This window comes from Triturus cristatus, chromosome 11, assembly GCF_964204655.1.
Source record: "Triturus cristatus chromosome 11, aTriCri1.1, whole genome shotgun sequence".
Taxonomy (NCBI): Eukaryota; Metazoa; Chordata; class Amphibia; order Caudata; family Salamandridae; genus Triturus; species Triturus cristatus.
The window spans coordinates 990,505,341-991,082,056 of NC_140594.1; the positions used below are offsets into that span (position 1 = coordinate 990,505,341).

Here is a 576,716-nt window from a genome sequence, read left to right on the forward strand (position 1 = left end):
GTTCGCCATAAGTAGGCAGGGTATGCTCAGACGTGAGTCCCTTGCTCACTTTGCCACTGGATTCAAGCAAGCCTAGCTGAAGACGGCTGAAATGCCAGAAACCGGTCCTAGGAAGCTTGTTTTCGGTCCAGGGAAGACATGGCTTGGCTGTTCGGGCTGGACTGTTCCCATGAGGCACAGGGTCAGACTGATTTGCATATGGCCGTGTCTGAACTGGGGTGGCAGAGTGGGCTAAAGAACGGTGATGGATTAAACCCAGATCAGTTGACTGGGGGTGAGTGCTTGCAATGTTCAACACTGCGTCCGTCCTTTCCTTTGGTTTTGCTTTGATACCATGGTATAACACGTTTTCCGTCCTCAAAGATGCTAAACTCAAAATATTGTGGGACTACACCATACCAGTTATGCCAGGCTGTACCTGACAACATTTGTGCTGAGGAAAAAAGTACAGCATTTTCTCACAAGTAGGAATCATGACGCAAGTGCCAGTTTCAGGGCAATTGTCCACTCCACATTTAATCCATGCGTTTGTTAGCATGTGCTCCAAAATGCACTGTTGATGTCACTGGCCAGGCCCCTACAGACAGAACTGTGTCCGCACCAGTGCTCATACGCTAGTGGAAGCCATCTCAAAATACTTGTTAGCAAATTTGAGCATTGCAATTATCCCAGGAGACAAAAGGGCATGGAGTTTATTATTTTTTCTTCTTTAAGTTGTTTATATAAGCGACCTGTCAAGCATATTTGTCTCCCTTTGTAACAATGAATCAAGGCACACAGGCGGGGTGAGATAAACTGCATTTATCACAGGTGTCACTCACGTCAGAATCACAACATCCGCTCCATGGGCTGCAAGTAAGTGCTGATGCGAGGGCCGCTGTGGAACGGCTAGAAGAGCTGAGACCCTACAGAGGTATGGGGCACGGGTGGGGAGAGGCAGTTCACCAGCAACCACATCAAGCAGACTGGAAGCCTGCCAATGTGTAGAGGGCACTGGTGGAAGTGTGCAGCAACACCAATACCAAGATTCTCAAACCAAGTGACTACCTTGTGCTCTTCAACCAATCCACATCCTAATAGCAAAAATTATCACCATGTGCAAATGCCATAGGTTTATACCAAAACGTGATCGACTAAGCAAGGAGCCAATGGCTGAAGGGGGCTCACCACAGCAAGCCAATGGCTGAAGGGGGCTCATTACAGCAAGCCAATGGCTGAAGGAAGCTGACCCAAAATCCCATCTGTGTATATTGTATGTTTTGCCTTTTGCAGTTGTGAGTTCCAACAAAAAGCAGAAATTATTTCTAGCCAGATGGAAAAAGGAGTATTTTTGAATCAACAGCAAGAATTTGCTTGCTGCAGTGGCCATCTTGTTTATCACTATGTTTACTCCTCGTTGCACTCACTCACTGTATTGAACAGTTAACTGTTTAGATAATAGTTTGCTGCCATTAAGTAAAATGTTTGCACATGATGGCTACAGAATGACAATTATTTGTTTGGCAAACTAAATACAGCATGAAAAAAACACTCATATTACAAACTTGATACGTTTTATATTCACTTTCTGACCGCAGCTGTTACTAGACACGAATTGTTAATCTCTAGTAGTGCACAGAACACATACATCGGTTTGCTCACTGCCAATAATAAACATTATTTTTCAAAACATCTCCCATGCCTCATGCTAGATGGAATCTGAAATTGGAAACAAGGACCAGAAAGTTAACACACTGCTCAGATGTAGAGTTTCACCAAGTTGGCCATTTATTCATAAATATGTCAAGAAAAGTTTGTCAGTGCAGCAGAATAATGTTTATACATGGCTGTAATAAAGGATAATGAAAAACACAATATAGTGACGACTCCAGTGGAATCCAGGTTGCAAAAAGCCAAACAGTACACCTTCAGTGCAATCCTCCCAACAAATTTGTAGAGCGTTGCTTGTCAGAGTATTAACCTACAGCATAATCGCCTGCAAAATTATTGACTTCTGCATATCAACTATGACAAGTATAGATTTGTAAGTATACATTGACTATTAACTCCACATCTGTTATGACTTGACATATCTTTATTGACGAGTGGCAGAAAGAACATTATTCCTTATAATACATGGACATACCATCACCCTTTCAACAAACCGGTAAAACCCTCAACATCTAGTTCCTACATATGAAAGATGGTATGGTTGCAAACACACACAATAATGCAGTAAAAGAACAATCTGCAGCACAGAATAAACTTAACCAGCAGATGGTAATTTGCTGAAGAACATATGTTTAATATAAAAAGGTCTATAACTCCAAATACATAGTTACACGCTGAGATTCTTTCTTTGTTGTATGAATTATGGGAGGAGGGTTCATTAATGCACATAGGTTTTCAGGTGTAGTTTGAAAATGCATTCTTAATCCAGACCTATTGGCATTACCAATGCTTGTGTTTGTTTAAACTGCAGCTGTAATAATGGCCTGTATTTCACCTTGGCTGCTAGCTTTAACAGTAGGCATTATGGCATCACAACTCAATTGTAACAAGGTAATATCTCTGAACAGAGTCATTTTCTTATTACAGGTGACTTGAAATGGCACAACTCAACTGTAATAAGGTATTTAAGTCATGTTTTTATATCAGCGTTATTCTGAGATCACAGGCTTCCATGTGTTTTATCTATCGTCAAGTTACACAGTTGTGGAGTTGAGAATAGTAAATCTATCCTTACGTACGTATACTAAACTTAACAATATGGTGGTAGTCTCTATTTGGGAATAAATATTTGTGTAGATATTAAAAACTCGTTATACTAGAGCTACACTGCCAAGACTGAGACGATAAGCCCTTCAGTGCCCACATGGTCCCCAAGTCTTGATTAACCTCACAATGACTCTGTGAAGATCAAGCACTGTTTACTGTTAACTGGCACATGGAGGAGATAAAAATGCACATTCTCTTGCGAGAAAACATTGGGGCATATTAGCAAGGGCGTGCGATAAATATTACAAATCGCGCTTAGCGCATATTTTTTTATCGCCGTCTATTGCTGGATAGACGGCGATAAAGATATACGTTGGTAATAACGCGCTATCTCCGCGATCCGCTGGATCGCGGAGATAGCGCGTTATTACCAACGTATATCTCCAATGCGATATAAGATCCAGCGATAGCGGCAAAATCCATCAAAAACACAAGTAAAACAGCGATAAAACTTTTATCGCTAACGTAAAGCTTGCTAATAGGCAGGGGAGGATTCAGCCTTAGAATCCACCCCCCATTGAGGATAATGGCTAAAGTCAGGATTTTAGCAGGTGTAAAAATTCCTGCGATAACCCCAGTTAGCGCAACTCTTTTCATCGCCAACCGGGACCAGGGCCTCATTGCTAATAGGCGTTGAGTCTGTTAGCGGCTGTTTCCGTGGTACTTTGCATGTCATTAGCGATGAATATCGCGGACATGCAAAGCAGCCCCCAAAACGGTCGCTTTCGCCAGAAAGCGGTCACTAACAGCTGTTAGTGACAGCTTGCTGATAGGGCGATTAAAATATCGCCACTTTAGCGGCAAAAAGTGCTGCTAAAGCAGCAAAGACGCCCTTGCTAATATGCCCCATTGTTTTCTGCATCCATACACGTCTTTACATGAGTGCCAGGGAGAGATTAGTCATTTTATTTTAGCATTAATTCAGATATAGTAACTCGAGCTCAGCTGGTCCATATTTTTATAAATTAGTCAGATCTACCATTTTAAATATATCGTTACACTGTTGAATGCATCATGCTCTAGGCCTCGCGTGGCTTACGGAAAGCAGTGTATCAATACCAATATAATACAACACAAGCCTATGGGCCGCATTGAGAGATTGGTGAACTGGATGCTCTCACAAAAGCAGCTGTTGTCCTGTCTGTTACATTACAAGTGCATTTTAGTCTACAGCAGTTGCAATACAGGAGTCATGATATCTGTCACGTTTTGACAAAGCATCCCGTCCTCCAGAAAGACTCTAAATAAGGCCCTATGTTGCCTCTTTGTAAAATTTACCACAGTCTGTTTTGAAGGGAACACGCAATCTTTAAGGGATTTCTTAAGAGATGGTATGGGGGTTACTGTATTTTACTTTTGTTTGGTGAGTTGATTTATATTGGCATATTTATAGTTTAATAACTTCAGTTATGTTGCGTATTTAATACTATGAGCATGGAAGGTAAACATTGTTCCACATTATAAGCTAAACTAAATGACTGAAGTATTTTATATACAAGTAATCTATTTTTACCTTGATCATTAAAATGTCCTATGAAATCCTGATGGAGTCAGAGATGCATATTAGTGCAGAATGATTTTGGTAAGAAAGTATTCTACATTGTTCGTGTGTGTAGTTTTGTCCATTTGACGTCTCAAGCAAAACAAATCACTAAGGAATTTAAAGTGTCAGTCAAACGTTGTCCCATTCTGGGCTGTCCAAAGCTTAGTTCTGAACTTGGCCAAGTGACGGCCATTGAAGATATTGGAGCAAAACAACCTAACATCAAAAACTGTATCAACTACATTGCCTCTAATAAGGGCCCCTAGTAACGTTTATCTAATCTGCTGACCTTATTAATAACTGTTACTCAGTTTTAAACACTGCCATGGTTCATTGCTCTATGATCATATCTGCTGCAAGGATAAGATTCTTTTACATGTGGTAATTCATTATATTATACAAGACAAGTCTGCCTTTGCAGCCACATAAGATGATATCTGTCTCTTCTTGGAAATAGCTGGCAGGCATTTTATCCGGGCAGACAGAAGGGCTTTAAGGACAGTTTGGAAGACTTCTCAAGCAGAAGTTGTATTATCATCATATGACAGTAGTTGGTCATTTTAAAATTCAGAGAAGGAATTTATGGGAGAAATTGCGAGAAGGTATACATTTCATTAGTAGGTATGTATTAAACATTAGATGGTACAAAAGATACCCCTAAATGACCACCTTGTCTTGTGTCTGAGTCTTACCTTAGAATCTTTAATTGTGGTGGTCAGTATAATGATGGAATCAATTCTGTCTCTGGTTCAAAAATTAGGAAGGTTATTCCCAAGTAGGAAGGGTATGCCCAAGTAGGAAGGGTATGCCCACATGGGGATCTTAAACTCGCTGTAACTAGCAATCAAGCTACATCTTACAAATGACACAGATTACAATCGAAAAATGTCTTGGGTTTGATTGTGTTTTTATTCTGAGGGAGTGTGACCTAGTAATTTTGGCAGGCTATCTCTGATGGGTCGGAGTCAAACTTATTTTTGAATGGGCGATCCACTCCTGTCACAAATGGACATGCTGTAATACAAAAACATGCTATATTACCCAGTGGCATATCCGAGTGGTTTAGGAGGAGTGGTTCAAGTATTTCTATGGGTCTTTTTTGTTGTACCATGTTATGCAGTGAAAACTTGTAACTTGACAGGAGAAGTGAGGTACTAGCAATTGTAACCATGGCTATAGACAGGTGGGAAACCATTTCAGAACAGTCCAGTTCTCTCCCATATCTATCCTACAGATCATGCTTCATTACAATGATACTGTCTTTACAGAGTGACTTGGGGCATATACCTCATTGACTGATAAATCTACCATATCATTTCTTTGGGGCAACTCTGTTCTACGATTCACTATTTCTTTCATCAAAGTTATACAATCCAGCACACTCCACAAAACAGGAACACATGTTAACTGGCACCTAGTAAAGATACATTTTATAGGCTAAGTACTATTCTCCTAAATGTTATATTGTGCAACATTCTTTGTGACTTCCTCTGCCCCAACGCTTCAGGCAAGATAGGACCCAACATTTTTTGTGTTCCTAGTGGAATGGTCTGGCACGAGACTACAACACCAAAGATCCTGTAATGGCGCAACTATCCTTCAATCGCTTTAGAGGAGTCGGTCCTTTCTACAAACAGTGCAACTCCATTAAATGTCTCTGAGGAATGCCTGGACATCCCTGAAAATCCAGCTTATTGCATACAGCAGTGCCTTCTAAGCACTACAATGGTGCCACTAGTTCAGTTGGTGTTCAGGATGGTACATAACACACACTTTGCTACATCCTGTCCATCCTGAACTGTTTGAGCCGGGACAGCCAGCAAGCGTTCTCTTGCTGTGTCTCATAAGGCATGGGGGTTCCTGCCCAATAGTCACATCACCTTCAATGCTTATCGAGGGAAACATTTTCCTTCTAGAGGCATCGATACATTTTGACTACCTATCATGTGGGGGTGGAGGGGAATGAGATCAAAGGGAAGGTGTTCGGTTTGACTTTACCTGTAACACACATTTTTCAGGTATAGGGTATTTTGTTAAAAAGCCAGGGTCACCAGTGGCTAGTCAGGGTCGCCTGGCACCAGAGGGTTTGAGCATGACTTACACCAAGTGGCCACGAGAGTGTTGGTAAGAGCCTTGTTAAATGGTTCTTACATTGGTGGACCAACACTGTCTCCAGGAAGGTATTTAGCCCCCCTGACGCTTTGGAAGTTTAGGCTCAGTTCTCATATGTGCATTGATGCGGGAGAAAATTTAGGGCCTCCCGTCATCATCAGTGTCAAGAGGGAAATTTGGTAAACCCTAGACCACGTCAGAGCTGGAGTTGACGACAGCCTCCAGTCTCTGATACTACTGGAGTTGAGAAAGAGGTGGGGGATCTGGCTGCATGAATACTGGTTACGCCTTGGTAAACTCATAACTAGGGCTCCCGGTTTTATGGTATTTTTGTTGTTGACATTTCCGTCTGTATTTATCCATATTTATTTTTTGTAATTTTATCTGTATTTATCCATATTTATTTTGGGTTTTGTGGAAAAATGGAGCGGAAATTAGTATATTTCCACATTTATTTAACGGGTAAATATGCACTCATGCTTGAATGCCTACTAGGTTTCAATGTTGTAAACCACCAAAGAAGATAAATCAATGTACTGATAAGAAAATCTGCATATTAAGGTCTCAACTTTGTGCATATCTACTGCTGTTAAAACCACTTTCCTAAAATTCCTTTCTTTTTCAGTCCCCTTACCTATCAATCCACACACCACACAGCAATTGGCCTAACAGTCATGGCAGACAGTATTCAGAATTACTCAAAAAGCAACCCATTTTCCATTTTTATCCACATTTAAAAATAAATACAGACAAGAAAATAAATGTTTTCTGTCTGTATTTATCTGTAAAAATCAGTAAAAACGGAAAACTGGCAGCCTTATTCATAACCCAATATAGGCCTGGCACGAAACAACGTCGGTGTGGAGTTGGAGACTGTGTTGGGATTTTCTCTGGTATCAGCACTGGTAGAGTCGGTAATAGCATTGACATAGAATGAACTGGAATAAACCTTGAAGCCAGAGTACGTAGTCCGGGGGGGGGACAGTTGGAATTGGGGGAGGGTTTTCTGGCAGACGTTCAGCTAGAAGCCCCTACAGCTTTGTGGGCCGAAAGGCCTGCAGCATGGACTTTAGGTCACATTTAGTGCGGGTTGATGAGGGCCCGGGAAATTTGGAACACGCCAGGTGCAGTTGTGGGACTGAATCAGAGTCAGAAGACGCTGAAGTCAAAGACCCTAGGAGTATAGCCATTGCGACCTGTCGCCAGAGTTTAACTTGCGCCAAAGTCCTGCTTGGCTTTCTTGTACGTATCGTATGTTTTTGACTTACTTGAAGACTGAATAGGACTTTGTGCAGCCGGCAAAGAGACGGCCTGTCACTTAGAGTCTGAGTGGGACCGCTGACACGAATGTTGCATCCTCTTTATTTTTTTTCCGGAGTTTTATGTACCACGAACGTGACCCAAAGGTATCAGTTGCAGGAGCACCAGTTGCGTTTCAGACGAACACATTCATTTTTTTGTTGTTGTACGGAGAAATCAGGTGATTTGCCCAGAATCACAGTATGTAGCGCATCACTGCCGAGACTTGAGCCCTGTTCCCCAGCATGGAGGTCACCCGCTCTAGCCGTAAGGCCACACCCTCTCCTCTCCTAGGCACACGGTTACAAAGTTTCACTTACCGCTCTCTGATCAACTTCAGGTGCATTTCAGCACACTTATCACACAACTTCAAGTGCTGCCCAGAGCCCAATCACCACAGGGACATGTCATGAGGGGACTGTAATGGGCATCTGCTTCCGATAGTCATGGCACAGCTTGAATCCTGTCATATTTGGGGGAGACCTCTTCCCCAGTACATGACCTGGTAACATACCTATAGTCACTGAAAAAGCGACAAGTTAGAAGTGGATCAGTGTACAAGGGTGCAGCCCTGCTCTATTAAGTATGGTGTTGTGCGAGGTAACCACAGAGCCATATGACGCCACCTGGTGGCACACAAGAGCATTGCTAAAGAGTATCTTGGATTTGGTCTAGTACCAGGGGATATTCTAAAGGTGAGGAATCTGTGATCAGATAAGTATCCATAAGGAGGTATTTTGGCATCATGCTCCAGACACACTAAAGATGTCCTTCAGATGCTCAACTCAACCCTTCTTGTGTGAGAGGAGTTTCCTGTAGCCTCTGTGTTCGAGTTGTCTTAAGCCTATTCAACTCCAGAGTGTTCAGGCAGCATGAATTTGACTTTCTTGTACCAGAAAGTGGAGTCACCAAACGGTGCTTTAAATCATATACCATCTTCTTTCATTTGCTAGTGCAGTGTTAAATCAGGTTTGCATCATTCTTCCAAGTAATGCTTACCTTTGTTATTAAGTACATAGTTCAGTAATCAGCCCTTTGAGCATATAAGCATTTTATAGTGCTTAAAAAAAGCCAAATTTGCATCTGCTGTAAGTAGGTCGAATGAAAACTGCCAGCTATTCTCACACAGAGCAAACAAGAGCAGATTTGGTGCTGATACGCACACACATCACAGAGGTTCTATGAGATATCCAAAGGAGAGTCATGCCTCTTAATGGCATTGACTCAATCGTAACAAAATGGAAATGACTAAATGCCCTATACGTAAAGTGCAAATATTCCTGCATCAGAAGGAAACTACAGAGTAAACACAGATTCCAATCAATCCTCATCTAGATGTGCAAAGGACAGAAACATTATAACAAAGATGAGATGGCTGAGGGCCCGAGTAAGAATAATGTAGAATATAGGTCTCACAGCCTCTACTCGGAAATTAATAAACTTGCTCTGCTCCCTACAGTATGTACAGTATGTTCCCAATAGATGAGAATATGACGGGGCAGGACAAGCAATTACCAAAGACCAAAGCCATCTCTTGGAACAATGCACGTGTGTACATAAGGAATGACTGAAGCCTCCTGACAGTTAGGAACATTATTTCTCGTTTCAATCTAATGACTTCTCTCTTAAAACAGTGCCTGAGGAATTGGCTGGTGGTGGGAAAGAAAAGGTCTGGCTGCAATGCAATCTTGATACAGAAAGTAAATAGTCTTCTTAGTAGGGAGGCAGTCGACAAACTAGGTCTCTGAGATGATACCACCTCACTGTACTCAGTACATCATAGCAGCACCTAAGAGTGTAGACTTCATATGGAAAGAATGTACACAAGAAGGACAAAAAGTGAGTTAAGGCATACTTTCTCTGGATTTGAATGATCGATAATTATTATTGCCTTACAGTCTGGCGTAGAAGGCTCTACCAGCCATTAATGGCTTGGCTCGGACCTTTAACACGGGTGAAGCATTAATGGCTGGTAGAGCCTGCTACGGAGGGCTCTGAAGCTATTAGAACATTCCACCCCTAGAGGGCAGAATGTTCTAAATAGTAAAACAAAGGCCTCACGGAGCCAGAGGGGGTTGAAATCTCCTCAGGCTCCATGAGGCAGATGTTCACAGCAACAGCTGTGAACAAACATTGGAATGTTGATGCTCCGGACTTCTACCGGCCATTAGAAGCCCAGAACACTCCATTGTCTTCAATTGAGCACTCAACATTCCAATGTTCTAATCTGTATACGATGTAACATTGTACATTAGTGTACAATACCTACTTCTCCAATAAATCTTAATTATATCCTATGCGATTACATAAAATGACAGGGTAAGCATTAAACGAATAGGACTTTGAAAAAAGACTAGGATCCAATATATATTTGATATTTTGAGTTTTCGTAATGGCTGTTTTTGTTATAATAAGACTAAGAGCATCTAGATAAGGATAGTTGTTGCACTAATGAAATGTGTTTAAAGCTATATATTAAACTCTTACTGCATGGCATGCCAAAGGTTTTTCTCCAGAATCCTATTCTCCATGAATATATATCAAACATTTTAAATCCTTATACAGATACTGCAAAGCTTGGAAACTTCGGACTTTAATATGAAAGTACTGTCCACAGAGGAGGCATAGTAAAGATGTCGTCTAGTTGTTAAACATATTGCAGTTTGAATTCCAGGGTACATACATATATGTAATGTAGACTTAGGCTTTCCAAGCTTCTGCAAAAACATACATCATACAGTGGCCAATTACCCACTTGTTAATTCTGTCCTTTTAAAATCTATTGTTTCTTCTACATGTTCTGAAAGGCACAGGTTTACTTCACTTTTACATTTCTTTGGCAGCTGATTGCATTAAAAGGAGCAAACTATCAGCACAAGCCAGGACAGAAAAGGAGAGATGTGATTCTGTCTAGCCTCTCACAATCCAAACACTTTAGTATCCACAGATGCCTTCAGGAGGGAGTTTCCAGCCGTGACACACCCTCCCAGAGTGGAACCTAGAAAATTAAAAAATAACACAAAATTCATTAGAAGCAGGATGATTAAACAGTGACAGCTGTAACTCAAAGGAACATGTGTGGAAAGAAGATAGGGGGAACAGAATACTGAGAGGGAGAGAGAAAGAGAGAAAGAAATGTAAAGAGGGTGACAGTGGAGAGAGACACATGCTCATATCAAGAGATGGGTGAGAGAATATTGCCAGGCTCCATGTCTTACCTGCCTTTGCCTTGACCCATGATAGCGCTTTCCATTCCAATAATTCCCACTCATCTCTACGATCAGCACCAGTGCTGTGAAGCCAAATCAGAGCCAAAACTGTTGCCCAAACAGTAGAATCAACATCCTAGTGGACAAAAAAGTGAAAAATGTAAAAGAAAGTAAGAGATGTAAACACCACAAAACATTATAAAAGGAGGACGCTAGAGAAAGAGACTAATGCTTCAAAAATGAGTAAACAACAAATGTACAAACAGGCCTGGCCCTTTTTGCAGGGTTGTCCCGTAACTTTACGCCTTTCTCCGGGCATTTTTCTGACCTTTTTGTTAGCTGTAGGACTCTGGGCACTTTAGCACTGCTAATCAGTGCTAAAGTTCATGTGCTCTCTCCTCTAAACATGGTATGACTAGTTTACACCTGTTTGGCATATTTGATTTACTTGTAAGTCCCTTGTAAAGTGGTATATATACCATATAGCCAGGGCCTGTAAATTAAATGCTACTAGTGGGCCTTCAGCACTGCTTGTGCCACCCACAGTCGTAGCATTTCAAACCTGTCTCAGGCCTACCACTGTAGCGCCAGTGTATGCAGTTTATTATCACCTTAACTTGCCATTTAAAACTACTTGCCAAGCCTTAAACTCCCCATTTAATACACATAGGTCAACCCTAAGGTAGGCCCTAGGTATCCCTATGTGCAGGGTGCTGTATAAGTAAAAGGTAAAAAATGTGCTTTTATGTGCTGCATGTCCTGGTAGTAACAAACAGCCTATTTCGTTTTTCACAGCTGTGAGACCTACTTATTTCATAGGTGAGCATTGGGAATTCCCTTATCTATTTTTGAGTGGTTCTTTCTGATCGGTAAGGAGTGGCGCTGCTATGTTTGTTATATTTAGAATAGTGGTGCTAATTCCTGCTTACTAGGGTAGTTGGATTTTACGATACTATTTTAGAAATGTCACTTTTAGAAAGTGGGTATTTCTCTGTGTTTATGACTGTGTGCTTTGCAGTCTGACTCTGTAGGAAACTGGCTCTGTTTATACTATACCAAAGTAAGGTATAGTGTGCGTAGAGTCCAGTGGATCCCCAAAGGTAGGCAGAGGTAAAAGTAGATAATACCTTACTCTCTATTTGTGGTAGGGTGGAGGAGCAGTAAGGCTTTATCAGGGGGTGTTGTTAAGCATTTATTGTACACACTCAGGCAAGAAATGATGTCACATACTCACAGACTGAACTCAGACCAATTTGTTTGCATAAAAATATTATTTAGTTATTTTATTTCTAGAACCAAGCCAGGCCTGGTGCAGGTAAGTGAAATAATACTTTCCAGGTATACTGCACTTGAAATACAATTGAGATGCAGTTGGATGCAATTGGTTTGTTTACAGGCAAGTCAACAGTCAAAATTACTTTACACTTACTTTTCAGATTACCTTTTAACTTACTTTTTCTACTCAGTGTGATATGCCTAGATATCACACTGGGATATATCCTAGAGAAAAGGTAAGTAAATCAGTTTTTGTACATTTGTAGTTTCTTAGGGTTTCATACAAACCAACTCCACACTTAGAACAATTTTCACAAGAAAGCAGTCAATGCAGTCCTATGGGAGAAAGCAAAGCTATCGGTTTACAAGTAAGTACTTGGTTTGGGGAGTTGGTTTTCTGGTGTTACAACCAGGGTTCCCCCAGGGTCAAGGATAAACTCTCAAAAACCCCTCAGCGGCACTAGGGCGACTGGTTGCAGAGTGCTGAGGCCCAATGTTATCCAATGGGGGGTAGGGGGCCTCTAGTTATTGGCTGCTCACGAGCAGGCCACAAGGTTGTGGGAGCAAAGCTCCTGGACTTAGGCTCAGGGCAAAGGGGGATCCGGTTTAGCACACAAGGCGCACCCACAGTGGCACAGGGGCGGCCGAGTGCAGGGTGCTGGTTTTGCATTGGTTGCCTGTTTTCAATGGGGATTGCCGGTTTTGGTTTTTAGCTTCAGGCTCGGTCCAGTAAGTCTTCCAGGAGGAACCAACAGCTGGGCAGGTAAGTTGGAGGGCTCAGGGATGTAGGTGCACCTTCAGTTCTCTTCTCCAGGGCGCAGGATGGCTGGATGCAGGGGTGTCTTTGAAGGTTGGATTTCACCTTACCTGGCCACTCACGGTCGTGGGGTGGGTGGGGGGGGTCTCCATGCAGAAGCTGCAGGCAACGTTGGGGAGCCCTAGCGGGGTCAACCCATGGTGGATTCGGACACTGGAGTGCTGGGGGACCTCGCTGGGTCTGGTGGGCCACTCGGACTCGGGCCGTAGGTGCTGGCTGCAGTGGTGGTTCCATGCGTCGGGTTTCTTTGTCCTCAGCAGGCTCAGAGTCTTTCTTGGCAGTTTCTTTTGACGTGAGCTGCTGTTCACAGGAGATCTGGACTTTGTAGAAGGCAGTCAGTTGTCCCAGGGGTTCTGGAGGTCTCTGGCTGCAGGACAAGGCGACTTTTGGCGCAGGATCTCTGGAAAACTGCAGACAGGCCGGTATGGCTGGGGCCAAGTCAGTTCTTCTCTGCAGTCTCCTCTGCTGGGCATCTTCTTTCATCTCTCTTCTTTGTAGGTTGTAGAAATCTCCCTTTTTGGTTGAGGGCTGCCCCCTAAATACTGTATTTAGGAGGCGTTTTAGGGGTTTCTAGGTCAGTAGCCAATAGGCTACTGACCTTTGGGTGACTACATGCTTGGTGTGCTCACCCCACGTGAAGGGAGTGGGCACAATCCCTAATCCCGATTGGAGAGTGTCTGCTATCTGCAAAATGGCAGGCACTGGGGAGCGGGCTTCACCTCACCTCCAACGGAGGGGTAGGGTTGGCATAGGTGGGCACACCTTCTGGCCTGTGCTTATTTTTCCCGCCTGTCTTCCCACCGAAAAGGAGGGGAGGCAGGAAGGGGGCCTGCTCCTGATAGTAGGAGAGGCTGGGAGAGCGGCGTCACAAAGGTAGCAAGGCCTTTGAAGCTCCCCTGCCACAGATGGCTCTTCCTGGCCTGGGAGAGGTGTGACCACCTCCGCCCAGGAAAGGCTTTGCTTCTGGGCTCAGGGAGCGAAGGCTCCCACCCCAGGGGTCCAGAAACATAGCTCACAGGCTGGTGTGTGCTAGTCAAGAAACCCACCAGAGGCTGGTCGTTTTTCAGGGGGCATCTCTACGATGAGTGCATTGTATAATAATTACCACACTGGTGTCAGTGTGGGTTTATGATGCTGAGAAGTTTGCTACCAACCTTCCCAGAATTCAGTGAACCCATTATGTTGCTGTGGAGTTGTAATGACAAACTCCCAGACCATATACTCTTTATGGCTTTACTGCACTTACAATGTCTAAGAATGGACTTAGATACCGTAGGGGTAAGTGCTCATGCAACTGTACCCTCACCAGTGGTATAGTGCACCCAGCTAGAGAGATGTCTTACCTATACCATAGGCAGTGGGTTGCAGGCATAGCACTTTTCTCTGCAACAAAACATGCAGCCTGCAATGGCAGTGTGTGTGTGTTAAGGTACAGGACCTCTGAGGGTGGCACAATATGTGCTGCAGCCCTTAGAGGCCTTCCCTGGTCACAGTGCCCTTGGTACCCATGGTACTTTTTACACAGGACTTACATGTCGCTTGAGTGGTGCCAATGTGGGGTACAAAGGTACAGTTTTGGGAAAGAACACAGACCCTGGGAACCTGATTGGCAGGGACCCAGGGCACATCAAGTGAAAGTGCATCAGAAATCTGGCAAAAAGTGTGGGGGGGGGTACTGCAACAGAAACCCAGCTTCCTAGGGCTGGGTGACAACTACACTTGGTGCATACTTTCCAGACAACCACAACACAGGAAAGGCTGGGTTTGACAGGGGCCACATCTGCATCCATCTGCATACTGATAGTCTTCTTGGGCTGGGAGAGGCGGGGCACACTCATATTTGTATAGGTTGTGCCCTGCCCTCACACTAAGGGCTGAGTTACCCTCCACAAATAGTCTGGAGCAAGGGCTGGATTGAAAGGGATTGTTGCACACTTGTAAGGGTTTCTTTTGAAGTCACCCATTCATCTAAGACGTTTTGGAGTATAAGTACTGGGGCCCTGACCCCATGTTTTTAGTACACTACTGGACCTGAAAGAAGTTACGCAGGAGTAAAGGTTGCTGTGCTGAAGGATTGCCATGTTGCTGCTCCTGACTGTTCTGAGGAACTGCTTCCCTACTTGACTGCGCTGCCATGCTGCCTGTTGACCCCTGCCCTGCTAGAAGATTGAAGGATTAAACAACCCAGAGTGACTCCAAGGGTTTGCTGACTTGCCCCCTGTTCTCCCTGAGGTTTCAGGGACATCAAAGACCTTGCAACCACAAGTTCTACATTTTCCTGAAACTACAGTGCTGCCAAATTGTCATGGGCTCAGCGTGCTGTGGGTTTCTCCCCACCAGGCCTCACTGTTTATTTCTGAAATTGAGGCTGTTCTTCGCATCGGGTTAACTGGTGTCCGGAAGCCGCACTCTACATTCCTGTGGAGGCACAGTATTGATTCAGTACCAGAGTGCTGGAAGCCTCCTGGCAACTGGTTGTCAGGGCAACAAGATCGCCAATGGAGAGCCTCTCTGGTTATGTCATTTCTTTTTCTGCCACGCACCTTGGGAACCTCAATCACCGTGGATCCCGTGCGGCCAAGTGTTTGTGAAGGGCATCCTTGGAGGAGCCTGCATTTACTCCCCACTCCAGCCAGAGCGGCCAGAGCCTGACACCGTGTTGCAGGGTCAGTGAAAGCCACTGACCGCACCAAACGACACAGCAACCACAGGAGCAGCTTCAACGCCCTCACAACTGACCAGGTATCTTGAGCCCAGCCACATGGCCATGTGCCTAAGTGATGTATTAAGTTGCCTGTCTTGGACCTGAGCGGACCCGACGTCACTGTACTGTGCTCCTCGCAGTGGGGACACACACTTTGCTAGTGCCTCCAACGCATACCCTGTGTATATCCCAGACTCGAGCGGGCCCTAACCACCAGCGGCTGGCCCCAGCCCACGACCGAGGGTCACAGGGATTTACTGAATAGGACTCGAGTGGTCCTGGCAGTACAGTGTTGCACTTCGCATACTTTCAAATTGCCTACTACAAAACCCACAGTGGGACTTTAATTGACCTACAGGAAGCATGATGGTTTCCAGGACTAAAGTATTTACCAATACTCGCATATCTTAAAGCACTGCTTTGATTCCTTTAAAAGTGAATATCTATGAATCTACAGATTGAATTTTTGTTGTTTTGGTTTATTTTACATATAAAGAAATTGCCAAATGTTCTAAACCTGTGTGGAGTTGTTTTGTGGTGTACACATTGGGTTAATCTTTGTGTGTGTTGCACAAATGCCTTACACATTCCCTCTGATAGCCTGACTGCTCTGCGCCAGGCTACTAGAGCATGAGCACAGGTTATTTGTGGTGTGTAACTTACCCTGACTAGAGTGGTGGGTTCTGCCTGGCTTAGGTGCATACCATAGCCAACCAGAAACCCCATTTCTAAAAGAGTATGTTACTGAAGAATTAAGGTTGCATACAGCACGTAGACATACATATAGTATCAACATGAGGTCCTGCATGGAATCAGACTCTTTAAAGCACTCAATTTCAAAGCTAGGTGTACTAATTAATGTAACCATATAGAATGCCTGATGGCCTCTACAAAATGGCACTTGATGAAATCTCCCTGGGTGGCCAAAAGCAGGCAAATAACTAGTAAGGTTCTGATGCTTTTTCTTCAGAAGAAACAAAAGAAGCTGTGTTATATAGAGTTGTAAGATGGGTCATACAAGAAACTAAATTGCATGATCTCAGTCACTGATTGTTTAACATTAAAGCTATATAGAGACAATCTCTAGGTAAAAAAAAAACATAGGAACTTTCTACCACTGCAAAGTATGTGGCTTTAACTGTATGCATTTTCTACACATTTCCTTTAGAACAAAGAGATCAAAAAGATCAAGTGACGTGATCATCTTCTAGATGGAGCCTAACGTTATATAGGACATGACAGCATATCTCAGGGATGTATGTGTCACGCTCCCAGAGAAAGCTTCAATGAAAGTCAATTGTCTGGAGGATTTTGAGATGGACACGAGAGTAGGAGACTGAGATGATCTAATGTTAGAATGGGGAACCTCTGGTTGGCACAGGTAGGTACTTGTGACAAGCAGTGGTCCCTTCTTCTATTCAGGGCGAGAGAATTACCCCTTCAGAACAACCCCTGCTCACCCTATAGGTAGTGTGGCGCGAGCAGTCAGGGCTAAACTTCAGGGCGCTGTCGGTTAAGCATTTATGATAACACACAGTAAATCACAACGATCCCCCACAAACGGACACCAGGCGTAAGTTGTATCAAAAATACGGATGCTTTATATAAAAGATTCTTTGTTACGCAGGCATGTACAAGACCATAAATAACGGTTGCGAAATGGAAGCCACAAGATGATAATTAGGCACTGTTCTTAGTCTTTGGTATCTTCTTCGATCACGAGCGCTTCACAGGGCTCGGTTGAGTCGGTCCAGTCACGGTGATGCGCAGAGCACCCGGGATACAGTGATACGGGGAAATCAGAACGTTGCGGACCCCGAGTCCGATAGAGAGTTCACTGTACCTGGGGACGTGCGATGTGTTTGGACGAGTCTTCAGGAGAGATGCAGGTTCTGCACCTCGTGGGTCTCCGGATCAAGAATTCAGCGGGCGGCTCTCGGTAGACAGGTGCGGCCCAGGGCCTCCGACACGGACGGTGCGGGAGGTCACTGCAGAGGGCGGCACGGTCAGACTCAGGCTGGGAGGTGAAGCGGGGCGGCCGGGTACGTTACGACGTACGGGCGGCCGTCTGAGGCTTGAGTTCACTTCCCCACTAGAAATCCGGCGGGAGGGCGAGAGGGCACCAAGCGCGCTCCAGTAGCAGGCAGGTGACAGGGAAGCGGGACGGCCAGACTCGATGGGTCCAGAGCGACTCAGGTAGAGCGGGGCTCTCGGCGAGTGGAGGCGGCCAGGCTTCTGGGTGTCACGGCCCTAGGAGGGATGCGAAGGTGCGCAGAGCACTCCGGCGGGAGAAAGCACACGGCTCGAATTCTCAGACGAGCGGAGACACGGTGAACCCACTGGTCCTGGGGTTCAGTTCAGGGGGCAAGCTCTTCTTTCAAGCCCTTGGAGATCGTTGAAGAACAAAGTGCAAAAGTCTCTTTCAGTCTTTTTCCTCTCCTTCCTCAGCAAGGCACCTACTGCAGGCCAATCCCTCAGATCAGGGAAAGTTACTCCTCCTTCAGCTTCTTCCAGGTCCTTCTAGTCGGGCAGAGTTCCTTCGTGGTTCAATCTGGATCTGATTTCTTAGGAGCCAGGCTCCTACTTTTATACAGGGATTCTTTTGTTCTTTAGCGCCAGGGGGCCTGGGCCTGGCTCAGTCCAGTTTTGGAGCACTCTGTTGTGGTGACTCGGCTTGTTCCTTTCAGCAGCAGGGCAGAGACATCAGCCGCTCCACAGGGGGCGGCGCCGGCTTTGTGGTGGCAGAGCACAGGTCTATTCAAGAGTCAGGGTGCACTCCTCCCACCCATCCTGGTGTAATCTCTCTACCCACCACCTGGCAGCCAACCTGTCTCCTGGAATCCCCCAGCCCTGCTCCTGTACTGTTGCTGGGCAGAACACACACACACAGCAGAGGCGGACTGAGATGGTTAGGCACGCAAAGGCTAACTTTCTAAAAGTAGCATTTGCAAACCCAGGATATTAAAATAACCTTTACTAAAAGATGTACTTTATTACCCCGAGTTCAGGCATACTAAACATGACTTTCTACCATGCTCTCTGAGTCCACTGGGGTCACAGCGTGTAGCGATCCCAGCAGCCCATTCTGGCCTATGGAGAGCAGGTAGCCTTCAATAGTGAAAAACGAAAATGGCTGTAATTCACTATTAAGACATGCCACACACATCAGGGCATGTCCTACCTTAGACCTACAATGCACCCTGCGCTTGGGCCTACCAGAGGGGTGACTGACATGTAGTTAAGGGAAGGTTTGGGGACTGGCAAGTGGGGACACTTGCTCAGTCAGCGCGACGGTACCAGACCGCGCGCAGGTTCTGCAGTGGCAGACCCTAGACACATTTTACCCCGCTGCTTCGGTGGGTGGCACAACCAGTGCTGCAAGCCCACTAGCAGCATTTGGATATACAAGCCCTCGGCACCCCCGGTGCACTCTACTAGGGACTGATAGTAAACCAAATAAACCAAACGTGGAAGTCAATTCACATAATACATTTTACCATAGGGAGCACTTGCACTGTGGCACTGGATGGCAGTGGCACAGTGCCCTGAGCAGCTAACACCAACACAAAAACACATTGAGGCACAGACAAAAATGGAAGGGTGACCCACGCCAATGGTGCCAGGTCTAACACGTGTCCCCTCCAGCTGAAAAGTGGGGAGAACTACCCTACCCCAGGGAGTTCTGCATCACTAAGGCGGAAAAACCTGGACAGACCGTCAGCATTGGCGTGATCTGTGCCAGGGCGATGCTCCACCGTAAAGTCCATACCCTGTAGGGAGATGGACCACCTCAACAGTTTTGGGTTCTCACCCCTCATTTGCATCAACCATCTGAGGGGCCTGTGGTCGGTCTGAACCCGGAAGTGAGACCCAAACAAGTAGGGTCTTAGCTTCTTCAGCGCCCAGACCACAGCAAATGCTTCTCGCTCTATCGCACTCCACCTTTGTTCCCGGGGAAGTAGCCTCCTACTAATAAAGGCTACGGGTTGGTCAAAGCCCTCCTCAGTGATCTGTGAGAGAACAGCCCCTACACCATGCTCTGATGCATCCGTCTGTACCAGGAACTCTTTGGAGAAATCAGGAGCCAAGAGCACGGGCGCCGTGCACATGGCAGTTTTCAAGGTGTCGAAGGCTTTCTGACAGGTGTCAGTCCATATCACTTTTCTGGGCTGCTTCTTCGAAGTCAGCTCTGTCAAGGGGGCAACGATGCTGCCATATCCCTTGACAAACCTCCTGTAGTACCCGGTGAGTCCTAAAAAGGCCCTCACCTCCGTCTGGGTCTTTGGGGGCTCCCAAGCCAGGATGGTTTCAACTTTGGGTTGGAGGGGCGCCACCTGGCCGCTCCCCACTTGGTGTCCCAAGTACACCACGGAACCCTGCCCGATCTGACACTTGCTTGCCTTGATCGTGAGGCCTGCCTTGCGCAGCGCCATCAACACTTCCCAGAGATGTTGCAGGTGTTCTTCCCATGTGCCGCTGAACACTACGATGTCATCCAGGTAGGCGGCGCTGAACTCGGTCAGCCCAGCCAACACCTGGTTGACCAACCTCTGGAAGGTGGCAGGGGCATTCTTCATCCCAAAGGGCATCACCCGGAACTGGTAATGCCCATCTGGCGTCGAGAATGCGGACCTCTCTTTGGCCCCATCAGTCAAGGCGATCTGCCAGTACCCAGACGTTAAGTCAAACGTGCTGAGGTACCGTGCAGCCCCTAACCGATCGATGAGCTCATCAGCTCTGGGGATGGGGTGCGCGTCAGTCTTCGTGACTGAATTGAGTCCTCGGTAGTCCACACAGAACCGGAGTTCGGGCGTGGCACCCGGCGCTGCAGCCTTTGGGACCAAGACCACTGGGCTGGCCCAAGGACTGCTGGAGGACTCAACCACCCCTAGAGCAAGCATCTTCGAGACCTCCTCTTTGATGCAGGCTCGGACCCTGTCAGTTACCCGGTAGGCCTTGTGCTTCACAGGTAAGCTGTCTCCTGTATCTACATCATGGACGCACCAATTTGTGATACCAGGAACCAGGGAGAACAGGTCAGGGAACTGCCCCAGCAGCTGGCGACAGTCACCCTGTTGCTCAGGGGTCAGGGTGGGTGAGAGGTTAACTCCATCCACTGACCCGTCTCGCTCTGAGGCTACCAAGAGGTCAGGGAGAGGCTCGGACTCCTCTTCCGTCCCATCATCGGTGGCCAAGAGCATGCCCACTTCGGACCTCTCCAAGTGGGGCTTCAGTCGATTGACATGTAGGACCCTCAAGGGGTTCCTAGGAGACCGCAAGTTCACCAAGTAGGTGACAGAACTCTTGCGCTCCACAATCTCGAAGGGTCCTGTCCACTTGTCCTGGAGTGCACAAGGCTCCACAGGGGCCAGGACCCACACTTTTTGGCCAGGTTGAAGTTCAACCAGAGTGGCATTCTGGTCGTACCACCGCTTCATTTCCTCCTGGCTGGCTTCCAGGTTTGCCTCGGCAAGTTGCCTGAAACGCCTAGTCTGGTTCCGGAAAGCCAGCATGTAACTGTATACATTCTGGGGAGGTTTCCTGGGAGATTGCTCCCATCCTTCCTTGACCAGACTAAGAGGTCCTCGTACTGGGTGGCCGTACAAAAGCTCAAAGGGACTGAACCCTAGAGACTTTTGTGGCACCTCGCGGTACGCAAAGAGAAGGCATGGTAAGAGGACGTCCCACTTACGCCTCATGGGTTCCTCGAGACCCATAATCATGCCCTTCAGGGTTCGGTTGAAGCGCTCAACCAACCCGTTTCCTTGGGGATGGTAAGGTGTGGTGAACTTGTAGGTTACACCACACTCTTGCCAAAGGGACTTCATATATTTCGATATGAAGTTGGTCCCCCTGTCAGACACCACCTCTAGAGGGAATCCTACTCGTGAGAAAATTCCCATCAGTGCCCGTCCCACCACGGGGGCCGTCACTGTCCTCAGAGGGATGGCTTCAGGGTACCGGGTGGCATGGTCCACCAAGACCAGGATAAACCGGTTGCCCATGGCTGTCTTGGGGTCCAGTGGCCCCACAATGTCAATCCCCACCCGCTGGAATGGGGTACTGACCACAGGGAAAGGTTGGAGTGGAGCTCTCAGCTTCCTTCCACTCTTGCCACTTGCCTGGCAAGTCTGGCATGTCCTGCAGTGAGTGTCAGAACTCCGGCGCATTTGAGGCCAATAAAAGTGGGTGACAAGCCTTTCAAAGGTCTTGTCCTGCCCCAAATGTCCTGCTAACGGTACGTCGTGAGCCAGCCCCAGTAGGAAGGCTCTGAACTTCTGGGGTACCACCAGCGCACGGGCTGACCCAGGTTCAGCAACCTTAGGCTCTGAGTATAGGAGGTCGTTCTCCCAGTAGATCAAGTGAGTTCCGGACTGATCACCATTGGCCTGGGCTGCAGCCTGCTGCCGCATACCCTCTAGAGAGGGGCACTCTTTCTGCTCCCTGCAGAATTCCTCCCTGGTGGGGCCTCCTTCTTGCTGCCAATGGGTCAGCTCAGGCAGGTCCCCCAGTTCGGCTATCTGTTCCCCGGTAGGCTCCAGGGCATCCCCCTCAAGGTCTGCTTCCTCCTGGGCCGTGGGAACTTCAGGAGCCGGATTCCCGTGCCTCCCTTGCCCTCTCTCTAAGGCCGGTTCCTGGGCCTCTCCCTCAGGCTCCAGGGTTCCTTCAACACCCCTACTGGCTGCCATCGACCGGGTGGTCATGCACGCCCAATCAGGCAAGCCCACCATCCGCAGGTGAGTTGCCTTCTCCACCTTTTCCCAAGGGGAGCTCTCCAAATCGTTACCTAGGAGACAATCAACAGGCATGGCCTCTCTCACAGCCACTTGCAGAGTACCAGAGACCCCCCCCCACTCAAAGGGAACCTGAGCCATTGGACACTGACTCTCTGTGTTGTCAGCGTTGACAACACGGCAGAATGCGTGCGGGACAACCTGCTCTTGAGACACCAGGTGTTGCTTGACAGCAGTCACACTGGCTCCTGTATCTCTAAGAGCCCCCACCCTCTTGCCATTTATGGTCACCCACTGCCCATACTTTTGAGTATTGGGGGGCAGATGGGCCTCAGCGACCATCTCACTGTCTCCTAACGAGACTAGGGTCATCTGTACGGGATCCCCTCCCCCTTGGACATCTATCTCCCTCCCCAAGGCTACACTATTCACCTGCTTGGGGGGTGGAGCACCAGAGGGTGCTGGTTTACCATACAGGGGGCACTTGGGATCCACGGAAATGTGCCCCAGGTTGTTACACCTGTAACATCTGAGGGGCCCTCTTTGAACAGGGTTACCTGTCGGGCCCCGGTCTGCTTCGGGGGTGGGGGTGGCTGAGAACCTTTCCCTTGGTTCCCTTGGGAATTACTTTGGGGCCCTCTGTAGAACTCCCTCTGTTTACCCTTGTCCCCCCCACTCTTCTGCTGGGGACCCTGAACACCTTTGGCGGGGCCTCCCATGGGACCCTTGTGGACCCTGGTGCTGATCCAGCGGTCCGCCTCCTCAGCAAGCTTCCTCGGGTTGGACAGCTTGCTATCGATCAGGTGTTGGCGTAGCTCAGGAAAACAATTATCCGACAAGTGCTCCCATGCAATTAAATCAAACAGCCCTTGGTAATCATTCACTTTGCTACCCTTCACCCAACCATCCAGCGCTCTGCAAAAAAAGGTCACATATTCTACATAAGTGGTACCAGGTTTCTTGGTGCAATCCCTAAACCTCTGTCTGTACAATTCAGGAGTTAACCCATACCTTGTCATAAGAGCCTCCTTCATGTGTGGATAGGATGTGTGGACATCAGAGGGGAGGTCTAGCAGGGTGTCCCGCCCCTCACTCAGGAACCTTCCCCACAACCCCGCTCCCCAATCCTTCTCAGGGACCCGGTGGGAGGACATGGCTACTTCATAGGCCCTAAACCACTGCCCAATATCATCCTGCTTATAATATTCTTTGACTACATCTTTAGGAATGTGCACCCTTGACTCTGTTGAATTGCTGCCACCAGAGGGTGAGTTGTCTAAACTCCTGGCCTTGAGATCCAACTCCCTCATTTTTACCTCATGCTCCATGGCCAGTTTTTGCCTTTCCATTTCCATTCGCAGTTTTGCCATCTCCACCTCGTGTGCTCGGGCAGCACTCCTGTCGGCCATCTCCTCGGGCGACAGGCCTCTGCTAGGCTCAAAAACACCTTCTGGGGGTATCTCCTCCGGTGCATCCTCTGGGAACTTCGACTCGTACCAGGCTCTCAGCGCTTTTACGTACTGATCCTTGTTTGTGAGCCCGCTTTGCTTGATTCTGTATTTGGAGAGATATCCTTTCAGGACATCATTGGGGCACTTCTTCAGTGCCTCGGGCTCCCAATCGATGTCATCCACTCCAGAGAACACAGAGGACGCCCCGCCTCCGTTGACTGAGCTAGGCATGGTTTCGCAAGGTGGAGATTCTTCTTTAGCAACAACTGTCAATCAATCTGTGGCTGCGTTATAGGTCTGCTCTACGTGGTGATCAATAATTCACTGTATGTAAATCATAAATGCAAATTCGAAATCCCACCGCAGCCACCAATGTTAGAATGGGGAACCTCTGGTTGGCACAGGTAGGTACTTGTGACAAGCAGTGGTCCCTTCTTCTATTCAGGGCGAGAGAATTACCCCTTCAGAACAACCCCTGCTCACCCTATAGGTAGTGTGGCGCGAGCAGTCAGGGCTAAACTTCAGGGCGCTGTCGGTTAAGCATTTATGATAACACACAGTAAATCACAACGATCCCCCACAAACGGACACCAGGCGTAAGTTGTATCAAAAATACGGATGCTTTATATAAAAGATTCTTTGTTACGCAGGCATGTACAAGACCATAAATAACGGTTGCGAAATGGAAGCCACAAGATGATAATTAGGCACTGTTCTTAGTCTTTGGTATCTTCTTCGATCACGAGCGCTTCACAGGGCTCGGTTGAGTCGGTCCAGTCACGGTGATGCGCAGAGCACCCGGGATACAGTGATACGGGGAAATCAGAACGTTGCGGACCCCGAGTCCGATAGAGAGTTCACTGTACCTGGGGACGTGCGATGTGTTTGGACGAGTCTTCAGGAGAGATGCAGGTTCTGCACCTCGTGGGTCTCCGGATCAAGAATTCAGCGGGCGGCTCTCGGTAGACAGGTGCGGCCCAGGGCCTCCGACACGGACGGTGCGGGAGGTCACTGCAGAGGGCGGCACGGTCAGACTCAGGCTGGGAGGTGAAGCGGGGCGGCCGGGTACGTTACGACGTACGGGCGGCCGTCTGAGGCTTGAGTTCACTTCCCCACTAGAAATCCGGCGGGAGGGCGAGAGGGCACCAAGCGCGCTCCAGTAGCAGGCAGGTGACAGGGAAGCGGGACGGCCAGACTCGATGGGTCCAGAGCGACTCAGGTAGAGCGGGGCTCTCGGCGAGTGGAGGCGGCCAGGCTTCTGGGTGTCACGGCCCTAGGAGGGATGCGAAGGTGCGCAGAGCACTCCGGCGGGAGAAAGCACACGGCTCGAATTCTCAGACGAGCGGAGACACGGTGAACCCACTGGTCCTGGGGTTCAGTTCAGGGGGCAAGCTCTTCTTTCAAGCCCTTGGAGATCGTTGAAGAACAAAGTGCAAAAGTCTCTTTCAGTCTTTTTCCTCTCCTTCCTCAGCAAGGCACCTACTGCAGGCCAATCCCTCAGATCAGGGAAAGTTACTCCTCCTTCAGCTTCTTCCAGGTCCTTCTAGTCGGGCAGAGTTCCTTCGTGGTTCAATCTGGATCTGATTTCTTAGGAGCCAGGCTCCTACTTTTATACAGGGATTCTTTTGTTCTTTAGCGCCAGGGGGCCTGGGCCTGGCTCAGTCCAGTTTTGGAGCACTCTGTTGTGGTGACTCGGCTTGTTCCTTTCAGCAGCAGGGCAGAGACATCAGCCGCTCCACAGGGGGCGGCGCCGGCTTTGTGGTGGCAGAGCACAGGTCTATTCAAGAGTCAGGGTGCACTCCTCCCACCCATCCTGGTGTAATCTCTCTACCCACCACCTGGCAGCCAACCTGTCTCCTGGAATCCCCCAGCCCTGCTCCTGTACTGTTGCTGGGCAGAACACACACACACAGCAGAGGCGGACTGAGATGGTTAGGCACGCAAAGGCTAACTTTCTAAAAGTAGCATTTGCAAACCCAGGATATTAAAATAACCTTTACTAAAAGATGTACTTTATTACCCCGAGTTCAGGCATACTAAACATGACTTTCTACCATGCTCTCTGAGTCCACTGGGGTCACAGCGTGTAGCGATCCCAGCAGCCCATTCTGGCCTATGGAGAGCAGGTAGCCTTCAATAGTGAAAAACGAAAATGGCTGTAATTCACTATTAAGACATGCCACACACATCAGGGCATGTCCTACCTTAGACCTACAATGCACCCTGCGCTTGGGCCTACCAGAGGGGTGACTGACATGTAGTTAAGGGAAGGTTTGGGGACTGGCAAGTGGGGACACTTGCTCAGTCAGCGCGACGGTACCAGACCGCGCGCAGGTTCTGCAGTGGCAGACCCTAGACACATTTTACCCCGCTGCTTCGGTGGGTGGCACAACCAGTGCTGCAAGCCCACTAGCAGCATTTGGATATACAAGCCCTCGGCACCCCCGGTGCACTCTACTAGGGACTGATAGTAAACCAAATAAACCAAACGTGGAAGTCAATTCACATAATACATTTTACCATAGGGAGCACTTGCACTGTGGCACTGGATGGCAGTGGCACAGTGCCCTGAGCAGCTAACACCAACACAAAAACACATTGAGGCACAGACAAAAATGGAAGGGTGACCCACGCCAATGGTGCCAGGTCTAACATCTAACATGAGGAATTCTGACAGTCACCAATAGTAATAGGGCTCACAGTTGTGTTCTTGCAGTAACTCACTGATAGGGGCAGCAACCACCAATGAGTAGTAACAGAAGGAGATTATATACTTAAGTCTCTGCCTCCAAACAAGTTCGGCAACATGTAGATGTGGTATCAAGCATGGAACTGAAGGCAAAAGACAAAAGATCACAGTGACTCTGCAGCGCCACCATGCAGGATCTAAAGAGTGCCAGTGTCCGAAGGTAAAGGAGGCAACAAGAGGGAATTCCAAGCAATAGTCTCTCTGACCAGAATTCCACTCATTCTCACCTAGCCAAAAAGTGCTATAGCGTGTCTACTGGCACTTAGAAGTATCTCAGTATGACAGGGTGAGGCCCTATATGTTCCTGCTGAATCACTGCCCTAGCATGTGTGCCTCTGATTATGCAGCAGGCATATGTTAAGATGTATTAGGTGTCAGTAAATTGTTAAAGTCTTCACGCTTCCTCTACCCGATCCAGTCGTCTCTCTCAAGGCTCACCTCCACTAAAGTATTATGGAGTCTAGCTAACAGGTGCCATACCAATGAAGTGCGCTAAAGAACACCATGGTTATCACTGCTAGTCGGCCAGTGTCCACTGTCGCTGCTTGTGCATGCAGCAGTTCATAAATCCAGGGTTGTGCCAGCATGACTGAGCCATGCCTGATGGGTGCCAGGCTTGTTCTTAGGCCAGTATGGGACCTGGTAGCATCATAAAGTGAATCCCAAGTCCCAGGGGGTCAGATTCCTGTCCCCCACATGTAGTGCACTGAGATCGCCATAAACCCAAGTCAGGGTTATGAACTTGAGGGTCTTCCCAATCCATCAGACCTTTCTATGGCGATTCCATCTTGGGTCCTAGTAGACTCTTGCCCTCTCCAACACATGCATTTAAGAAAACCACATTCTGGAAACTATCAGAATCTGGATCGGGGAGAGACCTCTAGTGTCTTTTGATCTTACCATTAACAACATTAAAGGCTGATTATACTCCTATATTTCACCATTCCACTGATGAAATTTGAGAGCAGTTCATGGAATTGACGTGGTAATATACTGGCCTTATAATACCCCCTGAAAAGCACTGGTGCTGCTCCTACTTAAAGTGGCTGATTCAAACACCCTAATTATAATGTAGACAATATATGTGATTTCATTTTTTAAACATTCACTTCCCAATTCACTAAATGGCAAAGCTAGTGGACTGACAAAACTCTGCAAGGTTTAACCCTTCATGTACTACTTACTTTAATAGCTTGACTATCAATCACCATATTATGTTGTTTGGCAACACATGAGTATTTTTAAACCATATGACCTAAAACGTGTTTAGGTGCCAAATGTTTATGGCTTCCGGGAAGGTTTGTCAACTACGGACCAATGTGTTAACCTTTATCTCCTGATATCTAAATACCTAGTGGCCCAATCGGGCGCTCTGTATTTAGCTTTCATGGACCTTACGTCCGTTTTTGACCAGGTAAACCGGACTAAGCTGTGGGGTATATTAACCTCTTTGGGGGTGGATCCTTGTATTGTCCACCTACTTATATCACTCCATGCCCACACGGCGGCGGCAATGAGATTTTGCCATGAGGGAGACCTTTCCAATCACTTTAATTGTATATGGGGAGTGTGCCAAGGCTGTATTCTAGCTCCTTTTTGATTCTTGGATTATATTAATGGCCTTGAGGCTGCCCTTTTGGCACTCCAGTCAGATTCCCCTAGAGTAGGTAGGAGAGCTTTACCAGGACTACTTTATGCCGACGACGCAGTGCTCATGGCCCGTACGGGCCGGGGCCTGCAGGTTTTAATAGATGGTTTTGTGGCATTTATGGACAGGCTGGACCTGTCTGTCAATTTGACTAAGTCCTATGTTTTAGTGGCAGATCCCCGGGGGCTCCGGCTGAACAGTTATAAAGTTGGCAACCATACCCTTGGCAAGGTCCTGGCTTTCCCTTATCTGGGCGTGTTATTTGATGATAAATTACAGTGGGAAGCCCTCTTGGAAGGGAAGCTGAGTGAGCTGATTAAATCTTTGGGAGCTATCACAAGCTTTGCAAGTAGATTGGGTTCATGGGCCCCGGAGGCCATCTTAAAACTGTACAAGTCTAAAGGTATTTCTAGAGTTTTATATGGCAGGGAAATCTGGGGTGGGGGGGGGGGGGGAGTGCCCCCACACAGGTTACAGGTGGCAGAAAATAAGTTCCTGCATCAGATCCTGCGAGTCCCCCTAGGCACGCCAGCCTGGTCTGTGCATGAAAAGCTGGGGGTTGGTTACCTGGCGGATAAAGTGGCAATCAAACCTTTAGTGTGCTGGATAATGATATGGGCAGGCAAACATAAGGGCTTAAACCGCATGATCCTTTCGAATTGTCTGGCATTGGAATATGGCAACAAAATCTCTTGGATTCGATACGTAAAGGAGTCCTTCCAGGCTATAGGAAGGCCAGACATTTTCTTTGCACATAACACTAAGTTTTGGGGATGTTAAAATCTTAAAAGACCTACATTATAAATTTTTTACTGTGAATCGTGAGAACATTGAGCTTAGTAAACCCATAGTAAGGGCCTATGTAATGCTAAAATCGGATCCGGGTATCGAACCATACTTCTTGGCCCTAATTAGTGCTCATGATAGAGTCTGGTCACATGTTTCAGATTTAATCAGCTTCATCATTTTCTAGCATCCCCGGCTGTTTTTTTTCTTCCGTCAGATCAGCGAGGTCCCTGTGGCTACGATCTTCGATCTCCTCAAGACGCATTACATTTTACACTATTGTTTACATTTTTTTAATTGCCCAGAAAACGTTTTCTCCGGCCCTTGCTAAAAAGTTGAATTTTAGGCAGGCTACAGTGGCACTCTTGCACTTACAGTTGTTACCTAACCCCTTAACAGTCTGTGCAGTGATAAGTTTTTTGCGAGCCGCTTACAGATCTAGGCTCTCTACAATTGACTGAATTTGAGCGGCCTGCATTGGAAAAGTTATTTTAGCGCATGGGTGTGTACAGTCCTGTCTCCCAGAGTTTTATCATTTTGTATTTTTTTTAAATTTTATGATGATTCAGCTGCATGAAATGCTTTCTTACATATTACGTGTTGTATTTTACTTTTATTGTACAAATGTATGACTGTATCTTTTATGGATGCATTTGCACCAGAATAAAGAAAGATATATATATTATAAATATTTAGGTAAGAGTGCTTTTTTTGCCTACACCAAAATCTGAACTGAATACTTAAACCCGATAGCGGTTTTAACTATGTATTGAGGTTTCAAAGTCAACAAATAGATTAAATTAGTTAACAAAAACATATTGAATGACAGATTATTTTTTAATGAAACTCAAATGTATGTCTTTCCAGGGTATACAAGAGGAATGACCATTCTATGACGAGAATCCCAACTATTTGTATTGCTTAGTCATGTAGCCTCCTCTTGAAGAAAAATAGAGATAAAGAAGAAAATCATCATCGATACATATTCACTCCTATTTCTACAGGGCTTCCTTTATGCTAGAGTTGAGTGTAAACTTCATAAAACAAGAATCCTATACAAAACCTTAGTCATTCTGAATTCAGCTTTGCTGTGTGTCAATATCTACACCCATATCGTGATGAGGTATACTAGTGGCATAATCCACTTTGTTGGAGAGTCTAGCTTTGCATGGTCTGTGAACTGGAGGTCTAAGTTGGATAAGATATGGATAATGCACTGGCGACCCAATCCTAGCTTAGTGTGAAAATCAATTATGAAACTAGCTAAAACTAATGGGTTTGGGTGAATCATTGTTGGGCTCAGTACAATGTTGATTGTTTATAGCCTTAAGTATTTTAAAAGAGAAGCCCTAACTCGATGACATCAAGCCATAATTTGCACACAAAAAATGAGTTTGCAAAATTAAGATTTGAGTTGCTGCCTCTGGATATGTATATTAGAAGCTGGAGGTTGAGGATGGACCAAACAAGATTCCTTGGCATATGTAATTGCAAAGGAACCCATCAAAAGATCATGAACCACTTGTTACCTTCATGTTGTATGCACTATACAATCCAAAAAGGAAAATGCTGAGGCTGATATTAGGTAATTATGCAACAAGAACTACCACTTTTCTTCAGTACCATTTATATTTTCTTGAATAGATGTATCGTAAACTCAAATCATAAACATAGACAATATGAATAAAGATCTCTCACACTTTAACAAGTAGAGGTTAGCCCGATAGTGATGTCCTCTTTCAGTTACACTGCTCGTATTCGCAGCTTGGAAGTGCAAAGTTAAAACGCCATGTGGCTTTGTTATTACTCATCACACATTTTCAATAATACAAGTACATAAAATTGTGATTGCAGTAAAGGGAGAGATGGTGAATCCATATTAGGAGACTCCTTGTTGATAGGCTGCTCTTAAGTGCTATGTTTTTAAACATAGGTTACCAGCACGTTTTTTCCACTTGTGGTCTTAATCGCACGGAGGGATGTAGGTTGGGATAAAAATGAAAGAGTACCATGCTACATTTACTTTACCTCTGTGTGTGTTTTATTGTCTCTCCTTACAATTACATTTGACATACAATTAATTCTTTGAATTTTGGTTTGTCCTCTATGTGATTTTAAGATTTGTAACCCCTGATGAATATTTATGATTGACTGAGCCATTCCCCTTTACTAGATTGGTTCATGCCAAGTAAGGTGCCGATCACGATACGGCAAAAACCGGGTACGAACCGTCGGACGGAGCACAATCTCCGGCCGACGCGTACACGGCCGTCAATTTCTACAAACAAGGAATTACGAATCGCACGGGTACACCATGACCGTACGATTCGTAAAAAAGCCCGACCGAACAAAAAAACACCTACCAATGCGATCCGGGAAAGCGCCGACCTGACGTCGGGACGCTCGCAGCCAGCCATTCACGAACCAGGAATCACGATTCGCACCGACGTCACCCCGCACGGTGAAGATTTTGCGGCAGCCAAAAACTGCCGGGAAATCAGGACGACGCGAACAAGGACCACCAGTACGCGACGGACAGACGACGACGCCACCAAGGAGGACCCGTACGCGACAGGACGACGCGAGCAAGGAGGACCCGTACGCGACAGGACGACGCGAGCAAGGAGGACCCGTACGCGACAGGACGACGCGATTGGAGTACCAGTACGCGACGGACAGACATGGACCCGAACCTACGAGTCATCCCTGCCCTCATAGCAGTCCACCTCCTCTACAGGTTACGACGCAGACGCCGCAGAAGGTCAGAATAACTAAGGGAGGGGGGAAAGTGGGGTGGGGGGGGGTGGCACGACCAGGGCAGGCCACAAAACAACCACATAAGTCACACACCACACATGGCCTGGACATACCTGACTCCCATGCCCTGGTCACCACGAGGGGGTGGGGGCGTGTCCTGATAAGCCAGCGACCGCCACAACGGAAGTCCGTCACCACGCGAAAAGGCAACACAACCAGACAGGTACGTCCCGTACCCACGCCTGAAGAGCGTGGGTACGAGTCGTACCACGCCCACACACACGTCACCACAACAATGGCGGGACGGAACGTACCCACGTGGCAAAGGCCTGGGTACGGCCCGCACAAGCATCACATAGCGTGGGGACGGATATGTACGGACCCTACCCCCACCCCGTATGCATGGAGCGTACCCCACCCCAACAGTGTAAGTACGACCCGTACCCCCATCCGCGTATGCAAGGAGCGTACCCCCCACCCCAACAGTGTAAGTACGACCCGTACCCACACCCGCGGACTCACGGACCGTACCCCCACCCCAACAGTGTAAGTACGACCCGTACCCTCACCCGCGTATGCAAGGAGCGTACCCCCACCCCAACAGTGTAAGTACGACCCGTACCCTCACCCGCGTATGCAAGGAGCGTACCCCCACCCCAACAGTGTAAGTACGACCCGTACCCCCATCCGCGGACTCACGGACCGTACCCCCACCCCAACAGTGTAAGTACGACCCGTACCCTCACCCGCGTATGCAAGGAGCGTACCCCCACCCCAACAGTGTAAGTACGACCCGTACCCCCATCCGCGTATGCAAGGAGCGTACCCCCCACCCCAACAGTGTAAGTACGACCCGTACCCACACCCGCGGACTCACGGACCGTACCCCCACCCCAACAGTGTAAGTACGACCCGTACCCTCACCCGCGTATGCAAGGAGCGTACCCCCACCCCAACAGTGTAAGTACGACCCGTACCCTCACCCGCGTATGCAAGGAGCGTACCCCCACCCCAACAGTGTAAGTACGACCCGTACCCCCATCCGCGTATGCAAGGAGCGTACCCCCCACCCCAACAGTGTAAGTACGACCCGTACCCACACCCGCGGACTCACGGACCGTACCCCCACCCCAACAGTGTAAGTACGACCCGTACCCTCACCCGCGTATGCAAGGAGCGTACCCCCCACCCCAACAGTGTAAGTACGACCCGTACCCCCACCCGCGTATGCAAGGAGCGTACCCCCCACCCCAACAGTGTAAGTACGACCCGTACCCTCACCCGCGTATGCAAGGAGCGTACCCCCCACCCCAACAGTGTAAGTACGACCCGTACCCCCAACCGCGGACTCACGCACTGTACACCCACCCCAACAGTGTAAGTACGACCCGTACCCTCACCTCGAAAGCATGGAGCGCACCCACACCGTGTATGTTCCAAGCGTACATATCCAGAAATAGGAGGTGTGTGTGCAGAGTCCACCCAGCAGTGCCCTGAGACAGGAGGGGTGTGTGCAGAGTCCTCCCAGCAGTGCCCTGAGACAGGAGGGGTGGGTGTGGAGTCCTCCCAGCAGTGCCCTGAGACAGGAGGGGTGTGTGCAGAGTCCTCCCAGCAGTGCCCTGAGACAGGAGGGGTGGGTGTGGAGTCCTCCCAGCAGTGCCCTGAGACAGGAGGGGTGGGTGTGGAGTCCTCCCAGCAGTGCCCTGAGACAGGAGGGGTGGGGGCCCATCACTTCAAGCAGTGCCCTGAGACAGGAGGGGTGGGTGTGGAGTCCTCCCAGCAGTGCCCTGAGACAGGAGGGGTGGGGGCCCATCACTTCAAGCAGTGCCCTGAGACAGGAGGGGTGGGTGTGGAGTCCTCCCAGCAGTGCCCTGAGACAGGAGGGGTGTGTGCAGAGTCCTCCCAGCAGTGCCCTGAGACAGGAGGGGTGGGTGTGGAGTCCTCCCAGCAGTGCCCTGAGACAGGAGGGGTGGGGGCCCATCACTTCAAGCAGTGCCCTGAGACAGGAGGGGTGGGTGTGGAGTCCTCCCAGCAGTGCCCTGAGACAGGAGGGGTGTGTGCAGAATCCTACCAGCAGTGCCCTGAGACAGGAGGGGTGTGTGCAGAGTCCTCCCAGCAGTGCCCTGAGACAGGAGGGGTGGGTGTGGAGTCCTCCCAGCAGTGCCCTGAGACAGGAGGGGTGGGGGCCCATCACTTCAAGCAGTGCCCTGAGACAGGAGGGGTGGGTGTGGAGTCCTCCCAGCAGTGCCCTGAGACAGGAGGGGTGTGTGCAGAGTCCTCCCAGCAGTGCCCTGAGACAGGAGGGGTGGGTGTGGAGTCCTCCCAGCAGTGCCCTGAGACAGGAGGGGTGGGGGCCCATCACTTCAAGCAGTGCCCTGAGACAGGAGGGGTGGGTGTGGAGTCCTCCCAGCAGTGCCCTGAGACAGGAGGGGTGGGGCCCTATCACTCCCAGCAGTGCCCTGAGACAGGAGGGGTGGGTGCAGAGTCCTCCCAGCAGTGCCCAGACACAGGAGGGGTGGGTGTGGAGTCCTCCCAGCAGTGCCCAGAGACAGGAGGGGTGGGTGTGGAGTCCTCCCAGCAGTGCCCAGAGACAGGAGGGGTGGGTGTGGAGTCCTCTCAGCAGTGCCCTGAGACAGGAGGGGTGGGGGCCCATCACTTCAAGCAGTGCCCTGAGACAGGAGGGGTGGGTGTGGAGTCCTCCCAGCAGTGCCCTGAGACAGGAGGGGTGTGTGCAGAGTCCTCCCAGCAGTGCCCAGACACAGGAGGGGTGGGTGTGGAGTCCTCCCAGCAGTGCCCTGAGACAGGAGGGGTGCAACACATGTGTGTGAGGGCGGAATTACCCACATCCATACTGCCTACAAGGGGACATGTCCCTATGAACTCATGTCAACAGACTCCACACACAAGTACAGTGAACACCAAGGATGCCACGATTGTTGCAGGTGGAGACATGGCCATGCATGCATGGCCAAAGTAGAAGGGCTCCGTCACACACACAGCTCATGTACACACAGCTCTGCGCTAAACATTGGGAACACCCTGCAGGGAAGAAATCTGGGTACACAGAGGAAGGAATACACCCTGGGACAATTGCACCATGCAGTAACTGCTTACATGAACAAAGAAAGTTAGCCAACACCTTGTGATGGCACACAGATCCCAGGGTCCCCCCAATGAGCAGCACACTACTACATATCCCACACACCCAAACCCTTAAACACCACCCAAAACCATGTAGCAGCCCCACCAACACCAATACCACCATAGCAGGAGTGTGAGAATGAAAACAAAAATAAGCTTTATTCAGCATGATCACAATGTCCGTGGATCAAAGGCAGTTCAATTGTCACAGAGGCCATAGGGCAGTCAATGAGTCCCAGCTGGATGGGGGACACAGTGGGATGTGTGTCCCCTACCTTGCCTGCACAGTCAAATGGCATCGTCTTCCATACTGGTGAGGGCATCAGGGGGGGGGGAAGCAACAGGCACCGCAGGGACATCAGGGCAAAGGGGCGGCGTTGTGGGTGCAGGGATGGAGGACTCAACCACAGGGGGTGTGTCATGGCCAAAGGCGGAGGCCAGGATGGCACTACACACCTTAGCAAGGTCCTCCAGGGACTCCCCTGCACCCGAAGGGACCTCAGGCCCCAAGGAGGGGGGGGGGGTCAGAGGGATGGGTTGCAGCGCCACCGGGGGAGGGTGGAGACAGGGGGGGAGACTCAACCACCCTGACCGAGGACTTCCTTGACCGCTTGCGTGGTGGTGTAACTGTGGGGCTCAGGGACAGAGCGGCCATGAAGGAGTCCTTGGGGGAGATGTGGCCAGGAGAGCTGAGGGGAGGGGATTTGGAGGGAGTGGATTGGGTGGAATGCGGACTCCCACTCTGGCTGCGTGTCACACGTTTGCCCCCCGACCCAGTGGGTGTGCCTACCTCACCCTGTGTGTGCGTGTCAGGAGGAGTGCGGTGGACCTTCCCTGCTGGTGTGGTGCCTGTGTCTGTTGTGGTGGGTGCATGCCGACGTCTGGGTGTACGTGGGACAGGCATGGGAGTGGGAAGTGTGGATGGGGCAGGGTTAGGTGGGGGAGGTCGCGCTGCAGGAGACCCACTGCTGCAGTCAGTGTGGAGTCTAAGGACCTCAGCAAGTTGCGTTGGTCAGCCTGCAATGAATGAATGCCCTCCAAGAATGCCTCGATGTTGGTGAGGGTTTTCCCGTGGGCATGGAGGACATTAAGGATCGCAGCCTGACCAACCTGCATTTGCCGCTGGATGTCCATAGACTCAGCATTGGCGGCAGCAGTGGAGACAGGGGCAGGGGGTGCGGTGCCTGGCAGGAAGGAGACATGCGGTGACCGGGCACGCTGGGAAGGGACACGAGCAAGTGGGAGCCGGCTGATGGGATCTGAGGGGGCGGTGCAAGGTGTTGTTCCGCTGTCAGCTGCTGGTGCAGCCACCGCCCACTCGGAGAACTCCTCCTCGGACCTGTCAGCTTCGTATTCTGACGTGCCAGTCGACAGGTCCTCGGCAGCACTATCCTCCACCTCTGTCCCACTCGATGTACCAGCCCCGATGTCACGGCTGGCACTGGTGCTCGGTCCCTCCGCCTTGCCTGTGTCCATGTCTCCCTCTGTGTCCCCCGACGATGCTGTGGGCAGGGTGGAGAGACAGAAATTAATCAGACAGCTGTACACATCAGTCACATGAGTCCAAACGACATAGGTAACATTGCATAGCCTGAAAAGGAAGATCCCTAACATCTGCAAAACAAGGTACCCATGTAGGGCATGAAACACACAGTTGGTTGAGCCACCATGCCACTGAAATACCATGAAGAGCATGAGACAATAGCTAAAGACAGGAAACGGAGTCGGACATAGCACCCAGGCCCTGGGGACAATCCAGCACTGCATCTGCACCACACAGCATTGGCGGAAATACCGATGACCAGGGACCATATCCATGAACTTTAGACACATGCCGCATAGGTAATGCTGAAAACATGCCCAACATGACTCGGTCACTGCACCTTGCGTGTGTGTCCAGTAACATCACACACTGGCCAGACACAGCAAGTAGGAATCCGGATTTGACACATAGGCATTGCCCGCCCCAACTAACACCCACACGAGGCAAATTGTTGAGACACAGGTGGCACCAACATCTCAGAGTCTGGGTGATAAACACAGGGGCCTGCAAAATGCAAGATTGGACGCAAAACAGCCAAGGTGCGCCTGTACAAATAATGAGGTACCAGTGCCCATCCTCAGATGGTATAACAAGACACACAGGCACTGGCAACTGTGAGTATGAGGAAGGACAATCAGGTCAGGCTGCACAGTGGACACCTGTACATAATAGCACGTCTATATACATGGTGACAGGGGACAATGGCACAGAGCACAACCTACGCTGTAGACAGTGAGAGTGTCCACGTTGATGATGACACAAACAACACTGAGGATAAGGTGCCCCAGGGGACAGTAGTGGGCACGCAACTACATGCTACTGAATGGTAATGACTGCAACACACGTCACCATCCCTGCACTATGCGTATCGCACACTTATGCACATCATGTCACAGGCCACTACATAGGACATGCACGCTGTGAGGCATGACACCTGAGAGACCAACTCCCATGTCTGGAGTCAGCATCAGTGCCAACTGACATGGAACCCACATGCAGTGAACTTGACAGTGCACAGGCAAGGTCCCACAACCTGTTACACACCACCCCCACACATGATGCTACTGTCATTGTTCTCGTGGACAAAGCGCCAGCCTACATTACCTTGTGAAGGAGTGACTACACACAGACCAGGGAACACATTGCAAGGAGGGGAAGGGTTGCAGGGGCGCAGCGCTATACTGGGGCAAACTGGATCTGCACAGCACCCTTAAACCCTGCCAGTGAATTCATGCCACTGTGCCCTTACAAATGCCGGCGATACACAACAAACGCACATGTACCTACCCCCTTCCGGCTGCTGCATCGCCTGTAAGCGCCTCTCCAGGTCTGGAAAGACCACCGGCAGCACACGCCTGTGGAGGTGGGTCAGACGGCGGCGGCCGCGGTTCTTGTGGCTCTCAGGTGAGTCCCCCAGCAGGAGCCGTGCAATCCTCCGCGTCCAGCACCGGATATCCTGCCAGCGTTTCCTCACCTGGGACAGGCTCCGCCTCCGCCCATCCACACGCCTCACGGCACTGACGGCGGTCAGCCAGATCTGCTCCTTGGCAGTGGCGCCTACCTGTGAGGAAGAACAAGTGACACCACATCAATACACCAGCCACATGTCACAGAGAGACATATGAGAACATAATAGCTGGTTACTACATGGCATGTCATGCAGCCAACGCATTGCACCTCTGTCATTGGGACATCATCCTCTGGTGAGGGAAAAGGCAGTACGTGCCATAGTGGGTACACAGGTGGGATTATGGCAATGTCACAATCAATGATCAAGGCTCACACTGTGCATCACACCCACCCCTCGTGTCTCAGGGCACTGCTGTGAGGACTCCACACCCACCCCTCCTCTCTCAGGGCACTGCTGGGAGGACTCCACACCCACCCCTCCTGTCTCAGGGCACTGCTGGGAGGACTCCACACCCACCCCTCCTGTCTCAGGGCACTGCTGGGAGGACTCCACACCCACCCCTCCTGTCTCAGGGCACTGCTGGGAGGACTCCACACCCACCCCTCCTGTCTCAGGGCACTGCTGGGAGGACTCCACACCCACCCCTCGTGTCTCAGGGCACTGCTGTGAGGACTCCACACCCACCCCTCCTGTCTCAGGGCACTGCTGGGAGGACTCCACACCCACCCCTCGTGTCTCAGGGCACTGCTGGGAGGACTCCACACCCACCCCTCCTGTCTCAGGGCACTGCTGGGAGGACTCCACACCCACCCCTCCTGTCTCAGGGCACTGCTGGGAGGACTCCACACCCACCCCTCGTGTCTCAGGGCACTGCTGGGAGGACTCCACACCCACCCCTCGTGTCTCAGGGCACTGCTGTGAGGACTCCACACCCACCCCTCCTGTCTCAGGGCACTGCTGGGAGGACTCCACACCCACCCCTCGTGTCTCAGGGCACTGCTGGTAGGATTCTGCACACACCCCTCCTGTGTCTGGGCACTGCTGGGAGGACTCCACACCCACCCCCTGGTACCCCCCCGACAGTACATGGCATGTGTGTCACACCAGGACACAATGCCTGAAGTCACAGTCACAACATAGGGACAGTCTGTGGCAGTGGCCTATGCACTCACCTGATACCCTGGTCGCCCATACAGCATGGGGTACTGTGGGAGGATCACATCCAGCAGAGCCATGTTCTCCTCCAGGGTGAATGGCTGTGTCCTCTCCACAGCCCTTGACATGGTTCCAGGGAATCAGTAGCAGCAGCTTGGTCGACAAATGCAAAGTTGTGCAGGCAAGTACTCCCTCATGGGACCTGGCTGCCTTATATGTGCCCTTCTGCCCAGTCTCATGCACAGGAGTACAGAGTGATTGGTCACTCACATTTGCATCCTATGTTTCCACCAATCCCTTCAAACCTAGCAGTCTGTGGCTTCTCTATCGGTTTCATTCTCCTGCATGATGTCAGCCCCACAAACACATTGCAACAAAGTAGAAGAATTCCAACTGACTTCTGCTGTGCACCTTCCAGAACAAATTCGAAATTTGAACCTGGTCTCCATGACAACCAGCATGCATGTGGGCCTTAATACTTGTCCCCTATGTAATTAGGAGAATCACACACAGGTACGGTGCGTTTCCGGGCCCTAGGGCACCCCAAATGCATGGCAACGGCCCGTACATGCATGCCTACGTTCAAAATCACTATGGGTCTGCACGCGTATGCGTACCCGTAGTGGTACGGACCGTACACACGCATGTACGCTCACTATCACTATGGGTCTGCACGCGTATGCGTACCCGTAGTGGTACGGACCGTACACACGCATGTACGCTCACTATCACTATGGGTCTGCACGCGTATGCGTACCAGTAGTGGTACGGACCGTACACACGCATGTACGCTCACTATCACTATGGGTCTGCACGTGTATGCGTACCCGTAGTGGTACGGACCGTACACACGCATGTACGCTCACTATCACTATGGGTCTGCACGCGTATGCGTACCCGTAGTGGTACGGACCGTACACACGCATGTACGCTCACTATCACTATGGGTCTGCACGCGTATGCGTACCCGTAGTGGTACGGACCGTACACACGCATGTACGCTCACTATCACTATGGGTCTGCACGCGTATGCGTACCCGTAGTGGTACGGACCGTACACACGCATGTACGCTCACTATCACTATGGGTCTGCACGCGTATGCGTACCCGTAGTGGTACGGACCGTACACACGCATGTACGCTCACTATCACTATGGGTCTGCACGCGTATGCGTACTCGTAGTGGTACGGACCGTACAAATGCCTGTACGCGCGCCATCACGATGGGTACACATACGGCAGCACTCCCACAGTGATTTGGGAACATACACAGGCCCTCTTAGCAGCAGTACGGCGGTTTTTACACATCACTGTGGTGATAGGCGACACACAGGTAGGAATAGGGAGGACATACTTGTCCATGGATGGACATACTTGGCCAGGAATGGACATCAAGGCATCGTCTGTGCATTACTACATGTGTGGGGCACAGGTGTCACAGGCTGTGAAGTGGAACATGCCTCCTGAGTGGAGAAGGCACCAGATGTATGATGAGATGTGTACAGGTGTACTGTGTGAGGGTGCTATGTGTGCCAGGCATGCCCTTGACTCCTTTGACATGTGTGCATGTCGGACTGCGCACTTGGGGTGAGCGTCACTGGAATGGCACGGACAACAACACACGGAAGTGTCCCATGATGCCCGGAACAGGGGTCATGACACATGACTTGTCACTACCCACAGTGCACAATGTGACTATGTCATATATGTGTCCGGGATTTACATCAGGTTGATGTTGTAGCACCCTCAAAAGCTGCAGCAGTTGCAGCAACCAACATGTGTCTGTGTGTAGATTGTCATTGCACACTGTTCCGCACACCATGCCACATGTGTTATTGGATGTGAGGTGCACATGTATGCATGGGACACGGAGTAGCGTGACAAGGCCATGTCAGCATCCTCACAAGGAATGTGTGGTGAGTCATGACATGTGCACCTTCATGGCAAGGTGTGTGGGCTGGACTAGTGTAATGTCATGTGACCTGTGGCTCCAGTGTTCCGCTACCAGTCTCTGCAATCGGCATCCCACTTCTGCTGATGTGTGGGTGTATGTCACTCCTGTCTTGCGTCGGGCTGTTCACTTGCACTGGGACACAGCTATTCCCATGGCGTGGCATGGGGACGTTCTCAATCACCTTGTGTAGCTGGGTCTTTGAAGGAGTGTCACCATGCATCCATACGTGTCCTGGGCATGTAGCACATACCTCACTCCCTATGTAGCATGTGTGTATAGCCAGATTTACATGTGCTCAGTAGACATGAGTTGTTGTGGTAGTGCACTCACTCTTCCTTGTCACTTCCTCATTACTGCAGAGCACCGCCTCTTGCCCGGATAATGCCAGACTTGGCTGCCATGCAGGAGAATGACAGCATCCGGCTCTACCGCTTCACCCAACCGTTGATTCAGGAGTTGACGGCGAGACTGACACCACACCTGCAACAGCAGCACAGGTATCCTACGGCACTGACACCCCAGCTGAAGGTAATGGCTGCCCTACATTTCCTTGCCACGGGTACCTTTCAATATACCATAGCGCATGTTGGTGGCATGTCCCAGAGCACGTTCAGCGGTGTTCTGCATGATTTCTTAGAGGCCATGTTGATTCACCTGGATGACTTCATCAAGTTCCCAACCCCTGAACAGATGACTGAGGTCAAGCGTGGATTCTATGCCCTGGGAGGGATGCCCCATGTCATTGGGTCCATAGATGGGACACATGTAGCTTTGGTACCACCACACGCACGGGAGGTGGCGTACCGAAATCGGAAGCACTACCACTCCATCAATGCCCTTGTGGTGTGTCTGTCCAACATGGTGATTTCACATGTCTGTGCTCGTTTTCCAGGATCAGCACACGATGCCTACATCATGAGGCGTAGCGGGATGCCTGATATGATGATGCAGCTGCGCAACGAACGGGCATGTGTTGTTGGTGGGTACAGTCTGTCTGTCCTGTATTCTGTATAGCCGAGCAGCACGACCGCTTCGCCAGTTCTAACGATATCCATGTGCTTTCCATGTAGGGGACGCTGGCTATCCCAACATGCCTTGGCTGCTGACACCTCTCCGCAACCCCATCACGCCGGCCCAGCTCCGCTACAACACCGCCCATGGCCGGACAAGGCGTGTGATAGAGAGGACGTTTGGCATGCTGAAGAGCCGATTCCGGTGCCTCCACAAGACCGGCGGCGCACTCCCATATGCCCCGGCGAAGGTTTGCAAGATCTTCATGGTCTGCTGCATGATGCACAACATGGCAGTTGAAAGAGCTGTGCCACTCATCCTGAATCAACATGACGAGGACCATCCACCCGTGGAGGACGAAGGCCTTGGCAATGGGGCTAGTGATGTGGAGGATGTGGAGCCGCAAGAGGACATCCGGACTCGGCTCATACGCGACTTCTTTGCTTAGTGGTGAGTACCAGTGTCTTGAGTGTGCACGCCTTTGTCCCCGTGTGGCATGTGTTGTGATGTGTGTCTCCACCTGCATGTATGGCACGTGAGTCAGAGGTGTGTGTGGGTGTGTCACTGGAGTGATGGTGGCAGTGATGGCAGTATTTCCCCACTCATAATTGTGACCTAGCATGTTGTCATCCTAACATGTGTCGAGTACATGCACATGCAAGTGGCTGTGCTTTTTGTGGCTGACTTCTTGTGTGTCTCTCTTCCCCAGGTACCTGCGCATGCCATCTGCTGGTTGCATTGTTGTGGCACTGCTATTCCTCATGGACATGGCATCGTGGGCTGACTCAGCGTTACAGGCACGGACACGTTTGGAAGTCTCCATGGGGTAAGGGATGCATCAGGGTTGTATTGGGTGTGGCAGTTGTTCACGATGTGTGCACACTGCCCCGGTCGGGGTTTGGTTCCTCTGCAGACATGTGGCATCCCCATGGGACACGACATGCAGCTGGGTACACCAGAATAGATGGGCTGCCTGGTTGTCAGTCATCAGTGATGGGATAGTGGATTGTGATGATGGCATCAATGTGTGTGACACTGCCCTCGGACACATACGGTTAACATTGGCTTGACATGGCGTGGGACTTCCACATCAGCGGATCTATGGTGTATGTTAGGCTCTCCGTGTGCAGCTGTGGGTATTTAGCTGTTGGCTGACGCTTGTGTGCCAGTACCATGGCTATCACGCATTTGTGCTGCAGAAAGGGGGTGCCAGTGTTGGACCCACATGTTACTCCACATGAAGTGTTCATGTGTACTTCAAGTTGCCTCTGCAATCCCAAAAACATGACTAATTAAGGTGTCCCTATGCCTCCAAGGTGCCTCTTCTCAGTCAATGCTGGTGTGTTGGCACGGTGCATCCAGCATGTCTGGCATGGTATCCCCTGATTGTGGCTATGTGTCAATGTGTCGAGTGGCGAGATGCAAGCTGTGTGTGTGGGCTGACACTGTGTATTGGGCATGATGTCCATGACTGCGTGGGTATTGTGACATGTGCCATCCCCATGCATCCAACGTTGGACAGGCCCCCATTCTCTGCATCCACCGGACTCAAGCTTGCAGGACATGGTTCTGCCACCTGTCTACACATACCTGGGTGCCCCCCAGGACACTGGACAGGATCCCTGACCTCTGCGCATGACTGTTGCTGTACTGAATGTGTCTGTCAGCACGGTTGTTCGGCCACCCCCTCAGCTGGTTGGGCCCATCACGGGTGTGTATGGTGCTCCATGTCTGTCTTGCCTAATAAACTGGGACCCATGTGTCCTGTGCCAGACTCAGGCCCCAGGGTGTGGATGGTTGAAGAGAACAGATAACTCAGGCATGTTTCGACTTTACAAGACACATGTTAGGTAATAATGCTACCAGCAGGCATCTACTCTTAGTAGTGTGATTTATTATTGGGGGGGGGGGGGGGGGGGGGACAAAGTGAGGTGCTTTCCGGGATTATGGAATCCAAAGTTCAGTAGGGGAGTTGGTGTCCTTGCCATTGGAAATCCTCAGAGTCCATGCCACAGTCTTTGTCAACATTGGTCAGCCAGTGACCAGCAGGGCCATGTGGCAGAGAATGTCTCTTGATGCTGTGATGCTGTTGCTCCAGTGGGCCAGGTGCCAGGCCAGGTGTCCTGGGAGATGGTGATGTAGCAGCCACCCTCACGGTGCTTTCCGTGGACGACCCGGCCTCCTGCGGGGAACATCACCAGCAGGCCGTGACGACGTCTGGGATGCTCCGTCGGATGTTTCCTCCTCCTCCTGATCCCTCCCTGTGGGTGGTGATGTTCTCCGCCTTCTGGCACAGGGAGGGTCGGCCATGGTGTCGGCCATCCGACGGAGTGTAGCGTGAATCCCCTGGAACGACGTCACTTGCTCAGCCTGTCTGTCCTCCATCCTCCGTTGGTGTACCAGTAGACAGGCTATTAGGTCCGCATGTTGCTGGGCCTGCTGGGTCTTGATCCCCTCGAGGACGGACACAACCTGGGCCATGCCCGTGGTGTCCTGCCGGTATGAGTCCAGGATGTTACGGACATGGGAAAATACCGGATCCCCAGCCAACTGGTCAGGCTCGCGCCTCCGCCGTCCTCCACTCCCACCACCCCTGCCCACTTGCGCCTGGCCTGCACTTGTGGGCACATCGGGTCTCCGGGACCCCTGAAGGGTGGCATTTGCGTTGTCGCCTGCCTCCTCCTGGGTGCCCGGGACACCGTGTCCCTCCTGGCGAGCCTGGCTGCATTGTGGTGTTGGGGCAGGGATCCTGGGTGTCTCCTGGGATGTGGCAGGAGTGGGGGTGGTGGTTGGCACGGTTGTACCTGACGCAGGTGCTGCAGGTGGTTGGACACCAGAGGGGCCAGGTCGGTCGAGGTCGTCCGCAGAGTGGTGAGAGTGGTCGCTGCCGGTGGGATCGGTCTCCTGCAGATCCGGGTCCTGTGAGTGTTCCCCCCCAGTGTTGGGGGGTGCAGCACGACGTTGACCTGTGTGTGAGAGAGACAATGTTAATTTTGGTCCATGAAACATCCATGTTTCATCAGTTTCAAAGTTGGCACTTTTCCTCTTGGAATTAGGATCGGTCTTGCATTCCACTCACAGTGCACTTGTGCATGGGTGTGTCCCTTGGGCACCACTTTGGCCCCTTTAACTATGTGTGGCACAGTCTTACTTGCTGCGTCAAGTGTGACTGCAGTCAGCAGTGGAGTGGGCAGGTGTGGCGAGCCATGCATTTGCGCCTTCCTTGTAGCACTGTACATGTGCACATGGAGTGGATCCACACACTTATACGATGCAGGTAGCTATCCTTGTGCTCGTGTACAGGTTGTGACATGGCCCTGCGTTTGGCCCTGATGAAGAGGGGGGGTTCTTGCACTGGCCACCCATGTCTACATGCACGCGGTCCACCTGCTTACGAGCAGACATTCCCACACACCAAAGGACTTATTTGCTCTCCCTGTGTCTCCCTCCTTCTCTGTCCCCCTCTCCCTCCTTCTCTGTCCCCCTCTCCCTCCCTCTGTGTGTCAGCCTCCTCCCTCTGTCCGTCTTCCTGTGTCTCCCTCCCTCTCTGTCCCCCTCTCCCTCCCTCTCTGTCCCCCTCTCCCTCCCTCTGTGTGACAGCCTCCTCCCTCTGTCCGTCTCCCTCCCTCTCTGTCCCCCTCTCCCTCCTTCTCTGTCCCCCTTTCCCTCCCTCTGTGTGTCCCCCTCTGTCACCTCGGCCCAGCTTCCTGGGCACAGACTGTTAACAGATCTTTGAGTGGCCCTTGGCTTGTTGATGTGAGTTTGTTTCTGATCTCCAGGCACCCATTTGGTGTGATGTGTGTCTGTGCGCTGCTGCTGTGGTGGTGTGTGCTGCCACTCTTTCACAATGTTTGCTGTTCATTAGCTGCCGTCATGTGCAAACCAGTGCCTTCACCCCCATGTGTTGATGCAAGGCGTCCGCCATTTGCTGGCAAGTCATTCCTGTGTTGTGACACACTGTTTGTCTGGCTGTGACCTAGACCATATGGGCAGAGGGCATTGTTGTCTGCTTTGGAGTCGCACTATGTGATTTTTGGTGCCCAGCCTCCCGCCATCCGGGTTACCGTGTCATGTGTTGTTGTCTTCTGTGGCCTGTGACTTGACATTGTCCAGCTGGGTGCATGGGGCATGGTGGCAGCAGTGGCATGTGCCTGCTCATGGAGTGTGGTTGAGTCATGCGATGGCTTGTGGTAGTTGCGTGCCGGTTAGTAGTTTTGGTTGTGGTTGCAGTTCCCCCCATGTGAGGTGCCTTGTTTGTGTACTCACCCGGGTCTCGGAGTCCTTCTAATCCTTCTACTGCCTCCACAGGCAGTATGGCCATCACCCTCTCCTCCCAGGGATGGTACTGTACGGGTCTGCGGGAGGGCCCTCCTCCGGTGGCGTTGGCCTGGTCGTGTTCCTCCTGCCTCTTGGCTCTGACCCTCCTCCGCAGATCGTACCACCTGTTCTGGCAATCCTGCTTGGTCCTCCTGGTGTCCGCAACGGCATTCACAGCATCGACGATGGTCTGCCACATGGCTGTTTTGGCTGTCTGGCTGGTGTTTCTGACCAATGTTCCAAAGATCTGTGGCTCGACTCTGAGGATTTGATCAACAAGGACCTCCAACTCTCGGTGACTGAACTTTGGATTCTTGGTAGTGGGCATGGTGAGGGTTGTGGGTGGGGATGGTGTGGGTGCGGGTGGTGTGTGGATGTTGGGGGCGTGTGTGGATGGTTGTGTGTGTGTGTGAATGTGATGAGAGGGTGTTTGTGAGGGTGGTTGTGTAAAGGTGTGCAAGTGTAAGGTGTGGTGTAGCTTGTAGTGTGGTTCTGTGGTGTCTGGCAGCAGTGAGTCTGTTGCAAAGGCTCATGGTTTGTGTGTGTGGGCCCTTTTCATTGGTCCATGGGTGGGTGTGGCAGTGTTTGAAGTTTGGGTGGGTGTGTCATAAGGAGTGGTGGTGTATTGGGCCTCTGTTTGTTTTTGGCAGTTGCAGGTCAGTGATTGTGTTATTTTAGTGGTTGTTGGCCATGTTTAGTGGCTTTGTGCCTTTCGAATGGTGTATTCTTGTGTTGTTTTGTTTTGTCCTGGTTGTGTCCGTGCGTTTTGAGCGTGTGTACGGTGTGTACATGGGCCATTTGGTTGTACGATGATGTCCTTGTGTGTGGCTTTGTACGACTCGTACATGCGGTTGTGATGTTGGGGCATGGGGTGCGCTCCGTACTTAGGTGGTTGTGTTGGGGGTGCGCCAGGAACTACTGGGGTGTAGGTACACGGGGGGGACGACACGTACTGGGGTGGGGGTACGACTGGAATGTACTGGGGTGTAGGCACACGGTGGTACGACACGTACAGGGGTGGGGGGGGTGTACATTGACGGTGGTACGACACGTACAGGGGTGGGGGGGTGTACATTGACGGTGGTACGACACGTACTGGGGTGGGGGGTGTACATTGACGGTGGTACGACACGTACTGGGGTGGGGGGGTGTACATTGACGGTGGTACGACACGTACTGGGGTGGGGGGGTGTACATTGACGGTGGTACGACACGTACTGGGGTGGGGGGTGTACATTGACGGTGGTACGACACGTACTGGGGTGGGGGGTGTACATTGACGGTGGTACGACACGTACTGGGGTGGGGGGGTGTACATTGACGGTGGTACGACACGTACAGGGGTGGGGGGGGTGTACATTGACGGTGGTACGACACGTACTGGGGTGGGGGTACGACTGGAATGTACTGGGGTGTCGGTAGACGAGGGATATGACACGTACTGGGGTGGGGGGTGTACATTGACGGTGATACGACACGTACTGGGGTGGGGGGTGTACATTGACGGTGGTACGACACGTACTGGGGTGGGGGGTGTACATTGACGGTGGTACGACACGTACTGGGGTGGGGGGGTGTACATTGACGGTGGTACGACACGTACAGGGGTGGGGGGGTGTACATTGACGGTGGTACGACACGTACTGGGGTGGGGGTACGACTCGAACGTACTGGGGTATCGGTAGACGGGGGATATGACACGTACTGGGGTGGGGGTACGACTGGAACGTACTGGGGTGGGGGTACACGGGGGGTACGACACGTACTGGGGTGGGGGTACGACTCGAACGTACTGGGGTATCGGTAGACGGGGGATATGACACGTACTGGGGTGGGGGTACGACTGGAACGTACTGGGGTGGGGGTACACGGGGGGTACGACACGTACTGGGGTGGGGGTACGACTCGAACGTCCTGGGGTATCGGTAGACGGGGGATATGACACGTACTGGGGTGGGGGTACGACTCGAACGTACTGGGGTATCGGTAGACGGGGGATATGACACGTACTGGGGTGGGGGTACGACTGGAACGTACTGGGGTGGGGGTACACGGGGGGTACGACACGTACTGGGGTGGGGGGGTGTACATTGATGGTGGTACGACACGTACAGGGGTGGGGGGGTGTACATTGACGGTGGTACTACACGTACTGGGGTGGGGGGTGTACATTGACGGTGGTACGACACGTACTGGGGTGGGGGGTGTACATTGACGGTGGTACGACACGCACTGGGGTGGGGGGGTGTACATTGACGGTGGTACGACACGTACTGGGGTGGGGGTACGACTGGAATGTACTGGGGTGTCGGTAGACGGGGGATATGACACGTACTGGGGTGGGGGTACGACTGGAACGTACTGGGGTGGGGGTACACGGGGGGTACGACACGTACTGGGGTGGGGGTACGACTCGAACGTCCTGGGGTATCGGTAGACGGGGGATATGACACGTACTGGGGTGGGGGTTCGACTGGAACGTACTGGGGTGTAGGTTCACGGTGGTACGACACGTACTGGGGTGGGGGTACGACTTGAACGTACTGGGGTGTACCTAGATGGGTGGGGGTATACATACACGGGGGGTACGTGTCGGACGTACGGGGGCTGGGGGGAGTGTTGGGCGCGTATGCGGGCACATGTCTCCATGGTTGCTATAGGTGTTCGGTGCGGACGGTGTTTTTTCCATACGGTTGTACGCTCGGACGCACGGGATGGATCGTGATTCCTCGGTCGGACTTGGCTTTTCACGTTTGTAAGGTAAATCGTCAGAGGACGTGTCGGACACATTTTCCGACCCGAGGACGTGTGGGGAATGTTTCCCAGTGCGGTTCGTATGGACTTTTTCCCATGCGAATCGTGATTGCCAGTTCGTACGGAACTTGTACGATTCGTAGGGTAAAAAGACCCGATACGAGTCGCACGGGGATTTTTTCTACCGGATCGTGATCGGCACCTTAGTGTCTATAAATATGCAGTCATTACTGTTACATCATATATTATAAATCAAACATACATGCTAACAATAAATCTAATGTTTCAACTTTTGGGTGTCCATTCATTTTATACCACTATTTCTATCAAGATATCTTGCCTGCTTAGAAGGGACGTCTTCAATAATTTCACAGTTCTTTATTATTGAATCAGAAATTGAACTTGTAGAGTGTGTCAGTAAAACTCAAGTTTTTCTACCTCTGATGGATCAGTTATCATTATTATTCCTTTATTAGCTTACTTTTTAAGAAACTGTGAGAAGCAAGTCAATCTCTGCTGAGAAGTTAGCACATCTATGGCACATTCATTTTTTTCATTTCATTTTGCCGATAATCCTACAAATATTCAGTTATACTCTATTCGAGGGTCTGAAAATCAGATATGATATAGAGACTTATTCTCACAATTGTCTTGCTCCTGTTTTATCTTAAAACCTGCAGATATGTTTTATTTCTCTTCAAACGTAATTAGTCAAATACAACAATGACAGCCAGCCATAATGTTTGTCTAGCGACATCCTTCTGCAAAGAATGCCTTAAGCTGGCAGTCATCTGGAATGAAAATGTGAGTTTGTTTGCTCTATTTGAGAAGATGATCCAGGCGTCATCCATTTGCCTTCACCAGATGAGGCGAACTCCACAGTTTGACACAAAAAGTTGTAATTGAGACATTGATTGTGCTAAACTAGAACTCCACCCATGTCGTTAGCTTGTTGTCAGTTTATTAAATGGTGCGCCCACAGAGTGTCCAAAAAGGGACAGATCGCATAAAATGCAATCTGTTTTTCTAGCTTTCCAGAAAAACTAGCTTTCTAGCTTACATGGTCCTTACTTACGATCTGTATGAGAGAAAAAACACCTACATTTGCCAAGATTAACTTTCAGTTTAGGTGAAGCAGAATTAATACAGATTCCAAACTCAACATTTAGGTGATCACCAGATTGCATTCTAACTCCAAAATCATGATTCTGGCCTTCCCTGTGTCAGAATGCTTTCAGACATTAGTTTATTTAGCCCAAGTGGTACTACTTTCATGTCCGAATAAACACTGCAATGACTGCATTAGTATTTTAACTTCATCCTGGTTACGGTGTCAAGAATAATCTCACTTTGCAATGTTCACAGAGCATACAGTTACAAAATAAAAACTTGTCAGAATACAGCTTACACATCAATAAAACAGACAATATGGGGGCAATCAGGCACATGCATCAAAGCAAAAACCGGTCGCAAACGGGCAGATTCTCAGAATCTGCCCCTTTGCGACCGGTATTTTTGCATTTGGGATGCATCATCCCAAATGCAAAAATCGCAATTTAAGTAATCTCTAAATTGCGATTACTTAAATTGCGATTGCATTTAAGGAATCTCAAATTGAGATTCCTTAAATGCAATTCATTAAAGTAAAAATATTAGCGATTTCGCTAATAGGGGGAGCAAATTACCATGAAGTTGAACTTCATGGTAATTTGCAAAAATGTTGAAAAATGCACTAAAGTGCATTTTTCAAAGTTCCATTTTACACACACACATGCCCTTGGGGAATGTGTGTGTGCAAGATGTACTCATATGCAGATTTCAGGGGTGCAACAGTGTGTCCTTTAGACACCCTGGCACCCTTGAAATTGCATGAGCAATTTGCGATTCTCTAATTGAGAATCGCAAATTGAGAAAGTCTTCCCATTCATTCCTATGGGCCTCTAGGCCCAGAGGAATAAATGGGGAGGTATTCCTTAATTACGACTCGCAATTTGCGAGTCGCAATTAAGGAATGTTTAGAAATCGCTATTTTGTAAGCGATTTCTACATGCATAGTCTTTTGCTATTCCTTATTAGCGAATCCTTATTTTTCGCTAATAAGGATTCGCAAATGGCATTGTTGATGCATGTGCCAGTAAATTTCCCGCAATTAAGGCAGAAGATAATAATAGGAGACGTGACATTTTTGTAAAGAAATACTTCTGGTGATCACACTAATACCTTTACGTTCCACTCTCAAGCCACATAAAAGGAAACCAATTATATAAAAAAAAACAATATGATCACAAACTTTGACAAAACCTGAGTTTCCTAACAGCAACAAAACCTGTACAGATCCAGCACATTCATTTAGATCCCTGACATCACCATGACTAAACCAGCCCAATGTTCTCAAAAACTTTTCAAACAAAGCCAGCCAAAAAAATCCAGTACCAAGGTGTCCCTAAATACGGCCAACAGTTAATTCTAGAAGGTATTTTTATATCCAAGAGACGCAGGAACTGATAGAACTCAGTACATATTTGGTAATCGATTGACCAATTAACTGTGTGACCTAGGGAAATTGGTATTTATTTGAAGAACATAATCAATTTATACATTGGGCAATCATATTTTGTTGATTAGATTGTATCGGCAACTTACTTGTTTCTTTAAAAAGTAATTGGAACAAAAAACAGTTTTTGTTCACGTCGGGTCTTTCCCAGATGGAAGTTACTCTCATACTTGAGATAGGATCTCTTACACCCATCGGGAGAAATGGATTTCAAGTTTCAAAATCTCAAAAATAAATATTTCCACTGACTATTACCTTGTTAGGTTTATTTGCCTCAAGCTTGTCTTCAGGTATTCCCAGGGCAGATGCAAAATCTGTGTTCAAGTACCAGGAGCCATCAGCATTCTGCAGAGAAATAAGTCTGAGGACAGAGTCGGTCTCCTTCTGTCCAACTAAGAGAGAAATACAGAAAACATTTTGTAAGAGAAGAGCAGTTGCCAATATTTAACAAATGTGAACCAAATTTTTTCGAGTTTAGAATGCTTTTATTGTAGGCTTTTCTGGCCTGTCTTAGTTGGATTAAATGGGGTGAGGAAGGGTGTTGTCGCCATTTCCGCTCTGTGAGTGAGCGTCTTTCTTCATTAAGGGCACCATTAAACCAAGGGTTTTTGTCTTTGTCAGGGATCCTTTTGAATTTTAACGGGGCTATGTCATAAAAAATACTCAATATTGTATTGTTGTAAAACTCCGTGAGGTCACTGATGTCAACCATGTTATTAGGAGTTTGCAATTCTAGCTCAGATGGACATTTGATCAGGTGTTTCAAGAGTTCCTGAAGAGGTAAATGCTGCCTACTTGCTGTCATCACAACCATAACAGAAGCCAGCAATTGGTGGCTTTGACCAGTGTTATTATCCCTGCCGCTTTAGTTTACTGCAAACAAAATATTATACATTTAGAGACATCTTCCTTACCTTGGAAACCACAGAAATGGCACCTTCTCTGTTTTATTCTGTGTATATAATTTTTAGAACAGCCTAACTTGTATTTAAATACTTCCGGGAAATGTTTAGCAAAATCCTAACATCCATCATCCAGTTGCTTCACAGACACTTGAGGTTGGGCATTAAGATCCAGAGAGACTCCCAACTCTTTTTGGTAGGGCTAACCCAAAACACTATCCCTTTCATAGCCTAATAACTTTTACCCAGGACTACTGAACTCGATGACTGCATAGAAATACCCTTTCATGTTTATTTCTTGTTCAGGAAGAACGAAGTGCAGATTCAGCTTATTGCTTATTGACTTTCACCCCATGTGCCAACCAGTAGGGTAGGACTCCATTTGAGTTCTTCAGAGATCGTACATCCAACTCGAAATTGGGTCCAAGGTGGTTGATGTGGAACAATGGTTGGGTGATGGTATAACTGAGCTATGAGTGAGTGGAGTCTGAGGAGCTGAACATGGTGGAAAGAAAGCAGTGCTTTGAGGTGAAGAACACTGTAAAGAATTGAGAAGTGAGTGTGGGTGACTGGATTGGAATTTGTATGCCTGTGGAGGTTAGGTCATGGTCCAAAATCACTGAACCATGAACAATAGTAAAATTGTTTAACAATGTTGAAAAAACAGCAGATGTGCAAATTTGATATTTGAGTTGTGTGGCTATTCTCTGCAAAAAACCAATGGATCAAGATGTTCAGACCAATGTTCGGGAGGGGTCAGATATTAGGCTATCATAGGTGGAAGAACGATTGTGATGGGAATGTACTTGGCACAGTTGATCATTATCTTGCCAAGGAGAAATTAATCCAGAGAAAGCCAACTTATTTAAGTGACAATATTTAAAATTGCTCATCTTGGTGTCTCTAGTAGTCCATTCATTTTTCTCCTTCCTTATTCTTTTATTGCTCTTGTCTCCATGTGCCTTCTTCCAATAGAGGGGCCTGTTTGTTTCCTAGGTTTGTCAGTAAGGGCTGTGGTATTTGTATTTGGGGAAAAAGTGAAGATGTGTGATGCATCTCAGTCTCGGTTCCTTAGCTTGTTCAGTTCTGTGAGTTCCAAAGGGCATATCAGCAAGGGCCTGCAATAATTATCGCTCAGAGCTTTTAGCGCGAGCATAATTATCGCAGGCTAACGCTGGATTCTATCGCGGAGATAGCGTGCTATCAGCAACGCTTATCTCCCAAGCGATAGGAATCCATGCGTTAGCTGGAAAACAGTGTGATTATCGCTGGAAATCCAGCGATAATCGCACTGCGACCAGCGACACCTTGCTGATAGGGCAGGGTGGTCTTAGCCATGTAATCCAGCTCCCATTGGATTACATGGCTAAATCAGATTACAAGCAGGGGTAAGGAAAGTAGCGATAACTGTGGTTAGCGCTACTTTTCTTATCGCTCTGCTTGTTTGCGTGCAGCTTGATAATTGGAGAAATGTCGGTTAGCGACATTTCTCCAGTTATTCTGACACGGAACGCCCACTTTGCATCTCATTAGAGATGCAAAGCTGGGCTTTGTTGTAAGGGGCGATAAATCAGCAGAACACACGATAGCATGTCTTTCCTGATAAGGCGATAAAAGTATCGCCACTTTGCGGCCGAAAACGGACGCAAAAGCTGCGATAATTTTTTTATCGCTGCCTTGTTAATATGCCCCCAAGTTCGTAAACTCAAAATACTCTAGAGCATTGTTTCCCAAACTGTGAGCAGATTTTTGGTGGCTCACGAAAGTCCAAGCAATAAATAAAGATGCCTTTGAATGCTGTATTCATCAGGTTACATTTTCTGTGCTTCAAAAAGAAGGATCCAATGTCAGGCTCTGTCTTCGGACAAATTGCTATTTATTTTTAACAAGGGGATTCGTCTTTACAAAATAATCTCAGTTTGTAGTAAGCGAAAGACAAGTGAAGTGAACTATGTGACAATCTTGCTGAGGTAGAGGAAGTGTGAAAGGAAAGCCTGTAATATGTTTGTAACACACAAAAAAAAAGTAAATACCTGTAAATGAGCTGGACACGTTCAGCAGTTAGGAAAGCAAAAATAAAGATTTTTTTTTGTAATTCTGAAGTGTGATGGAAACATAGATTTTAATAGGATCAAAACGAATCAAGACACTTTATGTGGTGATGCATAAATGCTAAATATTCACTGAAACCCAATTTCCATGTACTGTCATTTGTGTGCAAAATAGTTTTATTAGTAAAACTGTATGTCTGCACAAATTTACTGGCCATTTCAATGGAAAATGTGCTGTCTGAGAATGACAGTGCGCTACCACATGGCGCTTTAGTTACATAAAAAAATTAATTGCCTGCCTTATATCCATTGAAGCTAGGTGGGTCGCAAATGTTTGTTGTTCTAAAAATTGGGTCATGGAACTAAAAAGTTTGGGAAGCAATGATCTAGAGTGTCTTTCCTGCTCAGCATTCTGCAGTTGACTTTCTTGTGCTGGTCTAACATTTAGTTGCGAGTGGATTGATTTTGTAAATGTTGTCGTGGTTGATAAACCAAAATTTGGTTGGTCCCAAAATACCATGACACAGACCATAGTACAGATCTTTTGATCTCTAGAGCCAGTCTCTGTTTTGACCCTCTCACTCACTTGTAGATAAATGTCCAATAAATCAGAAGTGTGTTCAAAATGGCTTGTTTTGCCTAAACTATACCAAGTGGGGTGCACATTTACATGGTAACAACCTCATTCTTTCTGAGGGTTTACATACAATCATATAAGCCACCTTGTCCTTAAAACCCTTCTTCTTAAAAAAAACATCAAAGCTTCCTACATATATTCGCAAACCTGGATCTCACTACCACCAAATGCTCATCTAATCAAGTAACTCTGTTTTTTTCTGAAACTGTATAAAAAGAAACTCGTTTTATTTGCTTAAATCATTTAATCTACTACTGTTAGAAAAGGACATAAATAGTTTGAATTGACACGGTTCCTGGCACCTAATAAGTCAGAAAGACAAATGCCTGCTGTTGAGGACCACAAATGAGCCCTACCGAACTTGTTATCATAAGCATCTCAAAGGATATAAACCTTGAGAGGCATTTTATAAAAAGGAATTTGTCCAGCTGAAAGAGAACATTGGGCCAATAGTGGGATGGTGCAGAAATCTGAAGGCTCTAAGGAGAACTTAAATACCTAAATGGTTACACAAAAAAAGAGTTACTTATCTTTGGTAGGATTATGTTACTTACCCTGTAAGCATCTGTTCTTGGCATGTAGTGCTGTAGATTTACATGCTTTGGATACTCATGCCATCTACTGTTGGGTCCGGATGTGTGCAAGTTGTTTTTCTTCAAAGAAGTCTTTCGGTTCACGAGGTAAAGTGACTCCTCCTCTTGGAGATAACGCGCATGGGCATCAACTCCACACATAAATTGTTTTCCTGCAGGCTGGTGAGAATGTAGTGTAAGTATCAGTAAAAAGATATCCATGAATATGAAAAGGTAAAAGGAACTGCAACGACCACAGGTGTCCAGGGAGGAGGGTGGTTGCATGTGAATCTACAGTACTACATGCCAAGAACAGATGCTTACAGGGTAAGTAACATAATTCATTCGAGGCATGTGTGGCTGTAGATACACATGCTTTGCACAGACTAAAAAGCAGTGCCCTCCAAAAGTGGTGGCTAACCTGTGGGTGCATATATATATATATATATATATAAAAATTGAGGAGAGAGGGGCCCCGTACCACAAAAGGGGTGGAGCGCCAACAGACACAAGTCAAAACAAAGATTCCCCTTTTGGAACAGCAGATTTTTTTAAAACATAATCACACCTTCATACACTTGATCACCAGGACAAGACACCCAAAAATCATCTCGATAGCAGCCTGTATATAAAAAAAATTTTCATATGTTTTTATTATTATAAAATAGATTATACAATGAGACACTAATTCATAAAAATACACAAAACGACGATATAAAAATTTTTGGGAAAAAACACAAAGCACAGTATCCTACCTATACATAGAACACACTACACACTACATATCCATTAATGTAAAATAAAATAAAATAAAGGGAGACTCAGTAAGGAGCGTATTATAATCTCTCATCATCAGGAGACAGGAGACATATGATCATGATCTCTTCATTTCCTAGTTGATAATATCAACATTTGCGTAGTTTGGAAACAAAGAGTCACAACAATCTATACTCTCCCTCCTACAAATGCGTCGACGCGTTTCGGTGGAAATTTGAAGATAGCAGACCACCTTCTTCAGGACAAGTAATAATATTCTCCCATGTCGTCAGAAAACAATCTTGTATGCACCAATTAAGAGGACATCGGCTACTGAAGGGCTCCTAACCTCCTCCTTGTTCCTCATTCAGATTGCTACAACAGGCCAAAAACTGATACAATCTACTTTAGCCTTCTTTCGCCTTGTTCTTATGGCGTAAATGCGTGCATATGATGGAATAATGTCTTAAATGCATAGATGGGTCGAAAACCTCAGGGGTGATTTCAATTATGTCATCAACAGTGGGAGTATCTATTTTTTCTCCTCATCGATAAAAACCCGGTGGATGCACTCCTATGTCCGTGTAAGGGCGCGAACGCGTCAGGAAATAATTCAATCGGGTCCCACCAGCACGACGGTCGTGCTGGTGGGACCCGATTGAATTATTTCCTGACGCGTTCGCGCCCTTACACGGACATAGGAGTGCATCCACCGGGTTTTTATCGATGAGGAGAAAAAATAGATACTCCCACTGTTGATGACATAATTGAAATCACCCCTGAGGTTTTCGACCCATCTATGCATTTAAGACATTATTCCATCATATGCACGCATTTACGCCATAAGAACAAGGCGAAAGAAGGCTAAAGTAGATTGTATCAGTTTTTGGCCTGTTGTAGCAATCTGAATGAGGAACAAGGAGGAGGTTAGGAGCCCTTCAGTAGCCGATGTCCTCTTAATTGGTGCATACAAGATTGTTTTCTGACGACATGGGAGAATATTATTACTTGTCCTGAAGAAGGTGGTCTGCTATCTTCAAATTTCCACCGAAACGCGTCGACGCATTTGTAGGAGGGAGAGTATAGATTGTTGTGACTCTTTGTTTCCAAACTACGCAAATGTTGATATTATCAACTAGGAAATGAAGAGATCATGATCATATGTCTCCTGTCTCCTGATGATGAGAGATTATAATACGCTCCTTACTGAGTGTCCCTTTATTTTATTTTATTTTACATTAATGGATATGTAGTGTGTAGTGTGTTCTATGTATAGGTAGGATACTGTGCTTTGTGTTTTTTCCCAAAAATTTTTATATCGTCGTTTTGTGTATTTTTATGAATTAGTGTCTCATTGTATAATCTATTTTATAATAATAAAAACATATGAAAATTTTTTTTATATACAGGCTGCTATCGAGATGATTTTTGGGTGTCTTGTCCTGGTGATCAAGTGTATGAAGGTGTGATTATGTTTTAAAAAAATCTGCTGTTCCAAAAGGGGAATCTTTGTTTTGACTTGTAACCTGTGGGTGCTGCAGTGGTTTGAAAAACTGTACTTAGCACTGCCTGACCCACATTAGCTTGTTGGCGTGCTAGAACATCCACACAATAATGCTTAGTGAAATTGAGTGATGTAGACCATGTAGCTACCTTACGTATGTCAGCTATTGGGATATTGCCCAGGAAAGCCACAGAAGCCCCTATTTTACAAGTAGAGTGTTCTCTAGGGGGTGTAGGTAAAATCCTTTTAGCTTTGGCGTAACACAACTGAATGCATTCACTTCTCCATCTAGAAATGCCTGATTTGGATATGGACTTTCTTTTGTGAGGGAGAAAAAAGTTTGGTTATATGGAAACCTTTAGTTCTGTCAATGTAATGTTTTAATATCTAGTGTATGAAGAGCCTTTCCGCAACAGAGTCTGGATGAGGAAAGAAAACAGATAACTCAACTGATTTAAGGTGAAAGGAGGAGCCCACCTTTGGAAGGAATTCTGGGTTGCTGCGAAGGACCACCCTATCCCTGTGTAGTTGGAAGAAAGGCTCTTCTAAGGTTAGTGCTTTGCAGCTCCTCGATACGGCTAAGTAAAGTAAAGGCAATTAAAAAGGTGACCTTCCAAAATTTAAATTGCAGGGAACAATTTTGTAGTGGTTCAAATGGTATACCCATTAGTCTGGTGAGCACAATATTGAAATTCCATCGTTTCAGACTAGTCCAGCTCAAAATATTACATAGGGTATACATATACTGCACAACACTGGTGAAAATGGACCGCAGGGCGGATGCAAACTGTAACAAAGTGTGGGGTGGTGGGATAGTTTTTCCATTGCAGAGCTGCACTGGCTCCCGGTGACTCAAAGGATTTTGTTTAAATCCCTCTGTATAGTGTTTAAGGCACTCCATGGACTGGGGCCCAAATTGGTTCAGGGCAGGTTTGAATGGTATGAACCTGCACGTAACCTTCGCTCTTCGACTGCTAATTTTGTCAGGATTCCTAGGACAAAGAGAGTAACCCTGGGGGGAAGAGCGTTTGGTGTGGCGGCTGCCCGCCTTTGGATTCATCTTCCTCTAGAAATAAGGAAAATACAGGACTTTATGATGTTCCGCAGGAAAGTCAAAACCTGGCTTTTCCCTAAAGTATGATTCTCTGGTTCAGCTCTGTAGCTTATCTGCCAGCTTTTTTCCAGGGTCTTAGCGCCAGGATGCCCGCAGGGTTACAGTGCGCTCTATAAATGCAAAAAATAAATAAAATAAATATCATATGGACGTGTCATGAGATTCAGGAATCCTGGCAGGCGTTACGGTCATGCATGTCAGGGGTGGTGGGAGAGGAGCTCACGCTCTTGCCTAAGTGGTGCCTTTTAAATGTGTGGGAAGACACTGACTTGGGAGGAGCAGACCAAACCTGGGTAACTCTGCGCCTGATGCTGGCAAAACGCAATATAGCTCGCCACTGGGGGGATATCCACCCACCCAAACTCCAAGACTGGATATGAGATATGGACTGGTGTCTGCTGGCAGGGAAAGCAGTCTGTGAAAAGAGGGTGCCCAAAAAAATGGAGGAGAATTTGGAACAAATGGAAGTGAATATAGGGGTAATCCATGCACACCTCCAGTGGGTGAAACAATTCTTTTGGTAATTCATTTAGAGACTAACTGAGGGTGACATCAATTTAACGGTGGGCGAAGCAGCATGGGACCCAGCAATGATTAATAAGGATGCCATGTGGCAAAGTGTAATAATGCTTGGTTGTGTATTTAATAATGACAATGTAAAACTATTTGTACTGCTTTGTTACAATAAAAAGATTACAACAAAAAAATATTGAGATTCCATGTAGGTACAAGTGGAACTCTGGATGGAATTACTCTTTTAAGGCCTTCCAGAAAGACTTTAATAACCAACAGTTTGAATAAAGATTATTGTTGCTTGTTTGGTAGATAGGCAGCCACTGCAGCTAGATGTAAGCATATTGAAATGAAGGCAAGGCCAGAGAGTTGTACATGTAGAAGGTAGCAAACAATGCTTCGTACCGTTGCATTAAATGGACCAATGTGCTTGCTATGACAGTAAAAAGACAAATCTTTTCCATTTAGCTGCATAGCATGCCCTGGTTGCAGGCCCAGGAGCTTCTTTGAGGATGGTCATACATTCAGGTGGGCGAATGAGGTAACCAAATTCTACGACATCAGTAGCCAAATCGCAAGGTTTACTTCCCTTGGGTTTGGATGCCCGACTTCTCCATGGTTCTGAGCGAGAAGATCCGGGTTGAGGTAAAGCTTCTAGCGGCGAACTATGGACAGTTTGAGTAGCGTTGTGTATCAGGGCTGATGAGCTCAAGTGGGAGCTATTAGGACGAGGGAGAGAGACGTTTGCTTTAGCCTCCAATCCAGAAACGGAAGAAGAGGGAGAGACGGAAAAGCATAGGCAAATATACCTGACCAGTTCATCCATAAAGCATTGCCCTTGGATAGTGGGTGTGGGAACCTGGAGGCAAAGTTTGGGTATTTTGCGTTGTCTGTGGAAACACCCAGCTGTTGAAGCATGGGAGGAGGACTCGTGGGGTGGAGTTCCAACTCGTGGACTTGTCGCATCCTGCTGAAGAGGTCGGCAAAGTTGTTGTCAGTTCCCAGAAGTTGTTCGACTATCAGCTGGATGTTGTGATATATTGTCCAATGCCCAATAGTATGAGATAGGTGTGATTAACTGTAGAAAGTGTGTCTCCCCCTATTTTTGTATATAGTACATGGCTTTCATATTGTACGTTCGGACTAAGACAACCTTGCCTATCAGGTGGGGTAAGAACTCTTGCAAAGCTAGGTAATAACAGCTTGAAGCTTGAGGTGGTTGTTGTGGAGACCATGTTGTTTGGTGTCCCAGAGACCCTGAACTGAGGGATCCTGTAGAGGAGCACCCCATCCTGTGAGGGATGCATCTGCTGTTAAACAAAATTGTGGAACAGGGTCAATAAACGGCCGCCCTTTAAACAAGTTATGTGTATTCCACCACTGCAGAGAACGAGGAGTAAGGCTACCTACCAACACTAGATCTTGTAACTGACCCTGTGACTGAGACCACTGGTGTGATAGGCATTCCTGCAGCCGACATATGTTTAATATAGCATGTGGTACTATGGAGATGCATGAGGCCATCATGCCTAGCAGACGCATAACTATTCTGACTGTCAATTGTTGATTGGCTTGAAAGTGTGCTAGCAGTGTGGGGAAATTTTGTATGCTTGCTGAATTGAGCTAGGCTAATCCCACGTGTGTGTTGAGAATAGCCCCTAGATACAGCTGAACCTCTAAAGATGGGATTTTTACATTGATGGTAAACCATAGTTGATGGAGAAGGGCTATGGTGACCGGAGTGTGTTGGTGGCACAGAGTAAGGGTCCAGGCTTTGATAAGCCAGTCGTCCAGATACGGCAAGACATGGATGTTTTATCTGCGTACATGTGCTGCTACTACTGCTAACCATTTGGGCAACACTCGGAGTGCAGTAGTCATGCTGAATGGGAGAACTTTGAACTGATGGTGTCTGCCAACTACGACAAACTTGAGGTATTTGTGCTGTGCTTGATGGATTGGGATCTGAACGTAGGCATCCTTTAAGTCTGATACTGACAGAGTTGCCTTGCTGGAGAAGTGGGACCACGTCTTGGAGGGTGACCATATGGAAATGCTCTGACAGGATGTACTGATTTAAGGGCCTCAGATCTAAGGTGGGCCATAATGAACCACCCTTTTTGGGGACGAGAAAGTACAGGGAGTATACTCCTGACCCCTGATGTTGAAGAGGGATGGGTTCTATAGCTCCTTTGAGCATTAGAACTTGAACTACCTGTTTGAGCAGTGCTTGATGTTCCAGAAAGAGTTTGTGAGTGCGATGTGGAATGTTTGGAGGTGTGGTGAAGAGCTCTAGACAAAAAAACATGTTGGATAATGTCCAACACCCACTGATCTGATGTTATGGATAGCCCGGTGGGGAGAAACTGTTGTAATTGACCCCAGACACGTGTTAAATGGTCAGTAGGGGAGGCAAAGACAGTCACTGTTTTTGGCGGATGCAGCACCATGTGAGGAAGCACCTCTGCCACAACCTTTGGAGTTGTTACCCCTATAGGTACTCCTGTAATAGCTGCGCGAAGGGGAGTTGTGACTTTGCGGGCGATAGATGAAGAAGAGGCATCAGAAGATGCTGCTTTTGAGCCTGCTCTATATGAGGAGTGGTGAAAGGAGCCATGGGGAGAGGGTGTTTGGAGTGCACCTATGGACTAAGCAACCTCTATGTCCGTCTTCATCTTCTATAACACTTGGTCGACTTCTGGACTAAAAAGGTGTTCCTTGTGAAAGGGGACATTTAAAGTTGTTTGCTGGACTTCTGTCTTGAAGCCAGATATATGCAGTCAAGTATGTCTGCATAATAATACACTAGTATTAATACCCATGGCAGCTGTATCTGCGAAGTCCAGGGCACACCTAATGGAGTTATTGGAAATTAGTTTGCCCTCCACAAAGAGTTCATGCTCCCATTTCCTATGGTCTTCTGGGAGGTACTAGAGAAGTTCCTCCATTTCGTCTGTGAGCATGATCATACCTGGCTAGTAGGCCTTGTCTATTTGCAATTCGCCAATGATTGGCAGACTGAGCATATACTAATTTTCCTGAGGCATTGTGAGACAGTAAGTGCAGGAACCGCATTCTTACCTGCCGTCATGGACCCACACTGTAAAAACGCTTCTTCCCTCGGAGTCTGGTCCCCGAGGATTGGTTTCCGGGAGGTAGGGTCTAGAAGACTAGACACACCCACCTGTTATGTCTCCCTACAGCAGGACTGAGACCCGAGACCGGAAGAAGGAGGAGTTGACATCAGAAGCAGTTCTTCACTCCCAATAAAAGCGAGTCGGCGCGAAGGAGGGGCGTCATCGACAAACAGCGGAGTGGAGACAAGCAGGAAGCAGAACGAGGAGAAATCAAAGAGAGAAGACAGCGACCGTGTCGGAGAAAACGACTAGGATTCGGACGAGCGGTGGAGCGAGGAGTGATGGAGAGCGGCAGCAACTCAGGAGAGTTGCGGCGGAGCCGGTGAGTGACCGCGACTCCGGGGACAGTGAGGGAGGGTACGAGGGCGGTGGGAGGATTGTCGAGACAGCGGGTACGGGTTAGAGGGATAGAGGGATAGTAGTCACGACCAACACGGACACTCCCTCTTTGTTACACGACTTTGTTTCAATTCCTTACGCAGAGCACCGTCTATACTTCATCCCTGAATCAGAGGTAGCACTCATCCATGTTTTATCCCGCTTGTGTTCTCCCCCTCAGGTTGTTTTGGTTTGAAAACCTCACAGAGTCAATTTCTCCCCACCCGAGCGTCCAGACGATAACACTCCGGGTGTGGTGACGGGTAGTGCATAATTCTCACCCCACAGTCAAACAGTGATTGACAGCTTCCTTTTCTCCTCTCTTTATGAGCCTCCAGGGTAACACTAACGAGACGGAAGAGCCGGGTCCAGCAACATCCGAACCCCATCCAAGCCCCACGAAGACGGACCAAGGAGAAGAGAAAGAAGAAACACCATCCGTATCCTCTAATATTCCAATCACTGATAATAAAAACGTGCATTTGGAAAGTACATTCAGCCTCCGCGTCTGTTTATCCGGCCTGCCCTCCCACAGGCATCAATTGGCTTAGAATCTTTATCAGGAGTTGGATAGTCAGCTGTGGTTTGTGAATGAGCCATCTTACGGGCATTGGGCACAACTAATGAATCAGGGTGAAGTTGCCCTCGGATGTAAACAGGGTGTGAGGGTGCGGCTCTGTATTTTTTTATGACACTAGGAGAGATAATGCATGCTCGCGCAGGGTCTTAAAAGATGTCATCGCTGTGACGAATCATGCCTTTTAACACAGGGAGGTATTGGGTAGCCCTATGTGTACTGGATAGGGTTTCAAATATGAAACAGGACCTGGTGATACTTTGCAGCACTGCTGATGAGCTCCTCATATGAGGTTTTGTCCTCAGGAGGCCATTGTTCGGTAGGGTACAGGTCTAGATCTTTGTCCCCCTGGGGATCAATGTCATAATTGGGCCAGGGATCTAGAGACTGTGGTGCATCATAAAAACCATCTGCCTCCCCATGCCCACCCATGTAGGAATGTGGGGACCCCTGCGGAGTAATATGTAGGGGATCACCCCGAGAATGAGGTGGAGAGGGTGAAGGTGTTGGAGGTGGTGGAATGAAGGGTGGAGGTGGTGGTGGTGGTGAAGAAGGTGGAAGAGGGTGCAAGGGACTGGTAGCCTAGTCGGTCTTCCTCCTTTTAGCTGGTACTGGCATGTCTGTTGGTTATCCAAAGAAAAGTTAACGCTTTGATGGAGGGAGCGCTGACCCCACAGTTTTGGTTAAGATACGGCCAGACTGAGGCTACAAATGTATTTTTTTCTGTCGTGCATCGAGCTGTTCCTACGTTTTATGGAGGATTGGTTGCACAGAAGTACCGGGGTTGGATTTCGATGCCGATCCCAAAATGTTCGGTGCAGAGAGGGTCTTTAGTTTTGGAGCTGAAGTGGTCAGAGCCCAAGATGGATAGGGTTGGCTCAGTGTGGAATCCGAAGATTTTGGCTGTGCTTTCAGTGCCGAGCTCAAGGGCGGGGCTTTCAGTGCCGACCATGGCCTACTGGCAGTGGTGGCTGGGGAGCCTTATGTTCAGTCGGAATCACATTTTTTTGGTGGCAGGACGGGGACGTCAGTACTCATGGTATTGTGACCCGGTGGAAGGTCCTGCCTCTGAAGGTCGATCTACAAGTCAAATCCAGAATTTATGATTGAAAAAGCCTAGTCGTTGGCACAGAGGCCTTGTGGAGTTCCTTTTCCTTTACATTCTGGTGTCCGAAGATGTTGGGTGTATCCTCGACCTCTCTCCACTGCATCTCCCTGCGACGTGCACTTCGGTCGCGTAAAGCTTTCTTCATTCAAAATGATCAGCAGGCCTCTCACTCTTCTTCCCTGTGATCGGGAGACAGGCACAGTTTGCTGAGCTGGTGATGGTTGGTCCGCAGGTACGCAGTGTGGCACCTCTGGCAGAAACCGAATGGCGTCCATTCCAGCAGTGGAGCATGTTAAGAGCTGAAGAGATAAAAAGATAGGTCCAGCTGGGCGAGGACTGAAGGCCTCTGTCTGTGTGCATTGATGCTACAGGCTTTTTTCAGATTTCGAAACTTAACGATGGGAATATTTTCGATAACAACTGAAGAGGGTAAGGGTGAACTACGAACTCAAACCAGTGTGGCCAAAGATGGAAAGAAAACAATCTAGCAATGGAGACAATGCCTATGTGATTATTACCAAGGGGAGGAGTCACTTTATCTCATGACTCAAAAAACATCTACAAAGAAAAACAACTTGCACACATCCGGACTCAACATTAGATGGCAAGAGTATGCAGAGCATGTGTATCTATACCCACACATGCCTCGAACATATTATTTCTGGTGAATATTCTATCTACCTTGAGATTCGTCACCAACTGACTCTTTTCCGAGAAGCCAGATTGGATTGGATATCATGAAACAGCTCTCCCGCACCAGCAGGTGATGTAGAGGTTCCACACCTCTACTCCAGCAGCGCCTCAACTTGTGATTTCCCGATGCTCTCTCAGTTCTCATTCTATTTTACCACACTCATGGTAGAAACAAGCCTGACAAAATGGAAGAGATGCAGTGTACAAAACTAATTTGCCATTTTATCAAGTTTTGTAAGTCCGATCCTTAGGACGGGCTGATGTGTGGGTCAGTGGGGAATCTTTAGTTAGAGAGAGAGAGAGTTCACTAGAAGTATCATAACCAAAGGTAAGTATATTTTTCTTCAGGAGGGTCCGAGTAGAAACAGATGACACAGGGGCTTGCATCACAGAAAGCAAAATATACCAGCCCGGTGAATCCCATAGGCAAGGCGGTTAGTGAGCAAAGGCTACCAATTAAGACCCATGATTAAGCTGAAAATTCTTAAGACGGTAATGTCTTGGGTGGGTAAAAGTTGCATTACAACCAGAAGAATGCAATGCGAAGATCGCATGGCACTGAGCCAGCAAAAATTAAGCACATTTCATTTCAGGAAATGGATACAAAGCAAAGTGCCCAAACAGGAATGCCTCATTCTTATAGAGCCAGCAAGCTCATTAAAGTTGCTTTCTCTTACCAATATAGAAGTTGATATTTAACAGAATAAGCAGATGATCCACCCTTGCTCTCTTGGGGCAGCATTTTGGGAGAAGGCTTGTGACTAAGGCTTGCCTTCACTATCCTATTGCTTCTATCAAAATGGTCCAAATCATTTGAAGGTCTGATAGTGGATCCAAAGCAAGTGCAGTTCATGGCAAAATAGCCAACAAGGTGTTCCATGGCAGAATCGCAGCTGTCAGGGCTGAAAAGATGTCAGCATTCCCATCGGGGTCAGAAAGGAGTGGTGGCCACCTGCAGAAATTAGACCTAGAAACTCATATGCACTTTGAGGACTGAAGGATTATAGTCTGTAAGGCCCTGGTGAATACTGTCTCTTGAGTAGAGTCAGTATCAAAAGTAGGAAAATCCAGAATCAGGGCCAGCAACACTGGGCATGGAGACAGGCATCAGACCAGGGCCTATGCCCATTAGGGTATGTGTTTAATCCAAAGATGAAGTTAAGGTCAGAGCCATCAAACGAACCAGCAGACTGGACAACCTGCGCAGTGACCAGTAGCAAAATCATCAGGAGAGTCCCTCGTTCGAACTGATGTATAAAATGCAAGGGAGGGTGTCTCCGATGAAGAAGTTTTGATCTCGCTGATTGACGTGGTTGCATTTCATCTAAGATTTGGTCTCATGTTCGTTGGTTGCCATTCAAAGAATTAGGGCACATCTCGGCCGAGACTAGAAGTTGTGCTCAGGTGCCATAATCTGAGGGCTGATGTCATAGATATCTGAAATGGATTTTAAACACAATACTACTGGATGCGGCATAAGCCTTAAAAGTACAGAAAAATTTAATTTATAAAGAAAATTCCATCTAGATCCGCATTAAAGAGTGCAGCAAAAACTGAAACTGACATCAGAGCACCATATAGAGCTCACTGACAAAGCATCAGGAAGAAGTACTGAAGTTGAGATGGAGCCACAGCACCACCAGCTGGTATGGGAGACCCATTTCAAGCTGCTGTCACCTAGGGGAGATTCATGAGGTGGAGCACCTGCAGATAGAAATATCCATCAAAACAAACTAAGTAAGAGCTTTTTTGAAGTCTAAAGGCTGAATGTCTTCTGATTTTTGGCATCTAAATCAACCAATCCCATTGTTCCCTCATGAACCAGGAACTTCAATGTAAGTACAAGCCTAAGCATCAAAAGGGCTTTCTAAGGCGACCTTGCAGCTCAGGCTTTACACACAGTAATTATTTCCACTATAGAATCCACTTTCTTGCTACCTCTCTCTTCAGTTCAATTGTTATTGATTTCCAATTTTACTATTAATAATATTGTCTAAAAACCAATATTTTTTTGTTTTCAATTTATTTCTGTCTGTAAAAGGCTCAGGTGCCCCAAAGTGGTTATTTAAGCTGGACAATGATTTGCCTTGTTGAGCATCATTCATAATTATAAACACACTTAAATTAAAAAAAGAAAATAATGCAAGCACCCGGCCTCCTGGAGAATAGGCTTCCTGCAGGAGAGTGAGACCATCTGGGCACTACTTAGTGCTTACCTGCAATATCAGCATTGTTGGCACTGAATGTTGAACAGTCTTGCATCAATGTGATACCTCCTAAGGGTTTGGCAGATTGGTAAGATGCACGAGGTGCTGTAAAAAAAAACAACACGGATATTATTTCAGACATAACAGAGATTTATTATGTTAAAAGCTCCTCCCCAGCTCACAAACTCAAACATTGTTCTCACACTAGACACTGGTGTATTTGTGTGAATATCCAACACAAATGGTAAACACGTAAAGGATACTGTAATAAATGTGGGTATTAATTGTGTAGGAGTGAGACCCCACCTCAAATAATCACAGTGGCTAAATAAACCTGAGCTTAACCCTCTGGTAGCTTGGACCAAAGCAGTTAGGCTTAACTTCGAGTCTATGTGTACTTCTCAAACACACATACAACACCCTACACAACACAAGACGAGAATGCCTGAACAGCTGCATACACTTTCATCAACCCACCAGATACATACGCTCTGCCTCACTCTCACACATTCCACGCTTCTGCAAAGGCAAATTGGAGGTTGCTTATTCTCCTACATTGCACCGAACACATGGAACAACCTCCCTCCCAACACATCAGAACCTCCTTCTCACTTCTTTAGTTCCACAAGAAGCTGAAGACCTGGCTCTTTGTATAAGGACCTTGGAGACCTCATACCCACACACCTGGCCAAGTGTCTGGATACCCTCTCCGGTGATTAGTGCGCTATACAAATCAATATAACAACATAAAGTACTGTGCAGTACTACAAAAGTAATAAAGTTGACATTCAAAACAATAAAAATGCCAAAACAAATTAGTAAAATAGAGTATAATTTATTAACCAAAATGAAACCAAAATGACAAAAATCCAGGTAGAGGGACTAGCGTTATTAATGTTTTTTTTAAGCCTTTAGTTTGCATTTTAACAAAACATTGAACATAATAGTTAGTGCATATCATCATGTGCAATCAGCATGCCCCATGTCTTGCCTACCTGAACCTGACAAGCTGTACAAATAAAGTAGTAGTACATGCACCAAGTCCACAAGCCGACCCTACCAATGCATCAGTGAAATCCGCAGTAGGTGACCCCATCAGCTAATCACAGTGTACACCATCATGTATCATGGTCACTCTGGTCAGTGTCAGAGTACGGAGCCCCATATGTATTTACCTCCGCTAACAGGTGCCTCCAGGCGGCCAATTCCTCGGGTACCCTCGCATCAGTACGGGAGAGATGTGTGTGATGCTCCTCTGCAGTCCCCCATTATAACACATCACAGACCCAGAGACCCACACTTGCCACCCCGGATTCCATACAACCTAAAGCCACTTTGCATCTGGCCAAGAGCAATGCTAATTACAGAAATTTGTAGGATGTCTTGCATCTCCTGGGCCGCTTCACCATCCCCAGCAAGCACGCCCCTGGTGTGCAGGGGACAACCACACCTGCGGTGCCCCCCCCACTCTCGGGACCACCATCCTCCAGAATCCATGTACCTCAGCACACTGCCATGCCAGCGGTGGAAGGGCGGCATTCACCTCCCAGCAATGCGCAAATTTCACTGCCCTAGAGCAATCTATTCTATGAAGCTGAGCGGGAGTCATGTATGTACGTTGCAGAAAATTAAAGTGTAGCAGCATAAACCTATTATTGCTATTATTGCAGGAGACCCCTTTCACTAGACTGCATGCAAGTTACCAATCTGATTCCTCGAATGGGGAACCCAGATCTGTTTCCCATGCTGCCCTCCCCCAATGGGTAGATTTGGATAAGTCTTCCTTAAGAGCTTTATATAGAAGTATGACCTCTCTGGCCATGTTCTCGAACTTAGCATAACAAAGGAAGTGTCCCCACTCTATGTTGAAAGTGTTCTGGACATCCTGGAAAGGGAGGAAGACTACTCCCGGTTAGAGGTCCCCCGCCAGTAGGCATCCCCCCACCCTCCATCTGTCCATGGACTTATCCTGCTCTATGGACCGGAAGGGTTCAAGGTCCCAGATCTGCAGTTCCCTATCAACGGGGGTCCGACTTAGTACCTTCTTCACTGTCATCTCCCTCACCTGGGCCGTGTTCCCTACCAGGTAGGCAGGTCAGAGGGACCACTCCTCATCAGTAGACACACGCTAGGGTGTCCTCCCCAGTCATTCCCTGCAGCAATCTCTTCTTCCAATTATCTGTGTCTGTTAACCATTGAGTCGCATCTTGTAGGTGCACTGTGAAATAATAAAGTTTCATGTCCCGAAGCGCCAAGCCCCTGTCATTCATGTTCGTCTTAAGAACTGATGGGGCAACCCGACTGTGCTTCCCCGCCCACACAAGGGTGATCACCAGGCTGTCGATGTGAAAAAAGAAAGGTGCACCTAGAGGGCAAGGGGAGTTCTGGACAAGATAAAGACAACGAGGAAGGAAGACCATCTTGGCAATGGCTGCCTGTCTGAGTTATGAATGTTAAAAGGTGTACGTAAAAATGGCACTAAGAGGTAAAAAATTACAATAATAGTCATTGGTCGTGGTAGAAAAGGACCTAGATGCAATTTGATGCTGATGGCATGGGAGCACAGGTCATGTACACCAACTAGTTTGATCTTGCTCAAAGGATTTACCTTCAGATGAGAGTCCTTTAAATCCCAATCCACCATTAGAGTACACTTCTAAACCCCCCGCCCCCCTTCTCCCCCAGAGTAGAGGCCACAGCAAAGTCTAGTTCTGGGCAGTTGAAGCTTGTTGTATTCCTGTAGCTTTATTAGAACGCCAGTCAACTGACTCCTGGCGGTACTTCTGGGGCCTGGATTCAAGGCCAGCAGGTCCAGCCTTCCTTCTTAATACAGTAGGGCAGTCCTTCTTCTGAATCTTCTCAGGTCCAGGAGCGCTCTGATTTCAGGTTCTGATGGTGCCACTTTTATACCCAGTGCCAGCCTGTGGGTGGGGGTATCCTTTAGTCTAACCCTAAATCTGATTCTGGTCAGTGTTTCCCTTTCCCCTGGGTTTGGCTCCTGCCTGCCTAGTGACACAAAGGGCAGCCAGCCCCAGGTGTGAGCTGCATCTGCCAATGACAGAGTTGGCATCTTCAGTAGTCAAAAAGGAGCTGGGTACAGCCTTCAAACTACCCTTAGGAGCCCCAGAAGGGACTGGGTACAACCCCCAGGCCATCCTGCTCGGGGGAGAACTCCCTTTCCCACACCCAATGGCGTTTTGTCCACTGTCTGGAAGGAATACACATTTCACCACCATTAACAGTCAGATTACACTGAATACTGACAGAAAGGCATGTTTAGCTTAAGGAAGGAAAATGCCAACTTTCTAACAGTAATATTTCCCAAAAAGTAATTTAAAATCTGACTTTACCATTAAAGAGGACTTTACATTACAATTAAATGAACAGAAGAAGCATTTCTCTATCTATTCTTAAACTGAAGTTATCACTTATTAATTGCAAGCAGGTAACCTAGCGTTGGTTTATGGGAGAGCCAGCTTTGCCAAAGTGAAGATCAACTTTGGGAGTTTTTAACTGCCAGGACATGTCCTACGTTTTAAATACCATGCACCCTGCCCAATAAGCCTTAGGGCCTATCTTAGGCGTGATGTATATGTATTAAGTAGAAGGTTTAGGCCTGGCAAAAGATTAATTTTGCAGTTTGAAAGGGCAGTTTTAAAAATGCAAACATATGCTGCAATGGCAGGCCTAAGGCATGTTTCATAGGGCTACTATAGAAGGTGGCACAAGGAGTGCTGCAGCCCACTAGTACCATTTGATTTACAGGCCCTGGGTACATGTAGTGCCATTTACCAGGGACCTATAATAAAATTACATGTACCAATCTGATGTATACCAATTTTACCATGTTTAAAGGACGGCTACAAGCACCTTACCCCTGGTTAGAACAGGTAAAGTGCTGAGTCCTAATGCCACTAAAAAAGGTTCATCTACAGAAGGAAAAACTCTGGTGTGACCTGCAGACAGGGCACATTTTCAACAGCTATCCTACATTAAAGCACAACCAATCACAACAGATAAATAAATCATGCACAAGAAAAGCTGCTTAGATTCCATTAGTACCCAGTGTTTCAAATTAAACTAATACTTACATTTGATGCAGAATGCCTTAGAAGACCTATGCTTGATACGTAGATAGGACCCTAGTATTTGTATGAACAATATTGACTGTAGCACCATAATAAAGCAATATATTTACAAAGTATATCCTTAACTATGCATATCTGGCTCATTTTTATCATTTTCTTTGGCATAGTGATATCACCAACTCTCTGCAAAAAGAACATGGCTTTCTAGCTGTTACGATTGCAGCAATGTATAGCTGTTAATACATTTCTAAAGGCAGGCAAGGTGTACTAGAATTTATGTAAGAAGACCAGATTGAGCTACTATAAAGAGAGTGATAGAAATGCAATTTCAATAAACAGCTGCATCAGTCCTTAGAGTCTTGCTATATCTAGGGAATACCTTTTTGTAGAAGGGACATGGCTACTAAGTTTTCATTCACAAAACTGCCACTAACCGCTACAGCATCTCCCAGATCAAGGAATATAATGGGACCTGCCATGGTTCTACTAATGCCGAAGAACAGTACAAACCACCAGGAAATCATCAGCTGAGACAAAAGAAAATAGCTAAATGTCTAATTTCCACAACAGTTTCAAAGTGGATAATGACAACCCAAACCGTAATATCAAAGAGAAGCAAACAGCTAAAATAAAACAAGAAATCAGAAAACACAAAGACAAGAATACAAATCTAAAATGCCACAAGCAAAACAAATCCTCACCATTCAAATACCTACTCCTATTGTTCCAAATCCAAACAATCACCTACTTGTGCACAAATCTAGTCCAGATTTAAAAATCCCCCCACTACAGCAAATAAATTGTTCACAATTACAAGTCCCAACATAATTCCTTATAGCTCAGTCTAACCATTTTGACTACATCATACATATGGCTGCCCAAGAGCTACTCCTAGTTGTAGTTGAGGTTTTCAGAGTTTTTTTTTTTTTAAATCAATGCCAATCACTAGTGCCATCACTGTGCTTTCTCTTAGGCTACTACAGCTCCCTCACATGTTACTCAGTTGACTGAATATCCGTGTGTGGCAGTGGAGTCTACTACATTAGATTTACATTTCCGCAGAGGTGCATGTTTCCCAAGATTCCTTAAGTGTTTTTAATTTACCATTTAAAGCTATCAACACCTCTGCCTTCACCTCCTCTGTATCAGACACTTGACACACATTTGTGTCACGTATACATGCAAAGGAAAGGGGAAGAAACACAGCAAGACGATTTCTTGTGTGGCGCTGACCTCTGGTAAAGTCCCTCGACTTTTTACCGTTTTTGCAGCAGTGGTGCAACAGGCTCTGGTACCTCGGGTACAGGTGCAGGGTGACTCCTGGGGGATCTGGTGTCTCAAAAATCTGTGGGGAGAAGGATCTGACCTCCTGGAGAATGGTAACATCTTCCTGGGTGGCTGATGCATTGGTGGACTCAGTGGACAGCAGATCAGGGAACCTGACCTCACGGCTGGTGCATTGCAGCAAGTGGCTCCTCTACTTCAAAGGGGAAGCTGAGGGGTTGGCGAAGTGCTGACAGCTCTCCGCGGCTTTTGTAGGATGCACAGCTGCAGGATGAGTCTGGTCTTTGCAATTGTCGAGACAGGAGCAGGAAAGCAGGGTTTGGCGCCAAGTCCACTGTTCTTGCGTTCTTCAGTTCTTCTTTGTACTTCTTCTTCTTGAGTCAGATGAATCGGAGTTCCTGGTGTCAGGGGGGCACCTAACTACTGAATTCAGGGGCATTAAGGGAGTGAAGGGAAGTAGCCAATGGGCTATTTATCAGGGGAGCGAAGGGCAGTAGCCAATGGGCTGCTTATCCTTGTGGTCACTAGACGCCCCATTAGACCTTTACCTGTGGGGAGTGGGCATAACCCTTTCCCAGAGTTTCTAATTCCACCAAAAACAAGATGGCGGAGCCCTTCTTTTGTGGAGCACATCAGGCAGTCCACTTTAAGGGTGTGACTGGCCGGGTAGAGCAACACGCCTCCTTGCATAGCTAATTTTCCTGCCTGTCCTGGTGCCAAATAGGCCTCAGGGCTGGGGGTGGTATCGTCCAGGTCTGAGGGAAGTCGAGTTAGCATATCAAAGGAGGCAGGGGCTTTGATGCTCCTGGCCTTGATATGCTAAATCACTAGCCATCTTTCTGGAGGTGTGAACACCTTTCTTCGGAGCAGGCATTGATTCTGGCCTGAGTGCGGGCTCTCACCTGCAAGGGGTCAGAAACATTTCTGTGGTGGCAGGCTGGACGATACCAGTCAGCCAGCACACTAAGAGGGTGGTAGTTTGCCACGGTGCACTACTAACGTGCCAATTGGGTGCATGTTTTAATAAATCCACTACTGTGGAATAATATGGATTTATTAAGACAAGGTGTTTAATACCAAATGCCATAGGTTTAAGTGAAGCAATCACATAGCTGGGGAACTTGTAATGACCAGTGCCTAGAACATATACTAGACAGCACAGGAGCATATTTGCTCATGCAGATATGTCCTCACATGTAATATAATGTGCCCTGCCTTAGGGCTATGAGGCCTACTGTAGGGGTGACTTACATATATTGCATGCAGTGTCTGTGGGCATGGCACACAGGGTGTGTGTCAAGTTGTGTTTTCACACTTGAGTGTACCATTTCACGCAACCTGCAATGGCAGTCTGAACAAGTTTGGTGGCGGGTCCCTTAGGGTGGCACAATACATACTGTAGCCTTTAGGGACCCTCTCTGGCACCCATGCCCTAGGTGCCAGAAGTACCGTTTACTAGGGACTTACACAGGGGGCTAAAGTTCTTGCCAAATGAGGTTCAATTGAACAAATTCCTAGTTTTAGGGAAAGAGAACTGGGGACCTGATTAGCTGAAACCCAGCGCACTTCAGTCGCAACTGCATCAAATACCAGGCAAAAAGTGGGGGTGACCATGTCAAAAAGGGGAACTTTACTCCAATACATACAAGACTTTGCTACTATATGTGCTGCATTACAAGAGTTAACAAACACAAATGTTTCAGTTAAGTGATCACAAGAATGTGAGAGAAGTTTCAAGAAAATAAAACAAGTCATACAAACTGCAGCTGGAATGGCCTATTTCAATCCAAAGCTGCATACAGAGGTTTTTGTTGATGCAAGCCCAGTCCGGTTAGGCTCCATCCTTGGCCAGCGCGGCGGACACCCAAATGCTCAAGGCATATGCCAGTAGATGTTTGTTCCAGACAGAACGTGCATATTCACAACCTTAGAAAGTAAGTTTAGCCGAGGTTTGGGCTTGTGAACATTTCCATGTATTCCTGCAAAGAAAGCCTTCTACATTGGTAACTGTTAATCAAGCTGTAATGACTATATTTGGCAATCCAAAGGCCAAAATGTCTCCTCGTACTGAATGATGGGGAATATGATTACAAGAGTACAATTATATTATTGTGCATCGTCCAGGGAAGGATAAAAACCATGCGGACTACTTTTCCATAGGGTCTATAGCAGGTTAGGGTACTCCATCTAAGATGGATAAAATCTACATTAATTTCATTGTGAAATCAAATACTCCAGCTGCTATGTTGTTGACCCAGATCATCACTGCACGAGCCATGATAGTGGTATGCTGAAGCTGAAAGACCTAACTACACATCAGTCATGGAACTGACACAATGAACCTCTAACTAATGATGATTAATATAAAAAATACAAAAATGTTAAGGAGGAACTATCCATAACTCAGGAAGGAGTTACACTGCGAGGGTCGGGAATCCTGATTCCAGAGAGTCTGCGACAGAAAACAATTGAAGTAGCTCTTGAAGGACATTGTGGTATTGCTGCCATCAAAAGAGCTCTCTAAGACCGAGTTCCCATACTTAGATGAGTGTGTTGAAAAGGAACTCAAGGTCTGTCATCTGTCCAACTTCCTTTCTACCAAGATTACTCAACATACTCGTAACATGTCAGAACTCCCTAAGCATGCATGGGAGAGAATAGTCATCGATTTCTTTGGTCCACTTGATAAAGGAAAACATATGACGGTAATCGTGGATAAGTATCCACATTTTCCACAACTCACGAGCGAGTCATCGAGAGACTAGATGGTGTCTTTGCTACATGGGGTTTTCCAGCTATTTTGAAGTCTGATATTGGCCTACCTTTTAACAGCGGGGAACATTTGAACATAAAGCATCCAAAGAAAATGCCTTTATGGCCGCAGGCTAACAGAATCCTTGAGCATTTTAGGAGTATGCTAAAGAAAGCAGTACAACGTGCCATTCTTGAGAGGCTCAGCTTAAAAACTGTATTGAATTCTAGCCAATGAGCCTTTCCGTCAAAACTTCACTCGACCACAGGCAAAAGTCCTGCGACTCTGATTTTTGGGAGAACAATGACAACCAAGCTACCTCACTGGACCAACACAAGAGAAGGAAATGGGACACAACTCATACAAAGGACTTGGTTAACAAGCAGAAAATGAAAGCCCATGAAGACAAGAGGGGAGACATGAAGAACATCGAATTTAAGAGAGGACATCTAGTGATCATCCAACAAATGCGCAGAAGGAAGTCTGATGCTTTATATGGTGCTGAACCTTTCCATGTGGTGTCCGCCAAGGGACACATGGTGACTGCACATTGTCCTGGAAAGTCTGTTACCAGAGACTCTTCTCACTTTCGGCCTTTGATTCATCGGTCTTCTAATTGAGATGGTAAAGCAAAGACTGAACCTGAAAACTCTATGACTGCTGTTACCTTTTCACCGCCTTCGAAGATGTGGCACGGAAGATTGACAGCTCCAGTAACCAGATCAGGTTGAATAATTAAAAACGCTAAGAAGGTTGACTGAAGAGATGCAGAGATATATATATATATATTCACTTAAAAAACCATAGGTTTCACACATGTTATAGTTAGCTGTACATTTCACTCGTAAAAAACCAATGAAATTCCACGTTATAGTTAGATCAGGTAACTATAACTTGCGCGCCCACAATAAACTGCTGATGACGTCACATATTACATCACTCATGACATGGTCAGTGACATCACTCATGACATCAATGTTGACATCTGAAATTACACATTGTGGATTGCGGTCGCGCAAGTTATAGTTACCTGATCTAACTATAACGTGGAATTTCATTGTTTTTTTACGAGTGAAATGTACAGCTAACTATAACATGTGTGAAACCTATGGTTTTTTAAGTGAATTTGCAAGGTTTTGTAAATGATAATTCCTAACTATAACGTGTGTGAAACCTATGGTTTTTTCAGTGAATTTGTACGGTTTTTTAAATGCTAAGTTATGTATTTATTTATTTATTTATTTTCTGGTTTTTCACTATGCGCACACCCTGCGCGCAAGGTGCGCTTCGCGCACCGGGCGCGCGCTGTGGGCGCTCGGTGCGCGGCACGTTGCGCAGTCCATGCCGTGCGCGCCTCGCCTTTTTTTACACAGTAACATTTGTTTTTTTCTCCCTTGTGGGTCCTTTAATTTATTTAATAAATGTGATTGTTACTGCTTTATTTATTTATTTTTTTTTTTTGCCGTGCGCGTACGGTAAACTTACCGTACGCGCACTCCGCGATTTTTTTTTTAAATTATTAAATGTATTTTTCGTACTTTTGGGTCCTTCTTGGACCCCCTGACAAACACTAGGGGGTCTGCAACTCTCTTCGTTGCCCCCTTTTCACGTTCCCCACCTTTGTTTCTCAGTGCGAGAGACAGAAAATGGCGGCCGACACTTCCTGATTTCGACCGATTCGAATGTTTACAGTCATGTAACCACCAATCAGAATTGAGCTCGCGCACGGCACCGTACGCGTACGGTAAGCTTACGGTAAGCGCACGGAGCGCGCTTACAGATATATATATTGATTTAAATGCTATTTTCTCAGGACCTACTGAACAGATTTACACCAGACCTACAGAAGGCACATCCTTGACCTGAGGACTACCTCTCTGCCAAATTTCAAGTAATTCTGTTCAGCCGTTCGGGCTGTAGCTCAGACTAAAGGTCCTATGGGAAAATGCATGGGGAAAACGCGTTTTGGGACCCCCCTTTTTTCTCAGCCCCCGCTTGACGAATCCCTCCGAGACTTTCAGGGTAGGAGCGGAGCGTAGCGCCCCATTAGTTTTGAAAATTTCACGAGGATTCGTCGACCGGCGCCAAAGTTATTCCAAATAGAATGTTGCGGATTTCCTATGGAAACACGGTCCTAACTATAACTATCTACTGGCGACCGCCAGTAGATAAAATATATATATATATATATATATATATATACACATATATATATATATATATACACATATATATACATACACACTGATTTTGAACAGAACTGTAATTTTTCTATTTAACAGAGAGGGAGATGTAGTGTCTTGCGAGCTTTATGACGGAACCTTTTTGGCTCCGACCGGACTCTGTAGAGCTGTGACGTAGGTTTAGAATGTTGAGTTAGAAGTTACATGCACACAAATAAAGATTTGTAATACTAAACTCTGTGTGTGGCGTAGGTATTCGCGGGTACCCAGGCTGGAGACGACACTACAAATGGCTTCACCCTCTCCTAGAAGAGTGGGAGAAATTACTTGTTTTTTTGTCCAGTACCCATCTAAAGTGAACTCCCAAATGCCTCAGCCTGTAAGAGCCTCCCATCACCCATTAAAAAGCTTAAACGCAGAATGCACCCTAAAGCATAGCAATTTCTGCACAGCGGTGCAAGCCACTGCCCTCTCTCAGTTAGACTATGGTAACTCTATTCTCTCAGACATTCCTTGCTCCTCCTACGAGCCAATGAACCTGCTGAATATATTTACTCCCTTTAAATGTCATCACTTGCATAAAAATTCCCAGACGTTTCAGTTTCCCCTCCGTTTTCCAGTCTCCACTGGCAGACCTCTGACCCCACTGAAACATTGTTATGGCAGCAGTACTATGTGCACCAGGTGATGGGACAGTGGGACTCCACCAGTTTTTCCTGTTTCAATCATGCAGCAATACTAGGACTGTGCACTCATACGGGTACACTAATCACCCTTCACTCATATGGGTACACTGTGGACCCTGCACTCTCCCCCTTGCATTTACATGGGCACAATTCTCCCCTGCACTTGCACGGATACGACTCTCACTACACTCAAGCAGGCAGGCATGCCACTCACCCTGTAGTCGCTCAGGCACATGACTTTCCCTTCACTCACACCTAGGCCAGCACTGCCACAGGCTCAATCCTGACTCTGCGCTCAAACTAGAAGGCAATATTGCCTTGATGAGGATGAAGCAGCAAGGAGGGGAAGAGCAAGAGAACAGAGACATGGGCAAGGAAAGCAGAGGTGCTCGTTGGCACAAGCAAATGCTGGATCTTACATGTGGCACTTGTATGAACTTCACATTCCCTTCAGTCGCTGTTCAGACTTAGTTGTGCTCATGGGGTAAGCTGGTCTCTGACGCCTGCAGACTCTGGCAAGTAGTCGGGTAGCAGCCTGTGCACTCTTCACCTCCTCATTGTCAGCAAGGCCCTTCATAGCTTGGGGTGGCAGAGCTGTGGAGTGGCTCTGGCACTGCCACTGACAAAGGGTTCTGAAGCTCGATGCGGTGCTAAAGACAAAGAACTACAAGTAGGGGCGGTGGACCAACAGTGGTCGGCTCTGAAGGCCAAGTTTGCAGTCCAGATACAGACCTTTTGGGAATCTAGAACTATATGCGAGCTTAAAATGGGATGGCAAAGGGTGGGCCTAAAGATGACAATGTAAGGCTGTGTAGGGACATGTGGTCCTAACAGGAAGGCCCCGGTAGGGACCAGAGGCATGCAGTGTAAGGCCCTGAACCTAGATGTGGCAATGCCCACAGGGAGCAGTCAGTGTGCAGCTCAGAAGGTAGATGTGGCAGAAGGTAGCTAAATATTGACAGTTAGCAAAGGCCCTGCTCACCAATGGCAGAGATGCCTGGCATTGCCAGGGCAGGGAACTGCATAACATTCTGACAGGCAAGTGACCTCACGGTGTAATACTGGGCAGCTTCCCCATCCCACAAAGAGGAGATGTGGGCATTAACAGAGAGACAAGGCAGGTGGCAAACATCCAGGGGATGGAGAGGACTAGCTAAGAGCCCTTTAACCTAGGGCCTGCAGTTGACCAGCACTATACCCCGCCATCCAAGGGGAGCATTTGACTGGCAAAGATCGTGCCCACAAGGGGTGCAGGTGACTAAACCCGAACACCTTGCCCTAGGGGGCTACAAATGTGAGCCAATGTGCCTCATAAAGGTACACGTGGCTGACTGTACCATAGTAACTGAGTAATAACTGAGAGTAGGGGTGTGCATGTTATTGGCAATTACTCTAAACCCAGGGACTGTAGGTGACTACTACTACAATTAACAATAGTGATAATAATAGCTACTTATATAGTGCATCCCATAAACTGAAGTGGGTGTAGGCAGTCGGGTGATATAATTCTTGCTCAATTCACAGATACTCATTTTGGACCTGAGAAAAATGAAGGACTGGGAACTCGTGTTAGCATTCAACCCAGTAAACTGTACACCTTCAGTCAGTATCTAGCAGTATCCCAACGAGGATATATTTAGTGAAAGATAGACCACATACATTTTAAGTTCTGTCTTTTGCCTGGCTATCTCATACACAGTCATGAGTTAAGATGCTTTTACCAATGCATCAAAAAAGTCTTCAAGGTCCGTTTAAATGCACGGCCACAGTATATGTTACAAGTTGTTTGATATTGGGAGCCAGGTATTTTGACGTTAAGTAGTATTTCCCAGACAAATGTACTTCTGTGAAATTACAATTATGTTCTAGATGTTTAGCTCATATAATAGTAAATAGCAAACAATCTGAGCAACTTTGTGAGATTACACTGATTGCAAGGACACGCTACAATTTAAATCATTCAATGTATGAATCACTTCCCAGATCTGTTCCAATTATATGGAACTACATAAATCTGAAGTTTACACTTTTGAACAAAATGGCATTTGTTTAGTCTTGTGCACTAATATATACTGTTATTTGTACAGTAAATGTATATTGTAACACTGCTGGGCCTTGTTGATGCTTAGGACAATACATTATTTATAACTAACTTCAACAGAACAAGATTTTTTCTAGGAGAAAAGTGGGTGTGAATTTGAGCGGAACTCTGTTCTTACCAGACTTCTTCGCAGACTTCCTGCACAACTTCATCGGAGCTTTAAAAAAATGACATAACAAAGAACAAGTAGATATTAATTCAGACAGATGGAGGGTTTTTATATTTTAAATGTTCTCACGATCCCCTGCCACTATACTCCCTACTCTGTATACATGATGTCCATAAATAAATAGGCAACATCTGTTCTTTCCACTAGGTGTCTCGTTCATCTACTCTTTTCTCTATCATTGTCATCTTGCCTCTCCAGATTGGTGTTGAGTTAACAACATCTACCACTCTAGTTGACAATGACTTTGGACATCATAGTGTAGGAATAGATGCTTACACAACAGGGTAATAACTGAACATTTTGGTGCTGCTATGTTGAACTCTGAAATTCTGAATCTTTATTTCGAGTTTACCAGAAACATTAGGAATCACATTAACCTGAATGATATTCTCTTTATTAAAAACACAATTCCTAAACCATTAATTGCATACAAGATGCTTTAGTGACAAATATGGTGAAACTATTGGAAATTACTGTATATAAGGGTAGTTAGAGAATGCAAACACAGAGGTAAGGAGAGTGTGCACTAGGTTAGGTGTGTAAAGGGGCAGAGACATTTTTCCTACCTACAAGTGAGGATGCAGTAGTTGAGTACTAAAGTGTACACATGATGTGCCTTGAAGATATGTCTTCCAAATCCTTCTGGGAGTGGAGGAGAGTAGGACGATGAGAGATCTTTGTAGGGGAATAGTATTTCAGATACTGGATGCATTTCAGAAGCTTTGTGTTCTGAACCTCCCTTTTTGCATTTAAAGTCATTATTGCCTGTGTTGCTTTGACCACTGGCAATCCTGAGGTTGTCTGGAAGGTTGAAAGGCATGTAACAGTTGAAAATCTTAAATGGCATGCAACAAATATTGAATGTGATGCAGGGGGGAACGGAGAGACAGTAGGAGTGATCAAGTCCTACTTTATCAGTCACTTGAGTTGTGAAGCCCTATACGGTACAATCTCGAAGGGTGGCAGTGGATAGTCTAGGATTATGAGAACATAGGACATTTATTTCACCCATGTAGGCAAGAAATGGATCTTTAATGGCAATTCTGCAATATGTACACATTAGTAAGGCAGGATGCAAAACATTGCAAGATCATGTAATTGAAAGCAGTCTGTGAAATTAGATTGTTAAGCAGGACATGGTGGTTGATAATGTCAAAACCCTCAGAAAGTTTAAAGTAGACGAGGAGACATGCTGTCAGAGGTCCATGTCCTCATTGATGAAGTGACCTACAAGGAACTGAATAATCTTGAAAGTTTGTTTATGGCCAGTGTGAAGTGTGACCACTTTGGTGCATAACAGGGCGTTAAAGTAAGAATGACTACTGATTTTGTCAATCTTCACCTTGAAGAGGTTGTTGATCACGCTATTCTAGTCTATGAAATGTCCTGTTGGGTAGCTTGGCGTAGAATTAATACAGTTCTTTATATCTTTGAAGAGAGCTTTGCTTTTATTGGAGGCAGCTTTCATTATGTTGGCTTAGGAGGTTACCTTGAACTGAGTCTTGGAGTTGTACAGAGTGTTTTCCAGACCAGAAGATCTTGGAACTGCATATAAAGCAGCTTGAACTATGATGAGCAGTTCCATATGGATGCATGGGTGACCATGTTCGGCTGGAGGATATGGGTGAATACGTAAAATTAGTCACTTGCAGCTGTTGATGGTCCTGCTATGGCAGCAAGTGCACCAGCTCTTCTTGTAGGTAATCAGTAGTGTAGGTTAGAAGGAATAGAATTCCTGCATGAAGGTCTTTTGCTGTGTATCAAGAGAGTGCCTGGGGAAGCATGGCCTGCCCATTCTAGGATAAGTGGATGATGGCAACAAATAATGAGCGCCTTAGGCCAAAGATGTTGCCTTTTATACTAGTTAAAAATATTTTGTGTTGTCTGATGCCATTTGCCTTAAAAAGATTGAGGGATAAACAGAGCCCTAAAAAGGATGATGCTGAGAATAGATGATGCAAGCTATGGTGATGCAAACACAGTGTGTTGTGTGAGAGTTATCTGCATGATGAGATAGATATGAAAGGGACTGACGAGGCTATGCATAGGAGATGTGTGTGTTTGGCAGAGAGTTGAATCAACTTGTATGATAGCAGTTATGCTGCTGGTTCAGGGGGCAGAAGGCACCTCGTGGCTTCTGAAATGTGGCGTCAGGCCACAGACGCAGGCATATTTTCCCCTGACCCTTCTAGGCCATAAAATAACCAAACAAGAGACACTGCTGTGTGTGTCTGCCTTATCTACGTTACGGTTAAACCTTAATTATAGATGCCCATGTAAGACGCACTGAGAATGTTGGCAAAGCACAAGTGACCTGATCTCCGCAAACCAATATGAAGTCTTTCAGCTCAAGGTACAAATAACTTTTGTGGTCGCAAACCCTGCACTTTGCATATTCAGTGTTTGCAACTGCAAGAGGTCTATTTTGTATTTAAAAACCTATTTTGTAAGTCAGAAAAGTATTGCCGACTCTTAAAATGGGTTCTACAACCTATACCCAATCACAATTAGGAAGGGTTGAAAAAGTAATGTTCCTTCCTTTTTGTAAATCAGATAGCGATGTATCAATGATTTGCGACTACAGATCCAGTCATAAAACCACTGAACACTTACCAACACCTCAGAAGGTGCGGTAATTCTCTAGGAACCCATTACCCTTCAGGAATAGAGTTGGCAGCCTCATGAGGAGTAAGCAGTGGTCTGAAATGGGAAATTATTTTTTTTAAAGCAGCTTAAGGAACAGGGGCTGTTTTTCAAATTTATTTTATAAAGTTGCCCATTTGTAAATGTAGGCGTGGTGGTCTGCTGTTCCTTGCAGGCCACCATCCCTGTGTTTGCAGTCAATAACAGGCTGTCGCAACTAGCAACCTGCATAATTAATATTTGTTAGGTAGGTAAATTTACAACCCTTACCCTCCCGAGATGTGAGATTTAGCAACATTACTTTTTAGTGCATAGGTCGCACCACAAAATTAAAGGCTGGTCACAAAAGTAGGGGTGAAAGCTACAACCTCATTATTGCGATTAGTCTTTCAGTACATCAGGCCTTATGTACTTGCCTGGGACTGTGCTTGGGCAAGGATGCACCTTCCATTCCTGCAGAAACATTGACTTAGGTTTAGGACTGCTGGGTCTTGGTTTGGAACCTACGTGTCTGGGCACTTGAAGTTTTTAACTTCATTTTTTTATTCTTAGGCTTTTTTATTTGTGGCTGAATGGAGCACAGACCCTTGTAGGAAGACACAAAAAAGCCAAACCATACAGCTGGAACAGAATTTTTTTAATGACAGGGTTTTGTGCCACTTAATTTGTCCGCCCCCTAATTTGTACAGAGAACAAAAAAAAACATTGACATACATGCAACAGGGGAATGCTTATGAATATCTTTCAACAGTAAACAAGCACTGCTTGGATAACATACATAGGATCCTGGTGACCCAAGCAATTTCCACCTAATTTCCTTAGTTTGCTAGCTGGGCAAGCTTGTAGAAACAAAATAGCCTATTCCAGCGACAACAGTTTACCGAACAGAACTCTTTATTCAATGCCTGAGGCAGGTGCACATCTGTGATACAATATAAATTTGCACAACAATCCATGATTTAAGAAAGCTGGTTTATTCAGGTAATGTTGATATTATTATAAAACATTTCTGCAGCATCTGATACCACTGATGACCGCATCCTCTTTCTTACATCTAAAGAAACCGGATTCAGGGGTAGTTTTCTTCAATGGATTAGGTCCATCTTTCCAAACAAACCAAATCGATCCTTTTTCTATTCAGATTAAAACCTCTCACCTACAGAGTCCTTCAGGATTCTGCCCTATCTCAGATTCTGTTCAATTTTACTTGCTCCCACTTGCATCACTTTCGCTTGAGTTTGGGTCACTATTCTGTCTATCATGTGAATGATACCAAGTTAATTTTTGCTCTCTCTCATTTGGGAAGACAACGGACTACTTAACAAGATCATCCCCTTTGGCCTCTGTCTTGGGTACAATGCGCAGATGGACGTCAACCAATTTTATGTAGCTTAACCCTTCAAGGACCAAGGTCCTTAATGGGCCCTTTTTCTCCCCCCCAGATGGGAACTTTCATGGTGGCCCGAAATCAATGGCCCTTCACCTTACCCACTCAAAACGGTTTGTAATTTAGTGGTCTATACAGATGGCCCTTTGTCCTTAGATCCCCATCTAACCAAAGTTGCCTGAATCCACTTTCTCCAGCTTCAGATTTTTTTAAAAGGTCCTGTTTATAATTCAGCTAATTTTCATATTTCAAATTATGTTTCCATTCAAACTAGATCACTCTACGCCAGTGCTATTTTTCTTCCTGCTCCTTTAAATCTTCTCCATCGCCTCCACCTTATCCAGAGCATTGTGGCCTACTTTGTGATGAATATACACAGATGCCCTCATATTACCCAGATGTTGAAATTGTTACCGTGGCTGCCTGATAAATCAGGACACTTTTAAATCTAAGACAATTTTTTTATTTCACCTTTTTCTTCGTGATACCATTTGAGAACACCACATGGAATGCTTGAGTTCATGGTGCACAAAAACTTCTCTTGGGTTTCATGCAATAGACTATAATATAATTCCAGGTATAATAACAACCTGCTTGAAACCAACACAAACTGTCCAAGCTAAAATACTCAAAAAATATCCCTTAAAACATTCTCAGGTCAGCCATGCATCTCTAAGAATGCATTGAATATATCCTGAACAGCTGGAATAGGCTCATCCTGGTTACAGACTAAAAAAGTATGTCATTTGCATGCAACAAAGTTTTAACATTTGTTCCACCAATACATCCTTCACAAACATGTTAATGAGACACTGACTGCAGTTATTTAGTATTTTGTATGATATCAAGAAGGTAAGACACACAAAATGGATTACATATTTGTTTTATCTACTTTTGATATATTGGTTTAACATGTTTCTTTTTTAAACTAAAGTTCAAATAAATATAAAAACAAAATAAACATAGAACATAGTGCTTCTTAACCCCTTCCCTGCTCATGACGGAACCACTCCGTCATGAGCCACGGGCGCCGTGTGCTCATGACGGAGTGGTTCCGTCATGCTGCGGCCGTTGGCGGCCGCTCCGCCCACGCGGCGCTGATTCCCCGCCTGTGCGGGCGGTTAGCGCGAGTGGGCGGAGTCGTGACGGAACCACTCCGTCATGAGCACAGCGCGCCCGTGGCTCATGACGGAGTGGTTCCGTCACGAGCATGGCGGCGCCGCGCTGCCCCAAACCCCCCCAGCGCTGCCGCAAAATTCGTGCCGCGGCGAAGGGGTTAAGACCCCATAAGACACAGTGTATATTCTTCAATATCCCCAAATAAAAGGTCCTCTTCCCTCAACTATGGTTTCTGTGCAACTTGTCTTTGAACAAACACGTCACAAAGACTTCCAGTTCCTGCTTTAACTAAAAACCCTAAGAAAGGCACCATACATCCCATTCATTAATAAGCTGGACCAGGCTCAGCTGAGCTACAGCAATGCAATCTGATTAGCGGCCTCTGTAAAACTCATAAACCAGCTACAGTTGGTGCAGAATGCAGCAGCTTATTTGAATAATGGTCTGGACAGACAAGGCCATATCACCTTCTTAATGAGGCCACTGTACAGGCTCCCGAGCCTCAGTAGAGTGATCTTCAAGTCCACTGGTAATTATACACTGGAGATTTACCAGAATGCTATACAAGAGACAAGACTTCCTACACTTATCTAGGTCAAATATAAGGCAATATGTTTTTTGTAGATAGTTTGAATGGTTCATATTTCCTACCCTGAATACTCTATCTCCTTACAGAGACTGTAGCCTGTGACACGACTGAACATTAATTTATCCAGGTATACAATGTGCCATCTGTTAGTAACACTAGGTCATGATCTGCACTTGTACCTGTATCTCTTCAACATCTTTATACAGCCCTTTTTCTGTATATTTTCAGGTTAATTCTAACTGTGTGACTACCTATATCGATCTCCATTAATACAACCACGGGTCCGCTCATTTTAACTCGGATATTTCCCTGACCGGCTTTAAAATCACCGGCTCGGATACCGCTACTACGCTCTGTGACACTTTAGTTGGGTAAGTATTTGGGCCTTTATTCTATAACCTTAAGTCCTCCAAGTACAACGCATAGTTGGGTAAACATTTGGGCCTTTATTCCATAACCTTAAGTCCTCCAAGTACAGCGCATTATTTTTCATAATCTTTACTGGTAGAACAGATGTCGATAGATAATTATTTACTATCGTTATTCGTGCTTCGTACCCCGGGCTGATCTTTAGAGTGAAATTCGCCCGTTAATTATTCTTGTTATCATACTGTTAGACGCAGGTTCTTTCATCATTTTAGTAACGGTTGTAGATTGGGTTGGTAATTATTTTTCCTAATAATTTGCTCCCGTTTCTTTTTCATTGGCATTATGGCTCAATATTGGGAGATTCCCCATTTCCATACTTCAGCAACTCAACTACATATTCTGTAGTCCACTATGTTCCCAGATTTCACTAGGGTCATTGTTTCTTTTTTTCCATTTCAGTTCTTTTCAAAATATTAAAACTAAGATCGAAGCTGCCGCCGACCTGGTATCCTCTTTCAAAAGAGTCTTTTCCTTACAAGTATGTGTGTATATATCTCTTAAAAATGTCCTTTTTACTTAGGTGATTAGTACTTGGTTCTTTATCTGCATACACATTTCCTTTTTCTGGGTGATCTTTTTATCACGGGTCTATATGAGCCCTTTTTCTCTCTCAATAGCTCCCGCCCTCTTAAACACTGAAAATTTATATTAGTATTATATGTACTTATTGTAGTTCTTTATACCCACAGACCAACGGCTGTCAATATTGAATTTGTACCCTTACCCTATGATGCTGGACATCAAGTTAGGCCTTGAAGTCTTGGTTCTCTGAAAGACCACTCAAATACGCCCTGAAGAAGGAGCCTGTAAAAGCTACATAGGAGCTCCGAAACACGCGTTGGCGCTGGTCTTATGCTCAAACTTCATAACCTATGGTTTTAATTATCACTATACTTTTTGTTTATGTTTAGGTCCATTGTCTTAATTTTTTGTAAATGTAAGTTGTATATATGTTTCTGATTTATGTTATTGTTGTATAATGTTGAAGTCAAGTTATAATTGTGTTTTATTAGTGTGATGCAATATGCACTCTATGCATCAATATACAGTTTCAAATATATATGTATATGTTTTCTGAAAAAATGAAAAAAATGAAAATAAATGAATTAATGTAGTTTTGTACACCGTTGACTGTGGGTTCTAATTTATCATATGGACATATTGCCTTATATTTGACCTAGATAAGTGTAGGAAGTCTTGTCTCTTGTATAGATTTTTTTCCCTGATTTCTTCCTCACACATTGACATATTCGGGGTCCCTCTGTTGTAGTCTATTGATTTACCAGAATGCCCCATACTTCATGATTTCTAACTTTACTGAGCCTAAAAATTCCTTCCTACGGCCCCAATGTCGAGGACAGCTATCTAAGGTGTCTGACCTTTTTTCATAGCCACAGCCAAGGCCTGGCAGTCTCTTCCTTCTAATTTATGGTGTACCTTCTCTTTGTCCAAATTGAGAATATGGTTAAACACCTCTCTATTCAGTGTGCTTTCAATATGGCAACATAGGAAGTTATTTTCATACATTCTGACTTGAATGTTTATCTGGTTCTTGTAATGCCTCACTTATTTCCTGCAAGTTTACCAAAAATGTTCCCCACTGTACAGTAGATACAAGTTGTTTTGAGAAGATAGCTAAAATATTTGTTAAAAGTGAAAGAAACAATAAGTAACCTTAAAACAAATACCAGCAGTTTAGATTGTAAAGTTGTAGAGTACATACAGGCAATGCACTTGAAATGTGGGATAATTCCCAGTTTCACTCCATAAACTATCCTCTAAGGGGTTAAAAGAAACCTGCAGCATGCCTCAGCACTACTTATATTCATTTCAAGTATATCATTATTTCCCTTTATAAGGCTTAGCCCTGTGTCCCTATTTTCACAAAGGATGTAGTTTATGTCAGTGGTGGATTGGATCTCCGAGTCTGAAGCAGAGTGATGAACTGCTCCTGGTGATCCGCTGTATCTGTGATGAGTAGGGAGCTTAGTTCATCTGGACAATGCTATCTATAAGAATTGTTTTCCTTTTTGCTTTTAGCAGTTAGAGGGAAAGTAAATATGGCCAGGACTCGAGTAATCAACTATTTGTTTCAGTAGCATTGAGCAAAGCAGGGAGTCCAAACATTCAATTCCCTCAAATGCCCAAATCTGACGAGGAGGAAAAGCAGAGTTTAGCACTCCCAATTAGATATTTTATGGTGAACTACGTAGAAGTAAGTATTTAACAATTGCTAGGCTTCTCCTATCAGATTTATTAGGAGTAAAATACATGATAGGAGTTATAGTTACACTGCATTGGTCACAATACGAAAATGAAATGGGGATGACCAGTAATGAAACATACCTTTTATTTGAGACCTTACTTAGGGCCGGATTTAAATTTTGGCGGGCAGGTAACTCCGTCATAACAGTGACGGATATCCTATCGGTCGAAATATAAATCCCATTTATCCGCCGAAATATAAATCCAATAGGATATAATGGGATTTATATTTCGGCAGACAGGATGTCAGTCACCATTGTGACAGAGTAACCCATCCACCATGATCTATATCAGGCCCTGGGTCACAAGCAGTAATCAAGTGATGTTGTGGAAACTACAAAGACCAGAATGCAACTGGATAGTTTCTTTATATCAGGTCAAATAAATTTTGTCCATACATACTGGACTTAAGAATCTCTACTCTCAATATGAGTTGACTGAGCAGTGAATCTAAGGGGTTCATAAAACACCCGCCTGGTAGCATTTCAAGAAGCCACGGACAGGGTTAGGCTACAAACATTTTGATTGTAATACTGAACATCGAAAGAGATTCCATTGCCCCTATCCCAACGTGAGTCAAACAGTGTATTTTTCATAATGTCATTACAAACCGTGTGTTTCATCAATACAGCCCATCTTGCTTTTAGGAAGTTTGGGACCTAGTCCCTAAAAGGCGGCATTCAGGTGGCAACAAATAAAATAAGAATAGGTTCCCAGATGGGCATCAATTTTGGCAAGATTACCTGACATATGTGGTGGGCAGGCAGGAGGCATGCTACCAAAAGCTAAAACAGAAGAAAAAGACAAGAAAGTCTTAAGGTTTCTGCAGCTTTTAATTACCAACAGAAAATCCTATATTTGAGGAGTGAGTAGAAGGTTAAAGCTGTTCCTTCTGGATAGCCCTCTCTTCTTGTAAGGATGCATTCAAGGCACCTGGTGAATTAATGGAGTTTGCCTACCTCTACATATTTACTGTGTTCATCAGCAGAGTATTCAATTCAAAGTCTGACCTATGGAAAATATGAGAAATCCCCAATCTCTGACTTGTGAAGTAAATAAAATGTGCACCTGTGAAAATATAGGTTATGGCTTCATAAATAATGTTTGTATACAAATTATATGTTGTAGTTACCAGTAAATGTTTGAACAGATGTGCACTGCTTCAAAATTATGTGAACAAAGAAACAATGCAGGGTAACCAGGTAACTATCTCATCCCCATTGCGGCAAAATCATTTGTCCACATAAAAAGCTTTGGCCACATCCGCATTTTTGTACTCATTTGGTTCCAAAGTACCGGCATGGCATGACTGCTTAAATTATGTGAAATAGGCCTTTTCACCTGATCATAAAGGATCTCCAGTCATGACACAACTTCCTCTGTGACATGTTTACTGGTGGTGGCATGTTGATATAAATGCACATCTGGTTCTTATGATGCCTCAATTTTCTCGTCTTATTTACTTTAAGTTTGCCAAAATGTCCCCCACTGTGCAGTAGATACAGATGGCAAGGACATACCTTGCCTCTTCATGTAGGCTTTGCAGAACTCTTGCTGAACTTCAAGGATTTGCCATATTTGGTGGCATATTCTTATTAAAGACAACTTCTGGTGGTCTCCGTACTTAATTGTTGATATTTTGGTTCGCACATTGAGGTTCCTGCAAATGTACTACTGTGTTTCTTCTTGTAAGCGCCATGCGTCAAAGCTCCCATATGCTATTGTATGGTGGTCAGTAGTGCTTTGAGTGCTCTGAGTTTTGGGACTCCATGAACGCGGTTGGTTTTCAGCAAACTGCAGAAAACATTTAAGAGGCAAAGGCTAGCAATTATTCTGCAGATATTTATCAAAAATTATGGTAAGCAGGACTTAAAACCACGCTCTTAGATTGAGTTATGGCCTTTGCAGAGAAACAAATATCAGAAGCAAGGAAATGGTTGCACTGAATATGTGTCAATGTGCAGATTACCTCTAAGGATGCCGGTCTTACTTTTAGAGCCCTTAAGACTTAGCAACTGATTACCTAACAGCTAACACTATTCCCTAGACACCCTCCATGTCTTTGCAAAGGTCCAATAATCTTCATATCTACATGTGGGCGTCTGTTAGTTGGTTCACCTTTAAGGTCTGTTCAAGGCACATTTGTTGAGATGCAACTTAGACTAGTGCCTAAATAACTGTCTGGGTGTTAGTGGGCAATGTAGCTGGTCTTACTAGAACTAGTAATTGTAGATGTTGTTAAACCTGCCCTAAAACAGGGGGAAGTTCATACTTTGTGGCTAGCAATCTACCTGCAAACGTGATATTCCCAAAAAAGGCTCCACGAAATGAAAGGTTAAGCTGAAATTACATTTCAGCAGGGTAGGTAGAAAAATGAATCCCTGCTCTGGCCAAGACAATGCAGAGCAGTGAATATAAGGGATTCAGTTCCTCTACTGCCAATTGTACGTCTATTGGCAATTCAAGGGAGAGGGCGCAGAGAAAGATAACAAGTACTATGAATGTGAAGGTAGTTAGCTAAATATTGTATTCATGCGACCACCTGTATACCTGCGCTAATTTACTGCTGTAAATTTTAGAAAGCTAATTATATAGCAGGGCCCACACTACATATAGGCCGCTCTGTTTTACACTAACCAGCCACTTGGGTTTTATTATCTCCACCAAACTAGCAAATAGTCAAATTGAATCTTAGACCTTGACTCCAAGCGCCTCATTATTTTGGAATCCTTACACAAACATGTGACTGCACAGGAAACTCAAATTACAAAAGGTGCAGAGTTTACCACACACAGAAATTATTGGGTGCAATAAAGTCAGCATGCTTGGGGTTATCGCTGTTTAATCTTTGGTACGTAAAACTGGAAAACATTAAGAAGGTGCTATTTTTCCAGCACAATAAATTTCTATCTACAGCTTACTGGTGATAAAATGAACTCCATCCGCCAGTGCACTAGTAAACAGTCTTTGTAGAGTAGATGATTTGTTCAGTTTCGTTATACACAAAATACATAGTCAACCAACTCTTGGATACACATTCAAAAGACAAGTTAAAAATCTAATGATCAACAAATAGATTTTTAAAAAAGATCAGAAATATCTTAGTGATTCAGAAGAAGGAAAAATGTTAGATACAGAACTAAAGTTACTTTGAGTATTAAGATCTAGGGACATTCTTTGCAAATAAACTTCTGCAGATAGAGAAGGTGGGACAAGAAAACATAACCTCCTTTACACCGTGAATTCTGGACTCGCATAATTTACAGACTCGCTCAGCACATGGCACCGAATACAGAGTCGAAATGCTCATCTCCAAAGGAAGCCCACCAAATTCTCAAATTTTTAAAAGGAAAATTGTTGGCTCACCCGATTATTCAGAAACAATAAGTAGGTCCACAATGTGTAATGCTTTTAAACAACCTTGATAATCGAGAACATTTCTGGCAGTGATTTGTATCCGGAACAAAACTATATTCGCATAGTGCCCCTCTCGCATCATTTTTTTTAATGCTGCTTGCCTAGAAGTAGATCTAACTTGTTCCCAGATGAAACCTAGCAACAACCTGTGAAATTAATATTCTTAATAATCATATTGTATGAATTCTTACCATCTACCTGATTGCGTATGACTTCAGTCATTGTCTAAAAATACAAAATTAAATGTTTCAAGTTGAATATCGATCTTGATAATCTTACCTGCCATTGGCATACTTTGGGCCATAGCCCTACGTGCTGCAATAGAAATAAAATCTAAATTAACTTTGAGGATTCTGTAGCTTCTCATTGCTAATAGATCATATATTATAGTATGAGTGGAGTTATTACTCTGCACTGATGTTATGAATTTACACTTGAGCTCTACACTAATGCTCTTGTTGTCTTATTCACTATACGTTACTTAAAAATGGTCCTTATAATACAATATGTATCACTGTGTATGGCTTACGATATTGTACCTGGGATTTGAGGTTCCTGATCATAATTACAGACTTATCACAACCCTACACAAGTGGTATGTTTTGCCCTGAATATTAGCAAAGATGTCATCAGACCATCTACTGATGAGCATGACCCATGTTTTGGTTCCCTTTCTCTTTTTATTATTCAGTGATGAAGAGCAAAACAGATGAGATATATGTATGAGTGGTAACAGGAAAGGAGGCCTCAGGTTAGCCCAAGTATAGATGGAAAAGATGTGGCTAAAGCGGTTTCCTGGAAGCGATGAGGGACAGTTGTCTTTTATTGTTAACTGGAAGAGAGTTCTAGGTTGGAGCTGCTGCTCCATGAGAGGAGCAATTCCAGGCAAAGAAGTTCAGAACCTAGTAGCCTCAGTCTGTGGAGTTATGCCTTGGATTGTTTGAGGCCTCTGAGGATTGGTAGCAGAACAGAATAAGGGTGGGCTGTTTCAGAGGCAAAGCATCAATGTTTGAATGTGACTCATATTTAAAGGAAGCCAATGAAACTTCGGACAATGAGACACGATGCAGTCACACTTCTTGGCTGCAGGGAGAAGAATGGGGCTTTAAGCAGTACCCTGCATGGCTGAGGAGCCCTTGCTGGAGTAGTTATTGAGATTGCATCTGAAAGTCATCAGGACATGGAATGTTATTATGAATTCTTCTGTAGACATGAGAAATTTTATTTTGTGAGGGAATGACGGAAGAGGTTGTCATTTTGAAGTACATTATTGATGTATGGTGTAGGTGTCTGGGAGGCACCTACGATGAATCAGACCGATTTCACCATTGTTTAGTTTATTGTGATAAGCCTTCTTGGTCTGGGAGGTTGAGTAAACTGGGATCCAATTCGCTTTATTATGAAGGAGAAAAGAGGATGAACTCTGTTTTATAGAGTGGAAACGTCCACAGTAGTAAGAGGTTTTCAGGGAAATTTGCTTCTGCATATCAGTAGAAGGACATGGAAGGACATGTCTGCTCACTCTAGATTCAGAGTTACGGGCTCTAGATATAAGCTGAAAAGAGCAGGTGTAAGAAGCTATATGTGGGGTAAACCACATGGCTTTTCAGCCTCCTTAGAAATGCAGTTACCAAGCCTCACCACCTGCTGCTGCCTCGTAGATAGAAAGTAAGTGAACCATCTCAGTCTTAAGTGTTTGATGCCCTTGTGGTGTTCCAATGAGTGAATTGGTATGCTGTGGTTAATTATATCAATGGCACATCAGAAGTCCAAACGGATGGGTAGGGCAAGAGTTACCTTTGTCCAACAAGCAATGTATATTATTCAGGACATTTAGGGATGCAATTTGAATGCAGATTCCCAGACGGAACCCAGAGTAGTGGAATAGTTCTACATGAAGGTGAAGTTGTTCAGATGGTTTACAACTACAAATCCTAATTCTTTTTCCAGACACAACAAGTCTCACACAGGTTGGTAATTTTAAAGAATTCTCAGTTAATGGAGTTTTTTTTATTTTAACCAGGCCAATCTTTAAAGAATCTAGGAATATAACTTGAGAGGCACAGGTTGTGGACTTAAGAGCATCTGCTGTTGAGCCAAGGTTGTAGGTGCAAGCAAGAGAATTCAGCCTGACTATTAATTACTGTATCACAGAGGCGCGCAGACTGGGTGTGAGTAATGCTCAATCATTTGTTATTTATTTACTCAAGTATGCTCACTAGCCTATGAAAGTCAGGCTGCAACTTTATTATTACTTCTATTTGTAGAGCACAACTGTTACCAAAAGGTGTACTCGCGCTCATATAACTATAAAATTCAAGACTCGTATGCAGCCGAGATGGAGGGTGACACCGGCGGTTATAGGTGGTAGATCTGGATGACTGGTCTGGGTGGAAGAGAAAAACTGGTAAAAGTCAAGCATGGTTTCCCCATTAGCCACCATGATCTAGATCCCAATTACCTCGTCATCCAAATATAATAACTGAAGTCTACTCAGAGGAGAGCTCACTAGATTAGCAAATACATTAATAGCAAGCAGAATGCTGTTTATACCCCTGAAGGGAAATGGAAGCAACAAACACGTACTCTATGCCTTTTGCCCTTTATACTGAAAGGAAGTCCTACAAAAAACTCCTCTACAGGACTAATACCTGCTTAAAGAGATGGAGGAAAGCTGTAAGGGGTCTCCAACCTTTGCTGTAATAAGAGCTACTTATGTTCAATGAAAATCATACCGAGCTACTAATATTATTAGTTTTGTAATAGTGGCCACATCAGATGGGAACACATTAGTGGCCATACTGTGAAAGATAACCAGCAGTGTTTGCCTTAGTGCATCGGGCAAGGTTGCTAGGAGTAACGTGGAAATGGCTTTATCAATTGGAATGCATCAGGATAATACGACAACCATAGCTGCAAGGCCCCTGGCACAAGGTAATAATTTTAGTTATGTCTCCCCAGCGACTCATGATTATCACTCAAATACCAGCTTTAAATATATTTTGGGAAATCCAGCCATTTGTTTGCAAACATCAGGTAAGGCCCTGAATACGAGTTGAGTGGTTAATCCCGACCTGGGTGTAAACCCCGGTTTACGCACAGGTTGGGATTACGGGTTGGTTAGGGATTTACCACATCAGATAATTATTGGATACGTTGAATTAATAAATCATAGTTAAATTTTGGCAGGTCAAACCTGCAGAAATTTTATTGGGGTAAAACATATGGTATTTTTCTGTATTATGTGGATTTTGGTGCGTTAAACACCCTAATTTGCATGTTATTTGCCAACAACTCGTAATAGGTGGAATTTATCACATTCAATATAAAACGTATGCCATGGTAACATTATTTACCATGTGCAATAAATAACACCTATACTCTAAATCAGGGCCAAGTGTTTGAGTTCTGAAAATATACACAATTCTGTCTCCTCAAATACAAGCTTTTCAATTTTGAGATGCATAATTAATTCAACCAAGCAAAAGCTTTTACTTTAGTAGACTGAACAGCACACATGTGAGCTTCTCGCAGGTAGCTGGATAGTTAATAGTAGCTCACAAGCTACTTGTTGGAGAAGTCTGGGTCTCTTCAAAATCACCCCTGCCCACCGCACCTATAAAAACTGAAAGTTGATCTTTTGGAAAATTCTAAACAGATCACTGGCTACCTTTAGCTATGAAACAATTACGTAAAGAAAGAACCTCGGAGAACAGAAAAATGAAAAGAGTTGAAAAAATAATGATAGAGACAAACAACAAAAGGGAATATTGATGTGAAATTGAAGAGGAAAGGAACATATAATTTTTCATATAAAAAGACAAGTGTGTAATTCACTGTTGATAAGAGGACAATACGTAGAGACAGAAACAGTTAACCTTTCACACACTGAACAACTACTGCCCACTTTTTTTGGGGGGGGGCCTTTTATCAATTTTCTTAAGTTTACTTTGATTTTACTCTACAACCCTTGCTCTAATCCTTCCCCTTTAGATTTGTTTAATAGCTCTTTATTGAAGATTTTAAATGTTATGGAAGACAATACTGTGAATGCCCTAATCTTTTCTAATGCTTCATTTTTTTCAGTGCATGAATGAATACCAGATTGCTTTAGAGATTGGAAATAAGGCCAACCGTCTGGCTACATTTAAATCCTATTAGAGGTGTAGCAACAAATATTTGGTTTTAACTCATTCTAAATATTTTAATGAACAAAGCTAATTTATGCTATTAGGTTTAAATAATTTGTTTTCAACATGTTTCAATACCCATGAACTTAGAATTTTAATAATTTAATGAAACAGACTTACCCATAGGAGCATGCCTCAGACCCATCATGTACTGTCGACCACCTTTCAACATAAAGTATTGGAAAACATTAACAGTCAAGTAAAAATAAACCGGCACCATAATATATAATACATACATGTAGAATATGCAGATGTGTATATATGAGATGCCTTCTCTGTAGTTATGTTGAGGTCACACTTTCTATAGCAAAGGCATTTTTGTTTCAATGATAACCTTGGTGTCATATGACATCTCTGCATGAAACTTCTGAAAAAAAGTTCAACCACTTTGGGTTCCCACTGGCAAGTTGTGAGTAGCTTCGTCTGTGAGCGAAAATAGTAGCTGTTAAAAAGTAACTTTCCCACTTTAATTTCCATAAGAATGTTTGCTCTCCGATACAGAAAAGAAGCATAATGGATTGCAACAAAATTGCCATGAAAGTACAAAAAGATATGTCTTTTCTTTCTTTGGTGTAAATCCATTCAGTAGATTTTGAGGAAATATAATTTAAAAAACATTTCAGGGTGGACTTAAAAGAGTTAACATGTTAGAGATGTGGTCACCAAGTGCTAAAAGAATTAAGCTAAAGGAGCATAAGGGATAAGAGATCGCATATCCAAATCCCATGGCTCATGTGAGCGGGGGCCCCAAAGGAGCACAACACTTACTTCAACAATTTTAAAGAAGTGCATTCTGTGGCAGAGTTCATGGACCACAAGCCAGGGCTCACTAGAGTTTGCAGACCGGTCACTATGGTCTGTGGGCCTTCTAGTAGTCCAACACTGCCAGGGGCAGAGAGGATGCACTTGGAAGGTCCAATAACAAATGAAAATGTATTGATGGTGATGAGGGCTCAAGCAGTGAAAATAACACATATATGGACAGGTTCTCAGTAGGATTGTATAAGATTCTTGTTCACAAGTTATTAGGATGCCACGTAGACGTATCTACTGTATTCAAAGACTCAAGAGCGGCAATACTGACCTTGCGGGAGGCCACCGTTTCCTTCATAAGGACACAATGTAAGGGCTCACATACACACCTCTTATTGGCCAGTTTTATTGCTTAGTACTAGTTATAAGGCCTTTATGAAAATCACTGAGTTTACGATTGATTTACTGGTACTTCCGGACCTGGCAGTACTTATTAAAGGGAGCACTACTGATAATACTAAAAGATAATATAACTTATTGACCTACCATAACAGAGAGGTGGTAGAGGTATTCCTGGACACCAAGAAGTCTTTCAATAGGACAGAGTGTGGCTGCACATGAGAGTTGTAAACAGGAAAATTGGCTTTGCAGAACCCCTATTAGGATGGATGATGGCAGGGTACCACTCACTGGTGGCTAGTTAGAGTTAACAGCGTTTGTAATAAATGGTAGGCATTTGCAGCTGTACTAGACAGTAATACCCATTATTTCTGCCAATGCTTGTGATTTTGCTGCACCCTTCAGAACATTGAATAAGAGAACCAGCGTGTAAAGGGGTAAAGCTAGACAGGAAAAGACTTTAAAGTTGATAGATGAGGTGCTGTTGCCCCTAACAGCCCCACGCAGGTCGATCAAGAAATTGTTCTGGGAACCTGATGTGTATCAGTCGGTAACAGGGGTTAACCTGAGTGTAACAAAATCAGAGAGACTACAGTTGATACTGGACAAAGGACAGCTTGAAAGGAACACTTCAGGTAGTCCTCTGGTACTTGGAAGTGGAACTAGTGACAACTAAATGACAGACCATAAGCTAAATATACAGTGCATAGTATAAATCATGCCTTCATAGTACAGTTCTTGAAATCATGTGATGTTTCTGGTAAAGAAAGATAGCTAGGGTCAAGACTCAGATAGCTTCCCAGCATACATTGTATCTTTCACGCATGACCCCTATGGATGGCGAAGGAAGACCTCCAATTGCTTTACAAATCATACATTTGCGAGAGAAGGAGGGCAAGAAACGGTTGTGTCCAGTGTCTAATTCCAACCCACCCATGCCTGCTGACGGTTTCTTTTTTGACTCTTTCTACACCCTCAAAAGTGGAGTCCAAAATTAATCAGCGATATCAGTGTGCAGATTCCTAGATTGGGGTCTTTTTAGAATGAAAGTAAGACAATTGCACAGAACGGGGAGGCGGGGTAGCAGTGAGGAACCTGCATTTAGAGTTTCCACCAGAAAGAGAGTTACCAAAGATGAGTAGTTCTTCTGCTGGATAATTCTAACAGCAGATTCCTCACCTTTAGAATAGATGTTAAAGCAGTACCTCCCCAGATGGTGGCTCAGGTTAAAATCTCTTGCAGGACGAAATAACCAAAATGACCATCCTGTTAGACATGACTAGCAAGGCAGCAGTGCTTTGTGAAAGTGTGCTCCAACACCCATGTAGCAGCCCAACAGATCTTATGAGCAGGTACGCTATGTGCCAATGCAGTGGTAGCAGTTGTGGCCCAGGTGGAATGAGACCACAGTTCTTCCAGAGGCTGCTTCTTGGCCAGAGTACAGCAGAGGACTATACACATTGACATAGTCCTTCTGTGCACTGCAGACAAAATCTGATCGCCCACCCGGCGATGTTTGGTGCGATCCATGTGGAAGCTCTACGCTATGCCGGGCTCCAACAAATGGAGTTTCTCTTTCAAGGTATGAGTGATGGACTTCCCTACATAAAAGACAATAATGCCCTTCAGCAAAAAAAAACGCCCTAGTCCTCAAATCACTTTATCTGGAAAAACATGTGGTGTAAGGCAGCTGCAAGAAGAGCTCTTGAAGTTCACTTAGGCGAGGAGCCCAAGCGACCAAGAGCAAGAACAAAGACTTCAGGGTCAGGAGACAAAGCAGACAGCTTTGCATGGGTTTGAATGTCATACACATTAGTAAATGAGGATCAAACTGAGATCCCACTGTGTTATCACAAATGGTTTTGAAGGAAATAAATGAGTCAAACCTTTAAAAAAAAATCCCATAACTATGGGGGATTTGAACAGGGCCAGTTGGTCCAGCAAATGTAGAAAGGCTGAAAGGAATGACAGATAATCTTTAACAGTGCCCAATGCAGGTACTTGCAGGGCCACACATAAAACACACAAGGGGAAATTCAACAGTTTGGTATGCAATGGATCAATATACTGGTTGCCAAACAAGGCCACAAACTTGCCCCAGCACCCGAAGTAGACAGACTTAATAAAAGGATGCCTGGCTGCCGAGAATGACATCCACCACTCTGTGACTAACATTGAATGCCACCGCTCAATCTCCTTGCATGGAGGTGCAGATTGCATAGGTTCAGGTGAAAGACCCTGCCCTGCTGCTGTGGAAGGAGGCCCTCATGAACCAATAACCTGATTGAAGGACTGATGCTCATGCCCCAAATTTCCAGATACCACCCTCACATGGCCCAATCCAGAGCCACTAGGCTGACTAAATCTTCAGAACACAGGGCAGAAGAAGCAGAAAGGCATACTGTGCTCCAGTTTCCACCAGGTGGCTCACGACCAAGGAGATGCACTGGCGCAAAAGCCAGCTACAGAGACAAAGTGTCGCCTGGCACAGGACCCAGGACTCAACTCTGCCCTGCTTGCTGTAGTACCACATGGTGGTGGGGTTGGTTTTGAGCACTTGAACTAGTTTCCCTTTGATGGGTGGCATGAAGACCTTCAGCACCAGGTGAATGGCCCAGAACAGGTTGATACAGAAATGGGTCTCCATGACAGGCCAGAGCCTTCTGATCTCCAACTTTCCCAGATGACCTCCCCACCCCTGCATTAACACATACATCCCCACAGTCAGCTCTAGGTAGGGTAGAGAGAGGGGTCTGCCACCGGCACAACTGCAGTTGAGTGACCACTGAAGATTGCAGTCTCCTCTAAAACCTGGATGGAATCCAATAGATCACCCCCTGGGCTGGCTGCAGTTTCGGCTGCACAGCATGCATTTGCCACCTGACATAGTGGACGAGTATGATGCAGGATGCCAAGAGGCCAAGAAGCCTCAGACCTACTCTCACCGAGACCCAGGACTGAGGCTGACACATCAGGATTATAGCCTGAATGTCTGTTTCATGCGCTGGATTAGTTGTGTTAGAGGGGAGGCCCAAAACTCCACCATAGATAGGATGGATCCAAACAAAGGGAGTTATGTTTAGCTATTTTACAAACATTAAGGAAGATCCTTCTGTTTAGCCCCATCTCATCATTACAGACAGCTTCTCTAGTCCTAATTGCCTCTTGCTTGACTATTGTAACTTGCTTGACTATTGTAACATCCTTTATCTGGGGATAAATCGAGCACTGTAATGTAGACTTCATGTGGCACGGATTGTGGCAACTCACGGTATTCCTAATATACCTAGGCATTAGTCTGTGGCAAAGGACCTATATAAGTTCCACTGGCAACAGTATGCAAAAGGGCTATGTTTTAAAGCATTGTGCATGGCACACAAAGAACTTGACATTAGTCCTAGATAAATTGCCACAAAGTTTCAGTGGTATGCTCCTGTAAGTTATCTTATATCACTTAGCAGTAGAGAGTTGTTGGTTCTGAAAGTTAAGCGTAGTAGTTGGGAGGTAAACCGTTCTCTTGTCTAATGTCCTGGCTCTAGAACTCACTGATTCTAGATATTATCTATGTAGAAAGTCATACCATCTTTAGGAAATGCATCAAGACATATATTTCCACTCATTGATCATTATTTTGATGTACCTCCGTCTGATTCTTTACCTAAAAGGATTGCATGCCCAAGATGACCACGGGTAGAATACACTATACAAGTTAATTTTAATTGCATTCATTTATTTTCTTTGAAAAGAAATTGGCTGTGACTTCAGCACATAGATTGTGAACCTGAACGAAGTCAGGAGGTTGACTGTCACCTGGAGATCGTCCACCACTGACCGTGGTATGTCCGGCTCCAACAGCCAATCATTGAGGTTAATGAAAGGATGGGATCCCCAACCTTCAAAGGCGTGCTGCAATCACCGTCATCACTTGCCTTGAAAACCTGAGGGGCTCTAATGAGCCGAAGGGGAGTGCAGCAAATTTAAAATGATCCTGGCCCACTTTAAAACACAAATAGCTTTCGGGGGTACTGAAGGACAGAGGCATCAACGTCAGGGGTGTACTGGCCCGTAGCGGGCATTGGGCATTCCCCCAGGAGGCTGGAAGGATGGATGCCAGTTTTGCAGTGGTGGGGGCCAGTCTTGTTACTTGGGCTGGTTTTGCAGTGGTGCTGCAAAATCAAGCCTCTGATGAGCCCCCTGATGTGGTTTGCTAAAAGCAACAAAGTGTTGTGTTTTCCTAGATTACTTTGTTCTGTCAATATAGAACATAATGGCCCTTCAAACATAAAATGTATGAAGAGCCATTTCTGCTCTTGTGTCAGGGTTTGAGAAAAACACTGGTAACTCTGTGGTTTGGCTTGCATTAAAAGCTGCCATCACCTTGAGCAAAGATTTTGGGTTGGTTCTTAGAACTACCTTATTCGCATAAACATTAAAAAATGGTTCTTGCAAAGCGAGTGCTTGAAATTCACGTATTCTTCTGAGACATGCGATTGCTACTAGAAAATCCACCTTCCAATTTAAGAACTGAAGTTTACATGAATAAAGTGGTTCAAATGGTGGTCCCATAAGCCTGGTACAATATTCCAGTTCCAGGTTGTGGCCGGTGGAGTGGAAGGTGGTATAACTCTTCCTAGCCCTTCCATGAATGCTTTAATGGCTGATATTTTAAATGTAGACATACGTTGTCTGTTTTGCATGTAGGCTGCTAGTGCTGCTAAGCGTAGCCTTATGGATGTGTAAGCAAGACCTGTTTGCTGCAGATGAAAAAGATAGCCTATAATATCCTGTACAATAGGTGATAAAAGCTGTATTTTTTCATCTCTACAAAAAACTGCATAACAAACTCTAGGTTGAAGGCCTACGAGCTTGTTTAAGGATATCCATACATTGTTGTGCTAGCTTTCAATGTCTGAATTCTAAGACTTCAGAAGCCAAATCGCTAGATTGAGCTGTTTGTGACTGGGTTTTACGTTCTTTCCTGGCTCTTGAGTTAATAGGTGTGGCCAAAGAGGTAGTTTCTCGTATGCCTCTAGAGATAAATAGTTGCAGTAGGGTTGTGAACTATGGCTGTCATGCTATTGTTGAGACTATTAGGATTAGGGTCAGAGAGGTTTGTGTTAACTTCTGAACTACATGTGGAATGAGTGAAAGAGGATGAAAACCGTAAGTAAATACTCCTGATCAATTCATCCATAGGTCATTGCCCTTGGATACTGGGTGAGGGAACCTGGATGCAAGGTTTTGACATTGAGGTAAGTGGCAAATAAGTCTATTTCTGGTGTCCTTCACCTTTTGAAGTAACAGTTAAGTAGTGTCTGATCGATTTCCCATTGGTGCACCTGTTGAGGTGTTCTGCTGAGCATATCTGCAAAGTTGTTTTCCACCCCAGGTAGGTATTCTGCTAGAATGTGGATTTTTGAGGAATGGTGAAGTCATGTATTGTAAGATCTGATTATTTGGAGGGGAAGATGGCGGCTGACTGAGGAGCTCGGTCGGGAGCTCCCTGCCCGGAGATTCAAAACCAGCGAGAAATGAAATGAAAAGCCACTGAATTAGGCTATGTAGCCTGTACATGGATAGGGTGTAGGACTGAGAGAGAAAAGAAAAAATATAAACGTACTTGGGAGAGCGGGGAGGACTGGCCGTGGTTCGTGGCGGAGGTGGTGTCGGTGTTTTGGTGTTTTCGCCCGGCGCTGGCGTGCGTTGGCGTGCCCTCGCTGCCTCGGTTTGCTGTGTGCCGTCTTGGAGCTTGTGGAGTCCCGTGTTGACCGCGGTGGCGCTCCGGGGGTTTCTTGTGCGTGGAGAAGGCGCTCTGCAGGAGAGGCGCTCTGGAGGTCCCGAGGCGGAGGTCCGCGGGAGTGTGGGCGGAAGCTGCTGGTGCGCGCTGCAGCAACAGGAGGGCCGCTGGCAGGGTCTCCTTCCGGGGAAGATCGGCAGTGGCAACGGAGGTAGTGTACGGGAGAGGAACTCGGCACAGCATCACTAAAGTGGATCACAGCGGCGCAGGCAGTCCATACTCCGGGAAAGCAGTCCGTGTTGCGGATTTCGTTCAGAGTCTGGAGTATCAACACTCACAGGAGCCGGTAAGTGTATCAGGCTCAGACTCCAAATTAATAAACGTCTTAAATCGTGACAAAGTATTTGGGGCAGCTGGTGAACAAGGAGTGGTAATAGATGGGATCCTGGAGGGCACTAACCACCCCCCAATTACCAATAAAAGTTATAAGAGTGGGCGTTTGGGAAGAGAGGGTTATAGCCTTAGGAATAGGCAATCCCCCCCTAGAGATATTATCGACCGCAGGACCCTCAAGCAGGCTAAAAGTAATGGTGTCGGGGAAATAATTAATGAGGACAAATTTTCAACACTGGCACCACCTATAGTCGCAAAAAGCCTAAGAAAAAAATATATCTCAGGCCAACCACAAGCCCCACTATCCAGAGCAAGTCGTGCCAGCCTAAGGAAAGTATCAGGCTTCGTAAAACCACAAAAAATTACACCCTCCCTAAAATCCTACTTTAAGGTTCAAGATAAGGAGCCAGTTCCAGGGAGGGAGGGACTAGCGACACCGGTGAAAATAAAAAGCGACACGAAACTACCAAGTCTATTCTCTGCTTCTCCCCCTTTGGTAGTTTCAGAGCTAAAGATGGCAGAGAGTGAGGTTGGCAAAAAAGAAATAGGGTTGAGCAATAGATTCCAAATCCTATCAGACCAGGCTTTAGAGAGTGGTGGAAAGGCATTAGAAGATTGCGAAAAAGAAACGACAGCTACAGCAAATGTGGGGTTGGGGACTAACACGGAACTCAGTCAAAACCCAGTAGTCTCAGTGATTCATCACTCAGATAACATCTTGGAGGAAATGATGAAAGAAATGAGAATAAACTTTGCGACCTCATAGAGAAACGAAGAAAAAAATACAAGAAGCCTGTGAAGTACTTGACCAGAAAATAAATACACTAATTGATAGAGTATCACAGATGGAGGTAGAAATAGAGCTACTGAATAAGAAAACGGAAACTAATCGAGAAGAGATAGATAAACTGAAGAACAAGGAAATAGAGATCAGCGATAGGATGGAATCTTTGGAAAATCATGCGAGAAGGAACAACCTTAAAATTTTAAATTTCCCAGAAGACATCGAAGGTGAAGATATTAAAGATTTCATGATCCAGTTACTAGAAGAGAAGATCCCTTGGACCAAAACGGTTAACCTTGCGGATGACATCCGAAGAATACACCGAGACCCTTTTAGGAAAGGTAAGGCAAGGAAAAACCCAAGAAAAATCTTAATTAATTTCAAAACATATTCCTTGAAAGAAAGAATCTTGAGTGAGGGTCTCAAAGCTGGCTCGATTTCCAAGGACGACTGGTCATGTAAAATCAGGTCAGACCTATCTAGGACAACTCAGGATAGGCAATGGGAACTGGGTCAATATATGCCACAACTAAGATCACTCGGTGCCACTGTACAAATGCGCTTCCCGGCCTCCCTGAGAATAATGTGGAACAACAAAATGCACAATATGAGAGATTCGAAGGAGGTCGAAGCCTTTATTGCGCAGATAAATGCACAAAAGAAGGATCACCCTAATCCGTAGATATGGGCTACAACCTGACATCTAAATAAGATGGCAAACTTTGTAAATATTGGTGAAGGGCAGGGAGCTCAAAAGGGCAGTAAATCTGCCTGAGGAAAGGAAGAAAAAGGAGGCTTCTCCAGGGGAGGGGGGGGGGGAAGAGGGAGAGGGCTCTCACAAAAATTTGAAAAGAAAAAAAATCAGAGCACAAGGTGGGGAGCAAAATGGGGAAAAAAGAAAAAAAATGTCCTGAAAGCTAATATAGGAGGAGAAGGCGTCCTTTTGAACAAATTGCAAAGGTTTAAAGATAAAGATGTCGGACACAGGTAACAAGGCTAAGGAAAAGAGGCTCAATGTTTATCCTGGAATATTACTGGTCTAAGGATAAAAAAACGAAGATTGAAGATCCTGGAATACATAACAAATATAGACTGCAAAATAATTATACTTCAGGAAACCCATCTGAAAAAAGAAGAATGGGCCTTAATTTGCAAAAATCTACGATGGGTGGACCATTATGTATGTACAAATCAAGATTGTAATATAAAGGGCATAGCAATATTATTAAAAAAATCTTTGAAAGTGACTATTGAGAAAACGGAAATTGATAAAAAGGGTAGATGGATAATAGTTAAAGTAAAAATATACAATAACCCATATATCATAGCAGGGTATTATGGTCCAAACATGGACGACCCTGAGCCCCTGCAAAAAATATATTCACACTTAATTACAACACAGACCCCAATAATAATGGGTGGGGATTTTAATATAATCTTAAACCCTAAAGAAGATCGACACCCAGTAAATAACCTTCCCAACCTACCAAAAATGAGAGAATGGATAGGGACGTGCATTCGTGATCTGGGGCTAGTAGATATTTGGAAGGAAAAAGGGAATAAAAACTATAGATTTACTCTTCAAAATAAAAGGCTAGGGCACGCATCCAGAATTGATTTTTTTTTGATTAGTAGGAGTTTAGTAGATTGTACAAATAAGATCGAACACATTCCAGAACATATCTCAGATCACTCTGCAGTGCTACTCAGTCTTAAAGTAAAAACCTCACCATGCAATCAAAGAGGGACAGTAGATAGAACCATATTTGCGGATACATCCTGCATCGATAAATTGGTTGAAGATACAAATCTCTTATTTGAATTAAATAAAGAAGGCACAACAAAGCAGATAGCCTGGGACGTATATAAAGCTTATATCAGAGGGAGGATCTTGAGTTTAGCAGGTTATAGAAATAAAGGGAATAAGGCCTTTATAAAACAAATTGAAAGGGATTTGGAAACAATGGATAAAGAATATATGAAAATAAAAACCCCACAAGAAAAAGAGCTATTAGAGGAAAAAAAGAAGAAGAGAGCAGAATTAGCTGATTTCCTTGACTCAAAGGTCAGAGAGAGATGGGAAGCCAGTAAGATAGCACAATATGAATATGGTGAAGGCTGTGGGAGAATTCTGGCATGGAAAATTAAAACAGAAGCAACACGTAATAGGGTTATGAAAATCCAGAAGGATTCCCAACCCGGCTACTATCTGGAAGACATAGAAATCAGACAAGAATTTAAAGCTTTCTTTGATGAACTGTTCACAGACGAAAAATCGGGAAATAAAGAACAAATACAAAGCTTTCTAGATGGAATAATCACCCCAGAAACTACCCCCGAGCAGAGAATAATCTTGAATCAAGAGAAGAAGTCATGGATGCAATAAAAAGCCTAAAAAAAGGAAAACCCGCAGGCCCGGACGCACTACCCAACGAACTATATTTAACCTTAAAAGAAGCCTTAATATCTCCCCTTACAGACCTCCTAAATAACGTTTTTTCTGAGAAAAAAGATATCCCACTTTCATGGAACGATGCTATAGTGAGCATCCTATTAAAATCAGGAAAGGACCCTGCCAAATGTGAATCTTACCACCCTATCTCTCTTTTAAATTCAGACTATAAAATCTACACACAGATATTAGCAAAGAGATTAGGAGGGGTGGCGGGGTCCCCGATTCACTCAAATCATAAAGGGTTTATTAAAAATAGACAAATTCACAAACTATCACATGAGCTAGTCAGCGCAATTGACATCGCTATTCAAAACCTTGTACCATTGGCGGTGAGAACATTTGATGCCGCAAAAGCATTCGATATGGTCAGTTGGCCCTTCTTGAATGCCACCCTATCTAAATTTAACCTCGGGAATAAGTTTGAGCATGCTATTATAAACATATATAAAAACCCAACAGCTAAAGTACTTGTTAGCGAAGCCCTTACGGATAACATAAATATAAAAAGAGGCACAAGACAGGGCTGCCCTCTCTCCCCGCTGCTGTTTGACTTATATATAGAATCATTGGCATGCCTTTTGAGGAGAGAAGAGGGGATAGTACCTTTTAAACATCGAGGCTGGGAAAAGAAAGTAGCATTATATGCTGACGATCTCATGATATTTACTGGTAACTTAAATAGGTCATTGCCACTGATAGAAAAAGTAATAGAACAGTTTGGGTCGGTCTCTGGATATCTCGTTAATCAGTCAAAAACGGAAATCTTAGAATGGAATACAACTTCAGGCAACCCATTAGTAAAAGAAAAAAGAAAATACTTAGGTACAGAATACATAAAGGACCTAGATAAGGTACCTAGCATGAATTTCATTAGAATCCACAAAGAGATAAGAAAACTTCTTAAAGCCTGGTCAGGTCTACAATTGTCTTTTTTGGGTAAATCCAACCTGATCAAAATGAACATATTACCCAAATTTACATATTTATTCAACTCTATTCCGTTAGACTTTAAGACTGAACAGATGAAAAAACTACAAGGGGAGATATCTAGTTTTATTTGGGCGGCTAAGGGGGTGAGGATTGGATGGAAGAAATTGAGGAGAAGTAAGATACAAGGAGGAATTGCGAGCCCAGATATACTTGAATACTGTAGAGCTTTCCAATTCAAGAACATAAGGAAACTCCTGGGTAAGCGGGAAATGTGGCCTACCTACATGGATGCCCTCATCGAACAAGACGGAGATCATTTTTTGTACAAATTTGGTCACCAAAAATTTTTCAAAAAGATTAAACTAAAGACTTTAAACGCAGCTGTAAGAACTTGGTACAGAATAAGAACGATTCTGAAAATTCCCTACTATAGTACAAATGCTCCCATATGGGATTCACCAGGCACCCCTGAGTGCCTAAAAGACAGTCTAGCGACCCCTATGGGGAAAGGAAATATAAACTATTGGGGACAGCTAATTGAAAATAACAAAACTATCGACTGGGAGATTCTGGAAAAAAAATCAACTGGTTCACTAGCAAGATTCAAATATTACCAACTCAATAGTTGGATAAAAGATATCAAGGAAAACCTGCAAGGGGATTATGACATTGAACAGAAGTTGTTAATTATAAATCCCTTCAAAAAGGAGGTGACATTTTGGCACTGGGCCCTCATAAAATTAGGTGAAACAGAATATAAAATCCCAAACAAAATTTGGGGTAAAACCTTTCCAAGTCTGGATATCCCACAGTACTGGCAAACCTCGATGGCAACTTTTGGGCGAGTGGTTAAATCAGCCCCACTAAAGAAGAATCATCTGTTCACGATACACAGATCATATTGGACCCCCAAAAAACTGTCCAAAATTAACAGCAGTGTGATAAAGAAGTGTCCTAAATGTGGGGAAGAGAGAGCGGATGATCTTCATATGTTCCGAGACTGCGCCGAGCTGGAAGAATTTTGGAAACAAATTGGTAAAACTCTCTTGGAGGTACTGGAACAGCCCATAGAGGTAAGCATGATAACAGTTATTTTTGGGATTAACATACAAAATACAGCCTATCCCCTATTGAATAGAGATCAGGAAAACATGCTCTTCCTATTTACCTTGCTCGCTAGAAGGGAGATCTGTATTAATTGGGTAAGAAGTATACCTCCAACCTATAGAGAATGGCTGGCGTCTATATTAAGGGTATATAAATTAGATAAACAAGGGAAAAAAAGTAAGAACAAAAATTTTGGGAGAATATGGGAAAATTATAGTCAAGTAAGTGATAGGGTGTCCAATGATTAAGGCAATGGCAACAATGATTTCAAGCTGGGTCTTGAATTGAGGGGTCATCATGACCAGCTCCTTCCACTTCCAACAATCTTGTGCCAGGAGATGGAGAAAAAGGGGCCCCAAGGGTTAAGAGCAAGCTTGTCCCCCAAAGTTACACTCAAAGGTATGGACGCATCGAAATCAGAGTGTTCGAGGGGGCCCCTGATTCCTCCGAAAACTGCAAAAGAAAACTGCTTATGAGGACAAAAAAAAAAAAAGAATGGATTTTGAGGTAAATTGCCCTGTGCCAGATTCTCTCTGAGAGGAGAACTAGCTTTGAGGAATGTGTGTCCCGCCCCCCCTTTTTTTGATCATAATCCATTGCAGTCATATTGTCTGTTTGAATCAGCACTTTTTTGTTGTATAAGTGAATGCAAAAGGCTTTGAGGGCTAGTTGAATTGCAAGCAACTTCAGACAGTTGATATGCAGGCGTGTTTGAGCTACTGTCCATAGACCACAAAGTGTGAGATCTTGCATATGTCCCCCCCTTCCTTGAAGGGATGAGTCTGTAGTAATGGTGATTTCCAGAATTGGGGCTTTGTAGGGCAGGCCTTGCAACAAGTTTTTGCTGTTCCACCACTGCAGAGAGCAATGATTTGCTGGCCCCACAAACACTAGATCTTGTAGACCTCCATTCGCTTGAGACCATTGAAATTGAAGAGTACCTTGAAGGGGACACATATGTAAACTATCATGTGGTACTATGGCTTGGTATGAGGCCAGCATTTCTAATAGAGCCATCCCATTGTTTACTGTGAGGTGAGCTTGTGGCTGTAGAGGTAAAGTTTGGAGGAACTTTGTGACTCTTTCTGCACTGGGATATGCCTAGGTTGTCATTGAGTTGAGTGTTTCACCTAGAAAATCCTGAATTTGCAGGGGTTGCAAGTGAGACGTTTGTATGTTTAGTGTAAACCCCAGTTAGTGTAGAAGGTTTATTAGTTGAGTATACTGAAGGCACTGAAAATGTGTTGGACTTTTGATAAGCCAATCGTCTAGATATGGGAAAACATGTATTTCTTCTCTTCTGAGATGAGCGGCCATTACTGCAAGGCATTTTGTGAAAACCCTTGGAGCCATTGTGACCCCGAATGGTTGCACTTTGAATTGATAATGTTGTCCGTTTAGCTGAAAGAGTAGGTAACGTCTGTGTGCTGGGTGAATGGGAATATGAAAATATGCATCCTGGAGGTCTTTTGCTGTCATGAAATCTCCTTGCTGTAACAGTGGTATTACTTCTTGTAGTGTAGCCTTGTGAAGGTGTTCCAAGGAAATGTACCTGTTTAATGGCCTTAGGTTTAAAATAGGTCTTAATGTTTTGCCCTTTTTGGGGATGAGGAATTAAGTATTTTGTTCTTTATCTAGCTTGTCCTGCAAGCGCTCAAGAATGGGCTCTATTTGTTTTTTCTGTGGCCCTGTAGTATCTTTTGTTAATTTGGACGCCGAAGAGCCTTCCTTATTTGACCTTTTGTGTGTCTTTTTGTGGTGCCGACTGCTTGTGTGGAGGTTTGGACAATGAAGCTTTTGCGGCTGAACTATGTGTCAGCTCCAATATGGTTTTCGGTTCTGATGTATGTTTCTTTGGCTCGGAGATCTTTTTCGGATCCGAGGTATGCTTCTTTGGTGGATGAAGCTTGGTTTGGTGGCGAAACAAATTTTAATGCTTTGAATTTTTCAACGCTTGTCAAAGGCTTTCCAGGCACTGAGGACTTTTGCTTGTGTGCCTGTTTATGGAGACCTCCATGGCCCAAAGGCAGTGGGGCTCCAAAAGCTGGTATGGGTGTTCTAGGATTTTGAGCGGCTTTCACCACGGTACTCATGTGCCCTTGTACCAAGTCGGGCTCTGGGTCCGAACTGCCTCCACTGCTAGCCAGTAGTATCTGTACATCTGTTGGCTCCATCTGTGCTTCCGAGTCTTCCTGTCCTTGACAGGGGTCTGGCAATTGGCCCCCGAAGATATTGTGAGCACCTTCTGTGTGTCACTGCATGGTTATGTAGGACCAACAACGCTCTCTTAGTTGCAGAAGTGTATTTTTCTAAATGCTAAGCACGCCTTACAGGATGTTTCGTTGTGTTGCGGAGATAAACATAGATTACAGACTTTATGTAAGTCTTGTATAGAATATTTAGCATGGCAGTTAGGACAAAAAAGTGAAGGGCATGTTTTCCATCCCTTGTGGATGTAGTCCTGTAGAATGGAGACGAAGAAGTCGAACAACAGCGGGCCCGAGCCCAGGTGGGCACTGTGAATATAGTGACGTCACCAGTTCCTGTCTTCCGGATCTGAGATTTATTGGTTCGGAGAGACTACCGAAAGCATAAGAAGGCCTCAATGTAGACTGAAGCTTTCTGTCCCGGAGCTGCTATAACGACGTCCAAACCCAATGGCGGAAAAAAACAATCTAAAAAAAGGAGCCGAGGAATATGCGCAAAAAACACCGGAGGAGGGTTCACTATACCTAGTGACATGAAGACTTTTTCGAAGAACATGACTTGCAATCCTCCGAGCGCAACAGTAGATGGCAGGATAATGCTAAGCATATGTATCTATGGGCAACACGTGCTACGATTAATTATACTCACCCGGTACCATTCTGTCAAGTCTGCAACTTGCCTGTTTCCCAGAGGCAGGAACAGGGTTTAGACCAGGTGACTACAAGGGTGTCAGTCAGTGCCTCATTAAATGGGGTAGTTGTTCTGAGGAAGTTAGTTTGTTCAAGTTGCAAAACATCTGTTAAGGCATTGGTTTTGACCTCCATAGTGGGCAATTTTAAGTTGAAAACCTCCCCCGCTATCTCATCACTACAGCAAAGGAGGTACACCTTTCTGTTGGCACAGTAGGAGAGCACAACCCAGTGTCGAGGTAAGTGTCCAACCCACTTGCGTCTTGCAAACACTGATAAAAATTAGCATCATTGTGAGAGCGTTTTTAAATAATAAAAAAAGAATGCTTGATTTAAATGTGTTTTAGTTAGCATAACCAGGCTTCACGTAACATGACTAGGCCGAATCAGCCAGCATTGACATTCCTTTTACAATGACAGAAAGAATTATGCTTTTAAATTACATAAATGTGTTACCTATGTGCATGTTTGACTTTCCATTTCAGAAAATAAGTGAAACAGATTTAATTTCATGGTGCTGTTTACTTGTTGAGCTGAAATGATTTAATTTGTGTTCCTGAAGAAGGAAGTCATGCGCAGTACGTTTGTATTTTTGCAACATCAAGGTTCTTTACCCTAGTCTACTATAAGCAGTTAAACAGTCTATTATTTTAATTTGTTGCACAAATGTCATGTTATCGCCTTCATTTCCTAAGTAAATGTTAATATGTTTATGCATGAAAGTAGGTGTTCCTATGTGTATCTTATTTAATGAATCATAATATCTTGATAAGCTATTGTATAGGACACTTTATCAGTACAGCCCTATTTTGTCAGCTCTCACCATGTCAAGTGTTTGGTTTTCACTGCTTGAACCGTATAAAATGTGTCTATTTTGAAATGTGTGCCAGACCTATCTTGCTTTATGAACTGTACAGACTATGTTAGTCTGTCTATTGATTTATACATAGACTTTTCTTGACTTTAAAACTGAACAATCTCTATGCCATTCTGCTTACTGATTTATACTCAAAGGCAGACTCCACATTAGTCTGCCTATTGATTTATAGCTAGACTTTACTTTTGAACAAAGTAGATTTTATTTTTGATAAGCACATTTTATTAAGTTTTCATGAGCCAACAGAGAAGGCAAGCTCAAAAAGAAACAAAAACACATAAGTAAAGCTTCAAGCTGATCAACCTATACCCACCCCCACCCTTCCCACACCCCTCAACAGGTTTAGATTATGCGATTCACCAATCATTCCAATGTGGAACTCAGACTATAGAAGTCTCCACATTTACCCAGGATCTTAAAAAAACACCTTCTAGCAAAATAAATGTATCTCTCTAGTTTTGAGCACCTGTCCATCCCAGCATGCCACAGCTTCATTGTTGGTGGGGAAGTTTGTTTTAAGAAAGGGCAATGTCTCTCCTGCCGATCAAAGTCACCATCAAAATTAAGGATATGTCTCCCCGGGGTCCCCTCAGACCTTCTAGTATCCCCAGCAGGACCACTTTAGGAGTCAATTGTATTGGGGTGGCCAATACTGTCAAAAGGGTAGTGTCAATCTGGTAACAGTATGATGTGAGTATTGGACACAGCCATGTCATAAAAAAAACTGATTACAAGGATTGGCAGCGAGGACATCTGGGAGCTGTGACAAGTTTGCATGGTCCAATCTTTGAGGCGTCATGTAGGTGTGGTGAATATGCCTCAACTGGACCAATCTCAGTTGGGCTGATATCATCAACTCTCTGGGGGCTTTCCTCCATTTCACCTCATGCAAGTCTCCAACATAGCCCTCCCATCATGATTGCAGCAGGTCCAGGGATCCTGGGGTGTTTTTCACCAGTGCTCGGTATAGTTGGGAGATTCCCTAATCACCTAGTCTCCCAAGCATCAGCCGGGCTTCAAGGGGATTGAAGTCAGGGTGGTTTTGTAGTTCTGTAATGTAGGAGTCAAGAGCATGCCGTGCCTGCAGATATTGATTAAACTGGATAGTAGATCGAGAACTGAATTGAAGGAATACATGTGGGATCCACACCAGATGTTGGGTAGGGTGGAGATGCCTATGAGGTTCCATCAGTGAAATCCCTCGAGTCGAGCTAGTTGTTCCAGCCAGCGGTCACACCAGGAAGGTCACTTTAGTTACTTTTGGTAACGAAGAGGGGAGTAGGAGCCCATATAGGTAGTGCATCACCCAGTCTAGCCCTAGGCTGCTAAGCTCTAATTGATAGGATGGGTTGTTCCAGCCCCCAGTCAGCCAGTCATTTCTGACCAGAATATGGGATGCTCATTAGTATAGGTGAATGTCCACTGCTCCAATACTATTCTCGTAAATAAGTTGGTGATAAATCTTCTGGGCTATACGGGGCAGATCCCCCTGCCAAAGAAAGTGTGAAGTAAAGATGCTGTTTCCGTGAACCAGTAATTAGGAATATGGACCAGGTCATTTTGCAATACGGACAGGAACTGAGGGAGTATCATAATTTGTATTAGTGTGACTCTACCGAGGAGGCTCATGGGTAAACCACACCATGTGTTTAGGCTGTTTTTGGTGCTCTTGAGGAGAGCACAGGTTAGTTTCGGCATGGTTGCCACATGTACACTTAGATATTTGAAACTGAGTCGCCTAAGGGGAATGCCTGGGTTCCTGTTCACCGACGCAACATCGCCATACAGGGTGAGAAGGAGGGACTTCGTTGTATTAAGATGCAAGCCAGAGGCCTACTTGAATAAGCGAAAAAGTTAGAGTGCTCGGGGGTCTGAGGTTGTCAGGTTCCCCAGGTAGATAAGAACCTCATTGGCATATAGTGCGATTCTGTCCTCTGAGGAGTTAGGCCAGCGCCATCCTTTCAGCTGTGCATTACAGTGGACCAGCCATGCCAGGGGCTCAATGGCCAGTGCGAAAAGCAATGGAGAAAGGAGGCATCCCTGCCGGATGCCCCGTTCAATCAGAAATTTGTCAGACAGTCTCCCATTAACCGGGACCTGGGCCATTCATGGGGTGGAAATATGAGAGGTCATCGCCCAGAAGCAGTGCCCAAAGCCCATGCAACGCTGAACTGCTACTAATAGTCCCAATCTACAGTATTGAAGGCCTTTTCAAAGTCAGCAAGAAATAGTGCTAGGTCTCCTGTCAATTTACCCATGTGGGCCAGGGCGCAGTGTAATCATCAGATACAGTGCCTGGTACTACAGTGTGGCATGAAGCCGCATTAATCAGGGTGGCTCAAGGCAGGGAGGGCCGATTGAAGTCTAGTCACCCAAAATTTCCCATAGAGTTTAAAATCTACATTAAGAATATAAGGTGATAGTATCTGTGGTCCAGCAAGGGCGGAGGGGTCATAGGAATAACAACTATAGTCGCTAAGTCCAAGTGTGTGGGTAAGGACCCTTTGTTGATGGCTTTGATGTTCATTCGACATAGGTGGGGGATCTAATTGGTCGTGGAAGGAGGAATATTATTCCAGAGATAAGCTGTCCGGGCCAGGGGATTTTTCCAGCGTTAAGGTCCTTGATAGCAGTATGGATTTCGTCATATGTAATGAGTTCGTCTAGTGCGGCTCACTGGACCATCGTCAGAAATGGAAGTGGAATGTCATTGAGGGTGGATGCATTCTGTGTAAGGACATGGGCTGCGGGCATAGAGCCGACGGTAATGCATATGTCGCCCTAAGAGGGAAGGGTATACCCAGACGTGGGTCACGTGCTCACTACACCACTGGATTCAAGCTAGCCTGGCTGAAGAAGGGTGATGCCCTGAAACCGGTCCCAGGATGCTTGTTCCTAGTCCAGGGAGGACCTGGCTTGGCAGTTCGGGTTAGACTGTTCCCACAAGCAACAGGGCAAGACTGATTTGCATATGGCTGGGTCCAAACTGGGGTGGTGTGGTGAGCAAAAGAATGATGGATTAAACCCAGATCCTTGTGACTGGGGGTGAATGTTTGCACTGTCCAGCATTCCGTCCATCAATTGTTACTTTTGCATAAACTAGAGGCAGTCTGGATCACAAAGCAGGAGTCGTCAGCCACAGCGGGCATGAAGTGGAACGCGATGTCCCGGGATATAAGTCTATATAGAAGTGCGCCATTTTTGTCACTGTGTTCATAAATGCGTAGGGTGGTCACCCTCCAGCACTGGTGTGCATTGTTGAAAAGTAGGGGCCGGAGCGCAGTTCTGTTTATATCTAATTGGTGCATGAGTGTTTCAGTGGCTCTGTGGGTCACCCTGGTCTCGTTATTAAGGATGCATGTCTCTAGCTCAACAAAGTTACGCTGCCTGTCTTTTTCTTTAAGTTTAATAAAGTTGCTTACCCAGCCCGTATCGTGGGCTTGCTAGCCGCCCATAGAGCGCCGGAGTCTCACACAGAGCCAGTATTGAGATCAAAGTAAGATGCAAGTTCCTTGGCTAAGCGGTCTTTCAGTCCCTTATCAGTCAGGAGACAAGCATTGAGGCACCACTTAGGGCGACCAGAGGGGCTTGGGCCCACCAGTCGAAGGACCTGTGGGTAATGGTCAGACACACCCCAGGGAAGCATTGATGCACCCACAGTAGCCAGAAAATCGGTAGCCCAAAGGAAAATATAATCAATCCGGGACATTGCACGTATGGAGACCGACACATGCTAGTATACTTTTGTTTGCGGATTCCAAGTCCTCCAGGCATCACAAAGGCCCAAAGAGATCATCCATCCCATGAGGGAGCGGGCTCGGGCCCATCTGTCCTGTTTGCCGTGGCCACGGACGTCTGAGAGTGGGTCTACCACGGCGTTGAAGTCACAACAAGAATTAGGGAGCCAGAGGGCATGTCAGCTCCTACTTGGGTCAGGTCCCGAAGTGTCTGGGTTTGCATGTGTGATGGGACATAAACGGTAAAGATAGTATATTGCCTACCCTCTAATCCACTCGCCACCATCATGTATCTGGCCTGCGGGTCGTAAAATGTCTGCGTTATAAGGGGAAAGTTTTCATAGATAAGGATCGCCGCACTTTGGGAACGACGAGTGAAGCCCACGTGGTAGACTTGGGAGTACCCAAACCTACCTAAGGAGGAGTATTTGGTACCCAGAAGGTGAGTATCCTGTAGTAAGACTGTCTGGGTGGTGTCGCCAGAGAAATGTGATAACCTCCATGCGTTTAATATGGTCCAAAAGACCATTAACATTCCAGGAAAGATGGGTGTGTTGCATCATGGGCATGGTCAAAATGTGTCATGTGTATGGGGTCAGATAAAGGTCAAGTCGGGGCACTACTGAGAATGGGCAGCAGTGAGAAGCAAGACATAAGGAAAACAAAGAAGCAAGAAAATATCAGAAGACAAGCAAAAATAACCAACAACATTACCCACAACTCCCTCCCACCCCATACCTCCACCTCCACCTCGTATGCATCTGTCACCCTAAAACAATCCCTAGTGAACAAGGAGTACAAAGTGGGGCCTTCAAGGAAGTCGGAAATCTCCTCCTTTCAGACGGGTCAACAGAAGAATGTTAACAGTAGTAGGCATCCTAGGTGAAGAGTGGAATCTGAGCAACATGAAGAGACCTAAGCTCAAGATGACGTCATCACAGGTGCTTTGTCTCCATAGGTGCAGTTGTCCCCCACCTTCTGAATATCTCAGAGTGGTTGGGGGGACACCTCATTCCCGGGGGAGGCTGGGATTGTGGGTAGTTGGAATCTGATGATGCCGGGGAACAAGGCCAGCCACCTCCCCCACCCCTGGACATGCAGCAACGGCGAGACCGAGAGAGGGCTGTATTCTTCTGTGAGGTGAGTAAGGACCCCACTTTTGCGCATCTGGCGTTGTTGTGGCTGCGGAGGGTCCGCTGCTTGGTAGCCCACTCCCAGGCCGCCTGCGAGGTATCGAATAAGTTAGTATGGGAGCTGTTCACCACTCTCAATCTGCCGGGGAAGAGCAAAATGTAGGGAACCGACATAGCTCATTAGTTTTAGCTTCAGCGCATCAAAGGATTTACGCTGTTGTGGGGTCGCCTTTGTATAGTCGGGAAATATCAGGATCGTCGATGATTGGTATGCGAGAGTTTCTTGGGCACAGGGCTCACATAATTCCACGACGTGGTCTCTATAGTTGGAAACTTGAATGATCATTGGGCGGGGGGGGGGAGGGCCAGGAGGGGGTCTCGGAGCCAGCGAGCTCTGGGGCTGCTGCATTACAAACCATGGCAAAACGAAGACCTCTGCAATTTAGGAGTGTGTCCAAGTCTTAACAAAGCTTGTTGGACCAGGGGTCTCAAACCTCTCAGGCAATCCCACCAGGCGAAGATTGTTCCTTTGAGAACGATTTTCTGCGTCTTTCGATCTGGCTTCAAGGGTCTGGACCATGACCTGGCGGGCAAAGACTTTGATTTTAATGTTTGTTGAGTCGTCTTCTAGAGTTGATATGTGTGATTCTGGCTCTATGACTCTTCCCGCCACCTTGCGGAGGTCCTGTCACAACAAGACCACTTCCCAGATTCTAGTTTCCAGGGCCTCTTCAGATGCATGGATGGCTTGAAGGATAAGAAGCACTTCTGGGAAGACCGGGTCAGACGCTGAGGGCATTCCCCCCGGGAGCTTCTTGTGTTCGAGGGTAGTGGTAGCATGGGCCCAAAGGGATGGGTTGCCGATACAGGGCTGGCACCACACTGCGTGGGACATCGGCAGGTCAGTGACAGATGGGGGCATAGGGGTGCCAAGAAGGGCAATCGTGTCATTCAAGGGAGGTAGCAAGGGGAGTTGAATGCCATCAGACAGACCCAGGGTGCCAGGATTGCAGAGGATACAGGAGGAGGTCCTTTTTTCATGCAACAAAGAAATACATTCAGGTAAATATCAATAGAATACGGAAAATATAAATATGGATAAACTCAGATGGAAACAGAAAATATTTAAACATCACCAAATCTGTAGGCCCTGATTCTAAGTTATATGGAATGGGATGGGGTGTTTCCCACAACTGATAAATAATATTTCCTTTGGGTGAGGTATTTTGTGGGAGTGGTAAAAACCTACTATTGCAAATGTTCAACTTCCAAATGAGGAATATCACACAGAATCAAAATTTAGCATTGCAAATTCTATGGGTTTTTCACACTTTCCAGACCTTTTCACCATATACATTTCAGCATGTTTCACCTGCCAGAATCTGTGAGGGTACACTGAGTTTGGGATTAGTATCCCACAATTCGTAATTCCAATCCATGTACAAACTTCTGTTTTCACAGAGATTGGAACTTGGTCCTGGACTCGTAATAATATTTGATGGTGGACGGAGTGGTAGTCAGATGCTCTACTGTAGAATAACCTTGGTCTCTATTTCCCTTGCATGGAGAGTGCTATCTATATTGTTTTGAACCCCATATTAGGAACAGCAGTGATCAAAAATATAATATTCCAAGTTATTTTCATTTAACAAACTTACAATGTCGGCTTGACATTCGATCATTTGTAAAAGTTTACCAAATGTGTTGTAATGCACTTAGTGTCAACGCTTAGATAACTCCCTTTGGTCTTAGCTTTGTCTTCTTGTCTACCCAGAGAGTCCACTTTACTTCGATGCCCAACTTCCTCTCTCAGCCCAAGTTACCCAGCTTTTTGGTCTGTAGGAGCACTTATAACTTTATGTAGGTGGAAACTACAATTTCAAATCTTGGAAAATTCGGACTTTTAGAATTAAAAAAATCAAAAGTATAAATAATGTGCTGGGCAGGTATAATTACAAGAGTGGAGTTACGGCTAATTAGTACATGTTTAATTGAATATTACAGGAGAAAGACAAAAAGCTAAGCTAAATGTTCTAACAATGACAGTTTCAAGAATGTCTTTAAGTGTGAACGTACACCCTAGGCCTAGATTTAAAAAGTCAAATTACGCTCTCAAAACAACACATTTTCCCAATTTGTAAAACACTGCCCAGGAGTTAAAAAACTGAGCAGCTGTTTATCTAAAAGCTTTCTGCCAGACGAAAATAACAATTGTCAAATCTCTTCAAAGACACTTTATACCCACAGTATGGCCCATGAAATCGAATCATGACCCAGTGTGTGATGAATCTCAATATGTTTCCTTGCCTGAAACATTAACTAAGGTTCACAAAATGGAATGCCCTTTGCGTACGTTAGCTTGAGGTTGGCCCAAGAGAGAAATATTACGCTCATGGGAGATCTGCATTGCACAGTTCGAATACCACTGCCTTAGATGATCACTCATGGATTTAGCCGTCCAGATGTGGGAGCCCAGGAGCTTTTTAAATATGCTCCTCATTGTATTATGATGGATCTCTTAATTCACCTCAACCAATTCATAGCAAAAGGTCATCAACACTTTATAAGTTCCACTTCTCTCTTCTCAAGAATGTTGACAATGGTTGTGTAGTTTAAAGCAGCATATTTATGTTTGGGTACAATTATTCTTATTTATATACAATAATTTCTGTAAAATCACTTGTTACCATGTAAGTGCCTATCTTGAAGTTCTGAAAAAGTTCTATGGACTAATGAACAGGGTTAAAAGGAAAGTGAGGTTCAGAAATGAGGGATGCCACGATTAACCCTGATCCGGGTCGTAATATAGAGATTGTGGTGTTTGTATTTCTTTGAATATCACTATATAGGATGAAATTTGAATAAAAGATTTGAAAGATTTTTATTCACACTCCGTGAGCCAGTAATTCATTTGATTTAGAAATTGAGTAAGAGGGTTATTCAGCAGAGGCTAATAATGGGGAAACCGCCATACGTCAGTGGATGCCCCATCCTCCCTCCTCATAAATACCCATTTGCATTTAGAGTTGGGAGAAACTGCTTATTTGATGAAGAAGTAATCTCAGCCAGATCAGCAGTTGAAAACATTCTGTCAGCAGGCCAGCTGCCATATGACTGCCGTCCTCCTCGCATCAGAAGTAGGGGTGGGCGGTAAACTCCGCTTCGCCGGCCGAGTTCGCTTAGTTTTGCCCACTCTATGCTACGCCTGGAGTGTGGAGCTCCAGAAAACTTTGCCGACCGCAGTGTGGCGGAGCTTTCATTGAGCACAGCTCACCAACATTACGTTGATGGGTGCAAGAGAGAACATTGAGGTCTAGGATAAGTTGCTGCATGATTTCTTAATGCAGGACGGTCATGGCAGGGCACTACCATTCGTGCTGAGAAAGCTGCCACTGCAGTAGAAAATCTACTTGAGCGTCAGAAAGAAGCAGTGCCCTCTGGTGTGCCGCGTATTGCCTCTCCTGCTGATTTTACAGCACGGAACAAGCTTCCAGTGCTAAAAATAAGCACCAGCAGCGTGACATGATGAAATTCTGCCACTCGTAGAACTCCACGGAATCTCGCAGAGTTTTTATGGAACTACAAGGATTCCACAGTGAGAAACTGGGTGAATTCCTTCCACCCCTAATCGGAAGGAATGTCCTTTTTAGCGTAGGGCTCCAGAGGCTTATTTTTTCTGCCCAGGATGTCCATGCAAACCACAGCAATCTGCAGCAGGAAAAAATACTGTCTCTCATGCAGGGAAAGAAAACTTAATTGCCCTATTTTTCAGAAACATTCTTGGTTTCAGGGTTTGGCTCTAAATAAAGGACTTTGTTTCTGTGAAAGCACTCCTGTTTTGTTGGAGGAAGCAATTTTAGCAAAATCTTGCCAAGCATGTTGCAGAGGGATTGTCAGAAGTGGGATCTCCCTTACCCCAGCAGTTTGGTGGCCCACTCTACAAAAGCTAAGTGACCCTGTATTTATTTGAATGTACAACTCTTAACAACACATTGTCATTCCAACTTAAAACTGATGGATTATGGGTGAGTTTAGGTATCTTATTGTTAAGACAAAAGTCCTGTATCCCAAGGTCTACTCTAAAATCATACTTCTTAAATCCCTAGGTGAATCTACGTACCTACTTTCATTTAACAATTATAATTTACCTGTGCTAGTGATTCTAATTCATGCACAACAGTGCTGCTTTCCTAACTGCTTTCCTCTAACAGCATATGTTCAGGGTTCTACACTTGCATATTTTCCTTACTAACAAACCTGCTTCTTCTCCAGCACACTTGTGCTTTCTATGAGTAAACAGTCATGCAAATTGGCTGCATAGCTTAGTGCGTTGATAAGTTTAATCTGTACAACCTGTGGTACAGGTCGTTAGATCCTCAGTTGACTCAGCCTCTATTGTTTCTCAGGTCAATACAATTCCAGCAATTAGGTTGGGTAATCATCACACTTCTTAAGTACAGGTCTACTAATCTCCAAGACTGTGATAACAAGTGCTATATAAAATCGCATTTTTATTTTCCTTTCCCTTGAAATGCTTGACACAGCCACTCTTTCTTGAGACAATTCAAACTTAGCTCAAGTGCATTAGAGCACCTTACAACAGAATCATACATTGCTACACATTGCCCTCCTTTTGTTGGGCACTGGAAGATTAAGTGATGTGTCCACAATCACAGGATGTTGAGCCCAGGCTGGTATTCATACCTGGTTCCCCATGTAACAAAGTCAGCATCTCTAGCCACTAGGCCACATCACTTGCCATGTGCACCTCCTCTACCCATAACATTGATAGTCAACACCTACAGACAAGGAGAAATATGAGCTAGTGTGTATGTTATCAGCTGTGAAACCAAGAGAATCAAGACCCAAAAACAAGTGGACTTTCTTGATGCAAGATTTATTTCGAAACTCAGGAAATATCTATTTGAAAACTGCTGACTTTGCAGCTTTTAGTCCCAATGTATCATCTAGAACAAAGCGTTAAGAAATTTGGGACTTTACATTTTACTAGGATTTCAATTAAGTTCAAACCGTCCTTCTTGGAGCTCTCCAAATTACACATCTACAGGACCTAGAACAACCTACGTTGCCCCTAACACACTGAAGTGGCACTTTTAATAAATCAGGTAATTTATGCCAAGAATGGCCTTTGCAGTCTTGTCTTTCTTCTACGTTTTCTCCTTTTCTCACCTTTACAAAAGCAAGCATGACTCAATTCTCTGCTTACCTGGCAGTGGTATGTTCCGCTGTACTAGGGGCCCCTGAATGGGCTGGTTCAAGTCTTTGTTCACTGCAATGAATGCTGTGAGTGAACAGATAACTCCGGACTGCAGGCTCATCTCCAGAATTCTTTTCTTCACATCTTTGTCATCACTGTCGGTTCCTTTCTCCAAGTCACGAAGCATATTCTTTGCTGCTAGACGGTGAATGGGGAGTCTAGGAAGAGAATGACACTAGAATTACTGGTTCATTAAGGTTTTTTTTCCCTCTTGAAATCTTTTTATTGATTTTTTTACTTAAAGCTCACAGTACAATAAATAGTAGAGTGTTCAACAGCATCACATCACTTAAGCATCCTCTTCTAAAGTCAAAATATCCAACCAGCTCAACTTTAACTGATCCCAAGCCAATGAATTCCCTCAAGTATGCAGGAGGCTATGGGAGGGTCTGTGTAGGGGCCAGGAGATCTATGGCATTGGTGAAGCGAGAAGGAGGGCCCCCTGCCATCCCATCCTATGGCTGTACCCATCCCAGATTTCTCGCCAACTCCCAATGCGTGCCCCACTACCCCATCCCTAGAGTCTGGTGTATTTATGTTGTCTCCTTCCCACGATTTCAAACCTGCCGACCACCTCCTGCCAAAGTTCAGCTGTTTTCTTTCGAAGTCACCTATACTGGTTCATTAAGATTAAACTAAAAATATGTCTACTTGCCTAAAGTAGTATATTATGATAAGCTCTTCTTGGGTCAGTGATAATGTATTCTCCTTGCTCCATGTGGTTCATGCTTCCTCTTTAAGTATGGTTTTGGCTTCTGCCGTCTTACTTGCTGGTAGGTACTCGCTAACGGTTGAAGACTGTGTAGAATGCAATGGGTGACAAGAGTGGCCATGGAAGTGGTCTCCCCAATTGCATCCAACTGTTTTCTGATTTAATTTCAAAATCCTTAGCCCTTGCAGTTATCTAGGTAGTCTGTGGATCCGAAGACCAGGGAAAACACATTCACTGACAATTGAATGTGAGAAAACTCCAAAGCTGTGGAATGGAAGTTTATATTTGAACTCGAGGCTCCCTCAGGCTAGCCTCAGCTTCTGCCGCTCAAAAAGCTCAAGCTGCTCCAAATAGCATCCCATTGTACAGGAGCAGAAAGGCAGACTGGATATTTACTGCGGGTCCCTCAGGATATCAATTTCGAAAGAAAATATGCAAAGGACACTGGAAAGCCCTCTGTGTACTAAAAGGAAGTCAATGGTTTAGGTTCAATTTCTTCCTTTTGGCATCAATGTGACAGTGAAGCATTCAGAGTTGTCTATCAAAAAATCCGAACTGTGGGTATGAACAAGTCTATCCATAAATGGACAATGGTCTGTTCAGGGTCAAATCCTTAATTAAAAGCATAAAGAGATTCCAACCGGTCTTAAATACTCTCAACAGCACATGCATCTGTATTTTGACGTCAAAATACAGTAAACATTGAATTCTGCTATGTTTTCATAGAAAGGAGTCAATTTACCAGTTCAGTCATATCTACTTCTGCTTGCACGGGGACAGTTGAACATTTACTAACGTCTAGTATTGGTGCTGCTTAGCGCACACATAGCTATAAATGAACGATGGTCTGACCAAAGACTCCAATATGGTTCACTTACACATACGACTGTGCTCGCCTCTGCACCAGGCACAATTTTACTGACTATTGTTCTTTGCTACATAAGGCACTATGTTCCTTTAAAGTTAGGGAGGAATAGGAGGTTAGGGAGGATGGAGTGAGGGGCTTTGGCTGCTGGATGTTGCCTGGAGCAGTGTTTTGAACCAGGTCTTGATAGAGTACATCAGCGTTACTGTAGCAACACAAACACACTTCGCAGAAGGACATTCTGGACTAAGAAGCCACTCAGATCAGAAATGAGAGGAAAAAAGTCATGCTTGGCTCAGCAGTGACTTAATGAGCTCTGTTAGTGTTGATTGTGAAAAATACATCACTAGTCACAAAGGCCAGTTGCAATTGATTAATTATGGGCAAGCCAAAGCAGCCACAACCACCTTTGAGTCTTGGTAGTGGAAAATAAATCACTAGTTACAAAGACCAGGTGCAATTGATTTATTATAGGCAAGCCGAAGTAGCCGAAACAACCTACATGAGTCTCAGTAGTGATGAAATCACAGAAGTCAGGGCGATTGCCATCCTCAGCCTGACCAAATCCTCAAAGGCGGTTAAAGAAGGTAACACAATGTTGACATCACTGGTTAAGCTGGTCAACATTTTGCCAGCCATACAGGAAACATGAGAAGCTCTAGAATCCAACATAAACTTGATGGTACTTGACCTGGGGCTGCTGTGTGCGTATTCAAAAATTCTGGCAGGTGAATGAAAACCAGCTGACAATGCTACGACTTGAAATGGAGGGAATGTATGCACTGGTGACAGACATCTCAGAAATAATCAGATACCAGGAATACTATGCCAAAGAGGAGGTCAGAAGTTCACAGTGTAACCATGAGGAAGATGAACTGCCTGAAAAGACCAAAGGGCATACTATGGAACTGTTCCTAGAAGACTGGTTCTGCAAAAAAGACCTCCTGTGACAGCAGAGCTTACTACAGCGAATAGTGACAAGACTGTTAAACTACAGAAATCGTGACCTGCTGAAAGAGAGACACAACATGGTCTCATCATTGTTGAAAACAGCAATGTACTCTAGTGTCTGGACAATAATGTGGCAGCACAACATCAACACAGTCTCTTTCAATAAGTTACACTAAATCGTTGTAAGCTAGGACTCAAATACATAACATAACATAACGTATTTGTAAAGCGCACGTTCACCCATAGGTCTCTTGGCGATGAATAACAGATGTTTATTGTTACCCAACTCAATGGTACTCATTTTATAGACCTCAGATGGATGAAGGGCTGAGTGGATCTGCCAGGATTTGAACCTGTGACCATGAGGTCAAACACAGGCCCCTGCAGTGGATGCATTAGTCCACCGAGCCACCAGACCCGGTTGTTACTCTTTCCACTAAATTGAAATTCCATGCAATGCCTCACTTCTTCTCGAGTTCCTGGGAGGCATGGGGCTGGGGAGAGAATTGTTCTACATCAAACAGAACACGCTCTGCACCGGACAACAGAGGGTACAGGACTCATGAGGTACAGATGCAGACCTAATCAAGAGCTGGGTCTTTTTAGGGAGAAAACTCTATTTGAAAGGCAATCTGCTGTGTCTCCAAAGCGAGCTCATGGTCTACAAAAATAAACTGACATCCACAGCGTCCATTGCTGAAATGGGCTCAGAGGACTCAGAGTAGAGTGAGAGCAAACCACCAAATATCCCTCCGAGAACTGAGGATGACCATGTCTGAAACAGGAGATGAGCTGAAGTGATGTGACATATTTCTATTTTTTTGGTACACACCTTCGGAAATGCATGCTATAGTAAGGCAGAGGTGATCAGCAATGTTGAATATATTTGGGAGCATTGTAACTGACATGGAGGTGAGTTTTAGGTGAATGATTTAACCTCCCCAATCTAACCCGTAGACTCAAAGCCCCTCCTCCTCCGCCCCAGGAATTTGACAACGCTTTCCTGCCATATCTCTGAGACGCTTTTCCATATTTGTGGCTTGTGTTTGTAAGCAGGAGCAATTTTGAACTTGCTCTTATGGAGGTGGGGCTCAATAGTAGTTTCTGGGGGTTCTTAAGAAAGGTTGCAACACATACAACACCATTCTGCTATTTGAAATATAGGAGGTATGAGTGACTTATTCAAGAGACACAGTGTAAGAAAGTGCCCTTTTCAACATGGTCACTCCCACTTTTTGCCTGGTATTTGATGTGAATTCAACTGGAAGTCCAATGGGTTCCAGCTGACCAGACCCCCAGTGCCAGATCGCTTTCCCCAAACTGTAAGATAGTTTCCTCAAATTGGCAATACCTTTAGTACCTTCTAAAACTCCATAGTAAATGGTACCCCTTTAACTTCGGGCTTGAGGTACTAAAGTGGGTCCCTAAGGGTAGCAGCATGAATTGTGCCACCCTAAGAACCCCCTCGCCGAGCTCATGCAAACTGCCACTGCAGGTATGCATGTCTTGGTACGGACACAAGTGAAAACCCGACATGGCACACAGCCTGTGTGCCATGTCTGCCAACACAGCATGCAGTATAAGTATACCCCTACCGCAGGCCTTATCGCCCTAAGGGAGGGTGCACTATACTACATGTTAAGGAATATCTGCATGAGCAGGTATGTCCCTGTGCTGGTCATTACCATTACTACCAGTACGAGTTATTCGGGAAGCCGTTTCGAGAGAATGTGCTGGAAACTGGTAAACACGAGTTTCCCCGCTAGCAGATGGTTTCACTGACAACAGGGATGTTTGGTGTCACACCTCTTGTATTAATGAACCCACACTGATGACAGTGTCGGATTTAGTAATACATGCACACAGAGGGCACCTTAAAGATGCCCCCTGAAAACCTACTAGCCACTGGTGTGCTGATTGACTAGTTTTTGCCACCAGAGACACGTTTCTGACCCCCAAGGGTGAGGGCCTTTGCTCTCAGTGGACCATAAATGGGCCTGCTAGAGCAGGGGATGTTTTCACCTCCTCCCACAGGATGATCTGCGTATTAGCATTCCAAGGCCAGGGAGCTTCAAAGGGCTTACCACCTTTGGTATGCGAATCTGGTTTCTCTCACAGAGAAGAAGCCAACCCCCTTAGTCCAGAGCCATTTGGCACCAGGAGAGTTGGGAAAATTAGCTAGTCTAATAGGCATGTCCATCCTCAGGCTAGTGCCGCACCTAAGGTGGGCTACCAAGGGTGGAGGCGACTTTTCAAAGTCAGCTATCTTGGTGATGGCAAAATCAGGTATTCTGGGACAGAGGTATGATCACCTCCCCAAGAAGAGGTCCTATAGGGGGCATAGTTACCCCAAGGGTAGGTAGCCCATTGGCTACTTTCCTACACTCCCTCAATACAAGAGAAGCAGATCCTGCTGACAACAAGGGCCGAAGAGCTGTAAAAGCAAGAACTGCAGAAAAAGCAACTGACCTGGCACCAGCCCTGGCTGGCCTGTTCGCCTATTCTCGACAATTGCACCAAAGTTGCCTCGCCCTGCAAGCACTTATCCAAAGACACAGGAACTCCCGTGGAATAGTGGGGTGGTTTCCCTGAATCTTGCAGGGACCAAAGACTGAGCTGTGAGGTTCCAGGAACACAAAAAGCAGGCAGAGAGAAGCACCCCTGCATCCGAGTCATCAAGCCTGAGCTGAAGTGGGCCAACGGTGCCAACGCGGTGCCCCGAATCACCAGGCTCGAAGTCCACCTGGGGTTACCCTGTTGTGGACTTTTGGATGCCACCTGCAACATCATTTTATAGGTCTCATCTACCACGACTGCTCTCAGTGACTAAAACCTGGCTACTAAGGACACCTCTGCACCAGTTGCCCCTGGCCCGTCGAGAAGAGGACCTAAGGTGTCCCCCTGACCCTAAGCTTTGTGAGGTCTGAGCACCCCTGTTAGTTCAGCCTGATTGACCTCCCAGTCTGACACTGCAGCATTTGTCTACAAAGGCCAATAGCCATCGACCAGCATTGGACACCTGAAGCTGTTTGGCACCACTAAAGCACCCGCCCGCCCTCGTGCCACTAGAGGTGATATGCTGCTTTGAACCTTGCCCCTACCCACCTCATGCCCCGGAGGTCAATCTTATAAGTTGCTGAAAATAACGTTTGAAAGTTGGGAAGGAGGACTTGTGGGTTGAGTTCCAAGAGGCCACCATTCCTAGCAGACACATCAGTGTCAGAACTGTATCAGTTTTGTTTGGGTGGAACTGTGGTAGAGTTAGCTGAAAGTTCTGAACTCAAGCAGGATTAGGATAAGCCAGTCCTAACTGCGTGTTCAGGATGGCCCCTAGGTAAGGTTGAATTTGGAGAGGTTGAAGATGAGACTTGGGAATGTTTATTGAGAACCCTAGTCTGTGAAATAGATTCACTGTTAATCGAGTGAATTATTAACACTGAAGGTGGTACTGGTTTTGATGAGCCAATCGTCCAAGTAGGGAAATCCATGAATGTTTTGTCTGTGTAAGAGTGCTGCAACTACTGCCAAACATTTTGTGAAAACCCGAGGTGTTGCGGACACCCCGAATGATAGAACTTTGAATCGGTAATGTTTGCCTACTATGACAAATCTGAGGCATTTGCGGTGTGTGGGGTGTATTGGTAAATGAAAGGAAGCGTCTTTAGGTCTAGTATACCCATAAAGTTACCCTGTTGGAGAAGTGGAATAACATCCTGTAGAGTACCCATATGGAAATGTTTTGAGAGAACGTATTGATTCAAAGATCTGAGATCTAAGATTGGTCTTATTGGCCTATCTTTTTTAGGAATGAGGAAATATACACCCAGTCCCTGCTGTTGAAGTGGGACAGGTTCTATAGCTCATTTGAGAAGAAGGGCTATGACTTCTTGTTTGAAAAGTGTTAGATGATCTCGTTAAAACCTGTGAATGTGTGGAGAGATATTGGGTGGTGTAGAAAAGAGCTTCAGACAATAGCCATGTTATATAATCTCCAGTACCCACTGGTCGGTGCTGATGGATTCTCAGACTGGGTGGAAAAATTGTAGTCTGCCCCCGACAGGTGTGGATTCTTGCGCCACGTGTGGAGGCATCCCTGCCCTTCCCTTGTTTTTTCCGCTTCTTAAGGAACCTCTAAAGTAGTTTTACTGTAGGCGAACTGGCCAGGTTTTGGTTGGGAAATGGAGGCGCCTGAAGTGGTGGATTTGCAGGCACCCCAGTAGCCTGAGCGACGAAAGGACCATCTGAAAGCTGTGGTCTGTAATGCTCCCATGGCTTTAGCTGTGTCAGTGTCAATTTTTATTTTATCTATTGTAGTGTCTACTTGTGGTCCAAAAAGGTGTTCTTTGTCGAAAGGTATAGGGAGTACTGCCTGATGGAAATCTGGTTTGAAACCAGAACACTTAAGCCATGCATGTCGCCTAAGAAGCAGGCTGGTATTGACACCCCTAGCAGCTGTATCCACAGCATCTAGTACACATTGGATTGAGTGGTCGGACCTGACCTTCTGTGACAAATTGTTGTCCCCTTTTTCGGTGTTCTTCAGGGAGGTACTGTAGCAGTTCCTGCATTTCATACCTATGAGCTCTATCATAACGGACCAGAAGGGCTTGAGTATTGACAATACGCCAATGATTAGCAGCCTCTGCTGCAACTCTTTTTCCCACTGCGTCTATCTGCCTACTTTCTTTTGCAGGTGGCGGAGTGTCTCCAGTATCCTGGCTATTACCTCTTTTATGAACTGTTGTGGCCACCATGGAGTCAGGTGGGACTTGACCCCCTGATAAAAAAGTGAGTCAGAAGGAGTTGCTTTTTATTTTTTACCCACCCCTAGGGTGGTAAATGAAGCACAGACTAGCTCTTTAAAAATATCTTCTGCATGCCTCAGAATGCCAGGAAACATGAGTAGATATTGTGTATATCCCTATGTGTGGAAGATGGGGTGTCAAACTAAAAATCCTGTTCCAAAGAATCTTTGTGAAGATCAACATTGTGGAATGTAACTGCCCTGGCAATGATTTTTTAGTAAGAATTGGCATCTTCTGGAGGGGAGGGACTAGCAGGATACAAATCTAGGTTGTTAGGGTAAGGGCATCAGAGTTGTATGCATCCCATGGGTCAGGGTCCCCTAATGGCCCTTGTAATCCTCCATCATCTGTACCTAGTGACCCTGGAGATGTAGCATCAAGTGGGTTATGTGTTGGAGTTGTAGGAGGTGAATGAGGGGGTGGAGGTGTTAGTGGGGGAAGAGGAGGAGGTGGTGGTGGTGGAGGGTGAAGTGTAGGACTGGTGGCTCTGTCCTTCATCTTCCTCTTTTGAGGGATAGGGTTGTCCAGTGCTTCTTGGAAGGACAGTGTTGGAGAAGCAAGGATCCATCAAGTACCTTCCTGGATTTCAATTTCCCGTTGTTGAATGTCCATTTGCTAGAGAATGGGTTCAACCAGGGACATGGAAACTGATGAAAATTTGGGAGGTTTCAGCTCCAAATTTTTCAGAACCGAGGGTTTCAGTGTGGATCAGAGTATTTTTGGTTGGCACCAATGTTGATGTGATTGGTTGCCGGATCATCCCGACGGTTGTAGTGGCGGTCTGGCGACCTATGAATGTGAGTGTTTGGAGGGGTGCATTGTTGTTGGAGCTGGCTCAGTGGAAATGTTATGTTGTTATAGGTATTTAATAGCGCGCAACTCACCCGGGGGCATCTCGGCGCTGTGCGGAATCGTGATCGGATCGGAAGGGAAGGAATTAGAATAGATGGGATTTGAGAAGTTTCCCAAATTTGCAGTAGTTTAAGCATTTGCGAACGAGGGGTGGCAGCTTATTCCAGTAGTGGGGAGCTAGAAATGGAAAGGTCTTTCCTCAACTACGTGTCAGACGGATGCGAGGCTATGTCACAGGATCTTTGACAGCGTCCTGGGGTGTAGGTTTTGATTTTTTGTTGCAAATCCAACGGGCTTTTTCAATTATAGGGCATTATAGGTAAGGCAACAGATCTTAAAACAAGACCTTTTCTTCACTGGAAGCCAGTGTAGTTCTCTCAGTAAGGGAGTAGAGGATGTGCCTGATGGGCAGTTGAGAACAAGCTAGCAGCAGAATTTTGGGCTACCTGAAGTTTGGCAACAAGGGTCTCATTGACATCCGCAAGGAGGGCATTGCCGTAGTCCAATCTACTCATTACTAAGGCTTGTTCTTAAGTCTGCATATGGTAGTTACGTGCTGACCAGATGGAAGGCTACGCATTTCCATATCGATCTCCACATTGGAGCCAGAGCTTTCATCAGCTTTCATCAGGAGAGAAGATCCCCTATTCTTCCTCTATCCCCTATTCTTCCTCTGATGCTGGCTCCTCCTGTACATATTCCTCACTGAAAATGTTGGGGTGTCATCAATACTTCTGCGAGACATTTCCAACTGACGCAACCTTTGATCCGGAAGAGTCTTTTTGGACTAAAAAGACTTACACATGCCATAGCCAGCCTCACAATGGTCCACCGAAAGACACAAGTTGCACACTAGGTGTTGGTCGGTGTGTCGATATTTCGTGTGACAACGCGGGCAAAACCTGAAGGGTGAGTGCTCCACCAGAAAGGCATCCTGAATGGAAAATACGTGCACCGTGGAGTACGTCTGAGATGGGAGGCTCCCTAAAGGGTGGTTGAGCGAAGCCTGAACCGACCAAATTTGAAAGCAGTTCACAAGTGGAAAGCGAGATCAAAATAATACCATCAAAAAAACAAAAAAGAACAGAAGAGTCATTCTGAACAGAGTCGACACACAGAGCAGAGGCATACAAGTCCAAATCCAATGGAGGAGCGAAAACAATCTAACAAAGGAGTCAATGCCCATGCGCAGTATCACCGAGAGGAAGAGTCACTTTGTCACATGACTAAAAATACTTCTTCGAAGAAAAACAAATCACACAACTCTGGACCTAAAACCAGATGGCAGGAATAGGCAGAGTATTTCAACATCCACACATGCTGGCAAAAAAAGTATTTCTCTTAAAAAATGTACTAAACCGACGATATTGATTCTGGTCGTGAAACATATATAAAGATGATTCTGGTGCTGAAACATATATAAAGATACGTGTTATTTTTAGAAATAGATGTGGATCTCCTTATTGAGTCGTGTGTATAATTTATTGACTATTGTGTGTATTTGCAGATGTCGAACACTCCTCTCTGATAAGCCGAAGGCTGCTTGTCCACACTACCCCCCTAAAAGAGCACCTTGAATTGCTAGAGCAAGCCCAAGTTCACTCATAAGGGAATGCCCAGGCTCTTTGCATGGTATATCTTGTTTTGATATACTACATTAATGTTCTCTCACAAACGAGAAAAAACCTCAAAGACCTGTTGGCACATATAGGTCCAAGGACAAGATAGGGTAGGAGTGCACCTATACAGAGAACTATAACATCTGTCATGGGGCATTACCCATGCAGCAGCTGCAGTGGCTGATACCTGAACAAAACAGAAACAATCTTTTTCAATAACCAAAGGACTTGGCAAATGAAAAACTTTACCAACTGCAACACACAAAGGGTGGTATACTTGATAACTTGCCCATGTACCCTACACTATGTGGGTATGACAACCAAAAAGATAAAAACAAGCCTATGCGAACATCGCAGCAGTTTAAGGTGCAGCTTTGTGACCACTAAGATGTCAAACCACTACATAGATAGAAGATGGAACTACACTACATTTTTACCCATGCCTAACAAAAATGATTGTGTCCTCATGTAATACAGCTGGTGCTCGTGTAAAGCGCTCTGATACCCGATACCTTCGGGTCTAGATCGCGCTATATAAAACTCTGTAAAAAAAAAATAGAGAAAAAACATACAACATGGATTACCAGTGGGTCCTCCTGGAACACATACATGAAGTAGTGGATTCCAACTCAAGACTGTTTGAAAGTGAACAATGATGGGTCTTTAGACTCAAAACACATACAGATGGCTTGAATGATAATATTCCGTGGGGCCAATTCACCAGATAAACACTAAACATTGTGAAAATATAACCAAGGGTTCTTTCCCGTACTTCACAGAGCCCCTGTCACTGTACCTGGTACAGATACCAGTACATTGACAGTAGAATCACCTCTAAACCTCACCGTCATTGTTTCCTCAGTACCCTCTATAATCATGTACATTATGAGTTGGGTTTGGGGAGACAGGTTAAGGGACATCCCCTCCACCCTTTCTTTCATACTGTGAAACTTGGGTTGCCCACCCTCCTACAGGAAAATGGAACTGTACGAGAGGTTCAGTTTGAGACAGCCATTTTGTTTTGCCAATGCGCGGTCAACACAAGAAAGCATTGTTCAGATGCCCAGCTCCTAATTTAATTATGCGAATTCCACCGCTTGAGTAAGATGCGGTCTCGGTGGTGGAACTAAATGGGTTGGCATGCAGAGGTAGAATTAGGGGTGGTAAGCGCAACCTCATCTTTATCTCTGGATTCTTTGGGGAACTTAACAATGGTTTTCCGGTCTTTCTGATCATAATTATTTTCCGTAGAGTATGACTGCAAGTTCCCCTCTGCCTCGGAGGAACCACAAGGCATTGTCTAGATGTCTTATATGTTACACAAGTGCTCTTCTCTCTTTTTAAAGAAAACTTTATGTACCATTCTGACATAACCATTTGGAACACAGAATGTTTGGCTTCTTTAATGGGTTCCCCTGGGAACCGCACTAGATATGTTGATTGTTAATTCACTTGGAGGTGCACACGTAAGTATATCGATATATATTCTAAAACAAAGTAAGGCATGTCCACACAGTCACAGGGCCGCTTTTTAACCTCTTCAGCGCTGCGCGGATTCCCGCGCGGTGCTGAAAGTTCTGAGCGCGGGCGGGGCCATGACGGAACGGTTCCGTCATAAGCACAGCCCAACCGACGTGCATGACGGAACCGTTCCGTCATCGGCGTCGAAGAGGTTAACTCTCCACTTTTTTTTCCCACAGGTTTACCGATCAGGTGAATCACCAACAAGGTGATTGTATATATGTCATTAAGCATGCAAGTTTTTGTGCCTATAGTATAAATAGCAGGAGTGGGCCCAGGGAGTTAGTTTCCCTAGATCCTGATGAAAAGCCAATAGGGGCACGGCCAGAAACATGTTGAACTTGTAGGAAAGCAGACTCAAATTCTCCTCTCCTACTTTTTAAAACATACCACTTGGGGTCAGATTAAATTGGTCATACCCACTAGCCAGGCATTTTTCCCACATAGTTCATAGGTTGCAGCATGCCTCGTTACGCAGCGGAACAGGATGGACCAGATGATGAAGCTTGTCATCAAGAGGTAACCCTGGTGGGTGAGTGTTTCACAGGGAAATTGTAGTTTTCTCCAGTGGTGGGTCGACCTTCTGGACATAACTAGGTTCTAGTTGAAAGATGAACCTAGCATTTCCTCGCACTCTGTCTTGTTTTTGGGACATACTACATCAAGATTCAGCTTCTTACACACAGGATTAAGGCATACTTCAAAAATCAAGGAGAAAACTGATCTATTGCAGGCAATGCACCTGATGAATTCGGAAGAGGAAAAATTGAGAAGGAGGGAGGAAGGACCAAGACTGCAGCAGAAAATACTCATCAGAAGCTTGGCGTGTCCAGATTTGGATCGAACCTGGTTTATCATTGACAGCATGCAAAGAGCATACTGATGAGTCAGGATCATTTGCTTTGAATAGTGAAATATCAGCCCATTGGCTGTTCTTTCAATATATTCCCCACACACCACGCAAGCCAATGTCTTAGACAGCCTTGCACTATTGCCTGTGATGGTGGTCCACATGCCATGGATGATGAAAAGAGACTTTAACTGTGTGATGGACAAACTAGGGGACAGGTCTACGCCCTCAGAGCAGGGTACAGTGATGGGTACAAAGATAAGGAATCTGAGCTGAGAGTGTTTATGGACTGCTGGAGTTTGACTGATATGTTTAGGGAGGCGTATTTGAGGGCTAGGAAATACTACAATCTTGCCCCATGTATAATCTTCATTCACGATTGTACATGATCCTCTGCGCATAACCCTTACGTTAAAACTTCAGACATGCTGGTTCATGTAAAATAATAATGGCTAGAATTTTAGTGTATATTTTACTATCAGTGTTGAATAGAGATTTTGGGTGGTCATTTTTAGGCTCTTTTGGGCCCTTTGCATCTTTCAGGATAAGAATAATTGCTACTTTGGTTGCTGTGCTTTTAAGAGTACCTGTTTCTGCGAAGTGGACAAAAAGGTTCTTAAGTGGATGAATTAGGACAGGAACCCAACTACAAAGGAATTAGTCGGACTCCTCAAACAAATCCCAATACACAATTTATCAGATGAGCCTATACCTCCCCTAACCAACACCTCAGATTAAATGACCAAAAAAATATAAAATCTGGAAAAATACTTGATAAATATATGTTACCCCGGAAACCTTGATAGAAAAGATTCAAACTACATTAACAAATCAAAAATTATGAAGGACAAACAAAATATTTTTTTCTCAACAATATCAGGGTGTCTTCCCCTCCATAAAAAGCCTGTCCCACAATACTCACCCCTCTACTCTCCTTACTTTGTTTTATCTCCTTACTTTGATATTTTTTTTTCATGACTTTCTCTCTCTTTTTGGACTACATTGTTAATATTTTGTATGGGGGCTCATATGTGTGCCGTAATGTACTTAACCATTATATAACCATGGTATGCTTGTAATGGATATACAATTACCTAATATTAACGGCACTTTATCATTCTTTAATGATTAACTCATCAACATTCAATAACATTTCTTTGAAATGAAAAAATTCCGCCATGCTGAATAACTAGGTAAAACGATTTCAGATCATAACCTCTTGACATTGGTCACTGTGTTGGAACACACTCAATGTGTATCCCAAATTGGAGGTTATAGGTGGGAGCCCTACACGACGTAGCTTATCGGAATAAAGAAGGGAATCCATTGTCTAATACAGGGTCACTGAGGGATGTACTAATTGAATTGAGATGTTAATGAACGAAGCCAGTAATAAAAACCTCATAAGGAGTCTGTCAGGTATCGAAAAAAGAAATTGAAAATTTAGATCATTGGAAACGAGGACCATATGGGAATCATCTCCAGGAATCAAACTCCAACATAATAAAAAGGTTCAGTGTGAATTAACATTTGAACGACTCCGAGCTATTCACTGCTGCACGCATGTTGCCGAACAAATATGAGATAGAGAAATCTGGATGCCTACCACTAAATTTAGCAAATGCAGAGGCACAACATACTCCAACAGCGAGCCTGACTGGACAATGGCCCACTCTTAGTCAGCTTTTATAGCAGTGTTTGCTGGGTTATTACTTTGTACTGTTTTACCAATCAACTGATTTAATCCGCTTTACATGAATGGGATGCATCATGTATCAAATGTTCTATCATACTAGCCACTGGTAAGATCCTTGAGCAGTGATTATGTTCCGTCTGAGTTTTAGGTCGCCTTCATAGATCATCTCGGACCAAGACTGTTTGAAATATATAAAGAAGCCAGAAACTAGAATGCATAGCCACATAGAATCAGGGAGGCAATAATGGTAGTTCCACCTAAGTATCCGCTGCAACGCATTGGGTGTCACCTTATATTCAGACTGATTACAAGTAAAGAGCTATTTACAGCACCTGATAAATAACGATACCCTGGGGTTCATTATTTATCGGGTGAGATAAAGAGAACACATTAGGAGTTATTCGGACAATAACATGTAGATTTTGGTGTTTAACACACTTTAATCTGCACAGTACGGTACATACATATTTATTTTCCCTGTTAAATTTCGGCAGGTTTGACCCACCAAAATCTAACAAATGTTGGGTTATCTAACGCATACGATACTTATACGTTGTGTTCAATAAAGCCAAACTCGTAATTCCGTCCCATGCGTAATCAGGGGATTACGCAGGGGATGGAATTAACCCCCCATTTTGTAATCAGGTCCTTTGTTTTTTTTAAAGTTCAACCTGAATACCCACATATTGGGTAGAATTCTAGCCTCCAGACTGTGGAGGATCTTACCCACCCTGGTGCAACAGGATCAAAACATCTTTGTTTCAGAAGGAACCACAATGCCATATATTCAATGGTTATTTCACATACTGGAAAAGACTGATGGCCTCAACTTGATCTGGAGAAGGAATTCGATACACTAGGGTGTGACTATGCTTGAAAGTGTTGAGGACCATGGATTTAGTGATGATATCCTTGCCCGGATTCAACTTGTGTACTGGGACTGTATTTGGTGGGTTAATTTTGGGCACTTTGGGGGTACAGAGAGGTACTGGTTTAGTCTGTCCTCTCTTCCCTCATCTGCTGGCCTAGCAAAAGAGCCACTGCCCAACACTATGTGAATGTAAAAGATGAATATGGTCTACAATTAGATGGCAAGTAACATGCTATGTCTTTATATGTGGATGGTATACTCTTGTTCGTGAAGGACCAGGACTGCAGCAATGGTTTCCAAAGTGGAGAGGTTTGAGGTGGTGTGGGGTCTGGCAATGAGTAAAGGTAGATTCTCTATTTTCCCTTATGGAGTCACTCCTAAACAGATGGGGTGTGACATGACAATTTAGCACTAAAGAGGAGTGAAATTACCATTAGGTATTGTGAGCTGTAGGTCACCCCGAGCAAACCCGCCCTCCCGCTCTTAGGTACGCTAGAGTCACTATGGGTGATATAAGTTCCTTTATTGTTGTGGTACTTATGCAGTCTCTAAATCCTGGATAGATCCTCCAGTCTCGAATAGGGGAGGAAGAGAAACAAAAGTCACCAAATAGGGAAGGTGAAACAGAATTTCTGAGTCCATATGCAGCTTTCGTCGGGATAAAGATTCCTTCCCAGGTTTGCTTCGTTATTCAGAAGGGTACCAGAAAAGAAGGAACGGGACACTTGCTCTGGTGTACGTGGGGGAAGAGTGCTCCTGTCACCCGTGCTCTCTTTCTCCATGTTGTGCCCAAGTGAATAGGGGGTTTCAGTGCTTTGGGGTAGAGTGACCAATAACCCCCGCCCACCAACCCCTAAAAGAAATAAACCGTGCTCTGGGCACTTGCCTGGAGCCACGATCCTCCTGGGCCGTGGAGTTGGGAGTACCAGCCTCCGCTTCTCCGGTAGGAGTACTGGACTCTAGGGCGTTGCTCCGTGAGTGGTCTCCTCTCTGGTGGTCCTCTTCGGGCAGGAACGAGACTCCGGTCTTCTCTCCATCTTCCGTCTCCAATGCTTCTTCCTCGAGTCTGCTCCCCGGCGTCTCCATAACCTCTTGGGTCCTGCCCATCTGCTCCTCGATAGGCAATCCGCAGGTTCCTGCTTAAGCCGCTGGATTTGTGGTAAATAAAATAAATATTACCGGACTGAATTTCATGCGGAATCTTAAATTAAAGTAAAATAGCTCAAAATAACGAGAGGCAGAATCCGTGGTATAAGAGGTTTTCTAATGGGCTTTATTCCATTCAAAATGGCCGACTCGAGTCGCGGCCCTCAGGTTCCGTCACCACGAAGGTTCAGGAAGTGAAGTACAATAATTTATTAACAGACATGTATTTTTATAATAAGTACATTACAATGAAACGAATGTAGAAGGCGTAACATTTGATAAGAAAAATGACGTAGCAGTGACATAATCGAAACTAGGCGTAATAAGGAATAAAAGAAACATGATTGGTTAGAATTATCAGGCATAGGTGGATCTATAAGATAATACTTGGCATAGATGCGCGCGCGGCAGCATGACGTGTAATTGACGTGCAACTAGGGGGTGAAGGGGACTTGACATTTAGCTCTACATGTGGAGACGAGAAGTCTGGGGTCAAGTCATCCTAATCCCAAATCATATCTAACATCCTATGTTTAAAGAACTATGTTATCCACAAGGAAGAGACTCTCGGACAGAATCTATTCTATACTGACTGTGTGCGTGTACAAGCGTCTAAGTGTCTATATGAGATGCGAGGGGCAGAAAACTTTCCATGGCAACAGGGCTATGAATCACTTGCAGGAGGACGGAAAGGCTGAGTCCTTTGCTTGTGAGCTAAAGGAAATGTTTACCTAAATCACTGGACAGGAATGCATCGGCTGGAGAGCAAAATAGATAATTCGAAGGTGAAATACAACTTCTTGGCAGACAGGCGAAAACTGGCCGAGGCAGGCACCGTTAGCTGCACAGGGAGTAGGACAAAGTTCATGGATACAGATGCGAGCTCAAGCTGAAGCTGTCAGAGACAGAGAGCAGGGAAAGGCTTTGAGGACAGAATCGGGCCTACTCGCCTGAACTGTAAAAATGGAGTAACTTAGCCATATAAAGTCGGTGGCCTTTCATACTTAGGAATCGAATATCCAGCCCATTGATGGCGGATCTGACAGAGAACATGTTGACGGTAGACACACATATGTTTGCGTCTTAGAAACTGGAACTGGAGGGAACATACATGTACTTGTAACATGCATATAAAACCGTTGGGGTCCAAGATAGGGGACATAACTGATCAGGAAAATCCACATTTCCACATTCCCTCCTTGTCCCCTTCTTGCCCTTCACGAGACATCAATCTTCATCATTCCATTGATTTGCTCATGGAGCATCATTTCTTCTTCTTTCTTCTTCCGGGATCTTGAGCGAAAACCTTGATGTGGAATACACGATGTGGCACACAGACCACAAATCGCTGGTCCACATTGCAGGCATAGACAACAACTGAAGAGCATAAGAAGGCCAATACCTAGGAAGGATAGAACTCTCCATCCCCAGGCTGATATCACACTCCAAAACCACCCGGACCACGTCCAAGTGCCTGGATTCTCGTGTATCTGGCTTACAATCTTATGAAGGCGTGTTATAGCTTTATATACAGATGGCGAATTTTCTGGTATGAATATACAGCAGCTGGATCCGATGACCCTACAAGCTCCGCCCCTATCGGCCAGGATGACGTCAAGGACAAGACGATTCTGGAGAACAACAATTCTCATCACTGATTGTTCCTCTGTCAGATTGCCTAGGGCGGCTATAGTCTCGTTTACTACAGCTTCAAGAGTCTTGGTGAGTCTGCGTATCAGCTTACTATTTGATATAGTACCTATATAGGGAAAGATACCTTTATTGAAATCTACATACTTGTCCCATGCTGTCTCAGTATAATCGACAACTGGGAGATCTCTTTTCTCTCTATTGTGTACTAAATGAACATTTCGATAATAATCAGGGGGAGCTAGGAAAACAGGTGGCAAAAGGAATGCTATGTAACAGGTACCATCCCAATCTAGAGGCAGACGCATATATGCCGTCTGACCACATATGAAGTAGGAATGGCGAGAAGCTCTAAATGAAGATTTGCCTTGATCACTATATTCTACTGTAGTAACGCATTGGCTATGGCCCATGTGTTTGGAACCAACTTTTCTAACACATAATTCACCCTTAACTGGAAATACTGACATAGTGGGCAAAATTAGTTCAACTTCGGATTTGACATTCAAAATCATAAGATTAGGTGTAAAATTACCTAATTTATACACTTCATTTTCTAAATCAGTTCCTGTTCTACTGAGGTGACCCTCCTTATTAGGGTGACAGACTTTGAATAAAACTAGATTCAGATTTCCCCATATCCAATGTTGTTGATAAACTGCTGTGTCTGGGTCTATGGAATTTAATAAACTAAACCATGCTCCACAGGAGCCATTGTGTGTGAACGGATGTGGAAAGAAAGGCAGAACTCCTTTGTTATTCTGATAGGGAGGAAGTCGGCCACACACCCAACAATTGGTCGCATTACTAGTCTGATGGGAATGATGTAACATACTAATGAATGTGTTATTGCGCAGCGCAAGTCTATAAGATAATTCATGTGGCGGTAGGTCACTAAAAGAATGTTCATCAGTTATATTGAAAACACGTTTAGAAACAGGATGATATATGTGCAAAATCATACTCGTAATAATTACTAAAATACTCAATAAAAACAAAATTAATAATGTCACAATACAGTGGTTACGCAGTAATTTACAATAAGCATGTCGTTTCATTATGATTCTGGACTCTACATGATTCAGACCTAAAGGGTACATGTCGGGACAGATTCAACCGCTTCACCTTGGAGAGGACTTAAACAATCAAATCGTCCGACAGTTTAGATCTGGACCTGAGTTTCTGTTTATAGCACTGAGAGTCATTTTGTTCAACAAAAGGAAGTTTTGAATCAGTCTGTGAGGGAGTGCAGGGCACAGTGTCTATATCTGAAGGTAGTCCATGAAATTTTTTTACGTGACTGGAATGAATCCACCCTTTTCGTCCCTCGATCTTCACGGCTGTTCTTGTGGTCAACAGGACCAACTTGGGTGCTTTCCACCTGGGCTCCAATTGACTCTTCCTGTCGAAATTTCTCACAAAGACAAGATTACCCGGAACAACGTCATGGGGTTTCGCCTCAGTGTTGTCGGGAAAGGCTGCAGCTACCTGTGAACGAGAAGATTGTAGTGCAGACATCAAGGAAGCCAGGTAATCTGTCAGCATATTACAGTCAACATCAGTTATTTTACGTGGTATAGGCGTCCCCCACATATTCGGCGGTCTACCAAAGATCACCTCATACGGGGATAGCCCTGTTCTAGAGTGTGCTACCATTCTCATGTAAAAGAGTGCAACTGGTAATGCTACTATCCAGTCGACACCTTTCTCTCTACATATTTTGGACAGTCTGATTTTCAGTGTCTGGTTATGTCTTTCTACGAGACCTGCTGCTTCGGGGTGTCGGACACAGTGGAATTTCCACTGATATCCCAACAGGAGTGAGACATGTTTCATTAATTCGGATGAGAAAGGCTGACCGTTATCTGAATATACAACACGTGGTAAACCGTACCGTGGGAAGAATTCCCGAACTAGCTGCTTGGCAGTAGTCGAGGCAGTGTAATCTGATACGGGATACGCCTCTGTCCAACGGGAGAGAGCGCAGACAACTACGAGAACATATTTGAATCCTCGACAACGTTCCATCTGAATATAATCCATCTGGAGGACTTCAAAAGGATGGTCAGGAGGCTGAAATCCACCCTGCTCTACGGGAACACTCTTTCCTGGATTAAACTGACAACATATCATACAGGTACGAACTTTTTGTTTAGCTGCTGCTCGTAAATGTTTGTTGAACCAAATGTGCTGAATGCTGTCTAGCATAGCCTTCTCTCCTAAATGTGCTGGACTGTGAACTGTAGCTATAATGGCTTGAACCATGGAATCGGGGAGAAACCATACAGATTTCTCCTTCGTCATCCATCCTTGATCTGTCTGGATCCCTCCTAGTTCAGTCCATTTCTTTATTTCTTCTGCTGTGGCATGTGTCTGTATGTCAATTACGTCAAGTGTGGGATCCTTAATTGTCATACACTGTGTTGGTGTCTGAACTATTGGCTTTGTCATGTCTAATGTGCGATTCTGAGCAGTCTGTTTAGCTGTTCTGTCAGCTAAATCATTGCCTTGAGAAATGGTATCAGTAACCTTCGTGTGTGCTTTACATTTCATAATCGATATAGCAGTGGGTAGATGTATTGCGTCTAACAAGGCATGAATGAGGGGTCCGTGCTGAATGTGGGCACCATGGGACGTTAAATAACCTCTCTCTCGCCATAGCACGCCGAAGTCGTGTACAACTCCGAATGCATAACGTGAGTCAGTGTATACATTAACTTTCTTATTTGTGGCTTGAATACAGGCTTTTGTTAGAGCAATAAGTTCTGCTGCTTGGGCTGACAAAGTATCTATACAATTTGTCTCAATAACTTCAGTGTCTGTTGTGACTGCATACGCGGCCACTAAATCTCCTGTATTTGTTCTCATGCATGATCCGTCTACATACAACGTCAGGTCTGGATCTAACAATGGAACGTCTGTCAAGTCTTGTCTAGGTTTCGTCTTTATTTCAATGATTTCAACACAATCATGAGCTAGTGGGTCTGTTCCAATTACAGGTAATAGTGTAGCAGGATTCAATGTATTACACCGTCGGATCTCTATGTGTGGTTGAAACAATGTCAGTTCATAACCGGTAAGTCTTGCTATGGTCAAGTGTTGCGTTTGTGTTCGGTTCACAAGAACCTCTACTGCATGTGGTACTTGTACTGTCAATGGGTGTCCTAAAACTATGGCATCGCTTTGTCTGATTGCTAAAGCTGTCGCTGCCACTGATTTCAGGCATGCAGGCAAAGCCTGAGCTACGGGATCTAATGTACTGGAAAAATAAGCACATGGCTTGCGTGATCCTGCTTGATCCTGAGTGAGTACTGACAAGGCAGTACCTTCGCGTTCTGTAACAAAGAGTGTAAAAGGTTTGCTATAACATGGTGTTGCTAAAACAGGTGCTTGACATAGAGCTTTCTTTAAGCTCTCAAAAGCTAGTGTGTGTTCCTGAGTCCAAGGGAGGACAGTCGACGTGGCTGCCTCCTGTGTTGTCAACTGAATGAGTGGTTTTGCTAGAAATGCGTACTGAGGGATCCACTGCCTACAATATGAAGTGAGGCCTATGAAAGCCCGCACCTCCTTTTGTGTCTGGGGTATTGACATGTTAGCAATTAACTGAATGCGATCAGGTGTAAGCTGCCTTCCCTCCTTGGACAGCGAGTGACCAAGATAAATAACTCGCTGAACACAGAATTGCAGCTTAGAAGGGGACACCTTGTGCCCCTTGTCGGCTAGGAAATGAAAAACTGTCAGAGAAGCTTTTTCACATTCTGGCTCGCTTCTCGCGGTGATCAGCAGATCATCGACATATTGAAGCAGTGCAGTATTGACTGGCATGTGGATACTGTCAAGTTCTCGTTTCAGTGCTTGGCTGTAGATGCTGGGGCTTTCTGTAAATCCTTGGGGAGCGCGTGAGAATTTAAAGCTGCGCCCATTTAAACTGAATCCGAACAAGTATTGGCTTTCCGGATCTATTGGGACGCTGAAAAAGGCATTCTTGAGATCAATTACAGTAAAGAATGTTGCTTCGGAATCAATTGCTGTCAACAATGATGATATATCAGGGACCACAGGGAATTGTGGTACAATACACTTGTTTAGTTCACGCAAATCAATAACCAATCGGTACACTGGGGGAGCAGTAGGATCAGTTCGTTTAAGAATCGGAATTATCGGTGAATTACATACATTGGAGTCTGTTTCTACAACTACTCCCTGGGCAATTAGCTCATCAATGATTTTCAACAAAGCCACTACAGCATCATGCGGTAACTTGTATTGTCGCATTCGTGGTAATACCACTCCTGCTTTCAATGTAACTCGATAGGGTGTAATGTTCATGCAGCCAACATCCGTAGGGCCTTGTGCCCATAGATGTACTGGTAAAATCTGTAGTCGGGGATCCATGTCTCTAGACACATAGTGACCTTTAAAATCACGCAAAAACAACCTTACTCCTTCCGGAGAACAACATATTATGGCTCCTAGTGCTTTCAGAGTTTTAATTCCTAACAAATTTTCTGGGCATGATTTAGTAAGCAATAAATCTGTAGTTCGTGTCAAAGGTCCTATCGTAAGTGGTAGAGGCTGTGATACTTCATTAACAATAGGTTTTCCTGAAAAACCAAGGGAAACATTTTGAGAGCCTGAGAGGGGTGCCCCTGGAACTTCACTACGTTTTATGGTTGTTCGACTTGCCCCTGTATCGAGTAAGAATTTTCTATCTTGACCTAATAATTCACTATGTACATAAGGTCCTTCTTGATCTACCGGAATCTCGATAAGCGGTAAGTCAACTTCCCTCTCTAGGCTGGTTCATGCGTAACGCTGATACTCAGGGTATTCATACTGTGCAGTCTGATACATTTGTTGTGTTGTGGTTTGTGTGGCAGTAGTAGGCAACGGTGGTGCAGCTGGCACAAACTGTATGGGTTGCTGTGAGGCTGGCATAGACTGTTGCTGAACTGGCACGGACTGTCCATGCTGCATAGCTCCTTTTTCATTCTGATCTTGTCTAAATAATCGTGGTCTCTCTTTTGCAATACCTGTAGCTATATTTCGTTTCAGGACTTGACAATCATGTACATAATGGCCTAGTTGTTTACAGTAATTGCAGGTTCCTTTTACAGGAACTGCAGAATCACCAGAATGTGTCACACCCTTTTTGTGACCATCTGCTGGTACTGTCTGAGAAACTAGCATTTTCATTTTTGTATCCTTCATGCGTCTATGCTCGTGTTCTTGTTCATCCCTAATTCTATTGTTATGATACTGTAACATTTGTAGCATTTGCGACGGAGTGTTACTTTGCCAGGTACTTTCGAATTTCAATATTCTATTCTTCACTGGAGGCAGTGCATTTTCTACCAATTTTGTCACAAATAAATGTGGATATGAGTCACTACTTGCTTTTATACCACTATTTATACCAAAACATTTTTCAAATCGAGCATAATAATCGCTTGTGTCTTCATCTTGCTTTTGTTTACAGGCTGTGATTGCACCCCAATCTTCCTTTTTTGTAGTTAATAAACGTGGCAGTACCTGTACTAGTAAACCTGGTAATAGTTTAACTTTATCCCCGAGCCCTGAACCTGCAGTTCGGCCCCTTTCTTCCTCTGCTAATGCTGTCCAGTCTATCCTTTGGTCTCCCACTTCCCACTCTTTTTCTTTCAGTTTTTCATAAATGCCAGCAGGCAAAAGCACCTTTAATATTGTCATAATATCAGGAAAGGTGTACTCTCCCATCAGTAACATGTCTTTAATTTCTCGGTGGAAACCCGCTGGGTCTTTGTCATGACTAGGTACTACTTTTTTCATTTCTAATAATTCCATTTTTGATATGGGTGTGTAAACAAATACACGGTGAAACTCATTGTCTTCGCCTTTTATTGGGTGCACTTCCCGTAAAGGATTTTGTCTATCCATGAAGTACGGTGCTCTTTCTCTGGGGGGCAGGGAGAGAGAATCCGGACTTACAAAAAGAACATACTGCTTACGTGACACTAATATCTCTTTAATTAGCTTGTTACTAGAACCTTTCCATCTGTACGTGAGTAGTTCCGTTAATATATCAGGTAAAGGACCAGGGTCAGCATGTTGGCTCTTATATAATATGAGGAGTTGCTGAATCATATAGATTCCAGCTAAACGTTGTTCATCTGTACTGAGGTTGAGAAACGTGTGTGCTACGGTCTCATCACCGTATTTTTCAGGACTAACAATCCAATGAACGGCTGATCTGGCTAATTCTTGCTCATCCATGGAATCGAGGAGGTGGTAACCTCTTCGTTCTCGTAGTATTTTATCTGCGGCTTGAAACGAATGTTCAGGAGATTTCAGATTTATTACAGGCGTCGGATACGTTCTGCTATTATTTGGACATACAGAGTGTATTGGATCAGAAAAACATCTAGTATTTTCACAAGATCTTCCTCTGCCTACATAGGCTATGGTCTCTGACTGTCTTGCAGAGTCCCCTGATTCGGACACTTCATCTTGCTCAAACTCGTCTGTTCCCAATCTCTCTTCATGAATACGCTCTATTTCTTTACGTATTTTTCGGCACATGGCTATTATACAATTTTGCTTATCGTGTCTCCCTTCTGATATATTCTGACTCCATCTTGTAAGAATAAGCATTGCATTCCGGTCTACCCCCGGACGATCTTGATTTCTGATCACACAGTTTATGAGGAAACGTAACAGTTCCCCTTGTATCTCTACTTTCTGGAATTCCATAGCTCTGTTAATACATCCTGGATCTCGTCCTGTTTGAACAAAGTGATATATGTTATCTAGATGCGTAGCCATCCCTGGTAACCTTGCTAAATACTCTGCGGCTCGTCTGATACGTAATGATGCCAGGACCATTTCGTCCTCTTTACCAACCACCGGGTCATATCTACAATTTACAAGAAGTTCCTTAAGCGTACGTTCATTTACGAACTTAGGTGTACGTGAATGTGCTGACTCTTGAAAAACAAGTTTATTTATTCTAGGTGGCGTGAAAGTACTGCTAGCACCTCCCGTGGCCCCATCTGGGGCGTCGGGTGTGAAAGGGTTCGTCGAACGTGATACAGCAACTATGGGTGTCGATACCCCTGTAGAGTCGACTGTGGAAACAGATGCGGAAACAGATGTGCTTGCCGATGCTTGTATCGGGACTTGCTGTTGCACGGGGACAGATACCTGATCCTGACGTTGAACCCCTCCGCCAGACGGTCTATGTGGTGTGGCGTTAGCATACTCGGGGGCTGCATCGTCTAGATATGAGGAAAGGAAAACATCTTCTGCGGTTCTGGGATGCCCCTTTGGATGTACCTTAATTGGAAATAACGGGGGTGGCAAGTCTTTTGGCACCTCCGTAACAGCCTTAGGTAGTCCTTCGGCTAGAAGGGGATACATACCATTCATAAGAGCATTTCTTTGTCTATTTACTTGTTCTGATTTCACTCGGATACCTTCCTCAATTAATAGATTTTCTTGAACTTTATTTGAACTTTCTTTACTCCTCTCTTCTTGTCTACGTGCTTTTTCTGTTCGTCTATGAGATTCTTTACGCCATAACTCAACGGCGTCTTTCTGTGACTGTCTGACCTTTCTTTTCCATAACTCTTCCTCCACTTTCATGATGCACTCTGCATCCCAGGTTCCCGCTATGGGCCACCTTTGACTTTCCGGTAATCCCTTGGTATAATCTACCCATAGATCAAGAAACAATATGGCATCTATGCCATGTTTATGGTACATGAAATGTCCTGGAGTGTCTCTAGGAGGAATAGGAACTGCTTCTTCAAGCACCCCTTTTCTGGTAGTAATCTGTCTTAACTTCGAGAAGAGCGGCATATTGACAACTGATCTGATACTTACTCTTGAACTTACTTAATACGAGAAACACAATAATGAACAGTGAACAATGAACAGTCATTCATACCACAATATGCAAGACATTTTCTGAATACTTTAAACATTTAAACATTAAACATTATAACAATGATCGACAATGATGACAGTCTGCCTAACTAATCACCACGCTGAATTCTTGACAATAACTGAATACTTCGGAATACTTGATATACTGCTAAACAGTACATATACACTGCTAAACAGTGCAGACCGGATTTGTGTACCCAAATCCGTCTTGACCGGCACAACCTATGTGCGCGTCAACACGCCTCCCCGGCGATGGTACTCACCGAGTAGCTCCTTGAAACGGAAGGCCTCAGAGAATGGACAGGACTCGATAACTGCGGACATCGGACCCTCTGGACGTCGGAATTTCGGAAAACCTGGTGGGCCTCTGTATACCTCGGATCTTGCTCTCTCAGCTAGGCTCTGGTCGGGATACTTCGCACTTCTCACCGCCTCGTCTGGGTTGATCGCAGCCTCAGTCGCCCCCGCTTGACCGGAGGGAGCTTACAGGAAATCCTGCTGGTACGCGTTTATGGTCCGTCCAGCTGTGGCAGGAGACCGGGCCTGCAACGCACCGCCGGCGCGTGAGATGAGAAAGTGTCCCTGTTCGGGCGCCATTATGTGGTAAATAAAATAAATATTACCGGACTGAATTTCATGCGGAATCTTAAATTAAAGTAAAATAGCTCAAAATAACGAGAGGCAGAATCCGTGGTATAAGAGGTTTTCTAATGGGCTTTATTCCATTCAAAATGGCCGACTCGAGTCGCGGCCCTCAGGTTCCGTCACCACGAAGGTTCAGGAAGTGAAGTACAATAATTTATTAACAGACATGTATTTTTATAATAAGTACATTACAATGAAACGAATGTAGAAGGCGTAACATTTGATAAGAAAAATGACGTAGCAGTGACATAATCGAAACTAGGCGTAATAAGGAATAAAAGAAACATGATTGGTTAGAATTATCAGGCATAGGTGGATCTATAAGATAATACTTGGCATAGATGCGCGCGCGGCAGCATGACGTGTAATTGACGTGCAACTAGGGGGTGAAGGGGACTTGACATTTAGCTCTACATGTGGAGACGAGAAGTCTGGGGTCAAGTCATCCTAATCCCAAATCATATCTAACATCCTATGTTTAAAGAACTATGTTATCCACAAGGAAGAGACTCTCGGACAGAATCTATTCTATACTGACTGTGTGCGTGTACAAGCGTCTAAGTGTCTATATGAGATGCGAGGGGCAGAAAACTTTCCATGGCAACAGGGCTATGAATCACTTGCAGGAGGACGGAAAGGCTGAGTCCTTTGCTTGTGAGCTAAAGGAAATGTTTACCTAAATCACTGGACAGGAATGCATCGGCTGGAGAGCAAAATAGATAATTCGAAGGTGAAATACAACTTCTTGGCAGACAGGCGAAAACTGGCCGAGGCAGGCACCGTTAGCTGCACAGGGAGTAGGACAAAGTTCATGGATACAGATGCGAGCTCAAGCTGAAGCTGTCAGAGACAGAGAGCAGGGAAAGGCTTTGAGGACAGAATCGGGCCTACTCGCCTGAACTGTAAAAATGGAGTAACTTAGCCATATAAAGTCGGTGGCCTTTCATACTTAGGAATCGAATATCCAGCCCATTGATGGCGGATCTGACAGAGAACATGTTGACGGTAGACACACATATGTTTGCGTCTTAGAAACTGGAACTGGAGGGAACATACATGTACTTGTAACATGCATATAAAACCGTTGGGGTCCAAGATAGGGGACATAACTGATCAGGAAAAGCTCACCCGCTTCCTGTTTGGAACACGGCGGCCGCCATGTTGGATTTGTCGGGCATCCCTTTGTCGCGGGAGGGGAACCATCACAGGTATATAGTAGGGGTGGGCGGAATTTGCGGAATTAACCTTCGCAAATTATCGCGAGAATGTTTAAAATTATCGCAAACAAGCAGAAATATCGCGAAGATGCGGAAGTTTTTTTCCGGCATGTTCGCGCGATTTTCTGCATGGTTGCGGGTCGCCAACTTACCCATGTGGCTGCTTGCGGGCGCGGCCATCTTGTTTTGAGTTGTTCTCGCGGTGCATGATCGCGAGAAGAAAGACGTGATCGCGCGACGCATGACGTCACTGCGGGCGCGAACTGTCGCGAGACAGCGCAAATGGCTAAAAACAATACAACATCTCATGGAGAACGCGACCGGATCAAGAAAACTTGTCGGCGAACGCAGGGATTCAGGTAAGGCGATCGCGCGCGCGCGAGAATGTATCATTTTACAGCGCGAGCAAGAAACAAATTATCGCCAAGCTGCGGAAACCGGAATTTTTGACATTTTCGCGCTCTCCGCGGAACGCAAAAATGTCAAAATATCGCAATTTCCGCGAACGGAACGAAATTTTTGCCCAGGCCTAGTATATAGGCATACACAAGTGGTAATTGAAGAGAATATCTTACAAATCTTGATAGTAATAGAGAAGCTAATATTCGTATGAAAAAAATGACCACCATCAGTGGAAGGCAGGGTTGCACCCTCTAAAATGATAATATTACCCAGGTTGCTCTAATATTCCACCAGTATACTGATGGCTTTTCCACACATACATTTGAGACAACTACAAACAATGCCAGGCGACTGATGGGGGGTGGCAGAGGCAGAACTACAGATTCTGATTACACAAGGTGGATTTGGTGCCCTATACTTTGAGACATATTTCTCAGCTGCCCAACTGCATTGGGTGATGGACTAGCTCACATTGACAACTTTTGAAGGAATCTGGTTTCAGTTGAGCAAGTCAATCAGATATTGCAGCCAGACTGTTAGGGACAGTAGAACATAAATCCTAGTGCCTCAAGCTAATGGTTTGGGGAAATCAGTTGCATCTCACTTTTGACCTAGCTCCAACCTCAGATCAAGTATCCGAAGCAAGTCAAAAAACCTTTTTCACAGACCTTCACAATGTCACTCAGAATCGTATAGTAGATCATATGGGGTCTTCTACAGATCTACTTTTTACAAAGGCCAACCACAGGCATCTTCTAAGGTGAGGGCCTGGGTTCCTTATATTAAAATTTCCTGTTGGGAATTTAATAGAGAACATTTTAACCAGACCCAATCAAACATCTACAATTTGCCTTATCTGGGATAGCAAGGATGGTCTACAAGTGACCCAATAATATCTGTTTAGAGATCTCGAATGCTTGGCCAAATGCAGTGCTCAGTGTCTACAGCAGTTAGGTGACATCTTCTCTTAACAAGAAGTACAGTTTATTATCCCAACTCTTAAATTGTAAGCCAAGGGATTAGTCCAGGAGCCATTTGCTACATGAACCCATGCACTGATAATAATAATACAGCAAAACTGAAACTAGCCAAAAGGACCTCAATTTGTCTCAACACAGAAACGGATTCCATAAATGGCCATGGGAGAGGATGATCAAACCTTGCATAAACCTGAAGTTAACTACTTTCATTTGTAAACCACTTTGCTACAAAACATAGCTATAAGAGGTAGTTTCCTAGCATCAGGCCCGACATATATCTCCAAATCTTTTTTTTAGTTGTGCCACATTACTTCCATTCACCAGTTGAAGAACTTCCATTTGAAAACCATAAAGAGTTTTTTTTTTACTTTTTCTTTCTTTATTAATTATAACAACTTTATTATCTTCCTAAAATAAAGAGGTCAAGTCGACCTGGGCCTCAAATCAAGGACAGCAGAAACTTTACAATGTGGATGACGGCACTTACCAAATTAAGGGTATCAGTTATTCATCCTGACTCTTTGCAATCAGCTTGTGGAATTACTCAGGCAGAAAAGCTTCCACAGCATGTTTGTTTGCTATGGATTATCTCTTTCATTTATTTCAAAGAGTGTTCAATTGAAGTTGCTTACCTTGAGGAAGGAATCCATGCCCGTCCATTCTTATACAGACTAATGTAATAAGGCAGGCACAAATACCAGCCCTGCTGTTTAACCACTCAGTAAGCTTTAATTTCTGGAAATATGCTCATGGTATAACATCCAGCTTGGAGAGAATGTTCCATTGAATGTGTTTGCCTGATCCACTCTTGCAACAAAGCACTGTTCCATGGGTTAGTGTTCAGTCTCAACATCAACACTAATTGCCAAAACTGTAACAATGATTTAACAGAATATTTTTCACTATTTCAGATTTTATTTTCACAAAGGGTTTTCAAAATAAACAGAAAAATAGCTGGAGAGTGTAATAAACTCTAGTACAATACCTGGACTCTTCCTCCAGCTTCAGAGAAAAAGGTAGCACATTCCTGAAGCTCTCGTCCTTGAACGTGTATTCCAAAGAAACTTCAGCAGTGGTTGAGTGATCAATCTACACAACACAAAGAGAGTGAAAGAAAGGAGGAGAAAAAGAGGGTAAGAGTGACAAAAATCACGGAAGAGACAAGAACAGAGACACATTTTAAATGTGACATGAGTCAAAACTAGCCAGGTAGATGGATTAAGTCAGAAATATCAATGAGAAAAAAAAACCACATCTCATAAATAGTTGGAATCTGTGGGCATAAATATAAACAAACATCTTTCACACAAACATAAAGGGATTCCTGTAAAAATAAAGGGCAGGAAATGAATGGATGCAGTGTCTCCTTCTGAACCCCACACTTCATCCATCCAATGTAAAGTCAATGACTGGACGACACTTCAGCACCCTAGAGCCTTTTTCATACTTAGAACATTTTCAATTAAAAGAAGTGGTGGTGTCAATCATGGGGTATACTACTATGAGATGTGTCTAGTGACATCTTAATTGATGGGTGAAGGGATGGATGATACAGTGTGTGGTGGTTGAAGCGTAGAAGTAGCCAGGTTTATTGAGGCATACATTTTTCTGCAAGGGTTCAAGAAAAATAAAGGCTGCTGCACAGCTGTCCGTAAACTCACCTTTCCTTTTAACTGTGCATAAAGAATTGACCTCTGACCACTAAAGATGGCATTAGGGAGGTGAGAGAGGAGCAATGACTCCACACCATTTGGAAGTGTCCACTTCAAAGACACATCTTTCACCACAGGCTGTAAAGAACATTTCAAGGTCTGAAGCACCTGTAGAAGAGCAAAATAATATGTAATTCCTTGAGAGCAGGAATGGCGATTGATGCATGTACTTTTACCTAGAGATACTGTTAGAAAAATAAACTGAAATAATTGGGAGTATGAAGACATTATTGTCTGTATAAGTGAAATATTGCAGAGTATCAGTTCAGGGAAGGGGAATGCCTGAGATTGAAGAGGAAAGAAAAAGCGAAAGATGTTAGAAAAACAACACTTTGTCCTATAAATAGATATATAGAGGAAAAAGGCATTTCTGGTGTCAGGAGAGACAAGACTTATTCTCCATCAAAGAGTCTCACATCTTTCTTGCCAGCTGCAAAGCTTATCCCTTTGCAGGAGCTGAAGGAGGGCTGCAGAGGGGACATCAGCTTAGACATTCGCCTGAAGTGATAATATTTGCAAAAGCAACAGACAGAACAGAGACATATACAGAAACAGTACAGAGAATTGCAGTTTTCAAATCTGTGGCAGCACAGTGTCTTTAATTAACCCCAACATCTGCTCTTTTATATGGTCTTGTTGCAGCACAATCAATATTTTTAAAAACGGTGGTTCAAAGAGACAACTGAATATTGTGACAATGTTTTAAAGGTGCCTGAAACCGTAGTCTTGTGCAAGCTACTCCTTTTGACAAAGCGGTTTTGAAGACTTTCTAAAACCAACTCAATGCATTATTTTTTTCTACAAAATCTCCTCTGGACTCAAAAGTTACTTAAAAAGTGTATGATTACTCTATTGCAATGTAAAAATCTAAAGCGGAGAAGGAAGAGGGAAACGGAGGTCGTGACTCACCCTCCTCATATATAGAGTCATAATCATGAGAATCAACCTCAAGTCATCTAACTTAGATCCACTAGATGGATATAGGGGCTAGACCTTTTTCTTAAAGGAACTCTCACTCACTTAATGTTATCCAGTGACAAGCTTCATCACCGACATTCTGCGACCTCTTTCCTCACAAGGGAGCACTTTTTAAAGGAAAAAGGATGTCGGATCTACAGAAGGTAATCTATAAAAATGCTTACGCGGTGTGATCACAATTAAGGTCCAAGGAGTGATAATATCTCCAACTAGCCCATTTCCCCCTATTTTTTAACCTTGACAGACGGACTTGTGAAAAAATACTGATTTGGGCATCGCCTGACCAATTTTTTTTTTAGAGGTACTATTAACACAAGAAGAACCAAGTGTCTGAGGTCAGATGTGGTTATGTATAAACGAATCTTTCAACCAGGCTCGTTCAGCCAATGCTTCTAATTCTCAGGCTATTGGTGCAAATATTTCCACTTTTTATCATTTTCTTGGAAGGCAATTTAAATGTAATCGATTTAAAGTGGAGTTTCATGCCTAAAATGTCCATTAAATTTAAGTTTATTTCATGTTTCTTGGTATTCTTTTTGGCTTGTCGAAGAAAGTAGTAATACCTTCAAGCCAAATCAAGCCCAAATACTATTTAAAAAAAAGAAAAAAATAACCGAGAGTAAGGGAGGCAGACAGACCAATTAGTGAGTTAGTTGGAAAGATTTTGCAAAATGAAGAGCAGGGCTAGATTGTTCACAGAAGATTAGGAGGTCTCTGGTTTGTCTATCACTATATAACCTCAATAGAAACAACAATCTCACCTTAGGTTGCATCCTCTCCTTCCCAGTGACAAACTCGCATGTACCGTGACCTGCTCGGGCAATTCCTTTAATTAGAGCAGTAGATGCCCCTTCTCCAATCCCAAATGCAAAACATCTGCAAAGCAGCAGAAAAAACATAAAATCATCCAAAGAACTGCACATCCATTTAACCCACCTAACATACACCAAATAAAATCATTAGACTGCCTGGCTGTGAAGCGGAGTCCGCAAATCTTCTGACCATTTACATTATAAGTAATATTGCTCTAAATAAGCATATGATTAGGTTACTATACAAACATCCATTTCCTAACAACTGATTTCACTTCATTTTTTTTCAAATTGCTCTCCAAAATAGCTCACAAAGTAGGATCTAATCTAGCAAAGTCATAAACATGTAAACATAGGATTATTGAATCCCTAGGTGAGAGCCAGAATATACAACCACACAAATTACGTATGATAAGCAAGCATTAGCTCAAGCAAACATGGTGGGTGAAGATTACAGATATCAAAAACAGAAATGGTACCCTAAGTCACAGACAACGTAAACATTTGCATCACCATCCCATCTCTTGAAAATGAATCCTTCACTAAAATGTAAAAAAGAAAACATTCTTATGCAAAACCCCTGAACATTTCTCCCTCAATCACAAATACCCACAAAAAAGTGAAAACGTAAATTGTGTTGAAAGCACAACTGCAAATCAGTTGATCTTAAAACAAACACTCAAAAACTGAATAACACCCCAAAAGATTAGGAGAAACATATACAGGTGGGAAAAAGCATGTTTTGGTGCAAATGAAACAAGAGTCACACGAGTTTCACTGAGAAGAGCTTAAATGTAGTGGATGAATGGAGCTTTGATCACAAGAGAATGTATTTTGCACTATATATTTTGATGAAGCATGTTTGTTTAACAAAAATGGTGACATAATCTTCAACATTGTAATTAACATTCTTAAGCACCATCCTGATGGAAATTGATTGAAAACACAGATGTAACATTTTTTGCAAACCTGTAAATCCATGTTAAAAACATTCCAAAATAAACAGCATTTATTTCATTATCGACCCTATAACTCCAGCATCCAGAGGAGATTGTTCATCCCAGGATAGCCCTTACCAGTACTACATGTGGTAGTCCTACTCCAAGCTAGGGTCAGGCATACAGGCTGAATGAAAACAAGCTCACATATTTAATGTCCCAGCATTATGCGTTCATAATTTATTTAGATGTGAAAGTTATACATTGCAATTGGACCACATCTGTTCCATACATACTACAGACACTGCTTTGAAGCAACACAACCCTGCCTGCAGGGGCGGCTTCTCCGCTAAAGAAGAGGAGCATCACCCCACTGCTTTAAAGCAGTGCAAAGGAAAAAAGAAAATGAAAATAACGGAGCGTTGTTATCATTTTATTTTGTGTTGCAGTTGTCGCCAGGTTAGGGCAGGGCTGGGCTCCCTGCATCACAGGGAGGAGGATAGGCTGCTGCAGCACTTAAAGTGTTTCACACCGGCCAAACAGTCATGTGCACTTTGCATATTCTCCACCCAGGCTGCATTAAAGCCTACGTGGAGAACATGCCCAGGCTTCCACTCCCACTCTGAGCGCCCAACCACTGCGCTCAGACCAATCACAACGCTATCAGCAGCGTCTTGATTGGTTAAGGGAGTCTGGAAGCCTGGGTACTTCCTGTTCCTGCTTCGAAGAGGCGGCAGCTCGCAGCGGCGACCAGCAGGTAAGTTTTAATTTTTATTTATGACCTAATGTATTTTGTGTTAACTTTCTAACTCATATTCATTGTTTTTTTACTCCTAATATAAAGAGCCCTTGTTTGCATTCCACTGTCCGCTAGACCATATAATGTACCATCTTAGCTCCCTGACCTATTTTCCAGTAGATTTTGGGTTGTTCAAACAGGCAGATTGATTATGCATCAGTAAGTCCGGAAGAAATTTGGTCCTTTAAAATAAATCAAACTGAAAAACCAAGTGAAAAAAACAAAGTAAACAGTTTATCACATGAAATATTTACACAACACACAAACCCTGGTGATATTGCAAAAGCAATGTCAATATGATAATGCTCAGGCCTGTACATGCCTGAGCATAATCAGCTGCAAAGGCTGTGCATACCAGATATGTCAGAACATCCAGCTAACAACCTGAATACAAGCACCAATCTTAGACACATCATAATAGAATCGTAGTGGATTTACAGTCATGCACAGAAAATACTAGCAGAGCCACCCGTTATGGAAATGCAACTATCTGAAACTCACATTCAGGCAAGATGCACAGACAAAGGGGAGAGTAAACATAACAAAGCCTTTCATAATCCCAAATCCGGTTACTAATGCATATAATATACAAGCGTCAACATCAACTGGGCATGTGAGGCACCACTGCATTTCATAACACCCTCAACAGGTTTCACTGGCTTATGGTATGCCACTACCATCCCTAACACAGGCCTACCACAGGGAACAGGAGTTATGCAAGAGCCCATATCTGCAAATGAAGAACTTTTGAGGGAGAAACTGGGGTTTGTGCCTACCTCAAAGAGAATGCAGAGTCTGTTGAGGCCAGGACATCAGCTGCAGGTAGGCCTCATGAAGCCAAACATGGCCATCAAACATCCCTTGCCAGGACACCTATGGATGACTCCTACCAGCCTCACTGTCAGACTATTCTGACAGGCAATTGGCACAATACTACCATCCAGTCAAGAAACACCTGATGAATTTCAAAATACAGCCAGATGACAGCCAAATCCACTGAAGGATAGAGAATGACTAACAACTGACTTACATCCCTCCATGTCTGGATCACATATTCACTTTTTTGAAACATTTTCAGAAGTTTTATATAGCGTGAACTAGACCCATAAGGTATCAGAGCGCTTTACAGGAGCACCAGTTGCATTGCAGATGGCCACCTTCATTTTTGTTAGGCACGGGGAGATTTTTATGGGCGATATCGCCAGTTCTTGGCCTCCCGAGAGCTGTTCTTCCTGCAAGATGATGTCATTGGAGTTGGCGCCTAAAGGCACAAACTGACAGTTGAAATCACCTCCCATCCCTTTAAAAGACCCCATTGGTAAAATTGCCATATGAGCACAATCAACTCCACGATGGGCGATTCCCGCCCGCTCCCCATGGGTGTAGAATAAATATTATAGATGTAGACATCCATTTTAAGTGGGAATGTAAGGTGGAAGTAAAGGATATCCTCAGAGGCTATATCTACCTGCTTTGCTAAGCACCCAAGATGGGCACCTACCCAAGTGATGAAGCTTCCTGAGGATCGACCCCTTCCTTTCCCTATTAACAATTGCATCTTTACTACAGGAGGCAAACCCAGCTTTTTGGATTCTCATGGTAAGCCAGGTTTCTTGAATTAGACATATATCATAGTTCTCTATGAATTGGCTCCATTCCATACATTTGAGCTTCGAAGCAAACCCAGCGACATTCCATGAGAGTTCCCTCACTAAACATTTTGTTTGGTTCTATTTTCCATAGATTTGTTTCACAACCCCTCTAGATGACTCTCCTGGATTCACACTGGCCTCACGGGGATCCTGTCTTCCATATCTCCCAACCAGATGGTCGCTGCTCGATCTAAAAGAGCCCTCAGCTTCCACCACATCATTCATGACCACCACAATGCCCCTCACTTGGTCTTGTTGGTGTTCACAGGGATTCGGGCTAGTTGTTCGTATGGATACCTGCATAGGTGTATTGGATTGCTCTATGTGTATCTTGGGTGATGCACCATGTGGGGGCTCATGGACTGGATCTCTACGCAGCTGGGGAGTAACTACCGTTAGATCCCTACTCTCGGTGTTGATAATTTCCCTTCTATAATTGATCCTATGTCTCTTCTCTCAGGGCAGGTAGTAAAATGAGTGATCATTTCATAACAGAGACAGCCGATCATATCCAACGGATCAAGCCTATTAAAGACAGGAATAATGGAATTCCAATCGTTGCTGGCTACTATGCGCTTGTGGGTTGTTCATAGGACATTTGGGATGAGAATTAGGGTGAAGCCTGTTGGCACAAACCTAGGTTTGTTAAAGAAACCAAGTGGCAAAAGCGCAATGTTTGTGTTTGTGTTTGTTCCATCCAATGCTTATCACCAAACAACAATCTTTGCATAATGTCAGGGTTCCTAAAGCTGACAATGATCCAGTCCCCAGAACGGTCAACCCTTCCCCTCCCAATCCACTGACCCTACGGACCAGATAAATACTGAGAGGGGAGAGTTTATGTTCAATGCGAACCAGTTCAGGCACTTGTTAAATAACTCCTTGTGTGCCTCCAGCTGGCCTTCTCGCAGTTCTGGAACACCAGACATACCCACCACATAAGGGGAAGATTCGGATGGTAGGTCAATGACTAGGAGTTTTTTGATGTTTCCTTGATTATCCATTCTTTGGTATTCGGTACTGCGATCTATCCGAGGAGCCCGGGTCTCTCACTGGTTTTCACTATACGGGGAGAGTGGATATTTTTTTTACATTGACGTGATTGGTAACAATCACAAGGCAATGCCACTAGCAGTCCCACAGATCCTACTCAGAATAGGGCTGCTGCCAGGCCCCCCTGTGCCCCTTTGTGTGTAATTCTCCCCTCCTCCCACCTCTTGGGCTTATAGTGGCGGATTAGCATGGGCCTTTTGAGCACGTTCGATGGCTGATAGACGAGCCAGTGATGGAGATAGCTCAAAACTCAAGATTTCTTTGACCTTCTCTGCTATCTGAGCCAATATTTGTGCCATGAAGTTAGGGTAGAGAACTGGGTCTCCTCTAACTGAATCTGTGGGCGTTGTTGCCAGTTGTCCAGCAAGGGGGTACTGGACACAGTAACAGATTTTGCCCCAGGTGTCGCTGTTTAGGGGTACCTGCTACTGAGTAGAACCCTCCCCTTTTTTCCCCACAAGACTCACATGTAGGTGATCCACTAAGAACGTGGGATTGATATTGAGACTGCATGGCCTCCCTTGTTCAACACGGGCCGGGCTCTTGAGTAGTGGTCTGTGCGCTCTGTGTCAGACAAGTTTAATCTATTGGCATTCCAGCAGGTGCCCCCAATGAGAGTCTCCTCTCAACCAGGTTGATTTCTGTTACCGCTACACCTATTGCCCTTTGCAGCATAATATTGAGGAATGTCAATTTGGGGGGCAGCAGCCGGTGGGAGTCCACCATCACATTTCCTTTTCCCCATAATTTACACCAAGTTATCACAGTGTAAAAGTGACAGCTTTAGACCTCAATTCTGCCAATAATGCCAGAGAAATATCAGGTTACGATGACTTAAGAGCTTTATGACAGTTTGCCAATGAGGATTTGTTACTCCGAGGTGGCTAATGCTTGCAACACTTGCTCCAGTGATTCCCTACCAAAGAGGAGCAAACTGAAGGGGGAGGGGGGGGGGGGGGACAGTGCCAGCACAAGATCAGCACAGGAACCAGCAGCAGGCAACTTAACTCCCCAGGTCGTTGCTGGATTTGCCACTTCCACCCACACAACACACAGCAGGCCAATGACGGTGTGAATGCGCAACATTTAGTAGCAGGTGATGAACCTGGGAAGGATTTGAGAGAACTTGGGGACCCACTGCAAAATGTACTGGTAAGCGTGGTCACGTTGTGGTGTGCTGTGGCACTCTACACCCTGTAAAGCCCCACCCGTCCACTGACCAGCTATCTCCTTCACTGCGCTGCCGTACACCTGAGTCTGCTCACTTACGTGAGCGAACCCAGTGCAATCAACGAGAATTACACTGACCTCACTGCTCACAGGGTCATGCAAAAGCCGTGGAGAGAACCTACAGTGTTACAGCATTGTAGAGTGTAGCAGTCGGGCTGGTGCTGGAACATATCAACATATCAGGGCAACAGCCCGACTTTAGCTAGGCTGTGCCATTTTGCCCCCGCAAATGTCTGGCAACATGTGCACAGGACCCAGGTTCCAGAAGGACTTGTGGGCGGGCACGAGCACGGTGAGAGGGTAGTGGGAGAAACTATAGTCCTTGGAGTCATAAAGCACCAACAGGGGCATCTGGTTGCGCTAGACTGGGGTAAATTCAAAGTTCAGGGAGACTGTCATGTAGGGCAGGCCAGCTATAGGACTCATGCAGGTCCCGCTGAAAAAGTAACTAGTATGGAGGAATAGTCAAAGACTCGATACGAGGAGCCGAGGAGGCAACGCGTCAATCCCATGGATGGAGGAAATATGCCGGTTCCGAACTAGGCTGTCAGTGAGACTTTATCGACAAACCCCTTGGCGATGAAGGCTATGAGTCATCGTCAAGCTGCGCAGTCAGTCGTCACGGAGTGGCGCAGTCCATTGAAGCAATGTCATCAGGCAGCAGCTGCGTCTGCATCGAAGGGAAATGTGTTGGTTCTTATCTGCGCAAAGTCGTCAATGCGTGGGTTCTGCTGGATCAGCACAGAAAAAGTCACTTCAAAGGGCCCCAGACTGGACTGACACCACTTGGTAAGGCAGGGTTCACAAATTGCAGAGTCCAGGTACTGTTGCAAGGTTGGAGGAAGTCTTTGATGGCCCTCAGACTTCAGAACAGGGGGCAAGCTAGCAAGCCCTTAGAGTCACTCTGGGTTCAAGTGAGATGGGTCCAGTCCTCTTCCTTAGCAGGGCAGAGGGCAGCAGCAGCAGGAAACAACAAGCACAGCAGAGCAGTAATGCTGTTCTCCCAGACCAGCAGTTGCACAAAGTGGCAGGCCTTGTGGCAGCACAGCAGTCCTTTCTGGCAGAGCTCTTCACAGCCCAGTAGTGTACTGATTTGGTGGAGTCAGAGACCCAGTACTTATTCTCAGTTGTGCCTTTGAAGTGAGAGTAACTTCAAAGAAGGGTCTTTGAAGTGCAGATAGGTCCTTTCTTCCCATCCATGGCTCCAGACTATCAGTAGGGGGTAATCAGCCCTTTGTGTGGGAACAGGGCACTGCCTATTTAGGCATATGCGACAACCCCTACCTCTCTTCCTGCCCATGAATAGTCATCAGAATGTAGATGACTGCTCGGACACGCCTAACATTACTGTGTTTGTGGCTGTCTAGAGAGAATACACAAAGTGTAGCTGTTACCTACCCCAGACGTGTATTCGAGACAGGCTGCAGGCACACAGAGCTGTAAGAACAGAAAAATGTCCACTTTCTAAAAGTGGTAATTCTAAAATAGTAATGTTAAATCCAACTTTACCAGTAAAGAGGATTTATCATTACCATTCCAGAGATATGAAACATGGCAAAACTACTCCTTTCTAATCAAGAATTAAATCTTAAGAATTCCAAATGTTAACCTATGAGGGGAGTAGGCCTCACAGTAGTGAAAAACAAATGTAGGTGGTTTTCACTACCAGAACATGCAAAAAGTAAAAGTCCAACCTTTTACTTACAGAGTACCCTGCCCTATGGGTTACCTAGAGAGTACCTTAGGGGTGACATGTAATAAAAGGGGAGTTTACAGCTTGGCAAAGGATTTTAAATGCCAAGGTGAAGTGACAGTAAAACTGCACACACAGGCCCCGCAGTGACAGGCCTGAGACATGTTTAAAGGGCTACTTGAGTGGGTGAATCAATCAGTGCTGCAGTCCCACTAGTAGTATTTAATTTACAGGTCCTGGGTATATGGTATACCAATTTACAAGGGACTTACAAGTAAATTAAATATGCCGAACAGGTGGGTATTACACCATGTTTGAGCACATGCACTTTAACATTCGCCAGCAGTGGTAATTGCTCAGAGTCCTAAAGCTGACAAAAAGAATTCGGCAAAAAGAGAAGGATGAGGACAAAACGTTTGGGGTGACCCTTTGGAGAGGGACATTTTCCAACAACAACTTTCAAAATAAAGTTACTTGTGTTGAAAACACTCTCGCGCTTAATGCTCCACAAAAAGAAATGTCCCTTAATTATGTTTCTACATACTAAGGTGTCTTCACTAAAAATACTTTCCTTTTTGACCATCAAACCACATTTGCATGTAGTATGTGCATGTATGTTTTCTAGAATGGACCACTGTAACATCCTGTACCTTAACTTGCCAGACAGTAGAGTATACAAGTTGCAACAAACAGAATTCTGCTGTTTGGAATGTAGCACAACTAAAAAGTCACAAGCATGTCTCACAAGACACAACTCAACTCTACTGGCACTGTTTAAGAGATGATCTCTTTCAAAACTCACTGCCTGATGCATAGCATATACAAAGACATAGCTTCAAAGACTTAGCTGCTTTGTTACCCAAAATAGGATGCCCTGTTTTTTTGGGCAAGTACTACCACAAGGGCACCTGGCAATCAACCACAAAATAAATCCTTGTACAATTCCTGATGAGGCCCAAGCAAAGGAACAGAGGGGACTGAAATGAGACAATACTTCATAAAGGAAACCCACCAACTGCAATAGCGATGTTCTCACAAAACCATTTACGGGGTGCAATATAATAAGGACAAATGGAACAGATCAAATTGAATTCCTCCAGATTAATATATAGGCTTCATAACTTCGAACCAGGATAGAATAAGTCATACTGCTTACTGCATCAAATGAGTAATTTCAAAATTATATTTTTTAAAACATTTTTGCGATTATCTCGGATAGAGAGTATTGTACATAAAAAAACTGAACTCTGTGTATATAAAAAATATTTACTGCAAAAGCTACATATATGTAAGGATTTGGCATGTCAAAAAAAGCAATTTATACCTAATAAGGGGAATGACAAATGATATAGCACAGTATTGGTAATTTATGTTCTAAGGACTCATTCTTACCCTTGATATTTTTGTGAAATAATTGTAAATTTAACCCTCGAAGAGTACATCTAACTTTATATTGATAAGAGACCGTTTTGGGCCCTATTTTCCTGAAAGTAACATTTGCTCTAACGCTAATCTATTAGTTGCAACTCGCTTCAAGAGAGCTTGCATTGGAAGGCACCAAGGTACTCTCCTAGCAGCCTGAGCCCTCACTTGTGCAATAATCTCTCTAAACTCTTCAGAACTATTCTCCTTCATCTGGCTTTTAGAAAAACTAAAAATTTCTATTCTGCTATTACATCCTGCCATAAATTTTTCTCCATTGGTTTTACACTCCTCTCTATATTTTGGTTTTTAGTCTAAAGGACATGACAAGTTTTGAATTACACTGACCACCACATACCCCTACCACAAAAATGCTTCTATGAGATAAACATCATGATTTACACTCAATAAATTAAATTGAAAAAAGAAGCACCCGTACCCTTTCCCTAGTAGACTTAAGAAACATATGTTCTCTAAAATAAGGGTCAGAGGGAGGGAAACACTACATTTAAGGCCAATTCAAGGAGACTAAAACCAGCAAGTCAAAATGTGCCTCAAAGGGCTCTATAGGATATACAAATCTTCCATCAAGAAGGCAAAAAGACTCTATAACTCCCATTGGATTTTAAACACCAAATGTCCAACAAAGGAAAAATTCAGAAAATGTTCAATTTAATCTAACAATTAAACCAGTCCACAGACCATTAATATCACCAAACATCTCAAGTCATGTGAGAAACCAACAAAATCAGGTTTGTCAGCAGAGTCCAAATGAGCATCCTTTCAATAGTACCCATTCAACCACCAGTTTAGCAATCCAACCTACTACCACATGATCATCATGATGTCCATCAAACCATAAAAGTGCCCTAACATTAAAGACACCTACCTTCCAATGACTGGCCACACGTGAATTAACTCTGGAGTACCAGTTTACCAGTAAACAAGGGAGGATGAAACCAGTGACCAGATGAGCGTCTGACCCACTCCCCTGCCCCGTTCATAATCAAATAGCAAACAAAAAAACGGAATAATAGACTTTCTGGCATATCAGCCCTTCTCTGTCCCAAATAGAGATTCTGTATTTACAGATTTTTCAAACACAGATTCTAATATTACTGCAATATTGCTGTGAAAAAGACGTAGCAAGGGATCATTCAAGAACTACAGATACAACAATGGGGATTGCATGATTAATTTCTGTATATCAAGTGTGTTTCATAGACACTTTCAGCCGTGTGCTAGACATTTCACATTTGACCAGACTCTAGGCACAATTATCCGATGTCTGCCTTTCATACATGGAAGCCAACTGTAAAGATTAGCGAAGATTTTTTACTGAACAGCAGCATTTATGTGCTAAGTTGTCATTCTACGTGTTGTGGGATTGAACTAGTACCCTGTGGTGTTTTCAGCATATGTGCTGAGGGAGTTCAGTTGCACTGAGGCTCCTGGAAGCCTGCAGTGTCCTTGCACAGCAATACAAAGGAATTCTTCACAAGAACCTGTGGGAGAACATACTTCACTATAACAAAAAAAAGAACCAACCTAAAACCTTAGCAGAGAGCCATCTTTTCTTGGCATTTATCCTGTATTAATGGAAGGACGGAAAATATTGCATACGCCATCAGTGAACGTTAAATTGCGTCGCAGATGATGGGATGCTGCAGACTCCTAACAGAGACAAACCATTATATAAGGGAGAGCCATGGAATGTCACATATTGGGGTAGAATACGGAGTCAGGCATACCATGATGAGGAATCTAAAAGGTATTCTGCTTTGCAAGAGGAAATAGTGCATGGCAAGACATATATGGAATGGTATTTCTGAGATACAGTAATAGTAGTAAATGTTTGACTAGACAAGGAAACAATATTATGGGAAATGGGGCAGATCAGGAGAGGTGATGAATGAATGCACAGTTCAATAGGGAGAGGGTTATTGACTCATGGGGTAGTGTAGGAAGAAAGATAATGCTGGGTAAGTGAGAAAAAGATCTGAATTTTCTTACCGGTGTTTAGAGCTGTTGGCTTGGACCTCTGCAATCACGGCTTTAGTGTTCCCAACCTCTCCATCTGTGAAAACAAAGAGCTGCAGAGGGAAAAATAATCATAAGAGAGAGTAACACGAGGTCATAATGCAGGCATCTGTAATAAAACAGTTTGATAGTATGGTGGAACGGGCGTATAAAGCTATTTTCATCTGTTTCTAACCCCCTTTTCTGGACATGCCAACATTACAAAATGAAATTGTTGGAAATGTTAAAATATATTTGCATTTATTTATTTTTACAGTTTTTAATACATGTCCTCGGTACTAAAGGACATTTTATTACAATTGAAACTGTATAAAACAAACAACCAAAAAGACTAAATTCTAACATGCCTTGCATATCATTATACTAATACCAGTAATGTTTTCATAGCTATAAAACATCTGAATACATTCTAAATAAATTTCCAGAGCAGAGTTAAATAAATAGGTTGTTGACGAGGACAGTGGAGGCAATTCTGGTGTAGCAATGCTTGCAACCTCTGCAAAAGCAAGAGGTGCGACTGTAGCAGGAATTGTACAGCCAAAGCATCCATGATGTTACGCACATAACCATAAAACATCTGACCAAGCATAGTTCATTTTTCAACACATGGTCCTAAAGTCTCAAAATGCATTTAATTTATGTAAAATACTGAACTTTCTGTCAAATAAACAAGATGGAAGACTTTTGTGAAAATAAGACTTTAAAATAAGGTATGCCTTTCCAGCCCCGGCGCAAGAGAACTTGACAAAAGTCGCCGAGTGCTTCAAGTCAATACTTTAAAAAGCAAGTATTAGCCTCTGGGAACCGCCAGTTAACACGGTCTGTAGCTAGATGCTGAAGGTGGTGAAGGTTTCAAGAGTCTGACATCTTTTGCACAACAGCAGACAGCAGCTGCCAATTTCTGCGATGTGCAATGCAGAAATAACTTTGTCCTCACAGTGGTCATATTTAGGCTAGGCCCCAGTTGCCATTTTTAAACTGTCAGCCCACTAACAGTCTAACGCTTTCATCCTGGTTTGTTCATATTCTTCCCTCTCTCAATCTCTATCAGCTGGGAAGAGTGACAAGTGAGCTAGTTTGTGAAAGTGCAGACCAGGTTGCTAGATCTCAGTGCAAGTCCTTTTAAGACAAGTACCTCAAGCCTTTTTCACCGTTTTCAGTTTTATATAGCGCAAACAAGACCCAAAGGTATCAAAGGGCTTTATATGAGCAGGTGTTCTGTTACAGATGAATTCATTTTTGTTAGGCACGGGGAGATTAAGTGATTTTACCAGAATCACAGGCTGTTGAGTGTCCCTGCTGAGACACAAACCCGGTTCCCCAGCTTGGAGGTCGACCGCTCCAGCCATTAGGACACATCCTCTCTCCTTCTTCACTTGGTGTGTGTTTTTCACATTTCCTAAGGCTGCCACAGCCTTAAAATGACTTCATATGCCAGGAGCAGTGGCACACTGTAGGACCCCTCTCAGATTCTCTGACATCAGAATTATAATCCCAACCTAACAGAGATGTTGCCTTTATCCTGTGGTTTGTGGGATACATGAAACTAAAGAAGGCAGTCGGGACAAACCCCAGAGAGCACACGCCTCATGCAATACAGTGAAAGGAGCCTGGTGAGCACCCATGACCTGTAGCTTAACTGAGGTTGGAGAGGAGCTAGCATTGGAGGTTGTGTGGGGTCTGGGATGGATAGTGAGACCTGGACAGGCGGTTATATAATTCCCCAGTGGGTGAAGAGCACCCCTATACTTGCTGGGCACCAAAGTGTGCTCTGAGAGCCCCATCTTGTGATGGTCTCCGCTCCCAGGCGTGGATCGTCCGGTGCTAACAAACTGGGGAAAATAGGATTTTAACTGAGTGACCCAGTGTTGGAAAGCACAGTACATAAGCCCCTTTGGTGGATAAGCTGATTTGATACCTTCAACCTGCCAGAAGAATATACCTGGTGTCGCAGCAGGAGGAAGAATCTAAGCCAGAATGACAGATAAGCAAAGAAGGGTTCCTTTTGCCACATATAGGAGCTAGTACCTAGGGACAGCACAGGGGTCTTATGGTCCCCATGGATGAAGCTGAACTAACAACCGGTGGGAGGGCCTAGCTGTACTCAATCAATACGCGGTGTTCAGATTTGAGTGAGAAGACAAGTACATAGAAGCTGTGAAAGCTGTAGAGAGTAAATTGGAGGGCGTGTTGGGCTGGGTTTGCAGTGCAGAACACGAGAAAGAGCTGTCTGCACTTAGGATACAGACCCAGGAATTGTTTTCATTATAATTGACAGCATCATCAGGATGTACAAGTGTGAACTACTTGTTAACCTGTTGGGGTGGAGTCACCTCAAGGTACTAGGGGTCCTGCATACATCCCGGCTTTAGAGAAGGAGATGCCCCAAAAAGATCCACTGGACAGATTAAGTGGCCTCACTTGAGAAGTAATACTCAACAGGCCCATTTTATTATGTTATCGAAGCTACAAGGGTGTTAGGGGACTCTAATTTCCATGTTCTATTGTCTGTGAGAAGACCCTCAAACTTGTAGAATAAACCCAAAATATCTAATTACCACCTTAACTGTTTGATGTCACTATGATGGGCAATTCAACAATGTTACAACAAACAAATGATGGACGGAATGCTGACAATGCAGACATTCTCCCCCAGTCAAGAGATCTGGGTTAAATCCATCGTTCTTTTGCCCACTACGCCACCCCAGTTCAGACATGGCCATATGCAAATCAGTCTTGACCCTGTGCCTCATGGGAACAGTCCAGCCCGAACTGCCAAGCCATGTCTTCCCTGGACCGGAATCAAGCATCCTAGGACCGGTTTCTGGCTATCAGCCGTCATCAGCCAGGATAGCTTGACTCCAGTGGCGTAGTGAGCACGGGTCCCACGTCTGGGAATACCCATCCCACTTAGGGCGAAAAGCGTTACAACAAACAAATGATGGACGGAATGCTGACAATGCAGACATTCTCCCCCAGTCAAGAGATCTGGGTTAAATCCATCGTTCTTTTGCCCACTACGCCACCCCAGTTCAGACATGGCCATATGCAAATAAGTCTTGACCCTGTGCCTCATGGGAACAGTCCAGCCCGAACTGCCAAGCCATGTCTTCCCTGGACCGGAATCAAGCATCCTAGGACCGGTTTCTGGCTATCAGCCGTCATCAGCCAGGATAGCTTGACTCCAGTGGCGTAGTGAGCACGGGTCCCACGTCTGGGAATACCCATCCCACTTAGGGCGAAAAGCGTTACAACAAACAAATGATGGACGGAATGCTGACAATGCAGACATTCTCCCCCAGTCAAGAGATCTGGGTTAAATCCATCGTTCTTTTGCCCACTACGCCACCCCAGTTCAGACATGGCCATATGCAAATCAGTCTTGACCCTGTGCCTCATGGGAACAGTCCAGCCCGAACTGCCAAGCCATGTCTTCCCTGGACCGGAATCAAGCATCCTAGGACCGGTTTCTGGCTATCAGCCGTCATCAGCCAGGATAGCTTGACTCCAGTGGCGTAGTGAGCACGGGTCCCACGTCTGGGAATACCCATCCCACTTAGGGCGAAAAGCGTTACAACAAACAAATGATGGACGGAATGCTGACAATGCAGACATTCTCCCCCAGTCAAGAGATCTGGGTTAAATCCATCGTTCTTTTGCCCACTACGCCACCCCAGTTCAGACATGGCCATATGCAAATCAGTCTTGACCCTGTGCCTCATGGGAACAGTCCAGCCCGAACTGCCAAGCCATGTCTTCCCTGGACCGGAATCAAGCATCCTAGGACCGGTTTCTGGCTATCAGCCGTCATCAGCCAGAATAGCTTGACTCCAGTGGCGTAGTGAGCACGGGTCCCACGTCTGGGAATACCCATCCCACTTAGGGCGAAAAGCGTTACAACAAACAAATGATGGACGGAATGCTGACAATGCAGACATTCTCCCCCAGTCAAGAGATCTGGGTTAAATCCATCGTTCTTTTGCCCACTACGCCACCCCAGTTCAGACATGGCCATATGCAAATCAGTCTTGACCCTGTGCCTCATGGGAACAGTCCAGCCCGAACTGCCAAGCCATGTCTTCCCTGGACCGGAATCAAGCATCCTAGGACCGGTTTCTGGCTATCAGCCGTCATCAGCCAGGATAGCTTGACTCCAGTGGCGTAGTGAGCACGGGTCCCACGTCTGGGAATACCCATCCCACTTAGGGCGAAAAGCGTTACAACAAACAAATGATGGACGGAATGCTGACAATGCAGACATTCTCCCCCAGTCAAGAGATCTGGGTTAAATCCATCGTTCTTTTGCCCACTACGCCACCCCAGTTCAGACATGGCCATATGCAAATCAGTCTTGACCCTGTGCCTCATGGGAACAGTCCAGCCCGAACTGCCAAGCCATGTCTTCCCTGGACCGGAATCAAGCATCCTAGGACCGGTTTCTGGCTATCAGCCGTCATCAGCCAGGATAGCTTGACTCCAGTGGCGTAGTGAGCACGGGTCCCACGTCTGGGAATACCCATCCCACTTAGGGCGAAAAGCGTTACAACAAACAAATGATGGACGGAATGCTGACAATGCAGACATTCTCCCCCAGTCAAGAGATCTGGGTTAAATCCATCGTTCTTTTGCCCACTACGCCACCCCAGTTTAGACATGGCCATATGCAAATCAGTCTTGACCCTGTGCCTCATGGGAACAGTCCAGCCCGAACTGCCAAGCCATGTCTTCCCTGGACCGGAATCAAGCATCCTAGGACCGGTTTCTGGCTATCAGCCGTCATCAGCCAGGATAGCTTGACTCCAGTGGCGTAGTGAGCACGGGTCCCACGTCTGGGAATACCCATCCCACTTAGGGCGAAAAGCGTTACAACAAACAAATGATGGACGGAATGCTGACAATGCAGACATTCTCCCCCAGTCAAGAGATCTGGGTTAAATCCATCGTTCTTTTGCCCACTACGCCACCCCAGTTCAGACATGGCCATATGCAAATCAGTCTTGACCCTGTGCCTCATGGGAACAGTCCAGCCCGAACTGCCAAGCCATGTCTTCCCTGGACCGGAATCAAGCATCCTAGGACCGGTTTCTGGCTATCAGCCGTCATCAGCCAGGATAGCTTGACTCCAGTGGCGTAGTGAGCACGGGTCCCACGTCTGGGAATACCCATCCCACTTAGGGCGAAAAGCGTTACAACAAACAAATGATGGACGGAATGCTGACAATGCAGACATTCTCCCCCAGTCAAGAGATCTGGGTTAAATCCATCGTTCTTTTGCCCACTACGCCACCCCAGTTCAGACATGGCCATATGCAAATCAGTCTTGACCCTGTGCCTCATGGGAACAGTCCAGCCCGAACTGCCAAGCCATGTCTTCCCTGGACCGGAATCAAGCATCCTAGGACCGGTTTCTGGCTATCAGCCGTCATCAGCCAGGATAGCTTGACTCCAGTGGCGTAGTGAGCACGGGTCCCACGTCTGGGAATACCCATCCCACTTAGGGCGAAAAGCGTTACAACAAACAAATGATGGACGGAATGCTGACAATGCAGACATTCTCCCCCAGTCAAGAGATCTGGGTTAAATCCATCGTTCTTTTGCCCACTACGCCACCCCAGTTCAGACATGGCCATATGCAAATCAGTCTTGACCCTGTGCCTCATGGGAACAGTCCAGCCCGAACTGCCAAGCCATGTCTTCCCTGGACCGGAATCAAGCATCCTAGGACCGGTTTCTGGCTATCAGCCGTCATCAGCCAGGATAGCTTGACTCCAGTGGCGTAGTGAGCACGGGTCCCACGTCTGGGAATACCCATCCCACTTAGGGCGAAAAGCGTTACAACAAACAAATGATGGACGGAATGCTGACAATGCAGACATTCTCCCCCAGTCAAGAGATCTGGGTTAAATCCATCGTTCTTTTGCCCACTACGCCACCCCAGTTCAGACATGGCCATATGCAAATCAGTCTTGACCCTGTGCCTCATGGGAACAGTCCAGCCCGAACTGCCAAGCCATGTCTTCCCTGGACCGGAATCAAGCATCCTAGGACCGGTTTCTGGCTATCAGCCGTCATCAGCCAGGATAGCTTGACTCCAGTGGCGTAGTGAGCACGGGTCCCACGTCTGGGAATACCCATCCCACTTAGGGCGAAAAGCGTTACAACAAACAAATGATGGACGGAATGCTGACAATGCAGACATTCTCCCCCAGTCAAGAGATCTGGGTTAAATCCATCGTTCTTTTGCCCACTACGCCACCCCAGTTCAGACATGGCCATATGCAAATCAGTCTTGACCCTGTGCCTCATGGGAACAGTCCAGCCCGAACTGCCAAGCCATGTCTTCCCTGGACCGGAATCAAGCATCCTAGGACCGGTTTCTGGCTATCAGCCGTCATCAGCCAGGATAGCTTGACTCCAGTGGCGTAGTGAGCACGGGTCCCACGTCTGGGAATACCCATCCCACTTAGGGCGAAAAGCGTTACAACAAACAAATGATGGACGGAATGCTGACAAAGCAGACATTCTCCCCCAGTCAAGAGATCTGGGTTAAATCCATCGTTCTTTTGCCCACTACGCCACCCCAGTTCAGACATGGCCATATGCAAATCAGTCTTGACCCTGTGCCTCATGGGAACAGTCCAGCCCGAACTGCCAAGCCATGTCTTCCCTGGACCGGAATCAAGCATCCTAGGACCGGTTTCTGGCTATCAGCCGTCATCAGCCAGGATAGCTTGACTCCAGTGGCGTAGTGAGCACGGGTCCCACGTCTGGGAATACCCATCCCACTTAGGGCGAAAAGCGTTACGGTCCTAGGATGCTTGATTCCGGTCCAGGGAAGACATGGCTTGGCAGTTCGGGCTGGACTGTTCCCATGAGGCACAGGGTCAAGACTGATTTGCATATGGCCATGTCTAAACTGGGGTGGTGTAGTGGGCAAAAGAACGATGGATTTAACCCAGATCTCTTGACTGGGGGAGAATGTATGCATTGTCAGCATTCCGTCCATCATTTGTTTGTTGTAACGCTTTTCGCCCTAAGTGGGATGGGTATTCCCAGACGTGGGACCCGTGCTCACTACGCCACTGGAGTCAAGCTATCCTGGCTGATGACGGCTGATAGCCAGAAACCGGTCCTAGGATGCTTGATTCCGGTCCAGGGAAGACATGGCTTGGCAGTTCGGGCTGGACTGTTCCCATGAGGCACAGGGTCAAGACTGATTTGCATATGGCCATGTCTAAACTGGGGTGGTGTAGTGGGCAAAAGAACGATGGATTTAACCCAGATCTCTTGACTGGGGGAGAATGTATGCATTGTCAGCATTCCGTCCATCATTTGTTTGTTGTAACGCTTTTCGCCCTAAGTGGGATGGGTATTCCCAGACGTGGGACCCGTGCTCACTACGCCACTGGAGTCAAGCTATCCTGGCTGATGACGGCTGATAGCCAGAAACCGGTCCTAGGATGCTTGATTCCGGTCCAGGGAAGACATGGCTTGGCAGTTCGGGCTGGACTGTTCCCATGAGGCACAGGGTCAAGACTGATTTGCATATGGCCATGTCTAAACTGGGGTGGTGTAGTGGGCAAAAGAACGATGGATTTAACCCAGATCTCTTGACTGGGGGAGAATGTATGCATTGTCAGCATTCCGTCCATCATTTGTTTGTTGTAACGCTTTTCGCCCTAAGTGGGATGGGTATTCCCAGACGTGGGACCCGTGCTCACTACGCCACTGGAGTCAAGCTATCCTGGCTGATGACGGCTGATAGCCAGAAACCGGTCCTAGGATGCTTGATTCCGGTCCAGGGAAGACATGGCTTGGCAGTTCGGGCTGGACTGTTCCCATGAGGCACAGGGTCAAGACTGATTTGCATATGGCCATGTCTAAACTGGGGTGGTGTAGTGGGCAAAAGAACGATGGATTTAACCCAGATCTCTTGACTGGGGGAGAATGTATGCATTGTCAGCATTCCGTCCATCATTTGTTTGTTGTAACGCTTTTCGCCCTAAGTGGGATGGGTATTCCCAGACGTGGGACCCGTGCTCACTACGCCACTGGAGTCAAGCTATCCTGGCTGATGACGGCTGATAGCCAGAAACCGGTCCTAGGATGCTTGATTCCGGTCCAGGGAAGACATGGCTTGGCAGTTCGGGCTGGACTGTTCCCATGAGGCACAGGGTCAAGACTGATTTGCATATGGCCATGTCTAAACTGGGGTGGTGTAGTGGGCAAAAGAACGATGGATTTAACCCAGATCTCTTGACTGGGGGAGAATGTATGCATTGTCAGCATTCCGTCCATCATTTGTTTGTTGTAACGCTTTTCGCCCTAAGTGGGATGGGTATTCCCAGACGTGGGACCCGTGCTCACTACGCCACTGGAGTCAAGCTATCCTGGCTGATGACGGCTGATAGCCAGAAACCGGTCCTAGGATGCTTGATTCCGGTCCAGGGAAGACATGGCTTGGCAGTTCGGGCTGGACTGTTCCCATGAGGCACAGGGTCAAGACTGATTTGCATATGGCCATGTCTAAACTGGGGTGGTGTAGTGGGCAAAAGAACGATGGATTTAACCCAGATCTCTTGACTGGGGGAGAATGTATGCATTGTCAGCATTCCGTCCATCATTTGTTTGTTGTAAGGGCAATTCAACAATGGCGTACAGCAAACACCTAAGATCCTGGTTCATCTAGACTTGCATTCATTAAAAAGCCTATTCGAAGATGGCACCAAACTAAATTGAAGTCACTGTGTCATGTAATTGGTCCATTTTCCATCATCACCCCTGAAACTGGTTGGCTGAAACTATTCTGTTGCTATTTTGTTGTTCCTACGGTTGTAATTCCTATGGCATAGACATCAAAAACAGAGAACTACAGACACTAAAAAAAAAGATTTGTGGTTGGGCTTCTGATCGAGCTGTGAGCCAGACAAACCACCTCAGACTCGTTGGTGGAGCTCAGTTACCAACATTTAAGGTTGCCAGCAAAAGCAGCAAATGTTCCTTGAGATCGCTTCCACCGGCATTGTGGGAGTGATTTCAAATGGTGCCTAAAAAAACGAAACAAAAAAATGAATGTATCGGTCTGTAACGTAACTGGTGCTCATGTAAAGTGCTCTGATACTTTCGGGTCGAGTTCGCGCGATATAAACCTTTGAGGAACAAAAAGGTATAACAAGCATAGGCAAAGTCCACAGGTCTGGGGTTGGCAGCCAGCCTTCTGGCAATTCTTCTTTTGTCACGACTTTTGCCAAACTTTGTTTGGGTATATGCTACACCCTTCTCAATCTAACCCCCAAAAACATTTTGCTACTGGAAAACGTTTTTGGGGTCTCAAAAAAACCACACATTACTATAGTACTCCCTGCCATTGAAGGGCACTACTTGACGTCTGTACGTTTTCCTTGCGAAAGGGTGGCATGCCGTAGCTCATAGTGAAGTCAGCCAATTGCTGAAGTGGGCTGTCACACTTCCCCTAATGCATGCTGGAGTGGGTGGAATAAAAATGTGCATGACACCAACCACAGGCTAATGGAAGAAGACTGGCCACTATATGTAACTATGCTATACACATAATGTTGGTAAAATCAAAAGGTTTGGGCTACTAACAAAGACCTGACATTGGCTTCAAGGAGAGGGAAGGATAGAGAGAGAGTGTAAAAAAATAGGCAAGAAAGAAAGAAGGATAGAGAAAGAAGGAAAGAGATAAGTAAAGACAGAAAGAAAGTAGACAATAAAGAAGGAAAGAAAGATAGAGAAATAAAGAAGGAAGAGAAGAAATTAGAAAGGAAAGAGAAATAAAGAAGGAAAGCGAGAGAAAGAAAGCAAAAACGAAGATAAGGAAGAAGAGAGACAGAAGGCAAGAAAGAAGGAAAGGAAAAAATAAGTAACTGGAAAAAAGGAAAGCAGATAAGAAAGAAGACAAGAGAAAACGAAGGAATGAGAAAAGGAAAAAGGGGAAAAGAGAAGGAAAGAATGAGGGAAGTAAAGAAACAAAGAAAAAAGAGAAGGAAAGAAGAAAAAAAAAGGAAAAATGAAAGGGGAAGAAAGAAAGAAGGGGAGTAGGAAAGATGGTATGAAAAAGGGCAATATTGAAAGGTAAGAGAAAGAAAGTGAGAAGGAAAGAACAAGAGAATGAAAGAAAAATTTGAGGGAAAGAACAAAGAAAGAAGGCAAGAAAAAAGAATGAAAGAAAGAAAAAAGTAGGCAAGAAGGAAAGAAGGAAAAAGAAAGAAAAAAACAAAGGAAAGAGAAAGACGGAAAGAGGAGGAAAGAAATTAGGAAAGAAGTAGAGAAAGAAAAATGTAAAAAGAAAACAACAATTCTGAACAGTTTCAAATGGACACAATCTGATCTAGTATGCTGTGAAACAGTAGCAGTCAGAAAATAAAAACCTTCCAAAAGGAATTTACAACAGCATTGGCAGGAGATGGGATCTGCTAAAGAAGGAATGTGCATCAGAAGTGTCAAGCTCTAAACAGGCTCTAAACACAAAGGCAACACTAAAGCAATTATAAAGTAAAAACAAAGACACTGGCACTGAAGAGAACTAGCTCGTATGCGGATGTGATCCTTGTGAGAGATCAAAATGCAGTCACTCAAAGTGAAGTTAACTAGTGGCTTCAGTAGGCGGACCTGTTCCCCCATGTTGTATCATGCTGTAGTGAGCAGAGGCAAAATGTGAATGACACAACAACAGACTACTGGATGAAGAGAGGATGCTGGATAAGCCCGATTATACATACTTTAGTAAAATCAAAAGGTCTAAAAAGCCATCGCGTCATGCCACCATATTTATCTGGAATGATAGTTTTGACAACCTTATAGGAGTTATTGGAAATATACAGGCCCAAAGTGCTAATACATGCCTACTGCCCACAGTAAATATCGGATGTGTTGGAGATTTCCCAAAGCATCGCAGTGATACTTCATTTGATTCTGTGCAAAAATTCTGTTCAAGATCACAGTGCAAGATCACCACAGTTTACTTTGAAGTCTTGAAAGTGAGTTAAGCCACCAAAAATAGCAGTAGAACAGCATATCTAAATTGGGATGCAATTACGACTATTTCCAACATCTTCACAAACACCTAACGATCTTTACATCCACAGAGTCAATTCAACATCCGATTCACAGCATCAGGATTTATGGAATTGACATTTGTACACTGAACACAAGATGGTGGAAAATCTCATCCCTAACTATACATTTTCCAACAGAGGAAAATTCATCAGTATAGTAGATTCTCCACCATTGTTAGCTTAAGGTTAGGGATGGATTAGCGGGGAAGTGGCCTGCAAAATGGGAATAACAGTCTTTTGTAAAGTGAAGATCCGCAAACCAGTAAGTAGGTATTGAAGGCATAACGACTGCAGATGGTGCCCCCTCTCCAGCAAGCAAACAACTGTCCAGAAAGAGAACTCCACCAAGTCACAATAGAGGAGAATACTTGGACATAGGATATACAACATTCTGGCTTTAAAGATACAGGTGACGTTATCATGATCTTACCAGGATACAACACAGCCATAAGCTTGTAAGATATTAAAAAATCTCAGTATTCATTCTACATTACTAGAACTGCCTCCTGACAGCAGTGAGTAAGAGAAAGGGACGCAATATAGCTATGTTTCATAAGGGGTAGAGATGCTATCTTTTCGCAAGGAAAAATATTTTAATTTGGAGAAGAAAAATATACACTTGTAATGCCAATTTCTAGAACATTTATTCAACCATCAGGTGCCACATATACCTGTAAAGTTTAAGTGTTCCTGCGAAGCAAGAACTGTGTGAACAAACCTAGGATAGTATAATTCAGATTTTTCCTGTATCCATGTGAGCACAGGAGTCCATCCAGCTGCTGAGCACTGGCAGATACTGTAGGGCAAAACCTCCTCTGGCAGCTACTGAGAACCATCTTTTTTATTACTGCCACCCACCATCACAGTCCTTAAGGCCATATTTTAAACATAATTAATGCATTTAAACATGTATGAGAGTCAGATTACATGATCTGTTACCCTATGGGATACACCCCCCCCCTTCTCCTTTCAGCATGGACAAAAGCAAAGTCAGCTGTGGCATTTGAAGACTAAGCAACCACATATTTCTGTAAGAGGTCAGGAACAGCGCATATCAATCAAGAACCATATGAGAAATGGTAACCTAGGTATAAATAATCCAAGTCCTTAAGAGTTTCAGTTAAGATTCTCAAAATATATCTGGAAGTAAAACTAAGCTGACTGGAACCAGCCTCCCTCCAGCTGGGGTCAAATGAGGGCACCAGGGAGAGGCAGGCAGCCAAAAGCACTCTGTGGGCAAGAGCCAACGTGATTTAGATTCTGAGCAAACATGACTGTTGCTACTCCAATTAGCTGATAATACAAGCATTGACAAAGACAAAATGATTCACCTATGCGAGAGATATTGGCTTTTGCCAATGTCTTTTAGCCATGATGTGCAGCAGTATGACTAAAAGGAAAGTTTAAAAAAAAACGCTATGACACAACCAGCAGACTTGGCTCCACATCATAACGTTTTTTTGGGGTGATAGGACTGGCAATCAGGGAAAGGGGTAGGGGAAGGGCAAGCAGGAGGGGTGGGTGGACAAGGGGCTGCAACACAGAGAAGATGTGGGTGGGAGAAAAAAAAAAGTACCTCGGTCACAGCATGCCCTGCAGACAGACACTAATAGAGAGTACGCAATCTTCATAGAAAGAAAAGGAAGTGGTGCCCGACACAAGCTGGCCAATTAGGAGGCAGCAAAGAAGAGTGACAATGAAGTCAACTAATGATAAGTAATCGGCGGGCTCCAAGCCCATTGCCCCATTGCTGTAAACAATACCCATTGTAAGGAGAGCGCATGCACTGTCGGCAGACTAGGTCTAAAAAGAGCCAGATGAAGGTAGTCTTTTGCAAAGATGCATCAGAGCAACTGTCAGCCGCCGAAGACCTGCAGCAACTTCCTCTCAATGCAGTAAATGGAACATACGTCACACAGAAAGGATAGTAAGGCATTACAGACAGTGTCTTCATCTGGACACAATTAACAAGGGAGAGCAATGGACAAATGTAGGAAAGTGGCTCTATATATACTGTTCCCAAATAGTTCCCAAACTTTGCAAAAGACAATTGACTTGGAATGCAAGAGTTACAGTTTGTTGCAATAGGCAACAAAATTTCAAACACAATAATACATTGAGCTCAATGGAAATTTTAAGTTATATGCAATTGATTACTTACAGGATTACTTTTCTAACTCCAGGACTGGATCCTAGATTCAGTCCTGGGACAGTTCTTGGAAACAAGTGAGTAAATACTTTTAGTTACTGTTGTGATTTTTAAGCAATATTTTGCTATTTTAAAAGTTGACACTTATCTGATCAAATTACCAATGTTATCCTATGGAAGGAAATTCACTTAGCAGATAAGTGGGGTTATGGTTACTTTTTCTAGGTCAGTGTTTGATCCTAGATCCAGCACTAGTGTACCACCTGTAAGCAGTTGAAAAATTGCGTTTAAGTTATACAGGCGATTTTTAAGGAATATTTACAAGTTTGCAAAATCGACACTTAGATGAAATTTCACGGAAAAACAGTCAATGGTTTCCTTTGGAAGAAAATTCGAGTTACGGGTAAAGTATGTTCTTGTTACTTTTGTAATCCAGTGCTGTGCTCCTAGGCTCAGTACTGGGACATCTTCTTAAAACAGGTAAGTAATTACATTTTCATAGTTGGTACGATTTTTAAAGAATATTTGTAGTTTGCAAAAATCGACACAAGAAATTTCACAGAAAAACAGTCAATGGTTTCCTATGGGAGAAAAGTGAGTTAGTGGTAAGTACGGTCGTAAGTACTTTTCAGGGTCAATGCTGGGCACCAAGATCCAGCACTGGGATCTCTCCTAATAGCAGGTGAGAATTTCCGTTTTCGTTACTCAGTTGATTTTAGGTGAATATGTTAAAGATTAGAAACTCCACACTTAGAAGAAATTTCAAGAGAAACCAGTCAATGTTACCCTAAGGAAGCAAAGTGAGTTATCGGCTTTTGGGTAAGTACTCGACTGGCAGAGTTAAGGTTCTGGGCATAGACTCAGGGGTCTCCCAGGGTCAGGTAAGTACGGTTGTTACACCCTCAGCGGCACAGGGGCAGCCGGGTGCAGAGTGAGTTAGGCCCAATGTTATACTAAGGGAGGCAGGGGGACCTTGGTTGGTGGCTGCTGACTAGCAGGCCAAGCGGCTGTGGGAGATGGGCTACTGGTCACTTGCTCAGGGCAAATGGGGAAGTAGGTAGGAGTAGAAGTTGCACTGCCAGGCCACTCGGGCAGCTGGGGGCAGGGTGCTTTTGAGCCTTCGGGCGCTCAATGGATTGCTATGGAAAAGCTCAAGGACGAACAAAGCTGCCAGCTCGGGGACGAAGATTCTTCAGGTGCTACCACCACTTCGAGAGGTAAGTTGGGTAGTTGGAGGATAGGTAGGAACCCAGGAGTCGGGCACAGAGGGCCGCAGGGCACCGGGTGCAGGGGTGCCTTTTGGTGTCGGGAAATCTTACCCTCTGTTGATCGCGGTAGGGGGGTCCCTGGTTATGAGGCTGCAGGCGTCATCAGGAGGGTCGTGGTGGGTCCTTGGGTGCCGGATTCAGGGTCACAGTCGCCGGGGGGACGTCCTCGGGGTCTTTGTCCACTCCAGCACAGGTCAGGCTTGGTGGGTGCAGAGTGTGCAGGGTTCGCGGTTCCGGGCTGGTGCCAGGGGCTAGATACTTGCTTTGAGCAGAGCCACTGCTCGTGGGAGTCCCAGGTGCTCTGAGTCACAAGGTAGCCAGGTCCTCCGGGGTTTGTGAGGTTGCTGGCCACAGGAGTTGCCGGGATTTAGCAGGAGTAGGTTCGAGGGTCGACAGGCCGGTAGGGCTGGGGCCAAAGCAGTTGGTGTCTTCCTCTTCTTAGCAGCTGCACGGCAGGTCTTCTTTCTTCTGGATCTTCTTTGCGGTTTTAGGTTCTGGAATCTGAGGAAGGAAGATTCAGGGTGCCTCTAAATACTAAATATTGGGGCGTTACAGGTAGGTAAAGGGCAGGGACCACTGGGTCCCTGTCCTGGGGTGGGTACACCCCCTATCCTGCCATTCTCCTGTGGGAGGGGGGCAGTTGCCTAGTCCTGATTGGGTAGAGCTCCCTATCTTCAAGATGGTGAGGGCCCGGAGATGTGCTTCACCTCGCCTCCCCCACCTGAGGGGTGGGGTTGGCAGGGCTGGCACATCCCCTGTCCTTACTTGGAGTTTCCGGCCAGTCTTCCCGCCAGAGTGGGTGTTTAGAACCGGTAGGGGCCAGTTGCTGAGTACAGCAAGTGGCCTGGAGAAACTCACAAAGGCGGCATGCATTTGAAGCCTCCCCTGCCCATCCTGGGGGAGGAGACCTAGCTCCTCGCCCAGGATGTGCATTGTTGCAGGCCCAGGAGAGCGGATGGCTCCCTACCCAGGGGTCCAGCAACATGTCTGCTGTGTGGCAGCCTAGGCAGCCCCTCAGACAAGACGTGGATTGTAGGTTAGGTTCAGGGGACATCTCTGTTGTGTATTGTACATTAAATCCCACACTGGCATCAGTGCGGGTTTAATGTGCTGAGAAATTTGATACCAAACTTCTCTGTCTTCAGTGTTACCATCATGGTGCTGTGGAGTTCGTGTTTGACAAGCTCCCAGCACCATATACTCTTAAATGTCAGCACTGCACTTACAGTGCCCAGGAATGGACCTGGGTACTGTAGGGGCACAGGGCTCATGCTCCTGTGCCCACACCACTGGCATAGGGCACCCAGTTAGAGGGGTGGCTGATGTTTGCCAGGGCAGTGCAGGTTGTAGGCATGGCACACAGGGATGTGTGCCATGTCGACTCTCTGTTTTGTCTTCAAGGGCAGTGTCTGTGTGTCAGGGTACAGGGCCTCTAAGGGTGGCACAATAAGTGCTGCAGCCCTTAGAGGCCTTCCCTGGTCACAAGGCCCTGGGTACCTAGGGTACCATTTACCAGGAGCTGACATGTGGCCATGGTTTGCCAATTTGTGTTTTAGGTTTTTAGGGAAGGAACATAGGCCCTGGGCACCTGATTGTCAGGAGTCCAGGGCACACTCAGTCAAAGTACATTCAGCAATTCAGCAAAAGGTGGGGGCATACCATGCAAGAAAGATGGCACTTTCTCACAACAAATAAATAATAAAGATCTGCCAATCAGCATTTCCATATGGAACATGGTTGTTGAGGGTTATTTACATAGATGGTAAAACGAGCATATCTGAATTGCTTCTAGTAGCTAGCGGGAATATAACAGTATTAAATGGCCATTATATGTATGGATAGAGAGATATCAAACAACAACGTAAAAAATGACAGTGTTTGTGTGAGAAAAATACACAACTTTACTCATGTTTTGAGAACTACAAAGTTGGAATGGTTAAGTAAATTACACAAAGCTACAGTTCCTCAGAGCACATTAGAATAGTTGCATAGACGGAAAATTTGATTTTGAGTTTGCTTCAGAAGGGCATGAGAGACCGAGCATTGCAGGTTGATCAAGAGGAGAGATGCCTGCACTGAGAATCTGCTGTGGCTAATACTCCTATTTCTGGATCATTGGGCTGATGATGAGAAATTCAGTTTTCAAGCAATTTGGATTGAGACTACTATGACTAACTTAGGCTTCAATAGCCTGAAAGCCATTGGATTTGCTGTACAGATGGCTGGTTCTCCAGACACCATAAAGTGAATTTGGGTGTTGTTCACAAAGAAATGGAATAGAAGGTGATGGTTGCCGAGAATTCCCATACGGACTCTGATGTGTATACTGCATGGTGAGAGGGCTAGGGAACCCAGTAATAATCCCTCTGACAACTGGGCTAGTTGGGGAGGACTGATTTTCAAGTCATAGTGGTTGGCTTTGCTTGGACAGAAAGAATGTAAACTAATTAAACGGTTCCTGTGAGACTATGGCACTGATGAGTGTAGCCTGTGTAGAAGGGTGTGGCTCCTGATTATTGAGTAGGGAATACAATTGTACTTAATATCTTAGCCAAAATATTGAGGACAAATCTATGCATGTGTAGATTTTATATACCTTGCTCCACATATATGTAGCTTGACAATATGTGTTCAAGGTACGTAGATGTAGAGTTAACTGTAAACCTATACTTCACGATATGCACTTAGCTTTCAATAGTTTTGTCCTCGATGTTTTACAGAGGGAGAGGGAGAATGTCTGTCCCCATACAAGTGATCTTTATGGGTTTGTTTCTCTTACAAAAGACCCACAGAAGGGGTGCCTTATGCCTGAGGGGAATGCCTACTTCCCTGCCAGTTCCAGCTGCTCATGTACCTTTGCACATCACCTCAGATCACTCCCATCTCTTACTTTGGGCTACAGCTTCTGGCGAGTTTGTGATTGTTGAGCAGGCTCTTTTTTTATGCTAGGGAAGGCCACATAGAGTAAGGATGAATGGGGTCAGATGGGGCCTGCTTTGATCTGTTTGAGGCTCACCATGGGGATATCAAACATCTTGTGGCTAATTCCAAAAGCCCTCACCCAATTTACCCACTAAAGGGAATGGTCATGGCATGCCAGAGCCACAACTGGTTTGTGACAGTACTTGGAAACTATCGGGAAAGAGGGAGAGGAGCTCAGACATCACAGGAAACGCCAGCCTCCTTCACCTACTAGTGCAGCATGGGGAGCACTTGATAGGATTCTTACCATTCATATGACTGTTATGTTATGTTATGTTAGCTGAACTTCTAACGCGCACAGCTACTCCAAGGAGTGACCCGGCGCGAGCATAGGGAATCAGACAGCAGAACCTAAAACTCAAACAAAAGAGGAGTTTTTAACAATTTTTTGAAAACTGCTGGATCTTCCACACTACGAAGCGCCAGCGGTAGCGCATTCCAAGCCCGGGCCGCAAGAACAGCCAGGGAAGCACCCCCTAGTCGGTGTCGATGGAAACAAGGAACCTTTGCCAGCCTGAGAGCCGAGGAGCGCAGTAGCCTCCCTGGAACGTAAAAGGAGAACCATTTCTGCAGATAAAGTGGCCCCGAACCATGAAGAGCACGATGGGCAATAGTGAGAGATTTAAACATCACTCGCGCCCTCACAGGAAGCCAGTGGAGAGAGCGAAGATAACCTTGCACACTATTCCTTAGAGGGATCTCTCCCAGAAGGCGGGCAGCCGCATTCTGCACCACTTGGAGTTTATTAAGGGAATAGGCCGGGATCCCTACATACAGCACATTGGCGTAATCCAAGTGGGAGAGGATGAGCGCACGTACCACTGATTCTCTTGCCGCCTGAGGAAGCAGTGGAAGAAATCTTCTCAGGACTCTAAGGAGGCCAAAACAGCATCCCGTGAGTCTCTTAACTTGAATTGAGAAAGAGAGATTATCTTCAAACCACACTCCAAGATTCTTTGCAACACAGCTGTTAGACAATGGGGGCGGAAACTCAGCTGGCCAGATCATATCTCTAAACCCAAGGGGGAAATTACCAAACAAAAGTACCTCAGACTTATCTTCATTGTATTTTAATTGGGCCTTCGCAAGCCACTTGAAAACCGAAGATAGGCAGAACTGGACAGGGGCCACGGAATCCTCATTCTTATCCCAAGTAAAAAGTAACTGGGTATCGTCGGCATAGGCGATCACCTTAGCCCCCAAATCCTCCGCCAATTTGACAAGAGGAGTAAGATAGATGTTGAACAAAAGGGGGCTGAGGCATGATCCCTGAGGTACCCCCGTGGAGACCCGCTGAGGTAAAGATGCGGCTGGAGGAAGCCATACTTGCTGAACCCGGCCCTCCAAAAAGGACTTAATCCAACCCCAGGCTGATCCTGCAACGCCTATCTCCGCAAGTCTGTCCAGCAATAAGGGATGGGGGACCGTATCAAAAGCAGCAGACAGGTCGAGCAGCACTAAAGCTGCTCTCCCGCCGGCATCGAGACAGTCCCGAATCGCCTCAGTCACTTCCACCAGCGCCCCTTCCGTGCTGTAAGAGGAGCGAAAGCCCGACTGAGCCGGATGCAGGAGCCCCTCCCTCTCCACAAATTCAGACAGTTGTCTGTTCACTATCTTCTCACACACCTTAGCCAGGCTAGGAAGAAGGGAAATGGGCCTATAATTCCCAGGAGTCAAGGGATTGAGGGCAGGTTTCTTCAACAGGGGGAGGATTTTAGCCTGCTTCCAAACACTAGGGACCCTAGCATCTAGCAAAGAACAATTAATAATACTGTTGACCTCGAAATTCACCACCTCTGCCACTGATGCCAATAATCTTGCAGAGCAGGGGTCCGCAGGTGAGCCAGACTTCAGTCCCTTCAAAATCCTCAGCGTACAAGATAAGTCAACCGGGAAAAAATTAACCAGGGAGTGACTAGGAGAGATGACATCTGGAATAGGTGTCAGAATAGAATCTGTCGTGGGTGGACGCGGTTTGGAAAAAGGCAGTATAAAACTGTCTTGTATCCCTCGAATTTTATCCCTCGAATTGTTGGGAAACAACCTGAATCCTTCTTCATCCCAGCGTAGATTGTTGTCGGCTCCGGGCATCACCTAGCACAAGGTGGGCACCTCTGTATCTTAGGTTAAAATGGATAATTATGTGAACGGCAGTCGCCATCCTTGTAAAAAACTGACCCTGTTGCGTTCCAGCGTAATGTTGTATATGGTAAAGACGTTGTCTAGCTACAGATTCCTAAACTTAGAATATCCCCAGGCGTCAGACTGGATCCGGAAAAAACTTTGCAGCAGCAACTCTGCGCGCTGGGTGACGGCGCCACACGACCCTGCCCTGCTGTCGTCCACGTACGGGACGTCAGCGAGGTCATATAAATCCCTCCCGGTGCACTGACATCAGTTTTCTTCAGAGAAACTTTTCCGCGACAACGCGGAACCACCAATTAAAAAACTGTGAAAGTATGGAAACAGTGTGCAATGGATGAAAATTTGTGAATGAACAAAGAGGATGGAGCAAGGCACCACCGTCAATGACAGAATTAGACACTTCCTACATATAGGTGAATAAACTGAGAAAGAATCTAGAAGGCCACGCGAAGACCCTTCCCAAGTGCCACAGGGGAAGAATATCTCAACAGACAGAAACGGACCATTATTACCATGCAGAACAACAGACAAAAAGAGACTGAGTACCACGTATAACTATGCCATCCGCAAGAACGGAACACAGAGAGACAACAGTCCACCGGAGGGATGAAAAGTCTAGCGCCGCACTATAGGAACGGAGGCCTGAAACAGAGGTGAACAGATCCTCCAAGAAGACTACCGTAGAGGAGTCCAGAATTCTGAGCCTACAGAGAAGGCGGAAAGACAGTAGGAGGAGAAGAAAATGTAGAGGAATATCCTGGTGAAGGACAATGAAGAAGGCCTCATTTTACAGATAAGAAAACCTTCGAGAGGGAACCAACGGTATAATTGCTACCAAAACGCCTGAGAGGGAGTCAGTGGTATTATGACAAGCCTCAAAGGGACACCACAATGTGAGCGCCCATGAGAGAAAAAGCCAATGCCAACTGTAACCAGGGGGCCATTGGAGATCCCCACTTGGCAAGGTCCTCGCAGAATGGGGAGGCTGGGTGGGCGTTAAGGAATCTGCAGCTACACAACGTCTCTACCAGATACATCTTTACCGAAGGTAAGTAACTCGTACATCTGATAGAGACATCTAGCCACAGATTCCTTAACTTAGAATAGATACCACAGCCATACCCCAAAGGGGGAGGTGGGTCTACGACAGAACACTTGAAAACACAAAGCATCCGACCTGGCAACAGAGTGACGGATAATGGGGAGAAGGTGTGGCGGAACAGCCGTACAGCAACCCAAGCAGCTCGAAAGAGCAGAAATAACGGGCTGTCAGATATTCTAAAAATGCCACAATGGCGCTACACCATGCTGGTATAAAAGAATGACAGGTAGAACGGCATGAGTCATATATCAGAGTAAAGGAGAGGGAGAGGGAGAGAAAGCAGGACTACTCTCCGCTTAACGGTGCACGATGAGGACACCGACCCAAGCTCAAAAAGAACCTGAAGAGATGCAACCAGTCTAACAGACTAGCCTATAGAAGGAAGGCTGAAGAAGCCTGTGCTAAGAGCCCAAAAGCAAGAGCTAGAATCTGAGGATTGCGTTTGGAACAGCCAGCGGGACAAGAAACACGCCAAGTGCACACCCAATCCCAAAAAGGGGAAAATAGGGGCGAATAGCATACATTTTAAACCAGTTGAAACAGGTAGAAACACGTAGCAGGCAAAACAGCCACAGAGACCTTAAGGTGGCCTACACAAGAAGCATAAGAGTGCCCGACCGGGCAGTATGAAGCCAAAGTGAGAAACAACCCACAATATAGACTTGCAGACAGTAGCCTATCCGAAGGATGTGGCCAAAAACACGAAGGTAACGAATCGTGGAAAGAGCCTCAGAATCCGCGACCAAACACTCCTGAAAAGCCACGTACAGTGTGGAACACTAAAAACGGGAGCATTTGTGAAATCGGGAAATCTCCCCAGGAAGCGGAAGAAAGGAGGAACCCATGGGCAGCTTGCAACAACTCAGAAAAGCTCCCACGCCCATGGAGATATCGGCTTTACCTCGCAGCCTCGAAAAGAGGTGGCGACGTAGGAAAAGGAATAGCAAGGCAAGCGGCACGCATACATAAATGTATATACATAGAAATATGTTGAGACAGAACAACCCAGTCAGAGGACCAGACACAGCAATCTGTGGAATACGGCCGTAGCAGGCCAACAGGCTCTCAAAGCAAAACGCATCCAAGGAATGCCAATGAAAGGATAATCACCCTTGACCACAGAAAAAGAAGACGCAAGGCTCACCGCCCATGTGAAACCCAGAGCGCATCTAAAGGATGCGAAATGAAAAGGTACCACCACGGAAGATAGGCATAAGAAGACCTAAGTGGGAGGACGAAAGCCGGCAAGGAGCCGGGGAACCGCCGACTCTGCGTGTGCATCAAACAGCAAAACCCCATCAAAGGGTAAGTCAACCAGTCGCTCCCGGATATTTTCGGGAAAGACACTATCGCGCAACCAAGCGCGACGCCTTAAGGCAACAGAGCTCGCCATAGCACGTCCCAAAGAATCCTCAGTATTTAAGGCTGACCGGATTGTGAATTCGGCAAGGTCACGACCATCCCGGAGGAGGCGAAGGAGATCAACCCGAGCACCTTCAGAGGTGGCTGAAAGCAAAGACTCTGCAGAGTCCCACAGGGCAGAGGTAGCCCGTGCCAAAACACACATAGTATTTAGGGATCGTAGGGCCGGAAAGCAGTCTGCAACACAAACCCTTACACATCAGAGTGTACAAAAAGACAAACCGGATCATGCGGAGCCGGACGGTGGCGGTGCAAAACTGAATGAGCCACCGGGTCACCTGAAGCAGGGCGAACCCAGGTACCTAAAAGGGCTTCATAAAGGGAAGCCTCAAAGGGTAGAAGCGGCTCCACATTCTCGGACCCCCGATGAAGAACCTCATGCAAGGGGTCGACAGACAAGGGGGCAGAAGGGGGTTGCATACTTAAAATGTGTGTGGCCAAAGAGACCACCCTCAAAAAAGCTGTACCGGCCTCGGTAGCCCTCCGTGGAGGAGACAACAACTCATCATTGGGGGAGGGTTGTAAACTGACCCTCCCCAGACAGTGAGGGTGCGACCAATGTTCCACAGAAGAGAGTCCCATGGAAGAATGAGGATCCTGAAATTGCTCCTGGGGAGGCGAAGGGCCTGCCGGATCTGGGAGCTCCGGGGAAGTTCAACAAATTCCAAGGGGCGCAAAGGCAACCGTACGTCCAGTGACGGTGGGCGAGAAGACGGCGCCAAACTCCCTCCCGAGGCGTCTGGAGAAGAGTCCATAATTCTGCGCCGACACGGCACCGAAGTGACGCGCGTCGGTGCCAACCCCGCGTCATTATACGCCAACTCGGCTGCGTCCGGCGCCAAGACTATGATAAGCTCTCCTTCCGAGGAAGGAGCAGACGCCGGAGCCGGCGAGGCAAGCTGTCGGTGCCGGCCCTGCGCCAACTCCACCTTATCCATGCTAGGCTCTGACTCCGGGGAAAGGAGCGGGGGCGGAGCCGAGGAGGTGAGCCTCCGACGCCAACCCCGGCTCTGGACAGGCGACCGCCTGCCCGGGAGCCCGGGGCATGTCAACAGGCTCTGACTCCGGAGAAAGCAACGGAGGCGGAGACGAGGAGGCTCTCCTCCAGCGCCAGTACGGCGCCCGCCCCGACTTCCGGTCAAGCGACAGCCTGACCGGGAGCCTAGGGGGACCCCAGCGGGATGCACCCTAACGACTCCACGTGGACCGAAGAGGGGGACCCAACCGAGCCGCGCCCTAACAGTACCACATCTCCGACGTCCCCGGGAGGTAGAGGCTCAATTGGCGCCGGGGGGGAACCCACCAGCCACGCCCCAGGGATGGGAGAGAGTCCAAGGGAGGCCTGCAAAGCTGTGGCATATGCCTCCATTTGGGCCTGAGTTGCCCCCACACCTGGAAAGGGCGGGTAGGGTGACTGCTGGGAGTGCACGTCCGGAATGTTCCGGGAACATGAGCTCCTGACAACAGAAGAAGAAGGGGAGGTCGAAGACCTTGGCAACAAGAGCCTCGACATACCAAGTGGCGAACGGCGGCCCCGGACCCCAGAGGCCGAACGACGGCGGGACCGGACAGTAGAGGGACCTGCCGTTAAAGAATCCGGGGGGCGAGATGACTCCGACCTGGTGGACAGCTGCGCCCAGAGAAGCTTCATACAGTGCTAGCGCCGAGACTTGGGCTTCAGGTGTTAGCACGCCTCGCAGTCAGTGGAGTCATGGTGCTCGCCCAGACACCACATACAAATAAGATGCGGGTCCGTCGCGGACATCTGTCACGAACAGGAATTACAAGTTTTAAACCCGGAAGGCATCGCACACTGTTCCCCGATGCGAAGCGTCGACAAGGCCTGAAACAGGCCAGAGGAACCGCTCACTCCGGATCCGCATTGCACACGGAAAAGAAGGAAAACTGATGTCAGCGCGCCGGGAGGGACTTTTATGACCTCGCTGACGTCACGTACGTGGACGACGTCAGGGCGGGGTCGTGTGGTGCCAACCCCCGGCACGCAGATTTGCTGCTGCAAAGTTTTTTCCGGATCCAGTCGAACGCCTGGGGGTATTCTAAGTTAAGGAATCTGCGGCTAGATGTCTCTTTCAGATATTATGTGCAAGTAAGCCTCCGTAACGGATGTCATGGTCTGCAGTAGACTAATCATTCTTGAACATGTGGGGAGGGAAATGCGATAGGGTACTAAACCAGGACTGGTTACCCTAGACATGTACTACCTAAGTTAGGTTGGTATCAATTGTACCAAGTAACACTCTGCATTTGAACACTGGATAACACGTATGGAAGTAACCTTGAAGAGTTCCTAAATCCATGTCCTCAGGCACAGTGGAGACCATGCTACTACCTGTTCCATCTTTAGGCAAGACACCCTACCTTGTGCGTACACAAGAAAACATGATGGGTGTCCAGGAAGGATAGGTAATCTCTGGAATGTAAGTGGGTTACTAGGCATCAAATCCCATCCAAAACCAAATATTAGCAGCCCACAGTAAGGATGCTTCTATCCAATCACTGTCCCCTGTATTTCCAGTTCATATCCTGCTGTTGATCATCAGCAAGACATTAAAAAAATTCCTTTGAGTTCATGTGCGGTACAGAGGTCTCTTTATTATAAACACATAAATTAGGAAACACTAACCACCCTGTGAAGAACCTTAGAAGTTGCATTTATGATAACAATAAACATGCAGGCAAGAAGACAGTAACAACAACAGACCGAGATAAAAACCAAAGAAAGACCAGAAATATCCATAGTACCCAAGGTTTTCTGCAATATTTTCTTCTTGCATTACAGATGGCCGGCTCGACTGCATTCCAACTTGGATTGAGGCTTTGAGAGGAAGGTGATAAGGTATACGCTGGACTTGGCAGAGGTCACAAGGACTACAGGTTCTCGTGCCTCTTAACAAATTGTAAGCAACTCAGGTCCTGCCACCACTGCATGTGATGATTCACAATAGCTCGGTGGAAGCATCTATGTTGTTCAATCTGTATATGTAGCCACTTAGAAACCAGATGGAGGAGGCAGGCGCGATTATCCACCAATACATAAGTGACAAATCTTCTTAAAACTTTTCTCAATCCAGGACATATTATTGAAAAAAATGCCATTCAAACCTACAAAATTGGACTTCTTCCAATTCTCTCATGCTTAACCCAGAGAAAACAGAATTCAGCCTAATCCGTTGACGACAGGGCAGAAAATTCAATAAAGATTGGCTTGAAAAGGTGCACTATGATGACTTCACTTCTTCTCACTATGTCTGTGCCTTAATGCTCGTGTAACCATGGTGCTCAAGTAGATCATGTTGCATCCAAATGCCAAATCATTGCTGCACTGTGTAGCCATCAAGAACTATCAGAGCCATTCAGAAGAAAGAGCTGCCTACTATGCCGATGAGATCAGAAGCAGCAGTAATCCTGCTAAACGGGTCTTTTCCCTGCTTATAGACCTTAAATCCTCAGGGAAACCTAAAGCCACCCCTCTTTCTTCTAATCAGCAATGTGAGATCCTCGCTTCCTTCTTTATCAAGAAGACCGAGGACATTTATAAGACCTTCCCCAACACCGAGATTAGGGCTGGCCCCTCCATGCGGTCCCGCGATACTCTTGAAGTCTCTGTCTTCCCGGCGCTCTCTCAAGAAATGATGCGCACAATCTGCAATTAACTTAAATTAGGATCCCCTGCAGACCCTCTTAAACCGGTCCAATTCCAGAAATTTCTAGCTCAACTTCTTTCCCCCTTCTGCAAACTCATCAATCTATCTTTGCCTTCTGTCGTAGTCCCCATCGCTTGGAAACATGCCAAGGTAATCCCTCTGCTAAAGAAGCCCACGCTGGATGCCTCCAAACCAGAGAGCTTCCACCCTATCTCCCTTCTCCTGTTGGTATCTAAGATCACCGAAGCTTACATCAATGCCACCCTCTTGAAGTTCATAGAAGACAACAATCTGGTCGACCCCTCCCAGAACGGCTTCCGCCCATGTCACAGCTCTGAGACTGCCCTTCTGGCTGTAACAGAACATCTAAGGGGCACAATAGATGTTGGTCGAACCTCAGCTTTAATCTTATTGGATCTGAGCACTGCGTTCAACACTCTGTCCCATCAGATCCTTCTGCAGAGCTTGGAGGATATCGTTGTCGGCGGCTCAGCCCTGGGCCGGTTCACCTCTTTTGCAGCAGAGCGTACTTTCCAAGAGTCCATCCCCCCCCCTTCTGCTCCCAGGTACATGCTGTCCACCAAGGGGTACCTCAGGGCTTGGCTCCGAGTCCAAACCTTTTTAACATCTACATCCAACCTTTAGCAGCAGTAGCTAGGACAGAGGATTAGCTGTGGTATCATATGCGGATGGCACAGCTGGTGGTAGTATAATCTGATGACTCTGGGCAGGATGCACTTAAGTTTAAGGAAGATCTAACAGCCGTTGCAGACTGGATGACTGCCAATTGCCTCCAACTTAAAGCCAACAAATCCGAGATCTTGTTGGTGGGCAGAGACATTCATCTATGGAGTGATCATTGATGGCCATACTCTCTGGGTCTCTCACCTGCCCCAAAACCGACAGTTAAAAAAAAATCTGGGAGTCTGGGTAGACTCCGCTCTCACTTTTCAGGCCCAAACTAAGGCAGTAGCCGGGGTATGCTTTGGGCTCCTACGAGGGCTTAAACCACTATTGGGCTGCTTCGATCCTACCACCTGTCAGGTGATCTTCCAGGCCACAATACTCTCCAGGCTGGACTATGCTAACTCCCTCCCTGCAAATATCATAAAAATCCAAAATCATTCACTCTTCCGTAAAGCCATCAAAACCCATCTTTTTCTTGCATAATTGATCTTTCGTGTGTTTTCTGGTCTGCCTATGACAGTTGCATTCTAGCGCTGGGACTTCCCATTGCTGGGGCAGCTATGTGCTCTATACAACTGGGGGTGAGTGCTTGCATTGTTCAACACTCCGTCCATCATCCCTTTTGGTTTTGCTTTGTTCGCCCTAAGTTGGCAGCGTATGCCCAGACGTGGGTCCCTTGCTCACTTTGCCACTGGATTCAAGCTAGCCTGGCTGATGGCTGATTAGCCAAAAACCGGTCCCAGGATGCTTGTTTCCGGTCCAGGGAAGACATGGCTTGGCAGTTCGGGCTGGACTGTTCCCATGAGGCACAGGGCCAGACTGATTTGCATATGGCCATGTCTGAACTGGGGTGGCTGAGTGAGCTAAAGAATGATGATGGACTAAACCCAGATCAGGTGACTGGGGGTGAGTGTTTGCATTGTTCAACACTCCGTCCATCAACCCTTTGGTTTTGCTCTATACAACTCATAACCTAACATAACGTTGGAGAGAAGCTCCATCCATTTCTTTACCTATATATATTTGCCGTATTGTACAGGCAGTAATGTTAGACAGAACTGACAATGTGCACTCCATTTTACTGGTCACCCCAAAATCCTCCTTTACCCCAATAATACAAGTAATCCACTCAGACAAAATGCTAACAACTGGCATGAAGAGATTTGGCCAAACTTCCTTTGCTTTAAGGGACATCCAATATTGCAGGCCACAGTCACTAATCCCTACCCCTATGTCCACTGCCTAGTTGGGAATGGCAATGTCAGATGCAGTCCTGACTCACTCCTCCATGGCTCACAGCATAGTAAAGGGTCAGAGGAGCCCAGTAAACTGGCGGAAGGAGGGCTGAGGCACATGAAGGGGCTACAGGTGACTGGGTGGCTCATAAAGGGGTGGCCAGGAGGCCACGGTCAGGGTCACAGAGGGGCTGCTGGACACAGTCGGGTATTAAACAGGGGGGCTGCATGGGGGCCATGGCACAGTGAGTGTCTACAGGGCAGGCTGATGGTTCACCACAGAGAGATTGCAGTAAGGCGAAGGGGCACCCTGGGGGCCGCTGAGGCAGAGGTAGAAACACCAGATGGCCACTTTATCTAACCCCGCATTATTTCGGTTTTAAATGTTATCATGTTTTAATTAATGTTAATATTGCATGTTCACTTACAACACAAATAATATTTTTACATAACTGGATCAGAAACTAACAGGAGGAAATTGTAAGCCTAAACTGAACTGTTTCTCTCAAAATCCCTGAGAAGCTACAATTTATGTTTATGTCTGTGATCTCGGACTTCCTTTGTGACAGGCCACTATTTCACTTCCGGGAGTCCAACCTTCTGCTGTTTGACACACAGTCGGGCTTCCTAGTGGGTTACAGTACTGAGTCTGCCCTACTCGAAGTCTCTGAATTCATAAAGGAAAACCTTGACATAAATTTACCTGTCATGGTAATGCTACTTGATCTATCTTAAGCATTCAACACCATCTCCCACTCCATCTTACTTGACAGACTCAAAGGAATCGGCATCAGAGATCAGGACCTGCGATGGCTAAAGTCTATTGAGGATTGCTCACAGGCAGTCTTCTTTCTCCCCTTTCACCTCTGCCTTTAAACCACTTGTGTGTGGTGTACCTCAGGGGTCTGCGCTTAGCCCTACCTTTTTAAATATTTATCTTGACCCACAGGCAAAACTTGTAGAGGCATAGGGATGACACTGCACTCCTCTTTGCCTTCCAGGAGGACTCCCCTGAGAAGTTGAGTTCTTTGAAATTGTGTCCGAAGGCAGTAGTCGAATGGATGAATGAAAGCTGCTTCAAGCTTAACTCAGTTCTAAAGAAGAGGATTTTTTTTTTTTTAGATATACCCAGATTCTAGCAACTGGTGGTCATTAGAACTGGGTGCTCGCCCAGCCTCTACTGTTAGACACCTTGGAGTGAAATTTGACTCCAACCTTTCATTCGAACTCCAAATCATGGCAATATCCGTCTCATGTTTTGCTACATTGAACAGTTTGTACTTAGGCGTCCCTGCCTATCTAAAAAAGCATCTTCAAAGTGTGCAGAACTCTGCCACGCTCTTAATCCTAAAGATTCCTTCGAGTGCCTCTGCGTCTAAACTTCTTCATCTACTCCACTGGCTCCCAGTCACTAAAAAAATCCAATGTTAGGCTCTTGTTTTTTGTTTTCAGGGCCTATATGTATAAGGGTGCGGTCTACCTCCATAAGGGGTTCAAGCAACATTGTCAGGGCAGATCCCAGGGATCAAATAATCTCAAGCTTTTTCTGCCACCCTTGCATTCAGAAGGCTAGAAGAGGCAGTAGATCCTTGGTCTTCCTTGCTGCCAAACTGTGGAATGCTCTTCCTCTTCACTTGAACTGTTGCCCTTCGGAACCTATTTTCAGAAAAAAAATCTTAAAACCTGGTTGATTGATTCTTATTTATAGGGCACCTTACTTGTTTATTTTAACCTCTCGCTTTCCTATGTGCCACTAGTGCCAGGACGCCTCTTCGGAGGTAGCTGTGCACTTTATACATTTCTTGTATTGTATTGCATTGGACGTGCTCAGTTTTGATAACCACATACAACTGACCCTCCTGCTATACCCCTTTTTTCTATCCAATTCTGCACCTTCCATTTGGCTCCCCACTCTTTTCTTACCTCTTGCAATCCCCAATTTAACACTTCATATCTTCCTCATGCTTCCTCACTTGCCTCTCTCTTCCATCCCAAATGTTCCTACTTCAAACCATCTTATCCATTTACCTGTCTTGGGTGTCCCGGTTTTTCAGCTTTGCTGTAAATATTCTTCAAAGGCTCTAAAATCTCAGTGCCTCCCATATTTGCCTGCATCTCTTCTATTTGCTTCAGAGCAGACTTCATGGATTCCTGGGTGTATTCCACACTATCCCTGTGAGACATGGGAAAAACAAGGCTCACTGTAACAACAGTTGCAAAGAACTACACAAGATTTAAAACAGTTCACATGTATTGCAAAACAGTCTGGCTCGGGGAGGTATGACAAAGGAAAGCACTATTGTTAACTCATCTCTGACTGCTGTAGTGGTGGATAACACACAGATAAAATTTAGAAGAACATTCAGGCATGCTTCCAGAGTGTCAAAGTAATACCCATATAATGGAGGCAAACTATACTGGTATAAAGAATAAATTAGAGGCAGTCACCCATGGCCATCCTCATTTTTTTTTCTCCTTAGCAACAATCTTACCACAGTCAACCATGGCACTTTACCCTGAGAAACCATATAGCGCAAAAATGACTTGAAATACAAGGAAACTTGAAAGTACAACTCAAACATTTTTACTTTGCATTTTAAAGAAACAAAGTTAAAAAGTCAATATGCTTGAGTTCTACTGTGTTCAAGTTGTACTATCATGACTGTGTCAAGTAAGGTCACACACCTAAGAGTACCTGGCAACGGAATGGTACCTCATGAATGATAATCAGAGATTTATCTTGGAACCGGCCTGTTCCAGTCAATTTCTTCAGTGCTGGGGGTAGGGGTAGTCACAAGAACAGGGTCTCTCAGAGGATGCTCAGTGAGAGCAGTTCCACCTTAGTTATAGTTACAGAAACACTGTACTTTGTAACTTCAATAGCTTAATAGCTATACAAAAGGATGATTGCTAACTCATGGCAACCATACAAATAATAAAAGGCATGCAAAGATGCTGAGATAAAAGGAGAGCGACTCTAGTACTCCACTTGGCCCAGGTAAAGTAGTTCTGGGTACCCCAAGAAATCAGTGGGGGTTCTTGAAAGCCAAACTCTCTGTGGTCTACTAGGACACTGTCCCAGCTGTTCACTATGGGTTACAGGCCAGGGGAAGACTGGAGCACATTCAGGAAAAAATACTGGCTTAGCAGAATGTGCAGTGCTTAGAAGACTGGCAAATTCTCAATCCTCTTGTAATACAGCTCACGGAAATGCACGTGAGTCTAAGTCTCAATTAGTTGGGCTACAGATCGTCAGTAGCTGCTGAGTCTGCTATCTCCTTGCACAAGTACATTTGGCAGCACTCTTCCACCATTTGGGCTTCTGGTCTATTAGATTAGCTCTTTTCCACACCAGGAAGCCCCGTTGCTTCAAACTTCCTCTCTGGCCCAGGGCAGAGTCTTAGCCATGGAGGAAGCACCAACAGGGTACATCAAAAGTAAAAAGTAATGAAAACTCCCACACAACCTCTATTTCTTTATAGGGGCTCATTTGAGCTCTCTGGGGCTGTCCATTGTATGCAATCAGTATTCCACTCTCCTATTCATGATAGAGCTGATCTTTTTATTGTATTTCTTAGCTTATTTATATTTTTCTTTTTTTCAATTGACTAAGTTTACAAAAAATATAAAAAAACATGTTTAAAAGTTTCTTTTGGTTCAAATGTGCAGTAATTCCCTTTACTCCTAGACCTATTAGTGATATTCGAGGGGATACCTATACATATCTATAGCACCAACAAGGTGTCCTGACCATAGCCTGTAGTTTTCTGAGCTAGTACTGCCAAGCTTCTTACAATGCCAAGAACAAGTAAAAAGTACTTTTAGGCAGCATTTAGCTAAGACCAGAAACACTGATGTGAGGTACGTACCCTACGTTAAGCTGAATAACCAACATTCTTTCTTTCCTCATCTTCTACGGTGGAAGGATTGGAAAGTAACAAAAGGTTTTATGTCCCTGTCACATGACTTGTATCTCAACTGCAGTAAAGTTAATGCTGGCCAGATTAGGGGATGCTCTGCTTAGGCAGAATAACCTGCATCTACAGCAGAACTCTTGGGAAGATCTCATGATGCTGTTAAATCAGATTGACAAAACCATCATAGGGTCTATGATTTGCAGGCCACAGAAGCTGCTCCAATGACAGGAAATGAGTAATAGACTTGCCCCTAATGCATAGAACACTATCTTGTGTTATGTGTGATGTGTACCTGCGAAGAATACTATTCTCAGAGCACATGGTTCCCGAATTTATTGCATGTAATGCAGCCACAAACTACCTTCTCAGGTACGGAAGTGTAGGGTGCCAGTTCTAGTCGAGTGAACAATGTTTAAAAGGTGCGTGTCCTTGCATACAATTCAGACCTAATCAATTTTTTGTCTTCCACAGCCCCCTGAGGGGACAGTAGCCTATGTGCGGAGATTGAACTCTGAGTGAGACAATAGTTGATCACAGCCTTGTGTGCGACTGGTTGAGAAATCAAAACAAAGTGAAGCAGCTCCAATGGGTTTACAGGTATCAAAGCCACTGGAAGTAAAACATAATGTCAGGCCAAGGAAAGTAAGGATGTGGAAGCACATCTATCATCTCTTATATCAATAATTTCCTGGGTGCTTTATAAATGTTACAAGAACTGCGAGATAAACGTGTAGAATCATAATATAAAAGTTACCCGTATTTAATTTTTAGACTGCCTGTTTATTTTAGGGTTATTCGTAGGGGTGGGCGGTGAAATCCACTCCACTGGCGGTGTTCGTGGAGGTTTGCCCACTCTGCGGCACACTTGTAACATGGAGTTCCGGCAAAACTCCACCAAACACCGCGTAGCAGAGATTTTCTTTTTCGCGTTCAGCTCGTCAATGATAAGTTGGCAAGTGCAAGTTAGAATGAGTGTTCTTTAGTGAGATTTTTGGGTACTAGAGCGGTGGCACCCGGCAAGATTTTCTCAACACTGGCTGTCGAAGCAGTTTGCGACCGTTTGCGGTGAGAAAGCTGCTGCTCAAATAGAAAATCTACATGAGCAGCAGCAAAGAAGCAGCAGCCTCCGTCACGCTGTGTGGCGCAGTTTGCACTGATTTTGCAGCATGGAACAAACTCTTGGTGCTAAAGATAAGAGCAATGTACTGATTCCACTTGTGAAACTCCGCAGAATCTCACAGAGTTTTTATGCAGCTTGACGGTATTCCACGAAGTGAAACTCTGCAAGTTCCGTCCACGTCTAGTAGTTAACTTAAAAATGATTTTTTTCAAATAGCGAAATAATAACTTAAAATAGTTACTGAAACCATGGACTATACTGTTTGGGTATTGGCAATAAACATAAGGCAACAGTACTTAATTATGTAGTCAAGAATGTAAACTTTCAGAAGAAAATAAATGTTGTACTATTAAAAAACACAGCTTGCAAAAGAATGTTAAAGCTTTCATCTTGAGGGTAAAGCGAACAATGGACATTGATTGGAACAAGAATGCTTAGGTTTCTTTGCCAGACTTGGAGAGACATGTGCCTCTTGCTGTGGGATGGGAAACACCCTAGAATATCCCTGAAAAGCCTACAGTTTGGCCAGTTTAATGGGGGACTAGTACCACCCAACCTGGAAGGCTGTTATTGGGCAGCCCACTTAATTATGTTAACGACTGGCTTTTTGCTCCATTGGATCACTTAAGTTTTTGGCTGTAATGGGCAAAGTGGGGGTCGAGCTCCTTTATACTACCTCTATGGAGGTGTTGGGGGATACAGCTTCTTCTCCCAGCCATCCAAATGGCCCTAGCAGCATAAGGAAAAGCCACAAAAACCTTAGGACGGCATCGTAGACCCACAAAGAAAACATCCCTGTGGGAGGGAAAGAGGCTCCCAGAAATAAGGAACTTGTAAAACTTCAAGGCATCGGATCTCATCGGGATAGCTAAGGTTGGGGACTTGCTAGAGGGTGGTGATATATTATGCCCTTTGCCTCTCTTCAGCACATGTATGACTTACACGCTAACCAATTCCTGCAATAAGCAGGGACACGGCATGCATGGTGGGTGGAGGGGACACCCTGGAGAGCGTTTACAGAAGTACATCCAGTTAGAGGGGTGACTGCTTACAGGAGAGCTGGTAAGGGGTGCAATCTCCCTCACTTACTATAGCTTGAACAACAACATGCCTGATACCCTAACTCAGTTGCCGGAGGAGTGGGCAGCAGAGGTGGGTGATCTGGAGGATATTGACTGGGAGGCGGCATTGATGTACCAGAGAGAGGTATCGATTAAAACAAGGCTCCGCTTGGTTCAATTTAAAATACTGCACAGAGTTTATTATGACAGGAAGAACCTACATGCTACGGTGAGAGCACATAATCCACATTGTTTAAGGTGCCAGGGTGATGATGGCTTCTTTATTCACATGCTTTAGGGCTGGGCAGCGATTACTGAAGAGCTCCGGGGGATTTTGCAAGAATCCATTCTGCTGGAACCAAAATGTAAACTCTTGAGGATCCCCAATGATATTGACTTACCCCGAGCTAAGATTCTATTCTGTGGCTTGACCTTGTGGTGGCGAAAAGGGATATAGCTCGCTACTAGATAGTGCCGGAATGCCCTACATTACAAGAGTGGAAACTGGGCATGGATATGTATATGGTGGCCGAAAAGGTAACATACACCTGTAGGGGCTGTCCCTAAAGATTATGCAAGTTCTGGGGTTGTTTCTTGCGTTACTATTCAATACATCTACAAGACGATGATGAAGACTGGAGCCAGAAAGTGCTCGAATGGTGGTGGGTGTGTGGTGGACTGATACATGGAACTTAATGCTATTGGTTTCTTCTGCTTATGTATTGGCCAATGCCTGCCTGGGGAGAGGGTGGTGAGGGGAGGTGGGGTTTGTTTTTGAGGATTCTTGTTATTTTTATACCAGTGCTAGAACTGTGCTACCTATATCCTGTTGGATGTTGTTCTGTATGACTGATGAGCTGTTTGGAAAACTAAATAAAAATGCATTTGAAAAAAAAAAAATAGAATGTTTAGGTTTTGTTCCCCTTGCATGAAATGATTGTTCATAAAACAACTGGTAGTGATCAGGAACAGTGGAATTATGCAATTCTGTGGAGGTTTAAAACATAATTATGGGTTTAACTCACTTGCCACATAAAAATAGTAATGCCAGAAATTGAGCCGCATAATTTGCACTTTGCTTGCATCATAGTTTGAATTATCCAACAGAATAATTTGGTCCTCCTTTGCACTATAATCCTTTTGGCCCCGATTATGGAAAAGCTCTGCAAAGTAGTTTAAGTTCCATCATTATAATGATGAAATCCATATATCACGGGACCCGTGAAACATTTACTGCATATACACCAAGTAACTTAATTGATCAAGCTACTGAAGAACCCGTATTCAGAACAGGGTCGATATGTTTGTGGAGCAAGATTAGTGACTCTGAAGGTCTCCACTAAAGAGCTTTAGAGACAAAGATACCTTAAGATCAGATCAGTGCAAAAAGGCATTCCGGTTTAAAGCACAGCACAGTAGTTTCTTCTCTTAAGTGGTATACAGAGTGAACAGCCCATACAGACACATACATCTATGAGAGTCAAAATATGGACAAAAATGTATTGTCTCATGCTCAACAAATAATATTCTTGATCTAATAGGAAATAATCCTAAATATCAACTTAAACCTGAGACTCACGGGAAGAATGACTCGAAGTGACTTCCAAAGCCGAAAACGTTGAAATAACAGCCAAGGGGCAAACTCTTGAGTAGGAGTACCATCGTTTCCTGAAATGACAAAAGGATGAGATAGAACAGTATTAACAGTACAAAAGCAAAGAGGTCATTGATTTGAAATCTCTTTCTCCTGAACAGCTCAGCTATGCCAGTTGTTCTAAACTAGCGTGGCTAGCTCCACACGGATAACCGGTCACTAACCTGGTCTCCACAAAGTTAAGCGAAAAAACGCCAACAACTGGAAATGGGGCAACAGTATAGTGATTTAAAACATAAGGTGACCCACAATGAAAGTCCAAAAACTAATTAGGCAGCGATAATAAGACAAATTCCAGTTAACAGTAGCTGTGAAAATACACTAAGCACACCCTAGGTATGGTTCTTAATGTCTAAAATTTGTAAAGAATAAATGGTGGTGCTTGACCCAATCCAACTTGCTAGCCCAGAGTGTTTCTAGCTATTTCTAAATATAAAAAATGTAAAATATGTTTACCTTATAATGGGACAGCAAAATTAACAGTTACGTACAATAACACAATATTAAGCCATGAAAATTGTTTTAAAGGATGACCATTGATTTATTTACCAAACTACACCTAAAATTACATGCATGTAGTATGGTGAAATCAGTCATTAAATAGTACAGCAGCTGTTCTTAGCCCACAGATGACACCCCAATGTATAGACTTTCAGCCCCTTTTAGTTTATGTATTGAAGATCCAACATTGTAGTAAGCAGAATATAAGTCGATTTATATCAGGACATCTTTGGTAGGACAGAAACTAGAAAAAGCTGATCAAAACCAAAATGCAGTTTATTTTTACGAGTATAAGCATCTGTTGCATGCCTACTCTTGTAATAGCATTCATGTCATAATCTAAATATGGTGTTTTTGTAGATTCAACAACCATAGCATTAGGAATTGTAAGAGGTGGAAACACTAACTGATGTTAGTTCTACAAAATCTAGTGCCATTTCAACCGGTTAAACCTAGAATAGATCTTAATACCATGTCAATCATGGGGCCTAAATTGGCCAACTTTCCAATGACTTGCCCTAGATATTATGAGGATAAGGCCAAAGTGACTCTTATATTAGACATCTTGCCTACTGCTGGCTAAGCTCTGGGAAGTATCATGGGATGGTTAAAAGTATTAATCATAGAGACTTCAATATTTCTCGGGTGATCATTCTTTCTTGACTAGGCTACATCCCTGGGTCGCTCAGCAAACAGTATTAATAATTTGTCAGTGTTAAACTAATATAAAGACAAGGGTGGCTGAATCCACTTCCACCATTCGTCAACTACTAGCACAAACTGTGAATTGCTATACTATTGAAATGGGCACGATGGTAAACAACGTTTACCACAAATCTTTTTCCCCGCAGGGAATCACAACGCGGTCGTTACAACAACCGCGTTGTGATTGCGCATACCATTACTCCGCAAGTCGGAACAACGACTTGCGGGGGGGGGGAGGTGTTAGATTTAAAATCCAACACCTTCCCTATTGTCCGCACAGACTGGAGTTGGAATAGTAAATTTTACTATTCCAACATCCAGCGCCCCACAACGCGGTCATTGTAATGACCGCGTTGTGATTCCTTGCGGGGGAAAAGAATGTGTCATAAGAACGTACATTCGGGCATGATGGATGGAATCAGGGAATGGGACGAGGTTAAGGAAGAAATTTAAACTAACAATTAGATCTATTTCAGGAACAACCTGACTTTTGAATGTCTGTAACAAGGCAGAGTTACTGAGCTACTGACTCTCTTCGGGGCCTAATTTATTACAAGTCCCATAGGATACAATGCACTAGTAATAAGGCGGAGGAATATCCGTCAAGTTTGTGATGGAGTAACCAATTCATCAAAATCTAAGTCATTCCCTTAGTTTAGACCATCCTCAATATGTAATCTGAAGAAATGTCCTCAATTTATTTTTCTATCTCCCCATTGTATCTAACCATTTTTCTTTAATCTTGGATTTTGTTTTATTACTGAATGTTATTTGATGCTTATCTTTCTTGTGTATTCTATAATATGCTCAATAAAACATGGAAAAAATAAGAGAAGGACTGCACAGACGTAATCTGCTCACGAGCTTTAGGAGTGGCTTTTTTTAACAATGCAAGAAAAGCCTATGCTTTTTGAAGATCCATTCAAAATGCACTGTTTGGCAAGGTAAAAAAAATGCAAAGCAGGAAAAAACAGCAAAGCTGATGAAACTTTGTATCTCTGTAATAAAGCCAGAAACATTTAAATGAGAAGTAGTGTCAACTTTTTTTGTGGCCCATATAACCATGTATTTGTCTGTATCTAAACCTGTGAACCTTCTCCTATGATCCGATAGCAATTACACCAAAACAAAGTGTTTCTTGCTTAGCAGAAAGATTATGTTTACTTAGCCATTTTTGCATGGTGTGTACTTTTTCCAGAGTTTACCATAATAAAATCAGATACCAGCAAGACAATTCAAAATAAAAAATGTTCCGAAAATCCTGAAGAAACAAAAATGGCCAAAAACTGACAAAGAAGCTTGTGCAATATATAGCACATAAGGCATGCTATAATAATATAAGTTTGGAATAGAAGGCCATATGCAAGTAAGCTAGTAAATCCAGCTTTGTTAAAGTCCTAGCGATGCCACATCTGTTCAAATAAAACAAGAACATAGGCCTGCAGTCTGTTTTGGATGCTGATCCACTTATGTAGCTAGAAACCCATGAACCGAAGTCTCACCCTTTCAGAGGTAATAGCAACAAAGAATGCTAAAAATGGATGTGAATTATAAACCCCATTGTTAGCATGGCAGGTTAACTAAACTTCTGGTTCTTCTTTTGTTCGCTACATCACTAAGCTACATAGAAGTACAGCTTTAGAGACCAAGTTGAATGTGTTGGTGCCACTTAAAAATTGGAGGACGTGTTAGCCTATTAAAAACTTCTTGATAATCTTCACAGTGAAAAATTATTGTCTCTACTACACTGATAAAATACGAGAATGAAACAGTCTTGAAAGTATACCTCCTTTCTTGAGAAGTAAGGAATCTTTCGACAGTAAACCAATATATAGCCATGTGCCTCTGAAAAATGCCCTTTTATGCCACTTTGGTTTAAAGGCTCCGCAGATGCCTCCGATATTGAAAATGAAGCACTGAGAATCCTGATGTAAGAGTAGATGGAATAGCCATAGGGAGAGTTGTCACTGTGCCTGAGGACCACCTTGACCTTGAAGGTCTTGGGAGGTCATCAATGAACCAGGAGGGGCCCATAATTTCTGAAACAAAGCCAAAGAGGCATGCCTATCTAGCCTTTACTGAATAAACTTCCAGGCATAAGAATGGCACATAACTGCTGCATAAATGAGAAAGCAGTGACCATTATCTTCAAGGATACTCCATCTGACGTTATGTCATGGAGGTCAAGCAACAACTCTTGTATTCTGCCATTTCTAAGGATCTGCCATTGTATAGCTGGAAACTCACACCCCAACTGCATCTGATGGCCATCCTCCCTGGAAAGCTGCATTTGACCCATGATTGGCTCACATCCATCAGGTCTCTGGGAATATTAATACATTTTGCTGTTCTTGTTTTGGAACAGTGCTGGAGAGCTGGCTAATCATCTATAAATAGAAGGTCACTGGGCCAAGGATAACCCCGCTAGTAACAGCCTGGGGAGGTAGTAGGATGTTTTTCATGTAGACAATTTAGAAGCAACCTTTAAGGCATAGGGCAGATCATGATTATTTCTTGGGTCCCCTTGTGGGCTTGCGAAGATGGTAAGACGGGTCGAGTGGTCCACTCTATCAAATTCAGCAAAGAACTAGTTGACAGGGGTGTTCTAAAGATTACTGAGTGATGGGTGTCCAAGACCACTTGCATGGCGGGTTCTGAAACCTGTATAGTAATGCCATACGAGGTAGTAAGAGTTTAGGCGAGGTTGGACTTGATTTACAATTCTCATATCGGTTATTCTGCTAATTGAGGAGAGATTTGTGACGAAGTAGCGCCAGGGGTCTGAAGTGTTGATGGTTTCTTCTATGAGAAGGTGTATCTAGTCTGTTTTTGGAGACAAGGAAAAATAGCTTTCAATAGGTTGGGAAGATGTTACCCGGGAGTCTGCCTCCTTTTAAAGTGTGAAGCTGTAAGCGTTGAGGCTGAGGGAGTGTCGCTTCAATGTCTGGGTAACTCCCTTCCAGTATCTCTTTCTATTCAGGTCTTTCACAGGACATCCATGTGGTGTAGCTCTCACCACCACTTGTGCTCCTTTAGTCATTGGTACCTGACCCTGCTTCAATGTATTCCAGAATTGGTTGTTTAGTTACTGCAAGAGGGTTGAGATTTGGGCCTCTGTTTCAATTCAGTTTACAAAGATCCAGAATCTGGAATTTTTGAGACCCCAGAGGCACATGTGGTTCAGTTATTTGGGGTTTTGCTTTGCTGCAACCAAATGTTAGGGAGTTGGGCCCTACTTGGGATTTACTACCGGTCCTAAAGCCCTTTCTGTACCTTCAAAGATGGTTTAGCCAAATCTTTTGTCACTAAAGGTGTTGTTTCTGGTGGTAATTAGGTCTACTCGGGGGCTGACAGAACCCCTTCAATGAGTTCATCTCTACTTGCAGATATTTCAGGTTCAGAGTGTCTTTCAACTGGACCCCGATTTGTACCGGAGGTCATGTCATCTTTCCACCTAGCTTAGGAGGAGATTCGTCCCTCTTTTATTCGTCTGATTTGAAGGCTCATCAGTATTTGCTTGACAGGCTGACTTTAGGAGGTGTGATAGCCTTTTTGTTAACTTGGGTTTGGCATGACCTCCTTGAGAGTCATCAAAGCTACCTCTAGTTGCTGGGTGAAAGCAGTGATTTCCCTCTCAAATGACCAAGAGGATTAGTCCATCCCAGGTCATGTTTCACTGAATTCCATTAGGGATCACACAGCCTCCTGGGCAGAGTTTATGGGGATTCCTTTTTAAACATTGGCCGAAGGGCTACCTTCTCTCTCATTAGATGCCGGAGAGGCACCGGAATCTGCACTGGTGTACAGTATTAATGTCATGGCAGGTGGCGCCACAACATGATCTGCTGTGTTCTTATGTGTTTTATTTATGGATGGCACACCAAGCAATGGTGGGTGCTGCACCGCATCTGGTGTGTCTTTTTCATGAGCTGCAATGAAGGCATACACTCGCTTGGTGTGTCCTATGAGTATGGGATGGGATGGGTAATGAGTTGAGCTTTGCCTGCATTACTTGCTGGTAATCTCATTACTTCAATCCTTCCTTCATCATTCCACTTCTCAAGTCCTGCCGTCCCTCACAGGGGTACTTCCTTCCTTGGGCGTTTAGCTTGGCACCGGTACTTTGGTCTATAGGCGCAGACCCATTTATGGACAAGGGACGAAGCAGGGCAGTCAGAAATCAAGAAATAACTTTGGCATACTGTGTTGCACAAGGGATGTCAGATCTCACTTACTGAGTAACTAAGGTAGCAGGGAAGGAAGAATTGGAGTAATTCAGTCAGTCTTTTTACCCTCTGATTGGAAGAAGACACTGAACACATCTCTAGAGTTGAAATGACCCTAAAAATCTACTCCACATCAGTTGCGACAGTGATGTAGAAGGTACAAAGAATTGCATGGTGCACAATAACAAAAGTCCCTTAATGGTAAAATACATTTCAAAATGTGAAGTTTCCTTTTTTTCTTTAATAAACACATAGCAACTGTGACATTGAGCTATTATCTATTTATCTGCATGAGAAGCTGGATTGTACTTGAAAAGAGCATCTTTAATCATGCAACACATCTTTGCATCGCGTGTTCGAAGCTCTAACGGTTTCCTTGTGTGGTCACCAACTGTTAGTGGGAAATCCCAGCTTTAAAGGCGGCCATGTGACTGACTCGCTGAGAAACACTGCCCTACTTTTGAGTCAGTATGTGCGAGTAACATTAATACTCTGCTACAAACTGATCACCTCTGCACTTCTTGACCCCTACAAGTATCTGCATTACAATTCACACTTGTCGCTTAGTTCTTGTGTATGTGCTGGTCATTTTGGCAGATAAGACTATTTATTAACAGGGAAAGAATAAATGTGCCCAGTGTCAAATGGTTTGGTCAAGTGGTGAACTCTGGAATAGACCTTGAGGTTATTTTGTAAACAGTTCTATACGGCAGGAGTCAGTCATTAAATACGGAAGTAAATAAGCAGTGAAACTAAAATGCTAAATAAATAAAACAATCAACAGAAGCAAATGTACAAGATTTGAAGCCCCCCCCACCCACTCACATTAGAGGTATAGTCATCATTTGAAGAAAGGGCCCCATATTTGTTCTATGCAAATATATTGAGGAAGAGGCAATATATAATGCAGATCACCAGTCAGGCCCTTATTATGAGTGGGCAATTAATTATGATGGGCCCGGTGAAGAGAGCGACCATGACAGTCAGAATTCCAAGTTTCACTTGCAGATTTTGGCTGCTGATAGCCTAGACCAGGCTTCCCGCATATTATTTCACAAAAACATGCAATACCCGTTCAATCTCCACTCAAGAAATTACTGAGATGCCTGGTAAAGGTAATTTTGGGGGGTGGGGAAATAACGGGGATTAATCAATCTGGACCACTCATAAGGGTCCACGTAATCTAGTTATTGCCTTTGTGCCCCTCTTCATTGAACCAGTTCTTACTATGTGAAGGTGTTGGGTCATGGAAGGAGGAAGAGGAGGAAAATGCCTGACAGCTTTGGATTTTTTCCCATGCATTACCAGACTTTTTCCATAGCCTCTTGCGCTTCAGCACAGGCACAGCCTTTTGAAAAGTAGGGCCAATCCTCCAAGACTCCTCCATATCATTGAGTTTGTACTTTCTGGCAGAAAAAACAAAGATGACTCCTGCCTATGAACTCAAGGCTCCACATTCACTCAGTTGAGGAGAGCAACACTTACTGTGGCTCAGCCTCAACTGAATAAGAGAAACCAGCCTTTTGGTGCCATTCCCTTGGACACCCACATGAATTCCGTTCTGGAACGCATGAACACCTGTTCGGTAAGGACTTGTCTGTGGAAGAGGGTCCATGAGGCATTGGCATACTGTATTTTTTAATGAAAATCAAGGCATAAAATGACTAGATCTATATAGCCTCACCTTTGCGCTGTCTATGCGCCGCGGCGATTCAGGTTCACTGCTCATAGAGCAAGTCATACTTCCAGAACGATCCATGAGGAAGATGAACTCCCCACAGGTGGACTGCTCCTGGCTCTCCGGGATTTTCGGGTAAAAATTTAACATCAGATTTACATATGCCATCAGGGAACCTTTCAGAATCCAAAAAAAGTCATTTTAAATTGTAAGAAGCTGGGGATTACAGACTGCCATAAATGAGAAAGGAAGAAGCAAAAATAAAAGAGAAATATGTTCAAATATGTTCAAAGTAACAGTTTACTAGCCAACATAGCAAAAGACAAGACATACACTATAAATGCTGGATCAATTTAATTCTAGCATCAGAGGTTGCACAAGAGCAGTTCAGATTTTCCTTGTAGGAGGATAATGTTTAGCCATAATCTTTCTTTGAAGCAGTATTATAATGTCTAGGCAAACCATCTTTTTCTTTAAAATAATAAAATGAAGATTTTATTGCTCCACTGATTACGCTACTGAAAAGGACCCCTTTTGCAGTGGCTACAGCACTGCTTTTTAGTTCTCGCCTAGCGTTGCAGCGCAAAAGCGTTGCTCGCTCGGCAAGAGATTTTGTGGATGAGGGGTTTTCAGAAAGGGACTTGAAGCCCTGCCCCTCATTTCCATTGCCTTGCGTCATGGCCTGCCATTGGAAATGAGGGTTTCTGTTGACGCCCTTTCACCTCTGATCCGGACTGGGTCGCCTGCTTTGCTGCTGTCGCAAAGCACTTTCTTATCTTTATGGGGCCATGTGTTTCTAATTAGAAACACATGGCCCCATAAAGACAAGAGATCGATGCTTGTTTTTCTCGGAGTTTGGATGCGTTTGGTTCCCAATCCATTTCGTACAGTCAGTAAGACTGTCCCGGTGCTTGGGAGCTGCATTATGTGTGTATACTAGAGCTGATTTCCGTTTTTTCTTCCCCTCCCCCCCCAGCTTCCAACCTCTCCCCGCCCCCTACTCCCCTCTTTCAGCTACTAAAGTCATGGTGTCAAAACAAACTGGAATCTGATGGTATCTGAAAAAGCCTGAATTTGAGGTGGAAAAATTGGCCTGCTGAAGCCTGCTGCACTCTATTTTATACAAGCACGGCGCAGTCCAGCTGACAATTAGCAAATTCTGCTTTATGGCTTGGGGAATTCATACGCAACCTCATAATCACTGCATACACGTCCTTTCATTTAGACAGTAATGAATGTGAGGGTGGGGGCCCGGGGGAGGTTGCCTGGCAGTTTTAAACCCCATAAACACTTTGTGAAACAGCTGTGTAATTACGGTGGCTTCCGCGTTTAATAGCCAATCCCAATTTGTAGTAATTTGTAGTCTCAGAACATCTGTGATTTCTCACCAGCCCCTTCGTACCCCCCACCTGAGAGCCACTGAGTACCCCCACCACCCCTCCCCTCAGGAAGTGCTCCGTGCCATGCATGGGGGAGCCATTGCCTATAGATTCCGGGGCATGACATGTTAGCATGGGGAGGTGGCCACGCGGGGGAGGAGGGGTGGAATGTGAGGCACCCAGGCTGCGACAGACTGGAAAACACGAGCTCAGTATTCTCTTCGTAAGGATGTACTGGGATGACAGAACATTTCCAGAGGCTGGGAGAAAATGCGCAAATCAACATTTTCAGCACACTCACAACAATATCGAGGCGGTGTGTTCCACATCACACACTGCTGCTTTTGTGTGCTTCAGGGAGGAAGGGTATAGATAGACAGAGTCTGTAAAGACGTTGCTTGTAACCTGCCTATTTCACAGTGTTTACGTCTTTGCTGTGACATGCCATTAGTCTTCTCCAGGTGCAGCGTTCCAGGCATATAAAAGATCAAGTAAAGGCAGGCTTTCTTCCATGGAATATAGCATTATAGTGTGACAGTACAGCCTTTTCTGTATTATTGGAAATAACAATTTGTTTTTATGTAGAATTTCTCAGTGCACTTCTACATGTCTAGGCTCTAGTAAATAAAGGTAATACCTTTCTCCAATTTACCAACCTCAGAAGGATGGGAGATTGGTTTGGCCCTGACAAGGTTTGATCTTTAACTGTATAAATATTCCCATATAGAACCAGGGTGATATTATGGATAGTGTGCAATGTTCCACTCTGGACGGTGAAGTGCTCTCAGCAGGGGGCGCCAGGCATAGACTGGGATAGGATATCCTATGAATTTGAATGCGATGTTCCCAATGCAAGCACAAACTTCCATTTGTCTTTCTCTCTCCGTTCCTGTCTTTCTCTCTCTGTTCCAGCCTTTCTCTCTCTGTTCCTGTCTTTCTCTCTCTGTTCCTGTCTTTTTCTCTCTGTTCCTGTCTTTCTCTCTCTGTTCCAGTCTTTCTCTTTCTGTTCCAGTCTTTCTCTCTCTGTTCCAGTCTTTCTCTCTCTGTTCCAGTCCTGCCTTTCTCTCTCTGTTCCTATCTTTCTCTCTCCGTTCCTGCATTTTTCGCTCTCTATTCCTGTCTTTCTCTCTCTCTCTGTTCCTGTCTTTCTCTCTCTATTCCGGTCTTTCTCTCTCTATTCCTGTCTCTTTTTCTCTCTTCCGGTGTCTTTTCCGCGCTCTCTTTTTGCCGCCTGCCATATACCCGAGGGATCTGTGGACAGAGGCACCAGTCGTTGACCTTCAAAAACTGGCCTCCAGTGACCCAGACTCCACCCCACTCACACCCCGCCTGCCAGGAAATGCCTACTGATATAAATGGCCAATCCATCCTCGGCGATTGTGCCTCATAAGTGCACTCAGATTTTTAGCCTGGAACTGGGCTTGGCCCAAAATGTGAAAAGTGTTTTGGCCTTGAACAATGACGTTTACTTAGGTTGTTTCAGTAGCAAATCGCTAGTGATGCAGCTGTGGAGAAAGTGGCACGTTAAGCTCTATAAAATAAAAAGCTGAGCTTGCAAAAGAGAAGTTCGCAGTACAGGCACGGGTGCGCAGGCCATGGTTTGGAGGGAGGGGCAGGAGAGGTGGCGGGAAGAAGAAAATAGGGTGGAGGTTCAAGCTGATCAGTTATTCCTCATTACTTTGATTTGAATTTTGCAATTTGATGTATTGACCGCCTCTCTATATTGCACATATTAGGCCCACGCTATTGACTCTTCAATCTACCACTCTTTACTTTCCAATGGTTGGAACATTTCAAGCAGCATCTTTGCGGCATGTGATTAACGCATCAGCAGAAGCTCCCCGCGGGGTCCCAGTCACAGAGAGGAGCGGACGAGACAGCCAAGGGCCAGGAAAGTGAGGCTCATGGAATGGAATGCGAGTGCTGCACCAACAAGACGAGAGCAGTGTGAGTGCTTGTGAGTGCTGAAGAACACAGAGTAGGGCATGCGGCCGAGCTAAACGGTTTTGAGACAGTGACCGTCACGGCACTGAGGCAGAAAAGCAAAGTCAGTCTGTATCGGAGAGGGAGACAGCGTGAAGTAGCCTCAAGGAAGAGAGAGCAGAGGACCCTTGTAACACTCTAACGTGACACCAAAGTGAGGTGCCTGCTGCGTGTTAATGTGAAGAAGGGGGCACCTCCAGAGCAGGCTTAGGCTACGTAAACTAGGTATGGGCAAAGGAAGCAGGGGGGCTGCAGCACCTCAAAAATAAGGTTCGAGGGTCAGAAAATGCTGGAACAATAACAAGCATTTGCAATGCAATTGGTCTCACATTTACGTGACTCAGCTGTTGACATTCTGAATAACAATACCTTTTATTTATGTTTTGGTTTTAAAAACATAAATAAAAGGCATTGTCATTTACAACGCCAACAGCTCAAACTCTCACAAGGGCGAGACCTATTGCATTGAAAATGCTTGTTTAGAAACAGAGAAGGGGACATTGTGGAGAAACTCCCTTTAGCGTCATCGCTAAAAGGCCCATAGCAGTGGCACACCTTGGACTTGGCCTCCTCAGAATGAATTTACACCTAATAATCTACATACCGGTGAATGTGGTTTTAACACTTGATACATGAAGCCTGTGGTAGACTTACAAAAAGGCTTGAGGTGCTCTGTTAAATGTTTATTTGCTATCTTAGTACCTTATTGGGAGACCTACAAGGTATATTTTACATTGAAAAGGGATTTAAAAGAGGCAAATTTCAGAACATGCATACAATGTTTTGCATATAAAATCAAGGTACATTTTGATTGTTAAACCCTATGAACCCCAGTTGAAGAAATGTTGCCAGCTGCTGAACAAAGGGAATATTTTGAGAAACGTTTGTGCCAAGTAGTGTTCTTAGCTGCAGAAGACTAGTTCCAAATGTTGAACTAAAACGTCTATATGGGGATATTTGCTCTTGGCCAAGTAGGGAATCTAGACAACATCTTTTAAAGCAGGAACTTAGAAACTGTTTACGTGGATAGTCCACAGTATGGCTACATGTAGCTTCATCTCATCTCAACATTTCAATTGCACTGCATACAGCTCGATTCTTTTTTAATAAGTTAAACATGCACATGCAAACTTATTAATGCATCCATAAGGTAAATACAATTGATCGTACAATTTGATATTATGAAAACACATTAAGGGGAGTAATTGTAAGAGGCAGATCAAGTGAGGAAGCAGGTATGAGAGATGCAAACTTATAGCTGGGATGTCAACGGAAAAGGCTTTGATTGACCAACCTGGGTCTGCACTTGGTAGGCCTGCCTCCACAATGACACTGGGTTTGTTCACCTCATTGTAATAAATCAAGAGCTCCACATCTTTGTCAAACTTGTGGTCATCTGCAAGAGATACCTAGAGAAAGAAAAAGGAACAGGAAGACAAAATGTTTGATGGGGATCTGGAAAGTATTACAGAGATGTAAGAAATAAGGATACAGTACTTAAAAAAATATACACCCCTCTTGGTTGTCTTTTTGATGGTAAATCAGTTAGCTGTACAGAACTGAAATCCTGCATTTGATGGGCCTGTAGCCAGTTGATATCTCCGACGAGATTTATAGCCAGAATATCATTGTGGCCTGAAATCCCATATCACAAAATCTTTTTCTTAAAACAGCTGTCTGCGAGGACCAGAGTTTTAATAAAGAACCAGTGTCACCACGGCTCACCGAATGTGTCCGTTCTGGGGAGACATGTTGTTGGGGGGATGGGGGGAGGAGGGGGGGGGCATTCGACTCTTTCATTTTCTTGGCCAGCAGGCTGAATATGTACTTAATCTAATTTTACTCTCTGCTATTACAAGTTCTCGGAATAAAGAGATCCCAATAATTTTAGTTGTCTTTCCTTGGGTTTGTCTTGTATATTTAGTATAGTGAGGCGCCTCTGCACGCCATGCTGGTGCGACACTAGCAGTGAATGTGAAGCACTTCCTCTAGGTGATGCTGCAGTGAATGATCAAACTTAGGACCCTTTGTTGTTAATGCATATATGAAATCAGCGGTCACAAATTTAAGAGTATGTCTGTCGTTTTCCAAGGCCCAATATGTTTTTGATTGACAAAATGGCTATAGAAATGTTTATACCCTGAATAATCAGAACACGTAACACATGGGTAGCTGCAGTACATGCTGCTATGGCGTACACATTTTGGGGCACATGCATCAAACTCCTCATTTGCGATGTACAAATAGCGATTTTTAAGGAATCAATATTTGGTCAACGCAAATGCCTATGCATCTAGGAATCGCAATAAAATGTGCGATTCCTTAACATTAGCTAATAGCAATTCGGAATTTGCGAATCACTATTAGCTGATTTGACTCCATTCATTTCTTTGGGCCTACAGGCCCATAAGAATGAATGATAATGCATTTGCAAATTGCGATTACCAAATTAGTAATCGCAAATTGCGAATGCAAATCCAAGGGTGCCCGGGGGCTTAAGGCCCCCCCGAAGCACCCCCTAAAAACAGGTAAGTGTGCACATGTGAAGCACACTGCTACATAGCACTTTGAAAAATGCATTTTTGGGCATTTTTCAAAGCATGCACAAATTACCATCAACTTAAAGTGGATGGTAATTAGTATTTCCTAAACGCACAGTTCGCATTTAGGAAAGGTTACATGAATCAGCAAATAGGGATTTGCAAATTGCGATTCCCTAAATGCATTTGCAATTTAGGTTATTGCAAAAATTGTGATGACCTAAATTACGAATGACAAAAGGCACATGCATCTGAAAAGGCCTTTTTCCATTTGCAAACTGGCAGATTCTGTAAATCTGCCCGCCTGCTAACGGAAAAACGCTTGATGCATGTGCCCCTTAATCTTTTGCACACATTGTACCTGCTGTGTGTACAAAGAAGCCTAAAGTGCTGTCTCCTGCTTTGTAACTCTGCCTTGTTTCAGAAAAGCTCACACTGCTGCTATCCATGCCACACCTGTGTTATATGTTAGTGGTTAACAACTTTTCCTTTCCACTATACAAAAAACAAAAGGGACTGACACTATGAAGCTAAAAGGCAGCAAATGGACAAAGTGGAAAAAAGGGTGCTAGGATTGCAGGACACAGGTAAACGGCAGCACAAAGTTCACAGGGATGCATAGAATTCAAGTGGCAACACAGTGCGCAAGGGGCAGTGCAGACCACAAGGGGCAATGCAGACCACAAGGGGCAGTGCAGACCACAAGGGGCAGGGCAGGATGTAAGGGTGAAAATGGGAACATCATTGTGCAGTGCAAAACCTGGGGTTACAGCCAATAGAAAAGGGCAGTAGACAGAAGTGAAACCTCCAAGAGAAGATCACATCCTGCAAGAAGGAGCAGAGAATGAAAAAGCGCAGAGCACAGTTCAAGGGGTGCCACTTGTGCTTGGAGAAAAGCTGTGAGGGATTCCCTTGAAAAGATAATAGGTGGAGCGCAGGCCCAGTGACTCCCAGAGTGAGGAAACTAGAGATAGTCACTCAAATGTGAGGCAGCTTTTTCTGCCCTTTTCTCTCTGTAGGGCAGAACAGGAAAGAGATAAAGGGCAGGGAAGAGGACCAAATAGAACAGTACACCATCCAGCAAGGCAATGAAATAGAAAAATAGAAGGTGGTGGAGCAGTGTGAGTGTTGGGGTGAGTGGAGACAAACCAGTAGACAATACTGATAGCAGTGTAACAAAGTAACAGATAGAACAGTCAAAGAGATGGCCCCACTTGGAGAAACAGTCCATGTAAGACCCTTCAGACACTACAGGCTTCAAAATACCGATTTTGTCTTTCGAGCCTCGTTTAACAGTCGGATAGGGCTAGCTTCCTGAAGGTACTCTCCAACATATCAAGCTGAATTAATTTTTACAGAAGGTAATTCATTTTAATCTCTAAGAAGACCCTCATTTTAACAAGTTGAATGATCTACGTCTAAAGTGCAACAGCAGTCAATGCCTTAATTCTGGTGTGAACCTATAAACTTCAGCCGAAGACTAGAAAACTGCTTCTATAAACAGAGAAGGGGTCACAACATGCGTGTGAGTGACAACGGTGACAGAACATTACATATATGTGGTACTATGTGTTATGAGGTGTAAATTACTTGCAGGTACTGAAGCTACTGCAACTCGCATCTGTGTTATGCACCCTTAAACAAGACTGATTATTATAAATAAGAGAAGGCCTCTTTTCCATCCAATCATATGAAAATAAAAGGAATATGTGATTCAACTCCCAACTACCAAGGAGTAGCTTCTAATTGACTCTAAAAGACAATATTCAATCAGAATACTCAATAACTTGATACACATAAGATGGCACATACATTAACCAGCGAACAACTGTCTCTAGCATTATGCACTGAGCCCAACCATGTGAATTCTAAGCCATTGTAACTAGGTTTCACATGTTTGGCTGTAAATATAGCCTGCTACCAACAGCGACCGCACCACTACAAGTAGGAGACAATTTAGCCCAGGTTATTTTTCTCCACCCGTACTCCAAGCATTGACAGTGAAAAATGTAGTTGAGTCCCCCCACATTTTTAGTTTTGGAATTAAGCCTAATCCCATGTCCCCTTGTAACACAGACTCAGTTGAGGTATCTTTGATCCTCCCCTCTCCCGTAATACACTACGCTTCTCAACTGGAGATCTTGCAACACAAGATATGAATGGAGATTCTCTTATACGCTCAGACAGTTCGGTTACCTGTAAATGGCATGGGATCTGTTCACCTATACTTCTCAGAGGCCTGCGTCTCTGGACTGACTTGCTGATGGTCACTCCCCAGGTATAGGTAGCTGTGGTGGCTGAAGTGTCTAGCTGTGGCAGCATCAATTATGCTTGAAGACAAGCCTTACATACTCATGCGGAATAACAAGATACTGCAGTATATAGCTGTACACAGGTATGTTACTTCTGAATCATCAGCAGAATCACCTGTGGTGGGAGGAAAATGCTCAAAGACTACTCTCTAAAACAGCAAGTGTGCTATTTCCAAAACTTGCATTAGATTTGAGCCAACATAACTCTGTCCCTCTACAGAAGAATCTTCTTGTTTCAGGGACAAAAACTACTGACGAGGTGGAGGAGGTAATTACTTTAAATATGCCATAGATATGCAATAATATCATGCAGCTGGTGGGGACCACACATGCCTGGAAAGCAAGGGTAAAGGATGCTGAAGTCAGGCCGAGAAGTAACAATATACGATCTATTGGATTACCATAGAGATTGGAAGGCCCTTCAGTTGAGCTCTTCCTGGAAATTTGGGATTATAAAGAAACTGTGACAGATACTTAGTGAAGTAAGCAAGTAGATGGTTGCCAGCACTTTGAAGCCTGGGTCTATTCCTAGTGCTATCATTTTATCATATAATATGGAGAAGCGTAGATGTGCTGTGGGATGTAATATGATAGACATGTGGGAGCCAAAATACATGATCTGGTCTGTGGCTGAGCTCTGTTTGTTCTATTGCTGAATGCTGCTGTTGCTCAATGATCAGTTGTATGGCTGTACTACTGTAAATGCTAATGAAAAAAGACAATAAATAGCCATTCCGTTATCGAAGTTTTAGAGATTAGACCAAAGGATGGTGAGGAGGTTATTGCCATGGAATATCATTTATTATTTATGTATTTAGGAGCACAGCACCACACCTCACCATGGTTAGTGAGCATTTGAATAGTGCACCATACAAAGAATAGTTAGTAAAGAGGAAAGCTTACCTGGGCAGATGTCTTGTCCTCCTTAAGGTACTTTAGGGGGGTCAGGCCACAGTTGGACTGCACTCGATTGACACCATGAGGGGATATGACCTCTGCAGACATTTTAAGAGAATAGGGAAGTTTTCCTGTGGGCACGCGAGGTATGTCTGTGGTAACACTCTTGACCTCAACGTCTGTGGAAATTAAAGATATGGGAAACAAAATGAGAGACAGAAATGAAGAGAGGCTATGTTCAAATATTCCAGTTCAAATGAACACTGACTATTAGAAAACAGATAAATAAAATCAATCAATCAGCTTCAAGGGCTTAGTCTGACATTATTTACACTTCGATTATCTATGAGTTGTTCACTGGCTTGTTATAGATAAGTTATCATCAGTTTTTCAACTGTGCTATCTTTCTTGAGCATAAAAGGGGCCATCATTGCAATGTTTCCGTTTATAGTTTTCTGTTATTTATATTTTTAATGTAGTTACTTCATCTCCTAATCCTGAAAGCCTTAAACCCAGCTCAAACTCTAGCCAATTTTGTGACTCAGCCCTCGATTGCTGATTCACAATTGTAGAGATTTACATGTGGAGCCACACAAGCAATAAAGAATACCAAGGCACAGGCAAAGTTACAAAGGTTTCACTATTCATAAACATTACTTTTGTCTCATGCATACATTACACACGCTGACATACAAATGCGGATTTGAGTCTATATTCCTAACCTCACACATGTGTAGTGTAAATGTTTGCATTCTTATGAGATACTTTACTGTGGTTTATTGTTTTGCTGCAAATACTGTTAAATTCATGTCACCTTTGGGAACTTAGGGGCTGATTACGATCACAGTGGGACATGACTGACAGCCAGTCTGTGGTGGTTCCACCGCCATCATAACATGGACAGCCATGCATCAGACGGGCTCAAGGAGCCCGTCGGGGCATCAGAGGGAGCCAAAATCCCTACAATGGTGGCGATGCCTGCCAGGCACCTCCATAGGGATTACGATGTCCCTTCCTGCCGGTTGATTCATGGTGGTTTACCCACCATGAAACGGCAGCAGGAAAGGGCTCCTCTCACCCCCTGGCCCTCAGGCATCCCTGCACCATGTGGTGGGCACCGCAAAGTGCCTGCCACATAGTGCAGGGATATGCAAAATGTGCATTTTTTTTTTTTTTTAACAACACTTTTATTAATCAAGAAGGCAAGGACTGCAGGCTCCTGTAGAACCAGGGGATCTGTCACATAGTAAATAGCAACAGCTCTTGATATTTTGACATAACAAGGAACATTGGAGAGCTATTCATACATCATCTGTCAAGAAAACCCCCTCCCTTCCAAACACCCAACACCCGCCCCCCGACCGCACCACCGCCAGAGTCCACCAGCACTATCTCTATACAATTAGTACTCAGCGCCACTCCTGATACTCAAATAGGCCCCAAGTCTCCATCTGTAGGGACCGGTTCAAGGAAAATGCCCCTATAATCAGCCCACCGCTTTCAGATCTTGAAGTGTTTCCTAGGACATCCACGCGCCTTAAAGATCGGCAACTCCAGGCCCATATTGAAATCTAAACCTCGTTTCCAAACATTAAGAGAGGGAGCCGCCGGGGCCTTCCATGCCCGGGCGAGATCCCGCTTGGCTGTCGTTAGGCCCAGAAGCAGCAAGTGACGCTTATAGATATTACCCCCAATATCGGCCATAATATGGAGCAACACCAATTTGGGGTCTACTGGAAGATCCCAGCCCAACACCTCCGATAGGCACCCTAACACTCCCCCCCAAAACCGGTGCACTGCAGGGCAGTGCCAGACCGTGTGCACCAAAGACCCCACCTCTCGCCCACACCTAAGGCAGTCCGGGGAGGCTATAAGACCCACCCGCCACAGCCGCTGCCGAGTGTAATATGTCCTGTGTAGATACCGAAATTGGACGAGACGCAGTCGGATCGCTATACTAGCCTTACGGGGGGAGGCCAGGGCGACAGCCAGTCTTAGACACCTCATCATGCGAGGAAGTAGAGTCTCCGCCGGGGGGAGTGTGACAACGAAGTTGCACAGTTTCATCCGTCCATTTAAACACCTCCTCCGGCGTGTCAAAGAACTAGGTCCGGGATTTAAATATCACCCGCAACCGAGCCGGGAACAGCAAGGCATAGGAGAGCTGGAGTTCCCGCAGCCGGGCCTTAGCCGCCAGGAAGGATTGACGCTGCTGTTGGACTACCCTCGTATAGTCCGGGAAGATAAGAATGCGGGAATTTTCAAATTGGAGCGGTTCCTTTGCCCTGGCTTGCTGGAGGATGACGTCTCGGTCATGGTAATTAAGGACCCTGGCGATCACCGGTCGCGGTCGGGCTCCCACTGGCGGTTTTTGGACCAGCGCTCTACGCCCGCTCCACCACGAAGCAGCCGGAAAGAGTGTCAGGGGGGAGCCAGGACACCAGCCACTCCGTCAGGAAACGCTCCATGTTGGTACCTTCGCATCCTTCCGGAAATCCTACGAAGCGCAGGTTATTGCGGCGAGCCCTCCCTTCCGCATCTTCGACTCGGCCCACTAAGTTCTTATGGGAAGATTCCAGGGCCGCCATCTGTTTTTCGAGCGTCGCCACGTCGTCCTCCACACCAGAGACCCTAGTCTCGGCCTCCGTGATGCGGGCCACGGCGTTCCGCAAGTCCTGTCGCAGCAATATTACGTCGGAGCCCACCGCACCAATCTTCGCGTCTAACATGTCCCTGGACTGGGTAATGGCCGCCAGCAGGGCCGCGTTGTCCGAAGCTGCCGAGGCCGCACCCCCAGCCGGGCCCGGGCCCGTAAACTTGTCGATAGGCCTCTGTTTGGCCGGCGCCCCACCAGCTCTATCCTTGGTCATGCTGCGATCGTCCTTCACCCCCGCGCCTGGGCACACACCCGGGGGCCCCCGGCCACAGAGTCCGGACCAAGACCAAGAGTTTGCTGCCCCCACTCCAGGCGCACTGGGAAGCGTCTGCCAGGTCCCCGAAACACAGCCGAGAAAGGAGGCCCCCGGCGGGGCGAATGAAGTCCAAAACAAACTGCAGTCCCCAGAGTGTGGCTCACCTCCCGCAGCGCACTGCCGGCCCCTTTGCCACCACGCACCACCAGCAAGACCCTCCTCGACCGCCGCGACCCGAAATGGCCGCCGAGCACCCGGGCTCTCCCTCAAAGCACTTCTAGGAGGGCGGCGAGCGGAAGGGGGGAAAGCACCAGTCCAGTGCCTCCGTTGCGGGCCCCGTACAGCTACGCCATCCGGGCCCCGGCCCCACCGGCCTTGACGCTCAGAGCCGCCGCCATGTACCCCCTCCACCACCACCACCACCACGTGGCCCGAAATGGCCGCCGAGCCCCCGGCCCACCAACAGCTGCAGGCACAAGGAATTAGGTGCGCCTCGTGGGGGGGGGGGGGAACCGCCCGCCGTCGATGGCCACTCACCGCTACTCCCGTGGCACTGCTCTCCGCACCCCCGCCGGGGTATCCGCTGGGCAGCGCCACTCCCGCTGTCGTCCGGATCCAATCCCAGGGAGCCCCGACCTCCGGGCTCCCAGTGCACTTCCACGAGGTTCCACCTAGGCCAGCGCTCGCCGCCCCTGTCCGGCGGATGACCGCAGCTCCCGGCTCTCGGCGTCCGCCACTCCGTCCAACGGGACGACCTCCTCTGCTGCCCAAATCGAGGCCGTGGCTTCCGAGGCACGGCAGGCCCAGGCCCCGCTCTCTCAACCGGCGCCGTCCCACAGACTCTGGCAGACGCTGGGGTGCCACCGGATGTTGCCACCAGTGACCACGCACCCCTACCGCTACAGGGGAGAGCCCTGGGTCGGGCGAAAGGATCAATAGAAGGATAGTTATCGGCGGGCTGGACGGTAAGGCGCGTCTGCCATGCTAGTCTGCCATTTTTTGGACTGCGGCGTGGGCTGCAGCCTGCAGCACATGCCGCAATACAGAAGATACACTTTGCGACCGCCTTGAAGGCAGTCACACTGAAATTTACATGGCTGGACCGCCGACAGCAGGTCGGGCGGTCCCGTTTCCGAAGGGATGGCAGTCCGACTGCCATTCTAATCAGGCCCTTAGATTGGTGTACTTTAACACTTTTAATCCATCGTAGATCTGCTGAGAAAGGGGTCTTTTGCCAAAAGTAGATTTACATCTGAGTAAATCTACTCCTACACTAAGGGGCTTATTCCGATCTCGCTGGGAAAAGGCTCCCTCCTACTCGGATCTGGAGGGCTTTCCGACCATTCGTGCTCCGGGGTTCCGGGCGCCCGAGTACGATGCGAATGACCGCTGACGGAGACGGGTCGCTCGGAGCCTGTAAAGATGAGACGTCAGAAGGGTTTAGCAGTAAGTAGGTTTATTCTCTACAGGACGACACACTCAACCGGAGGCTAAGTGCAACAACCAACATATGACGATACTCCCAACTGTCCCCAACTGTAACCTTAGAACGTCCAGCTGTCAACATTCCAGCTGGTGGCTGCCGCGCGCAGGAGGGAGGGGCGCGCGGTGGAAGGAGGCAAACATGGTGCAATTGAAATGAGCAATCAACTTAACACATCTCCTTCTCTTGGAAAGTGAAGAACTAAGTGAGGAAAAAAACCTAAATAACAGTTGTGGAACAAGAAAGACTATTCACAAATAAAATCCTTATATTTGGTGGGTTTTACCACGTTGCGCCCACATCTACTTGTGGTGGCCTCCTCTTCCAAATTGTCCTTTTCCCACCCCGGTTCTAGATTAGGGTCCTGCCTGTCACTTGACCCCAAGGAACCTCTAGTGGTACTGGTCACTGGAACACACATTTCTCCACCAGGCTCAACAACCTCCAGTTCCCTCTCCATCTCGGTATCACTACCTTGTCCAATGGATGCCTCAGATTCGCTTGTACTCAGTTCTGTGTTAACTCCTATGGTTTCGATAACCTCACTTTTCTGACTGTCTCCACTGTTTTGTCTCACATGTTGTTGTAACCTGTGATCTCCTTCTTCTTCCGAATCTGATGAATCTAGTAGTATTCGACCCTGCTTGTCATGCCTTATTCTGTCCTCATCCGTTCTTTTTAGTTCATGTCCCAATGTGTTTCTTTGTTCACTCTCCTTTCTTTTACAAACAGACAATGCGGAGGTATGCCATACTTTTCCATCACTGAGAAGTGCTGAATTGCAAAACACTTTTTCCACTAATAAAGGATTCGAGTATCTGCTTTGTCCTTTAACAACATTGCCACTTCTTCTTACTCTCACCATATTACCTTCTTCCAGGTTGATGTCCTTGCAGTTATTCTTACTGTCAAATTTACCTTTACTCTGGTCTTTCGCCTCTTGTATCCTCTTTCTCACTTTTTCTACTGACCATTCTGATTTCCTTGCGCTTCTGAGCCATCCGATATTATCCTTAGATATGGGAGTTCTTCCTCTCATAATCTCGAACGGGCTTACCATGGTTTTTTCTCCTGGAGTTATCCTGTAACCCCATACCATTTTGTCCACTTCCTTTCTCCAGCACTTTCTATTGTTGTTTGCTAACTGGATGATGCCTTTTATCACCCTATTAAACATCTCTACAGCTCCATTGCCAGCTGGGTGGTAGATGCTTGTAGTTTTGTGCTTTATGCCTTTCCTATCCATAAACTTTTGAAAATGTCAGATGTGAACTGACTACCGTTATCACTGACAATTGTTTTTGGTATGCCTTCTCTATTAAATATTTTGTCCAAAAATGTGACAATGTCAGAAGCATCCACCTTCCTACAAACCTTAATTTCAGGCCATTTAGAGAAATGATCCACTAAAACCATTACATACATCTGTTCCTCTTGCCATCTTACCGGACCCATAATATCAATTCCCACTCTCTCCCACGCCATGTTAGGACACTCTAACGGTATCGAGTGGAGGTCTTAGGGTAATTTGGGTTTTATCTGAATATACAGTATCTGGTATACAGTTTCTCACCACTCTCTCAATTTGAATGTCACATCCAGGCCACCAATACCAGCTCTTTATTCTTTGTTTTGTTTTATTTATGCCTAGATGACCCTCGTGGCATATGTCAATAAGTCTCTCTCTTAAGGTTGTAGGGGGTATCACTTTACCCTGTCTTAAAATCAAATCATTTTCCACAGATAGCTCATTCCTTAATTCCCAGTAGGCTCGCAATTCCTTTCTCATGACCCCCTTCTTGGGCCATCCTACTACGATGAGTCTTCTAACCTCGCCTAAGGTTCCATCTTTTTCATATTCTTGCTTCCATAGTTATACTTGGAAACTCTTCATTTACGCTTGCGACACATAGTTCTTCCTCCTTCTCTGCCTTTTCCACATTCTGCAAGGGTAACCTACTAAGAAAATCTGCAACGACGTTCTTAGTTCCTGGCAAGTACTGCACTTCGTAGTTGTAATCCAATAGTTTTATAGACAACCTTGCCAACCTAGGTGACGCATTGAATAAACCCTTTACAGTGAGCACTTTTGTCAAAGGTTTGTGGTCACTACGTAAAATGATTCTTTTCCCCCATATGTACTGTCTGTAATGTTCCAGTCCCCACGCACATGCTAGTGCCTCACGCTCTATGACGGAGTACTTTTCTTCCGTTGGCGTCAAAGATCTGGAGGCAAAAGCGATAGTGACTTCTTTACCATCGCACTCCACTTGGGTTAGTACCGCCCCAATGCCCTTACCACTTGCATTGGTGGTGACTACACATTTAAGATCGTTGTCAAAACCTTTAAGGGGTGGAGCGTCACAGATCTCTTTTTTTAGGTTTTTGAAACTGTCTTCACAGTCTTGTGACCACTCGTACTTGTTCTTATTCTTTAGAAGGGTTCTAATACAGTAAGTTTTCATTGAAAAGTTTCTTACAAACTTGGAATAGTATTCCACCAGACCCAAAAACGCTCTGAGTTCCTCCTTATTCTGTGGCACTGGTGCGTCTTTGATGGCCTTTATCAACTCCTTCTTGGGTTTTACACCATCCTTAGTGATTTCATGTCCTAGGTAAGTGACAGAATCATTGCTGAACCTGCACTTTTTGTACTCTGCCGTCAACCCACCTTTCTCCAAAGTTTTTAGTACCTGTACCAGCCGTTTGTCGTGCTCTGTTTGGTCTTTTCCCATTATGAGAATGTCATCTTGGAAGATGAGTAAGTTCTTTATTCCCTTGAATATCTCATGCATCAGTCTTTGGAACAGTGCTGCTGCAGATGCTAGTCCGAAAGGTACCCTTTTAAACCTGAAACACCCAAAAGGTGTAACAAAGGTGGTAAGGTGTCTGCTCTCGGGATGTAGAGGTACCTGGTGGTATGCAGCAGCTAAGTCAATTGTAGAAAATACAGTCATATCCTTAGTAAGAGACAACATCTCATTTATTCTTGGCAAAGGGAATTGATCGATTAGAATGTTTTTATTGAGGTCGCGCAAATCTATGCATAATCTCAACTTTCCGTTGGCCCTCCTTGCGACCACCAGAGGTGCGACCCACTCTGACGATTCTGTTGTTTCAATTATTTCTGCATCAAGTAGCTTATTTAATTCGGATTTCACTTCTTCCCTTAGAGACAACGGAATTTGTCTCACCTTATGTAAACAAGGTACTGCACCCTCCTTGAGCTTGATTACGTGTTGGAACCCTTTTAGTTTACCTATTTTCCCATTAAAAACTTTTGGAAACTTGTTTACCAAATCACAGTCCTCCTGTTGTGTCACCAGGACAGGTTCAACACTGTTAGGATTGAAAGTTATTCCGAGTTTGCCTTGGTCCTTCCAACCAAGTACTGATGGGCCAGTGACAGCTACATACAATTTGCTGCTAGTTTCCCTTTCTTTGAATGTAAATTTTAGTTCCTTGAACCCCATAAGTTCAATTGGTTCACCCGTGAATGTCTTGAGAGTGATATCCGGTTTCTCTAATTGTCTTCCTACCTTGCCTCTAAATTTCTCATTCCAAACTTCACGGTTAACTATTGTGCATGGTGATCCGGAGTCAGCTACAATATTAAAACTCACGCCTCCAATTTCCACCAAGCACGTGGGTTTTTTCTTCCTGCACTTCTCCTCATCCTCCTTAGTAGTCTCCTCATTTATCTCTAGCATACATAAGTTGTACACTGATTCGTCCGAGGATTCTTGCTCGGACTCTCTCTCTTCTTCGTCTTCTACGAATTTCACCTTCTCTTTAACTTTTCTTTTGCATGCTCTCTGGAAATGGCCAATGATTCCACACTGGGTACATTTATTGTTCCTTGCTGGACATTTCCAATCATTTGCTAAATGTTTCCCGCTACCACATCGGTAACACCTCAACTGTTCATATTGACCTGCATTACCTTTGAATTTAGGTGTATCCTTCACTTTGTTCTTAGAATATGTCTTGCTTCCACTTATCTTTGCCACAACACTTGTTTCTTCCGATTTATTTTTCCCTTCGTTGATTACCTCCTTTGCACATCTACCTGTCAACTCCGCTTTTTTTACAATTTCTATGACTTGTTGAAGTGGTTTTTCTCCTTTAGCCCATAATGCATCTTGTATGTTTGAATTCGCAGCACACATCACAATCTGATCTCTAATTAAATCATCATGCATATTTTCAAATTTGCATGAAAGTGCCAAGTTCTTAAGCGCCGACACATAATCATCAATACTTTCTTCTTTTCCTTGTTTTCTTCTGTAGAACTTATATCTGTGTACCGCAACACATATTGTTGGTTTATAGTATCCATCTAGGTCCTCCATTGCCTCATCGTAAACCTTTCTTTCACCTCCTGCTCTTACTTTCTTAGTAATATTGTTATACACCGTCAAACCTCCTGCACCCAAACAATGTAACAACATTTTTTTCTTTTCCTCCTGTTTGAGTGGCTCATCCGCTTTGTCAAATGTGGAAATGTAATTGCAAAAATATTCTTTCCAATTTTCCCATTTCACACTTGGTACACCTGTACCCTTTAGAAATGCTTCTGATGGCTGTAGGTTATACATGTTGCCTGATGCCATAGTTCAGTGTTTTATTTTCCTTTATTTCCACTTTGAAGACTATATGATTATTTACTGAATATTTAATTCTCCTTAAAATACCTTCTATCCCACCAAAATTGCAATATTTTTTATGAGAATTTCTTCCTTATGTCACCTTTACTCTCACCTGTTGATCTTCCTCTCATCCGTAGGAAATTTGTTTTCCTTAATATGTCCTAGTCACTCGTGCTTCACCTATTTCCACTTGTAATTCCCAGCTCCTCCATATCGGTATTTGAAGTACGCTTTGTTTACACTCTACTTCCTCAAAAATGGCAGCACGCAAACTTCCTTTACGTGATTACTTGTTAAAAACTAGACCGCCTACTCAACTTCCGGTGATTCGATTGTTACGATCACGTCACGACGTTCTAACTTGAACGCCCCTGTTCTGAGGTGAATTTCCACAAGCCGTCTTCCTTTACCGTATTTGGGTCCCCTGAGAGAGCCAGAAGGCTGCACAATTTAGGGTGAGTCAGAAAGCAATTCTTTCTTCTTTTCGTTGTTCCTCACACGATATTCTTAGTCTTTTTTTTTCCTTTTACCAGGTCATCTGTTTTTCATTCTGCCGTAAGCAAAGTCTATTTCTATACACATGCGTTAGTTCCTTTTCCGTCGCACGTATAGTAAGTTCCTTTTATTTCTTTTTTTCTTGCTTAGCAATTCTGGTTACGGCGTTTACTTGTTCATTTTCCAGTATTCACAGCGTAACTCTGTTGTCATTCTTACAGTCTTTACTCACGTTTCTTAATTTCCTTTCACAGTTTCAATATATCTTAGTCCTCCGTTAACTTTTATTTTCTTGTATGTGCCGCTAATGTACACACATTATCCGCCGCACACTCTTGTGTTCTTGTCTCTTCAAGTTACGTTATTTCCTTTTCAATTAGTATACTTCCCTCAAATATGCCATGCACATCTTCATGTGGGTTCATCCGTGCGTCGTCCAACCATACTCTCGTCGCCAAATTGTAAAGATGAGACGTCAGAAGGGTTTAGCAGTAAGTAGGTTTATTCTCTACAGGACGACACACTCAACCGGAGGCTAAGTCCAACAACCAACATATGACGATACTCCCAACTGTCCCCAACTGTAACCTTAGAACGTCCAGCTGTCAACATTCCAGCTGGTGGCTGCCGCGCGCAGGAGGGAGGGGCGCGCGGTGGAAGGAGGCAAACATGGTGCAATTGAAATGAGCAATCAACTTAACAGAGCCCCATTGAAGTCAATGGGAGCCTGTTGTACGACGCGTACATATGCTCCCATAGACAAAAAAGGTACGTTGCACACAAGGTTGCCCCCTGTAGTGGGGTCACGTCTGTGCCACCCGCACTGTACATACATGTGTAGGGGGGACCCTTGGCTCCCCCCTCTGATCGACTCGTACAACTACAGGTGAAGGGGGGTCCGGCCCGGACCCCCGAAGTCCGCTTCCCGGAGCGTTTACGTGTCGGAGGCTCCGACTCGATCGGCTGTCCGAATCATGCATCGTACTGGCTCGGTCGGGAATCGCCTCCATTGCCCGGCACAGTTTGCTTACGGATGAGACGTACGGAGCGGTTCGGACCCGGAAACGATTCAGTTGTCAATTTCGCGTTTCTCGCAACGTACTTGCACGCTTGTACAGCTGTACGAGTCGGTCGTGAAACACGTGTACGGCTCGTACGTTTTCCGGCCGGATCGCGTTCGGAGCCCTTCCGAGCGAGATCGGAATCGGCCCCTTAGTAGTAAATTTACTACATTTGACTATTCACCATGTCAGAGTGCAATTTACTATAATGACTTACATGTCAGGTGAAGAGGCAAATTTACAAGTGTAAAGCTACTACAGCCTAAAAGGACCCTGGAATACGTCGAGCATTACATATGACCAGCACTGGTACTGCAGCTCTTCCCATAGAAAATAATGGTGGCAGGGACTTAAAATAGAACCCCCTTAGCAAATACCTTTTAAATAAAATAATTAATTTTGACTTTTTAAAACTAACTATACATTTAATGTTAACACACATATATATATATATATATATATATATATATATATATCATAAAATATTTTAATAATCTTTTTAATTTAATAATAACTATACATTTTGTTACGTTTGAAATCATTTCATAACTCTTTGCATTTTTTAATACACAATTAAGCAAATCTAAACATTCTGCTTTAGGTGGGGTTGTGTTTAAAAAAAACTTTAAAGCTTAATTTTCCTTGAATATATTTAACTGAACTAAATATTTATTCAAAGTTAAATTATCAGTCTAAAGTTACACTAATAACTTTTCACATGTCGGTAGAGTTCTCTGCATGTGCATATCATGACTTTTTCCAGGCACAAATCCAACAAACATTCAGTCGTACTTCTTTCATCAAGTTCTGGACATTTAGGGAATAAACAGATGGCACAGTGATGCGGTTTGCTGGCATCCTGAGCTTGGTGGAACGTTGTGCAATCTGATAAGCAACCACCAGCAAGCAGTTTCTTCTCCAGCTAAAATGGGGGTGCAGAGTGCAGTTAAAGTTAGCAATACATCAAAGTTTTTTTTATGAGACCTAATGCTTTATTTTTTTAGCACAACTGAAGAACAATTTACAGAACATCCTGGCATTAAGTAACATTGAGAGTAAACAGCCAGCACAAATATTCAAGTCATGGAATACAATCTAATTCAACAAGTGAAAACAAGCATAAAATATAACTAAATTGCTTAAGGTCTTAGAAACTGAAGGGAAAGCAGGTGCAGTTGATAGCAAATCCCATGTGGTTAAGTTAGTTTCAAAGAAGTAGTGTTAAAAAAGGATTACCAAGGACACACTGAAGAAAGTCTGTATGAAGCTTACTATTTCTGGTCTACTGCCTCCTACATTTCCATCATTCGCTCACCTCGTGGAGTGTAACGTGGATTCAAGACAGTGGGTAAAACAAATCGGACAGCTCCATCAGGTTCCAGTGGTAGCTCCCTCACGAAGGACAGAGTGACTGCCGCTTCCTGACCTGGGGGTAGGTTACCGACACTGCATGAGAAGATGTCGCCAGAGCTGCTGTCCTCCTCCAAGAGAAAGGCCTCCTGCCCCTGGCTGATGGCATCGGCATATGTCTCCTGGGCCTGAAAGGTTTAATACACACATTAATAGATTACCTTTTTCCAATGGATTCAACCCATCACATTTGACATAACCTGAATGACCCACTTATGTTATCTATTTTGTATACTTTTATGGTTGTAAAAGACCAAATAAAGTTTTTCTGAATCTGACACACTTTTAAGATTCACAAGATTAGGTTGGAGGGTAATGGTGCGAGGCAGTGTACAACTAGTCCATGACAATTTTGATAATAAGCCTATAACTATTGCCTTGATGGAACAATTTTAATATTTGTAAAAAGATGTAAACCTAACCAGTAGCCTATATGCCTAGAACAAATCTTACCAAACTGCCAAAGAATTCTCATGTTACAGAAAATGGTGAGGAGAACACATTTAAAAAATTTGCCCAGCCATTCTTATGACACTGTGAATTTGCAGGTTGAGGTCCAAGGCGATAAAAATATTACCCATTTTTCTATTTAAGGAGGAAGTAATAATACAAATAGTGACACCCCATTACCTGCTTCTTCTCTTGAATCTCTGCTACAATTCTCTTTCCATCCACCATGGCCTCAAAATTGTAGACAGCTGAATCATCATCCATGGGAAACACAAATACGGCCTCCAACGGGTTCTGCTCCTCATTCTTATAAGTGAGGGTTGCCGAAACATCAGCCACAAAGCCTTTTAGTTGGACATCTACAGAGATACCCTTAAGTGGAACTGGGAAAGAAAGAACATGTCAAATTATATCACTGTGGTCTAGAGATCATCTGTCAAACTATTCTGAACTAGAGAGAGGGAACAACACCATCTAAGAAGCAGTAGATATGTCACCAAAACACACAGGCAAATGTGAGAGGCCAGAAGCACAATACAAATTTACAGATACCAGCAAAGTATTTCAGTAGGTACCAAATAGTTGCATAAGTAAACATTTTTGTGTCACTCATCGTTATGTCTCATAAGTCAAGAATAAAACTCAAAACACATAGCATACATGAAAAAAGGTAAACCAAGAAGGATTGGCCAAACAAACAAGATAACCTGTTTCCAAGATGCTTCCAATGCTTTTGATCATAGTTTGTATATGTTGCTAACAAACATATCCAGAACAAGAAACTTCCAAATACCTATACAACTCACAGGACTACAACTAGGTTATAGAACATCATACAATGCAACCTATGCAGTTGAATGTCCAAACGTTCCATTACTTAAACTATAATACTAAAATCTCACCACCAACACAGATTTGCTTAATAATTTTATGCAGACATAGCCCCCCAAGCTGACCCTGGCCATGACAGCAATGTTGAGGATTATAACAGTGATCTGGTCACAATTATGTCTCTCTGTAGTATGACTACAATAGCAGCATTAGCAACATCCAATATCCTCACCTAACCCAAGGGAGTTCTCCAGGCAGATCGATTAATGTCACTACAGTCAATGGAATGCAGCAAAGTAACTGAGGTGCAATCAAAATGCCAATTTGTCCAAGATTCCTTGCAGTGTTAAATTTAGGGTGGGGGGATGCTCAGGGTTCATGAGCCAGGTCCATAGCAATCAAAACTAAAACTTGAAGTAGGAATTCAAACCACAAACCAAGGGTACTACTGCTTCAGAAAAAAAGGCAAGTGGGTTAAGGAGAAGGTTCCAGGCAAGGCTGCCAGAAGCAGCGCATATCATAAACTGGTTTCCACCAATGCTCAGTGTGCCAATTTATACCACAGAACAGATTTTTACAACTTCTGGCACCCAAAGGAGGTCTTACACTTCAACTTAGTAAGGGCTGTTTATGGTTGACTTTCTTGTGTTGCAGATGCATCAATTTGTTCAGGGACATTTACTAGACTGCTGGGCACCTAATAGTGAAAAGGTTAGCAGTCCTTTCAGGGTTCTGTGCTTCTAGAACTTCAAATTTGGATAAGCCTAAACTATAAACCAAGAAGCAGCCGTACTGGTATCCACAATGTTAGAGATGGAGGATCAGTGCCGGCAACAGAACAGAAGCAGAACTGCCGGCCCATTAACAGAAGCAGATGATGCTCGGCTTCAGTGTTCACACATTCTTGTGAATCATAGGCTGTACATTCTTGGATAGGCTCTATTCAGTGAGTCATCCTCCAAACACGCTACCTCAGTCAGCAGAGCTTCATGCTTGCCCTAGCTAGGGCGATTATCTTCTGATCTCCATTTTGTAACATCAAAGTGAACAGCAAAAAAAACCCTGGCCTGACGTCTCCTCTTGGCAGACATCCCAGAGCTTCCTCAAATATAGAGAGCACCCCAGATGCTCACTTGTTTGAAATGAAAACAACCCATGGAAAACCAACAGCAAACAAAATGCATACATACTGCTTACTAGAGCAAAAGCAGCTCTGATGGCTTCCTCCCTTAGCAGGGAAAACAAAGCAGAAAAAATTTGGCAGCTTAGTTTATTTCAGGAAGTCAAGATTAGCAACATTTAGCATAGGGTTGGGGCAGATTAAAGGGAGCCAGTTAGTGAGGAAGAAAATATTTTTTAGTCAGTGCTTTATTTGACTCAGCTTTCCAGGCCAGGCTGAATATGGACTTCCTAAGAGCAGCCACTTGCATGCAGGTTGTCGTGTGCACAAGGATGAAGAACCTCAATACTCTGCTTAAATCATTAAATGCTCAAATACTACACCATTTACAAAGAAGTTGACTCATAGCCATGCACACTAAATCACAAGCACAACACACAAGTTCACAAGGGAGTGATGGATACCAGTTATGTGGAACTGAACTGATTTTACAGGAGGGGGTTAGGAAACCCTCTCCAGTGTGTGAAGTCTCCCTTAATAGTTTGGTAGGGAGCAGGAGCCACCCTTTACTGAACGGGGTGGGGGAAAGTTCCACCTGGCCAGCGGAGCCTTGTGTTCATGAGGAAGAGCAAACTAGAATATGTTCCACACTCCACAAACTCAGAGTTATTAAGTTCAATGGAAAAAAGGTACAAAGGAGGTAAAATATGTAGAAATGGACAAGGGGTGCATTTTGCCCAGTGGTGCCATGATGTTCGCCCCTACAATCAATAATTAGCATGGGTATTGTCCCATAAGGAGTTTGTTCCTTTCACATCTCCTTGCCTTGCACTCCACACAAAAAACTTGACATCAACAAATTGTTCATGTACGTCAACTTTCTTCAGTCTTTGAGAACATGGTTTGCCAACAACAGCGGAAGACCTCTTGAAACCATTGAACAAGGAACCTGATATCATCTACTTCCTGGCCCAGGTGGAAAACTCGGTCTTATACCCCAACACGCTAATGCTATCAAAAACAGAAGTAAGAAACCAGAAAATATGGGGAATCAGTTGAGCTCCTGAATTGCCTAATGACCCGATATCAAAAGATATAATAATTCAATACTCTTTGTTTATAGATTCAATATTTTCAAGTCCAATTGAATGGCTCCTCCATTTCTACAAAAGCCAACTTTTCAAACGTAACGCATTGGTGTAACTCTTTTGTGAAGCAGGACATCCTTTACTCAATGGAAGTCACCAACAAAACCCAAATAAAAACCAAGCATTGGCACAACCAGTAGAGGTTGAATTTTTTATCTACTGGCCAATACTACCTGCCACCAGCAAAAAAAAGTAAAGAAAAAAGTTCAAGCATGTCATGATGCAGTTGGTGGCCGTATCATTCTGCATGAGCGCTCATGTGAAGACACGTGCACTTGCATGTGGAATGATGCAGGTGACAATTTATTACCTTTTTTGTGCTTTTATAAGATGGCAGATGCCGCTTAGAGTGCTAAATAAAAGATTTATTTTTCCCAGCAAAATTGAAAAACAAAAATTAAATAGAAAAATTTGCACTTGGACACACTGGATGAGGAAGCAACGAAGGAGTAGCTGGGGGGTAAAAAGTTGACAAAGCGTTTGGGAGCAAAGGAAAGTGGGCTGAGGAGCAACAGAGAAGCTTCAGGAATAGGAAAAAAAAGCAAACAAGTCAATAGGTTTCGCCCATGCAAGACCTATTGACTTTGTCAATTTTTCTTTTCTTTTTTTAAAAATTTTTGTTTTTTTTATACACAACACACTGTAAAGTGGACAGCACTTACCTCGTCATAACACTTTTTTTTACTTTAAGTCATGTTGCACAGCAGCCCGCGCTGCTGTGCAGTATATGTAAGAACAGCAGGGGGGAATGTTTCAAAAAAGTGTTAAAAAAAAGGAAAAGTAAGTACAGATAAAAATAGGTATTTTTTTTAAAAAAGCATTCAAGCTTTACTGCAATGCAGGCCCATTAAAATTCTACTTTATGACTGTAAGTGAAAATCCAAAGTCCTAATGATAAGGTACTATAAAACCACCCTTTTATCTCCCATGTAACAGTGACTTTTTCCCGAGAGGCCCAGCTGGGGACTACAATCGCAGTGCAGAGGGGTGAGTTCAAGTTTTATCTGCACCATCGAGGTGAAGGAATAGTGGGGGGCAATATATACTTTCGCCCCCAGCTTTAGTGGGTGCATATTTCGCAGCTGGTGAAAAGGAGCACAGAGTTTCTAAACAGTGTTACCGGTCCAGTACTTGTGGGCACAGTAATACTGGGCAACATTTATCTGCTTTTAGGCTTAAAATGTAGAAGTAATCCTGCCAATTAACGTATCAACCAAGTCAATGCAAGCATTTAAAAGGCTAAAAATGAATTGTGGGAGTTTTAATAAGGCAGACGACATCATAGAATGAAGACCATGAAACGTGTGGTCCTTCTTTTAGAATCCAAAATTATGCTCCAGACAGTTACAGACAGGCACTATATTCAGGAAAGATTTTGGGAAAACAGAGCCACATGGACAACAATTGAAGATGCAGGAGCTTCTAAACTAGCTTCATGTAAAGCGTGAGGACGGGGTTTCAGTCGAGAGGTTAGTTCTATTTTAACTTGCATGGTGTCAGTGCCACGTGAAAAACTGGTCATAGGGTGTCTCATTTCCGCAAACAAAGACTTTGTGAGGTCTGTCTGCTGTATATACAGTTTATGATTACAAACCTCCGACAATAAATCATCTTTAGGGAGAAGTACTGTGATTCCCAATGCCCTGCCACCTCCAGCATGAATGAACCACAGTAAGAATCTATAAAAGGATGTTTAGAGCGGGGGAAGGCGAGAGTGATGGGCGGGGGAATTGGGGAGGAGGTGCCAGAAGGTGACGCCAGTGGGATAGGGGCATACATTAGAAAGTAGCCTCACAAAATGGCAGCTCTCCTGAAATACCCAATGTTTCAGCTCCACGCAGGGCGAGGTACAATCATGATGCTTAAAAGTTAGTCAACCAAACAAACATAAGTGATCTGTGGCTGAATTGCACAGGGAGATTGCTCTTATACATTTCACATAGCAAAATTAGCCATGCACGAGATTCTGAATTCAGGAGTAGCTCATAATAAGGATAGAAGAAGGAGTGAGAAGGTATACAGGGTCTGCAAACATGCATGGCTAAGGAGAAGGTTAAAAACAAAAAAAAGTATCTTTGCACGTGGTGGCCAGTGGAAGGACACTGGCCACGCAGACTGGAAACTGAGCTTGGCACAAGCTCCATGGATGACCGAATGGCAGTAAGAATGAAAAAGAAAGTGGAAGCAGATGGAGGCCCTGACCAACAAAAAGCAAGGAAATGAAAGATACGTGAGAGCCAACCAATGGTAAGTAACAATAAGTATTGGGCGGGCTCTGAGCCCGTTTTAAGCTTCTTTTTGGGGCACTGTAGGCAAAAACCTAGAAAGGTAAGACAAGCTGTGGGAGCATGCATCTTTTTTCATTGTCATCCCTATTTTGTCTGAATGGATGATGCTGGATATTGAACAAAATAATCCCTTTAACAGGCCTAAACTTTTAAAAATATTAATAAGTCACCCATAAGTAGGCCTTACTCCCCATAATGCAAGTTGCATGGCATTTAAAAGTATGACCTGTAAATATATTTAAGGATTAACATGTCCTTAAAGTCACAAAAGCTATTTTCTTTAAAGATTCACATGTCCTTAAAATCACAAAAGCTATTTTCAGCGTAGCAAGGCTTGCTGTTACATAGGAAAACACTAGGTCACATTTTTAAATATAACAATGATAATTTCAATAACAGTTAGAAATATAATTCCTAATTTTGATAGTTACTCAAAATCCAATTTAATGGTAAAATCATTTTTTTATAATTATTGAGGAAAAGGCACCTTTAAAGTGTTACCTTTTCCCTGCCTTAACCCTCTGAGGGACAATTTGCATGAACTCCAACTGTCGCCTGGCAGCTGAAGAGCCCCCTTGATGGGATGTGAAAACTGCTCCCAGGACAGTACAAAGGTCTTGGGTTTGGGGAGGAGTTACTGTTTCTCTGCAAGGATAGCCAGTTGCGCCCAGGGAACTTGATTAACGTCAAAGAAGTCGAGTCTGTCACAGATAAATGATCTCCTGGGCAGGGCCATCCCCCCCCCCCCACATCCCCCTCCAAGTCAGGCAGATGCCAATGAGAGCAGCTGACCCACAACTGGTTTGAGGGGTTGCTTCTTTTCGTGGCCACAACTCTGGAGTGGGCACACATGCTTTATAGAGAGGGAGAAGGGTCCTGCTGTATTGAATTTAGGGAGAAAGCTGCAGTGTGGAATTGTTTAATACAAGGTAAACAGGAACTGCTGCAAAAGTGAGTACTGTTATCCCTCTGAACTTTTTTCCTATTAGTTGGGGAAGGGCTAAGAGTCCCCACTCCCCCACCTACCAGCTACTGCTAGGCATAAATGTGGCCCCCTAGGTGCCTTCTTCAGGCACTACTGAACATGTGGAAGATGGACGGATTGCACCAGCTGTTGAGACCTATGAGGAGACCTGAAGAGCTGGACTTGCTCCCACTTGGACCTAGGACAATGAAATGGACTCCAGGAGGGCAACTTTTTGAATGCCTGTTAAGCTATAGGGCTACAAAGTCCGCAAGAAGCACTTTTGCTGAAGAGCCCAGCTGACCAATTCGAACTGGACCTGCTGGAGTGTCTTGACCCCAAGTGTTGTTCCTGAGGATCTGGGAGCCTTGGCTGTGTCAAAGTTTACTCCTAACCAATGTTCCCTCTAATTATTTTCTGTGTGTGCTGTAACAGCATGTTTGTGTGCACACACTTCCTGACTGTGTGCGCAGTTGAAAGTTGTAATTAGCCCTTGTAGAGTGATCATAGGCAGTGAGCTACTATGCGTGATGGAAGTTGCAGCAGTACAAGGCCACAAAGAAGGCAGAACACTATACACTGTCAAATAACAATAGTAACACCATTTAACTGCAATTATAAAGACTGCTGCAGAAGTACTCTAGTGTTCAATTACTGGCAGAATGTCTCACTGAGTTAAATGGTTGTGAGTGACATAAATGCTTGACCCTAGGTAGGCTGATTTAGGGCCAGATTAGAGCTCAGCAGCCGTGTTATACTGTCACATAAGTAACGGGTATCCCATCTGTCATATTACAAGTGCATCTTAACCTACTTGTGATATGGCGGATGGGATATCCATCACATGTGTGATGGAGTAACCTGTCCACCGAACTCTAAATGAGACCCCTAATCTTTTATGTGCAGCACTAATAAATGGTAGGAATAGTGTATCTAGCGCTATATAAAAAGCAAGTTATCATTGTAAGGCTACACTCAAATGAAATAGCATGGTATGTGAAAGGCTACGTTTTGGAAAAGATGTCTTGACTTATTATTGTATAAACCTGATCATACTACTGTATAAAATTAACCCTTCTGATCAAGTTAGAGTGGGAACCTCATGGCGTTTGCACCAGGTCATTGTATTTGTTTTGTTTTCCCGTTCAAAATCAGAAGAGAGACTCCCTACACATTGGCAAGTCCGGTACCTAGAGAACCTCACAACAACTACTAGAAATATAATGTCCAAAGAAACCGCAAACACTTATAACATTGGTTTCCAAGCAGTTGTTGAAAAGGAATAAGGCATGTAGGTGCTAATATGAGGTTCATGCATGTCAATGTATGCATGGAGTACATTTTATGTCTAGCCCAAGGCCATCTTTAGCTGCCTCGCAAGCCTCATGTAAAAAAGTATTAAATAAAAATACATAGTTATCAAATTATTCTGAATGTGTACAAACTCAAATTCTAAAATCGAGGTGTCCCTCATGGCAGGATATTGTCTCCTGTTTCATTATACATCTACATGCACCCTTTGGCCCAATTGTTGAAGAAAGGGGGTGCAAAACTGTATATGTAGACGGAATACACACAATTTATCTTTGGGTTTGTGAAGCAATAATCTAATACTTCTTTCCTAGGCAGAGTATTCTGGTATGCTCATGGATATCCCGGAAGGGGGAGTGGCCAGCTGCCGATGGAGACGGACGCGAGCTGAGGAGCTCCGACCGTCGTCTCCCCGTAAACCTTAATCCTGATCCCCTGCCACAACAAGGGGAGCTGAAAACCACCACGCAGGACTCCGGATCATGCCTGCCCTTCATGGCGGAGCCCTGGACTGCTGAGATCGGTGCACCTGGGAGTGACTTGGCGCTCCCTGTCCAGACGGGCTCGCATGCAAGATGGCGACCGCGGCCTGAACGCTGCGGTTGCTTCTGCCCCAAAGGGCTGGCGAACGACTGAGCTCAGGCAAGGGCATCCAAACTGATTGGTGACCACCTGTGGGTTAATGCGGAGGAGAGAAGGGGCTGAAGAGAACTGTATTAGATGAACTGCCTGGAGGCGCTGACCCCCAGATGAGCGCCAGCGGAGCTGACAAAATGGCGCCCAAGCGAATGTCGAGGATGGCGGCCGCGTATCACTAACACCCTGCACTGACTTCACCAGCCCTCCGGTGCCTCCTGGATTCCTAACGGGGTCTTCCTGCACTCATACAGATCGCCTGAAAAGTAGTGGCGACTGCTGGGGGACTCCCGGGATTCGGTAACGCTCTGTGGCGGCTCTGGGCAGTAGGGCCGGTTCCATTACAGAGGTCTGGCCCCGCTCGAGTAGCCGGCGCAGTCGGGACATCCCTGCTGCCGGACGTGGCTGTGCTTCTCCCCACTAAGGCACCAGAGTTGCGGTGCGGGAGGACACTGGCACGATCCACAGGGAGCGGTCCAAAAAAGAAAAGGCGGTGTGTCAGCTGGCAGACGGAGCACTCCTGCAGATGGGCGTGCGCTGCCGGAAACTGGCACCCCTCAAGAGTGCCTGACCTGCTGCCCTGGAAGCCGTGCCTGCTGACTACCGGAACCCGGGACACATATCGTGGCATCGGCACCCGAGGTAGGCCTGAGTTTAAATTACCGCAGCGTCTGCCTGGTGGTGGGGGCAATGGGGGTCGATCAGGCCTAGGGCCCCAGCTTGAGTGCGGCGCGAAGGTGGCGGCGGGACTGCTGCGGCCGGCTCGGGTGTAGCGGCTGAGGTGACTGCCCTGAGGTGGGGGCCACGGGGTCAGCTGGGCTTAGGGCCCTCACCTGGGTGTGGTGTGGAGGCTGGTGGAGCCTCTGTGGAGGAGGGTCTCCGGACTATGGTGGTGATATTGGGCTTGCGGTGGGGGGCCACGGGGGTCGGTCGGGCCTTAGGGCCCCCCTAATGCCCTCAGTCTGGGGATTGTGGCGCTTCTGGCGCAATGGGCCCACGTTTAGTGGATAACGCCTCTGCACTGCTGTGGGAGATCACGGGGCTCGGCCGGATCTAGGGTCTCCCGCCTAACCGAGTTGTGGGGTCGTTACATGGTCCAGACGCTCTCACGGCAGCCTTAGGGGAATCAGAAGGGACTGCTCCACCACACCTGCTAGCACACAAGCTGCTTCCTGTACCCCTCTTTGAAGCCCCCATTCTAAGTCTGGTGTGTTCTTTGTACCCAGGTTGGTGCATCCTTGGACACCGGACCGGACTGTTGATGGAGCCCACGCCACACGTAGTGCTTTTAAGATGGGGAGAACCCAAAGGAAACGGGGGTTTGCTGTCCTCAGCGTGGAAGCCCCTAGAACCCACTCTGAAGAGGAAGATGACTTACCTGAAGACAGTGGAGACCCGGACTCCTGGAAACCTACTTTGGCGGACATCATGCAGGCCATAACGGCCTCTAGAGAGACGCTGGAAGGGAAGATTGATGCTATCGGCACAGACCTCAACCTGCTCAAAAATGACCATTGCAAGCTTAAGGACAGAGTTTACAGCAATGAAAAAGTGTTGAATGGTCTGCCGGAATCTGTCCAAGTTATGAGCCGCTCCCTCGCAGTCCTGGAAACTAATGTCAAGACTCTGGAAATGCGCGCCAAATATAGCGAAGGGAGGTTGCGTCGAAACAACATCTGAGTCATTGGAATTCCAGAAAAAAGGAAGGGACAAGTATGGTCTGTTACTTAGAGGACTGGCTATGATCTGTAGTGGCTCCAATTGGGCTCTCCCCCTTCTACGCCCTGGAACAGGCTCACAGAGTCCCAGCTAAACCACTAAAACCGGGGGCTCCCCCACATCCTGTTGTAGCCCGGCTTCTACACTTTGGGACAGGGATAACATTTTGCAAAGTGCCTGCCAAAAGCAGGAACTGCGCATTGATAATAGCAACGTCATGATCTTCCTGGTATTTACGAGAGAGGTGCAACGCAGCAGGGCGTCCTTCACTGCGGTCAAGACTAAATTGCGCACACTGAACTTGCCCTATGCCATATTATTTCCTGCTCGGCTTCGGGTGGCAGACCCGACGGGGACTCGTTTCTTCAAGACGCCGCAAGAAGCATTGGGACTGGCTTGACTGGCTTGACACGCACGGCCCAGCGGGTCGGAGCGCCTCGGCTCCTGGGACCCCACAGCATAGCCCTCGCAGTTGAAGGGCTGGATCCAAGACTCCTTTGCCCACATAACTTAGTCTTGTACGTCGTAAGGTCCTCCAGACGGTGATATCGCAAGGCCACAGAAGTCCTGGCTCCCATCTGTGTGGGACTGGACCCCACACTGGAAGATCGGAGACCTCGCCGGACCGCAGCAACAGTCCAGGAGCGGACAGGCCACGGGTTACACACCAAACGGCCGATGACCTCATGTGAGGGACATGGGATCTCATCCAAAATGGAGATTTTCTTGGGATCTCCCTTCATTGTGCCCCTGGGGTAGTGACAGTAAACTAATACCTCCCCTACATTGCCTTAAGGGGAACACCCAGGTGAAAACAGGGGTTAGTTCAACTATGGGGGCAGCACTGTGGAGTACTTACCACGGTTCTTATCGGGTAACCACCCCCTCCACTGTCACTGGACGATGGTTTGTGTTACTCTGGTTGGTTTGGACGGGGAATCTTTTCTGGATACCTGTTCTGGGGAGGGGGGAGTTGGGGTCGTTACTATAGTTTAGGGTTTTTAAGGGGGCCCAGGCGTGTCACGGGGGTAAAGTTGTTTAAGGAATGTACACATAGGCCACACCAATGGGATCCCCATTAGGCTGGTCTCTCATGGTATGTGCGGGGCATGCATTCTATGGTTAGGCGCCATAAGATACACTCCTACTTGATCCGCAGAGGCATACAGATCACATTCCTCCAAGAAACTCACATGCTAGCCAAGGAAGGGAAGGCGTTGCAACGCCGCTGGAGGGGTCAGGCTGATTACACCACGTTCTCTGGCTTTGCGAGAGGCGTGCTGATATGGATAAGAGCAGGCATCCCATTCCAATGCACGTCACAACTGACTGACCCAGAAGGCTGATATGTGGTAGTCTCCGGGAGGCTTGACGGTAGGGACCTTACCCTGGGTAGTATTTATGCGCCCAACTCGGACCAACTGGCCTTCTTCTCTCTTCTGTCAGGAAAACTGCCGACTATCCTCACGGGGTCGGTGCTATTAGGGGTGACTTCAATTGTACATCTGACATTGCCCTTGACTGCTCCCACCCCCCACTCCCTAATGCACCCGCACAAAAACTGGCGGACGCACGCCGAAACTGGTAACAAAAATGGGGCTTAATTGACACCTGGCGGGCGCACCAACCCTTGGCCCGAGATAACTCCTTCTCGGCCCTCCATGAATTGCATGTCAGACTAGATGCCATACTGTGTTCACCTGATGTCCATGAAGGGATGGGCTGTAGTGAATATCTCACCAGGACACTGTCCGATCACAACCCTGTCCTGGCACAATTTAAATGGTCACACGCGTGCCTGAAAATTCCCACTTGGCGTCTACGCCCGGAGATATTAGACGATTCAGATTTCCGTGCTCCAATTGGTACAGCTTTCACTAACAACTTCCAGGACAATGGGGGTACAGCCAGGTCCTCCCTAGTGGAATGGGACGCCTGTAAAACAGTCCTTAGGGGGAGGTGCATATCTGAGATGGCTGGAGTTAGGAAGGTTCTCCTCCAAGATATAAAGAGGGATGAGGAGCGCCTGTGCATCCTGGAAAAGGACAGACCCGAAAAACCAGATAAACAGCAAGAGCTACTTGAGGATAAGTAGGCAGTAGCTGCACAGATAGAGCTCCTGCGATGCTTAGATTGCAAAAACTACATAACTCGAGCACACTCCGAAAGGGATAAATCGGGGGCCCTGCTGGCCAACCCGGCTAGACGGGGGGTCAGTCATACTGGAGATCAGGGATCAGAGTGGGGTAACATTATCATGAGTCCGTGTTGTGGCATGCTGTGTGCGTGTCACGAAGGAGTTGCACAGCAATATGCAGACAAGTGAACAATATTCACAAATACTCCATAGTTTTGCCAAGTTCATCCAATTTATTCCAAAATTTCATCAGTTTTTTTTAACCATCACGTCAAAGGCGAAAAGTTTCTATGTTTCATAAACTATGAAGTATTTGTGAATATTGTTCACTTATGTGCATATTGCTGTGTAACTCCTTCGTGACACGCGCACAGCGTGCCACAACACGGATTCATGAAAATGTTGGCGCTTTTTTGGGGACGGGGCACACAGGAGTGCTGCACGCTAAACTAAGGAAAATTGAGACATGAAATCAAAGCATGAAGATGAAAAAGGGTGTGCTTCAGGCCCAATATAACAGATGAATCAGAATGGGGTAGCCAGGTATAACCAGCAAAGGATCAATGACATATTTTTGGAATATTATGCGGAGCTTTATCGCAGTCAGATGTCCCCAACGGAGGCGGAGCTGCAGGAGTTCACGCACGGGGTTGAGCTGCCTGCGCTGGACGAAGATACAGCGCTCTCCCTAGGGCGCGAGATCGAAGTAAGGGAAGTCCATAGTGCTATCAAGAGTATGGCCCGTAATACAACTCCAGGCTCTGATGGTCTCCCGATAGAATTCTACCTCGCATATATTGACCTCCTGGCTCCCATACTCGTACAATTATAGAATTATGCCAAAAGACTTGGCAAACTCCCTGTCTCCACTAGGGAAGCGATCATCCCCCCTCTGCTGAAGCCGGGCGAGCAGGCGTGGAATAAAACAACCCTCATCCATGCTTAATCTGGACTATAAAATACTAAGCAAAATCTTAGCCGCCCGTCTGCTCCCTCACATGACCACCCTTATACATTAGGACCAATCTGGTTTTATCCCCACTAGAAACACAGCGCTCAATATCAGAAGGCTCATGCACATCCTGGAACCGAACACCTACTGTGGCGAGGCTGCCGCGATATTTGCAGTGGACATACAAAAATCCTTTGACAGTCTGGAGTGGGCTTTTCTATTTCATGTGATGCGAAAATGGGGCTAGGGCCTGGCTTTGTGAGTTGGACGGCTCTTTTATACACAGACTCCACTGCCAGAATTAAAACTAGGGGCTAATCTCCGGCGCTTGCAGGGTAGGACGGTGCATGCGGCAGGGCTGCCCTCTCTCCCCATTATTATTTGCGCTGGTGATGGAGCCCTTAGCCGCACATGCCAGATCAGTGCGGGCTTACCGGCGCCTTGACGTAAATGGACAGGTTCAACATATTGCATTATATGCTGACGACCTTTCGCTTTTCTTCGCTGACTCAGGACCTGAACTCTTGGGGGCGAAAAATCTGCTCCACGCTCTTAGCACAGTAGCAGGATTAAAGGTGAACTGGTCGAAATCTTGCTTGTTCCCGGCGCGTGGGAATAGAGTAGGCCCGCAGCGTACAGAAGGGGTGAACTGGGAGGACAGATGCCTTCCCTACCTGGGCACAAACGGGAGGACATTCTTGAGGGTAATATTGGGAAGGCCATCAGAGGGACAAAAGCCAACTTCGAATTCTGTGGATCCCTGCCACTGTCAGTAGCGGGTCGTGCGGCACTTCTAAAAATGGTAACCCTCCTGAGACTCTTATATTACTTTGGGACCCTTCCGATCAGGATTCCAGCAGCATATTTCAAGCAGTTTCGCTCAATGGTCACAGCCTTCCTTAGGGGCAAGGGCAGATGGAGGAGGGTGGCGCTCGGTACACTCATGAGACCTAGAGCACAGGGTGGCCTGTCGGTTCCAGACTACGAGATCTATCATTTGGCAGCACAATTCCAATGGCTTATGCAGTGGGTAGCGAAGGCCTTTCTGGGAGTTGAGGGGTGCAGTAAAGATCTCGGGCCTCTGGTTTTGCTGTCCCGTACTGTACTGCGGCTCCCGGTTAACACTGCGACCCTCACCCTGGAACTCGCCATGGCACGAAAATGTTGGCACAGATACTTGCGCAGAGCCTGCATTAAATGTCCTTATGCGCCAGAAATACCACTGGTCATGTGCAGGGCCTTACCACACGGTGGCAATTGTCAGAGACTGGACACTTGGGCGGAGCAAGTGCGGACTACTATAGGGGACCTATATGAAGAGGGCGCCATGATCCCATTCAAGGACATGCAAACCAGTTTTGACCTGCCTGGGGGTGATCTACTGCTGTACATGGCCCTCACTGTGGCTATCAGGAAGCACTGGGGTAGAGGACTTAAAGAACCACCAACTTCCATGGGCTGCCAATATGTAGTGATGGCAGCAGGCACTTTTAAAGCAGGGACGTGCCTCTATAGGCGCATGACCCTGGAATCCTTACTCCCACTGTCCGTCCTGAAGCTTAAATGGGAAGTTGATATGGAGGGGGAACATCCCGGATAAGGCGTGAGGAGAATTAGTGGAGAGAGCCTGGAAGAGCACGAGGAATGAAAGATTTCAATTGGTGCATTTCTATATTTTACATAGATCATACCTTACCCCAGCAAAACTATATGCATATTTCCCGGACCACTCAGGGGCATGCCCGAGATGTAACGCAGACAGTGCAGATTTTAAACACATGTTATGGGGGTGCTCGTTTTTAGACAGTTACTGGGAGGAGGTAACAACAACATTATCAGACCTCACTGATAGAGAGCTGGAGCCAACCATGGCTCATTGTATTTTGCACTGGTTCCCCCACACGTTCAAGAACAAAATTACTAGCAAATTCATAGATCTGGCTCTGCTCCTGGCCAAGCAGACCATCACCGTCCAGTGGAAGGAGAAAGAGGGCCCTAGTATAGCTAAATGGAAAGCAGAATTCCTAAAGTGGGCCGAATGTGAGAGAGTAATTAGGTTACAAATAGCAAAGCGAACCGGGAGTGAAAAGGCCCTAGAATGGGCGAGAGCCTGGGAAGCGCTTGTTGTGGCACTTAAATCCCCTGAAGCAGAGGAAGATAACGCATCTGTAGGAGGCCCTGGAGCAGCTATGGACTAATGCCTACGCAGCTCTAAGACCACTTTGATCTGTAGCCTCAGATTTAGTAATGGTGCTTCCCACGCGCACCAGGTGACATTCAGGGGCAGCAGCCCCCTCTACGACTTAGTCGCCCCACAGAGATAGTAGTCCCATTGGTTTATTACAGATTGCACGTAACTGACACGCCGAGGGGGGGTGATCAACACATATGTTCAGTCTCACCTCGACTACGGCAATGCAACTCCTATCAGACGGTGACAAATCACTGAAACAATGCGGCAGCCCATTTGATTGGCAGGGTTCAAAAATACCAAAATATTTCACCTTTCTTGAAAAACAATTACAGAGGCTTAGTTGCTATTAAGTTCATAGCGCATAGAGCTGTTTTTCAACACTTTCCACATTATATTGCATATAAATTCTGCTGGGACAGCCACCCGCTGAGTTGAAGGTCGAATAATACGTTTGTTCTCACAATCCCTACAACTGTCACCTTCGGAAAAAGCGCCTTCTCAATTGCAGACAGCAGGAATAATACTTCTGTACCTTTATCCATTAATTTGAAATATTCACTTATTACGCTTGAAAACATCCTTATTCTGAGATTTGCTTTGCCACAGTCACTACAGTTATGTTATTATAGCACCATGAAACCTTGGTGTCCTGGTGTCCTATAAGTAACCTTTACATAGCTTCACATACTTTGACTCTGAGTCACACCTCTTCATCAGTTCATGTTATTTACACTCACCACAGCATTCAGCGAAGGGCAATGGGTCAGCCCTCTGAAACCACTAGCTCTTTTGCAATGTTACTGGCATCATTTTGCCTGTTCAAATGTGCACATCTAATTCAAAAGAATGGCGTTTCACTGACAGGGCTGGTGAACCAATATATTTTCCTTCCACAATACTTTTTATTTTCCATTCATTATCCTGTTTTTTAAATCCTTGTGTGTTTAAAATACGTATTCTGGTTGCTGCAATTCAAATCCATTAGTCCATTTCTTTGTGCAAATAAGAATAATATTTTCCGATTATCTACATAACAACTGAAACGGGTCTCTACACCTGTAATATGTACACATGCCTACTGCTCAATTAAAATTATATGCAATGGTTATTTTCCTTATTTTAAACTTTGTAGTGCAATCTTATGACTGGCAGTTTGGTTAGTATTTCTTTTCTTCTGTTTATTTTTGTAGCACATACATTTGCATTTCTGAGTAACAGGTTGTGACGGGGGGGTGACATACCCGAGTCACTAGAGACATCGTGGAACTGTTGGTCAACAGACGCTTCTTTGCCCCCTTGTATCCTCTTACAGCAGCCGGAGGTACCCTTCCTAAAGGACGAGTGGTACTCGTATTCCCCGCAAGACTGGGCTCCAGAAACAGAACGCGGTTCCTTTAACGCAGCCTTCCAGGAGGACGAAACCCCTACCCTGGACGACGTCACGTTGGTGGGATGTTCAAAAATAGGAGAAACCCGGAAGGAGACGGACGGCGTTTCCCTGGAGGAGAGAGGAGAACCGGAGTGGAGAAGAAAGGCGACCCGTGATATCTGGACCGGAGGAGAGAACGACGCGCTCGAAGGGAGAACGACCGGAGGAACCCCCGACGAGCCAGGAGGCCAACGATTCCTCGAGCCGCCCTGCCACGTTCCCAGGGTATGAGCGTGGCTCGAACAGGTACGGGGCCGAGTAGCGGGCTGGGTGGGAAGAAGGAGCCACCAGTCCCTGTGAGAGCACGTACCCGCATAGCGCTTGTAAATATCGCCTAATCCTTTACTCCCACCCCTCACTGAGCACTGGAGCACATTTCCGTACGGAGGTGACAGAAACACCAGAGCACCCGGTTTCCCTCACTCCCGGCCCCTTTATATACAGTACAGGATGACCGTCCTAACCCTTGGTTTCCTTTTCTTTGTTTCTTTTCATATGGTTCATTGGTCTGCGGATCCGCACCACCAGCGAGACCCGGAGGACACGACAAAAGGAGATCCAGACGGTTGAACACGACCCCTTTTTCACTCTGGAGTCCCCAAGACGGAGCAAGCCGGACTCTTCCTCTTTTGCTAGCTTCCGACTGACAGCTCGTCAAAAGAAAGTGTTCTCAAAAATAAAGCCCTCCTTACACCACCCTAGCCTGGTTTCCGACTCTGTCACTGCTACCCCGCAACAACTGGTGTCAGAAGTGGGATTGTCATCTCAGTCCGTCTGTACAAGAGAGATGGACACCCTTATCTAACATCTCATAAAGGGACAAGAGAAGCTGGAATGGGCAGTGCAGCGACAAATGACGTCGGCCCAAGCAGACCGGGATCCATTTCAGAACACCATCACTGCTCACATGGAGAGTTTACAAAAGACCAGCCCGGTCCCGACCATCCCTGTACCCCTGGAGAATCGACCCCACCCCGTTCCAAACCCTTCGGGGATAGCCTTGCAGAAGTACATGCAAGGGGAAGACCCCGACGTGTTCTTAATGAACTTTGAGAGAGCCGCAAGAGCATTGGGTTGGCCGGAAGATAAATGGCCCTTTTTTTTGGCTCCCCTGTTGACGTGTGAGGCACAGTTCGCCTACTAGGTGGCCAACCCATCGGGAAATGCTCCCTATCAGACCATCAAAGAGGTCATCCTAGATCACCTCGGGCTCGACGGAGAGGCTTACCGTCTCCGGTTCCGGAGGGAACGAGGTACACCAGGGGAGAATCCCAAAACCTTGTTCTTCCGACTCAAGATGGCTGCAGACAAATGGCTAAGACCGGCCACAAGCACCAAAGAGGAGGTGATGACGAAGATTTACTTGGAACAGTTCATGGAGGCCTTACCTTATGCCTCCCAGAGATGGTTGAAACAACACCCTGGACTGTCCCTTGAACAAGCCATCGAAATGGCCGCAAATTACGCTAGAGCGCAGCCAAAGACCTTGGGGTGGGAAAGCGATAAGGTGTCAAAAGGACTGAACCCCCTCAAAGTGGAAAGGAAACAGAAGCCAACGCCTGAACCCCCCAGACCCAGGCCGGTGAGGATCGATGGGCCTCCTGCCCGGGGGCCCCAGTGCTTTGAATGTGGAGAATGGGGCTACATTGCCCGACTATGCCCTAGGAAACGATCGACCGAGGAGCCGATGGAGGTTGGCTATCTGCCCAAAACAGTACTGTATTCAGCCGAAATGGGGACCTCATTTTATGGGAGTCTGAGGATGAACGGTATAACAGTAAAGGCCCTGTTAGATTCTGGGTGCAGGCAGTCGGTAGTACAGAAAAGGCTGGTCCTCCCCAACCAATATGTTCAGGGTGCGGTGGTTCACATCCGCTGCGTACACGGGGATGTTAGGCCCTACCCCCTCGCGCAGGTGACCATGAGACCCGTTGACAAGGAGCCCTGTACAGTGAAGGTGGGGGTGGTAGAATCTCTGCCCGAGGACGTGATACTAGGGGTGGATAATCCAGGGTGTATGTCCTTGTTCAAACGATCAATGTCCACTCCCCATTCGACAGGCACCGAGTCAGTAGCTGCTCTCCTTTCTCCTGAGCCTTGGGTCCTGGACCGCAGTTTTCGCTATGCACAGGCCAATGACACCACACTGTTTAACGCCTGGGAGAACGCCCACGTGTCCCAAAGTCAGGAGACCAAAAAGTACCCAAGGTTTCTCATAAAAAAGGATCTGCTGTACCGGGAGGGGGCAGAGGGAGGGAACTCCCAGTTGTTGGTCCCTGTGTCTTTCCGAGAACAGGTGCTCTTCTTTGCACATACCCACCTCACAGCCGGACAGAGCGGGAAAGAGAAAACCACCGACAGTATCGTACGATATTTCTACTGGCTGGGGATTTACAAAGACGTCCACAATTACTGCTTGAAGTGTGAGATATGCCAAAGATAAAACGTACACCGCCCCCCTGCAGCTCCGCTACAACCCCTACCGACCGTCGGACCTCCATTTGAGAGAGTGGGTATGGATTTAATATGACTGCTACCGAAATCCTCGAGGGGCCATGTATACGCACTGGTGATAGTTGATTACGCGACGAGGTTCATTGAAGCTTTCCCTTTGAGGACACCGACGAAGGCTCACATCGCCGAAAAATTCGTCGAGCTCTTCTCCAGGGTCGGTTTTCCAAAAGAGGTCCTAACCGACCAAGGCACCCCATTTACGTCCAAATTGATGAAGGAAGTGTGCAAAACACTGGACATACGACACCTGCGGACCTCAGTCTATCACCCGCAAATAGACGGTCTCGTCGAGAGATACAATCAGACCTTAAAAACCACCTTGAAGAAGATGCTCACTGCAGAGGGTCCCGAATGGGATCGTCTTCTGCATTTGGCCTTGTATGTATTGAGGGCCCAGAAACAGAGCAGCTTGGGCTGTTCGGCCTTTGAACTATTGTACGGACGACACCCAAGTTCCTTACTGGAGATGACCAAAGACGCCTGGGAAACAGAAGGAGAACAAGAGCAGAAGTCACTACTCGAGTATACCCAACAACTCCGGTCCAAACTGGGGAGATTACGGAATCTAGCGTATTCCAATCTCGAACAACAAAGGGTGAAACAAAAGAAGTATTACGATCGGGGGACGAAGCTCCGAAGACTGAAGGTCGGGGATTGGGCATTACTTCTCCTATAGACACGCACCTAAGAACGAAAGGTGATAGGATGCGGCGTAGAGCCGCCACCAAGACGGGCATTACACAGACACGAGCGCGTAATTAACTAAGTATGATTTTTCACCCGCCACCTCTGTATGTCTGGTGGAGTATTTTTCACCACTATTGAGTAAAGACAAACGCCTGTAGAGATGAACATACCTAGATCTCCATATACAAATGTGTGGTCTTTTCTTTTTTCTTTCCTTTCTCTACATAGATGGAGTCATATGTGAGACTAATTAGTCTACGGAAACTAATAAGGAGCGTTAGTTGCCCTTATAACTAGTAGTATAGGGACATTCCTTTCACTACTTATACCAGGGGGCACTCATTCCCGCCCTGAAGAAAGTCCAGCACCCTTCATGGGGCTTAATAGGACTGAAACATGTTGGCTATAGGGTCTTAGGACCATAATATCCCCATTGACCCTTTACTCTTATTTTATTATTTCCCCCAGCAGGTCCAAGAATAAAAGGGAAACTGGGATCTGCTGCCGGGCTTTTAATCTTTATCCCCCTGGCCAAAACATCTTCCTAAGAGCTCCCTGAAAAATGGTCGAGCCCACCTCGACTTCTAGGCATCGAGGTGTCCCAATGATGAAGCATGACACCACTAGGGTGTGTGAGGGAATATAAAACAAAAGGAGTTGCCTCCTTCCCCACTCAATAGTGGTGGTCCTTTTTGACTTCACGTAGGGACCTTCATACCTTTAGAGCTCTAGGATTGTTCAAATGCATTCAGCAACTCTGTTGCGAGTTGACAGTGGGGAGTACTTTTGGTAAAACAGTGTGTAGACACGGGAGGGTGCACTCCCCTCATTAGTTCCTCTCGGCCCCCCTGTAAGTTTGGAAACACTTCCTGCTTACGTTTGTGTATAACATTACTTCTCCTACGCACCAGCGCCAGCAAAAGCAAGAACGAGTGGATGGGTCCCTACGAGGTCGTGGATACGGTTGGAGACACCACATACCGACTACAACTGTCTGAACATAAGGTCCAAACATATCACATAAACCTGCTGAAGAAGTGGATAGGACCTCCTCCAAAAGGCACGAACTTCCTCATACCCACCATTCCCAAAGGGCGCTCTACGATAAACGAGTTGATTGTGAATGACGAGCTCTCTGGTCAGAGGAAAAGAGACCTGAGGGAGACATTACTCCCGTTCTTTGATATCTTCTCTGACCTGCCCGGGAAAACGTCGCTGGTTGAGCACAATATCGAGACCCATCCCAGGAAAAGGGTAAAGCAAAAACCATACAGAATTCCGGCGGCTCGACGAGAGGCCATAAAAAAGGAAGTACGAGACATGCTGCAGCTCGGGGTAATTCAGCCCTCAAAAAGCGACTGGGCATCGCCTATAGTAATGGCCCCTAAACCGGATGGATCAAGGCGATTTTGTATGGACTTCCGAGCCCTAAATGCCATCTCCACGTTCGAAGCCTACCCTATCCCTGGGGGAGAAGAGTTAATAGAAAAACTCGGAGATGCTGTGTTTATCACCACACTGGACCTCACAAAGGGGTACTGGCAGGTGCCCCTCAGAGAAGCAGACAGAAAAAAAACGGCATTTATAACTGACGAAGGGTTATTCGAATTCACAGTGCTTCCCTTCGGTCTCCACGGGGCATCTGCCACATTCCAGCGCCTCATGAACACTATTCTACAACCATTCCCGTCATTCAGTTCGGCGTACCTGGATGATATAGTCATATACAGCAACACCTGGGAAGAGCACTTGAAACACCTGCAGACAATCCTCACCGCCTTACAGCAGGCAGGCTTGCATGTAAATGCCAAAAAGTCCCGAGCAGCGTTCCACCGGGTAAATTACCTGGGTTTTGTGTTAGGGGACGGTACCATCACCCCCCAAGCAGAGAAAATAAGGGCCATTGAGGGAACTCCTTTTCCACAATCCAAAAGAGACCTGCGAGCATTCCTAGGACTCATAGGTTACTATCGTAGGTTTATCCCCAGATTTTCCGACCTAGCCGCCCCCCTTACTGATCTTCTCCGAAAAGATGTGAGACCCCGTGACCTTCTACATCCTGCCCCTGAAGCGTTGAGAGCGTTCTCGGAACTGAAACACATAATCACCACTCAACCTGTCCTGTTATCCCCCAATTTCTCCAAGGCCTTTATCCTCGCCACTGACGCCTCCGATGTGGGTATAGGGGCAGTCTTATCACAGGAAGGGGAGGACGGTTTAGAACACCCAGTGCTCTTCGTTAGCCGAAAACTGTTCCCAAGGGGGGCCAAGTACCCTACAGTAGAACGAGAGTGTCTTGCCATAAAGTGGGCCGTTGATAAACTGCAGTATTATTTGGAAGGAAAACCGTTCATACTATACATGGACCAATGGATGTATCAAAATATGAGCCAGAATCCCAGAATTCTACGCTGGTTCTTATCTTTGCAACCATATGCCTTTTCTGTTCGCCATAGGAAGGGAAAAGACAATGGGAATGCAGACTATTTGTCCAGGGTCTTCCCTCTCCCTGAACGGGAGAAGCCAGGGGGGGGGGGGAGGAGTGTGACGGGGCGGGTGACATACCTAAGTCACTAGAGACATCGTGGAACTGTTGGTCAACAGACGCTTCTTTGCCCCCTTGTATCCCCTTACAGCAGCAGGAGGTACCCTTCCTAAAGGACGAGTGGTACTCGTATTCCCCGCAAGACTGGGCTCCAGAAACAGAACTCGGTTCCTTTAACGCAGCCTTCCAGCAGGACGAAACCCCTCCCCTGGACGACGTCACGTTGGTGGGATGTTCAAAAATAGGAGAAACCCGGAAGGAGACGGACGGCGTTTCCCTGGAGGAGAGAGGAGAACCGGAGTGGAGAAGAAAGGCGAACCGTGATATCTGGACCGGAGGAGAGAACGACGTGCTCGAAGGGAGAACGACCGGAGGAACCCCCGACGAGCCAGGAGGCCAACGATTCCTCGAGCCGCCCTGCCATGTTCCCAGGGGAGGAGCGTGGCTCGAACAGGTACGGGGCCGAGTAGCGGGCTGGGTGGGAAGAAGGAGCCACCAGTCCCTGTGAGAGCACGTACCCGCATAGCACTTGTAAATATCGCCTAATCCTTTACTCCCACCCCTCACTGAGCACTGGAGCACATTTCCGTACGGAGGTGACAGAAACACCAGAGCACCCGGTTTCCCTCACTCCCGGCCCCTTTATATACAGTACAGGACGACCGTCCTAACCCTTGCTTTCCTTTTCTTTGTTTCTTTTCATATGGTTCATTGGTCTGCGGATCCGGACCACCGGCGAGACCCAGATGACACGACAAAAGGAGATCCAGATGGTTGAACACGACCGCTTTTTCACTCTGGAGTCCCCAAGACAGAGCAAGACGGACTCTTCCTCTTTTGCTAGCTTCCGACTGACAGCTCGTCAAAAGAAAGTGTTCTCAAAAATAAAGCCCTCCTTACACCACCCTAGCCTGGTTTCCGACTCTGTCACTGCTACCCCGCAACACATGTATATAGATTTTAATTGACCATTGCATCAGCTCGCCAAGACCAGAACTATTAGACTTTTTGGTGTTCTTGTCTTTTGAAAATAATGTACTTATTATTTAGGAAAAACTGATCAACATTTTTAAATCTATAAAATGGAAACATTTCTTCATTTAGAAATAGTGCCTGATTTTACCATGTTTATAGGCCAATGGGTAGCGAGAGCCAAGAGAAACAACAAATGCCTTCAGCGCCCATGCAAGTTATTTTGTTGAAGACAAAATGTGTTTTTTTTGCATTATGTGCACAGGCCTTAGTGTACCAGCCAGAGGGTAATTTGGGCACACTTACAGGAAGTTAAATGTTTCCAAGCATAGGTCAGGGCCTGCATCACAAAGGCACGCTATTTAAACTTTGTTTATCTTTGGTGAGGCCTGATAAAGGGTGTGAGACAGTACTAAATCAGCAGAGAACTGTTCAAGTAGTATTTAGTGCAGTGTCTGAGCGCATTAGTTTAATGCAATTAATGGCCCATTTATTTCAGGGTGATAATTGCTGTGTCTTCCCATTTGACTTCTAAATGCGCGCTCCCGGACTCTTTATGCGCGGCAGAAAGGCAGCATGTGCGCGGGCGCACAAGCGCACACCTAAGAGGGAGCATATCTCCCAAAGCTGCCAAGGTTTCAGATTGCTATGTGTGACATTTTTATAATTTCAGTGTAATTATGAGTGACATTCACCAACTATGAGTGACACTTTCTCAGGAGCAAAATCAAGCAATGAAGGCAAAGGAAACATATAAATATCAGAAATTACACCCATTTTACCAACGAGAAACTCTGAGAAGATCTTAAAATTGCTGTAAAGCACCAGAAATGAAGGGCATTTTTGGACCCTTGAGATCCAGCAATTGCTTACTGAGGAGTAGTAGTGTCTACTGCAGCAGTGAGCACTAGCATTTGGGGATGGCGTTGTTGTCTGCTCTCTTCCCACAAATCATGCACCACGCAAATGTGTCTCTAACTCAGCCTAACATGGATGTGTATGTGAGCGGGAGGGGGGTGCTGGGAGCAGGGTGAAGGTCTCCTCTGTCACGTGGACACGCAGTAGAGTGAGATTTAGTGCACGCAGTTGTCCAGACCATGCATTTAATGCACAATTTTTTTTAATGTGCATGATGCATGTTAGGCAATTCATTATGTGGAAGGTCAGTGGCATTAGTATAAGACGTATCAATGCATTTAGGTCAGCACAGTCAAATGTTTTTTTTAAATTTTATTTAAGAATTTTCATATTATAACAATCAAGAAAAATCAGCATCATGTTCACATTTGTACAGAATATACAGCAGCAGGTTGATATATCAGAAGGTATTACAGGAATGATATGGAAACGTACATACTACCAAAAATACACAAGATATACATTATCATCATACAGAATTTCATTAGTCAGTAGGGTTGTTTAACATATATGCAGTGAATGGACCCCAAATGTCACGCAGCCTCGAAGCACTGGGCAGTTCCTCCGCATAGCAGGTAAGTTGATCCCGACAATAGGCTATATCCCTTAACCAATGTACTGGCTGCGGCGCAGGTCTGCCATTCCAGTGAAGTGAGACCCTGCGTTTGGGCCAGTAGTGGCGTTATAGCTACCAACTTCCGATTGACAGCCTTAAGATTAAATACATTTCCTAGCAAGCAAACCTTCATATGATATTCTATTTTTTCACCCATCATTTCTGTTAAGGCCGCCGTGACTTTCCCCCAGAAGTCTGCCACTTTGTGACAGCTCCATGCCAAATGTTGAAAATCTGCATTATTGGCGCCACATCTTTTACAGCAGTGCGAATCCCTCAAGCCATACTTGCAAAGTTGCGCTGGTGTATAGTACATTTTGTGGACATATTTACAATGTATAAGCCTGAGATTCCCGTTTGCAACAAACTGACCCGTTAATTTACAACATCTTGCACATTCAGCCTCGGTCAGCGGTTGGGGTAAAATAGCATTCCATTTTCCCATGGAGCCCTCACCAACAGTCGCCTCATCCATCTGGGAGGCTGCATATAGGCGAGTAACTAGTTTATTCTGAGTTTGCGTAGTATATATAAGTTGCAGAGCCCCCAGAGTTGGTGATTCCTCAGGAAAACATGGGTATAGTGACCGCACAGCAGCTCGTAGTCTACTGTAGATAAATGACAACATGAAAGACCCTTCCCTGTCCCCTATAAAACTCTGGAGATCTATAAACTTCCCATTGGGATAGATATCACCCATGGTATGCGGCCCTGCATTGTGCATAGTCTTTAGGGAATTCGTTACAGATATCGCCATATGATGAACCAGTGGCATTGCCGGTGCGTACAACAGGAGCCTCCGTGCACACCTTCCCAGTTCATCCCAAGCATGAGACGTACATTGTACTGTATCCACTTATTCCCTTTCGAAGACAGTGGTCCTGTTAACAATCATAGCTTTAAGTGGTTTTGGGTGAACCACCCCCGCTTCTACTGCAACATGCGGTGTGAATGGTGGCACGTTTAGCCAGAAAAAGGCATATTGTGCTTGTGCTCACAAATAATATAATTGCATATCTGGTACCATAAAGTCACCCATCTCGTACAGCAATGTCAGTGTCTCCCATTTAAATCTCGTTTTTTTACCTCCCCAGACTAGCGTAATCAGTAATGCACGCAATGTAGTAAAAAAATGTTGCTTCAATTGCAAACAAGTATAAGAACTTCGGGAGGACCACCATTTTGATCAAGGCCACCCTATCTGCAAACATTAATGGTAATCGAATCCATCTGGATACTTGTTCTTCAAGTCGAGATATTGTTGTACCATAATTGGTGCGGATAATGATCTGTGGGTCTTTATGTATCCAAATACCCAAGTATCTTACTGGATCTGTAATTCATTCTAATGGGTATCCTAATTCATCTTGCGTCGTACCCTCAGTCAACGATATCACAACCGATTTATTCCAATTAATTGCAAGGCCAGAATGTCTCAAATCGAACATACTCGCTAATGAGTTGTTCCAAGTACACCGCTGGTTCACGCACATACAAGACCATGTCGTCGGCGTACATGGATAATGCTAATGGCCGCTGGAGGAAACGCAGTGCCGCCTTGGCATGTCACTGCCTTAGTATACAGGTCAACGGCTCTAACACGACTGCAAATAATAACGGCGATAGGGGGCAGCCCTGCCTCGTCCCGCGCCGAATCTGAAACATGGCAGATGTCTGCCCATTGATACATACACGGGCCAACGGATCCGTGAGTAACAACTTAATCCAATTGTTGTAAATATATGGCTCCCCCATACGATGCAACATTGCGAACATGTATCACCAAGAGATCGAATCGAACGCCTTTGAGGCGTCTAGCAGGACCACCGCTGCGGGTAGCGTAGGCTCCAGAAGGTGTATTACTGCAAAAAGCGTCCTTAAATTATGTGCCGTGGAGCGTGTAGGGATAAACTCCGACTGATCAGGTAACACCATAACAGGTAACAGTAATCGCAATCTATTTGCCAGCGCGTTAGCTAAAATCTTGACATCTGTGTTCATTAGTGATAAAAGCCTATAAGATTCACATCTATCTGGCGCTTTGCCAGGCTTCAATAAGGCTATAATTAGGGCCTCACGGAGCGTATCTGGTAGCCATTGCTGTTCATAGGCTTCTTCAAACACAGCATGAAGATGTGGTGCCAATATATCAATATATTCTTTATAAAACTCCGCTGGGAGTCCGTCTGTACCGTTAGCCTTGCCATTAGGCAGAGCAATAATAGTGTCACGTATTTCATCATATGTCAGTGGGTGCATCAGAAAGTCGTTGCCTCTTCGACAACCAAACCAAGGCTATATCTTCTAAGTATTGTGCTATGTCGTCTTCGTCAGCGGTAGGTCTACTGCTATACATGGTCTTGTAGTAGTGCACAAATGTTGCAAGTATACCTGTTGTGTCGCAGTGAGTAGTATCGCCCTCTGTAATACATTGCACCATACAATTTTTTGCCCATGGCTCAGTGATCCTTGTGGCCAAGGCCCGTCCCGGTCTGCCACCCTCACCATAATATCTAGCCGTCCAGCGCCTCGACATATGCTTCACCTCTAGATCCACCAGCTCATTATATTCAGTAATCTTAGAGCGTATTGAAGCCAGTACAGCGCGCCATCTGATGAACTTTCATAATGCCACTCTAGGTACATTAATTCTTGTTCGAGCCGTTTCATTGTGCCCCGTAATGATTTAAGTACCCCAACTGTAGGCCTATACACACTTCACGTATTGTTACTTTAAATGCCTCCCATAATGTGCTCAGACTTTGCACTGACCCAGCATTTTCAGTAAAATAATGTTCAATGGCGTCCCGCATCCCCTCCCGGAAAACCTGATCTTGCAGCGCGGTGGATTGCAATCGCCATTGGAATTGAGGTGATGTGTACGTGGGTATGAGCATTGTGAGCAACGACGGGAGTGATCAGAGAGCGTGCGAGGTAAGTGAGTAACCCCAGTGATATGAGTGGCATGTGCCCTCTCGCACCTCCGGATGTCTTAACCTCAAAACATCTATGAGGCACAAATCCTGCATACCATTCCTGACGGCCTGTGCAGCTTTTTTTAGTGCTGGTTTGGTATTGGAGTGACGGTCCAATGCAGGGTTTTTTACTACATTAAAATAACCCCCACAGATAATCGCAGCCGATGGTAACCTATGAAGTTTATTCCACAGCTCCTCGTAAAAACCCGGGTCATCTATATTAAGCTCATATATATTGACTATGGCAAACATCATCCCGCACAATTTCCCCTGCACTATTATATAACGGCCAGTATCATCAATATCCTCATGCAACTTTACAAACGGAAGACCCTTTTTTATTAAAATCATATCTCATGCATAGGAGGAGTAAGAAGATGCCAATCTTACTCCAGCCCATCTAGTGGCCACCGCTGCCACAGCATGCTTTGTAAGGTGAGTTTCCCGCAACAACACCACTTGGACGTTATGACGATCTGGGTAGGCCATCACCTGCCTTGTTTTCTTCGGATTATTAAAACCTCTGACATTCCACGTTATCCAATTCAGTTTACCATCCCCAGTTGGCATCACTCCTTCCTGACATCAATGTATACATTATAAATTCTGTATCGTTTCTTACTCGTGCATATTATCCTCAGTCTGTGTATTCTGTATTGCACAATAATGTATTTGAACAGTCCCATAACAAAGCCCCCCACCCGCCCCAACATCCCAATTATATCAATGATACCCATCAACACAGCTGCAATCATAATGCATATACCAATCAGTAGTACCCTTCGTACTATACATATTATACTGATGTATCCAAAAACATCCCCAACAAAGCCCCCCCCACTTCAGCATCCTAATTATGCTAAGGATCTCCAGAGAAAATAACAAAAAAAACACATCTAGCCCTCCACCCCTCTGTAGGCCGCTAGTCGGCCCACAGTACACACCCTGAACCAAAAACTATGTGGGGTGTACCCTCTCAGAGGTCGCCAGCCGCCCACCAACCCCCCTCAATGTAGTAAGGGGGGACGGGGCAATTCTAATGTATTCTCCTAGCCTATTTTGTTACCATATGTCTGAAAACAATACCGGCACATACCCCGTACAACAACATTCCTAACAAAAGGGCAGACCAGTCCACGGCTACTGCCAGTATTCTTGAACTGAGGCTCTGTACGCCGTCAAGATACTTAGCATGCATAGTACATTCAGCTGTGGCAGTTTGTGACTAACCATGCGATCAGGAGTTAGTCATTGACAGAGTGCCTGTACCACGCATAACACAGATATTCGCCTGAGCTCTTAGGGTGCGAACACTGCAGTGCACATGTATGCTTGTAAGTAGGTCCAGCTTCCCCACATCTTTTGTCCATGATACGCCAGGCTTGTAAGTCTCCATAAGCATATACCATCCAACTCCCCATCAGAGCAAACCCCCAACCCCATCATAACAAACTGTGCCCTTGTACATGTAATTAACATCCGACTTTTAGCGGCGTAACGAGACAGTGCCCCAATCGCCTTTACCTGTACAAAGTTGAGTAAATAAAGACAACAATACCAGTCGGAACAGACAGACAGAAGACTGCTAGTTCTCGTCATCTGCGTCGTCAAAAGCATTTCTAGAAGACTCTCTTAATGCGGAGGTTATTACGCCGGGACCTGGCCTCCGGGTCCTCGTTCGTAGCTTGGATGACCGCTAGTAAATTTTCCCAACTGACTGCAGAAGTCTGTGATATTCTCCACCTTGTCCTTGGCATTGGAGATACGCTGCTCCGCCTCCGTTATCCACGCGCCATGCTTATCCAGTTTAGGCGCCATATTGTCAGTGTGCAGATTCAAGTTATCGATTTTGATGTCGATTGTTTGAAGTCTCTGTTGCATAGCCATCATCATGCGCTCTAATTTGTTACTGCTGCCAGAATCCAGGTCAGTCTGATGCAATCTGCATCTGTGACTGTTTCCGTCGTTTGGATTAAAAGGAGAGTTTGGTCTGCTGCTGCATTTCTGGTTTGCCCATCTTCAAACATGCAGGCCGCCACCAGCCACAGCACACACCACTATTCCTGGGTGTCAGTAAAGTGGGGGCTTCAACGGTGAACACTCTTGCACCGCAAAAACTGCGGGGTCAAATATTCGATTTCCGTCTGGCCTAACACAGCGTGCGCACCCCACAGCAGAGTAGCACTGTCCCCCCCACTGCACAGATTCACAATCTGTCCAGGTGTACCCTGTGCATCAGCAGCCACTCCCCAATGCGTCTAGCAGGCAGATTTCGGCGCCTCTTGACAAGCGTACACTGTCCATGCGCAACTCTCAAAGCACTCCACTCAAGTGCATTGTACGTATGTGGCCCATACAAAATTAATGTCTCTTGCTTCCTGCATCCAGCACGTGCATCAGCCTCAATTCCCAATTATAGCGGTGCCACCAACAGTGTCTACAGCCACTTGATCACTGTCTTTCTACTATCAGGTGCCCTATCCTCCCAGTGCTCGCAAGATGTATGCCAGCCTCACCACCGCATAAGTCTGCCAGCATGAAGGCACAATTTCAAAATGGCGGCTGCAGGCACTTCAATATGATGCAAGGTGCGGAAACCTTCACCAGACTTACAAACAGTGGCCCACAGCCGTCTAGGCTAGCGTTTATCAGGCAGTGCACAGGCCTTTGTCTTGTATCCAATGTCAGCGGAATGCCCCCAAAAGCAGCCTCGCCGTTCCGCACCAAAGCACTCTGCAGGCATCTCATTATCGGCGGCACGCAACACCCTACCGTCTCCGATGGGTCTCTTCACTCGGCGGCAGGGACAGGCAGTCGGTCGAGGGCACACCAGCACGCACGCCTCAATAGAATTTCAGAAGCGGTGCGCGTACGGGGATGGGATCCGCCCACCACTACATCGCCAGACTGCCCAGGCCTAAAGCGCCGGAACCTCTGTCAGTCGCTCCCAGCTGCCCAGGCCTCGAAGCAGCCGGCCTCCAGCACCGCCTCTGCACTCACCGCCGCTTTATTGTAGTTTGTCCCCAGCAGCGTTATAAGAGCTCGTCTGGGTCTGCCTTCCCCAACTCCCAGCGCAGGTACCTTAACGCTAGGCCAGTACCTCCAGCAGCCTCACGGGTCTTCAGTATGCTGCGATGGCCGCCATGTTACCGCCGGGTCACTCAGCCATGCTATTTCGATGATACTCCGCTGCAATCGCACCAAAACTCACAAATTCAGGTGCAGCCAGCACGAAGGACAGTGAATCGCCGTCTCTAGTGGTTGGATGGCTGGAAAAAATGCAGGATCTTAAACGGATATTGGCCCCGACCAGCAGAGCTGCACTAACGTGTGGCCATCTTGCTTCGGGCTCACTAGCGCCCCAAGGACAGTCCAATGTTAAATCATTTTGATAAGTTATCAGCCTTAGACAGGTGTTGTGCTGTCTGATGAGAAGTATGTGGCTGCGGGTGTGTCGTGTGTGGAAGGGGGAAGGCAAGGCAAGCTTAAGCACTACAATTGGAACTTTAATAACGAAACTTTAAACTGAATGATTTTAATTTATGTCCCTGCCTCCAGGGGTTTGGCACACACTTACTTGCTTGCAAGCTGAAGATTAATTTGAAGCGACGGCCGGTGGAGACAAGCGAGTGCTGCATTTTCGCATTACATACATGTTGCGGTGGCCGCCTGCGCTGGTGAGGACCCCCCGGTGTTCGCGCTGCTGCGGCAATGACGGACACAACACCAGGTGCTCGTGTCGGCGCGTGACTGACCTCAGGCCGCGCCCCTTTATTACTTATATCTCGGCGTACGCCACGTTCGTGGCGTACGCATTGCGTAAGCACACAGCGCGCTCTAGCGTGAAACGCTAGAGCGCTAATTGTAACATCCCTCCCCAACTTGGACAACAAAATAAACTAAAGTCCATAACAGTCACTCACTTGCGTGGCAGGCAAAGTCTTTAAGGCGGCTGCTGGGTGTAGGGTTCGCTCTCAGACCATACCTGCCAGTGGCACGAGTGCTGGAACAAGGTGGGTGGTTACTCGGGGCCTCACCTTCCGTGAGGGTATGATGGTTCTGCTCTGGGGCGCTGCAGGCCCCACTGGACGTCGGTCCTGGTCCCAACTCTGGGGTTGAGATCTCTTCCTCCGCTCCGTCCAGTCCCCTCGGGTCGCGGTCGGTGGCCTCCGGAATGCGTTTGAACCACGAGATGTTCCTTGTGGTCGACTCCGCCCCTCTTTCTGCGGTGACCATTGTACCCCGCCTCTGTGCCACAGTCCAGCTGCCTGGTTCATACCGGGGTCTGAATTTTCCTCCTGGCCTTCTGTCCCTCACGAGGACGTTGTCCCCTGGTCTGATGTCGCGGTCTTGACTGCCTCTGGCTCGGCTTACTTGTCGGTTGCGGTGTGCTCGCCTTTGGAAGACTTCCTCCGTTTCGAACGGTGGGGGCGCCCACCTTGGGGCTGTGGGTAACCCATCGCGGCGGGGCCCATTGAGCATAAGAGACCACGGGGCTTGTTTGGTGGAGCAGTGGGGCGTGCTCCGATACTCCCCCAGGAATCGCTGGATTTCCCTCTGGGGTCTAGTTGCTCTACTCCGGCTATTCGGATGACTTTATTCAGGGTCCTCATGAAACGCTCTACTTCTCCGTTGGCCTGTGGCCACTGGGGAGTGATTCGTCGATGTTGTACCCCTTGACTCTGAAGGAACTCCCGAAACTCATGACCCTGGAAGGGTGGCCCATTGTCACTCTTCACCTCCGAGGGCCGCCCGAACATGGCAAACATTTTCTCCAGGGCTGGTCCCACGAACACGAAAGCTGTAGACGGCAGAACCTCCACCAGGGGATACTTCGAGAAGTTGTCCATGACCACTAGCGATACTTTCCCGTTTGGGAGGCTCCCGAAGTCTATACTGATCTTGTCCCACGGGAACTTTCCTTGTTCCTCTGTCACGATGGGGGCCGGAGGTTCCGGGCCGCTCGTTACCTGACACGCGGCACAGTTTCTTACCACTTCGTCCACCATGCCGTCTAGCCCCGGGAACCATATCTTCGCCCTCATCCGCGTCTTCATCTTCTCCGTCCCTTGGTGGCCTTCGTGAGCAATTGCCGTGGCCTGACGGCGTAGTGCAGCGGGCATGACGATCCTAGACCCTCGCAGGACGACACCATCACGGGTCATGCTTAGTTCATTCCTCACTCGCCACATCTGCTGCAGGTCCTTCTTGTCCTCCTCTGCCCACGAGTTGGCGGTGTGCAGGAAATCAACCCAGGACCCTTTTTGAAGAGCTCCCCGTGTCCTTGCCAGCACGGCGTCGTGCTCCCCAGCACGTATGATTTCCTGGATTGTCAGGATCCGCGGGCACGTTAGAGCAGCTAGGAGGTCGATGTGTGCCTCGGTCTCTTCTTCTTCATCCTTCCCGCCCGCAGACGTCACCTCCTTCTCCGGGTGTCGTGACAGAAAGTCTGCCGGGTTCTTCGCACCTGGCCGGTATGTCACCTCCATCTGGTACTGCTGTAGGCCAATGGCCCACCTCTCGATCCTCGGGGGGGGGGTGGGGTGCTGTCCCTTTGAATAGGGGCACCAAAGGCTGGTGGTCTGTCACCACAGTAAATGGGTGTCCGCAGACATATAGGTGGAAATGCCGGCAACCCCATCGGATGGCTAGTGCCTCGCGTTCAATCTGAGAATACCGCTGTTCAGTCGGGGTGAGCGCCTTGCTGGCGTATGCCAGGGTGGCCCACGTTCCTGGCTCTTGCTCTTGCGTAAGGACCGCGCCCAGTCCTACCGGGCTGGCGTCGACAAGCAGTTCTGTTTTCCTGGTCGGATCAAAGTATACCAGGGTGGCCTGGTCCAGGAGCGTGGTCTTGATCGCATTGAAGGCGTCTTCTTCCTCTTGCCCCCAGCGCCATAGGGCCTCTGCTTTCGTGAGGCGTCGGAGAGGTTCCGCCGTGGTGGCCAGGTTTGGGATGAACCGCCCACAGTATGTGGCCATCCCGAGGAAGCTGCGGACTTCCGACGCTGAAGTTGGTGGTGGGGCGTTCTTGATGGCCTGGGATTTTCTTGGATCTACTTGAATGCCATGGTTGGTAAACGTGTATCCGAAGAACTCAATGCTTTGTTGGAAGAACTGGCACTTCTCCTTGTGCAACGTGACGCCAAACTCCCTCAGCCTCTTCAAAGTGGACCGGACTCGTCGGTAGTGTTCATCCACGGTTGTGGCGTGTATTAGTATGTCATCACTGACGTTTAGCACTCCCGGTAGCCCCTGCAAGATGTCTCTAATGGTGTTTTGAAATATTTCGGCTGCTGACGAAATGCCAAAGTTGAGGCGTCGGTATCTGCGTAGCCCCAGGTGCGTGCTGAATGTGGTAATATACCTGCTCTCTTCGTCCAGCGTTAGTTGGTGGTACCCCGCGTTGAGGTCTAGCTTGGAGAACCACCGTGCTCCGTTAAGGTCTGCAATTATGTCATCCATCGTGGGTGTGATGTGCCTCTCCCTTTTGATGGCCTTGTTGGGCAGCCTCATGTCGATGCACACTCAAATCTTGCCTGGTTGCCGGGGTTTTTCCGCTATCACCATGGGTGATACCCAGGGGGTGGGTCCGGTTACTGTCTCTATGACCCCTTGCTCTTCCAGCCTCTTCAGCTCTTCCTCTACCAACGGGCGTAGGTGGAAGGGAATCCTCCTGTGCTTCAGCGCTGTGGGGGTGACCGACCGGTCAATGTGGAGCTTGACTGGTGGTCGTCGGATGTTCCCCAGCCCAGTGAACAGCTCTGGAAACTGGTCCAGCAGGGTAGTTGTTTGAGATTCTTGTACCTTCCGGAGGAATGCGATCAGCCCCAGGTCTTCTGCTGCGTGCCCACTGAGGAGGGTGTCGGCCTCTTGGTTGATTACATGTATGTCAATCGTGATCTCTGCGTCATCTGACTTCACCGGCACCGTCATCTTTCCTGCCAACGGCAGGGGTGTGTCGCTCCCATAGGCATAAATTTGAGCTTTTGATCGTCGGAGTTCCGGCTTGGGTCGGAGGCGATTGTATTGTTGCACTCCCATTACGGTGACTGACGCCCCTGTGTCAATTACTGCGTTTATCCGGGACCCGGCGACTAGGATGTCGCATCTCGGTTGGGGCCTCCTTGAACTCTTGAGGGCCCTGGTGAATGAGATCAGGTACGTCTCCCCTTCGTCATCATCGGACTCCGTTGCGTTTTCCTGCAGGGCCTGTGCTTGCTTGCCCCTTGGGTTGGTGGGAGAAGACAGCGACAGCTGGGATAGCTGTCTCACCATGGCCTTCTCCGGCCTCCTTCCTCTCCGGTCGCGTTGCGTGGCGCGTTTGCGACAAACAGACGCAAAGTGGTTCATCACGCCGCAGTTGTCACACACCTTTCCTTTCGCGGGGCATGGTCTGCCTCCGTGCTCATCATACCCGCAGTACCCGCACGGGGCTGTCAGCTTCTTTGCCGCCGGCCGGCGGGAAGCTCCACGCGACTGGATTGCGTCGGCCCGCTCTGTCTTGACTGTCACTCCTGGTCCGGCGCTTCTTGTGAGCGCCATCTCCATCTCCTCCGCGCGGGCGTCGGATAGGTCATGGGAACGTGCCAGCACCAGAATGTCGGCCATCGGGATGTTCGGCTGGCGGAGGATGAGTGTCCGCAGCTTTTTGCTGCGTATTCCGCATATTATCTGGGCCCTGATCTCCTCCTTGGCTCTATCGCCTACGAGGTGTGTGTCTGCCAGCACCCTCAGTCGAGCGTGGAATGCGTCCACCGACTCCCCTTCCCTTTGTCTCGCTTGGCGCAATTTGAAATGTTCAAAGTCTGGGTTCAGCTGGGGGTCGAAATGCGCATTGAGGGCTCTCACTGCCGCGTCATAGTCGTCCGCGTTCCCTGTGTTGGGGAGGTGCTTGAAGAGGAGATATACTTCTTCCCCTGCGTAGTGAAGTAGTAGGGATCTTTTCACGGTGCCATCCGTTTCTCTGGTGCCCGCAAAGTAGTTGTCGAGCCGGCCAATCCACGTTTGCCAGCGTGGGGCGGCTGTGGCAGGGTCAGCAGCTTCACTAAACGGCGGCAGAACGCCGGACGCGGGGTGTAGGGGCACTGCCTGGGCGGGGCGCTCATCATCCCCCATGGCTCTCTGGGGCACAGCACAGCAGGCGGGACGGTAGTAGGCAGAGGAGTCTGCAGTGGTAGGAGATGCCCACTCTTGGTGGTGAAGGAGGGCGGCAGGTTTCAGCCTGGGTGCAGCAGGCAGCTGTAGCAGAGGGCTTCAAAGCCCAGCCAGGACGCAGCAGGGACACAGGGCTACAGTTCAATGGCAGGGATGTTCATCTGCCAGGATGGGCTGTGCTTGGTGCATACGTGCACTCACCGGTGATTAAATAGGCCCAGCTGCACTCCGTCTGCCTGAGATCGAGCTTGAGCTGTCTGGTCGGCCTTTCAGGAGCACGTGCACGCGCGCGGGACTGCCGCGGAGCACGTCGATCAGCTGGGGCACACGTGGTGTACCATCCGCACTCGTCGCCAGTGTTGCGGTGGCCGCCTGCGCTGGTGAGGACCCCCCGGTGTTCGCGCTGCTGCGGCAATGACGGACACAACACCAGGTGCTCGTGTCGGCGCGTGACTGACCTCAGGCCGCGCCCCTTTATTACTTATATCTCGGCGTACGCCACGTTCGTGGCGTACGCATTGCGTAAGCACACAGCGCGCTCTAGCGTGAAACGCTAGAGCGCTAATTGTAACAATACACACCAGCAGCCTCAGCCTGGCTTCCCTCTGTCTCTCTGTGCTGGTCCGCCTGCATTAGGTGAGCACGGGCCGGCTCAGCCACAGTCAGGAGTCCGTTCCGGTGCTCCTTGGGGCCGTGAACAAACCACTACCACCACTGACCAGGCTGCCGCACTGTGAGTCAGTCCGTCCAGCTTCAGCCGCTGTGCGCCCGGCTGGTGGGATGATGTCGGTCACGACGCGGGCCAGCCGCTGGATTTACTGTGGCGCCACAAGCTCATTATAGCAACCTGGCCACACTATTCTGATTGAATTTACCGGCCGCTCGCGCCACGGCAGGGCGGCAGCCTTTGTAACACGACCCACACTGGCCCTGTAAACGTGAGTCTCAAAACTCACTGACCTCACTCATCATGTGTCGGAGGTACCCATTGGCTGGCACGGATTTGATGTGATGTCAGTGCTTATGCTGTGCTCCCCTCACAGGGTTACATTGTATTGTTGCGAACTCAGCCAACCCAGCCCCAAACAAGTCTGCCGAGCATCATGGCACACCACGTGCTGGCTGCCTGTCCCACTGACTTGTAATAAGCAAGTGATTGGGCCACAGAGCTTGACAGTCAGGCACAGGCCTAATATGCATTACTTCACATTTCAGTGCGGTGATGCTTACCACCACACTGAAATGTAATAGTCTAATACCGGATGCGTGGTACTTGGGAGGCTGATCTCCTTACATCCTTAAAAACATGGGACTTAAAAGTGTTTTGACTCAAGAGACCTCTGGGACACGGGGAAAGACCTGGAAACTCAACTCAACAAATATGTGTTGACTCTAGCCCAAAGATTCCAGTAGCTTCTGCTCTGATCATTTCTGCAGCAGTAAATCCGTTTCAGCAGGATGTTGTGAGAGGGTATCCGGACTCATGACCCTATTCAGTTACATCCTGCGGCCTTGTCCCACTGGAGGAACCAAACTCCCAAAAACTGACTATGTTCACATGTAGAAATCTTCAACGATAAAAGGTGTCAAAACTATCAGGCCGGTGAAGAGCCTTCCATCTGCATGATTTTTTAATTTCTCCTCTGAACTTTCCGATCAAAAGTCATCAGCTTATACAGAACCTCGTTCTATGACTACCCGGCTTCATGGACCCCTTCTCAACCATGGCCTACTACTGAGCCCTGCTGAGGAATTTTGACTTCCAATTTTGAGACCAAGTCAGAGAGTACAACTTCTGTCTAGGTTGAACCTGGTTTGTGTATCTGACCCGCTGTTCATTGCGGTCGTCCTTAAATCATGCCTAAGTCACAATCAAGCGCAACCCGATGGCAGCAATTGGTGCTTAACTTTTTTCATCACTATTTTTATTTAAAAGTTTAAAATTCATATCTCCTGTTTCCCTTATTGATCATTGTCATTTTGTTAATAAATTATTCACTATCTTTAAAAATATTTTGCGCTGCTTTTTTGATCTTTTCGATTGGTTTGATACTTGTAAATGCTTTACATATTTTCTTAAGTAACGCCAGTCTGCTCTGTGGCAAAACTACCAGGGGTTGAGCTCAGGTGTAAATTACTGAAACCTTTATTCGACCTTACAAGAGTAGTAAAACCACTACTTGCGGTGGATTACCATGCACCCCAACCAATAATTTGCTTTCTCATAAAAGCCACCTGCGCAGAAACGTAACTGTACTCCGTTTGGGGGCAGAGCCACTGTTGGTGACTGGCAGCAGGCGAGTGGTGCTCATTTCACCACTTTAGAGTGAGCCAGTGGGGTGTGCAAGTACTTTTTTTTATTTCTTTCCCACTGACAAGCACTGCCTTCAGCCTCGCCCTAAACACCTGAGCTCTCACTCATGGTTCGTTATAACCACTGTTCATATTGAGTCATGACTAACAGCGTTGGTGTTGGCCTCATGCTGGTCAGTGACGCCCACCTCTAAGTAAAGCAAAGGCAGGCCAGCTTTGTCAAGTGAACGCGTATTTGCAAAGCATAAGCCCATATTGAAAAGCACAGCATCCGCCTAGTCTGCAAACATAACCTATGGTTTAAGGGAACCCTTTGACTGACAACAGCAGCTTGGGATTGCAGGGGATAAGCCTAAATACTTTATGCAGTAAAGTGTAGTTTTTATTGAGATTCGTTACTGGTAGTTTTTGTTATTAACTTGGGGAATATAGACCTAACATTCTTGAAGCAAACAACATGATCTTTCTTTCTTCAGAGGTTCTGTTTCATTGTTTTCTCTTGAAATATGCCAGTTGTCTTGAGAAAGGGGGATAAGTTTTTTGAGGAAAGAAAACTCCCAGTTTTGCCTCTGAAACTGTGTATGCATTATTCCTTTCTGGTCATGGGTTTGCATTCAAAATGCCGAAATCAAATTTAGTGCAGGGGCTGTGTTGATGCTGTTCTAAGGTTCTCTCTGCTATTTAAATAAACGGACCTTGGAATTGGACCTTAATTCACTGAAGTTAAAGAGAAGTTAAATGCACGCGCTCTAGCAAACCGAACGGGCTCCCTGTAGAACTGTATGGCAGTACCCATCACGCTACGCAGTATACAAACCTGCCCCTATACACTGAAACAACAATCTTAGTATGAAGATTATTGGTCAGTGCAGGTTCCAGTGCAAAACGGCTCTGCACTGGGGCACATTTTGTAACTTGGCCATGTCTTTTAAGTACTAGATGATTTAGACGGTACACGATGAAGCAAGAAAACATATTCATAATAATGACTACAGATGAGTTTTATTTAACCTCTGTGCAAAGCTCACAGTCTGAACTTTTAGAATGAAACTTCCAGTACTCTGGAAAATAGTAACATTTCCTCAACATCATTCAAAAGCTAAATAAAAATAACAAATTGCACAAAAAGTAATTGTGTCGTGTTAAAGCTGCCAGATAACCCTTAACAGATAGTGCGGGATGCTTGCAGGACCCTAGCAAAAATCTGTGTTCCCAGAGTTTAGCTTGTACCATGAAGCCCCCGCTAGTTCATCCCACACCAACCTCCCACAAGGGCTGGAGGGGCCAGGCTGTCTAGGTTTACATTTCGAATACATTGATTCTAAACCGTAAAATAAATTATTTCCTTATTTAATTTGTTATCCATATCTTTAGGGTATTTCTGTCATTCAGAATAGCCAAAGCAAGAACAAGGAGACTATGGACGGAGCACTGAAACTTTTCAGACACTCTTCCCCAGTCACAGATTTGAGTTGAATCCATCATCATTCTTTAGCTCACTTCACCACCTCAGTTCAGACACAGTTATATGCAAATCAGTCTTGGCCCTGTGCTTCAGGGGAACAGTCCAGCCGAGACTGCCAAGCCATGACTTCCCTGGACAGGAAACAAGCATCCTGGGACCGGTTTCGGGGTAACACCCCTCTTTAGCCAGGCTAGCTTGAATCCAGTGGCAAAGTGAGCAAGGGACCCACGTCTGGGCATACCCTGCCAACTTAAGGTGAACAAAACAAACACAAGGAGATGATGGACGGAGCACTGAAACATATCCTTGTGTTTGCTTTATTCAGAATAGCCAACCAGAACATCAGTGAGAAGTATCACTCAGTAAGCAGTATACTAAAGCATGCGTTATCCATCTTCAAGAAAATACTTCAGAAGACTTGCGCAGCATGCTTAAAAATGTCCAAATAACCTGTTTCCACACAAACAAGTGAAACGCTTGTTTGGCGTTTGCTGCCATTAGGTGTCTGTCTTTTAAATAAGCACTCTTCTTTCTTGAGAACATTTTCCCACAGATTGACAAATCTCAGCAACAAATCATACTCTACACCTTTATGTATGTATGATATATTCGTACGCATATATAGGAATGCAGATTTCGTATTTGGCCTATATCAGTAGCACACATTTATAGATTAAAGATATAATAGATTTGCAACAGAAATTTTACACTTAGTTGTTCTAGCATCAATGTCAAAGTCTGATTAATAGTTGAACTTTTTACACTTTTATGATAGCAATTTAGTAACACATATAAACCAATAAACACACTTCCAATTTAATCATATTCCCATGACATAACAACTGTCCGCTTATAAAGCAATATACTGTGACAACATACATACTGCCAAGCAGTCCATGCAGAAGGGAAGCACAGGCACTCTAGATATCACAAAAGCATGCCTGCTGTTCAAATAACCCCCAGACAGATTTCTGAGGTTCGAAAGCTTTCCCTATTCTAAAGCCACCTCTACACAGGTCTGCTGTGGTAAGAACAGCATTCAATTCAAAATATGACACTACCAGTGATAAGCCCTGGCATCTCAGTCACACCACTGTGCAAAAAATGCAGCACAATCTGTTAATCTAAATCTGGCAACCACCTTTGGTCAACGGTTGGATGGTTGCCCTACCAAATATTTATGGCACCAGCCTCCACATCAAAATGAAAGGAAATTACCCAATGATACAGTGATTAAATTAATCTTATGTAAAAATGGCAAATTATATGATGATACAATATGTTAATGGTGCATATCCATTCCAAATCACTGAGAAGATTTAATGAACATCTCAACATAGAACTTAAACATGAAAAACTGTGTTATCCTGCTTACAATGCAAGACCAGTATTGTGAAATGTCCTTTGCACAACCTTCAGATGAGTTTGAGCGTTCAACCACCTTTCAAATTCAAACTAGTAGTACCTTTCACAGCCAACAAATAAAAAGATCACTAGCATAGAGTAACAAGCAAACCACACATAGGGCCCGATTACGATGTAGGTCGTAAAGCCTCCGACCTTAGGTCGGAGGCTTTACAACAGATATAATCGGTTTCACTTCCAACCAGCTGATTATGATTCAGCCAGTCGGAATTGAAACCAGCCAGTTATTCTGGCTGTCATGACAGGCTCAAGGAACACGTCGGCCAGTTGGAACCAGCCCATAATCCATATGGATGGCGGTTTACGCCGTCTGGATTATGATGCGCGGTTTCCCGGCCTTTCTAATATGGAAACCCTGTCAGAAAGCGTGTTTTGGCGCCCTAGCAGGGCGCCCTTCCCCTTGCAGCCTCTGGTTAGGGGCCGAGGGGGCACTTATGGTGACCTCTGTTAATCCCTGCACCTTGTGTGCCTGCCACGGGGTGCAGGGATTAACACAACCTCACATTTCTCTATGGGAGAATGTGCTATGGCTGGTTTACGGCTGTAACACATGCTCCAATAGGGAAATGTGGGAATGCGACTGCACGATGTGCAGTCCCATCATAATTAGGCAGTCGGGACAGCGGACCGGAGATCGTCAGTCCTGTTTCCGCCACGGTGTCCGTCAGAGGCAACTCCGACCAACATCGTAATAGGCCCCATAGACTCCAGGAGAAGTTATATATGTTTATCTCTGGAATACAATTCACTCTGAAACTAATCTTGGGTGGAATGAATGATGCTACAGATTTAGGTTTTATTATTTTTTTTAATTTGTCACATGGAAATATCTCTGGGAATTCAATGTTTAATCTCAGATTTAGCTTTGATAATTGCTTTTTCTAGTTAATGTACTCATTAATACCCTATAGCCCCTTTACCTCACCACTATTCTCTTAAACCCATTAATAGTTTCACCTTTTAAAAAATATTTATACTCTTTTTACCCAAATTAAATAATATTATCATCTGTGGTAGTCCTTACTTTCCTCCATTTCTTTTGGCCTAGTTTGAATGTATGTATTGCCTTTTAGTAAACTAAACCCCTAATACTTACTGATGTTTCCTGATGTTATTCGTTTCCTTTGTTTATGGTTCCAGTTTAAATAACCATGAAATGTATGCATCCTAAAGTAATTATACTGAGAAATGTATATCACATCAACAGCATATCATGTAAAACATGTATGCACAATTAGAGGGGTTGGCCTTTGCCATCTCAGTTGGCATCTCCTTTTCCAATCATTGTCTCCATTGTAAACAATGTTCCTAGTAGACATCTCATTCTCTATTCATCATATTATTCAGTTGAGCATGCAATTAAATTTTTAACAACAAAGGCAGATTCTGAGCTCAGTCTTCAAGAATTTCTTCAGCCCAGCATGAAGACACAATATTGGAAATCTGAAATGTTCCATCTTGACATATTTGACCATCATTAGGAAAAATCAACACTGCACGACTTTAGCTTGAAGAGAACAATCACAAAGAACTGAGACCAAATACATTTCGAAATATCAAAAGTATAAAAAATAAAAGAAAAAACAAATTGCATGAAAAATCATGTAAAAGAACTGCATCTGAAGTCAAAGAAACCTCCTAACCCTACCCTTGGGATGAGTAATACCTTTGTCAGACCTAGTAGGAGGATCATGAAATCCAAGACACACAGAGAGTCATATATAGTCACTGTACATAAAAAGGGGTAAGACCACACACCTGGATCCTTGGAAGCTGTGAGGAGTCCACAACAGCGGTTTATGTCAGCCATTACTGCCTGAGGAAAAAAAGAACAAACATTAGGCACTTCATTTGGCCACTAATTAAATTATTATGTAGCACGTTCTCTTCCTCCTCCCTTTTTCCCCCTTCCACTACTTCTTCTCAATATGGTAGAAGCAAAGTGGAAATGACGAAGATAGTTGAAGACAGAATTCATTCTCTCTCAAGGTAAAAGAGACTAGAATCACTAGTTAAGACCCACCAACACGCAAACTGCACACACTATGACAGGTTGATGGCTGTTAAGTCAAATAAAGAGGTTTAGACCTCATATGTGTGTACAGGTTTTCAAGAATGGCCTTTGAGACATCTTTAGCTGTCTCGCTACTGCAGTAGCGGCTCCTCCATTGGGGCATGAGGGCGTTGCTCCACTGCTTTCTTCCAGTGCGAGAAGCAGAAACATAAAATGGTAAAACTACCTTTTTATGTTTCTGCTTCTCGCACTGCGAGAAAGCAGAAGTGCCTGGTAGTGGTAGCTGCCACATTGCAGCGTTGTGATTGACAGAGCATAGTGAGGCTGCTTGTGCGTGGCTGTTTCCTGAGGAAAGCAGCAGGAAAACGCGGGACGGCGGAAGTCGGGACCCGGCCAGGAGCTGAGGCAGCGGGGACCCGAGGGAACTGCTGAGTCAGTTTTATTTTAGTTTGATTAAATAAGGGGCCTGAGGAAGCCTTGACTATAATGGGAATATCTGATATTTTACTGGTAATTAGATTGCTTTGTTGCCAATGTGGCCCCCAGGGGAGGTGAGGTCGACAGACCAGTCTTCATCTGGGGAATTCGCGCAAGACCTAAGGACAGGGTTTTAGTTAGTTTTGGGGGGTGGGGTCTTAGGAAGGGTTAAAAGGGCAGTAGAGGAAGCTCTTCCTCTTCCTGTCCCCAGGGCCTTTAGGGAGGGTTAGGGAAACGTTTTGTTGTCCACCCTCCCACCCTACTTGTTTTAGGAGTGGGTAAGGGGTGTATTTGAATAAAGCGTGCCAGTTTAGGACGGGTTGAAGTGATATGTTGGCGGTACTTGGGAGGGGGGGGGGGGCGAGTCCAGGACGGGCATACTCACCCTTCCGGGCAGGGGGATACAGGTGCAAGGTGGGGGTGCGTCATGCAGGAGTGCGAGGGCTGGAGATGATGGAGGAGGTTGGGAGAGAAGTGATGAAGCGAATGGGATAAGTGAAGAGGTCGCTGGGTGATGTAGGAGTGAGTAATTGGAGTGTGGGAGTGAATGGAGGGATGAGAGACATGAGGTTGGGGATTGTTAAGGGTTATTGATGTTGTGTTGTATATTTGATCAACCCTGTCCTAATAAATGGCCTTTTATGCTAACTAACAGCGTGGAGTGGTTATTGGGCGATAAGGGATTTGATTGAACACGGTTGGCTTTTTCAGTTTGCACACGCTATGTGGAAGCAGTTCTCTGAACAGCAACCAAACCTAGTGTGAAGCTGAGAAAGTGAACCCTATCTCGCCATGCTGCTTCATGAACTGGCGCTCGCACTGAGACAGGTGATAGCTTAAATGTGGATGCCATTGCGACAGGAGGATTGGTCGTGACGAGGCAGGTGGATCTAGTGACAGAGTAAACCCGACGGTGTCAGGTCGGTTCCTTCTGTTTGATCATGTTTAACACATGGTGCCTGCCAACTCCGGAATTAAAAAAAATAACACGAAAATGGTTTTCCTGTATAGTAAACCGTTATAAGTGATGTATTTTCAAAAAATAGAGGGATCTTTTACAAATGCGAAAAAATCCTAATTATTTTGTTTCCCTGAATGCGTGGTCATAAAATGTTCCTTCTCCTCGGCTCCGACAGTCATTTTAGAGAATTGAGAAAAATATATGAACGAAAAGCAATTTGCTCGGAGTCATGGTTGTGTAATTAATAGAATCAACCACAGTTTTATAGAAGGGGACTCTTCAAGCAGAAATATTCTGCATGTACTCAGGGCAATATAATATTCTCTGGAGACAGATGTTAACATGAAGTCCATTCTTAAGCAGGGAAAATACATTCCTGCCGTCTAGTTTAACTGGAAGAGGCTGTGTTACTCGGTGAGACATGTTTATTGCATAGTGCTCAATCTTGTTCTGAGGTGAGGGAGAATCTAACATGATGTTTTTTTCTAATATGTTGATTTATTAGTATTGAACAATGTTCGAACAAGTGAGCAAAAAATGTTCGTATGAAACAGAATGCAGTATGCAGCCATAGAAGAAGACACTGCAGTACACTAAGCATTTCATCACCAACAAAAAGACGATCAGCTGTAAACATTAATATGGAAAGGAGGGCAAAACAAAGGACGCGGAGAAACGTTATTATAGTGAATTGGAGAGCAGTAAAAACAAACGAAAATCAAACTACCTTATGCCAGTGATATCTATACAAGTGACACAAGAGTTCCAACAACAGGACAAGGAAAAAATGATAAGTGGAAGCCGATTTAAGGACCTTACCTCCCCTTGCTGGCTGACCACCTGCAACTACTGGCACAAATTAAGCACATGGAGGCACTGGTCCTATAGTATGGACTCCACATGATACCCCTGGTCTCCAACCAATAAAGCAAGAACGTTTGCTTGAAAATGCACCATTTGTCCACTCTTTTTTCAAAATTTACTTGACGGGGTGTGGGGGGCCAAACAACCTCCTGAACCTCCCGTGGATTGTTCAGGCTCGCTCGCTGGCAACAGTGCTGTAAAACGATTGATTTACGCTCACCACTTTCAAATGTCACCAGCCGCCACTGCTAGTCGCCAGGCTACAGTTTTATCAACAAACAAACTAAAAGTCATACCTGGAGAGGCTTTTGATCAGTGGGCTGCGTTTCAAGGTCTTTTAAACCATCATTCACATTTTTGCATCAATCAGTCCAACACAGCATAGGCTATTATGGCAATGGATCTGCACAATTTACCCCTGGGCTCCTCACACTGTAATTGACTGTCCAAACCCTGGGCACAGTGTTCACATCCAAATAAAAAAAAGATAGTTCCCTTATCTTAGTGTCAACGCTGGTTCAGGTGCACTTTGGGGATTTATGTATGTAGTAACTTTAAATATCCACTATTTACCCCGTGGGTGCTCAGACAGGCGGGGGCTTATTTTCCATCTCTTTTTTATAATTGCTATGGCTTAGTGTGTAAGTGACATTGCAACATTGTAGCTACCTGTAATTTAAATATATACATTTTTAATGCAAGCATATGGCTGTCACTTTTAGGTGACAGGAATTTCTTTTTTAAAGATACTCTCGCGATGAATAAAATTGTCACTGCACCAGCTTGCCAAGGGTCACACATTTTGGGCTTCACCAGTGCTTATCTGTACATGATGCACTGCAAATTGGATTGACCCTCGGTGGTACCAGTGTGGCTTAGACAAGAACTGAAGGAGATGACGACAATTCCATTCCTCAGGATCACGGTTTGATTAAAAATGGAAGATGCACCACCAACCTTTTAAACACTAGATCACTTCACCTTCTCACATTGATCCACTCTGGGACGGGTAGCCCTGAGCCCTTCCGGGCATTGCTATTCAAATGGTCCTATCTTTTCTAATACTAGCAACAATATTACAACGCTACTGTTTTGGCTGATAACCCCCAAAGTATCCTAAAACTATTAGAACCTGTATCCAAACTTAGAGAAGAGCAAAATATGTATCTTTTTTATCTAGAAAATATTAACAATGTTTAAACATTTAAAAATGTAGCAAAAATATTTTACTGCAGCCTGATACAATGACTCCTAAATTGAAAATACAATGTCTGTGAATGAAATGTACTTACTTGCAACTGACCAGGCAGCTTGTCTCGTGAATCTCTACTTCACATAAAATGTAGCACATTAACAATCCTGAACATCTGAATCAGTATCTTTTGGCGAGTCCTCAAACAGGCCACTTCCGAAACTTAAAATTGTGCTACTAGTCTCTGAAAATGGGGAAGATATTCAGAGTAAGGATACAGGTTTTTTTTTTTAACCTAAGAATGCGCGCTCCTGACGTAGGCCATGAAAGATATTTAACATTTCAGATTAGGGAGTTTCACACTAGGCAGACGTCTATTCATGTGTCATCTGCCTTGCTTGCACTGTACAGATGCGTTGATTCAAAGGAAAATCTGAACATGCCGTTTGAAAGCTCGATTCACTATCTGTCGTGTGACTGCTCTTCGTTTTCATTATATTTCAGTATAGGTTACTATAAATGTTCTCCCTTTCTACATGCAGAAATGACGGCTTGTGGTAGATGCGAAAGAATGCAATGTTATAAAAAGGAATTAAATAAACCCCGCCTGCCATTGTAAATCACATTCAGTTTATTGTTAGCATTTAATTTGGTTCAGGGGGGCTTTCAGCTTTCTAGGAGGTATATGTAGTTTTTTTGAAAAAAAATAAAAGAATTATCCATATCCGTGCCAAAACAAAAAGCTACAAAATAAAACATGGTAAGAGAAAAGGGATAAACAAGCATTGGCAAAGCCAATATGCCTGGCTTTGGTTGCTGAGCCACCACTATGTGCACATGCAGACAGATGCACTAGTGGTCATCGTGTAATGTCTTTTGCTGCACTTTGTCTAAAAAAAAAATTGAATGATGGTCACCGTTGCATGCTCATGCAAGACCACGTGGATGGCCATCTTGGAATGGTTTACCTGTACTTTAGTAAAATACATTCTATAAAAATGGACTGGTCAAAAATAAAATCAGTGAAATAAGTTCCCCACCAGATTCACTAACTAATATAGTCTTTGCACCTTCTGTACCGGTGTCCTGAGCAACATTGGTCCCGCAGCTAGTCAAGCTTTCACTTTTGTTGTTGATAGTGTATTAACACTGCGCAGATTTAGGGCCAGATTAGGAGTGGGTTGGTGTAGGCCAACCAGTGTGTTAAATAAACCCTGTTTGCACACGGGTCGGAATTACAAGTTTATAGATATTGAATATCTTAGGTAGGTCAAACCTGCCAACAATTAATAGGGGAAATCTGAAGTGTAATTATCCTACTACGTGGATTTTGGTGTGTTAAACACCAGAATCTGCATATTATTTCTCAAACTCGTTATAGGCGTTTCTTTATCACACCAGATAAATAGCACTGGTGTATCGTGATTTATGAGGTGTGCTATATTGCACCTTGTTTCCTAAACCACTGGTCATCAGGCTAAGAGTCTACTTAGACCGGCTTGGAACTAATCCATTTTTATCCCCTTTATTAGCCATAAATGTAAAACAATATACAGGATACAAGCACATAGGGAAATACCATTAACAAAATCCTGAAAGGGGAAGGCACAACAAGGGAACACAAATAGAGAAGAAAAAAAAACTCTCGCATTATGTAATATAGACAGAAAAAGAAAGACAAAACTAGTTATAAACTCATATATATCTTGCTAGACATAAACTCAAACAAAATGCGTATATAACACAGTTCTAGTCCCACTGAATACCAAACCACACCTGTTTAAATTTTTGCCATGAACGTGGGCCTCTAGCTTTGACAAGAGCCATTTCCATTTCGTATACTTCACGAAGCAGAGCCCAAAATTTGTTAATGCTGGGAACTGTTTTTTGGATCCAAACACGAGCAATGCACAAACGGGCACATACAATTAAGATTGATACAAATGCCCCCAAAAGACAACCATGATCCTGTATTACCTCCAACACAATTTTCTTCTCTGTCATCTGAATATCGTGTCCAGCCAAAATTGAAAAGACATGATTAACTTTAAGCCAAAATACACTCAACCATGGACACGTAATGAATATATGTCATAAATCAGAGGCATACACTTGGCATTTTGAACAGTATACTTTAGTTAAAGATAAATGATTCGCAACCCATTTAGAAATTAACTCGGGGGTATAGTGCAGCATAAAAATTACCCTGTGTTGCTGTAGCTTCAGGTTAACCGATGCCACTGCTGTATCTATGGTCGCCATGGATTTCTGTACTTCATTATTAGTTATATTGGTTTGAAAAAACCCGACTTAGCTTTGCTGTAACCTGTATACCTTCATCACTAACAGTAGCTAAAAGTTTCTTATAAGCTTCACCAATTAACCCTCGGGCAAAAGTTTGAAAAAGTACAGATAGTATCTCAGAGGGACTAGGTATCTGTAAAAAGCCCAAACTGCATAGAAAGTAGTCCCTAATTTGTAAATACTTAAAAAATGTAGTCTGTGACAGCCCATACTCATCTTGCAAGGCAACAAACGACTGAAACCCTCGTCCGTCATACAACTGACTGAGCTGTACTATGCCCCTACTTAGCCACCTACTTCCAGCATGGTCGTGTAATATCTCAGGTAATGTAGGATTTCCCCATAATATAGTATATGCATGCAGCTGTGAAAAAGAATATGCTTTAGAAATATCTTGCCATATCTTGACAATGTCTCTCACAATCTTAAATCGAACCCTCTTGTAATAGTTGGGGTTAGTGGTTTTGTATAACAGAAACCCCGCATCAGGGCCATTTGATAAGAAAGCCAGATACTGCCACTATCAGGTTCCCTTAAGCAAACTTTGCATTCGACCAAAAAACGTGGCCCAAAAATATAATTTAAAATCTGGTAGCATGAACCCGCCATGTACATATGATAACCTAATAAAACGTAGGGCTCTCCTAGCACGCCGATAGCTCCAAATAAAGCTACCTATAGCGCCCTCTAAACGTTTAATGAATGCCAAAGGTACCCTATATGGGATAGTACGAAATAAATACAAAAACTTTGGCAGAATATTTATTTTAACAATATTACATCTCCCCACAATGCTGATGGGAAGCCGGTGCCAACTACGCAGATTTGAAACCACCCTCTTTAGCAGAGGTTCATAATTGAGCGTGATCCCCTCATCTACTTGGCTACAAATGCAAACCCCTAAATATGTTGCTGTTCATGTTATCCCCAAAGCAGCCGGAGCTGCATTTTATTGGTAGTTCAGTATTGTCTGTGTTTTATTTAGATTTAATTTATAGCCTGAGAATGACCCGAAACGCTGGACTTCTAATGTAATCTCAACAATAAAGTCCTCAGGTCTTCAAGAAAAAACTGCTATATCGTCTGCATACACAGTTAGTTTAAGTTCCAAGCCATTGAGAGATACTGGGAGGATACTTGCATTACGTAGCAAATGCTGTACAAAAGGCTCAATATAATAGAGTGAACAACAACGGGGATAAAGGACACCCCTGTCGCGTGCCCCTTTGAACTGCAAAAGAAGATGAAGAAAGACTGTTGACCTTAACAGAAGCTGACGGATTGCTGTACAGTTTCTGGGTTGCCGAGATAAACCTCTGACCAAGGGCAAGCATTGTCAGGGTTAGCCATAGTAATTCCCAGACCACCCGGTCGAAGGCCTTCTCCGCATCTAACATCAACATCCCAACTTGCAATTGTTGGTTAAAACAGTTTGAATTGTCGTACAAGTCAGCATAGTATGACTTGAATTGTACAACTATATCTACAGATCTAGTGAAGGCTAGCCCGTCTGCCCCTTTAATACATTTAATGCTTGACCTAACCCTCATTTCTGGAATTTGATTAGTCAGCAGACGCCCAACCCTTTCCCCTTACTCATATGGTTTGGTTTTGAGCTTATGATAGCTATTCGCTACTTTATCCCGTGGCCATCTTTTAAGTTTAGCTCTGGCATCTATAACCTGCTGATAGATCTGCTGTTCTCCAGCGTCTTTTAAAACAATAGCTTTAGAATGCTTTTGCTCTTGGTCTAAATAGAGCTTGTGTTCTTGTTCCATCGAAGATACCCCGTCTATTCTTTTTTATAATATAATGCAGAGTAGCACCCCTAACAAATGCTTTCATACAATCCATGACCATTGCTGTTGACGCTGTACCCAAATTATTTTCAATAAATTCCCCTAATGTTCCTTGCATAAATTCCACATATTCTGGACTGTTAAGGAGGAAATTCCCTCCCTGGCCTTTTAACCCCCCGTTTGGAGCCACAAGGTCAATATCTCTGGATTGTGATCCGAGGTGATCTTAGGACATACCTCGATTAGTGCCCTCTCCACAGCCCTATTATTACCGAAAATCATATCTATTCTAGAGTATGTTTTATGGGGATGTGAAAACAACCTATAACCTGGCACCATAGGGTTTAAGCTTCGCCAGGCATCCTCTAGTTGATGTATATGGAGAAGTTTGAATATAGCTGCCATAGTCCTAACCATTCTGGACCGAGTTAGAGTATTGGTGGTATCTAATTTTCTATCCATATTACAATTAAAATCTCCCAGGAGGATCAAATCGCCACCCCATTCCAATAGTTCAGAGCACAAATATAAGAACATATCAGGACAGTCAGTATTAGGGCCATACACTGAACAAACCGTAACTTTATGCCCATAGATAAATACCTGAGTGATAGCCCATCTCCCTTTAGAATCATCCAATGTACGAAGCACGGTGGCCAAAGAATTTTTAGATTTCAGAATAGCCAACCCCGAACAGAAATTGATTGCGTAGTGCTAACCAGCACATCGTATCCAAGCTGCTTTAGGTATGCTCTATCTTTAAAAGCCAAATGGGTTTTGGAGAGTCCTAGTGTTAGAAAACCCCGGGCAACCGGGTTAGCAGTCACCCGGTTTTTCCACGCATAAGGGGTAGCTTGGCTCGAGCGGTCGGAGGTCAGGCACCGTGTTAAGCGTACGTCACACCCTCACAATAACCATGCGTTCATCCGTTCCAAAAACGACACTACACCGTAAAAATTTATGAAAGAATCTCTTTGTGTTTATCTTAATTTTCTCTTAGTTGCAGGGTTATGTCACAAATATAATACAAAAGGATTTTCTTCAGAAATAGCAGGTCAATTAAATAATAACACTTTACAGGTGCAATAAATAGGACTAGGTCATAAATACACAAGGAATAAATAGAGGTGCGATAAATACATAGGGCAAATAAATACTGTCAGACAATAAATAACACTCCTTCAATGAATAATATAAGCAGTCAAACAATCGCAAATCAGATCACATTTATGAGGTAGATTGATTTTACCATGCCCAAGTACAGCTTGTGGTCACTGGGGAGGCCTGGGGATGTCCCACCTAGTGTGGTCAAGGCTGGGGCCTAAGCGGAGGTAAAATGAGGGTACCCTGAGGTTCTGGCTCACCAACTACACAGTCCCTCACACAGGTCCCTGCACCAGTCTCAGTTCACCCCCCCTAGCACCCTCAGGTTGGTCCTAACACCCCTCTAGCCCCTAGAATGGTCTTTTAGGGCTCCACAGGGCCTCAGATGCCCTTTCTACCACTTACTGCCCTTTTCTCGGTGTTCGGCTCTACTCGGCGCCGGGTCGACGTCGATGGGCGGCTCCGGTTCGATGACGAGTCGATCGGTTCCACTTGACGCCGTGTCGATGCCGTCGGCCGGTTCCGGTTCGATGTCGCTGGGCGGCCTCGGTTCGATGTCGGGTCGATCCGCTTTACCTGACGCCGGGTCGATGCCGTGAGGCGGCTCCGGATCGATGACGCTGGGCGGCCTCGGCTCGATGTCGGGTTCCGGCGTCACAGGGTCACGGTCTCCCCGCTTCCGGGCGACTCCGGAGTGCGACCTCCACTCCCGACCTCCGTCGGCTCCACTTCGGGTTCCGGAGACTCCGGAGTGCGATCTCCACTCCCGACCTCCTGCGCGCTTCGCCTCGACTTCAGGCGACTCCGGAGTGCGATCTCCACTCCCGACCTCCTGCACGCTTCGCCTCGACTTCAGGCGACTCCGGAGTGCGATCTCCACTCCCGACCTCCTGCGCGCTTCACTTCAGCTCCCGGCGACTCCGGAGGGCGGACTTCACTCCCCCGTCGACGCCTCGCCTCGACCTCAGGTGACTTCTACTTGACCTCCGGTGTCTCCCCACGACCTCCGTCGGCGCCCTCACTCGGCCTCTAGCGGCTCCGGGTACGACGTCTGCCTTCTGTCAGCGCCGCTTCTCCACCTCGGGCTCCAGGTCTCCAGGCTACTCGACGTCGGGTCTCCAAGAGGATTCCACCAAACAGGTCAGGAACTTGCTGTTCTTCTCCTTTAAGGCCTGTTCCGGCTGTTCAGGTCCTTAAGATGATTTTCTGGTCTTTATCCCACACAGGGCACTAGGCTGGGCTTGGTCAGTAGGGACTAGCATCAAGGGTGGGTTTCTGGACCCCACTCCAGGCACAAGTTTCCACCCCTGCTGCCTTACTCCTTCCTCCTTCTGTTTCTCTGTCCTCTCTCTTCACTAGTCAGGTGCCAACTGCCAACTGCCAACTGTCAACCTGAGATGGTTTCCCAACATTCCAAACCTGCCTCCCTCTGTCACAGGGTTCTAGAATGTTCTGGAAGGTACTAGTAGGTTCCAGTGATGTCACAGGTGACAATGGGTGGCCACCATTTTGTGTCTCAGGCCCTCAGACAGAAGTTCCAGGGGTAGGGAAAATGGCTCCCTGACACTGCATCAACACTAAAAAGTCTGGTGGTTCCCAAAAAGGAAAAATGCTAACAGGGTTTGAGGCAAAAGTGGGACAAAATAAATAATGATGAGGAGGGACCACCCAAAGGGCTGACAGGTCTAACACGCGTCCCCCCCAGCTGAAAGTGGGGAGAGCTACCCAACCCCTTGGGAGTTCTCATCACTAAGGCGGAAATACCTTGAGAGACCGTCTGCATTGGCGTGGTCCACTCCAGGCCGATGTTCCACCTGAAAGTCCATTCCCTGTAGGGAAATAGACCACCTTAGCAACTTGGGATTCTCCCCCTTCATCTGCATCAGCCAACGAAGGGGTCTGTGGTCGGTCTGAACCAGGAAGTGCGAGCCAAACAGGTATGGCCGCAACTTCTTCAGAGCCCATACCACTGCAAAGGCTTCACGCTCTATTGCACTCCACTTCTGTTCCCTAGGAAGTAGTCTCCGGGATAGGAAGACCACGGGTTGATCCAGACCCTCTTCATTGAGTTGCGATAATACTGCCCCAATGCCATGTTCCGATGCATCCGTCTGGACAATGAACTCCTTAGAAAAGTCTGGGGCCCTTAAGACCGGGGCCTCGCACATGGCTTGCTTCAGTCTCACAAAGGCCTGCTGACAAGCCTCCGTCCAGACTACCCGTCGAGGTTGTTTCTTGGACGTGAGCTCCGTGAGGGGGGCTACAATGGTACCGTACCCCTTCACGAAGCGGCGGTAATATCCCGTGAGGCCCAGAAAAGCTCGGACCTCAGTCTGAGTCTTGGGGGGTACCCAGGCCATAATAGCCTCGATTTTTGCCTGGAGGGGTTGCACCGCTCCCCTACCCACCAAGTGTCCAAGGTACACTACCGACCCCTGCCCGATCTGGCATTTGCTGGCCTTGATCGTCAATCCAGCTTGTCTCAGGGCCTGGAGAACAGCTTGCAGGTGACGCAAGTGATCCTCCCAGCTGTTACTGAAGACGGCTATGTCATCCAGATAAGCAGCAGAGAAACTCTCCATTCCAGTGAGGATCTGGTTCACCAAACGCTGAAACGTGGCAGGTGCGTTCTTGAGCCCAAAGGGCATCACACAGAACTGGTAGTGGCCATTGGGCGTGGAGAAGGCTGACCTTTCCCTTGCTCCATCAGTCAGAGAGATCTGCCAGTACCCCGAAGTAAGGTCAAAGGTACTTAGATATTGGGCAGCTCCCAGCCGGTCAATCAATTCATCCGCCCTCGGGATCGGATGAGCATCAGTCTTGGTTACTGAGTTCAGTCCCCGGTAGTCCACACAGAACCTCAGTTCCGGTTGGGCACCCGGCGGTACAGCTTTTGGTACTAATACCACCGGACTGGACCAGGGGCTGCTGGAAGGTTAGATCACTCCTAGCTCCAGCATCTTAGTGACTTCACTGTGAATGCTGGCCTTCACCTTGTCCGACATCCGGTAGATCTTGGACTTCACAGGTGGGCTGTCTCCTGTGTCCACATCATGGACGCACAGGTGAGTCCTACCCGGAACAAGGGAGAACAACGAAGAGTACTGTCCCAGGACCTGGCGGCAGTCCTCCTGCTGTTCAGGAGTTAGAGATGGGGAGAGAATCACTCCCTCCACCGACCCATCCTTCTCTTGAGATGCAAATAAGTCGGGGAGAGGCTCGCTTTCCACGTCCTCTGCTCCGTCAGTCACCATCATCAATATGACTTCGGGCCTCTCGTGGTGGGGTTTGAGGCGGTTGGCATGCAGCACCCGTAGGGGCTGGCGAGGGGTTTTAAGATCCACCAAATAGGTAGCCTTACCCTTCTTCTCCAATACCTCAAAGGGTCCTGACCAGCGATCCTGGAGGGCGCTAAGCTCTCCTGGTTCGATCACCCACACCTTCTGGCCAGGCTCCAATTCCACTGGGTGAGCGTTGTGGTCATACCACGCCTTCATTACTGCTTGGCTGGCTTCCAAGTTGTCAGAAGCTTGCTTCCACAACTTAGCCATTTGGCTCCGGAAGGCCAGTATGTAACTCACCACATCCTGGGGAAGCTTTCTGGGAGTTCTTTCCCATCCGTCTCTCACCAGGCTGAGAGGTCCACGCACAGGGTGCCCATACAAAAGCTCGAAGGGGCTGAAGCCCACTCCCTTCTGTGGCACTTCCCTGTAGGAAAACAATAGACAGGGTAGGAGGACGTCCCATTTCCTCCGCAGGCTTTCAGGCAGACTTCTGATCATGCCTTTCAAGGTTTTGTTGAACCTCTCCACCAGACCATTGGTCTGGGGGTGGTAAGGAGTGGTGAACCGGTAGGTCACTCCACACTCCTTCCACATCGCCCGCATGTATGCTGACATGAAGTTGGTCCCCCTGTCGGACACAACTTCCTTGGGAAAACCCACTCGGGTAAAGATTCCCATCAGGGCCCTAGCCACAACAGGTGCAGTAATGGTCCTCAGAGGTATGGCCTCTGGGTACCGTGTGGCATGATCCACCAGAACCAGGATAAACCTGTGACCAGCTGTAGTAGGTGGAGCTAACGGACCCACAATGTCGATGCCCACCCTTTCAAAGGGGGTGCTAACGACAGGCAGTGGTTCCAGGGGAGCTTTCAGCTTCACCCCTGTTTTCCCACTGGCTTGGCAAGACACACATGTCCGGCAGTAGGTGTCGGACGACACTTTCATTTGAGGCCAATAAAAGTGTGGGACAAGACGGGCGAAGGTCTTGTCTTGCCCCAGGTGTCCTGCCAAGGGGATCTCGTGAGCCAACTCCATTAGGAAGGCTCGATAACGTTGAGGGACTACTAAGGCTCGTGACGATCCATGTAGGGGTGCCTTGGGTTCACTGTAGAGGAGGCCATCCTCCCAGTAAACGTTGTAGTTCCCCTCAACGTTCCCTGCTGCCTGGGCTTCGGCCTGTCGCCTCAGTCCCTCAAGGGTAGGGCACTCCCTCTGGCCCTTGCAGAATTCCTCCCTGGTCGGCCCTCCCTCCACGTGCCACTCGGCCGGGATGGGTAGGTCCTCCAGTTTGGTAACATCCCCCACCGCGGACTCCTGGTCCACCACCTCCGGTGGCCTATCCGTCACACGGGGCGCGGATGCCGAGGCAGGCTCCTCCTGTCTTCGGTTCTTCCCTTGGTCGGCAGCTGGCTGGGCCTTTGTTCCAGGCTCCAGCCGAAACGAACTCCCCCTCCGGGTAGTCGCGGACCTTGTGCTGACACAGGCCCAGTCAGGTGTACCCAGCATCTCAGCATGAGTCCGGTATTCCACCTCCTTCCAAGCATTGTGCTCCATGTCATTCCCCAGCAGACAATCGACTGGCACGGCAGGGCTTACGGCAACTCGAAGTGAACCTGCAACCCCCTCCCATTCAAAGGGAACCTCGGCCACCGGATAGTGGCCTGTTCTGCCATCAGCCATCGCGGCTGGGTGGAGTACATCGGGAATTACCTGCTCTGGAGACACCAGTTGGCTACGTACCATAGTCATACTGGCTCCTGTGTCTCTCAGAGCCTCCCCTCTTTGGCTGTTGATGGTGACCCACTGCCCATACTTTACGGTATTTGCGGGCACCTGGATCTTAGGAACCATCTCCCGTTCTCCCAGGGACACTAAAGTGACACCCGCCCACTCCCTTCCCTTAGTTAAGGGCATCTCCTCCCTGAGCACTGCACTAACTACTCCGGGGGCCTTTCCTCCAATGGGAGGGGGTGGTCTTTTCGGGCACTTCGCATCTCCCTTATAGTGTCCAACGCCACCGCACTCGAAGCAATGGACAACCCTTGGCTGCTGACTCTGGCCAGGATTAGGGTTTCTGGGTGGGTTAGCCCTAGGGGTGAATCCTGTTCCCTTCCCTGGGAAACTATTTTGGGGGCCTTTAGAGAACTCCTTTTTCTTTTCCCCTCCCTCTTTCTTCTGGGGGGCGCCCTGTCCGGCCTTTTGAGTATCCCCTCCAGTCCCCCTTGTGGACACCCGGGTACTAGCCCAAATGTCCGCCTCCTCAGCAAGCTTCCGGGGATTGGTCAGCTTGCTATCCACCAGGTGTTGACGCAGTTCAGGGAAACATTTTTCGAGCAGGTGTTCCTTCAACATTAAATCAAACAACCCCTCGTAGTCCCTCACCTCACTGCCCTGAATCCAACCCTCTAATGCCTTCTTCGCATAATCCAGGAAATCCACCCAATTCTGTGTGCCCAGTTTGTGGCTACCCCGGAACTTCTGTCTGTATTTCTCAGGTGTTAGTCCAAACTTTCTCACGAGCGCCACTTTCATGGTGGGGTAGTGGGTCTGCTCATCCTGCTCTAGGGCCAATAATGCATCCCTACCAGCTGGAGGCATGTATTTGTACAATCCCCCTCCCCAGTACTTCTCTGGAACCCCATGGGCCCTTAAAGAGACCTCATAGGCCGCTAGCCACTTGGCAATATCATCCCCTGCACTATAGCTAGCTACTATGTCTTTCGGCAGATAGGGTTTGGGTTCCCTGGTGAGCTCTCGGTCTTTGCTGCCACCATTAGGAACAGTTTGTGCCCCGACTCGTAAGATCTGGAGATCCATCTCCTTGAGCCTCAACTCGTGAGCCATCCTCCGTTCCTCCTTTTCTTTCTCCAGCTCCGCTAACTTCCATGTGAGCTGTCTTTTCTCCCTCCGGTCAGTTAACTCTGCTTCAGATAAGCCACCGCTAGAGACAGTGCTGCCCTTCCTGGAAATGGTTCTGGGCCCCGCTACTAGGTTCCCCACCTCAGGTTGGTACAACCCAGCCCCCTCGCTATCAGGCTCTCCATCCCTGTCCTCCTGCTCAGCCTTACTTTCTCGTCGTGCCTCCCCCCAAGCCCTCAAGCTGGTCTGGAGTTCACCCTTCTTTGCACCTTGGGGACAAAACACCCCCTCTCTCTGACAAAACTCTCTGAGTTGGGCCACAGTATAAGTTTCCACATCTTCCAACACAAACTCCATTTTGCCCACTCAGATTAGAAGACAGGTGTTTACAGAAGCTATGCAGGGGGGTACCTTTTATAATACCTCCTCCCACCACCAGAGTAAATTTGGAAAAAACAAAACTCAGAATTAGGAAGTCCGCTTTGAGAAAACTCCCGGTGTAGGCCTATGGACTACCCAAAGTTATTGTCGAGTGGACGCAAGCACAGCTGGATCCCACCGCTGAACACCAATTATGTTAGAAAACCCCGGGCAACCGGGTTAGCAGTCACCCGGTATTTCCACACATAAGGGGTAGCTTGGCTCGAGCGGTCGGGGGTCAGGCACCGTGTTAAGCGTACGTCACACCCTCACAATAACCATGCGTTCATCCGTTCCAAAAACGACACTACACCGTAAAAATTTATGAAAGAATCTCTTTGTGTTTATCTTAATTTTCTCTTAGTTGCAGGGTTATGTCACAAATATAATACAAAAGGATTTTCTTCAGAAATAGCAGGTCAATTAAATAATAACACTTTACAGGTGCAATAAATAGGACTAGGTCATAAATACACAAGGAATAAATAGAGGTGCGATAAATACATAGGGCAAATAAATACTGTCAGACAATAAATAACACTCCTTCAATGAATAATATAAGCAGTCAAACAATTGCAAATCAGATCACATTTATGAGGTAGATTGATTTTACCATGCCCAAGTACAGCTTGTGGTCACTGGGGAGGCCTGGGGAAGTCCCACCTAGTGTGGTCAAGGCTGGGGCCTAAGCTGAGGTAAAATGAGGGTACCCTGAGGTTCTGGCTCACCAACTACACAGTCTCTCACACAGGTCCCTGCACCAGTCTCAGTTCACCCCCCCTAGCACCCTCAGGTTGGTCCTAACACCCCTCTAGCCCCTAGAATGGTCTTTTAGGGCTCCACAGGGCCTCAGATGCCCTTTCTACCACTTACTGCCCTTTTCTCGGTGTTCGGCTCTACTCGGCGCCGGGTCGACGTCGATGGGCGGCTCCGGTTCGATGACGAGTCGATCGGTTCCACTTGACGCCGTGTCGATGCCGTCGGCCGGTTCCGGTTCGATGTCGTTGGGCGGCCTCGGTTCGATGTCGGGTCGATCCGCTTTACCTGACGCCGGGTCGATGCCGTGAGGCGGCTCCGGATCGATGACGCTGGGCGGCCTCGGCTCGATGTCGGGTTCCGGCGTCACAGGGTCACGGTCTCCCCGCTTCCGGGCGACTCCGGACTGCGACCTCCACTCCCGACCTCCGTCGGCTCCACTTCGGGTTCCGGAGACTCCGGAGTGCGATCTCCACTCCCGACCTCCTGTGCGCTTCGCCTCGACTTCAGGCGACTCCGGAGTGCGATCTCCACTCCCGACCTCCTGCACGCTTCGCCTCGACTTCAGGCGACTCCGGAGTGCGATCTTCACTCCCGACCTCCTGCGCGCTTCACTTTAGCTCCCGGCGACTCCGGAGGGCGGACTTCACTCCCCCGTCGACGCCTCGCCTCGACCTCAGGTGACTTCTACTTGACCTCCGGTGTCTCCCCACGACCTCCGTCGGCGCCCTCACTCGGCCTCTAGCGGCTCCGGGTACGACGTCTGCCTTCTGTCAGCGCCGCTTCTCCACCTTGGGCTCCAGGTCTCCAGGCTACTCGACGTCGGGTCTCCAAGAGGATTCCACCAAACAGGTCAGGAACTTGCTGTTCTTCTCCTTTAAGGCCTGTTCCGGCTGTTCAGGTCCTTAAGATGATTTTCTGGTCTTTATCCCACACAGGGCACTAGGCTGGGCTTGGTCAGTAGGGACTAGCATCAAGGGTGGGTTTCTGGACCCCACTCCAGGCACAAGTTTCCACCCCTGCTGCCTTACTCCTTCCTCCTTCTGTTTCTCTGTCCTCTCTCTTCACTAGTCAGGTGCCAACTGCCAACTGCCAACTGTCAACCTGAGATGGTTTCCCAACATTCCAAACCTGCCTCCCTCTGTCACAGGGTTATAGAATGTTCTGGAAGGTACTAGTAGGTTCCAGTGATGTCACAGGTGACAATGGGTGGCCACCATTTTGTGTCTCAGCCCCTCAGACAGAAGTTCCAGGGGTAGGGAAAATGGCTCCCTGACACTGCATCAACACTAAAAAGTCTGGTGGTTCCCAAAAAGGAAAAATGCTAACAGGGTTTGAGGCAAAAGTGGGACAAAATAAATAATGATGAGGAGGGACCACCCAAAGGGCTGACAGGTCTAACACCTAGTATATGGGGTTTGAATACCCAAAGTTCCTCCGTTACAAGACGACGCTTCACAGCATTATTGAGAGCTCATACTCAAACACATATACTTTAAGTACAACATTTAACCATATTTAAAACGACCACTGCACTTGTTCTCCCTAATTATATATCACTTTCCCTTGTGCTCGACCAGTACTACCTTAACCAAACTGTGGCTATTTAAACCCCTCCCCGCCTGTCATTCTGTAAGATAAGCCTAAAACAACCAACACCGAATTCCACCCCCATCCAGCCAGCCCACCCCCCCATGTCTATGTAAAGGAATCGCCCCCTTCTCTGCTGTCCCACCCTGACAGCATTTTAGGAAGACGATCTCTCCGTGCACCCCCACGAGCCCCGAGCCACCACCTAACCCCACCCTTTGCTACCCTAGTACGTGTAATATCAACCAACTTTGAAGAAAACTGTAATAATATTATAAAACATATTCTACATACATTCACAAGTTGTTCCTCACTATTAGCCCGGGATGGAAGAAAAAAAACTGGAACTAATCCAGACAACATTAATTTCCCTTGGCACTCCTGTTTCTTTTCGTGAGAAACGAAATTTGAGTGCCAAGATTGTTTTCTGTTTTAAAAAGTGGGTTCTGACCATGGAGATTAAAGTTTTAATATGTTTGAACAGATGTTTTGCAAATTAGACTTTAATACATTTCAGACATTCTAAAGAGACGCTGGGGAATCATTTTACAGAAAATCTGTTGTGTACAATTGATTAGGGGTTGCATGAATTAAAGGGTGATTTAAATAATTCTAAAATATGTTTATGATCCTTTAACATAGTATCCAACACTTGAAGGCTCTTAATACTCAAGTTATTTTCTATCTACACATAAAGGAATCAATTATTCATAAGGAGACTCTGCTACTTCAGGTATGACTGCCATGAAAATTCCCCTTTGTTCTTCCATTTACTATACTAGATTCAATTTTACACCCCATTGTAATAATAGCTGACCCTGTTTGTCACAATGGATATTATTTAATTGGGCGCTATTGTGGTTCCTGTAGCCATCCATTGCAGCTAAGTCTAAGGCAGCATAGTCTGGGAGGAAATCCAGGCATGCAAATCAACCAGAATCATATATTTGCCTATGAATAGGCAAATATTGCAGTTTGACCTGGTTCCAATTATTTTTTCCTACAAAAGGAAATTTTTGGGACCTATAGGAACATGAATAGTAAACAGAGGTACGTTTTTTTTAGCACCAGAAAAGATATGCACATTAATCTCTCTCTACCGGTGAGCCACTGATAACTGTGCAGAGTAGAATTCAACTCCACACAACTTGCAATCAGGTCCTTAATATGTAACTTTGTTTCATACAATATAAAATTATCAGGAAGAAAAAGCACATAAATAAAAACGTCTTGAGACAGAATTAAACTTCTGAACATTAGTAGTTAAAAAAGTTCATTTTGTTGGATCTGGAGCATGTTAAATTGAGTCTGGACGAGCAGTATCTTCGACCGTGATCAACAGACAACAGAATATCTTTTTGCTTTTCTTCTGTATCTGCTGCAGGATCTCGTCCCCAACAATGGAACGGTCACCTTACTGTCCATCAAGCATTTATGGGGCTCTCCATTATTGTGTTGGAGTTGTATTAACTTTTGCCAATCTCTGAAGAAGCCTCAAATATAGGAAAAACTGTATTGCCAGCATAGCCAAAATAAACTTTACATTAAAACCACGGAATGTGCAATTTTTGCTTTTACAGACAATCTTGAATTACATGTTTTATCAGGCACGCCGTCAAACCAAATGCCTAGATAAGTAGTTTTTAATCCACAGAATGCTGAGAATCTGTGACACCGGCTCAGGGGTGGGCTGTCTGGAAAATTAAGTAATTTAGCAGATTAATAAGGTATAGATAAATGAAAAATTGTAAATAACTTTTTAAATCCAAAGTAATATATAATTGAGACTAAAACTTAAGTTGGTATCCTTAATTTGTTTTTGTTTTTTAAAAAAGCTCCCACCACACCATTGAAATCTCAATTGATATATTTTGGTTTGTGAATTAAAAAACAAATCATAATTTTTGTACTTATTTGATGTATACTTGCTTCTGTATTTGTGTGCATTGTTTTGAGGTTTAAATCACAGAAATTGCCGGGGTCCCCAGCATCCACTAGAGATTCATTGTAAGTAAACAGAATTCAAAAGGTTAAGGGTTGCTGGCCTACATGACTGACGGTAAGAACTCAATACAATCAGTCTCTACGACATGCTTGAAATTATCACTTGCCTTTTACACTATTCTGCTACACAAAACATCATTAAGCAGCCTGAAGCAACCCGAAACAAGCATTTGCAATGCAATAGGTCTCGCATTTACGCAAGTTTGAGCTATTGGCATTGTAAATGACAATGCCTTTTATTTATGTGCACCACTTGCAGGTTTTTAAAACACAAATAAAGGCATTGTTATTTACAATGCCAATAGCTCAAACTCTCACAAATGCAAGACCTATTGAGTTGCCTGATGAAAGACATACCTTATATATATTAAAACTTTCCTGTAAAAACGAATGTTATTAGATACAAGTGACAGAAAGAATATGCGAAAATAAAGAAACAGCATTTTATTGTTATGTACAATATGTTTGATCTGATAACAAGTAAGATTTTAAAGGGGCCGCTACGATAAAATCACCATGCAGAGGTATACCACTTATCAACTATGGCTAGAACGTCATAAGGCCTCCTTGCATGGCACATTTAGTTTTGCCCTTTACTTTAAGTTCTGTTAACACAAGCTAAAAAATCCATTTAAAACCAGCTCATGTTCCATATTTGGGATGGTATACTGATTGGGATTTTTACTCTCTCCCTTTTGGTAAACCTATATAGTGCCCTCTAGCACCAAATATTATTTATAAAGTTAATATGGGTTGTAGGTTCCTTAAAGTAAGCACTATGAAATGCTTGGAGATAAGGCATTTCAATAACAAGCATGAGACATTAATGTACATAAGTATAAGACATTAATGAATAGAGAGCAACAGATAGCATTTATTTTTTTTCTGGCTAATTGGGTTCTTTTAATGGTTTATTTCAATTTGGTTTTAGTTTACATTCTGTAGTTTTTTATCGCACTTGTGAATTAGTCTATTGACCAACAGTTTTACTTCTTCAAAGTCTTATTATTTTAAGGAACTTTGTTTTGCTTGTCGCACCTTGACAATGCAACAGTGAACATGATTAGTGGGACTGTCATCAACGTGCAGCAACTGAGTGACAATAACAGCTCACGAGAGCAGGCAAGCTGTTTAAAGACTGCTTATGCAACTAGAGTTGACTGTTTCATGCAGAGCACAGGATTTCAAGGTGCCGCCTTTGGATAAACCAATTTTATTATTTTCTTGGGATATTAACAACAGGGAAGCTGCCCTTGACCACCCGTTACATTTTTGGGGGGTGTTTTTAACAATAACGTTTCGATTTTGACTATCTAAATAAAAAAGACGTTTTTCATGAAGTGGTGATGTGCGCTAATAATTGTTGGTAACTTCAAGCATTATTGCTTTCTTATAAACATCTCGGTTGTTTGAAACACTCTAGAATACTAGAATAGAGTGCCCCCTTTTGCCTTGTAACTGATTTCCATTTATAGCAGTGAGTGTACCTCTAAAAGTTAAGTCTCCTGTGATCATACATATTGTGTTTAGCGGCAAGAGGCCAAGGGTAGGTACAGATATTTAATACAAATATAAGTCCAATACGGGGGCAAACACTTGTTCGCTCCCCAAGCCCATGGGTCCCACACCTGCTCAGGACGCGGCGCCTCGGGTGACTGCTTTGCCCGTCAATGGCGGGGGCCGCAGAGAGCAGCTCAGCCCAAGCCTCTGCTTCCGTTGTTGCTGTCGGGTGACGTCTCAGCCCATTGATGGCGGGGGCAGCGGAGAGCAACTCCGCCTGAGCCTCCTGCTTCCGTTGCTGCTTTTGGGGCCACAGCACCAACGCAAAAACGAGCAGATCAACGGCTAGCAGAAACTACGAGCCTGTAATTATATAAAAAAATGTAATGAAAGCAGGGGTGAGCCTTCTGCTTCCGTTTGCTGCTTTTGGTTGCCTGCTCTGCCCACCAATGGCGGGGGCCATGAAGAGCCACTCTGCCCGAGCCTCCTGCTTCCATTGCTGCTTTTGGGGCCACACCACCAGCACAGAATGGAGCAGATCAACAACAAGCAGAAGCTACGGGCTACAATTGGCCCCTGATCCATGTCCCACCACGGGACCTGCCGGGCGGCACGGGGGCTCAGGTGCCATGGTTATAAAAAGAATAACGATGAAAGCAGGGGCCGTACTAAAATATAAAGGGCGTCGCCTGTTTATGTTTCACTTATGTGCCTGGCGTCCCGTGAAGTGGACGCCAAGATGAAAATAACAAGCTTTCGCCACGCGGCCGCGAAAGTGAAAGTGATCGCGATTGCGATCGCCGCGAAAGTGAAAGTGATCGCGATTGCGATCGCGTGATGCCGAGGAAAGACACATGGCGCTGCGCGCGTGCACGTTCACGTGCACTGAAGCTTTAGGCCACGGCAGCACTTTGAAAATCCCAACTATAAAATGTCTTTCCGAGCCAGCGCAAGCGCTGGGGCTCAGCGAGACCTAAAAACGATGAACTCACCAGCCACATTCAAGTAGTTAAACGTGTTAGTTGTACCACTGTAGACATGCACTGACCAGGCTTCTAGCACAGGATAATCCAACTGAAAGGGCCTTCTTTGCTCTGTTAAAGGCTAGCACTGTATGCCTAACTAGGCTAATGTAGGGAACTTACTTTGTTTGCACTGAAGGAAGTTAATATAGCCTTCTAACTCGCTGCCAGGGGCTATACTGGTTGTTAAAGGCCCTGACCGAGGTATAGGCCCAAGTTGCATTTTACCCACTTCGAGGTAGAATGTTCTAAATTAAAATGGAGAAACAAAAAGACTAACACTGGAATGTTGGAGCAGGAGGCTTATACCAGACATTACAAGCCCTGCACCACTTCATTGTCATCAACTGAACTCTAGATTCCAATGCTCTAATTCAAAGAAAATGCTTCTTTTGAGGCAGAAGCGGTGTTCTATTGCTCTAACCTATTGTAGCAAGTAGATCACATTTCAATATATGAATCCACAAGGTTTAAACAGGACATATGAGATCCTTTTTAATTGGCAGAGTCTCGTACAGTAAATGAAGAGCCTTTTACCAGAGTCTCTGGAACACAGGCCAGCTGTATAAAATAAAATATACATGCATTCATTGGCAATGCATATTATTTCATTTTTGTAATATTAATTACGGAAGTATAAAACTTAGAAGGGCAATGTGAATTAGAAAAAGAGCAGAACCTAAAGAAACAAGCAGTGCCTAAGTCATTAGTTCTGGCTTGCTTGTAGTAAAGATTTTATACACATGCATGCACAAATGCTGTTCTGGTGGTAATAAAAATGTTGGTGTTATTAAAGGTGGTGGTAATAATGTGTTTATGGCCGTGTGCTAATGGTGGTAGCAAACCTGTTGTGGGTAATGGTGCCAACTGAGTTCCTGCCAAATATATATTTTTCTTTTTTATAAAAGTCTACGCCATGAACAAACTTAAAAAAAAACGCACAAAATGTACATACAATAGGTTGGCAAGAGAAACTGTTGGCGCTTGCTTTTACAATCTTTAGTATATCAATAATTGTATACAAAATGCCACAAGAAATAGGTGCAAAGCTCCGCTCCTTCCAACACCTTGCGTTATACATTCATTAGTACTTGAAGTACTCCACGCACTCACTGTTCAGTAATCAAATTAGCTAAGTGTAGTTCAACTCCTACTTATTAGTTCCATATGGATGTATGTCGTTACAACGCACACTTTTACAACGCATGCACTTACAACGCATTTTTTACAACGCAACATCCACTACAACGCATTCCATTACAACGCAGGACACTACAACGCATTTTTAAAAACTACCTTTACAACGCATTCCATTACAACGCATACTACCTTTACAACGCATACCATTACAACGCATAATATTACATTGGATTTAAGGTAGGTATTGGATAGTATAGGGGTAAAAATTACTATTCTTACTCCAGGGGGTGCAACAGTAGGGTAAGTGTTGGATAGTATAGGGGTAAAAATTACTATTCTAACTCCAGGGGATGCAACAGTAGGGCAAGTGTTGGATAGTATAGGGGTAAAAATTACTATTCTAACTCCAGGGGGTGCAACAGTAGGGCAAGTGTTGGATAGTATAGGGGTAAAAATTACTATTCTAACTCCAGGGGGTGCAACAGTAGAGTAAGTGTTGGATAGTAAAGGGGTAAAAATTACTATTCTAACTCCAGGGGGTGCAACAGTAGGGTAAGTGTTGGATAGTATAGGTTTAAAAATTACTATTCTAACTCCAGGGGGTGCAACAGTAGGGCAAGTGTTGGATAGTAAAGGGGTAAAAATTACTATTCTAACTCCAGGGGGTGCAACAGTAGGGCAAGTGTTGGATAGTATAGGGGTAAAAATTACTATTCTAACTCCAGGGGGTGCAACAATAGGGCAAGTATTGGATAGCATAGGGGTAAAAATTACTATTCTAACTCCAGGGGGTGCAACAGTAGGGCAAGTGTTGGATAGTATAGGGGTAAAAATTACTATTCTAACTCCAGGGGGTGCAACAGTAGGGCAAGTGTTGGATAGTATAGGGGTAAAAATTACTATTCTAACTCCAGGGGGTGCAACAGTAGGGCAAGTGTTGGATAGTATAGGGGTAAAAATTACTATTCTAACTCCAGGGGGTGCAACAGTAGGGTAAGTGTTGGATAGTATAGGGGTAAAAATGACTAGGGCAAGTGTTGGATAGTGTAGGGGTTTTAATGTAATATTATGCGTTGTAATAGTATGCGTTGTAAAGGTAGTATGCGTTGTAATGGAATGCGTTGTAAAGGTAGTTTTTAAAAATGCGTTGTAGTGTCCTGCGTTGTAATGGTATGCGTTGTAGTGGATGTTGCGTTGTAAAAAATGCGTTGTAAGTGTAGTGCGTTGTAAAAGTTGCGTTGTAAAGGTTGTTCCCCGTTCCATATGGTACATACAAGCAGTCAACATGTGTTCTTTCATGGTATTTATGAAACCGTTGACTTTCATCAGAACTGCAAACTTAACCAAAAGAGTTAACTTAATTATCATGTCACTTTATCAGAATTTCTGTAAGTACCCAGCGAGTCATATGTAAACCACATCTATCCATTGTATTACCAAGTGAGCAAACGTAAGGGGATAGTGATCACATGCATTTTACTGCACATGAGACATTCTCACAGGCAGCAATAAAACATGCAGCTTCACGTTTCACACAACATATCGGAGTGGGTGTCTGCCATAAATCTTAGGTACAAAAGTCAGATGGCTTCCACGTAGCACACCAATAGCGTGAGAATGAAATAGACTGGATATTTTGCTTTAAAGATATTTTTCCAGGTAAATGTTATAGGATTAAATATAAATGTAAGAACAATTAGGAATTGGAGTGGAGAAGTGTGGCTCAATGATTAGAGCGGCAGACCCGGATGCAGAGGTCTAGCCCGGGACCAGGGTTCAATTCCCCGCCTCGGCGGGTCTTGGGCTCAAAAATTCCACGGACCTGATAATTCTCGCCTCGGTGCCTATTCCAATCATGGAGTCCCACTCTGCAACTCTGGGCAATAGCTTGCTTAATCTCCACAACGGCCCCCACAACGCTAAGGATGCCTGGCCTCCACCTTGGGGGTGCCCAGGAGTGGACGCCTCACAGGGAAAGCCAGGATGGGTTCCACAGCGGTATTCGTACAAGCGCCTTGAGACCATTGCGGGTGAGTAGTGCGCTATACAAGTATCAATTTACATTTTAATTGAGAAGGCTTTGGAGATTATGCATTGCAAATAGGTTTTCTATTGTAATTCTTGCAAGATATATATTAATTAAGTGACACTTCCTTTACTGGCTAAACGTATATGGGAGTATATTTTTGATTTAACTATCTTAATATTCCTTCTTAATGATCTCATATACACTTGGTAATATGAGGGTATGAAAATCAGATGGGACACATAGTAGATCTAGTGTAAGGAAATTTAGTATGAAACTAGATCGCAGTATTCTAGTGGTGGTGGTTGTTTTTCACTTTGTTTCATTTGAGGGAACATCGGATATAAATAACATATTTATTACAGATGCGCAATTGCAGCTCCCAAGAGGAGAGACAGCAGACAGACGCTGCGGCTCACTCGTGTGCGGAGCTGAGAGCGAGTGAGAGTGCTTTCTCCAGGGAAGCCGTAAGAGCCTCGCAAGAACCTCCCAATGCGGCAGGAGCCACGAAAAAACATTGTTGAATGCGGCAGCAAGCCACAAGATCTTTCAGCGCGGCAGGGGCCGCGATTTATCTGCCAAACGCGGCAGAAGCCGCGAAAAAACATTGTTGAACGCGGCAAAACATTTCCAGTGCAGCATGAGCCGCAAGAAATTGCCAACGCTGTATGGTAGCTGGAAAAGAGGTCTACAAAACCAGAGGATGCCCTAAGAAGTGGGGGGCCTGGAATGCCTACCGGGGAGAAATATGTACTTCACCAACTGTTGAACTCGAAATGACACGACAGAGATTCCTGTAATTGTGATACCTGGTTGTAATGTTGTTTCTTCAGAGATATTTTCCTTTACATGACGGACGGTATATCACGATATATGTACATGACAAATGTTTCATTAATAACATTTTATTTAAAAAAAAAAAAAAAAGATATTGCCAACGGACAGGTGCCGTAAAAAAACATTGTTGAACGTGGCAGAAAGCTGCGAGATCCTTTCAGCGCGGCTTTCAGCACGGCAGGGGCCGCAAATTATTTGCCTAAACGCGGCAGAGGCAGTGGAAATCTTCCCTACGCGGCAAAACAATTCCAACGCGGCAGGAGTTCTCCCGAATGCGGTCGTTTGACCTCTTGTCTTCTGACCGCGGACCTGGCAGTGGCAGTAGAAAACAGCCACAGTGGGGACTAAGTTGCTGGTCTTCCTCCACCAGAGATCCAGTCCAGGATTTGTAGTTTGCAGCCTCTGCAAGTGAGAGCGCAGGTTGTGAGTTGAGCAGTGGAAGAGCGGAGCTGGGTGATTAATGGTGAGGAGCGGAGCCTAAATGATCAGAGCAGAAACAATAGTAATAAGCAGGTGTGTACTAATTAACAGCGAGTAACAGCCATTTACTATTTGCCATTTACCATACTGCTGAGGAACAATTTAGTTCCTCCCCCCCCCTGCCCTCGCGGAAGCGGCTTGGTGGTCCCTCTTTTTTTTAAGTTTTGAGACCGAGACTGAGCGCAGCTTGTGGTGTCGCTCGGGGGTTGTGGGGCAAGGTGAGTGGCAGAATCGCAGTAGAGCTGTGCAATAAGGATCTAATTAATGCGCTGCTTGTACTGCACTGGAAATTGAAAAGCTATAGTGGAGGTTGGAGAAGGCTGATGGTGCCGAATCTGTTCAATATCCAAGCACTAACTCCAAGATTATTCTAGTATCATTCCTGTTGGGCTATACTAGGATCATTTATATTGTGATATGCAATTCGTAATCTGCTAGCAGTACAAAGGACAAAGAAATAATTGACTTCAAATACGAGCAAACGAAGCAGATATTTGAAATGCGCTCAGGGAAAGAAAACATTGTGCCTCCCCACAAGACGAGCACGGAAAACTCAAGCACCAAAAGTGATACAAATTTTAATTTCACCAATAGCACGGATGTTTGAAAATCTACTAAAATACCTCACAAATTTGATTTTATGAGAGATCCAACAGGAGCACTGATGTCAATGCAATCAGAAGTAGAAACAAAACTGTTACAAACTCCGATTAAGCCAATCAACAACTTGGAAGGAAATATACAAACAGTTGGCTTAGAGTGGGAGTGGTACCAGGCTAACAAACCGCAAACTAAGGATATAGAGGGCCAAATAACTAAACAATGAGCGGATTCAGACCCATTAAACCCAGTATTGCTCACCCAAATGAAAAAAAGAGATATGGTTATGAATGTGATAGAAATACCAACAAAAGAAATGCCACATGTCGATGTGACTATGAGTTCAATGTCTGCAGGGGTTCCGTTACCGTTAGAAGTTAAGGTTGAAATAAGGGAAAAAAAGGAGTTAACTGATGACTACACATTATATAGCAAATCACTAGACCAAGACGACAGTGTAAGTAATGTAGTGGAACTCGTACAAAGAAAGCAAAATCAAATTACTGGTAAAACTAACTCCGCATTGTGGACAATGATGCCAATAAAAACGAGTGAAGATATAAATATGGAATTGAGTTATAAAAAGCAAGAATGCGATACTCCTAATCAGTTAAAAACATTGGTCATCGAGGAAAAAAATTTGGAAGCAACGATCAATCTGAATATAGTGGTAAAAATAATAATATGGTAAAATCAAAAAACCCATCAGGAAACCAAGAAATTTGCCAGGCTGACACTAAAATTCCCATTTGTAATAGGGAAATACACATTGACCAAAAAATAAAAAATATAGATAATCAGGACCTGGGATCTATATGGGGTATATTTTATCAAACTTCAGCACTAACTCTGGAAGCACTGACATATCAGTCGAACAAAATGGATACTCAAATTGAAATACTTGTGATGGCAAATGCAGTCGCCGGAATCGATCATAAATTAGCTGAGTTAAACAGTTTAATAATCAAAGCCCAAAATGAAGCAGCCTCAACTTACTTCGACTGTACATGTGCACCCATAATAAATAAATTGGTAACTATTCTGGATGTTGTGAATACCATATTAGATGATGTTAAAGACATTGTGCGCAAAAAACACGAAGACCAAAAAGAGGAGATGTGTCATACAGACAAAAATCCATCTGCTTTTACAGAAAAGGGAAAAGTGGAGCAATTTGGTGACCTAATAGATTCTGGTGCCCAGACTAAATTAAGTTCTAATAGCGCATAGCACAAAAAAAGAGGTAAATAAGTTAAAAGGAAAAGAAATACTGCTTGAGTTCCCAGTCCAGCTGATTGAAGAAGGAGACGATACTGAAGACTCAATAGCCTTTGAAACAACAAAAAGACAAAGAAAAAAACTACGCAAAGCAAGAAATAAGGCTAAAAAGGAAATTGCTGCAAAAATATACTCCAAACTGGAAACACCTACTGATATGATAAATGAAGGAAAAAAACTAAGGAAAATATCAATAGAAAAACAAGATAGTGACTTATCTGGGAGTCAGTCTGTAAAAATACTGCATTAAAATGAAAAGTATTATGATATATTTATAAAGCCTGGGAAATATCCTGCTGATCAAAAACCTACCCCAATAAACACAACCATATTATCGGATAGTACCGACCAATTGCCTCGTGTATCAGAATTGGAGGGAAAGGAAGCGCTGGAAAGAGAAGAAAAATATAGGTTCAAAGGTAACAGCCGTGTAATAAAAAAGGAATCTACTTGTGATATTCAAAGCGACTAGATTAAAAATATGAACCTAGTAAAGAGGCCCTTAACCCCCCTTAAACCTAAACCTCCGTTACGTAGCAAAAATGAGGAACAAGGGTATATTGGTCCAGTGGTTCAGAGGACAATTCAAGGAGGTCAAATTACTGCATCAAGATTAGGCTGGAATTTGACACAACAAAAAGATTATCTAGTCCCACCAAAACAACGGCTAGAGGAAACTAAGAATAATTCTATGATATCAAAAGAAATGTTAGAACTAAAAGAGGATACGAGGCATAAATCAAAATGGGATCACCTAGTTATTGTAAGAAGTGGTCAAGATAAACAAGTTACATATAAGGAACACCAAGATTGTGAGGATAAAAAGAGAGAAGTGTCGTTTCCTAAAAGGACTGCACAAATTATTTTTACACCATTATACGACTCACGTGGCAATCACGATATTTTGAATAGAGGAAATATCCTTTGGTTGTTGAAATCAGTTCCATCATTAGAAAAAGTGTCAACTGAAGATATTGAATGTGAAGGTTTCTTACAAAACCCTGAAGGTAGACATCCAATAACTCTGTTAACTGTAGCTACTGCTTCTATAGCGGAACAAATTATGCAGGAACAAGAAAGCTTTCATAGTTGGGGGATAATAATTAGTCAACCAGCCCCAAAGGTTTTTCCAACTCCGCTTATAAAAGAAGAAAGTCCAATGAAAAGGGTAAAGAGAAAAAAAGATGACTCAGTCTTTTCTATATTAAAAAATCCCCTTGGAAAAACTGATTGCGATGATGAAAAGTCCGATAATGAAATAAAAGTCGAAAAAGGGAATGGAATAACCGAAAAATTGATTTTGACAGCATTACATGGTGAGGAAGAACAATGACAGAATACATTACAAGATAAAACAAAAGAACTGAATATGGACACTTCAACAATAGGGATAGGGATAATCCTGTGGGGGGGGGGGGGGGGCTGGCAATATTTTTATCGATTGACCTGAAAGTTGAACACGAGCAGTTAGCTACGAATAATACTAACTTTCAAGCAGTAAAGTTGCGATATACAATAAGTGAAGGAAAAAAACCAAAAGCTCTAATACTAATCAATATATATATTCCACCAAAACAGAGTTCAAAGAAGGATATGTGTGCTGCTCTTATTAGTTTCTTATTGGAGCAAATAATGGAAGAACCTTTTGCCGATTTTATCTTAACGGGTGATTTTAACATAAATCTACTAATACACTTCATACGTGATGATTTTATACAGCCTCAAACTCCAACATTGGGCAATCCCTGAACAAATATTGGATCCCTCAATAAACGCTAAACAAAGTTTAATGGGGAGAAATTTTTTGATGGATGTGGAAGCATTGGGACGAAGAATATTAAACGGAAGATTTGCGTTGGACATTCCACCGGCTTGGACATTTCAGTCACATAATATTAAGTCACGAATTGATTATACAATGGTATCACTAAATATCTTTAACAATGTCATTTCCTACCATCTAAGGAAGGTGCTTGATAGCAAACATAGTCAACAAATAATTAATATAAAATTGTCATGTTTGAAACATCAAATGTATTTGACAATGCAAGGTCAGACCTGTACCATCAATTATAGTAAACTTACATGGAAAACAAATAATATGGATGATATAAAGGAAAAGGCGCAAGCACTGGTTAAAGAATGTTTTAAAGATAAAACCATGAGGTCTGCAATTGAGCAATGGGAAAACTTCACACAGAAAATAGTTAAACCATATGATTCCACTCCTAGAGAAAAAACAAGTGACTCAAATGGAAAAAAGGGAAAATAATACCAACCTACCATATACGGTTAGAAAAATTAGACGGACCCGTAACAGACTCAGGAAACAGCTAACTAAGTTTCCAAACAATGAAGATATACAAATAAAATTAAAAAATATAAACCAAAGTTTGAGGAAACTAATCTGGAACGAAAAAAACAAAGCCGGGCAGGACTGGTGGACAAAAATGTTCTATGCTAGTAATCAAGCAAACTCAAGGGAGTTTTGGAAAATGATTAATGGTCTAGTCAGACCTAACAAATCTGTGGTAGCATCCGCCTTAACCGGAGATGAATGGCTTACATTCCTTATAAAACTCTTAAACCCAGTTGCTAAAGCAAATATTCAGGATGGCAAACAGGATGGATAAAGTAGACTTAGAATGTGACATTAAAATCTATATTACAAAATCTCAAGTCGCCAAACTAATAAAGAAACAAAAAAACGGGGCAAAAGGCCCCAATGGTATCCCGTTTGCTCTCTATAAAGAAAAAACAGACTCTTGGTCTGCATATCTAACAGAGGTTTTTAACAAAGTTGTACAGACTGGGTTGATTCCAAAATCTTGGAGAGGGTCATTAATATCTCCTATATTTAAGAAAGGAAATAGGCAATTGCCGGAGAACTATCGTTTGATTACCCTTCAAGATACTGACGCAAAATTGTTTGCGGGGATTTTATTATTAAGCTAAACAGATTGTGTAAAGGATAAGCAGATACTGCCCCCGAATCAAACAGGATTCATCAAAGGTCTAGGAACTTCTACAAACATACTAATCCTATCGGTATTAATGGACAAGGCAATTTTAGCAAAACCGCCCTTGTATTTTTGCTTTGTTGATTTTAAATCGGCTTTCGATTGTGTGAATAGACACCGTTTGTGGAAAAAACTAAAAGAGCAATAAATTCCAGTCTCACTATTAAAATTGATTCAACTTTTGCATACTGATATGTGGATCAGGGTGAGGATTGGTGATGAAATACCTACGACTGGAGGATTAAAAACAAGGGTGCGTCCTGGCCCCACTACTTTTTAATTTATTCTTAGCAGATCTCTCAACCGCACTAAATGAAGTAAACGCACATCCGCCTAGGTTAGCTGATAAGCAAATATCCAATTTGTTGTATGCAGACCACGTTATACATTTAAGTCAAACTAAAGTCGGGTTGCAAAGGTTAATCGATCGTATATCAACATATGCAAAAGAAAATGATATGGTAATAAATGAAGCAAAGACCAAAGTAATGGTAGTTACAAAAAATACAAGACTTAAATATAAATGGTCATTGGAAGAAACTCAATTAGAACAAGTTGAACCCTATAAATATCTTGGTGTTATATTTCATGATAATGGAAATTTACTTCTGCATTAAAAGGATATCACAAGAAAAGCAAATACTTTGGTAGCAGCATTTAGGATCGTACAGAAAGCAAGTGACTTGTCTTATCGTCCTTTTATAAAGATTTTTTCGGCAAAATTGTTACCTACTCTGACATACGGTAGTGAAGTACTAAATGGGAAAGATGTGGAGATCATTAATAAAGCGGTTGCAAAAACTTATAAAATCCTATTTTGCCTGCCTAATAACGCCTCACAAGCAAAAGTGAGGCCGGAATTTGGGTTAAATAACCAGTTATATGCAAGGAAAGGGCAAGCTCTCAAGGGGCCATATGTAGGAAGCCCAATACCGGTCGGTAACGGCCGATTTTCGGTAAAAATCCCGTTACCGACCGGTATTCAGGCTTTTGGTATGTAGGGGGGACATTTCAGGATTCGGTAATTTACCGAATCGGTAAAATTACCGAATTGGTAATTTTACTGATTCGGTAAATACCGAATTCTGAAATGAGATGTAGGGGTAGTGTGTGGGTGTTGTGTGGATTCATTATTTACCACCAACTAAAAGTTGGTGGTATATGACGAATGTCTTAGAAAAAACATTTTTTGGCCCTTAGAAGTGTGCAATGGGGCAGACATACATGCCCTTAGGGCATGTATGTGTGCCACATGTGCACACATGCAGGAATCAGGGGTGCAACAGGGTGTCACTGTGACACCCTGCCACCCTTGATTGTGCTCCCCCATTACCGAATCGGTATTTACCGATTCGGTAATGGTAACTGGCTTCCCATTGATTCCTATGGGCCTCCTGGCCCATAGGAATCAATGGGAAGCCAGTTACCATTACCGAATCAGTAAATACCGATTCTTAATTACCGACCAATTCCGAATCGGTAATTTTTACCGACTGATTACCTACATAGCATTTACCACTTCATAAATACCGAATCGGTAAAATTCGGTATTTATGAAGTGGTAAATGTTAGGCTACCTACATAAGGCCCAAAGTGTGGAACCGAATAAAAAAATGATCAAGAAAATCAAATGTCTCAGTTGCTATGGCCAGAAGTAAAAGATAATAGGAAACTGCAGGCTTGGACCTATTCAAATGCAGCGATAGAAGAATTTGGCGTAATACCGATTTGGGAAAATACAATTACTCAGGAAAGTTTAAAAAAAACAATCAACAAAATAACTAATCATCTATCGATGATAAAATATAAAGATATATTTGTAGAAAGAAAAACATATATGGCCAATAATAAATGGATTTAAGAAAGAAAAAGGTCCAAGAATATCTTGAAACATCATGGTCGCAGAAAAAAAAACATATCTTTATTAAAGCATGATTTGGCTTACTGCCGGGTTTACGTCATTTACCTCCATGGAAGAAATCAGAAGAGAATACCCAGTGTAGGTTATGTAAATCCAGACAAGAGAACATTATACATTTACTGTGTCTTTGTCCTGAATTAGAAAATGAAAGGAAAATTACTCTTAAGAGACTATTTAATGATCGTGGAGTAAGGATATGTAGGCAAGCTTTGAAAGTATGTCTAAGCTCTAACGATATATCCATGAATTCTGCATTTGTAAAATTTGTGTGTGCTGTTGGAAAAAAATTAGATGAGTATTATTTGAATTCCTTTGAATCTATTGTATCTTAAAATATATTGTGTATTATATTTTATCAAGTGTAAGTTATGATATTAATCATACATGTTCCTTTAATCTTTTATATTTGATGACATTTTTCGTAATTTTTTGTAAGATTTTAATTAATCAAATAAATAAATAAACTAAGGCGTTGGAAACTATTACAGATCTATTAGTGAACCTTGTAACCAACTGACTCAGAGTGACTATGACAACGTTTACTGGACTTAAGACAATTAGATTTTTTGACAAAAGTATAACAGAGGTTTATTTTGACTTACTACGCGAGCTTGACACCTTAAAAACAAGTTCTGTCTTCCAGAATAATAAGGTGGAAAACAGTCTGGCACTGATGGATTTTCGTGGTAGACTTTTTTGTGTCACGAAGAGTTATGAAACACACGCTGACTGTATGTACAATAGGGAGCTAATAAATAAGGGTTGTTCTACACTCAGCTCATCTGGAGTGCAAACAACACTTTCAGGATTTACCAAAAAGACTGAATTCCATAAACAAATCTATGAGATAAACAACAGAAAGTGTGAGGATTGCATATTTCAGATGTTAAACAGTCCCTCATAGTCCCTCAGTAGTGTTATGTGGTAAAACGTCTCTGGCTGGAGCCAAAGCCCTTTCTTTGTAGCACCTAAAAAACTGTGCATGGACCTGAATAGGTAACAGTAAAATGTTGCTGAAGCTTGTTGTTATCTGAGTAATTCACATGACAATGCAACTGAGGTAATCGGGTATCCAGATTAATACTTCTGTATAGCCCAAGGGATATAAATCCAGAACACATGGGTTTTATCCTCTGACTATAAACACAAAATAATTTAAGACAACTAATCTTTAAAATCCGACATAAGCCCTCAGAAAAGGGATTTGACTTTATTGAATGGCCCTTTCTTCTCAAAGCTGTCACACCGCTGTGAATTCAGTTATTCATTTCTTATCTTTCATTAAACTGAGATACCTATTGCAAAGGAAAACGACCTAGAGGAAGACATACCACTAAACACAAACACATTCATCATCTCCTTCTGTATAATGCATATGATAATTTGCCAAAAGAATGCAAATGTGTACTATTAATTAAGGGAGATGTTACTAAATAACTAGTTTTTACTATAAATCTATAGATCACACCTAATTTGCGTATGGACACTACACTCAAATTGCCTGATACACAAGGTTTTAAATGGATTGCTTCCTCAATCAAATACTTAGCCAGTGGTGTTTCTACAAAGAAAAATGTAACGATAAAAGTATACATAATCTCTATTTTAGCTGAAGGAGCGAATAAACTATTGCATATTTCAGCTACCTGTAAACTACCAATCATTAAAACTGTTATCCTTCACAGGCAGTGTGATGGGGCAGAAAGCATGGCTGATTAGACATGCCAGGAGCAGTTTGCCTAAAGACGAATGCTTTGGTAAAATCCTCATTGAAATTGCTGAAATTGTCCCTCAACCCTCCCGAATTAAAGTGGAAATGAATACCTCTCCTATTGCTGCCTGAAAACACAGGGGTAACTCCGAAACACCCCTTCACATTTTGGCTGCACTAGAGAGGGGACTGCAGGGAGCTGTGAATGGGGTCAGCAGGCTCTGGAGCCAATAGTTCTTTAAATGTGGATCGTTAATGCACTGTACTAAAGTCAGTAGCCAGGTATTTAATTACAGCCAATCTTACAATTTCCCAAAGTAGGCATGGATTTTTGAATTTCTTACCCCCTCTGACAAATACGGGGGTTAGACGTTTACACTGGTTAATTCCTTGTTAGGCCACATAATATGGGTTGAAGTCATGCATTGACCTAAAGCTTAACGGGTCAAAAACAGAGATCCTTCTCCTCGGTCACAAAACTTCGAGTCTCCCCCCTAACATCTGGCCCGCCTGTATGGGTGACCCCCCCTCCCCTAAGACAGAGGTTAAGAGTCTGGGAGTGTGGCTGGAGACAGACCTCACCTTTAGGACACAGGCGAGGAAAACAGCCGGCATCTGCTATGGGCTACTTAGATCATGCAGAAAGGTGCTCCCCCTACTACCATTCCAGTCCCGCCTCCTGCTAATTCAAGGCCTAGTGCTAGCAAGGCTAGATTATAGCAACGCTATCTACCTCGGGGCGCCGGAAGCCACCTTCCAAATACTTCAAAAAACCCAAAATGCCGCAGCCCGCCTGCTCACAGACACCCCAGCAAGAACATCGGCCAAACCTGCCCTGAGAAAACTTCACTGGCTCCCCGTGAGGGAAAGAGTCGCCTTCAAGGCCCTCTGCCTGGCACACAAGGTCCTGCACGACGCTGGTCCCCCCATTCTGAGCACTTGGATCACTCCATACAGACCGCCGAGAGCGCTCCGGTCTGAACAGGGAAACCTTATCGTTGTCCCTAGGGTGAAGAAAACCCGCATCGGCGGCCGCAGATTCTTGGTAAACACGGCCAGAAAATGGAACGCTCTCCCCTCGAACCTCAGAGCTGAACCAAACCTCCTACGATTTAGGAAGTCCCTCAAAACCCTCCTTTTTCCCTGATTTATGCGAAGCTTCCCTGTGCCCCCCCCGTAGGAGTCCGAGGTTTCAGCGCTGGGATACTCGAGGGTGACTACGCGCTCTATAAAAACCTAAAATAAATAAAATAAAATAAATAAGCCGGTGCTATCTGTTGCTTTATCAAACAAAGTAGGACAAACCAAAGACAGAAACTGACCTTGCTTGCTGTGGACAGAGAAGCATTGGATAGCTCAGAGTGTAAGGTATGTGTGTAATAAAGTCATCTATAAAACTCGTATATATCGCATTTCTGGTGCTATATAACGAACTGGCCAGAGCCTTTGAATTGGGTGATTGCAATACATATTGGTTCCATCAATGACTTCACTCAATGATCACTATCTAATATGTTGCCATTTTTTCAAGTATTTATATGTACCGGATTTTCGCCTTTAATTTCTGCAAGAACGATGATTCATACATTGCACTAGAACAGGGCATTATATTTAATAAAATATTTTTAATACACGTAGCATGGATTTCTTGTGTGTCCATCAATTAGGCAAAGGAGCTCCAGAACTCACAAGTAGATATAATCCTGCCATCTCTGACAAGAATGATCCAATATCCAATGCACTTTATCTCCGGATAAGTCGTTGTTCGTCGTTTCTAGCTCATGTTGGCAAGTGGGTCCAGAGCTGTGCTTGCAAGGCGCTGTTAAGGTCTATCTGGAAAGTTTTTACAATGGGGCCTGTAAAAATGTATCAGCCAGTGTAATAGCATTCTGCCTGATCACATGTGCACATCCATCTGAAAATGAGTGCGCTACAGCGCCAAGGTTAGTTGATCTGTAATTTAGCTTTCCATTTTAAATTTTTTTTTTTAAATTAGGAGCATCCAGCAGCCCCCTAACCACTGCTACTCTGGTGCTTGCCACTCATGCCATCTATAGTTTGCTGCATCCAATGCGGTCACTGCTTCTAAAACCGAGAAATTGGAACGGCATCCTCCATAGGTGATCATTTTATGGTTACAAAATGTCACACATCTTGAATTGTTACAACAATAACACAATATGTTGTATCGTCAGAGGTTCATTTTCATCCCTGCATTCTTCCTTTGCCAGTATTTTTTTCAATCTTTTTCTCTCTCCTTTAACCCTTTGCTGTGTTTCTCTCTCTAGTTCTGGATCATGGTGAGAAAAATAAAAGCAAGTCCTATTCTCCCAAAAAGTGTACCAGTGGCCCCCACCTGTAACCACCGGCTAAAATTAGGCACTGCCCAAACACACAAATCAGTTCATTTACTGTAGATTTAGTACATGGATACAGGGCATCTTAGAAGTCTTACTATAAACAATGGAGCAAATCTCTGGGTGCCACAACAGACTAACACTTGGAAAGATCACGAGATTGGCCCAAGGGCACCCTTCAGAATCCTCTGGTTACAAGATGGATGGTGTGGGAGAAAATTGCTAAAACAATATATTCAAAGTTATCTCATTAAAAAAATGTCAAGGAAAAGGTTACAGTTGTGGGCCCTACTAAATTAATGACAGAATTTATTAGCTTATAAAACGTGCTACTGAGCTACTGTTGCATTTGACTATGAGCTATTGGTGAATGCAGCACGAGAAAGACTCAAAGCCAAAAAGGGGGAAAACTGATATTAACCTAGTCAGAGATGATTACAGGAAAGGTCCCCAAAACAAGAAGTATTTTGTGTTCTTATGAATATTTGATGCTCAAATGTGGCCACAGGTGCAGGAGACGGATATAGTGAGGCATTCGGCCTGAACTGATTCAGGTCGTACAAGGACATGAAAAATCATTATTAGAAATGTTGCATACAGCATGCTTGAGACATTGTGCATTATACCATACTTTCTGCAAATCAACATTGATTGAAGAAACTTAACTCGGTTTCATAGAGCAACCTTTCTATATTAAGAAATGAGAGCATTGCCAGTTTTCTATGCACCGCCCTCACAATTTTCAATGCACTGCAAATAATGGAACTGTAAATGTGTTGGAGGATTCAAAACTACCTATAAGTAGCATCAGAGTGAGGTGTTGCACTAGATTCTGCTTTAGCAATACTCATAAACATGCCTGCTATTACTAAAGGCTACTGAAATAGACAAAAAGAATTCAACCACAAATTCTTTTTTTTTGTTTTTTTTTTTACAGCATTTTAGAAGCGGTCCTCAGATCCCTTTCTGGTGCAACAGGTTGGTCCACTTACTCTACTGGGGCTGCACCTTAGTTCAGGAACTCATCGGCCTTGAATACCTTTCATCACCAAGAGCCAGTGGTGGCTCCTTAAGAATGGCGAGGGATTATCGCCCCCACTGCCTGGCTCAGACTTAAGAAATGTAAAATAAAACGATGTTCTTGCATCGTTTTATTTTGCATTTTGCCGGCTCTTAGCCAGCGCTGTTGGGAGAGGCGGGCCGAGGCATGGGAGAGGGGGAGGAGAAGTGCTACGTGCACTTCACTCCTTAAGTGCTTATGTGTTTTTGGCCGGCCATCTCAGGCCGACCAAAACACACATGCGCACCTAGGTTTTCTCCAGCCAAGTTGTATTGAGCAGCCGGGCTGAAGAAACCCTACAGACTCCCTGGTCTGAGCAGGGTGTCTGTCCTGCCTGCTCAGACCAATCCCCGCACTGCTTTGCAGTGCAGGGATTGGACAAGGAGTCTGTCCCAGTGGCTGCTGGGAACAGGTAAGAAGAGGAAAGGCTGCGCACCAAGACGTGATGCTGGAGTCGGCCGGTGGAAAAAGGTACTTTTAAAAATTTTTTTATTTCTGAACGCCTCCCGCGTGCCCCGCCTCACCACCGTTTGTTTATGGCAGCCACCACTGCCAAGAGCCTATCAAGAGAAAGGCTGGCTGGAAATACTGGCTACATGGCTTTAAACTACCTCATGAGGCACAGAACTTAACAATACCCTGGTAGCCTTCCAGCAACTCCCTTCCCAGTGGTAAGCTGTCCACTGCTTTCACATGTCTATCTCACACTATGTGTTCAGAACTTTCTGTAGACAGTCAGCACCGCAAACGGGGGCTGCATTAGGGGACCTTAACATACAGGGTTGGGGGGGAAAGGTTATAACAAATCTCGGTCTGAAGCCACAGCCTTCCAGAGGAGGCAGGCGAAGTGAGTCACAATGTTCTGAACGTACTTGCTTCTGAAAGCTTCAAACATTAGCTTCACAAAAACACACCACCCAAAGGCCAATTAGACTGAAATATGGACAGAAGCTAACTTTGATAGAGTTTAGAACCACTTTAATAGAAAACGCCTAATAACCTTCTAAACTTTTGACTCCAATCAGAGGTATTTCTTAATCTTTTACCCAAAAAGGCTTAGGCTTAGCTCTGTTGTCATGATTATCAAGCAAAGAAAATTCAATCCTTTCAAGACATAAGGCGGAGCTCATGAAAGTTACTAGTGTTGAGATTAAATCTTAAGCGTTTCTGGTGTCGGTCTAAGACTTACGTAGTTTATAAGCTTGACACTCAATTCTCCCAAACTTGATTGACAGGCCACTTCAGGAGTCTAAATCCTTTAGGGAATGTGCTCTGAGCCATCCATTCCCAGATGAAATGCGATCACCCACTTGTTAGGGATTCATTGCACAATGAGCTTGCTTACATTTTGAAATTACATCTGTTTGACCCACACTTTTATGCTAGGTGGGAAACAGGTTGTCCACATATCCATGACGGTGACAGCGTACTTTATATTTTAAATCAAACAGCCTTCGGCTCAGGGAAGAAACCCCATAAGTTTTGAAAGGCACCCAAGATATTTTAAGTACTATAAGGAAGGAGTTTCATTTCTATAGTAGAAAATGATTCCACCACTGTCCCAATTCGCCATTGGATAACAAATGACCAAATTTAAAAAAGAGTGTCTACATTTTGACCACTTTACCAATGTGAAGAAGATGCTTACAAACCTTCCCACATGCAGTTCCCTTTTAGGCTATATACATCCCTAGAAAGTGAACCAGAGAAAACAAAATGGGACTGTGTGAACTGCTGGGTAGACTTCAAAAGCAATTATCAGATATGTCATGGTCCTTCATTACGACAATGTCAAGCCTGTTGCGGTTCACCCTTGTAAAAGGTAACACATATATGATCTGCCACAGGTAAACTCACACCCCCAAATGACAATTGCACGTGTTCCCATGCACGTTGTCCCTACAATGGAGAGGTTGTGGCCAACCAGGCCGGCTTATGTTTGGGCTGCAACACTACATGGATATTCCAGAAAGACATCTTACCTTGTATCACAACCAACAATGGACTTTGTGCTCCTTTAAACTTGCTGTTCTATTTGCTCAGCACTGTAGATGTCAATTGGCTTCCTAATACTAGACAAATCTAGGGTTACCGTTCCAGAATGCTTTGGTGGAATACAGTATGTACTCTATTTCAAAAATATAATTCCCCATCAAGGATGTGCAAATTCGTTGCTCACGATCTCTATGCAGGACCTCTTCCCTCCACGCAGAAAACATCTTTGAAGTTTTTGATGAATTAATCAGAACATGAGTTTTCAACTATAGATGGAAAATTCCATCTGAAGGTAAATTAAGGGTTTTAACAGCCAGCCTCTTTTGTCTGTTTACTTCCACTAACCTGGACTTAACCCCACCCCTACTACTAAGCCAAACTTAGCGGAACACTATTCACATGAATATTAATTTTAAACAAAAAAGAAACTGTAGCCTTCTTACCTTCATGGACTGTGCATGTGTGAACAAAAAAAAAATCAAATTAAGAATTCAAGCAAGCTCACTGTTGCCAGGTACAAAACAATTGCCCTGGCATGTATCTTGCCCATATGGTACCTTCTCCCAAAATTCTTCATAGCCCTTAAGCCCACTAGTGGATCTTTTCATGCCTTCCCCACTGCCTTTTAGAAATAGTAGTCGCAAAAGGGAGATGCCTATCAACGGCACACAAGACAATTTCAATCAGCAGACACACAACCTTAACGTGGCTGGAAATCAATCACCTCAAGCAGCACTACTACAATTTACCACATTCCCATTTGGAATGGCGAGGCTGCAACAGAACAGATGTTTGCAGAGACCTCATCGTGGTCCAGCTGCTTATATTTTAGCAGGTTAAAATACTTTAACCATTCCTTCAATTGCCATTTGTCAGACCTTGTTCAGCAGGCCTTTGGCGGGGGGTGGGGGGGGGGCTATATCTATTGGGGTTCAGGCCGTAGGCCACTGCTTTTTCAGGACCTGTTTGACTTTGGCTCTGCAAATATGACCAAGCACAACCCTTTCCATGCTGGACTCTCAATGGAAACAAGTGTGAACTTTCATAGGCTTCTCAGAGAGGGTAGTGTGGGGGTACTCACGCCCAGAAATCATGCTTGTGCTCCAAATACCCCTCCTCCCAACCCACATTTGGTCTTATTACTAAGTTTTTCGGGCCTATGCCCGTTCAGTCTCTCACCCAGTTCGTAGGAGCAGCGTTGGCTGCATTTTCTCCTCCTGAGCAGCAAGATTTCACTAGTAGCATGAAGCATCTAGGTGACACGCGGTGGTCTTACATGGAGCAGTGTGGGAGCTGGACACGCAGCGCATGGCCCAGAGGGTCGCTGCAGGATCAGACGTTTCTGTCGGTGGCCTTTCCCAATGCAGCTGACAGTAGGCCTCAGCTTATGACACAGCTCGATCTGGCAACCCGGTGCGTACTTGGAACTTCTTATTAAGCACAAGGGCCACATGCCTGCAGGTGCTGGTTCTTTGGCGTGGCGCTCACCATGCACCCTCTTCGGCATGCAGTGCCTCGAGCAGTTCACCTAGATTCTTCATGAGGCACCCCTCTATGGTCACATGGTATTTAGGGCTGGTCCTGACCCAGTGGCACATATTGGCAGTACCATGATCAAGCAATCCATCTTGTACAGCACTCGGGCCACTACCAGGTTCTTATCCAAGCTTCAGTGGAGCCTACCATTGAGACAAACAGCTCTATGTACCTTGGTACCTACGAGGAAGATAACTGATGAAGATCACACTGCCCAGTCTGGCAGTGCATCGATTCCTTCAGTGCACCTGCTTACTGGGTATCTGTCAGGCGGACCCCAAGCCTGGGTCAATTAAGGCAGTCCATTCCATTATCAGCTCCTTCTGCAGGGTTGGCATTTCTTTCACTTGACTACAGTCAGATTGTCTTGGCACCCAGGGCAGTCAAGGAATTCCTCATTCAGATCGTCTCTGGGGCATTGGCGGTCAGTATGTCATCAAGCCTTGCCTGCTTAGTAGTTCTTAGGGACTCTGGGAAGTACCCCCTTCTCAGTAGAAGAGACCACAACACAACAACAAACACTGATAAATCCTGGGCTCCCATCTTTATATCGAGTTCACAGACTGAGAATGTATATTCCAAGCCTGCTTCCTTGGGATCGGTTTGGGTCAGTTCCCCTTTCATGTGCCCTCTCCGGGTTAACTTCGAAGCCTGGCCTTTGTCTGAAATGAGGCTCTGCCCAGCAGGGCACTCTCCATGTGGAATGCCCGCCACAGATGTAGAAAGAGGTGTGAGCAAGTTGCACCCAACTATTAACAATCCTGCCTCACAAAGATCAGGCATAGAAACAAGAATTTGTGCCCCTTCAAAAGACTCCTTTCCCCAACAACAGAAACTGCAGGCCTCACCCCGCACTCCTGCCATCTCTTAATTGCAGCTATAGTTAGAGTTATTTACAGCCCAATCTTTCAGGAAGGACCATGGCACTTCTACAGGAAGCCTGTCTCCTCTTTCCTCGCTATAGAGTCTGGGTTCCCCTCTCCCATCTAGAGGATGCCAATAATACACTAAAACTGTCTGGGGAAAACACCCTCTCCTCCATCTTGTACTCTGGTCCAGGTTGTGGACTTCCAAAATGGAACTCTCAAAAGTCTATCTTTCGTGCCCAGAGCATCATCAACCCTAGGACCCTTAAAAAAGCACAGGATTGCGGCATTCATAATTCTGGGTTTCTGGGAGCAACGAAAATTAGATGAATGGGCTTGTGAGCACAAATTCACATCTCACATTTGTAAAAAGGCCGGTCACTATAAGTCCCGAATCATGTTCATGCTGGCACCACCACGCTCCATGCATGAAATCCACAACAGAGATGGCAGCCCTCTGCCACTATGAGGGGGCACCCATCCTGGCTCAGGTTAATGTCCAGAACCAATCATAGTCAAAATCAAGCAAAGCAGAACACAGGTATATACAGCGTGGGCCCACAGGGCAGGGGACACGACTGTACGTCATTCAGGGAACATTCCAGTCCCAACACCACCAACCAGCTATGCAATGATGTAGCATATTCAGAAAAAAACGCCAAGCACCAAAGTAACACAAACAAGATGCACAACTAATTTTACATTGCCTGTGAGGGCTTTTCTTTGAGGTCTGAAGTTGATAAAGTTTACTTGGATGTATCTAGAGCGGCAACTGGCATCACACACTACACAGCCTGCCTTTGAGCCCTGAAGTGCCATGTTGCCTAAGATTGCCTCATGGCCCACAGCTGTAATACCGGATGTAAACATGTCTCTACTGGCAGACTATTTCCTAAAATGATCAGTTTATCTTCGACTGAAGTCCCATATCTGGCCTCCAAGTCCAATCGCATCAGGGAGGGCATTTGAACGCCCTGCAGCATCTGCACTCTTGGATTTGCCAAGTAGTCGCTTTCTACTAAAGCCGTAGCTGGGGCAATCAAGAACTACAAGAAGATTTGGAAATCAAATACAGTCGACGCGGTAATTATGTACAATAAAAGTCAATGTAGCACCAGAGGTAAATTGTATCAGATTAACATGTATTTTTATAGAAGAACATTGATGATTACAAAGAAGACCAGAAGGCGCAAGCATCATTGAGGGTGGATGTATAGCCCCTAATGCTTTTACGGTACTTGTACAGTAAGGCACTACAATCTTTTTAAGGCTGGAGTCTATGGGTGATATCACTTTGCAGAAAGAACATACAAATATTCAGCTAATTTCAGGTCTCTTCATTTTTTGCAACAAGTCTAAATTTCCCACCCGTAGTCAATGGGGGTTCCATGTTTGAAACAATGTAGTAATTAATGTGTTCCCTTTCCTGAAGCCAAGGGTATAAATTTGCAGAGCTCACCAAAATCAAACACCGAAATGGTACAACGGTGATTGCAAAGCTGTGGGTAGGGGAGTTACTGAGAGAGCTCTGGTAACTGAAAGAAGCCAAACCAAGGCGGGCCCAACTTAGAGTTTGGTGGACAGGGTACCCAATCACAACAGCGACGGAGTACCCTCTTCGCCAAGCTCTCAATCTGCCTATTGATTTAGAGCTGGTCACACTGCCAGGTTTACACCGATGGAAAGATGTACGCTGTCAGAGTAAACCTTCTTCTAACAGCCCCAAGGTAGTAGGGGCCATTGGAGGTAAACAAGCAGTAGGATGGCTTTTTGTTTGTTTTTGTTTGACTGACTTGCAACTCATAACAGAGCTTTGATGACCCTTAACTCTTTGCCACCCAGGCTCATATATGCCTGTGGCAACTACCCAAATCCGTCTGATAGGGAACATCTTTATATGCATTTGTAAAGTGGAGAAAGCGAGGATCAGAGTCTGGCCAGTGGGATGGATGCGGGTTGTGAGGCCATGAGAAATTAGGCTATTCCTAGGAAAAACAATGTGTGCTTCCCACATGATGATAAGGACTGAGCCGAGGAAGACGGATAGAGCGGTAATGCAGGTTGTCATATTCACTCGGACGAAGGCAAACTGAAGAGGGAAACTGTTACCAACTTTGTGGTCCTGCCCGTATGGTCATTCTTTGTTCGGGAGAGTTGCAGTAATCCACCACACTTTTTAATATTTTTTTAATGTTTTTAAGTATTTTGTAACACCATTCAAACGGTGATTAGTATACTTATTATTCATGAAATTATATATAACAACATCATGACAAATGACTGGTGACAGGACATCTCGTGTAGACAATGATACTGCTTTTGTTTGGTTACCAAGGTTCCCATGTAGACTGATCTGCGGTGCAACATAGAAAATGAAGCACTTGGTCCATTAAAATGTGCAGATTACAAAAAAAAAAAGATGTTCTTGGTAAACTCAAATTGATAGAGTAAGAACTACAAGACAGAATCATTGTTACACAATTATGATGTTAACTATGGCTGTCAATTTGGTGGTGTGCCCAAACTGACCACTGAAACCTGCGGGTGAAGCACCCCCCATGTGGTGTCCTCGTGGACGCCTTCACACGAAGCGCACAAAACACAATCAGGAGAAACAAAAAGGTCTTTATGGATTTTCTAAGAGAGGGTCTGTAATATTCTCTCCCCGGGGTACAGGTAAGGTGCTCTGCATACTATTAAACCGCAGGCAAAAATCTCATTCATATCTTGATAAGGAGGGACAGTTTCTCCCACTGAGGCTGGGGGTACACTTTGCGTGCCCCCCAAATCCAGCAGATCAGGTGTTCTGCTGATGGAGTAACCAAAACACGTGGAGCACTACCAGTGGTCTCGCAGAAGACGAAAGGGGGGGGGGGGGGGGGGGCAAAAGGCAAGCCCGAAAATTAGAGAGTAGGATACCTGTGAGTGCAGGGTCTTTCTTCCCTACATCGTTACAAGCTCAAACATGCACAATGAGCCAAACATTAGTGGGGTTTGCATAGCACATCTGCTGCCAGTGCAGTTAATAGTAACTCACAAATAAACGGGGTGAATAAAGGGCCAAAGAGCTTATTGTAGCTGGGACTTGCCGAGATGGCCAGATCTAAAGGTTATGAATGGGTATGAACATGTATGTCAGGCCACCGAATCAGGAGACGGCGACATAAGTCGTTGAATGTATGGACCGCACTGTGAAGTAAGAAGGCGGGCCTGGCTCAGAGTTTCCCAGATTATAAAGATCCAGTTGTCAGATATGTTCGGTAGGCGGGACTTACAGAAAGTTACACTCCTTGCTTCAATGTGATTTGCTGTCGCTGTCACCCGGCCTCCCCTTCAATTCGGCTAAATGAATATGAAACATAGGCGTCTTGCAAAAAAAAAGAAGGGTTAAAGATCTAATCTGGTCTCATACGTAGACACTAATGTAAAATAAACGACAGAAAAAAGGACGGGCAGTGACGGGCAGTGACGCGCCTCGGAGAAGCGCAGAGTGACACACGTCAGTGATAAGCACTGGACTCTTGCTGCCGCACCCTTCTGGAGAAAACAGCCATGCACCTTTAAATCCAGGAACACAAATGAGCAGTTTCGGTTAATAAATAAAAAATAAAAAAAAAACGACGAGGGCAAAAAGAAGAAACGACCGCTTTCCTCAGCCACGCACTCCTGGACTGTGAACAATTCTAGTAAACTCGGTTACTGCAGGAGTTCACCTTCTGCGGAAACGTCGATCTGGCTCTGATCTCGGGGACAGATTTCCTGCTGCTCCGGTCACTGCTGCCTCCTGAGTTACTGTGATACCTCCTCCTGCAGGAGCTGGATGCAAGCCGAGCGCTTTGAGACTTTAACTTCTGCTCCTAGACACATCAGCCCCACCCACTTCTGCTCCACTGTCTGAATGTAACTGTAGCAGCGATCTTTATTAGCGAGAAACACTCCCCCTGAATGCCCAGCCCTCTTCTGGGAAACAACTGCTTATTGCCAACGCCTGAGTCACGGCAGGGAGTGTCTAAAAAATACCAACCCCCGCAGATAGCAAACATACCACGGAGAGCGTTGGTTTAAGAAAACAAGCATTTGCAATGCAATAGGTCTCGCAGTTACTTGAGTTTAAGCTATTGGTATTGTAAATGACAATGCCCTTTATTTAAGTTTTTAAAACAAAAGGCATTGTTATTTGCAATGGTAATAGCTCAAGCTTGCGTAAATGCGAGACCTACTGCATTGCAAATGCTTGTTCATATTTACTTGTAGTAGAGGCGGTGCTATTCTCACTGTTTCCATGAAAGTGAGATGCGACCAGGGTCGGCTTTTGGTAGGTGAGCTGGGCCCAGGCCCTGGGTGCCAAACTTCAGGGGCCTCACGGAGCTCTCTGCAGAAAGGTCGGGCCCTGCGAGCAGCAGTTCCTCTGCCTTGGCTCCAGTGATTCAGTCGAAAGCGCCTCCAATCATTCACAACGTGTTGCAGACGCTGTTAACACCCTATGAACCACTTTCCTTGCCCTCACAGATACCGGTCACCCCCTGCTGCCACGCCCCCACTCCAACAAACAACTTGGCACCAGCCGGTGATTCTGGTAAGGGGGAGGAGGGGGGTGATGTTTGTGTTCAAAGGCAGATCATCGAGGATGCCGTCTGGGGACCATGGAAAGACCCCTGCTGCATCGTTTCGTTGATCAGTAGAAGGGTGGCACATTTCTGTCCATCCAGTGAAAAACGATGTTTGTTAACCGGCCCCGCCCGCGCCACCAGAGGCCCTGGTTGACGGCCCATTGTGACAGGGTTGGGGGTAGTCTGATGGGTCTGTATGTGGCCCGGTCTGCTTGCACAGTAGATTTCCCTGATATTACCACACACATTGCCTACAGCAAGAACACATGCATAGCCGTCCACAGCTCGCAAAAAACCTATACAGCGAGTCTGTACAAACCTAAGCAGCGAGTCTGTGCAAGTTAAAACCGCCTCGATCTGCAAACGAAGGCACACATGGTAAAGGGAAATAATGAGGAGAAAGATATAGGCATAGCTTGTTGACTTATTTCCAGGTTTCCTAGCTTTAGTAAATCTGGGAACTCACAAAAATCCATAGGTGGATGCACGGGAATGCCCTCTCTTCAGTCAGCTGTGGCACAGGCCGCTTTTATGTTGGTGCCCAGGCCTATTTACTGCCAACCGCGCATGGCGAGAAGTTATTCCTACCACTGGCTCGGGTAAAACAGTGTCTGGTCTTCAGAAACCGAAATCGTAGGGGGGTACCCACAAACCCATGGCAGATCAGGGTTAAAAAGCACAGCAGGGGTAGGAGAAAGCTTCCTCATGAATGGAAGCCCCAGGGCAGCAGCGGGACATGTGTAGTGCGTTACCCAGTTAGCGCGCCCACAGCCCACAATGCACCTCTGAGAGCCCCTGGGGCGGAAAACACACGCCCTTGATGCTCCTCCAGTGCCTGTGAGGAGAAACCGTGTCAAATGCGGGGGTTCCGAGAGAGGCCCTGTGATGAAAGGCGGGAACTTTTCCAGTGGGTGGTGGGGGATGCAGGGTCCGGGGCCGTCGGCTGTTACTAAATTGCATAGATGGCCACTTAATAATGTATGCAGCGCACACCTGGCTCCTTAGAAAGGTATTGTTTTCACATTCCTTTTCGAGCGAAGCGTGTCGTATCTCCCCGTCAGACTGAGGTGCTTTATGTGGGCCAGAATTTAAAGGGAAACCAACATATTTTCTGCCAGACAGCTTGAAGGTGGATTACCTTGCAAACTCAGCGTGCACTCTGATGGCCTTAAGTTCTGTTTTACGTCCAGGCAGCCTTTCATCATTCTGTATACTTTATTTGAGGAGCTAATCGCAACACGTGTTGATTACAGTGACGGACAAACACAAAACGGTTCATTTGTTTCCCAGGGCAAAATATGTCAAATGAATCGGTGAGGGTCTCGCTGAGAGCCCCAATATGTAAGAATGTTGTACTTGTAAGGTGAACAAGTGAGTGATACTCCGCAATATCTGTGCAAACATTGGCAAATAATCACCAAGCACAGCTTGAGTGAGATGTAAATAAATGCAGGCAGAAATGCGTAAACCGATGCAAATAACGACCAAGCTCACGATGTAATTATAGACTGAGAGGTGTGGCCAGACCTGTCAAACACATGCAAATAATAGGGCACAGGGTAAGCAAACACTGGCTGGGGAGGGAGACGGGGTGAGGTAAATAAATGTAGGCAGATATGACAAAACCCAGGCTGCTGGAGACTGCCAAACCGGGCATGGCTGGCACAGTGAAGCCCACTTTCTGATTTGTTGCACCAACTTTGAAGTAACAACTACAAATCAAAACGAAAGTTTGAAAAAGAGAAAACGTTGAAGAAACAACGAGGCGCCACTTCGAAGTCTTTGCAGTAGAAACCGCACTCTCCCATGTGATGAGCAACAAGCGCTGAGGCAGCTCGGGGAAAACATGGGATTTGTGAAGGAATTAAAATACAATTTAGTGGGATTGTTTTACTTTCCAATCTTTAAACATTCAGTGTTTTTTTCAATAAAAAAAAACAAGGAGATTTTTGTAAGAGATTTTTTTTGTTGCAAAAACTATGGAGAATACAGTCGATCAGCTAAGTTGCCCAACTTTGTAAACAGGGAGAAACGAAAAGCATATTTGTATACTGACTTTGTATACATTGCTTGTGTGCAGAACAGCTTGAGTAATTATTGCATATTCAGTCTTTCAAAAAAGCCGAACCGTCATTCATAGACAAGATGAAATTTGGGGCGCAGCTGCTTACCGCGCGAGGCTTTGCAGCGCCTGCTTGCACTTAGAGGGGGGGGGGCGGGGTGTGTGTGTGTGTGTGTGTGTGTGTGTGTGTGTGTGTGTGGGGGCGAGAGGGGTTTTAGCAACCCCTCACGTTTGATAGTCACACTGTCTGCGAAAACGTTTGTGAATTGCTCGACCTGTGGGGTACGGAGGAGAGGTCAAAGGTTACATGCAAATCCCTGCCATCTGGACAGAATCACATTCCTGCAAGGGTTAATCCCAAACTGCTGCACGCTTCACCCAGAACGCGCCACACGTTTAAATATCTTTTAGCTCCTGATAAAAGAGAAAATGCACACTCCTTGAAGAAAAGAACGAGGCGTGATTTGCAAGTATTCATCGCAGGATTAAACAAGCGCGCACTGAAGCTGACGGAGTGGGAGGGGGAGTGGGGGCGGGCACGCAGGCTGCCAAATGGTGCGATGAATCACGGCTAAAGTGAAAGTAAACAAGTGGTTGCAGGACTCCAAATGGTGCGCGCGCCCGGACGGGTCACATGCACTGTAGTTGGAGGCCTGCAAAGCCACTGTTTGCACTTCCAAAACGCGCTTACTATAAGTCTCGCCAGAGCCAGCGCTAAAGCGCTGGTCAGGCGAGACCTAAAAAACCACACTGTGTACTTTATGACACGCTATGGAGGAACTGCAAAAATCAACAGTAGTGCTAGCGCTTGAGCCCAGGACATAACCCAGCTGTCACTTTTAGGAGATTTGGGTCAGGTGAATTCAAAATTTGCGAATTTACTGACAAGAATTTTTCATTCTATTAAGGACAGAGAGGCGAGGATTATGCTTCTCCTTTCTTTACTAAGAAAAACTCAGCAGCCAATCAGATTACAGTAAAAGAAATCACTACAATACCCATGAACACACACAGGGTATCACCTGACAACCATAGAGAATCCCCTATAAAAGGTCCATAAGAGAATACCATATCCTCTTTCTTTGGTAAGTATAACAGTTAAAGTGAAGAAACAGTCCAACATTTAGAAGAACGTGGAAAGCAAAGAAGTTCGAGCACTGAAACAGCAGTCCAGCGGGCTGGAAACAGAAGACTTGATGCCTGCATTATCAGAACAAACCAGAACCTGCTGGTATCCATAAGACAGTCCATGGAGACAGAGCAACGCGCCTCACTTAGGATCCGAACCTGAATGGAAATATAATCGTAATACACCATTCCCTCATGGCAGAAAATACAGTAAAAAGGGGGGGAAAGAAGAAGGACTATGTCCATAGTACAAATATACATATGCAGTAAAATCAGATAATATAAACAACCATATGAAAAACAGAAATGGGTGGGAAAATCCTCGCCTCCGTGTCCTTAATGGAATTGAAAATTCTTGTCACTTATGTTCGCAAATTTTGAATTCTATGTCAGGACCGGAGGCTTCGGTTATGCTAGTTCAAAGCTGCGCCACCACCACAGATGCAATATCCACAATCGGTTTATAATAAAAAGTTTTAAACATAAAATCATTGGACCAATCAGCTGCCTTCATAATATCCATTAAACTAACTCCCATAGAAAAAGCCTTTGAAGCCATGGCTCCACGAGCTGAATGTGCACCAAATTTTGTAACATCAATTCCTGCCTCACCCATGAGCCATCTCACCCATCTTGCCAATGTAGGCGAGGTAACCGGGCGAAAAGGTTTTTGTAGAGCAATCAACAATTGACCATGCATATCCTGTCGAAAGTCAGCAGTACTTACCTCATAATCCTTAATACATTGCAGTACACAAAGTTTTGGATTATCATTGGAGGGCCAAGCCTCCAGGAATCGTAAAACAGTAGAAACATCCCATAAATCAACATATTTAGGGCAAGGCGGTTTTACCAACCTGATACCCCTGAGTAACTTGCAAACTAAGGGGTATTCACCAGCAGGTTTGTCATTGATTGTTATATGGGCAGCAGAAATGGCAGATTGAAAATGATTAACTGTTCTATAAGCAAGACCAGAAGAAGCAATTGATGCAAGAAAATTCACAATCAAAGAGATATCTGCTGAAGCGGGATCCACCTCCTGTTGATCGCACCAACTACACCATCGTTTCCAGGCTGTGGAATAACGTTTGTGTGTGTTGGGAGACCAAGCCTCGCTGCTAAATTTGGTAGCGTCTCGCGAAAGGCCTGGGATTTTCCAGCGATCCCCGAAACCCACTATGCCACTAGAAGGAGTTGACCCGATTCTATCAGTGGATGCGGATTGTTGAGAGGGTCCAGCAACAGATTCCAACACTGGGGAAGAAGGAGCGGCACTGCACAAATCATCTCCAGAAGAACCGGGAACCAAGCCTGAGCCCTCCAAAGAGGAGTGATCAGAATCAATTCCGACTGATAATGTTTCGTGCGAGTCAAGACCCTGGGGATCATCACAAACGGGGGGAAGGCATAACACAGATGAGACGGCCAGTCCTGCAGAAATGCATCCGTGGCCAGAGCTTCCGGATCCGGGCGCCAACTGAAAAACTTTGGAAGGTGCCTGTTGAGTCGAGAGGCAAAGAGATCGATCTGGCACTGACCCCAAAACCGAGTTAGAGACCTGAAGACACGAGGATGAAGCCTCCAATCGCTGAAATCTCTGAGATGATGAGAGTTCCAATCTGCAATCAGATTGTGGCACCCCGGAAGATATTCCGCAATCACTGTGATTTGTCTCTGAAGACAAAAGTGCCAGAAATCCTTGGCAATCTCCATTAGAATCTTGGACTTCATTCCCCCTAATTTGTTGACATACCGAACCGCTGACACATTGTCCATGGGGAGAAGAATGCAACAATTCGTCATGCGTGGTGAAAGACAACGAATCGCAAATGACCTGCCAGAAGCTCCAGACAATTGATATGGAGAGACAATTCGTCCTGGGACCATCTGCCCCCCGTAGTTACCTGACCGAAACGGGCTCCCCATCCCCGACTGGCGTCGGACTCTATCACCTCTTCCGGAGCCACTCCGAACAGGGCTCAACCATTCCAAGACTCCATGTGTTCTAACCACCACAACATATCCCACCTCGCCTCCTCCGAAAGAGGAATCTGATCTGAATATTTGAGGCCTTTCTGGAGATGGCAGATTTTGAGTCATTGAAGTGCACGGTAATGGAGAGGACCCGGGAATATTGCTTGGATTGAAGAAGCTAGTAGGCCGGCTATCCGGGCTACAGATCTCAATGATACAATCTGTTTGTGTAAAATCAATCTCAATTCCCTCTTGATAGATCTAATCTTTTGATTGGGTAAGAGGAGCCGACAACTGAGGGAATTGACCGGAAAACCCAGGAACCCCATCGATTGAGACGGGATGAAGACTGACTTCTATGGATTCACTAGAAACCCAAGCGATTGTAAAAGATCTATTGACCACTCCAAATGAGTCATTAACAGGCGAGGTCAACGAGCCATGATGAGAATGTCGTCCAAATAAATTATCAGAAGAACACCCCGGGCTCTCAGAGACTCCACGACAGGCCTCAGAAGTTTCGTGAAGCACCAAGGTGCTGACGAGAGGCCGAAAGGGAGAACCTTGTACTCGAACCAGACTCCCTGCCATTGGAATTGCAGAAACCGACGATGAGGAACGTAAATGGGGATTGACAGATACGCCCTCCATCTTGAAGTGTTGATAAACGACCCAGCCATTGAAGTCCTTGAGGTTGAGAACTAGTCTGGAGCCACCCCCCTTCTTTTGAACCAGAAAGACAGTGCTGGAGAAACCCTGCGGATGACAAGTGGTCCAAACAATGGCCCCTTTTTTCAGAAGAGAATCTATTTCAGCGGAAATGACAGCTTGATCCTGAAGGAAAAAAAACAAAGGGGCGATGGAGGATGAGTCTGAATGGGAAAACTGAAGAACTCTATCTTGTTACCCTTCACGCTGTCCAACACCCATGTATCGTTCGAGATCTGTTGCCAACTGGGAAGAAAAAATGGAATCCTGCCCCCCAACAAAACTTCTGAAGCTGCTATTAAGCTCACCTGAAGCTGAGGAATCGTGATGTCCTCCTTGATTGCCATCATAACGTCCCTTTCTGAACCTGTTGCGGGCTCTGCGAGTGGGATAGAAGGAGGAGTTGTTATTATAACCGGAGTCTTGATAACCTCCACGATGCGACTGAGAACCACGCTGGGCGCCCTGGTTATTTCCGCGGCCGAACGATTGTCCCCTATATCGTCTGGCCCGTCCAAAAACCAGGCGAAAAGCTCGTCGAAGGAAGAACTGAGCCTTATCTAGACCACTGAAAGTGGCAACAAATTTGGTCAGTTCTTTAAGAAAAGGTTGGCCAAACAATAAACCCTGAGCCAATGGACCAGACTCGGAAGATGACAATTCTGCCAATTTTGGGTCCAATTTCAAAAGAATAGAACGTCTACGTTCACAAGACATGACACAGTTGGCGTTACCCAAAATACAGACGGCTCTCTGAGCCCACCCAATCAACTCATCCGGATCGATGGCAGAAGCGGACTCCTTAGCCCGAATACCCACATTTTTGTAAGGGGACCAAGCAAATCTAATAACAAGAACGCCATGCTCTATCAATTCCTTTTTTGGGATCCTTGGCGTACTTTTTTAGATATGTCATCATGGAGGGGGGATCTACCTCGGGCGTGTCTGCTAATTTATCAGCGAGATCTGGCCGTGGACATTCAGAATGCAGACGCGTCCTCACATCCTTGTCAAAAAGATGGCAAATATGGGCTTGAATATAATCTGCTACTTCCGCGGACAGGAGCCAAGAGGAGGAATTAGGGTGCACAATGTCTTTAGGATCAAAAGTAAGGAGTTGTGGATGTGTAGGCGCATCAACAAAATGCTCTTTATGAGCCTTCTAAGCAGGAGGAGGAGAATCATCATGGTCAGAAGACGTGCCAGAAGAAGTGTCCCCATCATCCGCCTGGTGTGAATGAGAAACCCCCTCATCTTTGGAAGAATGAACATATGAATGGTCACTGGAGAGAGCCTTGGCCAACTTTGCAAAATCAGACTTATGAGGATTTGCAGCCTTCGCAGCAGTCGTGGAAGAACGACCAGAAGAACCAGGCAGCCAGCCCTGCTGCAGAGCATAACATAAATGGCGCTTTAAAGGCGCAATAGCGCGGACCAGCGCGTTATTAACAGAATGTTGGACATCCACATCAAGTGCCTCAACCAACTCCTGCTCCATGGACCCAGAGGCCCCTTCATCATAGTAATATCCTTCCTCATCAAAATATTCAGCCATAGTAACACTGAAAAGTGTAAATAATGCCCACAGGAGGAAGGAGAAACACAGCAACCAAAGGTAATGCCAGCAGGCACAATAAGGGGGAGTGGAAGTACCCCAGGCAAGCCAAGAACACAGATACAAAGTAACTGTGAAACAATGTAAATTAAGTGTGGAGGGAGGACTTGCCAAGAAAACCACTCTAGGCAGAGCCTATGCACATTTATCCAGCCCAAACCCTTAATGAGGAAGTTTGGACGTCAAATAGGGGCTGCGACCAGGCTGTGGGCGCAAGAGCATGAACAGCGCTGCTCTCGCGCTACAGAATATACAGAAAACTGGCAAAATACGCCTTATAAACAAAGAAAATGGCCGCCGCGCATGCGCGGTAACGGCCGCCCAATCGCTAGAGAAAGAGGACAAAGCGTTAACAAGATGCGCATCCTCAAGTCCCACTCTTCCGCTCCACAATCCGGCAGTAAGCGCGGGCGCAAAGCGCCCGAACCAGGGAGGTGCCTCACACTCCCAAAAGGAAAATAAAGCGGCGAAACAGAGCGCGGAAGCAAGACAAGCGCAATGCGCTACAAGAGCCACACGGCGAACCAGGAAACTCAAAGCAGAGAAAGCAGGTATGAAAGCGACAGCAGTACAATGCATTTAAACCATACAACAGTATAAGGAAAATGTGAAAGCACTTAACTGGCTGCAGAGCAGCAAAGAAAGAGGATATGGTATTCTCTTATTGACCTTTTATAGGGGATTCTCTATGGTTGTCAGGTGATACCCAGTGTGTGTTCATGGGTATTGTAGTGTTTATTTCTTTTACTGTAATCTGATTGGCTGCTGAGTTTTTCTTAGTAAAGCAATGAGAAGCATAATCGGAGCCTCCGGTCCGGACATAGAATTTGTAACCTACAAATTAATTGGCTTGCTTTCCCTGTCTTTGTTAAATCCACTCTAGGCTTGGGCTGTAACATGAGCCTCGCTCGTGCAACAAAAGTCCCTCGTTTAAATTAATATCAGGCGAGGTTTGGAGAAGGCTGCCGGAAGGCAAGAAATCATGGGATCTTTACAGGAGTTCCCACCTCAAGACATTAGAAGCTTGGTGTCAGAAAAGCTAGATTTAATTTAACATAGTATAGTAGTATGCAGTCTTTTCTTGCTTTGTTTAAACCGCAGCCAAGCAAGAAACTGTTTCCCAGAAAAACAAAAACTTTAGAACTACTAAATGACATAAGAATAGAAACACCCAATAGGATGTGGAGTAACCCGATAACTATCTTCACTGAGAGCAAATCTTCTTTTCTTGTAGTGAATCAATCAATGAGGTATAGAAATAATCAAAAGAACAGAATAATAGGTAAGCAACATAATGAACAAGTCTGTAAAACAGTCCGAAGGGAGATGAGGAGCATCAAAATGATCCAGGTAGAAAAACCCATGAACAGTTTTTTTTATCCTGGACTTGAGAAAGTAACCCAGTCGTATGGACCAGAGAGGTGTGCTGTCTGCATGTCTGAGCTAGAACTCGTGCAATTAAAAGAAGGGTGGAGGCATGGAGAAGAGTCTGTGGCCATGATTGAAGAAAAGTGTCTGTAGCCAGAGGTTGTGGGTCTGAAAAAGGAAGGAAGTTGGAAATTGAGAAGAGAGGCCAAAAGATCTATTGACTTTTTGCCGAAGATGGAAGAAAGACGATTGAACACTGAAGGATGCATTTGCCAATTGCTTGAATCATGGAGGTGTTCCGGAATACCAGTCTGCTTCATCATTTAAATTCCCTGGGAGTTGAACTGCTCTGACTGAGAGATTTAGTTGAAAACAATACTCCCAAAGATGTTTGGCAAGATGTGTTAGAATCTTGGACTTTGTACCCCCAAAGTGTCTGATATATCTGACTGCTGTCAGATTGTCCATTCGCAGAAGGATGGTTCAGCTAACTCTTCCTTTTGTAAAGGACCCATTGGCAAAAAATCCTGCAAGCATCTCTAAACTGTTGAAATTTAAGAAGGACTCCTTCAGAGACCATGTACCTCCAGTTGAGAATTGACCACATCTTGCACCCCAACATGTTCGACTTGCGTCAGATTCGAAGACAAGATCTGGGGTGCCAGAAAAAATTGTTCTCCTGTTTCAGGCATCTAAATATGTCAGCCACCAATGGAGTTATTCTCTGGATTCTGGGTTTAACAAAACTGGGTCTGAATAGGCGAGTCCTTTGTGAAGATGTCAGATATTTAATCTTTGTAGAGCCCAATAATATAGAGGGTGTGGAAAAATTGCTTGGATTGAAGAAGCCAGAAGGCCTACCAGTTGGGCTAGAGACCTGAGGGAGAAGTGAGACAGAGTTAAGGAATGACGGATCTCCTTTTTTGTGAGAGTGACCTTATGTTGAGGAAGTTGAAGGATAAAGCAAGAAGTGTCGATCAGAAAACCCAGAAATTCCAACTGTTGTGCAGGGAGTACAGCTGACTTCTGGGTAGGATGAGAAGGAGTGGGACAGGTCTACCGGCAGACTTATCAACCCCAGAGCGACTCGCAGCAGCCACTGCCCACACCCTGATCCTGCGTTCGGAGGTACGTATTAAATTTGTTTTGGGCTTCCGCTGTGCGGAAGAAAAAGAAGAAGTGGGGCAGGTCTACCGGCAGGACTACCGGTCCCTGCGTGACTTGCGGCAGCCGCCACCCACACATGATCCTGTGCTTGGCGGTACATATTAATTTTGTTTGAGCTCCTGCTGCATGGGAGGAAGAGAAGGAGTGAGGCAGGCCCACTGGCAGAACAACCGGCCCCAGAGTGACTCGCGGCAGCTGCTACCCACACCCTGAACCTGCACCCCTAGACGCATATTAAAGTTTTTTGGGGTTCCCGCTGCGCGGGGCACACCTCGGCTGTGCCCAGACAAAGCTCGGGCCAAGGGCGGACCCATATGCGACCGTCCACAGCCGACTAAGGCTGGGCTGGGCCGACTCTGAGGGCTTCATTATCACATCTCTGTGTCTCCAACTTGATCAGAAGTCGCCGACGCCTCCTAGTCACTGCTTGGAAACCGAGTCATCTGCAACTGAGAGGTACTGTCTTCTGACTATAATTGCTAAACTTTAAATAGTTGCCACCTTCCCCAGGTCCTCAATTTCTGTAGGTGTGCTGCTGCCTTTTCATCTTTTTAGTATAAAGTTCATCTGCTGGGACCATGGGCAAAAAAAAGCGGGCAACTGTGTTAGAGTTTCATCCCCATTAGCAAAGTCTACCTTTAAGCCTACCTCAATTGATCGGATGCTTGAACGAGCTGTTAGTGCCATCAACAACAACATTGCCAGAACTGAACAGAAGCTCTCCATAAATTTTGATGGCATTAGCGGGTGAGTATCTGAATGAATTGTGTGACCACCTCTCCCACAGCCTCTCACTCCATCACTTCCAATGCTGCATACAATAAGTCCTTTCTCATCATATTACTAATAATAATAATCCACATTTGTAAAACGCGAACAATCACCCGTAAGGGTCTCTAGGCGCTGGGGGCCGTCGGGAAGATTAAGCAAGCTACTGCCCAGAGTCACATGGTGCTGGGCTAATCTGCCACCGGCACCGGGGATCGAACAGTGATCCCCAGATTCCGGAGTCAGTCGCCCTGGCCACGGCGCCACACCTCTTCCCTAAAGAGACCTAAACGTGGCAAGGCCCGCAAACAGACGGTTAGTCCTCTTTTATCTCCTCCTGAGACCTTACAAGCATCTCAGTTTGAGCCCGTGACTGTTTTAACATCAAGCCCCAGTTTCACCCACACTTTCACAGAAAGATAAGTCCTACATCACTAACTTCATCAACGATCTTCTGGCCTGTCATCCTAAGACTTTCTCAGAAAAACTGAGTTCAACAATTAATACTGCACTTTCTCCCCTGGTCTCCCGACTGGATACCATTAAGTCCAATTTGACTGCATTTGGTAACAGCATCTCAGGTCGCTCGAAAGGAACTCTAATTAGCACTCCTACCAGGCTTCGCACTGTGAACAACAGACTTGACGAACCTATGGGAAAGCATATCCCACCAACAAAGGCCCCGTTTGCACCTAGCAAACGTTCAGACCCTGAAGATCAATCATGTAACAAAAGTCTTTTAACCAGACAGAAAGTAGTCCAATTACCCACTTCTACTTCCAATTTAATTAACACCACGAGGGACATAGAGGGTAGAGTTTCTTCAGCACACCCCAGTCACAGACACAGTTACCAGTTATTTATCTTCCCCAGCCGCATGCACTTATGTGGCTGTCTTGATAGGTGTACCCTCTGAGACCAGACCAGCTCGAAACCTATCAGCAACTTTTCAATAAAACCTTAGACTGGCTGGTACAATACAGAGGCATGCAATTTCGGCATCCTAAGGATATCCTACATGTAAGGAGATGGGAATGGATTGGGCTTAATCACCCAGAATCCTTGGGAAATTGCATTGTGATTAATTTCAGATTTCCAAATTTCACACACCATCTGTTATTTAACGTCAGACCCAGAAACAGTACCTCAATTTCCCTGTCCCAGTTAGGTTATTTTGACAGACCCCTCTCCTTCCTTAGGCAGTATCCATGCAACTTATCCTTAAATTGTAGCACACATGTCACAAGCCCAACCATCTGCCAAAGGCCCTTAAAACAACACTTAGAACATTTCATACAGACTGACTTTGTTAGTCTACCACCCTCCAATGTTTTGGCTGCAGCCCAGGCCCCACAGCAAGTATCTTCTTGTCTTGTGCCCTGTACCTATATCTAATATATTTGATGCACTCTCCGACTTGGATTGACTCATCAGCCCTAAAGCAGTCTTAACATCTGCTACTGCTTGTATTACATTCTTTGTCTGATAACCCTTTAGTAACATCTACCGACACCCCCTCCTTAAGGACAATGAAAGACACATTCCATGCTTTGCATATGCAATATAGAACTCTATCTGTTCTTAGTTGGAACGTGGCAGGCCTTAAAGGGAAGATTAATAATGAAGATTGGAGGGCTTTTGTTTCCAAGTTTGATTTAATCTTCTTGTAGGAGAGACCTGGTTCACTGCTGCACCGCATTTTGAGGGTTATGCTTGTTATTCAACTCCTGCTACTCCCTCTATTTGTGGCCGTGCAGCCGGCGGATTAGCCACCTGGGTCAATTTAAGCCTCCAACTGGAGGTAACTCAGGTTAAATCTAGTTCTTCTTTTTTCTTAGCGTTAATAATCCGTTTTACAGTTTTAGTGTTAAAGATTAACATGGTTTTTTATTTGATGAAGTTTTGCAATAATGATTTTATTAATGCTAGCTGCACACATTACAACAGCTTGTTTAATTTTATAACTTAACTAAAAACTAAGGCTGATATCTGTGCCTTGCAAGTTCACTTTTTACTCTGCTGTGATTTTATTGCAAAGATTAGCAGGGCCTCATGACACTTCTTTGAAGGGGCACTGCCTTATGCAAGATACAAGGGGGCCAGAGCTACTTAAGTATCTTAATGCTCACGGCCCGGTGGACCTACTCAAAATTCTAGGAGGAGCGAGCAACACGTTAACGTCATTTAGAGGGGGGAGAGGTTCCTTTATAGATGATAAGTTTGTTATCCCTGAGGCTCTACCTTGGTTCTCCAAAGGAGAGATCCTGCCTACAGACTGGGGCAACCACAAAGCCCTGAGCACTTTTATGCTCCTACCGCTCAAGGGTTTAGCCTGCAGTAGTAATCTAGCCTCCGATGTGCAGCACTCTGCGGATGGCTTAAGACTAATTTGGCACGTGAAAAACCCCAAAGACTCATTAGCAGCCTTACTTAAGGCACACTTAAATACATTTATTTACTGCCTAGCGGAAAATGAACAGGACTCAAAGGCTTTTATATTATAATAAGGCTAATACACACAATCAGGAAGTCCATGCTCAAGCCAATCCGTAGTTTGAACACAAACCCAAGATGGTTTCACGAGGCTTGTTGCCTGGTAAATAGAAAACTGAGGCACGCTCTAAACCCACGCCCCCAGGATTAAGAGTGAAATCTCTCTGGCACGCACTGAGTACAAAATTGCACTTACAAACTGGAAGAGGGAAATATATAAACAAGATTGGGAGATTTGGAACATGCCTCTTGGGGGAAAGGATAGTAAATCCTTTTGGGATTTAGTAAAGCTAATCAGATCCAGGAATTCCCCTCTGAAGCCCCTTCTGCAAAATAACATCTTGGGCACGGACTGGGTCACCCACTTCGCTTTTATCTATTACATTGAGGATGCACCAATTATGTCAGCTATCCTCCAAAATAGACTGCAGAACTCCCCCCCCACTCTTATTAACACTGCAGGATGTGGAGTCAGCCATCCATCATAGCAAAGGTGGTAAATCCCCAGGTCCAGATGGGGTACCTATGGATCTGTTGAAATCCATGCCTGAAATTTGGGTTCCCCTTATCACAAATACATTAAACGCTTGTTTATCAACTACTGTTCCTCCCTCATGGACCACTGCAACTATTGTACCTATATTAAAAAAAGGGGACCGTATGTCACCCAAGTGCTATCGACCTATTTCACTCATCAATAGCATTTTTAAAGTCATTGGAAGAGTCATCTCTGATCGCTTGGTCAAATGGGCTGCTGACAAGGATTTACAATCCCCCTTCCAATTTGGTTTCCGGCATAAACTAGGAGCCAGCGAACGATGTTTGAACCTGGCTCCAACTATTAGCTTTTGTGGATTTATCCACCACCTTTGATTCAATGAACAGAACCAAATTTTGGCTAATGTTGCTGGATCAAGGTGTGGACCGACCCACCGGTGAATTTCTTGTACTGCCTACACTCAGACCCCTCAGCTTGAATCCGTTTAAACTCTTTTGGGGAGCTTTCCTCTGATTTCCCTCTGAAGAGTGGCGTGAGGCAGGGGTGCATATTGGCACCTTTATTAATTATTTTATATATTAATGGCACAAGACCCAGATATACCGAGAATTTAAGGCTGTCCAATTTCTGCTTTACTGTACACTGATGATGCGGTATTGTTAGCCCTCACTCCAAATGCATTGAGACATCAGGTGGACTGTTTTGCCTCTTTTATGTGCAACCTGAACATAAAAATGAATTATACTAAGTCTCACATCATGTCCTGTGGCCCGGGCAAACTAAGGCTAAATAAAATCAGTATTAATGGGCATGTCTTGACGACTGTTGATAGCTACTGTAATCTAGGGCTAACTTTTAGCAAGTGCCTTGTCTATGTCGGCTAGTAGTATAGCTGCGGGGCGTCCCAACTCTGGCCCCATTGCCATGGCTTTATGAACCTGTCGGATATTATAATGGGTGACCTGGTGAGGCGTGAAGCCGGATTGATCTGGGTAGTTCAGATCCGGCATGCAAATCCGCAGGTAGTCAGCAAGGACCTTGCCCAGAAGTTTAGTTTAGAAATTAATAAGGGAGATAGGGTGGTACAATGAGGGATCCTCCGGTGGGCGACCCTGCGTAAGAAAGAGGACAATCTCCGCATGTCGCCAGTCCTGGGGTATTGCACTGTGATCGTGAATCGCTACCAATAAATGTGGGACTAGTGTGTGCGTATGTGGTCTAAGGAACTCCATGGGGAATCCATTGGGGCCGGGGTCCCGCCCTGAGTACATGGCAAGTAAGGCAGCGCTTAGCTCATCTGTTGTGATTGGGGCATTGTGGCGACTGGTCAGGGATAGACAGGACTCGAATGGCAGGTAAGGTAGGTTTTATTGAAAGATAGCTTTTCTTTCTACTAGTCTTTATGTTCTTGGGGTCCGTGATGAAGGGTTTCGTGTTTTCTGCTCGGTGGGGTTTCTCCCTCTCTCCCGTCTGCTTCAGGCTTTCGTGGGCGTCAGTTGATTTGGATCGTCACTGGTTCTCCCCCACTCGGACAGGATGGGTCCCAGAAAGAAAAGAAAGGAAAAGGATCGTTCAGGAGAATAGTCTCTCTTGAGGGGGCACACCCTAAAACCAGGGCCGGGGGTGAGGGACTACCATAATAGTGTGTCAACGTGCCACTCAATACGTGCTACACCTCCGTGTGGGGGTTCGTAGTGTAGGTAGTGCGGTTTTACGGGCAGGTAGGGTGTTTAGGGGAGCACGGGTCACGCAGGGGGATTGGTCGTTTTCTCCCCTCTGCCCATCCAACCCGCCATACGCCCTCGTACCTGTTCGAGCCAAACCCCTCCCCTGGGAGTGTGGCAGGGCGCTTCGCGTTGTCCTGAGCCTCCTGGCGTTCTCCGTCCGTCTTTGCTCCTCTCCCTTCCGTCGTCCTCCTTTCCTCTGGACGCCTCCTCCAAGTCGCTTCGCTCTTCCCGTCCGCCGCTTTCCTCCTCGCCTTCGTTCTCCTCTCTCCTTTCCTCGCCTCGTCGCAGATCGTCTCCTAAACTCCTCCGGGGATCGTCGTCCGTCCTGTGCTGACTCTCCTTCCCTTTTGACGTCTCTCGCGTCCTGACATCACTCAGGGGCATGTACCAGCTGTCATCGGGATTCCACTTAAAGGGTCCGGCGTCGTCCGTCTCTAGAGGGCTTCCCCTGTCAGGTGACGGAAGCCATTCTCTCTGCTGGGGGGGGATAAGAGGGTGTAAGTTTGTATTGTGCACCCACCAGTCCGTTACCCCACCGTGTTCCTCGGTCCCTGCTCCGTCACACACCTCCCCCCCTGGATTCTCCCGATCGGGGAGAGGAGGGTATCGTGATAGAAAGTCGGCATTGTTATTGTCCCTCCCCTTACGGTGTCTTACCACAAAAGAAAAAGGTTGTAATGACAGAAACCAACGAAGAATTCTCTGGTTCTGGCTTTTGTTTCTGTACATCCATTTTAAGGGGGCGTGGTCTGTGTACAGGACAAAAGGTTTACCTTCCAGGTAGTAACTCAGTTTTTCAATAGCCCATTTAATGGCCAGGCATTCGCGTTCAATCGTGGGATACTTGACTTCCCGGGAAACAACTTTCGACTTACGTATAGCAAGGGGTGTTCCAACCCATCCACCCCAATCTGTGAGAGGACCGCCCCGATCCCTGTATTGGAGGCATCGGTGGCTACAATAAAGGGTTTGTTGAAGTCAGGGGAAATTAGGACAGGGGTTGTGGTTATGGCCGCTTTTAGGTCCTGGAAGGCCCGTAAAGCACTCTCACTCGGGTGTGTTATCCTACTGATTGGGCTGTTTTTCTGGAGAAGATCGGTCAGTGGGGAGGCTAATTCGGCAAACTGTGGTATGAACCGCCGGTAGTAACCTATAAGACCTAGGAACCCTCTAAGCTGTTTTTTTGTTGCTGGAAAGGGAGTTTCGGTAATCGCTTTCACTTTTTCGGCTTGGGGAGCTATAACGCCATCTCCAAGGACATACCCCAGGTATTTGACCTTATGAAAGGCTGCTTTCGATTTCTTGGCGTTGATGTGTAGGCCCGCTTGTCTAAGGGCACTCAATATGGTCGTTAGATGGTGTTGATGTTGTTCCCAGGTGGTGCTATATACCACATCATCGTCCAGGTAGGCTGAACTAAAGGATAGATATGGTTGGAGAACCGCATTCATTAACCGTTGAAAGGTGGCCGGGGCCCCGTGGAGGCCGAACGGTAACACTGTAAATTCGAACAAACCTTGATCTGTGGCGAATGCGGTTTTCTTTCGATCCGCTTCCTTCAGTGGCACTTGCCAGTAGCCTTTGGTGAGATCGAAGGTCGTGATATAGCTGGCATCCCCTATCCTCTCTATGAGTTCGTCCACCCTTGGTATCGGGTATGCATCGAACGTGGATATCTCATTTAACGCTCGGAAATCCATACAGAAGCGAGTGGATCCGTCCGGCTTCGGGATCATCACAATGGGTGACGTCCACTCGCTGGTGGATGGTCTAATAACTCCGAGTTGTAACATGTCGGTGACTTCTTTCCGTATGGCTTCTCTCCTGGCCGCCGGGATTCTGTAGGGTTTTTGCCTGACTATCTTTCCGGGGAGGGTATGGATTTGATGTTCTATCAGCTGAGTCCTCCCTGGTTTATTGGAGAACAACTCCTCAAAAGGTTTCAATGTTTCTGCCAGGTCCTGTTGCTGGGATCTGGAAAGGTCAGGATTTACCACTAGTTTACGAACCATCGATTCCTTAAGGGAGGGGGTCGGCACTAAAAAATGGGCAGGTCTGGGTGGGGGTCCAATCCATTTTTTAAGCAGGTTTATGTGATAGTTCTGTATTTTGGAGTTCGTCATCCGTATCCCATATGTAGTGTTGCCTATCACCTTCTCCACTTGAAAGGGGCCCTGCCATTCTTTTGTGAATTTGCTACTGGTGGAGGGAAGCAAGATCAACACCCAGTCTCCCTTCTGTAGTCTTCTTAACTTGGTTCCTTGATCATAGTACCGTTTTTGTTTTTCTTGGCTTCTCTCCAACGTGGCGTGGGCCATCTGTCTTAATTTCCCTATCTTGGACTTCAGTTGGGTCGTATAATCGAGTAGAGTACAATGGTCCTGTCTCTCCTCAGTTTCCCATGCGTCCTTTGTCATTTCCAATAACGATCGTGGCTGCCGTCCGTATAGGAGTTCGAATGCCGAACATCCTAGGCTGCTCTGTACCTGGGATCGTAGAACGTATAATGCCAAAGGAAGCAGTTTGTCCCATTCTCGGCCTTCCACTGCCAACATTTTTTTCAGGGTACTCTTCAGGGTGCGGTTGTATCTCTCGACTAGTCCGTCGGTTTGAGGGTGGTACACCGAGGTCCTCAACTGGTGGATGTCCAAGGTTTGGCATACCTCCTTCATTAGGCGGGAAGTGAACGGAGTGCCCTGGTCCGTGATAACTTCCTTGGGAAACCCCACTCGCGAAAAAAGCTCTATGAGTTTGTCAGCCACATTTTTGGTGTTAGGCTTCTGAATGGGGTAGGCCTCCACAAAACGGGTGGCATAATCCACTATCACGAGAGCGTGTAGATGTCCTTTCCGAGTCCGGGGAAGTGGTCGAATTAAATCCATTCCCACCCTTTCAAAGGGGACTCCTATGATGGGTAGCGGGTGGAGAGGAGCCGGGGGAGGCCGATAGGAGTTCTTCTTCTGGCAGGTTTCGCAGGACTGACAATGCCGTTCAATATCCCTATAGATTCCTGGCCAGTAAAAGTGTCGTAAGATACTTGAGGGAGTTTTCTCTTTGCCCGCGTGCCCTGCCGTTAAATGGGTGTGTGAAAAAAACAGGACCTGTTCTCTAAACGGCTGAGGTACCAACAATTGTAGGGGCTCGTTCTTCTTGCCCTCCCTATATAATAGGTCGTTCTTGATAAGAAACCGGGGGAATACTTCTTCAGTTCTGGTTGTATTCTGATTGGCTTGTTCCCATGCATTAAAAAGGGTTCGGTCGTTGGCCTGGGAAAACCTAAAACTGCGGTCGATAATCCAGGGGTCTGTGGCTAACAGGGTCGGAGCGGGTCTTCTCCTTTCTTCCGTCTGTTCCCTCAATTCCTCCCTGAATAGTGACATTGTCCACCCCAAGAATGACATCCTCGGGTAATGTGTCTACCACCCCAACTTTCACTACCTGAGTGGAATGGTTGTGTGGGGTAATCGGGACTCGGGCCAAGGGGTAGGGCTTGACGTCTCCATGTATGCATCGGATTAGGACAGTGTTGTTTAGCAGGTATTGGTTGGGAAGTACTAGGGCCCTCTTTACCACTGACTGTCTGCAGCCGGAGTCTGACAAGGCTTTTACCATGTGTTGATTTATAGTTACCCTTACGTAATATGAAGGTCCAAACTCTGCAGAATACAACACGGCCTTTGGCAGATATCCGACCTCCATGGGCTCTTCATGCCTCTTTTTAGGACAAAGGCGGGCGATATGCCCCCATTCTCCGCAATCATAACACTGGGGCCCCTGTATAGCCCCCAAGTCCACTTTTCCCGTTTTGGGGCGGACTATCTCAGGGAAACTTTTGACTTTCTTCTCTGTCCTTGTTGGCGGTCCCGGTTTGTGGGTTTTCTCATACTCCAGGGCGGTGTGTCGGGGTTGGGCCCTACTGAACTGGGTAGCCATTTCGATGGTTTGGGCTACCGTTAAGTTGGGATGCTGTCTCAGCCACCGCTGAGTCCCATATGGTAAGGCCTCTAGAAATTGTTCCAAACAAATTCGGGACATTATCTCTTCTTTGGAACTTGAGTCCGGTCGCAACCATTTTTCCGCGGCCATTTTGAGGCAAAAGTATAAAGTCTTTGGGTTCTCCCCTGCCATACCTCTCTCCTTTCGGAACCGCACTCTATACGCCTCTGCGTCTAATCCGAGGTGTTCCAGGATAACCTCTTTTATCACGGAATAGGGAGTGGTCCCTGTTGGGTTTGCGGCTTGGTAGGCTGCCTGGGCTTCTGTTGACAGAAGGGGGGCCAAGAAGAAGGGCCACTTGTCCTCGGCCCATCCACAGGCTCGGGCCGCCCTTTCAAAGTTAGTCAAAAAGGCGTCCGGGTCTTCTCCCGGGACATACTTTTGCAGGGCGATTCCTGAGGGATGAGGACTGTGCGGTCTCGTGAGGGGTATCCCTGTGGTGACGGGGCCTTTTTGTAGGGCTTCCAATTGCGCCGCCATGGTGTTGTGAAAGGCCTCCCGGTCAGCCTGGGCGGAGGTCATCTGACGTTCCACTGCCCATCCGAGTTTCTCCTGACATTGCACCAAATGTTGTATGAGGGCCTCCATCTGGTAGCAGGTGGAGTAAGATGGAATGAATCCCACTTCTGACACCAGTTGTGGCGACTGGTCAGGGATAGACAGGACTCGAATGGCAGGTAAGGTAGGTTTTATTGAAAGATAGCTTTTCTTTCTACTAGTCTTTATGTTCTTGGGGTCCGTGATGAAGGGTTTCGTGTTTTCTGCTCGGTGGGGTTTCTTCCTCTCTCCCGTCTGCTTCAGGCTTTCGTGGGCGTCAGTTGATTTGGATCGTCACTGGTTCTTCCCCACTCGGACAGGATGGGTCCCAGAAAGAAAAGAAAGGAAAAGGATCGTTCAGGAGAATAGTCTCTCTTGAGGGGGCACACCCTAAAACCAGGGCCGGAGGTGAGGGACTACCATAATAGTGTGTCAACGTGCCACTCAATACGTGCTACACCTCCGTGTGGGGGTTCGTAGTGTAGGTAGTGCGGTTTTACGGGCAGGTAGGGTGTTTAGGGGAGCACGGGTCACGCAGGGGGATTGGTCGTTTTCTCCCCTCTGCCCATCCAACCCGCCATACGCCCTCGTACCTGTTCGAGCCACACCCCTCCCCTGGGAGTGTGGCGGGGCGCTTCGCGTTGTCCTGAGCCTCCTGGCGTTCTCCGTCCGTCTTTGCTCCTCTCCCTTCCGTCGTCCTCCTTTCCTCTGGACGCCTCCTCCAAGTCGCTTCGCTCTTCCCGTCCGCCGCTTTCCTCCTCGCCTTCGTTCTCCTCACTCCTTTCCTCGCCTCGTCGCAGATCGTCTCCCAAACTCCTCCGGGGATCGTCGTCCGTCCTGTGCTGACTCTCCTTCCCTTTTGACGTCTCTCGCGTCCTGACATCACTCAGGGGCGTGTACCAGCTGTCATCGGGATTCCACTTAAAGGGTCCGGCGTCGTCCGTCTCTAGAGGGCTTCCCCTGTCAGGTGACGGAAGCCATTCTCTCTGCTGGGGGGGATAAGAGGGTGTAAGTTCGTATTGTGCACCCACCAGTCCGTTACCCCACCGTGTTCCTCGGTCCCTGCTCCGTCACAGGCATCTAGTTGGTCTCGCAATTGATCAGTAAGTCTTCGGGTGGGATATCTCTGAGGAATTCAGCTATCAAGGCCTCTGAAAGCTGCTCGCGGCGCACATATAATGCTGAGAAATAATGTGCGAATTCCTCAGCAACTACTTCTGGAGCATGTACGCTTCTCTTTAGTACGATAACTGATGTCTGCAACATGGATTGTGGGCTTTAGAGCTTTCCAGAAGAGACCCTTGGATGGGGCTGAGCCTTCATTAGTGTCTAGAACATTCGAGACTGCCCTGGTTAGAATTTCTTGGTAGTCGGGGTCCCGAAGATGCCACAGGGACATCTGCCACCTAAAGAGGGGTCTACGGGAGCGAGTGTGGAGTTTGAGAGTGACCGGGGAATGATCCAATAGCCCTCTGGGGAGATGGTCAAAAGTGGCCAGGTCCCAAGAAGGCGGCCTGGACTCACACGAGCACAGTGGGGGGGTTAAATACCATCAATAAATACATTTTTAAACAACATTCATCACAATGAATCAAATAAGTTTTCTGTTATTTACCTCATACAATTTAATCATTGCATGATTCTCATATGTATTTTTACAATGAACTTATGCAAATTGTAAAATGCTGTATACATTACATTGTTGAAAACAAATAATACTAAATGATACACAAATACAAAATAAACACAGCCCAATGCATTTCGGGACGCCTGTCCCTTCGTCAGGGGAATATCTGTAAAAATATGTAAACGCAAGTCATTTCATGATGCACAAAGGAGAAGACATCATATAACTCAATACAATGATTTGTCAATAGAAACAACAGAGAATATTACCAAAATGATGACAGTACCCTTCATTGATACGCATGCCAAGAGCCTGGTGTTTCAATGTGCGAGATAACCGCATCATGCAATCACGTCTATGTGGAGTTCAAGTGGTGTCACCCTACATGAATTGAAACGACAACCCCAAACTCATTGCGTGCTCCACCACAAACACCAACACAATGCTAATCTCTGGGGAGATGGACACGTGGGAGAACCTGTGTATGTAGATGCATGGTGTAAAGAAGTAATCCAATCGGGACTGGGAGCCGTGAACAGCGGACTTATATGTGTAGCTCAGTTCGGCGGGGTGATATTCGCGCCAGATGTCCGACCAGCCCAGTGTAGTAGCAAGGAGGTTTAGTTTGGAGGGACCTACTGGGGGATCACGGTCAGACCTACGCTGTCTATGTAGTGGTGACATAGCATCGTTCCAGTCCCCACCTAGGAGGGCCAAGCCCTCTGGGACTTGTCCCCATAGCCTGGAGATCCTGCCTACAAGGGTATTCCCTAATGGAGAAGGTGCATAAATACTACCAATATTAACATGTTCTCCATGTAATGTGCCTGTTAATTTGACGCATCGTCCCCCTGGATCCCCCCAGCGCTTTATATGCACAAAAGGGACACAAGGATGTATGAGAATGGCAGTCCCCTTGTGAACCCTGCATGCTATATGGTATGATACCCGAATCTGGCCAGTCAGGGAGTTTTGGTGCCAAGAAGGTGGGTCTCCTGAAGGAGCAGGATGTCGGCCTCGTATCGCTTAGCCTGGCAAAGGATAGCGCCCCTTTTGATTTTATTGAGTAGCTTCCTGACATTCCAGGATAGCACGGTCAAGTCCCCAAGTGGGGAAGAACATGTTTGTGTCCTCATCCGGTGTCCAAATATGTGATCTCTGGAACCGGTGTATCTAAATTCTAGTTAGTGTCTACGCGTGTGGGAAAACTGACACCATTCTAACAAGAAACCCCGAGAACGCCCCTCCCCCCGATACGGCTATAAACTAGGAGCATCTGTCGCAACGAAGGACGCCCGGGCCCCCAACGGGGGGGCCTAGATCATCTCCCAATAGTACACAAACCGCCCACAAAACATTAACAGAAGTGTGAAAATGTCCAGGTTATTGGGGACATTTTAATAGCTGACCTGGATACCAACTCTGCCCATTGCTTTCCATTGTTTTTTATTTATTTTGCCACTCTTATTGTTTTTTCCTTTCTATTTGATGGTTTTACTTGTTTCAGCCAATAGATCTAGTCTCTCTCCCACCACCCCCATGGAGCACAGCTTGTTTATCATTTCTCGGATTAGTTCTTTTGATCCTTCCACAAGCGCTGCTTTTCAGGAACTTTTTTACAAAAGCACTCCATTAGAGTGCCTCTGTTTTTCCGAATTCAATTTTTTTCTCAATTCTCCCAGTTAGTTTCTTTTTATTAGAAAAATATCATTTTCCACTTTGTTCTTCAAGCAGCTCTTACATACACGTTAATTTTTATGCAACTTCACCCTTCAAGCCACTCTTCTGTATAATTTAACTCCTTGTTGCGTTCTTCTGTTTGTTCGCTTCCACCCCTTCCTGTTGCTCGGTCTCTGCTTCGCTTCCTTCCCTATGGCCTCCGCGTTGCTTTCCCCATGCCCTCTGTGTTACTTGAAGGTGCTCTCATTAAAGTTAATGAACAAAACTGAGGTTTGGTAAAATAAAGTATTTGCTTAGCTTGACCCAATTTGGAAAACCAACAATGCTTGGATTTAGCCCAGATTTTTCAGTTTCACACTGCAATTCAACCACTAAACCAGGATCTCTTTTTGAGATCAAATGTTAATGATTTGTCTGTAATTCTTGCAGGATAAGATTAGAGCATGGGTGACAGGCAGAACCCACATTTCGCTTTCATCAGTTTTACATAGCGCAAACCTTGCTCAAGGAAAGAAGAGCTCTTCACAAGAGACGCAGACTGCAAAAAACACTTTTTTTTAATGACTTAGTGATATTTCTCAGAATTCATATTGCTTCGAGTGACAGCTCGGCTTGTTTTGAGCTCGAGGTTCCAATAGGACCTCAAGCTGAACCAGGCCTTTGGCTCAAGCTTTCAATGGCTCACCCACTTCTAGTCCCAATAAGAGGCGGTTCCTCCACAATGGGGGAGGAGCATCATTTCACTGCAGAATGAAAAATAAAATGATAATAAAAACAACTTTGTTATCATTCTATTTTTCATGGGCAGATGATGCTGCAGAGTCTAGGACGGGGCCAGGCAATCCTCTCCTGACACTAGCCAGGGACTGGGAGGAAAAGTGGAAGGCACTTGCAAGTGCGCATGTCAGTTGGTCCGGCCGTCTTAGGCCGGCCAAACAGACATGCGTACTTAGAATTTCTCCACCCAGTTGTATTGTACATCTGGGTGAAGAAATGGCACAGGCTCCCAGACCTCTCCTGAGTGCCTAACCAGGCCACTTAGACCAATACAGGCGTGGCTCTCACAGCATGAGAACAGCTTCTGGATTAGGTGGGGAGGCTGGGAGCCTGTGCTGGCCCAGGTACTTCCGGAAGAGAGGAGCAATTAAGCAGATGGCAGCGGGAGAAGCAGGTAAGTGTGTTTTTTAAATATTATTTGTCCCTGCGCTGCCCCACCACTTTATTTTGGCAGCAGGCGCTGCTGGTCCAATGCCATTCCCGCTTTTCTTATGTAGCCCAACAAAGAATAGGTTGTACAGCACTTATGTATCCACGTGGATCGCTTCCTGATGTGAGGGGTTACACTGATTTATCCTTTGCTGTGAGTGGGTAAGCAGTGAATAAAGAATGTTAAGTGTTGTTTTCATTTGTACCATGAAGAGCAGTTAGAAGAGAAAAGTAGGGTGACCAACTGACTCAATGTCACTACAGACGCAGTCTCCAGCCCTGAACTTTTCCCCTACAAGTCATTGATTTGAAGTGTGCTGGTTTATTTAGTTCAGTGGAAGAAAACAAGCAAACCTACAACACCCAGAATGCTTTAGAACATAGAATAAGATGCAACAACAATCCAAAGTGTAACAAGCAACCACTTCTGCAAAGTACTAAACAAAGCAAGACGAGTCAGTCACTGCTTGTGATTTTTTATTTTAATTCCTTTTCAGCAAGTGCAGCTAACGCGTTTGCCTAAATACAGGCTTTCTCAGGGCAAAAACATGCGAATTATGATCTATTCTCTTTAGCTCTACCGCAACGTCACAGTCTATTACAGCGTTCCCATCAGTCTAACCAGCGCATGTTGTTTTACTAAAATCGACCTCTTTGACATTTCTATCCTGATGCAGCATAAGAAGGTTGACAGGATATCATAGGGCAAAGGGTATCCACTTAACGCCCTGTAGGCGAAGAATGTTATTAGGCCGCAGCATCTCATATAATGCATTTGGTTACCACTCAAATGTCCAGAACAAAAAACAGATTCTGCTAATGACCTGAGGGAGGTGGTCACCGAGGGAAATGTACTGTTATCTAGGTCCTGGGTATGTTGTTTGCATGCGCATTCATATTGAGTAGTGTATTGACTGCTCTTGGGTATGCATGACCTTTCCCCTTTTCTTACTTGCATTAAGTGCCTTTGAGACTGTTAGAAGGTGGTTCTGACTTTTCACTTTAACACCCAATTGTTGAGCTTTTACTGTGGGCGAGCCTCATAAGTTGGGACACGCCCACAGTGAACTCAGGTTGAAAGGGACTGTATGTGTATTTTACCGGTGTCCCCCTGGCACAAGTAGGCCGCTGCGCTGCAGCCAGAGTAAGGGGCACCGGGCTGGTTACATGCAGACATGTGTGTACATGCATGTGAACGAGTGTAAGGGCTGCTCAGGGGAGATTCCTGGCGTGCGCAGCCCAGGAACAGCTACAAAGTGAATGGTGTGGCAGGACTTATGCAGAGCTGGGTGGTGACATGGAATAGGCTTTCTACAATGGGAAGAAACATTTGAGGGAAAGCCAGTGTGCTTTACTATTTTCACTCCATTACTCCTCTATGAGGATGGGGAGCACATGGGCTAGTTTCACTTTACTAGGGCCTACAAATTCCAGACACACACAAAAGTCCACTGTAACTTATGTGAGAAGAAGTATTCTGCAGAGTCCAAAGTCATATTTGTACTGCTTTTGGGTCATCCAGAAATGTCATAATTTTCTGAGTCAGCTCATAACCAGGGCCTGGCTGGGGCTGACCGTGTGTAAAACTGGTGACCTTACCCGGCGGGAATGGTGGAGTCCGACCTCTTCTGATCTGTCATTTCCGGCTTCTCCACAGGATCACGAGTGGGTACACGGAAACGAGACTGCTAGCGAATACGAAGACAGCGGGCCCTTTAAGTGGGCGTCGGCATACGAGGGTGAAGCCCCGACCCTCCGTGACGTCCCTGGCTCTGGATTGGTTAAAACAGGGGAAGTCCTGTACACAGGGGGTGGAGACACCGCGAGGAGGAAGGCGGAACCCGAGGAGACGGAGAAGCGGAGCACGTTGGACGCAGAAACCGGAAGGACCGAAGAAGGAGCCTCCATAGGAGCTGGAGGAGAAGCTGAACCACAAGGCGAGCCAGGAGGCCAACGACCCTGCGGACCGCCGTGCCACACTCCCGAGGGAGGAGTGTGGCTGACACAGGTACGGCGGCGTTTGGCGGCTTGGCTAGGAAAGAGTAACGATAGCGTGTAGTGCGCAGCTGTATATAAATCTTTCCTCCACGACCTTCCACTCCACCCCACCCTTACCCTCACCCTACCTTTTCTTACCGTACCCCTCTTGCACTGAGCACTGTAGATACGAATAGTCACACCGGGTGTAAACCACACACTCCCTGGGCCCCCTTGGTGCAAACCCTGTAGAGGACTGTGACCTAACGGCTTTCCGTCCTGTCGGTCTTCTTTCTTACATGTGGAGAGATTCCCGACGCCCGAAGAAAGAACGCCACTTCCTGGGGAAAACGCCTATAGACGAACAGCGCCACGGACTCCAGTACCTTTGCCCGGGAGAGACTAACTTTCAGGACTCGAAAGACGTTGGTTAATAAACCTGTCAGAACTATAAAAATAAAACCTTCCTTAAACCCTACGGTTGGTGTCACGGTCGTCCCTTCACCCACGTCCACACTGGTGTCAGAAGTGGGATCCTCTCCTTCCCAAACGACCATGGCAATGGAACAAGTGATCCAAACGCTTATTGATGGACAACAAAAATTAGAATGGGCAATAGGCCAACAGATAAATACAGCTGACGCTGACCGGGACTTATTCAAAATGTCTATGACCCAACAGTTGGACGCCATCCAAAAAGTTGTACAAACTCCCCTCTCGACAACCGCCACAGACCGGCGACCAATAGGGCCACACCCGTCAGGGGTAGCCTTACAAAAATATGTGAATGGGGAAGACCCGGACGCGTTTCTGTTAGACTTTGAACGGGCCGCCAGGGCATGTGGGTGGCCGGAAGAAAAATGGCCTTTCTTTTTGGCGCCTTTACTCTCGGGAGAGGCACAAACTGCCTATCAAGTGGCAAATCAATCAGGAACATCATCGTATGCCGAGATAAAAGCGGTGATTTTAGATCACCTAGGCATGGATGCGGAAGCATACCGTTTGCGGTTTAGAAAAGAGAAGGGAATACCGGGTGAGAACCCAAAGACCATGTATCTACGAGTAAAAATGGCGGCTGAGAAATGGCTCCGGCCAGATATCCGGAGTAAGGAAGAGGTCATGACCAGTATTATACTGGAGCAGTTCATGGAGGTCTTACCATATGGGACACAGAGATGGCTAAGACAACACCCCGGACTAACGGCAGCCCAGGCCATAGAAATGGCAGCCAACTATAATCGAGCAGCACCCCGGTCTTTTCCCTGGGAGAATGAGAAAAGTACCAAAGCTATAACATCGTCAACCAAACCAGAGAAAAAAAAGACTACGCCAGAACCTGTTAAAACACGGCAGTTCAAGTATGACGGCCCCCCTACGAGAGGACCGCAGTGTTTTGAATGTGGGGAATGGGGTCACATAGCCCGGATGTGCCCCCAAAGGAAACCCTCAGAAGAACCCATGGAGGTCGGATACATCCCAAGGGCGGTCATGTACTCTTCAGAAATGGGCCCCTCCTTTTACGTAAGGGTACGAGTCAATCAGAAGTTAGTGAAAGCCTTACTAGACTCGGGTTGTCGACAATCAGTAATTCAGGAGCGACTCTTACATCCCGATCAGATAGGCCAGGAAGGGACTGTACTAATTAGGTGCGTCCATGGGGATGTCAAACCCTACCCCATGGCCAGAATTACCCTACACCCTATAGGTAGAGATCCCTGTCCAGTAAAGGTGGGGGTCGTGAGGTCTTTGCCCGAAGAGTTAATACTTGGAGTAGATAACCCAGACTTCCTATCCTTGTTTAAAAGAGAGTTGAAAGAAAACTCTGTAGAAGCCTACCTGTCAGCAGACCCATGGGTGTTAGATAAAGGGTTTAAATTCGCACAAGTCAATGATCCCTCTCTGTTAAACGCCTGGGAAGCAGCACACGTAGCACAGACCAACACCACCAAGACCTACCCTAGGTTCAGAATAGAAAATGATCTGCTTTACAGAGAAAGCAAAGAGGGAGAACCTACCCAACTGGTAGTACCCCAGGAGTTCAGGGACCAGATACTCTTCTATGCTCACACCCACCTTACTGCTGGGCATAGCGGTAGTGAAAAAACTACACAGAATATTCTAAGACTCTTTTATTGGCCAGGAATATATAAGGAAACTGACGCATATTGCAAACAGTGCGAGGTGTGCCAAAAAAAGAATCTAACACGTCCACCAGCAGTACCTCTACAGCCTATGCCCATTATAGGCAATCCCTGGGATAGAGTAGGGATGGACCTGATTGGTCCACTACCACGTACATCCCGTGGCCACACATACGCTCTTGTTGTGGTGGATTACAACACTAGGTTCCCAGAAGCCTTTGCGCTCAGTACCCCGACTACTAAGAACGTAGCGGACAAGTTGGTAGAGCTGTTTTCAAGAGTAGGGTTCCCACGTGAAATTCTAACGGACCAGGGAACACCCTTTGTTTCACGGATGATGAAAGAGGTGTGTAAAACGCTTGATCTCCATCACATCCGAACGTCCGCATATCATCCGCAAACGGACGGCCTCGTGGAGAGGTACAATAGAACCCTAAAAACCACCTTGAAAAAACTACTGACTTCCGAAAATAAGGATTGGGACAGAGTCTTACCTCTAGCGTTGTATGTCATAAGAGCTCAGGTACAGAGTAGTTTGGGATTTTCACCCTTCGAATTGCTCTATGGCCGCCAACCCCGATCTTTGTTGGAAATCACAAGGGAAGCATGGGAAACAGAAGGGGCTGCAGAGCAGAGAAGTTTGTTAGACTATACCCAGCAATTGAGATCTCGATTAGGTAAATTGAGAGACCTGGCATATTCAAACTTAGAGAAAGCTCAAGTTGCTCAAAAACAATGCTATGACAAAGGAAAGAAGTGGAGGACCCTAGAAAAAGGGGACTGGGCTCTGGTACTACTTCCTTCCTCAACCCAAAAATTCCGAAGTGAGTGGAAAGGTCCCTATAGAGTTATGGAAACGTATGGTCGTACAACATACAGTTTACAAATGTCCCAGAATAGGAGGCAAACTTTCCATATCAACCTTCTAAAAAAATGGATTGGACCGTGTCCACGTCAGGCCAACTTCACTCTACCGGAAGAAAAGAGTGGGTCCACCTTGAGTCAGTTACCAGTGAACCCCGAGTTAACAGAAGTAGAGAAAGAAGAGCTAAGGTCGACTCTCCTGCCCTTCTCCCCTATTTTCTCAGACACACCTGGGTGCACCCATTTGGCAGAGCATCAGATAAGAACAAAAGAGGGTCAAATAGTAAAGCAAAGGCCTTATCGCATTCCAGCTGCAAAAAGGGCTGATGTACGAAAAGAGGTACAGGACATGCTTCGCCTAGGGGTGATCAGACCATCTAAAAGTAATTGGTCCTCACCTATAGTTATGGTCCCTAAACCTGACGGGTCTACCCGTTTTTGCATGGACTTCAGAGCCCTAAATGCCGTGTCCTCTTTTGATGCATTTCCAATACCCTGTGTGGACGAACTAATAGAGAGGATCGGGGATGCCCGTTACATTACCACTCTAGACCTGACCAAGGGCTATTGGCAGGTACCACTCAGGGAGGAGGATTGCCACAAAACGGCATTTGCAACAGAAGATGGGCTCTTTGAGTTTACTGTCTTGCCATTTGGACTCCATGGAGCCCCTGCTACCTTTCAGCGGTTAATGAACAGAGTGCTGGCAAAACACACCTCATACAGTTCGGTGTGTCTGGATGATATCGTAATCTTTAGTTCATCCTGGAAAGAACATCTGATACATGTGTCCAATATATTAACCGCACTACAGGCAGCCGGACTCCATGTGAATGCAAAAAAATCAAGAGCGGCATTCCCAAAGGTGAAATACCTGGGCTTCATGTTAGGGGAAGGAGTCATAGCACCCCAGGAGGAAAAGATCAAAGCCATAACGGGAACTCCTTTCCCAGCTACAAAGAAACAGTTACGAGCCTTTCTAGGTCTTATAGGGTACTATAGAAGGTTTATAAAAAACTTCGCAGATCTTTCTAGTCCCTTAACAGACCTTTTGCAGAAACAAGTCAAAAACGTACTGCCAAGCCCACCATCAGACGGTGCCATCAGGTCGTTCCAAACACTGAAAAATGCCCTTACCACCAGTCCGGTTCTCATCCCGCCTAACTTTGAGAAGCCCTTTTCACTAGCGACTGATGCCTCTGACACCGGCATAGGAGCTGTGCTATCACAGGAAGGGGATGACGGCGTCGAACATCCTGTGCTCTATGTCAGCAGAAAACTCCATCCAAGGGAACAGAAGTACCCCACGGTGGAAAAGGAGTGCCTCGCCATCAGGTGGGCCATTGACAAACTGAGGTATTACCTGGAGGGTAAATCTTTCACCTTGTATTCAGATCACGCTCCCCTCCAGTGGATGCACCGAAACAGGTCCCAGAACGCTAGAATACTTCGCTGGTTTCTCTTCCTGCAACCGTTTGCCTTCAAGGTTGTGCATCGGAAGGGGGTTGACAATGGGAACGCTGACTTTCTCTCCAGAATGCCCATTCTCCCCGATCGGGAGAATCCAGGGGGGGAGGAATGTAAAACTGGTGACCTTACCCGGCGGGAATGGTGGAGTCCGACCTCTTCTGATCTGTCATTTCCGGCTTCTCCACAGGATCACGAGTGGGTACACGGAAACGAGACTGCTAGCGAATACGAAGACAGCGGGCCCTTTAAGTGGGCGTCGGCATACGAGGGTGAAGCCCCGACCCTCCGTGACGTCCCTGGCTCTGGATTGGTTAAAACAGGGGAAGTCCTGTACACAGGGGGTGGAGACACCGCGAGGAGGAAGGCGGAACCCGAGGAGACGGAGAAGCGGAGCACGTTGGACGCAGAAACCGGAAGGACCGAAGAAGGAGCCTCCAGAGGAGCTGGAGGAGAAGCTGAACCACAAGGCGAGCCAGGAGGCCAACGACCCTGCGGACCGCCGTGCCACACTCCCGAGGGAGGAGTGTGGCTGACACAGGTACGGCGGCGTTTGGCGGCTTGGCTAGGAAAGAGTAACGATAGCGTGTAGTGCGCAGCTGTATATAAATCTTTCCTCCACGACCTTCCACTCCACCCCCCCCCTTACCCTCACCCTACCTTTTCTTACCGTACCCCTCTTGCACTGAGCACTGTAGATACGAATAGTCACACCGGGTGTAAACCACACACTCCCTGGACCCCCTTGGTGCAAACCCTGTAGAGGACTGTGACCTAACGGCTTTCCGTCCTGTCGGTCTTCTTTCTTACATGTGGAGAGATTCCCGACGCCCGAAGAAAGAACGCCACTTCCTGGGGAAAACGCCTATAGACGAACAGCGCCACGGACTCCAGTACCTTTGCCCGGGAGAGACTAACTTTCAGGACTCGAAAGACGTTGGTTAATAAACCTGTCAGAACTATAAAAATAAAACCTTCCTTAAACCCTACGGTTGGTGTCACGGTCGTCCCTTCACCCACGTCCACACCGTGCCAAGCTGGATTAATGCCCTTCTCCCCAAGCTGTAGCATCAGAGGCCTAGCCCTTCACGACAAGCATTCCAAGGGCGAAGGCCTCCTCTCCAAGAAGAGAAAATGGGTGGAGCTACAGGTTAATCCATCAGCATCTGTCACCTGGTGCCAGGCACCAAGCTGCTCTGGAGAGAAGCGGTACAAAAGGGGGTGGAAATGGACGGAGCATCAGAACCAATCAAACACTCACACCCAGTCAACAGATCTGGGTTTGATCCATCACCGTTCTTTAGCCCACTCTACCACCCCAGTTCAGACATGGCCATATGCAAATCAGTCTGATCCTGTGCCTCATGGGAACAGTCCAGCCTGAACTGCCAAGCCTTGCCTTCCCTGGACCGGAAACAAGCTTCCTAGGACCGGTTTCTGGCATTTCAGCCGTCTTCAGCCAGGCTTGCTTATGTGCTTGCAATGTTCAACACTCCGTCCATCATTTCCTTTGGTTTTGCTTTGTTCGCCATAAGTTGGCAGGGTATGCTCAGACGTGAGTCCCTTGCTCACTTTGCCACTGGATTCAAGCAAGCCTGGCTGAAGACGGCTGAAATGCCAGAAACCGGTCCTAGGAAGCTTGTTTCCGGTCCAGGGAAGACATGGCTTGGCAGTTCGGGCTGGACTGTTCCCATGAGGCACAGGGTCAGACTGATTTGCATATGGCCATGTCTGAACTGGGGTGGCGGAGTGGGCTAAAGAACGGTGGTGGATTAAACCCAGATCAGTTGACTGGGGGTGAGTGCTTGCAATGTTCAACACTCCGTCCATCATTTCCTTTGGTTTTGCTTTGTTCGCCATAAGTTGGCAGGGTATGCTCAGACGTGAGTCCCTTGCTCACTTTGCCACTGGATTCAAGCAAGCCTGGCTGAAGACGGCTGAAATGCCAGAAACCGGTCCTAGGAAGCTTGTTTCCGGTCCAGGGAAGACATGGCTTGGCAGTTCGGGCTGGACTGTTCCCATGAGGCACAGGGTCAGACTGATTTGCATATGGCCATGTCTGAACTGGGGTGGCGGAGTGGGCTAAAGAACGGTGGTGGATTAAACCCAGATCAGTTGACTGGGGGTGAGTGCTTGCAATGTTCAACACTCCGTCCATCATTTCCTTTGGTTTTGCTTTGCTCTGGAGAGAAGGCAGCAAGGGGGGAAGGGCTTTCAGAGACGATGTGGCATAAGACCCCTGGACGATGCCATTTTGAACTAACCCAGAGGCCTGGGCAGGAAGGAGGGAGCAGGGGCAGAGAAGTGATGTGTCGCTGTTTGATAGGGCAAACAGAGACTTCCTGCCAGTCCCCTACCCAGTCTTTAAAAAGAGTTTGCACAGGAAGAGAAGCTCTCTCTGGGGTGAGGTCTGCGGAGGACGACTGGTGCTGGAGCCTGGCACCATGGGCAGCCGTAAGGAAGAACCTCCAGACTGGCCCAGGACCCTGACTTGCATCAAAAGGGGAGACCAGGACAAGTGACCAGCAACCTGGGCCTCTGCGCAAGGAGAAGAGAGGCCCAGGAAGAGAGCCAGGCGAAAGACTGGTGCAGGGAGCCAGTGAAGACCGCTCCCTGCTGCATTCACCCTCCTGGGATCAAGAGGGCGAAAGAAAGTGCTCCCAGTGGCTGGGGAGCGCTGACAGGAGCAAGAAGAGGCCAAAATCATGAAGATCGGTCCCCGGGGGGCTGAGATATGCCCCCCAGAAGGTAGGCGACCTTTGACCTCTGGCCGGACTGATGACGAAGTGCGTGGGGCTCCGCCGCCGGTCCAAGATATGCCCCGGGTGGGTCAAGTTCCGTGGGGCTGCCCCAGCAGAAGATAAGTCGGGGAGAGCGAAATGACCATTGGGGGTGCCAGGAGCCCACCCTGGCCCCTGGCGAAAGCAAAGCAAAGCCGGGGAGCGCCGACGTGCCCCCCCCTCCCCCCCGGGAATGGTGAGCGGGACACAGGATCCCTTCTCCGGGCACCGAATTGCGGAAGATAAGGCGGGGAGCGGCGTCATGCTCCCCATGAACATGCCCCCGTGGGGTGCCAGGAGCCCACCCTGGCCCCCGCGAAAGCAAAGCAAAGCCGAAGATGGCCTGACTGGAGGGAGGAGGCGGGGGAGTGTGACAGCACTCCCCCGAGGCAGTGGGAAGGCGGGCGGAGTGCCGTTGCACTCCCCCGAAGACCCACCGAGGAAGAGATTGCCTCCATGTCTGCCCGCCTACAACACTCAGACACAAGGCAATGCAAAAGCACGGCTACATGACACACTACACAAATTGTATGATGCCGGAGAGAAAGCCGGCAGACTGTTGGCCTGGATGGCAAAAAAAGAGCTTGATGCCAAATGGGTGCAGCGGTTGATTCAGACATATATATCGTCGAAACCTGTACACATTACTATGTGGAGTTATATATGGCAAGACCCTTGTATTCTGAGTCCCTGATAGTGGAGTACCGAAACTCTATTGCCATGCTGATGCTGGATGCAGAGGCCCGTGAGGCACTAGAAGCGGAAGTAACCCTGACAGATGTCCAAAATGCCATTTCCCGTCTCAACACTAATAAAACCCTGTGACCCAATGGGATACCGGCCAAGGTCTTTAAAAAGTATGTGGATATTCTGGGACCCCGGCTTCTGGATATGTTTCTTGAGGCAAACCAGATCAGCCCTCTCCCACCCGACCTTCAGAGGGAGACTATTGTTGTCATCTCTAAAGAGGGAAAACCTGTGAACCAGTGGGACTCGTATCACCCGATCTCTCTATTAAACATAGAGGCAAAGCCGGGGAGCGCCGTCGCGCCCCAACCCCCCCCCCCCCACCCCGGGAATGGTGAGCGGTGCCCGGGATCCCATCTCCGTGCACCGAATTGCGGAAGATAAGGCGGGGAGCTGCGTCATGCTCCCCATTAACATGCCCCCGTGGGGTGCCAGGAGCCCACCCTGGCCCCCGCGAAAGCAAAGCAAAGCCGAAGATGGCCCGACTGGAGGGAGGAGGCGGGGGAGTGCGACAGCACTCCCCCGAGGCAGTGGGAAGGCGGGCGGAGTGCCGTTGCACTCCCCCGAAGACCCGCCGAGGAAGAGATTGCCTCCATGTATGCCCGCCGGAGCGGGCAGACCGAAATAGCCGTTCCGGCTCCCGCAGCCGCACCAGAGGGTGTGGGCCGAGCAGGGAGCTGGTGAGAGCTACCGGAGGTGGGCTCCTCGAGTGGCTCTCCAGTGAAGTGGCTCTCCAGTGAACCGGAAATTTAGCCCAGGCCTAACCGGGACCCCGATGGGGAGTGAAGAGGTGCCAGGGGTCCGGGTGGGGCCGGGCCCCCGAAAATCAGGGTGAGGGTGGAGATGTTATGCAATGTCACAAAGTAATTCCAACAGATTATGTATATTTGTAAATTGGTGCATAGTATTAAGTAGTGTGTGTGTTTAATAAATGTACTCTTACTTTTATAAAGCAATGTACAGACTGGACAATCAATTATTGAGTGTTATTTCTGCGCACCTGTAATGGCGATTACTAGCCCACACCTCCTCCCTTGAGTAAGCCTTAGACTGCTCTGCAACGCTACCCTTTGAGAGTCAAGCGCTACAATAGGGTGTTTGGTTCCCAGTGAAAGACAAATGTGACATGTTATTTGTGCAAGCCTCACAGATACTGCCTCGTTTTCCAACTGAGACTTTATATGGAAGCTAATTTTTGATGTAAGAGGTGGTGTATGTGATGTGATTTCACTATTTTTGCTTTATTCGCATTAGAATAATAGGCAAATTAGTACAAAGAAACATTATGTGGCGGGCTCTTCTTCTCATTCGAGGTCTGCCTCTCCTCCTAGAAAGCAGGCAGGGAGGTCAGGGGAACAGTCCGAAGAAGAATTTGAAGTCAAAATTAGGAGGATTATTTGTTACAAAGATTCCTGCACCACCCTCTCCCCTCTCCCCCTGCTTACAGTTGTGAGACACACAGTGGTAAGAAGTTGGATTTGTCTGCCTCTAAAGGGAAGTGTTAGGAGTTCCTTCTTCTGAACCGAGAGGAATATATATCTACAGAGAGATCTTGCCTGGAAACCTGTCACACATTTTGAATAATTTGACATTTCCTATTTAAGAGCTGCCTAGTATGGGGCGTGGCCAAGATGGAGGCGGTGCAAGTCACCTAATCCTGGAGTCCGTGCTGGTCCCTCTATTATCCGCCCAATATCCTGGTTCCACTGCCCTTACCATCTCTCCTGTGAACCTCCACAGGTGCTTGGTGATGGGGGCCCCCTCCCTTGGTCTGCTGCGGCTTCAATCCTGGCTCTCGAGATGTGAGAATATGAGGAGGTCAAGGGGCCTGCGGGTGAGGCCCGGGCCTGGACCAGAGAGGGACTTGCAGCCGGGCTGGAGGCATCGTCGCCCTGGGATTGGGCTTCGCTGGGGCTGCGGAGAGGTGGCAGACCCTTCAGGCCCCTGACGAGAAGAGAAACAGGACCCGGACCCCTGTGGCTGCAGCGGACCATTTCAGGCCAGGACGGATCCCACAAGAGGCGTTGGAATCTGTGGCCCCAGACCCACAGTCTGCCTGAGGAGGCGATATACTGGGGTCGGTAGGTCGGGCGAGTACCGCAGGTGCCGACGGCTGGTCTGGACAACCTCCTGGGCCGCTTACTCCTGAGGACATTAGTGCACCAAGCTCCCGGCCACCCCAGTGCACTGGGCAGAATCAATGCTTCGGCCTGCCACCTGACCAGCTCCACTGAATGCGGCCTGCCTTGCCCCCTTGATTGGTGACCTTGGGGCCCTTACTGGCTTGCTTGTGCCCCCATTTCCTATTGACTTGGCAACCTTCGGCATTGGGAAACGGGGTGAAGCGGTGCATGGGAAGAAGTGGTAGCATTCCTAGACAATGCCACTGCAGAGGACGTCCATACTGCAGACACGATCTGCTGGTGAATGGGCCATCCTTTCCAGGGCGTCTAGGACGGCAGGGATTTGGCACGAAGAATACCCGGACCCCTCATGGTGCCGTGCAGATGAGAGAAAGTAGATGATACCTCCTCTGCCTGTGACTTGGAGGCCCGGTCCTGGTGGCGAACTATCGTTGGGGATATGGCAAAAGATAAAGCCCACAGGCCCCCACAGCAAGGACAACCTGACCACTTTTCGAGGATGGTTGATGTCTCCTCCCCCGGGGCCAGTGGCGCAGCCTATGCCAGATAATGTGGCCCTCCCTCTGGCCATTCAGTCCTCCGGTGCGGCCCTAGAGGAAAAGGTTGGTGAAATGTGGCCGGTGACCACGTTGTTGCGCCAGGACCTCCACATTGTGGCTGAAAGGATCACCACGGCGGAGTCTTGGGATTCGGAACTTGTCGCCACTCTGTGCAAGGAGGCCACAGAGGCCCAAACATCCACTAAAGACATACAGTGGAGGCTGGAAGACTCAGAAAACTGGGGCCACCTGAACAATGTTCGATTTGTGGGATTTGCCGCGGGAATCGTGGGCCCGGACATGACAATATTTCAAAATGATTAGCTCCGCTCCCGTAGACCACAGGACAAGTTTTCCTCCTGTTATGTCATTGGAAGGACCCATCGGGCATTGGGTAGACCCCCATCCCCTGGGGCTTTGCCTAGGACAGTTATAGACCGTTTTATGAACTACTGTGACAGAGACATGATTCTTGCTGAAGAGTGCAGACTTGCAGACAGGAGGTACGAGAACTCTAAAATATTCATATTCCCAGATTACACTAGGGAGGTGTAGAAACAAAGGAGAACCTTCACCGAAGTGAAGGCCAGATTTCGAGGCTTGCTGTTGTGATATCTGCTTATGTTCCCAGCCAAGCTCAAGGTACTCTTTCAAGGAGGATCCTATTTTTTCCTAACACCTGAAGAGGCATGGCACTGGATTGGGGAACGATCTCACACACGGCAAATCCGAGAGACAACTGGATATCCCCGCTCCTACGCAACAGAAGGGGCGAGGCCCAAGACCAAATGGTATCTCAGGAGCGGGAGGCTGAGACAAAACCACCAAACAATGGCTCTGACGTAGCGCAGTCTAAATGACCCGGATCAGCCGTTTGCCTTCTTGGACTCGAAGGGGAATCAGCAGCTGGGGTGACGGCAGACGAGTGCAACAGAGGATAAGACCACACACGCCACCGGCCAAGGGGTGGAATCCGAGACCCCACATTCCCTGGTCTCAGCCTTTGCAGCTCTTGTGGGGGACCGGTCACATGCCTCTCCGGAGGTGTCCGCCAGCGACACCATAAAAGCACTTGGCCAGTCTGATTGGGGCCAGCAGGTAACACAACATCAATTAGAGCCCCCCCTTCTTTTATTATTGTTCTTAGGAGCAACAATGCGACTATTACTGATATCGTCACGTCTATTTCTGTTATCAGGGATAGTTGATCTAAGTGTTCTTGTTTTGGGGTTCAGGAGACAATTAATGGGTGTGGGTGGGGGGGCTGCAGACCTCTTGGACTCCCCTGTCAAGTAGTTTCCGGGTTGAATACTTGGTATTTCACTCACGGGGGTCTTTGTGGGGTGGGAAGGGGGGTGAGTAAGGGTCAATGGAGGGTTTTCCAGTTATGTTTCATTTAAGAAATTGTTCTAATTTCATTGGTTGCTATTTTTCCAGGAACTACTTTTTACCACTGCTAAGACTACACAGAGGAGGAACACCGCCTCTTCATGGGGCTCGACCCAGGGACACCTTCAGTCATTGCTAAGACTGCCGCGGGGCTCGCACCGCCCCTCACCTCTCACACTGCATGCATCATGCACCAAAAGTCACTAGATGAGAACAGCATCTCTGTGCTATAGTGGAACGTTAATGGCCTGGGAGAAGCGATAAAGAGAGGGCTGTACATAAGGACACTCCAATTGTCTGTAGTATTTTTTACAAGAAACACACCTCAAGTGTACACAATGTATATTTTTAAATCGGGCACATACCATATGGTGGCACACATGGGCTACATGTCCGGATCATTATTTTAATCCGTAAGTGTCCCCTCTTCACAGTCACTGAAAGCTGGACAGACCCGCTGGGCAGATACATGGGGGTGAGGGGTCTGTGGGGTCGCCGAGGCGTTACATTGATTCGTGGATATGCACCTGCTAGACTAAAGGCCCCCACCCTAGAGAGGATATCACATATCCTCCTGGAGGCAGGCTCCTGTCTTCATCTAATAGGTGAGGACTTTAATGATGTTATGGACCCATCCCAGGACAGATCGGTGCCTACTAACCGCACACTCACCCATCGCCTCTTGCCAATTTCACAACCACTTTGGGAATGATTGATCTGTGGAGAAGGGCCCACCCGCATGAGAGGGGCTACTCCTACTTCTACGGGGCTCATTGTGTTTTCTTCCACTTGGATTATATCTAAGCAACCGAGGGGCACATGCGGCAACTTTGGCATGAGGTGTATCAGACCATTCGCGCCTGCTATTGCGCATGGATGGGGGTGGGAGATCACGCACTTCCTGGAAGCTAACTGCCTGCGACCGGAAGGACAGGGAGGTGACAATTGGCCTCAGAGTAGACACCAAAGTTTATTTTTTAAGAGAATGACAGCACAGTCTCCTCTAAACCTACACTGTGGGAGGCAAACAATACAGTCCTTCAGGACAGGGCCCAGAACCTGGTGGCACAGAAGTGGAAATGTGTATATGGTGCCTTGGAATCTCTGGAATCCCGAATACAGGAGCTAGAAAGTATGCTGGACCCAGATCCTACAACACTCAGACACAAGGAAATGCAAAAGCACGGCCACATGACGCACTACACAAATTGTATGATGCCGGAGAGAAAGCCGGCAGACTAATGGCCTGGCTGGCAAAAAAAGAGCTTGATGCCAAATGGGTGCACCGGTTGATTCAGACATATATATCGTCGAAACCTGTACACATTACTATGTGGAGTTATATATGGCAAGACCCCTGTATTCTGAGTCCCTGATAGTGGAGTACCTAAACTCTATTGCCATACTGATGCTGGATGCAGAGGCCCGTAAGGCACTAGAAGCGGAAGTAACCCTGACAGATGTCTAAAATGCCATATCCCATCTCAACACTAATAAAACCCTGTGACCCAATGGGATACTGGCCAAGTTCTTTAAAAAGTATGTGGATATTCTGGGACCCCGGCTTCTGGATATGTTTCTTGAGGCAAACCAGATCAGCCCTCTCCCTCCCGACCTTCAGAGGGAGACTATTGTTGTCATCTCTAAAGAGGGAAAACCTGTGAACCAGTGGGACTCGTATCGCCCAATCTCTCTATTAAACATAGAGGTCAAAATCTTGGATAGTACGGCATCTCGCCAGGGAAACACCACTCTGGGAGAGGAAATGGTTGGCCGAGATTGGCAAACTGAAAGGTTTTATGGTGTGGGACCTGATTGGGACAACCAAAATAGGAGATTTGTTGGAAGGGGGAGACCTGATGCTGTTTAATTCCTTGAAACGTGAGTACGGTATGCATGACACTCAATTTTTAGAATATGCACAACTCAGACATGCATGGTCAGCGGAGTGGCTCCCCCAGGAGGGAATCCCCGAATTTGCGCCACTTGATTGGAGGCTACTCACAGAGGGCCTGGGGAGGGGAGCGATCTCCTCAACGTATCGAACTCTCCTTAACAATAAACCTGACAAGCTGAAAGGCTTAAGGAGGAAGTGGGAGATAGAGGTTGGGGAAATAAAGGATATTGACTGGGAGGCAGCTCAGATGCATCCCTGCGAAGTAGCAATAAAGGCACGGCTTTGGCTGATTCAACTTCAAGTCCTGCCTAGAGTCTATTATGATAGACGACGGCTTCACCCCATGGGGAGGGCGCCCAACCCCTCCTGTCTACGATGTGCTGACACCAAGGGCTTCTTCTTCTATACAGTCTGGAGTTGCCCCAAAATCCAACTATATCGGAGAGCCATCACGGGGGAACTCTCTGCCATTAATGACCTTCCCCTCCCTATGGACCCTAAGTACATTAATCTGGGGATTCCCTGTGGCATTGATTTGCCATGAACCCAACTGATATTCTGTAATCTTGCCTTGGTAGTGACTAACAAGACACATAGCCCATTACTGGGGATTGGCAGAGAGCCCTACGACTCAGGAATGGAGAAATGCTATGTATATGGTAGCTGAAAGGGTGACATATCTCAACAGGGGCTGTCCCAGAAAGTTCCATAAAATATGGGGTAAATGGATCTCCCAGTATTATCTGGAGAATCTACTGCAGGGGAGGAACATGGGAGAGACTGAAATGTGGGATGATTGCCATGCTTTCGTGGTATTGTGATCGTCTATCACAGAATATCTTTACACTAAATTATGACCCGGACTGAAAGGGTGGGAGGGGGGTTTTGGTTTGTAGATATATTTTGCATTGTACGCCAATGATTACACTCTGGAAGCCTCCAGGTGTGATTTGACTCAGTATCTATACTGTGTCATTGTTGAACTACCATCATCCATGCAAAATTCAATGAAAAAAAATATTTCACAAAAATAGAGCTGCCTAGTATGTCTGCTGACCCAGTGATAAGCCTAGTGGGCACTGTTCTTGGATCTTTCTTTGCACTAATATTCCATATGTGATTTTTAAGAAATGGAAGGATCAAGACATAATAAATGTCCCAAGATTTATGCCAAGAAGGTATACCATTGACAAAATAGATAAGACTATCCCATAACCTAGGTCAATGAATTCTCTGTGGCCAGCCTTGACAAGTCATACAGTGATGGCCGAGGAGTTTACTTTGAAGTGTCGGCAGAAAGGAAAATCGACTCTGCATTGAAGAAGTTATACAACTTTTAAATAAATAAATAAGCTGGAACACATCTTTATGAGGGCATGAAATTATGGGCCCTAAGCTATTAAGTCTCTTATTTCTGAGTTCAACACACTCGTTTAGGCTATTCACAAAGGCTCAGAATGCCCTTTGTTGATGGTAGCCTTGAAAAAACAGGTAACATTTCTCTCTGATGATATATTCAATGTAGAATGTGCTTGTGCATTGGCAAAGAAGGAGGGCTAGTCAATGTGTTCTCCTCCATTACACCAAATTATGGGATCATACATACTTCGTGCCCTGACATATGAAAAAGTCTGCAATGCTGTCGAAAATCCAGTCTTTACCCCAGAAGAACACCGTCATTCCAGTTACACAGCAGGGGAGGGGACTGTACTGCATCATCTTCCTTTTTCTGAAATTGACAGGATTCAGATTATTTATTGATGTGCGAGGGATCAAAAAAGGCAAGTAGAAGAATCTGTTCAGCTGGAAAATCTACAGAGAATAACTTTTCTAATTTGAAAAGGAGCCCTTATGATCACATTAGACATGGACTCTTATATTCATATCCCTCTAGATCAGGCCAGGGGTACTCACTAACTTTCTCTCGGGGGCCAAATTTACAGTGTGGTTTCTGGCTGAGGGCCGCACCGGTGGGGGCGGGGCCAGTGGGGGAGGGGGCGGGGCTAGACCCCCCCAAAAAACTATGACCATGAGTTTGAACACAGGCCCCTGCAGCGGAAGCCTTTGTCCACTGAGCCACCAGACCAGGCATTCACACATATCTATCTATCTATCTATCTATCTATCTATCTATCTATCTATCTATCTATCTATCTGTCTCCCTCCCTCTGTCTCCCTCCCTCCCTCTGTCTCCCTCCCTCCCTCTGTCTCTCTCCCTCTCTATCACTCTCCCTCTCTCTCTCTCCGTCTCCTTCCCTCTCTCTCTCTCCGTCTCCTTCCCTCTCTCTCTCTCCGTCTCCTTCCTTCCCTCTCTCTATCTCTCTCTCTCCCTCTGTCTCCATCGGGAGCTTCGCGGGTGTTTCTGGGGGACTGCTGGCATTGGGGGGGCTGGTCCTTGCACCGTTCACAGGGGAGGCATCCCTCGGGGCAGCTGCTGTAGGACTCGGCCTCTCCACCGCAGGGGGAGTCACCTCTGCAGGGGCAAGTGTGGTGGATGCGATCAACAGCAAAATAGACAAAGACGAAGTCGCGGGGCTCTTGAAGGAGTGTGAAAGGGGGCTGGAGAGAATCAAAAAACACATGACGGCTGCCAACCAGCTGGCGGAGGAAATCAGAGATTTGGCCGAGACTGTAAACGCGGATTTTGGGAACATGTGCTTCGGAGTCAGCCAGGCCGGCCTCCATCTCTCCAAATTAGTTAAAACCGTCCAGGTATTGAACAGTGGCCGCCTTCTAGCCAGAATAGCCGGGAGCACAACCGTAGTGTTCAGTGCTTTCTTCGTGGTGTTTGATCTGCTCAGCCTCATACACAGCGACAAGGAGCTCAGCAGGTGGGCCCCAAGTGACCTCGCAACAGCCATCCGCAAGGCAGAGGGTGAGCTAAGGGCTCTGCTCACAGAGTTGGAGGTACCTGCCCTTGAACGCACTATGCGAGAGCTGAGAAACTTCAGATGACATTCATTCCCAGGCAGAGCCAGGCGCGATGAGAGGGGAGGCGGGGCGGGGCACAGAGTGGACAGAGCGCACACAGCCGCCGCACCCAAGTACTTCACGGGTCTTTTAAAGACCATTTACTTGTTAATGAGGCTTGGTTGTACTTCACCTCTTCTTAGCGCCCCTGCATCTCCACTCATTCAGAGGGGAGATGCAGGGGCGCTAAGAAGAGGTGAAGTACAACAAAGCCTTATTAACAAGTGAATGGCTTTTAAAAGAATCACCCGGCCCGGCCCCCATAGCTCCACGCTGCTGCAACCACCGGCACGATGTCTGCAAGGTCCGCGGGCCGCCAAGGAAGGCTTGCCGGGCCGCTGGCGGCCCGCGGGCCGTACTATGAGTATCCCTGCTCTAGATCAATGGCATCTTAAGTTTCTAAGGTTTCATCTATTAGGGACTCATTATCAGTTCCAGGTATTTCCCTTTGAAATTAGACCTGCCCCAAGGGTATTTACCAATATGTTAGCTCCTTTGGTTGCCCTGTTGCATCTTCAAGGCTGGAATGTCGTTCTTACCTGAATAACATGCTTCTTCATGCTCAATTAAATCAAGAAGCTCTGGGTGCTATTCAGATTTCTTGTTCGATATTGGTTGCCAATCAGTCTTCCAGGTTGTTAGCTGATTCATTTACAGGAGAAAAAAATCATTGGGTTCACTTCAGGAAACACGTGGGGTTACTGTCCCTTCCCGTAGGGAGAGGCAAAAGTGAGAAGCCAGACTAAGACTGCTACATATCTCTTTGTTACCCACCCTCAAGCTTAAGTTCATCTCTGGTTAAAGGTGCAAAGAAAGGCATTGTGGGCCATATGTAGGTAGCCAAATACCGGTCGGTAATGGCCGAAATTCGGTAAAACAGACGTTACCGACCGGTATTTAGATAGTTGAGATGTAGGAGGCCAAAAACACATATTCGGTAAATATGAATCGGTAAATACCGATTCAAATTTACCGACTTCAAAAATACCGCTTCAAATTTACCGAATACATATTTTCCGATTCGGTAAATATGAAGTGGTAAATATGAAGTGGTAATACTGAAAAATGTTATGTATGTAAAGTCGGTAATTAAGAAATCCTTCAAAATCGGTAAATAAGAGTCGGTAATTAACACTGATAGAAAGCAGGTGGTAATTTTCAACAGTGCATTTAAGCAATCCCAAAATGCAACAGCATGGACAACATGGCTGCTCTGTATGTCATTGCAAGGCGGCTACGTCTACAGGCTGCAGGACTGAGGATATGGAGACGGGAGGAACGCATCTACAGACAGCGCATCACACTCTTCCAACTGACTGACGCAGAGATACATGAAAGGTACAGGCTACACCCCCAAACCATCTTGGACCTGATAAGGGACCTGCACCCACTCCTGGACCAGCCAACAAGAAGGGCCCATGCCATACCACCACATGTGCAGGTGCTCTGCAGCCTACACCTACTTGCATCTGGCAGTTACCAGGGGGTGATAGCTGCGGTGGGCGGAGTTTCCCAGAGTTGCATGTCCCGTTTCTTCAGGAAGTGCAGAGAATGCACCACTACATCAGCTTTCCTAACACACAGGCTGAACTGCAGAAAACTAAAACTGACTTTTATCAAATGGCACAGTTCCCCCATGTCATTGGCTGTATAGATGGCACACACATCCCAATCTGCCCACCAGCTGCCACTGAGCACATCTACAGAAACAGAAAGTCCACCCACTCCATCAATGTGCAAGTAATCTGCGATGCAGGGAACTTCATCACTGATATCGTTGCCAAATTCCCTGGGAGCACCCACGACTCCTTCATCTTCCAGAACAGTGGGATCTACACACGACTGCTTGCGGGAGAATTTGGAGAAGGATACCTGCTAGGTAAGTAACAGTGACGCTACATAGTACTCAGTGCAAATCATAGTGTATTGAGGCATGTGACTGATGTCTCCCTTTTACTCACCTAGGGGACAGTGCATATGCCGTGCGGTCATTCATCCTCACTCCCTACCTACACCCATCAACCCAGAGTGAGAGACGATATAATGTGGCACACAAATCTACTCGCAATGTGGTGGAGCGCACGTTTGGACTACTGAAGAGCAGGTTTCGCTGCCTCCATAAGAGTGGAGGTGCACGCCAGTACACACCCATCCTCTGCTGCAAGATTATTGCCACTTGTGCAATGCTGCACAACCTTGCCACAAAGAGAGGCACAGAGGTCGAAATGACATATATTGAGGACAATGATGATGAGACTGCGCATGCAGAGGCCAACGCAGCAGGAGTACAAGCAGCAACAGATGGAAGAGTGAGACGGGCAGAGATCACATCCAACTATTTCTGAATGAGTAAGGGGACACAGCCTGTAGTTGGATGCCATGACGTAGTTTAATCAGGCAGCACTACGCCACAACACAAAGGAAACTGTATTACAACAACAAAGAGAAATTAAATTTTGTGAGTTAAGGGTTACTTCACCCAAATGTGTCATTGTTTCGCATGGGGCTTTACTGTTTGCGCCCACGCGCAGCAGTGCGGGATGGAATTGAGGGGGCGTCCTCACTGGCTGGGGTACCAGTGGCACCACGTTGACGCCTGTTGCTCCGACGAGTGTCTGGGACGGGGGGGGTTATGCTGCTCCTGCTGGTCGTGTCTTCTGTGTCGCCAGCATCCAAAGCGCCAGCTGCTGCAGACTGGCTGGTGAGCAGCACTTCTAGTGCACTTGTGACCCTAACCATCCCCCTGGACACATCTGTGCTGCACTGTGCAAGGCCCTCCTGCATCGCAACAGAGCGCCTGCAGATCAGCGATGTGGCAGTCGCCAGCCGGTTCACTGCCCTCGAGGTCTGATCCTTCCTCTGATGTCCCCTGCGCCGTGTGGCCCTGTCCTCATCGAACCTTGAGCACAGCTCCATGATGGATTGGGACATGTCCCGCATGCCCGCTGCCATATCCGCAATGCCCCCTGCCATGGTGGTGATGCCCTTTTCAATGTTTCCAAAGGTGTTGTGTAGGCCACGCATCTGTCGCTGTACGGACACCATTGCCCTTGCCTGTACGCGTTGTATTTTCACCATGGTGCCCTCAAGACCTGAGAACACTCCATGGCCCTGCCCAAGGGGAGGTGGACTCTGCGGCCGAGCCCTGCGGCGCCGTCTGCCAACTGTGTGTTCTCCCTCAGACTCGGAAGGCACACTGGCATGTGTTACATCCTGGGGGACAGTGGACGTTTCCGGGCCCCTCGACTCATCGGATGATGAGTCGGTCACATCCAACCTAGCTGCAGGACGCCTCCTCAACCTGTGCTGTGCAGGAGGTGAAGATGGTGGTGAAACCTGCAGGACTGGGGATGCTGGCTGGAGCGGCGATGCTGGCTGGGGTGGTGTAAGTGCCTGTGGTGCCGTTCCCTGGCCGGAACTGGTGGTGGCCTTCTCTGTGCTGGGTGTGTGGTGTGCTCTCTCTCCCTTCTCATGGCCAGTTCTGTGCGCAGTAGTGCCTGTGGACAGAAAAGCAACAGCAGCTAAGTGTACCTGAAGCTTTGTCTTCCTGACATGACAATACAATTTCTAGACAGTATCTCATTGTCCTCGTATCATGTTTGGCTTTTCAGGGACTACATCTCCCATGATGCATTGCAGGCATGCACTAATACCTGTACTGGAGTTGGATTCTCATGGCACATTTTGGGAGTTTGGATAGGGGTGGGGGGGGCACATTGCTGTGGAAGCGTCTTACCTTGTTTGGAGGTGCCTCTGGCGGAGCTGTCAGCGTCCCCAATCCCCACGATGCTCTCTGGCTCAATCGTTGTCTCCACTAGCTCCTCCAGTTCTGTCAGGGCTGGTGCTCTGTTGCGTCCACCTCCTGTCTGGCTGGCCTCTTTTTTTAAATCTGCCACCTTCCTCTTGGTGATAATGCGGATGTCATACCACCGCTTCTTCAGGACATCGATGTCCCGGGGGGTCACTCCTATGGCATTCACCTGTGCCTGGATTCCAAGCCAGATCTTTCTTTTTTCTGACTCAGGCACTTGCTGTGACAGTTTACCAAATAGTTTCTGGTGCTGTTTCACGACCTCCTCCACCAGAACTTGCAGCTCCTTTGGGCTGAATTTGAGCTTTCGCTTCCTCTCCCCTCCTTCCCTCTCTGTGTCCTGGCTTGCCATTCTTGCTGTCTCCAGGTCTGAATATGGCAGTTGCTCTCTTCCTCTCCTCAGCACTCCCAGCCTCTCCAGAGTCTGCTAATTGTGTGCACCTGCCTGGGTGTGGCCACTCCCTGGTTGGGTGGGGTTGAGGTTGCACAGGATTGGCTGCTTGAAGTCATGTGTTGTTGAACTGCCGATTCGGTATTTACCGATTCGGAAAATACCGCTTCGGTATTTACTGATTCGGAAAATTCCGATTCATGTTTACCGAATTTTACCGATTCGGTAAAGTTTACCGAGTGTTGACCTACATATAACTTACCGATTCTTAAATACCGATTCGGTAAAATTCGGTATTTATGAATCGGTAAAAATAATTTACCTACATATGGCCCTGTGTGTGCTGCTGTTTCCTTGGCTCATTTTTTTATTTGGCCACTTCTAGTTCATTTTCTCAAGTATTGGAATCCTGCTTCCCAAAACGTTGAGAAACTCATACCAGTGACCATCTCTCCTTCCTTTTTCAATGGTAGTTAAGACTGGAATTTCTGACTAGAGCCTCCCACTGCACTTGGGTGTTCCTCTGGTGATAACAACAGATGTTTGTGTAAAGAGATAGGGAACAACTCTACAAGATCTTTCTGTTCGGGGCAGATGGAACCCCAAGGAATGGCATCTATCTTCGAACTGGAGGGTCTACAGTTATTTGGCACTGTTCCATTTTGAACCTTTTCTGGACTAATCATCTATATAAAAGGAGGGAGAGGCCAGGTCATCGCCTCTTAATCTGTATGCAATTACGTTAGGTGCTTGGGTGAAACTTCATGTGTTTGCTCTGAAGGGTAGTTACATCAGAAATGCTGAGCAGAGTATTCATCTTATTTCAAGACCTGTGTCTCTGACGATCTTCAAGGCCATGTGCCCAAAGATGCAAGAGACCATTTATAGATCGATTTCCTTCTCCAGGGAATACACACATTCCCAGGTTTTACTAAATTTCCTGCTCCAGGTCTTTGGAGGTGGATGTTCTGTCTATACCTTGGTCACATCTTATCTATGCCTTTCATCCTGTTCCTATTACTTCTAGTGTTCTTTAGAGAATTCAGGTGGAAGCTGCATGTCTTAAAGTGGCTCTTCCTTTCTGGCTATCAGAGCACTGTTCGCCTTCCTGCAATCCATGTCTCTGTCTCTTTTTTGGACAATATCTCTCATTCCATTTCCTCTTCAGGCTGCAGGGTGTCTTCCTCTTTGACAACCGTCTCCATCTGGAGGTTGAGTTCAGTATGCTGCAAAATAGTGCTCTCAAAGTCCATCTTGCTATGACCATTCAGAGAGCCAGATGTCCTTCCATCCTGAAACCTTTATCCAGCTATTAGGTACGTTTTTATAATGAACTGGTTTCCCCTAAATCTTTATCCCCTGTTCAGCATGTATCTTCTGTTGTTAAATGTCTTTAGGGGGGTTTGAGAGAAACATGTCGGTTTTAATCTTTAAGCAACAGTAACAGCAATTTAGGAGGCTGGGGGTGGTGATCTTGGTGAGATGAGTCTCTTGGTTCTAAGCATCTGAAGGGATTTTCTGTTTCCAGGCCCTTAGTGCATCTTATTCTTCTTCCGACTTGATGCATCTTGATGTCTCTTTGGGGTTTCCCTTTTAGGCTGCTTGTCTGCAGAGCTGATATTTTTGATTCTGAGGATTGCAAATACAGTTTATAGGATTAGTGATCATTGTTTCTCTTCTCTAAAGGCGTAAAGGCCTCCCTTTCTCAGAATATTAGAAAATTGTATAATTTTGAAACCTGATTCTGAATTCTAACGAAAGTTCAATGGCCCTTAGTATATCGAAGATCAGGATGTCTCAGTTTTGTTTCTCTTCTTCCTAGGAGAAGTTTCTTCTTCACTCTTATATCTAAACCCTTTTGTATATCAAATCACCTTTTTATTATCTTTGTTGACCCAGGTCAGGGATGCAAGGCTTTTTAGCAGATACACAAGGTCCACAATTGAATTGGCCTTTTTTTATTAGATACTCCCATTCTTGAAGTCATTCAGGGGAGATCCATCAGAAGTGTAGGAGTGTCCTTGGCAGAGATTATGGGGTTTCCCAACCGAAAATTTGAAGAGCAGCTACCCCTACCTCTCCAAATGCTCAAATCAATCACCTCCTCATTCAGGATCTGTGATTAAAAAGTTGTTTCTTTGGACAGCCAGTTTTGAGATCAGTCCTGCTTTGAATTTGAATGCATATATTTTGTTATATCTTTATTTTTGGTTTTACAAATAATACATCCTTTGCTTTGGAAGCATTAGTGCTTTTTGTATTTTTTTCTACGATAAAGTTTTCCAAGGACAATGTGGCTTTGGTACTCTCTCAAAAGTAATGACTGGGACTAGGAATGTAGGGATAATGTCTTAAGTACATAATGGTAATCTTGATTATACTTAGACCTTCCAGTTCTCGTCGCAGTCATTACTACCTGCTCACCTGGACCTAACTCCTGGCCTGCATTTGGGCTTGGTAAAGTGAAAAAGGATGGTGGGTAAGTTGTACCTTGATTGTGCGCCGGTGGGTGGTGTAGGTAAGCTCCCTGCATACATCCACATATAAATACTGGACCTCAAACACAACCACTTCAGAATACTTTTAGACCAGTGAATACTCTGCCATGAAAAAGGACTGCTGTGCTGCTGAGGGACCGCCACTCTGCTGGACTGCTCTGTTGGACTCCTGCTTTGCTGTGCTGTGCTAACTCGCTGCCTGCTGCCCTCTGCTTGGGTGAGAAGCAGCGGCAGCTTTTTCGCTATGTCGGAGGAGCGCACCCCCCAAAAACAGGGGAAAAGGAAAAATAAACACGTGTTTTATTTCTCCTTACCTGTTATCTTGGGGGCAGGCCTGGGGGTGACAAAACTGAGGGTGTGCTGTCTGCACTCCCTCCACTGCAAACACTGCAAATGATGGTTTGGCGGGCCATCTCAGGCCTGCCAAACTGCCATGCGCAGTGAAGCTCTCTTCAACCCCAGTTGCATTGACTCCCAGTTTGTCCTGGAGCACTAATTGAGAGCGCTCAGGCCAATCCTGAAGCTGCTCTCATGTGAGAGCAGCTTCAGGATTGGTCGCAGGACAGGCTGGGAGCCTGTGCCTTGAGAAAAGGAAGGAGAGGAGTGCGATGGGGGATCTGTCCGGCTGAAGGTAAGTCTTTTTTAAAATTAATAATATTTTTTTATCTCCCCACTCCCTTCGCGACCCCAATACCCCCCGCACTCCCCTGCCACTTGTAGCAAACGCCGCCGCTACTGGTGAGCGGGACTGGACCTACATCACTTGGCCTTGAAACCAGACTCCAAGGGCTAATTAGCTGACCTCCAGATCTGAAGTCTCAGAGACATAAAAGACTTCCAACCTCCAAGCTTCTGCACCTGGATTCTGCTAGCTGTGAATCTACTCTGCCAAGTGGTGCCACTCCAGTCTGGTCCCTTAGAAGTGGGCCTAAGGTGCTTGCCAGTGGAACCAACACATTCTCTCTGCTAAGTGATGCATCCCCGAGCAGAACTGACGCATCTTCTCGGCTGGGTGGTGCATCCTTGAGAGGAACCAACGCATCATCACTGCTGCGTGGATTGGACCAGTTACAAAAGTCTTGAATTGCAGCCACCTCCCGCAACTTGGGACCAACGCATTGCCTTCAAAACCACAGCTGCGTGATGCTTTACCCGGAAAAAGCTCCTCGCATCCCCGGTTGATGGCAGCCTCAACAACAATGCTGAAACTCCACATCGCAGCTTCACTGCCCAGCGGCCTCGCGTCCTCAACACTGGACTTCGCATCACAAGCCCTGTCGATTCTCGACTTTGACTCATCAGGACTTCACACCACAGCCGCATCCCATCCCTGAACCGACGCCTTGATGCAGGTACATGCAACACTCCGCAATCAGGATTTAAGGTCCTTTGATCAGCGGGCCTGACTGGGTCCCTATAGTCAACCCCTGCTCCATCACAGTTGGCCTGAACTTGTGACTTTGTCCCTGTCTGGAGTGACTAGATATCTCCAATAGCGCGTTTTGCTTCTTGGTACTATTTTACTTAAAAACCTCGACATTTAATATCTCTAGTTCTATTAATTAGATTTTTATCATTTTGGTCTCCTTTTATTTATTAAATTGTGCTCTATTTTTCTAACCTTGTGTGGGATTATTTTCTGTGGTGCTTGCACTGTTTTAAGTGTTGCAAAAATACTTTACACACAGCCTCTAAATTAAGACTGACTACTCTGTGCCAAGCTACCAGAGTGTGAGCACAGGTCAATTTAGGGTTTTCCTACATTTTACCCTGACTTGGATCGTGGTTGCTGCTTGACCAGGACTCACACCCCAGTCAACAAACAACCCAATTTCTAACAGTCACCCTGTCATAACTAGCACACAGTGCTTCAATTCCTATACAGCCGCTATTGTTCGCATGCTTTGTGAACTATTCCGGTGCATTTGACAGTGTTGATCGCAGGCTGGTGTATACGTACCAGCTTGCTCAAAGCTATTATCCCGCTGTATTCAGACACGTGGGTCCTGGGTCCTTATAAAGATCAGCACAGACAACTCTGCGACTAAACAAATGTTGGCTATACAGGGCCTAAGACAAAGGCACATCCTGGCTCCTATGTTGTTTAATATTTACACTGCAGACATAGGTCGCTCACTTGCTAGGGCAAACTCATTTCCACTGAAGATCAGCTACGACAGGCTACGAATGATTAAATACACTTACAATCTCCTTATAATAGATCACACAAAAATTGGCGTGCTATTAATGAGCTACACACATACAACACAGCGAACAAATTGGTTCCGAAACCAGATAAAACAAAGGTGATGATTTTTGGCAAAAACAAAAATAAGAAGAATTTAAGATGGAGAATTGGCAGCCAATGGATCTCTCAAACATCTAAGTAAAACTATTTTGGTGTCTGGTTAATGGACACAGGCAAACTGAGTCTCCCTCTTAAACACAATAACAGGAAGACCCAGGTGCACCAGCTATGCTCTCCAACAACAGAGCCATACCTTGAGTCACTCAGTCGATGATGCTACCAAGCCCCTCTCATGGCCAGCATGCGCAACCAGGGGCACTTAGTCCAACACTGGACAAGGCCCTGTGTCATACCTTTAGGACGCTATTTCATCTTCCAAAATACACTCGTTGCTCTCTACTTCGCTATGAATTTGGCCTGCATGGTCAAGACATTGAAAGTAAAGCAGCATTCCTCAAGTATTACTACACCACACTACGAGCCAAATCAGACACCCTGAAAAGGTTTCTCCAAGTGAATTATACTGCCTCATCCAATCCATGAGCCACATATCTTAGAAAGCAAAAGACACACAGATCATGGACAGAATGCGGAGCAAATCAAACATTCACCCCCAGTCAAGAGATCTGGGTTAAATCCATCATTCTTTGTTCGCCCCAAGTTGGCAGGGTATGCCTAGACATGGGTCCCTTGCTCACTTTGCCACTGGATTCAAGCTAACTTGGCTGATGAGGGGTGTTACCTTGAAGCCGGTCCCGGATACTTGTTTCCGGTCCAGGGAAAACTTGGCTTGGCATTTCGGGCTGGACTGTTCCCATGAGGCACAGGGTCAAGACTGATTTGCATATGGTTGGGTCTGAACTGGGGTGGCAAAGTGATCTAAAGAACGATGATGGATTCAACCCAGATCTGTGGCACCGGTTGAGTGTCTGAAAAGTTTCAGCGCTCTGTCCATCATCTCCTTGTGTTTGCTTTGTTTGCCCTAAGTTGGAAGGGTATGCCCAGACGTGGGTCTCTTGCGCACTTTGCCACTGGATTCAAGCTAGCCTGGCTGATGAAGGGTGTTACCCAGAAACCGGTCCCAGAATGCGTGTTTTGGTATGAGGAAGACCTGGCTTGGCAGTTCAGGCTCGACTGTTCCCATGAGGCACAGGGTCAAGACTGATTTGCATATAGCTGGGTCAGAACTCCGTCCATCATCTCCTTGTGGTTGCTATCTTTAACTCACAAGACACTACAATCCCCAATAGCAAATTTGAACAAATTTCTGGTCAAGGTTTTATGATCAATACTTAAACACTGATGGCAGCTCTGATCTCTGCACAAACTTTCCTCTACACACTGGGTCTGGCTTTGGATCAAGAGTGTGCCCCCTCATATTCTGGGGAAGGACAGGATGAGATGAATGAAGAAGAGCATCCTCTGCGATGTGGCCTTTACCTACACCTTCTCCAGATCTTTTCAGTATGCCAGAAAGGGAAGCGATATAGACTATACCTGGTCCAGTAGTACCTGCAATGACGCTCCAGAGTCCACCTTATGATGTTTGGAAGAAAGACGATTTATATGTTCCAAATGGTGCGGTGCTCTATGCTAAAAAAATCTTGGGATAGAATCTTTCACAAAGTATCTCAGGCCTTCCTCTTTGTTTTCATGTACTTCATGAAGATGTTCCGCTAGTAGATAGCTTGTATCTTTGATCCTTATGGCTGTCATGTGTTCTAAGATTCTTTTATGTACTGGAAGAATTGTGCTACTCACTTAGTTCTTCGGACATGGGAAGGTTAACGCATAGACCAAATAATCACTTTTGCAATGTTATGCCTTTTAAAGTCTTTTTTAGGGTTTTTTGGAATTGGATTGTGCTGCATTTGGTTACACCTTGTCCTTTTTCTAGCCATGTCCTAGTTGTTACATTCTCTGTGCTGCTCTTCACAAAACTAGCACTCATTGAGTGTTGTCTCCTGAATGTCACCATGAGCCTATTAGGTACGTCTTTCGCCATGATTGGGTCCTTCTTGATTAAGGGCAAATGCTTTTCTAGTATGTGTCTCACCGCTCCTTGTTCGTAACCGCATGTCGTTAAAAATCTATTTTGGTGGGCTCTTCCTTTTGTTTTTCTTTCTGGCTTTTAGTTTGTGTAAAAAGTACATTTCTCCTAATTTTCTGTTCTGCTTTCATGAGTGCTGTGTTCACTGACTCCTCATTGTAGCCTCTCTGGAGGAACCTTTATACCATGTCCCTTCAGCAATCCTAAAGTCCTCTTCTTCACTGCAATTTTCTTTTTAATCTGAATATTTCCTAATGGGAAAGCAGGTAATCTCTTACCTGTCCATGCAATATTTATCCCTATTTCCTTCATTGGCGCAGTCCATTATCTATTGAAAATGACTCATGGCGGTAATCGCTTTCCTTGGTATGTGGCAAGGAGCCCCCCTACCTCACATTATACTTCCTAAAGCCAACTACCAATGAAGAACCTCCTGTTTCAAGAATGTTAAAAAATGTCACCTCGCTAACAGAACAGAGATGTTTTAAGCAGGGGCAAAGTGGGCTTTGGCCCAGATCCCCCTCCGTTCAAAGGGCCCCTTGTTTAATGACTGGAACCGTCCCAGCTATTGATCATTTAAAGGACATTGTATTATATGCTTTATTAGTGATGATTTTTTGTGAGCCAGCCAACACAGTTCAGCAGCCCATGCCTCACTAAGAGGCTAAGTTGTCATCACGGACTGACGGCCATTTTCGGTTGGGTTGAGCATGCACACTAAACAACTGGGGCATGCGCACTAAACGTCTGGGACATGCGCATGCTCAGTCCAATCACATATTCCTTTTCAGTCTGCAGGTTACAGCAGAGCAAAATTCATTTTGCTGCATGAAGTTTCATGTAGCGCCGGTCGCAACACTGCCAAGTCAGAGGAGCTTCAGGCAGAAAGCCAGCAAATATTTGTCGCCTTATGCCCGCAAAAACACAGGTGAGCACACAGAAAGTGATGGCAAGTTTTCGATGATATGCTTAGCTATACTCTACCAATGTGCAGTTGAGAGATGCCTAATGTATAACCAGTTAGAGGCTGTGCACTTTTAATGAACTATTATTTCATTGCACACCAATCTTTTCCTTGACGTGATTTCAGTTGAGATTATCAAAATGTGTATAAAATTTAAAATAATGTAGCATATTGATATTGTGCGCACTAGGAACCTCATGGTTCTGGGCGGACTCTTTAAAGGAAATACGTAATATGTGGGGAGGTGTTAGAGTGTGGTTATTGGGAAGTACTACGTAATGCACAGTGGATGAGTGTATGCTAAAGAATAAAGTAATGCTTGACTGCAGCTCCTGTGTGGCGTAATTCATCTGCATTCTCCTAGGCTGGGGAAGACGCTACAGCTGGTGATGAGTCTGGGATATGTGCCAGAGAAGATGAGACTGCTCTCTCTGAGAGTTTGCAATGATATGGCAAACTGTTTTTGCATGCCAATTGTGCCCGCAATCGATATAGTGCAGTTCTCGACGGGCACATGTGGAGCTAAAGCTCTGCTCCAGCCCATACAAGGCTGCAGAAGAGATTGAAGGCCCTACAGAGGAGCATATTTAAAACACCAACCAAATCCGCCAACGAGGTGGTCAACAGAGACGCTGAACCAACTACAGAACGATTTTTTAGATGAAGCAAAAAAGTTAATGACAGCGACAACAAGGTACAAGAAATGGAGAACTTACTCACCGACAAGGGCGATTGAAGCATTTTGTGTCCCAGGTTCAAGCACAAGGCTAGTGCTTGCAGAATTTGTTGGTGCTGTCCTGCACAACGAAATGTGTACGAACAGCACGTGCTCTCAACGGCAACAGAAGAGTGTGAAATACAATGCAGCCATGTTCTTGAAGCCACCACAGCCTTTCAACACTTCTAAGAAACAACATTAACTCAGGTGGGCTGCGTGGATCAAAACATTTGTTGACTTCATCGATACACTAGAGGAAGAAAATAAAAAGAAGATCATGAAATCTTTCAAAAACTGTGCACACAATGGAGTGAAAGAAGTGCAAAATAAAGGTTCATAGACTGATGTATACTCATACCAAAAGGTAAAAGAAGCATTGGAGGCTACATTTAATCCAATGCTGACTATGAAAGGTATATCTTAAACCAAATATGACAACAGGTTGGTGAAACAATGGACACATTTATTGAAAGACTTGATGCACTCATTAAACATTGTAAGTTCTGTGACTTTACCGACGATGAAGCCATGTGCCTCAGAGTCATTGATGGTTGCCTTTCAGATTCGTTTAGAAGGCCCAAGCCCAGAATGTTGAGCAAAACACGAAGTCTAGAGAAAATGCTGATGGCTGCAAGAGCAGAAGAACGAGCAGATGAACAAGCTACTGACCTGGAAGCAGGAACAGTACACAATGAATCAGCATTGATCGTGGGAAGCAAGCACAAGCATGGACAAGATACATGTAAATCAACATTTTCAAGGAAAACAAAGCTATGCTTTTAATGTGGGATTTCTTATCTCCATGAAGGTAAATGACCAGATATCAGACAAGTCTGCAAAGGTTGTGTGAAAGAGAACCATTTCATAACTGTGTGCCAAGCTAAAGAAGAATGAAGTGTGTCACGACGGCAAGAAATGAAGGGGGAAAGAACGTTCAAGAAGCATTCTCGCCACGCCCCTAAAAATAAAACGTAGAAGCCAGGCAAAATCAATCGCTGTCAAGGTCCTCGCACAAAGTTTCTTCGACATCACTATAGAGTACCAATGAAGAAGATGGGTGTGCACTGTGACAGCATGCACATGTGGGCTTAGCTGCCTGTAAAGAAGATTGCATTTCAAAAGAAAGGACAGCAAAACAAAGTGACAAACTTTATTTGGACACTGTCCCAAAATAACAGTGAAAGTGAACGATCACCCAATTACTTTCATAATCGACACTGGTGCATCGATTAATAACATGCCAGTGGAAAGGTTTAACAGCCTATCCCCTCTGCCTCACCTCACTCCATCAGGCACAAAGGTATATACCTGGGCCTCGTCTGAGCCATTGCAAAGCCAAGGGGCATTTACATTGAAAATGCGACACAAAAAGACATCGGTGCAAACCACCATTCATGTACTACAAGGGACTTCATCCCACGGTATCTTGTACTATACCCAATCCGGTTTCCGCGCAAATATGAGCACGGAAACGGCTCTGTTGGAGGTGGTTGAGGCCATTAAGGAAGTTCAGGATTCCGGGGGGAAGGCACTGCTGGTATTACTTGATCTCTCGGCGGCATTTGACACCGTTCCACACGATCGCCTTTTGGCGAGACTTGCGGAGATTGGTGTTGGGGGAACGGTGCTCAGATGGTTTAAGTCCTTTTTGGCCAACCGTCAACAGACCGTCTGGGCTCCTCCATACTCGGCGGCAGTGCCGCCCCTGGAAGTGGGAGTTCCGCAGGGGTCTATTTTAAGCCCTACTCTCTTTAACATCTATATGTCCCCTTTGGCGGCGCTGGTTGAGTCTTTTGGCGCCCAGATTGTCTCATATGCTGATGACACCCAGCTTCTTTTCACATGTGGAAAAGACATGGACTTCAACGGAGATCGCATTAAAAGCTGCCCGGGTGCGGTTTTTACCTGGTTTCAATGTAACCAGCTTAAATGCAACTCGGATAAATCCGAGGTTCTTTTTTTCGGCTGTCCTCCCGATCCCTGTTGGATGTCCTGGTGGCCGACGGATTTGTTTCCCCCTTCCGCTGTGGCCTCGGTGGCTAAAAATCTTGGTGTTAAAATGGACAATTGTCTTACTTTTAAACCACAGATTATGAGCCTGGTTGGTCAATGCTTTGGGTTTTTAAAAATGTTGAGAAAATTTCTTCCTTTCCTATCCATTGCCCATAGGAAAATTACGGTGCAGGCCATGATAGGATCTAGGCTGGACTATGCCAATATCCTTTATCTGGGTCTTCCGAAATTCCTTCTTTCACGCCTACAGGTAGTGCAGAACTCGGCCGCTCGGGCAATCTTGGGCCTTGGCCATCGTTCACGTGCTACGGGTCTGTTGCAGTCTCTTCACTGGCTGCCAATTCAGAGGCGCATTGAATTCAAGGCGCTCACTATGGCATATAAGGCCCTTTATGGCATTGGTCCCCTCTATCTGAGGAAGAGGATTGGCTTTCATCTGCCTGCCAGAGCCCTGCGTTCTGCGTCACTGTCTCTTACCACGGTCCCGGCAATTAGGCGTGCCCGGGTCGGGGGGCGGTCTTTTCAATATCTTGCACCCCGGGCCTGGAATGACTTACCACTTGCCTTAAGAAAGAGTGCGAGCTTAATGGCTTTCAAAAAGAAGCTCAAAACATGGCTGTTCGGCCAATAAGTCTTCCCTCCCCTGCTGGAGCTCTACGGTTATGGGTCTGATAGCGCCGGGACACTCTGTGTGAGTAGCTGAGCGCTTAACAAAATCCCGGATAACATAACATAACATAACATAACTTCGTTGAGTGCCAGTTTGCTCACTTTTGCCACCGCTGCTGCTGGCGTCGAGATCCTTCAACTATAACTTCTGGGTTCGGTCTGGGATCATGAGCCAATTCCAGTTGTTTTTCTTTGGCCTGCGAAAACATAAGAAAATGAAAGTACAGCTTCATATAAATGAGGAGATTTGCCCTGTTGCTCAGCAACACCGTAGAGTTCCCTTTCATCTACAAGAAAGAGTTGGAAGCACTCTTAAAACATGACACCATTAAACGCTCCACAGGCCTCATGCATGGGTTTCGCCCACAGTAGTAGTACTGAAAAGAGTCAATAGTGGAGCGGTGCGCATTTGCATTCATATGTGCCATGCAAACAAAGCCATTGAAAGGGAGAGACACCTTGGTCCACATATACCAGACATAATCATGCATTGAATGGAGCCAAAGTGTTTTCCCGTCTTGACCAGAATAAATGACACCATCAACTCAAGTTGGAGGAGAACCGCAGGTACATCACTACCTTTTTGACTTATGTTGGTTTGTTCAGATATAAGAGACTCTGTTTTGGAGTACCTTGAGCTGCTGAGTTATTTCAGGATTGAAGTATTCCTGAAGGATTGATTGAGGACACAGGAAGGCTGGTTCAACAAAGTTTATTTCATGAAAAAGATCCCATCCATCTACAAGCCAGCTTCAGTCTTAACTGACTACTTTACATTCTCTATTACAGAACCCCATGACATACATACAATTCTAAGCATCATAACAAAGACATGTCATGAAGTATGGAATACCACACATCTCCCTTTCTTAACAAATTAAAGAACAATATTACAAAAGAATACAATTTAACAACCAACAAAGAAACTATACAAAATCATCATAACTAGCAGGTCGTCTAATAACCCTAGATGAACGTCGTGTATTCTGTATAACGTTGTCATCACCAACTATTTTGAACTTCACAATCAAAATTTCCCTTGACTGCTACGACTATTTAAGTTCCAAGTACGGTGATCTTGAGTTTGTATCGCATTATTAAATACTTTAATAACTCTAATAGCTTTCATGAATTTAGACGAAGAACTTCCTAACAAACCAAGCCGCTTTATCGTCACCCAATCACCAACTTTTACAATTGTTTTCTTAACAGCTTTCTTCGAATCAGAATATTTCTTCCTAAGCTTGGCTTTTTCGTCATCTTTCTTTTGTATCATCATACCATCACACACACTCTCTTTGCCTTTAGATAATTCATATCTATTGACCCAGGAAGGCTCCACCGTAGTATTGGGCACTCTCCCTCTGAACAACAGAAAAGGTGTTTTGCCTGTAGTTGTACGTGGAGACAATCTATAATCCTCCACCTTCTTTACAACTTCTTTTTTCCAAACTAATGAATGAGATTTAGCTAAAACAATAGTTTCCTTAATAACTCTATTAAATCTCTCAATCATGCCATTGGCCTCGGGATGTTACAGAGAACAGGTCTTATGTTAAATACCCTTAGAAAGAAGAAAATTCCTTGGAGATCAATTGCACCTCATTATTGGTTAGCAAAGTTTCTGGAAAACCTTCCTCATCAAACAAATTTTCCAAACATTGAATCACACTATTTGTGTCAATTGTCGATAAAAAGAAAATCATTGGTCACCTTGAAAACATGTCATTTATAGTTAATATATATAATTGTGACCCCTTACTGTGAATCGGTCAAACAATATCCAAAGCAGTGTCCTGCCAAGGTTTATTAGGATGCTTTCTTAAAATCATTGGTTGCTTGTGCGTACGTTTAAATTTGTCACACAACATGCATGGAATACAGTCTCTTATAATACGTTCAACCATTTGTCCATTCCAAGCCACCAATACGACATGTGTAATCGCACTTTACACTTAGAAATACCTGAATGAGATGAATGAACCAAGTCAATAAGTTCTTTTCTAAGACTGCAGGGAGGAATTAGTTTAGTACCATGAAATAACAATCCCTTGTCCACTGACAACTCATTACGCATTAACCAAAATGGTTTAGTAAATTCAGAACCATCCTTGCTACTGTTTCACCTCCTTTGAACAAAAGACATCACCTCACATAAAATAGGATCACAAACTATTTCTTCACTCCACCTTTCCTCGGAGATAACATCACGATCCACTGCAGAGACCCACTCTTCATCATCATCAAATTTATCTTCTTGTGAAAAACCAGAGGAAACAAGTCGAGATAACACATAACCAACACCATTGCCAATCCCTGGTATATATTTAAGCACAAAGCTATACTCTTGCAAACCTATAATCCATTTAGAAATCCTACTCGAAATTGAGTCTAAGCCCTTTTTACTGAATATTTCCACTAATGGCTTATGATCAGTATGCACCTCAAAATCAACTCCCCAAAGATTTTTTTTTAATTTTTTGATAGCCCAATTCACTGCAAGAGGTTCCCATTCTACCACAGAGTAACGAGTTTCAGGGTCTCTTAAACTCCTTGACAGAAACATAACAGTTTGTATACCTAAAGGACCATGTTGATGTAAAACAGCTCCTAACCCCTTTTCACTCGCATCAGTTATGAGAATCGGTTTAATGGTGGGATCAAAGCTTCTAAGAGAAGGTGCTTCATTAACTTTTCCTTTAATGTTAACAAATTCCTCTTCACACAGACTAGACCATACAAAGTCTACACCTCTACATAGCAAACATCTCATATTAACAGTAGAGGCAGCAAAACCTTTCACATATTTCACATAATATTCAATCACACCCAAGAATTTCATAAGCTCAGTCTTGTTTGATGGAGGCCACATATTATTTATGGTATTGATTAGATCAGCCTTAGGTTTGACCCCATCTCCAGTTATATTGTGTCCCAGATAATTAATAGAGTTAGATCTAAATCTACACTTCTCAGCTTTGATGGTAAGATTATGATCACTCAAACTCTTTAAGACTGATTTAAGTCTCGCATCATACTCACTAACATATTTTGCAAATATCAGAATGTCATCCTGATATACACAAACACCAGGAAGACCTTTAAGCATGCTTTCCATAACACGCTGAAACACTGAAGAAGCAGATACAAGCCCAAAAGGCATACGTATAAATCTAAATGTACCAAAAGGTGTAATAAAGGAAGTGTAATCTCTGGAAGACTCATCTAATTCAATTTGATGGTACGCAGATGTTAAATCAATTGCGCTTAAAACGTTTGCCCCACTAAGAAGAACCAAAATTTCCGTAATGTTCGGTAAAAAGGATACCGATCTACCACTACATTTTTGTTAAGTTGTCTCAAATCAATACAGAGACGAAGGTCCCCATTAAGTTTACGTGCTGCCACAACCGGAGCCAACCATTCCGTTCCTTCTACTCCTTCAATAATTCACCCTTCTTTCAATTTCAAGATCTCTTTTTTCATATCTTCCCTGACAGAAATGGATACATTTCTCACCTTACAACATACAGGCGTGGCATTTTTTTTTAATTTAATCTTATGATGGTATCCTTTCAAGCACTCCAAGTCCTCTTTAAAAACATTAGGAAACTCTGTCTTCACCTTATGTACAAATTCATCATCACTATTCTTTGTCAAGAATAAACTTCTTCTCTAAGTTGAATAGGTGGATCAGCATTTGGATCAAGATAAACTCCCAAGTCTCCTTGGTGTAACCAACTAATTATATTGTCACCTCTCTTGGATACGTAGATCTTTCCAGAAACCAACCTATTTTTATATTCTATGAGACCTACAAAATAACCATGTAATTTGATAGGCTCACCACCATATGCCAAGGGAATTATGTCAGGCTTTAATAACACAATTTTCTCTTTTAACTTTTCAACATAAAATTCGTTAGAGACTAAGGTAATTTTGGCACCAGAGTCAAAACGAACTTTCACCTTCAATTAAGATTTCATCTTTGCAATTTTGTTTGCTTTCAACTTGAATTACTATCTGCCCACATTCAAAATCTTCAGAACCAGATTCAACTTTACCATCATCATAAATTTCCACTTCCTTAACTTTGGTTGTTGGTCTGCTTTTGCACAATGATGTGAGATTACCCTTTTTCTTACACTTTATGCAAGTTTGATTAAGTGCAGGACACTTTCTATTATTAGCAAGATGATCTAACTTGCAACACCTATAACATTTTCTTTCAGACCAAGATTTTATAACTTCCTTCTTATCTTTAGGAAATTGCCATTAATTTTTGTCCTTGACAACCTGTACCTTAAACTCTTTATTGTAATCCTTTTTTAAAACAGCAACACATTTAAGAGAATGTTCTATTCTTTTCGCTACTGTTAAAACCTCATCTAATGTGGGCTCATTACGCAGCCAGAGCTCCTCCCTGACTTTTACTATATTGCATCCAAACATAAACTGATCACGAATCCGCTCATCAGTTAGATTATCAAATTTGCACGAAGAAGCAAGCTTCCTTAGATGAGTCACATATGCTTCAATAGTTACTTCTTCTGCTTGCATACACTTGGCTAACTGATACCTCTCCAGTATTGTACTAACCTTTGGAAGGTAATGGTTATCAAGTTTTTTAATATAAATTTCGTAATCATTTAAATCTCTGGCTTTTGTGGGAGAGAGTTCAGGTAAATGATCAAAAACATCTTGTCTCTCTGATCCTAAGCAGTGAAGAAGCAATGGCGATTTGCTTTCTGCACTGAGTGAAGGACCGCACACTCTTGCATATCTTTCAAAAACAACTTTCCACTTTTTCTACTTTATTGGTGGAGAACCAGGACTGGATAAGAAAAATGGAGCTGCAGTAACATTCTACATTATGCAAATGTCAAAAAACAACAGCAAATACAAAATATAATTCTACTGTATATTAATAAGAGTACTGATGTATTGAGCAGAATGTATTGCTTTTACAATAGATTGGTGTAAACTAACCGTGCTGAAGAGAGTACACTAACCATACAAAAATGTTAATTAAGAATTGTGCATATTTCTGAATTTTAAAAGTATATAATATTTGTTGTAGTGGACACGCTAACAAAGTGTCACTGAAATCAAGCGTGCGTGCCACTGAAATGTAAACCATTACACACTAGTTTAAAATGTTAAAAAAATGAGCACATTACAGTTCTACAGAAGACATACACGATTCAAGTGTGTGCGTCAATGTCTTATGAACAACACACTGAATTTTAAGTTAAAGTGTGCGTGCCACTGATCTGCAGAAGACACGCAAGATTATGTATTTAAGTGTGTGTCACTGTTAGATTATGTATTCAAGTGTGCATGTCACTGTTCTGCAGGAGACACGCAAGATTATGTATTTAAGTGTGCGTGTCACTGTTCTGCAGGAGATATGCAAGATTATGTATTTAAGTGTGTGTGTCACTGTTCTGCAGGAGACGAAAGATTATGTATTCAAGTGTGCGTGTCACTGTTCTGCAGGAGACACGCGAGCTTCCGTATTCTAATGTGCATGTCACCGTTTTATAAGCAACACTCAGGGATTCAAATTAAAGTGTGCACATCACTGCCTTACAGAAGACACGCTGATTCTGTATTGGCGCATACAAGACCTCCGGAACACAGCGTTGAATGCAGGGTTGCCAAGCAACAAAAACCAAAATGGCTTCCACGTTTACGTTGGTGCGTGTTGACAGAGGACGTGCAGACGCGCTAACACAGGACGCTGAACAGCGCTGAAACCTGTCTTGAAAGTGCCAAAGAATGGCAGAAGTCCAGCACTCCACAATCTAAATGAGGTAAGCCTTCTCAACAGAGTTTACTTTCAAAAGCAACACGCGCAGCAGTTTACTTTTAAACAATGTCACACTGTGAGCCGACAAGCTCCGAAATACAAGATTGCACACAGAAAACTCACAAAGGCTCATAAATAGCTCAGCGTGATGAATATAATCCACGGGAAGTAGCAATCCACAGTTATATGCACCAAATCATAAACCACCAACAATTTAAGGATAACGAATACACGAAACAAGATCCTTCCAATCGACTTGTTAAACTTGTTCGTAGTAAATCCAATAAAAGCGATTTATCCAATACCAGGTGTGACGGGTTACTTTGGATTAGATTAAAGTCTCATCTCAACAAGTAGATATTCCCACATTATAACCAGGTTAAGATTTATATATTATATAAAGACACAGAATAAAGTATCATTTAAGTCACAGTGTGAAACGAAGTATACTGCTTCCAATTCCAGTATATTAGAAGAAAATAAGGACTTGCTGGTTGATGAGTAAAAGTCACAGTCTTTGTCAGTTCACAAAAATAAAAAGGTTATCTCTCACCAATCCCTTGAGTTAGGATCTTTTCCATCCTGCCAACTACGCCAGTGAAGTATTCCTGGAGGATTGATTGAGGACACAGGAATTCTGGTTCAACGAAGTTTATTTCATGAAAAAGATCCCATCCATCTACAAGCCAGCTTCAGTCTTAACTGACTACTTTACATTCTCTATTGCAGAACCCCATGACATACATACAATTCTAAGCATCATAACAAAGACATGTCAAAGTATGGAATACCACAAGGATTTTTTTTGCCGAGTAATTCAACCTGTTACACATGCTTTCAATTACAATGATGACATAGTGTTTTTGGGAGAACACAGAAAGAAAACGAGAACGCCATTACCCATATATGCCAGTCACTTGCTGATGCAGGTCTCACTCTGAACACTGCAAAATGTGAGTTTCACAAAACCAAATTCAAGTTTTTAAGGCACATGTTCTCTAGTGGGGAAATGACTCCAGACCAGACAAGGTGCAAGCACTGTTATACACTTGACCCCCCCAACCCTCACTGGAATATTACCATGCAGCAATCATTTCTAGGCATGGCCAGTTATTGCTGAACATACATTTGCAACTTTGAACAGTGAGTGCCCCATTGAGAGACTTGACAAAGTGAAATATACCATCTCAGTGGTCTCCGGAATGTGAGTTTCAAAGACATTAAACATGAGATTGAAAATGCAACTGACATGGCCTACTTCAACCTCAAATTAAATACTGAGGTAATGGTTGATGTGAGCCCGGTAGAGCTAGGGGTAATCCTTGCTCAACACAATGGCCATCCAAATGCTCCGAGACACATCATGGCCTATGCCAGTTGAAGCCTGTCTGAAACAGAATGTGCCTACTTTCAGCTGGAGAAGTAGTCTGGCTGTCGGGTGGGCTTGCAAATATTTTCATGTATTCCTCTATGGAAAACAATTAATTGGCATCACAGATCGCCAGGCGTTGCTTACAATTTTTGAAAACCCAAAGGTTAAGATGCCCCCTTGTATCGAGAGGTAGGGGTGAAGACTGCAAGAGTATGACTATGAGGTTGTGCACAAACTGGAGAAGGATCAAAACCCGGTAGATTTCTTTTCACGAGTGCCACTATCTCGTCACAGTTCGACCTCAAGGACAGCTGAAGCAGATTTAAACTTTGTGAGATACAGCACACCAGATGCTCTGTCTGTGGATGAAACCATTGCTGCCACCAATGCAGATAAAGACATAACCATTATCAAATAAGTTATTACCATGCAATCATGGAGAAGAAGCACCGGCCTCTTACCAATGATGTTGAATTCCAAAAGTTCAAAAATATACAGGATGAGTTTGAAGTCACCCAAGAAGGTGTAATACTGTGAGGCTCAAGAATGGTCAAACCTGGAAGCCTAAGACAGTGGTTCATCTAGCTGACCCATGAAGGACACCGTGGTATTGTAGCCACTAAAAGAGCCTTAAGAGATCGAGTGGGATTCCCTCAGCTAGACGAGCAATTCAAGAAGGAGCTGAAAGTGTGCCACATTTGCAATTGTTTGTCCCCCAAGGTGACGCAGTACCCAGTGACAATGTCTGACCTTCCTGTCCTTGCTTGGGAGAGGGTTGAAGTTGACTTTTTTGAGCTGTTTAGAAATGGACACCATCTCATGGTAGTCATAGATGAATATTGCCGTTTTCCTTTGGTGGGAGACCTATCTTCGACAACCCAAGACAAAGTCATATAACAGCTTGATGACATCTTTGCAACGTGGGGTTTCCCTGAAATCCTCAAATCTGATAATGGCCCGTCCTTTACCAGAAAGTGTTCAAAGAATTTCTTGTTCTTCTCAACGTCAAACACCGAAAGAGTACACCTCTCTTGCCTCAAGCCAATGGCGTAGTTGAATGATTCGTGGACACCCTCAAGAGGGCCATTCAACAAGTGTCCATGGAGGGAATTGATCTGAATCAAGCCATGTGCCAGGCCCTCCGGGCCTATCGACTGACTCCTTACTGTACAACTGGTGAGAGTCAAGCCACTTTGCTATTTGGGAGAGCCATCAGAACAAAAGTACCTCAATGGACCTAGATCGATCATTGAATACTGACAAGGTCAAGACACTGACGCAACGCGGAAAAAGAGAATGAATACAAATGCAGATTAGTGTCACCATCCCCAGGGAACAGTCTCTGACAAAGGAGACTTGGTTAAGGAGACCCGAAGACAGAAAATGTACACTACTTTTGCCGCTGATGCTTCACAGGTTGTAGCGTGCAATGGACCTATGGTGACAACACATCGTCCTAGACAATCCATCACTCAGGACACATCACATTTTAAACACCTACAGCAACACTTGCAGAGTCCTAAAACCACGTATGAGGCAACCCTGCCAGCAGCTCTGGCTCAAACATCTGAGCCTATGTTGCCATCGCCCGGTCAGGGTAACCCTCAAACACCTTGGATCACCCAAACCAGCAGACAGATGTGAGCACCTTTTGATGACTGATAGAGGAAATGTGATTTTAATGATGTCTGCCACTTTTTAATCAACAAAGGGAGAGATGTAGCATATTGATGTTATGCGCACTAGAACCCTCGTGGTTCTGGGCAGACTCTGAAGAGGAATTACATAATATGTGGGGAGGTGTTAGGGTATGGTTAATTGAAGGTATGATGTAATGCGCACAGCATGAGTGTATACTAAAGAATAAAGTAATGCTTGGCCGCAGCTTCCGTGTGGCTGGGGAAGACTTTACACATGAGACTGACCTCTTTTTAAAAACTTGTTCTTACTGGTGTTGGAAGAGGGAAAGTCGTCCATCTGTCTACCTACTGTTTTTTTCACTCAGAATGTGTTGTACCTCTCCCTGGTAGAAATCCCTTCATACGTAGTTCCTTCATAGATTCTTGCTTTTGCATTCCACAGCACAGTAGCCCTCACTGTCATTTCGGGGAACAACGTTTACAACGCAACTTTTACAACGCACTACCATTACAACGAAACTGTTACAACGCGAGTGCATTGACAACGCAGGACATTACAACGCAAGTCTTTACATCGACTTGCACTAGATGGCATGCTAACATTAAAAATAGTGTAGTTTACTATCCCAACACCTTCCCTACTGTTACGTGGACTGGAGTTGGAATAGTAAATTACACTTTTTTAATGTTAGCACGCCATCTAGTGCAAGTCGATGTAAAGACTTGCGTTGTAATGTCCTGCGTTGTCAATGCACTCGCGTTGTAAAACTTTTGTTGTAACAGCATGCGTTGTAACAGCATGCGTTGTAACGTCATACATCCGTCATTTCTGCAGGAAACATCTTATTTGCACCTCTGGTCCAGCTTGTTAGGCATATTAAAACAACATTTAAAGGGTTCAATACATCCTATGAAGGGAACCAGGCAGCACTCAGAGTTTTGATAGCCCATAAATACAATATATATAACACTGCAAAGTCACACTTTTTTTTATCCTTACAGTGCTATAGAGCTTTTCAAACTTTCAGTGTTGATATAAAAAAAATAATGTTGAATTATGAACCAGTAATGTCAGATATTTGCAGGACCATGCCGTTGGATCGCATATTAAATGATAAGCGAAGCATGATTCACATCTCAGCCACTAACTCGCTTCTTCATCGAATAGGTAATTTCCCACATTTAGAGGCTCAAGTCATCTAAATACTCTTTCGTTTTTTTAAATGGTTTTTGTGGTAATATTTACCTATCAATAAAAAATTGAAATATAGGAATTTGTTAAAAAAAAAAGTCAACATTTTATATTTTATTCATCTAGAAATGTTACTTACATCTAAATACATTTTACAAAGTGTCATCCAGAGAATTAGATACTAAGTGCAAGGATGTTAAGGTCACACTGTAAGAATTCATTATACTGGGAGTCATATTAACTCTGAAGGTGTAGAATTAATGATGATTCTGGGTTGAAACCTGGGAAACTCCTTAGTAATGAGAAATGACCAGGAGATTGGTTAATCCAGGTTTGATTTCCCAGTAAATCTTCATTCCACCTCAGTTTCTCCGACATTTTTGGCTTCTTATTGCAGTTGAAATCTCCAAGGGGAAGTCTCCACAGACTTTGTAATTCCTGATGGGATTTGCTGATGTAGTAAGTAATTGTGGAATCAACCTTATCAAGAACTCTGAGGCACCTCAGTGCTTGAAATGGAAATATGACACTCACTATCCCAGTACCTGTTTGCTCATAAGACCTCCTGGTGGACCTCTGCTGAGAAGTGTGGATCCTATGCCTTTTTAAATTAAAGGCGTGTTTCAGTACATGACAGTAACTGTACATATAAAGAGGCCCTTAGCAGAGAATTAGCATAAACTTTGAAATACTGGGTCTGTAATCAAAATCTGTACAGGGTTAGCAGACCTGTGTCAGCGAGACACAACATGCCCAGCTCTGATCATTCCTATTGAATAAATTCCAGACTTTGATGCACTATATAAATATACAGATACATATAAATATATATATATATATATTCACTGAAAAAACCATAGGTTTTAGGGACGTTATAGTGAAATTAGCATTTAAAAAAACCTTCGAAATTCACTGAAAAAAAACATGGTTTTCAAAGACGTTCTAGTTAGTTGGAAATTTCACTCATACAAAAGCAGAGAAATTCGGCTGTTCTAGTTAGTAGAGCTAACTATAACTCGCGCCCCCGCAATGCACTGCTGATGATGTCACATATTACATCACTTATGACATGCTCAGTGACATCACTGATGACATCTCAAATGACATCGCTGATGACATCACCTCCAGTAAGTCCCACACATCAGGATTGCTAACTTCTTATACCAGGCCACTCCCCCTTTCTCCACCACTCTGCAGACACACCTCCTGGCGCATTCTCGGTTGGGGGATTAAGTCCCCTTGAATCCTGAGAGTCCCTGTGGGCCAACTAGCCCACCAGGTACCTCCAATAAGCACCACAGAGCTGGATTGCAGAGAGGTGGTCCGAGGCCACGACCCTTTTTCCACCACTCTGCAAACATAGCTCCTGACACACTGCTACTTGGAGGATGAGGTCCACTTGTGTCCTGAGGGCGGGCCGAGGCATGTGAGGGGAGAAGAGGAGTGCTACATGCACTCCCTAAGTCAGTGGTTAATTTGTAAAATATTAAGTGCTGGGGCTCTTGTCAGGCGGCAGCTTCTACCAGCCCATTTCTCCTGTTAGAGCCACCTAAAACAGACGCCATGCAACCCTACAAGTGGGAAGAGGATGTGGTGTAATGGCCAGAGCTGCCGAGCTGGGGAAGCAGGCTATTTTTTCGTGGATGCGTCGCAGAAGGCGCTCTGTGTGTTCAGGTTAATTCTCGACCAACACAACACGACTATACAGCATTAGGAAACGACAATCACACCCTAATAACGGTTTAATTTGTAAACAAGTTTCCAATGTACACAAATTCACAACATCAACACTCGTTTTAAATGTCAGAAGTCAAAAAAGCCTCCCCTAAAAGTACCATTTCATATGTACAGTAATGTTACTGATCTCTCTATATATCCACCCCTTATAAACTTACAAACAGAACAATAACACAAGATGTATAAATCGGGTTTAAAAAATGCAGTTTCCAAATGAGTATCTGGCCACCAGTGCTGAGACTGGGAAAATCAGTAGGGTTAGAAACGCCACAAATTCTGCTAAGAACAGAGAGAGACTCGAGAGTACCCGTCTTAACCTTTTACTGATGGGGTCAGTGAACGATGCTGTGTTCCTTTTGCTTTGAAGAACACTTTCAGGAGAGCAATGTGCTTCAAATAGTTTTTTTTTACGGTCTCAAATGTTGAGAGATTAAATTCAAGTATTTCCCGGTTGGACTGGCTTGGGGCAGCAACATGGTGTCAGACATCAGAAGCATTCCTTCATTGTCCTCCGTACATTCGCTTAATGTCGGCCTGATAATGTTTTTTAAGTTCCTTGGGTTTCAATTTGTAGGTGTCAGTTACCAAACCAGTTTCAGGTGTCCATGTCTCAGCGCACAGGCACATTTTCTGTGGGATTTCGAATTTCTCCAAGGAAGCTGTTTTGGCACCATAGGATATCATTTTTAGTACAATCTTTTCCATTTTGGGGATCTAGGTTTGAGTCTCAGTATCGACAACATTTTGGGATTTTTGGCGAATCACTTTATCTCCCTGTGCCTACTGAAAATGAATGTGTCCTTAACTGGTGCTCAATCACTGGTGTTGATGATTAAGTGCCGGTGCTGAGCACCGGAAAGCACCGGCTCAAATTAAGCACTGCCCTAAGTGCTCATGTGCATTTGGCCGGCCATCTCAGGTTGACTGAACCCCACATGCGCACTTAGGTTTTTTTCTCTAGACCGGCTGCATGAAAAGCCAAGTAAAAAAAGCCTGTGAGCTGTAACAAGCAAGAAACATGGACAGCAAGGTAAATAGGAGACTATAGAAAGGAGAAACAAAATGGATGGAAGGGCAAGTTGTGAGAAGTCGGTTTACTGGTTTAAGTGGGTGAAAACCTACTCAAGCAGCAACCACAATTCTTGTTAGGGGAAACATAAGCCAACCCATAACCCACATGTGCTTAACCCAGTCAGGCATAATTTAGGGGCAAAGTATTTATACAACAGACCAACAAGAATAAAGTGAGAACGCAACACAAGAAAAGTCCTACACCAATTGAGATAATTAGAGTACATTTTAATAAATTGACACCAAAATTACAAAAAAACAATTAGTAGAACTGGAAATATGCAATTTTAAAGATTTAGGTAAAAATAGTGCTTAGAAGCACAAAACGTCAATTGTGGTTATCTGGTCGCACCAGACCGGGACAAAGTCACAGGTTCAGGCCAACAGTGATGGAGCATGGGCTGGAACCAGGGGCCAAGTTAGTACCACTGAGAAATGTACTTTAAATCCTGCTTGAGGAGTGTTGCGCCCCACAATGGCAGTTTACGAGAAGCGATGCGATGTCCGTGTCAAGGATGCGTCACACAGAGATGGTATCGATGAACTGCGAGGGCTTCAGTGTGGTTTTGTGTTGAGGCTGCATCGTGCTGTGTCATTCTGATGAGAAGCTGAGAGGTCCGCAGAGCAGAGTTTTCTGTTGAAAATGTATCGAGTTTTAAGCTCCAGTTTCGTCTATATGTTTTGATTTTAAAACACTAATTTGAAACGACTAATTAATAGTTTGTTTTGTTTGGATTAACCAACATTTACTAATGAGAAAAACTACACGTGGGTTGCATATATGTTGCTTAATAATAATGTGCAATTAATTAAATGAGTGTTTGTGCGTTTAAAATAACGTGTACTAATGCTTTATTGCGTTGCTAAAGGCTAGATAATTACATACACATAAGGGTATTAGTGGGGTTTAACACTGTACAATCATTATGATGTGGTAACGTTGTTTGTGTCTCTTTTAATTAAGATGGTCCGTTTTGGCCTAAAACAAGATGGCTGCCATTTACAGCCTGCACTCGAGTGATCGAATTTTGACGAGAGGCCTTGTTGAACATGGTCGAGAGTCACCTGACCACAGCCTTTGCCTGGGTAGAAAGTTTTCCGTGAGGACAGCAGCTCCGGGAACGAATCCAACTGTCCTTGGACAAGGATAAAGCCACAATGAACAATGTCAATGCTGCGGTGGCTCTGCTAAGATATCAAGGAAGAACATTTACGAAAGAAACATTTGCAAACTCGAGTTTCCTTCTTCCGTCTTTTTATTTTTGTGATTTTTCCTGAGCGGAGGTTTTCTAAATGTAACCAAGAGACTTCCTTTCCTGCTCGCTCTGCTCAGCGGCTCAACGGATATTCGACATTTGTTTGTAACTTTTATTTTGTTATTTTCCCTATAAAAATGTTAGACTAGAGAGGGACCATGTTCATTGCGCTCTTTACATTCATCGCGTTCCTTGCGGTCATCGCGTTTTGGACTTCATGCTGAGGACGGCAGCTCGAGAGACTTTACCGAGAGACCTGTCCCGACCCATTTAGCTAGAATAGGTAACTATGAGAATAACGATTTTGCTAATGATTGACTTTCCATATGAATTAATTTTAGATAAACAAGCATTTGTTTGAATACCGGTGTCGGGTGTTTATTCCTTTGTCATTTATTGAGTTTCAAATGTATTTCCTATGTTTAAAATCATGACTCAAGGCAATGTCATTAAGGTCGCATTGACCTCATTATAGATGCAGATTGGTTTAGGTTTTTCTCTCCTATATTCAGTGTGGATAGAGTAATAGCGTGAATTTAGTGTTATGGGCCCTAGCGTATGATGAGTGATTGCGTGTGTGACTGTAGATTTATTCTGTCCGTGGAAGCAGGGAGAATTTATATGCGCCGATCTGCAGCAGTTTCCTGGTAGCAGTATGATGGTTTGATTATTGTCTTGATCTGATTAGATTGCTTGTACAAAGGCTTTTGATTTATTGATTATTGATTGATGTTGGTATATGTACTAATACTATATGTTGAGGTCATCGTATTGAGTTCTATGTAGTGTGTACGGCTTCTGGAACTTGGGAGCTGGTGACGGTTCCATAGTAGGGCAGAGGGAAGTAAGTGCTGCTCTCGGGAAAAACGGGATTGTTGGCCCTGTACGTATGCGGGGAAAAACGTGTGACAATTGAAGTTGCGCGTCACATTGTCTGGGTTCGGAATCAGTGACATTGTCGTGTGTTACTATTAGGGATATATTTTCGGTATAAAAGGAGTGCATACGATAGCGAAGGTTATCTGTGAAACTCTGGTCTTAAGTCCCAGGGATCCGTAAGGTTCGCCGTTAAAGCTTATCGCTGGAGTAGTAATAGGTATTCTCTAAGCTTGTCTGAAGGACTGGGCAGAGGTAGGCTGCTTGGTTAATGTGTGTTATAATTCTGTAGTGGGACAGATTGGTTGCTGTTCTCAGGAAAGGCAGGATTCTGTGTGTATGTGCTATATTTTCTGGTGTGAAAGTGTGTGAATGTATGAGCATTTAATTGATTGTAAGACTCTTTGGAGCAGTCCTAGAGGAAACAGTTAATGGATGTATGTTAGAAGGGCAGAGTAGAGGGATGTACTACTGTGTCAACGAAAGTGATTATTCCGTGTTGGAGCAGAGGTAAGCGCTGTTCTAGAGAGAAGCGGGATTCTTGTGAGAAAGATTTTCTTAACTATTCTGTGATTAGCGAAGCAGACAATGGAGATGTTTAAATGTTGTAACTAATAGATTTTGTAGAATCTGAAACAAAGTCTATTGAGAAGGCTTTGTAAAGGAGGGGTAGACGAGTGACAGGAGACAGGAGCAGAAGCGACTGCAGCGACTGCTGACGTCATTCAGACCGCGCTGTGATTGGATAGTGGCTCAGAACAGTGCTCGCGCTAGGATTGGTGCGTTAGTGTGAGCCGCGCAGGGATTGGAAGGAGTACAGAGTGACGTAGACGTTCCAGGATTGGTGCGTTGGTGTGAGTCGCGCTGTCATTGGACAAAAGAACGTACAGTTGCGGAAGCGACTAGAGAATATTGGTAAACGTTAAAATGTATTACCAACCGGAGGAAAAGAAGAAAAAATCTTTGTTCGGTAAATTAAAAAGGTGGTTCGACAAAGATAAAAAAGTAATAACTAGAGAGGGTGAATTGCTATCTCCGACGAGAACTCCTGCATCCTTCATGGTTGCGAAATATGGGTATCATACCTGTATATGGTTGGATAACTGGGCTAAGTATACTAAGGATGATGGTGTCTTAGCATTCCCGGAACATGGTTCATTTAATTTGGCCGTGTTGAGAAATTTACGGGAAAAGATGATGTGTCTAGAGCCTAGACCAAGGCCGACACAGTTCGAGGCGTTGGTGGAATGGGAAGATGAAGTGCATGAGCGAGAAAAGCAGAGGAGTGGAGGCAATTATAGGTCCTTTTTTGGGAGGAAATATGATCGTGAGACTCATCATGTTCGAATGCGGAGATGGCGAGATGCTAGTATGTCAGAGGGATTATATCCTATGAGAACTGTTGAAGAAGCGGAAGGGAGGAAAGGTGCAGGAAAGGTGCCTGATACGGAAGTGAGAAGGTATGGGACTAATGATTACGAGGATGAGGTTTTGGATGACATGATTTACAAGAGACCACCTCCGTATAGACCAGAACCAGAAGAGAGCACGCCAGTTGCTATTCCTGTAAGAGATACTTTGCGAATTATTAAAACTGAAGTTGTGACACCTGATCTGAAAAGTGGTAGCTCTTTCACGGAAAGGGAGAGAGAGAGAGAGCGAGAGAGAAAGAATCGAGTCAGTGAAGAGAAAACAAGGGAATTAGCCAGAACAACATCTGAGCTGACTGAGAAAATCCGCGAGCTGATGAAAAATCTTGAAGCAGTTACGGTGCCTGTAACTATTGGTCCGGTGGTGCCTATTTTTGATAAAGAATGGGTGAGAATAATTTGACAGTACCTTATGTTGGAAATGGTTTGGTTGGTACTTGTACTTTGGAGGAATCAAGAGTGAGAACAGGAGGAAATGATTTGAGGCAGTCGAGACATGACACATGTGGTGGAGGACTAGATGTGCAGCCTAATTCAGGATTGAATATTGGCTGTTTGGGAGGAACGATTTTGGAACCACAGAGGATGACAGAACAAGTGGGTGCAGTGAAAAGGTCTACTGAAATAACAGCTGAAGATCTGAATGATTGGTTGAAAGTTCTTCAAAAGAAGGATAAAGATTCACAGGCAATTGATGTAGCCAGGTTGCGCATAGAATTGGAAGAGCTTATTGCAGGGACAATTCCTACAGATATACTCAAAAACCATCATGATGGAGAGTTGTTATTTATGTGCAAGAGTATCACCTGGAGGGCTAAGAGTACACATGACAGGTTAAAAGCAATAGCGAGTGAACAGGGAGTTGACATGGATAAGGTGAAAGCTTTGCAGAAGCCTTACAGGGTGGATTTTACAGACAAAGATATTGAAAATCTAAATGGTGCTGGCAGAACAGGACAGATTAAGGAAATGATTGCCTTATTGAGAAAATGGGGTGATGTAGAAAAGTGGAAGGATAGATGGTACAAGAAAAGGGAAGATTCAGTGGACAGGACTTACTCAGCTTTTCCTGTGAGAGAAAAGGAGAAAACAGTGGATGCTTATCCTATGAGAGAAATTCCTGGAGGAGGATATGTACATGTCCCATGGACTAGACAGGATATTTTATCATTTACGAATGATTTTCCTCGACTGAGAGAAAAGCCCGTCGAGTGGTATAGGCAGGTAGACAGGTTTGTGAAATTGTCAAAAGTGCTGTGGATTGACCTGAATAGTCTGTTTGATATAATTGTTCCAGCAGACTTGTGGGCTGAGTGTAAAATAGTTGTAGATTGGCCTGCTAAGGAGTATCCAAGAGATCCGAAAACAGGAGCACCAGATCCAGAGGTTATGAAAAATATGAGCAGGTAATTGTGTTCCTGAAAAATAAAGTACCCCCGAAAGAAACAGACTGGGTTAAGATAGATCGAACACATCAGGAAGCAAAAGAATCAGTTCATGCTTTTTACGAAAGGCTGATACTGGCCTTTAAACAGTTCAGTGGAGATGAACACCTGGGTGACAAGGATTTGAGTCATTTTGTATACAGGTTTGTATATGGCCTGAGACCAGAAATCAGTGAAAGAATACGTGAGCATACGGTTGACTGGCAGAGTAAAAAGATTGATGAAATCCTGAGACATGCAAAGTACTTCAGTGATGAGATTGAAGCAAAACAGAGAAAGCTGAAAGAGAAAGCAATGTGGGCACAGGTGAAAGCTGCTGAGAGACAAGAAGCACAGTTGATGGAACAGGCAAATAATCCAGGAATTAGACCTAGATTTGCGGGAAAAGGAAAGGGGAATTTAGAGGAAGCAAAGAAGAAGTTCCCTTGTCACAACTGCGGACAATTGGGGCATTGGAGATCCGAGTGTACCAATCCACCATTAGTGAGTAATGAAAATAAACCATTAAATCAACAGGTGCAGAACGATGGGTGTAATCAACAGCAGCAACAGCAGAAGGTTGTCAGACAGCAGAGTCAAGAGCCAAAACCGCCCTTGCTGCAGAATAGAGGGTCCCAAAAGTATAACCAGGACTCAGGATTCTACAATGATGAGCAGGTAAACAAACCGAGACGTTCTAACCCGGTACAGCAGTACTGGTTAAAGAATGAGGGGAGTGAGTCTGAAGGGGACGGTGCCGAGGAGAGGAGGAAGAGTGCATACTTGGTGCAACTCTAGAAATAGACCAGGCAGGACCATTTGTAGATGGGAAAATAAATGGGGAGAGTGTTACTTTTTTGGTAGACACAGGTGCGACGAGATCAACTGTCAGGTCAGCAGATATTAGAAATCTTCCTCTCTCGGACGAAGCAATCCAAGTAGTTGGTGTAGCCAATACACAGATTAAGACTCGACTTACTGAACCAGTAAGGGTAAGAATAGGGAAATTTTCAGATATGCACAGATTCGTAGTCTGTGACACCAGTCCAGTGAACCTGTTAGGTAGGGACCTATTGTGCAAGATGAATTGTACAATTTTTTGTACTCCGGATGGAATAGCTTTTGAAACACCAGATGAGGATGTTTTGTACCGGATGACTCTAGATAATAGAGAGAGTGAGATTGTTGGTACATATGCTGTGTTTAATCCAGATGATTTGCCTCAGGAGTTGAGACACACAGTGAAAACAGCGGTTTGGGATTTTACTGGAGAAGATGTGGGATTGATGAATAATGTAGATCCAGTGAAGATTTCAGTGAAAGAGGGAATCACTTACCCTAATATCCCACAGTACAGACTGACACCAGAGATAATTGAGGGAATAACCCCTATAATTGACAAGATGATTCAACAGGGTGTTTTGAGAGAGTTACTGAGTAGCCCGTGTAATTCACCGATAATGGGGCTAAAAAAACCTAATGGAAAGTTCAGGATTGTGCAAGATTTGAGAAAAGTTAACAAAATTGTGGTGGCATGTTGTCCCATTGTGCCAAATCCTTCAGTGATTTTGTATCAGATTCCTCATGATGCTGAGTGGTACACAGTGATTGATTTGTGTCATGCTTTCTTTTCAATCCCATTGCATCATGATAGCATTCCGGTTTGGCCAGCGTATTTTAGCATGGTGTCGTATCCCACAGGGGTATACAGAGAGTCCTTCGATATTCAATCATTTCTTGAAAAAGTCATTGGAGAGTTTGATCATGCCTGAAAGCTCAGTACTAGTGCAGTATATCGATGGCTTACTTGTGGCATCAAAGACTCGTGAAGCTTGTGAAGTAGATACCATAGCTTTACTGAATCATCTGGCAGATGGAGGGTTAAAGGTATCTCCAGCCAAATTGCAATTTTGCAAAAAAGAGGTGCATTATCTTGGACACAATATTGAAAAAGGTCTGAGAAAGGTGACTGATGACAGGATCAAAATTATCAGAGGAATGAGAGCCCCGATGACCCAGAGAGAGGTGAGGATGTTTCTGGGGATGGTGGGTTATTGTCGTCAGTGGATAAGTAATTTCTCCCTGATAGCAAAGCCACTGATTAAGCTGACAAAAAGTGAAGTGAGAGACCCATTGGAACTGGATGGAGAACAAATGGCAGCATTTGAAGAGTTAAAAAGCAGAATGTGCGAAGCCCCTGCTTTGGGAATGCCAGACTATGAGAAAGAGTTTGAGTTGTACTGCAGTGAGAGAAATGGATGTGCACTTTCAGTGTTAATTCAGAAGCATGGACAACTGAGAAGGCCGATTGCGTACTTCTCATCGACACTTGACCCCGTAGCTGTGGGTTTGCCAGGTTGCCTGAAAGCAGTAGCTGCTACATGCAGGAGCTTGGAACAGAGTGAGGGTATAATAATGGGATATCCTGTACGGGTGTTCGTACCTCATGATGTGGCAATTCTTTTGACAAGAAGCAGAACTCAGTACATGTCACATAGTCGACTGACTAAATATGAGAAAATCATCCTGGGAGCATCAAATGTGACTCTTGAGAGATGTGTGAATGTGAATCCAGCAACGTTGTTACCAGATGCTGACAATGTGAATGTGGGAGATGATGTTGATCATGATTGTTTGGATGTGCTTGACTACTGCACAAAGCCAAGACCAGACATAAGAGATTTACCGTTGCCTGAGAGTGATCATGTGCTGTTTGTGGATGGATCATGTTTGAGAACTGATGATGGTGTGCTAAGTGCAGCATATGCGGTGTGCAAGGTTTCAGAAGTTATGGAAGCTTCGCCTTTGAAAGGAGTGAGATCTGCTCAAGTGGCTGAATTGGTAGCATTGACGAAAGCTTGCAAAATTGGAAAGAATGTGAGAGTGACTGTGATGACTGATAGTCAGTACGGATTTGGAGTCGTTCATGATTTCGGCCAGCTTTGGCTACAGAGAGGTTTCTTGACGTCGAGTGGGACTCCAATAAAGAATGCTGAAGTGATTGGAAAATTGCTTGAGGCGATACAGCTGCCTAAGGAGTTAGCAGTTGTGAAGTGTGCTGCTCATGGACAAGGAGATGATTTTGTTACTCTTGGTAATCGTTTTGCCAACGACATAGCACAATATTGTGCTAAGAACAATCATTCGATTAATAGGGCACGAGAGAGGGAAATGTCTTTTTGTTCTGTGATGTTTACTAATGTCTTGGAAACGTGGGATGAAGTGAAACAGTTGCAGGATGAGGCAGGAGATGAGGAAATGAGAGATTGGATCAAGGCAGGTTGTGCCCCAAGAGAAACAGATCATGTTTGGATCTACAGAGATGGTAGACCAGTCATGCCTAACTCAATGCTGTCAACAATGGCAAGAATGTATCATGGCCAAGGACATCTGGGGAGGGACGCAATGATTAGGTCCTTTAAGCAAACCTGGTACAATGCAAAGTTCAGGTTGATTGCAGAGAGCATTTGTCAGAGATGTTTGATTTGTCAACAGTTCAATACTGGGAAAAAGACAGTGGTGAGCCTAGGAACAATAGGCAGAGAAGGAGGTCCTTTTACCAGAATGCAAATAGATTTCATTGAAATGCCCCAAGTGAACAAATTGAGGTATGTTCTAGTGGTAGTCTGTTTGTTCTCAAGATGGGTGGAGGCCTATCCGACTAGGAGAAATGATGGAATAACAGTTGCAAAGTTACTGTTAAGAGAATTGATTCCTAGGTACGGGTTCCCAGTGGCGATTGAGTCTGATAGAGGTGGACACTTCTATAATGAGCTCATGGGTTTAATTTGTGAAGCATTGAGCATACAGCAGAAGCTACATTGCGCATACAGACCAGAGGCTTCTGGAGTCGTGGAGCAGATGAATGGCACAATAAAAAAACGAATTGGTAAGATGTGTTTAGCCACTGGAATGAAATGGCCCGATGTCTTGACTCTAGTGCTGATGACTATTAGGTCTACTCCAGATAGAACCACAGGTTTGAGTCTGCACGAAATCTTAATGGGACGTGCGATGAGACATGCATTTGTGCCTGTCAACAAGTTGATGACAATAACTGATGACATGATTTTGGATTACTGTAAAGGCCTGGCTGACGCAGTTCATTCTGTGTTTCACCAGGTTGGAGAAGACGCTACTACACTTGAGAAGAAGCAAGCCCATGATCTGAGTCCAGGGGACTGGGTGAGGATTAAGGTGCACAGGAGAAGAAATTGCTTGGTTCCAAGGTGGGGAAGGCCAAGACAAGTCATTCTGACTACGACAACTGCAGTAAAGTGTGCTGGTGTGAAAAACTGGGTGCATGCGAGTCATACTCTGAGAGTTCCAAATCCAAAGGATGGGACTGGTAAGGAGTATTTTGAAGAGTCAGATTCCAGTGATGATGCAGAAACTGAACCAGTGAGAAGGGGGAAAAATCAAGAAAGAGGTGAAGGAGAAAGAGAGTTGAGTGATTCTTTCCCTTTTCCAAGAGAGGCTTCAAGAGAAACATTGAGAGTCTCAGAGGAGAGATCGGATTCTGTAAGAGCGCCTGAAGTTCCAACAAGCGGTAGAAGAGAAAGGAGCAATTCCACAGAGACTACTCCTGAATCAGATGAGGAGGTTGAGAATCCACTTGAGATTATACCTGAAGAAGCAGGGTCAGAAGAAGTTAGGGAGGGACAGACTGCGGAAGACCCCCGAGGAGGTGTAGGGAACATTCTTGATAAGTTAGGTGAAGGGACAAGTAGACAGCAAGAAGATTGCGTGTCGGAGACCCGAGGAGGGACAGAATTAGGGAAGTCTCAATTAGTGGTGGGAAAAACTGTGGAGCGAAGGAAAATTGTTGAAGAACAAGAGGCAAATGAGACAGAATCGGATGAAAGTGACAATGAAAAATCAGAGGGTCGAGTTCTGAGAAAGAGAACTTGGATCGGAGACAGAAACAAGAAGGAGGTGAGACCAAAAAGGGTTGTAAGAGGAGATCTTTGGCCCAACAGGATAAAGAGACTGAGATACAGATTGACACGAGCAAATTCATCGAAAGCTGAACAGGTGAACGAGATATCCAGTCAGAATCAAACGAAAGGTGAAAAACAAAAGGTTACAAAAGAACCAGAGGAGATTAAGAGAATCAGAAAACCTAACCAGAAGTATAGGTCACCGGAATGGACGTACGTGGCACTGTCTGAAGGTGAAGAGGCAGATAGTCAAGGAAATCCAGAGGGGACCGTACAAGAAGTGGTTGAGGAGGAAACTGTTGGAATCCTGAAACTTATCCTGACTGACATTGGAGAAGAGTCGGATGCACAGGATGTTGTTGATGATCTGATACAATTTGATGTTGCTGAAGAAGAAGTGAAAAGTGATAAAATCCAAACTGAGTGAATTGAAAGAGTCACTTGGAGAAAAGTGAAAAGAGAAAATCTGAAATTAGCTGTGTGAAATAATCTAGAGTTTTAAACTCAGTAGTGGAGTAGAAGAGACTAAGTCAAAAGACACTGCCAAAGTAGTAAAATGGCTAACACAGAGAATAATCAAAGTAGATGTGCCTTTTTGAAAAGATGGTGTAAAATGTGCTGCTGCTGTACTGGATTATTAATGCTATTATGGGGTGTTTTAGCTTTATTAGTTACCTTTAGGGTTACAATAGACGTTTTAGGAATACATACTGAGAATGTGACTAATGTAGGAAAGAATTCACAAAAAGTAGTTCCAACTAGAATTAGTAACACTTACGTGCATAAAGATAGGTCAATTAATGATTTTTCTAGCAATGTTTTTTCAAAGTTGTTGTACGAATACGTAAAGACAATGGAAGTTAGGGATTGCTACGTTTGTATGCAATTACCTGCATCCGTTTCAGAGGGTGTTACTTATCACCATTTACCAGCTACGTATGGAATTTCATGTAGTGTGCTAAGTAGTGTTTTTTATTTGTTAGGGAAAATAGATTATGAGATGTCTAACAAAGATAACATTTTTGGGCAATTGCCTATGGACAAAAAGCTGAATCCGGCTAAAGAAGCTAATATTTTTGGTGAGATTTTTATTGAGAAAGAAGAATTAACCTTAGATTATGTTTTTAGAAATAATTTAACTTGCAGTCTGAAAGAAGAGGAGAAGGCTTTCCTAAACATGGTAGAGGAAAGGAGAATGAGCATGCATGAGAAGGCAGGGAAATATAAAGTGAGTGAGACAATTTGGGGCATTGAGATGGGAAAGGAGTTGAAGAATGGGGCCAGTCCGACTTTGGCTTTAGATGCACCACAGAAGGGTAAACTATGCATTACCAGGAAGAAATCCCAATATGATACATATTTTGTTGGGACTAGTGAGTGTCATGATACATACTTCATTGCAACAGGATGGGGTTTTAAAGGTGGTGAAGATCCAGTTTTCCCAGGAGTGTATTATGTTTGTGGGAACAAGGCTTATTACAAGTTGCCTGACCATTGGTATGGCACGTGTTATGTGGGCCTGGTCTTTCCAAAGATTTTTCATATAGATAGAATAGAAGATGTAGATCACATTAATTTACTAACACGTTTTAAGAGAGAAACTTGGTCAGAGATAGTGGGTGACATTTTTGGAGCTTTAATTCCAGCAGTGGGAATTTCTTTAAATGCATATGGGATTCGGAAACTGTCAACAGTGGTGGATCGCTTATCGACAAGTACCGCTGGAGGGTTTCTTTTGGTGAATACGGAGATGATTGCCGTACGTGCCATGTCTATGCAAAATCGACTTGCCCTTGATATTCTGTTAACCAAGGAGGGTGGAGTCTGCGGAATGCTGAAAGTTCAACATTGTTGCACTTACATTCCTGACGAAAGCAGAGACCTAAAGGTCTATATTAAGAATATTACTGACTTACATGAAGAATTAGTACCACTTGAAGCTGAAAGTGTCTGGACTAAAATAGCTAATAAGATAGTTGCTGTTAAGAGTTTTATTGCTAAGATAGGTAGTACCATTATTGGTAAAATATTGTTTCCTTTGACATGCATAATTGTTGCTTTATTGATATTAAGATTGGGGTGTTTGTGTTGTAAAAACAGGGGAGGGAAAAAGAGAATAATTAGAAGCAATGCTGAAAAGAAACAAAAGAGGTCAAGGAGAGACCCACAAGAAATAGAATTAGAGGAATTAAGAGAGAGTGTTTACTTGGAGTCAAGGAGGGATGATGTGAGAGAATCTGGTGTTTAATGTTGTGTCATAAAGACATTTTCAATTTCTCCTAAAAATTGGGACTAAAATTTTCTTTTTGGGTGGTTTTTGTGGTGATAAGATATCACCAAAGGGGGGATTGCTAGAGCAGAGTTTTCTGTTGAAAATTTATCGAGTTTTAAGCTCCAGTTTCGTCTATATGTTTTGGTTTTAAAACACTAATTTGAAACGACTAATTAATAGTTTGTTTTGTTTGGATTAACCAACATTTACTAATGAGAAAAACTACACGTGGGTTGCATATATGTTGCTTAATAATAATGTGCAAGTTAATTAAATGAGTGTTTGTGCGTTTAAAATAACGTGTACTAATGCTTTATTGTGTTGCTAAAGGCTAGATAATTACATACACATAAGGGTATTAATGGGGTTTAACACTGTACAATCATTATGATGTGGTAACGTTGTTTGTGTCTCTTTTAATTAAGATGGTCCGTTTTGGCCTAAAACAAGATGGCTGGCATTTACAGCCTGCACTCGAGTGATCGAATTTTGACGAGAGGCCTTGCTGAACATGGTCGAGAGTCACCTGACCACAGCCTTTGCCTGGGTAGAAAGTTTTCCGTGAGGACAGCAGCTCCGGGAACGAATCCAACTGTCCTTGGACAAGGATAAAGCCACAATGAACAATGACAATGCTGCGGTGGCTCTGCTAAGATACCAAGGAAGAACATTTACGAAAGAAACATTTGCAAACTCGAGTTTCCTTCTTCCGTCTTTTTATTTTTGTGATTTTTCCTGAGCGGAGGTTTTCTAAATGTAACCAAGAGACTTCCTTTCCTGCTCGCTCTGCTCAGCGGCTCAACGGATATTCGACATTTGTTTGTAACTTTTATTTTGTTATTTTCCCTATAAAAATGTTAGACTAGAGAGGGACCATGTTCATTGCGCTCTTTACATTCATCACGTTCCTTGCGGTCATCGCGTTTTGGACTTCATGCTGAGGACGGCAGCTCGAGAGACTTTACCGAGAGACCTGTCCCGACCCATTTAGCTAGAATAGGTAACTATGAGAATAACGATTTTGCTAATGATTGACTTTCCATATGAATTAATTTTAGATAAACAAGCATTTGTTTGAATACCGGTGTCGGGTGTTTATTCCTTTGTCATTTATTGAGTTTCAAATGTATTTCCTATGTTTAAAATCATGACTCAAGGCAATGTCATTAAGGTCGCATTGACCTCATTATAGATGCAGATTGGTTTAGGTTTTTCTCTCCTATATTCAGTGTGGATAGAGTAATAGCGTGAATTTAGTGTTATGAGCCCTAGCGTATGATGAGTGATTGCGTGTGTGACTGTAGATTTATTCTGTCCGTGGAAGCAGGGAGAATTTATATGCGCCGATCTGCAGCAATGCGTCACACAGAGATGGTATCGATGAACTGCGAGGGCTTCAGTGTGGTTTTGTGTTGCGGCTGCATCGTGCTGTGTCATTCTGATGAGAAGCTGAGAGGTCCGCAATGTGAGTGCCTCACACAGTGACGGTTCAAATGAGCTGTGAAGGCTGTGATGTGGGCTTACGTCGTGCTGTATTGGAGTGCCTATATGAGTGCAGGCTGAGCAGTGTGCTCACGTGAGTGCAGAGTGAGAGGAGGGATTGAAGGGCGAGCTGTGTGAGTGACCAGAGGCCCTAATTGAGTGCAGGGTGAGCAGTGTTCCTGCGTGAAAGTAGGGTGAGAGGAGTGAGTGGAGGGTTAGTGACGTGAGTGCAAGTTGAGCATTGTCCCCACTTGAGTTTCGGTGCGGGTGGAAGTGCAGTGTGGGAAGAATCAATGCATGGTACTTAATGTGCTTGTTTGAGATTGAGTGCAGGGTGAATGGTGAGACTGCAGGGTGAGCAGTGAGATGTCATGTGAATGCAGGGTGAGCGGTGTGCTCGTGGGAGTGCAGGGTAAGAGGAGGGTGAACGGCGTGAGTGCATGGTGAGCGGTGTAAGTACTGTGTGATTGCTGTGAGTGCATGGTGAGTGACAGATGAGTGCCAGGTGCATGCAGGGGGAATGGTGTGCTCGTGTGAATGTTGTGAGTGCAGGGGAAGTGCACGAGTGCATGGTGAGTGGTATAAGTACAATATGATCTCTGTGGAAGCAGGGTGAGTGATTGGGCGAGCAGTGAGAGTGACAAGTGAGTGGAGTGCCATGTAAATGCAGGGTGAATGGTGTGAGTGCAGTGAAAGAGGAGGGTGAATGGTGTGAGTGCATGTTGAGCAATGTAAGTGCAACCTGAGCTTGAAAGCGAAATGTGAGCAGTGAGAATGATGGGTGAGTTATCTGAATGGCGGATGAATTCGGAGACACACTTAGTAACTCAGCTCGGTTGGTGAGTGAGGTTTCAGATAGAATACAAACTATTGCTATTATTACATTATTGCATTAATCAGGGATGGAGGAAATAAATGATTTGTGTTTCCTGCAACAAACTATCAGCCTCTTGAAATGCCTTGATATATGATATATTGATCTTGAAATCCAAAAGAATGTGGCATAACTGCCAGAGCTGCTGGCTTTGAGTTGGGGAACCAGGATCGAGTCTCAGCATCAGCTCAACATCTTGTGATCCTGGGCAAATCACTTAATCTCCCCATGCCTACAAAAATGAACGTGGCCTTGTATACTGTAACTGATGCCAATGTAAAGTGCATCAATACCTTTGGGTTGAAATCGTGCTATATAAAACTGCAACAAAAAAAAAAAAAATCAAAACAAAAAAAAATACCCTTACCTTTCATAAAATGCATTCTCACATTGTGGCAGTAGAAGGAATTTCCAATGTAAGGAATAGGCAGAATGGAGCTGCAGCGGCTCCAGGAACCTGTGAAAAAACAACAATGCCTAGTTAACATGTAAATGGTCTTTTAAAGACCTGTGAAATTCTTCAATGAGGCTGAGATGAGTTGTCACTCGCCAGCCAGCCTACAGCAGTTCAAGAACTGTGTGTCTGTCCAGGTAGCTCCCTCAGCTCGGGCTAAGACACACAACGGTGTGGGGACAGAAGGTGGGGGGTGGGTGCTAAAGCCCTTTCAGATGTATGGGCATTGCACACCTCGATAATATCGTAATTCTGATTGTTGCATTTCTGCGTTCTCATGATTTAGTGAGAATGTATTTGCCGCGTGAACCTGACGAATAAGGATTCTACAAAACACTTCAGAATGTGGGGATTACATGTGTGTTACCTGTGTGGACCGATACATGTTCCCACTGGGGCAGCAAAGTACTTCACAAATGTAAGGATAGGCAGAGTGGGCACGCTGGAGGTCTGGGACAAGAAACAAGAAAGTGTCATTAACAAGTAATCAGTCTTTTAAAGACCTGTGAAATTGCAAGATGAGACTGAAATAAGGAGCCATCCACTGCACACCACTCACTCTGCATGCACATGACACTCCACTCATCTGTCATTCTCAGCACTCACCGTGCACTCACAGCATTCACACAGTACTTAAACTGCTCAATTTTATACGGTCAGAGGCTGTGGGGAAAATTCCAACCATGGTGTAGTGGAAGTAATTTCTGACTTATGATATTTGAAACAATTCTCCTAGGAAAGGCCAGGCTTCTCTCGAGCACCATGAAAGTGCTGGAATGTTTCATAAATTCCATATCGGGGTCTATGCCATTTTAGCAAAACTCACCCACATTTTTTCAAAAAAGTATCAGTGTAGAAGCCCACTTTCCCTGAAACCACCTACAAGAAGTCTGCTTACTTGTTTTGCTCGCTGAAATTCGGGGAATATATCAAACCCCACCACTTAAAAAGACCTTAAGACAGCACTAGTGAGTAGAATTGGCAGGGTGCAGAGGGGGCAGTTTAAGAGTAGAGTGCGTACGTGTCTGCAGAAAGAACAGGAGCAGATATCTGGCAATGAAACAACAGCATTGTTTGATTGTAAATTGGATGTAATTGCTTACATTTCAAAAGGGGCTAGGCATGTTGCTGTCTTCCCCTTCCTGTATTTCTTCCCATTTTATAGTCAAAATAGAGCCATGTGGTCAGGGTGGATGTATGACGTAGTCATACATGCTTTTACAATGTGTACCTTTATAACGGGAGCAATACAACAGACGCGTCATTATCATGCGTTCCATTACAACGCATGTCATTACGACTTGCCTTAGGGAAGCGCTGGACTTTGGAATAGTATATTTTACAATTCCAACTCCAGAGTTGGTGTGGGAGGAAAGATCGGCATGAGACTGTTAAGGCTTCAGCAACTGTGGTGTCCGTCACAGTTCTGGGAGGGGAGGGCAGAACAAACTGCTTTGTCTGCACAGCACAAATGTAAATGTGGAAGAAAAAAACATGCACAGACGCCTTTGCAGAATTACAGTGTTTGCCACTGCCATTTTGAAAGAGCGAACATCCTTATCAGGAAGCTCTAGTCGGAAACAGGATTAGCCTATCAAGAAAAATATGGTCCACTCTGTAGTTAATGCACATAGTGGGCATGTCATGGCCCTTTAGCAATATTGTTAGCTAATACATGGTAGATGAGTCTTCCTATTGAAAACTGACACATAATTACGTTTCTTTAGGTGATCTACCACCCCTCCGGAGCCAACAGTAGTATGACAAGCATGTTTTCTCGGTGGCAGGACACATTTTCTGCCCAATCAATTACTCTACTCAAGTTAACCAATGTGTGGGTGAAAACAAAGCCCCTTACTCAGGTGTGCTTTTTAAAGCTCTTTTTCATTTCAGCATACAGGGTCAGGTGACTGCTGCTATGTGGAGTCAGACCCAAAAGTAAATCTCTGAAGTTCTGAAAAACATCCATTACATATGGTGCTTTAAATAAAGTGCATCACAGCACTATACAAGTGTCTTAAATTTTCAGACCACAGCATGGATTTATGTCATGGGTTGCCATGATATAACTCATTATCCAGAAGCAGTGGAGTGGTTTTATAACACTCAGTTTTATTCAAGATGACACTGTTTCCATTTATTTCCTTTCATGCATTTATTGCCAATAAACGGGCATAGTTCCTATCTGTGACCGTTGTGCCTTTGATTCCCCTTGAAATCTTAGTAAGTGAATGACAGGACTACATGGAGATAGGTAGTGCACCGGGCACAATTGTCCTGTTGAAATATGCATCCTTTCTAGGATAGCATTTTCATGCAACATTATATTTTCCTAAATTAACATGGGCTCTCTTATGGTTTGTTCACTCTGTACATGTTTAGTGGACTCCGCTAAATACGTAATTGTATGGATACTAAACAAATGTATATTTGTGTCTCAATGTATAATCACTAATGCATAATCATTAAACTCAATATGTATTCTTTCCAATGACTGACAATCTATTCAGTGCACACCTACAGGAATAGCCATTGATCAACCTTTATATGGTGAGCAGCATGCTTGTTTCATTTTGTTTTCCTCTGAACATCAACACAGGAGTAGGTAGCAGGGAAAGCTGATTGGAGCCAAGACATCTGATGCCTGTCTTGCTTCAGAGGAACCTGACCTAGGTCCTGGAGAGATGACCTACAGTTGAAGAGCAGACTGTCCTCAAGAGACCTGAACATGAGACAGGAGATCTGAACAGGGATAGCTCACGATGGGCCTCAAGAGCACAAGAACAGACCAGCTAGAAGAGTTCACATGAAAAAGGGTCTTCTAACTACAGTACGTGAAGAGACAATACGTTAGGACATCCTGATGCCTTGGCAGCAGAGTCAAAGGCCACAAAGGCCCTTGCTGTATGTCTGGCACACCGGCATTACTTCCAATGCTCCAAATGAATTTAGACCCCCCTGCTTCCCTCTCCATTGCTCAATCACAATTCCAACAGTGCTGCACGGTTCACTAGAAAACACATCATGAAAACAACCACTCACCTTCAACCTCCTGACCACACAGGATTCTATCAAGGCTGCAAACTCTTGTAGACCGGTATGATCACTGTAAGACTCATGTTATGCTCATATATGCAATAACACACTTATTAATAGCTCTGCAGCTAATCCAGATAGAGGTAGCAGCAACTCCTTGGATAAAGGTCTCTTCTCAAGATAACTCCCTAAAACAAAGAGGCCTTCAAACAAGGAGCCCTTCTAAATTCCGGTCAATAACCAACTGTTTCTAGACAAAAAAATTGAAAGATCCGTGTTGTAAACGAAGTTGGGTGCTTGTAATCAAGCAGTCCAGTAGCCAGTAGAATAGGTTCTAGAATTAGATTTCTGGAACCTATTGCAGCAGCATATAGACCCACACACTTGCTGCTCAGCCCACACACTTCAACTCACACTCTGAACCTTCACAAGACACTCAAGCACTCCATTACATCACAAGCACTCCAGCATTCCACTGCACTACATTCATACTGGCTCAGCAGCAGGGAATAGGTAACTAAGGGAAAGCATGTACAGTACCAATTCAAGTCACAACAATCAGCATCAAGACAACTAGCTACATTCCGTCATTAATGTGATTGGGGCCTTTTTCTGGACTTGCAATGATAAATATTTCACAAGCAAATTGTCCTGCCACAGAAGGGATCACTGAATTGGCAAATAGGGTGCTCTCTTGAACTAATTTTGAGAAAACGTGTCTTATGTGCTTTGAATTACAATTTGTAGCTGTCAATGCACTCAATCTACTTTTTAAAGGTCACTGTGAGTAGCCTAGGAACAGTGTCAAATCTACAAAAGCATGTTTGGTATAATGCCAGGTTTGTCAAATCTGTTTACATGGCACAGTTTGTCATTCATTTTTTCTCATATTAGCTATGAGAATAGCTCCAACCCCACTTCTGGAAATACTTGTCCTGACCCGTTGCTAGAAGTTAGCTCCCCCCGAAGTCTGGGTCTAGTTTCGCCCCTGGACACAGCCACTGTGAAGTAACTGTTGGGAAAGCTGCACTATGGAGAATAGGCCTCTGTAGAAGTAGGCAAAGGATGTAATGTACAGGAAGCGTATCTAACAACCAGGAAAAACGAAACAAGCATTGGCAAAGCCAATAGGTCTCGCCCATGAGCGAGCTCTAAACTTTGGCAGTCGGGTGGCGTGTACAAGGAGTGATCAGACGAGGTGGATAAGGAGATGCTTAAAAAAGCGCTATGAAGCAGCCAGTGCTGGCTGCTTCATGGCATTGTTTTGCCAGTAATGGCATTAATGAAGTGGGACAGCCCTATATAACGATTTCACTGTTTAGGGAATTGAATAAACAATCCCTCACTCAGTGCCATAAAGGCTTACTCCTTCAGCATGCAAATCAGCAACGGAAGAAACTTGAGTGAGTGTGCCATAAAGTCCCCACAAGCGGTGGGTGGGAAGGACTGTGTGCAATGTAACTGGTGCTCATGTAAAGCTGTTCAATACCTTCAATCGAACTGGCGTTACATAAAGTTGTTAAAAAAGCATTGGCAAACCTTTGCCAATTTTTGTTTCTGGAGTGGTGGAAGGGCTGAAAGCAATGATGTGATGTTTTTTTGGGAAAAAAGAAACAACGGGAGGGTGGGAGGCTGAATTGAAAACAGCAACTGGACAATTAAGGGAATTGAAAGTAGCGAAAAGAGGATGAGGGGAATTGAAAGCAGTGACGGAAGGATGCAAGCAGCGTAATGGAACGCAGCGACAGAAGTGTGGAGGGATTGAAAACAACTATATAAAGGTGGGAATTTTTTAAATCAACAAAACAAAATGAATAAATAAATATGATCTTGTGTAACGTAATACAGTGATCATGTAAAGCACTCAAACGCACTTGGGCAGATACCTGAATCACCATGTGAGCTGATGGCCAGTGAAGGGACACTTAATAAACCTAATTAATGTGTACTTGGTCCGAGCGCCACGGAAACAAGCATCTGCAGTGCAGTAGGTCTTGCATTTATGCAAGTTTGAGCTATGGGTGTTGTAAATGATAATGCCTTTTATTTATGTGTTGTTTTTTAACACAGATAAATAAAAGGCATTGTCATTTACAATGCCAATAGCTTAAACTCACGCAAATGCAACACCTATTGCATTCCAAATGCTTGAAGGCATCGCTGAGTTGCCCCCTTCTGTCTCCCATGGCCCCTGAAGAGCTCCCCATCTGCTACAAGTTTAATAAACAAGCCGGTGGTAACAACTGCGCATGAGAGACCATCCTGCCCTCCTGCAGTAAGAGACACTCATTAAAGAAAATAGTCCTTACAGATTATAGAAGGCGTAGCATGTAACAACCGAAGTAAAAGGGCCAGTCCTCATGGGAGGTTACAAATGAAGACAAGGCGGTACGAAGAAGGGGCTAACAAGCCTTATAACAAATCAGAAGCCAGCCTTTACTAAGGACAATGACACAAGCCAATGACAAATATGGGCGGAGAGTGAGCGGGGCTTCAATTACATATTACAATACAGCATGGCTCGCAGAACAGCGCATGCGCTGTCCAGGCTCGACCTAAAAAATGAAGTGACTCATAGCAAGCGCTGCCCAATGAGAAGGCAGCAAATAAGAGGAACAATGATGTCAATGAATGGTAAGTTATGGGCGGGCTCGAAGCTCATTACTGATCACAAGAGTCTCACAAGCGAAAGAGCTCATGCTCTCGCAGACTCGACCTAAAAAGGAGACAGAAAATATAGCACATCTAATTAAGGAGATAAAATGCAGACAAAAATAGATGCTATTTAAAATAATTATAAACATGAAACACACTTTGAGCCAGATGTGTCACTGACTAGCAGGAGCTACTTTAAGTGGATGTGAATAATGCGCACAGATTTAATCCAGTCTTGCAAAGTGAAGGCAGCCAATACGTAAAGCGGGCTGACCCATTGCCCAATGCTGTATGGTTGGGTGGTTGGAAGCAAAATGTGGATGACAATTTGACAGACTAATCAATGAAGCCACTGACCACATCCCCATCTATACAGCTATATTATCCATGAGTTTTTTTGGGGAAACAATAGTCTGGTGAGACATTCAAGGGCTCCCCAAGGCCAGACCTAATACAAACTTTGCACTTCCTTGGCACTATTAGCATTGTTTTCTGTTTTATATATTTTTTAATGCTCCTGTTTGTAAAAATGTTTACTGTGTCTTGTTCAGAATAATACATCTATAATTTTCAGTACGGAATGACAATTGAGTTATCCTGCTAGCAACGTCTGAACTAGTTATTTTTAGTTTAAAGAAAATAAACGTCTGCTCTTCTCATTTAATGAGCAGTAAAATTTCAAATACATTTCCACACCATTTATTATTATTCTTTATGGATTTATTGTACGTATATTCGTATTTTTTCTCCATAAAATTGGTTCGTATTTAATGTAAACATACAGGTTGGATGAAAATGTGGAACAGCAATTGAAATATTTCACATCAAGGCAAAATCTGTTCTCATACAAAAGTTATATACTTGGCCTCGTTATCAATTGAAACTTAAAAACATATTCAATCAAATTCGCAACACTCAGCACTAATAACTTAATCTACATTGCATGTATCCAATAAATAATTCATACTACTTCCCTGGATTTGGGATTACATATAGGTAAGGAGCAATTAGAAAAATATTTTTTGAAAGCCCATCCAACATATAGCAGACTGAGTCAGCACTGACCATTCAATAGGTTTAAAATGGTTCATCCCATTTCGGAAGTCCATTAAAAAAACGCATGTTATAATATTAGAAGCACAGCTGGAAGCGACAGGATACCCGAATGAGTGATAAAGAATGGCTGTGACCCTATCTGTTTGCACTGTTGACTAGGCTGGGATTTGGCCCACAATTTTGTAAATGGGTCCGATTGCTCTATCAGGGCCCTTTGGCCCAGGTGAAGATCAATGGTGTGTTGTCACGGCAGTTCCCCTTGCAGAGGGGCACGAGACAGGGTTGCCCTCTGTCTCCATTACTGTTTGCTCTGGCTTTGGAACCATTGGCGCACAGGATCAGGAAGGACCCTATGATATTGGGCATTGCGTCATCGGGAGGATGGGAGGACCGCATATCATTGTATGCGGACAATATTCTGTTGTAACTAGCATGGCCTTGTCATTCTATTGCCAGAGTACTGCATATTTTTTAACTATTTGGGAGTTATTCGGGGTACACTATAAACTGGGCAAAGTCAGTGGTGTTCCCGATTTCGGGTCCCCCCCCCCAAGATTGCCAGTGAAATGTGCATCACCCATAGTCATGGAGGGTTTCAAATGCTTGGGTATCCAGATAGTTCTGAACCAGCAGGTGTTCCTTGAAAGAAATCTTGCTCCTCAGTTGGAGAGACTGCACATGGATGCGCAAACCTGGCGGGCACTGCCACTGTCCCTGGCGGGTAGAGCGGCTCTTTTTAAGATGATGGCCCTACCACGCCTGTTATACATCCTGAAAAACACCCCCTGTCCAATCCCACCAATGGTTTTTAAGCAGATTGCACAAGCTACCCGAGAGTTGCTATGGCAGGCAGGTACACCAAGAATAGCACTCCATAAGCTCCAAAGGGGGTATAATACGATGGTGGCCTGGCCGTCGCGAATGTGCGGCTCTATTAATGAGCGTCACAATTATTAGTAGTAAATGACTGGGTCTACGCGGATAGAGATGAGCGAGCCAGCATACAAGGTAGATTGGGATGCTATGCCGGCAGGGAATTGTGAGCCACTGTTGTATGCGCGAAAGCAGGATCCGAAATAGCCCCTGCACACAGCGTAGTTGTGGCATTCTGGAGGGAAGCAAACCGGGCATTAGGATGGCAGAACAAAATAACCAGCAGGACCCCGTTGTGCTCTGGCGATGGGTTAAAAGAGGTGGCTACACTCCAGGGTTTTACTGGTTGGAAAAATATAGGAATAGAGCTGCTGGGGGATGTTTGGAGGGGAGGGATGCCACTTCTGTTTGAGGTAAGGTAAGTGCAGTGGACAACCCAATATACCCTTGAGGGCTCGGGCAAATATGAATAAACAGGTAGAAGGGTGCCTTCAAGGGATTTGTTTGATAAATAATTTATATAATTTCGATTCTTAATTAAAGGTAGGGCAGTTATATACCTACAAATGTATTAATTAACACTTTTTCAATACTTAATTCAGCTTAGTTTGTCAGAATCAGGATTAAGTAAGGTGTGAGTGAATCATCACATGTTAACCTGAATACAATAAAATCAATAAACCAAAAGGAGGAGAAACAAGCGGGTGTATATAAAAATTGAATTTATATTTCTAGTTCAAAAAAGGGTACTTCAAATTACAACAATTAAATACAGTGAAAGGAAATATTTCAATATTTGATGCCTTCACTTTCAAATTGATCAAACACTTTTTCACAACAATATATAACCATTTCTCTGGAAAACAGTGTGATTGTCGACGTTTCGGTCTTTAGGTTTTCTTTACCAAGACCATCCTCAGGACAATTTTATTTACAAGGTTGACCCCTAATAAAATAAAAGAACATTGTCTTAATTAACGAAAAATCAACACCCTAAATAACAATACTTTTCCTCCAAAAAGTATATGTCGTTTCCTTAGTGATATTCTTAATCATACATCTAGGATATTACTCTAGACATGTAGTCACAATTGTTTCGCTTTCCTATTGAAAAACATGCTTGTTTTACATAAATAAATAAACAAAACAATGATCCAGAACGAGTCATAATGAATAATGAAAAGCGTCATCATAATGCTATAAATCATTTAAACTCATTTATCAGTTGTGCTTTTTGATCATTGTTGATTTTCGTTAATTAAGACAATGTTCTTTTATTTTATTAGGGGTCAACCTTGTAAATAAAATTGTCCTGAGGATGGTCTTGGTAAAGAAAACCTAAAGACCGAAACGTCGACAACACACTGTTTTCCAGAGAAATGGTTATATATTGTTGTGAAAAAGTGTTTGATCAATTTGAAAGTAAAGGCATCAAATATTGAAATATTTCCTTTCACTGTATTTAATTGTTGTAATTTGAAGTACCCTTTTTTGAACTAGAAATATAAATTCAATTTTTATATACACCCGCTTGTTTCTCCTCCTTTTGGTTTATTGATTTTATTGTATTCAGGTTAACATGTGATGATTCACTCACACCTTACTTAATCCTGATTCTGACAAACTAAGCTGAATTAAGTATTGAAAAAGTGTTAATTAATAAATTTGTAGGTATATAACTGCCCTACCTTTAATTAAGAATCGAAATTATACAAATTATTTACCAAACAAATCCCTTGAAGGCACCCTTCTACCTGTTACTTCTGTTTGAGGACCTACAACAAGTGTTTGACCTGGCGGAAACCCAGAGGTTTCGTTACTTGAGGCTTTTGCATGTGCTATTGACACACCTACACCACGGCACTTCCCTCCCGGACCATTCCCCCCTAGGGGACAGGTTACCTATTGACCCTATCCTTGTGAAAGCTACCTCAACAATCTATCGGAAGCTCATGAATAATTTGCCAGACCCATTGAGAACTCTAAGGGCCGCGTGGACTGACGACCTGGGAAATATAGAGGATGAGGAGTGTCTGGAGGCGCTCCAGGGCCCTAGGGAAATAGAGATACGACTATGGTTCCGACTGGTCCAGCTCAGGATACTACACCGCTCCTACTACCCCTCGACACTCGTACATAAGATTGGAAGGGCACCATCACCGCAGTGCATTAGGGGGTGTCAGGGTGAGGGCACCTTCCTTCATATTCTATGGGAATGCCCAAAGATAGCTCAGTTTTGTCACAGAATCACAACAGTTATGGCCAGAGTAGTGGGAACGGAGGTGCCACTAGATGCAAAATGGCTTTTGCTTGTAATTAAGGGTGACGGAGACTGGTCCAAACACGCAAACATTTGCCTCACGCTGGCGGGGAGAGTCGTGAAGCGCAAAATTGCCAAGGGATGGGGGACGCCACGCCCTCCTTCGGTTACGGAGTGGGACTTAGACTGGTGCCAGAGGGAGGAGGTAACAGTCTATAAGATCAGAGGGTGTACTCGGAAATGGGAGAAGGTGGGGACACTGGAGGCCAGTAGGTGGCGGCGGTAGCTCCGGATGATCATAGTGCAGTGATCACCGGTTTTAAAAATGTTTCTTCTCCAACAGGGGTGGGCCTATAACAGGAGGTGGGCTGGATATCTGTGGTATCTTCTGTTTAGGGGGACCAATGTCCTCTGGCTGCACCCCTCCCCTCGGAACAGAGTGTTCTCGCAATCCTGTGGAATGTTGCCGCACCGAAGGTTCGATATCAAGCTCCCAGCGTGGAGACGGCGGGCACCGGCGGTGTGAGCTGTGGCCATCTTCTGTATGTAACTGAATAAAGATCTCCTTTTAAGTAAATGTCTACCTGTGTATTACATTCCCCGGTGAACCACGCTTGAATTCTACACTGGCGACTGAGGACGGGCGATGGAGGGGTGGTGTGAAGGAGGAATTTGACCTCAACACGCAAGGAATTTTGATCACCGGACTGTGGGAGCTGTGGTGCTGTGGTGCTGTGAGTAATTAAGGAGGAGCACCTGCTGCTTGTGGTACTGCCTGAGGCGGATGTACTGTGAATAGTGACATACTCACTGCGGTGGAAGGCTTGCAGCGAGCGTGTGGTACCGGAGGCTTTTGGGAAATGCACTGTGCCATTTCGCTGGCTGTTTGTGAGCTGAGGGGCCGTGGTTTTACATCACACTGCCTCTTGTTTGGCGAGACTGAACGCGTACTTCGTAGATCTGTGGAGAACGTTCGTGAACTGTCACAGGGATATTAGATCAGCACAACAGTCCACCTGTTTTTGCCGCATGACACTAGATACTCAGTGACCGGCAGGTTTTGGTGGTGCTCCACCATCCTATCTCCGCTATGCAAGTCTATGCAGACTTTTCACATCACCCTTTCTGTGGGATGCCGTAGTCACTGCTTGTCAACTTGACCTTCCACCTATGCTTTTATGCCCGGTGATAGTTTTCAGTGGAAGGAAGAGTGTGCATTCTGTGAAGGAAAGTAAGTAATTTTGAGCTTTTACCAACGTTGGTCGTGTTTGCCTGTTCTGTGTGAGCTTTTGGAGTCATGACTGCAACGATTCGTTGACAGAAAGGGGGCTTGGAGTGATACTTCCTATTCCGTTTTGGACAAGCTAAGTTTCATGAGTGTTAGAGCAATGTTTTGGAAAGAATGTGGTTTGTAAGAAGATTAAAACAGTGAAAAAGATTAAAAAGACAAGTTGTGAGATAAGAATTCCGTGTCTTACATATTCACAGGGGACGAGACATTTGGTAGTCACCCCAGGGGCATGTGATCAGAGGACACGTGTTCCATTCCGAAGACGGTTGCTGGTATGAGAAGACTTCGCAACCTCTTGGTAAAGATGGAATTAAGCATATGCTTCAGAACAAATTTGTTGAGTATATGAGGTCCTCTTAATAGTCAGATGGCTTTTATAACTGGCATTCCTTGTGTCTTTTTACTATACCATCAGAGGTTTTAGGTGAATCGCACGTGAAGTTGATTTGGAACCCCAACAGCCCTGAAGAAGTTGCGTGATGGTTCGGCAACGAAATATGTTGGCATTATAGAGTTGACTATGGTTTGATTGAAACCATTTTTAAGCGTGGGAGCTTACAGCGTTCAATAAAGTTACGTCAAGCTAGTAAGCGTTACCAGTTTTTAATGGTGAGAATTAGATTTTCATATTCTCACTGGGGTCCAAAGGGCACGTATAAAAGCACCAGGTATTGGTAGTTTTTAATTTTTTCACTACCTTACTTCACTGGGGTTGAGATTTTTGTATTAAAACATTACACTTTTTGTTTTTCACATTGAGTAAGAGCAACCTATGATAAGTGGGTATGCTGGTGAGTACCAGCCAGCAACTCCCTTGGTGTTACTAGCGTGAGGTGCTCTTTCTCTTTATTCACATTTTTTCTAGCCAATTTTTGGTAGAAGTCCTGCTATGATGGTTTTTATGACACTTTTAATTTGATACACCACGACCTTGTGAGTAGTGATAAGGTATTGTCAGTCAGTCAGTCAGTCAGTGATAACTTTATTTCGGCCATTAGACCATAAAAGTGCACATAAGTACATCAGCAGGTACAATAAAACAATAAATAATTTTACAATTTAAAAAAGAATTAAACAAGACGTTATCATATGAAAAGTAAATACAGAGATTAATTTAAAAAGATTCGTCTCCTGCGCCACATGCCATATAAATAACGAGATACGGCAAATACAATAGGGGGGTGGGTATCATAAGTTAGGGACCTAAGAGCCTGCTTAAAATGACGAAAACCCAAATTCCTACAAATGGGAATTAACCAACATTTTCTAATTGCAGAGTATTCAGGACAGAAGAACAACACATGTGAAACGGTCTCCAATTTGTAATTACATGCGGGACAACTTTCCTGATTCTGCGTCTGCCACTTAGCTGAAAAGGACCTGACTGGTAAAGTGCCGTGTCTAAGCTGGATGTATAATTTTCGAGCAAGCGGGGGTTCGATTTGATCCATGAATTCCTCAAATTTTAAGTCAGGTTTAACTGTGAGGAACTCAGAAGTCAATCTACCCACTGTTATAGAGCTCGAAAGTATTTGGAGATTCCGTGTACATATCAGTGAAGCTAGTTCTTTCTTTGTTAATCCGGTACAAAAAGTTTCTGGGGAATCCCAGAATTCCGGGAGTCCTAGACAGGCACTGGCAGCTTTGATATGTTGGAGCCAGGGAATCTTTTTAGATTTAAGGAGAGGCCAGATCGCAATGAATTCAGCTCTGTATGAGGCCAGTTCAGGAACCGACCACAACCTTTTCCAATACAAGATTGGTCTGGCACTTACAATCTCATCTATAGAGACTAGGCCAAAATCAAATTTCAAGGGAGTCAGAGGCGTACTAGAGGGGAGCCCTACAAGTGTTCTTAAAAAGGACTGCTCAACCTTAGTAAGGGTCTCTGTTTGCTTATGTCCCCACAAATCAGCCCCATAAATTACGGCCGCTCTGGCCTGTCGACAAAAAATCTCCAAAACGGGTGACACTGGTTTATAGGTCGATTTTTTAAAAACTTTAGTGAGACCCCCCCACCAACTGGGAAAGCTTAAGCGTCGACTTGGCTATCTGCTTATCCCAGTTAAATTTCTCAGTCAGAGTGAGGCCTAGGTAGACAAAAGTTTTAACCCTTTCAAGGGGAGTGCCGTATAGAATTGGGTTTGGACGTACCCGGTTAGGGGGGTTGAAAATCATAAATTTTGTTTTCCCCAGGTTGATTTCCAATCCCCGCTGCTCACAGAACTTTACAAAACCATCGAGTGTGTTTTGAATGCCCGATGATGTTCTAGACAACAACAGAGTGTCGTCTGCGAACATCAGAGCGGGCACTCGTCCTGTTACCAGTTTTGGGGCATCGTTGTTTACCACACTATTCAGATGGTCAACAAGACCATTGATGTAAAGGCTAAATAGTGTGGGAGCCAACACACACCCTTGGCGGACACCTTTGTGAACAGGAAATCGATCAGTAAGGTCACCATGCTTGCCACATCTCACCTGGGCAAAATTATTTTCATGGAGCCTAGATAAGACTGCTAACAAATAGGGCGGGAGGCCCAAATCAGCTAGAACCTGCCACAGTTTAGCTCGTGGAACTAAGTCGAAAGCTGCCCGCAGGTCCACAAACACAAGGTAGAGGCTGCCACCCTCCACCTTGGCTGTTTTCCAATACAGGACCTGCAGGCGAAAAATCTGATCGACAGTAGAAATACCAGCCCTAAAACCTGCCTGGAAGGTAGAAAGGATCCCTTTCTCTTCAATCCACTCAAGGACCCTATCCAGCAGAATCCTCCCCATTAATTTATGGGAAGTATCAATTAGGCTAATGGGCCTGTAGTTGGAAGGGGTCAATGGACAACCCTTTTTTAGGATAGGGACAATTTCAGCTCCAAGCCACGTTGGAGGCACATTGTCCCCCTGTAGAATGCAGTTAAATAGGGTGGCCAGATAAGGGGCCCATATCTTTGGTTGTGCCCTGAACAAATCTCCAGGCAATTTATCAAGGCCGGGAGCCTTATTGGGGAGCATCTTTCCTATTGCTGTTTCCACTTCAGTCAGAGTAAAACAATCAGCTAAATCACAGCAACCGGGTAATGGTAAGAATTCGGAGGTACAGGTAGTTAAACTGTCCTGATCGGGCATACCATATAAGTCACCAAAATGACTTTCCCATATTGAGGAGGCAATATTAGGTGTAGGAGCATGGTGTTGCCCACCAACACCAGTTGCTACAATGGACCAAAAAGATTTGGCATCATTTCGGCTAAGTGCCAAGCCCAGTTCTTCCCACATTACAACCTCCCTTTCCTTCTTCGCGTCACTGATTGCTTTTTTATACAGGGAGCGATTTACCCTGATGACTTCTCTGTCGTTGGTTTTAATGGCCAGCAGCAGAGCCTTTTTGGCCATGCGGCAGGTCGTATTAAACCAGCTGGCAGTTATGGTCTGAAACTGGGTTACCTTCTTTACCGGAAACAATGTGTCTTTTAGAGCCGTAACCAGTTGGCCATGTATGTCAATTGGGCTGGTCGATGGGCCAATTTTCCCCATTTCTTCAAGAAATGGTATGATAATCTCGTAAAGTTCCGCAAGTTTACTGTCGGACGTTAGGAATGTAGGCCATTTGACCCTCCTTCTGCAATTTGCGATAATCAATGGACTAGTAACTTTGTTTACATTCGGTGAGGGATTTTTTAGGCCAAAGCTCCCTGGTTTAAGGGTCAGTGCTAAGGCATTGTGGTCACTATCAAACCTCTCGATGACCTCAAATTTATAAATCCTGTCCCAAAACCTAGCTTCTAGAAAGATATAATCAATTATTGAAGTATGATTTTGTCGGTTAAATGTTACCTTCCCAGGTCTGTCTGGATTCACCCTGCCATTGCATGCTCGTAATGATGCCGCTAGGGCCAGCGACTGCAATTGCAAAACAGGGGGAGTCCAGACTTTAACCAACGGCATCAACGGATCAGGGATATTCCATAGTAGATCTACTTCATCTGCATCTCCTAAATTTGGGTCCCAAAGAGGCTCGAAGTGACAATTAAAGTCCCCACCCAGTATTATCACAGTGGAGGGGTCGAGTGACTGCATAAGTTTGGACAGTTCGACAATGGTCTCGGATTCATGGCCCCGCTTGTTTGGCCTTGCATAAACATTTATCAATGCAATTTTAGGGCCATTTATTGGATCCAATAAAACGAGTTGTACATCCCGAGAGTTGGTTTGAATTTCCACTGCCTTTGCTCCTAGGCATGTACCAACCCATATGGACAGGCCACCCGAAGGTCTACCCCTAGTGCCCATACTTGCCAAAATATCATATGTTGCAAAGCCCAAAACCACACTCTCGTTAAGCAGCCAAGTTTCCTGGAACAGACAGATATCAAAAGTGGCAATAAACGCACCCCACTCAGCCATAGGAAGTTTATTTTTAAGACCCGCCACATTCCACGAAAGGATTCTGAGATGGTCAGCAGCCATAGCATTCTTAGATAATACCAGGTCCCGAGAACCATTAGAATTGCTCGACGTAGGTAAACCAACACCAGCCCCTTTGACAGGTATAGAGTTTATGGGGAGGCAAAGAGTAGAAAAAGGGATAGGAGGGGATTCCACAAAGGGTTCTAGAATCTGGGTCCCCGTACACTGCACAGGTCGTTTAATTGGGTCAGGTTTGTCAATATCCAATGGGCTAAAGATGTTATTCGGATTAGATTGGGCAAGAGCAGGGGGTGAGTTGGTCAGTGACCACGTATGTCAGTCACATCCGTCGAGGCCAGAAAGAGCTTCATATCTATTATAAGGTATTGTAGGACTAGGTGCACCGCGGGGCAGGCCACTTGTTGTTATAATGAGCTTTTGGAGAACCAGACGCACCACTTAACAGGAAACGGGGTTGTGAAGACACCTCTACAGCCAGTTTGTTTTGTATGGTGTTTATGGAGCAGTTGCGTGGAAGAAACATTGGCCAGTCACGCTGACTGGCACAGCAGCCCATAGTCATTAGCCGGTCACACTGACTGGCACAGCAGGTCATAGTCATTGTGTTATGATCAGGGCTCGAGTCGGGGTACCACGCGGGTGGACGGCGTCCCCCCACTTATTTTACCAGGTTTTTCCGGGTGGACGCCGTCCCCCCTGCCCAAAAGCTGGACAGCATTGTGTGAGCAGAGAGCCCGGGTGGGAGGGAAGTTTCCCGTAAATTACCAAAGATATGCTAATATTTGTAATTGGAGACTTTAAGAGGCACCGGTGGTGTGTGCAGGCTGGAGTGATTGGGAGGCGGAGCGAGCAGGCGTTGGCGGTTAACGCTTGGAATGTGTGTCCTTCTGTATCTTGTGCACTTTTGAGCACTTTGTTGTGCAACTGGGGCACCCCCTCGGGGGAGTGGGGGGGAGGGGGGGTTGCAAAGGACATCGAGGAACAGACCAGGGGTAGCAGTGCTGTGAAATGCCCCGTCATCGGCATATGAATACTCATGAGATTCCTGTTGTGACGTCACTTCCGGTGACAGCGTCCCCCCACTTCTTTTCATGAGATTCCTGTTGTGACGTCACTTCCGGTGACAGCGTCCCCCCACTTCTTTTTTTAGGTCGAGGACTACCGGTCTGCCGAAGGCAGAACCGGAAGTCGAGATTTAATGTTTCCTAGAGTGGCTCCTTAGCCCGCCTCTCTTTTTGCCTCTCCTCCATTGGCTGGCTTCCTAAACGGAGGCCCGCCATTGGAGGAGAGAGCCGTCCCTCCAAATAGGCTCCGTCTTTTTCAGATTCGGGGGCGTGTTCCTTGCTGTTCTTTCCACTTTTCAGCCACGCCCTTTTAGAACAGCAGGAACACGCCCCCGAATCCGAAAAAGTTTCGGAGCTTCCATCCGCCATTTTTTTGCTGTCCTCTGGCCGCGAGGATCTTCTTTGCTGTTGTGCGTCGAGGACCCGCACTCCGCACCGAGGCAGACAAAGAGGCCTGGGCTTGCGACATGCCAGCTGTTACTTCAACACGTGAACAAAAAACACAACGCCTTAGGTTGGTGCAAGATGCAAAATCGTTAAGCTCATTTGAAGGCCAGGAAGGAAGGTACGGAGGAAGCAGAGGGGGCGGCAAGCGTTCCAAAAGGCACCTCTCGTGGGAGACAAAAAATGCTTATCAAAACACGTGGGTCTTGGGGAGTCAGGGCACAGGCGCGGCAGAAAAGGAAGCTTTTACTAACAACACATCTTCTCTGTGCGAAGCTTCAACCCGTGCGTTTCGTTCTCTCTTCTCTAACAGTTCACCTTTTAGGTGTCTGCCCAGGACTGAGCAACGTTTATCTATTTTTAAAGATTCACACGGGGGGGGGGAATAAGCAGAAAGATTAACAGCAGCACCCAGTCTGAAAGGAGCGCGTGCCACCAATTTCACATTTTCGCGAGCTCCCTGGCCCAGTTTAAGATATTGATTCCTTAGGGAGTCACAGCACTAAGTTGCGGTGTGAGCTTCTTTTCAAGGGTTGTATTTTGTATTGCAGACAGGAAATCCAATTCACTGCAGCCCTGCAAACCCATGTCCTAACTCTAAAGATGGAGGCTGCGCATGGCAAAACAACATGAGAGGTGTGGCGCAGCAGCCAGAGCGGCTGACTCCAGGGCGCGGGGTTCACGGTTCGATCCCCTGCTGCAGCTCAGCATCATGTGACTGTGGGCTACAGCTCACTTAAACTCCCCGACGGCCCCCAGAGATATGTCCGCACTTTACAAAATGGAATAATTACTATTAAGATTGTCTTACAGCTCTACAAAGGGAATCAACTTCAGCAAAGCGCAGCCGGATCAGGGAACGGGAAAAACACTGGTTCGCTCTATGGGGCTTTGCGAGTCAGCCTGTGGCCACCATGTCCTGTTACCAGCATCTGTGTAGCACGCTTCTCCCAGGTCATCGTTCTGTAACGCTTTTGGAGTCTGCAAGCCCCAGTGAAAACCTGGGGTCGACACTGACCTGAGTCAAGAAGGTCTGGTGTTCTTGTGTGGGGCTAGTGACGATCAGTTGGTCTGTGGCTTTACAAAAATGAATTAGATGGGAGTTATAAGGTGTGGATAGATTTTTTAAAAAAGACAACAGAAAGAGGAACTTCAAGGAGAAAAATCAAAGTCGGGGGAAACAACTAATATGCACAGGAGGATGAAAACATACAATGGAGCTAATGACATCCTAACGTATTAGTTTAATGGGGCCTGTGTGTGCCTCATGGATGTTTGCTATTGGCTACATGAAGTTTAGGGGCATGGCCTGATGGTCGGGTCTAATGCCCTATGTCCTGGGCGTGCCTCTGAGATTGCTATAAACAAGGGAGAGATGGAAAACGAACATGGACCGGGATTTGAGTCTGATGTGGGGCGCAGGCACAGCTGAGAGCAGCCCCCCAGCCCTGGCAGCCTCTTGGGTAGGCAGGGCCCAGGGAGGAAGCTGCTTGTGAAACACCGGCCACGCTGGATGATCTTATCTAGATAGCGTGACGTCCTGACAGCGAACACAAGCCCGGGCCTGAAATAGAATGCCTCGGAGGGATATCACATCGGATTTCAAATCCAATGATGTTAACATTTTTTTTGTTCAGGGTTATCAACGGGAATCTAAAACTCAGAAATTGCGATGATGCCACGGCTCAAAATAAATCCTTGAAGCCACAGACTCAACTCTTTCAATCAAGACAGGAAAGGGAGAGGCATTTCGCTGCCTGTCCTAACAAGCACTGGCAAAGTCAATAGATTTGACGTTAGTGCTGCATGTCATTGCCTTTGCTACTGCTTTGAAAGCATACTGGGGGTCAGGCGCAGACAAAAGCAGCTTAAAGTTGCTTTCTTTTCTGCCGCTGAGACACTGCTACATTAAGTAGGTTGAATTAAATGTAATAGATTTGGACATGGACACGGCGCGGCAATGAGGCTAATCTAGGCCTCCCATAGTATTGTTGAATATTCATAGCTTAAGGAACCTATGTTTTGAACAAATTGAAGGTGACCGATCTGACCTTTGGTAAACAAACTAAAAGGCAGTTAGCATAATCAAGTTCGCCAGAGGATCCTCGTCTTTTTAGGTCGAGGACTACCGGTCTGCCGAAGGCAGAACCGGAAGTCCGGAGATCTGATGTTTCTGAGAGTGGCTATTTAGCCCGCCTCTCTTTTTGCCTCTCCTCCATTGGCTGGCTTCCCAAACGGAGGCCAGCCATTGGAGGAGAGAGCCGTCCCTCCAAATAGGCTCCGTCTTTTTCAGATTCGGGGGCGTGTTCCGTGCTGTTCTTTCCACTTTTTAGCCACGCCCTTTTTAGAACAGCAGGAACACGCCCCCGAATCCGAAAAAGTTTAGAAGCTTCTATCCGCCATTTGTTTGCTATCGTCTGGCCGCGAGGATCTTCTTGCTGTTGTGCGTCGAGGACCCGCACTCCGCACCGAGGCAGACAAAGAGGCCTGGGCTTGCGACATGCCAGCTGTTACTTCAACACATGTGAACAAAAAACACAACGCCTTAGGTTGGTGCAAGATGCAAAAACGTTAAGCTCATTTGAAGGCCAGGAAGGAAGGTACGGAGGAAGCAGAGGGGGCGGCAAGCGTTCCAAAAGGCACCTCTCGTGGGAGACAAAAAATGCTTATAAAAACACGTGGGTCTTGGGGAGTCAGGGCACAGGAAGGAAGCTTTTATTAACAACACATCTTCTCTGTGCGAAGCTTCAACCCGTGCGTTTCGTTCTCTCTTCTCTAACAGTTCACCTTTTAGGTGTCTGCCCAGGACTGAGCAACGTTTATCTATTTTTAAAGATTCACACGGGGGGGGGGGGAAATAAGCAGAAAGATTAACAGCAGCACCCAGTCTGAAAGGAGCGCGTGCCACCAATTTCACATTTTCGCGAGCTCCCTGGCCCAGTTTAAGATATTGATTCCTTAGGGAGTCACAGCACTAAGTTGCGGTGTGAGCTTCTTTTCAAGGGTTGTATTTTGTATTGCAGACAGGAAATCCAATTCACTGCAGCCCTGCAAACCCATGTCCTAACTCTAAAGATGGAGGCTGCGCATGGCAAAACACGAATGAACCAAAGGCGTGGCAACCATGACTTGGTCTCTATTCCAAGAAAGAAAGAAAAATGTGCCTATGCATCTTGTTTGATAGTAAAAGACCTCCCTCGTTGAGGTGCAAAAGCCCTCTCTCGCCCCTGGGCACCAGGGCCACGACACCTGCTGGTTTCTTACAATAACTGATGCGCCGAGATATACAAAAGGCCAGAGGTCAAAACAATATGGTGCACAGATGTCCACGTGTCAAGCCAGCAGCGGGCGAGGGCGACCACAGCCCTAGTTTAGTTTGTATTTGCATTAGCCAACTGGCTTTTGTACATCCATAATGTACAACATACACACATTTTGGAAACTGTTAAATGATTAGAAGAAAAAGTTAAAAAAAAATAACAAGAGAGGGCTGCAGAAGAAAAAAGAAATGGCATATGAATAAAAAGAAAAATTCCATTTGCAGCTGACTCCGCTGTCTTTGCAGATCTAAGGATGAGGTATTTTGGTCAGATCCTCAGTTAGGAGTTCAAAAGATTCCGCAGTTTCAGACCAAGCATCCCAGATAAATAAATGGTCACTGTGTTTCTGTCAGTTGAAAAGGGCATTGTCACTCACTAACTCACTCTTTCACTACCTCACTGTCTATCTACTTCACTCTCTCTCACTACATAACTCTATACATCACTACTCCCCTCTATCTATATCACTACCTCACTATCTCACTACTTCTCTCTCTAAAAAGATCACTACCTCACTCTCTCACTACCTCACTCTCTATATCACAACTTCACTCTCTCTCTAACTCACTACATCACTCACTTTCTATCTCTCTACCTCACTCTTTCTATCTCACTAACTCACTTTCACTGTCTCTTTCACTACCTCTCTCTATCTCACTACATTACAACACCACTCTGCTTACATCTCACTACCTCACAACATCCCTCTCCCTCACTACATCACTGTTTCACTACCTCACTCTTTCTCACTACATAACTCTCTCTACCTCACTACTCCACTCTATCTCACTACCTCACTATCTCACAACTTCTCTCTCAAAACATCACTACCTCACTCTCTAGCTCACAACCGCACAACTTCACTCTCTCTCACTCACTACCTCACTCTTTCTATCTCACTAACTCACTTTCACTCTCTCTTTCATTACCTCTCTCTCTATCTCACTACATCACTCTATGCTTATATATCACTACCTCACAACATCCCTCTCCCTCACTACCTCACTCTTTCACTACCTCACTCTTTCACTACCTCACTACCTCACTCTCTCTATCTCACTACCTCACTCTCTATCTACCTCACTCTCTATCTCACTACCTCACTCTCTATCTACCTCACTCTCTCTCACTACCTCACTCTATTTCAATACCTCACTCTCTCTCTGCTAATGCAATAGGTATCACATATGCAAAAAAAAAAGCTAATGCCAATAGAAATGACAATGCCATTTATTTAGGGATACAAAAATGATAAAAAAATAATATAATGAGCAATACCAATTGCTCTACCTATAATATTGCCGAGACCATTGCATTGCAAATGCTTGTTAGGACTTGTGCCCTGGTTATGATGCAGTTGCGGGGAGTAAACAGTGGCCGGCCACGCGGACTGGCTCAGCATTCCTTTGTCGTCATTTGGTGAGGCGTTCCTCACACCACATCTTGCATCGACGGAGTGTTGGTCGCGCTGACCGACACAGCTTTACATCCGTCTGGCCCTCAGAAGAATCTCACATGCACCAGGGAAGGTTTGGGAAGTCATGCTGACGGGCACAGCATGTGCACTTTGAGTTGGAGCTTTGAGTGCCACACTCGCCTCACAAGGAGCAAGCACGTTCACGGTTTTCCTTTCTTCTCCCCTATCCTGCGTTCGCTGCCTCCGCTCAGGCTACCTTCTCCTGATACTGTGCTCAAGCTCTTTCAAACCATTTCAGCCAAGGCGAATAGGACTCTCGCTATCTTATAACATATTTAAGAGCATGCCATCATTTTCTCATGGCAGTAAATGAGCAAACTACGCCATCTAGTGGAAGTAATCTGGATCTCCCGTTGTTTCTTTGCTACAATCTTCTTGTCAGTTAATGATAAAAGGTTGTGACTTTTTCTGCTTTCTGTATGGTGTGGGCACTTGTGGCTGGGGGTGGGGGAGAGAACGTGGGGACACAGGTGAATAAAAGTTTCTAAATAGTGTCTTAGGAAGAAAAGTCTTTCTCTTATGCAAAACATGCAGAATGTTACTCCTCCACCATTCTTTTTGGGCACACCAGGGGAGCCTCCTCTGAAATGGAACAAGTGGAAAAAAGTGTTTCAAAACTATGCTGTGGTATGTGGTCCTAATCTAGGTTTGGAAAGGAAAGTAGCATTGTTGTTACACTACTTAGGAGCTGAACGTCAAGAGATTCTAGAACATCTATCTGACTTGAATGCCAATGACGCCAGAGGTTTCAACGAATATGAAATAAGCTTTAAAAAACTAAACATACATTTCTTGCCTAAGATAAGCACCATCATGGAACGCTACCACTTTGGGAAAAGAGGACAGAAAGAGGGAGACACAGTGGAAGAATTTGTGTCTGAGTTAGGAAAACTGGCCGCGAGTTGCAAGTTCGGGGGGGCTTGTGAAGAAAGAATAAGAGATCAGTTTCTATTAACGTGTAAGATAGAAAGAATACACAAATAGCTCTGGCTGAAAGATGACCCACCTCTGGGGGATGTATTAATTATTGCTAAACAGGTTGAGCACATGATGAAGCGCGTCAGTGAAATTAAACAAGATTGTGAAGGAAAGACTAAAGTTAATGAAGTAACGAGTGAGAGTGAAAGTGTTCTAGTGGTTAAAAGTGCAAAAAGTGATCAGAAGGAAAACAAAGGGGTTTGGAATTCTAAAGGAAATTGTGTGGTAAAGTAGGTCATTGGGCTAACAGTAGGCACGGCAACCTGCAACAAGTGTGGGAGGAGAGGACATTTTAGAACCTGCTGCAAGAGCAATACAAACTACAGAAGAAGCAGTAGAAATGACAACGCGAGTCTGTGATGAAATTGTGTTGCTTGTTAAGAGTGGGGCTGTGAGTAACCCGAAAGACTACTTAGCTATTGAAGAGACAGAGATTGAAGCCATGTTTGACTCTTGCTCCAAACTGACCATCATTTCCGCAGAGGCATTTGAGAACGTGTCTAGAGGCATGATGAAACTCCAAAGAATGGATGTCAGGCCGGGGGGCTATGGTGGTCAACCAATATGCATGAGAGGCTTCTTTTGGGGCACAGTTGTCTATAAGGGTAGAGTTGCAGTAACCAAGGTCTATGTGTCAAATAAACGAAACATACTGGGGTGGCAAGCGCATAAGAATCTGGGTATCTATCTTAATCCAAATAAGAACCCGCAAATTTTGATACAAGAGGTGGACAGAACATGTGTCAGAATAGAAGATGAGTTCAAGGAGGTGTTCTTAGAAAAGTTGGGCTGTCTTAAAAACTATGCGCACAGAATCAGACTAAAAGAGAATGCAAAACCAGTGTCAGCCAAGGTCAGAAATCTGATGATTTCCATGCAAGAACCTGTGAGAGAGGAATTGGAGAAACTGTGTTGTTTGGGAGTGATTGAACCGGTGGAGGCCACCATAGCAGCGAGAAAAGGAGATGGAGCAGTGTGCTCATGTATAGACCTTAGGGCGCTTAACAGGGAAGTGATTGTAGACAAGTTCCCTCTCCCCAACGTCTCCCAAATAATGAGTAGACTAGCTGGCGCTCCGGTCTATTCTACTCTGGACCTTACATCAGCCTATTATCAGGTCAGGCTGCACCCAGAGTCACAAGACCTCACGGCATTTGTTAAACCTATGGGGGCCTACAGATTCAAGTGTATGCCTTTTGGACTTGTCTCGGCCGCAGCTGTTTTTCAAAGGATCATGAACAACCTTCCAAAAGGAATTCGGGAAGCTTATGCTACCAGGATGATGTGATCTTTGGAGAAGACAACACACAGCATGAACATAGGCTCAGACAAGTCCTAGGGAGATTCTAAGAGCAAGGCCTAACCGTGAAGAGGGAGAAATCTAGGATTGGGTGCTCAGAGATAGAATTTCTGGGACATAAGGTAACTGAGGAAGGGATACTTCCCAAGACAGAGTTGCAAAACACCATCCTCAACCTAACCCCTCCTAGAAGCAAAGAGGAGATCAAATCCTTAATGGGTGTGATTGATTTTTACAGCAAGTTTGTCCAGAACTTTGCCAGACGTACCTACCAGATTCACAATCTCCTCAGGAAAGGGGTAATGTTTGATTGGAGTGAGGCATGCCAAAGAGAATTCAATGACACTAAGAAAGCACTGGCCAAGGCACCCAATCTCAGAGCTTTTGTTTCTGGTAGGAGGACTATCCTAACCACTTACGCAAGCGCTAAAGGGTTGGGTGCGGTCCTGACACAAGAAGGGGAAATTGGAGAAGAGATTATAGCGTTCGCATCTCGTTCCCTATGTCTGGCAGAGTACAACTACTCGGTTATCGAGAAAGAGACTCTTGCGGTACATTGGGCCACTAACAAATTTTGAGATTTTGTGTGGGGGACGAGGTTCAACGTACGGACTGATCATAAGCCCCTTATCGAAGTCTTTACCAAGAAAGGGTTGGACTCCATCTCGAGCAGAATCAGGAAGTGAGTAGTGAGCATGCAAGAATACACCTTTGGGATCGAATACATACCAGGCATGAGGAATTTAGCCACTGACTGTCTCTCGCGGCTTGTGGAGGAAACTCCAGAAGGGGTCAAGGATGGAAACAGGCTAGGTGAGAAGAACTATGAGATGAGGAGTGAGAATGTGTGTGCCATCACTCAAGGGGTGGTGGATGAGGAATGTTGGAAGGTGGAGTTGCATGGTGATGTTCTTCTTCAAGGAGTATGTGAGAAGGGGTTGGTCTGATCTAGACAAGAGGGAAGAGTCTCTCGGACCATACTGGATGGTCAGAGATGAGCTGTCTGTCATGGACAATTGTCTCTTCCGTGGTACAAAGTTGGTTCCGCCAGGGAACTTGAGAGAGGTTAACTTGGCTCATGAGGGCCACCTGGGCATTACCAAAACTAAGCAGAGGTTACGCTGGACTATTAGTGGCCAAATATGGATTTAGAAATAGAGAGAAAGATAAGAGAGTTTGTACCATGCTCTGCCAGCGACAAGGTACTCAAACAACACGCACCCCCCATGCACTGCAGGGCACTGGCGGAATGTCCGTGGGCTGATGTAGCTTTAGACATAGTGTGACCATTATTAGGAGAGAACTGCACTCTGTACATACTAGTACTTATAGATTTATACTCCAAGTGGCCTGAGCTAAGGTTTGTGTCACAAATTACAACTAAGTCAGTCATTGAGCTACTACTGAAGGTGTTCCTCTGCAAGGGCTTACCCAGCAGTATTCTGACGGATAATGGGGTGCAGCTCTGCTATAGAGAAATGAGGGAATTCCTAGAGTGCAATGGGATCAAGCACAAGTTGGGTGCTTTGTACCATCCGGAGAACAATGGCATGGTTGAAAGATTCAACAGACCATCAAAGATAGTATCCAGTTAGCCAAGGCCAGTGGTTTGAGCTGGAAAGACGAGGTGGTCAAACGTCTAGAGGCTTACCGGTTAACTCCCCCATCAAACCACAGGCATGACACCATTTGAGCTTTTGAGAGCTAGAAAACCCAACTCTAGGTTGGTACCAGGTTGGATGAAATGGTACAAGGGGTGGACCACTCCTATCCAAGAGACACCATGGAGGGACAGAGAGCGGAAGGCCATTGCAGATAGGAAAAGGAGGTTTGACAAAACTCATGCAGTGAAAGAGATTCAATACAAGGTAGGTGACCTTGTTAAGATCAGAGCTCCGACAAGGAGAGCGAGCTAGTCAGAGTTCACAGAACCCACAAGAGTTGTCAAACTTTTTAGGAATGCTGTCAAAACTCAGGATGGGTGAATCTGGAGCCTGGGCAGAGTGGTAAGATGCGCTGTTCCCACTGATCATGGGGACACGCCCAAAGGCGTGGAGTCAGGCAAGCCAGATTCTGCCAGGTCGTTATGAGTCAACAGCTGCTGGGAAGATCAACACTCACTGCAGGTTGAGCGGTAGAGTTGTCTGTCGTTCCAAATATTTGGAACAGTATGTTGATAAGTAATCCAGAGTTTTCTTGTTCAATGTTATCGCTTATTCTCTTCTGTAATTGTATAGGAGGGGGATGTGTGGTATCTTTTGTTTAGGGGGACCGATGTCCTCTGGCTGTACCCCTCCCCTCCTCGGAATAGATCGGTCTCACCCTTAGCGCGATCCTTTGGAATGTTGCCGCACCGAAGGTTCGATGTCAAGCTCTCTGCATGGAGACGGCGGGCACCGGCGGTGTGAGCTGTGGCTGAGGTCATCTTCTGTATGTAACTGAATAAAGATCTCCTTTTAATTAAACAACGTCTACCTGTGAATTACATTTCCCGGTGAACCACGCTTGATTTCTACAATATCCCTCTGTACATAATGTCTCTTACCCTACTTGATTCCATGTTCTTCAAAATCACAATGTGTGTATGTCATAATGAGTCAAATGTGCATGCTTTATACAAGAATTGCATTGTCAATGGAGTTTGTTTAATAAAAATAATTTTTTTTAAAAATTGATGTGACTGGAATTTGCAAATAATATGAGATTCCTCTGAAATTACCAGGAAGCAATACATCCTCGTTAATTAGTCAATCTCGAAGAATGGAAGTATCCGTTTTACAGCAAGTTTCAGCATAAGAGACTATTCTCCAATAACCTTTGCACATCTTCGCTTATCATGAAAAACAAGATATGACCTCTTAATTATTTATACGAGAGTGCAAGAAACCTTCCATGACTCCCCCCTAAACTGCTTTTCTTTAATTTGAAAATAATCATGATGTATCTGTGCAACAAACTATAAACGTAGGTTATCCAAACATCACTATTGGTATAAAGGTAAAACAAAGGAAATTGAACACGACGCGCAGGACCTATCTTCAGTAATGTCATTGTGGCTTAAAATTTGTAGGGGACGCTGTTCGCAAATGTATTTATCCACAGACATTTGTAACGCGGCAGTCTAAAAGTTAAATATTTTGCCAATACATTGCAGACAATGGCCAGTAGATGGAGCTCAAGTACAGTACAAGAACATCTCGCTGATTAATTTGAGCAGGGTTATGAAAATGCTAAACATTGAACAGTAAAATGAACAAGCATTGGCATAGCCAATAGGTCTCGCCTTTGGGACCTTATAAGTGTTTAGTTATCCAGCACAATATCCTTGGTGCAACAACATCAAGTGTTGCATGGCTAAACACTTATAAGGACCCAAAGGCGAGACCTATTGACTATGCCAATGCTTGTTTAAAGGAGGCCTCGAAAAGGGTCTCTATTGGGCTGTTTTGTGCCCGGTCACAGGTGGTCGTTTGTTTCCAGACAGCGGTGACAGCAAGCACATTGATGTGTGCGTGCTCACACTGCTCACTTCTCAATAGTGGAAAATTGACGGCATGGCATCATGCCATGTGAGCGTTGTAGGGGTAGGGAAATCCTTTTAAGACAGTCATTTCAGGATTTCCCTTCTCTTTTTGAAACTCTGGAGCAGCAACATTGTTGTGGTGTCAATAGGGCTGTAAGTGGAAGCTTTTTCAATAATATATTCAAGCCATGGTTGCTACTTATTTATCTTATGCAACTAGCAACCATTGACAAAGCCAATAGTCCTGACTTGTATGTATGATGTTACTTGTTGTATCATATATCTAGATGCAATGACAAAAAGAAACTGCACGACTGTAGAAGGGAAAAAACAACATCAACATGCCCGCATGAAACTATGGGCCAGCATATTATAGGGCACCCTCAAACATACAAGGCAGGGAAGCCCACTTTGACACAAACCAGGTTTTGAAATACATTTGAAGAAGATCAACCTACGCACACTGAATATGATGTCACTCCTTTACTCGTCACTGGTTAGCTTGGAACTTGCATGCATGCAGCCCTCCTGGCTTCACGCTGGACACCCGTAATGTAGGAAATAGTCAGCCCTGCGCCCCACATGCACAGGCGCACATTTTGCAGAGCAGTCGCCACGGAGCTCCTGCCGGTGCACTGTGGAAGTAACGAGACGTTTCTGCCAAATAAATTGAGTTGGAAAGAACATTCGCTCTGAATCTGTGCGTGTCAGCCAATGACCTTCTCAGGTCAAGGATTTTGTTTTTTTGCGGTGCGGGAGGGGAGTATCTATTTTCACATTAATAGGACTCCATTTGTGGATTGAGGGATCGTGCAAGGAAAAGCCAGCTCCGAACGTGGCAATGCAAGAGGGAACGTGAGGGGGCGTTCGCATTTCATGAGATAAGCGTGGAAAAAAAGAAACACCTGTGATTAAATAAAAAAGAAGAAGGCGACTCAGAGTGGGGCCTGGGGTCAAGAAGCCTGATAGCTGCAAGAGAGGGTGCGTGTGCGCGCCCCGCGTACTTCCTGTTACAAACAGTCTGTTCTTAGCAGGACGTGAAGAGCTTCTTGTTTAAACTCGCTCTGTTTTGTCCCAGTTTCTTTTGACAGGCGGGTGTGGGAGCGAGTGGGAGTATCATAGCGAGGTTCCTGATGAAAGTAGGTTTGGTGAAGTCTTTTTAAAATAAGGAAGCGGGGTGTAGACGGAGCCGCAAGGCAGCCATGCCGCGTCTGTGCTAGACAGGTAGAGATTGTGTTGATGTATAACCCACACCCCCACTCATAGCCCCCGCCCCTCGGGCTATAATTGACGAGGTCTCTAAGCTGGGCTGCAGGCCTTCACTTTTGGTACATTTGCAATATTTAATGAGAGTATGAGGGGCAGCGGCGGCTGAGAGGGCGTCTCGCCTGCAATATCTCCCTTGTAATTGTGTCCCTGAGGGGGAGTAAATCTGCTCTCGTCTGCTGTCCGTGAACAAGCACATCCTAGTGACGGCCCCTTTAAAGGGAGAGGTGGGGGGGCTTAAACTACCGAGCTGGTGGTCAGACCTGAAACACTCTACCAGCATTGTAAATGGCCTTTTAGGGTGTGAACCGCTGTCTCCGAAAGGGTGGTGCGCGCATGATACAGCGAGACATTGGTTTTGCATTATCGCGCACACATCTGTGCACGATAATTCAAAACAGATGTGGCCTGCGCGGGTAACCACAAGCAATAGACCGTGGGCAGAGCAAAGGCGGGACATGCACCCGCCTTTGCCCAATTGCGTGCTGTCTTTCTCAGAAAGACGCACGCAAAGGCGAATAGCCTCTGAAGGAAAACAAACCTCACGCACGAGCGTGTGGTGATCTTTCCAAAGCCCTTTTACTGTTTACATAAAGTCTCGCCAGAGCAGCGCATGCGCGCTGCTACAGGCTCGACCTAAAAACTGTTTCATGTCATGGTAGTTTGGGAAACCTTGTGGCTGAAATATACTTTTAATACTGTAAAGTGAAAGGGGAACTGCTCAAGGTATAGTAGCATAGTCAAAGCAGTAGATAATATTGCATCAGCAAGGGCTGTTACAAAGAGCGAAATCATGACATTGCTGTTTAGTAACAATATTAGAGTCCATTGTGGAAATGAGACGCTGTGTGCAAAATCCCTCACTATCTCGTCTGCGACTGCACACAGACAACAAGCATTTGCAATGCAATCGGTCTTGCCTTTGGGATCTTATATGTATTTAGCTATGCAGCACATTAGCCTGAGTGCTGAAACATCTACTGTTCTTTAACATGGAGGGGTAATAAGCACCAAACTGTGTGACACACCAGGTATGGGAACACATGGAGAGAAATATTGCCTTTCAGCAGGAAAGGGTATAGTCCAAAGCTCTGTTTTTAATTTAAAATCAGGGCCTTCGGTGGTCATATCACTGAAAATACAAATTTTGAAAAAAATATTATTGTCTACGGGTGCTCGTGGAAGACAATTTCTATGGACTGGAATCTAGGGAATGCTAAAGTGATTCTGGTATTTTACTGACCTCTGCTGGTCGTTTTCTATCAAGAAAGTTAACTAGAGGCAGTTGCCAGAATTTTTTTTTAAAAAGAAAGTCCCTCAGCAGAAAGCAATTCTGTTTTTTTACTGACCTCTACAGGTCGTTTTCTATCAAAACAGTTTAATAGAGGCAGTTGAACAGAAACAAAAGTCCCTAAGCGGAAGCAGACAAGTCCTATGGCTGATCTTCAGAGCCCACAAAGTAAATACACATATAAGTATATACTAATGTATATATAAGAGGTCTCCAATGCTCGAGCTAAAAACCATTGGTAGTTGTTTTATTGATGTTTGCCTGCTGTTGAGGCCTCGGGTTTCAGGTACAGAAGGTGCCAAAATCCATAGGAGCGAAGTATGCGTCTTTCCTCTCCTCCGAGATAACTCACTCCTCGGTTATCTAAACACAAAGAAGGGGGCAGTATCTCTAGGGAGCGGAGAGACAGAGAAGCATCACCAGGGAGCGTCAGTCTGGATCTTTCAGGGAGACAGGGAGTGTCAGTGCATGAAAGGAACCTGCAGCAATGAGAGAAGGAGAAGAGGGACAGGTTAATTTCCACACTTTGTCTATACCAGACACTAACTCCTTACTAGAAGTATGCCTTGTGTACCCCCACACACTTACACTGAGACCAGCAGAAGAGGCTTGTAAGCATAATTCTCCAGAAGGCTTGTAGAACAGAGTCTCTCTTTTTTAACGTACACAGGCCTCCATGTAGTCTAGCGCAATCAGATATGGTCTATGTGCAGAAAGTAGGGTTGCAATGAGCCAGTGCTTCAAGAATCCTTGACAGGAATGGAAGTAGGTGTGTAAGTACTGAGTGAGCCCCAAAGTCACACACGCATCATCATGCACGAACGCACTTACTTTTTTTCGCGCTGACGGTCAAAGGAAACGAGAGCGTTTTCTTAGTTCAGCAGAATACTCCCAATGAGGTAAACAATGAAGATGGAGGGTAATATCCGATTACCTCCACAACCACAGTTCTGGATGCTCGCGCATAGCCGCTCTTGACGGCGACGCCGAGAGGCATGTACTGGATCAATAAAATAAACAAACAAAAAAAAGGAAGTCTTCCAACGCGTCCTTCGCGCGTCTTAAAGGTACAGCGTACCTCAATGTCGTTAGCGCTTCCTAGCACAGCTGCACTCGGCAGCAAAAGAAGAGGTGTCCCAGTTTAACTAAGGGGAGCCGGGAGTGACGGGTCCTCAAACAGCACTTCCTCGCGCTGCTGTAAGCAGGTATTACCACGGTAATATGTAGCGCAATCTCGCGAGTGTCCAACAACAGTGGGGCGGGGAGAGTCACGAACCAGCACGTCCTCGCGCCACTACCCCAGGGAGCCTCACCAAGTCATACGGTATCATGGGATATTCCAAGAGTGAGACGCCAACACACAATGGTGTGTAATTAAGAACAGTCCAGAAGCAGGTATGTTATGTTATGTTAGTCATATTTATATAGCGCACAGATGCCTCAGCAAAGGGGCGTCCCGGCGCTGCAGCAGACAAGGTATCAGACCAAACATGACCAACAGCAATCCACTAGGAATTCTGGGAAAAAAGGAAGGTTTTAATACCTTTCCTAAAAACCAGAAGATCGTCGATGGCACGAAGATGGACGGGGAGAGAATTCCAAAGCCTGGCCGCTAGTACTCTAAAGGAGCGACCACCGGCCCTAACCCTCTTGAAACGTGGGACTACAACAAGGTGAAGTCCAGAAGATCTTAGAGTGCGCGAGGGAATATACGGCTGAACAAGATGCACCAAGATATGAGGAGAGGGGTTCTTGAGGATTTTAAATAGCAAGCAAAGACACTTAAATTTGATCCTCTGCGAGATAGGGAGCCAATGAAGTTTTCCAATAGTTTTTTTGGCTGAGCAAAATCTCGGTAGGCCAACCAGAGCTCTGGCGGCAGCATTTTGTACGCGTTGGAGTCTGGCAAGTTCGGCCAAATTGGCTCCTAGCAAAAGAGAGCTAGCATAGTCCAAGCGCGACAAGATCATAGCTTGCACAATAAGCTGTCTGGTGGGAGCATCAAAATATTTAAAAGTAGGTCTAAGCTTTCGAAGTATCCCAAAGCACGTGGCAGCAGTTTTCTTTGTGTGGGAGTCAAAACTAAGCTTGGAATCTAACCAAATCCCAAGGTTTTTAACCTCCGTAACGGGGAGGGGAGTAGGACCAAGCTCAGATGGCCACCAGCGATCACCCCAAAGGTGGCTCTGCTTGCCTACAATGAGCACCTCGGTTTTCTTAGCGTTCAATTGTAGGCAATTATCGGTCATCCAACGCGCTACTGAGCTAATTCCCTCCCGGAACTTAGCAGCGTCCAGGTCGGAGGCCCCCCTTAGTGCAACTGCCAGCTGAGTGTCATCAGCGTAGGACACCAAAGTCAGGTTCCACCTTTTGGCTACAACAGCCAGCGGCTGGACATAAAGGTTGAAAAGTGTGGGGCTAAGAGCCGACCCCTGCGGGACGCCCTGTGCGATAGGATAAGGATCAGATTGAAAAGGGGGTGTAACAACCCTAAACGTGCGATCAGAAAGAAATGACCGAAACCATTCCAGTGCCGTGTTACCAACACCCGCCTCACCCAGACGTTGTAATAAGATGGCATGGGAGACGGTGTCAAACGCGGCACTGAGGTCGAGGAGCACCAGTGCCGCCGTGTGACCCAAGTCGACCAAAGTTCGTAGATGGTCGACCATGAAAAGCAGCGCCGTCTCCGTGCTGTGGCCCGGTCGAAAGCCATTCTGAGTAGGGTCTAGAATATCAGCACGGTGGAGGTGGTCAGATAGAATGGTATTGACGTGAGCCTCAGTCAATTTGGCCGCCCACGGAAGAAGCGATATGGGGCGATAGTTTTCCAATTTAGATGGATCCAAGGTGGGTTTTTTCAAGATAGGCATCACCTGAGCCTCCTTCCAGCTTGCAGGGACAGAGCCAGTTGTTAAAGATAAGTTAACAAGATCGCACAGTACAGGGAAACAGAGAGACGCAGATTCTCTGAACTGAGCAGGACGAAGAGGGTCTCTGGGTGAGCCTGATTTAACCTTCGCCGCAATTTTTGTAAACTCCTCCCGAGAAAGCTCAGGCAAAGAGCCAACGTAGTCATCGGGGGAGATTCTCCCTTATCCAAAGGGGCAGGTGAATTGGGAAAAGAGCGATATATAGTCGCCACCTTTTCCACAAAAAAAGCGGCAAGATTTTCACAGTGCGATGCAGAGCGAATCTCATCAAGTGAGGCTCTGCTGGTTGTGAGATCTTTAAGGACCCGAAAGATTAATTTAGTGGGATTAGTGCTGAGGTTGAATTCGCAAGAAAAATAGGCGGCCCGGGTTTTACAGATCTCTCTATGATAGAGCCTAGTCTTAGCACGATACTCCGATTTCTTATCGAGTGAATAGGATTTGCGCCAAGCTCTTTCGGCTTGTTTGCAAGATTTCTTTAAGAGCCGAAGTGCATCGTCGTACCAAGGACTAGGCTCACCACGGCGACATTCAATCTCAGCAGTTGGAATCAAACGGTCCAAAACATCGGTCAGCCAGTTGCAGAAAAGATCATAGCCTGATTCTACGTCGGAGAAAGAACCCAGAGCTTGTTGACCAAGGACCCGATGAAACTCAGCCAAGTTCAGCTTACTCCATGGGCGTCTCAGTAACACAGGCACAGTTGTTTTATGGGGAGAGTCCTTAACTGCAAGGTGGAGCTCTACAAGATGATGATTAGTCCAAGCCATAGGCTTGGGAGGCAGCACTTTAGCTGATAGAAGGTTAGTGAAGATGGGGTCCAATATATGGCCACCATCATGAGTGCTGTGATCGACGAGTTGATGTAACTGAAGAGCTTCCAAATCTGCGAGAGTGCTACTGACAGCAGGAGAGAGAGGAGAGTCAAAATGGAGATTTAAATCTCCAAAAATGCTGAAGTTAGCTGCATTCAAGGCCAATGCACCAGCGACCTCAGGCAAGGCTAGCCTAAAGGAGGCGTCAGGGCCCGGAGGTCGATAGATGAGTAACCCAGAAAATGTGAAATGAGGGCTGACCGAGATGCGGAAGTGGGCACTTTCGCAGCCAGCTATGTCCAAAGGCTTCCAGACACAAGAAAAGCACGATTTAATAGCGGCCGCAATGCCACCCCCTCTCGAGTTGCGATTAAGAGTAAAGATCGTATACTCCGGAGGAACAGCTAAGTTGATCGCCACCGCAGCATCCTCATGTAGCCAGGTCTCAGACATGAACAACATATCAGGGGCAACATCAGTAAGCAAATTATGCACATCCCCGTAATGTCTAACTAGCGACCTCACATTCAAGTGACAAATCTTAAGAGTAAGAGGGGCCTGTGATGTAGTTAAAGGTAGAATTGTACTGCCTGAGCAGCCCAAGGAAGATCTCCTGTGGGCGGCAACTGGGGTAAGCGATGACAGTTGAAAAGCGCAACCAGAGCAATTAATGGGGCCGGACAGAGGGTGAAGTGGGCAAGGCCTGCAGAGTGCCCGATCACGGAGATTAAGCAGAGTAGTCCTTGGGTATCTCACCTGCGATGGTGTCCGAGGCATCGTGCAATGACGATGAAGCGGCAGGCGGAACCCAGCCCGGCCTGGCCCAGTCTCGACGCGGACGAGCGCAGACGGGCAGAACTCTGGCGCGACTCCGGCGCAGGGAAGGCGCCCACCGCTGCGCGTAACCGCTGCGCGATAGGGAGGCTGGCTTAAGTATACTGCCCGCGAATAGGCAGCGCGCCTAGGACACAGAAGATGGCGTCAGAACTGTGTCACCACCAATGCCCCACTCAACATGGCGCCCAAGTTCCCACAGTTTGCCCACCCGAGGACTGGACCCGCTAAACAGCGGTGCGGCACAATTTAAAATGCAGGTAAGAGGGCAGAACCCCAAATTAAAATCAAGGATAAAAGTAAAATAAAAATTACAACTCAAATACAGAACGGGAATGTTTAAAACAATGAGCAAACCGAGCACGCTCTAGAAATAGCGCTATGCTGTGCGCGTAGATCGGTAAGTAGTAGGACTCAAATACCTTTGCTAGGTAGAGCAAAACACACAACGGTGCGTAATTAGGAGCCGTCCAGAAGCAGGTTACTTTGCACAGAAACAGGGCGTGGCTCTTACAGGAAACAAAGCCAAGCACCTGGGAGCGGGTATTGCAGGCTTATAAGCTGTGCTTGTCAGCTGATCTCATCCATTGCAGTCTGGGAAGGCACACACGTTGTACGCTATTCTAGTGCATTATGGGAAGCGTAGTTTAAGAGTGAGCAAAAGGGAATTTCTACCTTTAACACCTGCTGAGGTCTAAATGGCCAATGCCGCCAACTGTGATCGAAAGCTACCCATGGACCAATATAACCCCTTTACAATGGCAAACCCCCGCTGAGATTAACAGAGACTGCCATAAATCATCCACAAGAGCTGGGGTTAGGAAGAACTGCTAACATGATCTACCGTATTGTTTAATAAAAACAAAGAAACCTTCAAGCCTTAACATGCAGGCTTAATTTAAAAATGTAATTAGATTACTGAAATTGTTTTTAAAAAGCTCACGTCGAATGTGTAGTTTAACATACGAAAAACAAATCAAAACTTAAAAGCCTTCACATGACCACTCAACATCAGAAGGTAATTATAATAACGAAAATAAAGAAATACAAATAAACAGCACACACAAAACGAAGTACAACTTCCAAGCCTTTGCACACTGACTCGAACTATGACAATTTCAATACCGAGATTAATAAAAGCAAACGCGACAAAATGAACGACTTGCAGATACAAAGCAAAGCTACAAACAACATTTACAGTAAAATGTTTCACAAATGGATTTTTTTAATACGAAGGAGTTCCCTTCTAGCTTAAACAACATACGACAAACTTGACAGCTTAGGACTTTATTATGAAAAGTACTGTTAGCTGAGGATGCCTGGTACAAATGTGATAAATTGTTAAAAATATTCCAATTTGAGGTCTGACTTTGCAATATGAGATCCAATTCAGAAATGGCTGCTAAGTGCAGGAGGAAACTCTGGGCCTGAAGTTACATTCTCGGCCCAGTATCTCCAACCCTCAGGCACAGAATTATTACATCTAATGCTGCATGCGGTTTCCAATTGCCAGTTTCTGGGAACATTTCACCCCTGCTTTGAGCAACAGGTGCACAGAAACTTCTTTGGCTTCAAAAGGCGTGGAATCTTCCACGGAAATGTTGATCCACCGACTCAGAATCAGCCCATTATGCAGCTTCAGAAAGGCCATCTATATCAAAGAGTCTATCAAAGTGCTATTATCAGACAGTGGGGCTTGGCAGCCAGCCCCATTAGCCACTCACAATGTTGGTCTCCTAAAATCTATTATTTCATCTACATATTCTGAGAAACTCAGTTAAGGTTTAGTTAATTTTTACCTATATTTGGCAAAGGGGTACTGCAGAAAGTAGAACGTTATCAACAGAAGCTCAGGGCAGCTAATGGTAATTGGAGACATCCAGTCTATCCCATCACAGCCCAAAAACGTTGGTCTCCACAGATGCCTTCAGGAGGGAGTTTCCAGCCATGATACACCCTTCCAGAGTGGAACATAAAAAATAAAAACAAAAAAATCAATTAGAAGTACGAATGTTAAACAGTGACAACTGTATCTCAAGCAAGTTTGTCAATGGAAGAGAGTCTAGGAGGTAAGGAATGAGAAGGGAGAAGAAAATGCAAGGGTGGAAGTGGAGGAATCAAGGACACATACAATGGGGTGACTGTTATTACAGAGAGACGCGCATGCACTAATCCAGAGAGAGTAAGAGAACATTCTCCTGCCTTTGCCTTGACCCATGACAGTGCTTTCCATTCAAGTACCTCTCATTCATCCCTGCAGTCAGTGCTGATGCTGTGAAGCCAGATCAGTGCCACAACAGTTGTCCAAACTGCGAACTCAATATCCTGGTGAGAAGGAAAGATGGTAAGAAAAATGGAAACAGCTGTACATAGCTTTAAAGATTTGAGGGACTGCAAGAGAAAGAGAGGAGAGCTTGAGAAATGAGAAATGAGGAAAAGGCAAATGTACAAAGAGGCGGGGAGAATTTGACTGAATATCCTAGGCTATGTCAAATGGCAGACACATACTAAGCATCCACATGAGCTCCTGAATGGAATCCGATTCTTGAAAGCAGCTAGTTCAGATGTTACCTTTCCCAATGTAAGTGAGCATGTATAATCCCAGGTGGCTTAAACAATATAAACCCTCAGGTACACTTGCCAAAATAACCCTGAGGGATCAGAGGGAGACTGAAACAGCTCTGAAATGTTGGTGCTCTTACATGTGTAAGCAATGTCAGAATCCCACCTCCTTGTAATCTATGGGAATATTAAAGCACAAAATCCTTTGCGTCTATAGACAGTCTGAATTACTGTGGTCAAATGTGACGTCCTTTAAGTCCTAAAACTGACCATAGATCCCTCTTGGAAATACTGTGCTTGCACTCCATGCTCTCTCAGATGGTAGTAGAAGGAGTCACTTGAGAATTTGAATAGAAGGATCTCAATCACGTAATTGACTAATATGAAAGCTCCTATCACCATTCCTCAAAGACACTAGATTTTCAACCATACTAAGTGGTGAAGGGGCAGGACAAAGCAGTGGCGAGTCAAGTTGACTTTTTTCTTTCAGTGGAACTCTGTAAAATCTTGGGCTGATTCAAGACCAACTGGAGAAATTGACTAAGGTCATCCGGACTAAAAAAAATTGGGACTCTTCCACCACTGCAATATGGGGCTCTGACCGTAAGTATCATCTATCGCTATACAACACCTTTTGATTGTTAATCAGATTGACTAAATTGTAGCCATTCTGGATGGCTTGAGTGTTATTGAAGTCACAAAATTCTTCAGTTTTGAAAACGACCTGGTCTTGAATGCATTTCAATCAGGAAAAACGTATGTCTTATGTGCCTTTTGTTCAAAGGGTCCCTTGGTATTGGTCATTTTCCTAGCAAGGTGTTTACCATTTTCACAAACAAGATCCAAAAATGCTGACAGGATAAGTATCTTTAAAAAAAAACAATCTTTCAATCAATCGTTTGTCCAGTGCTAAATGCTTACATTCTCTGTTGAACATGGAAATTCTTTCTCTGACTGGGATGCTGTCAATGAGTAACAACAAACAACAAAGTCAGACTACCTTTGTTTGGTAAAAGAGGGATTTACGGGAGGTCTTCTCCAGCTTGCAGATCTCTGTTGATTGTAACATGCAATTTTGTTTGGGGGTGACCACACCTATTTCATTAGGAGCAATTATGACAAAATTGTTGAAACTAAGAACTCTAATAATAATTATTCACTGGTCTTAAAACAGATTAGTCCACCTGGTATGATCAGATAAATTTCATTGTAGTGAATTGAAGGTGACACATTGTTTTTCTTAAGGGTCACTCACCCAAGAGGTTTTTTAACCCCTTCCCTTCGGGGGTAATTTCCCCACGGTGCGGGGGGGAGGCCGCGGCGCCGCTGTGCTCGTGACGAGCTCAGTTCATCATGACTCCGCGGCCTTTATGACGAGCTCAGCTCGTCATGAGCACAGCTCCACTGTGACTCATGACGAGCTGAGCTTGTCATGAGCACGGAAGGGGTTAAGGTTATAAGTAAAGTGAATTATACATTAAGTCTAAAATGGTATAACTAAACAGTACAGAAATGTAGGAACGACAAAAGTAAATCTAACACTTTGTAAATGAAACTGTTAAAATATGCTGTATACTAATAATGTGTGTTTGACTTATATAACATAGGCAATAACAGAAAGTTAGTCAAATTAGGAAATGCAATAAAGAAAAAATATAGCGTATAAAAACTGCAGAAATACATGTCGCTGTTTTAAATGGATAAATGTTTGAGGATGTCCCAAAAAGTGTTTAGCTATAGGCTATGTTATTATGAGGAGACCATACAAATGATCCTTCGATAATACAAGCAGCAAAGAGGAGGAAGTGGGTGAGCAACCTTCCACTTCAAATCAAACTAGGGTAAGATTCACCCTCCATAATAGTGCTAACGAGCACCTGGGTGCATTACTGAGGTCTTTTTTAGGCCATAATAAGAGGCAACAGAGGGGGAGGTGAGAGAGGGAGGGGCAGGGGATGGCAGAACCAGGTACAGACATGGCAGGTTTATTCCCCCAGGATGACTCGCAGGAGGTGTAGTACACCCTTGTGAATATCATAGTGTTTAACATCTCTGATTACCAATTAATCCAAGCAGAATTGCATTTCCTAAACAAGGGCCTGGGGTATGCACCGACCCCTAAACATGATGTATTTAAATTCAGGGCCAAGTTTTTTTAAATGATGCAAAAAATACAGCTCCTTAAGTTCTTTGAAGATAAGACACCAGATCCACCTTCTGTGTTCTCAACTAATCTACATCGTCCTTCGATGTTTTGCCCTCGGGCCTCCTTTGTGGGCCCTGAAGTAGCAGTGTTCGAACAACGTGTGTTAAAAGATATCACTAACTTGGAACAGTCTTGCGGTCAACAAACCTTCCAGAACATGAGTAAAACCGATTGGTGAGCTATAAAATCTCCACAGGAGAATGATAAAATAATAATAAAACCATCTGACAAAGGTGGTGCTATTGTGGTATTGAATACCAAAGACTATGAAACAGAGGTTTTGAAGTTGTTAGGGGTACCTTCAAACTATAGACCACTGAGAGATCCTACTGGTGAGCTTCACGATGAAATCAGGGCAATGGTGGCAGATGCTAGGGAAAAGAAATGGATAGTCCACAAAAAAGCTGAGTTTCTGATCGATCCCAAGCCAAGAATTCTGGCATTTTACATCTTGCCCAAAATTCATAAGACTCAACGCTCACCCCCTGGCCGCCCTGATTGTTTCGGGTATCCAATCACTATTGGAACCCCTCTCCCAGTTTGCGGATTTCTTTTTGAGGGAAACGGTCATCAATCAACCTTTGTTTGCCCAGGATACTACTGTTATCCTCAATATCCTGGACCCTTTGGATTACGACCCAGTGAACCAATTTTTGGTCACCACTGACATCGAATCCCTCTACACCAGCATTTCCCAAGATGCCACGCTGGTGGCAACAGCGCGTGCACTTGGGGATCGTGAGTGGTTTTATGACACCCCCGTCTTTTGTTTTGCAGTGTGCGGACTTGGCACTAACACATAACTTTTTTGGTTACCAGAACCAACTATACCTCCAGGTCTATGGGGGAAACTTTTGCGCCTAGTCTGGCGTGCATTTACGTTGGTCAATTTGAAGAGAATTTCTTACATCACGTCTCCAACCCCTTCCAATATTTCATATCTCTTTGGAAGAGGTTTATTGATGGACTGTTGTGCATTTGGACAGGGCCAGAGGACAGGCCACATGATTTTCTTGGATGGCTGAATGAGGCTGACAGTTGCTGACATTTTACATGGACCATCAGTAGACACACGGCTGTCTATATGGACTTGGCATTGTTGCTACCAATCAGAAACTCTACACTACTCTCCACCAAAAACCAACCGATAGGAATTCTCTCCTGCATTACCAATCATTCCACCCTAGGGTATTGCGGGATAATCTCTCCATGGGTCAGTTTTTTAGGTACCGTAGGATACTGATACAAGTATGTACATTGAGCAATCAGAAACCCTGGCGAAATGCCTTGAAATTAGAGCATACCTGGCAATAGTGATCAAAAGGGCACAGAAGAGAGCGTTAAATACCCCCGTGAGGCTCTTCTGGAAAGAAATAAAAGATCTAATGATGCTTGTCTCCCAGTGGTTACCACATTTGATCCTCTGTCTACTAAAAATAAGAAGATTAACCTGTGCCTATGGATTGCATTGGCCTCACGTCACGAAAAGTAAAAGTGAGGATTCAAGAACACATCATCACCCTCAAGGCGGGTAAATTGACAACACAACTGGTCCGGCACTATCAGGAGATGAAACACAACTACAGGGATTTGAAGTGGACAGTGTTGGAGAGAGTAATGGTGGATGCACATAGTATTGAGGATGTGTTGGTCAGAAAGGAGCCGCGGTGGATTTTCACAGAAAAAGCGGACCAAATGGGCCTGAATTAATCCATTGAATGGAACAGGGTGGGCAGGTAGGAGCATGCCCCCAGTACACTGCCAAAGGACATGATATATGACAGGAACTATGGGCAATGTTGCAACATATGGTTCAGCATATGTGTACATGTGTCTATACAAACAGTCTGAACAGCGTGAATAGACAGGCACTGGCACGAGACCTCTAATATCCATATTCATGAGGTTTACTGATTAATATGGGTAGTCGTAGAGATGTGCACTCAGTCCAGATACACCTAACCTAATCTACCTGTAGTTTGCTTTAGGGATGTACCACATAGAACAATAATGTATCCTGTATGGGCGTCCAGAAAAAAATTGGCCCTTGCAACATGCAATGTTGGGCACCTCCCAATAGCTGTATGCATTACTGCAGTACACCCCCTCGCGTACGTGATAGAAATGCTTTAATGCTTTACTGTCGGTGGGAGTATCATGGAAACATCTATGAGGCAGTTGGCACATATACTAAAAACTGGCAGCGTCATAAGCGGCGACAGTAGAATTACACACACTGAGGGGCATATGCATCAACCAAACTAATACCGATTCCTTAATAGCGAAAAATAAGGAATCGCCATTAAGGAATCGGTAATTGGCATGAATCAACAGATTCGGTTAAATTTAGCGATTCCTTAAAAATCGCTAAATTTACCGATTCCTTAATAGCGGGGCACGCAAACGGCCCCACTAGCAAATAGCGAGTTCGGTAATACCGATTTGGCTAATAGCGAGTTCGGTAATACCGAATTAGCAATTACCGAATCGGTAATAGCGAAATCGCAAATTGCCGCGTCGCTCCGGGAACAGGCTGATGACATCACCAACCAGGAAATACTGCTGCCCCACCCACATAGCCTCGACAGAGGAGCAGACAGGAGCTGGAAAGAAGGACAGGCTGTGCAGAGTGAGGCCACACAGATTCTGCCAGTCACAGCACACATCCATCATGTCGCAGGAAGTGCCATCCAGCGCTGAATCTGCACGCAAGCGCAAGAAGAAGTTTTCAGACAGGGAGCTGGAGTACCTCATCGAGGGAGTGTCCAGCAAACACGACCGCCTCTTCGGCAAGCTGTCCCTCAAGGTGCCTGAGACCGAGAAGCGGCGCATCTGGCAGCGCATCCGTGAGAGGGTCAATGCGGTTGGCGTCACTAGCCGCAGCATCGACGATCTAAAAAAACGGTGGTATGACCTCCGGAAGCGCGCAAAAGAGAGGATTGCTGAGAGGCTCCGGGAGGCAAGAAGGACTGGAGGCGGAACAAGCACTGCACCATCCAACACAGCCCTGGAGGACCTTGTGGAAGGGACGATAGAGCGGGAAGCCGTCGTGGGGGTGATCCAGATGGACACGTCCGGCGCAGCCACAAGTGCCCAAGGTAAGATGCATGCCTGTGCCACACCCAGCATAGCGTAAATCCATCCCCATGCCCCCAGCCCAATCTCACTGTGTCTGCAGCTCTGGCACAGACAGTTCCACACATGACACTACTGCATCTTGGGAGTTGTAGTCTAGTCAGCCCAGAGTGCAGGCACAGGCGTAAATCCTCACACAACACATATTTTGTACATGGCTGTAGACTGTTCATTTGTTGGACCACAGAGGGACATTGATGGGTACAACACTATGTAGGTGTAATCATCCCACTAATCATGCACTGTTTCACACACAGATGCATCACCTGGGGACTCTGACGACAGCGACCAGCTGATCATATCTGAGACACCCGTGGAGTCAGACCAGGAGACTGTGCAGGATGCGCACGCACCGCCAACACCTGCCACCCCACCAGCACCACCTCCACCAGCGCCACAATCATCGGCACCAGCACCAGTGCCACAAGCCAAGGCACCTGCGCCACAAGCCAAGGCACCACCACCTGCGCCACAAGCAACGGCACCAGCAAGCCAGCCTGCAGCCAGTGCAGCCACAATACCGCAGAGGCACAGGCACCAAGTTGCGCCCTTGCAGGAGATGGCAACCCCCCCCCCGCAATTGGCACCCACGCAGCGCACATCCACACCACCTGCTGCACCACATGGAGGCTCAAGACACGCACGGCGTCACAGGGCCCGTCGCAGTTCCGTCTCCTCAGCTGACCAGGATGTCCCAACAACCTCTGCAATTGAGGAGAGGATGCTGCGCACACAGAACCTGCAGGGAAGACATGTGGCTAGCATCAGCTGCAACATCGTGCGCCTAGCGAGGGAGATGCGCGCCATGACTGCAGCAGTCACCGACATGGGCTCCGCGGTCAGGGACATGGGCACGGCGGTCAGGGACCAGACCACTGCGGTTGCTGATGGCAATGCTCAGCTCAGGGAGGAGGTACGTGAGCTCACCCGTGCCATCAGGGAGGGCCATGAGTCCCAGAGGAGGAGTAACCGGCAGCTAATGTTGCGTTCTGCCGCCGCTACCAAGGCCATACAACGGCACAGCAACTGCACCGCTGTGTTGGCACGCCGCACAGTCTCCCTGCAGGTGGACCTTGGGCACTTCTGCGGTGATGTTGCCAAGTCACTGGGACACATCACCACTGCTGTGGAACAACTTCAGAGCAGCACATGCAGTGCTGCAGCATTGGGAGGGGATGACACCAGTGAGGCTGCCTCCAGTGTCAGCAGCGTGTCACTGGCAGAGGCCAGCACCAGGCGCCGAAGTTCGCGTGCCTCCACGGGGACAGGCCGTGGTGAGGGTTTGGATGCACCTGAGCGGAGGCTTGGTGTACGTGGCAAGCGGCACTAGAAATTTGGACATGCTGCAGGTCCATGGTGGAGCAACCATGGCCATCCAATTATTCTGTTTGCACAGGCCTGACTTTAAGGAACCTTTTATTTACATTTATGCAATCGGAGCATGATTCACAATGCTAGTTCTGTTGCACAATCCTCAGTGCTACTGTGCATTAAACAGTTGCACCCAACACCAACTTGTGATGTCTCATTTTACCCAGGGTCAAAAATGATTTTGCGTTATGTCTGTCCGCCTCCTATGGCCCTCTGCTGTGTTTGGGATGTGTGCCGGTCGTCGTTGGGCGGGTGGTTGGTCAGCCTGGGGGTCGTCATCCCTGTCCACCTCCATGGGTATCCCCCTTCTGGTGGCAATGTTGTGCAGCATTGCACATACAGCAATTATTCGACAGCATGTGTCTGGTTGGTATAGCATTGCGCCGCCAGTCTTGTGGAGGATACGGAAGCGGCTCTTGAGAATCCCAAAAGTCCGCTCTATCACATTCCTCGTGCTGATGTGTGCAGCGTTGTAGCGATGTTCCTGCGGGGTTGCTGGATTTAGGTATGGGGTTAGTATGTATTCCCGCAGGGCGTAAGCACTGTCACCTAGAAGATAGAAGCATAGACTTAGCATTGGTGATGTACATACATGTGTGGTGTTGGTGTGGGGAAGCGTAGTTCTACTTACCTAACAGGAGTCCCTCTCCAAATTCGCCATTGAGTAGTCGCCTGTGCATTCCACTGTTGCGGAAGATGTATGAGTCGTGTGTGCTCCCTGGGAATTGTGCCACTAGGTCCGTTATGATGTTGTTGGCATCGCACACAACCTGCACGTTGATCGAGTGGTATGACTTGCGGTTCCTGAAAAGGTACTCATTTGCTGACGGAGGGCATATGGGGATATGCGTGCAGTCGATGCATCCAATCACATGTGGAAATTGTGCCACCTGGTAGAATGCCTGTTTGGTGCGGTCCAACTGCTGTGGGGTTGTGGGGAAGCTGATGTGTCTGTGGAGCATTGTCAGCATGGCATCTAGGAATTTTTTGAAGAAGCGTGACAGTGCGCTTTGCGAAACACCTCCGGCAACCGCAATTACCCCCTGGAAACTCCCTGAGGCCAGTAGGTGCAGGCTGCATAGTACCTGAACGTGCGCAGGGATTGCATTTGTCCGGTGGGTCTGGTGCTGCAGTAATGGTTCCAGGTCTGCAATCAGGCGCATGATCATAGCGCGATTGAGGCGATATTTCTGGTACACCTCATCCTCATTCTGGCCGAGCAGGGTTATGCGCAGTCTGAACACTCGCTCCTGGACCCTTCTCCTGCGCTGTCCTGCTGCATTGATCCGCATCCTCCTTGCAAGCACGTAGAGGGCAGCCATTTTGTGGGAGCCAACAGGGTCTCCTGGGCCAAATTTAAGGGTTTAGTGATTGCCTCAATCATTTGCACATGTAGGAATTTTTTTTTTTTTTTTTTTTGTGACTTTACCTCCAGGTTTTGATTCCCCTTATTTAGCTCTGGCAAAATAGCGATTTCTGGGATTTTCGTTATTAGCGAGTTTTGTTGCATTGGGGTGCGAATCGTTATTTGCTATTGGCAATTTCCGGGAGCTAATAGTGATTTCGGTAATTGCGAATTCGGTATTTAGCGATTCGGTAAATTAGCATTTTGGGTATTAGCGATTCGGTATGTTCGAGGTTATTTATTTAGCGATTCGTTATTTGCTCGGGTTTTGGGTTGATGCATTGGGATTGGGTATTTTTCACACAATACCGGGAGCTATTACCGAATCGGTATTTTACCGACTGGATTTTGGCTTGATGCATAAGGGTGTGAGTGTTCAGTCTGTCCACCATTACGGCGCTTTAAGTATCAATTGCATTGTAGACCGCCTCTTACAACTCAAAGACGACACCCAGGCAAGATTTGTGTCAAAATTGTAGTAGTACATGGCCTTGAACGGATAGGAGAATTACACACACCGAAGGTTCAGTCCGTCCGCCATTACGGCGTTCTAAATATTAATTTTAACTTCAATGTGGACATCTTTGTACAATTCAAAGATGGCGCCCATGTTAGATGTGTGTCTCAAGCAGAGTGGTGCATGGTCTTGAGCAGACCTTTGCGTGCACGTAATTGGACGCAGATGGTTGGTGATCCAGGTGAGTGGGTGGGTCTTCTGTCCCATTTATGAGTCATGGCACGCGTACTTTACCAGGCGCACGAGTTTCCTCGGCGTCCAGGAGGCGGTTGGAGCCCAGACTACTGGTTAAGCGGTGAGTGGTATGATGCGAGGTAGGGGAGGGCATGCCTCACCCATGTACTTATACATAAACATTTTACACTTTTTAGTGTAACGCATGGCCCAGGAAGTAAAAAGCGGGTCTGGGTAAAAAGTGAATAGCTTCCTGATTTTACAATTACAGGTCAGGCTTTGGTGTGGTGGATTTGGTTTATCATCCCACATTGGAGATTTAAAGAAGGCGCTCAGATGTTGATAGGAAAATACAAGAGTATGTTGACAGGAAAATACAAGAGTAATATCGAAACTCTGGCAGTACTAAACGCTTATGATGGCTAAATAATGTGTGTATGTATTCACAGGCTGACGACTGGTGGCTGCATTTTACCTGAAGGGGACACGTGGTTAAAATTTGCTCTATTACCCTTTGTGAGTGTGTTGCTGGTAGGAGTTCACCGGGCAACCACTTGGTGATTATGGCATAAACTATGCAAACTTTGCTGGAAAAACAGAGTGGCAACACTATTTTAAATATGTGCTTTTTACTTTTTTGGCACTATCTTTCTTTTATATTGTTTTTGAAGCATCAGCAAGGTGGAGAGGTGTTCCCGAGCCCTGATGAAATTGCCAAAAATTTGCAAGGCAATGAAACATGTTGGCTGTTCCAATTAAGATGGTCTAAATATGGCGTTCTTTTTAATCTGAGTGCGGTCACTGTGGAAAATAAAGTATGTATAAACTAATACTAACTAAAAGTAATAATAATAATTAACAACTAAAAGTGAGCCACAACTCATTTTACCTTGGAAAAGTAATTTTTTTTTTTTTGCACGTTACGGGGTCCAGATGACTGATGGATGATACAATCATCAACACTATATCTTTCTTCACCTTTTCTCACACGATCTCAAGATTTGGACAGAAATCACTCACTTTCCCTTTTCTGTTTTGGTCATTGTTAGACTTGGCATCTTTTGGCAGGTTTCCCCTGAGTTTTTGCTTTCTGACCTTCCGGTTTTTACTCTGTTTTTGCTGGTGTAATGATTATGCGCATTTTTCTCACTGCTGATCAGTGGTAAAGTGCAAGTGCTCCTGTAGTAAGATGTGTTATGGATTGGTCTTTCCATGATTGGCCTATTTGATTTATGTGTCAGTCCCTAGTAAAGTGCACTGCGCATGCCAGGGCCCATAAATCAAATGCTGTTGGTGGGCTGCAGCACTGGATTTTGCCACCCACGCAAACAGCCCGTAAAGTGTAACTCTGGCCTGCCATTGCAGAGCCTGTGTGCAATCTGGGAATGCCATGTCGACTTGGCAAGTGCACACACTTGCCAGTCCCTAAACCTTCCCTTTTCTACATGTTAGCCACCCCTAAGGTAGGCCCAAGGTACCCCTGTGGGCAGGGTGCATTGTATGCGAAAGGTAGGACATGCCCTGGTGTGTGTGGCATGTCCTGATAGTGAATTACAGCCAATTTTGTTTTTCACTATTGCAAGGCTACCTGTTCCCATAGGCCAGAATGGGCAGTTTGATTATACAATCTTATAATGCTAACTGACCCAGGGAACATGGTAGAAAAACAAATTTTGAATGCCTGAACTCAGAATGATAAAATACATCTTTTAGTGAAGTTGGTTTTAACATTCTGTGTTTGAAAATACCACTTGTATAGTCTGTCTGGTTTGTGAGTGAGAGGGGCTGGGGAGACTCCAGGAGACAGGGTGAGTCAGCCCAGGGCTGAATAGACCTATCTGCAAAGGAAGAAGGTGTACACTGGCAGAATGCACCCAGAACTGGTTTGGACTAGGTACAGGCCTCTCTGCCTTCAGAGAACAAAGGATTTGGTGGTATAAATATTGGGGCCCAAACTTTAGAACTCTTTTGGATCAAGAAGACTGCCAAGAAGAAGAGCTGGAGAAGCTGTGAGGAGGAACTACCACTTTGCTGTGTGCTTTGCTGCGTTGGCCTGCAGTGGCTGCTTCTGTCTTGGGCAGTGAAAGGACTAGACTGAACTTTCTGCAATCTACTTTGTGAGTTTCTCCAAGGGCTTGAGGTAGAGCTTGCCCCCTGTTCAAGAAGTCTCAGGAACAGCAAAGACTTCAAGCTCTTCTGCCCTCAGCACTGGGGACTGTGTTTTTTGTGATGCAACAAAAAAAAAGCAACCCGACGGGGTCAACGACGCCGCTGCCGACTCCGTGTCCTGATGGCACCGCTGAGGGCACCGCCGCAACGCCGCACCACGACCCTAGTCTCACCGACGATGCCTGCTGATGCCGCCACCCAGTTGCTGCTCGCACCGCAACCTGTGGGCACCGCACTCTGCACTGCCTCACTTAACCACGACGCCTTAGTATCCCCGACGATGACACTCCACACCAAAATCGACACCGCTGCTTGCACTGTGGTTCGAAGGCACCGCTCGTAAAGTTACACGACGCACCACCCTCATACCACACCGCAGCCTTGGCCTACCGACACCGGTGCCATCGACTCCAGTTTGTCAGCCGACGACAGCGCTTCAGCAATGACGACGCCGCTGCTTGCACCGTGACCTGCCAGCACTGTGACGAACACCGCCTTCATCTCACACCGTGACCCTGGTCTCACCGACGATGCCATCTGACGCCGCCACTGAGCCGCTGCTCGCACCTTGACCTGAGGGCACCGCACGCCTCACTGCTGCACTTCGCACCGCAGCACCCGACGCCTGCCGATGCTGGAGCAGGATTTTCTAATGAAAATCTATAGGGTTTTGAAGCTCTGGTTTGTCTATTTGTCATAAGCTAACATTATTAATTATTAATTACTAATTATTTGTTTTGTGTAAGTGTTTTTGTTTTTACTTATCAACATGTATGTTTTAACAAGAGAGAATTACACGTGGGAACGCGTATGTGTTGCATATTAACAATGTGCATGTTTTATTAAATAAACGTTGCTGAGTGCTGTTTATTTTAAGCACGAGACGCTTTTGAATTAATGCTTTTCTGTGTTGCTAAAGCTAGATAATTACATACACATAAGGGTATTAGTGGGGTTAACACTGTTTAATCACTATGCTGTGGTAACGTTGTTTTGTCTCTTTTAATTAAGATGGTCCATTTTGGCCTAACCAAACATGTCCGCCGTTTGCAGCCTGGCCTCGAGTGAGAATTTGTGATGAGAAGGCCTTGCTGTTCACATTTGATCACAGTCCTTGCCTGGTTAAAACTTTCCGTGAGGACAGCAGCAGTTCTGGGCAGGTTTCCAGATGTATTGGACAGCCTTGGAGGACAAAGGAACTGTTAAGAAAGAACTCTGAGCATTGTGTCATCGCTGAGGAAATGTGGACTGTAAAGAGATACTTTTTTATTTTTGGTTCCTGTTCTGTCTTTTTATTTTTGTGATTTCCTGAGCGGAGATTTTCCAAATGTAGCGATGCTACATCCTTTCCTTCTCGCTTTGCTCAGAGGTTCAGCGGACGCGATGAATACTTTTTGTTGCTTTCTTTTGTTTAAAATATTATAAAAATTGTTAGCCTAGAGAGGGTTTTTGCCACTTTGCCATTTTCCTTCCCAAACCTGCGTTGGTGAGGATCGATGCTGTGAGGACGGTGACTCGGGAGATTTTTACTGAGAGACTTGTCCTGATGACCCATTCTGACATTTAGCTAGAATAGGTAATTATGAGAAAATGATTTATTCTGATTAATTTCTTTGACTAATTTTAGATAAAGAATCATAATTTTAAATATGGTGTTGGTGATTATTTCTTGTCAATTATTGAGTACTCTATTTGATTATTGATGTATAGATTGTTTAGATTATGACAATTGCAATAGCTAGGTCTTATCGACCTCGATGTAGTTCTGGGGTTTAGGAGTTAGGAGTTTTCTTTCCACAGGTTCAATGCTGGTAGAGTATTTGAGTGTATGTTAGTGAAATGGGCCCTAGTGTATGGTGAGTGTATGTGCGTGTAACTGTGAAATTACTCTATCCGTGGAAGTAGGGAGATTTTGTACACCCCAATCTGCATCACCGACGCCAGCGCTCCTGACTTCAACAAAGATGAGTTCAATCTGCAACGCGTGTGACTTAGAGGGCCCCGACGACTCCTGCACAACCTCCAGAACCGACGCCTGCGGACGCCGTGTGTTTGGAAGCTCAACGAGAGGTCATCGACGCCCTGCATTTCTGAAAGGTACTGTTTGCGGGTCTTCCCAACACCGCAGATGGCCCGCGACGCCGCGGTCAGCCAGAACTGTTTGGATTTGTTTGCTCATGACGCCGTGATAGCCCCGAACGGAACTATCGACATCAAGGAACTATTTTACAAAGTTATTTTGCTAACTGAAGATTTTTAAGTACTGTATTGTGGATTTTTATCGTTTTGGTCTTGTCTTAAGTATGTACAAATATTGGATATATTTCTAAACTGGTGTGGTGTCCGTTTGTAGTGCTTACACTTTATTACCGTTGGTTATGTGCAAATGCTTTACCCACTGCCTCTAAGATAAGCCTGACTGCTTATGCCAAGCTACCAAGGAGTTGAGCAGGGGTTATTTTAGGAGTGTGACTCACTTATCCTGACTAGGAAGAAGGGTCCCTATTTGGACAAAGGTGCAAACCCTTGCCAACTAGAGACCCCCCATTTCTAACAGTCATGAAAATTACCGGTGATGACAACGTGAGCCAAATGGTGAGTATAACCAGTAGCTCCTTGGGTGATGCTTACATGAGGTATTTTCTGACCTCTTACATCTTTTTCTTCTCTATTTTGTGATGTGAGTATGAGTGTGGTGGATTGACAAACTCTAAACATCTAGAACGCAGAACACTTGGAGTTGGGCACGACTGATAAATAAGCAGAGCCTGACCTAGGGTGAGACATACTACAAAACAGCCCCCTTTCTTGGGATTAAAAAAACATTGAAAGGTGTAGTGTTCTTTGTAATCGGGTCAGTTATGTATGGAGCATCTATATAATCCCAGAGTGTATATTTCACATAGAGCAGTTTAACAACATACACATTTATTTCATAGCAGCATACAAACATGTACATTTTACAAAAGGAGTGTTATTGTGAAAGCATGCTAATAATAAACATTTCCATTGCAAAGAGAAAGCTCTTGAGAAGTGCTGGTGAACAATACTATATAACCAAAAGCAATACTCTTAAAACATGATATACCTGATCACACTTCATGAGAAGATAGAGTGGCAATACATTATTCTTGTAGCTACCCAATGAAAGCTGGCTGCTAAATCTGAGTATTTCTTTTCTTACAAGTGCAGAGCTTCACAAACACAGATATACTTTTGTTTAAAACTCAGAATTATTCTACTGCAGAAGTACCTGGTTGGTTTCAATAATCGCTAAATGATGCCATATGGCTGCAAACCTCTTCAAACCACTAACATTTCGCATGCCTCTTCAAACTTCTTTGTCATTGACATTTTTTCCCTCCAGCCCTGCAGAGTTGGAGCCAAACATGATCTCCAATTTTGGAGAATCAACGATCGGGCTATTGTTATTACAACAGATATGAAAAACTGCCCCACCCCCATTGACTCCCTGACTCTCCTTGGAGCCTTCAAACAGCACTAGACTAGCTTCTGAAACTATCATAGTCTATACAACTCTGGTTAATTAGAGCAAATAGCCCTTACTAGGCCACAGTTTTGGACACGTATAAAACTTGTGAAGCCAATCCCTCACACCTTCCTGTTGACAAGGAAAACATTGGTCCGAGACTGTCGGGCTTTCACTCTTGTGGACACAGAATCCGTGTGCTCCAGTTTCACACTGTGGGGTATATTAAGCGTCAGCGTAATCGCCATGTCCATCTCTGTAGGCTCGCAGCTGATAGATCATGTGATTGTGCCATTTTTAGGATGTCATCTAAGCTAATGTTTGATGTCACAGTAAGAGGCTCAGAAGAGCCGAATTCCGGCAACCTTGTATTATTTGCGGCCGGATCTCCTTACGCTGATCATCTGCCGTGCACATGCTGGCTAGCTCGCAGAGGCAGAAATAGAAGGTCTCAATGGACACGCTCTCTTGCTGGCAGGCCTGGCGCAGCTTGAATCTCTGGAAATACGGGTTGAGTTGAGGGTCAAAGTGCACGTTCTGGGTCCTCATTGTCGCATTATAGTCATCTGCTGCGTCCATTTTAGGGAGATGTTTGAACAGTTTATAGATTTCTTCCCCTGCATAGTGAAGCAGATGTGACCGCTTGACTTCACCATCATATTCAGTCTCCCCCCCCCCCCCGCCCATGTCTTCCACCTGGGCACAGCCATAGCAGTGCCAACGAGTTTGCTAAAACACTGAAGTACTCCTACCAGTGTGTGTTGTTGGGGAACCTGTCGCAGGTTTGGACCCTGGCCTTGCTCTGCAATTTCCTCATCTGCCATGGCCTACCACTCCCCAGGTGAGCTCCACGCCTTGCTACCCTGTTCACCATCACTTGTTTCCTGCGCTGCACTTATTGACTCACCATCCACCAATCAAGTGCTGTGCATTGCTATGGGGTCCCAGTCGGGCTTTACTTATGAGGTAACCTCAGCAGGCTGCTCTCCAGTTGCGAGCACAGGTCTGCAGGTCTTCTTCCCGATAAGTACACAAGTCAGCAGCCAGTTCTGTGTGCCTGGGACTTGTGTGGTTTTATCCCGCATAAAATGGGGGTGGGGCTGGCATGATAGCAGGCCCTCTGCTTCTCCGCCGTGGCAGGCTGACCTTGCAGTCCCAGCACATTCCTCTAGGCACCAATGGGTGTTAGGGAAACCTCGGACAGGGCAGTGGCAAGAGTGCGCCTTAGTACAATGCTGTCCGTTTATTGTGCAACTACACTCCTCCACCGCCTCGTGAGCCCAGACAGGGCCATGATGAGCGCTTTCCCTGGCATGACTCCTACCGTGCTGCAGGGCGGATCCGCTAAGACCTCGGGCGATCTCGTCGCCGCTGCCAGAGACCCCCAGGCCGCAGAACACAGATGCCTCACAAGCAGGAACCAAGCGGCTCTGACGCCGGGCAGATGATGTCCTCTTCATCAAATGTGCAGGGAGGCTGGCCTCCCACATATGCTGCAAAAAATGGTACACCGAGTACAATAACACACATATCACATGAATACCGTATGGGCAAAGACCACATGCGGTTTGAGACCCTTTTATTTATAGACTTTGACAGTACCCGGCCAAAGGATGTAATGCATGCAAATACCTTATGTTATGTTAAATTATTTGTAAAGCGCAGCGTATACCTGAGGGTGACTTGGCGCTGAAATAGTAAGCAACGAGGGTAGTGGGAAACAACCTACTGATTGAAAAGCCATGTTTTTAGAAGCTTCCAGAACTGAGATAGGGAAGGAGATGATCTAAGATTGAGTGGAAGAAGATTCCAAGCTGTTGCAGCTCTAACCGCAAAGCTGTTGCCGCCCCATTTCAATTTCTTAAGTGTAATGGTATTTACTCTGAAAGAGCCTGCTGATCTTATGTTTCTTGAGGGAGTGTACCATGAAAAAGCTTTCTTCAAAAAGGAGGGTCCTGAGTCATGGAGGGCTTTGTACGTCAGGCAGAGGGCCTTAAATTTGATTCTGTTTTTGACTCTCAGCCAGTTGAGATCCTTGAGGGCAGAGGAAACAAGTGGTGCCTGGTCAGGTCCAGTAGGACGTGGCAGTGAGCCACCCCTAAAGTGCCCGGATGGTTCACTACAAGCAGGACACTCTGTGGATGATGACAATATATGTCATGCACAGGGATTATGTCTACATCATTAACTTATTTACAGTTCAATATGACGCGAACGTGGCCCAAGGGTATCACAGCTCTTTTACATGAACACCAGATTATATTACGCATGTATTTTGTTTTAAATACATTTTATTGGATTATTTAAATGCATATAATCGAACAAAGGAACAGTCCACCCCCCTACTCTGTACATAGTTACACGGATCAATATGTCACAATTACATTGTGCTACCTTAGTTAATATGCAACATACCAATGGATAATAGCTCTGACAGAGGTATCTAAAACAATATCTACAAAAATACAAGAAATAACAAAAAACAACAATTCCTCCCCAATGCTCTTCCCTAACCCTCAAATAGTTCTCTTCCTACCCCCATCATTAGGTCCGCTTAGTAAACCACTTTTGTAATCACACGTAACCCTTCTTAAACATAGATGCTATAGGATCTTCTTTCATGATGCAGTGCATCAAATGTCAATTAGTCCCAGTGCTTAGTTTAATTAGAAAGTCTCGTAACAAAAGCAAAGAAGTAAGATATTGGATATTTGGTCCTCAAGAAACTTTAAAGGCTTTTTGAGTTTGCAGCTTTTCTAAAGTCATAGTTTGCTACAGTTAATAACCCATAGTGCCCCCACTGGGGTTCTGTTTTTTACAAAAATAAGCACTATGCCACACCCAGCGTGTGTTGGAACACAACATTCCAAAGTCCTGCTTTCCCAATATGTCTTTTCTATCTATGAAAGTGATAATGCCGGATTCCACTATTACATTTTCACTAAGAATCCTTGGTCGACTTAATCTTTATTACCTGCTGAGAAGTGTAAAGGGGAGAAACCATACAGTCATGACTAGCTAGCATGGACCAATCAAGTAAGACTTGGAAAGGACCACTGACTCCGAATTCCAATTTAGGGGTTTTAATACAAAGCCAAAAACAACTGAACATACAAGCACCTCATGACGAGGTTGAAAAAATACATAGGCACTAATATAAAGTTCATCCTACGAATCAGTCGAATCCGGTGCAGCATAAAAAGAATGAGCAACTCCAAAAATACTAAACAGGCAATAACCGCCACAACATCTATATTAGTCTTCATTAGTGGCTGCAAGAGAAATCCATTAATCTGTCCCTACACTATCACTAAAGTGGCATCCCTACTTAGCATTTCCCAGGCAAGATCAAGAAAAGGTGTCAGTTCATGAAGACTTCCTAAGAAGTACACTCACGTTGTAAGGGTCAGTAGCCAAAGCTATAGACCTTCTTCTGATAGAATCGATCCCTTCCTTCAGCCCTTCTAACTATTTCTGCCCCCTCAACCATCGGGGCTCTGTCCCTAATACAAAATGCACCGTTGATAGAACACGCCCCTGAAACACCTCCTCTGGCCAGGCACCCCTCGTAGGTAACTTTCCACCAAAACTTGTACTCGGTTAAGCAACGGTTGATGTGTCCTTGGGTCTCAGGCTTCTTCAGCGAGAAAGAATATCGGCTCCCAATTATTGGCCTCCTGAATACTTTGTAACAGGTCTCCTCCATACCTAACTCCTAAAACAAAAGGCGTCAGTCTAACTAACGAGGAGGGTGTCCTTGCACCTGCAACAGAATCATGAGAACAGAACAACCTTGATCACACATTTTGTTGACTGCCTCCAAATGAGAGCTTTATCAGGGGAAAATGCATTTCAGGCCTACACAAACCAGCTAACATAAGGAAAACGAATATGTCAGAATCACAAGCAATCTTACCTGTAAATTGCTTGCAAGTTAATTTCGCAGAGACGTTATGGACCAACCTCCCTATACCCTAACTAATAACCTTGGTAGATAAAACACAAAGGCTACACAGTTGGAATTCGGGGAGGACGGCCAGATCCTGGACGCTAGATGGTCCTAGTTGTCAACCTGCGAGGCAACAAGGAAATGAATAACTATCTGTACACTTAAACTAAACCTAAAGATTACCTTTTTGATAATATAGACTGTTAAGCTATGTAATTTCCTACCTGCGATCTATGAGTATTGAACGTCGCGTCCGTGTAGTCGTTGTGAAGAGTTCAGATTGAAGGGTTGTTATAATGATTGGTGAAATGTTCTGATTGGAGAATGGTTGTGTTGGTTGGTATCTGAATGAAAACATAAAGGTTTCAAGTTATGCAATTCAGGGTTAAATGAGGGTTTCTAATTCTAATTTAACATGTCACTTACTCTCTATTATTCCAACTGTAATATATTCTTCACAACCTATATGTGAAAGAAGAAAATAACAATGCCTAATACACAGCAAATCCTTAAACTGACCTACTTCTAGAAAATAGTCAGATGCGCAAATATATATTTTCCAAAACTATTCTAATTCTTTCTTTATCTTTCTTTCAGGTAAAGAGTTTCCAAAAATTGTTCCATGAAGAGATCAAGGTATGTATGGCGTTGCTTGCTTCCTGCTTTCTTGCGAAGGGCGCCTGAATTTAACTCCGAAAACTTTCACTTAGCTCATATTTTCTTCTTTTAAAGGTTCGAGATTGCTGTCAGCTGAAACCACACCAGCGGTGAAGAAAACGGAGCTCGAATGGAAGTTGGAGTCTCTTCGGTGAGGAGCAGGTAAGCCGGGATGTTTTCTCGTTTAAAAGGCGGAAGGTAAAGCGTCTTCCGGATGATGGGTGTGGCAATAAATAGTCTTGCCACACCCAAGAAGAATAATGACGTTATGCACGTCTCCGTGACGTGCGTATACCGGAAAACTGCCTTGCTGCAGAATGCACGATGCTTTGTCCCAGTCAGTTTGTGCCACAACAATGAGTTTTTTATTGCTGCAACACGCATTGTACTAATGTGTAGAAACGGGTAAATGTTATGGTGAAATGGATATCACAATAAAGGTCAAAGTCAACGCAAAGCTTTCTGATAAGAAATGCATTATTAAATCACTGCAATCCTGTGCAGTCAATAAAACATTACACATATCTACACCAAGGTGTGCTGGAACCACGGGCCAGAGGTGGGTTTTATTCTGGGAAAATCACGCTTCTTGATTAACCAATCTTTTAGTCCTGTATGTAGGTTTACAGGGTTTGTGAGAGTTGGTACGGGGAATCATGACAGAATAGGCCTTCAAATATGGCAGAGTTAATACTCCAGCTGGGCCTCTAACATCAAATTAAACACGCATTTATAATTTTTGCGTCTGCAAGCATTTGTAATAAACATCGAGAGTTATATGACTCCATCTAAATGCCATTTTACTTTTCTTGAATGGCACAACTCATTCTAACACCTAATTTTCCATTGATTATTACAACACAATTTACTAACTACAATTAACACAGATAAGATTATATGCTGGTATTGACTATTCATGAATATAATGCACCCCTATAATTTTCAGAATATCACAACGCTCTTATCAGGTCCCCCCTCTGATGACTAGTGTCGTCAACAAAATCACAACTCCCTGGAGAAAGAACCGACCTAAACAGAACTCGTAGCCATTCTTCCCTGTCGAAACTTCTCTAGATTCTTGATATTCTCGTAGTGACTGACCTGCAGTCTAGCCATCCTGAGATCTTTCAACTTGGTTCGCCTTGTACCACTGATAAGCCCTGATAAATCCCCACAGGCAAACCACACAAACCACAATTATAATGATAGGCTTCAAAATTTAACCAAGGATATCTTTTCCTAAGCTCGCGAAGCAATTCCCCCACTCTACCAAATCCCTTACCAACTTTTTCAAAAAACACCATCTTCAGTCAGATCCTGGATCTCATGATGGATCACAGTGATGTTACTTATATACTTCTTCGGATTTTTACTATTATCCGGTATATAAGTACAGCACTCTTGGACCTTCAGCATTTTACAGACTCTGCCCTCTTTTGCCAATAAGACATCTAAAGCACGACGGTTCTGCATCACCATCGTCCTTATCAACAACATCTCTCCATCAACAAGTATCAGTGACTTAGCTGTATTGGTCAACAACTTGTCCACAACAGTTGCCAACCTTCTAATCTTCACATCATTCAAAACCACTCCCAGACCTGGTATCATTGCTCCAAAAATATCTCCAATAACTACGCCTGCACTTGCATCTCTCCTTGCTCTAGAATGCATTCCACCTTCCAGAAGTTCTAATTCCTCCACATGGTAAATCTTGGGGAAAATAACTGCCAGATAACAAGTGCCATACCAATTGGCAGGCAACCTCACGTATTCTTTCCACACACATAATATACTATTGGCACCACCTGTACAGGACCTTGCAAAAAGTTCTTTGCTGTCTCTTCCATAGTGAAGGTGTGATCACACATACTTTGTCCGACATAGACCATATCATAATAGGTCTGGACAAGTTTCACACACAGCTTCCCCTTCTGCTCAAGATCCAGTGCTATAGGGACATAGCTCCCCTTCGCTCTGTGAGTCATCTCCTCCTCTGTCCAATCTAATGGACTTTCTCCAGTGTTACGTGTTTGCGTTAGTTGTCTATATCTATCTTCTACTTGATCTACAAACGTCTTCTCTACTTCTGTTAGTGAACATGTCAAGTTGTGTCTATGTGCATAAGCTGTATCTAACGTTGTAGTCGGTATGAAATACTTCCCAATCCTATCTTCCTGCTAGTAATAATCGTACTTGTTTAGGTGCTTGTATGCTGGAACCTCTGAAAGCACTGCATCATAATTGGAAAAGAAGTACTCATAATGACCTCACCCATAAAACATGCTAAGTAACAAACTACATGAAATTCCATATCCTTTGCATCAACATATTCGTATAGCAGCTTGGCATACGCATTAAGCTTACAATCACCTCTAGACAAACCTACATGCAACCTACGACTGTTCTGATCTAGCATAGCCTTTTCAGCTCCTATGGTATCCTCTTTCTTGCTAGAAGTACTGGGTGTAGGAGTTCCTTTCACCTCTATGACTTCTGCTTTAAGTGGAACTAAAACTGACACTATAATAGCTATCACTATTGAAACTATCACTCCTACTATGAATGTACCTATTATACACTTGGACCTACGGTTCAGATTTCCAGCCTCCATTCTCGTTGTCGGTTTGGTGTTCAGCAAACGAACGCTTAGAGTCTCTTTCTCCACCACAGGTTGCTGCTTAACCAGTCCAAACACCACTCCGGAAGTGCTGGAAATTCCCTTTACAATGCTTTTGTTCTTTATTTACACAGTCCAAAAAGACTTCCTTAGCCCTATTTCTTCTTGTACGGAAAGTCCCTAAATTTCTTCTTCTTCCACTCGGGCCTAGGTTATCTTCTTTAAAACTCTTATTTACAAAACACAGTTCATTCGCAATCTACGATAAGTTCAGTTCCAATTTCAACTAAAACACGTTGCAGAATGTCAAGACCAACATTCACCATTTCATGAGGTGGTGGTTCAAATCCAAACTTTGGGAAAACTAATTTGTGCAATATCAGAATTCCCACCTTGCTCAAAACTGGAGGTTTTGGAACCATGATTGTCAACACCCCTTCAACTTCAAGTCCTGGAACTAGCAGTCCCACATTGATTTTCAGTATAGGATTCCTGCAGACCACTTTCACGAACCTCAGCCTCCCGGAACTTACTACTCCCGGCATCAGTTACTGTGTAAGTCCACTCTGGGGCAGCGTATCTCTGGCAGGGCATTCTTGTCCTCTCGACCTTCTCAGGCCTCTTTGGGCTTGTTCTTCTTCACTCATTTCCGATTCAGATGTCTCGGACACAGGGGCAAGATCTCTCTCAGGAACAAATCTTAGATTAAGCCTTCTCTGTCTCTGAGGACACGATTCTTCCACTCGTTTAGCCCTCTTGCTTTTCTCTCGAACACTCTGCGCACCACTTCCTTCAGCTGAGTCTGACTCTATGCCACTTGCAACGTTACCTTCTTCCTCAGAGTCAATACCTGGGTTGTGTGTAAAGTAACCCTCCTCAGCCTGGTCTGGTGAGCAACCAGCTTTGTCAGCAACCCTCACAGCTTGGCTTGTCCCCTCTCGTGGCCCTGCCGCCACAGCTGGATTTTCATTCCTGAGAGGAGCTGTTTCTTCCAAGCGTTCTGAAACTCTACGGGTATGGGAGGCATGTATCCAGTTTGGCAACCCTACACACTTCACTGCTGTGTTCGTTACCCTACCTGGTAAGGGCCTCGCCACTGAGCATCCAGGCAGCTCTTCCTCACGTGCTTGCGGACAAGCATCCAGTCACCCTGGCACAGGTCATGACAGAGATCACTTGAAGCCGGAACAGCGGCAGCTTCCAGCTGCTGGGACACAGAAAGGTCCACATCAGCTAGTCCTTTCCACTAATCAAGAATTAGGTCATCAGTGATGTTTATCAAAGCTGTGGATGGTACTGCTGGCATTCGCATCGCCCTCCCCATAAGGATCTCTTGCGGGGAAAGACCGGTCCTCCTGTCTGGGACACTGCGAACACTCATCTACACCAAAGGCAATGCATCAGGCCATTTCAGAGATGTAGACAAACACACCTTTGCCATCCGTGCTTTCAAAGTTCCATTAATCTACTCACCTATCCCAGAAGCCTCTGGTCAATAGCTACAATGGAGTCTCTGATCAACATTTAAAGCAGCGCAAAGCAACTTCATGATCTCGCTGTGGAAATGTGTTCCACTATCCAACTCCAACGAGGTTGGAAAACCAAACCTAGGGATCAGTTCGCTCAATAACAGCTTTGCTACTGTAAGGGTGTCACATATTCGTGTTGGGTAAGCTTCCACCCACCGTGAAAAAACACATACCACCACTAAAATGTACCTCAATCCATTGCACTTAGGCATTTCGATAAAATCAAGCTGCATTCTATTGAAAGGTCCTCCTGACCTCCCAATGTGACTCAGCGCAACCACAATTTTCTTCCCAGCATTCATTTGTTGACAGCTAACACATCTATGACACACTGCTTCAGCAAACACACAAAATCATGGAGTGTACCATGTTTGTCTGAACACTCGCACCATCGCATCTCTTCCAAGATGCACAGCACCATGAATTTGGCTTGCCATCGGGCTCAATAGGTCATCTGGTAATACTGCTCAACCATTACTTGAAACCCAAATATCAATATCCCCCTTCTCACATCCTGATCTGATCCATACATCCTTTTCCTGATCTGAAGCTTCTCCCTGCAGGCGCTTGAGTTCCCCCCAAGTGTCTGCCATGACTAACATCATGCTGAGCTCGGTTCTCTCTTGGCTCTCTCCAGTATAATCTCCAGTAAATATATACCCTTGTTCAGTGCAAAAGCGTGCAATTTCATCAGCATACTTATTTCCAAGGGAGACAAAATCCCTCCCCCTCTCATGTGCAGCGCACTTTACCATTGCTATTTCCCTAGGACATTTGCAACGCTTCCAATTGTTGCTTCACATATTCTCCATTCCTGATGGGAGATCCAGATGATGTCAGAAAACCCCTCTGCGACCATAGCTGTCTGAAATCATGAACCACACCGAACCCAGCCAGTCGGTGTAGATGGTGATTCGGATCTGATCAGCTGCCAAACAGGCACTAGTCAAGGCAATAATTTCGGCCACTTGTGCCAAGTATACTCCTTCTAAGCAAGCAGCTTCAACCACTCCAGTAATGGTACATACAGCAAACGCTGCTCTCAAATGACCCATGTTGTCTCTTAAACATGAACCATCGACAAAGAAAATTTCATCAGGGTCGGTCAGAGGCTCATCAACAATGTCAGGTCTCGGTTTGGTGAAAAGTTCAGTCACATCAAGACAGTCATGGTCTTCACAATCTTTATCATCTACATTTGGCAATGGCATCAGTGTAGCAGGATTAAAAACAGAACACCTTTTCAGAGTTATATTCTCTGAGGCAAGTATGACTTGCTCATTGCGCGTGAGTCTATTTTTTGTCAGGTGCTGTGTTTTAGTACTCGTCATCAAAAGCTCAACAGAATGCGGAATATACACAGTTAATGGGTGACCCATGACATTGCTTTCACACCTCTCAATGCTGACACCTGTTGCAGCAACGGATTTGAGACATCCGGGCAACGCTGAAGCTACTGGATCTAAAGTAGCTGAAAAATAGGCAACTGGTCTACGGACACCCCTATGACTCTGAGTCAGGACTGACAATGCGCAACCTTCTCGATCATAACAAAACAATGAAAAGGACTTGTAGTTAGGCATTCCTAGAGCCGGAGCATGACACAGGCCCTCTCTCAACTCCAAGAACGCAATCAGACGGTCGTGGTCTCATGGTACCGGATCACTCACATCCTTGTGTGTCAGCCTCTGCAAAGGCTTCGCCTTTAGAGAAAAATTGGGAATCCATTGGCGACAGTAGCCAACCATCCCCAAGAACATTCTGACTTCTTTCTGAGTGATAGGCACAGTCATATTCATGATCACCTCAATTTGGTCTGGTGACACCTTTCCTTTGCCTTTCTCAATTCAATGACCCAAGTACTTAACCTCACTCAAACAGTACTGCAACTTGTTTGGGGACACCTTGTGCCCATTCTCCGCCAAATGATTCAGTAAGGCAATCGTGTCGATCCTGTAAGCGTCTTCCATTTCTGACGCAATAAGGAGATCGTCAATGTACTGCACAAGAATGGAATTCTGTGGCAATACAAGACTCTCAAGATTCTTTTTCAAGGTCTGATTAAAGATCGATGGACTCTCTGTATACCCTTGAGGGATACACCACCATGTTAACACACGATCTAGCCGGAAAGCAACCAAAAATTGGCTCTCTTCTTGTAAAGGTATCGAAAAAAATGCTTGACAAAAATAGATCACAGTGAACCACTCAGCTTCACATGGAATCTGGAATAGTATCACTGATGGATTTGGTACCACTGGACAACATGGAACCACAATCATGTTGACCTTTCGCAAGTCTTGCATGATTCTAAATTTCCTACTTGGTTTCTGTAGTCCCATAATGGGTGAGTTGCATGGGCTGCCCATTATCTCCTTCAGGATTCCCTGCTGGATCATGGAATCGATTACAGGTTTAATCCCTGCGATCATCTCGGGTGACAGATTATACTGGGGCATTCTCGGGTACTCAACATTTTGCTTAACCTGGATCCTAACTGGCTCAACACCTCTGATCAGTCCAATCTCTTCTCCTGTAAAATCCCACACATCCAATGAAACAGAGTCTCTTAGGTCAAGTGGAAGCTCTTCCACTCTTAACATAGGATACATCTCTATGCGCAAATGCTAATTTGCAACCTTAAAGGAGGCATCATCATCCTTTGTCTGTACTTCCACTCCCTTGGGCGTGCAGTAGATGGTACAATTCAACTTGCACAAAAGATCACGTCCTAGCAAAGAGACTGGACTGGAGTCGCACCCCACAAACTGGTGTTGATCTCGAAAAGTTCCTATTCTCACAGGAATCGGCTCGGTCAATGGGTTAGTAATTTTCTTATTTGCCACTCCTACTACTTAGATTGATTGTCCCGAGAGGGGTAGGTTGGGAACTACTGCAGATCTTACAATAGAACGGGTAGCACCAAAAAGGTGGTGAGATGACCGTCAACATCCGCCTCTACAAACGGTCCCCTCTGGTCTACCTCTAAAACTACCCCAAGAGTGCAGTCTTCATCCCCCCTCAGGCACCTTCATTGCAACAGGTCTGAGCTGTGCTCATTATAATCCTCAAAAAGGGACATCTGCAGATACGATCGATTTCCCTGTGGAATTCTCGGAGGCTGCGGAACTTGCACCTGCGGGCACAATGTCCCCTCTTGCATGGACATGGGTCTTGTTACTGTATTTACGACCTCCGATACCTGCCCCGTCTCTTCCCCTTGTTGCACCTGGTTTGCTGGATTCAATCTACACTCGCGCTTCCAATGCCAGATCCTATGACAAAGGTGACACGCAGTGGTCTTTTTCAGTGTTGCCACATCCATTCCTGTCTTGGGGTCTACAGGTTTCCCTTTCCCTTGACCCTGCACATTCTGGGTCCCTCCTTGATTGTTTCCCTGTCTTCTTCCTAGTGTCCCTCCACCTGGCTGTGTCTGGACTACCCTATCAGCGTTTTGCATTTGGACCAGCATTAGCTCATCCTTAAGCTTCCTGTGTTTCGATTCCACTTCGTCACCGCAGTACCTGGCGTACCGCAGAATTTTGTCCACTGACTTGTTCTGCCAGCAGATCAAATGCTGCTGAATCATAAAGCTAACTTCTGATCTCAGACCCAAAACGACCTTGGAAACAAACTGTACCATGTCCTTGGGGTCTAATGTGTCTAGCCCACTGTACTGCTTAAAGGCTTGTAAAAGCCTCTCGTAATATTCATGTACTGACTCTTTCGGTTCTTGAACAGTTAGATCTATTTTAACCCAATCATTATATTGTGGTGAGATTTTGGATTTCAGCCATGTAATTACTTGTTCAAACTTTTTCATAACAATAGGTGAAGGACCATTGGTAACAGAATCCCTGTCTGGTTCGGAGTTGGCCAATCAACTGCAACTTTACAAGCTGCCCACAAATCACTTGGTACTACGTTATCAAACAATGTGTTCAGGTCAACCCACAACACTTTCGAGATTTTAACAAAACGGTCGACCTGCTTGTACCACTCGACAGGCTTCTCCCTCAGCCGAGGAAATTCGTTCGTAAACGCTGCCATATCACCTCGACTCCAAGGCACATGCACATACCCTCTGTTTTGTACCTCTTGCAAAAGGTAATTCTCCACTCCTATTATGCCCCCTCCTGAAGGCGGTGTCTCTCCTATGCTCTTTTTGGTGCTCCTCTTTTTGGACCATCTTTCCTCCCACTTATCAAGTATGCTACATGCACGTATCACTACAATCAATTGTCGAATGTGAGTTTTCAACCCTATGACTCTCTTCTCTTCCAGTTCCTGGTCACTGTATTGCAATCTGTGACTTCCCTGCAACATATTTGTTTTGGACAGATCCACCTCATATCTTCTTGTCAAGTCTGTCAGTTTCTCATGTGCTGTCCTTGCCTTGCAAGTTACATCCTTTGCTACAAACAGCAACTTGTCTGGTTCATAAAGCTCCACTCTTTCCAAAGGCAGGTTGCCGCTAATTATCTCACCTACCTCAGCTTTCAGCCTCACCACGTCCAACATCTTTGCTCTTATAGCAACTTTAAGGGTCCCTCGTCTAGATGTACCACTCGATTCCCCATTCTCACTGCTCTGATCGCCACATCGGTTCCCTTCCGCTATATTCCCAAGGACTTGTCTGCTTCTCGAATTTCCGTGATCTCAATCTCCTGTCATCCTGTCACTCTGACCTCTCACTGGTGGTTCCCACATTCTCATATCAGATCTTGAATCGGCCAAAGACCTTGGTCTCGCTGTTCTTACATCCACCTGTGCTCTAGGGGAGTCTGCAGTGGCTGGTAATGGCGTACTTGATGCCATGGGTCTCGGAAGGTGAGTTATTCTGCTCACTATGCCATTCCCTCCAGAACCAGTCCCCTCTCCTGCTACTGATTGTGCTACACTTCCATTTCGTGCTTGATCTGGGTCATATACTGACACTAACGGGCTGATGGTAACCGGCACTGGAAGAGCATCACGTAGCCTTGTAACGACTAACCCCGTTAGCATCGGTACCTGCTGGTGTCTGTGTTCCCATCCCTTCTGTTCCTGTTGAAATTCTTCCAACTTCTCTCACACTAGGTTGAGTCTGCGATTCTCCAAACCCCTCTGTTGATCCTGCCTTTCCCTCTTCTGAATCTGGATTATATGGAGGTGGTCTTTCTGATAATAATCTATCTAACATGCTGTCATCTGTGTAACTATGATCTTCCTAACCACACTTCTTCTGGGTACCTCCTACTTTCACCAGCAACGGGAATAGCCTATCCTCCTCAATAGTTTTCACCCTCCAGCTCTTCTCTAATGCATCCCATCGCGCATCTTGAAACACCCTGATCGACTTTTTCACCGTTTCCTGACTTCGGTCTCTTTTCCTGTCATGTGCTGCTCTCATCCATGCGTGTAGCACCTCAAACTGTGTCGGTCTGGGTAAAGGTCGCAATGAAGACAACACTGTTTTCAATTGGTAGAACACCTCTAACCTGAAAGTACCATAACGCGGAAAAGCCAATTCTCCCTCTTTTTCAGTCATTTCATGCCAAATTTTGAGCCAAATTTAGGTATGCAATCCCACATTCGCAGCCATGTAATGGGCTGGGGTATCCTCAGGTGGAGCTTCTTCTCCTCCCCGAGTAACCACCCTTTTTATCTCCTCTACACATATCTCGTAAAACTTTACAACATTTCATGATAAAATCAACTTTCTTTTACGCACAGCATTTTCGTTTTACTTCCTGATGTCAAACCACCAATACCAGCGCCGCTTCACACCAACCAACCTATCGCAGAGCGGCACTCTCTGACGTCACTCTTCCTCCTCATGCAGCAGTTCCCCTCCTTTACAATTCATCTCTAGCACACTCACACATCTCTCTCATACAATAAAATACCTGTTTGTCCATCAAACGACCGAACATTCACTTCTCTGACTGCCTGTCCACCAAAGGGCAAGACCGTCTCTCGCAAATGTCGCCCTCAACTCTGGCAACTGTTTGTCCACAAAACGACCGGACAGTTGCCTCAGACTAACCGCCCACGAACGGCCGGACAGTCATGTATTTAATCGATAGGATCCAATCACTCAATGTTCCACATGCAGTAACCCACGACCTGCGTCAGTTACTCACGCACTCGCACGCACGTTTCCCTATTACCGGTGGGTCAGTCAATGACCTCTCATGACTCCCACAATCACTGGTCAGACAATTTCAACTCTGGGTGTCTTCTACACCACCATCTCTTATCCCGGGATATCAATTATCAAATCTCATGGACCGCACGCGTTCGGCCCGAAACCATAATCACTCAACTCTCATTCCAACTCCGCAAGACATCACACAATCAAAACAATAACACAATCTAACAGACACACATCCCTATTCATACTCAATCTACCACAAACTGCTGTTGCTGCCGCACCGTCACTCTCTGTCGATTTCCATCAAACGCCGTCATCCTCCGCTCACAATCCACTGGATAACCATCACTTGGGCTCTATGGGGACTCAATGACTACCCTTCTCGACATCCCCCCATACTACAGAGGTAACCATCCTATGCTACCAAGTGATAACGCTGGATTCCACCATTACATTTTCACTAAGAATCCTCGGTCGACTGGATCTTTATTACCTGCTGAGAAATGTAAAGGGGAGAAACCATACATTCATGACTAACTACCATGGACCAATCAAGTAAGACTCAGTAAGGACCACTGACTCCGAATTCCAATTTAGGGGTTTTAATACAAAGCCAAAAACAACTGAACATACAAGCACCTCATGACGAGGTTGAAAATATACTTAGGCACTAATACAAAGTTCATCCTACGAATCAGTCTAATCCGGTGAAGCATAAAAAGAATGAGCAACTCCAAAAATACTAAACAGGCAATAACTGCCCCAACATCTATATTAGTTTTCCTTAGTGGTTGCAAGAGAAATCCATTAATCTGTCCCTACACTATCACTATAGTGGCATCCCTACTTAGCATTTCCCAGGCAAGATCAAGAAAAGGTGTCAGCTCGAGAAGACTTCCTAAGAAGTACACTCACGTTGTAAGGGTCAGTAGCCAAAGCTATAGAGTTCGCTCTAAGACCTCCTTCTGATAGAATTGATCCCTTCCTTCAGCCCTTCTAACTACTTCTGCCCCCTCAACCCTCATGGCTCTGTCCCGAATACAAAATGCACCGTTGATAGAACACGCCCCTGAAACACCTCCTCTGACCAGGCACTCCTCGTAGGTAACTTTCCACCAAAACTTGTACTTGGTCCAGCAACGGTTGATGTGTCCTTGGGTCTCAGGCTTCTTCAGTGAGAAAGAATATCGGCTCCCAATTATCGGCATCCCTGAATACTTTGTAGCAGGTCTCCTCCATACCTAACTCCTAAAATAAAAGGTGTTAGTCTAACTAACGAGGCCGGTGTCCTTGCACCTGCAACAGAATCATGAGAACAGAACAACCTTGCACGCACACAAATTTCGCTGACTGCCTCCAAATTGGAGCTTTACCAGGGGAAAATGCATTTCAGGCCTATACAAACCAGCTAACATAAGGAAAACGAATAGGCCTTCATAATAGCTGGAGTAAATACTCCAGCTAGGCCTCTAACATCAAATTAAACACGCATTGATAATTGTTGCATCTGCAAGCACTACATTTCATCACATTTCAAAGCAAAATCAAATTATCTCTACGTGTGCAGACTTTAATATGATGCACGTTTAAATCTAATACATTACATTACATATGAGCTACCTTGTTAAGCATTTGTAATAAACATCGAGAGTTATATGATTCCATCTAAATGCCATTTTACTTTTCTTGAATGGCATGACTCATTCGTACACCTCATTTTCCATTGATTATTACAACACAATTTACTAACTAAAATTAACACACATAAGATTATATGCTGGTATGGACTATTCATGAATATAATGCACCCCTACAATTTTCAGAATATCACAACGCTCTATCAAAAGTAATACAAATTCCCGGGTAAGGGAGATAGGGAACCTTGCTATATTAGCAATATGACTAAGCACTTCCTTCTAAAAGATTAGAATTGCCAGACAACTCCACCAGATGTGGCACATCGTGCTCATTTCCAACCCACACTTCCAACACTTGTCTGAAGTGGGTGGATAAAGTGGATGTAATCTATGTAGCGTCAGATAACTTATCATTCGTAATTTACACTCATTTTCCCTAGTTCACTTTCCACTGTGTGTAGAATTTTCATTTCTGGGGTATGTGGATACCCAAGCTAATCATGCTGTATCATGTAGAGATTTGGTATTTCGTGGAGTCAAAGGTGGATAGGTACTTCTGAAAGTGTGTGAGCGTCTCATGGATACAGCTTTATTGATTTAATGTAATAGCCAAAGTCTCAACTGTACATTTGAGAGCCTATCCTGTTCAATTAACTTGATGTAATTTTTATATTCCGAAAACAACCTAACTGCTTTTCAACAAAATAAGTCTCTCAGGGTCAGGCAATCTCCTGTTTTCCACCTGGTGTACTGCTTTTTGTATAGATCAGGGGTAAAATGTGGGTTGTTGTGTAGCGGATTGTATGGTGATGGTACCTTGTTCCGTATATATGAAAGGATGCTTAGTAATCTCTGGTTGTAGAGGCTGGGTTGTCTGTGCACTTTGAACAGCCATGGAATACTCCACAAGGGCTAGTGAGACAGGGCTCGTTTCATGTGAATCTAATGTTTTTCAGACTTGCGCATGGACCATTTACTATTATATGCAAATGTGCTGCCTAATAATAGTGAATGATGTTGGGACACTCCAACTCTCTCTCTCTCTGCTTTAGGGGCCATGAGCACCTTTTTACTTAACCTCGACTATACTTTGGCCCACATGAATGGTGGTAAAGCTGTTTAGTGGGCTTGAAATTCAGCATTGGGATGGCCTTAGGCATACACTCAAACATTTACAATAAGCGCAGCAGGACATTTATCTTGATTAAGTTGATACTACACAGCAATGTGACATATGACCCTTGCTGATAGCTAGGTCATTAAGGATTTGCCTTTTTAAATTTGGCCAATTAATTTTAAACTAATCCTTTACCGAATTTCAGATATTGAGACTCAAATTTCTAATAGAGTTCTTCGCCCACACGAGTGAACTCAATGTCTTCAACTCTTGTCAATGGTGTGGCATACTAATATTGGGTATGTCATATTTCCATATATTATCCTAAAACCAGATGCCAGTTCAAATTACCCCAAGCAGATCCATCAATACTAGAAGGCTAGCCTAATGTTCCATGATAGTTAATAACACATCAGCAAAAAGACTCATCTTATGCTGTACATGTCTTCATTTTAGGACCTTCATCTTGAGATCATCCCTAAAAACAAATGCTGTAGGTTTTATTGCTAGCACAAACAAAACAGAGGATGGAGGATCCATGCCTTGTGCTCCTAACCTAAACTCTAGGTAGTGGGAGTTTGATAGCTATGCAGGAAACAATCATGCATTCTAGGGCGTAGCCTTACAATGGATAGTAACTCTTTCAGGATATCTCAGCTCACCCCGTCAAATGCCTTTTCAGTGTCTAGCTTCACCAGGAGAGTTGGAATCCTCTTCAATTTGCCTATTTGATAAGGTGTCCAACTCTGCAGATCTTATCAAATCCTTGTATACTCTAGACAAACTCCATCTGGACCGCCCCTACTAATGTTGGGATTATTTTATCCAGCCTGTTATTCAGGGTTTTGGGGGGAAAAATGACATCAGAATTTAATAGAGCTCTGAGGCGATGTGATGCACTCTCCCCCGGTCTTTCCCCAGTTTCGGGTTAAGTGTGTTCTCAGCACTGCACATCGAGAGAGTGACATTCCCACTCTCACCAAAAGAGTTAAATAATTTCTCCTGGGGTTGAAGCAGTCAGGCATCAAAAAACCATAAGAAAATTACTAGACCTGCAGGTTGAGTAACTTAAATAACCTACTCGATCTAAGAGTAATGTACTTGACCTGTAAAGCAGTCTCAAATTGTGTGATCATTGGCAAATATTTTATTTTACAGAGTCGCCTTTTTCTTCATTCTCATGAGTGCACCTTCAAATATGTAGTTCAGCAAATCCCCTGCTCAGAACAAAAGTCTTCTGTTTGATTAAATAGACTAAATGTTTGCTCCATGTATAATAGAATCTACCCCACATATAAGGTACACATGATCCCTGACTTGGCTCTCAGTTTTCGAAAAGCATTGCCATCATTGCCACTTATGGCTCAACACAGACCTAACTCAAAACATTTGTTCCCCAACTAACAAAAGCATTTGCATCTAGATATCCAGCCTTCCACAACTTCCCGACCCTTTGTAACTACATGCCCCAATCCCAATTTAGGGATGCACATCCAACTCCAAGGATTTGAGGATGTACCAGACTCCTCCTTCAGCTCATAATTCTGGCACCTAGGGTACCAGAAATGAGGCCCTTTAATTTCAAGGCCCCCTTCGGGTGCTTTCTGAATGCAGTTATTACTGTATGGCCGCCACCACTGTGGCCTCTATACATTCTAATGTGTACCACCCAAAATCTATACGCAAAACAATGCTCACTAAGTCTCTCATGTACACTGCACCGTTATTTTTGCAGCTGGTAAGCATTTGTATCTTTACGTAGTAATCATTGTCTTCTTGACTGCATTTTATGTGTGTGCCAACTCTGATCTGTGGTAAGTCCTTGGCAGCGTTCAAGTATGTTGTCTGATTGCTCATCAGCATTGGTTCCTAGATTAAGCAACTTCAATCCCTTTTTGGGGGATGTTTTGTGGCATCTTGCCCATTCTATTGGAAATGCATGCACTCCAGGTGAAACCATTTATATTTAATCAGCCTAGCTAGCAGTTCTCTGGTAATATCCTGGAACATTTTTCGTCTTGCTAGGGTGACTCCTCCAAACTCATGGAAGAGCGAGACTTCATTGTCCTTGAACGATATTGTCTTATGTTTTTTTGCCATGCCCATTATTTTATCCTTTAGTGGGAAGCTCGGTAGTTTGACCACAACATCATGCAGTTTACTAGCCTTAAGTCCCACTCCATGCGCTATCTCAGTGGTATTTACTTTGCTGTCTTCGGTCTGTAGTATGCCTTTGTGTACACCCTGGCGTGATACCTATCTGATGTCCACACCCAGGGTGCCTCAGGCGGTGCAGTCCAGGCCCCCAGGCAATCGATTGGATAGCTGGGTAGAAGGGGCGTTAGTGACAGTTAGGGACTTTGTATGCAGTTGGGGACACAGACATAGCAAACTGTCATTATAGCCATTCCTGACGTTCCATTCACCACAATGCTTCATTCCGGGATTGTAGTTTTTTTTTTAAATTGTAAGTTGGGTCTCAAAAAACTCAAAATGTAAAGTGTTACTGGATAAAATCCATGGCTGCCATAGAAGTCAACCATTTCGTAAGATCAGTTGGATGCTGTGATATTACATGGTAGAACGTAGATTAGTTAATTTCCAATACTGTAAATGCTTGATCCACACGTGAAACTAAGGGCTAGATGCATCAAGCATTTTTCTCTTCGCAAATGGGCAGATTCGCAGAATCGGGCCATTTGGAATCACAAAAAATGCTTTTGCGATGTATTTTAAGGAAGTGTAATTTTCATTCTCATCATACTTGTAATAAACATTGAGAAGGCAATATATTATTATTTTTAAATAACGTATAGAGAAAATGTTTTCATTAAGCTTCACTAAAAGGCAAGGCAGGTACAACAGAAGCAGCAGGGCAAGCACTTCAAACACAATGAAAGCATGTTAACTAATGGAAGTGTGAGTTGCAGTTTGTGTGTGTGTGACAGAGTACAAAAGTATGAAACAGTGCAAGAGATATAGTGAGAAGGTGTGTGTGTCAGTGCATGCATGTAAGTGTGCTGCTGGTCTGGCATACTGGAGGTTCTTCTTGTGATATATACAGTGGCACTAATAGAATAGGGATAGGAGGTGTTACCTATGGCAAACCGCAGGCCCTGACATGCTTCTATTAAGATACCATCATTGGCTGTAGGGAGTCGAACTGCCTTACTCAAAAAGCCTCTAGGTCAGTCATACCCACAGGCAGAGACACAGAACATTTGCCACCACATCTGGCCTTAGGCCCTAACATGATGCATGTAATTCTTAGCATATTGGGTGGATCCATAGCAAAATGCTGGAACTAATATTCGAGTTAACTCTTGTCATGAGACCTCCTGTTCATTTTAAAAGGGTGTGTCCATTGCAAAATGTTGACCCTTGTATACAGAAGGGAATTTTTAGAGGTACCCATGGCTGTGTTGGAAGTATCCATGGTAAATTTGTGGCATTGTCATATTTAATGTATTCCTTGGCATAAGGGACTCACCCATGAAAAAATGATAATCTTGGTATAGTGAAAGAAATGTCTTACTTAAAACATTTGAAAACCACGAGATCTACTCCTCAGAAAAGTCCGGCTTCCTTGGTGTGCCATGAAAGTACTGGAATATTTCATAAATGCCCATAAAGGTCTGCAGTGTTTTAGCAAATTTGATCTCATAAGTTTAAAAAAATTCTCAGGAGAGAAGTCTACTCTCCCTTAAATCATCTACAAAAAATCTTAATTAACTTGTTTTGTTTGCATAAATTTGGGGGAAGTATCACACCCCACCACTTAAATATATCTTTTTTCTTATATAATGGGTATGAGATTAGCTCTCACCCCTTTTCTGGAAATGCTTGTCCTGCCCCATTACTGGGAGCAGGACTGGCTTTGGACACTGCGACTGATACTGGTGCAGTCGTACTTGGTGTTGACTTTGGTGGGGGCTCTGTGTGTAAAAAAAAAATAATTGGGGTTTAAAAGCACACAAACTTCCTTGTGCATCAGGTAGTTTATAGTCAACCATAAAAATATCAAGATAACTCTGGTGATTAATGTTCCTACTAGTGAGAGTTCAGAATTTTGTCTAGTTGCAGTTTTGGCTCATTGTAAACTAGCACAGTGGGTTACTGTGCCTGCTGCAGATCATGGAACTGAGTGTGAGTGAACTAGAAGTAGCACTCTAAAAAAATTATATGTACGTTAGAGAGGCTATAGAGAGATGAGGTGCGCGGTTGAAGAGTGGCAGTGAGGGTATTGATGGAGAAGGAAGATATGGGGATGGGAAAGCGTAAAGAAAAGTCTGTTGTAATGGCCGTCACCAGCGCTCGAGCCTGCCATGGCTGGAGTCTTAGAACCCCCCCGAAGTTTGAGTCTAGTTACGTCCCTGGTGTCTTGTACTGGCTCCATTAAATGAGGTTAGATTTCTTTCATCTCCACAGCCTCTACCAATCTACAAATGTCTCTTTATGGAATTCCCATTCCTACAGCTCCCATTGAGACTTGAATGTTTGAGTTTGTGCCTTAGAAAGCTCTGCCTGGAGACACACAATGTTCCAGGTACTCAGTCTAGCGAGATGTGCTGCCTATCAGGTGCGGATAGTCTGAAACTCCCCTCGGAGGGATCACAGCCTCTGGATGCTCACATCGCCATCCGTGGTTTCATGTAGTGCGTCTCCTGCGCTCAGAAGGCGCTCCGTCAAGATGCTGTGCAAAGGATGGTGCTGTCCTCAGGGAATTCTCCCCAGTTCTTCAGGGTCAACATGCGTGAGACACTCCAATGGCAGGGCGGTGCGAGGGTAGCCCGATGTGCCCCGCGCTGATCTGTTAATGTGACCAGCAGCTCCTCAATGCTACAGGCCTAACCGTGACTATAGTGTAGTGGTGTTTCAGGGTGCTCTACTCCCGGAATATACCATATTACTGTAAAATGGCACCGCTATAGCGCTGAGATTTATCTGTGTCTGGGATATGCAGCACATCAGTGCCAGGGATCAAGCAGCAGCCTTGGTTGGTATTGGGTCGACAAAGTTTCAATGCTGAGGTGCTCCCTGGTACCCTCTAATTCAACCCCCAGTGGATCCCCACACCTCTGTCAGACCCAAGGAGTCAATTCGGCATTTTGGGGCAGTGGAATTACGCTTGTCAGTCGAGTTGAAGCTGGAGTGACGCAGAGGTAATCTACTACCGTTGACATCTTGAGGCAGAGTCTTGTTTTGAGGTCGCGCTTAGTAAGCCAGCGCACATGCACTGTCTGCAAGACCTGCTACAATCAATAACACAAAGCTATTCCCGCCTGCTACTTACCATTGGTTCTACTCCTGCGCTGCTCTTCTTTGCTGCCTTCTAAGTCGGTCACGCAGCTGATACCTCACTTCTGTAAAAGGCCGAGGAGCACCGTGAAGTACAGTTTCCTTACACTTGTATTTCTTATCTGTGGTTTGTAGCACTCTTTTGTTTTAATCATTGTTTTCGGCCCATGGCTGCTTTTTTTTTCACGTCATGAACCTGCCCTCCACCCTCCTAGCAAGTAGCAACATTAATGAAGCGTGTGTAAAAGGTATCACGTGCAAAATCATTTTTTGCAATTTGACCAGATTACATTTCACCCCCCGGGAGATATTGTGACTCTAAAACTGGGGAACATGAACTGTGATAATTTTGGGCTGGGTAAAGAGACTCCAAGCTCGAAAAGTGTAAGAGCTCCTTCCGTCTGATAACTGGTCCTCTGTTCCTCCCCCACCCTGATCTCTGGGAAGATTGTGCTTCTCCAGGCAGGCGTGATACTGCTGTAGGACTTGCCAGAGGCAGTCGGATAGGTTGTTAGATTTTCCACTCATACGAATATGAACTTGTTCTTGATTTATGTTGGGCTGCTGCGGAAATCTGCACCCGCTGCACAGAGTGCTCTGCAGTGGTCCTCTTTCCGGGAACTTCATCAGTTAGTCCTACCAGTCTGCCAAGAGGTGATCGGCCCAAGAAACAGTGTTCGGTTTTGTACTGCAGCAGGATCTAGACCGGTACCATGGTGGCCTCCTGGCTGAAGAACGAGTCGCAGGTTTAGAATAACTGGTATTGACGATTTGCACTGTCTACATGTTGTTCAGGGTCAACTGTTTAAATACTACATCTCTTTACCATTATTTTATGGGGTGGTGTTTGAGCTGTCATTGTGTGCAGGTCAATTAAGGTACGACTGACTATTATTTGTGCCTCCTTTAAATTGCACTTGTAATTTCTACTAAGGAGCGGGTCAGTTCAAGTGGTGCCTATTGTCTTCTTAAGACTATCTTTCTCAGTATTTATGTTGAAGGGAACATGCATATACTCCTGCAACTCATTTAAAAGGCATAGCTTGCAGAATTGGGTGGGGTGGCCTTCCCAATCTTAACGTGTATCCATTGGCGCTGTAATCTTGTGAGCACAGGCTTGAAGATGAAGCTTGCTCTGCCAACAGTCAGTGGCGGGCGCCACTAACAAAGGGTGGTGAGGCAGGTAGGGGAGCGCAGGGTCACACGGGTTGGGTTTGTAATAATAAAAAAAAGAACTTACCTGAAGCCGCTGGCTGCCTCCCAGGTCACATCACTCCTGCTGTCCTCTTCCTGGTTCCAGCAGCCCCTGGGACAGACTCCCATCCAATCCCCAGGCTGCAGAGCAGGGCAGTGATTGGCCTGAGCTGGCTGGAAAGACTCTCCACTCAGGTCAGGGAGTCTGTGGGTTTCTTCAGCCCAGCTGCATGCGCATGTGTGTTTTGTTCGGCCTGAGATGGCAGGCCAAACACATATGCGCACATAGGGAGTGCACAAGCACTCCTCCTCCTCTTTCCTATGCCCTGCCCCTCCCGGCACAAGTTGGATCAGTGCCGGCAAACGAAAAATAAAACAATGCTAGAACACCATTTATTTTTCATTTTCTGGCTCTGTGCTAGGCAGCTGGGTAGTTTTTTTTAGTGGAACAGAATGTGCCTTCTTATTTAAATGGTCGATGATAGTGGGAATTGTGGTATAGCCTGTCTTAGTCGTGGGTAAGTCCACTATGAAATCCATTGATACAGTGTGCCAAGACCGAGGAGGTACTGTTATGGGACTTAGTAATCCTACTATTGGCATGTGTGACATTTTTCCCTGTGCACAAACGGAACACCAGGCTATGTGTTCTCTTGTGTCTGTGGTCATAGAAGGCCACCGGACGTTCCTTTGTAGATGCTCCAAAGTTTTGCTATACCCAGGTTGAGTGGTCATAAGGTGATCATGGCACATATACAATGCCTGTTGCTGCTGATCAATCAGAGGCAAACAGTGTTTATTGTGCTTGTACTAAAACCCATACTGGTAAGTAAGGTCTTTTTGGGTACCAATCCATTCATCTGGGGTTTTCTTTCCTATGTCTGTTCATAGTGTGGTTAGGAAAGTGGAGGTAAGAACTAGCCCCTGAAAATACCATATGCGTAGGACTGGAGGAGGTTCGGGCATGGTCTGATTTTTGTCCACCTCTCCAATATAGGATAGAGTCTCTGCTTTGGCATTCTCTCTTCCTGGGCGATAGGTGATAACAAAATTGTAGTCTTAAAAAAAAAGGTCATCTCAATTGTTGGGCTGTGAGTGCTTGGGTGGTTCACAGGAATTGTAGGTTCCTATTGTCTATGCATATAGTGATGGGATGTTTGGCGTATTTTAAATAATGTTGCCATTCTTCAAATGTGGCTTTCATGGCTAGTAATTCCTGGTCTGCTTTGGTGTAGTTGCATTCAGCAGCTTTTATGAGTTCTATGCAATGGGATGTAACTGGCATGTAGTGGTGTTTCTTTGTGATAATACACCCCCTAAGGCATTTTGCGAAGCGTCGTCTTTTACCAGATAAGGTTGTTCTGGATTGGGGTGTTCTAGAATAGGGGCAGATGTGAATTTCAGCTTTAGGAGTTTAAACGACTGCTTAACTGCATCATCCCATAGAAACTTTATGCTTTTACGCAGAAAACAAGTAATGTGAGATATAGTCTTGGAAAAGTTCTCAATGAAACACCTATAAAAGTTGTCCAATCCCCAAAAACTCTGAACTAGTTTCACTGAGGAGGGTGAGGGTCATTCTAGTATTGAGTAGACTTTTTTAGTATTCATCTTAAAGCATTTAGGGCTCAACACGTAGCCGGGGAATTACACCTCAGTGGTATGGAACACACTTGTCTCTAGCTTAACTTAAAGACTGTGTTTGTGCAATTGTTTCAGGATGGCATGAACATGTTGGAAATCTGTTGGGGTGTCTTTGGGAAAGATCAGGATAACATCAATGTAACAGGCATCAATAGGTTCTCTTAACACCTCATAAATACAAAATTGGACTGCAGCGGTGTGTTGCAGAGTCACAAAAGCATGACTTGATACTCAAAAAGACTGAACTTCGTCCAAAACACGGTCTCCCATTAGTCACCCTCTAGGATTCTGACAAGCTGGTACGCCCATCACAAGTCCAGTTTGGTATATATTGTGGGGATTTTGACCTGGATGAGTAAGCTAGGAATCATGGGTAAAGTGTAGCGATTCTTGACTGTTATGTTATTCACAGCTCGATAATCTACACACATTCTCACGTCGCCCTCTTTTTACGCTTCAAAAAAGAAGGAAGAAGAGACTGGAGATTTTGAATGGTGTATGAATCCGTTCTCAAGGTATTCATCAAGTGGCAAATGGTCACTCTTTTTCCATAAGAGAGTAAATACGGCTACAAGGCAACTTAGTTCCAGGAATCAGGTTGCTACGGAAGTCAAAATTGCTATTGGGAAGTAGGGTGTTTGCTCCTTGTTTATTGAATACTGTCGATAGATCGGCATGTACATCAGGTATCACCCCTTGGGTGACAGCACTAGTGGCTGCCACCGTAAAATTATGGGCTTGTATGGACAACTCGTGAGGCATTTTCTGATTCCCATAGCAAGTAGACATGCAGTGTTCTGACTCCAATGTGATAACTCTGGATACCCAGTCTATGCATGGATTGTGAGTAGCTAACCAAGAAATACCCAGTATGAGCTTGAACTGTGGGGCATCAATGACATTGAACGTTATGTATTCCTGATGGCCATTGTTACATGACATTGCCACAGGTTCTGTCTGATAACGAATGGGACCGGAGGTTAGGTCTGTACCATCTACTGCTTTAACGGGTTCTGGATTTACTTTAGCCACAGTAGTTGTACCCAGGACTATGAGGTATTGGGTGTCTATAAAATTCTCTGTAGCCCCAGAATCTATGAGTGCATTAACATGCCATGACTGATCGTTCATGAAAACTAAAGTACCAGCGATGCTAACATGATGGTGAAAAATATAGGGTGCAATTCTCAAAGTCTGTTTAGATGACAAACCCAGAAGGCCGACCTCAGTGTCTACCGAGCCAGTTCATTTCCGGATGCATCCACATGGACAACTGGTAGAGCATATGGTCTGTTTTGTCTAGGTTTGGAGAGTTTGACCGGACACTCTTTAACATAGTGCTGGTCTGGCCACAGTATAAACATAGGTTTAGTTTTCTCCTTTTTTTAGGTCTCGCCTGACCCAGCGCATGCGCTGGTCTGGCGAGACTTTTTGAGAGGGCTCCAAAAAGTGCTACCAGGCCAGCCTAGAGATACAGTGCATGTGCGCGGGCGCACGCAGCACGCATGACCCCGATTACTTTCACTTTTGCGGCCGCTTTGATGTTTGATCGCGATCACTTTCGCGGCCGCACGGCCGCTTGTTCCAACTTATCTTCATTTCAATCTCCACTGCCGCAGCCTGCTGTTTACTTGTTTCCCCTTTTTCTTTTCTGTAACAGTTTTTGCTCTTTATTCTTACAGTTCCTTACTTTCTAGGAATTATGAGAAGTGTTTTTTTTCTTACACACACATTTATATCTCGTTTTTGGCATTCCAACCTGGGTCCGGTATGTTTTTTCCGAAAAAATCATTGGATCTTCATGGACATAGTAATTTTGTCATCCTGACAGCTCCTCAAAATAAACTTTTGTTGGCTTGGTTTCGTCAGGCTTCCTTCATTTAAAGGATTGTTGTCAATTACGTATATTCAACTATATAACAACAGCAAGAGGCCATGGAAATTTCAAGCAATGTATTATGCAAATACCGTATACCATAATAATGTATCATGGCCTGCAGAGAATAAACCATCACTTTCGCAACATGTGCACATAACAAGGCTGGCTCTCTAGCACATTCTCATTCTGCATGTGCTGATTCGACAGAAAGGAGACATGGGGACAGGCCCTAGTTTGGGAAATGCTGTACAAAGATCTCGAGTAACAAGCATTGGCATAGCCAATAGGTCTCGCTTTTGGGACCTTATAAGTGTTTACCCATGCAACAGTTGATGTTGTTGCACCAAGGATATTGTGCTGCATAACTAAATATTTATAAGGTCCCAAAAGCGAGACATATTGGCTATGCCAATGCTTGTCTTTCTTATCCTCAGATAAAGGACCTCGAATTCTTCCTATCTGCATGGGCTCAGAAGTGTCAGCTGTCTATTTTAGGTTTCTCTCTGACTGTGAAAAACCGAGGATCACCACCACTTCCCCTTTCAGATTTGCCTTCCAGTAACCCATAGTTTAGTTTACCACTAGATCTAAGAAGTCCCCGATTTCTTCTGGGGGGTCTGCCATCTGTGCTATCAAGCCCTTCAACTCATTGCGTAGGCCACGGTAGAATACAGAAATCTTCTTAGATTCTGGCCATCCCGCTTCAATCACTAACGGATTAAACATGGTTACAAAATGTAGCAGTTCAGTGCTACCTTGTTTGAGGCTGAGTAATTCATTATCTGCGGCTTGCGCGAAAGTGTGATGGGCAAACATTTGTCGCAGGGTATCCTTAAATGCAATTAAATTATATAAGATAGGATTGACATTCTTCACTATTGGGGTGGACCATTGGGCTGCGTCACCACCCTAATAAGAAAGAATAAATGCTATCCTGGATGAGTCATTAGGAAAAGCCACAGAATGAGCCATGAAGTGTAAATGACATTGGATAAGGAAAACACTGAACTTGATCCTATCCCTGTAGAAACGTTGGGGAGCTGCTAAAGGAATGGAATGAGGTGTAATAAACTGCATCTGGGAAGTGGCACCAGCAACTAGAGCTGCTCTTCCTGTAATGAAGAAGCAGTGCAACTCAGGTTAAATAAAGGTGCTTTTAACACCTCTTTTTTCTTAGGTTTAACAGGAGGGTCCGGACCCCAAGCAGCGGGAGGTCTAGCTAATACTGGAGCTTGTAAGGCTGTCACGACCTGTCTTAGAATCCGATTCGCGACCTGGATACAGGCCAACATATTGACCATATCCTGCAAGGTAATTTCTGGGTTACTCATATCGTCTGGGAAAAATGTGCAACTTGGGCTTCGTATTCTGTCAATGCTCCACAAGCCTTACCTTCAAGCCTGTAAAGTGATCATGCAGAGACGATATGAACCACCTCCACCGTCCCTCTCCTTCTACCTGCTTATGAGTGAATTTAAAAACAAGGGAAAAAGGCTGTGGGCCGGGGAGGAGGTCCTGGATAGGTGAAATCCGTATTCTCTGAAAGCCCACCTAAAAATGAAAAACAGGGTCAAGACCATGAAGAAGTGAAATATGTGCTTATCCCACCACCACGCTTGGCCTCTCTATCTACCTGGTGAAGAGTGATCTGCAGGTTGAGATGAAGAGATGCAGACAGGGGCAAAGGAAAGCGCAGACATGAGCGAAGGGAAATATCCTAAAAAATAACAGAACAGTTGTAATTAGGGCTTCTGGTTTTATGGTATTTATTTTTTTCACATTTCCATCTGTGTTTATCCATACTTATATTTTGGCCATTTTATGGTTATATATCCATATTTATTTTATGTTTTGAGAATAAATGGACCTGTAAAATGGTATATTCCCATGTTTATTTAACCCTTGAACGTTCACTCATACATGGATGCCTGTCACGATTTAGCAAATTAAGCAGCCACGTATAACAAAACTCTACACTCACAGGTACATATTAGCGTTATACTACAAATATATGTTAACATATGCCTGTATTTAAGGAAATCTCATCCTGATTTTTAACTCTCCTTGCTGTCTATCTGCGCAGCTGTTGCTTGGAATTAATGAAAGACAGCATGAAGAGTGTCTAACAACCACCACCATTTTCAGTATTTTCCCACTTTAAAAATAAATACAGACAGGAAACACATTGTTTTCTGTCTATATTTATCTGTAAAAATCAGAAACAACGGAAAACCGGAAGCCTTAATTTTAATCTATGCGCACATCTTTCCTCAATATACACACACACACATGCTTACTCTCCCACATGATAGGAATAGATGCAATCAATATATATTCACCTTGGAATCGATTAGGCAAATCATAATCAGGAACTCTTCTAGGGAATTCTCAGTTAGACTATCACTGAATATATAAGCAAAAGTATATGCTCCATGCACATCTGTTCATGAACCAAATGAAGTGCTCCAGGCTTGGATTGGATATGTGAACATGTAGAAACGCTCCAATGCTTAACACTAAACACATAATAAAGGTGCTCCATCACATATAGCCACAACTCACATGTGTTTCAGTGCTAGCAACCAAGTCACAGCAGGGTTCCAGCACTTGACTCACAAGTGCTCCAGCACTTGACTCTAGACAAATGAAAAGCGCTTCGGTGCATATAGAAAGTATAAGAGAAAAGTACTCAGTTCATTAGCCAAACATTCATAGCGCTCCAGCATGTAGTGTTAAGTACCCAATAAAGCGCTCCAGCTGTGGTGCCTAGTACTTACCAAGCACTCCAGCACGTGGTACAGTGGTGCTAAGTACCTAACAAGTGCTTCAGCACATGGTACAGTGGTGCTAAGTACCTAACAAGCGCAATAAAGAGATCCATCATATGATGTTAATTTCCTAACAAAGCACTCCAGCGTGTGCTGCCAATTAATAGAACAATGCGCTGAAGCGCACAATGCTCCCAAGTAAGGAGAAGGCTCCCCGGACAAGGTTTCTCCAAACACACGCAGCCGTGAAAATGAGACATTTACTCACTGCACGTGTTGACCAGTTGACAGAGGACTTTCAAGCAGGAAATCCAAGGAAATGTGTCTTCAGTAAAGCAGCCTGCGGCAGGGAAAGCAATCACGGAAACAGATGAAATACGAAGCAGCGTCTGCAAGCAGGACAAGGGTTGTGTATGCTGCAACCCAGAAGTCCAACCCGCACTGCTGACCCACAGGACTGCAGTAAGTGAAACAAGCATTGGCATAGCCAATAGTTCTCGCTTTTGGGACCTTGTAAGTATTTAGTTATGCAGCACAATATCCTTGGTGCAACAACATCATTTGTTACTTTACATGCCACTGGCAAACGGCACCGAAGAGTGAGACAGGAGGAAATGGCTGGGGGAGGTGGTGAGACAGTAGGACATGACTGGTAGATGAGAAGAGGTGTGGCGCAGTGGCCAGGGCAACTGATGCTGGAATCTAGGGCTCACGGTTTGATCCCCGGCACCGGCGGCAGGTCAGCCCAGCACCATGTGACTCTGGGCAATAGTTTACTTAATCTTCCCGACGGCCCCCAGCGCAGGGATGCCTTCGGGTAACTGTTCGCGCTTTACAAATACTGGATTTACATTTTTATTTTACAGGAAGAGATGGCTGAGGGAGTGAGACAGGAGGAGATGTCTTTGGGAGTGCGACAGAAGATGATAGTTTGTGGGTGAGTGCGACAGGAGGAGATGACTTGGGTTAGTGAGACAGGAGGAGATGGTTTGGGAGGAAGAGGAGTAGAAGGCTTGGGAGTGCTAGGTGTCACGTGTACATGAACAAAAAAAACAACTTTAACAAAATGCAAATACTGTTGGAAACATGAGTGCTGGGCTGATACACGAGCTCAGGCAAACAATAAATAAAAGAGTGTGCCCAAAGGAACCTAAAATAAAACAAGAAAGAAAATCGGAATTAAAATGTATTGGAGCAATGTCAAAAAGAAAGATAAAACTACGTAGGCACTGGCAGTAAAAGACCAGATTGCAAGCGAAAGAGAAAGCACGGCTTGTTGGCATTGTGTGTAGACAGTAACCTGACCCACCAGGAATGCAGCTGCCACCCTGCGCGCCGCTGCTCGCTCCCGAGAGCAAAACGCAGTGGGAGTGAACATTAAAAAAAGAGGTGGGCCATGCACCCGCCTTTAGCCTTTGAGTGCTTTCATTATTGAAAGACACGCAAAAGTCAATCCTATGTGTGGGAGGAGTCAGACCCACACAGAGTAGTTTAGAGTAGTTACAAGAAGCCTCCCAAAGAGCAGCGCATGCGTGCTGCGCTAGGCTCGACCTAAAAAAGACTGAACCGCTAAACCCACGTTAAACACGTTCATACCGTCTTGCTTACAGTATTAGGAATGGCGATATGTGACCTGAAGCGATGGCTGGACCAATGACAATCTCAACCACTTCATACCAGTCGATCTGGCAGACTAGTACGAGCACCTCCATGACTTATTGTACTGATTATTTAACTATGGAGGAGATGAGGTGTTGTGAGTCTATGTGTACCAGGACCCTTGTGTTTCTGGGCAGACTCAACAGAGAAAGAATGTAACTTTCTGGCAGGTGCTAAGGTATGGTTATTGACAGTTATGACCTAATAAGAGAGCGGTTTGTGACTGTATGCGGAGGAATAAAGGTGTACAATCCACAACAGTGTGTGTGGCATATTCATTTGCATGCTTCCGGGCTAAGGAGGACACTACACAAATCACATCAAAAACTTAAAACAGCTGTTCTATTTAAAAACAAAAAAATATTCGACTTACTGTTGCATGGGGTTTATCAGTTGTTTACGTGCATGGCCACACGAGAGATGTTCTGTTCAGGCACAATGTTTTTATTTGTACTGTGATAACACGGGGAGCCTCGCGTGCTGTTTATATTTGTATGCAATACAACATATGGAATTATTCTTCAATATTGTGATCCTACGTACAGCGGTTACGTCTGAACATCTGCGGCTGCCTTAAAGCTTGCTGTTTCCCCTGCAGTGAGTTAGACTCTCTGTTATATTCTCTATATACTTTATCAAATCGTCTCTAGCCTGCTGATGTTTAACAGTGTTGTAGTTAATGTTCACTGCATACCAGGCTCTGTCACATAGAATGTTATAGGCAGAGGAAGCGGTTGGCATTCTGCTGTTCTGGTCATCGTTTTGCTGTCTCTGCTGTGTAGCTGTACAACATTAAACTCATCTCATCCATACGACGTTCTATTGAGTTTATTACTACACTCTCATTTTGGATGCTGGGAGCATTCATCTTCGGAACGGTGAGTGCATCTTCTCTTCACATATTTCCAATTTTACTTCAGCGCTCACCTGTGCCTGCTCGCACTCCTCCTTGTTTTCTCCCCGTACAAGGGTCACGTCATTTGCATATTCAACCTTCGTTTCTCACGATCCACATAACTCACCCGGCAGCCATCTTGGATTGGGCTGCAATTTTGATTGTTATTATGCAAAGTGATATTACAAGCAGCTGTTAACCTGGGAAGTGTCATTTTTAACAGAAGAAAAGCCAAACTTTGTGTTTTATTTCTGCAATTAAACTTTTAAACATAATTGTGCTTGGTAAGGATCTTTCTGCACAAATAGCTCTTTATAACTTCAAGAATTCTCTCTTTTGTTAGCTTTCAAAATAAAAATATAGAAAAAGAGAGACATGTCTAATTTTCAACTGTTTGTGCAGATACAACCATTTCTCCAAAATCCGGTTAAACCTTTACAACCTTGGGACAAATGGCGCAAATCTTTTGAAAACTTTCTGGTGGCCATTGATGCAGAGAAATTCAATGCAAAGAGAAAAAAAGCTATCCTTTCTAGCAATCTTGGTTTTGAAGGTCAACATGTTTTGGACAGTTTACCTCCAATCACGCCTTCAGGAGAGGATAAGGGCGGTATTGAATATTTAGAAGCAACTTCCAGATCAAAAAACAAATTTACACAACGGTTGAGGCTTTTATTGGAAAGATTTAACTTCAACAGGAGGAAACAATCTTCAAATGAGACTGTTGAAGAATACATTTCTGCGCTCAGAATCCTGGCTGCCAAATGCAATTTTGGGGTGTTTGTTGATGTGTCAATCGGGAATAAATTTGTCTTTGGATGTAATTCAAAGAAGATTCAAGAACGTCTTTAATTCAGGGATCCAACTTTGACAGCAGTAATCGACATGGCGCAAGCAATTGAACGTTTCATCATTTCCAGTAGATGTATTTCTTCTGATGTGTTGACTCAACTCATTAATACTGTTCAGGTCTCTGAAGCTGTTAACGCTTTGTCTTTCAGGTCTAAAAATAACAAGTCTTTTTTTCTAAGCAAAATTATATTTGCTACAGTTATGGCTCTAAGGCTCATCTTAGCAACAAACTTATTTGTCTTGCCATTGGTAAGAAGTGTACTAAATTCCATAAGATGGGTCATTTTAAGGGTGTCTTTAGGAGTGGTGGAGGCATTTCTAGGAGAGGGTCAGTGGATATTGCTTCCATTACGGAAGATTGCTCAGAAGACCTCTCCAGAGTTGTATTCACCCTTGAAGTATACACAACGGAGGCCATGCCAATCAAGGGACCCATATGTGATGTGTATATAGGTACCACTAAGCTGGTCATGATGGCAGATTCAGGTGCACCCATCACCCTAATTTCAGATGGTTCATATGAACAAATTTGGTTTGCAACCAAACCTTTAGTAAAACCAGATGTATTTTCGAAGGCATATGGTGAGAAAAACATTGATATGCTTGGGTTTTTCATGGAAACTGTAACATGTTTAGGTAAAAAGGCTTTCACCAAGGTATATGTTGCCAAGAAAGGCAAATTGATTTTAGGGTGGCAAGACTTGGCTAAGTTAGGCTTGATGCTGGTTTGTGATTCACCCAATGCAGTCAGAATTTGTGATGTGAATTTAACCTCTGTGCAAGAGGCTGAAGATGATCTTGTAGCCTAGATGTTAAAATCTTTTCTTGACATATTCTCCAATAGAATTGCCATGATACAGAAGTTCGAACACAAAATTAAGTTGAAGAAAAATGCCATTCCTATGTCGCATTATTTCTAAGATAAGACCAGTACCCTTATCAGTTAGACCTGAACTCAAAATTTTCTAGATAATTTGGTGAAAGAGCAAGCGATTATTGAGACTGATTCTTCTGAGTGGATCAGTCCCATTGTTATTGTTCTTAAGAGGGATGGCAGTATTAGGTTGTGTGCAGACTTGCATACTTTAAACAAAAATCTACTTATTGAATGTGATCCCTTGCCTAAGATGAATGATTTGCTGTCGAATATCAGTGGAGCAAAATCTTTTTCACTTCTGGATCTCTGTTCTGCATACCATCAAATACCACTCGCTGCAGAATCTCAAGACCTCACAACACCCTTTGGGACATACAAATTCTTAAGGCTCCCATCTGGTCTAGCTTCTGCAGCGAGTGTGGTTTAAAAAACTCATGGATTCCATACTAGCTGGAATTCCTGGAACACAAGCCTGTCATGATGATGTTCTAATAAATTCAGACACAAAAGCAAAACATAAAGACACCGTATCTAAGGTATTATAAGTGTTTAAAAATGAAGGCATGACCCTAAAACCTGACAAGTGAAACATTTGTAAAAATGAAGTAGACTATCTTGGACATCGCATTTCTGACACTGACATACATTCACTCGCATACATTTCAAATTTTCACTCATACAAGAAGTTCCTCCTCCTAAGGATAAAGACGCACTTAAAGTTTTTTTAGGAATGAGTGAATATTCTGCCAAATTCATTCAGGGGTACGCTATCGTTGTTCAACCCCTTAGGAATCTTCAGAAAAGGTATACTCCGTTCCTTTGGGGTGAGGTGGCTGACCAAGCATTTAATACAGTAAAAAACATTATCACCAATGCTCCTGCTCTATCAGCATTTAAAACAGGTGCAAAATGTCTAGTCACTGTTGATGCCAGTCACATCGGTATGGGTGCTGCGCTTTCACAACCCTTTGACAATAATGAGCACACTATTGCTTTTGCATCTCGCTCTCTCAAGTCATCGGACTCTCAATACAGTACCATCGAGAGAGAAGCTCTAGCTTGTTCCTGGGCTATTGAGAAATTCAAGACTTACTTATGGGGGATGAGTTTCATTCTATTCACTGATCACAAACCATTGATTCATCTCCTAAAGGATAATGGGTCAGGAAAAGCCTCTTCTAGGTAGGTGAGATTGTTATCACGCTTGCATACGTTTTTAATAGTTTTAATTAATTAGTTTTCAACATTTTTTATTTTGTTCATAATGCAAATTTTGTCTCAGTAATAAAATTCTTATCTAATATTTATGACTGTGAAGGACCCCTCTGGAAATTACTAACTGACAATGGTACACACTTTATTTCAGCACAAATGAGGGAGTTTGTTGAGAAATTCCATATTAGACACCTCTAAGTAGCATTATATTCTCCAACTTCCAATGGGTTAGTTGAGAGAGTAAACAGATTTTTGAAGGATTGTGTGCAATCCGCTTTGGCCATTGGAGTGCCAGTTGATGTTTTCCTTAAACGAAAGGTGTGGACATGCCTTCTTACCCCACACTCCACTACGAGTGTGTCTCCTTTTCTACTATTAAGGAAAAGAATTCCAAAGTCAGAGGTGTTTCCTGATTGGTTAAAAGACACATTGCCTAAAGATAAACCTTGCTTTCATAAAATGGCCAATTTGGTCAAACAAAGAGCTGTGGCTGCACAACTGAGACAGAAGATGTATTATGACACCACCCTGTTGTGATTATAGAATGTAGAATGCACACTGTTGTCATGACAAGCTGGGAATGTGGTCTCTAGGGGATGGGAGAACGTTGTGAATGGGAGACCGTTAGTGAAGCTTGTACACAAAGGAGCAATTGTGCGCTGTGCCAGGATCGTAAATAAACCACATCCACAACTACACTGAGTTGGATCGATCTTTACACATCCATGATGTAAAGTGTTTTGAGTTTGATACAAATGACTCGGTTCTTATCAAACATCCTAACAAGGTAAAAAAGGGACAATCTGTATATTCTGAATCTATTCAACTTGAGAAAGTGTCTAAAGGTTCTGCTTTCCTACAAGATTAATAATGGTGGAGTAAAAGAGATTAATTAAATTAACACCTGAACAGGCACGCAAAATTTGTAAATAGAAAAAGTCGGAATCAGAAAGTTGGTTTAATTTGGGAAACGATCTTTTGGGAAATTATATTTTGTCTTCAGACTTTGTACAACCTCAGGTTTCAGCAAATTTTGGTGATGCAGATCTTGCTGTTCACCAGCAAGATCTGCATCACCAAAATTTGCTGAAACCTGAGGTTGTACAAAGTCTGAAGACAAAATATAATTTGTTTGGTTTGCTGATAGTGCACACGATGATATTCTTGGATATTGCAATGATGATTATATTCCCATTGCATCTGACTCCATGTTGTGTTTACTGTCGCGCGTAGCGCGAGCATTTGTTGGTTCATAAGTAAACTTGTTTGGGCACGGACCCTGGTTAGACTCTATGGATGTTCTAGAGTCTGGGTCCGTGCCGGGGAGAGTTCTTGGGAGGCCGTTATTAACCTGTTCCTGTGGTTGGTGGACGTACTTTCTTGTGGTGCTGTTTTTCCTATATTAAATACTTAATGATTCTCACTGAGTGCGAGATCTCATCATTACAAATTTGGCGACGAGCGAATCGTTAACAGCACCACTATTCCAAAGGATAAAAGAAGAAGAAACGAACTCGCGTGCATGGGAGAAGCTCCTCGTCGATTCTGAACGTAAGCTTCATCACCAGCGCAAGTATACGACTTTGGACCTTTTTTAAAGAATCGTCTAGCTTGCCCAGGGACATTTCAAACGATTTTAAAACGAAATTCACAATTTCTTCGTACTCACCAGTGTACTGCATTCCGTTGTCGGCTGGCTGTTCCTCACTGTGACGTGCGCATGCGTGACGTCTCCAGGAACGCTCTGCATTATCCTCTCGATGGTCTTCACGCACGCAAGCAGCGTGCCGCCATTTTTTCTTTGTTGTTCTTCGTCAATTTCAGCGGAGGTAGCGTTTATCGCTTAGCAACAGGAAATCGGGACTGCAGATTCGTCTTTTGTAATTCAAAGGTATTTACAAAGGTATTTACAGAGTGAATTCTCGTTTTTTTTTCTACAAATTACATAATGGTGCAGAATCAAGGTTCTGCTTACTAAAAGAGTGGATTCTTATTTTTAGTTACACAGTGTTGTGGAGATTGCGTGAACCTGTGTTTCTACTTGCTTTGTTCAAGGTTTATTTAATCTGATTGTTAAGACACAAGCCTACCGTGTACTGGCTGGTTAAATATTTTCACAGTCTGAATAGCGTTTTTTTTTTCCGCTTGCTTTTCGTTTCGTGTTCTTTGAAACGATAATGGCTAACGCACAAAATTACAATTTAGCTCCCCCCCAGTGCTTTTGGCCAGCAGGAGGTAATCCTTGTATGGAGTCGGCGGAATGGAAAGCCTATTTTCTTAATTATATAGAGACTCTAGACGTTAAAGGAAAAATGTCTCCTGCAGAAAAGAAAGGTATTTTCCTTCACTCCGTTGGTCCAGAGGGTCTCAAAGCCTACAACCAAATGTCCAGACCTACAGGCGGCTCTGATCAGAATATATTTATCGCAGCTGTCAATGATTTCGACCGTTATTTTTCACCAAAAGTTTGCATTGGCATACTAAGATATAAATTCTTCCAGAGAAAACAGAATTCTGATGAACCAGTGGACAATTACGTTTCTGCGTTAAGAACTCTTTCTCTGGATTGTCAATTTGGGAATCTACAAGAGGATTTCATTAGGGATCAGGTTGTCATGCACATCAAAGACACCTCTATCCAGGATAGGCTTTGGGTCAATGGTGATTCCAAATTGGACGACATTCTTGCGATTGTTAGAAAAGCAGAAATGTCCAGCAGAAGCGCAAAACAAGTGAATGTTAAAGTTGAGGAAAGTAGCAAAGCAAGCAACACTGTTTCCAAGATTGATAATTCTAAAACCAAACCAGTTTACAAAAAGAACAAATCCGTTAAAGAAAATCCTACAGACTCAAGCAAATTTCCTACAGACTCAAGCAAATTTAGATGTTACAGGTGTGATAGCAGCTCGCATTTAGCGAATTTTAAAGGATGCCCAGCGATTAAACAAAGGTGTTCTGTCTGTGGTGTAGTTGGCCACGTTGCTAAAGCTTGTAGGAAAAACAAAGGTAAAAAAGTACGGTGCGTGGAAGATGGCGAATCTAGCGACAATGACTTCGACAATAAAGAAGAGTTTGAAAGATCTTACATGTTGAACATCACGGAGGGCCTTCCTATTATCCTGAATATTGACAATAGTGTGATAAAGAAAAAACCTATCTGCGAAATGACTATTGGAGGGATACAATTACAAATTTATGCGGACTCAGGGTCTCCTTACTCCATAGTTAATGAGAATGTGTGGAAATCCAAGTTTATTGATAAACTAGGTCCTATGTTGTATCCTGGAGACATTAGTCCGCAAGGGTATTCAGGTGAAAGAATTGATATTCTTGGATTCAGGGTATTGGTATTTAAATTTAAGGACCGTGAATGCACTGCCAAACTATATATATCCAAACAGGGGCCTTCTGTCTTAGGGTGGTTTGAGCAAGGGAAACTTGGTATCATCCTCAACCCTAATAGCCCTAATCCAGTCATGGTCATTGGAGAATCTGATCTGTGTAGTAGTTCTATGCTGGACAGGTTTCCCAATGTTTTCAAGGACAGCATTGGGGAATTGAGTAATTTTAAACACAAAATTATCTTAAAAGAAAATGCGTGCCCTAAGATTTTCAAAGCTAGGAACATTCCCATCACAGTTAGAGATGAAGTTAAAAAAGAAATTGAAAAGTTAGTTAAGAGTGATATTATTGAGAGAGTAGAATCTTCTGAATGGATTTCTCCAATTGTGGTGGCCAGACGTTCCAATGGCAACATTAGATTATGTATTGACCTGCGCCATTTGAACAATAACATTGTCATTGACCAATTTCCCCTTCCCCGCATCTCTGAAATGTTATCTTTAGTAGCTGGAGCAAAATTTTTTTCATGTATTGACCTATCGTCAGCTTACCACCAAATTGTTTTGGATGAAAGTAGCAGGAAGTACACTGCCTTTGTCACGCCCTTTGGCTCTTTTCAGTTCAAGAGAATGCCATTCGGTCTGGCTTCAGCTGCCGCAGTTTTTCAGCGGGTAATGTATGATATTTTTGGTGATTGCAAAAATGTTATTTGTTTCCAGGACGACATTCTTGTATTTAGTGACAACAAACCTTCTCACGATCAAGTCCTCGAGGGTGTTCTTAGCAAATTATCAGTGAATGGCCTTACAGTGAAACACAGTAAGTGTAAATTTGGAGTTAATTATGTTAATTATTTGGGGCACACTTTATGTGCCGAGGGTGTCAAACCTAAGCCTGATCTTGTGGAAGCCATCCAACTTGCCCCGTCCCCTAAGTCCAAAGACGATATCCGATCTTTCCTAGGGTTGACGGAATTTTACTCCAAATTTATACGAAATTTCTCTGGCAGAGTATTTAACATTAGACAGCTTTTGAAGAACAAGTGCAAATTTGTGTGGGACTTGGAGTGTGAGAAAGAGTTTACAGATGTCAAATCTGCCATTAGCAGTGCCACCGCATTGAATAATTTCGATCCACAATTTTCTTGCATTGTCACAACTGATGCCAGTGCAAAGGGTTTAGGCGCTGTCTTGTCCCAGAAAAGAGTGAAGGGTAATGAATCTATCATTGCATATGCTTCTAGAGCTTTGACTCCGTCAGAAGAGAAATACTCAACCATTGAAAGAGAAACTTTAGCTGTAGTGTGGGCTCTAGAGCATTTTAGGGTGTTTGTCTGGGGAAAAGAATGCGAAGTCAGATCCGACCATAAACCCCTTGTGCGGTTACTTACTACTGAGGGATTGATTAAAGCCTCTGCTAGGATCGCACGTATGTCTATGAGGTTGCAAGATTTCATATATAAGGTGAGTTATGTTCCTGGTCGGGATAATGTTACGGCAGATTTTTTATCCAGATTTTCCTTACCTTTGAAGGAGTGTGTTCACAATCCTTGGGATGATTTTCACATTGCTCTGGTTCACGACGAGGGAGTTCCACCGATTAAGATTGAAGTGTGGAACATAGAATTCCAAAAGGATAAGGTTTTACAGGAGGTTCAAAAGTACCTTATTGAGGGATGGCCAGCTAAAAAAAATCTTTCTCCCGAGTTAAGACATTTCTGGGAGGTAAAAGAGGAATTGTCTAGTTCCGATTCTACTATATGGAGAGGTGATAAAGTGGTTCCTCCTTTAGGATTGAGGGAGATCATTGTTAAACATGGCCATGAAGCCCACAACGGCATAATTAGGACAAAACAGTCTGTCAAAAGTACATTCTGGTGGCCTGGCCTAGATATGTGTGTGGAACGCATTGTTAGAGATTGCATGCAATGTGCTAATGCTGATAAGTCCTTGAAGACTTTGAAACCTGTTATGCAAGGACACCCTGTTCCTGATGGCCCATGGGAATCCATTGCTATGGACATTATGGGTCCTATTGGTCCGTTTAACAAATACATTGTGGCTACAATTGATTTATTTTCTAAATGGCCTGTGATAAAGGTAGTCGAGAAAGTTAACACGGATACTGTTCTACTGTTCCTAGATGAAGTGTTCACGGCAGAGGGTTTACCCATACGTGTGATCACGATAATGGCGTACAGTTTTTATCCAATAAGGCAAAAGAATATTTCAGTAAAACTGGAGTCAGCCATTGTACTACTTCACTTTACAATCCTAGTGGTAATGGCATAATAGAAAGGTTTAACAGAGTACTTAAAGCTGCAATTCAAATGGTTGGTGTGAGTGACTGCAAGTGGGAGTATCAAGTAATGAAGACCATGTGGAAATACAGGATTACCCCTAATGATATGACCCAATGTACCCCATTTGAAATCATGAGAGGTAGACTACCTAGAACTAAGGTCAATCCTGCTTGGCTTATTTCATCTACCAAAGGCCGCATCGATCTTGATAAGGTGACAAAGAGGTTAGAAAAATCTCATGTAGTAAATAAGCACAACTTTAACCTTAAGGGAAGAGCCAATCCTCTATCTAATATAGAAGTAGGAATGCTAGTGAAAGTTAGAAAACCATGGAAAGTTTCCAAAGGGGATAGCCAATTTATGGGTCCTTTTGAAGTGAGTGAAGTCTTGAAGAATGCTGTTAGACTTTCTAATGGTAAGGTATGGAATTTGAACAAAATTGCTGTGCTTAGAGGTGACAGGAAATTATATAAGGTGGTTCACCCTTCTCCTACGAGAAGTCAAGTTCTGGAAGACATTTCTGAGGGGGTTTCTGAAGTCGAAAATTGCAACAGTAACAGTCTTGATTGCAACCATGTTGTACGCCAAAGTAACGTTGATGAAGTTGTGTTACCCTGTGTTCCAGTCTATTCTGGTGCATGCCAAGATGATGTGAATGGCCATGGGACCAAACGTTTGCGTAAAAAACCTGTGTGGTTGTCAGATTTTGTAGCTCTTATTCAAAAGAAGTTGCATCCGTAATTTTGTTACCTATTTATTTATTTCTCTTATTTTTTTTTTTTTTTGTTTTGTTTTGTTTAAAGAGGGGAAGATCTGTTGTGTTTACTGTCGCGCGTAGCGCGAGCATTTGTTGGTTCATAAGTAAACTTGTTTGGGCACGGACCCTGGTTAGACTCTATGGATGTTCTAGAGTCTGGGTCCGTGCCGGGGAGAGTTCTTGGGAGGCCGTTATTAACCTGTTCCTGTGGTTGGTGGACGTACTTTCTTGTGGTGCTGTTTTTCCTATATTAAATACTTAATGATTCTCACTGAGTGCGAGATCTCATCATTACACTCCAATCCTCTGGTTCACTCCAGAGCGGCACGCAATGCTCCCTTTCCAGCTAGGTTTAAAGATTTCTATGTACATTAATATTTTAACTTTTGTGTGTTTATTAAAAAAGGGGAGATAATGTAGCATGGGGTTTATCAGATGTTTACGTGCATGGCCAAGGGAGTGATGTTCTGTTCACATCGCAAGTGTGGTCAGGTACAATGTTTTTATTAGTACTGTGATAACATGCGGAGCTGTTTATATTTGTATGCCATGCAACATACGGAGCTCTTGGCCGCATCCCTTCTTGATGGCATCAGCAACTGTATCTTGTCAGATGCGGTTGTGATTTCATGGAGAGCGGATCTGCGACCAGAGGGCTCCTGCTTATTTGAGAATTAACCTTCAATTATGCATACGTTGGATATCTCCTCGTACCTTCATTCCCACGCAGAACTTACATTGACATTATGCTCTGAAGCTAGCACATTAACCCTCTGAGCAATTATATGACAATTTAAACATGTGGCCAGAGAATGCAAACAGATCTCTCAAGCATATGCATTAAACGCGGGAATTATCTTCCCTGTATTATCCCTTGAAATTTGCTGGACCCATAAAGATTTCTTCAGCAGGTGTATGAACCCCATACGTTAGCTTAAAATGCAGTATGTTTGTGACCATTTAAATAGGCTGGCATACTGTAATAAGATGAAATTAATGGAAGTAGACGAGGTGTAGCATAGGAATGAATGCTTTATTGTTCAGATGATAAGTATCATGGGGAGGCCCCACCAGGAGCAGCTCACTTGCTGCTCAGCCCGTCCTCAACTGATTCCCACTCAGGCATTCCACACTGCATTCTAACCATGCACCAACATTCCACTCTGGCTGAGCAGCAACACCTACAATACTAGTCTACTACATCACCTTCCCCCTTTTAACAGAAACAAAAGAATTTTGTAAATACAGTACAATATGAATCAACATAGGGGTAAAATTGTTAATAATGCATCTAAATGGAAAAAAAATAACATGCAATAATTCATACAAGAAAATACATTGCATTAATTAAGAGCAAAAACATAGTATGCCTCATCCCCATTAACGGAGCAAATGAAGGATAGCAGTAGCAAATGGTAGAAAAAAAAACAAGAAAAGATCAAGCAATTCATAAGAATATAAGGAAAGACTGTGAAGAAAAATATATTAAAAAGGGTGAAAACAGCACCCTGTTGAACTATAAAATAAGTCCAACATGACAGAAAAAGGTGTGGAAACATGTACCAGAACCAACCAAAAGAAGAAGTGAAAACCACACACTGCCACAAAATTAAAGAAGCCGTAGATTCTACACACAGTGGATGAATAAATCCAGTAAAGTAGAGAAGTAGAAACACAGCCGGTGATATCTGCACGTACAAGTGAGTATCACAAAGCCAATAGGCTTACAAAAGGTATACCTGAAAGTGACCTGTCCACGCAAAAGTGGAAATCACCGAATACTTGACTAAATGGCAACCCCTTAACCAAACATGCAAAGATAACACTATGATCGATACACAATAATAGGTGAGAAATCCACGTACCGGTGGAGAACCACATAGCCGAAGGCTAATACAGTGTGTACCATCATAAATGAAACTTATAACCAAGCAGTTCAATAAAATAACGTACAGAAATAACTTATGTGACATTTCCACGTACAAGTGAAATGACACGGGCAATGTATGCGTACCATGAAAATCTTGTTACTGGCTGAATTTAGCAGGCTAGCTGTACTAAACTAATGAAAATTCCCATTAGGAAACTTGTAACAGATTAATTAGCTTTGAAAAAGTGCATACTTTAATAATGAAAATTATTTCAGTGCGGATGAGTAAAATTCTATACCGTAATAACGTATGTGACGTATCCACGTACAAGTGAAACGACACGGGCAATGTATGCTTACCATGAAATTCTGTTACTGACTGTAGTAGGCTATATATAAACCTAAACTAATGAACATTCCCATCTGGAACTTGTAACAGATAAATCACCTAAGTGAAAATAAATTACACATTGTGAACCAACAAACTTTGTTGGTAATGCATACCTCAAATAATGAAACATTTTGTTACGGACCGCAGGTTATTCACTCATATACCTAACTTAATAAAAATTCTCCTTCAGGAAACATGTAACAGATCAATATCTGTACGGAACCCTAGTCCATGCGAAATGGAACATATACAGCAATTTTAAAATAAATAACCTCTATTCCTTTTTTTTTTTTAAATAAAATAAATATGTCACACAAATGAATGAATGGTTGAATTAACTTTTTAGATCGGCCTGAGAACTACCGATTATAACAACCCCAGTACTAGAAAGAATAACATTTTCCTTTAGAGATTAGCCGACGACCAATACATCAATGTAATCATGAAGATTAATTCACCACAGAAATACGAATTAGGCGTTCTTCTGAGGGTGTATAACGTTGCTACAGATGTATGTAGTTGCTTGCAGAAAATAAGCCAGACTGTCCGCATCCTGAAATTGTCACTGGATATCCTATGTGATTTATAACACGCTTCACCTCCATGCTGTGACACAAATAGGTCTTGGCATAAAAAACGAAACTCACCAGAACATTGGAGCAGGCAGGTCTTTGAAAAACCCGAGTACAATGTCCTATTGCTGCACTGAAATAAAACTTTATTGTCCCCCAAAACGGAAAACAATCGTGGTTGGCAACAGCAGCACTACAGGATGAACATTGAAAGAAAGCATAGCAGAAATGCAGAGCTCCGGTGAAAATACATATGGCGGCACGCTTCTTGACGCTGCCCCGGATGGCTCACGGTGTGTCAGTGCACACAGGCGTCCAGGAGCAGCTCTGACCATCAAGGAAGAAGAAACACCCCGCGAGGAGACGCAGGTGAGCTCGAGCGCACGGAGCATAGCTCGTGGTAAATTCAAACAGAGGTGGCGGTTTAACAGCTCCACAGCGATGAATAAAAATAACACAGCTGACCAAAGTACTCACGAACAATGACTCCAAAAATGCCCAAACAGCATACGTAGTCGAACTGCTCACCCGGGTCGTTAACCACAGCCACTTAAATTAGTCAGTTTCACTCCTCGGATCGATCAAACAGTACTTGTAAAAAGAAGTACGGAGACACACTTTCAGGCGAATTAAAGTTCTTTTTAAATCCAGTAGGTGGCAGCATCCATCTATTCACTCCTGTACAGTGACAACTCAAATACAAAGCCCTCAGTCTGTCTAAACGCAGAGATTGTTCTCATTCCTGCCAGTTCACTCTGTACCAGTTGAACTCTCCTAGCGCTCCGGTTTTTGAAATGTGCTGAATTCTCCTCAGACAGCTCTCACTTGACCTTGGCTTGACGGAGGAGTGAATGACAATCCAGGAACTGGCAAACTGGCACACTGCAGGTGAGGGATGGTTGCAGGCAGAATCACGAGTCCTGACACATTTCAGCGGGCGACCGATGTTGGTCACTGGTGGGGCCCCCTGGTGTCAGGCTTTTAAGATTATAGATTTCCGTTTCAAAATAGGTGCTTTACCTTAGATAATTTCAGTTTTCAGTTTCCGTCAGTTAAGGCAGCACAGGCAAGTTCTTCCGGATCGTCGCCAGATGTAATAAGATGAAATTAATGGAAGTAGACGAGGTGTAGCATAGGAATGAATGCTTTATTGTTCAGATGATAAGTATCATGGGGAGGCCCCACCAGGAGCAGCTCACTTGCTGCTCAGCCCGTCCTCAACTGATTCCCACTCAGGCATTCCACACTGCATTCTAACCATGCACCAACATTCCACTCTGGCTGAGCAGCAAGACCTACAATACTAGTCTACTACACATACCTGTCAACTCATCTGGCAGTTGTCACTCTCTTTTCACTCGGTTTCACCCTTCTGAAAAACAAAAAGGCCTCCATATACTCCAATAATGTCGTCCTCTTTACAAACCTGTTTCACCTTCTGAAAAATGCAAAAAAACTATAATTGTCCTTCATCTTAATACGAATACTCTCTTATCGCCTGACTTCTCCCTTGTTTTAAACTCAATGAGTTGACAGCTATGAGCCCGAACAGTCTTACTATACCATTTTAATGTATTGCTATTTTTAGGAGAGTTTGTAGAAAACAATTCTCATGGTGATTTTTTATGGTGGAAGGAAACAATGCCCTAAAGGAGGCCTATGAGGTCCTCGGGTAGCCAAGTCTACTAGTTAATGAGCATAGTTTTAATCAGAAGGAACAATTTCGCAGGAAGTCCAAACGGGATTCGATAAGCAATGTATGAAGGGACACAAGGTTTTTTGGAATGACATGACATTTAAAAAAAATAATTTTTAATTGAAGTTAATAATACAATATTTCCGATCTGCAGATGATACGACACAGTCACAATAACATTTTTATACAGTAAGCTGTTACACATTTCCGCCTTATTACACAGTTAAGTTCATACCTCTACAAGTCCTCACCTGAATCACCGTCATCTTCTGGGGGGGAGCAAATACTCCCTCTGTATACGTTCCACTTTCCCCACACCTTAGCCCATTTGCGAGGGCATTTCCTATGCATAAATGCGGCCTTCTCTGCTACCATGATCATATCCATGTCTCTACTCCATTGCGTTATTGTTGGCACTGTCCCCACCCCCCATTTTTGCACTATGTTCTGTTTTGCTATTATCATGCCTGTCGTGGCCCAGAGGCGTTCAGGGTGCGTAAGATCTGTCGGACCCCATATATTAAGGATACAACACTGGGACTCAAGTGGGACCTGTTTCTCGGTGACGTCTGTTATTACTCTTACCACTTCGTCCCAGTATGGCGCCAGTTTGGGGCACTCCCATATGGTGTGATAATAGGTACCTATGTCGCCACAGAGACGCAGACAGCTTGGGTCGGGGGCCCTTCCCATCTTGTGTAGTACCGTCCGTGTGTAATAGGTCCAGTGTAGTATTTTAAACTGCAACAGTCGTAGTCTGGAGGAGATTGCTAATTCTTTGGGTGAGTCAATCGCGTCGCGCCATTCTGGATCATCTATATCTCCAACGTCAGCCTGCCAAAGTTCCCTAAGGCGAGCAAGTGGGTCCGGTCGGTTGTTAATGATTTTTTTATATGTCAGGGAGGTTGCTCTTTTGTAGAAATAGTCGATGAGTAATTGGTCCTCTAAGGGGGAGGATTCCGGGAGTGTCTCTGTTGTGGGGAGGGCAGTTTCAATCGCATGGCGAATCTGCATGTATCTGAACCGTTCGTTTGGAGCCATTGAATACTGTTTTTGCAGGTGAGTAAAGCTGCTGACTTTCCCGTTATGCCATAGATCCCCCAGTTGGGCTATGCCGATCAGATCCCACTTTTGAAACCCTTTACTATTGCCTAGTGTTCCAAGTTTACGTGTGTCCCACAAGGGTGTATGTTTCGTAAGTTTGTCAGTCCAGCCCAAGTGTCTGTTTACTGTGTGCCATATGCGAATGGTGTGCGATGCTGGGCCTATGAGGTTGCAGGTTTTCTGAGTATTATAGAGCGCTCTATTGATACCGCCTTTCCCTCAAGTCATTCTGTCAAGGTAGTAGGCTGGGTCTGTATCTGGCACATGAAGCCATTGATTAATAACCGTGAGTTGTGAGGCCCAGTAGTATGCTTTGACATCAGGAAGGGCTATCCCGCCATCGTACCAGCTCCTCACCAATTTAGCCGTTGCCACCCTTGCCGGCTTATTGTCCCATAGGAGAGCCGCCACCTCCGAGTTAACAGCCTTAAAATACGAGTCAGGAACTGGATAGGGGGTGTTATGCAGGACATATAAAAATCTAGGGAGGGCCATCATTTTAAAAAGAGCCGCTCTACCTTTTAGGGTGAGAGGAAGCGCCTTCCAATGTCGAATATCACGTTTCAATTGTTGCAGTGGGGCTTGTAAATTGAGTGTGAGGAATGCGTCGCTGTCCGTGGTTACCTATATACCAAGATACTTAAAACTGTCAGTGGCTATTTGGACCTTGTAGCCTCGCGGGAGATGTGGGGGTGGTTCATATAATATGTAGAGCACTGACTTATCCCAATTGATAGTATATCCGGAGACGGAGCCATACACCTCGCAAATATTAAGGATCGCCTTCAGTGATCTTGTAGGCGAGGCGATAAATAATAATACATCGTCCGCGTATAGCAAAATACGATCTTCCCATTCCTCCCTCCATTTTAGCCCGCGAATCATGGGGTCCCATCTAATCCACGCCGCCAGCGCTTCTAGAACCAATGCAAATAATAGGGGCGACAATGGGTAGCCCTGTCTCGTTCCTTTGCCTAGGGTAAACTCCCTTGATATGTGGCCATTAGTGACTACGTGTGCTATCGGATCAGTATAGAGTAGACGTACCCAGGAACAGAACTTCGGTCCGAACCCCAGGTGTTGAAGGACCGCAAATAAAAAGGCCCATTCTACCGAATCGAAGGCCATTCGCGGGTCTAAGGAGAGGACCGCGGCGTCTTCCTGAATGGTGTGCTTCCGACCAAGCACTCCATGAAGACGTCGAAGATTCAGGGCCGTATTTCTGCCAGGCATAAAACCGCATTGATCCGGGTGGATCAAGGTGCGGAGATAGGGGGTGAGTCTGAGCGCCAGCGTTTTGGCTAACATTTTCCCTTCGGCATTAATGAATGATATTGGGCGATAGGATGTGCATTCCTCCGCTGGCTTGCCAGGTTTATGGATGGCAACAATAGTTGCTAACCGTTGATCTCTAGGGAGCGTCCCTATGTCGCAACTAGTTTCAAACATTTGTAACATATATGGGGCTATCTTGTCCGCTGTGTGTTTATATAATTCTATTGGAACTCCGTTAGAACCTGTAGCTTTGCCCGACTGTATTTTGTAAATGGCCATTTTGAGTTCGTCTACTGTAATATTGGCTTCTAGACTTTCAGCTTCCTGCGGAGTTAGCCGTGGCATATGGATATCGTGAAGGAACGCAAGCGCTTCTGGTATGGAGGTAGGGTTTGTGGAAATGTAAACTTGCTCATAGTGTCGTGCCAGTATATCTACAATGTGTTGCGGGTCTGACGTGAGTGCACCATTGTCGGTTCTGATCTGCGCTATTCATCTACGCGCTCGCTCTTTCTTGTCAAGCCAGGCCAGAAGTTTCCCGGCTTTATCTCCAGACTCATAGATCCGATGTTGGACCGCTTGCAGTCGGGACTGAGCAGCAGCCCAGAGGTGTTCTTTGTATTCTTGTGTTTTCACGCATAATGCATGTGCAGTTTCGTCAGTGGGTACGGTTGCGTGTTGGGATTCTATATGCAGTACCTCCTGTTCTAAAGACTCTATTTCTTTCTTTGTTCCCCGTTTATGCCCTTCTATAAGGGAGATAGCCTGACCTCTTATGACTGGTTTGTAAGCTTTCTACAGCGTCAGAGGGGAGGAGACTGACTCGTCATTTTCTTGGAAGTATTGTGAGGTTGCCCTGATTAGAGTTTTCCTGATCTTAGAATTCATGAGGAATCCTGGATATATGGGATAAACACATCTCTGAACTGCGCAGTGCGCTCGGATTTCTGTCCGTATTGAGGAGTGATCAGAGATTCCTCTAGGTAAGTGTCTGGTCGCCCCCATCCTTCCCAGACCATCCGTGGCCGTGAGTATATAGTCTATGCGGGAGAGGCTATTATGTGCTACCGAGTGGAATGTGTATTGTCTCTCTGTCGGGTTTTGGAGTCTCCAGATGTCCAGTAGGCCCTGCGCCTCTATGAAATCAGCCAAGGGGGAGCTGGTGCGATGTTGCTGGCGGCTAGGCGTGCGGTCTAATGCATCGGTTACAGTCATGTTAAAATCTACCCCCATTATTAGGTCTCCGTCTGGTAGTGTTAGGAGGAATTTGCCCAAATCCTGGAAGGTGGGGGGAGTGTAAAGCAAGCGGGACGTAGATAGTTATAACATTAAACATTCGACCCTCCTATTGAAGCAAAATAGCCGCGAATCGGCCCTGGTCATCTTTAAATGTACGATGAACAATGAGGGGAAATCGCTTTTGTACTAGAATCCCCACTCCCCGGGACCCTGCGGAGAATTCCGAATGGACCACTATTTGAAACCCCCAGCGGTCAAGAGCCTTACACATGGAGCCCATCAGGTGTGTCTCTTGCAGTAGTGTAACCGCCGGAGGAATGCGTTTTAAGTATTGGAGCACTAATCCCCGTTTTATCTTGTCTCCCAAACCGTTGACATTCCATGAGAGGAGGGAAAGTGCCGGCACTTGGGTGTGTTGTGTCATGAGATCAGAAGAAGACATTGGGTATATAAGTCTTTGTGGCGTATCGAACAGTAGAGGTCAGTGTGAACCATGCATCATCGTGCCTGTATATTGAAAGTCGCAGAACAAGAACTAATAAAACATCAACAAATAACACATTCCCATATCTCAGATAAGCGTCTCTTGTAGTCGAAGCCTGTATTCCACTACCCCCGCATAGTCTATACATCTTCACATATCGATTAATACTTATCCTATCTACATTGGGGATAGTTGCAGCAGCGTTCATTATACATTCAATTAAGGTCCATACCCTTCCATCCCCTGTTCCACTGAAAAACTTAACTGCCCTCCCTGCATCCCTGCCTAGTAGGTTTAAAACTACCCACCACCCCAATAGCAGAGTGCTTATAATCCCCGAAAACAAACCCATTAAACGTGGGGTCGTGTGGTGTTGGCGCCCGGTAGTCTCTTACTCCCTCGGGCCCACAGCACTACCAATACACATTAAGGGACACTTATAGTTCTGAAAGGTCTACTGTTCAATATCATGGTCCCAGTACAGCTTTAGTCCAGTAGAGAGGGATCTGATAAATCTTATGAGCAGGAATCACCCACCCCCATCACACCCACTCCACCTATAAGTAATAAGGGAGACGATTACCGACCATCTTAGCCGTACATTGCCTCATCGTCCAACACGTGCAGCGTCGCTGTCAGGACTGGCGGAGCGTGAGCTTCTGGATCTTGATGGCGAACGCCGCCCGCTCCTGTGCCCGTGGGAAGAGTCCCCGGGGTCATGTTTAGCGTCTCCGTGATTCAATTCTCCCTTGCGGTGTTGGGACTCAGGTGGACCCTCCTCAAGCTAGCGTTGTGCCTCTTCAGGCGTTGTGAAGAACCAGGATTTGTTACCGTCGATGACTTTCAACTTGGCAGGGAAGAACATCATATACTTAAATCCCTTGTCCCTACGGGCCCTTTTGATGCCCTCGAAGGAGCGTCTTTCTCGTTGTACCTTAAGGGTGAAGTCTGGAAAAAAACGAATCGTCGCATTGTCATAAGGAAGGTCTCCAGTAACCCTCGCCGCTTGCAGGATCGCATCACGGTCTCAAAAGTTCAAAATGCATGCTATGATAGTGCGAGGTGGAGCTCCTGGCTTCGTGATCGGGGCTCTGTGTGCTCTTTCAATAGAGAATAGTGGGAATAGTTTCTTGGGCTTCAGTTGATGTAGGATAAGATCTTCGAGGAAGAGGTCCACACTGGGCCCCTCCGCCCCCTCAGGTACCCCCACCACCCGTATGTTGTTGTGACGGGCTCGTGCCTCTTGATCATCCAGGTGCAGTGCCATTTCTAGATGTTGGTGGACTAATTGTTTAACCTTTTCCTCCAATTTACGTGTCACCGTTTGTAGCTCTGCGACATGCCCTTCCGTTGCCGTGACCCTATTGGATGTTTTCCGCATATCCGCTCTTATGAGGTTCATCTCGATCGTAACTTTATCTATTTTTGTCTCAAGGTTGGTGCCGACTGTTTGTATCGCCGCCATGATTGATCCTAGGGATGGTTCCTCTGCAGGTGCAGCTTCTTCATTCGTTCCATCCGTGGCCGACAGCTGGCGAGGGACCGCATACTTGTCCATTTTGTTGAGCTGGACGGCTGTCGCGGTGCTTTTAGGCTTCGTCATGTTACTGCGTGGGTCTCAAGTTAAGTTGTGCGGTGGCAGCAGGAAGAGCTACGGTACCTCCGAATCGTAATATTGGTGCTCTTCGAGGATGGTGTGGTCCGAGGATCTCGCTCTAGCTCAGTCTGCTGCTCACCATAGTTTAGGCTGCATGGGTGGCTGTCTATTGGTCCGGACTATCTCGTGGCACTGTCCGGGGTACGCCTGTGTCTGTTTCCCACCACAGCTTCAAAATTTGTATGTCGGCGGGTAGATATTGCACCTATTTATTATGGAATCGGTAACCTGAAGGAGCCATGTAATGGTGGATGACTGTTGGCCGGATGTCACGATACAGTCTTTGTTTCAAGGCCCTTCACACAGACACATGCAATGCCCGGCTTTATTCTGTTTGATTTACCCGCGCCAGCGGGGGTGCGTGGAGCTGAGAATGGGCGGGAGGGGTGTTAGCTCGTTTGGAGCTGTCCTGCGTGAATGCCGCTGTGCTGGCCTCTTCTATTCCCACCGCCCGCGACGTTCACTACCACGGCAGTGTCTTATTTGGATGCGCCAGGGTTTATTTAATGCTGCACTGCCCCTACCACAGTATAGTGGTTCTCCGCGGCAGTTGAGCGCCGTCCCCACCCTTCACTCTCAAGGCCACCCAGCCGAGTTCCAATGTGTCGCACTCACTGGGGGGGGGGGAACCTCTCCCGCTTCTCCTGGGGTCTCACCTGGCAGGAGAACTTGGGCTGTGGTGCTCGAGCAGCGCTCCGGGGGGGGGGGGGCACCAATCCAAGTCCTGCACGTCAAAGGAAGCAGGCCGCCAGCCGCGGTGGTCGCGTACTCTTCAGTCCAGGCTGTGCGTTCACTCCTTGGGCCGGCGGATTACGTGACTCCGCCCACTGCAATCGCGGCTGAAGCGCCGCCGGCGATGTCAGTCCCGCTGCAGTTTCCCGGCTATCTCCGTGCGCGGAAGCCCAAGAGACGGTCCCCCAACGGCGCTGCGTGTCGCAGGATCGTGTGCCAGCTCACTATGTCCCTTGCGATGTCGGAGTGATGGACGGATTTATAGGGTATGCCGCAGGCCCTTACAGAGCTCGGGAACTACGCCGCCCTTCCTGTCGGCGCCAAGCCACACCCCCGACATCACATTTATTGACAGCATAAATTGAGTATCATTAAGTTATTTACGGAAATAGTTCTAAAGCTCACACAGAAGAAGTGAAGGTGCATGAAGTGAAAAGGTGCTTATGTGACATTTAAAAGGAACATCGCATTGACAACATTATACAAAAGCTCCAATCTAATTAATTGCAATGGAGGAGTTTCGGCGTTTTGATCTAGTTAAATCAAGATCATCATCAGGACGAGAGTGTGAGCGGGTAGAATCTAAAGGAGGAGAAAACCATGGAATAACCATGGGTCCCGGATATGTAAAACAATTGTTACATTTTACCAAAATGGATTGGTGCAAACAATAGAGGACAGACAGTAAATGTGAAAAAGGACGTTTCTGACTTGAGACCGGTTGGGTCAAGGTGACACGATCAGTGTGTACTAATTGATGAAAAATGTATATTATTACAATTTTATAGCTAGTCTGTAATCAGAGCAATCTACTTAAGGGTGATCTGCATAGGCAAAAAAGACAGAGCAACGCTACACAATTAATAAAGGCAGTATATGTAAGAAAAAGACGGTTCTGACTAGAGAAGTGTTGAGTCCGGGTGACAGGATCAGTAGGTCACTGAGTCAAGAAAGACTGAGCTAGTCTAAAAACAGAACTGGGTTAAGGTAAAGTGATAAAAGTAGAAAATAAAAGAGCGCCAAGCTAGGCGGTAGTGGTTAAGGAGAGGTTTGCATGTCCTAAGACAGAAACTGTGAATTCTGTGCAAAACATTTTACAGACCGACCTGTGGCAGAACCATCAAGATGTGGAGTGGGTTCTAGCGACTCGGACAACACTTAAGGGTGAGTCATGGTGGTCCAAAAACCAATCTAGAGAGAGTGAAAAACCACATCATCACAGGAATCAGAATGGTCATGTTGCATAGAGGGCAAGGTAAACCGGAGAACTTACTGAAAGGTAAGGGAGCCGATGCGGTTGGGCGGGAGAATCCAGTACAGAGAGGCCACCTTGTCTGTAATAGTGAGATTAATGAAGGGGGTTAGGGACAGGGCATGCGGAAACCGTCTTGAGGAGAAAAAAGCCAGAAGGGTACTTACAAGGCAACCAGAATTAATCACGGGGCCGGAAGTATTAACGATGGTAGCCGGCAAGACAGACCAATCTGTAATAAAAGTGAGGTCGTCAGGGCATGGTGAGATATGTCCAGACGGATAGGGTAACTGGCGGCGTACTTACTTGAAAACCGGGGGTGAATCAGGGGCGGGAGAGTCAATCAACCGTGTCGGTGGAAACCTGGGGAATGAGTCCGGAGGTGCTGATGGAGACCGCCGGTCTTGAGTAAAAGGATGCATGTGGTCTGGCGCACATGTGCAGAGGAGAGCAACTAAGGGGTAGGGTTGGGACCCGCGAGGGGGAAGAACCAGCCAAAATGCAGCAGCCATGTTGGGTGAGTGCGAGGAATCATTAATGCAGCTGAGACAGGGAGACTGTGAAGACAAGAGAAAGTAGTAAGAAAGGATAAGAATTACGTACAAACTAAAAACATTATTAAGGTATCAATACACCGTAGACAGCAGTTGGAGAATCCCCAGTTGGAAGAAGTGGTAAATTAAAATAGATAAGGCAACATATATATACAAATTAAAAACAGATACAGGCATGTCATATACAGTTAAGCTATAACAGCTAGCAGGCTGTTACAGAATCATGTTCCATTAGTCAAGAGTATTAAGTCACTTTTCGATAGAGCGACAATTGAACATCCATTTGCATTCAAGCCTATTGAGGATTGTCTGAGGGTCACCACCTCTGTTGTTTGGACGAACCATGTCAATAACTCGCCAGCGAAGGTCTTGTTCTGAGTGTCCTTTTTCCATGAAGTGCTCGACTAGCGGTGCAGTGTTAACTTGGCAGCGTATTCTGCTTTTATGTTGGCATATTCTTGCTTTTACCTTTTGGGTGTCTGGCCAACATAGATGAGATTACAGGGACATTGGATGCAATAGATTACATTTGACGAATTGCAATTCGAAAAGAAATTCAGTTTGTGTGTGACACTGCCATATTCAATCATTTTCGTGTTTTTTGTGAGAGGGCATGCAATACAATTTCCACATTTGAAATGACCCACTACAGGTGGGAGACCCAGACATGATCGCAGAGTATTGTCATTTCATGATGGTTTTTGTGCTCTAACCAAATTATCCTTAATGTTGCACCCTCGTTTGAAGGAAAATAGTGGAGTTTCCTTAGTAATGTTGATTGTGGTTAGGAGGGGCCAATGTGAAACAATTGTTTTACACACTCGGGACCCATGGTTATTCCATAGATTCTACCCGTTCACACTCTCGTCCTGATGATGATCTTGATTTAACTAGATCGAAACGCCGTCGACCTCACAACCAAAAACTCCTCCATTGCAATTAATTAGATTGGAGCTTTTGTATAATGTTGTCAATGCGATGTTAATTTTAAATGTCACTTAAGCACCTTTCCACTTCACGCACCTTCACTTGTTCTGTGTGAGCTTTAGAACTATTTCCGTAAATAACTGAATGATACTCCATTTATGCTGTCAATAAATGTGATGTCATTCCAAAAAACTTTGTGTCCCAGCATACATTGCTTATCGAGTCCCGCTTGGACTCCCTGCGAAATTGTTCCTTCTGATTAAAACTACGCTCATTAACTAGTAGCCTTGTCTACCCGAGGACCTCATAGGCCTCCCTTAGACCATTGTTTCCTTCTACCACATATACTACCCATGGTCTTACTACTGCGGTCCCCTTGTTCTTCATACATATTCCACGGTGATTTTTTAGGTCGAGCCTGAGTCAGCGCGCATGCGCTGCCCTGCAAGACTGCTGTAGTGGAGTATGGAAGAGAAGCCCCGCCCACTCTCCACCCATATTTTTCATTGGCTTGTTTCTTTGTAAATGCAGGCTTCTGATTCCTTAATAGGCTTGTTAGTCCCTCCTTAGTGCGTCCTTGTCTTCATTTGTAACCTCCCATGGCTAGTGGCCCTTTTACCTCGGTTGTTACACAGTACGTCTTTTTAAGTCTGTAAGCCCTACTTTCTTTAATGAGTTTTTAGTACTGCGGGCACGACATGCTTTCCTGCTGCTTGTTCACTGGGCTCACCCATGCCACACTTGACAAGGTGTCCCCGGGGTATCAAGCCGGGAACAAGCAGCTGTCAGCAGGCACGGGATCCAGGTGCAGCGCTTTGGAAGGGGGGCGGGTTAGGCTAGCTGTGATACTCTGGACCACTCTCCAGTCATTTACTGTAAGTATTCAATACCCCCGGGGCGTTCATCGGACCCTCGATACACGGCAGAGAATCCGAGGCGGGCGGTCCCACATGTGTTTGTGTGCCGAAGATCACAGGCCTCACTCTTCTGAGGCGGGATTGAGTGCATACTAGTTCTGTTCGTTCCACGTTTGAATTCATGGCACATATAGTATCCAGACTGTTAGTAGTTCCTAGGGTTTCACCGCTTTGAAAAACTCTCAGTTTGTTGAAAGAGAAAGAACCGAAGCACAGGGCGATAAAGGGACTTCCCCAGGATCACACAGCCTGAGGAAGCCAGATTATAATACAGATTTCCTAGTCGCACAATTAATGATGTAAACACTAAACCAAAGGATTGCGCCATTTCTTCTTCAGGCCTATGAGTCTGTGACCTCACCCAGGTTTCCCTTCACATTCATCCAGGCAATACGTGGACAAGTTATTGTCATGGGCACTAAAACACAGAGATGTACAAAGGAGACAATGCAGATAAGGTGGGTGTTATGCACAAGTAAAAATCATTCTTTCTGGCGAGAACTGAGTCTAAATGTAGCACATTGGAATAGTTTTATTTTTCTTAACAGGTCCCATTTGCTTTAGGGAAGGACCAAGCATGATTAAATATTCAGGTACCTGCAGGCACAGCTGCTTGTTACTACAACCTGACTGAGATAGAAGCCAACCACACTTTTTTTTTGGAAAACATTTTTATTGGCATTTATAAACAGTTATACACTTAGGCACAGGCGATAGCACTATTATCATATAAGCTTTTATATCAGGAGCGCCCAGTCGCATCCCTTTCGGTCTCTCAATCTCGTGGGCCCTCGGGCTTCTCGCCTCTACCCTGAGTCGGGCTGCAGGCATGTGTCCGGGATCTGCCTCTGGGTATGCCCTACTGGAGCGCGCAGGGATCGCCTCGCCGCTTGGGGGCCGTGCAATGTGAGTAATCCCCTGCAAGGGGTATCGTAGAGGCTATAGGGTTGCAGCCATTAACAAACCGTCAACTAACTGGGGACAGAGAAACTAGGGAAAAGGGGTGCACTATGTCGCAGATCATGAATACTTGTAGCTGTGCGCCTGAGAGCTGGACCATCGTGTGGGACAAAGTCGGGGTGGTCGCGGATGCGGAGGAGGGAAGGGAGTCAGGGGAGGTGGGAGCATCGAGCATTGCCTATGGGGAACCTGGCGGTGGGACCTGTGGTGTCTGCCTCTGCGAGTCACCGGGTGCTTGGACTGCCCGCGCATTTCCCGGGGTGGGCTCCGGAGTCGTGGGCGCCCCTGGGGGGTCTATCATTCTTGAACTCGCCACAGCTGCTGTTTCCTGCGCGAAAGCGTGCATTAACATGGCCCATGGCATGGAGATCGGGTGTTTGCGCATCCCCCGGGCCTCCTCCGTTCTGAGTGTTGTTTCCTCCGCCTTACCCCACTTCTTGACTGCTCCCACCCATGCCGCTAGAGGGGGCCCCCCCGGCGTCTTCCAATGCATAGCGATGCATCGTTTGGCTAGGAGCAACACCAGGAAAGCAAACCTCCTTTCCACCTTCTGTTGTTTATGTCGCCTATGGATACCCAGTGCACACGCCTCCCATGTGTCCAGGTCCTGTAACCCCGTAACCGTTTTAAGGGCAGTATGTATCGTGTGCCAATAACTATAAAGCATCGGACAATCCCAAAACATGTGCTTAAACGAGGCAGCGGGCTCCAAGCATCTGGGGCAACCGAACACACCGTCGGGGAAATATTTCTGCAGATTTTCGGGGGTGAGATACGCCCTGTGTAGTATATGCAACTGTATGTTCTTAAACCGGTAATTGCGGGACACTTTTTTAGTGTATTCAAGGGCCCTAGTCCACTCCCTATCGTGTAGAGGCCTTTGGAAGTCGTCTTCCCAGTGTTCTCTGAGGGGCGCCAGCGTAGGACTCCGCAGGGTCCGTACAGCTTTGTAGATCCAAGTGACAAGATGGCGGCTTGACCCCATCTGCAGTATCGCATGGATGACCGGGTGCGTGGGGGGTTCCGTGTCGATCCCACGCCACTGCCTGCGGCAGTCCGTGAGAAGTTGCCTATGCCGTAGGAACTGCCCCCTGGGAAGCTCGAAGTCCCCGACCAGTGCATCGAAGGTCTGCAAGCCCTCCCCGGAGAACAGGATGCCCACCTCCGTCACAGCATGATCCGTCCACACCTGCAGCATTTGCTCTGTGTAATACGCCCGACCCCTGGGGAGCCCCACCAACGGCAGCAGCGGGGAGTACAGGGGAGTATCCCGACTAAGTCGGTGAACACGCGCCAGGCAGGCGCGCGCTGTCATGACCTGGAGGGGCCGGGATAGCGGCGGTGTTGCACCTGGCAGCAGCATGCGATAAACAGTGGGGGTTTGAATCCGCCCCGTCTCAGTGATCAGCTCCTCTTGTGCCCGGCCTGCCGTCCAACGCGACACCCACTGTAATTGGGCGGCAAGGAAATACGCCTCGAATGAGGGAGCCGCTAACCCACCCTGGTCAAGGGGTAATTGCAGTTTTGCCAGGGCTATACGCCGGCGGCCGTTGCCCCATATGAGGGTCCCAAGCAGGGTATCCAGCTCACGGAACAGGGATCGCGGGGGAACCACCGGAAGATTGGAGAAGAGGTAAAGCAGGCGCGGGACCAGGATCATTTTTTAGAAGTCAACCACACTTAAGCTGAGCTCAAAGTCTCCGTGCTCCCACCCCTCAAAGTCAGAAAGTGTCTTAAGGCGCATCAGTCGCCTAGAGGAGCTATACCAGTATATTTTTCAAACTATTCATTCACCAGTCCATTCAGCCATCCATACTGGTACCTTCATTCATCTCAATCCATTGATTTGTCTGTACATCCTTCCATTAATCCAAACCTCCATCCATCTGTGGTCACCCACAAAGGGTCCGTAAGATCATCCGTGACAGCAATGCCTTCTATGCTCACATCTCCCACATTCTACCGTGTGTGAAGTTTATATGACGCGAAGGAAGCTTCGCATAGATCCCCTATGGTGGCTACCCTTAGCCCTCAGAGCTTGCTGCCTTTTCAATATCTTTTCCCTGGCAATATTTTACCCCAGGTACTGCATGGCAATGAACATGGATGTGACACTTTAACACAAGTTAACTTTAATGCTGGTTTCCTTGCAATGTTTTGAAACTCGAGGATTTTTGCATCCTTTTCACTTGCAACATCTTAGTGTGAAACAGCTGTGTTTGCTCATCACAGTCAGGAAAAGTGCAAAAAAAGTCTTAGATTACCCAGACTTGCCCACTTTTCACAATGTTCTGCTCTCCCCTATTTTCAGGTCGAGCCTGAGTCAGCACGCATTCACTGCTCTGGGAGACTGCTGTAGTGGAGTATGGAGGAGAAGCCCCGCCCACTCTCCGCCCATATTTTTCATTGGCTTGTGTCCTTGTCCTTCGTAAGTGATGGCTTCTGATTCCTTAATAGGCTTGTTAGTCCCTCCTTAGTACGGCCTTGTCTTCATTTGTATCCTCCCATGGCTACTGGCCCTTTTACTTCGGTTGTTACACAGTACGTCTTTTTATGTCTGTAAACACCATTTTCTTTAATGTGTTTTTAGTACTGCAGGCACAACATGCTTTCTTGCTTTCCTGCCACTTGTTCACTAAGCACTCCCAGCCCCTCCCTGCAGATAAAGGAGCCGGGAGCCCTTGCGACTGTCTGCTGAGGCTCCCAATATACATCCTGGGCTCTGATCGGCGGCCCCCTGCCAGCAGGCCCGTGCTTTATGTATTGGAGCAGGGCACGAGCCCTCCATCGTCCTTCACTTAGACAAACTATGTTGTGCATTACACATCTCTGCTAACTGCACTATTAGTGCCTTTCAGCACAAGAAGAGACCCTCACTATGCACCCAGCATTGCAAATGTGATCTATGGCTGGCAGCAAAGCTCCAATTACCCTCATTAAGGATGGGTTCCCTTTCCACAGTACCTCGTAAGAGACCCTCTGCCCGGACAGATTTGTTTGGTTTAGCAAGTCCAATGGGGAACCCACTCAAGGTACTCCTATTTCGTTTTCCCTTGTTCATATAGTGCATAAAAACTCTGCCCTACAGTGTGTTCGTTTGCAGAATAGCTGATATGCTCATTTCGTCTACGGTTTGCATGGCCTTTATAAACAAACCCTTCCATTTCCAATACACCAATATTAAAAGGACTCACTCGAGGTTTCCTTCCAGCAATAAGGAAGCTCGGCAGTTTAAAATTAAACAGTTGTTCAAATAAATGTTTACTTTGATCTACTTAGATTTGATTTAATTATTGTCCATTTTGTTAGGCTGATAGTACACCGAATCGCAATTTTACTGCGTTGCTAGGTTTTATGTAGAAAAAATATTTGTACTTTAATTTTAAAAAGTACAAACTAGCAGTGTGTGTGTTTGTGTGCTTGTGTCTGTGCCTTTTTGTCACGCTGTGCTTTTGTGCGTGTCTTTATCCGTGTGTTTCTCACTGTGTGTATGTCTGTTTACCTGACTATTGGTGTTTACCTTTGTGTGTGTGTGTATCTATATGTGTGTGGGGGAAATGGCCCTTTTTGCAGGGTTATCCCCAAACTTTTTGCTTCTTCCTCCTATTTTTTACTGACCTGTTTTTGTTGGTTTTAGGACTCTGGGCCCTTTATCACTGCTAATCAGTGCATATGCTCTCTGTGTAAATTGTGTTATACATTGGTGTTTCCATGATTGGATATTTGATTTACTTGTTAGTCCCGAGTAAAGTGCACTGAGAGTGCCAGGGCCTGTAAATCAAATGCTACTAGTGAGCCTGCAGCACTGATTGTGCCACCCATGGGAGTAGCCCTGAAAAAGTAACTCAGACCTGCCATTGCAGAGTCTGTGCCCATGTCAACTTGGCCAGTGCACACACTTGCCAGTCCCTAACCTTCCCTTTTCTTACATGTCAGTCACCCCTAAGGTAGGCCCAAGGTACCCCTGTGGGCAGGGTGCAGTGTATGTGAAAGGTAGAACATGCCCTGGTGTGTGTGGCATGTCCTGATAGTGAATTACAGCCAATTTCGTTTTTCACCATTGCAAGGCTACTGTTCCCCATAGGACAAAATGGGGAGTTTTTTTTTTTTTAAATATCTTTATTGACATTTTTTTTTTCATTTTTCAATAAATAGCATATTCAATAACGGGCAAATGAATAAGTACATGGTATGGTACAACAGCATGGTGAGCCAGTATGGCAGACCATACAGGGCTTACATCAAATATTGCCAGAAGTAAGTTCAACAGGTATACCCAACGATTGACCAAGTGTCCATTTCCAAATATGCCCGCAATTTACCATGCAATGGTGATGTGAAGGAATTGATGACAGATCACCTCTTATGACATAGTCCACCATGCTCAGCATGGCCACATGGGATGCCAACGCCGACGCAGCACCCACCACCTCACACATGAAGGGAGTTTAAACATCAATGATTAGCATAGTGGACTGAACCCCAGTGGTGGGTAACATTGGTGGATGCTGGTAGTGAGTTGTACTAACTCGGCGATGGGGAGTTTGTTTATAACATCTTATAAACATAACTGGCCCGGGGAATTAGGTAGGGAAATACAGTTTAGTATGCCTGAACTCAGAATGTAAAGATGCATCTTTTAATGAAGGTGATTTTTACATTCTGTGTTTGAAAACACCACTTTTAGAAAGTAGGTATTTTCTTGCTCAGTCATCCGGTGTGCCTCTGCTGGAATGTGGATTGTCTGTCTGGGTTTTGGATGACAGAAGGCTGGTGAGCAGGAGTGGCTCCAGATAGTCTAGGTGGGTCAGGAAAGTGCTGAATAGACCTGGGCTGCAATTGGGGAAGGGGAGGAGATTTCCTTGCACCTCAAAGGGACTGATCTGCCTCTGACAATGTCGTCTCCACCTTCTGCCAGGAAGTCGCACCAGAGAAGGCGGAACTGGTTCTGGCTGGGCACAGAAACTCTCTGCCTAAGAGATCAAAGGATTTGGGCGTATAAATAGTGGGGCCCAGACCCCTGAACTTTAGAACTCTTTTGGACCAAGAAGACTGCCAAGAAGAAGAGCTGGAGAAACTGTGAGGAGGAACTACCACTTTGCTGTGTGCTTTGCTGTGTTGGCCTGCAGTGGCTGCTTCTGTCTTGGGCAGTGAATGGACTGGACTGAACTTTTTGCAATCTCCTTTTGTGAGTTTATCCAAGGGCTTGAGGTAGAGCTTGCCCCCTGTTCAGGAAGTCTCAGGAACAGCAAAGACTTCAAGCTCTTCTGCCCTCATGCTGCAACAGAAGAAAAAGCAATCCGACGACATCGCTGCCGCCGCTGCCGACTCCGTGTCCTGATGCCACCGCAGAGGGCACCGCCCCAATGCTGCACCGCGACCCTGGTCTTACCGACGATGCCTGCTGACGCCGCCACCGAGCCGCTGCTCGCACCTCGACCTGTGGGCACCGCACCGCCTTGCTTGATGACGAGGCCTTGGCATCCCGAAGCCGCCTCTCCGCGCTGAAATCTACGCCGCTGTTTGCACCGTGGTTCGAGGACACCACTTGTAAAGTTACACGACACACCGCTCTCATCCCGCACCGCAGCCTTGGCCTGCTGGCGCCATCGACTCCAGTTCGTCAGCCGACGACAGCGCTTCAGCAACGACATTGCCGCTACTTGCACCGCGACCTGCCAGCACCGTGATGAGCACCACATTCACTTCGCACCGCGACCCTGGTCTCACCAACGATGCCATCTGACGCTGTCACTGAGCCGCTGCTTGCACTGCGACCTGAGGGTACTGCACGCCACACAGATGCACTTAGCACCGCAGCACCTGACGCCTGCTGACGCCAGCGCTCCTGACTTCAACAGAGAGGAGTTCGATCTGCACAGTGTGTGACTTCGAGGGCCCCGACGACTCCTGCATCGACCTCCGGAACCTACGCCTGCAGACGCCGTGCTTTCGGAAGTTCAACGAGAGGTTGCAGACGCCCTGCATTTCTAAAAGGTACTGTTTGCGGGTCTTCCCTGCACCGTAGCTGGCCCATGACGCCGCGGTCAGCCAGAACTGTTTGGATTTGTTTGTTCACAATGTCCTTTTATTTCCTTTTGTAGTGCTTACACTGTATTACAGTTGGTTATGTGCAAATGCTTTACACACTGCCTCCAAGATAAACCTGACTGCTCGTGCCAAGCTACCAAGGGGGTGAGCAGGGGTTATTTTAGGACCGTTACTCCCTTATCCTGACTAGAGTGGTGGTTTCTGCCTGGCTTTGGCACATGCCCTAGCCTACCAAAAATCGCATTTCTAACAGTGTGTCATTGTGACTATGTCTCTGTACCCGTCTATCGTTGTGTGTTTCCATTCATATCTTTCTCTGTCATTCTGTGCATGTTTGTGTGCCTTTGTGTGACTGTGTGTTGGTATTCTTGTGTCTATTATTGTGGGCCTGTCTGTCTCTGTGTGTATCTCTATCTGTGTCTCTGTCATGGTTTTGATTTTATTAAATTGGTCTGGGAGCTTTACTGAGTGGTTTCCTGTTGCATGTGTTTTGCTGGTTCTGTGAACCTTAACACACATTCTCTAAAGTCGCCCTCCCTCTTTGTCCTGTGCCACTAAGGGCAGGGGCAGCTCCTCCATTAGGGTGGAGGAGCGTCACCCCACTGCTTTCTCGCAGTGCGAGAAGCAGAAACATAAAAAGGTAAAATTACCATTTTATGTTTCTGCTTCTCGCAGTGCGAGAACGCAGAAGGGTTTGGTTGGGGGCTGGTGGGTGGGTGGGTCTGCTGCAGTCATGCACACTCTCCCTTTCCTCCAAATGGCCTCCCCTTTGGCGTCCGGCTGGGCGCCGTTCCCGCCAATCACAATGCTGCCATTGCAGCGTTATGATTGGCTTAGGGGAGGGGAGGGAGGCTGCCTGCTTTCTGTTCCAAGAGACCCGGCCAGGAGCTGAGACAGCACTGGACCCTGGATGGTATGTTTATAATTAAAAAAAAATTAACTCCCCCCCGCGCAAACCCCCACCCGTGAGTCATGCCGGCCGCGATTGACTAAGGGGTAGATGAGGCTCTCTCAGTGAAACAGTGTTTACCTTCTAGGAGCTGGTGGTGGAAGGATTTGCCCCACTGGGAAATCCAGCTTCCTACAGTGTGCATGTCTGAGTACCCATCTGTCTTATGTGTATGTGTGTGTGCCTCTCCTTGTATATCTCTGTGCCCATGTGTGTGTGCATGTCTGCCCATCTTTCAATATGTGTGCGTCTATATCAGTGTGTCCTTCTTTTATTGTGTTTGTCTGTGTGCCCATCCTTTGAGGTGTGGGTGTGTTTCTATCTGTGTGTCTGCCTCTCATTGAATACCTCTGTGCCCGCCTGTAAGTGGGTGTCTGACTGAATGCCATCTGCCAGTGTGTCTGTCTAACATTGTATATCTGTGTGCCCATTTGAGGGTGTATGTGATGGAGCAGGTAAAACAAAATTTTGTATACCTCCTCTGATTTGCATGAAAATAATTACGTAATCATTTTTTATTTAACTCGTACTAATTGGTTTGAAGTGAAGTATTAGTAACCAACATTTACACCTTGATAAACACGAAATACACGTGGGACTAAATGCTAATTGCATGGCAGAACAATTAATTAATTAACTATGGTACACAAACTAACGTTAGATTGTGGTGGAATAGTAAAATTGTATGATTTTGTTGCTTTGTAATCGTTTGTGCTTTAAAATTATCGAGTGGTAAGTATTATTGCTTTAAATGTTGCTACAGCTAGGAAAATATTAATATATATTGGGATTAGTGTGGGTTGAAACATTAGAATCTCCATTTCTATATTTTAATTACTGTTATGTCTGTTTTTGCTTAAGTTGGCATTCGGGCCTACTAGGCCGCAGTACCTAAAATGGAGGTCCTATGCAGTCGCCGTCCTGTGAGCGCGATGACTTCTGCGCAGAATCGGCTGGCTCTGGAAATCTCCAAGTGACCTCAGCTCTGCGACACCGTGTTCCTTGTCAAGGATATGAGCGTGATGGCTTGCCAACTGATGGACGGTGTGAACCACAAAGGGAACAATGCAGAACCTGTCCAAACATTACTTTCGGAACTTTCGCCTGTGAACCGAATGGATAACATACATTTTGCGCTTTGCTATGCCAAGTCTCATGGAAAACCAGTTGGTCCTGGGAAACTTCTGAAAAATTACAAGTTGACCCCGGGCTGCCCAATCAGAACATTTCTCTACCCTAAAATGTTGCATGTTAAACTGAAGTAAGAGGGAAAAAGGGTATAAAATACTCTCATCTGCCAAAGGGGGGTGGTTCTTTTAGCTGATCTTTCATGGCGTTGGGTCTGCATTGAGCTGATGAAGATTTCCATGGTTTGTCTTGGGTTTCTTTGATTTTCGGGAAGTTATTCCATCTGAGGGTTTTCAACTTTGCTGCTGGTCGGACATTTATCCTGGAGATTGTACTAGAGAATGCGGATAATTCTCTGATTTCTCAGAGGGTCGCCAACGTTTGACATTTGGTAACTATTAAATGTGCTTTCTAAATGTATGTTAATTTACTAGATGTTCGATTTCTCTTTGAAATAAACTGAAATTATAATATGAACCTGTAGTGCATAAATGCTAATATAAGAGAGAATTATTATTAAACAAAATTTGAATTAATAAGAAATGAATTTGTGATTCTTTAATTGATTACAGAAAATAATCAAATGTATCCTAGGCTTTAATTGTGTTTTAGCTGGTTCTAATTCACCATCAACCAGTCCAACTAATTGGTCCATCGACCAAGTGGTGGAGTGCCTTGATGTTAAGGTCAGGATTCTATTACAGGACCGGAGGCTTCGTATTATGCTTCTCTTTCTATTTATTGCTACCCACAGCAGCCAATGAAAACTTTTGTTACATGAAAAAACAACACTTTTCTCATGATGCATATGTCACATCACTTCCTGCAGGGCCCCATAAGAGCCAGCCATACCGGAACTAGTCCTCTTTCTTTGCTGCTACACGCAGACAGTTAAGTTGAGAGCTACGATTGGGATTGTTTTAATGTACATGTGGTTTTTGCTAGCGATAGCTATTGTTGATACTAAGTGCTTATGCTATAATACTGTCTATGTTCCGGCGCGCGCGCCCTGATTTGTGTGCAACCTTTGGTTTGCCGGGGGTCTAAATCGCGCTGCGGCACTTTGTGGACACCACGGTGGAGCGCGGTTTTGATCGGCGGCATAGTTTGCCGGTGAGCGGGCCGAGGCGCGAAAGCGCATACTTCAAATTTAACTGCCTTGCGCGGGGCGCTCGGCCGCTTCGCATGTCCCTGTTAGCGCGTTGCGCTTTACCGTTGTCAGCACCAGGTACCGCCCCGCCTTCGGTGGGTTTAACATTGATTGATGGGCGCTGGGCTTCCCTTGTACGCCGCTGACGCCAGGAGCCGGACAGTTGTAGTTTCGTTTGTGTTTCCACGTGCGTAGCCCAATCTGGTAGGTTTAGTAGGATTTGGGCTACGCACATCGAAACGACCCGATTAGTTTCGTTTTTTAGGCATTTTAGCTGTAGTTTTACTCGAAGAGCACTGCTGACGCCTGGCTGGCTGTAATAACGACCTGGGCCTGGAGGGAGCACACCTCCTTGTACTTGATATTTGCTCTTGGCTCCACTACGCCCTGTGGGCTGGAATAATTGTTATACAGCTGTAGCTGAGGAGCTAGGTACCGGTGCTGCTGTGCTGTGGGTTGGCTCCCCCCTTGGATTTCCTCCTTGATATTACCTTATGAGTAATTACCGTTACAAGTGTGGTTCCACTATGGATACGTGGGTGCACTATGAGGAGGACGATACCCTCTATGAAGAGGAGGTAGGAGGACCTGCCATTGAGGACAATATTGTTGAGGCCCTGGATGCTTCTGTCCAGGAGTCGGTCAGCAAGGCCCTAGAAAAAGCAGTTCCTGGAACTGTGCAACAGGCTCTGGCGACGGCTTTAAAGCCCATCACTAAGCAACTGGAGAGGTTTGCAAAGAAGCATGGCTTCCCTAAACAAACAGAGGGGACGTCAGGGGACTCCCGGGGTCAGCCTTGGCCGCATTCAGAGTCCTACGAGGCGCTTCCGCGCCCAAATCGAGAGCGTGAGAAGGTTCAGGACACTGACACAGAGTCTACGTCCACTTCCTCGGACACCCCGGATGACTCCCCTCCTAAAAAGAAGTCCAGGAAGACTAAGCATGCGGAACCTCCAGAGGTTCCTACACCCTTTACTTTCAATCCCGCAGATATTGTGCATCCCCGATCATCGGACTGGTTACCGGCTCCGGAGGTGGCTGCGTACCTGCACGAGAACTTGCGAAAGGGATTTGACAAGGAGGTGCGCAGTAGGCTAAAATCAGAATGCCCAAGACCGGACCTCTCGGACAAAGTGGCGGAGACTCCGGACATTGACCCCAGCATGCTAACGTTTCTAAAAAAGTTCGCCAAGGATCCCAAGAAAGGGATTGATCGCGCTTGGCGGGGTTGCCAAGACAAGCTCCTAGACGTGGTCGGGCCCCTGGCAAAAATTTTGGAAATGGCCCTGGAGGCGCAGGAATCAGGGAGTGCGATCGACCCCCACGTGCTAGCAGGCTGGACCCAACGAGCTATCTGCTTGTTAGGGAATGCCAACTGCGCGATATCGACAGAACGCAGGAAATCGATACTAATGCGGATGGACGCCAACCTTACTGAGCTGGCCGCGTCGGAACCTGGGCCGTTGGCGGACGGGAACCTCTTTGGGGACCGGTTTGTTAAGGATGTCGCGAAGTATGTGGGCACGTTCACTACCCTGGACAAGGCTCAAGCAGGAATCAAGCGCGTGTTTCACGCCGGTGTTTTCAATAGGGCCGGACGAGGGCGGGGACGCTCGTTTGGCCGTCAGCACTCTCAAGGTCCCCAGCGAGGTGATTTCGGACGCGGCAGGGGTGACTGGGACTCCACCCGTGGTGGCACTTTCTACCCCACCAGACAGCGCTTCAACAAGCGGCGCTTCAAAAAAGGCTCCTACCGTGGAGGATTCCAAGCCGCCGATTCCTCAGGTGAGCGCTCCAGATTTATTTCCTCTTCCCTTGGGGGGGCGTACTCGGTATTTCTTTCACAATTGGGCTCAGATATCACAAGACGCTTGGGTACTACAGACTGTTCAAGGGTTCCAACTAGAGTTTTTTCAGACGCCCCGTCAGGTACAGCGTCCCAGGCAGCTTACTTTTTCCCAACTCGAGTGCGATTTTATAGATTCCGAAATAGACGCATTGCTGCAGAAACACGCGATAGCTCCTTGCAAAGGGGGCCCTCGCGGTTTCTGCAGCAATATTTTTCTGGTGCAGAAGAAAGGAGGCGGTTACAGGTTGGTACTCAATTTGAGGGATTTCAACCACTTTCTGACTTACAAACATTTCAAGATGGAGGGCATCCATCTGTTGGCGGATTTACTGAAACAAGGGGATTGGTTGGTCCGTCTGGACCTCAAGGACGCTTATCTGTCCGTTCCCATATACCGTCCCCACCGCAGGTTTCTTCAGTTTCAATGGCGGAACCGGTGGTACGAGTATTTGGTCCTTCCTTTTGGACTTTCCTCAGCACCGTGGTGCTTCACCAAGGTGCTGAAGCCGGTCGTGGCCTACCTCAGAGAACAAGGGGTTCGCATGATTGTCTATTTGGACGACATGCTCATTATGGCGCAATCTCCGGAGCTAGTGGCTCGGCATCTGCGCATGACCATTCATATTTTGCTGAACCTGGGGTTCGTGGTCAACGAACCAAAATCAGTCCTCTCTCCCACGCAGACAATAGACTTTCTGGGGTTCGTCATAAATTCTCAGACGGCCCAGCTCTGTCTCCCGAGCTCCAAGTTACGAGATATCAAGAAGGAGCTACGCTCGTTCCTGTCCAAGCAAATGGTCTCGCTCAGGGGGATTGCCCGCATAGTAGGCCTCCTTGCGTCATCCATTCAAGCGATATTCCCGGGCCCCCTGCACTACAGGGCCCTTCAACGCCTAAAGATCCAGCACTTACAGAAGGGCCTTTCTTACACAGACGTAGTCCCCCTCACCCAGGAGGTGAGGGAGGAGATGCAATGGTGGTTGGCCCACGTCGAGGCGTGGAACGGCAGAGCAATCTTCGGCTCGTTGCCAGAGGTGGTCATAGAGTCCGACGCCAGCCGTTGGGGTTGGGGAGCGCGCTGCGGAAATATTTCCACAGGGGGACGGTGGTCCCTAGACGAGTTAAATCTTCACATAAATTGTCTGGAGCTCCTCGCAGGATCCTTTGCGATCCGGACGTTGGCCCCTCGGCAAATCTCATGTTGCATCCTTCTTCGGATGGACAACGTGTCGGCAGTCCGATACATCAACAAATTGGGGGGCACGAGGTCTTCGATGCTGGTGGAGATAGCGAAAGCCTTTTGGCATTACTGCCTAACCAACCAGATATCGGTGGTAGCGGAGTACATTCCGGGTCAGTCCAACGTGGTGGCGGATTGGAACTCTCGCCACCTCAGGGACTACAGCGACTGGCAACTTTGCCCGCGAGTGGTTCACTGGTTACAGGTGATCTGGGGACGCTGCGAGATCGACCTATTTGCTTCCAGGCTGAACCGTCAAATGACGCAGTTTTTCAGCTGGAGGCCGGACCCTCTGGCGCTGGCGACAGATGCCTTGGCACAGGAGTGGACTCAGCAGTTGAACTACGCGTTTCCACCGTTCATCCTCATTCCCCGAGTGTTCACTCAAGTGATGCGTCAGAGAGCGGAGGTGATACTGGTGACTCCCCTGTGGAAGTCGCAGCCTTGGTTCCCGTTGCTAATGGAGGCGAGTTGCGACTTCCCCAGGCGGATCCCTTGGTCCTCGACCATGCTCCAGGGCCCTCAGGGGGAGACACACCCGATGGTGCTATCGGGGCACCTGACCCTGATGGCCTGGAGACTTTCAGGCAGCGTTGGCAAATGCCAGGATTTTCGGACCAGGCTGCAAGCTTTATCAATCAGGCATGGGCCCCCTCTACCAAGAAACGATATTCTTCAGCCTGGGGAGGCTGGGTTCGTTGGTGCGTGGGACAACATGTGGATCCCGTGGGGGCAGGATTACCCTTTGTTGTAAATTTTCTTTCGGAGAAGGCGTCGCAGGGTTTAGCCTACCGCTCGGTTAATAACTTCCGCTCCGCCATCTCGGCAGGCCACTCTCAGATCGAGGGCAAGCCTGTCGGGATGCATCCTCTCATCTGTAAACTCCTAAAGGGCATTAGAGTAGCCAATCCTCCCAAACCAAAGTATTCCTCTTTGTGGGATGTCTCGCTGGTTCTGTCCCTCTTCAATAGTTGGCCGGACAACAATAGGTTGTCCAGGAAGCAGTTGTCGGCCAAACTGGCCATGTTACTTTGCCTAGCGGCTTGCAGACGTTCCTCGGATGTCAAAGCGCTCGATATTACAGGTAGAGTATTTACTCCAGAGGGCGTTTCGTTTAATATTACGTCTAGAACAAAAACCTTGTCACGTAGTGTGGATTATCATGCTTTTCCTGATAATGCTAAACTTTGTGTGGTTCAATGTCTCAAGGCTTACGAGGAATGTACCAGGTCTCTCAGGCCTGATGGTGTGGTACAACTGTTAATTGCTCTTCAAAAACCGTATAAACCTGTTACTGCGGCTACCATAGCCAGATGTCTGAAAGGTGTTATGCAAGAGGCAGGGGTAGATACCCAAGTGTTTGGTGCACATTCTGTTCGAGGCGCCATGGCCTCCAAGACTTTCATGCTGGGTTCTACGGTGCAAGATATCATGCGTTCTGCAGACTGGTCGTCTGAATCCACGTTTAAACAATTTTATTATAAACCGGTGGGTGATATATCCTCTGTTGTTTTTAATCAGCGTTAAACTAGCATAATACGAAGCCTCCGGTCCTGTAATAGAATCAAAAATTAGCTAGCATTCGCGCCAAGAATTTTCAATTCTATTAAGGACACGGAGGCGAGGATTATCCCACCCGGTTAAATTACTGTAATGTAATTTTTGCCCACCCGTGTTGTATATACTCTGTTTTTGACAGAAGTTACGGGTTGTTCATTTCTATTCTTTCAGGATCTGACAAGAAGATGGATTGATCCGCTGTACGGAGTGGCCTGTTTCCCAGCTGGTCTGGTGTTCTTCCACGTTGGAAGCTGTTGTTGTTGAACTTTAATACTTTTGAACTTTAATACTTATTGGACTTCTGTTCAGAGCAAAGAAAGAGGACTAGTTCCGGTATGGCTGGAACTTATGGGGCCCTGCAGGAAGTGATGTGACATATGCATCATGAGAAAAGTGTTGTTTTTTCATGTAACAAAAGTTTTCATTGGCTGCTGTGGGTAGCAATAAATAGAAAGAGAAGCATAATCCTCGCCTCCGTGTCCTTAATAGAATTGAAAATTCTTGGCGCGAATGCTAGCTAATTTTTGATTCTATAGGTGCACATGTTTATGATGTATTTAATGTAAAGAAATGTAATCCTCATAGGTAATAAGGTACCCCCCAATGTCCAGCGCTTTTTCTCCTGTGTCCGGATTCAAATGAGACGAGTGCGTGTTGGTGTTGTGGGTCCCACCAATGAATGAGTGTATGGATGAGTAGTTGTGATTACGAATCTGTGACATAGGGAGAATATGTAAATTTGCCCCTTGCGCTGAATCATATGCGTGTCTATATTTGTGTGTCTCTCTGTCATTTTATGCCTGTTTCCATCCATGTATCGGTGTGTATGTTTCATGTGCGCATCTGGGTATGCATGTCTGTTTGCCAATTACTGTGTGCCCATCCTTGAGTGGCTCTACCAGTGTGTCTGCCTGTATACCCATCTCTGTGTGTCTCTATCAGTGTCAACCTTCGTTGTGTCTTCGTTGCTTTTTTTAAAAACGTTAATATTGAGCACAGCGCCGCTTCAGGGACACAGCGCTCTGCAATACAATAAGTCTCGCTTTTGCCAAACTTTGACCTGGTATTGTAAATGGTTAGAGCTGCGTGAGCTCTGCTCAACATCCTGTGATTCTGGGCAAACCACTTAATCTCCCGGTGCCTACCAAAAAATGAATGTGTCCTTGTGTAACTTAACTGCTACTAATACTCCAATACCTTCCGGTCGAGCTAGCGCTATATAAATGTGCACAAAACAAATTACAATGCCTTTTAATATTATAAAAGGCATTGCCATTTACAATGCCAATAGCTCAAAATCTCGCAATGCGAGACCGACTGCATTGCAAATACTTGTATTCACTAGGCTTCTCAAGACTACCTCGATTTTACTGCCTTCTTCAGTGGAGTAACGGGTCCCGAAGAGGTCATATATAAGATCCATGGAACGTCACTGAGAAGGGCGGGCCTGTAACAGGGTCCAGGATAGTCCGTCTTCAATGTTCTCCTGACAGATTAGTTACTCAGTTCCTGGGTCTGGGGACGGTCTCAAGAATAGTCCTTCTTTCATGTTCTTGCCAGGGATTCCAGCGAAGCTCCGACGAGTTTAGTTGCGCAGGACCAGCTGGGAGATGGTGCAGCTTTACAACTGTCATCCCTTCGGGTCGCAGCAGATCGTCCCGGCCCGGCTGGAGCCCGAGCTGTGCTGCTGCGGTCGGGACAGCATATTTGTGGTGTGTGCGGGTGGCTGTAAGGTAGAGGTGTTCAGAGCCTGTGGGGAGGAATGGAACCTCTTTTGCTCCTTCAGTACCCTAGGCAGAGTCCTGCAGATGAGCTACTGCGACAGAGGTACGGAGGGCTTCATTCATATGGAGGGGAGATTGAGACAGGGTGGTAAGAGCGAATGGGGAGGTTGTGGCGTAACAACTAGAGTTGTCGATTTAGAACCGGGCTCTATTTCGGCATCGACGTAACATCCCGTGATACTAGGCAAACCACTTAATCTCCACATGACTACAACAACAGGAATGTGTCCTTGTGTGATGTAACTGGTGCTCATGCAAAACGTTCTAATACCTTCAGATCGAGTTCTCGATATAACTGCAAAGGATAACAAGCATTTGCAATGCAATAGGTATCGCAGTAGCAAAGTTTAAAGTTGTTGGTATTGTAAATGGCATTGTTTATTATCTATGTTTTTAAAGCGACAAATATATAAAAGGTTATTTATAATGTTAGTATGTGAAAGTGGGGTAAATGTGATATGTACGGTAATGTGACCAACGCTATGAAAGCGGCTACCACGAGTAAAAATTATGTCTTCTTCTAACCAGCGCCAAATAAACGTCTGTATTGTGACAAAAAAACGCACAAAAGGCTGCCTGAAAGTCTGCTGTAGTGTGACTTTCTGTGACATTCCAGACACTTGAGAAACAAACCAGCCCAGGCAAATTGACCATAAACAAGCAAACTGAGAAAGATAAGAATCTATTCCTCTGCAGCATCTGTGTGATGCAAATGAATCCCAGCAGGATACTAAAGTCATTAAGGCAACAAAGGTGCACCCTAAAACAAGGAGGGGGGATACACAGTGCAGAAGAGGGTCTGGGAACCTCTCACAGGAAGGTTGGAGCTGAGCAGTAGGTTTAAGGGGTGAGAGGGTGGAATATAAAAGTGCAGAAGGAGAACGCAGTGAAGTGAATAAATGTCCTTGCATAGTGCACAATACATAATGATTTGCCTCTGGGCGTCACAGTTATTTAAAGAACGGAACCTAGATACAGGGAGACCATGTGGTTTTTCAAGCATCACAGTTTGCTTCAGTGCGGAATTAAAGATTCAATCCCAGGTTTCCTAGTTACAAAGTCTGCAGCTTAGTTGTTTGGACACGGCCAGTACACAGAACAAAGTGTGGGCGGGAGGGGAGGGGGGACACATGTTCATTAAGGTGAGAATATAAACCAAAGGCACATAGAGAGAAGGAGCACAAAGAGAAAGAATGAAAAAATACACAAGCAGAGAGAAAGCATGCCAAAATGTGACATAGATGCAAGCGCATAAGGGAGCTCCCTCGCCCAGGAAGCAAGGCCACGTGTCAATAGGAGACGGCGAAAGTGAAGGCAAGAGGGGTAGCAACAGCATAGGTAGGTAGTGGGCAGAAAGTGCAGGAGGATTAGCAAAACCCTCGAGATGACTCTGGCCGGGGGGGAGGGGGCTATGCGTGAAGGAGGAGGGGGCACAGTGACTGCTGGAGAAGGAGGGTAGAAGTTGGAGGGGGGTACGGGGAAGGTGGGTGAAAGACGTCACAGAATGTAGATAGGGGCGAGTAGCAGGGATGGGTTCACAAAAACGTGTATTATCAATGGAAATTGGTTACGAGCTGCACCAAACTGCGCTGTAATACAAGCATTTGCAATGCAATAGGTCTCGCATTTATACGAGTTTGAGCTATTGGCATTGTAAGTGACAATGCTTTTTATTTAAGTTTAGTTTTTTTTAAAAACATAAATAAAAGGCACTGTCATTTACAATGCCAATAGCTCAAACTCGTATAAATGCGAGACCTATTGCATTGCAAATGCTTGTTCTATCATTTGCCGAACATTTTCAGCCATTCTGCTCCCGAATGGTGCGCAGGGACCTCCCTCCAGACAGTGTGTCAAATACCAGAACATCTGCTCTGCTTAAACATTTTGTCAGACAATTATCTAAAAAAAATCATTAAAAAAATAATCGAATATTTTGACTGCAAGCCAGAACACTGATATTTATACGTGCAATGCTATAGAACGAATATTGAAAAAAATGCATTCGAGACAGCGTGCGTGGCATTGTATTTGTATTTTTTCTCCCTTCTGCGATGATCTTCAGAAGCATTAATTATTTCTCATAGCGCAGCTTTGTCTCGTAAAGTTAAAAAATGCCTTCCTGAGCTATTCTAGGCTTTGTGCCCCGAACAAAGTCCAACAGGTGGTTTGTGTCAGTTGTACTCGTGTGCTATAAAGTCTGTTCCTAAATAGTACTAAGAGCGCACTGTGAAAAGGGCCGAAACTTAAGACATGTTTTAAACAATTAAGCAGATTCCCGTTTCAAACCGCATCCATTAAAACTAGTGGAGCAAAGAGCTATTTTTTGTTTGGCCTTTCTGGAAAAGCAGCAGACACACAAACTCCCAGCCCTCTTTCCACCCACCCGCACTCCTGGAGGCTTGGTAACATGATGCATTGTGCTGGTCTTGTGTCTATGCTTGGGGAACATGCATGTTGGGGCTGTCCCGTTACGAAGGGCAGGCACCCCTGTTGTAACCCCCACTTGGCCTATTGCTGAACAGGGAAGGCCTGTTGCTAAACTATTTTAACCCACGGAGAGGAAAAAACACTCTTACAGAAATCCACAGTCAGGTGCGGCTTGAGCGACGGGGAGAAAGAAAGATAGAGCAGCCTTAGCGCCAGCGCAGTAGCATCAATCACGGGGTGTCCCAGCAAACCGCAGCCCCCAAGCAAAAACTGGGCCAATAATTAGCCACGTTGGCTGACTCAGGCTACAATCCAAATGTGCGTTGGGAATGCTTACATACAAACCTGCAGTAGTCATGTACAGAGGCGTGTTTATTGTCCGTCCTGACAAAGTACTTTTATGCTGAGTATTTAAATTTAGTATATTGCCTCATTCTTCATTGTCAGGCTACTTCGCGTGTCGTAAGTCGCACGGGCCACAGAAATTACTTTTAGATTCATGTATTTATATATCTAAGGCCTGAGAGGGGTATGCAGCCTTGAGTTGAGCTCCGTGCACTCGTGCGCCAGCCGCTAGTCCTGGGTGGCACGCCGCTGAGTTGAGCGGTGTCCGATTCGGGAACGAGCAAATTCCTTTGTTTACCTAAAAAATATTTGTCATAATCAAGAGCACGTATCCCAGAACTTCTCGTGCAACTTATTATTGCAGAATGCAGAACCTTTTATTGCAATTCTGTGTAAATTCCGCATGAAAGTTTGAAGGTAGAATCTGTAGCCTGGTCAAGAATTGTGGGTGTGTGTGTGCGCCATGTGAGTTGGTACGCATGTGAGAAAGTGTGTGTGTGGTTGAGTTGAATCAGACTGTGTATGCGTGGAAGTGTTTGGGCCTTCGCGTATGTGTGCCGTGAGTTATGTTGTTCATGTATTGGGGTGTGGGGACAGAAAGAGATGCGAGTTTCAGTGTCAGAGTGCGCTGTTGAAGTAAACAACCTCTCCTGCTAGTTGCATCCATTAATCAACCTTTTAAAAACGCTGATCCTTAGGTCAATGCAGCCTGTACCAAACAAGACAAGCCCGGCGGAGCGTGGCGCGCGCGCGCGCGCGCGCGCGCGCTTGGGGGCGGGGGAGCGGACCCTTTGAAGTGCTCCCAAAAGGCGGATTCCATGGCGGCACGATGCGCGTGATTGTGCGCGTGCTAGCCATGCAATCCGCTTTTTGGGAGCTCTCTATAGTCTCGCTCGATAGCAAGGTCGAGACCTAAAAACAAGAGAGGGCAGGCTGCATGGGTACAACTAAGGAGCAGGTCTAGGCAACGGGAGACAGAGACGGTGCAGAGACAGGGGGAGGAGGGGAGTGACACATGTCAAAGAGGCCCTGCCTAAGGCAGGGGCAAAGGAGGGATCAGGCAGGGGCTACAGGAGGAGAGAGGGGAGGGATCAGGCAGGGGCTACAGGAGGAGAGAGGAGAGTGAGCAGAAGAGTGCCACAGCACTTAATGCAAAAGGAGACAATGAAAGAAAATGCCACAGGGGAGGTGGGGAATTACTGGAAAAGCGATGAGGCAGAAGTAATTCAGAAAGAAGTTTCTGTTATTTATTTAACGCGTATACTTCACATCGAGTATATAAACGCACAAAAATAAAGTACAACTCGTTGACTAGAAAATCATAAAAATCGGCACAAATAAAAAATAGTATTAAGGGTCCTAATGAAAAGAAGTACAAGACAGATGAAAATTAGTTAAAAGAGGGAGTGTTGTGCTCATATCGGGAAATGGGGGTTATGAGTGAGTGACCGAATGAAAATATATATTAAATATATACTGGGGTAGGTGATAATGACACATTGTTTACCTCCTGCAGTTATGTTTTAGTCCATTAGTAATTTGTTTTGGAATAAGTTATACATTCGGTCTCTGATCAATCCGCATGGAGCCTTACTTATTAAATGTTTACCGAGTTCAGTTTTGATTTGGAAAGTTCTGTGCACATCAATGTGTAGGAGAGTGATTATGTTGCAAATGGTCCTAAAAGTTGCCTTGCTTGGAAGCAAAAAGACAAAAACATTTTTTGAAATGAACAACAAACAAAGGCAAACATTACAGTGAGTCCAGTCTGTGATACTTTTTTGATTTGGTAAAACAATTTCTAGTTGTTTAAAAACAAGAAATATCAATAACATATATAAGTATGTTAGTTGCTGAAGAAACATAGAAAGTATTAGTGTATTAATTGTTATTTCCTCGACCTGGACCACAGACAGCAAATCTGATCTTGCCATTCAGTTCACCGACTTGTGGAACATATTTGCACTATCAGGCACTATGAAATATGTCAACCACAAAGCTGGGACCCAAACCTCCCGGTAGAAATTATTCCTCTCTGAGATTATGGTGATGCAGTGTGGCACCACCTCTACTGGTTTGTTTTTGTTTGCATGCATACTCAATTACTCTGTAAGCTCCAGTCAGGGGCATTGACCGGGTTGTTGATGATGATATTGCAAGTTTTTTTTTTTTATTATTTTTTTTTTTTTAAACTAACTTGTTTATTGGCATTTCTATAATCAACAAGTGTTTAGGTCACAGGATTGCATCGTCAGTCAGTTGGTAAGCAAAGTGCATAAAAGACCTGGATCAAAATATATGCAGTGAATAAGTGTCGGAGAAAACAAAATTCGCCTGAATCGACCCAAGACATTCTGGCAGTATATATTCAAATTAGAGTGAACCAGCATAATAGGTCGGAAGTGCCTTGTAATGCATATAACACGTGGATCAAAACATATGCAGTGAATAAGTGCCAGAGGAAAAAATCTGCATGGACCGACCTAAGTGAAAGTGCCAGAATCAGGCAAGTATTGGCCTTGTTGACTAGAGACGGTTCCAAACTCCAGTAAGCGGCAAAGCGCATCTCGGACACCGGCAAAGCCATCAGTCAAACAAATCAAAATGATGTGTTCATTGCCATCGACACAATGCCACGCCCTCTGCTCTTCTGATGAAATATCTTAGCCAAAGGCTCAATACCCAAGGCAAACAGGAGGGGAGATGGCGGGCATCCCTTCCGTATGCCTTTTGAATATCTCATATTGTCAGGAGATCGTAGTTCCATCGGACACATGACCATGGCGAGAATGTCTCATGGAATCGTGCCAAAGGCCTTCTCAAGGTCTACTGGCATGAGCATGGCTCATGGGAGAGACTGCACGGGAGGGTGGTACAGGGTAGGTGCCTAAGGTTAAGGGAGGTACCACTGTTCAGTATGATGCAATTCTTGTCTTTATGCACCAGAGCTGGCATGTGGAGTAAAAATCGGGAGGCCAAAACCTTACTAAGAATCTTGAAATCCATGTTGAGCATAGACGGGAGTCAGAATGCCGATGTGGATACACCCAGAATTTTGGTCTTGGGGCGGGACACCACAAATGCACTTCTCAGGGAGTCGGGCAGGATTCCCAGCCTCAACGAGTCCACATAAAGTGTTTCCAGTTTTGGGACCAAGTGTCTGTAAATGTAGAGTAAAATTCCGCAGGGAGACTGTCCGGGCCTGGAGTTTTACCAGTAGACATTTCTTTAATGGCCAGTTCAATCTCCTTAACTGACTCCAGGCCTCCAAGAGCTTCACTGGCCCCACGAGGTAGAGTCCAGAGAGGCAACCAGTCCAGAAATTCTGTCTGAGTCTTCTGGGAGTACCTCCAGGTGTCAATATAGTGCCTCATAGTAGTCCCAAAAGGTATCATTAATGACCCCCGGTGAGTGGACACAAGTGCCATCAGGAGTCTGGAGTTAGGTGTTATGGGAGCCACAAGTCTCCGGTCAAATGAGCCAAGCCAGGAAATTCACTGACCGCCCCTTCTCCTCATAAGCCCAGGTCACCTAGGCCTTACAGTCATGGCAACACAAACATTCTAACATAGTGTTCTAGCGTTCCTTCGCTTCAAGCAGTCTGTTAAATTCAGATTTTCCACCGCTAGGGTGGGTAGAAAATCATGATTTTATTAAAGACACAGAGGCAGATATTATGCATATCTCTTTAATTGCAACCCACAGCAGCAACACAAAACAATGTAAAGAATTACGAACTTTCCTTTAACATTCCAAAAGTTCATAACATCCTCTGAAAGGCAGCCATATTCCTTCCTTTATGCTGTGAACAAGTCCATATATTCGATCCAAATCATGCAATTTTAATGCAAAGGATAAACTCCAAAAATCCTCTGACGCTTCTCCATGATGGCTCATTTCCTAACGTCTCCTAAAAGAATCAAACAAAAAAACATTAAAGAGGGTGGGAAATACAGGGAGGGATAATATCTGCCTCCGTGTCTTTAATAACATCATGATTTTCTACCCACCCTAGCTGTGGAAAATCTGAATTTTATGGCAAGGCACGGAGGCCAATATTATGCATGTTCAAAGCCTTGCCATAATATTCTCTACCGCACAATCCACAGGTTTAAAGTAAAACTTCTTAAATACAGAGTCCGAAGACCAATCTGCCGCGGCTAAAATAGCTGTCAAACCACCACCCAGAATAAATGCCTTAGAAGCCATAGCTCCTCTTGCAGAATGTGCACGAAACTTTTTTAAGTCAATTCCTGCTCTAAACATTACCTCTCTAACCCATCGAGCTAAGGTAGGTGCAGAGACAGCTTTATGCGGAGGTTTGAAGGAAATAATCATCTGGGTTTGACTTTCCCTTAATAATTCAGTCCTCCTTTCATACTCTTGTATACATATTACCACACAAAGTTTCCTACATACATTCAAACTCGGATAGAAAATCGTACTTGATAAGGTTTTGGTTCTTTTTGAAATAGAAAAACAAACACCTTCCGGTATAAAACGACGCACTGTAACTTCTAATGCTCTAACATCTGAAACCCTTCTGAAGGAAATAAGACACAACAGCATAACCAACTTGAGCGAAAGATCTTTAAGACTTAGAAATTCATTTTCATTCCAACTCATCAAAACCTTCAAGACAATGTCCACATCCCACAAAGAAGAATACTTAGCCCCAGGAGGAGCCTTAATTCTTACACTTCTCAAAAGTCCCCTGACTACATCATGTTGTCCAACAGTGATACTATCCACTAAATCATGGCCTGAGGAGATAGCCGATCTTGCTATATTAACAGTACTATAAGATTTCCCATTGTGGAAAACTTCCGACAAATAATTAACCACTTCAACTAAAGGTGCTGATACTGGATCCAAACCCCTTGCAGTACTCCAACGAACCCATCTCCCCATGCCAATCTGTATGCCTTTGCTGTCCCTGGTGCCCATGATTCTTTGATGAGTTTGAAGCTTCCGAAGATAAGCTCTGCATTTGCCAGGCTCTCTCGAAATCAACCAAGCTATGAGCTTTAACTGACCCTGAATAACCATCTCGTGATAATCTCCTGAAGCGCTGGTTAGCAGATCCGGTACAACCGGAAGAAGTACCGGGTCGGCAATCAACATCTCCAATACATCTGGATACCAGACCTGAGTCATCCAGAAAGGCGTTATGAGCACTAACTCTGCCCTGTCTTTCCTCACCTTCAACAGAACCCTTTGGATGAGAGCGAAAGGGGGAAAAGCATAGCTCCGAGACCCGTCCCAAATTTGCATTAATGCATCTACCGCTTCTGCATTCGGATCCGGCCTCCAACTGTAAAACCCGTGAACCTGTGCATTCAGCCGATTTGCAAAAAGATCTATTACAAGAGGACCCCATAACCTGTCCAGAGATAAGAACATTGCCCTCTTCAACCTCCAATCGCTGAAATCCTGCAATTGCCGGGAGTTCCAATCCGCAACCGAATTGCTCTTCCCTGGCAGGTACTGAGCAATAATCATAAGGTTCCTGCTCAGACAAAAATGCCAAAACTCTTTCGGCAAATCTGCCAACACCCTCGAACGAGGACCCCCCCCAGTTTGTTGACATACCTTACTGCAGAGAAGTTGTCCATCTTTAAAAGGACACAACATTTCACTTGATCCTTCGTGAAACTCTTCACTGCAAAAGACCCTGCCAACAACTCCAAATAGTTGATAGGCATATTCCTCTCTTCTCCTGACCATTTTCCCCCTGTAGTCATTGTACCACATCTTGCACCCCAGCCTTGAAGGCTTGCATCTGATTCTATAATCATATCTGGGGAAGGCCCGAAGATTGCTTTGCCGTTCCAAGCTACAAGATTCTCCAACCACCACGTTAGTTCCTCTTTCGCCTCCCTTTCTACATATACTTTCTGTGAGTAACTCACCCCTTTCCTTAAATACGAAGTCCTCATTCTCTGCAAAGCACGGTAGTGAAGGGGGGCTGGGAAGACTGCCTGAATTGAGGCTGATAGAAGCCCAATTACCCTCGCAACTTGTCTCAAAGGAACCCAAACATTCGTTAAAACCTTCCTCACTTCCCTGCGGATATTCCTGACATTCTCCATCGGCAAACTCAACACACAATCCAAGGTCGAGATCTGAAAACCAAGAAATACACTTTCTTGACTTGGAATCAGACAAGACTTCTTCCTGTTTACTATAAATCCTAAATCTTCTATAACTCTTACCGCCAGTGTAGTGTTCTCCTGAGCTTGTGTTTTGTTCTCCGACATGATAAGAATGTCGTCCAAATAAATGATTAACCTTATTCCCTTTGATCAAAGCCATGCTGCTATCGGACGCGTCACCTTCGTGAAGCACCAAGGGGCTGACGTCAAACCAAAGGGGAGGCTTTTGAACCTCCATATTTTCCCTTTCCATTCGAATTTCAACAGATCTCTCTGATTTACACAAACCGGAATTGTTAGATAAGCGTCCTTTAGGTCTAGGCGAGTCAACCAATCTCCTTTTCTCAAAACATCTCTCAACATGTGAATACCCTACATTTTGAAATGGTTGTACTCCACCCACGCTACTTCAGATTTATTACTGTTCTCATTGATTTGTCTTTCTTCTCCACCAAGAAAAGATTGCTTATAAATCTTCCTGACCATGTCTCTGCCAACTCTATTGCACCCTTGTTTTCCGGTTCCAAAACCTCCTGACTTACCAAGTCCTCCTGATCCCTTGCATACCTTATTAGAGCTGGTCTCTTTTCTTGAACTGGACTTCCTACCAAATCTATTTGATAACCTACTACTGTCTGTAGCACCCAAGGATCTGATGTGATTCCCTTCCATCTGTCTAAGAAAAGAGCAAGTCTTCCACCCACCTTTGTTTGAATAGAAAAAAGGTCTTTTTGCAAACATACCTTGAATTTGTGTTCTCCTTTCCCCTCTAAAATGGCCTCTTCCTCCTCTTTGTCTCTGCGGATAGAATCCCGGAGAATAGGAGCCTGATTGATAATTTCCTGACCGGAAACCTCCTCTAGTAAAAGAGCCTCTATTGGTACCAAATCCTCGGCCGGGAAAACGGCCCCGTAATCTCCCGGCCATGCCAAAAACTCTCCTAATATCTTTCTGTGCCTTTTGAATAGAATTAAAATTCCCTGCGTACCTTGCCATTTCCTTAACAAACTCCTCACCAAATAGTAAACCATTTGCCGTATGTCCTGATTCTCTACCCGCCAGATCCGCCAATTTAGGATCAATTTTAAACAAAAGGCTCTTTCTCCTCTCAATACAGAGTGAAGCGTTGGCGTTTCCCAACAAACATACTACCCTTTGCACCCATTGGCGCAACTCAATTGTATCTACAACACTCTCTTTAGCGTATGCCTCTTCACAAATATCGAATATTTTTGTCAAAGGACCAAAAACATCCAGTAGACGGTCCAGACACCCCTTAAGTCCTTTCTCAAGTCCCTTTCTAGGGTCTCTGCCCATCTTATTTAGGAAGGTAATCATTTTGGCATCCAACTCGGGAGTATACGCCACTTTATTTGCAAGAGATGGTCTTGGACACTCAGCTCTCAGACGTGTCCTCACCTCCTTTGGCATTTCTTTTCTTATCCAAAATTCAACATACTGTGCCACGTGTTTTGCTGGCACCCATTGAGGAGAAAGTGGGTGTTGAATGGTATTCGGGTCAAACATTTGCTCCCCAAAGGGGTCTTTCAACTGATCCAAAATACCACTTTCCGAATCCATTTTACTCTTTTTATTCGGAACTTCTTCCTCTTCTGCAGAACCAAAATCACTAGAGCATGAAATGACTACATCCCCACTACTTGAGGACTCATCGCAGACAATCGTCCTACGATACGCCTCTTTGGCCTTTATAGCCTCTTTGTCTGACTCCAAAAGAGTCTTTTCCTTTTTTCCTTTGTTTAAAAAGCTCTCTTTCTTTTTTCCTTCCTTTTCTGAAATCAAATGTTTTCTTTTCCTTGTAACTTTACTCCCCGATCCACTTGGAATCGGATCCTCCTCAACAGACCAAAACTGTTCTTCTGATGTAACTACCTTAGAAAACTTATTCTCCATCTTACTCATACAGTCATCCAATTTTTTCCCAAACTGACAAGCCAGAGCAGATATAGCTTTATCAACACACTCCTTAACCTTCCCTTCCAAAACCTCTCCATTCTCATTATTTATATCCATAATATCTCGTGTCGTGTCGTGTTGTGCTGGTTACATCCCCAGTCGCGTGGTCGGCTTCTTCTGTGTGCGGTGAGTCGTGCCCCTTATCTCCCCGGGGGGGCCATCCTAGAGAGGACGGGCCTCGTTCGCTTGCGGGGATGTGGAGCTGTAGCTCGTAGCTGTAGCTGATCCCGATGCGGGTGTGTATTTGCCCCTTTGCGCAGAGCCTCCACGCCGTGTCGTTGCCCACGTGGTCCGCCGGTACCACAGGTGTCCGGGTTTTGCGTGAGTGCCGGGTGGGATGATGTCCGACTTCCCCACCTCGTGACTCGACGGTACTGGGGGTGCCGGGTTAAAGGGGCTCACCTCGGGATAGCTTGGCGGGTAGAGGACGGGAGTGGTGTGTTTCTCCGGACTCCTGGTGGGGCGGGGGGGTGGTTTCGGCATTAGGGGTCAATCAAGCAGCATGCGGGCCGGTGCTTGAGGTGGGTGCTGGGGCCCGTGCTCCTACCTCCTGGTGTTGTCCCCTTGGGGGAAGGGCTGCCTCTGTTCCCAGGTTAGCGTTGCCGCTGCATGGAGAGGGCGCGGCGTTGAGACCATGGCTGCCCAGGGCGGTGTCCCGTTGCGGCTCCACAGATCCAAGCGCCCTGGCATGGGGCAGCGGGTGCACAGGTGAGCAGAGGGTGTGTGCGCTGCGGAATGTGTCTGGCTTTGGCAGGAGTCACTGGGGCACAGCTACTTATCTGAAACAGAATCACACACACAGGGCTGTGGTCTGAACAAAGGTCTTGGCCTAAGCAAGGATACGTGCAGTTTGAACGGTGTGCTGTGTCGCGGATGTTTCGCAGTGTGCCTCTTGTGTCCTGGCTTCCTTTTCCTGGGACCCTGGTGGGTTCCTGGCACGTCTCCATGCTTTAGGGTTCCTCTACGGCCCTTGTGATGCACATGGTGGACGGCCCAGCGGGAGTGTCTGCATGTGGCCTTTGTCCCTCCCTGGAGTGGTTGCTCTGAGTGTTTGGCGCTTTAGTTGAGGGGCAGGAGAGCCTGGTGGCTTGGGCCCGGCTACACTGTGTGGGTCGGCTTCGACGGACATTGGTAAAGGGGATGCAGTGGAGCGCTTGGTATTGTGCTCCGAGCTCGGCTGAATCCTGAATCACCAGAGGAACCCCTTTTGCTGCCCCTCTGTTTGTGGTTTCCTCTGTCGGGGTCGAGCGGAACGGTGGTCTTGTGGGGCTCGCTCCCACATCCCTCGTGAGCCCTAGTAGTGGTCACGGTTCGCAGCAGGAGAGGCCGCCCCGCCGTGTGTAGCCTCCACCGTGCTGTGGGGTTGGTGGCCAGTGCGGGAGTGGTACCAATCAGGACGGGCTAACTGGTGGGACTGGCTCGCGGACCAGTTGCCTGGCGTTATTAATGTTGCCCTAGAGGGACTTCCTCGTCCTTGGGAGGTGTTTGAGTGCCGGCGACGGTAGGGGGCTTTCGGGTGTGCGCTTCGGCCGCGTGGCGCTGGAATGGATGTTGGAGTTGGTACCAGCTGGTTTCTGGTGGGTGGCCGGGGAACCGCGGTGAGGCCCAACATCTTGTGATACTGTCTTGCTTTGGGGGGGACTCACTGGAGTGAGGCTTGGTGCGGTGGCTCGTCTGCTTTTATTGTGGATGAGTTTCAGATGTTCAACGCAGGGTGAAGTTTGTTGATTTTCGAGATTGAAGAGGTGCGACGCGTCCCCTTCATTCATTTATGAGCGCTGTCTACAGTTCACTAACTGATGGAGTCGTTAGCTGAGCTCAGAGCTTACAAATGGGCCTCAGGTCACAAGGGTTTCATCCAAGGTCATGCGCAATGGTGCAGTGGGGCACTGCATTAGTCGATCGCGTCAGCGATGCATGCGAGTTTGCGCTGGCATACAGAGGATGGCGTGCAGCCAGTGCTGACATCATTGCTGCTGCGGGCCAGACCGGAGTCCCAACCTCGCTGTTAGTCTGAGGAGGACCTGGCGTGGTGTACGCTTTGGGTGCGTGTATGGGAGTGTCACTGCAAGCATGTTGTAATGTTAAAGAGTCTGGTGTTTGTGATGTAACTTAAAAGGGGCTAGTTAAAGATCCGGCACTATCCGACCAGTTCACAACGGTAGTCGGGACTTCTTATAGTGGTGAGCCCGGACAGTGGGTGGGCATTCGCAGACCCGCTTTTTTAGTCTAGTCAGGTGACTTTGGAATCTTTTACCCCCCCCTCCATATTCCTGTTCCTCCTTGACTCAGGCCCACAGCGCAGCATTACTTCAGAGCTTGCTCTGGCAGTACAGTTGAGCTGGGATGCAGTAAATCCCAATTAATACTTTATCAGCGTCCCTTGCCCCGGGACGGTTGTTAGTGAGGGAGGTGGATAGGAAGGTTAATGTGAGGTGCTGCGAAGGATTTGAGGGTGGGGTGCTTGGGCATAACCATCCAATATAGAGCTCACCCTCCCTTGTCACTGGTGGTATCTAACGGGCCAGCGGAGATTCTTGCATTTTCTTCTTGGCCTTTAGGTTGCAAGGGGCTATTCCTGGCGGTGCATCAGTCTAGTTATGGTTGACCCAGGTCAGCGGAATTGCTTTCATGTGGTTGTCCTGCGGAGAAGTACAAGCACGCTGTAAATTGTTTCTGCGCAGAGAAGAGATGAGGCCGGCACATGATGCGCTTCAATAAAGTTCTGCCTCCCCGGTTCGTTATATAATTTGGGTCTGCGGTTAACAGGCAAACAGACTCCTCCTCTGTGGTAGCATCTTCGAAGGTTATGCAACAGAGGAACTCAGTCCACTGTCCCTCCATGCTGCATTCATAGGGCTGCAGCTCTTTGCTCAATCGTTTTGTGTTAATTAGAAGCGTAAGGGGTCCTGACTGGACTACCTGATTATCGGGGACCAAATGGGATTAACAAATTTTAGAATTGGTGAAGTTTAACCTGTGAGCATATGCTGCATTAGCCTGTTGTAACGTTAGGAGACTGATAGCTAACGCCCAGGTGCGGAGCGTTGCTGTCCGCTGCAAGCGGAATTTTGGGGAAAGTACAACCTTACACTTATTACTGGGCTTAGAGGCTTGATTAGCTGCTCAATATTTACTGGAAGTAATCGGGGGGGGGGGCAGCGAATGAGCTTGTACTCAGAGGCAGGCAGGCCTACAGGGGGCTTGGGAAGTTCCCGGGATGGTCTCTGTCATGGAAGGCCAGGGTGACGCACCTAGGGGGTGACTGGACAGAAGCTGGGACCGGTAACAAGTTGCCTCTATTCTGTGCAGTCATTGAGCATGGGTTGTCATACGATACAGCAGCATTCCAAGAGGAACCATTAGAACGTGAGCGACATCGAAATGATAATCTGCGGACATTGGATTTTCACATTTAGGTGACCAAACTACACACAGGGTTGTCAGTGAGCAGCCGGGGTGCTGCGGCGCACACTTTGGGAACCGCTGATCTACACGGATAGCCTTTTGCAAAAAACTTGGGCAAAGTGGGGCCAACATTGTGACAATTAATATAGTCTGACATTTACCTGTACCCAAATCGTTTCAAATAACAGAAAGACTGCCATTATCGATTTTCTGTGTGTGTTTGCTCTTTATTCAAATGTATGTTCGGAGGTTTCACTTTGCATTGATCAAGTTATTTTGTGTCCATTCTCGGCTCTCCCTATTTTTTACTTCACAATTGCTGAAAAAAATCAAAATATTTCCGTTCTAATGATGTTACTACTTTTGCAAAAGATGTTATATGACACACAGATTCCGCAGGTGCGTTCCTTACTTTTTACCATCCTCGTTACCGGGGCTGTGGAAGGACACCAAAGCAGAGCGAGGAAGGAATCAGGCGACCGGCTGGGCGCTGAAATCAAGAGACTCCTCTTTTTGTTACATCGCTCTCAGCTCATGTCATGACGTTATGAGGCTTGTGATCAAATCGGGAGTTACAGGGGATCAGCTTTTGTTTGCATGCTTGTTACTTTACTTTTACCTCTTGTCTGGCCTAAAACAAGTATTGGGGAATTTAAAGGGAGAGGAGAGGGGTGGCACGGTCACATCCAAGAGGGAGCATGAAGCGCCTAGCACTTCCACACCCTGTTAGAAGCTTCTGTGAATTGATGTGTGCAACTTTATTGTGATGTAAATCTATACAAAGTGCACCCACCCTCTTTGTCTGGGAACCACTGCCTTAATACTATCCTCACACACCCATATATTTTCTTAATTGCAACTATTTCCACATAACTTTGGTGGTGACACTTCACTCTCGATCCACTGCCACCTGTCTGTGGTGCTTCTCCAGATTCCATGCTATCACCAGTGGTGCTTAACCCCTGCATGACTCCTCACACTGTGGTCCTAAACTCCACTGGTTTATGATATCATATGTATGCTGCTGAATCCCAGCCACAATAAGAATCCTGGCCACTCACTGAAAGTTTCACACTGTCCATCCCAGGTTAGTCGTTGGGGCAGAGAGAGTGGTTATGCCTGAGTAGTGAGAAACCACAAGTCCTGCTTTTGGGGTTGGTATCTCTGACCTACAGATATATCTTCTGGCCTGAGTCCATAACCACCCCCTCCCCACAGCCAGTTATAGAAGTCTGCAATTTGTGTATAATGTTCGATGGCGAATCTCTCCTTTGTATCTGAAATCAAAGCAGTCTCCATTAGCATCTACTAAAAGGTGTACTTTGATTCTGAGACCTCTCCCTGGGTATTTTAATCACCCTCACAGTGGTGATCTCATACAGTGTTGGCTCTAGCGTCCACTTTCCCTGGTGTTTATTTTATATTTGCATCAAGCAGACTTGGATGTTAATCTATTAACGTGCACACTTATTTCCCAAAATGAATCACAAAGTCTGCTGGTCCGAGACAATTAAACTCCAATAAAGATGGCAGTATTTATTTTTGGTGTTTCGTTGCCCGCTATGACCAGCCTTTAAGATTTAATTGGGATATAAATGTGTGCACGTTGGCATATTAACGTCCAAGTCTGCTTATGCAAATGTAAAATAATGAAAAAAGCGAAAGCTAGAAACCAACACTTTAAGCAATGCTTTCCGATGTAATGCTTCTTTTCGGTAAAACTCAGGCCTGAGAGCGGCTGTTCCTCCACGAGAGCGGAGGAGTGTCGCCCCTTCCCGCTGCGAGCGGAGCAAGCTAACACACATAAATAAAATGGCATAGTAGTGCCATTTTATTTTGCCACCTGCGCGAGTGTGAGGCGTGGGGGCGGTCTGCTGAATCCTGCACTATAGCCCCAATAATCCCTCTGCTGTGAAATATTGGGGGGGGGATTGCTGACACAAGCCCCCAGCCTCAAAATGAACGATTGGTTAGCTTGTTCCCACCAATCCATGAGCTGCTCTCACGTGATGAGAGCAGTTCCAGGATTGGTTGTATTTGCGTTCCACAAGCAGGAAAGAAATCCTTCCATTCCTGCTTGTGGAAAGCCAGGGAGAAGGGCAGCATTTATGGTGAGTTTGGTGCCATTGCACCCCTCCATATTTCTTTAGTTGGTAGCCTTCACTGCCGTAGTCTCCTGCTTTGTGTTTAGTTAACTTTGAATGTGAACGCTGGCTTGGCTCTTCTAGTGGGCCTTAGCTAGAGAATGTCCGTTGCCAGTATTGGTAATTGTTTAGTGTATGTAACCGCAGTAACTATAAATGTCTTTTGTGTCTGCATATTTTTAGAATGACTTGCTGTAACAATGAATGTGTGCCTTCATCTGGATTCCATTTCATGTCACAATTCTATACTATGCATTTGTGTGGCTTTCTCAAAAGGTATTCGCACTACTGTTCGATTCCATGAGTCGAGAGACATGGTCTAATCCAGATTCCATTTTTAGTAGCATCATGGTAAGGTTTCCTTCAGCAAGCAACGTGAATTCTAATGGGCTGTGGACACTCCTTCACTTGAGGCTGTCAGTGACAGTTTCTCTAAATAGATTAGAGATTAAGCCTCCGATTAAACCCTTCTGTGCCACGCCCTTTCCCCCTCCTGTGCCGGGCGTTTTATTAGTGGGTGGGGTTCATGACGAGATAGTCTCGTCATGGGCACAGCGCGACCGTGCTCCATGACGAGACTATCTCGTCATGGGCACTGAAGAGGTTAAATGTGTATTTCCAAGGGGAAATCATTGTTTTTTACATTGATTTCAGTACTTAATCCCTCTAATTACCCCGAGCAGGTGTGATTCACAGAGACAGAGCTAACTACCTTATCACTGTGAAAATGTTTTTTTTCTTATGTGTATAGACATGCTGGGTGCTGTCTTAATGTTTCCTCTCTCCTATAGTCACCATTTGTCACTGGATTACAATGTCTGTTTATTGAATGCTGTTCTTAGTATGTGCAGAAAGACTGGGCGGCTCACTGGTCAGAGTTTTGCAAATCATTGTCAATAGATATTTACAAACCCACTACCGTGATTTGAGGCAACCCTTATTGTGATTTTTTTTCTATTCTTTTCAATCTGGTTTTCAACAATTTCTAAAGTTGTTTTTTCAAAAGGTTTTCAGAGGATATCTTGAGATGCATCACCTAATCATTTCTTCTGTAGTGGATGGACGAAGTACAAATATTTGTTCTGAATGTGTTGGGTCTTTTGAGAAATGTGATGAATGAAATAGCAGGATATCACAGAGTGGCCGATGAAGCAGGTGCTGTAGTTATGTTATGGGTTGTTTGTGTTGCGTATGGCCTGTGTGACAGAAGAAATCTATAAGGGATGGAAACAAGGAGGAAATCGAACCGATGAGATGGAGATCAGTAGTTTGACCTGCCCCGTTCTAAGACCTCAAGTAGAATAGAGGGTGAACTAATATTCAGCTTTTTCCTGAATAACTTGTGCACAACATTGTCAGTCACCTGTGGCTACTGCAGCAAAAACTAAAAAAATAATGCTAGTGCCTCCACTAGGATACCGGAAGCATAGGTGGGATTATATAGAACATATTTAATTTTTAAGAACACCCAAGAGAGGGAAGAATTGTTCAGTATATTTTGTTGTATAAACTATTTTGCTTTCGCAAATTTGCTTTAAACCACACCGTTTTGTCACCCAAATATGTTGGTTAGACTCTCTCGCTTAGCCTGCAACATAACCCTCATGCACAATTGTTACACCTCACCACTTTCAAATATCACCAGCCGTTACTGTTGCCTACTACAGATATGCTTCAGTGCACCCCCCTCAATTATCAGTGCAGGGTTCATGTTGTAGAGAAAACCAAGACTGATAACCATGGCAATATTGACTTGTTCCTCTTTGCATTTGTTTGTAGTAAATCCAGGGTTGAAAAATCATAAAAATGTTACTAGACCTGCAGAAAAATACTCAACCTAACTGTAATGTGCTTGACGTCGGTCTCTGAAACGGGAGCGGAGCAAATGTGATTAGTGCTGTAGCTCAGATTTCATCTGGATTCAGGCATTGCTTTATTTTTTTGTTTGAGACAGACTGCATTTAAAATTACACGCTGATTTTGGTGCAAGTGAAAAACACATGGCACATGAAACATGAAATGAGGCCTAGTCAAATGCTTATTAAAGTGGCACTTTTGGTGCATTCAAAGTGAAAGACATGAAATGAGGCCTGGTAAATGCTTTCAGTCTGAAATGCTTATGCTAAATTAACATGTGTTTTTGCAGTGTAGAGAAAACTCGTGATTTCAGTGGCCTCTTTAGCTTTGAAGAGAATCATGGACTGTGTTCTCTCTTCCCAGCTCCTTTTCCTTGTAATCTACACTCCATGTTCCTGTCTTAAGAGACTTTGACTTTGTTGCATATTTAGACAATGCATATTCAGTTCCTAACACATCTTTTTATAATGTGTATTAATTAATGCACCAACACTACATGTGGGGCAAAAGCATTTAGCATGAAAAGCTATCTTAAACATTAGAGCATGTTGCTATGAATATGCATTTTGCGCTTTGAAAATTTGCACTGGTGCATGTTTTATGCTATATTGTACATTGCACATTTTTGCATGTTGTGCACAAATAATAGAAAAGCTGCTTTAAAGAATAGCTTTTGCTAGGTAATAAATAATACAAGGTATTCGTATGGGGGAGGTAAACATAATGGATTTTATTTCTTGAATTAATACTTTTTTGTGTTTGTTTTGTTTTTGGCCTACCATAAAATGGCTGTCTGGGAATCCAGCATGGCTGAGAATTGTACTGAATGAGAGACGCATGCGCAGAACTGCCAAGTGCCTCAAGTGAAGACATGGGTCAAGGCCACAGTGAACTGTACATTCTTGTTATAGTGCCAATGTACCAGTGGTTGTAGGATGTGAAAGGAAAGAAGAAATGGGCTAATACATTTTTCTGTCTTAATGTTGCATATGTGTATAATTATTGATGGTGAAATATATGATTGTATCAAGCATTAACGCTTCCTTTGTTAAAACCGGAATTGCAATGAGAACAGGATGGTGAGACCCTCATGTCATCTATGCTAACCAATCACATTGCGCGTTTCTAAGGGAAACTGCAACATTATTAGTGTAGTCAGCCAAGAATTAGAGTATAAATAGAGTATAAATAATGACCTCTTTGGAGGCGTGTTAGCTTTAGGGGTCGTGTGAGCTTTTTGGGACTAGAAAAGATAGGAGGAGGAGGAGGAGAGGAGAGGGAGCAGATGAGGCCATACATCATATGGGTTAGGCACGTGAACGTCGCTGGTGCACCCTGGGAGGAGATTGCGTCCGAGGAGAGACAGAGTGAGGTGGGGGGGCCTTTGCTCATAATTTTCAGAGAGTCCTTGCACGTCATATTTTTGGCAAGGCAGATCACATTCCTCTGTGGTCTGTGAAGGAGGGGCGTTTTCAGGAGCAGCCTCTCTCTGTGAAGCACAGAGACGCAGATGAACAGACCAGGGCAGAGTATGCAGCTGAAAAGGTTTGATTTAGATGCTAAAACTCTAAGTTTATGCTTTGACTAATTATCTAGTTTTGAAAAGATTTATTTGTCTTATGCATTTATTTCTCTTTATGGGAGATTTTACCAATTGAGAATTTTTGATTAGCCTTGCAAACTTACTCTTGAATTATATTTTTCCTGAAACCCTTTAAAGAGTTCTGACTGACATGGAATTAGGGGATTGATATTTGACTAAATGAATAAAGGGTCAGAGAACTTTAACTTTTAACTAGAAAATAAAACCCTTTAAAAATACTCACAACTCTCTTTATTGGCTTAAATATTATTTGCATTTTAGATTTTTCATGTTTATGTAAAGTCTCCTGAAGTTAATATACAGTGGCAAGGGCCCAGTACCGTTACAGCGGTAAATTGGAGGTAAATGAGGTTTAGCATTGAGAAATTACCGTGAAATTACCGCTGGATCACTAGATAACAAGATTTAACGGCGTCTATATTGCTCAACCACTTTGTGAGCAATAAAGATGCCTTTGAATCTTGTTATCTTGTCACATTTGCTCCGCTTTCAGAGACAGAGTGTTGGAAGGTGGGTTATTGGTAGGGGCAAATGTAGGTCTGCGACTGGCAATAAGGCCACTAACACATGATAGGACCCAGCATAGGTCTTAGAAAATTATTCCTATGCTCAACCCTTGGTAACATGGCTGCGAGCAGACAGGCTTAACTTCAAAGACAGGTATGTAAAGCATTTAAAAACCCCATTTCAGTAAATAATTAAGACACAACACAAAATAAAAATCCAACACCAAGTTATAAAAATATGTAATATTTTTATCTTTTAAATGACACCAAAACGAAAAAAATCCACTGTAGGGAACCAGAGTTATGAATTTTTAAAGATTAGTCACTTTCTAGTGCTTAGAAACCAACAGTGCCCCTTTCAGTCATTTTGTTTTCTCTGACAGGGACACACCTTTAGAAACGGTTCTGGAGAATGTCTCACCACTGTGCAGTGCTGCCTTCTCCAGCAGGCGGGTCCAGTTAGAACTCCTTCCTGAAGTTCTGCTTGCGGGTCCCAAAGTATCCAACACACAGTCCAAGGTTCTGGAATCTCCAAGAGGGTCCTTGAAAGTGTGAAACTTCAATTCCGCAATCCACTTGCACAAAACACTTTCAAATCCACCGGTTCTCCAGGCTGGGGATTCTTTGTGGGGATGTCCAGGTGAGCTCTGTTAACCTGTAGCTTGCAGGGAGTCTACTTCTTAGTTCTTTTGTAGCAAGGTAATCCACAGGGCTGCAGTTTTCAGATGGCGCAGTTTTCAGAGGTCAGGCCTTAGAAGTCTTTGCACAGCAGAACTTCGCAGCAAGGCACGTCTTGCTTCCAGTAAGTTTCAAGCAGCAGATCTGGAGGGCTCTGCCCCTCTCAGATACTTATTCAAAATTCTCAGGGTCAAGCCACAGGTCACTTCTGACCAATGAAAGCAGGGTAACTCCTCATAGTTATGACCACATCCGGTGGAGTGTGGCATTATGTTGTCCCAGAGTACATCATTCTTCCAAATCCATAATGGCTGATTTTCCAGCAAGGAGGTAAGAGCTGGCTAAACACACCCCCTGGGATGGCTTATTTCCATGGACTCTCCCCCTACCATCTGTACATACCTTCCTTAAGCCTAGCCCTGACTCTGGGTCAAGAGTGTCAAAGTGAAACTGAAACCCAGGCCTCCCCTCTGCCTTTGAAGAGCATAGTTTACGACTCCACCTCCTGTCCTGGCATACCTATAGACCAGCACACTGCCCTCCCAGCAGAGTGGTTCTTTATCACCTCTTCAAAGCACCCTGGCTAATCCACTTAACTCTGACCAATCAGGGCAGACCACTGGAAGACTGAATTTGGACTACAAACGAGAAAATCTTATAACTTCTTGTATGTACACGTTAGGAGAAATTCAACAATATAATATTGTTGGATTTACTACTACCATTCTGGGAAGTCTTTGAATGGTCCGGCTAGTCCTCTCCTATCAATATTTATTAATCATTAACTTCCTACCATGTTAACCTATGGGCCATGGGGTTTGCAATGGGGAAAATGACTTGGGCCAGTCTTCTAGCACCAGGGCTTATAAAACATATTTTATAAGTCTTTCCCTAATTTCTACAGGACCCCCACCCCCTGTGCAACTAGGGGAGACTTTAGGTGTTCTGAATCTGTAGAAATATTGCAGATTCTCCTTTTACTGTGTTTCTAGTATCAAAGTCGAATTTGACCAGCAATTTACTGTTTCAAAGCAGTCCTGGCACCCAGTGCTGCTTTTAAACTGACCTCAGGCTTCAGCACTGCACACATGCTAGTGCAGAAAAAGCTGCTGGCCTCTAAACTGCCATACCCCAGGTTACTGAGGACTTCTAGGTAGTTTCAATCCCCTGCCCTATTAGATACTAGAGGCTTATGGGGTAGTTCATACCAATTTCAGGGGTACCCCACCATACCATAGTGTACCCTAGTGTATGTTGGGTGTTTTAACTGTATTCTAATGTGTTCCTTTCAGCATGGCACCGGCCCTGGGCCTGGTTAGGCAGTGCCCAGGGTCAGTCAGAGTCAGTTACCACCAGTTCCAGTCAGCAAAAAGTTGGGGTGTGCCCAGGGCACAGGATGACTTTGCAACATAGAGGTAAAAAATCAGTTTGTGTTCCTACTCGCCAGAAAGGACGATTAGGCCCTAAAAATAGCTCGTCTTGAATAAATCTGGCTCCCCATAACGAGGGGGCGAGTGGATTTTTCGCACCCTGTAAATGTTCACCAGGTATGTTAATTTTAAGGTGCAAACCAAACAAAGACACCCTAATGTATTAAGTGTTATGAACTTGAACTGAAAAGCAAGTTATAAGATGTTGAAAGCTTTTTTGTCAGCATAGTCAGTGTCTGCATTACAAATATAACAAAATTAAAGTACAGTATCCCATTGTCTTTTTACTTTCTGTCAATAGATCTTCATAAATATGTATATGTGTGTCATCTCATGGATTTTTTTTTAGGGCTGTGAAAGTTTCAGGGTGATCCATCAAGCGGGTGTCTGTGAAAAAAGTGGGTCGCAAAACACAACTCCAGGGCCCGCCCAGCCAGCCCTCGCATTTACCCATCCTGGTTGCTGCAGGAGCCGGAAATGCTCTTGTCATGTGGGAGTAGCTGTTTTTCTTTCCGCCCGTCGGGAAGAAGCAATGTGAATTTCACTGCCCGCAACATGTGGGCAGGAAAATAAAATTCTGCTCCCAGGCAGTGGGAGCATTTTTAAACCGCTTGCCAATTGGGAGCAACCATACCTTCCCAGCCCACGATCCTGCAAGCAGAGATGTCTGCTCCAAACCTGAGGGAGCTTATTAAATACTCCTGCAAGGTGGGAAGAGACTTATGTTTCCCTGCCTGCGCTATTGTGGGCAGGGAAACTGCAGTGTCCCGGGGATGGGATCCCCGGGACACAGTAATAGAGCTGGCCCCGGGGCCTTTATAGGCTTAGGGATGGGGGCTGCATGGCCCCCTTCCCTTTCGTTTTAAATTGGCCCTGGGGATGGTGTCCCTGGGTCCTATTGAGGCTTGGAGGGGATGGGGCACATGCCCTTCTCTCCTTTTTAATGATGATGTTCCCGGAGGATGGGTCCGTGGTGACATGGAGGGTCGGGCAGGGGGGTTGCATGCCCCCTTTCCCAATTCAATGGTATTCGGCTCCAGGGAATGTGGTGCACGGGGCTTATTGAGGCTCAGGGAGGGGGAGTCTGCGCATCCTCCTCCCCTTTCCTTTTAAGATTCAACCAATGGGGCCCCTCAAATCTCCTTGTTACCTATATTCTATGACTAATGGGCATGCAAGACTGATTGTGTCACCCTCTTAAGTAGCCCTTTAAACATGTCTCGGGCCCGCTATTGCAGAGCCTGTGTGTAGTTTTGGACAGCCATTTCGACCTGGCAAAATAAACCTCTAGTCAGGCCCAGACCATTGTTTTTAATACATATATGTCACCCTTAGGGTAGGCCTTGGACAGTTCACAGGGCAGGGTGCAATGTATTTAAAAATCCGGACATGCACGTTTAAGTTTTATGTGCCCTGGTAATGAAAAACTCTTACATTCGTTTTTTACTACTGCAAGGCCTATCTCCCCTATAGGATAACATTGGGATTAACTCATTACATTTTATAAGTGTAATTTACAAATGAGAAGAGATAACCAGTTCGTTTGGTATCTCTGGAATCACAATATAAAATCCTAACTTATGGTGAAGTCACATTTTAAATTGAAATTCTGAAAATGCCGCTTTAAAAAATAGCCATATTCTTGTCCTAGCCATTTAGTGCCTGTAGCCTTTGCAGCAGTCTGTATATTGGGGCGGGTGGCAGCAATATGTTGAACAGACCAATGACTAAAAAGGCTTAACCCACAGCCCGTTATGTATGTTTTTTATTATATTTTTAAAAGGATGAGGCTTGCAGACAGCTGAAGCTGTTTCTAGGCCAGACCTAAAGAACACCCACCAAATTGTAACATTCTTGTAGCTCTCTAAATGTGAAAATCCCTGCCTGCACAGGGAATATACTACAATTTTACCAACGTCTATTTTTACACTCCCTTCTGAGAGTCTGGAAATTACTATTTAAATGTACATTAGTCACACATTTCTCTGTCATTCCTTAAACCATTGCCTCTGCCTTTGGGTATCCTTTCAATGGAGTAGTGAGGAGTTCAGCCATTGCTTCTTTAATTCGGCATATTTCATATAGCATGAATACAATTCAATGTAAAAACAGTAATGATCAATAAAACAAATACAATGTACATTAAATACTATCTAGTTTAGAACAAGACCTCCATTAAAATTTACAAGCACATAACTGTTTCCAATTCGGATAGCACTCCCAATAAATCTTAGCACTGCATGGCACATGTCTATCGTGATTAATTTTTGCAAAAATTCCATTGAAATCTGGTATTGCCTGATCTCTACCTGGCGCACAAAGGAATAAGAAAGGTACTTCTAGTGGATTGTTTCTCTCTTTGCTCCCTATAAATAAAGGTATAACTCGTCTGAGAAATGTGGACGAGGTTTGGATTGTCTAATGTTGGGAAAACGTTTTGTCCAAGTGCTGCTCCTTTGCTTAACTTTCCTGATATGCCTCTACTTTTAAAGTATCAGTAGTTGAGGGCTAATTGAGCAATTTGCAAATAGGATGAAGGCAGGAAGTAGTCCTACAGGAGTTTTGTTTTTTACAAACTTTTACATGCCTTTGTCTCAATGTCCATCTCCCTATTATTAAAAGTGCAACAAGGGCACATTCATTTCAGTTGGTAGGAATTGTATGTGAATGTGACACAAATATCCCATTTTAGGTGTTTGGGGCCGATTCACAAATGAATGTAATAGAATATAAAGGAGTCCTACAGGAGTAATCTTTTACATACCTTTTCATGCCTGTCTGAATCAGTACTTATGTGTCTTCCTGACTGGAGTACTAACCAAATGTCAAAATCCATCAGCGTTTTTTCAGACATTTTGTTGTGCAAGATACATAGATCTTTAAGCTCTCGGGGACTTTTAAGTTTTGTTTTTCGTTCGATTTCTTCTTTTATTCTGTTTTTGTCTGCCTTTTTAATCTTTTGTGCAGGTCTGTAAAAAGTATGACTAATCTGGATTACAATTTTCTGTTTTTCTAGTGATATCTGTTTTGGAAATATTCTGCAGTTTTCTCATAGTTGTTATGATTTAGTTCAAGTTGTTGCACACTCCCAAGTATTGGATTTCTTTATAGATGTTATTGAAAGTTGGCCTTTATGTAAATGTAGCTTCTCTGTCGGTGTTCCCAGGCTTGAAAGTGGAAGCAAACACAGGATGGTTATATCCAAGTGCTTAAGAAGGAAGCCAAAAGACTTTAGAAGAAAGTAACAATAGTAACTGAAGACATATTGAAACCATAATCTACTTAATCATTATATCCCATTGAGAAGAAACCTGGGGCCGCCTGATGTATTTATTTACTTATTTATTGTGAAAGTTTTATAGAGCGCGGACATGACCCTTGCGGGTATCGGAGCGCTTAACAGTAAATAAAGTTTTGCTGGTTAACCTTCGTGCTTGTCTCCTTTTGTTTGTTAGTTTTGAGCTTTCATCATTTCTTACAGTGGTGTTTGTTTTCTTGTACTTTCAGTTTTAGGTTTCAGTGAGTTCTACATAACTGACTCTGATCTCAGACTAGACCAAAGTGTGCTATTAGTTGATTTGCTCTTTAGGCTGACTGGCAAATATTGGTTGTGTTATTGTCCAAATCTGCATCTTCAGTGAGTTATTTGTGCACCTGAAGAAGGGTTTGTTAGTGAAGGAGCTACGATAGTTTTCAATCTGTGGTTCAAGTACTTAAACTCCACTGCTCTCCAGTGGGATAAAGGCTTCTCATTTCAATTATAAATACATTTATTATAAGGTCTTCCAGAGGTCAAATTGCAGGCGTATACCTACATTAATGTCTCCATTCTGGTTCTTGATTAAATGGCATGCGTTTCCCTTTGGCAGGGTATGCAACAATGGCCAAAGTAGCTTAAGAACATTCCCCCTGTGATCTTTGCTTAGTTTTCAAATGTAGATTCACAAGGTTGGAGTGACCATTAGTGTTGTAAATAAACCATTGGCTGCTTTCAGAGCTGAGGATTTCTCATCCCTCAAACACTGAAAGTAGTCTTGAGGGCATGCCCACAGGAATTTCATGGGCACATAAATGATTTATTACCAAAAAGAAGTCCTAGTCTGGGTTACTACTGCTAAACACTGAGAAATAAAAATTTTCCTCCAGGTTTTTCTTCCGAACTGCCTCTAAAATCTGGTTTTGTAACCCAAATATATTAAATTCAAAAGTGAATCAGACAGCCCGTTTTTTCATGTAAGTTGTTCTAGTAAAAGCCCCCCTTCTCCACCACTACCTCTTTCTACTTTAAAAACAAAATAAAGGCTTGTCCTTGCTCAGTCTGCTTGCTGCCTCCAAGCACTTTGTATCAGTGTTAAAGCATTTCCTAGAAGTTCTTTTAGCAATGATTTCTCACAGAGTAGACTAACACAGCACAGAAAAAAAGAATTTGGGTGATAAGCAGATCCCAAATTCCATTGTCTAAGTAGTTCTTAGTGTGCAGAGGAGGAATAAGTAATGTACCTTTTAGTACTGTTGTTTTGGACTGACACTTTATCTACCTGCAGAATCCTCCCCTTTTAAATCCTCCAGCTCTGCATCTTTCCATCAAGGGAATAGTGTTTTCCCAGGTTGCACCACTTTTCTTGTCTTCGTGGAGAGCAAGGCTGAGAATTCTTCATGTAATATGGATGCCATAACTGGTTTATTTTCTTATCATCCGCGAGTACCCTTACACATCTTTTCTCATACCTCAGCCCTGCTTGACATGATCTACTCAGGAGGAGATAGGTGATGTTAAACTCCTGAGAGAAGCTATGCACCCAAAATGCATTGGGGATTGGGGAGTTTAAAAAAACTGTCAATGAACAATTGGTCACTTAAAAAGGATATAGAGTACATGATTGTGTGTCACAAAAGAAGCATCTTTGGCCGTTTGGACACTACAAACGTTATGCAACAAGGGAAGGCATCCCACATCCTGAAGGTGCTGAGCTATGATATTCACCACCCAGTGATCAGTGGCATGTAGCCAAGGTTGGCACACACAATATATAAACATAGGACGAAAATATAAACATATAAAGGTTTTGTTTAAGGTGTGCTGAAGGCATCACATTTGGTTTGTATTTGAATTCTCCAAGTTGCCAGTCAGGACCTGAAATCCTTCAATATCTCTGAGGCAGTAGGTGGTGGTATCGGCCTCCATTGCAATGCAGCCCACATGAAGACATAGGGGCCGAATTATACACATTTCCCAATGACCGATTACGGTGCCTGGAAACCGTTGAGGCAATCCGAAATAGTTCCGAAAGGCATTCAGACAGCCCGAGTCTTTCGGAGCCGAATCGTACAGCTCTATGGACATGGTTTCCGAGCAAGCGATTTCGATGACCGATTCGGGCAGCTGTTCCGATTCGGTCTGCCCGAAGCAAAAAGGCTGTGGGAATCGTTTATTTGGGGCCCATTGTGGTTCCCCCTTGACCCGGAGGCGTCCGATTGGGGCCCTTGTGGGTACCAAAGGGACCCCTTTTCCTAAACATGCACAATGTTGCAAGCACAATGGGGTCCCCGCCACAGGGTGCAAGGTTTTCTTCAACCACCCCTTTTTTCAATGGGAGCCTGTGTTCTCGTTCGGAGCACAGGCTCCCATTGAAGTCAATGCAGGTCCGACTGAACAATGTTGGGAAGCATTGTAATCGGTCGTTCGGAGTCGGCGGACCCGATTAGTTCGGAAACTATTCTGAGACCGATTTGTTCGAAACAGTTTCCAAATTACATCGCAATCGGCCCCATAGAGTTGAATATAGAAGCTACATCTGTGTGTTGGCATCATTTTTCCTCCGTTTCTCCATGTCCGCAGACAAAAATGTGACTAACTAAATCAGTGCTATAGTTAACAGCGAGCTAATCTGACTTGGAACCTTACCAGTTTCCAATAATACACTTCATTTAACAGGGAGGCAGCAGATAGTGAGGAATATTTGGGTAGATGGTGTATCTTTAATAAAGTGCATTACATTACAGAAGATAAGCAAATCCCTCTTCTAATGGATATTCCTACCTGTAGACTGCTCACATTTTGAATCCGTACCAAAGCAGTCCCCTCAAAAGAAGGTGAGTCTGAGCAGTAGACTCACACAAGAAGGTCCTGCGGGTCTGTGGACCTGAAAGTTGATACAGTAAGGCCTGGTAAAAGGAACCAAGACCCATGTAATGGCCTGGCAAATGTTCACCACAAAAAACACTCTTAGCTGGGGTGTGGTCCTTCTACCACTCTGGTGGAATGAGCCCTAAGACCCTTGAGAGTATTCTTTGTGACCAGGGCATAACCCAGCTTTAGAGAGAGAGTATTATCCAATTAGATATGGGTCACTTCTGAACTCTCAATGTGGTGTTCCGTAGTCCTATCAATATAGAAGCAAAGTACATATAGCGGGTCCAACTGGCATAATATCTCATCCTCCTTGAATGGATATATTGGAGAAACGAACACGGGAAGCGTAATGGACGGCTCCCATTAAACAAGCATTGGCATAGCCAATAGGTCTTGCCTTTGGGACCTTATGTGTTTAGCCAGAACTGTTGGCTATGTTGTAGAGCATTGTGGCTGCTGTGCATTATGTTGAAAAGTTATAATATAAAGTGTTAAGCATTTTTGTTACCGTTATACAAACAAAGACGACATTATATACAACTGAAAAACCTGATTAAAAAATATTTTAATATAAAAAATGTCTTCTAGTTTTTTTGTACTTGCACTGCTGGCAAATTCTTCCTGCCTGTTCTCATGCTTGGTTGTTATAATTTTTTTTTTGGGGGTAGCGGGACATAAATAACGGGGGAGTGGAGGTTGGAAAACAGTAATTTAATTAAAACACGAGCAGCGGACGGACACTAGGGGAGAATCAACAGATGCCCAATTCCAAGGGCAGACTGACGTGATGCTTAGGTGGTGCGCTGATGCAAAATGGAGGTAGTAAATGATGTTTGGTGCTCAGGTGGTAACACTGATGGTGTGGCGTGGAGGTACGTTGTGGATTATGGAGCTCTGGAGTTGAGATACGATGTTTGGTGTGTAATTATGCGGTGTGTATTGGAAATGTATGGAGTTGAATTGTGAGTCCTGGAACTGTGGTGGTGAGTGAAATTATGCTTAGTGAAATTGTGTCATGGTGTGGAGTGCATTTATGTTGATTGGTGGTATGTGGTATAGAGTGCATTTATGTGGAGTGTATTTATGTTGCATTGAGTAGAGTAATTTTGTGGCGTGTAACTATGTCGCTCTGAGTGGTATTTTGTGGAGTGTATTTATGTTGCATTGAGTAGAGTGTAATTATGTGGCGTGTAATTATGTGGCACTGATTGGTATTATTGAGTGTATGTTGTATTCAAGTGGAGTGTAATTATGTGGCACTGAGTGATATTATTTGTAGTGTATGTTGCATTGAGTGCAGTGTAATTATGTAGCATATAATTGTGGCACTGAGTGGTATTGTGTGGAGTGTATGTTGCATTCAGTAGAGTAGAATTATGTGGTGTGTAATTATGTGGCACTGAGTGATGTTATTTGGAGTGTATGTTGCATTGAGTGCAGTGTAATTATGTAGCATATAATTATGTGGCACTGAGTGGTATTGTGTGGAGTGTATATTGCATTGAGTGCAGTGTAATTATGTGGTGCGTAATTATGTGGCACAGTGTTATGTGGAGTGTATTTATGCTGCATTGAATAGTGTAATTATGTGATGTGTAATTATGTGGTCCTGAGTGGTATTATGTGGAGTGTATTTATGCTGCATTGAGTAGAGTGTAATTATGTGGTGTGTAATAATGTGGCACTGAGTGGTATTATGTGGAGTGTATTTATGTTGCATTGAATATACTGTGACGTGTGATTATGTTTTACTGAGTGGTATTATGTGGAGTGTATTTATGTTACATTGAGTAGAGTGTAATTATGTGGCATGTAATTATGTGGCATGGAGTAGTATTATTTGGAGTGTATTTTGCATTGAGTGCAGTGTAATGTAGCATATAATTATGTGGCACTGAGTGGTATTGTGTGGAGTGTATGTTGCATTCAGCAGAGTGTAATTATGTGGTGTGTAATTGTGACACTGAGCGGTATATGGAGTGTATGTTGCATTGAATGCAGTGTAATTATGTAGCATATAATTATGTGGCACTGTGTGATATTATGTGGAGTGTATTTATGTTGCATTGAGTAGAGTTTAATTATGTGGCGTGTAATTAGGTGGTACTGAGTGGTATTATGGGGAGTGCATGTTGTATTCAGTAGTGTAATTATGTGGCACTGAGTGGTATTGTGTGGAGTGTATGTTGCATACAGTAGAGTGTAATTATGTGGTGTGTAATTCTGTGGCACTGAGTGGTATTATTTGGAGTGTATGTTGCATTCAGTAGAGTGTAATGTGGTGTGTAATTATGTGGTACTAAGTGGTGTGTGGAGTGTATTTATGTTGCATTGAGTAGAGTAATTATGTGACGTGTAATTATGTGGTACTGAGTGGTATGGGGCGTGTATGTTGTATTTCAGTAGAGTGTAATTATGCGGCGTGTAATCATTTGGCACTGAGTGGCATTATGTGGAGTGTATTTTTGTGGTACTGAGTGGTATTATGGGGTGTGTATGTTGTATTAAGTAGAGTGTAGTTATGCAGCGTGTAATTCTGTGGCACTAAGTGGTATTATTTGGAGTGTATGTTGTATTGAGTGCAGTGTAATTATGTGGTATTATTTGGAGTGTATGTTGCATTGAGTACAGTGTAATTATGTAGCATATAATTAAGTGGCACTGAGTGATATTGTGTGGAGTGTATGTTGCATTCAGTAGAGTGTAATTATGTGGTGTGTAATTATGTGTCACTGGGTGGTATTTGGAGTGTATGTTGCATTGAGTGCAGTGTAATTATGTAGCATATAATTATGTGGCACTGATTGGTATTGTGTGGAGTGTATGTTGCATTCAGTAGAGAGTAATGAAGTGGAAGGCCATGGGGTTGAGCTACGCTTAAATTGTAAACCTGATTGTTGTTTTGTTCCTAGGATTGTGTATCTTGGAATGGAAACACATTAGTCTGCTGATTGTAGTTCTGCGTTTAGTGGTTTGAGAACCCCTTTACTATGCGTGTCTACTAGCTCCTTGCATGACTGAATGTTTGGAACAAAAACAAGTGTGTTTGCAGCTGGACAGGCACAGCGCGAGACAACAAAACTCGCCACTTCAAAGGAAAACAAACACTTGAGTTTCCGTCCGACTGCTCTCGCTTTAAAAACACGAAACATTTTTTGTTCGGCACAGATTACCGAAGGGGGGGACAAAACCGGCACCTGGCATACACTTGCGTGATAAAAGCAATGCATTAAAATGGATTTGCTTTGAAATGCCTCCACCCATTGTGTTCAGCTGCAGGGAGGGAGGGGAGCAGGGGCGCCGCCGCCGTGAAAGTTAAAGTGAGGGCGTTAATTGAAAAAGAATGTTAGGAATGCAGCTGGCATCCGGCTGCGCTGCTTCTTGCTCCTGGGCACCCTAGGCCAGAGGACAGAGAAGGCGGGACATGCACCCGCCTTGGGCCAATTGCGTGCTGTCTTTCTTAGAAAGACGCATACAAAGCCCAATAGCAAGTGATAAGTTTTGAGTTTAAAAGCCCTTACTAAGTGCCTCACAGACAGCGCATGTGTGCTGGCTCAGGCGAGACCTAAAAAGCGTGGCATCAAATTTGGAAGGAAAGAGGCACACATCCCATGAACTAACTTATCTGGGGTGAGCTTTCTATTTAGCGGATGGACTTCCGAATCCTCAAGCTTGCTATTCTGGCCCACCTCACTTTGCTTCAGAAAAAACGTCAGTGTGTTATGTATATTAGAGGTATACACGAGAGGAACTACCTCTGAGTGTAGATTCCACTCATAAATGGCAACATAATGCATGCTGAACAATAACGCTCTAAGAGCTATATTCTGTTGAACGCTAACCTGTACTACAACCTCATCGCTTCCAGGAAGAGAGTATGTGAGCCTACGCCATCCTGTCTGTTTCAGTACCACATGGTCATGCAGTGAGCAAGCAATTGAATCAATTTGCCCCTGGCAGAATGGCAGAAATGCCTTCTGGGCCAAGCATATGGCATGCGACTCAAACACAATGTGAGAGTGTTGCTCTGATGTGGGCCAGAAACCCCACATTTCCATATTGTCAAGGAAACCTTTTCAGCTGAGAAACGATGCATCTGGTTCTACAGTGGCCACTGGAAGGGAAGAGCAGAACTGCCTGTTGCATGTCATATTCGCATCCGTCATCCACCACTGCAAACTCAAAGATGCCTGTTTGAAAATGTGGATCCTGTCATAATGTTGGACCTACTGCACATGCAAGTCCCACTGATGAGCCTGCATGTATAACCATGTGCCACATACCAATTGAAACTAGAAGAACGAGGAGGCTCTTAGGCCTAGCGTCCTCAAAACTGTTAAGGGTGTTAAGGCAGCTATTGCCTGAAACATCAGGCTCACAGTCTGAATGTCCCAGATTTACTATTAGGTACAAAAAAGGGTAGTCACAGTGGAGGTAGTTTTAAAAAAAGGGATAAGAAATATACATTTGTTAACAATTTATACAAATTTTAGGGCACCACCTGTTATATGCATGAATGACATGAATTTAATTAAACAGAAATACAGTCAAAGATAGATCAACAATTTAAGTAGACAGAATACATGTCAGAATCAACCTATCTAAATATATACAGGTGCAAGACACGTGATAAGTGCAGGATACTAGGGATAAGTGTAAAGCGTTGTGAGGAAGGAAGGTGATGTGTAATGGGAACATCCACAATCTGTTAAGGAGCCTAACCTGCCACTTGTATGGCAACAAAACATAAATGTAACAACACTTGTATAGAAGGCAGTTATACAATCACTGCCAATCTCCTGTGTTGATCGAAGACAAAAAACAAGTCGACGTTTCGACCCCTGTTAGAACCAGCGAATTGGTTTGCTTGGAGTCGGTGTCTTCATCAGGACCGTGAGAAGGGGGGTGGGCTTACACCTGAGGACAAGGATCAGAGTTTAAATATAATGAGGTGTGTCAAAACTGAGCAAAATGCATTGGAAACTAAAAAAATCGAATGAAAATTACCAGCATCAGCAGGATAAATCAAGCTGGAAAAATTAGTGGAGGGCCGGAAAGTGCTCCTAAATAAAAGGAAAGAAACGAGGAGTACTAGAGATGTAAAAAATAATAAATAGAGTTTAACAATACTCAACCGTAAGGCCATGGATGAAAAAATATACTCACCAGAAGGTGTAGTATTTAGATGCCTCAGTGGGTAAATCTGGGGGCGCCTGAGTGAATCAGCGTAAGCAGAGAACCATAAGTGATCAAAGCTGAAAAGCAAAGGGTATGTATCGATATCACTAGAGTGTTAAACTGGAGCCCGACCGCAGCGCACACAGTTAAACTCAATAAAAATACGTTAATCAGTAATGGCAGAGCGAGGGGCTAATTACAAGGGGCATTAAATGATTACAAAGAGTTAATATCTGAGGCATTAAATGCTGGCGGAGAGTCAAACGGACTTCAAAGGACCGCCAATAAAAACCGCCGTAGCGAGGGAAAAATGAAGAAGCAACTTAAAGGCAGCATAGTGTGACATACCTCCAGGGCCGCGTCGGGAGATCTGACAGCTAACCCTGGAGTTGGTCACATGACCACTTAAATACCAAACAGCCGTGCGAACATAGCCGAAAGGATTGTAACCTGATTGGTGGACTTAGGGGAGTGTGTCTAGCCAACGGTATAGCACCCTGATTGGTCGAGACTGAGGGGTGTGTGTGGCCAAGACGCTCGGAAAGATGAAAGTAAATGAAAATACGGACTCGTAGCAGGGACCCGTAGCTGGTTCCAAATACATGATCACAACACAAATGTTCAAATATTCACAAAGTTGTGAAACCTTTGGAAAAAGGGGGCATTGGATCCGAACCCTGCGTGGGGTAAGAGTACCCGTTATTGGTTTCAATTAGTTGCAAACCGGTAGAAGTCTGCATGAAGACGATCACAACGTTAACAGTGAATCAAGATTGGTGTGCGATATTTGATGACATGCGAACCACCATATTATTTAACATGTAACAGAACCTGCTTATCACAAATTTGATTAGAAAAAACATTAATTCTACTACTGGTTGCTATTGGAATAAAATACAGTGAACAATAGAATTACAGCTTAATGGAATGAAACACCTATGATTTACGGAAAACATGTAAAAGAGACTGCTAGGCACAAATAAACTTGAAAAAACGTTGGTTACAATATGAAGTAATATTCAAATGTAATACAGACTTTTGTCCAAAGGGCAATAGACTTCTTAATGAAGTCAACCACCTATAACATGGTAAGGACAATGTGGATTTGGCACCACTCAACATCATGAACCTTAAGTATTATTTAATAAGGATAATTGAGCATATGTTGCATCAAGTTCATTGAGGCCATTCTGGACAGATTCAAATCGGTCCATCCATTTACATTCCCTGATGTTGAGAATTGCACCCAGGTCACCACCCCTAACGCCCAGTGTAATAGCTTCAATTACCAGCCTTTCATCGATTCAGGGGGATGGTTAAGTGTTTGGAAATGCTCGACCATGGGGGCTCCTAAAGTGGTGCACCTGATTCTACTGCAATGTTGAAGTATCCGGCATTTAACTTTCTGGGTCGTCTGGCCTATGTAAATTTTGTTGCAGGGACAAACTATTGCATAGATGACGTTCTTCGTGTTGCAGTTAGTGAGTGTCAGACAATGGTGACCCCTGGGGGGTCGCCATTGTCTGTTCTCAATGGCGACCCCCCAGGGGAAGAAATGTCAATTGGAATTGGAACAGAGGCCGCGGCCGTGGCCGCTCACAACAAGGCCAGGGATGGGACAGAGCCCAGCAACAAGGGATGAACGCTGCCCAGAAGCAAGTACATTTTCCTCAGGAGCAACATGGAGAAATTCGGACGAGACTCTGGGTCTATCGGGGGTGAGCACCCTAAAGGACCCCATCATGAACCTGTCGAATCATATATTGACAGATGACGATCATCGGATTCTCAGCAAAGGTCTATCATATGTACCTACGACATACCCCAATAAATTCAATCTTCAAACTGAGTTACACCGTTTTTTTCGGAAAATACGGCTACGTTATTTCTTTCGCCAGTCCCCAATGAGTTCTACCACTTCCTGCACTGGTTTACGAATTCCCTCTTCATTTACACCAACTTCTCAAATGGTCTCACATCGGATACTGACCTATGAAAGCATTGTGCTCAAGGAGGCACTGAAAATCTGCTCCATTAAGAAGTATGTTAAACATAATGTCACCTCCGTGGAACGGAAAGCTTTGGATGATTTAAGAAATAACCACTCCATTGTGATTAAACCCGCTGACAAGGGTGGAGCCATCGTGCTACAAAATGTGGAGAACTACAAGGAGGAACTTTTCTCCCAATTGAATGATGGTATCAGCTATACCAGACTTAATCATAACCCTACTAAGAAAATCAGCACCATGATCCTACGGGTAACTCAGGACGGCCTTACTCAAGGTTTCCTTTCAAGTTTGGAGTTTCATTTCTTGAATCAACCGCAACCCCGTCTCCCGACCATCTACACTCTACCTAAAGTCCACAAAAACCAGGAAAAGCCACCTGGTCGCCCCATAGTCTCGGGGTGTGGCTCTATTCTCGAACCACTCTGTAAATACATTGATTTCTTCTTGAAACCCTTGGCTGAAAACACTGGATCATACTTGCGGGATACTATGCAAGTCATCAATCTGGTTGATGGGATGCCCTTTAATCCAGCTACCCAAATTTTGGTGACACTGGACATCGTGTCATTATACACGAGTATTCCTCAGCAACACCCTTTGGAGGTGATCTTGAAATACTTGGACACCAGAACACAACCGATGCATGTTCCCTCTGATTTCATCATCCATCTATTGCAAATAGGGATGACACAGAATTTTTTCTTTTTCCAGAATGACTACTTCATGCAAACTAAAGGCGTCGCAATGGGTGCCAGCTTTGCACCGGACCTGGCCATCTTGTATATGGATGACTTTGAGAAAACCTACGTCAGTAACACCTTAAACCCCTTCAGTCAACAGGTCACATATTGGAAACGTTACATCGATGACGTCCTGATGATCTGGACAGGCAATGACTCGGAACTCAATGATTTTCTCAGTTGGCTGAATGGAAGGTCTGTGGACATTCAGTTCACTATGAACAAGGACAAGTCTAGTATTGACTTCCTTGATATCACTATCAAGGCTATGGATGACTGTCTCGATTTGGGAAAAGGGGGTGGTGATGGACAGAGTTTCTGAATGATGCAGAATACTCTTACCAAGTCAAGAGATCATGGTTTTAATCCATCACCGTTTTTTAGCTCACTGCACCATCCCAGCTCAGAACCTGGCTACATGCAAATTAGTCTGTACCTGTCCCAGTGCATGATGGGAACAGGGCAAACCAAACTACCAAGCCAATTCTTATACTGGGAAGGAAACAAGCTTCCGGGGACCGGTTTCTGGCATCACAGCCTTCGTCGGCCCGGCTTGCCTGAATCCTGATGGTGCAATGAGCAAGGGACTCACGTCTGAGCATACCCTCCCACACTGAGTGTGGATAAAATCGATTTGGGAAAAGGGGGTGGTGATGGACAGAGTTTCTGAATGATGCAGAATACTCTTACGAAGTCAAGAGATCATGGTTTTAATCCATCACCGTTTTTTAGCTCACTGCACCATCCCAGCTCAGAACCTGGCTACATGCAAATTAGTCTGTACCTGTCCCAGTGCATGATGGGAACAGGGCAAACCAAACTACCAAGCCAATTCTTATACTGGGAAGGAAACAAGCTTCCGGGGACCGGTTTCTGGCATCACAGCCTTCGTCGGCCCGGCTTGCCTGAATCCTGATGGTGCAATGAGCAAGGGACTCACGTCTGAGCATACCCTCCCACACTGAGTGTGGATAAAATCGATTTGGGAAAAGGGGGTGGTGATGGACAGAGTTTCTGAATGATGCAGAATACTCTTACCAAGTCAAGAGATCATGGTTTTAATCCATCACCGTTTTTTAGCTCACTGCACCATCCCAGCTCAGAACCTGGCTACATGCAAATTAGTCTGTACCTGTCCGGTTCAATGCAGGAAACCGGAAAATGGGAAGCGTCACCTGATTCTGCAGAAGGCTCGTCGGATGTGGGCTGTGGGAGAATGGCTTCTCTGCCTTCATGGAAAGCGCCAGCAACTTGAATGTTCAGTTGAAGGCCCCCATACCACGAACAAATCTCGTATGAAGTCCTCATGGATGACTGTCTCTACACAACCCTGTACCGTAAACCTACGGAAAGAAGTACCTTACTGAGGTATGGAAGCCAGCATCCCAGAGGATTACGTGATAATCTCCCCTTTGGCCAGTTCCTCAGGATTAGGAGGAACTGCACACGGAAAGAAGATTTTTTCACAGAATCAGATAACCTCATCTGCCGTTTGATTGAATGCGGCTACCCTAAACGGCTTGTCAAGAGGGCCCGCAAAAGAGCCTGGCACAACCACAGAGACCTTCTTCTCACTCCCAAAGTTCGGACTGATGACCTCAACAGACTGATTTGTGTTACCACTTTTAACACAAGGAGCTATGATATCCGCCATATCGTCAATAAACACTGGCATTTAGTGTCAGCAGAGTTACAGCTCCCTGAACCCCCAATGCACTCATTCAAGAAAGGCAAAAATGTACGTGATCATGTGGTTAAGTCCCTTTTGGAAACACCCATTAGATCGACCATTGATTCGCTCTGGCAACTTCCTCCCCCGGTGGGCCATGTTAAATGTGGACAATGCAAAGCTTGCAATCTCACGATTGAAACCAAGACGTTCCAACATAACAACTGTACGGTGGACCTTAAAATACTCACTAACTGGAGGAGGAGCCTAGCGCGCAACCAAGATGGCCGCGTAGGTGCGAGGCTCCCGAGGACCACCACGACCTCCTGAATTAATCCTGGCTATATCCTGTCCTTGTTGAGGGGACTGCATCGGTGAACCCGAGCTGAGGCGCCATCCGTTTTTCCTTTTCGAATCGGACCCCGGACACCGGTGGGAGCACCGATTGAAGGTTGCGGCCTTCTCCGCGCTGGCCCCCCGGATTGGAGTAGTGGGGCGATCCGGGGACAAAGCGAACAACAGCGGCGGGCAGGGCTGGGCGACTCGCGTATCCCGTGCTTTCACTTTCGCTTTTGCGCTCTCCTTGCCCTCAAGCGAGGTAGGGTTGCGGAGCGGGGTGCGCTGGTGTGGCCTTGTCCAGGTGTCCGGCTGACCCGCCGGCCGTGAGTCGTCCTGCGGCCCAGTGGTCGCCCTCCCCCCCCCCCCCCCCCCCCCGGAACCCGTGAACTGGTTTACCGGCCCTTTCGAGGAGATTGGCACGACGGTGGGAGAGCAGGCATATCCACCAAACAAGATGGCGACCGGGCGAAGGTGAAGACGACCCGCCGCGGCCCGGCGCCTCAATCCAACAGTATGGACCGCTACACCCTCCAGAAGGGATCTCCGGAGACATCGCGCACATCCCCGGCGGGCCCGACGGAGGCATCTGCTCAACCGGTGGATCTGACCCTCCGGGACGTCATGGGCGCCATCGCAGAGATGAAGGCATCGGTGGACCAGCGCTTTGACACCTTAGCGCAAAAGATAGACTCGGTCCTGGTGGATGTTAGCCTTGTGAGGGCTGACTTGTCCAAAACCAACGACCGGGTCGATTCCCTGGCCCACACCACAACGAGCCTCACGACGGACGTGGTGGCCCTCCAAAAGGAGGTGCGCCGGCTTGGCCAGGTGAGCGCCCTGATGGACCGGCGACTGGAGGATTCCGAGGGTCGGGCCCGGAGGAATAACGTTCGCATTGTGGGAGTGCCGGAGGGACGAGAGGCGGAGGCGGCAGATCTTTTTGTGGAAGAATTGATCCTTACCCATCTTCAGCCCCGGGGGCTGAGTAAGCTTTTTGCGGTGGAACGTGCTCACCGGGTCCCTGGGGGCAGACCTAAGGCCGGTGCCCCGCCGCGGCCTCTCATTGCCCGGATTTTTAATTTTCGGGACAGAGACGCTATCCTGCAGACCTCCAGGCAACAGGGACCGGTCAAGCTTGATAACATGGATGTGCATTTCTACCCAGACTTTACTCCGGCGGTCCAAAAACTGAGATTGAGTTTTCTCGGAGTTAAACGTCGCCTACGGGACCTGAACCTTAAGTACTCAATGCTTTTTCCAGCTAAGCTAAGGGTGGAGGTGGATGGGCGCACGCACTTTTTTGACCGACCCGAGGCGGCTGGGGACTGGTTGGACACTCTGCCTGGAGATCGGGGCCGAGGGGGTGGGGGGGGTGCGGTTGGCGGGGAGGGCCCGCCGGATCAGAACTGAGGGGTGAAGAATAGGCCTTGCTCTGGACAACATTCCTTTACCATTTACTGATCGTTTATGTTCCCCTCCGATGGAGGTCGTGTGGGGTCTGTTGGGGGCTTCCCTCCTCCTCTGGGGGACTAGTTAGTTTTTCATCTATGGGGCGACAGGCACACTGCACTTTGGGGGGGCTGTTTGGGCTCATGCAGGGGTGCAGGGAGGGGGGAGTTCTGTTGGGATGGGGGGGTGGGGGGGGTGTGTCGTTTGTTTGCACCGCAAGGCAAGCCCTTTACTGTATTGTTGCTCTCGAGATGCTCTGTGGGGGACGACTGATTGCTTCTACGTATGATGGGGGGTAGGGATTTGACTGTGTTGTCATGGAATGTTAACGGCCTGGGGGACAGGATTAAGCGTGGTGTGGTCCTGCAGTACCTGAAACGTATCTCACCAGATGTTATCTTCCTGCAGGAGACACACCTCATAGGTAACTCCTTTCATGCCATGAATCGGCGAGGCTATCGTTTGGTGGCCCACTCGGGCTTCACCTCGGGCTCGCGGGGGGTGGGTATCATGATTAAGAACTCGCTCCCGTTGGAGATTGATGAGGTGCGCCATGATGAGAGGGGACGCTACGCTGTTCTGGTGGGTAGAATGGAGGGTAGAGTGTTTGTTTTTATATCAGTGTACATCCCGCCTGGGTTACAATCTACTACATTTGCGGATTTGGGGCGCCTCCTCCTGGACCTCCCGGGTGGCCTGCTGGTGGTTGGGGGGGACTTTAATGCGGTAGTTTCTGGGTCTCTGGATCGCCATCCCCCTAGGGACCTCCCCCGGGCACAGGCCTGGCTGTCCGGCCTTTTAGATACTCTGGGCCTGGTGGATTGCTGGCGACTAAAGCATCCCGCGCAGCGGCAATACACCTTCCACTCGGGTGCCCATGGTAGCCTCTCGCGGCTTGATTACATCCTTGTCCCGGCGGCCTATGCTGGGAGGGTGGGAGAGGTGTGCCATCTGGCGCGGGGCATTTCAGATCACTCCCCAGTACTGTTACATTTCGATGTCTTCCCTAGGGGGGGGGGCAGGGTGGCTCCAATCAATGCTTGGTACTTGCGTGACCCCACTATTCGTGCCGACTTGATCAAATCCTTACAGCGATACTTTGATGAGAATGTGGGGTCTGTCCCTTCGGCCATCTCCCTGTGGGAGGCTTTTAAGGTAGTTCTCAGAGGGGAGGCCCTCTCCTTTATCTCCCAGGCCCGGAGGCGCGAGCGGGAGGAGGTAACCCGGGTGGAGGCCGAAATTGCGGAACTAGAGGGTGACCTGGGGAGCGGGGTAACCGACGCCAAGTTGCATGTTCTGCACCTCAAGCAGGCGGCCTATAGGGCCCTCGTCACGGAGGCGGCCAGGGGCCTCAGTAGAGAGCAACAGGGGCGACTGTATGATGTGGGTGATAAGGCTGGTAAATTGATTGCGTGGTTGGACAAGAGGGAGAGAGCGAGTCGTGTGGTTCCTTTGATTGAGGGGATGGATGGTGTGCCTGTCACCGAGCCGGAAGCCATTGTCTCCTGCTTCGCGGATTACTTCCGCGAGGTGTACTCCCCGGTTTCTCCCTGCTCGGAGGAAGATTCCCATGCCCTGCTTCGGGACATCGCGCTGCCCTCCCTTACGGTGGAGGACAGGGATTTGCTGGACGCTCCTCCCACCTCGGACGAAATTGCCCTGGCTATTCGCTCGGTCGCATCCGGCAAGGCCATGGGCCCCAATGGTATCCCCATCGAGCTCTACAAGCTACGACCGGATGTACTGGCGCCCCACCTGCGCGCCATGTTCCTGGCGGCCCACTCGCGGGGTTCCCTCCCGCCGGACCAGCGTCTGGCCACAATCGTGGTGATCCACAAGGAGGGGAGACCCCGTGAGCGGGTTACATCCTATAGGCCTATCTCGCTCTTGAACGCGGAGCCCAAAATCCTCGCCAAAGTGCTGGCCAACCGGCTGGTTGGCGTGGTGGGCGATTTGGTCCACCAAGACCAATCTGGCTTTATACCCCATCGCAACACGGCTCTTAATCTGCGACGCTTGCATGGGGTGCTCGCGCGTGTCCCGTTTGTGCGGGAGCCGGCCATCTTGGCGTCCTTAGACGCCACCATGGCGTTTGACACGCTTGAATGGCCATACATCTGGGCGATGCTGGCGAAATTTGGATTTGGACCGGGATTCATTAGCTGGGTCAAATTGTTGTATTCGGGCCCATTGGCGCAGGTGGTGGTGAATGGGCGAGTCTCGGCCCCCTTCGCGCTGGGGCGGGGCACGCGTCAGGGTTGCCCCTGGTCACCGCTCCTGTTTGCATTGGCCTTGGAGCCCTTGGCGGAGTGGCTGCGGTGGCACCCCTCCATCCGTGGTCTCCGCTGGACCCCCGAGCATGAGGACCGCGTGTCCCTCTACGCCGATGATATCCTTTTGTATCTCGCCTCCCGCGCAACTCGCTGATTGTCCTGGTTGATGTTTTGCGCTCCTTCGGTCGTAACTCAGGCCTTGTCATCAACTGGGCGAAATCCTGCGTGTATGTGCTCTCCGGGGAGGCTCCGGCCCTACCACGGGACTGCCCGATCCAGATTGCCTCCCAGGGGTTCCGGTACCTGGGTATATATATTACTCTAGACCCGGAGGTCCGCTACGAGCGGAACTTGCTGCCCCCCCTCCAGCGCTTGCGGGAGGACGTTGCGCGCTGGCGGCGTCTTCCGCTTTCGCCGCTTGGCCGAGCGGCCTTGTTTAAGATGATGTCCTTGCCGCGCTTTCTGTA

At 45.4% G+C, this 576,716-nt stretch overlaps 2 protein-coding genes and 1 long non-coding RNA gene across 6 annotated transcripts in view; 1 reads left to right on the top strand and 2 right to left on the bottom strand.

Moving 5' to 3' along the window:
* Positions 1–10,288: 10,288 nt before the first annotated feature.
* LOC146785794 (von Willebrand factor A domain-containing protein 5A-like) lies at positions 10,289–321,023 on the bottom strand. Of its 4 annotated transcripts, XM_085635058.1 has the most exons (22): positions 320,819–321,000; positions 273,887–273,944; positions 230,993–231,195; positions 230,268–230,490; positions 218,359–218,531; positions 213,898–214,012; positions 209,248–209,417; positions 202,057–202,145; positions 196,408–196,552; positions 166,620–166,699; positions 155,769–155,883; positions 153,979–154,137; positions 153,303–153,406; positions 123,562–123,770; positions 97,253–97,294; positions 93,222–93,257; positions 90,269–90,310; positions 81,043–81,081; positions 67,840–67,935; positions 51,937–52,073; positions 10,930–11,056; positions 10,289–10,709 (listed from the first exon to the last, which is right to left on the bottom strand). In XM_085635058.1, the coding sequence occupies exons 2-22, from the start codon at positions 273,936–273,938 to the stop codon at positions 10,630–10,632; spliced, it is 2,436 nt and encodes an 811-aa protein (XP_085491184.1). In that variant the 5' UTR covers positions 273,939–273,944; positions 320,819–321,000; the 3' UTR covers positions 10,289–10,629. The 4 variants fall into 4 exon arrangements, with proteins under 4 accessions (XP_085491184.1, XP_085491185.1, XP_085491188.1 ...); XM_085635059.1 differs by lacking the exon at positions 90,269–90,310 and having other exon boundaries at positions 320,819–321,023; XM_085635062.1 differs by lacking the exons at positions 273,887–273,944; positions 320,819–321,000 and adding an exon at positions 261,544–261,655.
* Positions 321,024–380,658: 59,635 nt separating this feature from the next.
* On the bottom strand, positions 380,659–445,552 carry LOC146785795 (uncharacterized). The gene is made up of 3 exons (XR_014970488.1): positions 445,468–445,552; positions 445,026–445,183; positions 380,659–380,747 (listed from the first exon to the last, which is right to left on the bottom strand). It is a non-coding gene; the product is annotated as an uncharacterized LOC146785795 (long non-coding RNA).
* An 88,098-nt stretch (positions 445,553–533,650) lies between these two features.
* The window catches only part of HPS3 (HPS3 biogenesis of lysosomal organelles complex 2 subunit 1), a 472,707-nt gene continuing 429,641 nt past the window's right edge, over positions 533,651–576,716 (top strand). The window contains exon 1 of the mRNA XM_085635071.1: positions 533,651–533,966. Coding sequence (XP_085491197.1) covers positions 533,750–533,966 — 217 coding nt within the window. The 5' untranslated portion in view covers positions 533,651–533,749. The remainder of the gene's footprint in view (positions 533,967–576,716) is intronic.

Coding starts and splice junctions, on each gene's coding strand:
- LOC146785794 (XM_085635058.1), bottom strand. CDS start 273,938: ATGGCTGACATAAACCGCTGTTGTGGACTCCTCACAGCTTCCAAGGAT. Junction 154,138..155,768: donor AGGAGAGGATGCAACCTAAG/GTGAGATTGTTG, acceptor GCTCTTCTACAG/GTGCTTCAGACCTTGAAATG. Junction 123,771..153,302: donor AAGCTGGAGGAAGAGTCCAG/GTATTGTACTAG, acceptor TTCTCTTCCTAG/ACTCCCCATTCACCGTCTAG.